The sequence below is a fragment of the Carcharodon carcharias genome, chromosome 32, assembly GCF_017639515.1.
Source record: "Carcharodon carcharias isolate sCarCar2 chromosome 32, sCarCar2.pri, whole genome shotgun sequence".
NCBI lineage: Eukaryota > Metazoa > Chordata > Chondrichthyes > Lamniformes > Lamnidae > Carcharodon > Carcharodon carcharias.
Window position 1 is genome coordinate 7,691,992 of NC_054498.1, and position 545,625 is coordinate 8,237,616.

At 42.6% G+C, this 545,625-nt stretch overlaps 5 protein-coding genes across 12 annotated transcripts; 3 read left to right on the forward strand and 2 right to left on the reverse strand.

The window, feature by feature from the left end:
* The first annotated feature begins 112,624 nt into the window (after window positions 1-112,624).
* On the forward strand, window positions 112,625-137,968 carry LOC121272027 (neuronal acetylcholine receptor subunit beta-4-like). Its single transcript, XM_041178393.1, has 6 exons — window positions 112,625-112,822; window positions 119,369-119,514; window positions 121,767-121,811; window positions 121,902-122,011; window positions 128,370-129,342; window positions 137,510-137,968. The coding sequence occupies exons 1-6, from the start codon at window positions 112,759-112,761 to the stop codon at window positions 137,636-137,638; spliced, it is 1,467 nt and encodes a 488-aa protein (XP_041034327.1). The 5' UTR covers window positions 112,625-112,758; the 3' UTR covers window positions 137,639-137,968.
* Window positions 137,969-142,168: 4,200 nt separating this feature from the next.
* On the forward strand, window positions 142,169-157,047 carry LOC121271955 (neuronal acetylcholine receptor subunit alpha-3-like). The gene is made up of 6 exons (XM_041178213.1): window positions 142,169-142,229; window positions 142,623-142,762; window positions 142,868-142,912; window positions 147,934-148,043; window positions 152,358-153,381; window positions 156,919-157,047. The coding sequence occupies exons 1-6, from the start codon at window positions 142,169-142,171 to the stop codon at window positions 157,045-157,047; spliced, it is 1,509 nt and encodes a 502-aa protein (XP_041034147.1).
* Window positions 157,048-159,998: 2,951 nt separating this feature from the next.
* ubl7a (ubiquitin-like 7a (bone marrow stromal cell-derived)) lies at window positions 159,999-205,338 on the reverse strand. The gene is made up of 10 exons (XM_041178420.1): window positions 205,106-205,338; window positions 182,553-182,672; window positions 175,471-175,553; window positions 174,155-174,239; window positions 169,483-169,540; window positions 167,505-167,638; window positions 166,109-166,158; window positions 162,412-162,579; window positions 162,192-162,317; window positions 159,999-161,402 (listed from the first exon to the last, which is right to left on the reverse strand). The coding sequence occupies exons 1-10, from the start codon at window positions 205,278-205,280 to the stop codon at window positions 161,265-161,267; spliced, it is 1,137 nt and encodes a 378-aa protein (XP_041034354.1). The 5' UTR covers window positions 205,281-205,338; the 3' UTR covers window positions 159,999-161,264.
* Window positions 205,339-212,058: 6,720 nt separating this feature from the next.
* On the reverse strand, window positions 212,059-417,565 carry peak1 (pseudopodium-enriched atypical kinase 1). Of its 3 annotated transcripts, XM_041178382.1 has the most exons (10): window positions 417,422-417,565; window positions 324,481-324,550; window positions 315,867-316,068; window positions 298,748-298,872; window positions 250,010-253,333; window positions 238,757-238,846; window positions 235,537-235,730; window positions 231,827-231,901; window positions 227,234-228,015; window positions 212,059-218,989 (listed from the first exon to the last, which is right to left on the reverse strand). In XM_041178382.1, the coding sequence occupies exons 5-10, from the start codon at window positions 253,210-253,212 to the stop codon at window positions 217,871-217,873; spliced, it is 5,463 nt and encodes a 1,820-aa protein (XP_041034316.1). In that variant the 5' UTR covers window positions 253,213-253,333; window positions 298,748-298,872; window positions 315,867-316,068; window positions 324,481-324,550; window positions 417,422-417,565; the 3' UTR covers window positions 212,059-217,870. The 3 variants fall into 3 exon arrangements, with proteins under 3 accessions (XP_041034316.1, XP_041034317.1, XP_041034318.1); XM_041178383.1 differs by lacking the exon at window positions 238,757-238,846 and having other exon boundaries at window positions 417,422-417,564; XM_041178384.1 differs by lacking the exons at window positions 212,059-218,989; window positions 227,234-228,015; window positions 231,827-231,901; window positions 235,537-235,730; window positions 238,757-238,846 and adding an exon at window positions 243,745-245,002.
* A 4,872-nt stretch (window positions 417,566-422,437) lies between these two features.
* On the forward strand, window positions 422,438-469,296 carry hmg20a (high mobility group 20A). 6 transcript variants are annotated; one of them, XM_041178386.1, is made up of 11 exons: window positions 422,438-422,511; window positions 448,210-448,305; window positions 450,554-450,701; window positions 454,655-454,867; window positions 455,802-455,934; window positions 456,354-456,391; window positions 461,451-461,523; window positions 462,364-462,579; window positions 465,056-465,188; window positions 465,614-465,720; window positions 466,688-469,296. In XM_041178386.1, exons 2-10 carry the CDS (start codon window positions 448,211-448,213, stop codon window positions 465,717-465,719), a joined length of 1,155 nt encoding a protein of 384 aa, XP_041034320.1. In that variant the 5' UTR covers window positions 422,438-422,511; window position 448,210; the 3' UTR covers window position 465,720; window positions 466,688-469,296. The 6 variants fall into 6 exon arrangements, with proteins under 6 accessions (XP_041034320.1, XP_041034321.1, XP_041034322.1 ...); XM_041178387.1 differs by lacking the exon at window positions 422,438-422,511 and adding an exon at window positions 425,841-426,159 and having other exon boundaries at window positions 461,454-461,523; XM_041178385.1 differs by lacking the exon at window positions 422,438-422,511 and adding an exon at window positions 425,842-426,159.
* The last annotated feature ends 76,329 nt before the right edge of the window (window positions 469,297-545,625 follow it).

The following is a 545,625-nucleotide window of genomic DNA, read 5'->3' on the forward strand; positions in this document are numbered from 1 at the left end:
GAACCTTAGAGAATGGTAATTGGATTCAGCACCTGAGCCAGGAAGGAATGGGGAGAACAATCAGCCAAGTTCCCCCACTCCTGATTGCTATTCAGGCACATGTGCAGGTATCTGCTGAAGTGTCAGCCCAGATTATGTGGGTAATTTTGACTCTGCGCGACGATGATAGCAAGTTGACAGCCAACTTTACATCTCCCCATCAACCTCAGCAGAACAAAAAATCAGAAGGCTGAGCAAGGGATGAGCTATAGAGATGTTTAAAATGCTGATGAGATTCGATAGGGTTGACTGAGAGATGTTTCCACTTGTGGGGGAGACCAGAACTAGAGTCCATGGGCAGAACTTTCCCCCCGTTGGGGGACAAGTTCAGGAGCGGGTGAGCGTGCTTCCGATCGGTGGCCCCAATTGGGGTGTGCCGCCATTTTACGTGGGCGGGCCAATTAAGACCCGCCCAGCATGACGTCCACAAGGAAGCGCTATGCGCTCCCTGTGCCAACGGGGGTGGAGCGGAGTTCCCTGAGCTGAGAGTGCGTTCTCATCTCCCTGAGGCTAAGTGCTGCCTCAGGGAGATTGGCTCCACATTGAAGAAAGTTAAATACAGAAAACAGAATTTCCCTGACACTGTCACATGAGTTGGGACATGTCCATCACTTTTAGTTACACTTTTATTAAATTTTTAAAAACCTACATGAAACCTCATCCCGCCCGTGGATGAGGTTTGATGCTTTTGCCAAAGACCGCCAAGGCTCCTGGCCTCCTTGCCAGCCTTAAGGTTGGATGGGCAGGTCCGTTAATACGTTAATCACTTTGTCAATAGGCCTCAGGTGGCCATTGACAGGTCGTCGGGCACACAGCTGATTCGGTTGAGCCCCCGCCAACCTGACAACTTAAATGAGGCGGGGTGATGTCGGGAATTCCACCCAACGTCATCCTACTTCGGCAAGCAGGCCCTGCCCCCAACTTGCTGAGCGGGAAATCCCGGCCCATCAATATAAGATAGTCACGAATAAATCCAATCGTGAACTCAGAAGAAACTTTGCTACCCAGAGGGTGGTGAGAATGTGGAACTCGCCACCACAAGGTGTACTTGAGGCAAGTAGTGTAGATGCATTTAAAGGGGAAGACAGATAAACACATGAGGGGAAAAGGTGAGATGAAATAATGTGAGAGGAGACTCGTGTGGAGCATAAACACTGACATAGGCCAGTCGAGCTGAATGACCTGTTTCTGTGCTGTCAGCTTGATGAAACTCAATCTAATAGCCCTCCGCTCTGGATATTAAACTAAACTTTTACCATATCATATGAACACAGAGGGATCTGGGTGTCCTAATGCATGAATCACAAAAGGCTAGTATGCAGGCAGGTACAGCAAGTAATTAGGAAAGCAAATAGAATGCTATCATTTATTGTGAGGGGAATTGAATACAAAAGTAAGGAGGTTATGCTTCAGTTGTGCAGAGCACTAGTGAGAACCACATCTGGAGTATTGTGTACAGTATTGGTCATCTTATTTAAGGAAAGGTGTAAATACATTGGGAGCAGTTCAGAGAAGATTTACCAGACTAATACCTGGAATGGGCAGGTTGTCTTACAAGGAAAAGTTGTATCTGCTGGAGTTTAGAAGAGTAAGAGGCGACTTGATTGAAACATACAGGGTCCTGAGGGGTCTTGACAGGGTGGATGTGGAGAGGGTGTTTCCTCTTGTGGGAGAATCTAGAATTAGGGGGTCACTGTTTAAAAATAAGGGGTGGTCCATTTCAAACAGAGACGAGGCAAAAAAATTTCTCCCAGAGGGTCGTGAGTCTTTGGAACTCTCTTCCTGAAAAGGGTGGTGGAAGCAGAATCTTTGAATATTTTTAAGGCAGGGGTGGATAGATTCTTGGTAAGCAAGGGGGTTATAAGTTATCAGGTGGGATGCAGATTTGTGGTTACGTTCAGATCAGCCATGATCTTACTAAATGGCAGAGAAGGCTCGAGGGGCCGAATGGCCTACTCCTGCTCCTTGTTCGTACGTAACTCTCAAAAGCTGCAGCTATCAGTGATTTCCAAGTCTTTGCTGACAGTAGCATAGAAGCCAAGCTAGACTGCCTCCGAAGCAATTACCAATTCTCTATTGTCTTCTTGTTTTAATGCTTTGTTTTTGCTCTTTATCTGTGATACAGGTTTTATTTTTCTCGAGGGCCAATTTGAGTGTAATGTGGGTCAGCTGTTACCCATGGGTCAGCTGTTACCCAGGACAGCCAATGGCAGCTCAACAATTTTGTTTCTTTTAATCGTCAGCCATCCCTTTCCAGTGAATCACACTGTCATAAAAATTCTATTTAGTTGAGATTCCCTCCATTAGCGTTCATTAGTCCTACCTGCCGTTTTCCAAGGCATTAAACAATAATCTATGCAAATATACCTCATGAATACCCAGTTATTGCTGCTGCCTCCCATCAGTTTAGCCAGAGATCAGTAGCCATTCTGCAGTCAATGTGTGTGAAAGTGACTTTCTTTTATAAACCAGTGAGCTTGCATATTGCTGTCATCTTTGACTGATTCCTAGATTGCACCCAGAAAACATAACAGCTGAGTTATATTAACCCACTTCCTAATGCACTCCATTTAAGGGGGCTAGCTGGATGGTTGCCATGGCAGCAGTTAGCTTCATGCATTTTGTCTCAAAGTTCCTTGGTTAGGGGGTTTAGAGAAATTAACCAGGGCCCTGGTTCCTGTTCGCTTCCTGGTGGCCGCTTCTGGAAAGTGCAGGCGAATGGATAACATCTGGATTTAAAGGTCCAAATGAGACATGAAGACCTCCAGGGATCAGAGTGTCTGCCGAAGCTCACTGTTTATGTCGTCCCTGCCTCAGCTCATCTGCTGCTGAAACCCTCATCCATGCCTTTGTCCAGACTCGACTATTCCAACACTCTCCTGGCTGAGTTCCCATCGTCCCCATACTCTATAAACTCTGCAAACGCAGCCAAAACTCTGCTACCTATATTCAAACTTGCATTAAGTCTTGTTCACCCATCTCCCCTATGCTACAATCTTAAATTTCTCACCTTTGCATTCAAATCCCTCCATGGTTTCACTCTGTCCTTAGATCTGTAATCTCCTTCAGCCCAAAACCCTCCAGGATCGGGCTTCTTGTCAATTCCCCATTTCCTTTGCCCCACAGTTGGTGGTCGTGCTTTCAGCTGCCTAGGCCCTAAGCTCTGGCACTCTTTCCTGAAACCTTTCCACCTCTCTCTCAACATTAAGACACTCCTCAAAACTTCCCCAGCTTTTTGCTTGCCTATCCTTAATTTTTTTAGTCATTCAGGGGATGTGGGTTTCGCTGGCTGGGCCAGCATTAATTGCCCATCCCTAATTGCCCTTCAGAAGGAGGTGGTGAGCTGCCTTCTTGAATCGCTGCAGTCCATGTGATGTAGGTACACCCACAGTGCTGTTAGGAAGGGAGTTCCAGGATTTTGACCCAGCGACAGTGAAGGAACGGCCGATATATTTCCAAGTCAGGATGGTGAGTGACTTGGAGGGGAACTTCCAGGTGGTGGTGTTCCCATCTATCTGCTGCCCTTGTCCTAGATGGTAGTCGTCATGGCTTTGGAAGGTGCTGTCTAAGGAGCCTTCGTGAGCTCCTGCAGTGCATCTTGTGGATGGTATACACTGCTGTTACTGTGCGTCGGTGGTGGAGGGAGTGAATGTTTGTGGATATGGTGCCAATCAAGCAGGCTGCTTTATCCTGGACAGTGTCAATATTCTTGAATGCTGTGGGAGCTGCACTAATCCAGGCAAGTGGGGAGTATTCCATCACACTCCTGACTTGTGCCTTGTAGATGGTGGACAGGCTTTGGGGAGTCAGGAGATGAGTTACTCATCGCAGGATTCCTAACTCTGACCTGCTCTTGTAGCCACAGTATTTATATGGCTAGTCCTGTTCAGTTTCTGGTCAATGCTAACCCCCATGATATTGATAGTGGGGGATTCAGTGATAGTAATGCCATTGAACATCAAGGGTTATGGTTAGATTCTCCCTTGTTGGAAATGGTCATTGCCTGGCACGAATGTTACTTGCCACTTGTCAGCCGAATCCTGGATATTGTCCAGGTCTTGCTGCATTTGGACATGTACTGCTTCAGTATCTGTGGGGTCGCAAATGTTAGTGAACATTGTGCAATCATCAGCGAACATCCGCACTTCTGACCTTATGAACCAAGGCTGTAATGAGGTCAGGAGATGAGTGGTCCTGGTGGAACCCAAACTGGGCATCAGTGAACAGGTTATTGCTAAGCCAGTGCTATTTGATAGCTCTGTTGATGACCCCTTCCATTACTTTACTGATGATGCAGAGTAGACTGATGGGGGGTAATTGGTCGGATCATCCGCTGTTGCCAAGATTGGAAAGTCTAAAGTTCCTGGTCATCGATATCATTCGGCATGTCATTTAAACAGCCAGAGCAAAACTCATCCATCCATTATTTTGCCCCCACCAACCTCCCCTAGCCACCAATTTGCTATTGTAATGACAGTGGCCAATTTAAAACCAGTTTATTTTAGAACAAATACAATACTGAGAAGGCATTTAAGCAGATTTTCAGAGGTTATGTTTCAGCGCAGATCAGAGGTTTAGGTGCTGAGTGCAGCCTGCTCAAATCCTTGCATTCCCAGGCATTGCTGTTTGTGTGATCTTGCTGCGTACACAATGGCTGCACCTCAACATAATTCATTCCCGAGAGGTGTGACAAGGTGGTGTATAAAGACAGGTTCTCTCTATCCTGTGCCGCAGTGCAAGGGACTTTCATTGTAAAGAAATTGCTCACCCTCGCCCCACTACTCACTGGTGACGGCAGCTTAGGGAAGATGGGTAGCCCCCCCACTCTCCAGCAAAAGCTCCCTCGAGCGATTTCGCCTCCTTGCCGATTCTAAAATGATTGGAGTTTTACTGTCACCTCTCTCTGGAACAAGCCCCCAAGGAACAATTGACCTCAAACGTACTTGAATTTTACAGCATTTTAAATGAACCTACAAAATCCTCCAGCACATAAAATCCTCTCGAGTAACCTATGGGGATTTAGAGAGATACAGTGGAATGGGGAAGAGGGAAGTCCTTGTTACGGCATTTATTGAGGAAGGAATCACAATAACAGCACAAGTTATTCTTTACAAAGTACAAATCTATCTAATATCAAGGGAAGGATTTCCGATCTCTCTGTTGGACGAGATACAAGAGAAAAAGCTCATCATCTCAGAGGCTTGCTTGCTCTCTTTCACCTCTAGCCTCCCCTATTGCAAACTCTCTCTTTATCTTATCTGAACTGCCATAATCATTATTGCCTTTAAATCTTCCTCCTGAGATTCAAACATCCCATCCAGCCTGTTCTCCCCCTCCCTCTGTCCTCACTGTGAGACCCATTGCAACCTGTCCTGCCCACACTCCTCCTTTCCAAAAGCTGTAAGGCTGTGACACTCCTTTCACGTTAACCTCCCTCTTACAATCTATAAACCTTGAGCTTCATTTTAATTAACATCTGCTTTCTGATTTTTCTCATCATCCCCCTTTCAACATTAATTTGTCCTACACTTGAGAGGAAAGGACAGAAAGAGGAAGAGAAATAGAGAGAGAGAGAGAGAAGGGAGAGTCAGACACAAAGCAAGAAAGATAGAAAGAGCAAGACTGAGACATGAGAGAGACAGAGAGAAAGAGGGAGATACAGACAGAGAGAGCAAGATGGAGAGGAAGAAGGAAGAGAGAGGAAGAGACTCAGAGAGCGAGACAATTAGAGGGTGAGATAGAGAGAAAGAAAAAGACACATGGAAAAAGAGCAGGGAGAAAGACAGATAGAAAGAAAGAGAGAGAGAAATGGAAAATATGAGGCACAAGAGTGTGAGACAGAAAAAGAGATAGAGTGCAACACAGATAGAAAGAGAGAGAAGTGTATTAATTGTTCTAATGTAGTGTTATGACATAGCAGATGGTAAATGCTGAGCTGTTCAAATCCCAGAGGGAAACTTGAAACAACTGTCACAACTAATTTTAATTTGTATAAATTTTGAGATGCGTGGCTTGAATTCAGTAGTAATAAGACCACCAATTTTTATAGGTTTTTACAAAACTAGATTAAACATTTATTAATAAGAGATATTATTTTAAATACACAATAGATCTACAAATTACTACTATGATGACCTCTAAATCCTTTAATCAATCTAACTCACAGTTACACTTTCATTAAGGCAACAGTAAGACACACAGATTTTAAAAGGCCCAGGGAAAGAAACATGATACCCTGAACAAGTCCAATTCAAAGTGAGTCCTCTTAACTTCAGTTTGAGGTGTAGTTGCTGAAGACTTTTTCACAGTTGTAAGATCTTAAAATGCCCACCCTTACACACAGCCTTTGCTCCTTTGTACATATTTTCCCCTTTGAATGCAAATACCCATTGTTTCACTATGTCTTTGGACTTTACCTTCCTGATAATAAAAACCTCTCATAGCACTAAATTTTACCAGTAATCTTTGGGAAAAATAAACACACTGGGCGGAATTTTGCCCTTGGTGGGTGTGCTGAGCCCACCAGCTCGGCAGCCGACCCCTGCCGCCAAAACGGGGCCCGCTGCCATTTTGAGTGGGCGGGCCAATTAAGGCCCACCCAGTGGCCTGCCCGATGGGAAGCGCTATGCCCTCCCTGTGCGGGCGGTGGGGGGAGGGAATCCCCAGCTGTCAAGGTGCGAAAGAGCGCACTGCTCCCTGAGACTAAGTGCTGTCTCAGGGAGATTAGTGACAGTGTAAAAAACTTGAAAAATAAAAATATTATTAACATGCCCCCCTAATGTGACAATGTCACACGAGATGGGACATGTTAATAAAAACAACATAAACTTTATGAAACTTTTTAAAAACGGACATGAAACCTCATCCCGCCAGTGGATGAGGTTTCATGTATTATCAGAAGCCCCCTGGGGCTCCTGGCCTACCCGCTGGGGCTCCTGGCCTACCCGCTGGGGCTCCTGGCCTACCCGCTGGGGCTCCTGGCCTACCCGCTGGGGCTCCTGGCCTACCCGCTGAGGCTCCTGGCCTACCCGCTGGGGCTCCTGGCCTATCCGCTGAGGCTCCTGGCCTACCCGCTAAGGCCCCTGGCCTTCCCGCTGGGGCTCCTGGCCTGCCTGCCAGCCTTAAGGTTGGACGGGCAGGTCTTTAACAATCTTAATTAGCCTGTCAATGGCCTGAATTGGCCATTGACAGGTCGGTGGGCGGACAGCTGATTTCGCTGTCCGCCCGCCTTCCTGAAAATTTACAGGGACCGGGATGATGTCGGGGGTTCCTCCCAACGTCATCCCGCGTCATTTTCCCCTCGGTGTGTGCCCCCCCCCCCCCCCAAATCACCGACGGGAAAATTCTGGCTGTTGTTTCTAAACTTCACCTGGCTAGATGATACATTTCACCCTCCTTTGCAAACAATCTAGTCTGTTTTATTTAACAATGCAAATTTTCCCTTAATACCTATGTTTCTAAACTTCCCCATGTTTACCTAATTAACATTTCAAACCTAACCTCTCTTCTTACATCAAAGCACCCAGAGTTAGCTGCCTCTAATTCAAATAAGTCTTACGCAGACACACATAGACACATCCCACTATTACCCTATTTTACATTAAGTTCCAATAATATTATGAGGATTATTACATCTTCCTGACATGTAGGAAGTCCCACGATACATTACCACTAGTGCAAGTCTCCACTGAGACACCTTTTCTTCAATATTTATTTTTTAAGAATTATTTTTAGGATTAATACAATGTATTACAATAATAGACCTATCTCTGACCTTTCAGCAGATTTATTACGGTAATATTAAGTTGTTTCAGTCAGAGAGTTGAGTGCCTGGCCCAGGGAGACTTTGCTTCTCTGGACTTCCTGACATTCGTGTGAAGTAATGTGTGTGTCAGCTTTTTTAGGAGGGAAATGGAATTACTTTTACAATGATAAAGATGAACATGAAAATGTCACCACAATCATTGAAGAGTTCAGGAATTAAAGTCACTCAGCAGGAAGCTGACAGGAAGAAAGTTATGAAAACCAAAATGATCATTGCGTCCTCCGTTGAAACATCAACACTAATTGGACTGTCCGTTCTGATTGATTCAAATATCATGGAGGCTGAGGTGGATTTTTAATTCAGTGAAGGTTCTCAGCTGGCTCATCCTCTGCCTGGCATCCGCACAGACTTGAATCGAGGCACCATCTGCAACCAAACTCCATCACGGAGAAAAGTCAACTTCAGCGGCACACAGCTCGTGGGAGGCAATGATAAGCTGGCTGTGTCTATGGAAACCCATCGCCACAACTTTAGTGCAGAAAGAATTTACATTTCTATAGCACCTTTCACAACCCCAGGGTGTCCCCAAGCGCTTTACAGCCAATGAGGTATTTCTGAAGTGCAGACAATGTAGGAAAGGCAGCAGCCAATTTGTGCACAGCAAGTCCTCAGCAATGAGATCATGACCAGATAATCTGTTCTTTTCAGTGATGTTGGTTACCAGATTAGCAATATTGGTGGAGGGATGAATATTGGTCAGGGCACCAGGGGTTAATTCCCCTGCTCTTCTTCAAAATAATGATTGTGAGATCTTATACATCTGCCTGAGAGAGCAGACAGGACCTCGGTTTAATGTCCCATCTGAAAGATGTACTTCCAACAGTGTAGCACTCCTTTAGTAATGCAGTAGAGTGTCAGCCTAGGTTTTGTGCTCCAGTGTCTGGATTAGGACGTGAACCCACAACCTGCTGGTTCAGGCAAGAGTGCTGCCCAACTGATGCCCCTATTTGTTCCTGGGAATGTGGGTAACACTGGCAAAGTCAGAGCCCTGAGAGGGTTGGTCAGGAGCTGACGACATAGAGTGGGTTTGGATGAACATGTGGGGCAGACAGGGCGAGCTGGCTGAACACGGGAAGAGATGTCAGTGTGACACCAGGAGTGCAAACCACCCGAATGACTGAAAACACTGACCTGAGATTCTGCAGCACTGCGGAGGAACCGAGCAGCTCCCTCTGCAGTATCAGAGGCAACTAGTGACAGCAGCCTGGAAGAATAGCGACAAATCTGATAATTACACACCAGTGCAGAGTGCGAAAATCTGACAGTCACTACAGCAACTGTCCCTGCCACTGACCCCCTGCACTAAATCACTGCCAGTGACCACATTATGGCCGCAGCACAGTGCGGGTCCTTGAGTTCAGCTTCCAATTAACTTCAGTAGGTTTGGGGCAGTAGAGGGAGAACAGGATCAGAGGAAATGTTGCATGGCCCTGCGATCATTCACCTGGTTTTCCTCAGTTTGTGTCTCTCCGGCATGTCAGCTGATACATCAATTGTGCGATCGCATGGTTAAAAAAAAAATGCATTATAATAAACGAGGGTCAAATTTTGGGATGATGCATCAAGGAGCAGGCAGGGGCTAACCTTATTTAAAGAAATTAGGTAATAGTGACAGAAATGAATTGGTGGTGTTTTGTGTAGCACAGGAGTAGCGAAGCAGCTCTGACACTGAATTGTATTTGCATTATTTTATATGGTTTTCTTACTCACTGGTACAGACTTTCCCTAATGACACCACCTCACTAATTTGCAACTGTTCCACAAACTATTTTCTTTCACGTTACGTATGAGAACTATTGGCACTCCAGTATCGTGTTTTATCCCCTAGTTCCTTTCCATTCTTCTTCATGAAGATGCTCATTGCTTAGGAAGTAGAGAACTTGAATATTGCTGAAAAGAGAGACATGTTGCCAAACAATTCAGCATCCTTTTCTCTTGTAGTATAAATTGTTGTGATCATTTGAAATTTGTTATTCTTGCATTTGTCCTGATGAGTGTAAGATGAAAAGCTTCAGAAACATGTCTCTCTTTTCAGCAATATTCATGCTAATTGTTGCTTGAGAATTACAGGCCACTCTTCAGTAAGTCTGCCAAGTGACATATGTCTAAACAGCGAGAGTCAGCAATCGCACAATCTCCCACTTCCTTTGCTCTATCATTAGCGGCCGTGCCTTCAGCTGTTGAAGCCCTAAGCGCTGGAATTCCTTCTCCAAACCTCTCCACCTCACTTTCCTCCTTCAAGTGGCTCCTTAAATGTTAACTCTGTGCAAGCTTCTGGCCACCTGTCCTGATGCCTCCTTCTTTTGGTTCAATCTTTTTAGGTCTGATTAACACAACTGTGAAGCACCTTGAGGACGTTTTACAGGGTGCTAAACAAATGAAAGTTGTTGTTGTATAAGTCACTGCGTATGTTCCTGATCCACAGCCTCATCTGGTACAGCCGGGCTGCGAAAGGGAGCAGGAAACCCAGTTACTGTTTCTCCTCCTTAATCTGGGGATGCTGCAGCACCACAACTGGTGGCAGAGTGCCACACACACCGTGACAAGTTTACATAGGCAATTGCCATTATGAACTGCTCACTGGAATCGATAGTCAGAAGGATACTGTGCGAAAGCAGGAGTCTGCAAACTTTCTGGGCCAGTTCGACGTGTGGCCAAGGAGTGTTGGGAGCCAGATATAAAATGATTCTCACTGAATTATCTACCTTGAAGTATTGCTGAAAAAAGAAACATGTCAAAGCTTTTCACCATGCACTCATCAGGACACTTTGGAAGAAAAGCAATATAAGGGGAAAACAACAATTTATACTGTATGTGAAGAGAGTGCTGATTGGTTGGCATGCAAGCTGTCTGGCTTAAATTTCAAACAATGCTTAGCAGTTAACTATCAGTCACCATCACTGGTGCATTCTCCATGGCAACGCCACTTGCCAACCAATCAGCACTCTCTTCTCATACAGTATAAATTGTTGTTTTCCCCTTATATCGGTATTCTTGCGAGTTTCCTGATGAGTGCAAGACGAAAAGCTTCAACATGTCTCTTTTTTCAGCAATACTCAAGTTCTGTACTACCGAACAATTATTTATCTTGAGATCCCAAAGACCCGATTTAGCATTTACCGCAATCAAAGCATCAGCCCTTTCTAAACCTCTCGGTGCATGGTAGTTTACAGAAAGGTTCAGCAATTCAACAAAACAAAAAGTGTAGTCTCAGTTACAGCTGTGCACCTCTGAAGGAGTTGGACTGCATTACCTCAGGGCCCATTACCATGTTACCTTCTGCTGTATTTACATTCCCAATTTGGTTAAAAACTTCACAATGAAAAATGATGGGGAATGATTTAAATTAAATGGTGAGTGCAGTCCGATGGATTTTCAGACTCCGGGTCTATTGATTAAAGACATAAATAATGAGTCACAGACGCTTAATTCCAAGTCTGCATCAATGTCATGTGTCCAGGATTCAGGGCAGTCACAGTCCAAAGCAAAAAGTCAGTTTGCTCTGTTGCCAAATGGATTGGAGTGCAGGAAACAGATAGTAATTAAACAAGAAACTTCAGACTCCAATCTAATAAAAAAGACTTGCATTTATGTAGCACCATTCACATCCACAGGATGTCTCAAAGTGCTTCACAGACAATTAATGACCTTTGACGTTATAAGGTGCGCAAACGTTGATTTGCACAAAGCAAGATCCCACAAATATTTATAAGTCAAATGACCAATTAATACGTTTCTGGTGACTGGTTGAACCTTTATTCTGAAAGTTTCTGTAAACCACTATGCACCGAGGTTTAGAAAGGGCTGATGCTTTGTCTGCAGGTAAATGCTAAATTCGGTCTTTTGAGGGATAAATATTGGCCAGGACACTGGAAGAATTCACTGCTCATCTTGGCATTGTCCTGTGGGATCTTTACCACCCAACAGATCAGCTTAATGTCTCATCAAGAGATGCATCCCCTCCAATAGTGCAGCGCTCCCTCAGTACTGACCTTCCGACAGTGCGCGCTCCCTCAGCACTGACCCTCCGACAGTGCGGCGCTCCCTCAGCACTGACCCTCCGACAGTGCGGCGCTCCCTCAGCACTGATCCTCCGACAGTGCGGCGCTCCCTCAGCACTGACCCTCCGACAGTGCGGCGCTCCCTCAGCACTGACCCTCCGACAGTGCGGCGCTCCCTCAGCACTGACCCTCCGACAGTGCGGCGCTCCCTCAGCACTGACCCTCCGACAGTGCGGCGCTCCCTCAGCACTGACCCTCCGACAGTGCGGCAGTCCCTCAGCACTGACCCTCCGACAGTGCAGCGCCCCCTCAGCATTGACCCTCCGACAGTGCAGCACTCCCTCAGCATTGACCCTCCGACAGTGCAGCGCCCCCTCAGGATTGCAATGGGACTGTCAGCCTGGGTTACCTGCTCAAGTCCTCGGAGATGGATTTGAACCCAGAACCTTCTGACTCGGATGGGGTGACAGATGCAGCAGCTGGTGCATTAAGGGTAAATATCACCTTTTGCTCTTTTTTCCAAAAATATTTATCCTTAAATTGTGTAAAGATATATTACAAAAGTGTTCAAATTTAACATTATATAAAGTACAGCTCAGTTTCTTTCAGTATATGACATTCCAAGGTGCCTCAATGCACTTACAGTCACAGGTTTTATTTAGAAACATAGAAAAGTTATGGCGCAGGACACACCATTCAGCCCATCATGTCTGTGTCGGCCAGAAAAAGAAACTAGCCACTCATTCTAATCCTTGCAGGTTATAGCATTTCAGGTGCAGATCCAGGTACCTTTTAAATGAGTTGAGCGTTTCGACCACAACCACCAATTCAGGCAGCGAATTCCAGATGCCCACCTCTGGGTGAAGAGGTTTTTCCTCATTCATAATCTTCACTTCATGTCAAACATACGGCCTGAGGGGTTTCACACAGTTTTCAGCCCCTCGGTGTTTTATGGTGGGACGGTCTTACTCAGTGGCCTGTCTGCATCGAGTCTTTGCAGCGGCTGCCCCAAGCTTTAGTGTGTCCCTCATTGCTTAGTCCGGGATCTCGGAATGTGCCAGTCCGCAACACTCGGTCATCAACAGCTCTTTGCATTGGTAGGCCAGCAAGGTTTGGGTAGACCAGAGAGCATCTTTCACTAAGTTAACGGTCTTCAGGCTGCACTTGATGTCTGTCCCCGGGAACAGCCCACAGAGCACAGAGTCCCGTGTCCCAGAGCTGCTCGGGGTGAACCTCGACAGAAACCACTGCATCTCGCTCCAGACCTCCTTCGCAAAAGGCTGAGAAGAAAGGATTGTTGGTCTCTTCCTCTCCGCAATCCTCTTGAGGGCAAAGTGTGGAGGCAGTGAGACTCTGGGTGCGCAGGAAGGGCCTGACAGAGAGGTCAGCACCAACTAACCACCAAGCTACCTCTTGGTGTTTGATTGAAAGTTCTGGTGATATCTTGATCTCCACCGGGAGCTGCATTACATCCATTGGGATGATGTGGTTGGAGGGGCTTTGCTGGCTGAGAGACTGAACACGCCCCCTGGTTCAATACACCCGACCAGTGAGACCCTACACTGGGAACCGGGATCATCAATATTCAAAAGAAATTCCCCAGACCTTCACCAGTCATAACGCGGGAAAATGGGATGATGAATCCATCACTCCTGAAGCTTGGGGGCGGGACTTTTGGGTCATCAGGTGGGCGGGGCCAGGAGCAGCCGGGAAAGGGGTCTACCAGCCGCGAGTGACCCCCAACTGCGATTTCACGCTGGCCAATTAACAGCCAGCCCAGCATGAAGAGCGCAGCGAGTAACTCAGCATTGCCGGGGTAGGGGGTGGGAGGAGGGGGATCTCTGGAGACAGTGGGGGCGAGGTGGGGGGGAGGGGGGGGCGGTGGGGGAAGGGTGGGGGGGGGTGTGGGCACCGAAAGCTCCCTCAAAGCTGCCTCAGGGAGCTGAAGAGTTTTAAAATCAAAAATGCAGATTTTGAAAATCCCGAGAATGTTCCCATGTGCGACTCACTCACAGGAATAGATACTTAATAAAAAAAAATTATGTCAAAGAGTTTTCATTTTCTTGAAAATTCAGGTCAGAAACCTCATCCCGCCCATGGATGAGGTTTCCTCAAAAAGGCAAAAGGCCGATTTGCCTGCCCACCAGCTGTAAGGTTGGACGGGCAGTGGAAAGTTGCTGTTAATGGATGCTTTAATGGGCCTTGATTAATAGGCCTCTTAATTATCGGCAGGCGCTCTGCCGAGTCTCACCCATAGCTGCTGAACCAAATATCATGCAATGACTTCGGGACGCTCAGCTGATGTCATCGCCCACTGTTTTACCCCTGCTCACAGGATGTAAAGTCCTGCCCCTTGGTTACATTTAGTTAGGTTTATTAAACGCTTGCTGCTTCATTCAGTTTTCCGCCTGTAATTTGGGCATTTTGCTTTGTTATACCCCATAAATCTGCCCACCACCCCCCTCCCCCCCTCCTACCCAGACTCCCAGATGTGTGTCCAAACCCCACTCCAGAGACCTGAGCGGGCTGATACTCCAGTGCAGTACTGAGGGAATGCTGCACTGTTGGCGGTACTTTCAGATGAGACGTTAAAGCGAGGCCCTGTCTGCCCTCTGAGGTGGACACAAAAGGCATGGTTTCCAAGAGGAGCAGGGGAGTTCTCCCCACTATCCTGACCAATATTTATCCCTCGGTCAACATCACAACAGATGATCAGCTCGTCATCACATTGTTGTTTGTGGGACCTTGCTGTGCACAAATTGCGTGACTTACAGTAAAACAGTGACTACACTTCAACAGCGTTTCTTTGGCTGTAAAGTGCTTTGGGACATACAGAGGTTGCTAATGGCGCTATATAAATGCAGGTTGTTGCATAAGTCTTTCTCTTCTTTTAGATTCCCAGTCGTGCAATTTTGAAACCAGGCAACAATTTGGACTTTACACCCTCCCCCACCAAGCCTTGGCTCTGTGCGCCACCAGCCTTTGATGGATTAGGGTTTGGGAGGGTCTGTGGTTGCGATTCTCTGTCAGGGATTGAAGTGCGGAGGATCCTCCACACTGTGTTTCATGTCATCCCTGCTGACCCCTTGCTCAGCCCTGATTTCTGTCGCTCCACCAGTGGTGGCCGAGCCTCCAACTGCCTGGGTGTGAATCCCTAGAATTCTCTCCCTAAACCTCGCCACCTGCTTTAAGACATGCCTTAAAAACTGATCGGTTTGACCAATCTCTGGATCGCCGGCGTCCTAATATCTCTGCTTATTGTCAAATCCTGTTTGATAACGCTCCTCCGAGGCACTCTGGGGGACTTTTTAAAACTACATTAAAAGGCGCTGTATAAATGCAGGTTGTTGTTGTTGTTTGAATCATGTGGAGGAGGGGGCAGTGCACCGTTCAGGGAAGCGGAGCATCAGGATATCTTAGCTGCTCCCTTTGTGGCTTAGTGAGTAGGTACAGTGGGCAGTGCTGCAGGGTAGGGGCTGTAATCGGCTGTGGGAGGAAGGGCAGTGAGCTGCCTCGATGTCTACTGCAATTCCCACTGCGGCTGCTGATGCTTAAGAGTCCAATGGTAACTTTAAATTAACGGGCTTTGAGTGTGTTAAAATCTCACCTGCTCAGAAGCCATTTGTGGGAAGTGGAGCGATGGCAGAGGGAGAGTAGAGAATCCACTGACTCTGACACTGGACCTTAATCAATCCCTCCCCCTCACCCCTCCCCTCTTTGGTCAAAGAGGTCAGTCTTTAAGGCCCCTATTAAAAGAGATGGAGAGGTAGAGGGAGAGAATTACAGAGCTTAGGACCCAGGCAGCCAGAGGCATGGCCGCCAATGGTGGAGCGATTAAAACCGGGGGAGGTGTGAGAGACAGGAATGCTGCTGGGCAGCCGATGGTTAACATGGTGACAGGAAAGCCAGCACTGAGGAAACTTCCAGTCTCTACACACCTCCCTGTCACTGTCACATCCTCCAGTCCCCACAACCCTCCCTATCCCTGTAACCTCCCCCAGCCCCTACACCCCTCCCCCATCTCTGTTACCTCCCCCAGCCCCTACACCCCTCCCCCATCTCTGTTACCTCCCCCAGCCCCTACACCTCTCCATCTCTGTAACCTCCTCCAGCCCCTACAACCCTCCCTATCTCTGTAACCTCCTCCAGCCCCTACAACCCTCCATCTCTGTTACCTCCCCCAGCCCCTACACCTCTCCATCTCTGTAACCTCCTCCAGCCCCTACAACCCTCCATCTCTGTAACCTCCTCCAGCCCCTACAACCCTCCATCTCTGTAACCTCCTCCAGCCCCTACACCCCTCCCTATCTCTGTTACCTCCCCCAGCCCCTACACCCCTCCCCCATCTCTGTAACCTCCTCCAGCCCCTACAACCCTCCCTATCTCTGTTACCTCCCCCAGTCCCTACACCCCTCCCCATCTCTGTTACCTCCCCCAGTCCCTACACCCCTCCCCATCTCTGTTACCTCCCCCAGTCCCTACACCCTCCCCCATCTCTGTAACCTCCTCCAGCCCCTACAACCCTCCATCTCTGTAACCTCCTCCAGCCCCTACAACCCTCCCCATTTCTGTTACCTCCCCCAGCCCCTACACCCCTCCCTATCTCTGTAACCTCCTCCAGCCCCTACAACCCTCCATCTCTGTAACCTCCTCCAGCCCCTACACCCCTCCCTATCTCTGTAACCTCCTCCAGCCCCTACAACCCTCCCTGTCACTGTCACATCCTCCAGTCCCCACAAACCTCCCTATCTCTATTACCTCCCCCAGTCCCTACAACCCTCCATCTCTGTAACCTCCTCCAGTCCCTACAATCCTCCCTATCTCTGTAACCTCCTCCAGACCCTACAACCCTCCATATCTCTGTAACCTCCACCGGTCCCAAACCTCCCTATCACTGTAACCTCCTCCAGTCCCTACTACCCTTTCTATCTCTCTAATCTCCTCCAGTCCCTACAACACTCCCTATCACTGTAAACTCTTCCATTCCCTACAGCCCTCTCTATCTCTGTTACGTCTTACAGTCCCTACACCCCTCCCTATCACTGTAACCTCCTCCAACCTCTACAACCCTCCCTATCTCTGTAACCCCCTCCAGCCCCTACAACCCTCCCTATCTCTGTAACCACTTCCAAGCCCTACAACCTTCCCTATCTCTGTAACCGCTTCCAGTCCCTACAACCCTCTCTATCTCAGTAACCACCTCCAACCCCAACAGCCCTCCCTATCTCTGTAACCTCTTCAGGTCCCTACAACCCTCCCTATCTGTGTAACCGATTTCAGTCCCCACAGCCCTCCCTATCTCTGTAACCTCTTTCTGCCCCTACACCCTTCCCTATCTCTGTAACCTCCTCCAGCCGTTACATCCCTCCCTATCTCTGTAACCTTCTCCAGCCCCTACACCTCTCCTTATCCCTGTAACCACCTCCAACCCCTACAGCCCTCCCTATCTCTGTAACCTCCTCCAGCCTACAGCCCTCCCTATCTCTGTAACCTCTTCCAGTCCCTACAATCCTCCCTATCTCTGTTACCTTGTCCAGCTCCTACAACCTTCTCTATCTCTGTAACCTTGTCCAGCCCCTACAACCTTCTCTATCTCTGTAACCTTGTCCAGCCCCTACAACCTTCTCTATCTCTGTAACCTTGTCCAGCCCCTACAACCTTCTCTAACTCTGTAACCTTGTCCAGCCCCTACAACCTTCTCTAACTCTGTAACCCCCTCCAGCTCGTACAACCAGCCTTACTCAGTTGAATGCTCAGAAAGGGAGATTTCATTATTTTCAGAAGTAAACAGACTAAACAAACCTCAAATTCTGACTGGTCAGGATGCAGGGTGGAGGGGGGGCCAGGCAATGGAATAACCAGGTTAAATACATTGTTAAAATGACGCAGATCAGATCTGCGCATGAACACACAAACTGGGCCACTGAATATAGCATTGGGCAGACTCACAGGAGCTGCTGTGCCTCTGCAGGTGAGTTGGGAGTTAATAATAAAGGGCGCTGAGCAATCTCAGCAAAAGATCAGTTAGCAGATTAACACCCATTTAAATTAGTATTCCACGCACAGGCATCTTGACATGAAAACATTGCTTCCTCTTGTTCGTACATTAGCAGCACAAGAATTTTTAGCAGATAATGACACATTCCCATTGGACAGATTCTTCACATGAACACAGATAAGAAATTTATTATTTCACCAGAATGGTCCTGGGGTACTGAGGGTTAAATTATGAGGCCAGGCATAATGGTCCTGGCGTGTATTCCCTTGAGTTTAGCAGATTGAGAGGTGATTTAATCAAGCTGTTTAAAATCTTCAAAGGATTCAATAGGATTGATACGGAGGAACCAGTTCCTCCGGCGAGGGATAAAAAAAATCTTTCAATGAGAGCTGGACCATTGAATTAGAAAATCTGGAAGCATATTTTATTCGCACAGAGGCTGGTGAAACTCTGGAACTCTCTCCCCTTAAAGGGCTGTGGGCATCAGGGGACATTGGAGTTTAAGACCGAGGTGGATAGATTTATTTTTCAGTAAGAACTTTAAGGACTGTGAATTCGGATAAATGGAGCTGAGGAGTAGATCAACCTCAATCTAGTCAAACGGCAGAACAAGCTTGAGGGGTCGAATTTTTTTTAAATTCATTCACGGGGTGTGGGTGTCATTGGCTGGGTCAGCATTTATTGCCCATCCCTAATTGCCCCTTGAGAAGGTGTTGGTGAGCTGCCTTCTTGAACCGCTGCAGTCCATGTGGTGTAGGTACACCCACGGTGCTGTTAGGGAAGGAGTTCCAGGATTTTGACCCAGCGACAGTGAAGGAACGGCGATATATTTCCAAGTCAGGACGGTGAGTGGCTTGGAGGGGAACTTCCAGGTGGTGGTGTTCCCATGTATCTGTTGCCCTTGTCGTTCTAGGTGGTAGTGGTTGTGGGTTTGGAAGGTGCTGTCTAAGGAGCCTTGGTGAGTTCCTGCAGTGCAGGAATGGACCTGTTCCCATCCAATCATTCTCAGTTAATCCATTTCCTTCTCCATAACACCGCCTCTTCCTGTCACAGCTCATCAGTTGTTGAACCCTTCATTCACCCTACAGCTATCCCTACTCTTTGTCTATTCAACACAGACCCGGTTAAATTAATATGTAAGATTAATTATTCCCTCAATTCCAACTAGCTGGTCAAACTCACCCCTTCCAGCCTCCATACACTTAATTCATGCATAATACTACTTATATTCTAATTCACACCGGAGTCCCACTTACCTACTCCCCTGTGCTCACTGACCTACATCGGCTCCCTGTCCAGCAACACCACGATTTTAAAACACTTCTCCTGTTTTTAAACCTCTCCATTTCCTCACCCCTCCCTATCTCTGAAACCTTCTCCAGCCCCTACAACCCTCCCTATCTCTGTAACCTCCTCCAGCCCCTACAACCCTCCTATCTCTGAAACCTTCTCCAGCCCCTACACCCCTCCCTATCTCTGAACCCTTCTCCAGCCCCTACACCCCTCCCTATCTCTGTAACCTCCTCCAGCCCCTACACCCCCTCCCTATCTCTGTAACCTCCTCCAGCCCCTACAACCCTCCTATCTCTGAACCCTTCTCCAGCCCCTACACCCCTCCCTATCTCTGAACCCTTCTCCAGCCCCTACAACCCTCCCTATCTCTGTAACCTCCTCCAGCCCCTACAAACCTCCCTATCTCTGTAACCTCCTCCAGCCCCTACAAACCTCCCTATCTCTGTAACCTCCTCCAGCCCCTACAACCCCCCCTAATCTGTAACTCCCTCTAGCCCCTACAACCCTCTGAGGTCTCTGCGCTCCTCCAATTCCAGCCTGCTTTAATTTCCATCGTCCCACCATTGGCAGCCGCGCCTTCCGCTGTCTGGGCCCTAAGATCTGGAATTCCCTTCTTAAACCTCTCTGCCTCCTTCTCTGCCTTTAAGACAGTCCTTAAAATCTAACTCTTTGAACAAGCTTCAGGTCGCTAGTCCAATGTTGCCTAATGAGTCTGATCCCAATCCTGTGAATCCCCCCCTTGGAACATTTTACTAAAGGCGCCATATAATGCAATTTGCTATCGCCAGTTAGACTGCAGCTGGCGCACTGCCCCTTGTTTTGGTGCTTTCACCGGGTTAGTGGTTTAGTGGCTTTGGAAAAGGCCCTGAGGACAAGCTGGCTCTGGGAATGGTTCCCAGTTTACAGAGTTTCAGTTCCTCAGACACTTGAAGAGCTGAGATGATTTACTTTAGTGCAGAATAGGCTTAGAGGCAGCCAGAGGGAGATTTACAAAATAAGGAACAACCTGGATCGAGGGCCTCCTGACAGATCGTTTCTGTTCACCGCATTGTGGAGGTCATGGTAAAACACGATTAAACTGTAGAAGTGTAGGAATCGGCTGGAGGTTGGGCGGATACTCTTCACCAGGACGGCACTGAGTTCCTATCATGTGACGCTGGCCGTTCCTTCAAAACCCTCCTAACTCTTCAAGCTCCGGCAAGACACTTTGGGCAGGATCTTTCAGTCGGCGAGTGGGGGCGGGGCCGGCTCGCTGACCCGGAACGACATCGGGCGGAACTCCCGACCTCCCCCCGCGTCATTTCCATTTTCAGCTCGGTGGGGGGCACAGCCGAACCAACGGCCAATCGAGGCCATTGAAAAACTAATTAAAGTCGTTAACGGACCTGCCCGTCCAACCTTAAGGCTGGCGGGGAGGCTGGGAGCCCTGGCGAGCTTCAGAAAAAGCATCAAACCTCATCCACGGGCGGGATGAGGTTCCATGAGGGTATTTACACTGTTATTAAAGGTTTCAATATAAGTTACGGACATGTCCCAACTCATGCAACAGTGTCACATGAGGGGACCTGCCAGGGAAATTTTTCTATCATTTTTGTTACAAATTTTAATTTCGTGCCGATCTCCCTGAGGCAGCACTTAGCCCCAGGAAGATTTGTGCGCAGGCGTGAAAGAGCGCACTCCCAGCTGAGGGAATCCTCCCCGCCTGCACAGGGAGCGCAGAGCGCTTCCAGCTGGACATCACGCTGGGTGGGCCTTAATTGGCTCAACCACGTAAAACGGTGGTGCGCCCCCAATCGGGGGTGCCAATCGGGGATGCCAATTGGAGGCGCACCGCCAGCCTGCGCCCACTCCCGCACTTCCCCTCCAACGGGAGGAACATTTTTTCCTTTGGGACCATTTTTTATACTGAAGACGTGATTTAACCATGAACTGCTGCTTGACTCAGGGAGGCATCACAGCTCAGCCAAACCCTCGCCTGAGCTCCACACACATTCAACAGGAATCACTGGCAGATCTTTCCCCTCCCTAAACTGGGGGACACAAGTTAATTGTAATACCCCAACCTCCACCACCAACACACAGATGGAGCAGTGTGTACCATCTAAAGATGCACTGCAGGAACTCACCAAGGCTCCTTAGACAGCACCTTCCAAACCCACAACCGCTACCATCTAGAAGGATAAGGACAGCAGACACATGGGGAACACCACCACCTGGAAGTTCCCCTCCAAGTCACCCACCATCCTGACTTGGAAATATATCACCGTTCCTGCACTGTTGCTGGGTCAAAATCCTGGAACTCCCTCCCTAACAGAATCTTGACCAGATGCGAAATATTAAATGAGTTTTTCATCTAGAAGCTTACAGAAATCATGCTGCAAGAGTAATGTTTCTTAGCAAAGTATTCGTTTAGCAAGATTAACCCTGGTTTGACTACCCCTTGGACATATTACGACCAGACACTAAGCTGTACAGTCCTTTAGAATGGGACCATAGTAACAGTTTGAGAAGGCTGTTCACCACCACCTTCTCAAGGGTAATTAGGGGTGAGGAATGAAGACTGGCCCAGCCAGCAGTACTCAGCCCAAGAATAAATTAAATAAAACGAAACACCTTACTGGGTGGATTGACAATTACCCTAGATAATAAACTGTGGAGAAGCTGATAGTGGAGGCAGCACCAAAGTGATGAAATAGAACCAGGCACTCGCACTGAAGCACTAAGGGACTGGGAATGAGGTTTGTGGAACCTAATCCATTTTAATTACAGTGTGCTTTCAAACATGAACACCGGCCATTCCCCGTATTGAGGCCTGAGGTGATTTTTCCAGATTAATCCCCCAATCAGGACTACTGCTCCATTTAAAACTCGCCTGGCCTGGCCAAACATTGAACCAGCTGTGCAGGAAGTGTAGCAGGTGCGAGGCCTATGGATCAGCAAGAGATCAGGGCTAGGAGCCCATCAGGAATAAGTGTAACTGTCAGGAATACTGCACACTCCTGGGTGGAGCTGTGTGTGGCTCCGTGGTACTTTAATTTATGACACCTCTTGCTTCTGGCTTTCAATTGCTATTTTAACCCAAGGCCGGTGTGCATGGTATGAAATCTGCCCAGGCTGACTTTGTGGGAAGGGTATTCACAGTCTGAGAGGTTCAAACAGGATTCACTGTTTTCCCTGCTAGACTTTCCTTGTAGGAGCAGGAAGTCTGGATCTGTCTGGGCCACACCAGGATGGGTTAGGCCTAGTTCTGCCCCAAGCTTCACCACCCCTCCCCCACCCCCACTCCCCCTTCTGCAATTTCCTGGACCTCCCCAAACCAACACCCAAGTGTCAGGAACCACTCATCCTCTCTGCTTCCCACTCTCTGCTGCTACCTGTCAATTCTGGGCAGGCAGATGGAACCATTGCTCTACCATCTGGATCACCATCACAGCCAGACCTGAACCATACCCCATCAGTTGGATCACCCTCACAGCCAGACCTGAACCATACCCCATCAGCTGGATCACCCTCACAGCCAGACCTGAACCATACCCCATCAGCTGGATCACCCTCACAGCCAGACCTGAACCATACCCCATCAGTTGGATCACCCTCACAGCCAGACCTGAACCATACCCCATCAGCTGGATCACCCTCACAGCCAGACCTGAACCATACCCCATCAGCTGGATCACCCTCACAGCCAGACCTGAACCATACCCCATCAGCTGGATCACCCTCACAGCCGACACAATTCCTGTTCCAAATTAAAATCAGACGCTCCAATGCCAGCCTCCAGAACTAAGACTTGCCCAAGCTGAGCTTCAGTTTGCTGCAGAGACAAGTCAGAGTGCAGCAAACCTGGTGAGTAAAAGGGCAGAACTAGGGAGGGGAGTGGGGAAGAGGGTGAAGGGGGAGCGGAGAAGGGGGTAAATGGGGAAGGGGGTTAAGGGGGTTTGGGGAAGGGTGTTAATGGGGAATGGGGAAGGAGAGTGGGGAAGGGGGTTAAAGGGGAGTGGGAAAGGGGGTTAAAGGGGAGCGGGGAAGGGGGTTAAGGGGAGTGGGGAAGGGAGTTAAAGGGGAGTGGGGAAGGAGGTTAATAGGGAGGGGAAGGGTGTTAATGGGGAGTGGGGAATGGGGTTAAAGGGGAGCGGGGAAGGAGGTTTAAGGGGGTTAAAGGGGAGCGGGGAAGGAGGTTTAAGGAGAGCGGGGAAGGAGGTTTAAGGGGGTTAAAGGGGAGCGGGGAAGGAGGTTTAAGGGGGTTAAAGGGGAGCGGGGAAGGAGGTTTAAGGAGAGCGGGGAAGGAGGTTTAAGGGGGTTAAAGGAGAGCGGGGAAGGAGGTTTAAGGAGAGCGGGGAAGGAGGTTTAAGGAGAGCGGGGAAGGAGGTTTAAGGGGGTTAAAGGAGAGCGGGGAAGGAGGTTTAAGGGGGTTAAAGGGGAGCGGGGAAGGAGGTTTAAGGAGAGCGGGGAAGGGGGTTTAAGGGGGTTAAAGGAGAGCGGGGAAGGAGGTTTAAGGAGAGCGGGGAAGGAGGTTTAAGGGGGTTAAAGGGGAGCGGGGAAGGAGGTTTAAGGAGAGCGGGGAAGGGGGTTTAAGGAGAGCGGGGAAGGGGGTTTAAGGGGGTTAAAGGGGAGCGGGGAAGGAGGTTTAAGGGGGTTAAAGAAGAGCGGGGAAGGAGGTTTAAGGGGGTTTAAGGGGAGCGGGGAAGGAGGTTTAAGGGGAGCGGGGAAGGAGGTTTAAGGAGGTTTAAGGGGAGTGGGGAAGGAGGTTTAAGGAGAGCGGGGAAGGAGGTTTAAGGGGGTTAAAGGGGAGTGGGGAAGGAGGTTTAAGGAGGTTAAAGGGGAGCGGGGAAGGAGGTTTAAGGAGAGCGGGGAAGGAGGTTTAAGGAGAGCGGGGAAGGGGGTTTAAGGGGGTTAAAGGGGAGCGGGGAAGGAGGTTTAAGGGGGTTTAAGGGGAGCGGGGAAGGAGGTTTAAGGAGAGCGGGGAAGGAGGTTTAAGGAGAGCGGGGAAGGGGGTTTAAGGGGGTTAAAGGGGAGTGGGGAAGGGGGTTTAAGGGGGTTAAAGGGGAGTGGGGAAGGAGGTTTAAGGAGAGCGGGGAAGGGGGTTTAAGGGGGTTAAAGGGGAGTGGGGAAGGAGGTTTAAGGAGAGCGGGGAAGGAGGTTTAAGGGGGTTAAAGGGGAGTGGGGAAGGAGGTTTAAGGAGAGCGGGGAAGGGGGTTTAAGGAGAGCGGGGAAGGAGGTTTAAGGGGGTTAAAGGGGAGTGGGGAAGGGGGTTTAAGGGGGTTAAAGGGGAGTGGGGAAGGAGGTTTAAGGAGAGCGGGGAAGGAGGTTTAAGGAGAGCGGGGAAGGAGGTTTAAGGGGGTTAAAGGGGAGTGGGGAAGGGGGTTTAAGGGGGTTAAAGGGGAGTGGGGAAGGAGGTTTAAGGAGAGCGGGGAAGGAGGTTTAAGGGGGTTAAAGGGGAGTGGGGAAGGAGGTTTAAGGAGAGCGGGGAAGGAGGTTTAAGGGGGTTAAAGGGGAGCGGGGAAGGAGGTTTAAGGAGAGCGGGGAAGGAGGTTTAAGGGGGTTAAAGGGGAGTGGGGAAGGAGGTTTAAGGAGAGCGGGGAAGGAGGTTTAAGGAGAGCGGGGAAGGAGGTTTAAGGGGGTTAAAGGAGAGCGGGGAAGGAGGTTTAAGGAGAGCGGGGAAGGAGGTTTAAGGGGGTTAAAGGGGAGCGGGGAAGGAGGTTTAAGGGGGTTAAAGGGGAGTGGGGAAGGAGGTTTAAGGAGAGCGGGGAAGGAGGTTTAAGGGGGTTAAAGGGGAGCGGGGAAGGAGGTTTAAGGAGAGCGGGGAAGGAGGTTTAAGGGGGTTAAAGGGGAGTGGGGAAGGAGGTTTAAGGAGAGCGGGGAAGGAGGTTTAAGGAGAGCGGGGAAGGAGGTTTAAGGAGAGCGGGGAAGGAGGTTTAAGGAGAGCGGGGAAGGAGGTTTAAGGGGGTTAAAGGGGAGCGGGGAAGGAGGTTTAAGGAGAGCGGGGAAGGAGGTTTAAGGGGGTTAAAGGGGAGTGGGGAAGGAGGTTTAAGGGGAGCGGGGAAGGAGGTTTAAGGAGAGCGGGGAAGGAGGTTTAAGGGGGTTAAAGGGGAGTGGGGAAGGGGGTTTAAGGGGGTTAAAGGGGAGTGGGGAAGGAGGTTTAAGGAGAGCGGGGAAGGAGGTTTAAGGAGAGCGGGGAAGGAGGTTTAAGGGGGTTAAAGGGGAGCGGGGAAGGAGGTTTAAGGGGGTTAAAGGGGGAGCGGGGAAGGAGGTTTAAGGAGAGCGGGGAAGGAGGTTTAAGGAGAGCGGGGAAGGGGGTTTAAGGGGGTTAAAGGGGAGTGGGGAAGGAGGTTTAAGGAGAGCGGGGAAGGAGGTTTAAGGGGGTTAAAGGGGAGTGGGGAAGGAGGTTTAAGGAGAGCGGGGAAGGGGGTTTAAGGAGAGCGGGGAAGGAGGTTTAAGGGGGTTAAAGGGGAGTGGGGAAGGAGGTTTAAGGAGAGCGGGGAAGGAGGTTTAAGGGGGTTAAAGGGGAGCGGGGAAGGAGGTTTAAGGAGAGCGGGGAAGGAGGTTTAAGGGGGTTAAAGGGGAGTGGGGAAGGAGGTTTAAGGAGAGCGGGGAAGGAGGTTTAAGGAGAGCGGGGAAGGAGGTTTAAGGGGGTTAAAGGAGAGCGGGGAAGGAGGTTTAAGGAGAGCGGGGAAGGAGGTTTAAGGGGGTTAAAGGGGAGCGGGGAAGGAGGTTTAAGGAGAGCGGGGAAGGAGGTTTAAGGGGAGCGGGGAAGGAGGTTTAAGGAGAGCGGGGAAGGAGGTTTAAGGGGGTTAAAGGGGAGTGGGGAAGGGGGTTTAAGGGGGTTAAAGGGGAGTGGGGAAGGAGGTTTAAGGAGAGCGGGGAAGGAGGTTTAAGGAGAGCGGGGAAGGAGGTTTAAGGGGGTTAAAGGGGAGTGGGGAAGGGGGTTTAAGGGGGTTAAAGGGGAGTGGGGAAGGAGGTTTAAGGAGAGCGGGGAAGGAGGTTTAAGGGGGTTAAAGGGGAGCGGGGAAGGAGGTTTAAGGGGGTTAAAGGGGAGTGGGGAAGGAGGTTTAAGGAGAGCGGGGAAGGAGGTTTAAGGGGGTTAAAGGGGAGTGGGGAAGGAGGTTTAAGGAGAGCGGGGAAGGGGGTTTAAGGAGAGCGGGGAAGGAGGTTTAAGGGGGTTAAAGGGGAGTGGGGAAGGAGGTTTAAGGAGAGCGGGGAAGGAGGTTTAAGGGGGTTAAAGGGGAGCGGGGAAGGAGGTTTAAGGAGAGCGGGGAAGGGGGTTTAAGGGGGTTAAAGGGGAGCGGGGAAGGAGGTTTAAGGGGGTTAAAGGGGAGTGGGGAAGGAGGTTTAAGGAGAGCGGGGAAGGAGGTTTAAGGAGAGCGGGGAAGGAGGTTTAAGGGGGTTAAAGGAGAGCGGGGAAGGAGGTTTAAGGAGAGCGGGGAAGGAGGTTTAAGGGGGTTAAAGGGGAGCGGGGAAGGAGGTTTAAGGAGAGCGGGGAAGGGGGTTTAAGGGGGTTAAAGGGGAGCGGGGAAGGAGGTTTAAGGGGGTTAAAGGAGAGCGGGGAAGGAGGTTTAAGGGGAGTGGGGAAGGAGGTTTAAGGAGAGCGGGGAAGGAGGTTTAAGGAGAGCGGGGAAGGAGGTTTAAGGAGAGCGGGGAAGGAGGTTTAAGGGGAGCGGGGAAGGAGGTTTAAGGAGAGCGGGGAAGGAGGTTTAAGGGGAGCGGGGAAGGGGGTTTAAGGAGAGCGGGGAAGGGGGTTTAAGGGGGTTAAAGGGGAGTGGGGAAGGAGGTTTAAGGAGAGCGGGGAAGGAGGTTTAAGGGGAGCGGGGAAGGAGGTTTAAGGAGAGCGGGGAAGGAGGTTTAAGGAGAGCGGGGAAGGAGGTTTAAGGGGAGCGGGGAAGGAGGTTTAAGGGGGTTAAAGGGGAGTGGGGAAGGAGGTTTAAGGAGAGCGGGGAAGGGGGTTTAAGGGGGTTAAAGGGGAGTGGGGAAGGAGGTTTAAGGGGAGCGGGGAAGGAGGTTTAAGGAGAGCGGGGAAGGAGGTTTAAGGGGGTTAAAGGGGAGCGGGGAAGGAGGTTTAAGGAGAGCGGGGAAGGAGGTTTAAGGGGGTTAAAGGGGAGCGGGGAAGGAGGTTTAAGGGGGTTAAAGGGGAATGGGGAAGGAGGTTTAAGGGGGTTAAAGGGGAGTGGGGAAGGAGGTTTAAGGAGAGCGGGGAAGGAGGTTTAAGGGGGTTAAAGGGGAGCGGGGAAGGAGGTTTAAGGAGAGCGGGGAAGGGGGTTTAAGGAGAGCGGGGAAGGGGGTTTAAGGGGGTTAAAGGAGAGCGGGGAAGGAGGTTTAAGGAGAGCGGGGAAGGGGGTTTAAGGGGGTTAAAGGGGAGCGGGGAAGGAGGTTTAAGGGGGTTAAAGAAGAGCGGGGAAGGAGGTTTAAGGGGGTTAAAGAAGAGCGGGGAAGGAGGTTTAAGGGGGTTAAAGAAGAGCGGGGAAGGAGGTTTAAGGGGGTTTAAGGGGAGCGGGGAAGGAGGTTTAAGGGGAGCGGGGAAGGAGGTTTAAGGAGAGCGGGGAAGGAGGTTTAAGGAGGTTTAAGGGGAGTGGGGAAGGAGGTTTAAGGAGAGCGGGGAAGGAGGTTTAAGGGGGTTAAAGGGGAGTGGGGAAGGAGGTTTAAGGAGGTTAAAGGGGAGCGGGGAAGGAGGTTTAAGGAGAGCGGGGAAGGAGGTTTAAGGAGAGCGGGGAAGGGGGTTTAAGGGGGTTAAAGGGGAGCGGGGAAGGAGGTTTAAGGGGGTTTAAGGGGAGCGGGGAAGGAGGTTTAAGGAGAGCGGGGAAGGAGGTTTAAGGAGAGCGGGGAAGGGGGTTTAAGGGGGTTAAAGGGGAGTGGGGAAGGAGGTTTAAGGAGAGCGGGGAAGGAGGTTTAAGGGGGTTAAAGGGGAGTGGGGAAGGAGGTTTAAGGAGAGCGGGGAAGGGGGTTTAAGGAGAGCGGGGAAGGAGGTTTAAGGGGGTTAAAGGGGAGTGGGGAAGGAGGTTTAAGGAGAGCGGGGAAGGAGGTTTAAGGGGGTTAAAGGGGAGCGGGGAAGGAGGTTTAAGGAGAGCGGGGAAGGAGGTTTAAGGGGGTTAAAGGGGAGTGGGGAAGGAGGTTTAAGGAGAGCGGGGAAGGAGGTTTAAGGAGAGCGGGGAAGGAGGTTTAAGGGGGTTAAAGGAGAGCGGGGAAGGAGGTTTAAGGAGAGCGGGGAAGGAGGTTTAAGGGGGTTAAAGGGGAGCGGGGAAGGAGGTTTAAGGAGAGCGGGGAAGGAGGTTTAAGGGGAGCGGGGAAGGAGGTTTAAGGGGGTTAAAGGGGAGTGGGGAAGGAGGTTTAAGGAGAGCGGGGAAGGAGGTTTAAGGAGAGCGGGGAAGGAGGTTTAAGGGGGTTAAAGGGGAGTGGGGAAGGGGGTTTAAGGGGGTTAAAGGGGAGTGGGGAAGGGGGTTTAAGGGGGTTAAAGGGGAGTGGGGAAGGAGGTTTAAGGAGAGCGGGGAAGGAGGTTTAAGGAGAGCGGGGAAGGAGGTTTAAGGGGGTTAAAGGGGAGTGGGGAAGGGGGTTTAAGGGGGTTAAAGGGGAGTGGGGAAGGAGGTTTAAGGGGGTTAAAGGGGAGTGGGGAAGGAGGTTTAAGGAGAGCGGGGAAGGAGGTTTAAGGGGGTTAAAGGGGAGCGGGGAAGGAGGTTTAAGGAGAGCGGGGAAGGGGGTTTAAGGGGGTTAAAGGGGAGTGGGGAAGGAGGTTTAAGGAGAGCGGGGAAGGAGGTTTAAGGGGGTTAAAGGGGAGTGGGGAAGGAGGTTTAAGGAGAGCGGGGAAGGGGGTTTAAGGAGAGCGGGGAAGGAGGTTTAAGGGGGTTAAAGGGGAGTGGGGAAGGAGGTTTAAGGAGAGCGGGGAAGGAGGTTTAAGGGGGTTAAAGGGGAGTGGGGAAGGAGGTTTAAGGAGAGCGGGGAAGGAGGTTTAAGGAGAGCGGGGAAGGAGGTTTAAGGGGGTTAAAGGAGAGCGGGGAAGGAGGTTTAAGGAGAGCGGGGAAGGAGGTTTAAGGGGGTTAAAGGGGAGCGGGGAAGGAGTTTTAAGGAGAGCGGGGAAGGAGGTTTAAGGGGAGCGGGGAAGGAGGTTTAAGGAGAGCGGGGAAGGAGGTTTAAGGGGGTTAAAGGGGAGTGGGGAAGGGGGTTTAAGGGGGTTAAAGGGGAGTGGGGAAGGAGGTTTAAGGAGAGCGGGGAAGGAGGTTTAAGGAGAGCGGGGAAGGAGGTTTAAGGGGGTTAAAGGGGAGTGGGGAAGGGGGTTTAAGGGGTTAAAGGGGAGTGGGGAAGGAGGTTTAAGGAGAGCGGGGAAGGAGGTTTAAGGGGGTTAAAGGGGAGCGGGGAAGGAGGTTTAAGGGGGTTAAAGGGGAGTGGGGAAGGAGGTTTAAGGAGAGCGGGGAAGGAGGTTTAAGGGGGTTAAAGGGGAGTGGGGAAGGAGGTTTAAGGAGAGCGGGGAAGGGGGTTTAAGGAGAGCGGGGAAGGAGGTTTAAGGGGGTTAAAGGGGAGTGGGGAAGGAGGTTTAAGGAGAGCGGGGAAGGAGGTTTAAGGGGGTTAAAGGGGAGCGGGGAAGGAGGTTTAAGGAGAGCGGGGAAGGGGGTTTAAGGGGGTTAAAGGGGAGCGGGGAAGGAGGTTTAAGGGGGTTAAAGGGGAGTGGGGAAGGAGGTTTAAGGAGAGCGGGGAAGGAGGTTTAAGGAGAGCGGGGAAGGAGGTTTAAGGGGGTTAAAGGAGAGCGGGGAAGGAGGTTTAAGGAGAGCGGGGAAGGAGGTTTAAGGGGGTTAAAGGGGAGCGGGGAAGGAGGTTTAAGGAGAGCGGGGAAGGGGGTTTAAGGGGGTTAAAGGGGAGCGGGGAAGGAGGTTTAAGGGGGTTAAAGGAGAGCGGGGAAGGAGGTTTAAGGGGAGTGGGGAAGGAGGTTTAAGGAGAGCGGGGAAGGAGGTTTAAGGAGAGCGGGGAAGGAGGTTTAAGGAGAGCGGGGAAGGAGGTTTAAGGGGAGCGGGGAAGGAGGTTTAAGGAGAGCGGGGAAGGAGGTTTAAGGGGAGCGGGGAAGGGGGTTTAAGGAGAGCGGGGAAGGGGGTTTAAGGGGGTTAAAGGGGAGTGGGGAAGGAGGTTTAAGGAGAGCGGGGAAGGAGGTTTAAGGGGAGCGGGGGAAGGAGGTTTAAGGAGAGCGGGGAAGGAGGTTTAAGGAGAGCGGGGAAGGAGGTTTAAGGGGAGCGGGGAAGGAGGTTTAAGGGGGTTAAAGGGGAGTGGGGAAGGAGGTTTAAGGAGAGCGGGGAAGGGGGTTTAAGGGGGTTAAAGGGGAGTGGGGAAGGAGGTTTAAGGGGAGCGGGGAAGGAGGTTTAAGGAGAGCGGGGAAGGAGGTTTAAGGAGAGCGGGGAAGGAGGTTTAAGGGGGTTAAAGGGGAGTGGGGAAGGAGGTTTAAGGGGGTTAAAGGGGAGTGGGGAAGGAGGTTTAAGGAGAGCGGGGAAGGAGGTTTAAGGGGGTTAAAGGGGAGCGGGGAAGGAGGTTTAAGGAGAGCGGGGAAGGAGGTTTAAGGGGGTTAAAGGAGAGCGGGGAAGGAGGTTTAAGGGGGTTAAAGGGGAGTGGGGAAGGGGGTTAAAGGGGTTAAAGGGGAGTGGGGAAGGAGGTTTAAGGGGGTTAAAGGGGAGTGGGGAAGGAGGTTTAAGGAGAGCGGGGAAGGGGGTTTAAGGGGGTTAAAGGGGAGCAGGGAAGGAGGTTTAAGGGGGTTAAAGGAGAGCGGGGAAGGAGGTTTAAGGGGGTTAAAGGAGAGCGGGGAAGGAGGTTTAAGGAGAGCGGGGAAGGGGGTTTAAGGAGAGCGGGGAAGGAGGTTTAAGGGGGTTAAAGGAGAGCGGGGAAGGAGGTTTAAGGAGAGCGGGGCAGGAGGTTTAAGGGGGTTAAAGGGGAGCGGGGAAGGGGGTTTAAGGAGAGCGGGGAAGGGGGTTAAAGGGGAGCGGGGAAGGAGGTTTAAGGAGATCGGGGAAGGAGGTTTAAGGAGAGCGGGGAAGGAGGTTTAAGGGGGTTAAAGGGGAGCAGGGAAGGAGGTTTAAGGGGGTTAAAGGAGAGCGGGGAAGGAGGTTTAAGGAGAGCGGGGAAGGGGGTTAAAGGGGAGCGGGGAAGGGGGTTAAAGGGGAGTGGGGAAGGAGGTTTAAGGAGAGCGGGGAAGGGGGTTTAAGGGGGTTAAAGGGGAGTGGGGAAGGAGGTTTAAGGGGGTTAAAGGGGAGTGGGGAAGGAGGTTTAAGGAGAGCGGGGAAGGAGGTTTAAGGGGGTTAAAGGCGAGTGGGGAAGGAGGTTTAAGGGGGTTAAAGGGGAGTGGGGAAGGAGGTTTAAGGGGGTTAAAGGGGAGTGGGGAAGGAGGTTTAAGGAGAGCGGGGAAGGGGGTTTAAGGGGGTTAAAGGGGAGCGGGGAAGGAGGTTTAAGGAGAGCGGGGAAGGAGGTTTAAGGGGGTTAAAGGGGAGTGGGGAAGGAGGTTTAAGGGGGTTAAAGGGGAGTGGGGAAGGAGGTTTAAGGGGGTTAAAGGGGAGTGGGGAAGGAGGTTTAAGGGGGTTAAAGGGGAGTGGGGAAGGAGGTTTAAGGAGAGCGGGGAAGGAGGTTTAAGGGGGTTAAAGGGGAGTGGGGAAGGAGGTTTAAGGAGAGCGGGGAAGGAGGTTTAAGGGGGTTAAAGGGGAGCGGGGAAGGAGGTTTAAGGAGAGCGGGGAAGGGGGTTTAAGGGGGTTAAAGGGGAGTGGGGAAGGAGGTTTAAGGAGAGCGGGGAAGGAGGTTTAAGGAGAGCGGGGAAGGAGGTTTAAGGGGGTTAAAGGAGAGCGGGGAAGGAGGTTTAAGGAGAGCGGGGAAGGAGGTTTAAGGGGGTTAAAGGGGAGCGGGGAAGGAGGTTTAAGGAGAGCGGGGAAGGAGGTTTAAGGGGAGCGGGGAAGGAGGTTTAAGGAGAGCGGGGAAGGAGGTTTAAGGGGGTTAAAGGGGAGTGGGGAAGGAGGTTTAAGGGGGTTAAAGGGGAGTGGGGAAGGAGGTTTAAGGAGAGCGGGGAAGGAGGTTTAAGGGGGTTAAAGGGGAGCGGGGAAGGAGGTTTAAGGGGGTTAAAGGGGAGCGGGGAAGGAGGTTTAAGGAGAGCGGGGAAGGAGGTTTAAGGAGAGCGGGGAAGGAGGTTTAAGGAGAGCGGGGAAGGAGGTTTAAAGGGGTTAAAGGGGAGCGGGGAAGGAGGTTTAAGGAGAGCGGGGAAGGAGGTTTAAGGAGGTTTAAGGGGAGCGGGGAAGGAGGTTTAAGGAGAGCGGGGAAGGAGGTTTAAGGAGAGCGGGGAAGGAGGTTTAAGGAGAGCGGGGAAGGAGGTTTAAGGGGAGCGGGGAAGGAGGTTTAAGGAGAGCGGGGAAGGAGGTTTAAGGGGGTTAAAGGGGAGTGGGGAAGGAGGTTTAAGGAGAGCGGGGAAGGAGGTTTAAGGAGAGCGGGGAAGGGGGTTTAAGGGGGTTAAAGGGGAGTGGGGAAGGAGGTTTAAGGAGAGCGGGGAAGGGGGTTTAAGGGGGTTAAAGGGGAGTGGGGAAGGAGGTTTAAGGAGAGCGGGGAAGGAGGTTTAAGGGGAGCGGGGAAGGAGGTTTAAGGAGAGCGGGGAAGGGGGTTTAAGGGGGTTAAAGGGGAGTGGGGAAGGAGGTTTAAGGAGAGCGGGGAAGGGGGTTTAAGGAGAGCGGGGAAGGGGGTTTAAGGGGGTTAAAGGGGAGTGGGGAAGGAGGTTTAAGGAGAGCGGGGAAGGGGGTTTAAGGAGAGCGGGGAAGGGGGTTTAAGGGGGTTAAAGGGGAGTGGGGAAGGAGGTTTAAGGAGAGCGGGGAAGGAGGTTTAAGGGGAGCGGGGAAGGAGGTTTAAGGGGGTTAAAGGGGAGTGGGGAAGGAGGTTTAAGGAGAGCGGGGAAGGGGGTTTAAGGGGGTTAAAGGGGAGTGGGGAAGGAGGTTTAAGGGGGTTAAAGGGGAGCGGGGAAGGAGGTTTAAGGGGGTTAAAGGGGAGTGGGGAAGGAGGTTTAAGGAGAGCGGGGAAGGGGGTTTAAGGGGGTTAAAGGGGAGTGGGGAAGGAGGTTTAAGGGGGTTAAAGGGGAGCGGGGAAGGAGGTTTAAGGGGGTTAAAGGGGAGTGGGGAAGGAGGTTTAAGGAGAGCGGGGAAGGGGGTTTAAGGGGAGCGGGGAATGGGGTTTAAGGAGAGCGGGGAAGGAGGTTTAAGGGGGTTAAAGGGGAGTGGGGAAGGAGGTTTAAGGAGAGCGGGGAAGGGGGTTTAAGGGGGTTAAAGGGGAGCGGGGAAGGAGGTTTAAGGAGAGCGGGGAAGGAGGTTTAAGGGGGTTAAAGGGGAGTGGGGAAGGAGGTTTAAGGAGAGCGGGGAAGGGGGTTTAAGGAGAGCGGGGAAGGGGGTTTAAGGGGGTTAAAGGGGAGTGGGGAAGGAGGTTTAAGGAGAGCGGGGAAGGGGGTTTAAGGGGGTTAAAGGGGAGCGGGGAAGGAGGTTTAAGGAGAGCGGGGAAGGAGGTTTAAGGGGGTTAAAGGGGAGCGGGGAAGGAGGTTTAAGGAGAGCGGGGAAGGGGGTTTAAGGGGGTTAAAGGGGAGTGGGGAAGGAGGTTTAAGGGGGTTAAAGGGGAGTGGGGAAGGAGGTTTAAGGAGAGCGGGGAAGGGGGTTTAAGGGGGTTAAAGGGGAGCGGGGAAGGAGGTTTAAGGAGAGCGGCGAAGGGGGAGCGGGGAAGGGGGTGAAGGGGAAGGGGGTGAAGGGGAAGGGGGTGAAGGGGAAGGGGGTGAAGGGGAAGGGGGTGAAGGTGAAGGGGGTGAAGGGGAAGGGGTGAAGGGGAAAGGGGTGAAGGGGAAGGGGGTGAAGGGGAAAGGGGTGAAGGGGGACAGGGAAGGGAGTTAATGGGGAGCGGGGAAGGGGGTTAATGGGGAGTGGGGAAGGGGGTTTAAGGAGAGCGGGGAAGGGGGTTTAAGGGGAGCGGGGAAGGGGGAGCGGGGAAGGGGGAGCGGGGAAGGGGGTGAAGCGGAAGGGGGTGAAGGGGAAGGGGGTGAAGGGGAAAGGGGTGAAGGGGAAGGGGGTGAAGGGGAAGGGGGTGAAGGGGAAGGGGGTGAAGGGGAAGGGGGTGAAGGGGAAGGGGGTGAAGGGGAAGGGGTGAAGGGGAAGGGGGTGAAGGGGAAGGGGGTGAAGGGGAAGGGGGTGAAGGGGAAGGGGGTGAAGGGGAAGGGGGTGAAGGGGAAGGGGGTGAAGGGGAAGGGGGTAAAGGGGAAGGGGGTGAAGGGGAAGGGGTGAAGGGGAAGGGGGTGAAGGGGAAGGGGGTGAAGGGGAAGGGGGGTGAAGGGGAAGGGGGTGAAGGGGAAGGGGGGTGAAGGGGAAGGGGGTGAAGGGGAAGGGGGTGAAGGGGAAAGGGGTGAAGGGGAAGGGGGTGAAGGGGGACAGGGAAGGGAGTTAATGGGGAGCGGGGAAGGGAGTTAATGGGGAAGGGGGTTAATGGGGTTAATGGGGAAGGGGGTTAATGGGGAGTGGGGAAGGGGGTTAATGGGGAAGGGGTTTAATGGGGTTAATGGGGAAGGGGGTTAATGGGGAGTGGGGAAGGGGGTTAATGGGGAGTGGGGAAGGGGGTTAATGGGGAAGGGGTTTAATGGGGTTAATGGGGAAGGGGGTTAAATGGGGAAGGGGGTTAATGGGGAGTGGGGAAGGGGGTTAATGGGGAGCGGGGAAGGGGGTTAATGGGGAAGGGGGTTAATGGGGTTAATGGGGAAGGGGGTTAATGGGGAGTGGGGAAGGGGGTTAATGGGGAAGGGGTTTAATGGGGTTAATGGGGAAGGGGGTTAATGGGGAAGGGGGTTAATGGGGAGTGGGGAAGGGGGTTAATGGGGAGTGGGGAAGGGAGTTAATGGGGAAGGGGGTTAATGGGGTTAATGGGGAAGGGGGTTAATGGGGAAGGGGGTTAATGGGGAGTGGGGAAGGGGGTTAATGGGGAGTGGGGAAGGGGGTTAATGGGGAGCGGGGAAGGGGGTTAATGGGGAAGGGGGTTAATGGGGAAGGGGAGTTAATGGGGTTAATGGGGAAGGGGGTTAATGGGGAGTGGGGAAGGGGGTTAAGGCAAGTGGGGAAGGGGGTTTAAGGGGAGCAGGGAGGGGGATTAAGTGGGGGTTGGGAAGGGTTTAAGGGGGTGCTCAGTTGTCTGGTTGTGTTGCAGACACAAAGGGGCCGATTTGAATTTGGTCTCTTTGGCAGAAATCAGGTGTGTCACAGGGGGAAATGAAAATTACCCATGGGACTGAGAACCCAACATTTCACATCCATTCCAGAGGCTAAGAAGCTGGAACAAGAGTAAACCATTCAGCCCATCCAACTGGTTCCAACTTGAACCAACTTTTCTGAGCAGGTTAAAACAATACCAACACCAAACAACAGCAGTGACACCAACAGCAGCAACACCACCATGATGGAGGTGGTGGCACAGTGGTATTGACATTGGACTAGTGTCCCGGGTTTGAATCCCAACATGGCAGAGGGTAAGATGTGAATCCAATAAAAAAATTCTGGAGTTAAAATGACCACGAAACCATTGTTGATTGTCGTAAAAACCCAACTGGTTCACTAATGTCCTTTAGGGAAGGAAATCTCCGTCCTTACTCGGTCTGAACTACATGTGACTCCAGACCCACAGCAATATGGCTGACGCTTAAATGCCCTTTAAACAAGGGCAGTTAGGGATGGGCAACAAATGCTAAACTAGACAGTGACACCCACATCCCATGAACAAATAAAAAAAATACACTAACAACAGTATCTGGAGGTGGGAGTGTGTGTGTGTGGTTGGGGGACTTGTGTGTGTGTGTGTGTGTGTGTGGGGTGTGTGTGTGTGTTGGGAGGGTTGGGGTGTTTGTGTGTGTGTGTGTTGTTGGGTGTGTGTGTGTGTGTGTTGGGGGGGTTTGAGGTGTTTGTGTGTGTGTGTCTGTGTGTGTTTTGTTGGGTGTGTGTGTGTGTGTGTGTGTTGTTGGGAGTGTGTGTGTGTGTGTGTGTGTGTGTGTGGTTGTGTGTGTGTGTGTTGTGGGGGCTTGGGTGTGTGTGTGTTGTTGGGTGTGAGTGTGTGGTTGGGGGTGTGTGTGTGGGGTTGGGGGTGTGAAAGTGTGTGTGTGTGCGTTGGGGGGGGTTGGAGTGTGTGTGTGTGTGTGTGTGGGGTTGGGGGTGTGAAAGTGTGTGTGTGTGTGTGTAGTTGGGGGAATATGTGTGTGCGTCTACATGGTTGGGTGTGTGTTTGTGTGTGTGTGTGGGGTTGGGGTGTGTGTGTGTGTGTGGGTGTGGTTGGGGGATGTGTGTGTGTGTATGTGTGTGTGTGTGGGGTTGGGGTGTGTGTGTGTGGGGTTGGGGGGTGTGTGTGTGTGTGGGGTTGGGGTGTGTGTGTGTGTGTGGGGTTGGGGTGTGTGTGTGTGCGTGTGTGTGTGTGTGGTTGTGTGTGTGTGTGTGTGTGTGTGTGTGTGTGTGTTGTGGGGGCTTGGGTGTGTGTGTGTGTTGTTGTTGGGTGTGTGTGTGTGGTTGGGGGTGTGTGTGTGGGGTTGGGGATGTGAAAGTGTGTGTGTGTGTGTGTGTGTGTGTGTGGTTGGGGGATGTGTGTGTTTGTGTGTGTGTGGGGTGTGTGTGTGTGTGTTGGGGGGGTTGGTGTGTGTGTGTGTGTGTGTGTGTGTGTGTGTGTGTGTGGGGTTGGGGGTGTGAAAGTGTGTGTGTGTGTGTAGTTGGGGGAATATGTGTGTGTGTGCGTGTACATGGTTGGGTGTGTGTTTGTGTGTGTGTGTGTGGGGGGGGTTGGGGTGTGTGTGTGTGTGGGTGTGGTTGGGGGGGATGTGTGTGTGTGTATGTGTGTGTGTGGGGTTGGGGTGTGTGTGTGTGTGGGGTTGGGGTATGTGTGTGCGTGTGTGTTGTAGGGTTGGGGGTGTGAATGCAGGGGGGCAGTTGTTTGGGAGACGATGATAAATCCCAGTCCTGTGCTGAGGAGAGGAATGGATGGGGAGATTGAGTCTGATAAGGGTTTGAGCATTGGCATCCACACAGGGGAAGAAACGATTTGTGGTCCGTAATTGAGGTTGTGTTTACAGCAGCCGCCAATCTCCTTCTGGAATGGACACCCGGAGAGTCAAGGAAGAGAGTAACCAGGCAACCAATTCGAACTCAATTACTCAAACATTTCCAACTCCCCCTTATAGCTAGAGTTGGACTTCCTACATGAAGAGAAAGTGCAGCAATTCTTGCATTAAAACCCGCTGGGGGCAGCAAGACTGCTGCTCCTGGGGGAACCTGGACCCAGCCCCCACCATCTGACCCTTGAATGGATTCAGTAACTTTTTCTCCAGTCAGTGGGGGGGGGATTCAGTGGAAATAGCTGAACTTCGCAAAGCTGGGATTCTCTTCCATGGGACTGTGGATGCAAGAGCTTTTAAGACTGAGATTGCTAGAATTATTGGTTAAAGGATTCGAGGGACATGGGGCTAAGGCAGGTAAATGGGTTTGAGGCAGATTAGCCAAAATCCGGTTGAATCAGGGGTGGAACAGGTTCAAGGGGCTGAATGGCCTTCTCATGTTCGCAGTTGGAGGGGGAGACAGTTGCTGCTGTGGCTAAATGCTGCCACCAAGTGGCCACAATAACATAGCACGGGGCACTGGGCAGCTCATGGAGATCAGCGGAGTTTAGCTGCTTTCAATCGGGGTACCGAATCCCTCTCTGCAATAAAAAGTAAGCAGTCTGAGGTTCCTCCATTCTGTCTGCTTTCCTGTTGGAAAGGTTATCCTGTGTGGATAGGACAGGGTCAAAGATAAATAAAAAACATATAGTTCTACTGCACCTTTCACACTTCAGGACATTTTATCACCAATGAAGTGCTTTTTGAAGTGTAATCACTGTTGTAACATAGGAAACGCAGGAGCCAATTTGCACACAGCAAGATCCCACAAAGTGCAATGTGATAATTATTTCATAACCTGTTTTAATGATGCTTGGGGATAAATATTGGCCAGGACACTGGGGAAGAACACCCATGCTCTTTTTCAAAATAGCAGCCATGAAATCTTGTACATTCACATGAGAGAACAGAGCTTTGGTTTAACCTTACCCTGGGTCACTAGTCCAGTGACAATACCACTGCCTCTCCCTCTCATCTGATAAACAGCACCTCCTACAGTGCAGCACTCCTTCAGTACTGAACCGGAAGTGTAAGGGGCTGTATTTTTGTGGTCTAGCCTCTGGAGTGGGACTTCAGCCCACAAACTTTCTGATTCAAAAGTGAGAGTGTTACCCCCCTCTTATACTTCTGGATGGATGAATTAAGAGGGGCTTAATGTCTTCGCTCACCTTCGGTTATCTTGTGATCATTACATCAAGCTGAAAGCAGTTCGATGCACACGTGCTCAGAGTCAGAATGAAAAGGCTTCATCTGTTTTTAAAATCAGAGTCTAAATTTTTGAAGTTTGGGGCCCGTGAGAGAAATCGGGAGTTAAAACCTGGACAAGAAAAACTGTGAAAGAATACAGGCGGGAAACTTGGAAATGCAGAAATATAAATCACAAAATATAGCTACAGACGTTGATAAGGTCAGAAAAACGACAAAGAATGTACTGGAGTTTATTTCTTTAAAAAAAATAAAAGGAGTTCTTGTGGTGCAGTTTGTAGTGTCCCTACCTTCGAGCCCAGAAGCTCTGGGTTCAAGTCCCACTCCAGGACTTGATGACTAAGGAAGGTGTGTACATAATGTGGCCAAACAGACCCAGGCTGAGTATCAGCCTGTTTATTTTTATATCATTAAAAATATATGTTGCCACAGCAACTCAAACTTCGGAGGTCGGAGGTGGAAAAACTCCTGAGGTCGGAGGTGGGATGTGGGGGTGGGGGGGGGTGGGGGGGGTGCATAGGGTCTGTTGGCTCAGTGGGTCAGATTGGTACCAGCAACATGGGGTTTGATACCCACTGAGGTGGATTCAGGACCTGCCTCCTGCCCATGACCATGGTGGCGCAGACCTGCCTTCAACGTGAGAACTGGAACAGAGAAATCCAGGTGCAGCGAGGTGGTTAAATTTGTATTGAGACTTCATTAGACCCGTTTGGAATACTGTCCCAAACAGCAAAAGGAATATCGAAACAGTGGAGACAGCACAGGAAGGATTAATAAGGACGTTACTAGAATTGAGAGGATGTAGCTATCAAGAAAGAGGCCGTAGCCTGGAGCGAGAAAGGACTAAGTATCTCCCATAGAAAGATTTGATTGGGTGTATCTTTAAAAACTGGAGGGAGTCCAGAATAAGGTGGCCACAAACAGGTTACATAAAGAATTTAGGAGGAATTTCATCTCACAGAGAGGATGATGAGATTGTAGAACTCACAGACCCCTGGAGTGGTTCAGGCAGTTACAGATGCATTAAGTTGAGGCTTGATGCACACAGGGCTACAGGCGTCAGGCTGGGAAGAGGTGATTCAAATGGAAGGAGCATTGTGTGGAGTATAAACACTGACATGGAGCTATGATGCAGGCCCTGTGTAACTCCTGTTTTATTTATATGTAATTACTGCTTCTGTCCACCGGGTGGCAGTGGAACTCTAGCATTGATATATCACTCCAGACTGTCCTCATGTAACAACAAGCAAACCAGTGCCTTGCATTTATATAGCACCTTCCACAACTTTATAGCCCTGTGGCTGTGGAAATCGGGATGGGGTGGCGGGTGGTGGGGGGGGTGGGGAGGGGTGTTTGCAAGGTTCAAAACGGATCAGCCTGACCACCTGGTGATTTTCACCAGGAGACACAGGTCACCAAAATGGCTGGGGCTGATGGAGCGTGTGGGGAGATGGTGGGGGGGGTGGGGGGGTGCAAGATGGGGGATGGTGTGGGGTATCATCGGTGAGTTTAAAGCAGTTTATTAGGCACTAACAGTTCAGATATGATAGTCAAGTAAACTAAAAAAGATATAGGGTGGGATTTTCCAGCCCTGTCCACCATTAGGATTGTCCAGTCCCACTGAAGGTCAATGGAGTTTTGGCTGAATCTCCCAGGGTGTGTCCCAACGCGACAGGGCCAGAAAATGCTGGCCATGGGTGCTGTGTTAGGTGAGGAGGGTTTACTGGTCACGGATTGGACAAACAGACAGATGGAGCTGATCTCTGTAGCTGGAGGTCTCTTCTACCCTCAATCTTCTTGAGCCGGCTATAGTGTGAGGATCCAGCACGGTTCACTTTGAAAAGTTTTCCTCTGTCCGAAGTCTCCCTGAGTGAACCAATGTGTTAGGCGGAGCCGGCATTGGTTCACCTCTAGAAGCTCTTTACTGCCCAAAGTGATTTTCCTTCTCAACAGCCCATTAACACACTTTATTTTTGGGGTGTTAGGTCAATCACTTATTCAACTGTCCATTACTAAGGGACAGCTATTCAGGAAAATCACTCCTACTTCCATTGGAAGCCTATGAAGTCATCTCTTGGCTTTTTGCTTGTGAGGGAATCCTGTTTAACTGTTATTCAGACAGTAGGGGTTACATATGGATCATGAGATCCCACTTTATCAGTGGGGGGTCCTGTTTCAGAGCCTGTGCTAGAGACATGGCTCTGATGTGACTGCCCTGTGTTTATCAGCCTGGGAAGGTTTCTTCATAAGAGAGAAAGTTACTTCTATATTATTCAATCAATTTAATATTTTATAAGGTCATTAATACAGCGATTTCTTACATGTGAGACCTAATTCTAACTCCCAGGGTCTCAGGTGAATTTAATATCCCAAAAGTGACTCCTGCCCAAAGACATCAAGAACCACACCGACGGCAGGGAGGAGAGAGGGGAGAGTGGCAGGGTCCCTGGTCACCCCCAGGTATCCAGGAAAATCAACACCACCCCATCCCCACAAAGAAAGAAATTTGGGGGCAGGGGCATGCAGAGGAATTGGGAACAACTGGAACAACAACTTGTATTTACATCATACCTTTGACATAACCAAATGTCCCAAGGTGCTTCTCAGGGGCGTCAATAAAAGATAATCTGATGCCAAGTCACATAAGGAGCTATTCGGTCAGATGACCAAAAGCTTGGGTCAATTGCTCGTTCAGACAGCCAGTGCAGACACGATGGGCAGAATGGTCTCTTTCTGCACTGTAACAATTCTGTGGAAACACACCAACCTCTTTCTTCTGTGAAAGAGGTAGAGATTCAGAGAGCTCAGTGATTAGATTAAAAATGCACAACAGGCTGAGTGAAGAAATTTCCCCCTATCTCAGCTCTAGGTGGACAATCCCTTATCATGGACTGTGAGCGGCTTTCGCTGCTCATCAAGATGAATCCATGTTTGTAGTTTGCTGCTGAGTGTCAGTGACCCCTAGCTCTGCAACGACGCTGGTCAAACGCCAATCGAATCAGCCAAAGCCACTGTCAAGAGGGAGCAGAATGTAGCTCATCCACGTTATCGTACTGTGATTGAAGTTGTGCGCACTGACAGCTCGACAAAGGAACATGTCTAGCCAATGACCTAGCCAGGGACGCCCAGATCTCATGAATGAATGAATAATAAAAAAATACATCATTTTCCGAAAGACTGCTTAGTGAACTTTGCTAATTAACATTCAGGCTCAGCATTCTTTTGCAGATACAACACAAAGTAGAGCAACATTCTGACATCAGCTTTCACACTGCAAATGTGCCCAGACACTACATATTAGTCATCATCTTGTTCAGTAATATTCAAATCTCAACCACTCAAGTGCCTGCATCAAATTTTGCTGCTATTCCTATTGTCAGCTTGGCTAAGTTACGTGCGCTCTCTCATCTTTATGGCTTCGCGTCCCATTCCAGAACTGAGCACTTACATGTACTCTGGTGGGGGTACTGAAGGAGTACCACGTTGTTGGAGGTGCTTCTTTTTATCAATGAGATGCCAAAACCCAAATGGCTGCATATATTGACACCATGTGGTCTTGGCCAGACTGGAGCTGATTGGGCGGTTCTCCCGCCAATCACTCCTGGAGAATGCACTGGGATTGATATGTGCAGATCAGCTGTGTTGCATAGCTATCCTCCACTGACTGCATTTCGCTGAAGGAATAATCCTGCCTTTTTTCGGAGACTTTGCTGTAGTTTCAGTGAGGAGCTCCTTTTGCTGTGGTGGTAGAGGTTCTGTTTGAATAGAGTCTGTTTGCCAAATACCTGTAAATCCAGCCACGTCCAACTCACTGAATGGTGGTGGTTCCAACATTCACGGCAATGAAGGATCGGCAAGCTAGGCTTGATATGGAGTGAGCAGGGGGGTTTAGGGAAGCTGGGCAGAGAGATGGATCCCTCCATACGGTCAGGCACAGTGTGAGGATACTGGGTTAGGACTTGTGTGTGATGCCCCCATGGCCCAACAGCGGAACAGGCTCCACAGGCCATTTGGTCTATTTCTGCTCCTATTTCTTACGCCAACAGCCTGCCAATGCTCTCCACATGCTGACACATGAAGTACAGACGCATGGCGAGATGCAGGAGGGTGACTAGCCCTGGTAATAAATGTCCACTCTGCCAGTGATGCACACAGAGGGAGGATGAACTTTCTTAAAAAGGCACTTTCAGCATCTGGGAACAGGAGTACTCTCCAGGCTCGGAAAGGGTTAACACCCTTGAATCTTGCAAGCAAATTGTCAGGACACTTAGCAGCAGAGCACATCTTTAAAGGGAAACCACTTCATCAAAATAACAATGAAAATGACGCCAGGTTTGAGATTATATAGTGTGTGATGCATGCACAACATTTTCAAACCACTGATAGCTTTTATTACTCAGCATTTCTCCTGGGAATCAATACCTCGTTATGAATTACAGAATAGCTCTAGGTGATAGATTTCTCACTGCTACTAAGAGAATGTTACACATGTGGTCAATTCTCTCATCTCCCCCAACCAAACAGAGAAACTCCACTGGGGAAAGTGTCAATGCAAGACTAATGTTATGGGTTAAATCATGATCATAGTGACCAGAGAATAAGAGAAGTGAAGGAATTACATTTCTGTAGCACCTTTCATGACCTCAGGACATCTCAAAGCACTTCTTGAAGTGTAGTGAGTGTTGCAATATTCAAGTTCTGTAATACCAAATGACTTAGACTTGTATTAAAAACGCAGTCATATCTCATCCAACTAGTGTTTTTAAAGCGAGACTAACAGCGTAACAGTTGAAGCTCTCGTCAATTCACTGATCTCTATTGATTGCAGTCTGGGATGCCTCAACAGCGCACCATCTGGAGAAACAGGGAATCACCGACAACAACTCCTGGATTTCCACATTATTCTGCACATGTGTGGACTCCAGAAGTTGCTGTCAGTTTCAGCTGAGTAGCAAACATTGACAATTTCACCATCATTACCAGCACAAATTCTGAGTCATTGTATTACACTAGCAGCCTCCTTTTGTGTTGTTGTTTTGAGACCATTTATGCCATGAATCCCTCCACATCCTCTGCATTTTTACTGATATAAAATATGCACAGGCGTCCCAGCAATAAGTACCTGCCTCTGACAATGAGCTCCCAAAAAATTGCCTACAGTCAATGTTTAGCTCACAGTGGGCTGGAGTTTGCAGAACATACTATAAGCAATATATTTAACCCTGTCACTTTTCAGTAATTGTTTTTTTCAGGACTGACTATATAATCTGTCATTACTGCACACATCAAGTGACTGCCAGATATAGTTCATCACACGCTCCCTCTCCCTTGTGAGAAGACAGAAATGTGACACTTGAGAAGAATTCTAACTATAAAATCCATAATAGATCATATCATCGTGATATAAACTGTAAATCAAACATTGCTGCTTCAGGTTCGTTGTATCTTACAATCCACGAATTTGATCTTGCACACTGTCAGCTGCAAGTTTTGCCCTTTATTAAAGGCTAATGGTGGATCCCAAAGGACTGCCCTTCACTCCCCCCACCCTCTCAGAGTCTGAGGGATAAAGCTATCTCCTGATGTGTGTCACTCTTTGAATCATCTCCCGACATTTTGGCCCCTAGGGAAAGGGTGGTTTCATAAACAGAACCAGCTCTCCTGTGATCTAAGACCTGGTTCTCTATTAATGAGATTGGCAAAGGATGAGGAGGAGGAGGAGGAGGAGGATGAAGAGGAGGAGTACAATGATGAGGGCGATGAGGAGGAGGAGGAGCAGGGTGAGGAGGATGAAGAGGAGGAGTACAATGATGAGGGCGATGAGGAGGAGGAGGAGGAGGGTGAGGAGGATGATGATGAGGAGGAGGAGGTGGAGGAAGAGGAGAAGGAAAAGGAGGAAGAGGAGAAGGAAGATGAAGGGGAAGAGGAGGAGGATGATGATGAGGAAGATGATGAGGAGAAAAAGGAAGATGAGGAGAAGGAAAAGGATGATGATGAAGGAGGAGGGTGAGGAGGAGTATGATGATGATGATGATGAGGAGGATAAGGAGCATGAGAAGGAAGAGGATGAGGAGGAGGAGGAAAAGGAAGATGAGGAGAAGGAAGTTGAGGAGGAAGAGGAGGAGGAAGAAGAGAAAGGCAATAATGATGACCTGGTTCTCTATGAATGAGATTGTCTTTGAATAATCCTTGGCCTCATCATCATCATCACCACCACCACCATCACCATCACCACCATCACCATCACCACCACCATCACCACCACCACCATCACCACCACCACCACCAACACCATCACCACCACCATCACCATCACCACCACAACAGCTTGTATTTATATAGCTTTTTCAACATAGTAAAATATCACAAGGAGTTTCATCAAACAAAATTTGACCCCGAGCCACATAAGATATTTGGAAATGCGACCATAAAGCTTGGTCAAAGACTAAGTCTATGCAGAGTGTCTGCGAGCTTCAGAATGTACTTACTTGGTTAACAGGCAAGTTGTGAAATCGAATTCGATAAATCTGATAGTTTGTGGTTTAGAAAGGAATGATTGGCATAAAAATGCAACGGGTTCACTAATGCCCTTCAGGGAGAGGAAACTGCCCAGTCCAGTCCACCTGTGACTCTGGTCCATGCTGCAGGAATGACCCTTCCTGTAGTCTGAAATAGTCTGACAAGATATTCAGTAACCTAGGGTAATTCTCCCAGCATCAGTATTGTGGGAGTGCTGCACTCTTCCCAACAAGACTCAGATTCGATTCGATTTGAAACATTAATTCAGTTTCTCTCTCTCTCTCTCTCCACAGATGCTGTCGGACCTGCTGAGTATTCTCAGCATTTTCCCTTTCCATTGCCACCTCGGGGACCTGGTTTTGAAACCAACCCACTCAGAAGGCTCGAATTTTACCCGGTGTGAAACAGGTTTGATCCACGTCTAACACAGTCTGATTCCAGAGGATAATCTGGTCTTTAGGTCAACGCTACAATGGTTCTGTCTCCCAGACGGCTGAGTTTTGGTGAGAAGGGCAGAGTCATTGATCTAAAGAAGCCTTGTTAGCCTGCTCTGCTTCTACGCTGGTGAGATTGTAGTGAGGAGTATTTTGGTGGTTTCAGGCGGCTCAGGAGAGATTTGCATTAATCCTTTCCATTAGCTGCGATCTCCTGACTAAATCTACAACGCGCTCCCAAACAATGTCAAAATCTATCGGCGCGACATTAGTCGTCTCAATTTCTCTGCTCCTCTCACCCATTCTAATCTGTCTCTCTCTGAACTTACTGCATTCCATTCTCTCAGGTTCAATCCCAACATTGTCATCAAACCCGCTGACAAGGGTGGTGTTGTTGTCTGGCGCACTGACCTCTACCTCGCGGAGGCTGAGCGTCAACTCGCAGACACTTCCTCCTACCTCTCCCTGGACCATGACCCCACCATTGAACATCAAGCCATTGTTTCCAGGACTGTCACTGACCTCATCTCCTCTGGAGATCTTCCTCCCACAGCTTCCAACCTGATAGTCGCCCAACCTCGGACGGCCTGCTTCTACCTCCTACCCAAAATCCACAAACAGAACTGTCCCGATAGACCGATCGTGTCAGCTTGCTCCTGCCCCACGGAACTCATTTCTCGTTATCTTGACTCCCTTCTCTCTCCCCTTGTCCAGTCCCTTCCCACCTACATCCATGATTCCTCTGACACCCTACATCACATCAACAATTTCCAGTTCCCTGGCCCCAACCACTTCCTCCTCACCATGGATGTCCAATCCCTCAACACCTCCATCCCCCACCAGGATGGTCTGAGGGCCCTTAGCTTCTTCCTCGAACAGAAGCCCGAACAATCCCCATCCACCACTAATCTCCTCCGTCTGGCTGAACATGTTCTCACACTGAACAATTTCTCCTTAAACTCCTCTCACCTCCTCCAAATAAAAGGTGTGGCTATGGGTACCCGCATGGGCCCCAGCTATGCCTGTCTCTTTATGGGGTATGTGGAACATTCCTTGTTCCAGTCCTACTCCAGCCCCCTTCCACAACTCTTTCTCCAGCACATCGATGATTACTTTAGTGCTGCTTCATGCTCTTGTCAGGACTTGGAAAAATTTATTAATTTTGCTTCCAATCTCCACCCCTCCATCATTTTCACGTGGTCCATCTCTGACACTTCCCTTCCCTTCCTTGACCTCTCTGTCTCAATTTCTGGTGATAGACTGTCCACCAATATCCATTACAAGCCTACCGACTCCCACAGCTACCTCGATTACAGCTCCTCACACCCCGCTTCCTGTAAGGACTCCATCCCATTCTCTCAGTTCCTTCGCCTCCGTCGCATCTGTTCTGATGATGCTACCTTCAAAAACAGTTCCTCTGACATGTCCTCCTTCTTCCTTAACCAAGGTTTTCCACCTATGGTCATTGACAGGGCCCTCAACCGTGTCCGGCCCATCTCCGGCGCATCCTCCCTCACACCTTCTCCTCCCTCTCAGAAACATGATAGGGTCCCCCTTGTCCTCACTTATCACCGCACCAGCCTCCGCATTCAAAGGATCATCCTCCGCCAACTCCAGCATGATACCACCACCAAACACATCTTCCCTTCACCCCCCCCGTTGGCATTCCGTAGGGATCATTCCCTCCGGGACACCCTGGTCCACTCCTCCACCACCCCCTACTCCTCAACCCCCACCTATGGCACCTCCCCATGCCCACGCAAAAGATGTAACACCTGCCCCTTCACTTCCTCTCTCCTCACCGTCCAAGGGCCCAAACACTCATTTCAAGTGACGCAGCATTTCACTTGCATTTCCCCCAACTTAGTCTACTGCATTCGTTGCTCCCAATGCGGTCTCCTCTACATTGGAGAGACCAAATGTAAACTGGGCGACCACTTTGCAGAACACCTGCGTCTGTCCGCAAGAATGACCCAAACCTCCCTGTCGCTTGCCATTTTAACACTCCACCCTGCTCTCTTGCTCACATGTCTGTCCTTGGCTTGCTGCATTGTTCCAGTGAAGCCCAACGCAAACTGGAGGAACAACACCTCATCTTCCGACTAGGCACTTTACAGCCTTCCGGACTGAATATTGAATTCAACAACTTTAGATCTTGAACTTCCTCCTCCATCCCCAACCCCTTTCTGTTTCTTCCCCCTTCCTTTTGTTTTTTCCAATAATTTATATAGATTTTTCTTTTCCCACCTATTTCCAGTATTTTTAAATCTTTTATGCCTCCTCACCCCCAATAGAGCTATACCTTGAGTGCCCTACCATCCATTCTTAATTAGCACATTCGTTTAGATAATATCACCAACTTCAACACCTGTGTTCTTTTGTTCTTTTGTCTGTGACATCTTTTGTTTATCTGCTCCTATCACTGCTTGCTTGTCCCTACAACCACACCACCCCCCTCCACTTCTCTCCCCCAACCAAACCCCACCCCCACCCCCCACCTTAAACCAGCTTATATTTCACCCCTCTCCTTGGATTCACCCAGTTCTGTTGAAGGGTCTTGAGGACTCGAAACGTCAACTCTTTTCTTCTCCGCCGATGCTGCCAGACCTGCTGAGTTTTTCCAGGTAATTCTATTTTTGTTTTGGATTTCCAGCATCCGCAGTTTTTTGTTTTTATCAAAACCTATTCTCTTGTTTTGATTGAACCAATAAACTTGCAGCTGGGATCAATGTAAACTACTCCAGTGAGAGCACCTTGTGTTTAATCACACTGCAGACTAGATCACAGCCAACAGAAACTGGCCTCACTAGTTTTTAGATCATTTGTTCTGTTCTAATCTACTCCCTTGAAATTAGGAAAAGCAGACCTCCATTTCAATAACTCTCTATCACATATTCCAGATAAGTCCCAAAAAGATTCAGGCAGTGACTTGGTCTGAGGTGCAGTGATTGTTGTTATGTAAGCAAACTGAGGAGCCATTTTGTGTACAGCAAGATCCCACAAAAAAATTTTTGACAATCAAAAATGATCAGCTATTTTGTCTTGCTGGTGTTGCTGAAGGAAATGCACTTTCTGCTATTCTCCAAATAGGGTTTGCTATTCCGATAGTGTTTGCTTTCTGCTATTCTCCAAATAGTGCCAGGACGTCTTTAACATGCACTTGAGCCACCGGGATCTGAATTCGACATTTCATCCAAACGTCAGCACTTCCAGCAACACAAGCCCAGTAACCACACGGCATGTGGCATCCTAGATTGTGTGCTCAGTTCCTAGACAGGCGCCTGAATCTTCAACTTCCCTACTCACGGTTAGGCGTGGTGGAACTGACACACGCCAGTATCAGCTTGGAAGACTTTCTATTGTAACATAGAACAATACCAGCCCACACCTTTAAGAGGCAAAGTGCTGGAATGATGCAATCATCAGATCTTGCAGCCCAGAAGGAGGTCATTTGGCCCATCATATTTGTACTGGCTCTTTGAAAAAACTATCCAGTTGGTACCACTCCCCTGATCTTTCCTCATAGCCCTGACATTTTCTCCTTTTCAAGTATTTATCCAATTCGTTTTTGAATGTTTCTCCTCAAACTGTTTCTACCACACTTTCAGGCAGTGAATTTTGATCCAATCTAAGGAGAAAAGCTATGGTATCAAGACGACACTATCTCTCCTTCAATCTTCAAAATCTACCTCAAACTCTCTTTTTGAATATTCAGTTATTTCCTTAAACTCTTTTGCTATTGCTCAGCCTCTTGCCTTTGTGACGCTTACTGTGTTAAAGTTCTCTATAAACGCATGCTGGGGGTAATGTTTGTAAAGCCTCATTAATCAATGTATGAGCTACAGATAGGCAAAGCAACTGATGGGAACACGAGAGAACTATTTTATCATTGACCTACCAGTACCTTCTTCCCTCAAGCACATCCTTCACCTCCTGGACCTATGCCCCACCAGAGAGGCAGTAGAGTGGATACCATCAGACAGAATGAGAAGACAGGATCAGCCAAAGAAAACCAGGTGAAGTAAGGAGAACCTCCAAGAGCGACACATCTGGTCTGGAGCAAAAGAGATTGCGAGGGACAGGGGGCAGTGGCGGAGTCTTGCTGCCCATTTTCCCACATGGGATCGGAGGAACTAAGTCAAAATAAGTACATACGAATTGGGGGCAGGAGTAGGCCACTCAGCCCCTCGAGCCTGCTCTGTCATTCAATAAGGTCATTGCTGATCTGACTGTAACCTCAACTCCACATTCCCACCTACTGCGATAATCTTTCACCCCCTTGCTTATCGAGAACCTATCTAGCTCTGCCTTAAAAACTATTCAAAGGCTCTGCTTCCACTACCTTTTGAGGAAGAGAGTTCCAAAGTCTCACAACCCTCTGAGAGAAAAAGTTTCTCCTCATCTCTGTCTTAAGTTGGCAACCTCTTATTTTTAAAGAGTGACTCCTAGTTCTAGATTCTCTCAGAAGAGGAAACATCCTCTCCACATCCACCATGTCAAGAACCCTTCAGGATCTTATATTTTTCAATCAACTTACCTCTTACTCATCCAAACTCCAGCTGATACAAGCCTAGTCTGTCCAACTTTTCCTCATAAGACAACCCACCCATTCCTGGTATTCTCTGAACTGCTTCTAATGCTTTTGCATCTTTCCTTAAATAAGGAGACCAATACTGTACACAGTACTGCAGATGTGGTCTCACCAATGTTTTGTACAACTGAAGCATAACCTCCCTACTTTTGTATTCAATTCCCCTCACAATAAATGATAACATTCCACTAATTTTCCTAATTACTTGCTGTACCTGTATACTAACCTTTTGCAGTTCATGCACTAGGACACCCAGATCCCTCTGAATCTCAGAGCTCTGCAATCTCTCACCATTTAGATAATGAGCTTCATTTTTATTTTTCCTGCCAAAGTGAACAATTTCACATTTTCCCACATTATACTCCATTTGCCGGATCATTGCCCACTCACTTAACCTTTCTATATCACTTTGTAGCCTCCTTATATCCTCGTCACAATTTACTTTCCTTCCTATCTTTGTGTTGTCAGCAAATTCCTTCGATCCCTTCATCCAAGTCATTTATATAAATTGTAAAAAGTTGAGGCCCCAGCACTGATCCCTGTGGCACATCACTCGTTATTTCTTGCCAACCAGAAAAAGATCCATTTATGCCTATTATGTTTCCTGTTAGCTAGCCAATCTTCTATCCATGCCAATATGTTACCCCCTACACCATGAGCTTTTATTTTTCGCAATAACCTTTGATGTGGTACCTGATCAAATGCCCTCATGGAAATCTAAGTACAGCACATCCACCAGTTCCCCTTTATCCACAGCGCACATGTTACTTCTTCAAAGAACTCCAATAAATTGGTTAAACATGATTTCCTTTTCACAAAGCCATGCTGACTTTGCCTGATTTCCTTGACTTTTTCAAATTACTCTGTTATAATATCTTTGATAATAGCTTCTAACATATTCCCCTACGATGGATGTTAAGCTAACTGGCCTGTAGTTCCCTGCTTTCTGTCTCCCTATTTGAATAAGAGAGTTACATGCTGCATTTCCCAATCTAATGGAACCGAATATAGGGAATTTTGGAAAATTAAAAACCAATTCATCAACTATCTCACTAGGTACTTCTTTTGGGACTCTAGTATGAAGTCCATCAGGACCCAGGCACTTGTCAGCCCACAGCTGCAACAAGTAAGAAGGAATCAAAACTGACACTCCAGTGCAGTACTGAGTGAGTTCTACACTGTCAGAGACGCTGTCTTGTGGATGAGCCATCAAAGCTGGGGTTGCATCTGCTTGCTCAGGTGGATGTAAAATATCCCAAGGCACTATTCTGAAGAAGACCAGGGGAGCTCTCCCTGCTGTCCTGGTCAATATTTATCCCTGAATCAACATCACTGAAAGACAGATTATCTGGTTATTATCACAGTGCTGTTTGTGGGATCTTGCTGTGCGTGACCTGGCTGCCACATTTCCTACATTGCAACAGTAACTACGCTTCAAAAGAATTTTGTTGGCTGTGGAGCACTTTGAGATGTGCGGTGGCCATGAAAGGCGCTATATAAATGCAAGTCTTTCTTCCCTGGATGCCATTTTCCCTTTTAGATTTGGGGGGTGGGGGTGGGGGTTAGGGTTGGTGGGGGGGGGGGGGGGGGGGGGTCCGTGATTACCAATCCATTTGAGAAGGTGTCCTTCAACCAAAAAAAAAATGAGAGCCACTGAATTAACGAAGGACATGTTGTGATGAGTCTTGATTTCAACATGGTGAGGATGTGGAATGAATATGAATTTGAAGCTTGGGAAAGGACCAAGTGAATAAAAAGTCACCATTACACAAACCATCGATGGCGAGGTGCCCTTTTCCCGGCTTCCTGGCAAGCCTAAGTGTCGAACAAGAAACAAGCACAAATCTACAGAAGATCAAATTATAAGAACATTTTGCACGAACTAATAAGGTCATTAAATGCGCAATATAGCTGTTGATGGAACCGTTGGAATTAAGCCAAGCACCAATGTTACACAGAAAGAGTGAACAGGAATATTTTAATTTGACAGAGCTGATGGAAATGTGAGGGAGAAAGACGATCACAAATTCCGGAAGTCTAAATTGAAGATACAGACATGTTGGAAACAGAGTGGTAAAGAAAAGAGGTAGCTTAATGCTTTGTGGAAAATTTTGCTCAGATTTTCCTTGAAATTTGTTTCTTTTTTTTCAGGGCGGTGTCTACTGGAGTAAAGTTCCCTGGGCAGGGACTGTTAAATTGATTCCAAACCAGCTGAAATATGAAACTGGACACTTAAAACTTTCTTGATAATGGGATAATTCACACAAAGCAGCGTTACATATGTCTGCTTCCTACCTGCCAACAGCCCAGTGCCCCAGCAGTCTCCATAAGATACCAGAGATGGTAGTTTCCCCACTTCCCCACCCCCGGGAACTTCTCTAACAACTGGGCCCAAAGAGACTCCGTTGGCTTGCGAAACTGTACAGCAAAGCCATGGGATCAGGATGCACCCCCAATGTATGGTGGCAGACAATGGTCTGTGCCGTACTAAAACCTGGCAAGCCGATCAACGACCCAGCAAGTATTGGCCAGTATCACTTCCGCATGACTTACATTCTAGGAATTTGTATCATTCTACAGGGCCTTGGTGAGATCACACCTGCAGTATTGGGTGCAGTTTTGGTCTTCTTGCCTAAGAAAGGATATACTTGCCATAGAGGGAAGTGCAGCAAAGGTTCACCATACTGATTCCTGGGGTGGCAGGATTGTTGTATGAGGAGAGATTGGGCCAACTAGAGTTTAGAATGAGAGGAAGTCTCACTGAAACATGTAAAGTTCTGACAGGGATGGACAGACTGGATGCAGGGATGATGTTTCCTCTGGCTGGGCTGTCCAAAACAAGGGGTCACAGCCTCAGGATATGGGGTAGGTCATTTAGGACTGAGATGAGGAGAAACCTCTTCACTCAGAGGATGGTGAAGCTATGGAATTCTCTACCACAGAAGCTGTGGAGGCCCAAGTCACTGAATATATTTAAGAATAAAACAGATTTCTGGACTCTAAAGGCATCAAGGGGTGTGGGGACAGAGTGGGAGTACAGCATTGAGATAGAGGGTTAGCCATGATCACATTGAAGAGCAGAGAAGGCTCAAAAGGGCCAAGTAACCTACTCCTGCTCCTATTTTCTGTGTTTCTAGAACTAGCCCTCTCATTGAGGCCGTGATCCCTGAAGAACAAGCAGGCTTCCAGCCTAAATGTACTTGCGACCAAGCTCTTGCCCTCACAATGCACATTGAGTCCTTCTCCTTCAGTCCTCTACCTGATGGCAGATTATGGTGATTATTTGCTGAACCACAGTTAAGTGTCATTACTTTATACAATGGGTGGGACATGTCTACCTCAGCCAGAGCAGGGTATTGAACCTGGTGCTGTTGGTGCTAATGTGTTCCGCATGCTAGCTGTCTACCTAACCCGGCCCCCTCCAGCAGTGGGAAGGTCCAACCTAACATCTGAGCAACTAGCCTCACAAGTCCCACCTGCAAGAACTTCTTCAATACAAGTCCACCTGTATGACCAAGCTGATCGATTGCCTCTTATTTCCTCCTCCTGGTACCATGCCCTAACAGGGCATTGGCGACCATGGACTTCCATTGAATTGGTCCATGATTATGCTTGGCAAAGTACTGCAGTGGTTTGCCATTGCCTTCTGTAGTATGGCTGACCAGGAAACTCTTTTGCTCTTACCACCTGCCCCCAGGTGTATTGGAAGGATTTACAGGCTGATATTCAACCTGTTTAGCCATGTTATGAACCCACCTTCTGTGCCCATCAAGGCCTGAGGTGGGACTTGAGCCTGGAGCTTCGGGCCCTAGAGGTAGGGACGCCACCCACTGCATCACAAGGCCTCCTACAAAAAAAGATATTTTCTCCAATGGATGTTTTTTTTTCTCCTTTACCGTTTTGCCCAGTTCCCTTGACGACGCTCTCAGCCCCCATCTCTTGTTGAACTTCCTGCCTGTTGGCCAGATGGAGAGGCGATGGCGTAGTGATATTGTTCTGAATTAGTGATTCCAGAGACCCAGGGTAATGCTCTGGGGGACCAGATTCAAATCCCACCACAGGGATTTGAATTCAATAAAAGAATCTGGAATTAAAAGTCTAATGATGGCCATGAAACAATTGTAGATTGTTCTAAAAACCCATTTGGTTCACTAATGCCCTTTAGGGAAGGAAATCTGTTGTCCTTACCTGGTCTGGCCTACACGTGACACCAGACCCACAGCAATGTGGTTGACTCTGAAATGCCCTCTGAAATAAATGGCCTAGCAAGTCACTCAGTTGTATCAAACTGCTACAAAGCCTCAAAAAATGAATGAAACCGGACGGACCATCCGGCATCGACCTAGGCACCAGAAACAACAATAGCAATCTCAGCCCAGTTGACCCTGCAAAGTCCTCCCTACTAACAGCTGGGCGCTAGTGCCAAAATTGGGAGAGCTGCCTCACAGGGTAGTCAAGCAACAGCCTGACATACTCATCCTCGTGGAATCATACTTGCAGATAATGTCCCAGGCACCATCATCACTATTCCTGGGTATGTCCTATCCCACCAAGAACAGGTGGCAGCACAGTGGCATACAGTTGCCCTGGGAGTCCTCAACATTGACTCTGGACAATGAAGTCTCATGGCACCAGGTCAAACATGGGCAAGGAGACCTCCTACTGATTACCACGTACTGCCCTCCCTCAGCTGATGAATCAGTGCTCCTCTATGTTCAAGACCACTTGGAGGAAGCACTGAGGGTGGCAAGAGTGCTGAATGTACTCTGGGTGAGGGACATCAATGTCCACCACCAAGAGTGCCTCGAAAGCACCACTACTGACTGAGCTGGCCGAGTCCTAAAATAGCTGCTAGTCTGGGTCTGCGGGAGGTGGTGAGGGCACCAACAAGAGGGCAAAACATACTTTACCTTATCCTCACCAACCTACCTGCTGCAGATGGATCTGTCCATGACAGGATTGGTAGGAGTGCCCACCGCACAGTCATTGTGGAGACTAAGACCCAGCTTCACATTGAGGATACCCTCCATCATGCTGTGTGGCACTACCACCATGCTAAATGGGATAGATTTCAAACAGATCTAGCAACTCAAGACTGGGCATCCATGAGACACTGTGGGCCATCAGCAGCAGCAGAATTGTACTCGAACACAATCTGTAACCTCATGGCCTGACATATTCCCCCACTCTACCATTACCATCAAGCCAGGGGGTCAACCCTGGTTCAACGAAGAGTGCAGGAGGGCATGCCAGGAGCAGCACCAGGCATACTTAAAAATAAGGTGTCAACCTGGTGAAGCTATAACACAGGACTACTTGCATGCCAACCAGCATAAGCAGTGATAGACAGAGCTAAGCGATCCCACAACCAAAAGGTCAGATCTAAGCTCTGCAGTCCTGCCACATCCAGTCATGAATGGTGGACAATTAAACAACTCACTGGAGGAAGAGGCTCCAGAAATATCCCCATCCTCAATGATGGAGGAGCCCAGCACATCAGTGCAAAAGATAAGGCTGAAGCATTTGCTACAATCTTCAGCCAGAACTGCCAAGTGGATGATCCATCTTGGTCTACTATGGAGGTTTCCAGCATCACAGATGCCAGTCTTCAGCCAATTCTTAACACTCCATGTGATATCAAGAAACAGCTGAATGTATTGGATACTGCAAAGGCTATGGGCCCTGACAATATTCCAGCAATAGTACTGAAGACTTGTGCTCCAAAAGTTACTGCACCCCTAGCCAAGCCAGTACAGCTACAACACTGGCATCTACCTATGTGGAAAATTGCCCAGGTATGTCCAGGACACAAAAAACAGGACAAATCCAACCCGGCCAATTACTGCCCCATCAGTCTACTCTGCATCGGTAAAATAACGAAGGGGTCATCAGCAGTGCTATCAAGCGGCACATGCTTAGCAATAATTTGCTCACTGACACCAAATTTGGGTTCCGCCAGGGCCACTCATCTCCTGACCTCATTACAGCCTTCAAACATGGACAAAAGAGCTGAAATCCTGAGGTGAGGTGAGAGTGGCTGCCGTGGACAAGGCAGCATTTGACCGAGTGTGGCATCAAGGAGCCCTAGGAAAGCTGCAGTCAATGGGAATCAGGGGGAAGACTCTCCACTGGTTGGAGTCATACCCAGCACAAAGGAAATGGCTGTGGTTGTTGGAGGTTAGTCATCTCAGCTCCAGGACATCACTGCAGGAGTTCCTCAGGGTAGTGTCTTCGGCCCAACCATCTTCAGCTGCTTCATCAATTACCTTCCCTCCATCATAAGATCATGGTGGGGATGTTCACAGATAAAGCACAATGTTCAGCACCATTCGCAACTCCTCAGATACTGAAGCAGTCCATGTTCAAATACAGCAAGACCTGGACAATATCCAGGCTTGGGCTGACAAGTGGCAAGTAACATTTGCACCACAGAAATGATAGGCAATGACCATCTCCAACAAGAGAGAATCAATAGCATTATCATCACTGAATCTCCCACTATCAACATCCTGGGGGGTTACCATTGATCAGAAACTGAATTGGACCAGCCATATAAATACTGTGGCTCCAAGAGCAGAGCAGAGGCTAGGAATTGCGTGATGAGCAACCCACCTCCAGCCTGAGCACCATCTATAAGGCACACGTCAGGAGTGTGATGGAATACTCCCCACTTGCCTGGATGAGTGCAGCTCCACAACATTCAAGAAGCTTGACACCATTCAGGACAAAGCAGCCCACTTGATTGGCACCTCATCCACAAACATTCACTCCCTCCACCACCGACACACACAGGCAGCAGTGTGCACCATCTGCTAGATGCACTACAGGAATTCACCAGGCTCCTTCGACAGCACCTTCCAAACTCACGACCACTACCATCTAGAAGGACAAGGGCAGCAGACACATGGGAACACCACCACCTGGAAGTTCTCTCCAAGCCACTCACCATCCTGACTTGGAAATATATCCCCGTCCCTTCACTGTCGCTGGGGCAAAATCCTGGAACTCCCTCCCTAACAGCACTGTGGGTGTACCTACACCACATGGACTGCAGCGATTCAAGAAAGCAGCTCACCACCACCTTCTCAAAGGCAATTAGGGATGGGCAATAAATGCTGGCCCAGCCAGCGATGCCCACATCCCGTGAATGAATAAGAAAAAAAGAACAGCAGCTGAATCCGGCTCCTTGGCAACTTCCTTCGGGCCGGATGCCCTTCCTCCGCCCACCCGGTTTCCTCTTCTCCTTCAACCTGACCGGGCCCCTCTCCATCTTCCCCTTCCGACCGGCAGCCGCTCTCCGCCGCCGGCCCAGGGGTTTGGGTGTAGGGCTGACAGCGATGGCTGGGTGGCTCTGGCCCTCCGGGTGCCGCGGTTGATCCTGCAGGAGCCTGAGGCCCCGGCGCCTGCCTTCGGCAGCAGCGAGCCCTTGGTGGCTGGGCCGCGGCACTCCCGGAAAGACGCCACTGTCTCCAGGGTGAGCCCAGCCGCGGTGGGTGCTTCTGCTGGCTGCTGCACCCTGGGTGGGCTCCTCCACCTCCTCACCTTCCAACCTCAGGACCGAGTGAATCACCCAAAGGTGCTGCCTTTAGCATCATCCCGTCCCCAACGCCCCCCCCCAACCCGGCCCCCTCTCCTTCTCCCTCTCCCTCCCTGCAGCTACTCCGCAATCCTCACCACGGGGGCCAAAGTTCTTTAAGTACTTAATTAAGCAATACCCTTCACCTAATAAGATAATTAACTTTGGCTTCCCTGCAGTGCCTCACTCAACCGGTCATTCCTGTTGCCTGGAGGTTGAAGTCGAGTTTTACCAGTCGTGAGATGTTCCCAATAGCAAATCGGCACCACAGCTGATCCTTTTCTACCTTTGAAAAAAAAACTAATCACCATCGCCCACTTCACTCCCCCTTTGGAAGGCATTGAAAACGTTCAGTCACCTGGGCTCCAGCCGTGCTAAGGAGAGGCTTGTTTTTGGAGGCCTGCTCTTCAGGTTGGCTGCTTGTTTTGCCCAAGTGGCCTCAGCAACATTGCAACTGGGGCTCGTAGACCCTCACAGGACTGAGCAATCTTTGGCAGAATTGCAGTCACCGTGGAAAACGAGGACAACCGCATTGATTTTGTAAAGCGAGGTGGTTTCAGGCGTATTGTGCTCTCAAATCGACTGGAAGCAAACATTACCAGACCCTTCCTTACCAGCACAGCATCTCTGGAGTTAACCTTTCATTTCACACCAAGTGTGATTTCAATGTTTGTTGTATTTGGGAGCTGAGCCAAACAAAGGAAGACTTGCATTTATATAGCACCATTCACAATTTCAGGAATTCATAAAGTGCTTTTCAGCCAATGGTGTATTTTTGGACTGAAGTAATGCAGGAAGCATTGCAGTCAACTTGTGCACAGCAAGCTCCCACAAATGTGATAATGGTGCAATCACATGTTTTTGAGATGTTTGTTGAGGGATAAGCATTGGCCGAGGACATCATGGAGTGATTTCCCTGCCTCTTCTTCGAGATACGTCCACCTGAGAGGACAGACATCTAATCCAAAAGATGGCACTTCAGACAGTGCAGCACTGCCTCAGTACTGCACTTAGAGTCAACCTGGATTAAGTGCTCAGTTCTCTGGAATGGGGACTTGAAGCCACAATTCCAATTCTGGAGGCAAGAGTGCTACACACAGTCATGGCTAGCAAGTGTAGGAAGAGGTGTGTAAAATAATGCCTCCAGCAACAGGCCTATTTAAGCCTGGTCAGCATGCTAGTACACCTCAGTAAAAACTGCAACAAGGAGTCCAGCTCTCGCAGGTTAACACTGAATCTGATCATCACACTTATGTTGCCTTGTGATATGGCTACAATCTTTGAGGAGTGTTTGAGGGGTGTGAGGGAAGAAACTCCCTGATAAACTATGAGGAGTTAATGAAGGGCGGAGCCAAGCAAATCCTCAGACATTTCCCAAATAAAAGGTAAGGGGTTGGCTGGACATTGACTAATCACAGTCTGAGTCCAGGGAAAAAGCAATTGGACTTTCAACCTGCATCTCTGGCATCCAAAGGACCACTTGATGTTAAATCGACTCTAACAGATGATATGAAATACAAGGAAAGAGTCAACATGTGGTAGCGAGTTCCACATTCTCACTGTTCTCTGGCTAAAGAAGCTTCTCTTGAATTCCCTATTGGATTTATTGGTGACTATCTTATATTAATGGCCCTGGTTTTGATCTCCCAACAAGTAGAAACATTGTCTCCACATCTATGCAGTCGAACCCCTTCATAATCTTAAAGAACTCAGTCTGTTCACCTCTCAGCTTTCCCCTCACTGGAGAAAAGAGCCCCAGCGTGTCCCATCTTCCCTGATAGGTATATCTTCTCAGTTCTGGTATCATCTTAATGAATTCTTTCTCACACCTTCCCTTGTATCCTTTTCTTCACAAGATGGGGACCAAAACTGTTCACAGTAACTCCAAGTTGCTCGATCTGATCTCTTTAGGTCACACGGGAGCAAGTCAAGAAGTGACTTAAAGGGACAGGTCTAATTAACACCGAGACATCTAAACTGTGCTCCAAATCCCAAGCTACCCATCAGCAACATGACGGAAGACCAGCTAGTCTGGTGATGTTTCTTGAGGAAAAAGTGCTGATCAGGTCAGCACCCAAAGCTTCCTTAAATAGTGTTGAGGGATCTTTAACATTCACCCTAACAGAGAGATCCTTCAAATACTTAAAGATTCTCAGAGCAGAACAAAGTCATGGAGGCAGAGGGGGACTGAAAAGAGGGAGAGGTTCCAGTCTTGAAGCCTTGGGAAAGAATGAGTAGAATGAGAGGCAGTGTAGAGAGTATTGGCTTCAACACAGTGAAAAATTATTGCAGCTGAGAAATACAAGGTGATATTGGTAACTGCTTTTCAATTAGTCAACCATGCATTATCTAATCTTGTTTAAAAATGAGATCAAATGGAAAGCACTCATCTAGTTCAGATTTATGTTTTCATTTATGGTTTGGACGAGCTCCCAGAGATGGATGCACTAATGCATTCTGAAACTTTACAAATGAGAAGCCCATCTGATGCTACAAAGGTTTGTCAACAGACAGACTTTAAATTATTGAACTGTTTATGAAGACTTAGTATACATTCACATAGGCACTTAAATATAAATGAGCAGGAAACAAGTTAAAAACCAGGGCATGGATTTTGTGATAGTTTGATATGGACTTAACCACTGACTTCTGCATTAACTGGTGGAAGTCTGGAAAATATTACTCTTTCTGAAGTGGTTAGTGGTAATTGGTCATTAATTTCACCCTCTTTTGTCCCGTCTGCCCTTGTGTAAAAGATCCCATGGCACTATTTAAAAAAGAGTTCTCCTTGGTTAATATTAATCCCTCCAATAACATCACTAAAATTTGTTGCCGTGCTCCTCAACAGATAAGCAGTACTTTTTTGGAAATGGATTAACTAATTCTTCATCTCATTGTGAAACCTCACTGGGCACAAACTGACTGCCATTTTTTCCAACAAGGGTGATATATAAAGTACTGTGAGACACACAGGTTTACAAATGATTACATAGGGTTTATATGTCACACGTCTGTATCCCTGGTTGATGTGATGCGTCAAGTGCGTTAACGTAGTGGCTGGTGTGTAGTGGTCAAACTGTTTGCCACCTCTTGCTCACAGCTCTCATTGCTGGCTAGCAGTATAATTATTGTAAAAAGAGAGCTGAGCGCAAAAGCCTCTGCCACCAATGTACAGCCTCAACTTCAGTAAGCCTTACGTAGTGCTTCCATGAGCTTTCATTTTCTGCAATAAACTTTGATGAGTCACCTGATCAAATGCCTTCTGGAAATCTAAATACAGTACATCCATCGGTTCCCCTTTATCCACAGCATATGTTACTTCAAGGAACTCCAATGAATTGGTTAAACATGATTTCCCTTTCACAAAACCATGTTGACTCTGCCTGAATTTTTCCAAGTGCCCTGCTCTAACGTCTTTAATAATAACTTCTAACATTTTCCCTATGACAGATGTTTAGCAAACTGGTCTGTAGCTTCCTGCTTTCTGTCTCCCTCCTTTTTTGAATTCAGTATTTTCCAATCTAATGGAACCTTTCCCAAATTTAGGGAATTTTGGAAAATTAAAACCAACGCATCAACTATCTCACTAGCTACTTCTTTTAACACCCTAGGATGAAGTCCATCAGGACCCAGCGATTTGTCAACCCACACTCCAGCAATTTGCTCAGTATCACTTCCCTGGTGATTGTAATTTTCCCGAGTTCCTTCCTCCTTTCCATTTCCAATTTACAGCTATTTCTGAGATGTTACTTGTATCCTCTTATAATGGAGACTGATGCAAAATATTGTTTCAATTCATCTGCCATCTCCTTATTTTCCAATATTAATTCCCCAAACTCGCTTTCTATAGGACCAACACTCACTTTAACTCTTTTCTTTTTAAAATATCTATAGAAACTCTTACTACCTGTCTTTATATTTCTAGCTAGCTTTCTCTGAATTTTTCCTTCCTTATCTTTTGGTTATTCTTTGCTGTTTTTTATATTCTGTCCAATCTTCTGACCTTACACCAACCTTCTGACCTTAGACCCACCTTTGCACAATTATATGCTTTTTCTTTAAGTTTGATACTATCTTTAACTTTTTTAGTTAACCACAGATGGTGAAAAATGATTTGGCTCCATCAAGTGCCGTGATGCTTAAAGCTGATTTATATCTGTTGCTGGAGTTGTCATTGGCTTTCAATAATTTCATTACGCCACCAATTATCAAATTCCATTGGCACTCTGTAACTTTCCAAATTACACAGGGACAAGTCTGCTCATCACATAAGCTGCATTTCTCCATCTTCTGTCAGCAGTGGCTCAGTGGCTAGGATTCCTGCCTCTTGTGTTTAAAAGGTTGTGAACTGAAGTCCCTCTCCAGAGAATTGAGTTCAAAATTCCAGGTTACACTCCCAATGCAGTGCTGAGGGTGTGCTGCACTATCGGGTGCTCTGTCTTTTGGCCAAGATGCTAAACTGAGGCCCACCTGTCCTCTCAGGGGAGTGTATAAGATCCCATGGTCATTACTTTATAGAATCATTGAATGGCTATAGCACAGAAAAAGGCCATTCAGCCCCTTACATCTGTGCCAATTCTCTGCAACAGCAACTCAGCTTGTCTCACTCCCCCACCCTGTCCTGAAACCCTACAAACTTCTCTTCAGATAATTATCCAATTTCCCTTTTGAAAGCCAGATTGAGTCTGCCTCTGCCACACTCTTAGGCAGTGCATTCCAGATCCTAACCACACACTGCGAGAAAAAGTTTTTCCTCATGTCCCCTTTGTATCTTTTACCATTTGCCTTAACCTCTGATTCTTGACCCTCTGGTCAATTGGAACAGTTTCTCTCTAACTACTCTATCCAGATCCCTCATTCTCTTCTCCAAAGAAAACAGCTCCAGCTTCTTCAATCTACCTAGGTAACTGAAGTCCTTCATCCCTGGAACCATTCTTGTGAATCTTTTCTGCACTCTCTTTAATGCTTTCATATCCTTCCTAAAGTGTGGTGTCTAGAACTGGATGCAACACTCCAGTTGAGGCTGAACCAGTGTTTTGTACAGGTTTATCATAACTACCTTGCTTTTGTACTCAATGCCTCATAGAAACATAGAAAATAGAAGTGGGAGTAGGTCATTCAGCCTGCGCCACCATTCAATATGCTCATAGCTGATCCTCTATCCCAACGCCGTACTCCCACACTCTCCCCATACCCCTTGACGCCTTTAGAGTCTAGAAATCTATCTATTACCTTCTTAAATATATTCAGTGATTTGGCCTCCACAGCTTTCTGTGGTGAAGAATTCCACAGATTCACTACCCTCTGAGTGAAGAAGTTTCTCCTCATCTCAGTCCTAAATGGCCTACCCCATATCCTGAGATTGTGACCCTTTGTTCTAGACTAACTTCATACTTAGCCACGTTATACTGCATCTACCACTTACTCAACCTGTCTAAATCATCTTGAAGCCTCTTAACACCTCCTCACTGCTCACATTTCCACCAAGTTTTGTGTCATCAGCACACCTGGAAATATTGCATTTGGTTCCCTCATCCAAATCATTGATATATAATGTGAATAGCTGGGGCCCAAGCACTAATCCTTGCAGTACCCCACTCACTAGTCACCACCTGCTACTCTGAAAAAGACCCAATTATTCCATCTCTGTTTCCTGTCTGCTAACCAATTCTCAATCCACGCCAATAGATTACCCCCAATCCCATGTATTTTAGTTTTGTACACTAACCTCTTATGTGGGACTTAATCAAAAGCTTTCTGAAAATCCAAATACACCACATCCACTGGTTCTCCTTTATCTATTCTGCTAGCTACATCCTCAAAAAACTCCAGTAAGTTTGTCAAACATGATTTAACTTCCATAAATCCATGTTGACTTTGTCTAATCCTATTGATATTTTATAAGTGTCCTGTTATCACATGCTTTATAATACTCTCCAGCATTTTCCCTACTACTGATGTTAGGCTAACTGGTTTGTAATTCTCTGTTTTGTCCCTCTCTCCTTGTTTAAATAGTGGGGTTACATTTGCCACCCTCCAATCAATCGGGACTGTTCCAAAATCCACAAAATTTTGGAAGATGACAACCAATGTATCCACTATTTCCATGGCCACCTCCTTTAGTACCCTAGGATGTGGATTATCAGGCCTTGTGGATTTATTGGCTTTCACTCCCATTAATTTCTCCAGCACTATTGTTTTAGTAATACTAATTTCCTTCAATTCCTCCTCCTCACTAAACCCTTGGTTCCCTAATGTTTCTGAGAAGTTATTTGTATCTTCCTCCGTGAAGACAAAACTAATATTGTTGTTTAATTCCTCCGCCATTTCCTTGTTCTCTATTGTAGGCCTGAATTTTGCCTTTAGCAGACATGTGCACAATCGGCAGGTCTGGGAGCGGTCAGGAAACTGGCCCCCTGACTACAATCGGTCCCCGACCTCGATTTCACGCTGGCTGGCCAATTAACAGCCAGCCAGCATGAAACACGCGCTGCAAAGCTTAGTAATGCCAAGGTGGGTGGGAAGGGGGTGGGTGATGACATTTCCGCACACGTGGGTGAGCGCTGCGAGAGAGCTCCCTGAAGGCAGACAGCTACCTCAGGGGGCTGCAGACCTGAAAATGCTAAAATAAAGGTTTAAAAAGCTGCAAAAAAAAAATGTCAGAGCATCATAAATCACCTGAAAATATAGCTGGTAAAAATGAAAATCATAAATCATAATCACCTGAAAATCATAATCACCTGAAAATATAACTGATACAAATGCTGTCCAGAGATTTTTTTTAATTTCATAATGGACTTTCATCCCACCCTTGGACGAGGTTTGATGAAAAATGCAAAGGCCGCCTGGCCAATTCATCTGTCCGCCAACCGTAAGGTTGGATGGGCCACGAAAAATCAGAGACAATCGTGCCGTTAATGGGCTTAACTGCCCTCTTAATTGTCGGCGGGCGTGCTTCTGACTTTTCTGCCCGCCCACTGAATGAAGTATGGCACAAGTGTGCGATGATGCCAGGACGCTCACCCGACATCTTCTTGCGCGGTTTATGCCTGATCAGGACGTAAAATTCAGCCCAAAACTTCTCCTGTTTCGGACTGTAAGGGACCTATATTTGTCTTCACTAACCCTTTTCTTTTCACATACTTGTAGAAGCTTTTACAGTCCATTCTTATGTTCCTTGCAAATTTACACTCATACTCTATTTTTCCCCTCTTAATCAATCTCTTGGTCCTCCTTTGCAGAAATCTAATCTGCTCCCAATCCTCAGGCTTGCTCCTTTTTCTATCGACTTTATATGACGCCTCTTAGGATTTAATACTACCATTAATTTCTTCTGTTAGCCATGGTTGGGCCACTTTTCATGTTATGTTTTTGTACCAAAAAGGAGCATACAACTGTTGCAATGCATACATTCATCCTTTAAATATTAGCCACTGCCTATCCACCGTCAGCCTTTTAAAGAAGTTCCCCAATCTATCATAGCCATCCCACGCCTCATGCCTTTGTAGTTTCCTTTGTTTAGATTTAGGACCCTAGTTTCAGATTGGACTGCTTCATTTCAGATACAGAGCCTTTAGTTCCATCCTTTTATTATTCTTGTAACCTCTAGCCTTAAAGCTGATTTACTCTTAGATTTGTACTCCCTGTGCTCTCTATCCCTTCTTGTCACAGTTTGTTTATCATTTCCCACATTAATACCTTTCACCCTTGTCTCTTCTCTACTCTTTGATTTACCACATCCTCCCAAATTTGATTCCTTGCCCTCACTATTTAGTTTAAAACCCTTTCTGCTTCCCTAGTTGTGTGGCTGGCTAGAACATTATTCAGGTGTAGATCATCCCTTCATAGGTCTCACTAAGGCCTTTGACCTTGTCAGCAGAGATGGGCTCTTTAAACTGCTGCAGAAAATAGGCCACCCGCTGGACCGCTGGGTGTTATTTCCTCTTTCACAAGAACATGCAGTTTCCTCAGTTACAATGGGGCATCATTGGAGGCTTTCGAGATCAGCAGAGGGTAAAGCAAGGCTGAGGCCTGGCACCAACTCTCTTTGGTATATTTTTCTCCATGCCGCCGTTGTACACTTTCGGCGACTCAAATGAAGGTGTCTACCTGCACACCAGAGCTGACAGCAAGCTGTTCAACTTGGCAAGACCAAAGTGCATAATATCCTCGTCGGTGAGTTACTGTTTGCTGATGATGCCAGGCTGGCATCCCATACCGAAGCTCACTTGCAGCGGCTTGTAGATCGGTTCGCCTGGGTCTGCAAGGAGGACCAATGTTATGGGCCAGGATGTAGAGACTCTACCTTCCATCAACCCTGACAACCTCACTCTGTAGGCTGTTGACAGCTTCAGATCCATGGATCAACAATTACCAGCAACTGAAATCAGCACCAGGATTGCCAAGTCTGTAGCTGTCATGTCAAAGTTGAGAAATTAAATGAGGAGGAGCAGTAAACTAACCGGAAATACAAGTTCCATGCGTACCAGGCTTGTGTTCTCAGCACCTCCCTTTACAGTGTTACGATATGGCAGATGGTAAATGCCGGGTTGCCAAATCCCAAAGGGAAACTTGACCAAGCTATCACAACGATTTGCAATTTGTATTTTATTATGAGAAGGTATGTGCACTGAAGTCAGAGATACAGATTCCACCAGCACTTTGAGATTTTAAACATTAAAAGATTTCTTAATAAAAGAAAAGAAAACTTAAAGATTACACAAGATTACAGTTACACAGTTAAATTTAATCTTATAACAATTACCAAAAGATTTCTACTTAGCTAGACTCGCAAAATAAACACCCTTTTCCAGGCAACAGTCCAAATAGATTCTTAATCTATAACACATCCAGTAATATTACCACCCCCACAAGCCTGCTTCACAGTATCCCACAGTATTACAACAAGACACCTGCTGTTGCTATAAGGGAGGTATTTCAGAGGCTTCCCTCTCCTTCTCACTCAACAATGGAAATCCAAGGCTTATAGCTCCTCACTTATCTCCTAATACAAATTCCCATTCATACTGCATCTACTGGGATCTCATCTTAGTTCACCCATCGCCATTTCAAAATGCTTGCTTTTACACCTAACTCCTTTGATGATTTAAACCTTGCAGTCTGACTGTCTACAGTTTAATTAAATTAGTCACACATACACACAACACACACACAGCCCCCACAAGCCTGCTTCACAGTATCCCGCAAATAATATTAGCAAAAATTATATTCTCTTTACAACAGTGATGAGGCGCGGACAACTTATGCAAATGGAGAAAAGCAGCTGAACAGCTTCCAGCTCCATTGTCTCAGACAAATATTGGGTATCTCCTGGCAGGACAGAGTGCCAAAAATGGAAGTACACCTGGGTGCAGGGATCCCCAGCATGTTTGCGGTGACTCCGTTGGCTGGGTTGTGTGAGCCGAATGGATAATGGCCACTGTTACTACACAGCAGTTGGTAAAGCTGAGTTGTTTAAATCCCAGAGGGAAACTTGAACAACTGTCATAACCTATATTTTCAATTGGCATGTTTGAGATGCAGCTCTGAATTCAGTAATAAAACCACCAAGCCTCGAAGGTTTTTATTTAAAACTAAATTAAACATTTATTAATTTAGCAACTAATCAAACACATACACATGTCTACAAGTTACTATCATATTTACTTTTAACCAAATCTCCAAATTAATCACCCCCAGGTAAATCTTCACCAAGCACCCCTAGACTTTAAACAGACACCAGGCAAAGCACATTTGACCTTACAAATTCAAAATGAGGTCCCTTGTAATTTGGTTTCTTTGCAGACACAGTTGTAGGGCTTACAGGCAGCTTAGATCTTTCAAGTCTCTGACCTGCACTTACAAAACTCCTTTCTGTATATTCCTTACCCTTTGAATGTAAATTCTCATTGTATCACTAGGTCTTTAAACTCCAACTCTTCTAACAATAAAACCCCTTCCATAGCACCAATTTTATTAGTAATATAAACACATTGCGTGGTGTCTCCTAGCTAGGTGCAACATTTTACTCCCTTATTTTGAATGGTTTATTCAACAAATGCAAATGTATTCTTTACCTTCTAGCCTCATATTTATCTAATAAATATCTCAAACTACAATACATAAAAGCACCCAGAGCAGCTGGCTATAATCCAATTAAGCCACATATAGACACAGACCCCGCCATAAGTCTAATTTAAAAATAATTTCCAATAACATTATACACAGTAACATCACTTCATGACAGCTGCACTCCCAAAGATATGCTCTATGGTGAGCTTGCTATTGGCAAGGGACCAACAGGTCATCCCACATCTGCAATACAAGGACGTCTGCAAGCGAGACCTCAAGTTGACCGGGATTGGAGTCAAAGCCTGGGAAGTACTTGTTGCTGACAGGAGTGTCTGGAGACTAGCAATCAGGAAGGGCGTGGAGAACACTGAGGACAAAAAAGAATGGTGGCAGAAGACAGAGCCTGACAGAAAGAAAAAAACATCAGTCGATCTCAGGCCAATGCTATTCATCTGTTCCAGCTGTGAATGGGGCTGCCACTCAGGAATTAGCCCCTACAGCCACAACAGGTGATGTTCAATGCAGAAGTGACTAACACCCTCGGCCCAGTCCATCGTATCCTGAGATAGACTGATGCCAATACATCACAGAAACAGGCCATCAACCCAACCAACTCAATGCCAATATTTATGTTCCACTTGTGTCCCTTCCCATCTTTTCTCATTTAAATCTACCATCATAACCCTCTATTCCCTTCTCCCTCATGTGCTTGTGGCTATGTCTAGTTTCCCCTTAAATGCATCTATCGTCATCAGTTGTCCCTCGGCTCTTGGATGACGTCTACTCAAGGTGGTGAGTTTCTGCCATGTGACGGAACAGGCTAATGGGGTAGGATGTCCCGTGAGGTAGTGGGATCCAGAGTGCAGGATTTGCTTCCATTTCTTTCCTTCTCTGCCACCGCTCTCCCTCATCGTTAGGAGGCTGAGACTCAAAACGTGATGCAACGATGGACAGTTGCTGCCCATTGTGAACAACTGGCAGCAAGCTCCTGCCAGTCATTAATGTTAGTGCCACCGCATTTCAAAGAGAGCTTCAGAGCATTTTCTTCTTCCTACCCAAGTTTGGGGGGGGGTTGCAGGATATCAAAAGTCTTAGATAAGGAGAATTGGAACAACATTTAAAAGAGAGGGAATTACAAGGCTATAGGGAGAGTGTGGGATAGCCGGATTAATTTTGGATTGTTCCCACAGTCAGCCAGCAAGTTAGTGATGGGCCAAATGGTTCACGTGTAAAATTTCTGAGAGATGTGATATTTTAAATGCAAGGCCAGCTTTTAGCATTTGGGAAAGAACAGGACTGATAGCATCTAAAGTAAGAGAGAGAGTTTTAGGGAAGGAATTCCAGAGCTTAGGATCCAGGCAGCCGAAGGCACAGCTGCCAATGGCGGAGTGATTAAAATTGGGCCAGGCAACAGGCCAGCATTGGAGGAGGGAAGAGATGTCAGAGGGTTGCAAGGGCTGGAGGAGGTTACAGAGATGGGGAGGAGAGAGGCTGTGGAGTGATTTCAAAACAAGAATGTGAATTTTAAAATTGAAGCAATGCCACTGTAAGTTAGCAAGCAGAGGGATGATGATTCTAAACTGTTATTCGAACCCGAGTTCTGGATAACGTGCTTACCACTTTAATGCAAGTAGTTTAAAAGATGGCAGAGGCTGCAGATATTGAAATGGGGAGTGAACTGACTTCCTACGGAGCAAATTGGGAGTAAAATGATAGATTTTCTGCCATAAAGACTTGCTTTTATATAGCACCTTTCAGAATCTCAGGACTCCCAATGAAGTTCTTTTAAATTGCAGTGACTGAAGTATTGCAGGGATAAATGACCAAGGCAACCAGTTTTTCAGATGTCGATTTAGCAATAACTGCACGGCCAGGTCGCCAGAAGAGCTCTCCTGCTCTACATCAAATAGTTCCGTGGAATCTTCTATGTCCACACAAGAGGGCAGATGAGTCTCTGGATTAATGCTGCACCCAAAAGACTGCCCCTCCAACAATGCAGCATTCCCTCAGTACGGTACTGGGAGTGTCAGCCTAGATTAGGTGTTTAGCTTTCTGCTCTGGAACTTGAAGCTTGTTTGCAGTGATATAAAAGGAACAGTAAGATTTTATGCTAGGGCAGAGTGGATAATGTACTGCCTGACTCAATTAAAAACAGCAGACTTCCGAAATGGATTTAACAGAGTCCATCTGTCTGTGTTTTTCTTATTCAAACCGGATTGCAAATAATTAGAGAAAGACAAATGACAGCAGCCTAACCTGCTATTCAGATTAGTTCCAAATTGCAGGTTTGTTCCCATCTTAATATTATTTTCTTCACAGCAGAAGGTAATATTCATACAGTTTACTCCCATGGCTACAGAATATCTGCAACCTCTGTCATTTTTTAAACTACTTGCATTAAAGCAGTACACTCAGGCTCAAAGAACAGTTTACAATCATCATCCCTCTGCTCGCTAACCTACACTGGCTCCTGGTCTGGCAATGCGTCAATTTTAAAAGTCGCATTCTTGTTTTGAAATCACTCCCCATCTCTGTAAACTCCTCCAGCCCTTTGAGATCTCTTTCCTCCTTCAACGCTGGCCTTTTGCCCTCGCCCAATTTTAATAGCTCCGCCATTGGTGGCCGTGCCTTCAGCTGCCTGGACACTAAGTTCTGGGATTCCCTCCCTAAATCTCTCTACCTCTCTCTCTTCTTTTAGGCTCCTCTAAACCTACCTCTTAGGCCAAAAGCTCTCAGTCACCTGGGCTGATTTCTCCTTGTTTGGCTTGGTGTCAATTTTTGATTGATAATGCTCCTGTGCCTTGGGACGTTTTAAGCAGTTAGCTGTATAGCCGATTAATTGGCAAATGATGAGAAATAGGCTTCAGATCTTCATGCAGGCCTACATGAGTTAGTGCCCAATGCTAGAGGTGTCCGCCTGAGTTGATATCCACAATGGCAGCTGAAGACTTTTTTGGCAGGAGAAGCATAGTCTATCCAGGCCTTACTAAACCGGCTGCATTACCATAGCAACGTGGCCTGTTTGCAGAATTGCACCACCGTCCTTCTAAATATATATCATCTTTATCTCACGTACAGTTATCTTTCAAACCTTTACAACTAAAGAAAAGCAACTATAAAACTTTATTTTTAAAAAGTTCTTCAGTCAGGAACAGATAATCAGGTTTAAAGCAGATCACCAGTCTGGTTAAAATTTCTAATTCAATAGCACTGGGACATTCACTTTCCCATTTCCACAATAAATGGGAAAAAGAATTGGACGGAGAATCTAAATTTAAATCTCTGTAATTTTCTGGCAGAAAGCCAGTGTAGGTTTCCAGGTGAGCTAGTGCCTCACCTGTGAAGTCTTTAGAGTCAGTGCTACTTTGTGAATGGTTGTTAAGTCCTGTCTGCCGGGATATGCTCTTTTCCAACCCTCTCAACCTCCACCACTTGAAAGAATTTAGCCACAATGTCCCCATCATTTAAATTATTACCTACAAAAAAGGTGCAGCTGCTGAAGCGCCAACCTTCTTTCACACCTGTCCTGGCTGGATATTCTAGACACATCCTGGCCAGGAGTTATCTACTGCTGCCAAAACCCACAAAGGCAATTCTGGCTCCGAAATCCCGCATTAGACAGGTTTTGTGTTGGCACCACGCCCATTGTGATTGAGCGTGCATTGGAGACATGACATTTCCAGCAGCCCCCTGTTTGACTATGAAAGGCTTCAGCATTTGGAACATAGGCCATTCAGCCCCTTACAATTAGAATGTAGGTGACTGTACCTCAACTCCATTTACCCAACTAAGCTCCACAACCCTTATCCAACAAAAATCTCCATCTTGAAAGCTCCAACTATCCCCAAGAATCATTAGCTTTACGGGTGGGAATATTTCAACTTTCCACTGCCCTTTGTGTGACAAAATACTTCCTAATTTCCCTCTGAAATGACACTAATTTAAAGCTTATATGGTCTTGATTCCTTGACTAGACAAAAGTGTTTCCCTGTTATCCACCCTAGGATGGATGGTGCCAAAGGTCACCAAAACCAGGCAGTATCACAATATACAGGGTGACGTTGGAAGATTCCACATCATTGCAGAGGCAAAGAGGTGATGAATGAATGAAATGGTGAAGTATGAAGCTTTATATACAGAAAGCATTAACAATGTGTCCAAGCCAGGATCCCAGCAGTCCCACTTTATATGTGCTCCAGATACATTTTTAAAAATCATTCATTGGATGTGAGCAGCGCTGGCTAGACCACCATTTATTGCCCACCTTTAATTGCCCTTGAGAAGGTGGTGTTGAGCTGCCTTCTTGAACTGTTGCAGTCCATGTGGTGTAGGTACACCCACAGTGCTGTTAGGGAGGGGGTTCCAGGATTTTGACCCAGTGACAGTGAAGGAACAACAATATATTTCCAAGTCAGGATGGTGAGTGGCTGGGAGGGGAACTTCCAGGTGGTGGTGTTCCCATGTGCCTGCTGTCCTTGCTCTTCTAGGTGGTAGTGGTTGTGGGTTTGGAAGGTGCTGTCTAAGGAGCCTTGGTGAGTCCCTGCAGTGCATCGTGTTGATGGTACACACTGCTGCTACTGTGCATCAGTGGTGGAGGGAATGAATATTTGTGGAAGGGGTGCCAATCAAGCAGGCTGCTTTGTCCTGGATGGTGTCAAGCTTCTTGAGTGTTGTGGGAGCTGTACTCATCCAGGCAAGTGGGGAGTATTCCATCACACTGGTGACTTTTGCCATGTAGACGATGGACAGGCTTTGGAGAATCAGGAGATGAGTTACTCGCCATAGGATTCCTAGCCTCTGACCTACTCTTGTAGCCACAGTATTTATATGGCTAGTCCAGTTCAGTTTCTGGTCAATGGTAACTCCCAGGATGTTGATAGTGGAGGATTCAGCAGCTATGGTAATGCCATTGAACATCAAGGAGAGATGGTTAGATTCTCACTTTTGAGTATGGTCATTTCCAGGCATTTGTGTAACACAAATGTTACTTGCCACTTGTTAGCCGAAGGCTGGATATTGTCCAGGTCTTGCTACATTTGGACATGGACTGCTTCAGTATCTGAGGAGTCGCGAATGGTGCTGAACATTCTGCAATCATCAGCGAACATCCCCACTTCTGACCTTATGATGGAAGGAAGGTCATTGATGAAGCAGCTGAAGATGGTTGGGCTGAGGGCACTACCCTGAGGAACTCCTGCAGTGATGTCCTGGAACTAAAATGATTGACCTTCAACAACCACAACCATGTTCCTTTGTGCTATGTATGATTCCAATCAGCGGAGAGTTTTCCCCCGATTCCCATTGACTCCGGTTTTGCTAGGGCTCCTTGATGCCACACTCGGTCAAATGCTGCCTTGATGTCAAAGGCAGTCACTCTCACCTCACTTCTGGAGCTCAGCTCTTTCGTTCATGTTTGAACCAAGGCTGTACTGAGGTCAGGAGCTAAGTTAACCTGGTGAAATCCAAACTGAGTGCCAGTGAGCAGGTTATTGCTAAGCAAGTGCCACTTGACAGCATTGTCAATAACTGTTTCCATCACTTTAATGATGATCGAGAGTAGACTTATTGGGCGGTAATTGGCAGGGTTGGATTTGTTCTGCTTTTTGTGTATCAAACATACCTGGGCAATGGACCATCCACTTGGCACTTCTGGCTGAAGATTATTGCAAATGCTTCAGTCTTTTCTTTTGCACTGATGTGCTGGGCTCCTCCATAATTGAGGATGGGGATATTTGTGGAGCCTCCTCCTCCAGTGAGTTGGTTAATTGTCCACCACCATTCACAGCTGGATGTGGCAGGACTGCAGACCTGAGATCTGATCCGTTGGCTGTGGAGTCACTTAACTCTGTCTATCACTTGCAGCTTATGCTATTTTGCACACAAGTAGTCCTGTGTTGCAGCTTTACCAGGTTGACACCTCATTTTTAGGTATGCCTGGTGCTGCTCCTGGCATGCTCTTCTCCACTCTTCATTGAACCAGGGTTGATCCCCTGGCTTGATGGTAGAGTGGGGTATATGCCAGGCCATCAGGTTACAGATTGTGGTTGAGTGCAATTCTGCTGCTGCTGATGGCCCACAGCGTCTCATGGTTGCCCAGTCTTGAGTTACTAGATGTGTTAGAAATCTATCCCATTTAACATGGTGGTAGTGCCACACAACACAATGTAGGGTATCCTTAGTGTGAAGACTGGATGGTAATGGTGGTGTCGGAGACATAATCGGAAATGGTATGATTCCGTGAGGATGGCTATGTCAAGCTCTCATTTGACTAGTCTGTGAGACAGCTCTCCCAATTTTGGCACAAGACCCCAAATGTTAGTAGGGAGGACTTTGCAGGGTCGACAGGGCTGAGTTTGCCGTTGTTGTTTCTGGTGCCTAGGTCGATGCCAGGTGGCCCATCTAGTTTCATTCCTTATCGACTTTCTAGAGGTTTGCTCCATCTTACTAGGCCATTTCAGAGGGCAATTAAGAGTCAATCACATTGCTGTCGGTCTGGATTCACATGAAGGCCAGACCGGGTAAGGAAGGCAGATTAGTGAACCAGATGGGTTTTCTAACAATGGTCATTAGACTTTTAATTCCAGATTTTTATTGAATTTCAAGTTCAATGGATGGTGTCAAGCTTCTTGAGTATTATTGGAGCTGCACTCATCCAGACAATTGGAGATTATTCCTTCACACTCCTGGCTTGTGTCTTGTAGATGGTGGGAGAGGCTTTGGGGAGTCAGGAGGTGAGTTACTCATCACAGAAGTAAGCCTCTGACCTGCTCTTGTAGCCACAGTATTTATATGGCTAGTCCAGTTCAGTTTCTGGCCAATGGTAATTCCAAGAATGTTGACAGCTATGGTAATGCCATTGAATGTCAAGGGTTGATGGTTAGATTCTCTCTTGTTGGAGATGGTCATTGCCTGGCACTTGTGTGGCGCAAATATTACTTGCCACTTGTCAGCCCGTGCCTGGATATTGTCCAGGTCTTGCTGCATTTGGACATGGATTCAGTATCTGAGGGGTTGCGAATGGTGCTGAACGTTGTGCAATCAACAGCAAACATCCCCACTTATAACAAAAGGTCATTGATGAAGCAGCTGAAGGTGGTGGGGCCTGAGAGATGGGCAACAAATGCTGGCCTCTCCAGTGATGCCCACATCCCATGAAAGGATAAAGAAAAAATTGCATCAGTCCTATCACAGACCCGGATAAAATCAGTTAGCTCCGCAAAGCTATGCTTAAAACCTAGAACCTTCTGATCAGTATTATCCTTCGTAATAAACAAATCCAATATTTACAATTACCCATGGTCAAATATTCATGTTTCTTTTCCATTGCAGTCAGCAATGGGATAGATTGAGACAGCCAAGCTTGTAATAGACATGCTTGTAATAGCTTGTAATAGACATGCTTGCGCAACGGAAAGGAACATGAGATGTTTCTCAATGATACTGTTAAGATAAAATGAATCAGATGTTGTCAGTAGTCGGGAGGTTTAATTTCAAAAGGGAGGTATCTATATATTTCTAAAGGAAATATTTGCATGGCTATGGGGAAAGAGCAGGGAAGTGTGATTAGTTGGATAGCTCTTTTAAAGAGCTAGTACAGGAACGATGGGTCAAATGGCTTGCATCTCTGTTGTATGACTGATTGATTGTATAAGCTTCCAGTTGCATGAGCACGCGTGTGTGGATTTGTGAGTGTGCGTGCATGTGTGAATGAGTGTGCGTGCATGTGTGTGTGTGTGTGTGTGTGTGAGTGTAGTGAGTGTGTGGGTGTATGTACAGGTGTGAGAGTAAGTAAGAATGTGTGTACACATGTGTGTGTGTCTGCATGTGTGTGAGAGTGTGCGCATGGTGTGTGAGAGTGTGCGCATGGTGTGTGAGAGTGTGCGCATGGTGTGTGAGAGTGTGTGCATGGTGTGTGAGAGTGCGCGCATGGTGTGTGAGAGTGCGCGCATGGTGTGTGAGAGTGCGTGCATGGTGTGTGAGAGTGCGCGCATGGTGTGTGTGAGTGCGTGCATGGTGTGTGTGAGTGCACGCATGGTGTGTGAGTGCGCGTATGGTGTGTGAGTGCGCGCATGGTGTGTGAGTGCGTGCGCATGGTGTGTGAGTGCGCGCACATGGTGTGTGAGTGCGTGTGCATGGTGTGTGAGTGCGCGCGCATGGTGTGTGAGAGTGTGCTTGCATGGGGTGTGAGAGTGCGCGCGCATGGTGTGTCAGAGTGCGTGCGCATGGTGTGTCAGAGTGCGCGCATGGTGTGTGAGAGTGTGCTTGCATGGGGTGTGAGAGTGCGCGCGCATGGTGTGTCAGAGTGCGTGCGCATGGTGTGTCAGAGTGCGCGCATGGTGTGTGAGAGTGCGCGCATGGTGTGTGAGTGAGTGTGTGTGTGTATATATATGAGTGTGAATGTGAGTTTGTGCATGTGTGTGTGTCTATGGTTTTGGAAGGGGCAACCATAGATGATAATGATAGGTGAAGTATCCATGTGGGATTGAAATCACCTTGTGTAATTTTGGTAACCAACATGCCAATATTAGCCCCACAAAAGAAAGACTGGCATTCCTATAGCACCTTTCATGACCTCAGGACACCCTAAAGGACTTTACAGCCAATTAAGTACTTTTGAAGTGTAGTCACTTTTGTAATTTAGAAAATCATAATACCATTAGGCAGAGTCAGCATGGTTTTATGAAGGAGAAATCGTGTTTGACAAATTTATTGGAGCTCTTTGAGGATATAACAAGTAGAGCGGATAAAGGATAACCAGAAGATGTAGTGTATTTGGATTTCCAAAAGGTGCCACATAAAAGATTACAATACAAGGTACGAGCTGTTGGGGGTAACATAATAGCACAGTTAGAGAATTGGCTATCTAACAAGGAACAGGGTTGGGATAAATGATTCATTTTCAGTTAGCAAACTGTAACGAGTGGAGTGCCGCAGTTGTGGCGCCTCAACTATTTACAATCTATATTAATAACTTGGATGAGGAGACCAACTGTATTGTAGCCAAATTTGCTGATGATACAAAGATAGATAGGAAAGAAAGTTGTGAGGAGGACACAAAGAGTCTGCAAAGGGTTAGAGACAGGTTAAGTAAGTGAGAAAAAAATTGGCAAATAGAGTATAATATGGGAAAATGTGAGCTTGTCCACTTTGGCAGGAAGAATAGAAAAGAAGAATATTATTTAAATGGAGAAAGACTGCAGAATGCTGCAGTACAGAGGGATCTGGGTGTCCTTGTAAATTAATCACAAGAAGTCAGCATACAGGTACAGCAAGTAATTAAGAAGGCAAATGGAAAATTGGCCTTTATTGCAAGGGGATAGTGTATAAAAATAGGGAAGTATTCCTACAGCCATACAGGGGATGTGATCACATCTAGAGTACAGTGTACAGTTTTGGGCTCCCGACTTAAGGAGGAATATACTTGCATTGGAAGTGGTTCAGAGAATGTTCCCTAGGCTGATTCCTGGGATGAATGGTTTGTCTTATAAGGAAAGATTGGAGCAGGTTGGGCCTATACTCATTGAGGTTTAGAAGAATGAGAGGTGATCTTGTACCTACACCATATGGACTGCAGACGTTCTAGAAGGCAGCTCACTATCACCTTCTCAAGGGTAATTAGGGATGGTCAATAACTAGCCAGTGAGGTCCACATTATGTGAATGATTCTGAGGGGATTTGACAGTTAGATGTTGAGAGGATGTTTCACCTTGTGGGGGAATTTTGAATTGGGGGCATAGTTTCAAAATAAGTGGTCTTCTTTTTAAGATGAAGATGAGGAAGGATTTTTTTCTCTCAGAGGGTTGTTAACCTTTGGAATTCTCTTCCCCAGAGAGCAGTGGAGTCTGGGACATTGAATATATTCAAGGCTGAGTTAGACAGATTTTTGATGTACAAAGGAGTCAAGGGTTTTTTATTTTTTTACTTCTGGTATCTGGCTAAGTTGTATTTGCAGAGAGCTGGCATTGAAACAAATGGCCTCCTTCTGGACTGTAACCATTCTCTAATCCAATAATTATTAGAGCGGCAAAGAAACATTAAAAAAGCTAAAGAATGCTTTGTCTCTAAAATTGTGCGGTGTGATTTCAGCCCACAACCATTTAAGTGGGTCTCAATGAATCAATGAATTTAATTTCTTCACTTTTCTTACACAATATGGTGAGATTAAATATGACGTTTATAGGCTTCCAACCAAAAAGGGAGCGTGACATGTTTCATTTCTTGAAAGGTTAGCATTACCCTGTTACAGAATTATATTACACAGCTGACATTAAAGGCAACAAAATGAATCCGTTGAGACACGCTTGCTGAGTTTCATTTCAGCTCTGTTGAAGAAACGCTCCACATATTTCTCCCACACAGACTCATTCTATTAAGTATAGCAACATCCTGCCTGGGATGGAATGGGCACACTAAAGTTTCTGTGGCTAAAGCACATGGCTAGGGGTAGTGGAGCACGGTTTACTCTGCATCTAATGATACTGTGCCTGATCTGGGAGCCCTTGATGCTGACACTGGTCATCCTCACACTGTCATCCATCAGTTGTCACTCTGTGCTCATGCACGGATGCACTAAAGTGTAACTTTCTTACACAGTGTAGAACCTAGTTATCACATTTTGAGATTCTTTGATTATTTTTCCACAGAATGGGGTCCCATTTAAACATTCAGAGTGTCTATTGACTACACTGTGTCCGTCAAAATGTTGGAGACAGGGCGCAACTTACAGCAGACATACAGCAAACAGTCTACAGAGTCTATTTAAAAAGAGCCTCTTTGAAATAGAGGAAACTGAGCTCACAACAAAAACTATAACAACTTGTCCCAATAAAAGCAGGGCAATATCTCTAGCAAAATGCAATCAATGGAGGATAGTTACATAATACAACTTACGGGTGTAAAACCAATCCCAGTCATTTATAACAGTACGGTCTCTGGGTGTGATTGACAGGGCCATTGCCCAATCATTTCCATTCTGGCTGGGAGTAATGGTACCGCTAAATATCGGGTTTTTAAAAGAAAACATATTCATACAGGTTTACAAAAAACTGTGATTAAAACATGATTGAGCCAGATACTGAAGTTGTTTCCTCAAAGAACAAAGACAATGAGCAATTCATTACATTGGGTTGGATTATACTCTTAAGGATGGGCATTCCACACCCCAGCATAAATCTCAGGTATAAGCCCACCTCTGCTCAGCTGGCCCGGCTCGCACTGCTTTGATTTTTTGGGGGAGACAGTTCTTTAATTAGCATGAGGCCGGACATCCCCAACTCCAGGAGGACATCCTGCCTCAAAGAGCTGCCAGCCAATCGAAGGCCAGCAGCTCTGCACACTAACAGAGTCATACAGGAGCGGTAGCCACTGCTGGTACTGCAGGTAGCCAAGGAGGTAGTGTTCAGTGGTGGATCCAGACATTCAGGTAAGTCCAAGATCTCACACGGGCCAGGCTGGCAGGCACCAGCAATGGGGATTGGGAGCATGTTGGACAGGGCTGTGGGTGGAGGGAGGGTGGACATTGAGAAGCAAAAATGTGGGGCAGGACCTCTGATTGACATGGGAGCCCTGGCACCACTCCCACCACTCTTTCATGGACCAGCAGCCTTCAATGTTAAACCTGCCAGGGTACACATTGGACACAGACCTCTCCTGCCATCCATTATATCAGAGCAGTGGTGGGATGAGACCCTTAAATGGGCATTCATTTCCTATTTAAGGGCCTCAATTGCGCCATGGCCAGCGACCCACCCAATGCCTCCCCCACTGCCTGTAAAATCATAGTGGGACTGGGTTGGGTGGACTGGTGGAGGGTACGCCACCAATAGTATGCCACCTGTTTTCCTGCCCATGGGTGGCCCATAAAATTCAGCCCCTGGTGTCGGCAATCATTAAACACTTCACGCCCATTATTGTTGGGAAGTCTCTGGTCCCGAGTGCCTAGCCACAGCTCACTTGATTGATGGAGAACACAGGGTTTTAAACAGAGCACTCATGGGGAAGGCTTTCACCCAGAGTCAGGAGTTTAGCCTGCTGAAATCCAGAAAGACAACCCACTGATGTGTGGAAAGCATGAAGTGATCGTTTTTCTGTGTTTTTATACAAAGACAAGTTGCACTGAGTGAATTAATTTGTTCTGTATGTTGACTCACTACATGTGAAATAAAATATCTTAATGATTCAATCTCTTTTCAATTCACCTTCAAATAAATAGTACGGGGCACTGGAGTGGGTACATGTGAAAGACACAACATCCAGTTTGGATCACAAAGAGGATACTATTGTTATACCCCTGGTATAGTTAAGACATCAGGCAGTCTGGGCACACCCCAAACATAAGATGCTCAGAGCCTGCACCAGTGACGAGTGTCACTATACCTGAAAGGATAATTAAGACATGACCTTAAATTGTAGTAGAATCATATAGGGCAGAATGGTCACAGGATCAATCTGCAGCTGTGCTGGGCTACCTCGCCATATCAATGGCACTTTAGTTAACAGCAATGGAAGACGGGAAACCTGTCACCATCCCTTGTCCTGATTACTATGTCCTATGATCCTGTCCGTATATGGCATTTCCAAGATTCGCTGCTGCGGATCCTGGATGGTGAACGGGAACCTCGGTTGAAGATTCCCTCCCCACCCCCATGCCCAGCGGACAAGAGGTCGAATGTCACCGTTGGACAAAATCAGCAAACCCACCTGAGCCCGGAGTGGGGGTGGGAAGAAAAAAATCCCCATTCCCCATCCGGTAAAGAACTTACCACCTGAGCCACGGGTGTGCCGGTTTCTACACGAGAAGTAATTAACCTGGGTCACCAGCTTTCTCTGCCTCCGGAGCTCCGCTTGTGCTATCAGTTCAGTAGCACAGGTTAACAACCTCTGGGCCTATCACTCCTGTTTGAAAGCTGCCTGGCTGAGACACTGAGGTCAGGTTTGTTCTGGGAAGCTAATGAGATGTGCGTGCATCACTGAAAAGCCTCAGGATACCAGTGGCCTACTGCTAGCCCAGATTGCTCGCTAAATCTTATTAAGTATCGTAACCCTTGAGCTCACACGGTGCGCTTTATTGTATCACTCCTTCATTTACAGAGCAGATAACCCATGCCTGGCACAAGTAATTGAATTTTCTCCATCTGTTCATTTGTTTGAAAACCTAGATATGTCTAAATGGGTATAAGATAATAGAGGTAGGGAGTAGTAAAGGCACTATTTACTCTGCTAGTCGCAGAGTAAAAACAGGCCCAAGGAAATTTGCAAAACAAAAAATTAACATTGCCATTTAGCTTATGTTAACTATTAATAAAGTGCGGTTCGTGCAGAATAACAGAGACGACGAACTCATTGGAAAGTGGGCTTGAAATTTAAAGGTGAACACGAGGTACCTGAATATCACCACTGAGTTTGGAGACCAGCAGCCTGCATTTATATAGCACCTTTAAACATAAACGTAAAACATCCCAAGGCGCTTTGCAGGACAATTATCAAATAACATTTGACACCGAGCCACAGAAAGAGATATTAGAACAGGGCTTTGTCAAATAGGTTGGTTTTTAACCGAGTATCTAAAAGGAGCAGAGAGAGGCATAGAGGTTTAGGGAGCTGAATAGAGATATTAAAGTCAAATCGACAAAGGTGTGCATATTCCTCTGGACAATATTTGCAGCACAAATGCAAATGCATTTGAAAAGATTTCCTTTGTCCTGGTGCAATATACAAACTGCTCTTTTTGACATACACGGCTGCACAGCACAGTGATTCGGACCACAGACAACTCTTGTGAAACACCAGAGTTTTCTTCCTGGCAGTGTGTGGTAACTACTCGGTCAACACTGGACAGTCCCTATAAAGCAGTGGTTCCCAAACTTTCACCTGACGTGACCCCATTTTACTGCCTCAGACTTTGTGTGCCCCCCCCAGTGAAAATTGGTCAAGGAGCATGGTTGTTGAGTGAGGGTCAGAGTAGGGGGGGTTGGGGAGGGCTGGTGGGTGGGTGACTGATCAGGGGAGGGGTGGGGGATTTAAACCTGTTGGCTTTGCCCTGAAAAAAAGCGAAGACCCACCACACTACAGTCTGTGGCGGTAGCGGTAATCGCACCTCAGAGAACAGGAAATTAAGCCGCGCCCACCGACAGAAAAACACATTTAAAGAGGCCTCTCGGTCGCCAAAACCCAATCCATGTGGCACAGCCGCCAGCGTTGCCTGGGAGCTCACAACCCCACTTGGGGGGGGATGACCCACAGTTTGGGAACCCCTGCTAAGAAGGTTTCCATTTCATTATCACTGTTGCCGGACGTACTGTCTGAAACAGACTGGGTTCCTCTCTCATTCTCAACACAAAAATAAAAATACCTAGAAAAACTCGGCCAGTCTGACAGCATCTGTGGGGAGGAGCACAGTTAATGTTTCGAGTTCGAATGACTCTTCAACAGAACTAAGGAAAAATAGAAAAGAGGTGAAATATAAGCTGGTTTAAGGGTGAGGGGTGGGTGGGACAGGTAGAGCTGGATAGAGGGCCAGTGGATAGTTGGAGATGACCAAAAGATGTCAAAGACAAAAGGACAAAGAGGTGTTGACGGTGGTTTTCTTTTGCTCTCAACACTTTGAAGTCTGATGCCTGAATTGTGGCAGAAATGCGCTGGATGCCCTCACTGTCAGCCTTGACACTACAAATGACAGAATGCGTTTCATTTTCGCACTTCCTTTTTGAAGGCAGAATGGAAAATCACTTTGTGACTTGAAGAGTGACAGAGGGAGGAAGTGCCCACTGGACTGTAATGTGTAGATGACCAGGTGAGCTTCAGCGGTACAAGGAGGGGGCTCAGCACCACTTTCTCAAGGGCGATTAGCGATGAGCAACAGCTGCCGGCCTTGCCATCCACACCCACATCCCATTAAAGAATAACAAAAAGTGGGGCTTTTGAAAATGATGACACTTATTTTTCATTAAACGAACACTGGATTCATACATAGTTCATTTAAGAGGCTGCGGACATTCTAGCCTGGATTTTCCGGCCCCGGCTGGCGGGCACTGCCGCAGGCGGGACGGGAAAATTTGGAAAGCCGTTGACTTTTAAAGGCTCTCCAAATTTTCCTGTCCCCCCCGTGATGACGCCAGTCAGTGTCAAAACTGGAAAATCCCACCCTCTGGCTCTGGCATTTTGTGTGTGCCAAGACGTATAAGGCAGAGGGTGACACGTGATATACAAGGAATTGCAGAAAGAGGCGGCATTGTTAATGCTGAGTCAGGGGTCTGCTGTTTTGCTTGGAATTACATCGCTGCTACAGCACAAAAACAGGCCATTCGGCCCAACTGATCCATGCTGGCATTCGTGCTCCACATAAGCCACCTTTCACCCCCTTCATCTAATCCCATCAGCATAACTTTCTATTCCTTTCTCCTTCTTGTAGTTATCTAGCTTCCCTTTTAAATGCATCTTTGCTATTTGCCTCAATCACAGCCTTATGTTAACAATAATGCAACGATAGAGGTGTTATCAAGATGTGACAAGGAAAATGTGACAGGGTGTGAGTGTCACACATACAGACAATGTATGCTATATACAAAACATTTAATACATTGATATTATTTGTTAATTTTCCATGACAATGCATAGTAAACTTGGGTATATAGCATTTTTCATCAATCTTGTTTTTAAAAGCTTGCAATTCAGTGAGGAAGTGACAGCAATGTGACTCCTTGTTGTCTTTTTCAATGTGTTATGTATCATGTAAAATACAAATTGCTTTACAATCCAGCTGATTTCACAATTAGTGCCTGGCAGGGCATCTGCACAGCACAGAGCACAGTTGTCAGTAAAGGCACATTTCAACCTAGCACAATTAACAACTATGAAGATGATTCAATAAAACCAATTAAAGCATCTCTCTGACTAGTAGAAAATGAGTAGCAGCCCAAAGTGTCACAGCCAATATTGCAAATCTGCTGCTACAAGTCTAGTTATTAAAACAGAACAGTCACTTTCATATAGAATGCCTAAAAGGTTGGTATATAAATTCTGCACCAAACACTCAGTGCATGAGAACCTCTCATGGTTGCAGATCAGGTCCATATGAAATCTTTTTTAAAATGCATTCACGGTATGACAAGGCCAACATTTATTGCCTATCTGAGTTGCCCTTAAGAAGCTACTGGTGAGCTGCTTTCTATCATACACTTGAGTGTCTTGCTAGGGCCATTGCAGATGTCAGTTAAAAGCTATCACATTGCTGTGGGCGTGGAGTCACTAAAAGACCCAGAATGGGAAAGGACAGCAGATTTCCTTCCCTAAAGGACATTAGTGAACCAGATGGGTTTTTCTGACAATCCAGGAGTTTCATGGTCACCATTACTGAGACTAACTTTTCATTCCAGATTAGGTCTTCCTCCTCTTCTTCCTGGCAGTCCCATCTCCATCACTCGCCTCACCACATCACCTCTTTCTCTTCACAACACATGACCACATCATTTCAGTCTCTTCTTGGCTACTTTCTTTGATTCCCCTGCAATCTTCACTGACCTCTGGTTCCTGATCATGCCCTTTCTTGTCACTCCACACATCCATCTCAGCATCCGCATCTCACTAGAATCCATTCATTGTTCCTCTCTTCTCAATGTTGCCCAGGCTTCTGCACCATATAAACAAGGCTGATCTTGTAGATTCCTCCTTTCAGTTTCAGCGATACATGTCTATCACATAACACCCCATGGCACTTCTTAAAATTACTCCAGCCAGAGCTAATCCGTTGCTTAATTTCTATTCCCAGATTTCTATCTTCTGCCTCCACTGAAACAACTCACCCTCTCCAAGTGTTCACCCACAATCCTTAAAACTTCACCCTGATCCTCTTCCCTTGGCTCAAAAGGACAGTCTATAGATCCATTTCCAATGCTTTTCTCCAGTTTTCCAGGTACTCAGTCATGCTCTCATCACCACACCATGTAGCTCAATGTCATCTGTGGACATCATTGACCATGGTGACGTTTGAAATGATGGTTTATGTGCTTACCTTGCCTTCATTTTTAAGGCGTATTGATGTTGGTGACACCATATAAAGGATGTTTTACAAAATTTACCACAGGCTACTCACTCTGCATCTAACCCTGTGCTGTACCTGTCCTGGGAGTATTTGATGGGGACAGTGTAGAGGGAACTTTACTCTGTATCTAACCCCGTGCTGTACCTGTCCTGGGAGTGTTTGATGGGGACAGTGTAGAAAGAGCTTTACTCTGTATCTAACCCTGTGCTGTACCTGTCCTGGGAGTATGAAATCCTGATATTGGGTGCCTGAGGTTTACAACTTTAACTGTATAGCTGGTGCTTCATTTTTTTGTTCCCTGTTACATTTTATAATACGTTTTGAATTTACTCTCTCTAAATTAAAACACAACTTATTGATGATTTAGTTTTCCAAGGAAATCATTAAGCTAATGAAAATTTTAAAAGTACATTTTCTAAAATGGGAAATAATTCAATGGGGAAAAGATGGGCATATGAGGTTAGATGGCAGATTAGCCATGATCTCATAGGAACAGGCTCGAGGGGCTGAATGGCCTCCTGTTGTTCCTATGTTCCTCAAGACCCTCCAGGACTGCATACTGATATGTTTGGTGGAGAGCTGGAATGAGAAAAAATTGCAGCGTTTTGAGGAAAGAGCCTCAAAGGCTATGGGATTAACCGAATTTTTCTTCAAAAGAGCCAGTGCAGACTCAATGAGGCTGCCTCTGGCAGAAAGTAACAAAACACACAAAGTTAGCCAAATCGATCCGGATGTTATCTTGAAGTTGATTTTCTTTGTTAATTGAAATCCTCATCTCAATCTGTGCCACTTTGCGTCTGAGTAAGAAATAAATGGTGAACAAATTTTAGAAACAAAAGCTCCAGCAAAATCATGAACCAGCCACTCAGCCAACAAGCAGGAAAGACTCTCAGGACTTGATTAGATAGAGTAGATAGCAAGAAACTGTTCCCGCTCATAAAAGGGTCAAGAATGAGAGGGCACAGGTTTAAAATGATTTGTAAAAGAAGTAAATGTGATGTGAGAAAAACCCTTTTACATGGTTCAAGTCTGGAATGCACTGCCTGGAAGTGTGGCAGAGGCAAGTTTAATCGAAACATTCAAGAGGGCATTAGATGATTATTTAAACAGAAACAATGCGCAGGGTTACGGGGTAAAGGCAGGAGAATGGCACTGAGTCATAATGTTCATTGGGAGAGCTGGTGCAGACATGATGGGCCAAATGGCCTCCCTCTGTGTCGGAACAGTTCTGTGATTCTGTGTGTATACATTCCAGAAAGGATAGGTTGTCTGCAGATATTAAACTGGAGCAACAGGGACTGTTTTGCTGAGGTCAGAATTACACAGCATAAGAAAACTTGAGGTCAGCCAGCTGTAGCTGAGAACCACAGAACAATGTAAGAAATAGGAGTAGGTGCAGGCCATACAGTTGCTTGAGCCTGCTCCTCCATTTAATAGGATTGTGACTGAGCTTTTACATCAATTCCACTTTGTCCCGATTCCTTTAGTGCCCAAAATTCCATCGATCTCGGTCTTGAACATGTTCAACGATGGAGCATCCACAGGTCTCAGGCTGGAGAATTGCAAAGAATCACAACTCCCTGAGTGAAGATATTTCACCTTACCTCAGTCTGAGATACTTTTCCCCTTATTCTGAGACTTTGCCCCCCTAGTTCTGGACTCTCCAGCCCCTCAGTATCTACCCTTCAAACCCTCTAAGAATTTTATGTGTATCAATGTGACCACTCTAATTCTGCAAAACCCCAGGCCATGAGAAGGAAGTATTCATTAGAGAGTTAGGTAGCAATACTGTAGCAACCTTTGGTTTCAGGATCTAGCTGCCAAAGAGCTTATGGAACTGTCTTAAGAAAGACGGACATGATTGCAAATATACATTAAGCACGTTTCACTTTCGGAAACTGTTTGGGTTTTAATCCCATACAATTCAGTCCCAGCAGATGTGGTTTCTTTCGATGGATGAAGGAAGTGTAATTTAATTCTGTTGCTGTGGATTTATTGACCTACCCAAGATGGATGATTCGGCCAAGGCTAGTGCTTTATTGTAAGTGGTGGGTCAGGCTGAACAAAGTCATCAGCGAATTCTGTGAGATTCTGCCAAGTGGCAGATGATGTATGTTCTCTGTAGATTATTGAGCCATGGAGAGGAGAGGAAAAGTTTAAATTGGCTCCAAGTGGAGGACGCGAAAACATTACAATCACACTCAGAGGAGCTGGCTGATGCAGGGAGTAAAGATCATCACACTGGTGCAGTAGTGGCTCCTCTTCTAGAGTTGGGTTGAATCATGTTTTCGGACAGTATAGAGGCAGCATTACTCTGTACCTGACTCCATGCTGTACCTGCCCTGGGGGAGTGTGATGGGGACAGTGTAGAGGGAGCTTTATTCTGTATTTAACCCCATGCTGTACCTGTCCTGGGAGTGTTTGATGGGAGCAGTGCAGAGGGAGCTTTATTCTGTATCTAACCCTGTGCTGTACCTGTCCTGGGAGTGTTTGATGGGGACAGTGCAGAGGGAGCTTTACTCTGTACCTAAGCCCATGCTGTATCTGCCCTGGGAGTGTTTGATGGGGACAGTGCAGAGGGAGCTTTACTCTGTATCTAAGCCCATGCTGTACCTGCCCTGGGAGTGTGTGATGGGGACAGTGTCGAGGGAGCTTTACTCTGTATCTAACTCTGTGCTGTACCTGTCCTGGGAGGTGTTTTATGAGGTAGAATCTCATGGAGTCTACAGCACAGAAACAGGCCATTCAGCCCAAGTGATCCATGGCAGTGCTTATACTCCTCCCATTCTAATAGCTTCTTCCCACCCAATCCCAGCATGACACCATTCTGTTGTCTCTCCTGGGCAGTGTGGAGGGGCCTTTATTCTGTGAGTAACCCTTGCTGTACTCATCTAAGAAAGCTTGATGCTTACAGTGTTTGCCTGAATGGAACGTTCTTCAGGACTAACAGCCTCACCCTGACAAACACAAACCTCCCCCTGAAAAAATTGTCTTGGTTTTAATAGGCAGCAACGTCCTTGGAGGTAAAACTTTCCTTTCCATTGCATTAAATCCAAAACCATTCAGAATGTTAGTCTTCAGTAAGATAAATATGGAGGATTAAAGTGGTAATCAAGCTGGTTAAAAAAGCCACACAGTAATAGAAATCTTTCATGATTCATTATAAATCTCATTCCCAATCCAATATCCCAGCAGATAAGTAAGTGAATCTACACACCATAACAAATGGTCCTGTTAAGGTTTAATTAACAACATTGATTGGAGAAACTACGAGAGGAATTGACTGCCAACGGATTTGAATGATTCTCTGCCCCTACTGCACTTTTATTAATCAGTAAAGTCCATCAAAGCCTGAAGCAACGTTGAAAATTGCAACATGTTATCACTACAAGATGTTATTTATAAAAAGGCAGAGGCAATGTGAATGTTCATCCAAGATCAACACCAGGGAATGGGAGGTTATAGGAACAAAATCACCCCTATAATAATGTGCAGAGGGGGAATCAGTGCAGCATAGAACTAGGAACAGGAGTGGGCCATTCGGCCCTTTGAGCCTGCTCTGCCAGTCAATAAGACCATGGCTGATCTGGTTGTGGTTTCAACTCCACTTTCCTGTCTGCTCCCCATAACCCTTGACTCCCTTGTCTATCAAAAATCTATCTAACTCAGCCTTGAATAAATTCAATGACCCAGCCTCCGCAACCATCTGGGGAAGAGGAATTCCACAGACTAATGACTCTCTGAGAGAGAAAAAATCTCCTCATCTCTATCTTATAAGGGATACCCCTTATTCTTAAACTGTGTTCTCAGGTTCTAGTTGCCCCCACAAGAGGAAATATCCTCCCAGTGTCTACCCTATCCAGTCCCCTCAGAATCTTATATATTTCAATAAGATCATCTTTAATTCTTCTAAACTCCAATGGGTATAGGCCCAACCTTTTCAACTTTCTTCATAAGATAATCCCCTCATTCCAGGAATGAGTCAAGTGAACCTTTGCTGAACTGCTTCTAATGCAATTATATATATATTTTTCAAATAAGGAGACCAAAACTGTACACAGTATTCCAAATGTGATCTCACCAAGGTGCTGTACAACTGCAGTAAAGATTCCTCACTTTTATATTTCATTCTCTTTGTAATAAACCCCAACATTCCATTTGCCTTCCTAATCACTTGCTGCACCTGCATACTAACTTTATGTGATTCATGTACCAGGACACCCAGATCCCTCTGTACCTCTGTACCCAGGTTCCTCAAACTCTTCCAACTGATAGCATGAGGAACAAATCTTTCTTTCTGATTTCAGAATATCGAGTTGGCCCCTTAAAATTTTGATGATCCCAAATAAAGATCTATTTTCTTCTGATAGACAAGACACAAGATGTTGGCAGTGATCACATATCGAACACTTGTTTAAAATTAATCTGATTATTTGGGCTTTGGGGTTGTAGCTATCAGGAACACTTTCATTTTTCAACATTAAGTGAAGGGTCTGGTAAACAGAAGTTATACTGAATGTCCCGAGTGTTTTCTACACTGCCTGAAAGGGTGGTAGAGGTCCCCAAAACAATGGTGAAAGGCAGTGGCGTAGTAATATAGTCACTGTACTGTCATTCCAGGGACCCAGAGTAAGGCTTTGGGGACTGGGGTTCAAATCCCACCATAGCAAATGGTGAAATGTGAATTCCAATTTTTGAATAAAAATCGGGAATTAAAAGGCTTATGATGGAAACCATTGTCGATTGTCACACAAAAACCCATCAGGCTCACTAATGCCCCTTTAGGGAAGGAAATCTGCCCTCCTTACCTGGTCTGGCCTACATGTGACTCAAGACCCACAGCAATGTGTGGTTGACTTTTAAATGCCCTCTGAACAAGGGAAATAAATGCTGGCCTAGCCAGTGATGCCCACATCCCATGAGTGAATAAAAAAAATTAAAACAGGGCTAGATTCTGCCCTCGGGCTCTGAAGATTAGTCATACGGACCCGAAAGGTTAACTGTTTCTCTCTCCATAGGTGCTGTCAGGCTTGCTGAGTTTTTCCAGCATTTTTTGTTATTATGTACGGATGGTGGCCTTGATATTGAGTAGGCGGTGATGTGGGAGGGAGGGTGGGTGGCTGTGGTAAAAAAGGGTTTCAGAGCCCCCACATTTGCTGTGAAGTTCTACCTCACAGTGTGCATCTTTTCTCCTGGAAAAGATTCCCGAATCACCCCAGCAGTCAAGCACCACCATGGGAAAGGCATCTAGGGCTAGGCATTGTTCTCTGGATCCTTGAAAACAGCTTGGAGAGCATCTTTTTTTGTAGATATACACAACAGTATGTGCATCAAGATGAATAAATGGTCTGGAAAATTGTCACTGGGGCTAGGTTCATTTGAAAAGATTGTTACTGTAGTGATTGGCTGTGGGAACACTGGATGTGACTTGACAGCTAGCTGGAGGCTGTTAGCACTTTTGGAAGCCTTGCAAGATATCCAAGCTTTCTGGGATATGGGAGGGAGGTGGGGGTGATTTACAGGATAAAACAAGAAACAACTGTTTTCAAGTTTTCTAGATTCACTGAAGACACACCAGTTATGGTAATGGGGTTAGATAACACATTGTGATGTACACTGTGAGTTAGCAAAGGTGGGGCTCTGAAGAATGTGTGGTTAGACAACAGCAGAGCTGGATAATAGACATAACATACAGAGAAAGGGCCATTCAGCCTATCATGCCTCTGCTGCCTCTCTTAAAGGTCTATCCAATTTGTCACAATCTCCTGCCCCCTCCCCATAATCTCTTACTTATTTATTAAAATGAATATTTGTCCACTTCCCCTTTAAAAGCTATTCCAAATTCTGCCTCCATCATTGCAAAATATGTTATTTCATACTTCATATTTAAATTTAACAAAAAAAAATCTGTTCTGCAATCCAGTTAGTGACTGGTTTACTTTGATTGCCTGTTAGTTCTCCCCGCATTACTGGAGCTGATATGTGACCTTTAACTCCCTTCCCCCAGTTCTCCATTTGAAACCGTCTGTCCCTTCCACTTCCATTAAATTGACAGAAGCATTGCTCTTGACAGATCTCTTCAAATCGTTTTGTGCCTTGCAGTAGCTCATCCACTCTTTATTTATCTTAGAAAATGTACGAGCTAAATTTGACATTTTAATGAGACAGAGTGGTGCTCCTGAGGTGTGAAGCTATTCTTTAAAACAAGCTGAAGGCAAAACAATCAATCAATCACTATATCAGCCTCAAATTCTTTTCTTGAAATGCTATATTCATTATAAGTGTAATGTCTGTTCCTATCAGCTTGACAACACAAAAACAGGCCATTTGGCCCATCTAGTATGTGTTGGTGCTTATGCTCAACAGAAACCTTTTCCCATCCTGTTTTATCTCACTCTATCAGCATATCCTTCTATTCCTTTCTCCCTCATGTACATATAAGATTCCTTTTAAATGCATCCACGCTATTCACCTCAGCTTCTCCTTGTCGTAGTGTTTCATATTCTTTACACATGTTCTTTGCCTTGATAATATTTTTCATTTCTCTCCAGGGCTAGGCTCATTTGAAAAGATTGTTACTGTAGTGGTTGGCTGTGGGGAACACTGGATGGTTTTACTTTATCCCCCCCTTCACTCACAAGCCCAAGACCCAGCAACTAATCATTGTGCCCCTACCATTAACTCCCCTCCAATTGGTACAGCACAGACTGGGATCGAACTCAGACCACCGCAGTGCGGCTCAGTACCATGGTGAATTTACTCAAAAGGCCATTGAAAAACTACTCCTTTATAATCTGTGACAGCAGTGCTCATAAAAGCAGAGCGGAACAGGCACTGCACTGCAGAAGGTACCCACTGTGAAAGTACTTTGGGAATTTGCTACAGTGTTGGGAAATAGGAAGGGTAAACACCGATTTAAGAAAATTGGCAAAAGTAGCAATGGCAACATGAGGAAAAGCTTTGTTACACAGCGAGTGGTTAGGATCTAGAATGCACTGCCTGAGAGTGTGGTGAAGGCAGGTTCAATCAAGGCCTTCAAAAGAAAACTGGATCATTATCTGAAAAAGAAAATTTTGCAGTGCTATTGGGAGGTACCACTAGGCAAGTTGCTCTTGCAGAGAGCTGGCACAGACACAATGGGCTGAATGGCCTCTCTCTATCCATAACAATACCATGATTCTATGACAAGGAAACCAGCCTGTCACATACTGGCCTTTCAGAAACCTCTCAAAGTATCTTACAGCCTTTCTGTCTCATGGTTTCCAAATTCAGGTGCTTGATAACCTGGAGTATCTGTAAGAGTTTTTAACAATTCATTCATGGGATGTGGGCATCACTGGCAAGGCCGGCATTTATTGCGCATCCTTTATTCCCCTTGAGATTAGAATTCTCATCCTTATTTTCAAATCCCTCCATAGCCTCCTGGCCCCCTCACTATCTCTAATCTCCAACCCCACAACTCCATGAGATAGCTGCACTCTCTAACTCCAGACTCTTTGTGCATCCCCGATTTTAATCACTCCACGATTGGGGGCTGCGGCTTCAGTTGCCTAGGCTCCAAGCTCTGGAACATCCTCCCTACACCTCTCGCCTCGCTTTCTTCCTTTAAGACACAACCTAAAACCTTCCTTGACCAAGCTTTTGATCATCTGATCTAATACCTCCTTCCGTGGCGTGGTGTCATGCTTTGTTTTACAATGCTCCCATGAAGCACCTTGGGACGCTTATTATGCCAAAGGGGCTATGTAAATGTAAGTTGTTCTTGTTGAGATCACTGAGTCTATTTCTGGGGCCATTTCAGAGGGCAGTAAAGATTCAACTACTGGATAGGCCAAGACCAGGTAAACACTTCATTCCCTAAAGGGCAATAGTAAACTAGTTGGACCTTTACATCAATCCAATAGTCATCATGTCTAATGCTAGCTTTTTATTCCAGATTTATTTAATTATCTGAAGTTAAATTCCCTGCTTGCCATGAATTCATAGGGCAGAATTTTTCGGCCCTGTTTTGGCGGGGACGGGGCTGTAAAATGCGGCGAGACATTATAATCCCCATTGACTTCAGCGGGAATGTAAAATCCTGCTGCCATAAAACTCTGCCCATTGTCACTGGATTATTAACCCAGCCTTCTGGAGTACCATCGAGTAACATAATCACTATTGCTGAGAAAAGAGACACGTTGAAGCTTTTCATCTTGCACTCATCAGGACACTTTGCAAGAATGCCAATATAACGGGAAAACAACAATTCATACTGTATGTGAAGAGAGTGCTGATTGGTTGGCAAATGGACTCTGATTGGTAGAGGCATCGCCATGGAGAATGCACCAGTGATGGTGACTGACAATTAATTGCCAAGCATTGTTTGAAATTTAAACCAGGCAGCTTAACCCTGATTGGTCAAGGCATTGCCCTGAGGAATGAGTCAGTGAATAGCTATTACTCATTTTGTTTAGCAGAAACAGACACAATCTGTGTACATGTTCTTTCTGTCTGTAAAGAACAGGGCCCTGTGTATTAATATATGTAGCTTCCAGTGTGCACAAATGCGCCAGACTGTGAGCCCAACTGACAATCTTAAATTGGTTGTCAGCATAATTCTTACACACTGAGGAATATTTAGCAAATTTTGTTCAATCGAGGAATCACATCTAATGTTGGACACTATATTTTGAATTTTGCAAGAATGGGCTGGTTGGGTTCGGTCTGTACCCTGCCCATTTCAAACAGCAGCTGGGACATGTTGATTGATAGGATCCACCAGTCTTTGGGACGTACGGTCTACATTCCTAGCATCACACTGGCACTGAAATTCATATACCACATTACTCATTTGTGTGATAGGCAGAATGTCTTTTTGGCTTGATGGCAGCTTCCTGTTAGTGGCAAATATCACTTGTGTTGCTACTGCATAGCAGCAGCATGAGACAGCTAGCTTCATCTGTTGCTCAAATTATTGATATACCTTACCCTTCCAGGGTAATCTGAGGTAGACTGGGCACTTTTCAGGGACTGTTCATGAATTTGCCTGATATACAGTATGAAATGATCTGATCAGAATATCCATAATAGTGACCCTATTCTACTACACACATCTTGGTTTCCGTATTTGACTTGTTGGCACCTTAGTACTACTGCCCTAATAAATATTTTTTGCAATGATAGGAATATTTATCCATTGGGTAGATGAAGCTGCTTTTCACAATGTGTGGATGTGGTGTGAAGGGTCTGTGCCAATAATTACAGGGTTCCCTGGGAGCATCAGTACTAGCCCCCTTGAATGCATCAATATTTGTAGGTGTTGGTACTTGTAGGTCTTGTATAGGTGGGAGATCTCCAATGAAATCAGTACTTGGAGACGTACATCATTAGTAGCACATTAGTATTTAGGAATCTTATAGAACTGAAGGCCATTTGACCCTCTGTATCTATTCTGGCTCTTTGAAAGAGTTATCCAATTCATCTCATTCCCCAACTCCATCCCCATGGACCTGCAAATGTTGCTTTTTGAAGCATTTATCCAATGCCCTTTTGAATGTTGCTGTTGAATCTGCTTCCACCTCCCTCTCGGGTAGTGCATTCCAGATCATAATTTGTTGAACAAAAGAATTCTCCTCGGCTCCTCCTGCCAGGTTCTATAACCAATGAGCTTAAACCTGTGTCTTCTGGTTACTGAAGCTCCTGATGGTGAAAACAATCCCCTTCCTTCTTATTTAAAAATCCTTCATCATTTTGAACATATTCATAATATAAGATTATATGATCTTGTACCATAAGATAGTACAAGATGCACTGCAGAAAATCACCAAGGCTCCTTAGACAGTACCTTCCAAACCCACAACCATTACCATCTAGAAGGACAAGGGCAGCAGATGCATGGGAACACCACCACCTGCCAGCTCCCCTCCAAGTCACTCCCCATCCTGACTTGAAAATACATCACCGTTCCTTCACTGTCGCTGGGTCAAAATCCTGGAACTCACCCCCTAACACACTGTGGGTGTATCTACACCACAGGGATTGCAGCGGTTCAAGAAGGCAACTCACCACCACCTTCTCAAAGGAAATTAGGGATGGGCAATAAATGCTGGCCTAGCCAGCGATGCCCACATCCCAAAATTATTTTGTTTAAATTTCGGAGATCCCATAGAGTGCATTAGTTTCTTCAAGTGTTGTCAATATTTGCAGAGGGTCACTGGAACATATCATTAGTTTTTAGGTGTTCCTCATTCACAAATGTCCAAAACCCACAGTCCTAACTCATTTGGAAATTCAACTTTTAGACATTTCTCTGCCTACCCATCCATTCTCTCACCAATGTAAACTGTATCATGCTAATCGGATTTGTGAAAAAAGATATGGCTACAAGTGCCATGATGCTTAAAACTGATTTATATCTGTTGCTGGAGTTGTCATTGGCTTCCAATAATTTCATTACACCACCAATTATTAAATTCCAGCAGCACTCTGCAGCTTTCCAAATTACACAGGGACAAGTCCGCTCACCACACAAGCTATATTTCTCCATCTACTGTCAGCAGTGGCTCAATGGCTAGGATCCCTGCCTCTTGTGTTTAAAAGGTTGTGAACTCAAATCCCTCTCCAAAGAATTGAGCTCAAAGTTCCAGGTTACACTCCCAATGCAGTGCTGAGGGTGCGCTGCACCATTGGGGGCTCTGTCTTTTGGACAAGATGCTAAACTGAGGCCCCACCTGTCCTCTCAGGGAAGTGTATAAGATCCCATGGTCATTACTTTATAGAATCATTGAATGGCTATAGTACAGAAGGAGGCCATTTGGCCTCTTGCATCTGTACTAATTCTCTACAAGAGCAGCTCAGCTTGTCTTACCCGCCCAACTTGTCCCAAAACTCTACAAGCTTTTCTCTTCAGATAATTATCCAGTTTCCCTTTTGAAAGCCATGAATGAGTCTGCCTCTGCCACACTCTCAGGCAGTGCATTCCAAATTCTAAACACACACTGCGAGAAAAAGTTTTTCCTCATGTCCCCTTTGTATCTTTTACCATTTGCCTTAACCTCTGATTCTTGACCCTCCGATCAATGGGAACAGTTATTCTCTAACTACTCTGTCTAGACCCCTCATGATTTTGGACACCTCTATCAAATCTCCCCTTAACCTACTTTTCTCCAAAGAGAACAACTCCAGCTTCTCCAATCTAAGTAACTGAAGCCCTTCATTCCTGGAACCATTCTCGTGAATCTTTTCTGCACTCTCTAATGCTTTCATATCCTTCCTAAAATGTGTTGTCTAAAACTGGATGCAACACTCCAGTTGAGGCTGAACCAGTGTTTTGTACAAGTTTATCATAACTACCTTGTACTCAATACCTCTATTTATAAAGCCCAGGATTCCATGTGCCTTAATCACTTCCTCAACCTATGAAGAAGAGCTTGGGGTTCGCCACGAGCATGAAGATCACGTGGTGTGTGAGGAAGTCCGATGTTACTGGGGAAATTCATGCCAGATGTGAAGGGCTTCATTGTGAAGTGGCCAATAACCCTCAGCCAACACCTGTAAAACCAGATTATGTGGTCAGGATCACAAATTAGTTGTTACATTTCCCACAAGAGCGATTACACTTCAGAAAGTACTTAATCAGTTGTAAAGTAATTGGGGACATCCTAAAGGCGCTATTTAAATGCAGGTTCCTTCCTTTCCTTTAGAAGGACTTGCCTTTTTTTATTACATTTCTGGTTGACTCCTTCTGGGGTTCATCCCTGTGGCAGTGCCGGCCCACTGATACCCCATCCCAGTGACTTTGCCGCACTGCACGCGTGGGTCTTGAGAGTCAGTGCAAACTGGGTTTGGGTGGGGGCCAGTGTGGGGGAGTTGGTAGGGAGGCATCACATGCTACTCTCACCCTTGCCTGATGTCCTCACCTGTGCACCCTTTAGAAGATCGAAATTGGCAATATTTGAATAAGTAATCTTATGAAAGACCAAACTGGCGACAAACAAAAAGTAAATTTAAACAGCGTCCTATTGTGTATCACAGCACATGACACCCAGTGACTAGTTTTGAAGTGCAGTGGCTATCGTGTAGACAGGTGTAGAAGCGATCTTGCACATAGCAAGACCCCACAGACAGTCACCAGATGAATGGCCACTTCATCTGCTTTTGGCAGTATTGGTTGAGGAAGGAACTTTGGCCCCCGGTTAGAAAAACCTACAGTGGTTTTCTCCCCCCGAGTGTGCTGAGATCAGCTTACCTACTGAGAACTGAAACGAGAGTGTTCTTGGTGTGCATGACTCAAACCAGATGAGTTAAACCAGAGAGGTGTTACGCCACTACTGGACTTTGGCTTGTAACCTTTATTTCATTAGGAAGAAGTGTGGAATTTTTTTATTTTTAATTTTCAAATGATGTATGTAACAGAGCTCAACGTGAACAACAAAAACTGTCTAACTCCAAAGGTCTGTCAGAGAACATACAAGCCGCTGAAGGATTTACACACACTCCATAATCTAATTAAATTGCCAACAGCGTAAATATTACTGGAATACTGATGATCATAAAATTTTCAGGGAAATGAATGCTCAGAGCACACAGTGTGTAGACAATCTCTGAACAAACGTTCTCCTTTGTTTTACAAATGTTGTGCTCCTCAAAGTGAGGGTTTAATGTTATACAATGCAAGGCCATCTAACATGCTTAGCTCGAAAAAAACACAAGCCAAGTGCAGAGTAAAGCCCCCTCTACACTGTCCCCATCAAACACTCCCAGGGCAGGTACAGCATGGGGTTAGATATAGAGTAAAGCTCCCTCTACACTGTCCTCATCAAACATTCCCAGGACAGGTACAGCACGGGGTTAGATATAGAGTAAAGCTCCCTCTGCACTGTCCCCATCAAACATTCCCAGGACAGGTACAGCACGGGGTTAGATACAGAGTAAAGCTCCTTCTACACTGTCCCCATCAAACACTCCCAAGACAGGTACAGCACGGGGTTAGATACAGAGTAAAGCTCCCTCTGCACTGTCCCCATCAAACATTCCCAGGACAGGTACAGCACGGGGTTAGATACAGAGTAAAGCTCCTTCTACACTGTCCCCATCAAACACTCCCAGGACAGGTACAGCACGGGGTTAGGTACAGAGTAAAGCTCCCTCTACACCGTCCTCATCAAACACTCCCAGGACAGGTACAGCACGGGGTTAGATACAGAGTAAAGCTCCTTCTACACTGTCCCCATCAAACACTCCCAGGACAGGTACAGCACGGGGTTAGATACAGAGTAAAGCTCCCTCTACACTGTCCCCATCAAACACTCCCAGGACAGGTACAGCACGGGGTTAGATACAGAGTAAAGCTCCCTCTACACTGTCCCCATCAAACACTCCCAGGACAGGTACAGCACGGGGTTAGATACAGAGTAAAGCTCCCTCTACACTGTCCCCATCAAACACTCCCAGGACAGGTACAGCACGGGGTTAGACAATATGCTACAGCCACAACCTCAGAAGTGCTGCCGCAGCGCGACTTTCCCATTTCACAAACGAGCCATCATGTGGCATCTCTGGGTGAAGCTGTCAATTTAGTTAAGAGTTTGTATTGTGGACCCCTGTTCATTACTAACAGAAACGGTCTGACAATCACAAGAGCATTTTTTTGGAGTTCAACAGATTCATTGCAGGTAGGAGTGGGGACACCACAGGTGATCCAAGAAGATTTACCACTTCCAGATGGAGAATCAAACAGTGGCCCCTTTCACCCAGCAAACAAACATCACCAGACCCGTTATTGGCTATCAGACACACCTGAATGGAGCTAAAGCAGCTGAGACAAGTGCTGAGTGCACCAGAAATTTGCACTATCCATTCTCAAGTAGGTGAAAAGTGAACAGTTTTATAGCAGTGTGTCAGAAATCTCAGTTTTCACATAGTCTAAAACATTCCCACTGCTGCTTTCTGCTTCTCAGAGCGGGTACTCTTGTGCCTTTTTAGCTGTCAGAGCTTCCTGTCCTTCACTTGACTGCTGGATGGCTATTTTTCCATGTGAGGCATCACTGAACACCCCAATTGCTATTCACCCAATAACTGCCAAAGAACAGGTATCTGGTCAAGGAATACCAAAGCCAAAGTGGCATATTTACTGCTGCCAGGGCTGACATCAACCTTACAGCTCATTTTAATTTTTTGTACATGCTGAGTCAACATTTTTCATGCTCCAATTGGGCCCAGATCCCCAGGGCTCTAAAGAACATAAGAACATAAGTCATAGGAAAACGGAGTGGACCACACAGCCCCTTGAGCCTACTTCACCATTCAATACGATCATGGCTGATCTTGGGCCTCAACTCCACTTGCTCGCCCATTCCCAATATCCTTTGATTCCTGAGAGACCAAATTCTCAGCCTTAAATGTATTTAGCGATGGAACATCACAACCCTCTGGGGTAGAGAATTCCAAAGATTCACAAATATTTATGTGAAGAAATTTCTCCACATCTCAGTCCTAAATGATCGACCCCTTATCCTGAGACTGTGCCCCCGTGTTCTAGAAATCACAACCAATAGAAACAATCTCTCAGCATTTACTCTATCAAGCCCCTTCAGAATCTTGTACATTTCAACATGGTCACCTCTCATACTTCTAAACTCCAGAGAGTATAGGCCCAATTTACTCAGTTTCTCATCAAAAGAAACCCACTCCTCGAAGCTAGTGAACATTCCCTACAAGGGAGAAAATTCAGGCACAAATTCCACCTCAATAACCTTTGATGGTAGTAATTGGAAGACATTCACTGCCTAGGCTCACACTAACAAGTCACCACTTGGGCAATGTACAAGAAAAGGGTTGTCTGGTACAGCTCCACACACTAGCAAAGGCCGAGAGATAGCTAGCAAACGAAACACGGCTATTTACCCTTCTTACTTACATTTTAGTAATGCTGCCTTGTTAAAAATAATCACAGAATGTATCGTAGAAAATGGCCAGAGCTTCTTTCTGATTGAATAAGAATGTAAACGTAGCCTCGTTAAGAAGCGAAGGTCAGTGATGCCAGTGGAGTGATTACCAGTATGAATTACTGCACTGTGCGATTACATTAACAACCTTCTGTCATGAAGGGGACCCTTCCACATTCATTATAATGAATTATAGGTTTCAAACCATTATCTTTGTATGAATTTTAATGTGGATGTTATCACAACCACTTGTCATACAGCAATAGAGAAAAAAATTAGACTCTGAACAATGAGCAAAGTCAAGGCCAGATGCTCATTTAATCTGCACTCAGAACTGGTAAATACCTCAGCCACAAAGAACGTTGTTTGTGGTGGGTCCTGTTTGAAAGAGCCTATGGCTGAGCTAATCCCTCCAACTGAGCATAGTTCCTGTTGATTTCCAAGCCCCCTCCTCAGAGACAGGGGAGAAGGATAGAAAGAAAGGGAGAGATGGAGGAAGGAGTCTTGGGTCAGAATAGAAAGCTTAATTGCTTCCACTTCACCCTCGCCAGCCCAGTGGTACTGAGGACAATTCCAGCCCCTCCCCCTTCCTATAACTGCCCTGGATGAAATCAACTAACAACACAGGGGACCGTGAATGTTCTTCATCATCATGGCGCGTAAGTAAAGGAAAGACCAAGCGAGATTTGGCAAGTTAGCCTTAAAGGAGGTAACTGAGAGTGCATCTTAAAAGAGAAGCAATGACATCATTTTTATTATTTAACATAATAAGCATCCCAAGATGCTTCACAAGAGCATTATAAAACACATGAGAGCTATTAGGGTAGATGGCCAAAAGTTTAGTTAAAGAGGTAGGCTTGAAGGAATGTCTTAAAAGGAGGAAAGAGTGTTAGAAAGGCTGGGGAGGAGGGTGTGTTTGGGGGGAGTTCCAGAGCTTAGGGCTTTTACAGCTGAGGTCATGGCCACCAATGGGGGTGTGATTAAAGTCAGGGATGCTCAAAAGGCCAGAAATAATTTCCTATCTGGGTCTGTGCAAAGGTACATTGCCTAGGAACAGTGAATTTTGAGTTTATCATCAATGATCCTAGCCAGTTTCCAATTTTTAAAAATGTATTTGTTTTGGGATGTAAACATTGCTGGCCAGGCCAGTATTCATTGCCCACCTCTAATTGCCCTTCCGAAGATGGTGGTGAACCATCTTCTTAAACCGCTGCAGTCCATATGGCGTAGATACGCCCACAGTGCTGTTAGGAGTTCTGAGATTGGGTCCTTCTGTCTTGGGCTATAGGTATGGGACTTGGTTCTTAGGCAGGCTATAGACATTCTCTGATATCTGCTTCACACTTGTTCATTAGTACTACTGCTAAACAGGCTACAGGATAGGCACAGAACTCTTGGGCATGATTCCAACCTCTCTCTCTCTCTCTCCATCCAAGAAAGCGAGAGTCTATCACAGGACTGACTGGTATCAGTTGTACATCATCTACACCACACATTTGCATATCCCATCTGTTAACATTATATACTTGTACGCCATCCTACTTTTTAACAATAACATGAAATTGCGGCAAGGATTTTCTGGTCTTGCCAGTGGCGGGTGTCATAACGGGCAATGCCAATTGACTTTTGGCTGCTCTCCAAATTTTCCCATCCCAATTGTGATGATGCCCGCTGCTGGCGGGACCAGAAAATCCAGCCCATTGTTATTAACTATTTACATGACATTTCTGTAATTCCATTTTTTTCAATTACTGATTCTCCTCACCCCTAACTCCCACTCTCCCCCTCCCCAAGTCACGGTTCAGGGGATTCAAGCCCCTTCAGTATTCTCAGCTCTTAGGGAAGATGGCTTGGAGACATAAGGGTTTTCTTCTGCATCTGGTAAGACATCAACATCTGCAGAACAGGATAACACTTTATCAGCATTGCTGTCAGCGTAGCTGGAAAGCTGAGTGTAAGTTGCAGAATGACTGAACAGCGACAACAGTGAAGGCTTTGGAACGGAACACTGGTCCAAAAGAGAAGACTTGGAGAGAATCGACCTTTGGACCGTCTGGGACTAGAAAAGAAGAACTGAGGACACCGTGAAGAACTTGTTGCTCCTTCGAAGGACTCCAGGAAGAAGCTTCAGAATTATTTCTAACTCTTGGGAAGGCTGTCACAGCTGTATCATCCACTGAAAAGGTATTGAAGATCTGAGATTTTAATGAATTTAGATGAAGAAGGAAAAAAAAATGACCAACTTCCTAAAAGACTGCCAGGAAAAAAAGAAGGGATGATTTCCCAGGAGGACCATCCACTTTCTGTAGGCAGTGGTAAGAGAGCCACTCTTCTCTCTGTGCGAGGTTGCTCCATTCCAGGTAATGGGAAGAACTGCTGAGGATATGGAGACAAGACAGCCTCGTCTTCTGTAATGAAAGGAATTTCCTGTAAACAATTAACTCACGGACAAGAATCTGTACAGAATTCTGCAGCTTCAGAAGTGCTAAAGATTCTGGTGCAGCTTCTGCGCTGACCTCCAGCTCTGGAGGGAAGAAGAGTTTCAGCTGGGACTGAGGTATGAGTGCCAATTGACTTTCACCCTGGGAAGGTATCAGCTCTTTAACAGTGTGATCTTCAATGGACTTGGACTCAGGTAAGGCATTCTCTGTGGAAGACTCTTCGTGAACAACAGGAGATAAAGTAGACAATGTTTCGGTGGATTCAGTGGAACTAAGATCTGGATGCTGCTCAGCCACTAAAAGCACAGCTGATTCTTCTAAAAAGACAACAGGGAAGGTGTACGGTGCATCCAATAATGGGGAATGCAAATTATTCTCTAGGACCTCAATCTCCAAGGGATCACTCAATACTGCAAGGAATTCTTCCTCATCAGTCTCTAGGAAGAGCCAATTCCAGCAAGTCTTCATTGGGATGGTTATTGTCTGCTGCAGTGCCTTCTGTATCTGTTCCCTCTGGCCTTACTTTGTGAAGAACTGAGAGACTCACAACTTCCTTTATTGTTCTAGGTCTAGTGGATGCTGTCTCTGTGAAAGAAAGGCACTTACACTGAGTGTATAATCTTCCTCAGTTTTTGAAAGCTGAATTTCTCCTGCTTCTAAGGAAAAGGTTGAAGACTGTTGAATGAGTGATAGTGAGCCATTCAAATAATGAGCATCATCTGATTTTTCCAAGATCCTTAGAAGTTTTTATTATTCATTCATGGGATGTGGGCATCGCAGACCAGGCCAGCATTTATTGCCCATCCCTAGTTGCCCTTGAAAAGGTGGTGGTGAGCTGCCTTCTTGAACCACTGCAGTCCATGTGGTGTAGATACACCCATAGTGCTGTTAGGGAGGGAGTTCCAGGATTTTGACCCAGCGACCATGAAGAAGTGGTGATATATTTCCAAGTCAAGATGAGTGGCTTGGCGGGGAACTTCCAGGTGGTGCTGTTCCCATCTATTTGCTGCCCTTGTCCTTCTAGATGGTAGTGGTCGTGGGTTTGGAAGGAGCCTTGGTGAATTCCTGCAGGGCATCTTATAGATGGTATTCACTGCTGCTACTGTGCATCAGTGATGGAGGGAGTGAATGTTTGTGGATAGGATGCCAATCAAGTGGGCTGCTTTGTCCTTGTCAAGTATGCCAAAGTCGCCATTCAATAAGAACATAGAGAGAATCAACATCTGTTGACCATTGCAACTAAGAGAAGCAATAATCCTGCCTTTGATTGGAAGGTCAATGCCACTTGGACCTTGTAATTTGATGTCTGATGGATAAGGAATCATCAGCTGAAGCCAGTTGAGGTCATCTGCTTATATGTTAACGAAGTTCCAGTATCAATTTTGCTTTGGACTAAAATAGGTATCAAAGGCTTTAATAATGGAATCAAAATCTACAGTGGACTCTTGCACACCCTGACTTAAGAGAACATTGTCTGCTACTGGACCTACTGCATAAAGAAAGGAACAAACTTGAAGTTTTGGCACTTTTTCGTGAAGACCTGATGTTGCTTGGAACCAGAGAAAATGGTGTTTTCACAACTCCCACTGCTGTCCTATAAGCAGGTCCTTGAGTCAAACAGATGGGGCAAGGGCAGGGACACCTCATCAGGTATGGTCAACATTACCTCTCTCCAGTGTGCCTCCTTCTTCTGCTGAAATTTCTGAGCTGCTTTCAAAGGTTTCTTCACTCTGTGGTTCCTTCAATAACACCAATGTGTCTTTTAAATCAATGTCTCCACTGCTGCCACAATGTTCTGATATCAGTCCTTCTGTCTTGGACTCTTGGCGTTGGAACTTGGTTCTTAGATAGACTGTAGACATACTCTGGTATCTGCTTAACACTTGTTTATTAGTACTACATTTGAACGGTAGACATGAGGCTCTTAGGCATGATTCCAACCTCTCTCTCTCTCTCCCTCTCTCTCTCAAGTCTAACACATGACTGACTAGTGTCAGTGGTACATCATCATCTACGTTATATATTAGCATATCCCATCTGTTAACCCTTTATACTATATTAGGGAGGGAGTTCCAGGATTTTGACCCAGTGACAGCGAAGGAATGGCAATATAGTTCCAAATCAGGATGGTGTGTGGCTTAGAGGGGAGTTTTCAGATGGTGGTGTTCCCATGCACCTGCTGCCCTTGTCCTTCTAGGTGGTAGAGGATATGGGAAGGTGTTGGCGAAGGAGACTTGGTGAGTTCCAGCAGTACATCTTGTAGATGGTACATACTGCTGCCACTGTGCGTCGGTGGTGGAGGGAGTTAATGTTTGTGGACAAGTTGCCAATCAAGCGGACTGCTTTGACCTGGATGGTGTCAAGCTCCTTGAACATTGTTGGAGTTGCACCTGTCCAGGTAAACCAATGTGTCCAGGAGAAGACGCAAGACCCTCTACACTTACTGCCTCTACAAGGCATTGAAGAGTAACTCTGGACCACTACAGCCCGAGTGCTTTCACCATGCATATTTAGTATGGGCAGCTGCTAATAATTGGGAAAATGATTCCAGCTATTTATTTATTAAATCAGAACCTCTAAATTACAAAGGCTTATAACACGTTAAACAAGCTGCCTATTTTGGACACTCTTTGCCTTCTAATCTTTATTTCAGCAGATTTCCCTGCTTCAATAACTACAGGTTTTTGTTCCCTATCCATTTCTTGTATTCCGGCAGGTGCCTGCAAGTTTGTTTTCCTTCTGCCACTTTCTTTCCTTGCTGTGCACTAATAGGTTAGCACTACAGTCCCCGAAATTGCACAGATTGGCAAGGGTCATTTTATATCAGATTTGCTGCTGATTTGGTCAAAGAACAGGAATGCAGTGGTTAAAAACACAGCAGATGTTTTTATCAATTGTAAACACTTGCTGCTTATTCGGTCTGCTACTTCCGTACTTGTTTATCACTCACTGACTCTCTGTTCACATTAACGCTAATGCACACATTTATAATCGCACAGGGAATGTAATTGAAGAAAAGTTGTAACAATAGAAGAAGGAACCATATGTTCAAAACTCCAAGGTCTCTGCACTCCTCTAATTCTTGCACAGCCTCCTGGTTTCCATCGCTCCACCACTGGCGGCTGTGGCTTCAGCTGCTGAGGCCCTGAGCTCTGGAATCTCTCCTAGAGGACATAAGAGACCTTGGAGTGCATGTCCACAGGTCCCAGCAGGTGACAGGACAGGTGGATAAGGTGGTAAAGAAAGCATATGGAATGCTTTTCTTTATTGGCTGAGGTACAGAATATAAAAGCAGGGATGTAACACTGGAACTGTATAAAATGCTGCTTAGGCCGCAGCTGGAATTTTGTGTACAGTTCTGGTCGCCACATTACAGGAAGGACATAATTGCTCTGGAGAGAGTACAGAGGAGATTTACAAGAATGTTGCCAGGGCTTGAAAATTGCAGCTATGAGGAAAGATTGGATAGGCTAGGGTTGTTTTCCTTCGAACAGAGGAGGCTGAGGGGTGACTTAATTGAGGTGTACAAGATTATGAGGGGCCTAGACAGGGAAGACAGGAAAGCCCTGTTTCCCCTAGCAGAGAGTTCAATTACCTGGGGGCACAGATTTAAAGTGATTGGTAGAAGGATTAGAGGGGGCATGAAGAAAAACCTCTTCACCCAGAGGGTGGTGGGAGTCTGGAATTCACTGTCTGGTTTGGTGGTGGAGGCAGAAACCCTCAACTCATTTAAAAAGTACCTAGATCTGCATCTGAGGTGCTGTAACCTGCAAGGCTATGGACTGGGTGCTGGAAGGTGGAATTAGAATGGGCGGCTAGTTTTTATATTTTCTTTTTTGTCCAGCACAGACATGATGGGCTGAATCACCTCTTTCTGTGCCATAACCTTTCTATGGTTCTATAAGTTCTAAACTTTTCTATCTCTCTCTCTCCTCCTTTAATTCCTTAGAATCCATCACTTGGAGCAAGCTTTTTGGGTAGCTGTCCTAATATCACCTTATGTGGCTCTGTGTCAAATTTTGTTTGATAAAGAATCTCAAGACATTTTATTACTTCAAAAGGGACTATATAATTGCAAGTTGTTGTTGAAAGTTAAGATTAAGAAGAATGACAACAAGAATGTTGTAGCACAATGGTCAACACATGGAGTTCTGGGGTAGGGTAAACAAGGTCCTTAGAGTTGCTTAATAGCCACTTTAATGCAATTTAGACAAGAGCAAGACTGTAGGATTTTCACCACGATGAGCTTGGGATAGCCCTTTACACTTGTATTGACTCTAATCCCAGGGTTAACATACCTTCACATCTGTACTGACTCTGTAATCCTGGAGTTAATTTACCTTCACATCTGTACTGACTCTAATCCTGGAGTTAACGTACCTTCACATCTGTACTGACTTTGTAATCCTGGAGTTAGTGTACCTTCACATCTGTATTGACTCTGTAATCTTGGAGTTAACGTACCTTACATCTGTACTGACTCTGTAATCCTGGAGTTAACATGCCTTCACATCTGTACTGACTCTGTAATCCTGGAGTTAGTGTACCTTCACATCTGTACTGACTGTAATCCTGGATTTAACGTACCTTCACATCTGTACTGACTCTGTAATCCTGGGGTTAACGTACCTTGTGGTGATTGTTTCTGAATCAGATGCTGTGTCTACAGGAGCAACAGCATGAATATCTTCTTCTTTTCAAATCACCTTTAGGAATGCTCCTTTCATTCTGTGACCCATTTTCAACATCAAGCATATATGAACACAAAGGATTCAAAGTGAATTTCGATGATGTTGACACTGTCTACAATTTCCCAAATTTGAGTTGGTGTAGAAAATTTCTTTCTGAACAAACACAGACTATACCAGCACTGTTATGGCATTTAAATATCAATGGGCAAGTCACCCCCTCATGCATTGGAACTTCTTTGGGCCCAACAGATGGTACTGTCTTTCTTTTAACCAGATGGCCGTGCCTTCAGGGAATCAATCAATGCTGTGCACAGTCATTGCCTCAGTCAAATAATTGGCCAGGTTTTAAATAGAAGGTCCATCCCTGTTGGTGGCCACCGGCTCTCAGAGAAGCAGATGTCTTTCTATCTGAAGACCCCCTCCCTTTGAACGGTTTGGTACAGTTCTGATTTTTTTATTAATTCAAGTAATCCAAAGTCAAAAAAACTTTCATAAGTCTTTCATATTTATACCTCTCTATAAAACTCAGAGATAGACATCACTATCTATCCAGGGCCTCTCAGTTGTACTGAAGACTAGGCTTGTGTTCCATTGAATACAGGAAACTGAGGGGTGATTATGGTGCAAAATATATTGAGGGACGCCACTCCACATCAAGCACAGCTGACCAGCAGATTCTCCCTGTTTGGCCACATTATGTGCTCACCTTCCTTAAACATCAAGTCCTGGAGTGGGATTCAAACCCAAAGCTTCTGGTTTAGAGGCAGGGACACTACCCACTGAACCACAAGACCCCCATTGCAACAATTGTTACACTGCAAAAATAATTCATTGGCTGTGAAGTAATTAAAATTATCCATAGACTTTTAAAAAGCAAGCTTCATTTATCCACTATTAATTTGCCCCTTTAACTCTCCTACTCCTTCCGATCTTGGAATTGTCATGGACTGTAGTCAGATCCCAAATTTCTCAATGAAAACAAAAGGTTCAGGATTTGTGGGGTTAACTGCTGTCCCTGTGAAAACAGATCATTATCCTGCAGAGTAATTGGCAAGCCGTTAGCAACCACTGGCCTGGAAATGGGTGCTGAATATTACTTTCAACAGGATTATGCTAATTGAATCACAGTCATGAAAATCTGTCTGTGGAATTCCAGAAACATATTTCTGTTTTTGTGTGAGTTTAAAGTGGAATTGCTTTACTCTTCCCCTGAAGTCAGCCCATAGGATACAAGCATTCATCTGATGTTTCTCTCCACTATATTTTGAGAGAATTATGCCAGTTTTTTTTAAAGTTAATGACTCAACTTTAGGTATGTTATATTTTAAGTCTGTATCTATTTACTGTCAATGTTTTCCATTATAAATCCCCATGTCCATATTTATAACTTATTTCCATGTAAACATGTCACACTGTAATTACATGCTTTGACCAGTGGAGGTGCTGCAATGTAACCATTAGTAGGAGGTTGTTATTACAACATTACTAGTTTACATAAGATACAGGAAGTTATTATGATCTGGAATGCTGTATCTGGAAAGGCAGTGGAAGCAATTTTGGTTGTACCTTTCGAAAGGGCATATATATTGGGCAGCACTTTCATGATGGACTGAATGGCCTCCTTCTATTCTGTATTATTCTCTGATTCAATAAACAGTTTTTGTTATAGATATGGCCACAGAATTATATAATGGAATATGAAAATAAGGATGGAATGACTGACTTTAAAAGGAGGTTTAATTACAACTGTGAGCTCAGGTCCAATTTCTCCCTGGGTCTGGACCCCCACATCACCTGAAAAGGATACTTGGCCTTGATTCTCTGTGTACAATGCCACAGATAATTGACAATATTATATTGAACTGATTCATTTGATAATATACATATTCTACCAGTTGGCAGCCCTAGGTATTGTGCACAGTGAGTTGAGAATGGATATCCTCCAAGTGAAGTGGAGTTAGAGGGTTTGGAATAATATAGGCAGTGCATACAGACCTAAGATTTCTTTTTATTGATATATTTTGAATTGATTCATATGTTGTGTACAATAACCAGATGCCTAAGCAATCCAATCAGCTGGAAAATGAATGAGGGTTATAATCTCATATCAGCGCCAGTAGTCTGGTAACCCAATATATTTATCAGGAGGATGACACATTTCACTCACTGCTCCCACTGTTATCAACAACACACAACTGTTTCACCCGGTAGGTTACACAGGAGCAGAATTGTATTCAGCACCTTCGATAAGAGTGTGGGTCTCCTTGTTGGCCCACTAAAGAAGGGTGTGTTATGGTGTAGTATTAAAACCATGAGCGGTGAAAGGGCCCTGGTTTGTTCTGAATTTGCTGACCGCAGCTGGGGAAGGGTTTATAGAATTTCACAAGGAGGAAAGTTAGGCATACTGGGCCTGTCCCAATCCCTTTCAATTTTTTCCATTTGAGGTTACACAATTGATCTCAGTGGGGTCCAGGTTAGGGTTGAGAGAGACCTCTGAATCTTTGTTCTTATTCGGAGAAAGAAAAGAAGCAGCAGTTAATGATTTCAGAGTGTCTCAAAGCAATTTAGAATCAATTACGACTAAAGAAGTGTAGTTACTGTTGAGGGATAAAATATTGTCCAGGACACCAGGGAGAACCATTGCTCTTCTTTGAATAGTATCAACGGATCTTTTACAAACATCTGTAAGAACAGATTTAACATCTCATGTGAAAGACAGCACCTCCAAAAGTTCAGTGCTCCCTCAGAATTGTACTGAATTGCCAGTCTAAATTTTCACTCAAGGCTGCAGACTAGGAATTGAATGCACAACCTTCTGACTTAGAGGGTTACCCACTGAACCACAGCTGACAGTTCTGCTTCTTGTTGTTTTCTAGTGACTCCTGAATAAAATTGGAGATAGTGGGTGAAAACAGATTGAGACTCAGCCTTGATTCTCTTGATTGCAAAGCTTGCCAAAACCCAATATCTAAAGTTGTATCAAATCCCTTTCAGCCTTTTCCAAGCAACTGCATTGTAAAATAAAAACTGAAAATGCTGGAAAAACTCAGTAGGTCTGACAGCATCTGTGGAGAGAGAAACAAAGTTAACGTTTTGAGTATGTAGGACTCTTACTCAGAGTGTTAACTCTGTTTCTCTCTCCACAGGTGCTGTCAGACCTGTTGAGTTTTTCCAGCATCCACAGTATTTTGCTTTTATCATATTGCATTGTAAAGTAGTTTGTTTGAAAATTCCTTTATGGGATATGGGCATTGCTGGCTAGGCCAGCATTAATTGCCCATCCCTAATAGCCCTTCAGAAGTTGATGGTGAACCACTTTCTTGAACCGCTGCAGTCCATGTGCTGTAGGTACACCCACAGTGCTGTTAGGGAGGGAGTTTCAGGATTTTGACCCAGTGACAGAGAAGCAGTTCAGATTTACTCTTCACAAAAACAGAATTACCTGGAAAAACTCAGCAGGTCTGGCAGCATCGGCAGAGAAGAAAAGAGTTGACGTTTCGAGTCCTCATGACCCTTCGACAGAACTCAGTTCTGTCGAAGGGTCATGAGGACTCGAAACGTCAACTCTTTTCTTCTCTGCCGATGCTGCCAGACCTGCTGAGTTTTTCCAGGTAATTCTGTTTTTGTTTTGGATTTCCAGCATCCGCAGTTTTTTTGTTTTTATCTCAGATTTACTCTTTGCCAGCAGGCCCCTAATTGGGATCTCTCTGATGAATAACCATAAATTACTGAAGGATGTGGTGGTTTTGTGGTGAGGACTAGTTGAGGAAAAGTCCAAATGAAATTTAATCTGCAATGCAAATGGATCAATTACTGTCCTGCATTGACCAGGTTGTTGGCTTGAATAGTGGAAATGTCATTATGCATCAAGCTCATGCAAGCCTAGTGTCCCATCGTAGAAAGTTATATGATGCTGCTCCTTGTCATAGTATACAAATACAGTGAAACAAATAGAAGGGATGGTAGGTGTGGCTGGAGGTGATCAACTCTGTGAAGCTTGTTATAAGTTGAATTTGTTGGAGATTCTTGTGAAAGTTGTCATGCAAAGAGAATTGACCCACAAAATGTCAAATAACACCATTCATTTCAGCCAACTCAGTATGAAACACTCACAAGATTACAAATCAAAAGAAGGCCATCCAAAAGTTCAGAACCTGCTACCTACCATAACAGTTTCTTTCATGCTGGCCAGTTTCACTCTGAGACCAAAATCTTCACTGGGAGAGGTGTGGAGAGTCTGGCTTTTGTTTAAGTAGAAGATTAAGGGGTGATTTGATCAAGTTTTCAAGATATTAAGTGAAACAGATATGGTAGATTGGGAGAAACTATTTCAGTTAGTTGGCGACTAGGATTAGGAGGCACAGTCAAAAATTGGAGCCAGACCTTTCAGGAGGTAAGTTAGGAAATTCTTTATGCAAATGGCGTTAGATGTTTGGAACTCTTCTAAAAAAGGGTAATTGATACTAGATTAATTGTTAACTTTAAAACTGAGATTGATAGATTTTTATTAGCAAAAGATATTAAAAGATATGGGGGAAAGGTAGGTATATGGAGTAAGGTTGCAAATCAGCCATGATCTCACTGAATGGTGGAACAAGCTCAACCGCCTAAATGACCTAGCCCAGTTCCTATGTTCCCAAGTATATTGCCATCTTTGATCAATAAGATGTTTTGATGTTGAGTTCTGAATCCTATTTTACAATCAATGTCGGACCACTAGAAAGTGAATGGAATATATAAACAGAAAATGTTAGAAATAATCTTTCAGGTCTGAGTCTGTCTGACCTGCTGAGTATTTCCATCATTTTCTGTTTATCCCTCAGATTTCTAGCATCTGCAGTACCGTCCCTTTTGTATTAGAAGTGAAAATAATAATTCATTCTAACCTTAGTAAGATGTAAACCGAGAGATTACTGCTTGCGATATTAGTGAATTGTATTTTTCAGTACAGAAGGGAGAATTTATTTGCTCCATTCTGTGTTTGCTGGCTCTTCTGTTGAGCAATAAATCTAATGCAACTACCCTTAGAACATTGGTATGAAATTCCTCTACTTATGCTAACTTAAGAACCTGTTTATTTTAAACGAGTTGCCAATGAAAGATTGGACAGAGCAATGTCCTACCAATGTGTTAAAGTTTCTTTGCCAACATTGTCATTGATTTGTAGACTATTATTGTTACAGAACTACTTTGTAGGAGATAAAAACAAAAAAAAACTGCGGGTGCTGGAAATCCAAAACAAAAAATAAAAAATATAGGGAAAAACTCAGCAGGTCTAGTAGCATCGGCGGAGAAGAGTACAGTTGACGTTTCGAGTCCTCATGACCCTTCAACAGAACGAAGTAAAAATAGGAGAGGGGTGAAATATAAGCTGGTTTGGAGAAATTTGTCGGGCTGTGGGGAAAGGGTCGGGGTAGTTAGACGAATTGGATGGCTCTTTCAAAAAGCCGGCCTTCCGTGCTGTAGATTCTATAAACTAGCTCTATATATGAATACACACACACACGCACACACACCGGGCTATTGTTGTACATCAGCTATTGGACAATGTTCAAGAGTTTAAGACGCAGCAACATAGGATATGTAACTTGATATGGGACTGGCAACGTTTATCAGCTCAGGGGTAGAGCTGCCGTTGAGTTCTCTATTAAACTAGGATAGTTCTTTATCCGGAGCTGCTCTGTGTTCCCCGCCTGGCTGTCATGTTCTGAACACCGCGCTGCAGACTGCGGTTGAGTGACGCCTCCCTCTGTTCACCTTCCAGCCTTTCCCTTTCTCGATCAGAAAACCTATTCAGCACCACGGAGAGCTCCAAGTAATTGAACTCCTTCTCCCCCTCCTCAGTCTCTCATCTCTGCTAAAACCTTTTATTTTGGCCTCTTTTACCAGCTCCTAGTCTGACCAGAGGTTGTTAGCTATTAACCCTACAACAAACGTTGATGATTTGAAAGGCTCCGGTTCCGAAACAGAACAGCATGCGGAGGTCTGCAGCGGAGATGAGTTCAATGCTGTACCTATGCCTACTAACGGTTGCAACAAGTAAGTGCTTCATTTATCCCTCCTTGTTAGCAGAAGTTAGATTGAACCAGGGCAAAATGTGTAACTGGACAGGTTTACATTAAAGAGGCCACCAGGCTGCAAGGAATTGGTGTTATTAACATTGAAAATCGTGCAAGTCTCTCACACACATTGCACGTTTAAATCCTATTGCAATAGGAGTCTGTGTGACTACAGCCGAGCAGTTAGAGACAACTGTGAGGAATTTCTATGATTTTCTTTTGAGTCTTTCAATGCAGAGCGAACTGAACGTGTGTCTTCCTGCCCGGCGTCGGGAGGGTGAAACTGGCAAGGCGACAACTATTGGTGAAAGAGGCAACGGACATTTGAAACTGACTTACAGAGAAAGAATGAGTGGGAGAACAGATGGGGGTGGGGAATAAAACTGCCAGGGCAACTCCAGGTCCAAAATGTCGGCCCTCCTTGTAAACTGGAAAGGAATGTTGAAATACGCGTTACTTTGAACGCTTTGGCTAAGATGAAATACCATGGGATTTCTCGGTCAGTTTCCGCGATACAGTGTGGGGAGGGAGCGATGCTGTACATTCGGCCTACGCTGGACCTTGGGGCCATTTACACCAGATCAATAAACTGACATCTCTTGTACTGCATTCACCATGAGCTCTGCTTTCTGGAACTTTCTGTCACACACAACCAGGAGATTGCAATTACAATTCATTTTCTAATGTGTATTAGTGCCCGTGCATTATCCTGTGTGGAGATGGCCATATGGCTTGGGAACTTGACACCAGGTCACTCGATTGATTGAGTGTTCCCCTACATTACGTCTGATTAAAACCTAGAGCTTAGTCTATTGGGAGTGTGTGGTGTGTATATGGTGTGTGTATGTAAGGATGTATGTGTGTATGGATGGGTATATGGGTGTGGGTGTGTGTGTGCGCGTGTATGTGCGTGTATTGATGTGTGTGTATGTGTGTGTGTACATGTGCGTTTGTGTACGGGTGTGTTTGTGTGTGTGTGGATGTGTACGTGTGTGAATGAGTGTGTGTGTGTGTGGGGGGGGGCTGTATGTATGGGGTGTGTGTGTGTACTTGTGTGTGTATGGGTGTGCGAGAGAATAGAAAGACAGTTCCACTGTTCCTTCTCTGGGAACTAAGCCAATTTAATATTTCATTTCACAAACCCCATTTTCATTTAACTCATTCTCTTGGAACTACCTACTGTGACATTTACAGCCATTGAGTGAAGAAACCTCTAACATACCGATATCTTCAACTGCTAATTGCCTACGCACCCAGTTCTGCTAAAAGTAGCTTGAAGATGTTGCCAGAATGGTGTGCAATTTCGAAATGGGATCAAAAAGACAAAGGTGTCCAGCATTTTAGCTTTTAATGGTTATTTTAAATCTGATTTTTTAAAAAAATAAGCGTTGTTAACAGGCTTTTATTTTTTTCAAACCCAAAAATGACAGGCTTGCCAACTCTACCTCTCAGTTAAAGTGGTTGATTCCCTTGCTTCTCTCAGCTTCAAACAGTCCATATCTGGTGTTCTGCTCTGTTTCCTTTACATTCCAATTCTAAAAAGTATCTCTGAAAAATAAGTCTTCCCCACCTCTTCTCCCTAAAAGTGTCATATCACCCTGGCGTATAGTTCTATGGCAGCTGACCCAAATTTCACTTATCATTTGACAGGATGCATTGACAACAATTACAACAACTTGCAGTTACAAAGCATAGTGACAGCCTTCTATCTCCTGTTTAGAGATTGCACCACAGTGTTGAACTCTGTGTTAAGCATTACCTGATGGGTTCAGGAGCCCCACTCTGGCATTGCAATCTCTGCCATATTTGCTCCAGAGAAAGACAGTGGGCTGAGAACATACAGGATTCACTGGCCTCTCTTTTCAATGGGCCTTCTTCTCAACCAGCTGAGCTTTTCGTTTATGCTCACTCTTTCCAATGCCCTTCCAGTCAGCCTCCAGAGATCATGGCTGTCAGCTACAGTCTCCCAGCTGTCAGTGTCCACCATCTTCATATCTTGCTTGCAGGTGTCCTGGAAGTTGTGACCCAGTGGCAATTCACCGTACAGAAGGTCTTTGGGTCTACAGCTGTCATCCACCCAATGAACATGGCTGAGCCAGTGCAGACATCATTGGCTTGGCAATGAGTGCGTGCTGATGGAATTAGCATATCCCAGGACCTCTGAGTTGGTGACCTTGTCCTGCCAAGAGATGCCGATGATACATCTGAAACAGCAAAGATGGAAACTGTTCAGCATTTTCTCCAACCTAGCATGTGTTGCCTCAGTCTCACCACTGTAGAGGAATGTGCTGAGGATCCAGGCTTGGTAGTCCTGTAGTTTGGTGTTCGCAGTTTGCTATTGCTCTATGTTCTCTTCCTCAGCTTGGACATAACAGCTGCAGCTTTGGTGGTGCATGTTGATTTCATCATCAGTTGCCAGATTGATAGTCATAGTGGAGTCTAGACATGTGAAGCTGTGAACAACCTCCAGCATCACATTGTCAAAGCTGACAGATGGCGGTGTGGCAACATGCTGGACCAAGCCATTTGTCTTCCTGATGCTGATGGTCAAACCAAACTGAAGCACAGTGTCAGAATAAGGGGCAGACCATTTATGACTGAGATGAGGAGGAATTTCTTCACTCAGAGGGTGGTGAATCTTTGCAATTCTCTACCCCAGAGGGCTGTGGAGGCTCAGTTATTGAGTATGTTTAAGACAGAGATCAATAGATTTCTAGATAGTAAAGACAACAAGGGATATGGGGATAGTGTGGGAAATGGCATTGAGCTAGAAGATCAGCCATGAACTAATTGAATGGCAGAGCAGGCTTGAGGGGCCGAATGGCCAATCCTGCTCCTATTGCCTATTTCACTATGTTCCTACGTTCCTATGGTTACAGGTGTGAGAGAGAGCGTCCATTTCACTGAAGAAGTTTCTCAATATGAAATGCTTGTGCAGCATTGTCAGTGTAGAGCAACCTTCTTTTGAGGTGTTGGGTATCTTTGTCTTGGCTTGTTCACAGTATTTCTCTTGGAGCAACTAGACTGAGAAAAACATGTCAATTGTACATCTTCCAGCTCAGAAACCACACTGGGATTAAGGGTAGATGCGAACAGCCAGGATCTGCAGTCTGAAAGGTCAACATGGGCAAATACACTTTCTACAATTCTCAGGGAGATGCCTTGACATGTACTGCAATCACTGTAGTCACCCTTGTTTTTGTGCAGGATTACAATCTTTGCATCATGCATATCTTGGGGCACTGCCCCTTCTCTCCAGCAGAGACAGGAGGTCGTGCAGTTGCAGCAGGAGTGCCGGTTTCCCATGCTTGATGAGTTCAGGACCTGGGGCTTTGTCCATGGCAAACAAGTCAATTGCTTTGCTAAGCTCCTCCAGCATTTATTGCCCATCCCTAATTGCTCTTTGAGAAGGTGGTGAGCCGCCTTCCTGAACCGCTGCAGTCATGTTTTGTAGGTACACCCACAGTGCTGTTAAGAAGGGAGTACCAGGAATGTGACCCAGAGACAGTGAAGGAACGGCAATATATTTCTAAGTCAGGACGGTGAGTGGCTTGGAGGGGAACTTGCAGATGATGGTTTTCCCATGTTCTTCTAGGGGGTAGAAGTCACAGGTTTGGCAAGGCGCTGTCGAAGGAGCCTTGGTGAGTTGCTGCAGTGCATTTTGGAGACGGTACACACTGTTGCCACTGTTCCTCAGTGGTAGAGGGGGTGAATGTTTAAGGTGGTGCATTGGGTGCCAATCAAGTGGGCTGCTTTGTTCTGGATGGTGTCGAGTTTCTTGACAGGAGAGTTTTCCATTATACTCCTGACTTGTGCCTTGTAGATTGTGGACCGGCTTTGGGGAGTCAGGAGGCAAGTTACTTACATAGAATTCTCAGCCTCTGACCTGCTCTTATAACCACAGTATTTATATGGCTAGTCCAGTTCACTTTCTGGTCAATGGTAATCCCCAGCATGTTGATAGTAGGGGATTCAGTAATGGTAATGTCATTGAATGTCAAGGGGAGATTGTTGGACTTTCTCTTGATTTTCTCAATGAGATGGTCATTGTCTGTCACTTGTGTGGTGCGAATGGTACTTTCCACTTATCAGCCCAAGCCTGAATATTGCCCAGGTCTTGCTGCATATGAACACAACTGCTTCAGTATCTGAGGCATCACAAATGGTGCTGCACATTGTGCAGTCGAAGGAGCCTTGGTGAGTTGCTGCAGTGCATCTGTGAATATCCCCACTTCTGACCTTATGATGGAGGGGAGGTCAATGTTGAAGTGGCTGAAGATGGTTGGACCTAGGACACTACTCTGAGAAACTCCCTCAATGGTGTCCTGGGGCTGAGATGATTGACCTCCGACAACCACAACCATCTTCCTTTGTGCCAGGTATGATTCCAACCACTGGAGAGTTTTCCCCCGATTCCCATTGACTTCAGTTTTGCTAGGGCTCCTTGATGCCAGACTTGATATCAAGGGCAGTCACTCTCACCTCATCTCTTGAATTCAGCTCTTTTGTCCAGGTTTGGACCAAGGCTGTAATGAGGTCAGGAGCTAAGTGATCCTGGTGGAACCCAAACTGGGCGTCAGTGAGCAGGTTATTGCTGTGGAAGTGCTGCTTGATAGCACTGTTGATGACCCCTTCCATCACTTTACTGATGATTGAGAGTAGACTGATGGAGCGATAATTGACTGGGTTGGATTTGTCCTGCTTTTTGTGGACAGGACGTACCTAGGCAATTTTCTACATTGTCAGACAGATGCCAGTGTTGTAGCTGTACGGAACAGCTTCACAAGGGGCGCGGCTAGTTCCGGAGCACAATCCTTCAGTACTATTGCTGGAATGTTGTCAGGGCCCATAGCCTTTGCAGTATCCAGTCCCCTTAGCCATTTTGTTGATATCACATGGAGTGAATCAAATTGACTGAAGACTGGCATCTGTGATGCTGGGGACCTCAGGAGGAGGCTGAGATGGATCATCCACTTGGCACTTCTGGCTGAAGATTGTTGCAAATGCTTCAGCCTTGTCATTTGCATTACTGGTGCTGGCCTCTCCCATCACTGAGGTTGGGGATATTTGTGGAGCATCCTCCTCCAGTGAGTTGTTTAATGGTCTACGACCGTTGACAACTAGATGTTGCAGGACTGCAGAGCTCAGATCTGATCTGTTGCTTATAGGAGCGCTTAGCTTTCTATTGCATTAAATTAAAGATTAATCTCATGGACACTGTTCTGAGTAAACCCAGGAGAAAACTTCTTGTGTTACATGGACAGACTGGAGAAGATGGGGCAGTTCCCCTTAGAGAAAGGAAGGTTCACAGAATCACAGAATTGTTACAGCACAGAAGCACATTTGGCCCATCATGTCTGTGTTGGATCTCGGAATGAGCCATACACCTAGTGCCATTTCCTCACCTTCTCCCCGTAACCCCACATATTCTTCCTTTTCGGATAATAATCCATTACCCTCTTGAAAGCCTCAGTTGAATCTGCCTCCACCACACTCTCAGGCAGCGCATTCCTGAGCCTAACCACTCGCTGGGCAACAAAGTTTCTCCTTATATCACTATTGCTTCTCTTGCCAATTACCCTAAATTGTGCCCTCTGGTTCTCGATCCTTCCACCAATGGGAACAGCTTCTCCCTATCTGTCCTGCCCAGAACCCTCATGATTCTGAACACCTCTATCAAATCTAAGAGGGCTTTGAGAGGAGATTTGATAGAAGTGTTCAAAATCATGAGGGGTCTAGACAGAGGGAGAGACTGTTCCCATTGGTGGAAGAGTCAAGAACTACAGAGCAATGTGATTAGCAAAAGAACCAAAGTTGAGATGAGAAAACCTTTTTATGCAGCGAGTGGTTATGACTTGGAATGCAGTGCCTGAGAGTTGTGGAGGCAGATTCCATTTTGGCTTTCAAAAGGGAATTGAATAAGTCACTGAAGGGAAAAAAATTGCAGGACCATGAGGAAAGGGAAGAGGGGAGAGGTGTAGTGGGGCTAGTTAATTGCTCCTATGCAGAGCTACCATGGGCTAGATGGGCCAAATGGTCTCTTTCTGCAACTATAACCATTCTATCATTTTATTCTATGATCCTATGAAAGTATAGCAAAATCAATTTTAAAATGTTTTTTTTCTTTGAACACTTTCTTTAGTTATAGAAGTACTGGAGGTGTGAAAAACTGGCTATTTGACTGGGTGGGGCAGGTAATTCAGGAGGTCATGATACCTTCATAAATAGGTCTAATCAGAGCTGGCAGCCTTAGTAAGTCACAAAACAAACATCAGGACCTCAACACCATTAAATTGACATTGTTCACCTTCCCTTCTACAATCTTGAGTCAGTGTCAAACCAACCCAGCTGCTTTTACCTCCTAGCAGCTGGCTCAGCATGATTAGAGACAGATGCCTGCAGCAGATTCTCTAACCAGAGAAGAGTTTGTGCCTGGGAAGGGCCTGGATGCAATGGGGAAATGAGGGGGTTTACAAAGCTGGAGCAATATTACCCCGGGCTTAAAGCATTCTTTCCTTTTCTACAGGAAGCCACAGTGCAGAGGTCGAGGAGAAGTTAATGTCTTACCTCCTGAATTCCGAGAGGTACAATAGGTTGATCCGTCCAGCCATCAACAGCTCTGAGCTGGTCACTATTGTCTTTCAGGTTTCACTGGCACAGCTCATCAATGTGGTGAGTTAATATGGCCTGAGGATATGTAGCCATGGTGTAGATCAACAACAACTTGCATTTATATAGTGCCTTTAACAATAGTAAAACATACCATAACGAGATATTAGAACAGGTGACCTGTCAAAGAGGTAATTTATAAGTAGTCTTGTGAAGGAGGAAAGAGTCAGAAGGGTTTTGGGAGGGAATTCCAGAGCTAAGGGCCTTGGCAGTTGAAGGCATGGCCACCAATGGTGGATCGAATAAAATCGTTGAGGAATCGATGAAGAGTTAGAGTGAGCTTATATAGGGCACTGTTCCAGCTCCATCTAGACACTATGTCCATGTCTGGAGCGGAACTTTACGGCCCCATCGCAGGAGGGGAAAGGAAGGGTGGGTCGGAAAGTGCGGCGAGCTGTTCAAAAGTCAATTGATTTCGGCAGGACCAGAAGATCCCATTGGCAGGAGATGCCCCTGGGCATCGCACTACAAGGGGGAAATTCTGGCTTTGGCAGGGCTACGAAGAAAACCAAACCAAATGCAGTATATTTACGCTGGTGAAAAGATTCTCACAGTCTAAGAATGCAGCTGCACTGAACTTTGATAAATGATTTGACACACTCGTAGACTTTGTGTAGCCAGGAGCGTAGACTGCAGCTCAGAGAAGGGGCACTGAACAGGCCAGATGCATTTAAATGCTTCATGCAGAGGTGGTATTGTGTAGCAGATTGTCCAGGGTGTCAGTGAAGAGCATATTTAGGAGGGACCGGGATAGTGCTTTGACAAAAGATATGATGATGGTCTGTTGGTGACAATAGCCTATTTAAAATTCATTTTTGGTATGTAGGCATTTAATATCCATTCATAATTGCCCTGAGTGGCTTACCAGGTCACTTCACAGGGCAGTTAAAAGTCAGCCACATCAGACATGTGGGGACTGGAGTCACATGTAGGCCAGACCGGGTAAGGATGGCAGATCTCCTTCCCTGAAGGACATTAGGGAACCAGTTGGGTCTTTTTTTATGTCAATCTAGCAGCTTCTTGGCCATGTCTACCGATAGGAGCTTATGATTTTCAGATGTTTAAAATAAATTTTCAAGCTGCCATGTGACTTTCTTTACCTGCTGTTTTATTGAGAATAGGTAAATGCCTGTGTTTTGAATACAGATTTAATGGTCACATCCACTCCTCTAAATTCTGATGTATCTGAATCAGATTTGCTGTTCACTTTGACAACATATGAATTTGGTCTCCACACAGACTGGAGGGTGGTCCCAGGTGGTGGCTGCATCATATCAAGTAGTTCTGACAACTCAAAGCTAAGCCAATGAGCTGCCCCATTATATTTTTATCCTACAGCTAAAGAAAGACTCTTATACAGCACCTTTAATGACCTCAGATTAACCCAAACCACTTCACTACTCATGAATTACTTTTGACTTGTAGTTACTGTAGTAACACAGTGAATCACAGTGCTCAATTTACACACAGCAAGTTCCACAAACAACAATCAAATAAGTAATCAGGTCAATGTTTGTTTGTGGCGTTGGATGAGGGGTAAATATTAGCCAGGACACTGGGGAAAAACTCCCCTGCTCCTCTCCAACAGTGCACTGGGATCAGTTTAACATTTTACCTGAAAGACAGCACCTCTGACAGTGCAGCACTCCCTCAGTGTCAACCTAGATTATGTGATCAAGTATCCAGAGTTAAGCACGAATCCACAACATCTGACTCAGAGACAAAAACCACTGAACCGTGGCTGAGATTTAATTACCCCTGCATCTAATCGGTGGTTGAGAAGTGCCTTCTGACATAATGTATGCAAGTGGTTGTCTGTGTTCCTTTCCCCACAAGTGGTCCCCCTTCCTCTCCTGAAGATGCTGTTTCACGCTGGCTTATAGTTCTATAGGTCCTTCACCCAAGTGGTTGTTCCTCTAATATGAGCCCAGACAGTGAGTATTTGATCAAGGGAGTGAGAACAGCCAGATGGATCACTCCTGGGCATTCTTTTCAGATCTTGTCCTTAGTGACATCCACTTTCTACACATAGGCCATTGAATAACTACTGTTCCTAGCTGAGATAGGTTAATGCAGCACAAACAATGATTCGAACCATATCAGCATTTTAATAGTGTATAAACCTGGGACTATACTCCACTGTACATATAGGCTTTAAAGGGGCATAGGCATGTGTAAAACCATTCCATGACATTTACAAATATTGTTCATGTTAACTCTCTGTGTCCCCTATCCCCACACCCCCTTGTGTCTAGAATGAACGTGAACAGATAATGACAACAAACGTCTGGTTAAAACAGGTCAGTACCTCTCAAATGTTTTCTAAAATGTGGGAATGACCACTCAGAGCATTGAGGCAGGATCACTTCTGCTTGTGTGCTCCATTGCAGGAATGGAATGACTATCGGCTGCGCTGGGACCCTGAACAGTATGAAGGGATTCGCAAGCTGAGGATACATGCCACCAAAATCTGGCTCCCAGACATCGTACTGTATAACAAGTTAAGTTCAAAGCCCACATACCTGAAGAAAAAAAAAACATTTCTACAGCATCTTCCATGAGCTCAGGACCATCCCAAAGAATTTTACAGCCAATTAAATATTTTTCAAGTGTAGTCACTGCTGTAATGTAGGAAACACTGCAGCCAATTTGTGCACAGCAAGCTCCCACAAACAATAACTTGACGATAACCAGATATCTGTTTTAGTGATGTTGATTAGGGAAGAAATATTTACACTAGCAAGAACCCCGTAACTTTCCTTTGAAATTGAAATAGCATCATGTCATCTTTTGTGCCCACCAGAGAGGGCAAATACGGGCCTCGGTTTAACTTCTCATCTGACAGTGCACCCTCAGTACTGCACCAGAGTGTCAGCCCAGATTCTGTGCTCAATTATACCAATCCATGCCCCTTACTAATTTAACTAAAATTCAGTTACACCTTGGGTAAATAGTGAATGCAGGAACAAGAAGGATGCGTTACACCTTAACAGGACTGGGAGAAATGCCCCAATGCTGGTGCTGTTGGGGAGGATTTAAACTAGATTGGCAGGGGAGTGGAAACCTGAGGGGAAATTCAGAGAGCAGAGGAGACAAACAGGCAGTGAGAAGTAGAGAAGTATTAACTGGTAAGGAGGATATATCAGAGAGTAGTATCAAGGTAAATAGAATACTTTGAGAATTTGATAGAACTAGAGTAAGCAATAGTAAGTCATTAAATGGGGTCAGAGCAAGGGGGGAAGTTAAAAAGCCTAAATCAGTATTAATGTGTGCACATGTGAAAGCACAGAGTGTGGTAAATAAGCTTGGTAAACTACAGACACAGGTTGACAAATGGAACTATGATGTTATTACTATAACAGAGACCTGGCTCAAAGAAGGACAGAAGGGCATTAAATATTCCTGGGTACAAGATGTTTAGAAGAGACAGGAAGGGAGAGGGTGAAATGGCAGTATTGATTAAGGATGGTATTACAGCACTGAAGATAGAGAATGTTCCAGAGGGGTCAAGGACAGAATCTCTCTGGCCAGAGGTAAGGAATGAAAAAGGTGCAATAACATTGATTGGTGTAGTATATAGACCATCAACTAGTGGAGGTGATGTAGATGAACAAATTTGCGAAGAAATTACAGAGAGGTGCAAGAATTATAGAGTAATTATAATGGGCAACTTCAATTATCCAAATACAAACTGGGATAGGAATAGTGACAAGGGACAAGAAGGGTGAGAGTTAATGGAGTGTGTTCAAGATCATTTTCTGCAGCAGTATGCTTCCAGTCCAACAAGAAGGCAGGTACTGTTGGACCTGGTTCTGGGGAATGAGTTGGCATAAATGGATCAAATATCAGTGGGAGACAACTTAGGGCACAGTGACTATTGTATCATAAGGTTTAGGTTGGCCATGGAAAAGGATAGGGCACAATCCAGGGCAGGGATAATTAATGGGGGGAAAGCCAACTTCGATGGAATGAGAATGCATCTGAGTCGACTGAGTAGGAATCAAATGTTGGTGGAAAAGATGGTGGCTGAACAATGGGCTACCTTCAAAGAGATAGTATTACAAGCAATGTCAAGATATATTCCCTTGAACGAGAAAGGTAGGACAAATAAATCTAGAATACCCTGGATGAGAGAGATAGAGGTAAAGATGAAAAGGAAGATGTGCGTATATGACAGATGTCAGGTAGAAAATACAATGGAGAATCTGGTTGAATATAGAAGGACCAGAGGGGAAGTGAAAAAACTAATCAGAAAAGCAAGGAGAGAGCATGAAAAGAGTCTGGCAGCTAACTTAAAAGGGAATCCCAATGTCTTCTATAAGCATATAAATAATAAAAGGCTGGTAAAAGAAAGGGTAGGGACAATTAGGGATAAAAGAGGAGACTTGCATGTGGAGGCAGGAGAAGTAGCAGAGGTATTAAATGAGTACTTTGCATCTGTCTTTACAAAAGAAGAGGATGCTACCCATGTGAGAGAGGAGGTAACTGATACATTCGAGGAATTTACAATTGAGAACGAGAAGGTATTAGAAAGACTACATTTACTAAAATAGATAAGGTACCAGAACTAGATGAGATGCAACCAAGGGTATGGAGAGAGGTGAGAATGGAAATTTCATAGGCACTGGTGATAATCTTCCTGCCTTCCTCAAACACAGGGGTGGTGCCAGAGGACCGGAGAATTGCGAATATTACATCCTTGTTCAAAAAGGAGTACAAGGTTAAAGCTGGCAACTACAGACCAGTCAGTTTGGCCTCAGTAGTAGGGAAACTTCTGGAAGCTATAGTTCAGGTCAAAATCAATAGTCACATAGACAGTGAGGGATAATTAAGGAAAGCCAGCATGGATTCATTAAGGGAAAATCATGTTTAACTAACTTGCTGGAGTTTTTTCAGGAGGTAACAGAGAAGGTTGAGTAAGGGCAATGCTGTTGATGTGTGTATATGGATTTTCAAAAGGCATTTGATACAATACCACACAATAGACTTGTGAGCAAAATTCTAGCTCATGGAATAAAAAAGAAATTAGGCACTTGGATAAGAAATTGGCTGAGTGGCAGGAAAGAGAGAGTAGTGATAAATGGTTGTTTTTCAGATTGGAGGAAGGTCTGTAGTGGAGCTACCCATGGTTCAGGGTTGGGACCCTTGCTTTTCTTGATATATATTAATGACCTAGAGTGTGGGTGCAGGGCATGATTTCAAAATTTGCAGATGATACGAAGATTGGAAATGTTGTCAACTGTGATGAGGATAAACTTGAACTTCAAAAGGACATAGACATATTGATGGATTTGGCAGACAAATGGCAGGAGAGGTTCAATGCAGAGAAGCGTGAGGTGATTGATCTTGGCAGGAAGAATGTGGAGAGACAGTATAAAATAAAGAGAGAGACTCTAAAGGGGGAGCAGGAACAAAGGGACCTCAATGTATATTGTCCTTCTAGATGGTAATGGTCATGGATTTGGAAGATGCTGTCAAAGGATACTTGGTGAATTCCTGAAATGCATCTTGTAATGATACACACTGCTGCTACTGTGTGTCAGTGGTGGAGGGAGTGAATGTTTCTGGGTGTGGTACTAATCAAGCGGGCTGCTTTGTCCTCGATGGTGTCAAGCTTCTTGAGCGTTGTGGGAGCTGCACTCATCCAGGCAAGTGGGGAGTATTCCATCATACTTCTGACCTATGCCTTGTAGATGGTGGACAGGTTTTTGGGAGTCAGGAGGTGGGTTACTCGTCACATGATTCCTAACCTCTGACTTATGCTTGTAGCCACAGTATTAATGTGGCTAGTCCAGTTCAGTTTCTGGTCAATGGTAACCCCTAGGATGTTGATAGTGAGCTATTCAGTGATGGTAATGCCATTGAACATCAGGGAGTGATGGTTGGATTCTCTCTCTTGTTGGAGATGATCATTACCTGACACTTGAGTGGCGCGAATGTTACTTGCCACTTGTCAGTCCAAGCCTGGATATTGTCTTGCTGCATTTGGACATGGACTGCTTCAGTATATGAGGAGTAGCGAATGGTGGTGAACATTGGTCAATTATCAGTGAACATCCCCACTTCTGACCTGAAGGAAGGTCATTGATGAAGAAGCTGAAGATGGTTGGGCCGAAGGTACTACACTGAGGAACTCCTGCAGTGATGTCCTGGACCTGAGATGACTGACCTCCAACAACCACAGCCATCTTCCTTTGTGCTACGTATGACTCCAACCAGTGGAGAGTTTTCCCCCTGATTCCCATTGACTCCAGTTCTGCTAGGGCTCCTTGATGCCACACTCAGTCAAATGCTGTCTTGATGTCAAGGGCAGTCATTCTCACTTCACCTCGACAATTCAGCTCTTTTGTCCATGTTTGAACCAAGGCTGCAATGAGGTCAGGAGCTGAGTGGCCTTGGCGGAACCCAAACTGGGCATCAGTGAGCAGGTTATTGCTAAGCAAGTGCCGCTTGATAGCACTGTTGATGACCCCTTCCATTACTTTACTGATGATACTGATTACTGGAGAGTAGACTGATGAGGCGGTAATTGGACGGGTTGGATTTGTCCTGCTTTTTGTGTACAGGACATACCTGGGCAATTTTCCACATAGTCAGGTAGATGCCAGTGTTGTAGCTGTACTGGAACAGCTTGGCTAGGGGAGTGGGAAGTTCTGGAGCACATGTCTTCAGTACTATTGCTGGAATATTGTCAGGGCCCATAGCCTTTGCAGTATCCAGTGCCTTCAGCTGTTTCTTGATATCACATGGAGTGAATCCAATTGGCTGAAGACTGGCATCTGTGATGCTGGGGGCCTCAGGAGGATGCTGAGATGGATCAGCCACTCGGCACTTCTGGCTGAAGATTGTAGCAAATGCTTCTGCCTTATCTTTTGCACTGATGTGCTGGGCTCCTCCATCATTGAGGATGGGGATATTTGTGGAGCCTCCTCCTCCAGTGAGTTGTTTAATTGTCCACCACCATTCACAACTGGATGTGGCAGGACTGCAGAGCTTAGATCCGATCCATTGGTTGTGGGATTGCTTAGATGTGCCTATCACTTGCTGCTTATGCTGTTTGGCACACAAGTAGTCCTGTTTTATAGCTTCACCAGGTTGACACCTCATTTTTAGGTATGCCGGGTGCTGCTCCTGGCATACCCGCCTGCACTCTTCATTCTCTATAATTCGTTGAAGCTGGCAGGGCATGTTGAGAGAGCAATTAATAAAGCATATGGTATCCTAGGTTTTATAATAGGGACATTGAGTACAAGGGTAAGGAGGTCGTGTTAAATTTATATAAGACATTAATTAGGTCTCATCTGGAGTACTGCGTCTAGTTCTGGGCGCCATACTTGAGGAAGGATGTGAAGGCATTGGAGAGTAGAGAGGAGATTTACAAGAATGATTCCAGGGATGAAGAACTGTAGCTTTGAGGATAGATTGGAGAGGTTGGGTCTGTTTCCTTTGGAGAAAAGAAGGCTGAGAGGAGAGTGGATGGAGGTGTTCAAGATCCTGAAGGGTATGGACAGGATAAATAGTGAGAGTACATCAAGAACTAGAGGGCACAGATTCAAAATAATGGGGAAAAAGGGATAGAAGTGATGTGAGGAAAAGAAATTTCACCCAGAGGATGGTTGGAGTCTGGAACAAACTTCCTGAAAGGGTGGTGGAGGCAGGTTCAGAAAGGGAATTAGATTGCTACCTGAAAAGAGAGAATGTGCAGGGTTATGGGGATAAGGTAGGGGAGTGGGATGAGGTGGAATGCTCTTTCTATAAGCCATTGCAGACTTGATGGGCCAAATGGCCTCCTTCTGCACTGTAAAGATTCTGTGATTAGCAGCCAATGCATTAACAGTTCATACAAAATGCCTACATCTTCTGTTAAGAGAGTATTAAACCATTAAAATAAACTGAAGTCTCTTAAATAGAAAATAGAGGAACTTCATGTCAGGACAATCATAGAGTATTATAGCACAGTAGAAGCCCATTCAGCCCACTCTGCCTGTGCTAGCTCTTTGCTGGCACAATCAAAATGAATCCCACCACCCTGCTCTCTCTCCCAAATTGTTATGTCTTCCTTTGCTTCAAATATTCTTCCAATTTTTTGCCTTAAAATTGCTATGGTCTTTGCCTCAGGCACTGGCTGAAAATCATTCCATGCTCCAGTAATCCTTTGTGTAAAGAAATTTCTCCTAATCTCCTTCAGTGATAGTGATGACTGTAGCTATGAGGAAAGATTGGATAGTTCTGGGGTTGTTCTCCTGGGAACACAGGAGGCTGAGGGGAGATTTGATTGAGGCGTATAAAATTGTGAGGGGCCTAGATAGAGTGGATGGGAAGGGCCTATTTATTTTAGCAGAGAGGTCAGTGATTAGGGGACATAGATTTAAAGTGATTAGTAGAAAGATTAGAGGGTGATGAGGAAAAATTATTTCACCCAGAAGGTTGTGGGGGTCTGGAACTCACTGCCTGTAATACTAGTAGAGGCAGAAACCCTCAACTCATTTAAAAGGTGTCTGGACATGTATTTCGAGGGCCATAACCTGCAGAGCTACAGACCAAACGCTGGAAAGTGGGATTACGCTGGGTCAACTGGTGCAGACACGATGGGTCAAGTGGCCCCCTTCTGTGCTGTAAACTTTCTATGATTCTATGTAAACATATATGTTTTTTTCAATTATGAATTTAAAATTTCACCAGAAATAGCAGATAGGAGAAAGAATCATGCACATTTTTGACACAATTCTAGCATGTGTGTTATCTGCTCCATTCAAATTTACTTTCTCCTCCCTGGCGCCACCTTTCATATGTGCACTAAATCTTCTATATCACTTTCCCTCCATTTATCTCTGCCAACCTTTTCTTTCTCGTTGTAGTGCTGATGGGACCTACGAAGTCTCTCTGTACACTAACGCCATTATCTCCTTCAACGGGAGCATCTACTGGTTGCCGCCTGCCATCTATAAGAGTGCCTGCAAGATCGAAGTGAAGCATTTCCCCTTTGATCAGCAAAACTGCCCCATGAAATTCAGGTCATGGACCTATGACAACACTGAAATTGACCTGATCCCCAAAACTGATGGCGCAAGCATGGACGATTTCACTCCTAGTGGAGAGTGGGACATAGTGACACTCCCAGGGAGAAGGAATACAAATCCATCGGACCCAAATTATGTTGATGTGACATATGACTTCATCATTAGAAGGAAACCCCTCTTCTACACCATCAACCTCATCATCCCATGTATTCTCATAACCTCGCTGGCCATTCTGGCATTTTATCTCCCATCAGACTGCGGTGAGAAGATGACTCTGTGTATCTCCGTTCTATTAGCGCTGACTGTATTTCTCCTGTTGATTTCCAAGATTGTCCCTCCAACCTCCTTAGATGTTCCATTGATTGGGAAGTATCTCATGTTCACCATGGTGCTGGTGACATTTTCTATAGTGGCCAGTGTCTGTGTGCTCAACATTCATCATCGTTCCCCCAGCACACACACCATGCCCCAATGGGTGAAGACCATTTTCCTGAATAGGCTACCTTCCCTCCTCTTTATAAAGAGACCTCAAAACAATTGGACTCGGCAAAAATCACACCAATGCAGGAAGAGCAATCTCTGCAATGCCCACATGAGTCCAGAAGAGAGCAACAAGAACTCCGCCTTCTTTATAAATCCAGCATCCTCCAAAGTTTACGACATCAATTTAATAGAGGCACCTGATGGCTTCAGCTGCCATCAAGACACAAGGCTGAGAACATCCACAAAATACCCAACCGAAGTACAGGACGCTCTTGATGGGGTGAGATTCATTGCGGACCACATGAAGAGTGAAGATGAAGATCAAAGAGTAAGTGTGATTTTACTGAATTGAGTAGGGTTGCAGATCCGCCCCAGGCTTATTGTGGTGGTAGCCATAATGACTCAGTGGTAGGGTGGCCATTCATCTGGCTTCCAGCAGGCCTAACCCCTGTCCAGCTCTGGACACATTTTTGTCCGGTATTTTTATTTTGGGTCATTAAAAATGTCCAGATCCATGGAGACTTGGCTCTGGACGGCGTTGTTGGCCCATAAATGCTTATAAGCTCACCCCAGCAGCTGCTGTCCCAGTTCCAGCCCCAACCCCAGCCCCAGCCTGACTTGCATAGTAATGGCCTCCCTATCTCAGAAACTTCATATGAACAAACTCCTTGCTCAGTCAACACTGAAAACAAGGCAGCAACTCAGGACAACAAGGACAGTCAGCTCAGGTGGGTAACCCAAGATAAACAGACTTGGGCTAAAGGTTGCCAACGGTCCTTCACCCAAGTGAACTTAACCTCCGACAGTAGCTGGCTTCACACCACTACCTCTATAGGTAAACTGGTCTGAGGCATCCAGTTCCTTTCAGCCCGCAAAAGGAAATCCCAAACATAGAAAATCAAAACACTCACCGACTGATCTCTATCACACTGCTGCAATCTTGCAAAACTAAAGACACCATTTATTTATGATTAGTTGGTGGTTGGATTTATATTTTTAAAAAACTTTTGAATCACCCAGGTGAGCTTGCATTGGTCACATGACCAGCCAGCTTCCAATCCCATGTTTGTAATTAGGAGAGAGCGCTGAGCAGGTCTGGTGTCTGGTATTCCTAAGCCAGAGCCACTCTATTCAGTAGGTCGTGCTCTCAATCTTGTGTCAAAATGTTGTGGGTTCAAGTCCCACACCAGAAACTTGAACAAAAAGTCAAGACTGGCAACTCCCAAATGTTGGAGGTGTCATATTTTGAAAGAGACATTAAACTGAGGCCTTGTCTGCACAACAAAAGTAATTTGTATGGCACTATTTGAAGAAGAGCAGGGGGAGAATCCTCCCCAGGATCCTGGCTAAAATTCCTCCCTTAACCAACATTGCTGAAACAGATTATCTGACCATTATCAAAGTTGTTTGTAGGGCAAAAACAAAAAATGCTGGAAAAACTCAGCAGGTCTTACAGCATCTGTGGAGAGGGAAAGACAGAGTTAACGTTTCGGGTCCGTGTGACTCTTCTTCAGAGTTAAAGGGAAGTAGAAATGTGGTGAAAAATATACTGTTTAAGAGGGTTGGAATAGGTGAAACTGGATAGAAGGCCAGTGATAGGTGGAGGCAAAGGAGAGGTTGCAAAAGATGTCATAAACAAAAGGTCAAAGGGGTGTTAATAGTGCTGATATTGGCTAAAGGAGGTGCTAATGGTGACAGTATGAGTGGAAAGCAGAATGTGATAATGGCAGGACCAGGGTAAGCACTCTGGAAAGTAACAGATAGCCCTAGTGGGGGTGGGGTGGGGGGAGGGGATGGTGATGGGAAAAAAGATCGAAAAGGCTAAAAGTTGGAAATAAAACAATGAATAAAAATGGAAATAAATTTAAAAAATAATAATAATGAGTTGGGGGAAATAAATAAAAATAAAAAAGTAAAAATGAATATAGAAAAAAGGGAGGGATAAAAAAGGGGTGGGGATGGAGGAGAGAGTTCATGGTCTGAAATTGTTGAACTCAATGTAGTTTGTGGGAGCTGGCTGGGTAAATATTGGCTGCCCCATTTCCTACATTACAAGAGTGACTACACTTCAAAATTATTTCATCAACTGTAAAAGGCTTAGAGACATCTTGGGTTTGTGAAATGCATTGTTTCAATGCAAGTCTTTTCTTTTGAGCTTTAACTAGTCACATTGTTAACCTACTTAAAGTAGTGTTAACGCATGGGCCCCAGCTATGCCTGTCTCTTTATGGGGTATGTGGAACATTTCTTGTTCCATGCTTACTCTGGCCCCCTCCCACAATTCTTTCTCCGGTACATCGATGATTACTTCGGTGCTGCTTCATGCTCTCGTTGGGACTTGGAAAAATTTATTAATTTTGCTTCCAATCTCCACCCCTCCATCATTTTCACATGGTCCATCTCTGACACTTCCCTTCCCTTCCTTGACCTCTCTGTCTCAATTTCTGGTGATAGACTGTCCACCAATATCTATTACAAGCCTACCGACTCCCACAGATAACTCGACCACAGCTCCTCACACCCCATTTCCTGTAAGGACTCCATCCCATTCTCTCAGTTCCTTCGCCTCCGTCGCATCTGTTCTGATGATGCTACCTTCAAAAACAGTTCCTCTGACATGTCCTCCTTCTTCCTTAACCAAGGTTTTCCACCCACGGTCGTTGACAGGGCCCTCAACCGTGTCCGGCCCATCTCCCGCGCATCTGCCCTCACGCCTTCTCTTCCCTCCCAGAAACATGATAGGGTCCCCCTTGTCCTCACTTATCACCCTCCGCGTTTAAAGGATCATCCTCCGCCATTTCTGCCAACTCCAGCATGATGCCACCACCAAACACATCTTCCCTTCACCGCCCTTATCGGCATTCCGTAGGGATCGCTCCCTCCGGGACACCCTGGTCCACTCCTCCATCACCCCCTACTCCTCAACCCCCTCCTATGGCACCTCCCCATGCCCACGCAAAAGATGTAACACCTGCCCCTTCACTTCCTCTCTCCTCACCGTCCAAGGGCACAAACACTCCTTTCAAGTGAAGCAGCATTTCACTTGCATTTCTCCCAACTTAGTCTACTGAATTCGTTGCTTTCAATGCGGTCTCCCCTACATTGGAGAGACCAAATGTAAACGAGGCAACCGCTTTGCAGAACACCTGCGGTCTGTCCGCAAGAATGACCCAAACCTCCCTGTCGCTTGCCATTTTAACACTCCACCCTGCTTTCTTGCCCACATGTCTGTCCTTGGCTTGCTGCATTGTTCCAGTGAAGCCCAACGCAAACTGGAGGAACAACACCTCATCTTCCGACTAGGCACTTTACAGCCTTCCGGACTGAATATTGAATTCAACAACTTTAGATCTTGAACTCCCTCCTCCATCCCCACCCCCTTTCCATTTCCTCCCCCTTCCTTTTGTTTTTTCCAAAAATTTATATAGATTTTTCTTTTCCCACCTATTTCCATTATTTTTAAATCTTGTATGCCGGGCTAGTCTTTCCACCCCACCACCACTAGAGCTGTACCTTGAGTGCCCTACTATCCATTCTTAATTAGCACATTCATTTAGATAATATCACTACCTTCAACACTTCTTTGTTCCATTGTCTGTGACGTCTTTTGATTATTTGCTCCTATCACTGCTTGCTTGTCCCTACTACCACACCACCCCCCCCACCACTTCTCTCCCCCACCCCCAACCTTAAACCAGCATATATTTCACCCCTCTTCTAACATTAATCAGTTCTGTCGAAGGGTCATGAGGACTCGAAATGTCAACTCTTTTCTTCTCTGCCGATGCTGCCAGACCTGCTGAGTTTTTCCAGGTAATTCTGTTTTTGTTTTAGTGTTAATGTTTGTTGTTTACATCTGTCTGTTATTTTAACTTAGCAAGGGTTTCTCCATCAAATTCTTCTTCTGGGGAGACTAAAACTAGGGGACAAAGCTTAAAAATAAGAGGACTCCCTTTTAAGACAGAGATGAGGAGAATACTTTTCTCCCAAAAAGTCACTGGTGTGTGCAATTCTCTTCCCCAGAAAGTAGTGGAGGCTGAGTCATTGAATTTATTCAAGGCAGAGTTAGATAGATTTTGATAGACAAAGGAGTCTGGGGTTATAGTAAGCAGACAGAAAAATGGAGCTGAGACCACAGCCAGATCAACCATGATCTAACTGAATGGTGGAGCGGGCTCAATGGGCTGAGTGACCTACTCCTGTTCCTATGTCCCTAAATTCCAGTGTTGAAATTCAATATTTTATTAAATTATACGTTCTTTTTCTCCATTGAAAAACCAAAATGAAGGACAGAGGAAAGTAGTGAAGGAGACGGCCAAGTAGAGGAAAAGATGGTAGTGATTAGGTGGCACTTTGCTTGGATTTTTAAAAACCTGTGTGAGGAAGCTTGAAGGGAGGTGAAGAGATCGGAAGTTCTGAGTTTGGGAAAGACAGGGTAGGAGACCGGGCATTAAATCTTGATTTCAACACAGGGAGGACACTGGAAAGATGTTGAGCACAAAGGACAAAGTATTTGGGGAAGAAGACAGATTCAAAGGACGTTGATTTGTAGTATTATTGCTAGAATAACCTGTAGCAATCAAGAGCCAAGGTTGCATTGGAGTTTAGAAGCTAGAGGTGGGAGAGGGATCCCCTTTCAGATAATAAGCTTCTCCTTTGATTGTGGCCAGTAATGAAAGAGGTGAGATTATTCCCAAATATTTAATTAAAGGAGCTTTGCACTTTAGGGTAACTTATCCAGTTTGCCTCCTCTCAATAGCCAACCCCTTTATAGTGGGATTAGTCTGGTGCTAAATTTTTGTGCAGAAACGCCAAATGATGGATGCTAACAGAAATTGGAAAATGTCACCATGGCGCATTGGAAAGTTTTTCTGAGATTGGAGCATTGTGGGAGAGTGCATTGTTGGGGAGTGGTGGTGAGAGCTTTAACTGTGCTGCAGTCAGCCTAGGGATGCTTGATGCAAAGTGGGAAAAATGTTCCACCTGCTAAGCATTAATATCTCTTAACCTGATGAGCACAAACTGCATCAAGAAATAAGCAAGTATTTTTTAAAGATAGGTGAGACTGAGTGCAAACCTAAATCTCACACTGAGGTCATGAAAAGCGCTATATAATGCAAATCCTTTTTTCTTTTCACACATGAGATTGGATGGGCTGAGGGATGGGTCTGAAGAATGATTCTACCTCTCATTCTGTCAGCAGCCTTTGCCAGAGGGTTTGACTCACAGATTCAGATTGCAAACCAGCAGAGACTTGAAGATTACTGGAGTCAGTGAGTTGAAATTTCCCAGAAAGATTTCCATGCAGCACCAGGCAAATGTTAAAATCTGCATAAATATTCAAGAAAACCATTACACAGGGAAATAACAAAATTACTTTGAAGCCAATGCCTAAAACAAACAGGACTTTCATTAAACATAGAGGTGAGGTCTGCCAATAACTTCATTCAGAGAGACACCATGGATGGTGCTCAGCTTTATACCCTACAGGTCCTAAGGTTCAATTACAGCTCTGCTTTCAGAGTCAGGATGTTACAATTGGCTTTGGACTGATTCTTCTGACAGGAAGGTCGGTAACCAGAGGACATAAATTAAAGATAATTAAGAACCAGAGGGGAAGATGAGGAGAATTTTTTTGACACAGTGAGGCATGAGGATAAGAATATTACACCTATAAAATGTAATATGTCATTCTTTTAGGAAAGCACTGCTTTGAGAGGGCAGTGGAAGCAGATTCAATAGTAACTTTCAAAAACAGAATTGGACATGTATTTGAAAAGGAAAAATTCGCAGGGCAATGGGAAAGAGTAAGGGAGTGTTATGACCATGCAGTTGGTACTGCTGAGTTATTTACAAATCCCAGAGGGAAACTTTAAACAACTGTCTTAACCTATAATTTTAACTGTTATGTTTGAGATGCGACTCTAAATTCAGGAATCAGACCATCAGTTCTCGAGGCTTTACATTAAACAAAATGAAACATTTTATTAATTTAGACAGGTTAAAATATATATACACACAGCTACAAATTACGACTATCATAACTTTTAACAAATTCCCAAACTAATCTCCATTAAGGCAACAACAGCCAAACACCAGGCAAAGCATTTTCACCTAACAAATTCAAAATGAGGTTCTTTTCACTGTGGTTCCTGTGGAGATAGTTGGAGGCTTACAGCTGCCTTTTGATCTCACATTGCCTCTGCCTTGTACACCCGAAAACTGCTGAAGTTATACCTACCACTGCCCATTCAATGTAAGTTCTCATTGTGTTACCAGCCTCTTCCAACAATAAAACCCCTTTCATAGCACCAATTTTATTAGTAATATAAACATATTGCTTGGTCTCTGCTAGATAGGTGTCAGTTTTCACCCCACTTCTTGAATGCTCTATTCAAAAAATGCAAATGCACCTATCTCTCTTACATCTCAAAACTAGTACAAATCAAAGCACCCAGGCTAGCTGGCTTTAATTAAGACACACCCACAGGCTAAGCCTCTATTTTAAAAGAAAAATATTTTCCAATAATATTCTATACATTAATAGCTTCATGACAGGGAGTGGGACAAATTACAAAGAGCCCGAACAGGCCCAATGGGCCTGTAATGTAACATTCTAAGGACTGAGAGAAAAATAGAAATCAGCCAGCGTTCTCACTCTGTTCAGTTGCCCTTTGCTGGAATGCACATGCACAGATCGGAGTTACCTGCATTGCCTGACAGTCACACACCCCCTGCAAATAGCGATTGGCCAGAATCTCCTGAATGGCTGCTGTACAGTCCAATGGGAACTCACGCTCTCAGGTAACTCACCTCAGAAGCCAACTTGGTTTCTGAGGTCAGTTACTTGAGAGTGTGAGTTCCCATTGGACTGTCCAGCAGCCATTCAAGAGAGGAGGGGAGGAAAATTAGACTACAGGGTGATTGAGGGTTGGTACCTCAGCCGTAAGCTAATGAGGGCCCTGATACCCTTGTAAAGGTATGACCCTTTAAGAAACCTAACCTTTAAAAGGTAATTGCACCTGAAGTGGAGGGAGACTTTCCTCAGCCAGTTGAAAATAAAAGAGTGAGATTCAAGAAAGCGCACAAAACCTGAACGATATACTGCATGGCCTTGTCTTGTTTTATGTGAATTATAAAAATGAATGTGAAACTTGCAAAAATGAACCATGTTCACATGGACACAATGTACAAAACTCTAGAAAAAGGGGGAAAAACATACCCAACATTGCCCTCATCCTGATGGCCACTTTTGCATGTGGCTGCATCAAGCTGTGAGTAGACCCTCGATACGCAAACACCAAATGTCACTTCATGCTGAGGTTTTACCTGTCCCTGGTGTTGCGAAGGATGGGTCTGGCCACGCTGCCGCATTCTGCTCCAAGTAGTTGGACCGTGCCGTACCACCTGTCCCTCATGGAAAAAATTATGCAGAGAAACACCTTTGACCACAAGTCCATCAGGCAGTGGTCGGCATGTAATATCCTAGAGGCCCTGCAGGAAAAAGGAGATGGTGATTCCTGTCGGATGGTGCCCTGAGCAGACTGGTGGGGTCATTTGGCAGAATGTCTCATCACCAGAATTTTCAAACAAGCAGGACGTAGCTTGGTTGGTGGTGAGAAAGGCTCTCCCGATCAGATCCTTCCTACATGTCCGGAGTCTCACTGCCTCCACATGTTGCCCTTGAGGTGGCTGTGGTAGGAAAGACACTATTGTCCACCTCCTTGTGGAATGTGCCTTGCAAAGAAGGTCTGGAGAGGGATGCAGTGGTTTTTAATCGAGGTTCATCCCAAGCAGTGCTGTGACACAGGACTCTGTGCTCTGTGGGTTGTTCCCAGGGACGCACAACGAGACAAACATCAGCTGCAGCTGGAAGGTCATCAACTTGGTGAAAGGTGCTCTTTGGTCTGCCCAAAACTTGTTGGTCTTCCAGCGCAAAGAGTTGTCCCTGGCCGAGTGTTGCAGACTGGCACATTCCAAGGTCCAGGACTACGTGCTGAGGGACGCACTAAAACTTGGGGCAACCACCTCAGAGGCTTAATGGAGAAAGGTCACTGTCTAAGACCTTTCAGCCAGAGTACACCGAGGGACTGGAAACTGTATAGATCCCCTCAGGCTGTATGTCTCACATTGGATATGTACAGCAAATATTACATTTATCACAATTGTGTTGAAGCACTTCAGGTTCTATGTAGGAAATTTGAATATTATTGCGCTTTCTGTAATGACCATTTTGAAATGTTTGTAATGTTTCTTTTCATTTTATTTAAGCACCTCAGAGTGCAACAAGAACAATGTAAAAATGTGAATGTCCCTGCACAGCATGGTGGCCATTTTGAAATGTTTTGTAATGTTCTTTTAGGTATTTTATGAATAAAGTATATTTTTGCAAAAAAAAAGAAACTTGGATAGTTTGAGGACTGCTGTATGTGGAAGGGAGTCTTTTGTAACTATCTCTACATATATAAAAATGCACTGAATGTCTTGTCTTCCAGGTGACTGAAGACTGGAAATATGTGGCCATGGTGGTAGATCGCTTGTTCCTCTGGATTTTTATTGTGGTTTGCGTTATGGGGACAGTCGGACTGTTTGTACAACCATTTTGTCAATCACAGTACCATTGAGCCCTGATGGATCTCTGCTAGTGTACACAAACTTTCATTGTGCACAGAGCTTTTTAAACATGGATTGTTTTGTGCAAGCAAGATGAACCGTCTAAAAGTGATGTACATGCTTCAGCTGTCCTCCAACATGCCCTCCCTTTATCTGAAAAATGTCTGTACTACATCAAGAAGCATTATTATATGAATTGTAGCATACCTTTGTCTTATTTACCAACTTTTATTAAACATGAAAGGTTTTGGTTTGATACAAAATACTGTTAAATTTACCTTTGTGATTTTTTAAGTTTTGACAGCTGCACTGTTCTAAATAAATTGAAACACTGCAAAAAAGTTTTGTCAGTCTGATTGTGTAAAATCACTACAGTTGGACATTAATGGAAAGGATTTTGAAGGGTAATATTTGCTTCTAAAGAGTTAATTTGAGCAAACAGTGGTTTGTATCTTAGGTACTTAGTTGGGCTTAATGAAATTGTCAGCAAGCCTGGTCAAATCATATCACCAGGTATCAGAAAAACCTAGGCGCAAAATACAATTATATTCAGTCCTTGTGTGATTCAGACCTGATATATGTACTAATACTTAAATGTCATAGAAAATGTGCACTAAATGTCATGTTTATTTTTACTAATTGCTGTTTGTCTAGACCTTTGGCAACAGAAGGACCAATCTGACAAAACAATCTTTTACACATCTGGATTTACAGGTGTGCTCAGAGCAATGAGATACTCTCAAACACATTTTTAATTCACTTAAATGGAGAAGGAAAACATTTTATCTACAATTTTATAAAACTGGTATGTCAATCCTGTCTGTTCTCACTACTAAAATGTCTATTTTTCTCAAGGCAAAACAACTTCACAGGAACGCAATATAGTGAAATCAGAATGCCTGCAATCTAACTCTCCCATCAATTAACTCATTAACTATTTACTTAACAGCAACGAGATTTGCAATCTTCTACATTCATAGAATAATATATTGCATTCTATGTCTGTAATATTCCTATTCTGATAAAAATCAGCACCGTGATGGACCTGCTTGTGTACAAGTTTTGAAACGCAACAGACACTTTTCAGGTATCACATCTTATCACACATGAAATTTCCTTTCTTTCCCCCTCACACTTTGAAAGAGATATTAAGAATGAGAAAGCAGTCAGGGAAACACCACCACCTGCAAGTTCCCCTCCAAGCCACTCATCATTCTGACTTGGAAGTATGTCGCCATTCCTTCACTGTCGCTGGGTCAAAATCCTGGAACTCCCTATCAGCACTGTGGGTGTACCTATGCTACATGGACTGCAGCAGTTCAAGAAGGCAGCTCACCACCATCTTCTCAAGGGCAACTAGGGATGGGCAATAAATGCTGGCCCAGCCAGAAATGCACACAACACATGAAAGAATAACAAAAAATCTAACTTCGGGTTGGATTTCGGTGAGCTCGGGATTTACAAGCAGCTGTCAAAGAAAAGAAAGAAAACTGTTCTGCAGTTTTTTTTGGTCTCCACATTAAAGAATGGATATACTTGCATTGCAGGTGATACAGCGAAGGTTCACTAAATTAGTCCCCGGGATGAGGGAGTTGTCCTATGATGAGAGGCTGAGTAAACTGGACCTATATTCTTTGGAGTTTAGAATAATAAGAGGCAATCTAATTGAAAGCTACAAAATTCTGAAGGGATTGATAGGGTAGATGCTGAGAGATTGTTTCTGCTGGTTGGGGAACCTAAAACACAGAGGCTCAGTTTCAGGATAAGGGGCCAATCATTTAGGACTGAGATGAGGGGAAATTACTTCATGCAAAGGGTTGTGAATCTTTGGAATTCTCTACTCCAAACAGTTGTGGATGCTCCATTGTTGAGTACATTTAAGGCTGGGATAGATGGATTTCTGGATTTGCAGGCAATTAAGGGATATGGAGAGCAGGCAGGAAAATGGAGTTGAGGCCCAAGATCAGCCACGATCGTATTGAATGGCCATATAGTCTACTTCTGCTCTTCTTTTTGTGTTCTTGTATTTATATAACAACTCCACGTCATTCTGAAGCATTTTACAACCAGTTAAGTACTTTTGAAGATTAATCACTGCTGTAGGAAGAAGCGGCAGTTAATTTGCACAAGGCAAGTTCTCAGAAACAACAATGAAATAAATAATCAGATTTAGGTGTTGGTTGAGGGATAACTGTTGGCCTAGTCACTGGAAGAACTACCTGATCTTCTTCAAAGCATGCTGTAGAATCTTTAACATTCACCTGAGACTGCACAGAGGGTCTCAGTTTACAATCTGATTCAAAAACAAAGCCTCCGGCTGTGCAGTACTCCCTCAGTAATTGCACTGAAATGTTAGCCTAGATCACATACTCAAATCTCTAGAGTAAAACTTGAACTCATGAGCTTTGGGCTCAGAAACAAAAGTGCTACTCACTGAGACACAGCTGACAAGATCAAGCCAGAGAAACCTCCCCAGTGACCACAATTTCCTTTAATTGTTCACAAGAGCTTCCTAAGAGATGCTAGCCTATAATGGATTTCAGGGTGTGTCCATACAGCCATTAGACCCTGCGCCCTTAAAGAAACATATCAGTTACACACCAGCAGAATACTGCATTGTGTGCTATCTGGTATAATACTCCTGTCCTTATCCTCCTCCTCCAGGCACTATGCCCTAAGAGGGCATTGACGGTCATGGACTTCCATTGGATTGGTCCATGACTATGCTTGGCAAAGCACTGCAGTGGTTTGCTGTTGCCTTCTGCATTATGGTTGACCAGGGAATTCTCCTACTCTTACTACCTGCCACCGGGTGTGTTGGAAGGATTTACAGGCTGATAATCAACCTGTTTGGCCATGTTATGAACACACCTTCCATGGCCATCAAGTCCTGAAGTGGTACTCAAAACCAGAGCTCCTGACCCAGAGATAGGGACTCCACCACTGCACCACAAGACCTCCCTCCTGTACTTATAAAATAGTATTATGGTTTAGCAGGAGAATTCCCAGTCCAGATTCAGCAGAATAGTACAATTTGCATGAAGGAGAGATGACTTGTACTTATACAGGGTCTCTTGTAATCTCAGGACATCCTAAAGCACTATACAGCCAATGAAATATTTTTGAAGTGCAATCAATGTTGTAACATGGGAAAACATGGCAGTCATGTGAACAGCTAGATTCCACAAAAAGCAACAAAATAAATGACTAGATGTGTTGGTTGAGGAATGGTCACATCCCCAGGGAGAACTCGCCGGCTCTTCTTCCAATAGTGTGGTGGATTCTTTTGTGTTCACCTGACAAAGCAGGCTAGGCCTTGGTTTAACATCTCATCCAAAAGACAGCAGCTGCAGAATTCCCTCAGTACTGCTTTGAAGTATCAGCCTAGACAATGATCTCAAGTCTCTGGTGTATGACTTGAATGAACAACCTTCTGATTCAGAGAGAAGAGGGCTACCCGTTGAGCTACAACAGGCACAAATTGATATACTGTCCCTATCATTATAAAATAACTACCATCCCAGCTACCATGAGTAACCCCCATGGAGATTTGCTTTTCAGTATTAAAATAGATGGGGGAAGTGATGTACACTTTTAAATCTGATTTATTCAAATTAGGATCTTTAATAGGGCAACTTTCAAATATTAAGGAAGTGCCCATAACTCAATATCAAACAACCCACTCCTGGGAAATAATAGAACAATACATCATATTTAAAAGGATTTCTATTACTTCTTCAGAATCTTTTCAATTTTTAAAAATGGTTTCTTTAGAATTTAATTGAGGTGGTAATTTTATAAACTATAAAGATGTATCAATAAGTCACATTGCAGATTCATCTATCCGGAACAACAAGACGTCAACTTATTTGCCAGAATGCAATATTACTTGATTAAGAATTCTTCAATGTCCCTATATTTATCCACAACTATGGAATTGCCTAATTATTGTGGGATTTAATAGCATTATAGCAGTATAGTCTGCAGGTATGACTACCAGGCAGATACGGTATGAATTGCTTTTGGGTGTGGGACAGAGGGAGGATTGAATCAGAAGGTTGTTCGTTCAAGTCATACTCCAGACAGTATGGGTAGTTCAGAGTGGGGGGGGGGGGGGGGGTATATGTGAGTAAGAGAGGGGAGAGGGTATTTAACTTGTGTGCGTGTGTGAGATTGAGAGGATATGTGAATCGTGTTGGGAGTTGGGGCGGGGGGGGGGGTGGGGGGAGGGTGGTGAAGAGAGAGAGGAAATATGAGGTATGTGTGTGAGAGTGTGTTGGGAAGTGTGTGTTTGAGAGGGTATGTGAAGTGTAGGAGAGAGAAGGATCTGTGAATTGTGTGTGACACGACCCAGGAAGGGGGTATGTGAAGGGCCTTGGCGGGGTTGACTCCGTCTTGGTCTCGTCCCTTGAGGGTGCCGACTCTTCCTGTTGATTCACTTGTTGCTTTAGACACGATTAATTGCGCTCCGCCTGTTCCGGCCCTGTAGTCGCTATCCTTTCAGCACCTTCACCCCTCCCCGGCTCCACACGCTTTGCTCAATGGGTCTCATGCACAGGACTCTGCCGCTGGCCAGCAGTATCTTCCTTCTGTTTCTTGGAGGTAAGCTTGCCTTTTGCATCTGCTGCAGGTCATATCTGTCCCAGTTAGTGCAAGATTATTTTTGACCTGCCTGATGTGTATTTCAGTGTGTATCTAGCATCTAGACAATTCCCAATATATTTGGGTCTTTCAAACGGGGAGTAACGGGTTGGAATTAATATGTCAGTTACTGTCACATTCAGTTTCCATATCTCTCTACTTTCCATCCATTCGGGTTTTAAATGCTTCTGAAAACAAATGTTTTGTGTACTCGGGCACAGATGTAAGAGCTAAAACCTTGACAGCAACAGTTTCATTTACTGCAGTTGACTTGTCATTCTAATAAACGTCCTTTCCTCCCCATTCCCCACCCCCCGCCAACCCTCCAACAACCCCGTTTATTTTTTTGATAAGGTGTCCTGTCGTCAGAAGCAGAGAGAAGGTTGTTTGCAAAACTCTTCAGCAACTACAACCCGAACATCCGGCCGGTGGAGAACCTGTCTCACGTGGTTGAGGTCCAGTTTGAGGTGTCCCTATCTCAGTTGATCAATGTGGTACAGTTGCCTATCCCAATCTCACAATGCTCTGGATTTGTTGAATTGTGTAATCGGATTAAACCCTAACAAGGTTCCATCTGATTTGAGTATTTCTATTCACAGGACGAAATCAATCAAATTATGGAGACCAATGTTTGGCTGAAACATGTGAGTGTCCACTGTTTGTCTGGATAGATTTGGGTGTGCTGCGAGAAACAGCCTCGGTTATGTTGACTGGTTGTTTTCATAGCAGAGTATCTGTTGAGGATAGAATTGCTGCTTATTTTAATATCTCGAGTCATGGCTGTAATAAAACTTGAACGAATCGGTTGGTTCGACATGTAGGGGATGACACCCAACAATGGGCTGTGAATATTGCAGGGACAGAGTGATTATATCAGGAGAGAGGTTTGTATTTACACCAGTGACTGAGATCAGTAGAAGAGCAGGGGGCAAAGAGTGAGTGATAGCAACCGAGTAGAACCTGTAAAGTTCAATTATAACAACAAGCCAAAGGAATTGTCCAAGGGAAAGCAGTGGGGCAGTGGCGGAGGTGGGTGGAAGAATGGAAAGAATTAGGGAGAGAAAAGGAGATAGAATGTGCTTCCTTTAACCTCACTTCCAAAGGCCCATAATCTATACCAATGAAAAGGACATGAGATCAAGACAGGAACAGGCATAGACCATTCAGCCCCTCGAGCCTGCTCCACCATTCTTTTTTTTTTAAATGTACTCGTAAATGGAATGTCAATGTTACTGGCTCAGCCAGCATTTATTGTCCATCGCCAATAGCCCTTGAGAAATTACCTTCTTAAACCGTTGTAGTCCATGTGGTGTAGGTACACCCATGGTGCTGTTAGGAAGGGAGTTCCAGGATTTTGACCCAGCGACAGTGAAGGAATGGGGATATATTTCCAAGTCAGGATGGTGAGTGGCTCAGAGGGGAACTTGCAGGTGGTGGTGTTCCCATGCACCTGCTGCCCTTGTCCTTCTAGGTGGTAGAGGTGGCAGGTTTGGTAGGTGCTGTTGAAGGAGGCTTGGTGAGGTGAATTAGATCATGGCTGATCCGGTTGTGGCCTTAACTCCACTGTGTTAACACCATCATGACAAGGACTGTAGCAGCTCAAAGAGAAGGACTCACATTATTAGGAATGGTCAATGAGTGCCAGCCTTGTGACACCAACATCCGTGAACAAATAATGGAAAAAAAAGGATCTGGTCATGTGTGAAGAATGGCCCTTTGAGGTTTCAGTGAGCTACCTGAACCATTGAAACATTTAACCTAGTAAGAATCTGCATCTTGTGGGAAGGATAGAAACTTGGGAAACAAAGCAAGGGCAACAGGTTCAGGAACAATACTATAAATCTGTCACTGACTCAGGCAAGATTTCATTAATTTTATCTTACACATGGAAAGATAACATTGATTTTCCATTGAACTAGAGGCTGCTCATTTCATGCACCATGGCAATAATTTATCAGTGATGTTTAAACAATTAGTAAAACTTACATTTCCAATTCAAAGTGATAATAACATCTTTCAAAGCCACTCAACCACAAACAAGCCATTTCTTAACAATTCCATATGTCAATAATGCTTGTTTCTAAACAAATATATCTGACAATAATCATTGGTAAAGCCTCTGTAACAGTAACACACTGTTCTGATGAAATGTCACCAAGCAGAAATGCTACTCTATTTCTCTCTCCACCAAGGCTGCCTGACCTGCTGAGTATTTCCAACACTTTGTTTCTATTACAAACATGACAGACTTAGGCAAGGCAGGGTTCATATTTTCTCATTTACTGTGAGCTACCAAAGATCCACTAACAAAAAAGCTTGAAGAATACAAATACTTTGCTTAGTTACCTCCTGATCCACTATTATCATCACAGCCAAAACTCAGGGTTTAAAAATCTGAGTCAGGAAGTTGTGGTTTTCAAGTCCCATCAGACACTTAACCACAAATTCCAGGTCAACACTCCAGTGCAGTACTGGGGTGGTGCTGCACCGTCAGAGATGCTGTTTTTCAGATGAAATTTTAAACTGCACACCTGCCTGCCATCAGATGGCTATAGGAGGTTGCATGGCAATATTTTGAATAACACCAAGTTCTCCCTAGTGTACTAGCTAATATTTAGCTGTCAATCAAAATCACAAAAAAATAGGTTATGTGGTTATTTTTATGCTGCTGTTTGGTGGAGCTTCTTGTGTGTAAATAAGCTGCTGTGATTCTCATTTTGTAATAGTGACTAGATTTCAAAAATACATGATATTCCAATGATAGACCAAATGCAAAAGAATTATCAAATACTGCAACTGTGACAAGTCAATTTTTAAAAGCTGGCTATTATATTGTACAACATACAACAGCATCCCACATTCACCCATTTACCATGTTTGTGTAACATTTGGTTTCCAACAAATGTCACTTTTCCATCACTCAAGTATAGGAAAATTATCTCAGGCAATTATTTTTGCAGCAGATTGGACCATAGGCAAATCTATTACAGTACATGAATTGTGAAAAATGGAAGGAAAGTTCATTATTTGCAATGTACCAAGAGTCTGTCTCATCATGAGAAAATATTTGCTCCATACAAGACCCACAATGGCTAGACCTACGCCTTAGCAATCACATTCAAGAAGAAAAGGGAAAGACTGTTGGGATCTCACCCTAGGTTTGGTCTTGAAACCCGGAATGCAATTAAACTTTAACTGACCTCACCTTGCACAGCTCCTTCAGCAAACAATTAAGCTCTTATTGATCTGACCCTGCTTACTTGACAATAAGTAGAACGAATGTGCCAAAAAGGACAGGTTCACCTGGAAAGCAAGATTACGCATCACACAAATGTTCTGTTATAGCAAAGTTTATCATTAGACTTGCCTTAAGCCAAGCCTTGAACCTAGTGGACATCTGTCACACACCCATGTATCAGGTACCAGGAGTCACACTTTGCTCCAGATGCCAAACAATCTTAAAAGCAAAAGGAGGCAATTAAAGGTGATACAGCATTAACAAGCTTACAACAGTCTCCTTATTAGCTTCAGCAATTTACAAGCAGCTGGATTTTCCTAATTGAAGCAGGAGCCTTAAAAGGACAGGCAGCTAAAAAACCTTAGGCTACCTCAGCATAAGACATTGGGTGATCAACTCTTCTATTTAAAAATGCTTTGCCTACTGTGCATGTAATACTGTGCAATTGTATATTATAACAAGCCTCAAACCTTGTTGATTGATCCACATTAGCCACAGGAGGAATCAGGGGGAAAAAAATCTCCACTGGTTGGAGTATACCTAGCAACCAAAAGATGGTTGTGGTTGTTGGAGATCAGTCATCTTAGCTCCAGGACATCTCTGCAGGAGTTCCTCAGGATAGTATCCAACCATCTTCAGCTGCTTCATCAATGACCTTCCTTCCATCATAAGGTCAGAAGTGGGGATGTTCGCTGATAATTGCAGAATGTTCAGCACTATTCATGACTCCTCAGATACTGAAGCAGCCGATGTCCAAATGTAGCAAGACTTAGACAATATCCAGGCTTGGGCTGAGAAGTGGCAAGTAACATTCATGGTCAATGGTAACTCCCAGGATGTTGATGGTAGGGAATTCAATGATGGAAAGCTACTGGGCAGGGAGAATCTAACCATTGCTCCTTGACATCCAATGGCTTTCCATTGCTGAATTCCCCACTATCAATTTTCTGGGGGTTATCATTGACCAGAAACTGAACTGGGCTAGTCATATAAATACTTTGGCTACAGTAGCAGGTAAGAGGCTAGGAATTCTGTGATGAGTAACTCACCTCCTGACTCTTCAAAGTCTGTCCACCATCAACAGGCCACAAGTCAGGAGTGTGATGGAATACTCCCCACTTGCCTGGATGAATGCAACTCCCTCAACACTCAAGAAGCTTGACACCATCCAGGACAAAGCAGCCCACTTGATTGGCATCACATCCACAAACGTTCACTCATTCCACCACCGATGCACAGTAGCGGCAGTATGTATCATCTACAAGATGCACTGCAGGAACTCACCAAGGCTCCTTAGACAGCACCTTCCAAACCCATGACCACTACCATCTAGAAGAACAAGGGCAGCAGATAGATGGGAACACCACCACCTGGAAGTTCCCCTCCAAGTCGTTCACCATCCTGACTTGGAAATATATCACTGTTCCCTCACTGTCGCTGGGTCAAAATCCTGGAACTCCCTCCCTAACAGCGCCGTGGGTGTACCTACACCACATGGACTACAGCGGTTCAAGAAGGCAGCTCACCACCACCTTCTCAAAGGCAATTAGGGATGGACAATAAATGCTGGCCCAGACAGCGAAGCCCACATCCTGTGAATGAATGATAAAAAACATGACACCAAATCCCAATGGGAGCTTAATAATGGTCCATGTTATCCATGTGTCCTTGTGGATTAATCAGATTATTGGAAAAACATATTAAACTTTTCAGCTGTATCCAACTAATTCGCCAAAATAGTGGGCATTAGATTTATATGTTCCTTAAATAGGGTATTTCTTACAAAAACGTCACACATTCATAGACTGATTTGACAAACTACAATTTCACCACACTAGCTGGTCTCCATAAACTTGAGGTCATGCAAAACTCTGCTGCTCATATCTTAACTTGCACCAAATCCAGTTCCCCTATCACCCCTGGGCTCACTGAACTACATTGCCTCCTGGTTAATTAAAATTCTCATCCTTGGTTTCAAATCCCTCCTCACCTCTCTTTATCGTTGTAATCTCCTCCAGCCCCACAACCCTCCAAGGTATGTGCAATCCTCTAATTCTGGCCTCTTGTGACTTTCCAATTATAATTGCTCCCCCACTGGTGGCCGTGCCTTCAGTTGCCTCATCACCAAGTTCTGGATTTCCCATCCTACCCCTCTCCATCTCTCTGCCTCCCTTAAGACAACTTCTTAAAACCTACCTCTTTGACCAAGCTTTTGGTCATCTGGCCCAAAGACTCCATATGTCGTACTTTGTTTTATAGTACTCCTGTGAAGTGCCCTGGAAACTGTCATTACATTAAAGTTTCCATATAAATATAAGTTGTTGTTGTTGATATCACAGACCCTAATTTCATCTCATGGGTCTAATAGATGTTTACTTCGTGCAATGCTTTTAATGTATTTTTTGTTTTTCTTTTTACCTTCCTCAGATCTGGAATGATTATAAGCTAAGGTGGGATCCTGCTGAATATGGAGGTGCCCAGCTTATTCGAGTTCCTTCTGAGAGAGTCTGGAAACCAGACATTGTCTTGTACAACAAGTAAGGAATGAGGAAAATCATGTCCAAATGAACCAGTTACCGGCACAGGTGGATGGTAAACTTTGTCCCTATTCACAATGGACGGTAACATTAGTGTGACTGGGATCCCGCAATGGGTTAATTAGTAAACTGCGTAGTCCAATGCAGAGCTGAGATAAACAGGCAGCAAAGTTTCCAGTTTAATCCCAGGTTGGGACTGAATTACCTGCTCTTAGCTGTGTTGTTGATGGGAGCACTATAATTTGTCTTAGGGACTTGCAGGGGGGGAAAAAAAAAATCAGGATTCCTGCTATCCAGTGATCCATATAATGTGGATGTCAGATGAAACTGAAATTGAGTGCGATGCTTTCCATTCTCAAATAGCCCACGGTCTAAACAAGCACATTGGCTGGGATACCCAAGACCTCGCAGTGTCCGTGGAACTATATCCCAGCAAAAATCAGTGTCATCAGAAGAGGAGCTTGCTTTGGCTGAAAACAACTCAACATGAAATTTGGATACAATCAAATCACTGACTGGAAAATTTAGCTTCTCTTCTTCCCAATGTCTCCAGCACCAATCACTTCCATGATGCACCCAACACACCGAGGCACTTGAGGAGCCACGAGCTTCTACACAACCATGACTTGAAGAGTTTTATCATAATTTGGTGATGTAGAGAATACACATTCGTAGCACAGGATAGATTACATAGAATAAGCAGTACAGAATCAGGCATACAGTCCAAATAATCAATGCTGGCATATGTCTTTCAATACTGTGCACTAAATCTCAGCTTTCCAACATCTCTTTCTATCCCCTTTACCCTCATGCACTTGTTTCCTCCTGAAAGCATCTAAGTTATTTGTCTCAAGCACATCCACTGGTAGTGAATTCCATATTACAACCACCCTGAATAAAGAAATTTCTCCTTATCTCCCTATTGGAATTATTGTTTATGATTTATATAATGAATATAGAATTTATTATAAAATATTTATAACCTTATTGGATTCACTCAGCATGAAAGACAGAATCAAAGTATTGCCACATGATATAAAGTAGAACTAGCTTGAAAGGACAAAATTAATCCTGCACTGAAAAATGAACTATTCTTTGGATTCCTTGTGTTTTTGTTTAGAATTAGTTTAAGACAAGGCAGTAGTTTGGAGGTGATTCTATTAATGCTGTATTGTATTAGGCTGATGGACATTCTTCTGCTGTTCAAACTTATCAGTCCATTTTATTTGACTGAAATCAACCAGACAAAAATTCTGCCAGAGTGCAATTGAAGCGATGTGACATTTGTAGGAACGCTAATTCACATTAAAATCAATAAATTATTCTGCATGAGCTATGCACTTAATGAGAATGGGCACTCACTTCATGAATAAGCAATATAATTCACTATGCATATTGATTTTCTTGCAGGCGTACAGTAAAAGTGATCTTGTGGCTTTAGAAGTGTCAGTTTACTTGGTAGCATTCCTACCTCTGAGTCAGCAGTCATGGGTTCAAGCCCCACTTTTTTAAAAAATAGGATATGGATGCCACTGACAAGGCCAGCATTTATTGCCCCTCTCCAATTTCCCTTGTATGACTGAACAGCTTGCTAGGCCGTTTCAGAGGGCAGTTAAGAGTCAACCACATTGCTTTGAGTCTTAAGTCACACATCGGTCAAACCAGGTAAGGACAGCAGATTTCCTTCCATTAGTGAACCAGATGGGTTTTTACAACCGTAGCTTCATTTCAATTCCTCATTTTTATTAATTGAATTCAAATTCCACCAGCTGCCATGGGGGGAATTTGAACCCATGTCCCCAGAGCATTAGCTTTGGTTTACTAGTCCAATGACATTACTATCCCCAATGGAAAAGAGTTTTGGCTTTGAGTTCAATCGGCATCAAAAGAAATGATTTAATTTTAAAGGCCTCTTGGAATGCTCATGAACAGGCACAATTAGCAGAAACTCCCAATGGTGATTATTTCATTCAACAGGCATGACTAGTATCATGGCTGGGGCCAGCTTCTAACTAGAAGCTTTTTAAATTATCCCAAAAGGGATAATTTGCATAGAACATAATTTGTGCTTAAAATTCCATGATAATTTGCTCTTGTTATACTGATTTTGGGCAAATTGCACAAAGGAACCAGCGCAACCAAATGGCAACTTGACCCATTATCCAGGACTTAAGTGAAATACTGAGGGAGTGCAGCATTGTCAGAGGTTTGCCTTTCAGATTAGATGTTAAGACCCAACTTCATTTTACAGGCAGATATAACTAATCCTATGCCACCAAGGTTGCCAACCCTCCAGGATTGGCCTGGAGTCTCCAAGGATTGAAGGTCAATATCTAGGACACTGCTGGGTGCAACCCTGGAGAAAAATCAAGAACATTAATAAAGATTGTATGTCTTTTGTCATTTTCTTTGAACATTTCCCTTTACCAGATATAAAAATATTGAAAATGAGAAAAAAACAGCTGTTTGGCTGACAGTCAAGCATCATCCAATTGGGTAATGAGATGTTTTGCTTTCCAATTGGCATAGGAAAGCAGTACATCACAAAGATGGATGTGTTGGCCAACTGATAGCGGGAACATGAGGGAAAGTCATGCGATGGAACCTCCAGGAATACATTTAATCACAGTTGGCAACCCTACATGCCACCCTGTCAAGAAGCAGGAAGTTCTTCCAATATCTAGGCAATGTTGATCCCTTTACTGCAGTAGATTGTTCAGTTATCTCCATGTTGTTTTATGGGATCTTGCCATGCGCAAATTTCTTGCCACGTCTCCTACAAAACAACATTGACAACATTTGACTGTAAAATGTTTCAGGGTGTCGTGAGGGTGTGAAAGGTGTTATTCAATTTTTTCCTTGAAAAGACTGGATGAAAAAAAAAGTTTACAGCACAGAAAGAGGCCACTCAGCCCATTATATCCACACTGATTCTTTGCTAGAGCAAATCATAAACTATGTCACTTTTGCCTGAATAGCTCTATAAGTTCCATTGCTCTACATATCTATTCATTATTCCTTTAAAAGGTCCAGTGATCTCTGCCTCAATCACTCCCTTTACACATGTTCCATGTTCCAACAACTATCGATTATAAAGACATTTCTCCTACCATTTAAACTCCGTTTCTCAATGACAAAGTCATTTTGACCCCTTGTGACTTACTCCCAGAGGAAATAGGTTTTCTCCTATGCACTCTGCTAAGTCTTATCTTAACCTCCTCTGTTTAAGTGTCCACTCAAACTATATTTGCAATTTCTAGAATCTGTATTGTGCGCTCTCCATGGCTTTAATATCCTTTCTACAATGGAAGGCCATATGTGAAAACTGTAATCTGTGATCTAACCATTACTTTGCATGGTTAAGTGTCATCCCTGGCTCAATGGTAACACTGGTCATTAGCAGTTTGCAGAAGCTTGTTGTGTGCAGATTGGCAGCCGTGTTTCCCTGCAACAGCACCTAAATTTCAAAAGTACTTAATTGGCTGGGACATCCTGTGGTCATGAAAGTCTCTTCTCACTTCCTTTGTACAATTTTATCCTTATCTCTTTGTACTTTATGCCTTTTAAATATTATCCTTCCATAATGAGATGTCTTTTAATTTTAGCTGCACTCTCCATAAGAACAGTAGTAGGACCTTGGCTGTCTCATTCAAAAGCACCCCTGACAATGCAGCACCGTCTCAGTACTGAGTACTAACCTGGATTGTGAGTGGGGCTCAAGTCATAACCTTTCAAGAGTCTATCAAGGCACACTATTGTTGGTAAATTATTGTAAGTCATCAGTGAAATATGTTATTAAGCTGTGGATTGGCCAAAATATGTTTCAGGAGGCATCACAGTCTTTCTGGGCAGAGTTTGCCTGCCCTTTGAGTGGAAGTGCAAGGAGTTATTTGGAGAGGTCAGATTACAGGAGCAGTTTGGAGCAGCCTCAGTGATTGATGACATTCAGGCAGCAGATGATGATGAGCTCACCATCTTTCTGGCAGTTCAATTGTAGAGAATCTAAACAAAGCACCATCTTGAGATGGATGTTCCCATGTGAAGGACAGACTGTTTAAACTCTTCAAAGTAATCATCTGCAGCACACTAAACACTGCAACTTGTGGGTAGTAATGGAGTAGGCAGTTCAGCCCATTGTGCATATGCTGGCTATCTGAAAGGGTTCTCTCCTTAGCCCCATTCCCCTCCTCACATCAGGAACACATAGTTTGTAAACCAGAAATAAGTCAAAATTTAGTTTGGGGATGGTGGGGGTAGGAACATAGAACATAGAAACAATGACTATAATTATATTCCTTTTGGTTGTAACTCCAGTGTAGTCGCTGATTTCCAAGTGGATGAAAAGACTAAAGTCTTGGTGAAGTTTGATGGCAACATGACCTGGACATCACCAGCCATATTCAAGAGCTCCTGCAGGATGGATTTGACTTATTTCCCCTTCGATTACCAGAATTGCAGCATGAAGTTTGGCTCCTGGACCCATGACAAAGACAAAATCGACTTGGTCTTGATCGGCAACGAGATCAACAGGTTGGACCTCTGGGAAAGTGGTGAATGGGCAATCATCACTGCACCAGGGTACAGACACGAAATCAAGTACAATTGCTGTGCAGAGATATACACAGACATAACCTATTCTATTTATATTAGGCGAATGCCTCTGTTCTACACTATCAACATTATCATCCCTTGCCTGATTATCTCTTTTCTGACAATTTTGGTTTTCTACCTGCCCTCTGACTGTGGAGAAAAGGTAACTTTAAGTGTTTCAGTCCTGCTTTCCCTCACAGTGTTTCTCCTGGTCATCACTGAGAGCATACCATCCACTTCCCTGGTGATCCCTCTAATTGGAGAATATCTGCTCTTCACCATGATCTTCGTGATTCTATCAATTGTTATAACTGTTTTTGTGCTCAACATCCATTATAGAACCCCCACGACCCACACCATGCCAGTCTGGGTGAAAACCATCTTCTTAAAGCTGCTGCCACGAATTCTGTTCATGTCAAGACCCACAACCAGTTGCGAGGCTCAGAAGATTCCGACACCCAAGTTTCTGGACAGCAGTACCGAGCTCACCAGTATCAACAGTTTCGGCAAATGCTCCAAAACCAAATGCTCAGGAAATGGTTTCTACTGCCAGGACCCACAGTGTACTTGCTGCAGATTCCGTAAGATGAAGGACCTGGACTCAGGCGTGAGTTCGAAACAAAGCTCGAGCGCAGAGACCCTGGACTCCCTGCTCGCAATCTCAGCCTTGCCCGCTGAAATTCGAGAAGCCATTGAAAGCGTTACTTACATTGCAGAAGTTACGAAGCTGCAGAATGAGTCCAAGGAGGTGAGAAAGAGTACATATACATATTTTAAATACATAAACACACAAGCGACCAAGTCTTCAGGTGCAGCAAGCTTAGAGAGTTAGGGCTAATTGAACCAGGGCGAGCAGACATAATAATTCAGTCCCCATTTTGAAGGCACACATTCTATCCTTCCTTATATATTTTCATTATATTATGTTCGCATTTGTATGTAAACTTAGCATGTTGTAATTACAAAAGCAAAATACTGCAGATACTGGAAATCTGAGGTAAAAACAAAAAATGCTGGAAACACACTACAGGTCAGGCAGTAACTGTGGATAGAGAAACAGAGTTAGTGTTTCAGGTGGTTGACCTTTTGTCAGAACTAGAAGAAGTTAGAGATGTAACAGACTCCAAGCAAGTACTGAGACAGGGAAAGGGGGGAGGGGAGGATAAGGTGGCAAACAAAAGATATTAAACTGTAATTACCCCATCCATCCAGTGGTGATGTTGCAGCTTTCTGTTGGTGTAATTACAGCGTGATAAGATTACATAGCAATTTTCACTGTAAATGTGAACATTGAATTTATAATAGGAAAAGTTGACAAAGTATGTGCAGTTACTATTTTTTTAAATATATTTATAGTTATATTAAGGCAATAAGTACTTTGGATTATAAAATTAGGGATATTGTCAACCAAATGAGGGGGAAAATGATACGTGAAGTGTAACACTTTGGGGAAATTTGTGTAATATGTATTATAGCTAGAAGCTGAGCTCATTATCTAAGTCATAAGTGTCTGTGGGAGAGAGTCCCTGGTGGTCCTAACCATAATGTTGTCACTAAACCATAAGACTTTAATAGATGCATTATCCTAACAGCAACTGAAAGAATTAAGCAGGACAAATTGAGATCAGCAGGCAGTCCCAGCACAGTTTTACTTACAACAGAAGCAATCCTTCAATCTAAAAAGGACATGAACCTCCACTGGCTTATGAACAGCATCAAATATCAGAGCAGGCATCCACTCTTACTTTATCCCGCTACCACTATTTGTTTCCTGGGCTAGGCCGTTGAGAAGTCCTTCTGGTCGCTGCGTCTTTCGTCAAAAAGTCAAATTTAGGACTGATGGCAGAAAGGCTTTCTTCAAAGTGTCATCAAACATGGACTGGGTTAGGGTAGCAGAGGCAGAAAACTGGGTTCATTTGTAAGGCAAATGATGAATGAGGGGCTGAAATGTCGTTCTGGATGCATGAGTTAGGTGGGTTGCATGGCCTTCACTTATTGGGACAGATCTTCAGATGCCAACAGTGGTGAATGTCCATTTTGTCCATTTGCACTCTGTGACCTTTTCTCCATTCGTTTAGTTCTCCTTTTAAAAAGCATCTTTCCTTTAAAGCTTTTGGCTCTTTTTTCATTGCCCATTAAACTATTAAAACTTTCTTCTCTTTTGTTCTCGTTTTCCTCTTGTAGGGAACGTATCTGAAACCATGTTTTCCAACATCAACTAATTTGGGTTACTGCTGTGCAGGATAGGGAATTGTCATTTTTGAGAGAGAGAGACACTTGCAAATTTCTTACAACGTTCCAGTGTTTTGGAAATGGACACGTACAAAGTCAATGGCATAGCTTCGGATCACACCCACCCTAACACTTTACTAAAATTGTAATAAACCGCCACCTTTGAGCTGAGTGTGACACTCGATCAGCTAGTACCCCTCACATAACTACAAACGGGACAAAACCTGCAGGTGAAATTCTATTAAAAGAACATACTGGAGAAATTTTCACTCTGCACTTAATGCCAAAAAGAACTCAGCATGTCTAATATTTATCATAATTTATTTAGTAAATTGATTAGCAGTTATTTCAAAAGGCAACTGAATTGGCACTTGAAGGAAATAAAACTTGCATGGCCACAAGGATAGACCGGTGTAATGGGACTGACCGGACTGCTCCACAGAGAGCCAGCATAGACTCAAATGGGCCAAATGACCTCCTTCTGCGCTGATAATGAGAACTTCTTTAGATACGAGGAGGACTGTTTTTCTTTTTGAAATGATTTTCGCCTTCTCCACTTTCTTCCCCATCTCGCCCCGATCTATTTCATATGCACAAGTTGACATCTAGTGGCGAAGGATTGTACTACACTTCCAGCAGTCGGCAAACTTGGCAGTCCAAACTTACATTTTTAATTAGCACTACACTGGGTCACTGTGGGAAGCATGGCATTTTTTTTAAACATCAATATTTATTTAAACTGATTAATCAACAGGTATCCTTCAATGTCCTGTTTCACAGTCGGGTTGGTGGTGTGGTACAATTCCCCACAGCCCAGAATGTAATAGGTTTGATTGTTGACTTGTGCTCAGGTGGGTGTTCTCAGCCACAGTATGGCCGAGGATACAATCATTCGCGGTTTATGTTTGTGAATGATATCCTGTTAAAAAGTGTGCCTCGCTTTCAACAAAGAACATTAAATTGTGTTGCACTACAGTGGAATAGCCAAAGCTTAAGGTAGTGTCAAGAATTGCCAATTGGGTGATGTACTAAGAAAAAGCTGGTTAAATTGTACCCGATATCTTGAAGAGGAACAAAGGGACAGTGTAGAGGGAGCTTTACTCTGTATCTAACTCTGTGCTGTAGCTGTCCTGGGAATTTTTGATGGGGACAATGTAGAGGGAGCTGCACACTGTATTTAACCTAGTGGTGTACCTGCCCTGGGAACGTTTGACAGGACAGTTCATTTTTTATTCATTCATGGGGTGTGGGCAGCACTAGCTTGTGCAGAGGGCAGTTAAGAGTCAACCACATTGCTAGTATGCAACAATGTGACAGTGACCTTCTGTCACCTTCTCAGCTCCCCCGGACTTCCCTGAGCCTAACTGCACAGAGCAGCTCAGAGAGCTTCTCTGTGAACTGTAAAGCATACAAACTCCAAACTGCTACTGTCAGCTACATTGAATGGCTCCCAGGGCTTTTTTGAGCCCTAACTGAAACCTACTAACAGCAGCACCTTTCCCCTGCTGCTGGACACGGAGGTCAGTTGAAATCTGAGCCCCTTAAGCTCCACCCATCTCCATGACAACATAGCCTTTCAGGGTTCACAGAGCCAAATTAATTTAAAAGCGTTCAAACTCCCATCAACTCTCTAGACTGCACTTCTTTGCAAGCAGTATCCATCTCCATTTCCCCAGCTAAATAAGCCCACCTGCTGTTTTATGGATTAATTTCTTCTGTTCTGATTCTATTAAACAAACATGGGTAATCTTCTAAACTGCCATTTCCTTTTACATGTTCTGGCAATCGCTGAAGCCCAGCGTTTTAGTTACCTTACCTTCACAACAACGGTCTTCCCAGTACTAAACATAACCTCCAAAATATTACCATGAAGTAGATATTCGTCACAAATCCCATGCTGTACCTGTCCTGGGAGTTTTTGACAAGACAGCAGAGGGAGCTTTACCTTGTATTTAACCTGTGCTGCAGCTGCCATGGGAATGTTTAATAAGGATTTACATGAAAACAATTATAGTCTTATTTCTGATATTTCTCTTAATGATATTTGTCTCAGATAGAGGATGATTGGAAGTACGTTGCTATGGTGATCGATCGGCTCTTCCTCTGGATCTTTATCCTGGTATGCATCCTGGGAACAAGCAGCTCTTTCCTACAGCCATTGTTGTCAACAGATGAGTTGTGAATGTCAGATATGGGTACATGGTTATAAATACAGGGATCCCTTTAATACTATGTGAAAGAGCCAATCAGAAACCTGATGGCGTTATGCATGGAGGGAGAGCTAGCTTATATAACAGACGTGGAGAGAAACTACAGATGCTAGGGAACACCTCTCCTCCCTCAATCTTTCAGATACTTGCCGTGCTCACTTGCACTTTTTAAGCTTAATATTGGAAGGGACCAGTCACAAAGAGCTGCATGTAAAAAAATATACATAATCAAATTTGACCACCCAGAATCTGGGAAAGCTACTGTTACACAGACCAATATGCATAGGGTGGAGAGAAGGGAAATCAGATCAGGGTCCCAATGTGATGGAGAGAAGGGGGGAATGCAGGATAGAGAAGTAATTGTCTCTGAGGAAATGCTGCCATGCTTTAATCTTGGGAAATATTACAGATCAAATGTTTAGGAAAATAGAGGCCACGATTCAAAAATTAAGACAAAGGCTAAAAATTTGCATGATTACAGATCATAAATGGCAGTCACTGGCAAGTATGGCCGTCAGACTGCAATATATAAAATGTTTTAAAAGGTGATTTTTCTTAAAGTTCTCAAATAGCACACTGTGGCCTTCACCCGGAGACAGTTGATGATTACCAGAAAGAGGTATTTGTCACAGTGCACCGCCTATTACAGAACTGAGCCACACCAACCAGCAACATAACCGCCTCTATCCTTGATCCTGTGCTCAGGTAGCTGCATCAGAAGCAGGACAGACGAACTGGAATCATAACCCACGTGGGAATGGGAGACTCAGAACAGCCTGTCCCATTCACTCCACCAGAAAATCATGTCACCTCACGGGAAAGGTGAGAAATACAGATAATATACAAGTAAAAAAATCAAACATTTCTGATGGTAAACTCCTCACTGATCCCCTTAGGTGATCAAAACAAGCCCAGGAGGCCACTCTGGCCCTGGTTAATGGCAGACAATACATTTCGTATGAGATAATCACCACCCAGCCAGACACATCACCTCCTGACAAGTTTATGCATGGATGTCAGCTGAAGACTCGATTGGCCTCGTTTGTGAAGTGCCCTCTGATCAAACAGCCAGTCTTGGTTCATTGGGGAAGAGTGGGCTTTTAGACATGATACATCGGAAAACAGGTGCTGAGAAACTGTACCATTGTAAGCTAGTAATAAGGGGAGGATCAGTAAAGACAGCAAGTTCAAGAGGTAGTTATAGCTAACATTCCTGAGGTTGAGAGAGAGTGGGAACAATAGTGTGATGTAATGATAAGGTCAACTTGCTGTGTGGCAAATGCAATAATCAACTTAGAATATTCTTCTAAATTTGTCATTTCAGCAAAGATGTTGACATTTATACAGGACAAAGGGGTTTCACACAAGGCCACATGCATGCTTGTTCTTTCAAGGCAGAGTGGCGCTCTGTCTATAGGCCCCTGCCTTACCTGGTTTCTTACAAGCTGAATGACAAAGGAACTTGGATGGTGGATTTTTTTTTCTTGTAATAGCTGAGATGTAACTGGATTACTGCAGCTTGCGAAAGCACCTCATGTAACCTACAACAGTGCTGTAAATACGGTTTTCTAGAGTGGCGCTGGTGAGTGTAATGCTGTTGCCTGTTCTGCCAAATCTAATAAAAAATGAAAACATCACCGCACTGATTTAACTAACTCCACATGTTAATGTGCCAAGGAAGAAGATCTTAATTTGTATCTTTAAACACCCCAAATCAGTTCTAACATTTATACATAATCACCTTTCACACAGCTGCCCCAAGAGCTAGGAAGAAGAGCTAAGTTAGAAAGGTGAAATGTTGGCAGTCTAACCTCACAGGTCTATTTCATTGGTGTCAGCTGGGCTCAGTTGGTGGAACATTAGCCTCTGAGGAAGCCTTATGCGCTTTCTGTATCATAAGCTAGATTGAGCCTTCAATGTAGTATGGAAGGTGGTGCCCTTTGGAAGGTGCTAATGGAGGTGCTGTCCTCTGGCTGAGACAGTTAACTAAGGCCACTCCAGCCTGTTCAGGTGGACAATTGCTAGACGAAAAGGATCCGAGTTCGCTTTCTACCATACTGATAGTCGCATGATACAATAATAATGGAATTGCTGACTAATCACAGTAATGAGTCAACAAAAGGCACAGAAATGAAACAAGGGTCTTTGGGAATCAAAACTCCAAACTCACTTTTTTTTGATCCACGCATGTCATACTTAATATGCCATATTACAACTTAATGTATTCCAAAATCTTTTTTTTTAAAGAAACCTAATTTGCATTTGAGGGAATCAGTACTCGCTGCTTCCATTGTCTCCATAGGGAGCCTATTCCATAGTGACCATTCGCTCATCAAAATATTGGGCTTGATTTTATCTCAGTATTAAGTGAATGCGTTCTGGGTGAGTAAAAAATCTTGCCCAATATTGTCTCTGAAGATTAGTTTTGAGCTTACGCCCCCTTCCAATACAGCTTGTGCCTTCTCGTTCTACTGTTCTGGACAAGCTGAAACAGCTTGGCATTGTCTATTCTATTCCACCAGAATCCTATAAAGAACAATCACATCACCTCAACTTCGGTTTACAGCAAGAACACACCCAACTTACACAATCCAATCCAACCCAATCCCTCACATTCTGGATTCTCTTTCATATGCTTTCATTAGCTGGGCAAGAAGTGAGCTCCCCCCAGTGTCCCAGCCATCATTCCCATTCTCAACAAGCACCATTTGCCGTTTGATGGATCTTTTTGTGCAGATTTACCAGATGACAACGGTGAGATGCACTTTAATTCAATGGATGTGAAACATTTTGGGGTGCTATGACAGATGGGACGAGGTGCTAGATAAATGAAAGTTCATTCTTGAAAACGTCAGCCACGCTTTGGAGAAAAGATGTGAGAAACAAACAGCTAGAAAAAGTGAGATACATGCCCCCAAAAAAGTATTAGAGTAAAATTTAATGGTTTATGTACTTGCAAAGTAACAGCACACAATAATTATGTTAGCCCGGCAATCATTATCTTAAGCAGCTATTTGGGAAGCTCAGCTGTTAAAGTCCCCAAGGGCAACAGGGTTTCATAATGACCATTGCAGAAAACTTCAGGGCAAATGAAGATCATCTCAGGTGCATCTAAGCTACACGTAATGTAACACCAGCCCACACAAGGAAACAGTCGTTGGGTAGCAGCGGACTGTGGCATCAGCAGCTGGTGGGTGGGTCCCATGCATCAGCTGGCAGCTTCCAAGTAAACTCGCCGGTTTGCAAGGGCAGGCGAGCTAGGCACAAGTGCTAGGAGCTTCCAGTACCATTGTCAGTTTAAAAACAAGGAAATTGTTGTGGAAATTTTCTGAATCCATTCATGCTCTCCAAGGCAGATTGAACCACATTATTACAACTGCCCCATGCACCCACCCAACCCAAAACAAGCTCCCAAATTCAAACTTCAGCCCTCGTCAACGTCACAGCAGGTCAGAATTTTAACAAACACTCCAGTAAGAAACGCTCTATGTTTTACTTTTAAATCGATGCATTTTAAAGAGGAACTTTGGAGTAAAGCTGTGGGTTACAGGAATGGCAAGTGCTGACTCAAGACAAGTTCCAAGCACCTCCACTTTTTATTGCGGTCGTGTGGTAGCATCTGGTTTTAAATAGATTCCCATTGACAGGGGACTCCTCTAACCCAAACTGATGGTGCTCTAAAGATAGGGAAACTGACATGGTGCCTGGGTATTTCAATATTTATCAAGCGTGGCACGATTTGCTGCTCATTAATACGAAATAGTGATGCCAGCGGTCTACAGCCCATAACTAATCGCTTATCTTGACAACAGGCCAGGCAGCCACACCCCCACCGCCCCCCTCACTGCTTTAGGAAATCCATCCCCATCTTCTAACACAGAAAGTAGCCTCAAAATACAATGCATGGCCCATGTCAGAAGCATATCCCCTGCTCCTCAGTTTAGCAGAACCAATGCTGGTCACAAGGGCTCTTGAAATGGGCATTTTTAAAACAAACTGGTGCCCACTTCACTCTCCAAGTAGAAATATCCCAGAGACCTGTAGGATGCAAGTACTTACCAGTCCCAGTACTCTGCCCACAGTGAAAGTTCCCTTTAAAACAAATAGTCTGTAGAGTTAAATATTCTGCCATGCACACACTACTCCTTCTTCTGTTGGGTAAGAGCTCCTCAGGTACTGTCCAGCAAAGCTAAAGGGCTCCTCCGGCAAATATGAGTTCCAGAGCAGCTTGGATGTCCCCTCCAGTGGCTTGCAGAGCTCGCAGGCTCAGCTCGCTGTCCTGAATCCCCATGTCCCTCAGCTGCTGGAGTTGCGGCTGCCATTGGTTCTGAAGGAGGCAAACATGGCCAGAGTCAAATTTTATTCCCCCCACTACCCCATGTGAAGCTTACAAACGCACCAAACTCAAGCAAAGGAGCTCAGTTTGACAAAATTAAAAAATAAAGGGGGTTTAGCAGGTGCTTTCTTCCAACCCCTCCCCTCCCAACCCCCATTCTCTGCATGTTCCACTGGAAACCGTAGAGTGGCTTGTGAGGCCAAAGGGCAGTTAGGAGTCAGTCAATTGGTGTGGGTGTGGAGTCACATACCGGCCAGAATGGGTAACGATGACACGTTTCCTTCCCTAAAAGGACATTAATGAACCAGTTGGGTTTTTATGACAATCCAACCTTTTCATAATTCTTTTTACTCAGATGCTTCATTTTCATCTCACCACCCTGTTCCTACAGACACACGCACCACCACCCCTACCCTGCAGACACTCATGCACTTATGCAGACATGCACACACCCTTAGACACACAGGCACGCTTCACTGTGTCACCGGATCGAGATTAGGAGCAGCTGGATCAATGGATAAGGATCAGGACCCGCATGACTGATTTCTCCACGCCTGGTTCAATGGTACCAAGGTCAAATGCAGCAGGCCAAACTAAGGTTAGGTCACGCTGTACAGACGGGGATCAAACCTGCAGACCTATCTGCTCCGAGGAACACAGTTACCTACCACGTGGGGTGTGTCTGGGGAGGCCTGAAAACCCCCTCATGCTGCACAGCAGCCAGAAGTTACTGAAATCCCCTTTTACTTTCAGGAGTGCAGGAAACTCAAAGGCACTAACCTGAAGTGCCGAGATGTTGGAGGCTTGCAGAGCCTGCTGCAGAGCCTGGCTGAATATATCATGGCTGATCGGGGCAGTTGATGGCATCCCCGAGTTCATCACTGGAGACAGACCCGATGCTGTGCCCTGTGGAGAGAAAAGCCGAGACCGGGGGGGGTAAGTGAGGAGGAGGGGGCACACTAGTGGAGAGGAAGCTTTTGGCCAGATGGGGTCAACTGACCTGTGTTCCTGTAGTCGGGGTAGCGGCGCTGCTCTCCGGGGTGCTGGCCAGGGCCAGCGCGGTTGCCAACTCGCTCTGTGTAATCGGCCGAGGTCCCACTGAGCCGCTGTAGCCCAGCGTGGCCGGACGCGAGCTGGAGGCATTGCTCGAAGAAGCATTGGCCCGGGCCTGTGTAGACAATGTGAAGAGTTTTAATTGTTGTTGGCAAGAATATTCACCGTGTTAAGATAAGTGAAAGCCCTGGCATGCCAGTGTCAGAAGAGTGAGGTTACACAGTCCTCCAGGGCAAGAGCAGCACATCAGGGGGATTGCTCACAAGATCCCTAAAGGGCCCCCCCCCCTGCTGCTCCCAGCCCAAGAGTGGTGGGTTCATTAATATTGCCAGCCACGGCTCACTTGGAATTACCTGAGTCGGGAAGTTGTGGCTCAAGCTTCAGTCCAAAGATTTAAGCACGCAATTTTGGCTGACGCTCTGATGCACTACTGAGGGAATGCTGCACTGCTGGAGGTGCCATCCTTCAGATAAAACATTTAGGTGAGGTGACTGCCCTCTTAGACAGACACAAACGATTCCATGGCACTATTTCAAAGAGCTGAGGAGTTCTCCCTGGTGTCCTGGCCAATACCCCTCAGCCAACATCACCAAAATGTGATCACCATACCCTTGCTGCATGTGGGATCCTGCTGTGTGAAAATTAGCTGCTGTGTTTCCCATATTACAACATTGGCCATGCTTCAAAAGTGCTTCATTTGCTAAAACAACGTATAAAGACACCTTCCAAACCGGCAATCTCTACCACCTGTCACAATTCTTGGCCAGACCCTGGGATGCTGGGGGAGGTGCGGTTAGGGATCAATAATTTTCTGTTTAAAGTAAATAAAGATTGAGATTCAAGGCACCTGCTTTTGGAAAAGGTACCCTTTTGAAGCAGTGGTGTTCTGTTTCCATGGGGTTTGAACAAACAAAAACAAACTTTACTATACAAGTTCAGAAAGATAAAACAATTTACAAAACTGACTTACACTCTAACATTTGGGGTAAGTATGAGGGACATGTGAATCAAAAGATGAACTGTGGTCGGGCACACCACACTACAGAGTAAATGATGCAACCAAAAATAAATTCCAAGCTCAACAAGAAAGCTCAACAAATCACTCAGATGCTAACCAATCTCACAAACTTCATCTTTCTCATGAGTGTTTCCAATCTCTGCCTTTGGAGATTCCTCCTTGGATTTCTCTCCACAAGTTGTTCCCACTTGGATGGATTTAACAACAGCCCACCTCACAGGGTTTCAATCTCGCCTTCCGAGATTCTTTTTCCCTGGATTCCCGAATATACAACACTAGCTCTCAAGCACACTTTCAGGTCTACGGCCATGCCAAGCAGAACACCACTGCTTCAAAAGGGTACCTTTTCTTCAACGGCCCTCTTCACTGAAAGTCTGCTCTTGATAACTCTTTCTTTAAGTTTTTAATAACTTAACCAGGATCTTGGCCTGTCCCTGAATCTCTGGCACTTGTTGGCTGGCAGACTCCCGAAACTGGCTGCCTCAACAAGAGCTGTTCACTGACCCTTGAACCGATCTGGTGACTTTTCAAAACACTCTGAGGGTCCCACCCTTGTCAGGCAGCAACCAATGTAAGAAGCATTGGAAGATCCTGTATCTTAAATGTTACAATCTCCACAGCCTGCAGGTTTATCACCCAAGGACACAAAGATTAACATACCTAGAAGGACCAGGACATCAGACTCATGGGAACACTATTACGTATACAAATTCACCTCCAAGTCACACACCATCCTGACTTGGAACTATATCGCTGGGTCAAAATCCTGGAACTCCCTTCCTAACAGCACTTTGGGTGTTCCTACAACACATGGACTGCAGCGGTTCAAGAAGGTAGCGCACCGTCACCATCTCAAGGGTGACTAAGGATGGGCAATAAATGCTGGCCTAGCCAGCAATGCCCACATCCCAAGAACAGATTTTTTAAAAAATCAAATCTTTCTTTATACAATAAACTGTGTTATAACAGCACTCTACCAACCAGAATTCCTGACTGGTATGGCACAGCCAATGGTAAATGCTGAGCTGCTCAAATCCCAAAGGTAAATTTGAAACAACTGCCACAACTTGTTTTGCAATTTGTATAAATTTCAAGATGCGTGCCTTGAGTTCAGTAGTAATAAGACCAAGTCTTATAGGTTTCTTACAAAACTAAATTAAACCTTTATTAATAGAAGAAATGATTTTAAACATAGATCTACAAATTACTACTCTGATAACTTCTAAATCCCCTAATTAATCTGACTCCCAGTTACACCTCCATTAAGGCAACAGCAAGACACACAGAGTTTAAAAGATGCAGGCAAAGAAACACGATACCCTGAAGACTCCAATTCAAAGTGAGTTTCCTTAACTTCAGTTCTTTGTAGACAGCAGCTTGAGGCTTAGATGCTGAAGGCATTTCACACTTGTTAGTTCTTAGACACTTGCCTTTACACGCAGCCTTCTCTCCTTTATATATATTTTCCCCTTTGAATATAAATTCCCATTGTTTCATTATGTCTTTGGACTTTACCTCCCTAATCATAATAATTTATCATAGTACCCACTTTACCAGTAACCTTTGGAAAAATAAACACACTGTTTCTGAACTTCACCTGGCTAGGTGACATATTTCACCTCTCCTTTGAAAACAATCTGTGGTTTATTTTAAAATGCAAATGTCCTTTTAACCCTTACATTCTAAACTTCCCCCGTGTTTACTTACTTAACATTTCAAACCTAGCTCATCTTTTGTTACATCAAAGCCTCCAGACCAGCTGCCTTTAATCCAATTAAGTCTCACACACAGACACTACTATTTTACAATAAATTCCAATAACATTATATCATCTTCCTGACAGTGACATCTTGAATTTTTTAAAAAGCCAATCACTTTCAGTGTTCAGATAATGCATCCTTTAAAACAAACTAATATTATTAACAAAAGATTGTCAATCTGCAGAAGTTGTTCTTAGGAGATTTTACATTGAAATTATTCAATTATTGGATCAGTTTTGGTTTTATTAAAAAATTCGTTCATGGGATGTGGGTATCATTGGCTAGGCCAGCATTTATTACCCATCCCTAGTTCAGAGGGCAGAGGGCATTTAGAGTCAACCACACTGCAGTGGGTCTAAAGTCACGTGTAGGCCAGACCAAGTAAGGACAGCATATTTCCTTCCCTAAAGGACATTATTGTGCCTGAACAAAGATGTACCACACCTTGTCTTGTGTCCGGAGTAATGTAACTCCCAATTAACCGGCATTTTTGATTAACTGACACCGCCCATTCCCCCAAGCATGCCAGATAACAAAGATTTTACTGTATTGCTAGCACCAGCTGGCCACATATGCACCATTTGAACACAACATTTAATTCCACCAAACAATGCAGCCATTTTGTACTCATGGAATTGAAATCAATTATTGACTAAACAGAAGCAATTAAATTTCACTTAGAATTACACAAGATTTTGTTTTTCCTTTTGACCACATTAGAACACTTTGTATACAGCAGCAACCTAGAGCTATGAACAGTGACAGTGTTTAATTTGATATATTTTAGTTTAGGTTGTGTTAGACACATGATGAGATGCTGCATACACACAAGCACTCTGTTCAATTAGCTGGAGCTTCACAATTACCTGCTGAAATTCATCCTCATCGTCAGAGAGCCCGTCAAAGAGGAATCCTCCTGGAACATGAAGCAGAGAGGAATTGTGGCTTTTATCTATTGGTCTATATGTCCCCTACCTACAACAGGGGCATTGGATGGTGTTATTGTCTTATAGACATCAAGAGACATGTCAGAGGGCAAGATTGAATCGATCATCATAACAGATGTTGCCAGCTTTGCCGATTTGCTCAGCACTAATAAGGCAGTGGCACAAAGACCTTTCATTCCCTCCAGAGTGACTGGACTGCATTTTGCTATCAGTCTGTTTAAGGAGAAAAAAAACCCTCCTATATCTACCAGCTGATGAGTGAACTCTACAAACCACCAAATCTAAATATAATAAAACTCACTGAAACCCAAAGTAAAAGAAAAGACACAAAGACCAATGAAGCAAATTAAATGCAAATACAGCATGATTACTGGGGGGTTCTAGAACAAGGGGTCACAATCTCAGTGTATGGGTAAGACCATTTAGGACTGAGATGAGAAGAAACTTCTTCACTCAGAGGGCAGTGAACCTGTGGGAATTCTCTACCACAGGAGGCTGTGGGGGCTAAGTCACTGAAAATATTTAAGGAAATAGATAGGTTTCTTGACTCTAAAGGCATCAAGGGTATGGGGAGAGAGCGGGAGTCGAGGTACAGGATCAGCCATGAGCATACTGAATGGTGGACAAGGCCTCCAAAGGCCAAATGACCTACACCTGCTTCTATTTTCTATGTTTCTGTGACACAGTGGGAAAAACTTATTGAATGCCCTCAATAATTGGCGCACTAATAAGCAGTACATTTGTAATCGAATTCAGCAGAAATAGCAAATGGTTAGCAGGTTTGGGGTGGTCTAAAGAAAACAATGGGGATGTGAGGGATGGGTCAGAAATGGAAGACCCCACACAAAAACGTGAACCTATTTTCCTATTTTTCCTCTTAAACACCAGCTGTGTAGTTTCCAAGATTTTCTGTTTTTATTTTGTACTTTCAGCATTCCAGTGTATCTCCCTCATTAAGAACGTCCTTCCCCAAAAGAAAAAGGCGACAAAAATCTGGAATAAAAATAGTGCTAGAAACGTACAGGAGGATCAAGCCAGGTTAAGTTTTAGTTGCAATCCTTTGCTAGAATGGATGCCTGGCCCTGTCAGTTTGATAAAGGATCACAACAAAAATACTAACCTGCCCTTTTGCTCTGGAATTCTCTCCTTAAGCCTCTCTGTCTCTTTCTCCTCTTTTAAGATGCCCCTTAAACCTACTTCTTTCACCAAGTTTTTGGTCACCCATAATAATAGTAAAATGCACTGAGGCACTTTACTACGTTAAAGGAGCTATATAAATTGCAGCTTTCCTCAACACCACAGATGTGGGACTTACCTGGTACTTCACTGTAAGAACTGGATGGAATATTCCTCGAGTTACTAGCAGCAGTCGGCGAAGGGGCCACTCCGGTCACAGAGTGCAGGACCAACACCATTGCATTGACCAGTGCAGGGTGAGAGGAAATCAACCTACAAAGGGGATCATGTACATCAAAGACCAACATGTCAACATCATAGAGCAACAGATTAACAAAGGGACTAACTGACTGCTCAATGCAAGTGAATCCTTGGTTTAATGACAAGTGTTCTCTCACTGGAATCAAGTTGTGGGCATACGATCCACACTGGGGCTTCATAGTATAACCTAGGCTGCACAAGAGAGTCTTGGATTGTCATGCTCAAAAGTCAGGTCAATGTCAAGTCTCTTATTCTAGTCATGCAGGAGGATGTTAAAGATCTCACTGTCTGGGCCAAGGTTCCTCCTGTTATTAAAATATTTCACTGCTGATTCTGGGAAATTGCAGGCACATTTTCTTACATAAAAACAGACACTGAACTTCAGATCTGTGACATTTTTGACTTGATAGGATGCATATAAATAAAAATGTTGGACCATTGCTTCTCTGGGCCAGTGAAATATGTTTAGTACAAGCTCAAAGGTTGAAGGAAAAGTCCACAATGTGCTGGTGCAGCCTAAACAGGGCAAGCTCCAGAACTGGGTAACAGAAGTGGTGTGCTCTTTAAACCACGAGGATTAACTGCTACTGAATGAATTCCCCTGCAGCTTCTTTCAACCCAGGTTTCCAGGCTCTGGAAACTACCCGTAGGGAACTGTGATTGAAGGAACAGAGGACAGAGACACTGCACTGACATAGCCCCATCTCAGACCACTGATCCTTCCCTCTGCAGCTCCCTGCTGGATACACATTTACCCTCATGCTTTGATTATGGCTGTACCTTGTACAGTTTTCCCTTCTAAGGTCTTAATCATTCACTCCTGCGCACAATCGCTTGTGATAAGCATGTCCATATCGTATTTATTAAAAGTTAGTAAATAGGTCCATTAAATACATCCTGAATACGTAAAGCAAGATAATAGGAGGGGGAGTATTCAATCTTGGGATGTGGGCATCACTGGCAAGGACAGTATTTATTCCCCATCTCTGATTTTAATATGTCTGAGTGGCTCACTAGGTCACTTCAGAGGGCAGTTAAAAGTCAACCACTTTGGTGTGAAATTAAAATGATATGCAGTGCCAGAACAGATAAAGACATCAGGGTTTCCTTCTCCACTAGTAAGCCTGTTGGGTTTTTACAACAATCCTACAGTCACATTTTTTCCCCACTGATGCCAGCTTTTTATTTCTAGATTTTATCACTTTCAAAACTCATTCCAGATTTGAATTCATCTACTCAGGAATCCTAGCCCAACAGCATAACCACAATACTATCTGACCCGTGTATGAAGTGCTTCTTTCTAAATTTATGCAAGTGCTAATAGTTCAGTTGGTTACTACAGTGTCAGTGGTGAAACTTGGCCCTTGTTCGATGCATGGCCTGTTGTGTTAGTGTCTCAGCTTGACTGCTATAATCAGCCTGATCAGTCTCAGGCAGGGAAGTTGGGGTGGGAGTGTGGAAATCAGCAAAAGTTTCTTGTTCCTGATCATTATCCAGTGACTCCAGGCCAGATATGCCTTTTGTGGAAACTAGGAGGCGACAAAAATCAGACCCAAAGAAATACCCACAGAAATCCCAACGCTAGCTGCGTACACTTTCACATAACGAACATCAGTTACAAAGCTTGCCCATCTAGTATGCAACTATATCATAGTCCATGTGGGGAGCAGGTGAAAAGAAAGAAAATTCACCCTCATTGGTGCCACTGGGTGCTTGTCCCATGCTCCATCATCCTTCACCTGTTGAGAGAAGTTGATAGTTGACAAAGCCTAAGGCCCTTGGAATGGGAGCTCCATAAACACATGATCATTTTCAATGTGATCGCTGGGTTTGAGGTTTATAGAGTTAGCACTTACGTGTCCAGTAGGCTTGGGTCAGTGAAGAGCACAAACAAATCTTTGTCTTGCAACACACCTAGTTCAAAAATTAATAAAAACAAGGTCAGGCTTCGTACATGGTTCAGTGGGGTTCACATCCATTGAGCTGTGGGGCCCCGAAACCTGAAAGATTGCTTCACCCATTTTCCATTTAATTATTCATCAAAAGTTAACAACAGTTATGTTTTAAATGGAAACCTGATGTGAGGCCTTTCCAAATTCTTGCATCTCAAATGTCCAAGTACAGCTTTCTGCAGGATTACGCTATGAACAAAACAGCTCGATTATTGCTAAAAAAGACATTTTGAAGCTTTTCATCTTGCACTCATCAGGACAATCGCAAGAGTACCAATGTCAGGGGAAACAACAACTTTATACTGTATGAGAAGAGTGCGCGGATTGGTTGGCAAGTAGACGCTGACTGGTAGAGGGGTTGCCATGGTGAATGCACCAGTGGTCTGTACTACCAAACAACAAAACAGCTTGTTGCATTTACACACACTAACTACAATGTCAGTATGACTCGGTCTCTGGATTACAATATTTAACCCTATTTCAGAAACAAGTATATAATCCAAGCTCACATCCTAATGCAGTACTGAGAGAATGCTGCACTTCAGGGGAATGCCAAAGCGATGCCCCATCTCCCTATCATAAGCTAATAATCCAATGGCCTCGCAAAAAAAACGTCAGGGAGTTTTCCTAATGTCCTGGTCAACATTCCTTCCTCAACCAGCACCACAGGGGCTTCATTTGATAATTTATCATAATGCTGCTTGTGGGACCTTGCTGAATGCAAAATAGCTACCCCATCTGACAACAGAACAGCATTTCAATTGAAAAGTGTAATTCACTGGAATGAGAAGGCACATATAATTGCCATTCCATTCTTAGCTGCATGTTGGTTCCACAAATCGTGCAAATCACAAGCAAAACAGCAGAGAAGAAATCTCAGCTACTGAGAGGTCTGAGATTCCTATACTGAAAGTGCCAGCTCACCTGCAATAGGAGAATTTACCTGGAGGTGGTTTAAAATAATTGCTCAATGTTATACCATTCTTTTCACATTCTGAAATTTAACATGTCCCTTTGTTAAAAACACTTCACGTGTTTCCCCATTGTTCTAATGCAGTCTGGTTTTTTCACATTATGTACAAAAGGAACAACTATGCCACTGGCTGTTCTTCACTGAGATGCTACAACAAGCCTCTGCATCTCTGAGTGAGTAAATCGAAACAGCCAGGGTTCCTGCTGCTGATCGCCATCTAGGGCTGGTTTCCGGAAACAGCAAGTGTCGGGGAGCTGGACAGCAGGTGTCGGCTTAACCATGAAGTCATTCACATTCATGGATTTACATAGCACCTTTCACAACCTCAGGACATCACAAATTACTTCACAACTCGTGATGTACTTTTGAAGTGTATTCACTGTTGGAGTGCAAGAAAATCCCAGTTGTACACAGCAAGCTCACACAAACAGAAGTGCAATAACAACCAGAGAATCTGTTTTGGTGGCGTTGGTTAGGAATACATATTGGCCAGGACATTAGGGAGACCCTCCCTCACTTTGGAATAAAGGTCATGGTACCTTTTATACCCACTAAGGACAGCAGACTGAGCAGACAGGGACTTTGGTTTAATGTCCTGTTCACAAGATAGTGCAGCACTCCCTCAGTGCTGCACTATTCATGTTGGTCTAGATTAGTTGTGGGTCTTTAAGCCAAGACCTTCTGATTCAGAAGCAAGAATGTTACCCACTGAGCCGAGGCTGACACCACACTAGCCCTGTCTAACAGCAAAGGTAGCATGCGATAGACAGAGCCATGTGATTCCACAACTAACCGATCAGATCTAAGCTCTTCAGTCCTGCCACATCCAATCGTGAATGGTGTTGAACAATTAAACATCTAAGAGGCTCTGCAGATATCCCATCCTCAGTGATGGGGGAGCCCAACACATCAGTACAAAAGACAAGGCTGAAACATTTGCAACCACCTTCAGCCAGAATTGCCAAGTGGATGATCCATCTTGGCCTTCTTTGGAGACCCCTAGCATCACATGCCACTATTCAGCCAGTTTGATTCACTTCACGTGATATCAAGAAACAGCTGAATGCACTGGATACTGCAAAGGCTATGGGCCCTGACATTCCAGCAATAGTAATGAAGGCATGTGCTCCAGAACTAGCTGCGCCTTTACCTAAGTTGTTCCAGTACAGCTACAACACAGGCATCAACCCGGCAATGTGGAAAATTGCCCAGTATGTCCTGTCCACAAAAAGCAGGACAAATTCAGTCCAGCCAACTACAGCCCCATCAGTCTACTCAGCAAAGAAATGGAAGGTGTCATCTAAAGTGCTATCAAGCAGCACTTGCTCAGCAATAACCTGCTCACTGCCACTCAATTTCTGTTCCGCCAGAGCCACTCAGCTCCTGACCCCATTATAGCCTTGGTTCAATCATGAACAAAAGAGCTGAACTCCTGAGGTGAAGTGAGAGTGACTGCCCTTGACCTCAAGGCAAAGTATTTGAACGAGGAGCACTAGCAAAACTGGAGTCAATGGGAATCAGGAGGAAAACTCTCCACTGGCTGGAGTCATATCTAGCACAATGGAAGATGGTTGTGGTTGTTGGAGGTCAATCATCTCAGTCCCAGGACATCACTTGCAGGGGTTCCTCAGGGTAGTGTCTGAGGCCCAACCATCTTCAGCTGCTTCATCAATGACCTTCCCTCCGTTGTAAGGTCAGAAGTGGGATGTTCACTGAAGATTGCACAATGTTCAGCACTATTCATAACTCTTCAGATACTGAAGCAGTCTATGTCCATATACAGTAAGACCTGGACAATATCCAGGCTTGGGCTGATAAGTGGCAAGTAACATATGTGCCACACAAGTGCTAGGTAATGACCAGCCCAACAAGAGAGAATCTAACTATTGCCCCTTGACATTCAATGGCATTACCATCTCTGAATTCCCCACTATCAACACCCTGGGGGTTACCATTGACCAGAAACTGAACTGGACCAGCCATAAAATACTGTGGCTACAAGAACAGGTCAGAAGTTGGGAATTCTGCAGAGTGTAACTCACCTCATGAATCCTCAAAGCCTAGCCACCATCTACAAGACACAAGTCAGGAGTGTGACAGAATACTCTCCACTTGTTGGGATGAGTGCAGTTCCAACAATACTCAAGAGCCTCAACAGCATCTAGGACAAAAGAAGGCTGCTTGATTGGCACCCTAGCCACCACCTTAAACATTCACTCCATCAACAGTAGGCACAGTGGCAGCAGTGTGTACCATCTACAAGATGCACTGAAGCAGCTCACCAAGGCTCCTTTAACAGCACCTTCCAAACTTGCGACCTCTGCCACCTAGAAGGACAAGGGCAGCAGATACACTACCTGCAAGTTCCCCTCCAAGCCACTCACCATCCTGACACAAATATATATAGCCAGTCCTTAACTGTACCTGGGGCAAAATCTTGGAATTCCCTCCGTAACAGCACTATGGATGTATCTACACCACACGAACTGCAGCAGTTGAAGAAGGCTTCTCACCCTCTCAAGGGCGATTAGGGATGGGCAATAAATGCGGGCTAGCCAGCGACATCCACATTCCATGAAATAATTTTTTAAAAATTGGATGGACAACGCATGAAGCATAAAGAGAGCAACTGACAAATGATCAGTGGCCCAACAAGTCAACATCTTCGGGATAGGACAAGAGTTCATTAAGAACCATGACTGATGTGTACATTTGCAAACATATTTGAAAAATTAAATGCTCACATTTACAATGGGTTGCTGAATCCTAGTTTCCTACAACAGTAACGACACTACTACAAATACGCAATTACATGTGAACAACTTTAAGAAGCCCTGAGGTAGTGAAAGATGTCAGCATAAAATTTCAAGTATGTGAGATCGTTGTGAAACATATCTGGTCACTGTAAATTTAAAACTAGTTATTCGGATGTGGGTGACAGAGACATTTGCTGTCCATCTTTAGTTGTCCTGAGAAGGTGGTTGTGAGCCTTCTCCTTGAACCGCTGCAGTCCTTGTGGTGATGGTGTGCCTACGAAGGTGTTAGGTACAGCATTCCAGGATACTGGTTCAGTGATAAGAAGAAAATAAGAAATAGGAGCAACAGGAGGCCATACGGCCCTTTGAGCCTGCTCCACCAGTCAATGAGATCATGGTTGATTTGATTGTGGCCTGAACTCTATTTCCCCACCTGCCCCCATTTTCCTTGACTCCCTTGTAGATCAAAAAATCATCCTAACTCAGCCTCAACTGCTCTGAGGTAGAGAATCCCAAAGAGTAACAACTGTACGATAGAAGAAATTCCATCTTAAATAGGAGACTCTTTACTTTTAGGCTCTCCCTTAGTTCTAGGTTCCCCCACAACCTCTCAGCATCCACCCTGTTAAGTCCCCTCAGAATCTTACGTGTTGCAATAAAATCACCTCTCGTTCTTCTAAACTCCAATGAGTATCAGCCCAATTTGCTTAACCTTTCCTGCAGGAATGGTGATATACATCCAGGTTAGGATGGTATGTGACTTGCAGGTGATGCATCTCCTATGGAATGATTGCCAAGTGACAAGAAAGCCACTTAACAGCAAGGAAGATCGATCTCTCAAACTCACCTAAAGCAATGGGATCATTGCTGAGACCTGGGGTAGCAACAATGATCTGATCCAGCGATTCCTTGTTGGCCAACATCTTGAAAACCTGCAATTTGATAAAGTGGGTTGAGGTAAAACTCTGATCATGACAACACACTGGCAGAACTTATTCATAATCCTTCCAAACTGCTACAAACATTTACTGCTTCTAGTTTTTCATATAAACTTACAGTGCTGGCCAGCAAACCATGGAGAGATTTATAGTCTCTTCATTTGTTTTTGGGGTGGGGGGGGAAGAGGTGAGCAACGTGGGTTAGGCAGCATTTATCCTGTTTTACTGGAGCACAATATTGCTGTGAATCATCACCTGGAGGAATTCATCGGATTCCAATTTCACGCACAGTTCTTTCGTGAAATACAGCACAGATGTGATATATGATCAATGCAGCAAATTAGATTTGAGCTGCAGCTCACTGTTTGTGATGAGAAAAAATTTTATTCTGACTGCTGCTTTATTTCACTGCATGGTTTTTTTTTGGAGTACCGAGCATGGCTTTCAACAATACCTTTCTCTGTGCTGTCCTTTAACAAAGTCATTAAAACAAAGGGGTTAACAGCAGCTCCAACAGGACAAAAGGCATGAATTTAACTTGGAATACTTTTATTGCTGCTTCACCACTAGCAGCCTTGCCTTCAGCAGTCTTGGGCTCAAACTCTGAAATTCCCTCCCTAAACCTCTCCACCTTTAAGATGTGCCTTAAAACCTACTCCTTCATCCAAGCTTTGAGTCACCTAATATTTCCTTATATGGCTCAGTGGCAAATTTTGTTTGATAATGCTCTTGTGAAGTGCCCAGGGCTGTTAAAAGCGCTATATAAATACAAGTGGTTGTTGGTTAACAAGTGCATTAATAATAGTGAAAGAATTAAGCTCCCAACTTCCACTAGTTCTATGCTCCTTAGAGAGTGGTACTAAGCCAAACAGACCACAAGGGTTTGATCTCTGGTCATTTTTATCCAGTTATTCTCAGATGCAGCAGCCACTGTTGGCCCAGCATGAAGGAGGGCAGGAAAAATAACGAACCCATTCATCATTATTCAGCAACTCCCACTGTCAAGTGTACTTGCAGGGTCCAGGGTAGGGTAAGGTTGGCTCTGGCTGCGATGCTCCTACAGTCAAATAGCCTGGCAGACCATCCACCAGGAGTCAGACAGTCAGATGAGGCAACAGCGGTCAATCAGCAACCAGGTCCCAGTAGGACTTGCCATTTAGTGAGGAGAACAATCGGGAAAGGTGAAGCAGTCTAAAAGCCCTTGGCTCCAGGGCGTTCCACTTACCGCTTCCCTGTAAGCAGGGCTGGCATGCAACGCTGCCTGGAGTACACGGAACTCCCGCGCTGCGGCTACCTGGTCCACGGGCTCTGTGAAGGAGGAATGTGTCAGTACATGCAGCTCAAATGCACAATGTGCCGACATGTGCTTTTTCTGCTAACCCTTTTGCTTCTACCTGATTCCCTTTCCCACCTTGCATCCAGGGACTGAAGCAGTGTGCTCCTGGCTATTCCCTATGCAGGACAGAATAAAAACCGGAACTCTTCCCATTCCACTCGCTCTTAATCTTTTCAAACTACTAACCATTGCTTCCTAACCAAGTCTAGATGCCAGCCTCAACACCATTTCTGGCAGCTCATGGATGGTGAGCTACTGCTCACCATCCATGTCATTAACTCCTTCCTGACCTTTGCCTTAATTCAATCCTCACACCCTGTGTCAGCCTGGCTTATCTGCAAGTATTGTTCCAGGTTTACATTTTTTACTCAGTTAAGTAGTTTCAGTCTGTTTCTAGTTTCTCCTTTCGAGGCTGAAGGGCCCTTCATCCTGTATCAATCTAAAACGAGCACTCACCCCCTCTTAGCAATGCTACTGAATTAAAGTTCAAAGCTGGAGTCTCAGCTTCATCCAGACAGAACAGGGACTTTAATGACCCCCTCGGCCTCCCAGTGCTGCTAACTGCAACTGCAGCACAGCCAGACAGTCGTGCTGTCACCAGGGATGCCAACAAGAGTTGGCATCTGCCAGCCCCTCAAGGGCAAGTGGCAGCCCCAATGGCAGGTCCCATTGCGAGCGGCAGTGACCACATCTGCAGCAAATGTTGGTTGCTGGAGGAACTCCGGCTCAGAGTTGATGAGCTGGAGTCCAAACTCCGGACGCTGCAGCACATCCTGGAGGGGAAGAGTTACCTGGAAGATTTGTTTCAGGAGGCGGTCACACTCGGTAGATTAAGTACCTCAAGTTTGGTCAGTGGTCAGGGTCAGCAGGGTGTGACTGCAAGTGAGGCAGGTAGAGGGATCCTGTGTTCAGGAACAGAGGAGCCTCAGCTCTTGACCTTGTCCAACAGGTAAGAGGTACTTGCTCCCTGTGTGGATGAGAAACAGGCTGTAGGGAGGACGAGCCAGCTGACCTCGGCACCATGGCATAGGAGGACATTCAAGAGGGGGGAGCAAAAAGACAAGTGGTAGTTGTAGGGGATTCGATAATTACGGGAATTGATAGCATCCTTTGTAAGCAGGATTGAGAGTCCCGCATGGTATGTTGCCTGCCCGGTGCCAGGGTGAGGGACGTCTCTGACTGGCTTGAAAGGATATTGGAGAGGGAGGGGGAGGGGGAGGATCCAGTTGTCGTGGTCCACGTCGGGACAAATAACATAGGTAAGACTAGGAAAGAGGACCTGTTTGGGGATTATCAGGAACTAAATTAAAGAACAGGTCCTCAAGGGTTATAATCCCCGGATTACTACCTAAACCACATGCAAATTGGCATAGGGACACAAGAATAAGGGAAGTAAACATGTGGCTAAAGGACTGGTGTGGGAAAGAGGGATTCCATTTCGTGGGGCACTGGCATCAGTATTGGAACAGGAGGGATCTGTACCGTTGGGATGGTCTCCACCTGAACCGATCTGGGACCAATGTTCTAGCGAAAAGGGTAAATAGGGTGGTCAACAGGACTTTAAATTAGAAAGTGAGGGGGGAGGGAAGGGTAAAACTCCAAGAAGTATGACTAATGGGAAACAAAGCAGCAGGTTAGCATGTGGGGGGGGTGGATTCAACTTCATGGAAAATTATGAAAAAACTGAAAAGAAAGAAGAGCCCAGGAGAGGCTATTAAAGTCCCCAGAACACAAAATAGGACAGAGTGTTTGGAAAGGGCTAGGAAACTAACTTCAAGCACATCAGATAAAGGGACGACAAGGAGAAAGGGGACGGGAAATACAGGACTGAAGGTGTTGTATCTGAATGCACGCAGTATACGAAATAAGGTAAATGAGCTTGTGGCGCAGATTGAAATTGGTAGGTATGATGTGGTGGGCATCACAGAGACATGGCTGCAAGGGGATCAGGACTGGGAGCTAAATATCCAAGGATATACATCCTATGGAAAAGATAGGCAGGTTGGCAGAGGGGGTGGGGTTGCTTTGTTAGTAAGAAATTAAATTAAATCGATAGCAAGAAATGAAGTGGGGTCAGATGATGTAGAATCTGTGTGGGTTGAGTTGAGGAACCGCAAAGGTAAAAAAACCATAATGGGAGTTATGTACAGGCCTCCGAACAGTGGTCAGGATGTGGGGCACAAGATACACCAGAAAATAGAAAAGGTGTGTAAGAAAGGCAAGGTTACAGTGATCATGGGGGATTTCAATATGCAGGTAGATTGGGAAAATCAGGTTGGTAGTGGATCCCAAGAAAAGGAATTTGTAGAATGTCTACGAGATGGCTTTTTGGAGCAGCTTGTGGTGGAGCCCACTAGGGATCAGGCAATTCTAGATTTAGTGATGTGTAATGAGGCAGATTTGATAAGGCAGCTTAAGGTGAAGGAACCCTTAGGAGGAAGTGACCATAATATGATAGAATTTACCCTGCAATTTGAGAGGAAAAAGCTGGAATCAGATGTAACGGTATTACAGTTGAATAAAGGTAACTACAGAGGCATGAGGGAGGAGCTGGCCAGAATTGACTGGGAGATGAACCTAGCAGGAAAGACAGTGGAACAGCAATGGCAGGAGTTTCTGGGAGTAATTTGGGAGACAATGCAAAAATTCATCCCTAGGAAGAAGAAGCATACTAAAGGGAGGACGAGGCAACCATGGCTGACAAGGGAAGTCAGGGACAGCATAAAAGCTAAAAAGAGAAAGCATACAATGCGGCGAAGAGCAGTGGGAAACCAGGGGATTGGGAAGCCTACTAAGACCAACAGAGGACAACTAAAAAAGAAATAAGGAGGGAGAAGATTAAATATGAGGGTAAACTAGCCAGTAATATAAAAGAAGATTGCAAGAGTTTTTTTTAGATATATAAAGGGTAAGAGAGAGGCAGAAGTGGACATTGGGCCGCTGGAAAATGAGACTGGAGAAGTAGTAGTGGGGAACAAAGAAATGGCGGAGGAACTGAATAGGTACTCTGCATCAGTCTTCACGGAGGAAGACATGAGTAACATCCCCAAAGTTCAAGAAAGTCGGTGGGGGGGGGGGGGGGTAGGAAAACTGAAAAGTCTGAAGGTGGATAAATCACCTGGGCCAGATGGATTACACCCCAGAGTTCTGAAGGAGATAGCTGAAGAGATAGTGGAGGCGTTATTGGTGATCTTTCAGGAATCACTGGAGTCAGGGAGGGTCCCAGAGGACTGGAAAATCGCTAATGTAACCCCCCTGTTTAAGAAGGGAGTGATGCAAAAGACAGGAAATTACAGGCCAATTAGCCTGACCTCGGTCGTTGGTAAGATTTTAGAGTCCATTATTAACGATGAGATTTCAGAATACTTGGAAGTGCATGATAAAATAGGGCAAAGTCAGCATGGTTTCATCAAGGGGAGGTCATGCCTGACAAATCTGTTAGAATTCTTTGGCAAGGTAATGAGTAGGTTAGACAAAGGAGAGCCAATGGATGTTATCTACTTGGACTTCCAGAAGGCATTTGACAAGGTGCTGCACAGGAGGCTGCTCAGTAAGATAAGAGCCCGTGGTGTTAGAGGCAAGGTACTAGCATGGATAGAAGATTGGCTGTCAGGCAGGAAGCAGATAAGGGGGTCCTTCTCAGGATGGCGGCCGGTGACTAGTGGAGTTCTGCAGGGGTCAGTGTTGGGACCACAACTTTTCACTTTATACATTAATGATCTAGATGAAGGAACTGAGGGCATCCTGGCTAAGTTTGCAGATGATACAAAGATAGGTGGAGGGACAGGTAGTATTGGGGAGGCTGCAGAAGGATTTGGACAGGCTGGGAGAATGGGCAAAGAAGTGGCAGATGGAATACAACGTGGGGAAGTGTGAGGTCATGCACTTTGGTAGGAAGAATAGAGGCATAGACTATTTTCTAGGTGGGGAGAGAATTCAGAAATCTGGAGTGCAAAGGGACTTGGGAGTCCTAGTCCAGGATTCTCTTAAGGTTAACTTGCAGGTTGAGTCGGTAGTTAGGAAGGCAAATGCAATGTTGGCATTTATTTCGAGAGGACTAGAATATAAAAGCAGGGATGTGCTGCTGAGGCTTTATAAGGCTCTGGTCAGAACACATTTAGAACATTGTGGGCAATTTTGGGCCCCATATCTCAGGAAGGATGTGCTGGCCCTGGAGAAGGTCCAGAGGAGGTTCACGAGAACGATCCCAGGAATGAAAGGCTTAACATATGAGGAACGCTTGAGGACTCTGGGTCTATACTCGATGGAGTTTAGAAGGATGAGGAGGGATCTGATTGAATACTGAAAGGTCTGGATAGAGTGGATGTGGGGAAGATGTTTCCATTAGCAGGAGAGACTAGGACCCGAGGGCACAGCCTCAGAGTAAAGGGAAGACCTTTTAGAACAGAGATGAGGAGAAACTTCTTTAGCCAGAGAGTGGTGAATCTACAGAATTAATTGCCACAGAAGGCTGTGGAGGCCAGGTCATTGAGTGTATTTAAGACTGAGATGGATAGGTTCTTGATTGGTAAGGGGATCAAAGGTTATGGGGAGAAGGCGGGAGAATGGGGTTGAGAAACTTATCAGCCATGATTGAATGGCGGAGCAGACTCGATGAGCCGAATGGCCTAATTTCTGCTCCTTTGTCTTATGGCTGCCTCTCTGTACCCTATCAGCTGAACAGTGCAGAGCAGTGCTGGCCTGCACTAACTCTACCCAACCATTGGAAACCATCTCAATTCCTGGAACTGACACTTGTCTGGCTCGCCTGAACACAAGAATTAAGAGCAGGAGTAAGCCATTCGGCCCCTCAAAGTTGCTTCATTATTCAATAAGATCATGGCTGATCTGATTTTGGCCTCAATTCCACCTTCCTGTCAGCCCCCACCCTCCAAAGCCTTAACCCTCAACTCCCTTGTTGATCAATATCTATCTAACTCAGCCTTGAATAAATTCAATGGCCCATGCTCCACTGGTCTTTGGGGAAGAGAATTCCACAGACTAATTAAGCCTAGAGAAAAAAATCTCATCTCCGTTTTAACTGGGAGATCCCTAATTTTTAAACTGTGTCCCCTAGTTCTAGACTTTCCAACAAGTGGAAACATCCTGTCAGCATCACCCTGTCAAATCCCCTCATGATAATATATTTTTCAATAAGATCACGTCTCATTCTTCTAAACTCCAAAGGGTATAGGCCCAACCTGTTCAAACTTTCTTCATAAGAAAAGCCCTTTATGCCAGGAACTGGTCAAGCGAATGCTCCCTGAACTGCTTCTCATATAAATATATCACCCCTTAAATATGGAGACCAAAACTGTACACAGGACCCCAAATGTGGTCTAAGTAAGGCTCTGTACAGCTGCAGAAACACATTTTGTATGACATTTCTCTTGCAATAAACACCAAAATTCCATTTGCCTTCCTAATCACTTGCTGCACCTGCATTCTAACTTTTCCTGATTCATGTGCCAGGACACACAAATCCTTCTGTACTGTAGAGTTTGAATTTTACATTCAAATAATATAATGCCTTTCTATTCTTCCTGCCAAAGTTCACATTTTACTCCATTGTCAAATTTTTTGCCTACTCACTTAATCTGTCTATATCTCTTTTCAGATTCCTTATGTCTTTTGGCAACTTACTTTCCTACCTATCTTGTGCCATCAGCAAAGTTTGCTACCATACATTCCGACCCTCCGTCCAAGTCACTAATATAGAGTGTAAATAGTTGAGGCCCCAGCACTGATCCCTGTGACACTCCGCTAGTCATAGCTTGCCAACCCAAATGTGACCCATTTATCCCTACTCTCTGCTACCTGTTAGCTAATCCATCCCCTTTCCATGCTTATATGTTACCCCCTACAGCTTGAGCTCTTATTTTGTTAGTAACCTTTCATATGGCACCTTGGCAAATGCCTTTTGGAAATCCAAGTACATTACATCTACAGGTTCCCCCTTCATCCACCTTGCTTGTCTCTTCCTCAAAGGATTCTAATAAATTAGCAAACACAATTTCCCTTTCACAAAACCATGCTGACTCTACCTGATTGTATTATGATTTTCTTAACGTCCTGCTATTACCTCCTTAATAATTGATTCAAGCATTTTCCCTACGATAGATGTTAGGCTAACTGGCCTATAGCTTCCGGCTTTTCGTCTCCCTCTTTTCTTAAATAAAGGTGTTACATTTTTCCAATCCACTGGGACATTTCCAAAATCTATGGAATTTTGGAAGATCACAGCCAATCTATGTACTATCTCTGCAGCCCACTTGTTGGCATTAATACGGTGGAATGTGTTCCTGCAGTACTGGACTACTACAGGATACCATCTGACTGAAGCAGCACAGAACATGTGCTCCAGGCGGGGAATCTTGCTGCACTTACTCACAGCGAGTCTGCTGCCTGTTTACACTCGACATTGCTCCATGTCTCACTGCTGGGTGGATACTCATTTTGATCAAAACTGCATTGTTTAACATCCCCTAGTAACTTTGAGTCATTCCAAACCCACATTCCCACCTGTTCCCATATCCCTCCATTCAATGGAGTCTCAAACTCATTTACTTTGTCCACTTCAATGGCCTAACCTAGTAAATATTAAGAACAGCAGGAGGCTATTTCACCCCTTGAGCCTGATCATGCCAGTGTTTATGCTATACACAAGTTTCCTCTCAGCTTTCTTCTAACCCCATCAACATATCCTTTTATTCTTTTTTCCCCTTGTGTGTTTATCCAGCTTTCCCTGCAATGTATCTATACTATCCACCTCAACTCAGATCAGCCGTGATCTTATCAAATGGCAGGGCAGGCTGGATGGGCTGAATGGCCTACTCCTGCTCCTATTTCTTAATGTTCTTAGCCACTCCTTCCGGTAGCAAGTTCCACTCTCTGGGTAAAGACGTTTCTCCTGAGTTCCTTATTGGGTTTATTTATGCAATGATTTATAAATAATGAATAATTTTCCAAACCGGTTTTCTGCTCTGGCTCTGGCCAGGACTTCTTCAGGACGTGAATTGTGGAGCCAGCTTGAATCCCATAGAAATCCAGCGTCTGCTCATCTTTCAGCTTCCGGCCGCAGTACACGAGCTCTGCAAAAAAAACAGTGAAGTAACAAACCATTAGTCTGCTTTGCGAGTGCCAGGACAGGCATAGGAACACCAACAACTGTGATGCCAGCTGCGGCTCAGTGCCAGCACTCTTCCCTTCAGAGTCAGGGGGTTGTAGGTTCAAATCCCACAGCAAGGACAACAACAACTTGCATTTGCATAGCACCTTCAAATTCAACACATCACTCAAGGCAGGCAGGTGGGAAGGTTAGGTTAAGTTGGTTAGGGTAAGGCAGGGCAGGTGAAGGAAAGTTAGGTAAATTAGGGCAGGTTAAGGTGAAGAGAAGTTAGGTAAATTAGGGCAGGTTAAGGGAAGTTAGGTAAATTAGGGCAGGTTAAGGTGAAGAGAAGTTAGGTAAATTAAGGCAGGTTAAGGTTAAAAGAAGTTAGGTAAATTAGGGCAGGTTAAGGTTAAGAGAAATTCGGTAAATTAGGGCAGGTGAAGAGAAGTTAGGTAAATTAGGGCAGGTTAAGGTGAAGAGAAGTTAGGTAAATTAGGGCAGGTTAAGGTTAAGAGAAGTTCGGTAAATTAGAGCAGGTTAAGGTTAAGAGAAATTCGGTAAATTAGGGCAGGTTAAGGTTAAGAGAAATTCGGTAAATTAGGGCAGGATAAGATTAAGAGAAGTTAGGTAAATTAGGGCAAGTTAAGGTTAAGAGAAGTTAGGTAAATTAGGGCAGGTTAAGGTGAAGAGAAGTTAGGTAAATTAGGGCAGGTTAAGGTTAAGAGAAGTTAGGTAAATTAGGACAGGTTAAGGTTAAGAGAAGTTCGGTAAATTAGGGCAGGTTAAGGTTAAGAGAAGTTCGGTAAATTAGAGCAGGTTAAGGTGAAGAGAAGTTCGGTAAATTAGAGCAGGTTAAGGTGACGAGAAGTTAGGTAAATTAGGGCAGGTGAAGAGAAGTTAGGTAAATTAGGGCAGGTTAAGGTGAAGAGAAGTTAGGTAAATTAGGGCGGGTTAAGGTTAAGAGAAGTTCGGTAAATTAGGGCGGGTTAAGGTTAAGAGAAGTTCGGTAAATTAGGGCAGGTTATGGTTAAGAGAAGCTACGTAAATTAGGGCAGGTGAAGAGAAGTTAGGTAAATTAGGGCAGGTGAAGAGAAGTTAGGTAAATTAGGGCAAGTTAAGGTTAAGAGAAGTTAGGTAAATTAGGGCAGGTTAAGGTGAAGAGAAGTTAGGTAAATTAGGGCAGGTTAAGGTTAAGAGAAGTTAGGTAAATTAGGACAGGTTAAGGTTAAGAGAAGTTCGGTAAATTAGGGCAGGTTAAGGTTAAGAGAAGTTCGGTAAATTAGAGCAGGTTAAGGTGAAGAGAAGTTCGGTAAATTAGAGCAGGTTAAGGTGACGAGAAGTTAGGTAAATTAGGGCAGGTGAAGAGAAGTTAGGTAAATTAGGGCAGGTTAAGGTGAAGAGAAGTTAGGTAAATTAGGGCGGGTTAAGGTTAAGAGAAGTTCGGTAAATTAGGACAGGTTAAGGTTAAGAGAAGTTCGGTAAATTAGGGCAGGTTATGGTTAAGAGAAGCTACGTAAATTAGGGCAGGTGAAGAGAAGTTAGGTAAATTAGGGCAGGTGAAGAGAAGTTAGGTAAATTAGGGCAGGTTAAGGTTAAGAGAAGTTCGGTAAATTAGGGCAGGTTAAGGTGAAGAGAAGTTAGGTAAATTAGGGCGGGTTAAGGTTAAGAGAAGTTCGGTAAATTAGGGCGGGTTAAGGTTAAGAGAAGTTCGGTAAATTAGGGCAGGTTATGGTTAAGAGAAGCTACGTAAATTAGGGCAGGTGAAGAGAAGTTAGGTAAATTAGGGCAGGTGAAGAGAAGTTAGGTAAATTAGGGCAGGTTAAGGTTAAGAGAAGTTCGGTAAATTAGGGCAGGTTAAGGTGAAGAGAAGTTAGGTAAATTAGTGCAGGTTAAGGTTAAGAGAAGCTAGGTAAATTAGGGCAGGTCAAGGTTAAGAGAAGTTAGGTAAATTAGAGCAGGTTAAGAGAAGTTCGGCAAATTAGGGCAGGTTATGGTTAAGAGAAGTTAGGTAAATTAGGGCAGGTTAAGGTGAAGAGAAGTTAGGTAAATTAGGGCACGTTAAGGTGAAGAGAAATTAGGTAAATTAGGGCAAGTTACGGTTAAGAGAAGTTAGGTAAATTAGGGCAGGTTAAGGTTAAGAGAAATTCGGTAAATTAGGGCAGCTTAAGGTTAAGAGAAATTCGGTAAATTAGGGCAGGATAAGGTTAAGAGAAGTTAGGTAAATTAGGGCAAGTTAAGGTTAAGAGAAGTTATGTAAATTAGGGCAGGTTAAGGTTAAGAGAAGTTAGGTAAATTAGGGCAGGTTAAGGTTAAGAGAAGTTAGGTAAATTAGGGCAGGTTAAGAGAAGTTAGGTAAATTAGGGCAGGTTAAGGTGAAGAGAAGTTAGGTAAATTAGGGCAGGTTAAGGTGAAGAGAAGTTAGGTAAATTAGGGCAGGTTAAGGTTAAGAGAAATTCGGTAAATTAGGGCAAGTTAAGGTTAAGAGAAGTTACGTAAATTAGGGCAGGTTAAGGTTAAGAGAAGTTAGGTAAATTAGGGCAGATTAAGGTTAAGAAAAGTTCGGTAAATTAGGGCAGGTTAAGGTTAAGAGAAGTTCGGTAAATTAGAGCAGGTTAAGGTGAAGAGAAGTTAGGTAAATTAGGACAGGTGAAGAGAAGTTAGGTAAATTAGGACAGGTGAAGAGAAGTTAGGTAAATTAGGGCAGGTTAAGGTGAAGAGAAGTTAGGTAAATTAGGGCGGGTTAAGGTTAAGAGAAGTTGGGTAAATTAGGGCAGGTTATGGTTAAGAGAAGTTAGGTAAATTAGGGCAGGTGAAGAGAAGTTAGGTAAATTAGGGCAGGTGAAGAGAAGTTAGGTAACTTAGAGCAGGTTAAGGTGAAGAGAAGTTCGGTAAATTAGGGCAGGTTAAGGTGAAGAGAAGTTAGGTAAATTAGGGCAGGTTAAGGTTAAGGGAAGCTAGGTAAATTAGGGCAGGTTAAGGTTAAGAGAAGTTCGGTAAATTAGGGCAGGTTAAGGTGAAGAGAAGTTCGGTAAATTAGAGCAGGTTAAGGTTAAGAGAAATTCGGTAAATTAGGGCAGGTTAAGGTTAAGAGAAATTCGGTAAATTAGGGCAGGATAAGGTTAAGAGAAGTTAGGTAAATTAGGGCAAGTTAAGGTTAAGAGAAGTTAGGTAAATTAGGGCAGGTTAAGGTTAAGAGAAGTTAGGTAAATTAGGGCAGGTTAAGGTTAAGAGAAGTTAGGTAAATTAGGGCAGGTTAAGGTTAAGAGAAGTTCGGTAAATTAGGGCAGGTTAAGGTTAAGAGAAGTTCGGTAAATTAGAGCAGGTTAAGGTGAAGAGAAGTTCGGTAAATTAGAGCAGGTTAAGGTGACGAGAAGTTAGGTAAATTAGGGCAGGTGAAGAGAAGTTAGGTAAATTAGGGCAGGTGAAGAGAAGTTAGGTAAATTAGGGCAGGTTAAGGTGAAGAGAAGTTAGGTAAATTAGGGCGGGTTAAGGTTAAGAGAAGTTCGGTAAATTAGGGCGGGTTAAGGTTAAGAGAAGTTCGGTAAATTAGGGCAGGTTATGGTTAAGAGAAGCTACGTAAATTAGGGCAGGTGAAGAGAAGTTAGGTAAATTAGGGCAGGTGAAGAGAAGTTAGGTAAATTAGGGCAGGTTAAGGTGAAGAGAAGTTAGGTAAATTAGGGCAGGTTATGGTTAAGAGAAGCTACGTAAATTAGGGCAGGTGAAGAGAAGTTAGGTAAATTAGGGCAAGTTAAGGTTAAGAGAAGTTAGGTAAATTAGGGCAGGTTAAGGTGAAGAGAAGTTAGGTAAATTAGGGCAGGTTAAGGTTAAGAGAAGTTAGGTAAATTAGGACAGGTTAAGGTTAAGAGAAGTTCGGTAAATTAGGGCAGGTTAAGGTTAAGAGAAGTTCGGTAAATTAGAGCAGGTTAAGGTGAAGAGAAGTTCGGTAAATTAGAGCAGGTTAAGGTGACGAGAAGTTAGGTAAATTAGGGCAGGTGAAGAGAAGTTAGGTAAATTAGGGCAGGTTAAGGTGAAGAGAAGTTAGGTAAATTAGGGCGGGTTAAGGTTAAGAGAAGTTCGGTAAATTAGGGCGGGTTAAGGTTAAGAGAAGTTCGGTAAATTAGGGCAGGTTATGGTTAAGAGAAGCTACGTAAATTAGGGCAGGTGAAGAGAAGTTAGGTAAATTAGGGCAGGTGAAGAGAAGTTAGGTAAATTAGGGCAGGTTAAGGTGAAGAGAAGTTAGGTAAATTCGGGCAGGTTAAGGTTAAGAGAAGTTCGGTAAATTAGGGCAGGTTAAGGTGAAGAGAAGTTAGGTAAATTAGGGCAGGTTAAGGTTAAGAGAAGCTAGGTAAATTAGGGCAGGTTAATGTTAAGAGAAGTTAGGTAAATTAGAGCAGGTTAAGAGAAGTTCGGCAAATTAGGGCAGGTTATGGTTAAGAGAAGTTAGGTAAATTAGGGCAGGTTAAGGTGAAGAGAAGTTAGGTAAATTAGGGCAGGTTAAGGTGAAGAGAAATTAGGTAAATTAGGGCAAGTTACGGTTAAGAGAAGTTAGGTAAATTAGGGCAGGTTAAGGTTAAGAGAAATTCGGTAAATTAGGGCAGCTTAAGGTTAAGAGAAATTCGGTAAATTAGGGCAGGATAAGGTTAAGAGAAGTTAGGTAAATTAGGGCAAGTTAAGGTTAAGAGAAGTTATGTAAATTAGGGCAGGTTAAGGTTAAGAGAAGTTAGGTAAATTAGGGCAGGTTAAGGTTAAGAGAAGTTAGGTAAATTAGGGCAGGTTAAGAGAAGTTAGGTAAATTAGGGCAGGTTAAGGTGAAGAGAAGTTAGGTAAATTAGGGCAGGTTAAGGTGAAGAGAAGTTAGGTAAATTAGGGCAGGTTAAGGTTAAGAGAAATTCGGTAAATTAGGGCAAGTTAAGGTTAAGAGAAGTTACGTAAATTAGGGCAGGTTAAGGTTAAGAGAAGTTAGGTAAATTAGGGCAGGTTAAGAGAAGTTAGGTAAATTAGGGCAGATTAAGGTTAAGAAAAGTTCGGTAAATTAGGGCAGGTTAAGGTTAAGAGAAGTTCGGTAAATTAGAGCAGGTTAAGGTGAAGAGAAGTTAGGTAAATTAGGACAGGTGAAGAGAAGTTAGGTAAATTAGGACAGGTGAAGAGAAGTTAGGTAAATTAGGGCAGGTTAAGGTGAAGAGAAGTTAGGTAAATTAGGGCGGGTTAAGGTTAAGAGAAGTTGGGTAAATTAGGGCAGGTTATGGTTAAGAGAAGTTAGGTAAATTAGGGCAGGTGAAGAGAAGTTAGGTAAATTAGGGCAGGTGAAGAGAAGTTAGGTAACTTAGAGCAGGTTAAGGTGAAGAGAAGTTCGGTAAATTAGGGCAGGTTAAGGTGAAGAGAAGTTAGGTAAATTAGGGCAGGTTAAGGTTAAGGGAAGCTAGGTAAATTAGGGCAGGTTAAGGTTAAGAGAAGTTCGGTAAATTAGGGCAGGTTAAGGTGAAGAGAAGTTCGGTAAATTAGAGCAGGTTAAGGTTAAGAGAAATTCGGTAAATTAGGGCAGGTTAAGGTTAAGAGAAATTCGGTAAATTAGGGCAGGATAAGGTTAAGAGAAGTTAGGTAAATTAGGGCAAGTTAAGGTTAAGAGAAGTTAGGTAAATTAGGGCAGGTTAACGTTAAGAGAAGTTAGGTAAATTAGGGCAGGTTAAGGTTAAGAGAAGTTAGGTAAATTAGGGCAGGTTAAGGTTAAGAGAAGTTAGGTAAATTAGGGCAGGTTAAGGTGAAGAGAAGTTCGGTAAATTAGAGCAGGTTAAGGTGACGAGAAGTTAGGTAAATTAGGGCAGGTGAAGAGAAGTTAGGTAAATTAGGGCAGGTTAAGGTGAAGAGAAGTTAGGTAAATTAGGGCGGGTTAAGGTTAAGAGAAGTTGGGTAAATTAGGGCAGGTTATGGTTAAGAGAAGTTAGGTAAATTAGGGCAGGTGAAGAGAAGTTAGGTAAATTAGGGCAGGTGAAGAGAAGTTAGGTAACTTAGAGCAGGTTAAGGTGAAGAGAAGTTCGGTAAATTAGGGCAGGTTAAGGTGAAGAGAAGTTAGGTAAATTAGGGCAGGTTAAGGTTAAGGGAAGCTAGGTAAATTAGGGCAGGTTAAGGTTAAGAGAAGTTCGGTAAATTAGGGCAGGTTAAGGTGAAGAGAAGTTCGGTAAATTAGAGCAGGTTAAGGTTAAGAGAAATTCGGTAAATTAGGGCAGGTTAAGGTTAAGAGAAATTCGGTAAATTAGGGCAGGATAAGGTTAAGAGAAGTTAGGTAAATTAGGGCAGGTTAACGTTAAGAGAAGTTAGGTAAATTAGGGCAGGTAAAGGTTAAGAGAAGTTAGGTAAATTAGGGCAGGTTAAGGTTAAGAGAAGTTAGGTAAATTAGGGCAGGTTAAGGTTAAGAGAAGTTAGGTAAATTAGGGCAGGTTAAGGTTAAGAGAAGTTCGGTAAATTAGAGCAGGTTAAGGTGAAGAGAAGTTCGGTAAATTAGAGCAGGTTAAGGTGACGAGAAGTTAGGTAAATTAGGGCAGGTGAAGAGAAGTTAGGTAAATTAGGGCAGGTTAAGGTGAAGAGAAGTTAGGTAAATTAGGGCGGGTTAAGGTTAAGAGAAGTTCGGTAAATTAGGGCGGGTTAAGGTTAAGAGAAGTTCGGTAAATTAGGGCAGGTTATGGTTAAGAGAAGCTACGTAAATTAGGGCAGGTGAAGAGAAGTTAGGTAAATTAGGGCAGGTGAAGAGAAGTTAGGTAAATTAGGGCAGGTTAAGGTGAAGAGAAGTTAGGTAAATTAGGGCAGGTTAAGGTTAAGAGAAGTTCGGTAAATTAGGGCAGGTTAAGGTGAAGAGAAGTTAGGTAAATTAGGGCAGGTTAAGGTTAAGAGAAGCTAGGTAAATTAGGGCAGGTTAAGGTTAAGAGAAGTTAGGTAAATTAGAGCAGGTTAAGAGAAGTTCGGCAAATTAGGGCAGGTTATGGTTAAGAGAAGTTAGGTAAATTAGGGCAGGTTAAGGTGAAGAGAAGTTAGGTAAATTAGGGCACGTTAAGGTGAAGAGAAATTAGGTAAATTAGGGCAAGTTACGGTTAAGAGAAGTTAGGTAAATTAGGGCAGGTTAAGGTTAAGAGAAATTCGGTAAATTAGGGCAGGTTAAGGTTAAGAGAAATTCGGTAAATTAGGGCAGGATAAGGTTAAGAGAAGTTAGGTAAATTAGGGCAAGTTAAGGTTAAGAGAAGTTATGTAAATTAGGGCAGGTTAAGGTTAAGAGAAGTTAGGTAAATTAGGGCAGGTTAAGGTTAAGAGAAGTTAGGTAAATTAGGGCAGGTTAAGGTGAAGAGAAGTTAGGTAAATTAGGGCAGGTTAAGGTGAAGAGAAGTTAGGTAAATTAGGGCAGGTTAAGGTTAAGAGAAATTCGGTAAATTAGGGCAAGTTAAGGTTAAGAGAAGTTACGTAAATTAGGGCAGGTTAAGGTTAAGAGAAGTTAGGTAAATTAGGGCAGGTTAAGAGAAGTTAGGTAAATTAGGGCAGATTAAGGTTAAGAAAAGTTCGGTAAATTAGGGCAGGTTAAGGTGAAGAGAAGTTGGGTAAATTAGGGCAGGTTATGGTTAAGAGAAGTTAGGTAAATTAGGGCAGGTGAAGAGAAGTTAGGTAAATTAGGGCAGGTTAAGGTGAAGAGAAGTTAGGTAAATTAGGGCAGGTTAAGGTGAAGAGAAGTTCGGTAAATTAGGGCAGGTTAAGGTTAAGAGAAGCTAGGTAAATTAGGGCAGGTTAAGGTTAAGAGAAGTTCGGTAAATTAGAGCAGGTTAAGGTGAAGAGAAGTTCGGTAAATTAGGGCAGGTTAAGGTTAAGAGAAGTTAGGTAAATTAGGGCAGGTTAAGGTTAAGAGAAGTTAGGTAAATTAGGGCAGGTTACGGTTAAGAGAAGTTAGGTAAATTAGGGCAGGTTAAGGTTAAGAGAAGTTAGGTAAATTAGGGCAGGTTAAGGTTAAGAGAAGTTAGGTAAATTAGGGCAGGTTAAGGTTAAGAGAAGTTAGGTAAATTAGGGCAAGTTAAGGTTAAGAGAAGTTATGTAAATTAGGGCAGGTTAAGGTTAAGAGAAGTTAGGTAAATTAGGGCAGGTTAAGGTGAAGAGAAGTTAGGTAAATTAGGGCAGGTTAAGGTTAAGAGAAATTCGGTAAATTAGGGCAGGTTAAGGTTAAGAGAAGTTAGGTAAATTAGGGCAAGTTAAGGTTAAGAGAAGTTATGTAAATTAGGGCAGGTTAAGGTTAAGAGAAGTTAGGTAAATTAGGGCAGGTTAAGGTGAAGAGAAGTTAGGTAAATTAGGGCAGGTTAAGGTGAAGAGAAGTTAGGTAAATTAGGGCAGGATAAGGTGAAGAGAAGTTAGGTAAATTAGGGCAGGTTAAGGTGAAGAGAAGTTCGGTAAATTAGGGCAGGTTAAGGTTAAGAGAAGTTAGGTAAATTAGGGCAGGTTAAGGTTAAGAGAAGTTAGGTAAATTAGGGCAGGTTAAGGTTAAGAGAAGTTAGGTAAATTAGGGCAGGTTAAGGTGAAGAGAAGTTAGGTAAATTAGGGCAGGTTAAGGTTAAGAGAAGTTCGGTAAATTAGGGCAGGTTAAGGTGAAGAGAAGTTAGGTAAATTAGGGCAGGTTAAGGTTAAGAGAAGTTAGGTAAATTAGGGCAGGTAGGTAAGAGAAGTTAGGTAAATTAGGGCAGGTTAAGAGAAGTTAGGTAAACTAGGGCAGGTTAAGGTTAAGAGAAGTTAGGTAAATTAGGGCAAGTTAAGGTTAAGAGAAGTTATGTAAATTAGGGCAGGTTAAGGTTAAGAGAAGTTAGGTAAATTAGGGCAGGTTAAGGTGAAAAGAAGTTAGGTAAATTAGGGCAGGTTAAGGTGAAGAGAAGTTAGGCAAATTAGGGCAGGTTAAGGTGAAGAGAAGTTAGGTAAATTAGGGCAGGTTAAGGTTAAGAGAAATTCGAAAAATTAGGGCTGGTTAAGGTGAAGAGAAGTTCGGTAAATTAGGGCAGGTTAAGGTTAAGAGAAGTTCGGTAAATTAGGGCAGGTTAAGGTTAAGCGAAGTTCGGTAAATTAGAGCAGGTTAAGGTGAAGAGAAGTTAGGTAAATTAGGGCAAGTGAAGAGAAGTTAGGTAACTTAGGGCAGGCTAAGGTGAAGAGAAGTTAGGTAAATTAGGGCAGGTTAAGGTTAAGAGAAGTTCGGTAAATTAGGGCAGGTTAAGGTGAAGAGAAGTTAGGTAAATTAGGGCAAGTTAAGGCTAAGAGAAATTCGGTAAATTAGGGCAGGTTAAGGTTAAGAGAAATTCGGTAAATTAGGGCAGGTTAAGGTTAAGAGAAGTTAGGTAAATTAGGGCAGGTTAAGGTTAAGAGAAGTTAGGTAAATTAGGGCAAGTTAAGGTTAAGAGAAGTTACGTAAATTAGGGCAGGTTAAGGTTAAGAGAAGTTAGGTAAATTAGGGCAGGTTAAGAGAAGTTAGGTAAACTAGGGCAGGTTAAGGTTAAGAGAAGTTCGGTAAATTAGGGCAGGTTAAGGTTAAGAGAAGTTAGGTAAATTAGGGCAGGTGAAGAGAAGTTAGGTAAATTAGGGCAGGTGAAGAGAAGTTAGGTAAATTAGGGCAGGTGAAGAGCAGTTAGGTAAATTAGGGCAGGTTAAGGTGAAGAGAAGTTAGGTAAATTAGGGCGGGTTAAGGTTAAGAGAAGTTCGGTAAATTAGGGTAGGTTATGGTTAAGAGAAGTTAGGTAAATTAGGGCAGGTGAAGAGAAGTTAGGTAAATTAGGGCAGGTGAAGAGAAGTTAGGTAACTTAGGGCAGGTTAAGGTGAAGAGAAGTTAGGTAAATTAGGGCAGGTTAAGGTGAAGAGAAGTTCGGTAAATTAGGGCAGGTGAAGGTGAAGAGAAGTTCGGTAAATTAGGGCAGGTTAAGGTTAAGAGAAGCTAGGTAAATTAGGGCAGGTTAAGGTTAAGAGAAGTTAGGTAAATTAGAGCAGGTTAAGAGAAGTTCGGCAAATTAGGGCAGGTTATGGTTAAGAGAAGTTCGGTAAATTAGGGCAGGTTAAGGTGAAGAGAAGTTAGGTAAATTAGGGCAGGTTAAGGTGAAGAGAAATTAGGTAAATTAGGGCAAGTTACGGTTAAGAGAAGTTAGGTAAATTAGGGCAGGTTAAGGTTAAGAGAAATTCGGTAAATTAGGGCAGGTTGAGGTTAAGAGAAATTCGGTAAATTAGGGCAGGTTAAGGTTAAGAGAAGTGAGGTAAATTAGGGCAAGTTAAGGTTAAGAGAAGTTAGGTAAATTAGGGCAGGTTAAGGTTAAGAGAAGTTAGGTAAATTAGGGCAGGTTAAGAGAAGTTAGGTAAATTAGGGCAGGTTAAGGTGAAGAGAAGTTAGGTAAATTAGGGCAGGTTAAGGTGAAGAGAAGTTAGGTAAATTAGGTCAGGTTATGGTTAAGAGAAGTTAGGTAAATTAGGGCAGGTTAAGGTGAAGAGAAGTTAGCTAAATTAGGGCAGGTTAAGGTGTAGAGAAATTAGGTAAATTAGGGCAAGTTACGGTTAAGAGAAGTTAGGTAAATTAGGGCAGGTTAAGGTTAAGAGAAATTTGGTAAATTAGGGCAGGTTAAGGTTAAGAGATGTTAGGTAAATTAGGGCAGGTTAAGGTTAAGAGAAGTTCGGTAAATTAGGGCAGGTTAAGAGAAGTTAGGTAAATTAGGGCAGGTTAAGGTGAAGAGAAGTTCGGTAAATTAGGGCAGGTTAAGGTGAAGAGAAGTTAGGTAAATTAGGGCAGGTGAAGAGAAGTTAGGTAAATTAGGGCAGGTTAAGGTGAAGAGAAGTTAGGTAAATTAGGGCGGGTTAAGGTGAAGAGAAGTTGGGTAAATTAGGGCAGGTTATGGTTAAGAGAAGTTAGGTAAATTAGGGCAGGTGAAGAGAAGTTAGGTAAATTAGGGCAGGTGAAGAGAAGTTAGGTAAATTAGGGCAGGTTAAGGTGAAGAGAAGTTAGGTAAATTAGGGCAGGTTAAGGTTAAGAGAAGTTCGGTAAATTAGGGCAGGTTAAGGTGAAGAGAAGTTCGGTAAATTAGGGCAGGTTAAGGTGAAGAGAAGTTAGGTAAATTAGGGCAGGTTAAGGTTAAGAGAAGTTAGGTAAATTAGGGCAGGTTAAGGTTAAGAGAAGTTAGGTAAATTAGGGCAGGTTAAGGTTAAGAGAAGTTCGGTAAATTAGAGCACGTTAAGGTGAAGAGAAGTTAGGTAAATTAGGGCAGGTGAAGAGAAGTTAGGTAAATTAGGGCAGGTGAAGAGAAGTTAGGTAACTTAGGGCAGGTTAAGGTTAGGAGAAGTTCGGTAAATTCGAGCAGGTTAAGGTTAAGAGAAATTCGGTAAATTAGGGCAGGTTAAGGTTAAGAGAAATTCGGTAAATTAGGGCAGGATAAGGTTAAGAGAAGTTACGTAAATTAGGGCAAGTTAAGGTTAAGAGAAGTTACGTAAATTAGGGCAGGTTAAGGTTAAGAGAAGTTAGGTAAATTAGGGCAGATTAAGAGAAGTTAGGTAAATTAGGGCAGGTTAAGGTTAAGAGAAATTCGGTAAATTAGGGCAGGTTAAGGTGAAGAGAAGTTAGGTAAATTAGGGCAGGGTAAGGTGAAGAGAAGTTAGGTAAATTAGGGCAAGTTACGGTTAAGAGAAGTTAGGTAAATTAGGGCAGGTTAAGGTTAAGAGAAATTCGGTAAATTAGGGCAGGTTAAGGTTAAGAGAAATTCGGTAAATTAGGGCAGGTTAAGGTTAAGAGAAGTTAGGTAAATTAGGGCAGGTTAAGGTTAAGAGAAGTTACGTAAATTAGGGCAGGTTAAGGTGAAAAGAAGTTAGGTAAATTAGGGCAGGTGAAGAGAAGTTAGGTAAATTAGGGCAGGTTAAGGTGAAGAGAAGTTAGGTAAATTAGGGCAGGTTAAGATGAAGAGAAGTTCGGTAAATTAGGGCAGGTTAAGGTTAAGAGAAGCTAGGTAAATTAGGGCAGGTTAAGGTTAAGAGAAGTTAGGTAAATTAGAGCAGGTTAAGAGAAGTTCGGCAAATTAGGGCAGGTTATGGTTAAGAGAAGTTAGGTAAATTATGGCAGGTTAAGGTGAAGAGAAGTTAGGTAAATTAGGGCAAGTTACGGTTAAGAGAAGTTAGGTAAATTAGGGCAGGTTAAGGTTAAGAGAAATTCGGTAAATTAGGGCAGGTTAAGGTTAAGAGAAATTCGGTAAATTAGGGCAGGTTAAGGTTAAGAGAAGTTAGGTAAATTAGGGCAAGTTAAGGTTAAGAGAAGTTACGTAAATTAGGGCAGGTTAAGGTGAAGAGAAGTTCGGTAAATTAGGGCAGGTTAAGGTGAAGAGAAGTTAGGTAAATTAGGGCAGGTTAAGGTTAAGAGAAATTCGGTAAATTAGGGCAGGTTAAGGTTAAGAGAAGTTAGGTAAATTAGGGCAAGTTAAGGTTAAGTGAAGTTATGTAAATTAGGGCAGGTTAAGGTTAAGAGAAGTTAGGTAAATTAGGGCAGGTTAAGGTTAAGAGAAGTTAGGTAAATTAGGGCAGGTTAAGAGAAGTTAGGTAAATTAGGGCAGGTTAAGGTGAAAAGAAGTTAGGTAAATTAGGGCAGGTTAAGGTGAAGAGAAGTTAGTTAAATTAGGGCAGGTTATGGTTAAGAGAAGTTAGATAAATTAGGGCAGGTTATGGTTAAGAGAAGTTAGATAAATTAGGGCAGGTTAAGGTTAAGAGAAGTTAGGTAAATTAGGGCAAGTTAAGGTTAAGAGAAGTTAGGTAAATTAGGGCAGGTTAAGGTTAAGAGAAGTTCGGTAAATTAGAGCAGGTTAAGGTGAAGAAAAGTTAGGTAAATTAGGGCAGGTGAAGAGAAGTTAGGTAAATTAGGGCAGGTGAAGAGAAGTTAGGTAAATTAGGGCAGGTTAAGCTGAAGAGAAGTTAGGTAAATTAGGGCGGGTTAGGGTTAAGAGAAGTTGTGTAAATTAGGGCAGGTTATGGTTAAGAGAAGTTGGGTAAATTAGGGCAGGTTATGGTTAAGAGAAGTTAGGTAAATTAGGGCAGGTGAAGAGAAGTTAGGTAAATTAGGGCAGGTGAAGAGAAGTTAGGTAACTTGGGGCAGGTTAAGGTGAAGAGAAGTTAGGTAAATTAGGGCAGGTTAAGGTGAAGAGAAGTTCGGTAAATTAGGGCAGGTGAAGGTGAAGAGAAGTTCGGTAAATTAGGGCAGGTTAAGGTTAAGAGAAGCTAGGTAAATTAGGGCAGGTTAAGGTTAAGAGAAGTTAGGTAAATTAGAGCAGGTTAAGAGAAGTTCGGCAAATTAGGGCAGGTTATGGTTAAGAGAAGTTCGGTAAATTAGGGCAGGTTAAGGTGAAGAGAAGTTAGGTAAATTAGGGCAGGTTAAGGTGAAGAGAAATTAGGTAAATTAGGGCAAGTTACGGTTAAGAGAAGTTAGGTAAATTAGGGCAGGTTAAGGTTAAGAGAAATTCGGTAAATTAGGGCAGGTTGAGGTTAAGAGAAATTCGGTAAATTAGGGCAGGTTAAGGTTAAGAGAAGTGAGGTAAATTAGGGCAAGTTAAGGTTAAGAGAAGTTAGGTAAATTAGGGCAGGTTAAGGTTAAGAGAAGTTAGGTAAATTAGGGCAGGTTAAGAGAAGTTAGGTAAATTAGGGCAGGTTAAGGTGAAGAGAAGTTAGGTAAATTAGGGCAGGTTAAGGTGAAGAGAAGTTAGGTAAATTAGGGCAGGTTAAGGTTAAGAGAAATTCGGTAAATTAGGGCAGGTTAAGGTTAAGAGAAGTTAGGTAAATTAGGGCAAGTTAAGGTTAAGAGAAGTTACGTAAATTAGGGCAGGTTAAGGTTAAGAGAAGTTAGGTAAATTAGGGCAGGTTAAGAGAAGTTAGGTAAATTAGGGCAGGTTAAGGTGAAGAGAAGTTAGGTAAATTAGGTCAGGTTATGGTTAAGAGAAGTTAGGTAAATTAGGGCAGGTTAAGGTGAAGAGAAGTTAGCTAAATTAGGGCAGGTTAAGGTGTAGAGAAATTAGGTAAATTAGGGCAAGTTACGGTTAAGAGAAGTTAGGTAAATTAGGGCAGGTTAAGGTTAAGAGAAATTTGGTAAATTAGGGCAGGTTAAGGTTAAGAAAAGTTATGTAAATTAGGGCAGGTTAAGGTTAAGAGATGTTAGGTAAATTAGGGCAGGTTAAGGTTAAGAGAAGTTCGGTAAATTAGGGCAGGTTAAGAGAAGTTAGGTAAATTAGGGCAGGTTAAGGTGAAGAGAAGTTCGGTAAATTAGGGCAGGTTAAGGTGAAGAGAAGTTAGGTAAATTAGGGCAGGTGAAGAGAAGTTAGGTAAATTAGGGCAGGTTAAGGTGAAGAGAAGTTAGGTAAATTAGGGCGGGTTAAGGTGAAGAGAAGTTGGGTAAATTAGGGCAGGTTATGGTTAAGAGAAGTTAGGTAAATTAGGGCAGGTGAAGAGAAGTTAGGTAAATTAGGGCAGGTGAAGAGAAGTTAGGTAAATTAGGGCAGGTTAAGGTGAAGAGAAGTTAGGTAAATTAGGGCAGGTTAAGGTTAAGAGAAGTTCGGTAAATTAGGGCAGGTTAAGGTGAAGAGAAGTTCGGTAAATTAGGGCAGGTTAAGGTGAAGAGAAGTTAGGTAAATTAGGGCAGGTTAAGGTTAAGAGAAGTTAGGTAAATTAGGGCAGGTTAAGGTTAAGAGAAGTTAGGTAAATTAGGGCAGGTTAAGGTTAAGAGAAGTTCGGTAAATTAGAGCACGTTAAGGTGAAGAGAAGTTAGGTAAATTAGGGCAGGTGAAGAGAAGTTAGGTAAATTAGGGCAGGTGAAGAGAAGTTAGGTAACTTAGGGCAGGTTAAGGTTAGGAGAAGTTCGGTAAATTCGAGCAGGTTAAGGTTAAGAGAAATTCGGTAAATTAGGGCAGGTTAAGGTTAAGAGAAATTCGGTAAATTAGGGCAGGATAAGGTTAAGAGAAGTTACGTAAATTAGGGCAAGTTAAGGTTAAGAGAAGTTACGTAAATTAGGGCAGGTTAAGGTTAAGAGAAGTTAGGTAAATTAGGGCAGATTAAGAGAAGTTAGGTAAATTAGGGCAGGTTAAGGTTAAGAGAAATTCGGTAAATTAGGGCAGGTTAAGGTGAAGAGAAGTTAGGTAAATTAGGGCAGGGTAAGGTGAAGAGAAGTTAGGTAAATTAGGGCAAGTTACGGTTAAGAGAAGTTAGGTAAATTAGGGCAGGTTAAGGTTAAGAGAAATTCGGTAAATTAGGGCAGGTTAAGGTTAAGAGAAATTCGGTAAATTAGGGCAGGTTAAGGTTAAGAGAAGTTAGGTAAATTAGGGCAGGTTAAGGTTAAGAGAAGTTACGTAAATTAGGGCAGGTTAAGGTGAAAAGAAGTTAGGTAAATTAGGGCAGGTGAAGAGAAGTTAGGTAAATTAGGGCAGGTTAAGGTGAAGAGAAGTTAGGTAAATTAGGGCAGGTTAAGATGAAGAGAAGTTCGGTAAATTAGGGCAGGTTAAGGTTAAGAGAAGCTAGGTAAATTAGGGCAGGTTAAGGTTAAGAGAAGTTAGGTAAATTAGAGCAGGTTAAGAGAAGTTCGGCAAATTAGGGCAGGTTATGGTTAAGAGAAGTTAGGTAAATTAGGGCAGGTTAAGGTGAAGAGAAGTTAGGTAAATTAGGGCAAGTTACGGTTAAGAGAAGTTAGGTAAATTAGGGCAGGTTAAGGTTAAGAGAAATTCGGTAAATTAGGGCAGGTTAAGGTTAAGAGAAATTCGGTAAATTAGGGCAGGTTAAGGTTAAGAGAAGTTAGGTAAATTAGGGCAAGTTAAGGTTAAGAGAAGTTACGTAAATTAGGGCAGGTTAAGGTGAAGAGAAGTTCGGTAAATTAGGGCAGGTTAAGGTGAAGAGAAGTTAGGTAAATTAGGGCAGGTTAAGGTTAAGAGAAATTCGGTAAATTAGGGCAGGTTAAGGTTAAGAGAAGTTAGGTAAATTAGGGCAAGTTAAGGTTAAGTGAAGTTATGTAAATTAGGGCAGGTTAAGGTTAAGAGAAGTTAGGTAAATTAGGGCAGGTTAAGGTTAAGAGAAGTTAGGTAAATTAGGGCAGGTTAAGAGAAGTTAGGTAAATTAGGGCAGGTTAAGGTGAAAAGAAGTTAGGTAAATTAGGGCAGGTTAAGGTGAAGAGAAGTTAGTTAAATTAGGGCAGGTTATGGTTAAGAGAAGTTAGATAAATTAGGGCAGGTTATGGTTAAGAGAAGTTAGATAAATTAGGGCAGGTTAAGGTTAAGAGAAGTTAGGTAAATTAGGGCAAGTTAAGGTTAAGAGAAGTTAGGTAAATTAGGGCAGGTTAAGGTTAAGAGAAGTTCGGTAAATTAGAGCAGGTTAAGGTGAAGAAAAGTTAGGTAAATTAGGGCAGGTGAAGAGAAGTTAGGTAAATTAGGGCAGGTGAAGAGAAGTTAGGTAAATTAGGGCAGGTTAAGCTGAAGAGAAGTTAGGTAAATTAGGGCGGGTTAGGGTTAAGAGAAGTTGGGTAAATTAGGGCAGGTTATGGTTAAGAGAAGTTGGGTAAATTAGGGCAGGTTATGGTTAAGAGAAGTTAGGTAAATTAGGGCAGGTGAAGAGAAGTTAGGTAAATTAGGGCAGGTGAAGAGAAGTTAGGTAACTTGGGGCAGGTTAAGGTGAAGAGAAGTTAGGTAAATTAGGGCAGGTTAAGGTGAAGAGAAGTTCGGTAAATTAGGGCAGGTGAAGGTGAAGAGAAGTTCGGTAAATTAGGGCAGGTTAAGGTTAAGAGAAGCTAGGTAAATTAGGGCAGGTTAAGGTTAAGAGAAGTTAGGTAAATTAGAGCAGGTTAAGAGAAGTTCGGCAAATTAGGGCAGGTTATGGTTAAGAGAAGTTCGGTAAATTAGGGCAGGTTAAGGTGAAGAGAAGTTAGGTAAATTAGGGCAGGTTAAGGTGAAGAGAAATTAGGTAAATTAGGGCAAGTTACGGTTAAGAGAAGTTAGGTAAATTAGGGCAGGTTAAGGTTAAGAGAAATTCGGTAAATTAGGGCAGGTTGAGGTTAAGAGAAATTCGGTAAATTAGGGCAGGTTAAGGTTAAGAGAAGTGAGGTAAATTAGGGCAAGTTAAGGTTAAGAGAAGTTAGGTAAATTAGGGCAGGTTAAGGTTAAGAGAAGTTAGGTAAATTAGGGCAGGTTAAGAGAAGTTAGGTAAATTAGGGCAGGTTAAGGTGAAGAGAAGTTAGGTAAATTAGGGCAGGTTAAGGTGAAGAGAAGTTAGGTAAATTAGGGCAGGTTAAGGTTAAGAGAAATTCGGTAAATTAGGGCAGGTTAAGGTTAAGAGAAGTTAGGTAAATTAGGGCAAGTTAAGGTTAAGAGAAGTTACGTAAATTAGGGCAGGTTAAGGTTAAGAGAAGTTAGGTAAATTAGGGCAGGTTAAGAGAAGTTAGGTAAATTAGGGCAGGTTAAGGTTAAGAGAAGTTCGATAAATTAGGGCAGGTTAAGGATAAGAGAAGTTCGGTAAATTAGAGCAGGTTAAGGTGAAGAGAAGTTAGGTAAATTAGGGCAGGTGAAGAGAAGTTAGGTAAATTAGGGCAGGTTAAGGTGAAGAGAAGTTAGGTAAATTAGGGCGGGTTAAGGTTAAGAGAAGTTGGGTAAATTAGGGCAGGTTATGGTTAAGAGAAGTTAGGTAAATTAGGGCAGGTGATGAGAAGTTAGGTAAATTAGGGCAGGTGAAGAGAAGTTAGGTAAATTAGGGCAGGTTAAGGTTAAGAGAAGTTCGGTAAATTAGGGCAGGTTAAGGTGAAGAGAAGTTCTGTAAATTAGGGCAGGTTAAGGTGAAGAGAAGTTAGGTAAATTAGGGCAGGTTAAGGTTAAGAGAAGCTAGGTAAATTAGGGCAGGTTAAGAGAAGTTCAGCAAATTAGGACAGGTTATGGTTAAGAGAAGTTAGGTAAATTAGGGCAGGTTAAGGTGAAGAGAAGTTAGGTAAATTAGGGCAGGTTAAGGTGAAGAGAAATTAGGTAAATTAGGGCAAGTTACGGTTAAGAGAAGTTAGGTAAATTAGGGCAGGTTAAGGTTAAGAGAAATTCGGTAAATTAGGGCAGGTTAAGGTTAAGAGAAATTCGGTAAATTAGGGCAGGATAAGGTTAAGAGAAGTTACGTAAATTAGGGCAAGTTAAGGTTAAGAGAAGTTACGTAAATTAGGGCAGGTTAAGGTTAAGAGAAGTTAGGTAAATTAGGGCAGATTAAGAGAAGTTAGGTAAATTAGGGCAGGTTAAGGTTAAGAGAAATTCGGTAAATTAGGGCAGGTTAAGGTGAAGAGAAGTTAGGTAAATTAGGGCAGGGTAAGGTGAAGAGAAGTTAGGTAAATTAGGGCAAGTTACGGTTAAGAGAAGTTAGGTAAATTAGGGCAGGTTAAGGTTAAGAGAAATTCGGTAAATTAGGGCAGGTTAAGGTTAAGAGAAATTCGGTAAATTAGGGCAGGTTAAGGTTAAGAGAAGTTAGGTAAATTAGGGCAGGTTAAGGTTAAGAGAAGTTACGTAAATTAGGGCAGGTTAAGGTGAAAAGAAGTTAGGTAAATTAGGGCAGGTGAAGAGAAGTTAGGTAAATTAGGGCAGGTTAAGGTGAAGAGAAGTTAGGTAAATTAGGGCAGGTTAAGATGAAGAGAAGTTCGGTAAATTAGGGCAGGTTAAGGTTAAGAGAAGCTAGGTAAATTAGGGCAGGTTAAGGTTAAGAGAAGTTAGGTAAATTAGAGCAGGTTAAGAGAAGTTCGGCAAATTAGGGCAGGTTATGGTTAAGAGAAGTTAGGTAAATTAGGGCAGGTTAAGGTGAAGAGAAGTTAGGTAAATTAGGGCAAGTTACGGTTAAGAGAAGTTAGGTAAATTAGGGCAGGTTAAGGTTAAGAGAAATTCGGTAAATTAGGGCAGGTTAAGGTTAAGAGAAATTCGGTAAATTAGGGCAGGTTAAGGTTAAGAGAAGTTAGGTAAATTAGGGCAAGTTAAGGTTAAGTGAAGTTATGTAAATTAGGGCAGGTTAAGGTTAAGAGAAGTTAGGTAAATTAGGGCAGGTTAAGGTTAAGAGAAGTTAGGTAAATTAGGGCAGGTTAAGAGAAGTTAGGTAAATTAGGGCAGGTTAAGGTGAAAAGAAGTTAGGTAAATTAGGGCAGGTTAAGGTGAAGAGAAGTTAGTTAAATTAGGGCAGGTTATGGTTAAGAGAAGTTAGATAAATTAGGGCAGGTTATGGTTAAGAGAAGTTAGATAAATTAGGGCAGGTTAAGGTTAAGAGAAGTTAGGTAAATTAGGGCAAGTTAAGGTTAAGAGAAGTTAGGTAAATTAGGGCAGGTTAAGGTTAAGAGAAGTTCGGTAAATTAGAGCAGGTTAAGGTGAAGAAAAGTTAGGTAAATTAGGGCAGGTGAAGAGAAGTTAGGTAAATTAGGGCAGGTGAAGAGAAGTTAGGTAAATTAGGGCAGGTTAAGCTGAAGAGAAGTTAGGTAAATTAGGGCGGGTTAGGGTTAAGAGAAGTTGGGTAAATTAGGGCAGGTTATGGTTAAGAGAAGTTGGGTAAATTAGGGCAGGTTATGGTTAAGAGAAGTTAGGTAAATTAGGGCAGGTGAAGAGAAGTTAGGTAAATTAGGGCAGGTGAAGAGAAGTTAGGTAACTTGGGGCAGGTTAAGGTGAAGAGAAGTTAGGTAAATTAGGGCAGGTTAAGGTGAAGAGAAGTTCGGTAAATTAGGGCAGGTGAAGGTGAAGAGAAGTTCGGTAAATTAGGGCAGGTTAAGGTTAAGAGAAGCTAGGTAAATTAGGGCAGGTTAAGGTTAAGAGAAGTTAGGTAAATTAGAGCAGGTTAAGAGAAGTTCGGCAAATTAGGGCAGGTTATGGTTAAGAGAAGTTCGGTAAATTAGGGCAGGTTAAGGTGAAGAGAAGTTAGGTAAATTAGGGCAGGTTAAGGTGAAGAGAAATTAGGTAAATTAGGGCAAGTTACGGTTAAGAGAAGTTAGGTAAATTAGGGCAGGTTAAGGTTAAGAGAAATTCGGTAAATTAGGGCAGGTTGAGGTTAAGAGAAATTCGGTAAATTAGGGCAGGTTAAGGTTAAGAGAAGTGAGGTAAATTAGGGCAAGTTAAGGTTAAGAGAAGTTAGGTAAATTAGGGCAGGTTAAGGTTAAGAGAAGTTAGGTAAATTAGGGCAGGTTAAGAGAAGTTAGGTAAATTAGGGCAGGTTAAGGTGAAGAGAAGTTAGGTAAATTAGGGCAGGTTAAGGTGAAGAGAAGTTAGGTAAATTAGGGCAGGTTAAGGTTAAGAGAAATTCGGTAAATTAGGGCAGGTTAAGGTTAAGAGAAGTTAGGTAAATTAGGGCAAGTTAAGGTTAAGAGAAGTTACGTAAATTAGGGCAGGTTAAGGTTAAGAGAAGTTAGGTAAATTAGGGTAGGTTAAGAGAAGTTAGGTAAATTAGGGCAGGTTAAGGTTAAGAGAAGTTCGATAAATTAGGGCAGGTTAAGGATAAGAGAAGTTCGGTAAATTAGAGCAGGTTAAGGTGAAGAGAAGTTAGGTAAATTAGGGCAGGTGAAGAGAAGTTAGGTAAATTAGGGCAGGTTAAGGTGAAGAGAAGTTAGGTAAATTAGGGCGGGTTAAGGTTAAGAGAAGTTGGGTAAATTAGGGCAGGTTATGGTTAAGAGAAGTTAGGTAAATTAGGGCAGGTGATGAGAAGTTAGGTAAATTAGGGCAGGTGAAGAGAAGTTAGGTAAATTAGGGCAGGTTAAGGTTAAGAGAAGTTCGGTAAATTAGGGCAGGTTAAGGTGAAGAGAAGTTCTGTAAATTAGGGCAGGTTAAGGTGAAGAGAAGTTAGGTAAATTAGGGCAGGTTAAGGTTAAGAGAAGCTAGGTAAATTAGAGCAGGTTAAGAGAAGTTCGGCAAATTAGGGCAGGTTATGGTTAAGAGAAGTTAGGTAAATTAGGGCAGGTTAAGGTGAAGAGAAGTTAGGTAAATTAGGGCAGGTTAAGGTGAAGAGAAATTAGGTAAATTAGGGCAAGTTACGGTTAAGAGAAGTTAGGTAAATTAGGGCAGGTTAAGGTTAAGAGAAATTCGGTAAATTAGGGCAGGTTAAGGTTAAGAGAAATTCGGTAAATTAGGGCAGGTTAAGGTTAAGAGAAGTTAGGTAATTTAGGGCAGGTTAAGGTTAAGAGAAGTTACGTAAATTAGGGCAGGTTAAGGTTAAGAGAAGTTAGGTAAATTAGGGCAGGTTAAGAGAAGTTAGGTAAATTAGGGCAGGTTAAGGTGAAGAGAAGTTAGGTAAATTAGGGCAGGTTAAGGTGAAGAGAAGTTAGGTAAATTAGGGCAAGTTATGGTTAAGAGAAGTTCGGTAAATTAGAGCAGGTTAAGGTGAAGAGAAGTTAGGTAAATTAGGGCAGGTGAAGAGAAGTTAGGTAAATTAGGGCAGGTTAAGGTGAAGAGAAGTTAGGTAAATTAGGGCAGGTTAAGAGAAGTTCGGTAAATTAGGGCAGGTTAAGGTTAAGAGAAGTTCGGTAAATTAGGGCAGGTTAAGGTTAAGAGAAGTTACGTAAATTAGGGCAGGTTAAGGTTAAGAGAAGTTAGGTAAATTAGGGCAGGTTAAGAGAAGTTCGGTAAATTAGGGCAGGTTAAGGTTAAGAGAAGTTCGGTAAATTAGGGCAGGTTAAGGTTAAGAGAAGTTCGGTAAATTAGAGCAGGTTAAGGTGAAGAGAAGTTAGGTAAATTAGGGCAGGTGAAGAGAAGTTAGGTAAATTAGGGCAGGTTAAGGTGAAGAGAAGTTAGGTAAATTAGGGCGGGTTAAGGTTAAGAGAAGTTGGGTAAATCAGGGCAGGTTATGGTTAAGAGAAGTTAGGTAAATTAGGGCAGGTGAAGAGAAGTTAGGTAACTTAGGGCAGGTTAAGGTGAAGAGAAGTTCGGTAAATTAGGGCAGGTTATGGTTAAGAGAAGTTAGGTAAATTAGGGCAGGTTAAGGTGAAGATTAGTTAGGTAAATTAGGGCAGCTTAAGAGAAATTAGGTAAATTAGGGCAAGTTACGGTTAAGAGAAGTTAGGTAAATTAGGGCAGGTTAAGGTTAAGAGAAATTCGGTAAATTAGGGCAGGTTAAGGTTAAGAGAAGTTAGGTAAATTAGGGCAGGTTAAGAGAAGTTAGGTAAATTAGGGCAGGTTAAGGTTAAGAGAAGTTAGGTAAATTAGGGCAGGTTAAGAGAAGTTAGGTAAATTAGGGCAGGTTAAGGTTAAGAGAAGTGAGGTAAATTAGGGCAGGTTAAGAGAAGTTAGGTAAATTAGGGCAGGTTAAGGTTAAGAGAAGTGAGGTAAATTAGGGCAGGTTAAGGTTAAGAGAAGTTAGGTAAATTAGGGCAGGTTAAGGTGAGTTAGGCGGGGGGGGGTGGGGGGGTGGGGGGCAGCTGCTACTTTCCTCCCTCCCACCCGCCCTCACCCATTAACTCCGAAGCGGCCGCGGCTCCGGGCAGCTTCTCGGCAATCAGCTCCTTCAGGGCGGAGATCCGGACTCCGCCGCCCGGGCCCTGCTGCAGGCCCTCGGGCAGAGGTAGCAGCAGCTTCGGGGCCCGCGGCTGCTCGGCCAGTTTAACGGCGATCACCTCCGGCCGCATCTTCTCTGCGGAGCCTGAGGCCGAGAGCCGGTTACTATGGAGACGGACCGGAAGCGGCGGCGGTTTTGCTGCGTCACCAAACCGGAAAGAGGCCAAAACAGAAAATAAAAATAAATGGATCGTGTTTATCCCTGAGGCAGAGGCTGTAAATTATTGTTCTGATTAGCAATGAGATTGTTTTAATTTTTAATTTGAATTATATTAGAACTACAAGTCCCACAATGCACTGCAAATTGTGCTTGCAGTTACAGGAATTGAGCCCTCTCTGCCATTCAATAAGATCATGGCTGATCAGATTTGTAACCTCAACCCCTCATTCCTGCCAACCCCCCTGATAACTTTTCACCCCCCTTGTTAACCAAGAATCTATCTAGCTCTGCCTTAAAAATATGCAGGCTCTGCTTCCGCCGCCTTTTGAGGGAGAGTTCCGAAAACTCTCGACCCGCTGAGAGAAAAAAAATTCTGTTCATCATGTCTTAAATGGGCGACTCCTTATTTTTAAACAGTGACCGCCCACACACACACAACCTCCCCCCCGCCGAACTCTAGATTCTCCCGCAAGAGGAAACATCCTCTCCACACTCTTGTCAAGGTTAAATCAAGATCTTAAAGGTTTCAATCAAGTTGCTGCTCACTCTTCCAAACTCCAGTGGATACAAAGAAAAACAGAAAATGCTGGAAAAACTCAGCAGGTCTAACAGCAACTATGGAGAGAAAAACAGAGTTAGTGTTTTGAGTTTGTATGACTCTTCTTTAGAAGCCTTCTGCTTTTATCCGGTGGATACAAACCTAGCCTGTCTAACCTTTCCTTGTAAAACAATCCTGACTGCCCGGGTGTCTTTGCCATTCACACCTTCTCCAGACACATCTTTCGTTCCTTTAGATAAAAGCAAAATACTGCAGATGCTGGAAATCTGAATCAGGTCAGACCTCCTGAGTTTTTCCAGCAAATTTTTTTCTTTCGTTTCTTTATTTGTCCCATTACTACTCTCTTTGGCTTTTGTACAATGAAACTTTTTAAAATTTATCCTGCCCTCCATCCTATCACAGAGCTTCTCTTTTGTTTTTTTTTGCACCCTCCCCTTTCACTTGCTTTAAAATGATTACATTTCTATTTTTTCCCAGTTCTGTTGAGAGGTCATCATCTTAATTAAGTCCTCTCTTCACAGATACTGCCAGACATGCTGAGTATTTCAAGCATTTTCTGTTTTTACTTAAAGATAAATCTTCAGGTCTTCGCTGTGAGAAACATCATAGAGACATTAAACCAACTATGGGTTTTATTTTTATTTATGGTTGAGGGAGTGAAGGACTTCAGTTATGTAGATAGGTTCACACAGCTATGTATGTTCTCGAAGAAGAGAAGGTGGAGAGGAGATTTGGTAGAGATGTTCCAAATCATGAGGGGCCTGGACAGAGTAGTTAGAGGAAGATTGTTCCCATTGTTGGAAGGGTAGGGATCCAGGGAATGCTGATGTAAACTGATTGGCAAAGGAACCAGACGCGATATTAGGGAACACTTAGTTTTTTTAAGTGAGATTTATGAGAAAATGGTTCCAGGGATGAAGGATTTCAGTCATGTGTATGGATTGGAGAAGCATTCAAAAGATAATTGGAAAACTATCTGAAGAGAAAAAACATGAAGGCTATAGGAAAAGGCGGAGGTATGGGAGGAGGTGAAATTGGGAGTGTAATGGGTTCATAGGATGGATATGCCAACAAGTGATGTGACAACCGATGTATCTGTGACACCAGCAGCCATGGTGCTAGAGACTCTCCGGCGCAGACCAGGCAGGTAGCACCCAGGGGGTAAAAACAGAAAATCCTGGAAAAACTCAGCAGGTTTGGCAGCATCTGTGGAGAGAGGAGCAGAGTTGATGTTTCGAATCCAACATGACTCTTCTTCAGATCGGATTTCGGACCATTTTATTTCCCATTTCAGAATTTGTAATTTATTTTGTTTCAGATTTCCAGCATCCGCAGTATTTGGCTTCCATTTTAGCACTCGGGGGAGATTTACCTACTCAGCAACTTGTACATATTGTATGTAGCGTAAATAAACTAGTTCTAAGTAACTACCTGAGTCAGGCTACTGTCCCTCTGGATAAGGTGTACAACCTAGCAAACCTATTAAACATAACTTCTCTGTCTGGACTGTACCCATTCTCTGATTTTATTCTGCTCTGAGCAGTTTGTTTTTTGATTATTGGTAATTAACAATATTAGGGATGGGGGAGGGGGGAAAACCCGAGTGGGCGGAGCTTTGTGAGGTCATATGATCAAACCTCCAGCAATACATCTAAATAATTCAATCGTGAATTAATTACAGTTCTTCGCATATTTCATATTTTTGAATTCGAAACTGGAAAATAATGAAAACAGATTAAAAAGGGATTTTGGTCATTTTTTAAAAAAACATCCCGAAGAGCCGTTGGGGCGTACTTCCGGTTTCTAGCGGGCAGTGCTTCCGGGTTAGGGACGGCGGTACTTCCGGTTTCGGGAGGGCGGGACTTCGGTTTCTGGACGACACGTCTGGTTTCTGGAGGGCGGAGCTCCAGTTTCGGGACGGCACTTCCGGTTTCGGCAGGTTGGGCGCGATTTCCGGCTCCGGGGGTCAGCGGTCAGCAGTTCCGGTTCCGGCTATGGCCTATGAGGAGGGTGACAGCCGGAGCTGCGCTGTCCGCGGCTGCACCAACACCCAGAGCGCCCTGAGGCAATGGAGGGAGGCGGCCTGCGACCAGCACTGGCCGCAGCTTCACCGCGAGTGTCCGTGCCTGGAGCCTTTCTGCTTCTACAGCTTCCCGAGCGGCTGCGACGAGCGGGGCCGGTGGCTCCAGGCGCTAAGAGGCCGCGGCCTGAGGCTAGTGTCCGGTCCCGACCCCGGGCCCGAGGCCGCCGTCTGCTCCGTGCACCTGGAGGAAGGGACGCTGCTGCTGGGCCTGGGCCTCCGCAAGAAGCCGAGGGCCGACCAAGCGGCGCTGCTGCTGCCCGAGTCCCCGGGATGGGAGGCGGAGGAGAGCGAGTACCGGCGGGGCCGGGAAACCCGGGCGTCGCGGGCCCGCAAGAAGCGGCACGAAAGCCCGAGGCCCTGGCTGCCGCCTCCCCCGCCGCCCATCAGCGGCTCCTGGGAGCAGGCGGCCGTCCAGGCCATCATGAGGCTCCGCTGCAGCTCGAGTCAGCGGGTGGCCCGGACCCTGATCGCCTGCCTGAAGGGCGAGAACGACCACCTGCGGCAGCGGAGCCGCCAACTGGAGGCCGCCCTGGAGGCCACGTCCCGTCAGCTGGAGCGGCTGCAGCGGGAGTGCCGCTGCCGGGAGAGGCCGGGGGCTGAGCCGGGGCCACAGCTGGAGAGCGCCGAGCCGCTGGAGCAAGTGCCGGGGAACGAGGTGACCGTCGGCTGAAGGGTTCGAGCCCCCGCTGGGGGTGGGGGGGGGAGAGAGACCGGGGCCTCTGCATTGGAGCCTCCCCCACCCCCCCAGGCCCTGGTGATCGGCTTCCTACCCCCCCTCCACCCTGCCCTCTGATCCAGTGCATGAACCACCTCATCCCTCCTCTCCTGCGGCTCGAGGAACGGGCAGGAACCCCGCAAACCTACAGCATCTGGGCGGAAAGGACCTCGGATTCCCCACTGACTGAGGCTGCAAACCTTGGAGTGAAGCTGCTTTTTTTCTCCCAATTCTGGGACAAACCTCCCTCCTCTTTTTGAGAGGTTAACTTTATTCTCTTCCTAATTATTCCAAAAAAAAATACAGATTGGAACAATTCACTGTCACAGATCATCAGTTCTTTATGTTTTGCAAAGGCTGCATGAGGAAATCCTTTGATTGTAACGAGCATTAGACAAGCCTTCAAACTGCAGAGAAGATGAATGGTCACCTTGTTCACATGATGTTTCTTGGCATTGCCGTGGATGGTGTGGACTGCGTTTATCTTTCCCAGGCAGCATGGTGCCAACCTGTGAACCAGGGGATTTGAGTTTCGCTGATTGGCGACAGCAGCATTTCAACAATGGATTTTGTTTGTAAGTAGGTGCAGAATGTGAATTGTTTTTCTTACACTTGAACGGTTCTTGCTGACCCGAATGGAACATGCAAAGCCCAACAGAACAGTTAGAGCCACTGCACCACCCTTTCGCTAACAGTTTCCACAGATGCTGCTGGTCTTTCCCATCTCTGCATAGCTTTAACTAGGATGTCTGAATTGCTCTTCAGTTGAATGCTGGATGATGATTGTGGAGAAGGACAGCAGAACCATAAGAGACAACACGGCTCCCTCAACATTTTGCAGCTGGGTCTTGCTGTGTGACACTAGTGGACTGGTAACGTACACTCGGTTTATTCTAGCTCTGTACCTGTTAGCTTTTGTGTTGGATAATAAGTGATCTTCTAGATGGGTGTCTGTTCAGTGTTGGCACTGGGTTAACATGTTGCTACCAAAAAGTGCTCCAGTTGTGCAATGCTCTTAATTCACATTCAGTTCCCGTCGACAGTACTTTGCATGTTTTACAGTTCGATGTTCCTTCCGATTGAGGATTCGGACCACAATGTGCAAGTTGTGAAATTGAATTCCAATAAATCTGGTAACACCAGCAAAGTGACAACTGTAGCATTGCCAAGGTGTAAAAACCCACTTGATTCACTGGTTTGCTCAAGGGGAGGGAACCTACTTTTTACATGATTTAGCAAACCACTGAGTTAAGGCAGGGTCTGCAGCAGTTCCATCTGTCCAACTTGGCATGGGCAATAAATAAGGCCTAGTCAATGTCCCCCTCTTTCTGAGAAATAAAGATTAGAAGGATGAAAACCTGTAATTGTACAGCTATGCTATTCATGGTTCAGATTGCACCAGCTCAGTGACAACACTGAAACACTTACCAATGAAGATATGTATGTTCACGGCATCATGCATTGAAATATTTAATCACAATTATAACCAATGTAATACACGATTAAGTCGTCTTAGACTGGCAACAGTTCAAGCTTTAAGGATTTGAGTTGTATTATTTCAGATCTTTGCAAATTTCAATACTACTAAAAGTGAGTAGAGGCAGCACTGTCTTTTTCGTGTACTGTGAGACCTGACTGCAAAGGTATCCTTGTTTACTGTGGGTTAACAAGCAGTTGTGTTAAAATTATTAGGATATGCATTCAGATTATTCCAATTTGTGTGTATATATTGAATTATACTTCAATCTTTGAGTTGTAAAGCAAACCACAGCAGATTAAATGTTTTGGGAGAAAACTTTGACCCATTAACATTTACAAAATGTTTGTTCAGTTAACTACTTTGTCTAAAGCCTGTACAGTTTAAAATTGGTTTGGTTTTATGTAAAATTCTGTTCAGATAAATATTTTTTTAAAAGCATTCTGTATTAATGTGACACTTCATTAAAAACATGTGCTGCAACACTTAAATCTCTCGGTTGCTGAGTGTGTCGTCACTTGTCTTGGGTGAATCTTACCTTGGGATAATGGGCAAGTTTCAGGACTTCCCTTCGTGAGTGACTTTGCAAAGCAGGTTAAACAGTTTTGACAGTCATGAAAGGACAAAGTAGGTCTGTGCCAGTTATGAGTGAAGCATGTAGTGCACAGAAGAGTGAAAACGGTGTCTCTTGCAGTTAAGACAATTACAAAAGTGCACCCACATTTTGGTTGAGGAAGTAATATCCATTTTTCTTCAACTACCCTCCCCCTCCTGAGAATGTGGATGCCAGCACTGAGGGAGGTGCTGTAAGCTTGGGATCATCTGTTTGTAGGTAACTGGCTGAGCTGCTCCTTATCACTTTTTCTCATTTAGGTCAGTGTCAAAGCAGGGCCCACCTGCTCTAAAGCCTCACAGCTAGTTACCCCCTATTCCAACTCATGGAAGTGTCTCCTTGATCTAGGGTAGCCAATCCTCCAAGCTTATGCTGCAGGATCCAGGAAGTAATGATTAGTTTCTAAACCATGGCATTTGAAGTTTTAATTTTTCAATTAATTCAAGTTGGAGATATTTGGGCCAACATTCCTCCCTCAATCACCAGCACAAAAGCTGATAAACAATTGTTTGAATCAATTTTACAATGTCATGCTGTAGCTGTGATTAATCATTAAATGAAATGTTTGCAATGTCAGTATTAGGATCTCTGTTTATATAGTAACGATGGGACACAGCACAATTTCAATTTGCAGATGTCACATAGACTTCAAGAAGATAGAGACACGACAAAAATGTGAGAGAATGTGTTTCAAGATGGAGTCAGAGGATGCAAAACCAGCGACTGTTCTCAAATTTTTGAAGGTCACAAGGCAGATGAATAAAAAAAGCCTGGAAATTGATGCTAAATCTATATAAAACACAAAAGGTACAGAAGACATTTCCTAGGGGAGGGTAGTTTCAGGAGTGAGGATTACCAAAATAGACTGGAGAAGCTGGGATGACCAAGAGGAAATTTGATGGGTTTAGATGAGAAATCGTTTCCAATAGTTGAGAGAAATAAGTAAAGGACACAAATTTAAGGTGATTGAATACCTTTTTCCTTTTTTACGCAGTGGATAAGATTTGGAATGTACTGCCACTGGCTAGGGAGGTGGGAACTGAATAAATACTTGGAGAAAAATTGCAGGGATGTAGTGCAGACTTGATGGGCCAAATGGCAGCCTTTTGTACTATAATGATGATTGTGATAATGGTTACATAAATAGAGGTCATTCCTTTAGCTGCCATTTAGATACAGACAAAGCTTGAAGCTTTGTGAAATTGCCTAGTCATTAAAAACACGATTTTCCATCCAGTGTTGAACAGTTGTCACTTTTTTTAATAAAACATAACCATTTACATTGTGACACAACTGAATGATTACAGAAATCACACCAGATTAGAATTTCAGCTCCCATTTTGAAGTACTGCAATTCACACCACATACCTCAGTTTTCAGCCAACCACTCAAAGCAGCAGAATATAAATTCCAAGATGCTGCAGATTAAGTACACTATTTTAATACAGTAGATCCAAACTAGGTTATACGTATCAGATATGAATACTGATGGCTTGCATTTTCACAGAGAAACACAGTCCTGTCATCAGCAGTACAGAAAGCTATGTGCAGTCTTTGGGTCAGTTGCACACAAAAGATTTGATTGTTTATCTAAGGTGGCTACAAAAAGGCACACTCTCAAACCCCCCAAATTGCTTAAGACAAAATTAATGGTAGTACTTGACAGAAAATAAGGCAATCTTTAACCCCTCAAGATTGCACTATTTATAGAAACAAAGAAAACAATGATTGCCAAAACAGAAAAAGCTGCAAAACTCAACTCAGTCAATTTCAACAAGTATGCACCTGAAATATTAACCTGCCTTCTATTTAAGACGCTGAAATATGCAGTTTGCATTTCAACACCATTCTAATAGTTATTCCTGGAAAAATTCTCACACCAAGGTAATTGGAACAGCCTCCTGTCCCCAATTACAGTGGAAACCCTCATGTTTAGTAAATTAAAACTGCCTCTACTGCTCAAGAAAGATATTCTGCCAATGTATAATTTCAGTACCAGGGAAGTACATTCATCTAGGTCATTCTGTTAAAGAAGTCATTTTTTTTAAAAAAAGTACATAACTGGTAGTAATAAAAGTCTTTGTAAACACTAGTTTGGCTACTTTTGACAGAAGCACATTAATGCACTCTGGCATTCTGTACACCAATAAAACTTATTTTAAGAGTTATATTATGTGCTATTTCTTGTCTAAATACCAACTATAGTCAGGCACTTCACTCACTAGCACCCTGTATTTGGGTGCCTTTTTCCCCACATCCATAGTTTGGATAAGTTCAGAACAGGGAGTGGGATCATGACTTAAGTAAATTTCATAATTTGCAAAGCAAATGAAGTACAAAGATTACTGCACACTCTTGCAATCATAAACAGGAATAAATATGGCAAAAAAACTTGCAACGTCTAGTTCAAGAAGCTGTCAAAGTTTAAAACAATCCCACCCAATTTAACCAGCATTTACAAAGAAGAAATTTGGGCAGCTAATGTTCTATTGAATAAATTCCTCATCGGTTTGAACACAAGTAGTTCTACAGGTAAGTGCACACACTTTAAACAGAAATAACTTGTATTTCTATAGTGTCTTTAACACCGTAAAACATCCCAAGACGCTTCAAAGGAGGGTAATCAAACAAAGTTTGACTGAGTCACATGAGATATTCGGACAAATGATAAAAATCCTGGTCAAAGAGGTAGCTTTCAAAGAGCATCTTAAAGGAGGCAAAGAACTTTGGAAGGGAATTCCAGAGCTTAGGACCTAGGCAGCTGAAGCTATCCATAGTAATGGTGGATTAAAATCAGGGATGTTCAAGAGACGAGAATTGGAGCAAAGGTTACAGAGACAGGGAAGGGCGAGGCCATGCAGATTCAAAAACAAGGATGAGAATTTTAAAATAGAGGTATTTTCTAAACAAGCCCGTATAGGTCAGGAAGCACAGGGGTGATCAGAGAATGGGGTGGTGCAAGTTAGGGGACACAATCTCATGTTATAGAAGGTAGAATGTAGGAGCCCAGGCAGGAGTGCACTGGAATAGTCAAGTCTAGAGGTGTGAATAAGGATTTCATCACCAATGAGCTGAGGAAGGTGTGGTCAATATCAGAGGTGGAAATAAGTGGTGTAGGCATGAATGTGTGGTCGGAAACTCATTTCAGGGTCAAAAATGACACCAAGGTTGCGAGCAGTCTGGTTCTGCTTCAGGAAGTCAGTGACTAACAAATAAGAGTTCTTCCAATACTGTATCAAAAAGCAGTCTAACAACTTAGAGATGGTGGAGGAACAAGAGAGATGGAGATGAGGAAGAGCTGGGTATCATCACATTTGCAGAAACTGATGCTGCAACTGGAGGGTACCATGTGGATATGGCATGGGAAATAAGAGAGCCTTGGGGGACACTGGAGGTAATGGCGTGGGAGCAGGAAGAGAAGCCAATGTAGGGATCCTCTAGTTATAGATGAATGCAGTTCCATCCAGTTGCAGGATGGTGGAGAGGCATTTGAGGAGGATGGTGCAGGCAACCATGTCAAAGGCTACAGACAGGTCAAGAAGGACGAGGAGGGATAGTTTTACCTTTGTTACAGTAACATAGAATGTCATCTGCGACTTTGAGAAGAGCCTTATGGTACTGTGGCAGGGCACAAACCTGATGGGAGAGATGCAGTTCTGGGAAAGGTACAAATAGATTTGGGAGGCGACAGCATGTTCAAGGACTTGGGAGAGGAAAGGGAGGTTTGAAGTGGGGCAGTAGTTTGCAAAGATGGAGGGATCAAGGGTTGTTTTTATTTTGATGATAAAGAAAGGTGATGAAGAGAGACTGTACAGAGGAGAGAGAATGGTTAATAGCTAGAACAGGGGCCAGTAAGGAAAGTTAGGTGATTAGCAGTTTAATGGGAATAGGGTTGAAGGAGCAGGAGGTGGGTCTCAAGGGCAAGATTAACCTGAAGTGGGTGTGAGGGGAGATGAGAAAGAAACTAAATAAATATCTAAGTTCAGGGCTAGGGTAAGGGGGAACCTTAGAGGAAGTTGGGAACAGTGGAAGAGGGGGAAGCAGCAGAGGCACAGCTTATAGGATCATCTCAATCTTAGTGACAAAGTAGTCCATGAGCTCTGTGCACTCGGAGATTAGAATAGAGGATATGGGGAGGTTTAAGGTAACTGTTTGAAATGAGGGGGAAAAAAATACCAGAGTTATCTTTCCATTCCAGAATGATCTTTATTAGCCAGGTCTGGTGATGAATGGTAAAACCAATTATCCATTCAAGTCCACGTCCCTTGGACATAAGGGAATGGAAATGAGGGCCATATCTGGTGGGAGGGATCCACCAAAGTGAGTAATGGTTTTGATTGGGAGTGGGCCATCAGAAGAATGAGCAGATTGGTAGCTGCATATATATTAATAGGAGTGAATTAATATAGTGAATAGGAGATCAGAGGTTAGACAGTTGAGATTTTGAAAGCAGTTGTAAGTGAAGTAGGAGAAAGCTTCCTCACCCCCCGCCACCTCCACCACCCCCCACCAACCACCACAGGAAGCCACAGAAGGAAGTAGGTTTTAGAGGTGGAAGGGGTTTGTGGATGGAGAGTGATACAAGGAAGTGATCAGATCTGTGACTGACACGATGGGAGCAGCAAGGCCGTGTGAGATGGTAATTTTGGGGGGGTTGGGTGTTTATATGGAGGGAAAGAAGGATAGGAGGTGAGAGAGAGAGCATGATGAATTCAGATGGAGGTTGACAACAAAAAATTAGGTTTCTAGCAATCTATAAAATACTGATAAATCCTTGTAGCATCTCCATTGACCTGACTAGCCACAGGGAAAGGTTGGAATTCAATTTGAATTAAATATTCCCATTCTTTTAGTTAAAATGACTCTCATTGTCAATGTGCAACTGCTCCAATGGGGAGAAAGCACAATCACCATCTAGAATTCTTTAAAATTTTGGCTTGGAAAGGTATGGTAGAGTTTGTTAAAATTTTCAAAGGATTGGTCAAATATATAAAACCTAAATTCCATTCTGTGAAGGGGACTCAAGACCAACGGAAAGCCACAAACTTTTCCTGCACAAATCTGCTTCATCCACAGCTTAAATGTGATCTTTAGATAGTAAGACATGAATACCTTGAATCTAATTCAAGTATAGGCATTCCAACATTTGTATGAAATTCCTTTCTTTGCCATTAACCTGTTTATTTTTATGATTACTTTGTTATAAAGCAGGAACCAAAAGAATTTCATGTAATACCAGTTAAGTATTCGTACTATAATATTTGAAGAGCTTGTTTTGAAGCATAAGAGGATGAAGACTGAGTATGACTGCTTCCGTCCTGTGGCAGTCTGTTGAAAAACAAAAGCATTATTACCTGGTTCCCATTTATAGGTAAAATCCAGTTTTAGCTGATGTTTTATTGACTTATTTTTTAAACTGGGTAAAACTGATTCCATATCTGTTCAGGACTGGTTAGAATTATGATAATCAAGCATGATATCACATATAGCCACAGAGATCTATACCTCAGCATATGATAGCATGGCAGAAAACATAATACAGGTCTTTTGCCTTTGTATTCATAAATATTTTGATCAATTAGCTGCGCTGAAGTAATACTGATACATTAATGTAATTGTTCCTTTTAATATGAGTGTATAATGAAAAATAGATACTTGATCAGGAAAATCTTTCCACACATACACAATCACTTCAAAATACAGGATTGGTGCCAAATATAGACAACAAATAGCTGTTGCCAGGCCGCAGCAAAGGAAAAGACATGGGAGTGCAATTCAAGATCGTAGTTTGTGCCTCTTGAAATGAAGGTTCAGTCAGCTCACTGTACCTTGAACAGAGCACTGGTAATGCAGTGACCAGGCCTCATCTAGGTTGACCTCTTTTTCCATTTCACCCTTTTATAGAAAGTACAATTCCTTTGGGATTACTCAAAGCCCCTGGTATGATATTGGTATTGTTTTGTATAGTATTGTTCTAAATTTCCAAATGGTACATTTAAGCATCCATAGAAAGGAACACTAGCTGAAAAATTCCCAAAGAGATACCAGTGAAACTACCACTACTAATTAGTTGTCTCCCTTTCAGTCAAATGATGCCATAGTCACCAATCTGTTTCTACATCCAAACAGTCCCAAGTAATAAGTAAGCAAAGCAAGGAACTGTAACATTGCCACTATGTTAATATATGATTTTTCATTATTGTTGAAGATTAACTAAAATATTTTTGCTGTAAAGTAAAACCAGTAGAGATAGGAACTATATAGATTCTGTAACTCATGGTAGTATAAAGGTCACTCTCGAGTTTTATTACATCTGACTAAAGTTCAATGAAATTACATTGAGTCGCTATCAGAAAAGCTTTTGAAGATATGATCACCATACAATTAGAAGATTTGTATGATTCCTATTGCTGCATCCTTAATCACCAACATAGTGCCACCATACTCCAACTCCCTAATCCTTCATCAACCCCCATATTTCACTCTGGTTTGCCTACCTACCTTTATTCTCCTTGCTTCAGTTGGGAGCTCATAACAGGACAATGTGGGGTCCCCAAGTTCTCCATGATTACCATCAACCCCATTCTATAACGGGCCAGCAAACTGACTGACTCGAGCAAAACGAGTTGGCTGACTGATTTTTTTCTCTTCTCCTAGAAGCCCTGCAAAGATCTGATAAACTAAGATTACATTTGTTTCTCAATCTGCTTTTGTGCAACTGACCCATTAATGCAATTTTAGCAAAGTGGCTGTAGTTTTTTTCAAGGCATGATATAAGTAAACATACAAATTGTCATAGCTTCAACAACAAACATCCAAGCATCCATTTTAAGAGCAAGTTACAGCTTGCATATGTGCCTAGGAAAGAAAAAAACAAATATTTGTTGCTTAATGTAGGCATCACATTCCAAAATGTAGAAATCTATTACATACACTTTAAATACTGCCATTTACAAAGTTGGAACATTTACAAAAAATTGCACATTAATCCAAATTTGGTGAGAGAGAAGGGAGGGGGAAGGCAAGGAAGGGAAGCAAGCAGCAGTCACACAGATTACTGGAGCTGGAGGAGCTTCACAATATGACTGAGGGATTCTACCGAAGCAAAGGCCAAGTACTGACAACAAAGCCAGACCTCGAGGCTAACACTGCATTCGGTGTCTATGGCCTTCTCTGCAAATTTAATCATAAGTAGCGTCCGTTTTATGTCCAGCCAGTTCTGCAATACATTATTTCTCTCTGCAGTGCTGCTGAGGGAGTTGAGTGTCTGGAGCAGGTCATCACGTGGTCCCCATAGGAGGCACTGCAAGTAGACTTTGGCATCTGAAATGAGGATGCGCTCTGAGGGATTGGGGTGCAGGAGGAGACTTGCCAGCTGCTGCAGCCCCTGGGAGTAGACGGAGCGTTTAGGGATGGCAGGTAGGTCTGTTCGAGTGTATTCCTTCTCTTTCAGTTCTGGGTTTTCTTCAAATGGATTGGGTAGGTGCAACATCTCATAAATGAGTATTCCTGTTTGAAATTCATCACACTTTTTGTACTGGGTGATGGTGATAATCTCGGGAGCTAGCCTAGACTGATCCCTTAAGACCTCGAGATCTACCACCTGACTCTTCTGCTTGGCCTGGGAGAAGTTACTGACAATCAGTCGTGCCAATTGTGTGTTTGGGTTGGTGTGTTCTGATTCACCGTTTCCTGAGGTTCCTTGTCGACATCGCACCAAGAGCAAATTCTCCAACCTCAAATCACAGTGCGTAACGTGGTGTGGTTTTAAGTGGTTGAGACCGGCACAGAGTTGCAGCAGGAGTAAGCACACTTGTCGCTCATAGATTTCGGGACTCTTTGTGTGCCGAGGTGCTGATTCACGCACAAAGTCAGCAACGGTCTGGTACGGAACCTCTCGAGTGATCACCACCACACGGCTTCTGTGTTTGCTGGAAGATCCCTTGGAGGTGGAGTTGTTCTTTTTTATGGCATTTTGAACATCTGAGCTATCTTCATCGTCCTCTTCCAGTACTGGGGCGTTGGGATCCTCCCATGGAAGCATACGAACTGGGACCTCAGCAAGGAAGTGCCCGCAGTCCTGTTGGATGTTGAAATGTACAGCAAGGCTTTGTCTTACAGCCAGACTATGGTAATACAGCTGCTGGGATGCTTTTGCTTGACTTTTACAAATCTGGAACAGAAAAGATAGAAGACAAAAGTTTAAATTTAGGGCAGAGTGGGAAGGATTTTCCTTGGCGAGCACAATAATCTAAACCATTCTGCAACATGGTCACTTCTGGGGCTGCACATTGCTACCACCAGATGGAGCTTCATAATATTAAGGCCCCAGGAGCTCCAAGAATAACTTACATTTACAGTATTTACATTGAATTTACAGCACAGAATAAGCTGTTCGACCTAATGCCAGGGTTTATGCTCCAAGAGACTCCTCCCACCCCTCTTCACCTGACCTCATCAACATATTCTTCTATTCCATTCTGCCCTATAATTTCTGCGTGAATGTCCCTATGTTACTTGCCTTAAACACTCTTTGTGGTAGCAAGTTTCACATTCCCCCTACTCTCTGGGTAAAAACATTTCCCCTGAATTCCTTGTTGGATTTATTAGTGACCGTCTTATATTGATGATCCCTAATTTTGGACTCCCAGAATATTTTCACTAACTTTACCTTATCAAACCCTTTTATAATTTTAGACTTAGGTTAGGCTTTCAACTGAGGGGATCATCAGTTTCTGTGCTTACCTGACACACTCCTGTGTATACATACAAGTACAGAGCTGGTGGGAGGCGGAGGGCGTGCGCTTGCACAGGGTGGGAGACGGGGGCACGCATAGGGTGGGAGCACGCACGCACGCACAGAGGGTAATGCATGAAAGCACAGGGAAATGCAGAGAAAGAGAGTGAGAGACACACACACACACACACACTCACACACACTCTTCTAGTACTGGGCAATGGGTACCAGTCAGAAGCAGGCCCTCTGGAATGATTTACTCTCCCCAACACATTTAGTGGCTTTAATGTAGAAAACATTAAAAAACATTAAAAACAGAGGCACTCTTTTTTAATGGGAGGCAAGCCAAAGAAAATATGAGAAGTTGACACCAAGTATGGCCAACATGTGGGTCACGAGGAGGACCTTAAAAGCGGAGTGACAGATGAAGGGAGTACAGGGAGAGAATTCCGCAGAATGGGACACAGATGGTTGAAGGAGCAGCTGTCAATGTTGGGGCAAAGTTTGAGGTGGGTAGGGGAGGGATACACAGGAGATCAGAGTGACAGGAATGGAGAATTTGGGGGAAAGTGGTTGGAGGGCAGGATGGAAGTTAAGAGATAGGGAGGCACAAGGCCATGAAGAGATTTAAACACAAAGATTAGAATTTTAAATTTGGAGTACAGTGGATCAAGATGTAGCTCAGCGAGAGCAGGGCTGATGAGTGTAAAGACATGGTGCAGGGTAGGATACGGGAGCAGTTTTGGGTGAGCTAAAGTTTACAGAGGATGGGATGCCGGGCATTAGAATATTTCAACAGTTACCAATCCACAAGGTATACTGGAAAGTAAATGGTTACAGGCAAAATTTATTTAAAAATGCAGTTAACAGCAGCCAAAGTAGAAGAGAAACAACAAATGACTAATTTGCCTTAGCAAGTGTTGTGAAACAGTTGGAGAAATATCCAGACGCTTTCAATGGCTCAGTCTGTATTGTATAAGCTGGTTTCAGTTGTGATGTCAGTAAAAGCATTGGTTATGACTGAATGATGCCTGTTAATAGCATAAACATACGATTGAGGGAACAATCTGACTCAACTGTGATGCCTCCCACACCAAATAGCTTGCCAATATTCACTGTCCAGGCTGAAACATGGAGGGTTTACATTACACTGAATTATGGGTTATGCCCATGGAGCTATGATCTGTTTTCAGTACAGGTGAGAAATTGGAGATATTGGTGGGAGGCAGAGAGCATGATTCATAGCAAGAACCGTTGTACATGTCAACCACTTTCTCAAACTGAAGGTAGGTCGTACTGAAAGACTTGCCATGTGCATCTCATTTCTCAATCATCCAAACTATTTTTCTTGGGAAGATGCATCATTCACAGCAATGAAGACCACTCCTGATACTTCTACATTGCTCAGAGCACTAAAACTCAGCAAATAACACAGCAAAGTGGGAATTTAGTCCTAAAAATGGAATTATCCAATACTTTGAATTAAACATTTTTGCATTAAGACTAGCCTATTTGCTTAACAAATGCACTGTCGCAATATTCCACATTGCAAAACGAACCTAAAGTAACAACTTTATTATTCAAAAACAATCTCAAACCCATCCTTGGTCACAAAGCTGTAATAAGGCAATAAACCTGTACTCCAACAGACTGAATTCGCAGTGAGGAAAAGTTTGAACTGGTCTCTGAGGAGCAAAGTGCCTTATAATTCACTGTAAACAACCTCAAAGTTCAGTCAATGCAGCTGAAATCCTAATAGAAACCTCATATGATGAGGATTGTTATCCATCAAAGACCTGCAGGGAAAAATATCACAAAAAGAAATGACAGGAATGTAAGATTGACCTCCTAGCAGGCAGGCAGGTTCCTTTTATCCAACTTCTTTAGAAGACAGTGGTGTGAATTACCAGGTAACAACTGGAGCATTCAAACTTACAAATGATCGAAGCAATGATCCTCGGAACTGGAATTTTTTAAAGTGGATGTTTCAGTTAATCTTTGAACGCTGAATCCTCATTATATTGGGAATTCACATTTCCAATACATATTTTTTTCACAGTTATGAGCTACACAAACCAGCTCAGCAAAATGACAAAGAATCAACAGGAAATTAAATCATCAAGTTTACCAGTGTAGCCAATTTGAGATGTTACAGTACACACTATTGAGATCCTAGGAAAAGGAAGATGCAACGCTTTTTGTTGCAAGCTTGATCATAGAGAAGCACAGGGTATAAAAAGGTCATAAATTACTCCTGCTAACTCATCCATTTGCCTACTAAACCAGGAACGTCCAAAGTTTTTGTTTCTATGATCTGCAAAGAAGAATCATATTAGACATGAAACACTAACTCTTTCTCTCACCACAGATGCTGCCAGACCCGCTGAGTTTTTCCAGCATTTTCTGTTTTTAATTCCCACTGACGATTTCTGATCCAGCAATTTCTGCTGGAAGTGAATGCATGTGGACACTTGACTATTCACGATGTCAAATAACCAACTAACATTCACTGGCTAGGTTCACATGATTAGTCATTTGGATGAGGTACAAGAGGTCTGGTGATGACTGGGTGAAACCCATCCCACCACCCCAGCTCAGCATAAGTCAGCACTTTCGGGAAGGATGGCTGAGTCGAAGGGGAGGTAAAAATGATCAAATATTTGTAGTAAACACAGATGGTTATTACACTGGTACAGGAGGCTATTTCTACATTCTGACTGCTATGACTATGTAACATTTACATTTCAGGATAAATCTACTGGAACAAACATCCACAACAGTGCTTTCTGCAACTCTTCAGTTCTGAAACAATAGCGCCAAGAAACTATTCAAGGCACAGGCTGTATCTGGTTAAACAGCAGAACAAATAAAATTATAGATTCATTAAAATAAACAATTTATGCTGGTTGCTAGCCTTTAGATACACACCTCCAGAGAATCATCTTTTGCTAAAATAAAAACTATCACTGCAGTTTCACCTATCTTAGTCGTTGTCATCAGACTATAAACAAAAAGAAATAACTGAGTGAAACAAGGAAGCAGAATCTGCCAACCAATGACTTCAACTCAAACTGAAATTTCATTTCCACAGCTAACAGGTTCTACAAAGCAAAGGCAAAATACTGAGAATGCTGGAAATTTGAAATAAAAATTGTAATACTGGAAATACTCAGCTGTTCAAGTAGTGTCTGTGAAGAGAGAAACAGTTAACATTTCTGATCGATGACTTTTCGTCAGAACCGGGAAAAGTTAGAAATGTAACTGGGTTTAAGCAAGTGAGAGGGTGGAATAAGAACAAAAAGGCAGGTTTTTGAAAGGGTGGAAGCCAGAAGAGATTAAATTTAAAAAAGAGTTGGTGATGGGGCCGAAAGGAGTGGTAATGGAATAAGAAAAAAAAATGATACGTCTAGAGGAGGAGGCAGAATGAACAATGCCACCGGAAAGTGAACAGGAAAAACAAGAGCAAAACCTGCAAAGCGAAAGTAAAACAAAATGGATCTATGACAATTTAGTTAAATCATTGTACATGATATGCTCAACTTAAGAAAAGAATCAAACTTATTATTGACCACATTAATATACAAATGTTAAACATGTCAAATTGTTTTTAATGGAGCCATTAACTGGTTTAACACAAACCCATTAATGCTAAAACAGTAGTGAAATGACTCAGATATGAACACATTAAACATTCATACGATAAAATTGCTCTCAGCAATTTTCAAGCTGAAGAGACAAAGAAAGGGAACAAATCTCACACTTTACTGAACTTTGAGGTGGGTGCGTGGGGGCAATGGTGGCTACAGGACATAAATCTATTCTCATTAGAAAAGAAAGGGAATTTGCCTCACTTGTTTAATTTACAGATAATTGATAAAGGTGACTAGAGAGGACTTCTGTACAGATATATAAAAAGAACCAATAAGATTTTAAATAGGGAAAACAAATTTAAAAATAATTTGACACTCGAGTCATCAATTTATAGAAAAATCAATAAATATGGCTCAGGGACTAGATTGATAGTAGGGAATTATGGTATTTGGATTTAGGGAGGAAAAATAACAAAACAAATGGTCAGCAGAACCCTGGTGGTGGATTGAACTGACTTAACTCATATTCCCACATTCTAATGTTCTCGAGCAATCAGAAATTAGCATTAACAACTCCGACAAAGAAGAGGCAATCGACTGCAATGAAGATGATAGATCACTGATGACTTTGTGCGTTAATAACATCACTATGCAGTATGGTACTAGGCCATAAAGTCCTGGAAGGTCGGTCAGGTCTGTCACTGCAACTTAACTTTGTCCATTTTAAGAATCAGGAAACTGCGAGTTTCTCACTAGCATTTTGAAGCTAGCCGCAAACTAATCCAAAGGTGTTTCTCAACAAGGTTAAGGGACTTGTAGAGTAAGATTACAACATTAGACTATTAGACTTCCTAAGTAGTACCATATTGAACTGCACACTACAGTAGGAATCACATTGTCATTGTGTTTCTGTTGCAGTGATTTTAAAATTGGAATCCACATACACTAGGTATTCCTGAGTTCATCAGATTTTTACCCACCTACAATCTAATTTCTGTATATGTTGACTTTCTGCTGTGTTACAACAACTGTTTACATTAATATTACACCTTTAACATAGAAAAACTTCTTAAAGTACTTCATAGAAGTGTAATGAAGAAAAAATGGATGCCAAACCAAAGAAGGAGGTATTTGGAGGTCACGCAAAAAGCTTGTACAGAGAGCTTGAGAATCTGAAGGCAAGGCTGCCAATGGTGGGGCTAGGAAGCTGGGGATGCAAAATATATCAGAGCTGGAGTGGTGATGTGTTCCAGGGTGTGGTGAGGAAGTGTGAGGACTGTAGGTTAGAAATCGGGTTTGGGAAGGCTACAAAAGGATAAAAAGGCCAGGTGACCATGCATTCCATAACTGGCTAACCTATGCGCTGAAGTAGTGACTAGATTTTAAAAGTTGTTATAAAACTCGCCAAGTAAAAAAAATCCCCTCCAAATAATTTGAAGACTCTTTGAATTCGAACCCTTACAAATCTCTAGTCCAATGTTTGGTCTTTCTTCAGTGTAAAAAAAAATGAATTTGAGGAAAAACAACCACTGTGAATTATTTTTACTCCTGATGTGCAAATTAAAAGTACTGCAAATTGGAGTTTGCAAATTGCCATCTATTCATGGGATGTGGGCTTCGCTGGCTGGGCCAGCATTTATTGCCCATCCCTAACTACCCTCGAAAAGATGGTGGTGAGCTGCCTTCTTGAAACGCTGCAGTGCTGTTAAGGAAGGGAATTCCAGGATTTTGTTCCAGTGACAGTGAAACGATATATTTCCAACTCAGGATGGTGAGTGACTTGGAGGGGAACTCCCAGGTGGTGGTGTTCCCATCTATCTGATGCCCTTGTCCTTCTAGGTGGTAGTGGTCATGGGTTTGGAAGGTGCTGTCGAAGGAGCCTTGGTGAGTTCCTGCAGTACATTTTGAAGATGGTACACACTGCTGTTACTGTGCATTGGCAGTGGAGGGAGTGAATGTTTGTGGATGTGGTGCCAATCAAGCAGGCTGCTTTGTCCTGAATGGTGCCAAGCTTGAGTGTTGAGGGAGTTGCACTCATCCAGGCAAGTGGGGAGTATTCCATCACACTCCTGACTTGTGCCTTGTATATGGTGGACAGGCTTTGGGGAGTCAGGAGGCAAGTTACTCATCGCAGGATTCCTAGCCTCTAACCTGCTCTTGTAGCCACAGTATTTATATGGCTAGTCCAGTTCAGTTCCTGGTCAATGGTAACACCCATGATGATGTTAGTGGGGGATTCAGTGATGGTAGTGCCATTGAACGTCAAGAGACGATGGTTGGATTCTCTCTTGTTGGAGATGGTCATTGCCTAGCATTTGTGTGGTGCGAATGTTACTTGCTACTTTTCAGCCCAAACCTGGCTATTGTCCACGTCTTGCTGCATTTGGACATGGACTGCTTCAGTATCTGAGGAGTCGCGAATGGTGAACATTGAGCAATCATCAGCAAACATCCCCACTTCTGACCTTATGATGGAAGGTCATTGATGAAGCAGCTGAAGATTGTTGGGCCTAGGACACTACCCTGAGGGACTCCTACAGTTAATTTGGATATTTAAAAATAAAAATAACTGTAATTAAATATACAAGATAGTAAACAAGACTGTAAAGTTGAATCACAAAGAATAAAGGTGGCATGGAAATAAAAATTAACTGTAACTATCCTGAAAGTCACAAACGCAGAAACACATCAGAAAACTGAATGGACTCAGTGCAAGTTGGGTATGGCAGAATAAGCTGAGGTAACACCTGAGGCATCAACTTCTAAGGCAATGCTGAAGCTAATAGAATATCTTCAAGGTTTGAGTACATAGCTAAGGCTTAAAGCACTTTAGAAGTTTCGGTCTGAGGAGAGCACAGAAGGAAGATGGCCTAGGCAAAACTTTGTAGGAATAAGCAGTTGCCAAGCATCCAAGGAAGTGGAAACTATAGATATGTACTCAAGACCACCCTAGACAGAAATCCTGATCTAAGCTGCCAAATCCTGTAACCAACAGCCACAGTTAATGAGCCTAAGTTTTTAAATAAAGTTGCATCTTTGCTCCTTTACTGAAAGGCACTTATCCAACATATGTAATTAATTATACCTAATCTTTGAATAATTTGACACTGCACTGCTTATTTTAAGTAATTCAAAATGCATGTGAATTCTCACAATATCATATGAGGTGGGGAAAAAAATCTCCCCTGCAAATGTGGAGGTTTGAAGCTAGTGGTGACTTTCCCAAAAAAAAAAAGCGGGGGGTGGGGGAGGCATCAAACCCATGGCATTTTTCTTATCCCGAGAGCTAGTCTGTTGAGTAGTAAGGCTTAGATGTCACTAAACGCATAAAGGGAGTGGATAGGAAATTCCAAACCATACCTGCTGCAGCAGTGCCCAAACTCCATATACACTAATACTGTCTACATTCTCTTTGTAAGGAAATCAGCATGGACTCGTTGGCAGAGAGATCATACTTTCCAAGCATGGTAAAATATACTGAGTTGCTATCACATTCATGTTATTCACTAAACTGATAAAATTTAAGTGCAAGGAGAAAGAATGGAAATATATAATTTAACAGGTCATAAAATACTTCTGGAGACTGTAGAAAGGCTGCCGACTACATACTCTTTTGAAATGTTGAACCTAGTTTGACATTCCTTTGTTCAATTTCATCCAATAACTGTCACCTTTGAACAGAAGCACGAGTTATCTTGCACTTTTGAGAGAAGCAGAAAAAAATGGAGTAGCTATGATTAAATACCAGAAGAGAGTAAAAGCTTTCTTTGGGCAATGTCCGAGTGGTGATTATTTACATGTGACAGCACGCAATACATTGACACAGCGGCAGAGAACAGGACATTCAGCCCACTGAGCCCATGCTGGTGTTTATGCTTCACACAAGCCTCTTTCCTCACCTCTTCATCTAACCCTAATCATCCATTCCTTTCTCCCTAATTTGTTTACCTAGTTTCCCCTCAATGACTCCAGAATTCTGAGATTCTGTCCAGCTTCCATGAAAGCTATAAATTTGTTACCTCGACTATGGCTTTTTGATGACTAGATTTTGGAACAGTAAAGAAAGGCAAGAATCATTCAGTGAGCTTACCTTGATTGCATATTGGTTATGGAGGTCCTTAGCATAGGATGCTGTGTAGTAAACTGCATCACCTGCCTCACAACAAGGTTTATCACTTGTCAGTCTGAAGTCTGACCAGTTGTCCAATCCAAAGCGAAGCTGGTTCTTTTGGCCCTCCATAAACTTGTCCTCACATTTAGCTGCCAGTTTCCGCAACGACTCTGCATGGAGATTTCGAATCTTCATTATCACCTCCTCTTTGTTCTCGATCCCTTTGTACAGTGCATGCCTTTGTGGCTTTTGAATGTTTTTACCAGGTCTCTGAGGAAAACGATTCTTCTCGGAGAGTGAATCCAAGCTATTTGAGCACCTTTCCTTACTGCTGCTCATGGTGAGGCTACAAGTACTGTTGACCGTTGATGATGCTCTAGCCTTTGCTGTTGACTTGCTCACCGCTCTTTCCAGTGAATCGCCTGACTCAATGTCACACATCCTGGCATCTGAACTCAGTGAGGAACAAGCACTTGATGCATCCCAGTTTGCATCCCCAGGATACTCTACATCATATAGTGGGTTTGCCAAGTTTACATTGTGCCCAGAATTTCTGACTTCTATCATTTTGTGGGCATAGTCCCTTGAAGTGGGATCAGTGTTTGCTCGGATTATGGTCTTCTTTGGAAGAGGTGGTGGTGTTGGCTGACTCTCCGACATGGTTTCCTGTTCTGTGGATCCCACAAATGCAATGGCATCATCCGAAGCTCCTTTCACTTGTCTTGGCTGCTTCAGGGGTATCATGTTGGCCCGCGATTGTCCTATGCAATCACATACAAAAATATTTAATAGTACAGTGAGACGACATATGCACTTAAGTGAAAAATTGTATTTTTAATAAAAGCACGTTTTAGATTGAACATCCCTTTTGAACACTAGCTTCAAATTTTTGAATATCATAGATCAATTTAAGCATTTAGCCTTAACAGGATTACAAATTAGCAGTTCTGATCAGCAAAGCTGAACGTAATTATAGTGCACTGGAGCCACAGTGCAATCATAGTTCACTACCCTGCTATGATTGTATGAAAACCTTTACACTTCAGACTTCGTCTCACTGATCCATAAATTGGCACCAAGCGAGTAGTAGCATTTAATGAAGATCTTAATACCATTAGATTATATACTGCTGTTAAACACATCATCTGCAGTCTCTGACTTCAATTTCACTGAGGCTTATTTTGAATTTTTTCCATTTTCTTTCTAAGTAGAGTGCAAGCAGTAGCGATCCTCTTTGTAGTACAGAGGATACATTTATTTTTTAGCCCAATGCATGCAGGTGTCAAAGGTGCAGTAAGATTGGTTCTTCCTGCCTTCATCTCTGGAACCAGTTTTAGTTACAGTTGTGATCCTAATGTTTAAGATTACTTGACTACAACTAGTTACATACGGAGCCAATTAAAAGGTGAGTTACGTATTGATTTTATATCATGATATCAGGTATGAAACGGGCATGGCCACAAAGGGATTATAAAGAATGTTTTGAGAGGAACAGTGAATTGGAGACGAAAAGTCAGGGTGGGTTGAAGGATTAAAGAGTTGATGAAAGCAACAAAAATAATAGATATACCCCAAAGCATGAAAAGTCTGGGCAAACTAAAGTCAGAAGCTTCACAAAGAAAATTGTAAATGCTTAAAAGAAAACAACTAAAATTATTTTCATAAAAATGTTTCTGAAAAACTACATCTAAGACGTAGACATCTGCATATATGGTTCACACTGCTGACATTTAACGTGATAGCATTTAATTGCTAAATGATCTTCCTTGAACAGAATGCGGCTCTGAAGTGATGTTTCATTCTCCTGTAGAATACGAGTAACCAACATTCCTCTATTCCAGTAACCAGTGTTCAGTGAAGCCCAGCATTTTCAAATTCAAAATTTCTACTGACAAAAGTTCTTACCTGATCCAGTTTGTATTAATATAAACGTTGTTCTCACAGGCATTTGCAATTAGACTATTATATATGGCCAACACATAGATGCAACATTTTCTACACTGCAAGAACTAGAGTGTAACCATGATACATGCTACTACAGCCATTAAATCAAAGGGCCCAAGACACTATTTTCAACTGTGGGACAGCAATTTCATCCATAGAAGATTTCAGCTACAATTTGTGTCCTTAATCAAAACTTCAATAAAATCTGAGATCAGAGGACTGCTTACCAGGAAGAAGCATATTTCTAAATATATTGGATGGTCTTCACAACATACAGCTGTCACTGATAATGGTGAAAATTGAATAGACTTCAAAGCCACCTCAACCCCTGAAAGGTCCAAATCTTTTAGTGACAGGTTTGGTAATCTGATTCTGAGCCAGAAAGAACTAGAGTATGGAAGATGATCAGCTAGCCTGTCTCATTAACGAAACCTTAGGCTGTCACTAAGAACTCATTGTTCCCATTCAGTTCCAGATGGTCCTACACCACAATGCTTCAGCAAGCAGAAAGATGTTTACTGTGCTCTGAACAGGTAATATTCCATTTTACCAAGTTAAACTCCATCAGTACACTCCTGCACAAATTTAAAGATTGTCTAATCCTTAGTCCTGCCAACAATAAACTCTCAGGAATAAGTAAGTGGGGTGTGTTCCTCTGGAAGAGAGATGTTCTCTTAAAAGTGTGGATTTCTCACAGTTGGACATTCAAACAAGATGCTCTCATTAAACACCAATTTATCATGATAAATACTTTGAATACAAGATGTAAAAGTGTTATTAATGTGTTTGGTTACTAATCCAGCAACCAATTTCAAAAAGCCTCAAGGTATTTAATTGGCACTTAAATTAATAATTCCATGTGATGTCATCAAGAAACAAAAACCACTTCCAAACCTCACCCACTGGATGATTCTCATAGTCAAGGTATATCAAGCAGATTTAGCTCAACCAAATAGTTTCTGTTCAAACTTCAGAATTACTCCAAAGCTAGGTTTATTTGACAAATACAGATTAGGAATACCAATGAGCAGCTCAACAGATGGCGGGGAAGGGAAGGTTTCAAATTCTTAGCATAGTGTGTCAAATTCTAGGGCATTAATACTGGGATGGCATTTACTCAATTGAAAAGCCATATTCATCTTCACTCATTCAATTAGGAATGAGTTTAAGCCAAGGAAGCAGGGAAGGGGGGGGTAACTGCGTGAGGGAAGGGGGTAACTGTATGAGGCAAAGCATTAGAGCTGAGTATGAGTCGTGTGAATATAGTATGGCGAGCAATGATGTATTGCCATGAATGTCAGAGCAGAAAAAATAAAATGGTTGACTGTAAGTGATAGTAAATGGGATCTACTAAGAATGTAGAGAAGAAACTTGCATGACTTGCATGCTTCAGGAAGGATAGGAAAGAAAAGAAATGGGTGGAAGGTCACTGTTTAATCAGGAATAATATATACATTGCTGAGAAGAAGGAACAGAGAATTGGCACAATTTCTTTGGATGGATCTAGATGACGGTAAAGGGAAAACGTTAGCCATAGGAGTATATTACTGACCATCACAAAATTAAAAAATGGATGTACTGTTATGGCAACTCATAAGAGACTGGTGCTGAGTACTTATTTATACTCATGAGGGGGTTTTGATTTAAACAAAAGCAAGATGCTGCAGATGCTGGAAATCTGAAAAAAGTTATTTTCCTGATATGAACCAGGGCTAATCTGTATATATTTGACCATTATTGAAGTACTTAAACAGTTGATGAGAAAACCCAAACTGGGAAGGTAATATTGATTTGGTCCTTACCAATAAGGAGGAAGTATAAGGAGAGGGATTTTGGAGAGTGGGGTGGGTCACAGGTAGATGACTGATTTAACCTGACAGTGGTCTGTACAGCAGCTACACTTAACTTGAGACAACTGAGACAAGCGGAAAAGCTAAAGAACTTGGTTTCACTTACTCTGGAGAAAAACTGGCTGGTGGGAAATATTCCAAATATTCAAGATTCTTAAAGGGATTGATAAATTGAACCCAATAATCTGTTTGCAGTCTTCAGAGATTCTAGAACCAGGGAGCACAGGTTCATACTTCAGAAAGAGAAGAGGCACTGACAGGTTAGATTGCTAAATGTAAAGGAAAGAAAACATTTGGAAAGGGTAACTAACTCAAGGAAGAGGTGGGGACAGATATGGTGGAAACATTTAAAGGCAGATTGGATAGGTTATTTGAGAGAATTGTCAATTGATAGGTACTGTATTAAATTTAGCCAAATCGAATGCAGAGTTTTCTGGTCACATACCTGACGATGTTTATTCTATGGTCAGTTTGCTGTACTGCATATGGATAATGACAGTTCATTTTAGTGAGAAAAAAACTATAATAGCAAATCATGAACAGTAGTGCAAAATAGCAAATCCCAATTCAAGTTATTCTTCTCTTCATGAATGTACTCTTTCAGGAATGATACTGCATCCACATTTCCAGATTCTAACAATTACGTAACCAAAGACATGCTTGCACTTCCCTTTAGATGTTCCCATCCTCCCTTTAGAGGATAGAAACTCACTAAGCAGTGTGAAGGTACTCGGAACGTAGCCGGGGCCAATTACAGTCCCCCCGCATTCCTCCTCACCTGTGGCCCTCAGCAGTGGCGTAGTTCCATGCGTCTCTGAGCCTCCATCCACAGCCCGTCGGCTCTGGGATTTTGCTGGAGTCACGATTACATACATATAAAAAAGAGAAAAATACAGGAGAGAGGAAGAAAGACAGGGAGAAAGAGAGCAAGATTGGGATTGTGAGACCCTCAACAAAAAGTTAGTAACTGATGTACAAATTATCACTCAGTTAATCTTACCACTCAGCACTGCCACTTTCTGCACCAGTACCTCACAAGAAATGTTTTTATTTTTAAATCCTGACCCAAGCGATACCCCTAGGATGAATATTCATGCTGCAATAATTTGAAAATTGTTCAGGAAGACAATTGCATTGTGATGGGGCTGCGTGTGATGTAATCATCGTGCATCAGCATTTGGTCAAACTATGTATTACTAAAAGCGAATTTTTGACAAAAAGGATCCCAAATTTTTTTTAAAAACTGTTGATAGACAACTGTAGGAATTATTCAGTAAGCAGAGAAAATTTCATTTGTCAACATGAAAAATGTCAAAAATCTCAGGGCTGTTGTGGAACAAACTGAGAAACTCATTCCTGGAATGACTGCAACCAGCTACTGTTCTGAAATGAATTTCATCCACGGGAATGAATGTCACTGGGTGTCATTATTTTGGAATTGATCCACATATATGTAGACCAACGCCTGATGGATTCTTGATGCAACTTACCTTCTAAAAGGTTCCTTCAATGACTCAGCATTTGCATCATCTGGTGTGATTTTTTCAGAACGAGTCAGTGAAAATGTTGGTTTCTGCCTGGTATCTCTGCAGAGGCAACTGCATTCCGGACACAACCTAGCATGTGATTCATTGTGTCAATTCACCATCTCCATTCTAGCTAGGCTATGATGGACATATTATTGACATTAAATTGGTCAGAAGTATGCATCACAGGAGCAATTTGAGCATGAATAAGGAGCTACTTCATCAATCATGTGAAGTAATGTGTAGAGTTCAATGGGTAATCAAAATGGAAAAAGAATCCAATTGGATTATTTCTGGATCCTTTCGTTCAGTTCACAATAAGTAGTATAATTATCCACTGACCTATCGAGGTGGCTTCAAGCATGCTTGCTATTTGCAAAAAGATCCCAACGCTTATGAAAATAGTACTCAAAGTTTTTTCAACTCAGTTTAGCATTTTAAATATGATTACATCACCTGGGGTACATAGATGATTGTGTGTGGCCATTTTAAAAATAAGCATAATGATCATCAGGGTCAGTAGAAATCAACAGATAAATGTGTTGTTTGCAAAGTAACATTTTCTGTTAGAAAATCCATTTCCCACAACTGAAAATAAAAATCAATATACAGCAATCTACAATTATATAGCACATTTAACATAGAAAATGATGTACATCCCATGACATACAGAAGGATCAAAGAAAATAAATAGGTAAAAGTCACTGAACAATTGAGAGAGAATGAGGAAACGTGACCAAAAACTTGGCTGAGATATTGAACTGAGCAGACTTCTAACAGATAGGAGAAATGAAGAGAAGGAGGGCTTTTGAGAATCAGTTCTGCAGTACTGCTTCTATAGTCAATCAAGGCTCTGTCACCAGCAATGGGACAAAGCTAAGCGTGGAACATAAACGGCCTGAGTTGAAGGTTTGAGGAGTGCTAGGGTGGGTATAAAGCTAGAGGAAGTTAAGATAAAATGAGTTAGGCCATAAAGGGGTTTGAAGGCAAGAAACAAGATTTTAAATTCAATATGTTGGGTGACAGGAAACCCACATAGGTCAGAGAGGACTGGGGCAAAGTTAAACATAATTTCACAAACTACAATTGCACATTTATTCAAGATAGCAATTAGGTTAAAACTGGGCATTTTAATCATTCTACCATACACCTATAATATAGCTTTGATGACATAAAGGTCTCTATGCACCTTATTGCCGTTTGTCATTGACAATATCTGTGCACTAAGATTGCCGAAATGACCATTTTGTCCGAAACAGCCATCAGCAAATCCAAATATCAACAGCTCAATTGGTAATGGCTATATTGAGTTTGGTGGATTAGTATGACAAGAAATTAAACTGTAGTCAAACAATTCCAAAACGTTAAGTAAGATCTTGTTTGGAAGCTGAAGACTTATTGATTTCAACTAGTAATTACCCTCGTCAGGAAGGATGGAGCAGGTGACAAATTATATTTCTTTTGTATCAAGTTAATTCCATAAAAACATGCCTTATAATGGAAGATTGGAACTGATTCAAACTTCACAATAGTAACAATAATTGGATACCTGAGCCAGGGAGGTCCACAGGCTTACTATTCAGCCACGCTGTCAGAGTTCACCGAGGGCTGATATTTTTCACTTGGCTGCAAAACACCTTGGACGTTCCAACAGGTTGGATTGTCCTGGCTGGCATAGCAGCAGGGCTCTAGCCTGTGTTCTGTGCAGTATTAACTTAATAAAGTGCCGTCAACACAGGTTTCTTAAGTTTTGCCTCCTGCCAGTTTCTGCCTAAACTCTAGATTTTAGATAATTGAAGTTTTCCTCTATGGGTAAAGTGTCTGCACTTCAAATAAATATAAATTCTACTTGTATGGCTTTATCAATAGCTGGATCAGGAGATTTCTGAACACGCTTACAGGTAGGTGTGTGTGTGACTGTGTGTGTGACTGTGTGTGTGACTGTGTGTGTGACTGTGTGTGTGACTGTGTGTGTGACTGTGTGTGTGACTGTGTGTGTGTGTCTGTGTGAGAGAGAGAGAGAGAGAGAGAAAGAAATACCCTCATGCCTGCAGATTTCTGTAGACCTTACTTATTAGCATAGGACAATTGTCAAAATTTATAAAGATCTGAAGTGTTCCCATGTTATTTACATAAGTTTGTTTAGCTTGGAAAAAAAAAATTTAAACTAAGAAAATCAGTAGACTGAAAGGCACATTTGAATTATTTTGTAAAAGTTAGTTTCTCATGACATACAGGGAGAGAAAGAAGAAAAAATTTAAAAGCATGCGCTATATCTGTGCTCGACATCTCCGAATCTAAGAATCAAATCAGCTTAAACTCATAATTCTTAAACAAAAGACAGCCTCCATAGCCTGCAAGAAACTGATTACTTCATACAGTTCTATAAACCAGAATACGATGAATGAAAGCTGAATCTGAAACAATGAAGGTATTCCTACTGTGCAGTTAACATGTTGAAAGTGCACATTCCTGCCATATCGCCCATAGCCTTTCTTTCCTCGCCCAGTCTCTACTTTGGTTTTTGAACACTGTTCAGCACTTTTTAAAGTATAAATGCACAAAGTTAAAATGTTACGGTCCTACCTTTAATTGAACACAGAAGTCGTCAAGCAACAAACTGAGAGTGGTGCGATCATGTTGGCCCTTTTTACACGGTACAGCATTTGATAGGGCGTTTAAGCTTTAATCTAATCTCTTCCTGTTCGCTCTACCTAAACAGGATTGCCCACATTACAGCTGCATTCCTCACTCTGTAACCTACAATACTTACTGGCAGCCAGCAGGGACACTCGCATCAATTAAACATTGTCTCACACATACATAGCTAACAGTCCGAGGCCTGACTGATAGATTTTAAATCAAGTCTGGAAGTTACAACGAGACCAGAGCAAATAGAAAGGAGAAATCAAATCCTCTTCCTCCACCCACAACCTGCTCCCCAACTGCTGTAGTCTCTTACCCAAATTACTGTAAGTAGCACTGCTGATGCTTTCGTCAGCAGACTCACTGCCCATGTCTTTTTCGTCCTGAGATTCTGTGCTGACCAGCATCAAAGTTGTTGTACCAGGTGGCTCTTGGTTCGCTGATGCTGATCTTTGAACTTCTGATACTTGTGGTGGCATGTCTTCAACGGTCATCTCACCCGGAAAGCTGCTGGAATAAAAATTCTTTTCCTTCAGTGTTCATAATTTATTAAATGTTCATATATAATTCTTGGTCTAACAAAACTGGGGCACTTATCTTGAATACTGCACTCCTAAAATATTCCTTAATTTTAACTCAACAATTGTTGAAAAAAAATGCACAGCTCAGGTACAGTTAAGCGGAGTACATGTTGAAATTTATTAAGTAAAAACTTGCAAGAACTTGTTAGTTCAAGGATCCCTGGGCAATTTTAGCTTCATTTTACAGTCTCTTCAATTAATCTTGTTCCAAGGCACAATCCAGTAGAACAGGTTTCTTTAAATCTTGTGTGTTTACCCTTATTTAGCCATACAGAGTGTAAGTCCTAATTTGAAATCCATAATTTATTTCAATTTCTACAGGGCGCCATACCGCAACAAAGGTTTATGCTTAACTAAGGTGTGTCCCAATTGATAGCCATGAAAGCCTTTGGTGTTTACACTGCATTTGGTCAAAGTGCCAACAACTTGAACTAAAAATCTCCATGAGCTCTTAAGCCCCGAAAAGCACAATTTTTAAGATCATTCCTGGGACAATTTATTCTTTTATTTTCAGCCACTCATTTAGGAATCTATTTGAAATTGTTCAGTGCAAATTGAATTGCAACTTCTAAGTTTCAAGTCAGCATAACTACGGCAAAAGGCACCATGTTTGTTAATGTACAACAGCTCCCACTGCCTTAAAACAAAATTTTCAACTGTTAACTTACCTACTCAAGTCACTCACACAACTCCCCATTGAAACAAGTGTTTTGAATTTGCTTCTCAACTTCATAAACATGTTTTGAAAGCAGCTGATTAACTTAGAGCTCTAAAGCTCTACACACAGTGATATCATCAGCCAGACCGTCCTATCTAAGGCTGAAAATCTGCCAGCATTCTCTACCTATAGTATTTTGAGGTCACTAACTGAGTCAGACTTATTAACACTTACAGAGCTGCTACGCTCAACTTAATTTCAAAGACTCCCATTCAGTACAGTTAGAAAATAAAATAAGGCATGTGTTGGTACCTAACTAGGAAACTCTTAACCAATTGCTGCAATCCTACTTTTAAGTTCAAATGCATGTAATGGAAATGCTTTTCCAACTACAGTCATGGTTTTTTTTTGCTAACATCTAGCCCATGCAAAAACAAATGTGCCTGTTAGACTAGTACCTGAAAATCAAATTAACTTTTCAGTTTTCCCAATAAGCAAACATAAAACAAAATCTACAAAAAAATATAAATTGTCTTTTGCTCCCTCTTATTTTGGAAGCTGTTTTCTTATTTACCCATGTCTCTCTCTGTAGTACTCCTTTTCTCTTTCCTCTCATCCAACTCACTACAATCTCCCCCAATTATGAGAGAAACAGGCTGTTTGATCTATGGCCTAGAACCGCTGTTAAGCACATTAGGTGATTGATATTTCACACACTGTTCCTTTGGGGTAGGGGTGACTATCTACACTCACATATGACGAATGGGCCATTTTGGCCACGTACCTGACAGAGCCGTAACTCACAAGAAGATATCCAAAGAAGAGGCAGCACCTTTAGGAGGGGAATGGAAACATTTGGGTGGCAAAATAATTTGGAAGTAGGAAACAAAATAAGCTTATTATACAGTTTCACAAATCTACAAAAACAAACTTCACCTTCCCAATGCACTGGTTACCTGTAAAAGGTGTTGCAGCAATATTTGTTCTGCAGAATTCCTTGTACTCTGTGGTTTAAAACTTCATAATATAGGAGTGCATAATTAGGGAAAAACAGCCAAAGCAATGGAGACTATTCTAGCAGAAATAAAGAACTAACAGTTTTGGAAAGTAATGAGATAGAACAAATGAACTTGTATTTATAGTCTTTCACAACTTCAGGACATCCCAAAGTACTCTATAACCACTGAAGTACATTTGAAGTGAAGCCACTGTTGTAATTTGGGAAATATGTCAGCCAAATTTGTGCACAGAAAACCCCTACAAGCAGCAATGAGATAAATGACTGGATAATCTGCTTTAGTGATGCTGATTGAAGGATAAATATTGGCATAAATATTATGGGGAAAAGTTCCCTGCTCTTCTTCGAATAGGACTATGGGATATTTTATGCCCACTTGAGAAAGCAGACTGGGCCTCAGTTTAACACCTCATCCAAGTAACAGCACTTCTGACAGTGCAGTGCTCCCTTAGTACTGCATTGAAAGTGTCAGCTTCGATTCTGTGCTGATTTCTAGAGTGGGGACTGAACCCACAGTCTATCCAGTTGGCTGGCACCTATACAGTATGTGTTGTAAATACAGGAATCCAGGAATCATATACTTGTTAACCTATAACTTTTTACGCTATATTGAAAGGCGTAACTCAGGTCAGTGCTTAGTGAAAGAGTAATTTTCTCTTATCTTGATAAGATTGCCTGATTTTGATATGTTCCATTTTGCTGCCACTTTTCGCAGCTGTGAAAAGTCAAGATGTCCCAAATAAAACAGGGAAGTTGAGAAGTAGGGTGTATATTGTATACATAATTATCAAAACATTTGGACTAATAGTTGTTTACAATTATCCATCAACAAAATTGATTAACCACAGTCAAGGTTTCAAGTTTACCATTATTCTAATTAAAATATATGAAGCTATTCAGCTTCCAGCTATGCACAATGTTTCCACTAAGCTGCCTAGATGCATGGCTATCCTGCAGTCTGGAAGGCACTGTGCGGGCCCTGCTCTGCGATAAATACTCTGTGCAACACCACACGGAAAAATTTAAATCAACCATGCACTGGAAAAAATGGCCATGCACAACTAAGTTTTAAAGCAAAGATTGACTACAGACAACATATGCTTAAGTATCCATTAAAAGAATTACTTTAATTTGACCGAATATTGAAAGCTAGTCACTCTGAATGTGATTACAGCTGATGATTGACATATTAATCACCTCATTCAAATAAATACTGTGCTCCTCTCCTTGCTACTATTTCACAATATACAGAACAGAATCATATTAATATTTGTCATACTTCTGCAATAGGAAGTCACACTGACAGAAGTTAAGTTGTATGTTCATGAATCCATGTTGAGTTCTTTGAAATTTCGGTGGAATTAAAATTCTGTAGGTATAATATGCAACATGATAACTAAGATGTTTGCTCCATTCAGTTGGATACATAAAATGAGCACATTCCCATAAATTTAATCTCAGATCATGCTTCAAAAACAAATGAAAAGTTGAACTGCAAATCCTCATTCCACGCTTTTTATTTTCCCACACGTGCAGCATCATGTCACCAGCAATGTGTTAATATTAACATTGATTCACTCACTGTATCCTAGTGACGAAAACAATTAGACAATGTAGTCATTTCTGGATCATCTGATGCCACCACAACAATGCACGCAGGTTAAAAAAAAAGAGATAGGCTTCGACTCTTGGGCGATCAACAGATTGAAAGCGCTAGTTGCCCAGACATGACGGGATCAAGAGGAGTGGATTTGTTTCACGGCCTCGGTCTGATTTAAACAGAACCAGTGAGCCACCCACCCCAAAGCAGCTTGCCATATCAGCGCAATATTGAGTAGCCAACAGCGAGGTTAGTCCAGAAGCAGGGGTCGAGGAAACTTGGGGTGGCAGCAGACCAGATTATTTCTGGAGCCCAGAGGCATCCCTGCTCAACTACAATTTGCATCCATATAGCACCTTTAACAAAGTGTCCCAAGGTGTTTCACATATCAAATTAAAAACTTTGTTACTGAGCCACATTAGGGAAGAGTTTGGTCAAAATGGTAGGATTTAAGAAACATCTTAAAGGAGGAGAGGTAGAGAGATGGAGAGGTTTAAGGAAGGAATTCCACAGAAAAGGACCTAAGCAGCTGAAGGCACGAATGCCAATAGTGGAGCTACATAAATTAGGGGATGTGCAAGTGGCCAGAATTGAAGGAATGCAAAGATCAGAGAGATAGGGAGGGGAAAGGCTGCAGAAATATTTTAAAACAAGGAGAATTTTCAAATTTAAACAAGGGGCAAAACAATTAAACTGATGCTCAGTTCAAAAGAGCAGAAAAGGATGTGCATTCTGCTATCCCATTAATGTACATTTACAGTGTAACCAATAAGACATTAATACAACAAACATTAGGTGAGAAGTTTACTTACCACAAATATAGTTTGCTTTTGCCTTGTTTCTACCACATTTCCCAGCAACACATTTCCTTGCTAGATTAGCAGTATTGCCCAAACCTCTGGCAGCTTATGCATTTCAGGTGGATGGGGGTGGGTGGAGGAGATACTGGAGTAGTGATCATATCTGATTCTCAATTGTTTACGCTAATTCTTTGGCAGTCTAGGAACATTTGTGCACTGGGCTGTAGAAACATTTTCTGCTGATTCAATAGATTTGGGGTTATGCCAGCCAAGAGGAAATCGGAGGTAAGTTTGTCAAGGCATTTTTTCTTGCAGACTCAAATGCTGCTTCGCACATAAAAGAATTTCAAATTGTCAACTAAACATTTCACAAGAACATGAAAAAGTCGCAAGACATTTTCACCATTCTCTTGATGCTACAGAAAATAAATACTGAATAATTTCTAAAACATTTGCTGGTTGTTAAGAATGGCTCCCAGCTAGCTGTATCCCATCCCAAAATACTTCAGGCTCAAATTTGTTCAAGATTACAGTATATATTGTATCCAAGTTTATACAGGCCTCCAGGAGCCCTTTTATAGAGCTCTCCTATTGTATTGGTAGTGCAAATTTAAAGAATTCAACAACGTTTTGGGACTGGATGCTTCTACCAAACATATTCCTGATTGAGAAGATAAATTACAAGAGGGAAATATCCTTGGTCTTGATGTGCTGAGTCCACACGTATTAAAAGAAATTAGGGAGGAAATAGCAGAGGCACTGTTTTATATAAATTCATGAGAGAAGGAATAGCACCAGAGGACTGGGGCACAGCTAACACGAAACCGATACACTAAAAGGAAGTTAGAACAAGTCGAGGGCACAGTAGATCAATAAGCTTAATCTCAATGTTAGAAAGGTTAATGAAACCCTTACTCTAACATGTAATAGAAAAACAGCTAGAAACCGAAAATAAAGAGTAATCAGTATGGATTCCAAAGAGAAGGTCATGCTTGACAAACCTTATTGACCAACCTTTGAAATAGTAACAGAAAGGATAGATGAGGGTAATTTAATAGACCCAATATATTTTGGATTTTCAAAAATCCCTCCATAAGTTATTGCATGGTGAACCCATGACTAAAGTGAGAATATGTAGAATCAGCTGAATATGCTGAAGGAGCAGAAAGGATAGAAAGCTGGCTACAAAACAGAAAACAAAGAAAGGATCAAAGGTAGTTACTCAGATTGGTAAAAGATAATAAGTGGTAAACCACAAAGATCAGTCCTGGAACCTTTGTTGTTCACTATTTACTTAAAAGGAATTGAAAGTACGGTTTCAAAATTTGCAGATGATTTCAAGTTGAGGGAAAGACTGTGGCAAAATTGCCATGTAAATGGAAAATGAAATTCAATACAGGTAAATGGGAGGTGCTACATTTTGGTAGGAGAATAAGGAGGCCACATGCTACTATGGGGTAAATGGGGGAGTGGAACAGAGGGATCTGAAGGTACAGATACACAAATTTCTACAACAAGGAGTTGAGGCAAAAACATAGATGAATTTGAGAAGTTAGGTAATCACATAATGGAGAAAATAATAGAAGGATTTGCTGATGGGGTTAGGATGAAGGCGGTTGGGAGGAGGCTCACGAAGTACAAATGCTGACATGGATCTGTTCGGCCGAAAGGCTAAGTTTCTGTGCTGTAAATACTTTGTTCTACTTTGTATACAAAAAGGCCTTTTATAGTCTATCAAGCTTACTGCCTCCAATAGATCATATACAATTTATATGATAAACTTTCCCCAATTTCCTAAATGAGGCTACAAACTAAAACTTCTGAGAACATCTGTGAAATTTCTTCCTGATCCTGGACATAACAGAGTACCCCAGGATATGCATTTAATATTACTTAATCCTGAAATACTGTATTACTCAGATGACATTGTTAAATTCAAATTGGCACAGAACCATAGAACTTCATGCCATTTGTGTTCACAACCAGCTTGACAATGAAGCAATAATCAGACTAGACAAGATTTTGGAAACCATCTCATGATCTTAAAGAAGGGGCAGTGAACACCGTCAAGTTCCGGTCTCGCAATGTCACGAACAGGAACTATGGTCTGCCACTCTCGTTCAGGGCTTTACTGGAGAAGAGTTGCACAATGTCGCTGGGAGGGGAGCTAAACAAATGTCTCCCACAGGCTGTCTCTAATCAGTAGTTTCAGAGAACTGGTCAAGGAAATAACAGTTGATGAAAAATACTTTGTACAATTTAGGATTGTATTTAGTATTGGCCAACTAAGGATAAACCTCTCTTTTGATCATGCCATGATTAGATTTCAGAGGTTTGAAATAATTAAATTCCATGATCAGGATCACTCTAACCTCTTTTCCTTTGGAGATGCAATGTATAATGGTACTTCTTGTGTGGATGTTCCATAGCTCCATGCTATAGACCATATATGAAATACTAGCTAGTTATCACTAAGAAAAGTAGTTCAGTCCATTTACGATTAGTATATTTACCTTAGCAAAATTCATTTATCCCAAAAGATCTCCCTGAACCTTATCCCAACCAAGAAAGTGGTGTAATGGTAATGTCACTGGACTAGTAATCCAGGCTAATGTTAGCTAGTGGAATTTAAATTTAATTAATAAATCTGGAATATAAAGCTAGCCTCAGTAATGGTGACCATAACAGCATCACTGATTGTTGTAACACTCATCCGGTTCACTTTAGGGAAGGAAACCCGTCATCCTTACCCACTCCGGCCTCCATGTGATTCCAGATTCACAGCAATATGGCTGACTCTTAACTGCCCTCTGAAATGACCTAGCAAGACATTCAGCTCAAGGACAATTAGGGATGGGGAACAAATTCTGGCCTTGCCAGTGATGCCAACATCCCATGAAAGAATAAATAAAACATTGGCAGACAAACTGAATGTTGGGAATACTGCAGTCTAACCAGGGAATACAAGGTGAGCAGTAGCCCTGGAACTCATCTCCAATTTATTCCTTCCTCTCAGCAGGAAAATGGCTATCAAATTTGTCCCCATTCAAAATGAGGAACTCATTATTTTAGGAGAGAGCAATAAAGCACAATGAGCCCTCATTAGTGAAGAGCATACTATATAAATTTACTATAACGGCAAGGTTAAAATTATAACCTAAAATTCTCTTCAAGAAAACTGAATAACATTACACAGACCTAAAACATACCAAAATACTTAATAGAAGCAGAAACAATCCAAGTAGTAATAGCAGAAATTTAGGGAAGAAGGCCAAAGGCTTGTTCAAAGAGATCAGCTTTAGGAGACTTCTAAAAGTGGGGACAGAAGTAGCTAGCCATTTGGGTATATGAAAACAGCTCCAAATGCAGGGTGCAGTTGCCTGCAACTATTAGTAGAATGGAGGAAAGGAAATGCAAAGGAGTCAATCGCTAACAACCAGGAAGTTGCAGAGGCCGGCTGGGTATAACAATAGAGATTCAAAGGACAGAAATGTTGGGGGAAACAGGACAAAGCAGGATGTGAGATGGGCACCCAAAGTTGAATAAGTTGAAGTTTGTCAGGGGTAGAGCGCAGAATACTGGTGAGATTTGCCTATGAAAGATGATATACAAATAGCCTTTAAACCCTAAATTTATTCTACGTTTCTTCCATCACGCCTTTTCACGCAATTAAAGAAATTCACGTATGTAGCTTTTTATGAATGAACACAGCATGAGAAATATGTAGTTCAATGGGTTTCAAAAAATAAACTAATTCAATTAATCAGATGACATTTTTAAATCATACTAAACAATGAACTTCAGTTACAAAAGTACAACAGATATACATATAGTAGCTGTGGGAAAGATTTTAGCCATAAACTGTCATTGTTTACAGGCTATGTTTATTTTACAGTTTCAATGGGTTTTCATGAGACCATGAAAATTTGAGTAAATTAATACTACAACAACACTAACGCAGTAAAACATCCCAAAGCCTGCAAAGGAATGTAATCAAACAAAAGAAACTGACACTGAGCCAAAGACAACAACATTAAGACAGGTGGCCAAAAGCATGGTCAAAGAAATTGTTTTTATGAGGGTCTTATAGAAGGAAAGAAAGGTAAAGCAGCAGGGAGTTTTAGGAAGGAAATTCTAGAGCTTGGGGCCTGGAAAGCTCATGGCACAGCTGCCTATGGTGAGGTAAAGGAAGTCAGGGATGCATAAAAGGCTAGGATTGGTCAAGTGCAGAGGTCTTGGAGTGTTGTTGGACTGCTGTTACAGGGATGGGGATAGGCAAGGCCATGAAGGAATTTGAAACCGAGCATGAGAATTTTAAAATTGCAGCGTTGATGGAAGAGTGCCTCATAGGTCAGCGAGCAGAGGGATGATGGGTGAACAGAGCTTGGTGAGAGTTAGGATATGGGCAGCAATGATTTTAATGAGCTGAAGTTTATGGAGGGTGGAAAATGGTAGGTCAGCCAGGAAGGCACTGGAATAGATTTAGGGTGAGGATTTCAGCATCTGGAATGATATTCATGGCTACCACTGCTGATTTTAATGTTCATAGGAGTACTATAAGTTCCAACCTGTCTGGGCATTGAAAATTCCATCCATTCCTGCAGAATATCATTCACTATAAAACAGTCTTTGCAGAAAATCTATGTCATATTAGCAGCAAATACAGGCATGCCTTATTCTTATAACCTGCAAAAATCAATAGCTGCACAATGAAACAGAAGCATTTTTCTATATGGCCCACTGAAAAATCTGCAATTTTAACACCATACTTTATACGTATAAAACATATAATGTACAAAATAAGCACAATAAATTAAAAAATATAATTTTCCCTGCAATATTTGATCGGCAATACATGAAACCATCATGAATCACAATTTTATTTCCTTTTGCACATGTCACAACAAGTGATAACATCCTTCCAATGCTGTCGTCAAGAAGGAGGAGTGTAATTAAATAACTGATGAGCTTAGTAGTGCAATGATTACTACTTTTTTAAAAAAACTGTCAGAACATTACTGTAGATGCTGGGAAGCAAGTTAACGATTGCAAATCAATCTCAAGGTTCTTAGGTTGGAATTCAGAGCCGTTGATTTCTTTCCTTGTTCTGTCCGTCTTCCTTTTACTGTCCAGGGAAAGGAAACATATGAAAATATGAATTAGGAGCAGGAGCGGGCCACTCGGCTCCTCGACCTGCTCCACGATTCAATAAGATCATGGCTGAGCTGAATGTAGCCTCAACCCCACATTCCTGCCTAACCCCGAAAACCTTTTTTACCCTCTTGTTAATCAAGATTCTATCTAACTCTGCCTTAAAAATATTCAAAGGCTCTGCTTCCACTGCCTTTTGGGGAAGAGACTCACAGCCCTCAGGAGGAAAAAACTTCTCATCTCTGTCTTAAATAAGCGACCCCCTATTTTTAAACAGTGACCGAGTTCTAGATTCTCCCACAAGAGAAATAATCCTCTCTACATCCACCCTGTCAAGACCCCCGCAGGATCTTAAAAGTTTCAATTAAGTTGTCTCTTCTTCGAAAGTTCAGTGGATACAAGCCTAACCTGTCCAGCCTTTCCTCATAAGACAAAGCACCCATTCCTGGTATTAGTCCAGTAAACCCTTCTCTGAACTGCTTCCAACACATTTACATCCGTCCTTAAATAAGGAGACCACTACTGTACTCCAGACATGGTCTCATCAATGTCCTGCACAACTGAAGCACAACCTCCCTGCTTTTGCATTCAATTCCCCTCACAATAAATGATAACATTCTATCAGCTTCCCTAATGACCTGCTGTACCTACATACTAAGCTTTTGTGATTCATGCACTAGGACACCCAGATCCCTCTGAACCTCTGCAATCGCTCACCATTTGGATAAACTTCCTTTTCATTCTTCCTGCCAAAAAGAATAATTTCACATTTGCCCACATTATACTGCATTTGCCAGATCTTTGCCCACTCACTGAACCTATCTATGCCATTTTGTAGCCTCCTTACATCCTCTTCACAATTTACTTTTCTACCTATCTTTGTCTCATCAGCAACCATTTGACAACCATTCCTTCGATCGCTTCATCCAAGTCATTTATATAAATTGTAAAATGTCGAGGGTCCAGCACTGATCCCTGTAGCACACTACTTGTCACATCCTGCCAGCCAGAAAAAGACCCATTTATGCCAACTCTTTGCTTCCTGTTAGCTAACCAATCTTCTATCCATGCCAATACATTACTCCCTAAACCATGAGCTTTTATTTTCTGCAATAATCTTTGATGTGGCACTTTATCAAATGCCTCAGACAAGGAATGTTATTAGTTATGGGATATTCCAAAACTAATAGAACAAATGTCAAGTTTAGTAAAACCTAGCACTTTAATTGAACCATCAGTCCCATGAATTTTCCCCACCAGCCCCTCTTCAAGTAGGGAAAGTGCCTATCCTCACTTAGCAATTGCAAAGGGTGCACATTTGGAGCAGGTGTGCAGTGTGAGTAAAACTGCAGGATCAGTGCATCACTCAATGATGCAGTGTGTTAAAACATTACTCAGAATATGTCTTGCGTAACAATATGTGAGATTGAGGCTCTAGAAAAAAGGCTAGTGAATAATAGCAAATTGAAATGTGTTTCAAATGTATGTGCTATTGGTTTGCCATACTTGCAGAGAGATGTGTTTGGGGAGAATTTTCCGTGCCCACTGGTGTCAGGCATCAAGGCGGGCATGAGTTGACAATATGGTGGGAAGGCTAAAAATCAGTTTTCACAATGCCATGAAACCAGTTTGGAATCATTCGCTCCGCCTGTCAATGGCAGGCCACATTTCCCGCAGTCGCACGTCAGGAACTTCATTGTAATACATTTCCTCCGGAGGTCTCCAGCATCACAGATGCCAGTCTTCAGCCAATTCGATTCACTCCACATGATATCAAGAAACAGCTGAAGGCACTGGATAGTGCAAAGGCTATGGGCCCAATATTCCGGCAATAGTACTGAAGAATTGTGCTCCAGAACTTGCTGCGCCCCGAGCCAAGCTGTTCCAGTACAGCTACAACACCGGCTACGTGGAAAATTGCCCAGGTATGTCCTCTACACAAAAAGCAGGACAAATCCAACCCAGCCAATTACCGCCATCAGTCTACTCTCAATCATCAGTAAGGGAAGAGGTCATCAACAATGCTATCAAGCGGCACTAGCTTAGCAATAACCTGCTCACCAATGCCCAGTTTGGGTTCTGTCAGGGCCACTCAGCTCCGACCTCATTACAGCCTTGGTTCAAACATGGACAAAAGAGCTGAAATCCCGAGGTGAGGGGAGAGTGGCTGCCATGGACATCAAGGCAGCATTTGACCAAGTGTGGCATCAAGGAGCAAAACTGGAGTCAATGGGAATCAGGGGAAAACTCTCCACAGGTTGGAGTCATACTTAGCACAAAGGAAGATGGTTGTGGTTCTTGGAGGTCAGTCACCTCAGCTCCAGGACATCACTGCAGGAGTTTCCCAGGGTAGTGTCCCAGGCCCAACCATCTTCAGCTGCTTCATCAATGACCCTCCTTCCATCATAAGGTCAGAAATGGGGATGTTCGCTGATGATTGCACAATGTTCAGCACCTTTCGCGACTCCTCAGATACTGACACAGTCCATGTCCAAATGCAGCAAGATCTGGAGAACATCCAGGCTTGGGCTGACAAGTAGCAAGTAACATTCATGCCACGCAACTGTCAGGCAATGACCATCTCCAACAAGAGAGAATCCAACCATCACACCTTGATGTTCAATGGCATTACCATCACCAAATCCCCCACTATCAACATCCTCCGGGTTACCATTGACTAGAAACTGAACTGGGCTAGCCACATAAATACTGTGGCTACAAGAGCAGGTCAGAGGCTAGGAATCCTGCGACGAGTAACTCACCTCCTGACTCCCTAAAGCCTGTCCACCATCTACAAGGCACAAGTCAGGAATGCAATGCTTGCCAGGATTGAGTGCAGCTCCTACAACACTGAAGAAGCTGGACATGGTCCAGGACAAAGCAGTCTGCTTGATTGGTACCACATCCACAAACATTCACTCCCTCCACCACCGACACAGAGTAGCAGCAGTGTGTCCCATCTACAAGATGCACTGCAAGAATTCACCAAGGCTCCTTAGACAGCACCTTCCAAACACTCAACCACAACCAGCTAGAAGGCCAAGGCCAGCCGATAGGTGGGAACACCACCACCTGGAAGTTCCCCTCCAAGTCACTCACCATCCTGACTTGGAAATATATCACCGTTCCTTCACTGTCGCTGGGTCAAAATCCTGGAACTCCCTCCCTAACAGCACTGTGGGTGTACCTACACCACATGGCCTGCAGCGGTTCAAGAAGGCACTTTCTCAAGGACAATTAGGGATGGGCAATAAATGCTGGCCCGGCCAGTGAAGCCCACATTCCATGAATGAATTTTTAAAATTATATCATTATAAGCCCAGCTCGCCGGAATCAGCCTCCCAAGCTGGATCATCTGAGCACATCAGCGTGTTTCACAGCTAAACATAAGCGACGTCCACTTGACAAGCTGCACATCACTCAGGACTTTGAGGCTTGTTTGCCTACCTTGCTTTGAGCAGCATTTGCAGTCATCGGGCCAGACTTCCCAGGCAGCACATGGCCACTTTTAGGGGTGCTCACGGGCAGGTCTCTACGTATGAGACCAGCCGTAAGGGGCTGGGCCGGCTTTTCAATGGCTGAAGGGCTATGGCTTGCTTGGGGAAGGGGGAAAAGTGGCCTCAGGCAACAGAAGAGGCTGCAGGGCTAGGGCATTTCTGAGGAAGGGGGGATATCCCAGGGTGTATGTGGGGACACATGTTAATCTGTACAAGTGGCCTCAAGATGGTGAGGGCTGAGTAGGCAGTCTCCAGAGGAGATGAGGCCAGATAGAGATGTGAGAGTATGTGAGAGAGAGTGAGTGATGATGTTCCTTGAGCTGGCAGTGAGTGAGATGAATACCTTGTGAGAGTTTAGAGTAATGAAATGGATGTCTTACTCTAGCAGCACAGATGAGATCATTCATCTCTTTTGTGCACTGGATGGCCGACCTCGTCTGTGCTGCATTGCCACTGACCACCTCTACTAACGCCTCCCAATCTGGAGTGGTGACACTGATGGGCCTCCTGCGGCCAGTGCGGGGGTAGAGGACATCGTGGCAGGGCTCCAACGGTGTCTAGAAGTCGTCCCAGGGATGTGTCACTGAATCCGGGGGCTGCAGTCTTCTTGCTTTTCGGGGCCATGTCTTCTGTGCAGCAGTCCTGGGCCGGAGACACTGAGCGGTGAGCACACAGCTGCACCTTATGTATGGCACCCGGAGTGAGGAAGTGGTGAGGTGATGGCGTGGTGGGCGAATCAGAGGCTGCCCAACAGCCAGCAAAACTGTGTTTCCCAAGACTGCACAATTAACGAGGCGGGCTTGGGGTGATACAGCGTGAAAAGCCACCATTGTGGCCAGCAGGTAAAACATTCTTTTCCCCGCCCGCTACCGCACATAGTGAGAATCTGGGATTCTACCCTTCACTTTTTCAACTGAAGCATCCTTACACAGTACAGCAGTAAATTCAATCCTGCTGGAAGTTCACAGTGGAGGTGGAAACAACAAGAAGGACAAGTCTTTAAGAAATCGATGTTCAGAGCTTAGGCACATCAGTTTGGTGATTTTCCCCTTGCAACACAAATAAATGGAATTCAAGAGTAGAGCTGCCATTTGTTTTTGTCCAGTAAATGTAAAGGGTTCACAAAAAAAACCTAAGCTCTGCAAATCAAAGATATGAGAGTTGGTTGGTTGAGGACTCAAGACAACAGGTCAATTCAAGTGAAAACCAACTTATAAATAAAAGGTGGGTGATCTATTTTTCTTCATTTTCAGAATGGTCAATATGCCGCAGAAGACTAACCAGGTAGTATGCCAAAGATGTGGAGCAGGAGCAGCGAAGTTCTTGCTTAAAGAGCAATACACCGTAATACATAAGGAAATAAATGCACAGTTGCAAAACAGGTTTAAATACATTCACATGCTTGGTAGAGAAGGATAGGAAAAGGACTCACTCCAACATTTGATAAATGCTAAAGAAAAAACAAAATAAAAGGCAACACCTACTTGTTACATTTCTTTGGTGGGGGAGGTGGGGGAGAATTCTGACTGCTCGCACAGCTGATTTCCTTTTCACTTTCATGAACGGCCATTGCAGACTTTTCATCATCTTTCAATCCAGATACAATGACCTGTGTTTCGCTGAGGGTAGAATGGATTTCAGTGTCTATTGCAGCAGCATCCAGTTTGCCAGTCGCAGCATTTATGCCATCCAGTCCAAGCTCTTGTTTGTAACTCAGTATGGTGGTCAGCTTCTCAGATGGTTCTAATATCTTCTGATCACTGCACAGGTGATGTCGCTGTATGGGTGGCGGTGGCAGCATGTGTATCACCCGTCCATTCAGTCCAATTAATTTGTCTTTGTCTTTTTCTTTCTCCTCCTCTTCCTCAGTTTTGCGCCGACGGAAGAAGCTTTTGAAAGAGATCCATCGTTTTGGCTTCGCCTCTTGTAAGCGTTGGCGACCCTCTGGGTTCAGCAGTGGAGATTCAGTCTCAGGCGTTCGTACAGGGCTAGTTGGCTTCCCCCAATTACTGAAATGCTTGTGCAGAAGGTTGCTGGCATGGTAAGGGGATGATGTAGAACGTGGTGGTGGAAATGGAGGCAGTTGTTCACTCTTCGGGCTCAAGCTAGCTGCACCAGGAGATTGTACTGTACCTGGTTTAGATGTGGGGACAGTAATCTGTTTTGGTAGCATGTTTTCTTTCTGTCCTTTTGTAAGAGTACTGTCGATCACCTTTGACACTTCTGCTTCACTATTTGCTTGTGGGGAGAATAATGATTTTGGGCGGATGTGAATATCTCCATTGCCTTCTGAGATGGCAGGTGGCTGAGAGTAAAGCTCTTCTGCACTACTGGCTTTTGACTGTGTCTGGGGATTTTCGGGCGGCAGCTGTGGAGGCTGAATAGATGCAACAATTTGGGAAAGCACAGTGCTGGCATTTTCCCTGCTTCCTGATGATATCTGCCTTTCTGGTGTTTCTTCTTTTCTGGCTGGAGAGTCTTGAGCAGATTTCTGAATTCTAGAAGGAGAGCTGTGATTGGATCCAAAGCTTTTATGCGGCGAGGACTGAGACAGAATTTGTGCTTTGTTTTGTGCATTGTTGAATTCCTGCACTTTCTGTGCAACAGAGCCAAGTACCTTTCGTTCTGTGCTGGCACTCAGTCCTTTGGCTTGAGACAAATCTGCAGATTTCCTCACTGTTGATCCAATTTCTTCGTATGTATGACTTGTTACGTTTTCTAAAGCTTCCTTTTTCAAATGTGATCCACTCGGACCCAAGAAGCTTTTATAAATGGCTAAGTTATCATAGGCATTTGGATTAATTACTATTGGTACTTTTATAGCCTTATGCTTTGAACTCTGTGCATATGTTGGCTCATCATGTATGATGATAGGAAAAGGAGGCATCCCAGCATTGTTGTAACTATTGAACTTGATCTCAGACAGATTTGGAGACTTCACAGGGATAGTTTTCGAAGTAATATTTGTAGTAGTAGGTGAAGTAGGAGCTGATTTATGACTCATTTGTCTTGGGGGAGGTGTAGGCCCAGAACTAGTTGACATTAAAGCCACTCTGGGCATTTTCTGTCGAGGACTAGTGCTAGAAGTCCACACCTCCTGATATCTGTTGATACTTGACTTTTTCTGGTTGTTTATCTGGCTCGAAAGTGACATGGGTGAGTTTGCACTAACTGGTGAAGTCTTTGCTCCTTGAAGAGACTCGGGTGTACTGTCAGACTTTTTATTGTTCATTGCAGCGGATACATCAACCACAGTGTACGGTTTGCACATACCTGGTGGCTCCAAATCTACAACTCTGTACGGTTTTGCTTGGTCTTCCTTTGGAATAATGTTAATTGTCACAGTTTGCCCTGGACTGTCTGTGGAATTTATGGTGAATTCCTGCTTCTCATTTTGTAGAGCTATCTTTCCATCCTTCTCTTCCAACCTCAATGCAAGAACAGCTTTATGAGTTTCTAAAGACTTTACTGCAGTGCCTCTTGCTGGCTTAAATGGAGCCTGCTTTACTTGGGGAACCTGTTCATTTTCGTTTATGCTTTCATAATCTGGTTCAATAAACTTGGTGCTTTTGCAGTCACTTGGAGTAAGATCGCCATTACAAAGTTGTTGGTGTAAAGCTTTTGTTGTCCCAGTTTGCGATCCCTCTGTCACTGAGGAATCAGGAGATGTAGATTCAGATGATAATATGCTTGGCATACTGTCCTGACCATATGGGATCAAGGCTTCATCACCGTATCCATTCAGAATTTCATCATAACTATCATCATAGTCAACAGCACAAATTCTTTGTAGTGACTGCTTTCGTAATGGCACTGTGTTCCACTTTTTGTCACTGCAGAACCTGACAGGAGAGAGTGTGTTGGCCCTAAAATTAGCAAAACGAGGCTGACCACGCATACGTATTTCCATTGCCAACAGCTCTTCATCACTTTCATCCCAACTTTCTCGCTCTTCTGTTGCATTCTCACTTGACTCATTATCCGCTCTTTGATCACTGCTAAAGGAGCAGTCTGGATAGCAGAAAAGTCCTCCCTCACTGCTGATAATATCTGAGCTGCTGCTGAGCATTACACGCTTACCCATATTCTCTTTCATACCTGCCACAATACAGCTCGGAGGAAGCTTTCTTTCCAGCGAGCGTTGGTAACATTTGTTGATCCTTCCAAGAAAGGACTCTCTGTCACATTCTTTACCTTGTACATGTGGCTCAGGCTCAAATCCAACAATTTCCTTCAATACGTCAGTTAATCCATTATTGTTGTTGGGTATCCTATTATTAACAATTCTATCTGTGCCACAAGCTCTCTGAGAATTGCTGTTGTTTGCTTCATTGTTGTTATTGTTCACCGGTTTCCTGTTGAGAAGAACACCATTTCTATTCCATCGATGTTTATTTTCACAGCTTTCCAATACCTCCATTTCTGTACTCATAGTTTGTCCATCCATGACCATCATGGTGGGCTTCACAGCAATCGTTGGCTTCTTAGCAACAGGAGGCCGAAAGCTACCAGTGCCTGACCTACCCCGGTGGTTGTTGCTATGGTTAGCATTTGTTTTTAAATTGTTACATGAAATAGGAGGGGTGTCAGAGGCAGCAGTCAAACAATGCAAACTTTTGGGCTTGAAACAGTTCTTGCATTCACCAGGCTTCCATACGTGTTCAGTGAAGGCGTTGCAGGCGGACATTTTTCATAGAGCTGTTCATGAGATACCCCTTGCTTACTGCAATCTAATACTGCATTCATTGATAAGGCTCACTTCTCAATCATCACCAATTTCTTAATCAGTGTTCTGTGTCAACTCACACCTGGAAATAAAACAAAATATTCATTAAAGAAGGCTGCATTGAAAGAAAGCTTAGATTGTGATTTATATAGAGATGGGTATTAACATTTAATTGCTCTGATTACACTTCATTTACCTTTAGGTGTAAATTCCACCCCACCACGCACGCACGCACACACACACCCACCAGCTCCCATTACCACACTCCATTCTTTTGCACTCACTCCCATAACTGCTTTCAGCTCTCAGTGAAGTCCTGGGACTTCTTCAGCTGCTACCTGCACCTTCCAACTTCTGCCAATAGATGGAGTCAAGTCAATCCAAAACCTGTCAGCTGGTGAGCAATTTTAGTAAATTTTCTCACATTTACTGGATATTGTATTTCTTTTATATTTTTTGATTGATTTTATTTTAAAGGTTATTTCATATTAATGTAGGCTTTTAAGAGTGTGCAACATTTCATCTTATAACGTTGTAATACTTTTTTTCTGCTGAGAAAGGTCCAAAAGTAAACAGCTACAGCATTTCCTTTTTTTACTGATTCATTTTATTTTATAAGTAATTCTAGCTAGGAATGCACAATACTGCACACGTACGATACAGTGTTAAAATTTGCATATTGGTTTTTCTCAACAAAAAGCATCCAAAGGAACTGAACTCCAATTTTAATATTGTTTCCTATGGCAACCTCTATGATTCACTTAAAGTTGTTTCACTTAACGTCATGATTTTCAGGAAGGCAACTGCAACTTTTAGTGAAGACTTACTGTATCCATATAAAGTGTTTCATTTTATTGAAATCTGTTTTACAAGGCTGTTTTAAAATTAATTGTGTGTGTTTCTAATTTTAAATATTGCCCCATAAATCTTCAAATCTAACTTAAGAACACCACGCTTGAAGTACAACCATTACCAGGTTCCCAACACTCAAACACAAAACAGTCTACATGCTTTCATTTGATTAATGGCAGCAAAAAACGTACTGTACTTGTTCTTTTTTAAAAAGCAAAAGGACAGCAACACACAAACTTAACTGCAGTTGAGATGGCTTGGCACAGTGACCGCAAAATCCAATCCATATAACCTGTTTCACCCAATTTTCATTACTGTGTACTGAACAAACAGAACCAAGACTGAGCTAAATAATCTATTGCCCCATACCTTTAGAAAATTGTGATTGCAATTAACTAAAACAAATACCACTTGTTTAAAGTCCAGAATATACTATTTGAGCAATTATATATTAAGGCTCCTCCTATTTAACCAAAACCCATTTTGAAACTGAGCTAAAACAAAAACAGAAAATGATGGAAAAACTCAGCAGGGTTGACCGCATCTGTGGAGAGAAAAACAGAGTTAATATTGCGAGTCCATATGACCCTTCTTCAGAGCTGAAGAGAAGTGGAAATGTGATGAAATTTATACTGTTGGTGGGGGGGGGGGAGCAGGTAAAACCAGATAGAAGGCCAGTAATAGTTGGGGACAAAGGAGGGATTGACAAAGATGTCATGAACTAAAGGACAAAGACAGCTAGACAGCTTTAATGGTAGTAGTAAGGGCTTAAAAAGGTGTTGATAGTGGCATAAGGGTAAGAAAGCAGAATGTCATATAATAGCAGAACAAGAGTAGCATTTTGTGAAAGAACAACATGGAACAAGTAACAGACAGTCCTGTGGGGGATGGGGTGGTGGGGAGAGGCAGTGGAGGAGGAAAAAAAGGATAGAAAATGGGCTGGAAGGGGGGATACAACCATGGATGAATGAATACAAATAAAAATAAGTGGAAAAAAAATAAAAATGAATGCAGAAAAAAAAAGGGGATTAAAAAAAGGGGTGGGGATGGGAGGAGGGAGTTCATGGTCTGAAGTTGTTGAGCTCAATGTTAAATCCAGAAGGCTGTAAAGTGCTTAGTCAGAAGATGAGGTGCTGTTCCTCCAGTTTACGTTGGGCTTCACTGGAACATTACAGCAGGCCAAGGACGGACATGTGGGCACGAGAGCAGGGTGGTGTGTTGAAATGGCAAGCGACAGGGAGGTCTGGGTAATGCTTGCAGACAGACCGAAGGTGTTCCACAAAGTGGTCACCCAGTCTGCATTTGGTCTCCCCAATGTAGAGACCACCACATTGGGAGCAGCAGATGCAGTCGACCAAATAGAAGGAGGTGCAAGTGAAGCACTGCTTCACCTGATAGGAGTCTTTGGGCCCTTACACACTGAGGAGGGAGGAGGTAAAGGAGCAGGTGTTCCACCTACTGCAATTGCATGGGAAGGTGTCATGGGAAGGCGGCGTAGTGTTGGAGGTGATGGAGGAGTGAACCAGAGTGTCTCAAAGAAAATGGTCTCTATAGAATGCTGACAGGGGGGCTGAGGGGAAGATTTGTATGGTGGTGGCATCATGCTGGAATTGGCGGAAGATGATCCTTTGATTGCGGAGGCTAGTGGGATGACAAGGGGACCCTTTCATGGTTCTGGGAGGGAGGGAAAGGTGTGAGGGCAGAGGCACGTGAGATGGGCCGGACATGATTGAGTGCCCCATCAACGACAGTGGGGGGGGACACCTCAGTTAAGGAAGAAGGAAGACGTCAGAAGCGCCGTTTTGGAAAGTGACATCGGAACAGATGTGACGGAGGCAAAGGTAGAGCGGTGGAAATTGGAAGCAAAATTGATAAATTTTTCAAGAGCCACACGAGAGTGTGAAGCGGCACCGAAACACTCATCGATGTACCAAAAGAAGAGCTGTGGGAGAGGGCCTGAGTAAGACTGGAACCAGGAATGTTCCACATACCCCATAAAGGAGACAGACATAACTGGGACCCATGCAGGTACTCATAGCCACACCTTTTATTTGGAGGAAGTGAGATATGTTTACCGAGAAATTGTTCAGTGAGAGAACAAGTTTAACCAGGCGGAAGAGAGTGGTGGTGGATGGGGATTGTTCAGGCCTCTCTTCAAGGACGAAGTGGAGAGCCCTCAGATCATCCTGGTGGGGGATGGAGGTGTAGAGGGATTGGACGTCCATGGTGAAGAGGTGTTGGTTAGGGCCAGGGAACTGGAAATTGTTGATATGAAGGAGGGCATCAGAGGAATCGTGGGTGTAAGTGGGAAGAGGCTGGACAAGGGGAGAGAGGACGGAGTCAAGATAGAAAGAAATGAGTTCTGTGGGGCAGGAACAGGCTGACACGATCAGTCTACTGGGACAGTGCTGTTTGTGGATTTTGGGAAGCAGGTAGAAGTGGACTGTCTGGGGTTGGGAGACTATGAGGTTGGAAGCTGAGGAGGGAAAATCTCCAGAGATGAGATGAGGTCAGCGACAATCCTGGAAACAATGGCTTGATGTTCAGTGGTGGGGTCCAGGGGTAGGTAGGGAGAAGTATCTGAGAGTTGGCACTCAGCCTCCGCAAGGTAGAGATCAGTACGCTAGACAACAACAGCACTGCTCTTGTCGGCAGGTTTGATAAAGTCAGGGTTGGACCCAAGAGAAAGGAGTGCACCAAGTTCAGAAGGAGACAGTTACAGTGGGTGAGAGGGGCAGAGAAATTGAGACAGCCAATGTCATGCCGACAGTTCTCAATGAAAAGATCGAGAGCTGGCAAGAGGCCAGGGGAGGGGTCCAGGTGGAGTGTGAATACTGGAAGCGGGTGAAAGGATCCGTAGAACAGGGGGAGGATTCCTGCCCAAAGAAGTGAGCATGGAGATGGAGGCGGTAAAAGAGGAGTTCAGCATCGTATCAAGCCCGACTTTCATTGAGGTGAGGCCGTATGGGTATCAAACTGAGTCCTGAGCTGAGTAAAGAACGTTCTGCATCAGAGAGGGGAAGGTCAGAGGGTATGGTGAATACATGGCAAGGGGTGGTATTAGAGGATGGGATGGGGTCAGAGGAACAGGAAGGGGTGGAGGGTCCTGGATGGGCATTGGTATCAATAAGTTGTGGAACTTGCATTCCTTAGCCACTGAAAGGAAGAAGAAAAGTTTCTTGTTAAGGCATCGGCTGAGATGAAGAATAAAATGAAATTGGGGACAGGGGCAGCTTTAATATAGGATGAGTCGGTGCTGCTGGAGAAAGAGGTCAAGTGTGTTAATATGGCATCACATGGCACAGAGTGTGGATCTCAGGATGTGGCGAGAACAGCAGTCCAAGATTGTATCCCCCTTTTTTTAATCCCTCTTCTGTCCCATTTTCTATCCTATTTTCCCCACCACCCCCCACCTGCCACTCCATTCCCTAAAGGACCATCTGTTACTTGTTCCATGTTGTTCTTTCACACAATGCTACCCTGGTTCTGCTATTCATATTCTGCTTTCTTACCTTTATGCCACTGTCAGCACCTTTTTTTTTTTAGCCCTTACCACTACCATTAACACTCCCTTTGTCCTTTAGCTCATGACTATCATGTCAATCCCTCCTTTGTCCCCACCTATCGCTGGCCTTCTATCCAGCTTCACCTGCTCCATCTCCCCTTAAATAGTATAAATTTCATCATGTTTCCACTTTTTGGCTCTGAAGAAGGGTCGTATGGACTCGCAACGTTAACTCTGTTTTTCTCTCCACAGATGCGGTCAGACCTGCTGAGTTTTTCTAGCATTTTCTGTCTTTGTTTCAGATTTCCAGCATCCACAGTATTTTGCTTTTATTGAAACTGAGCTATGCTGTGTTCATTATTTGTTCTCACTATGACATTGGACATGGAACAATTAATTTGAAAATACCTTTAAGCTTTGCTAAAAAGTGAGTCAAGCTCCCAAACCATTGAAAACTGAATTTCAACAAGGGTTTCATCAGCTGTCAAGCCAGATGATTATTAGATTTACTGCAAGTACCATAGGAAAGACATTTTGAACCCAAAAGGGTTTTTTTTTGTAATGTTATTATGTGCAACAATCTTAATCAATATAAATTGCAGTCCAGTCACTTCATGGCTTCAGAACATTTCATTTGAGAGTAAATCTAGATTTCATTTATTTCTAAGTAAGTTTAATATCGCTGTCTGTTGACCAAGCCTCCTTTCATGAAAAAAAAACTGTATAAGTGATTGTGTTCATCAAGAAAAGCTTCCTCTACTCTGCCCCAATGCTTTACCTAAATTTCAAAAGGCCAATTACCATGAACGAATTTGATATATTTCCATTTTCTTGTACTAGCCATCCCTAGCCCAATTGGGGCAGCTAGTTTAGTGCCATGGAGGGACATGCTGCATTAATACTGACGAAATGTATTTCCCATTGGAACCTTACATCTGGCAGACAGAAGGCTTTCGTACATGTCTGAGGGGTGGAAGACAGTGACATCAAGGCAGCATTTGACCGAGTGTGGCATCAAAGCATCCTTGCAAAACTGGAGTCAATGGGAATCAGGGGAAAACACTCCGCTGGTTGGAGTCATACCTAGTACAAAGGAAGATGGTTGTGGTTGTTGGAGGTCAATCATCTTAGTTCCAGGACATCACTGCAGATGTTCCTCAGGGTAGTGTCCTAGGCCCAACCATCTTCAACTGCTTCATCAATGACCTTCCTTCCATCATAAGGTCAGAAATGTGATGTTCGCTGATGATTACACAATGTTCAGCACCATTCACGACTCCTCAGATACTGAAGCAGTGAATATCCAAATGCAGCAAGATCTGGACAATATCCAGGCTTGGGCTGACAAGTGGCAAGTAACATTCACGCCACACAAGTGCCAGGCAATGCCATCTCCAACGAGAGAATCTAAAATCACCACTTGACATTCAATGGCATTACCTTCACTGAATCCTCCACTATCAACATCCTGGGGGTTACTATTGACTTGAAACTGAATTGGACTAGCCAAATAAATACTGTGGCTACAAAAGCAGGTCAGAGGCTAGGAATCTTGTGGCAAGTAACTTACCTCCTAACTCCCCAAAGATTATCTACCATCTACAAAGCACAAGTCAGGAGTGTGATGGAATACTCTCCACTTGCCTGGATGAGTGCAGCTCCAATGAAACTCAAGAAGCTTGATACCATCCAGGACAAAGCAGCTGGCTTGACTGGCACTCCTTCCACAAACATTCACTCCCTCCACCACTGACGAACAGTGGCAGCAGTATGTACCATCTACAAGATGCAGTGCAGAAACTCACCAAGGCTCCTTCAACAGCACCTTCCAAACCCACAACCGCTACTATCTAGCAGGTCAAGGGCAGCAGATACATGGGAACACCACTACCTGGAAATTCACCTCCAAGCCACTTACCATTATAACTTGGAAATATGTCCTGTTCCTTTGCTGTTGCTGGGTCAAAATCTTGGAACTCCCTCCCTAACACCACAGGGACTGCAGTGGTTCATGAAGCAGCTCACCGCCACCTTCTCAAGAGCAATTAGGAATGAACAATAAATGCTGGCCTAGCCAGCGATGTCCACATCCTATAAGTGAATTTTAAAAAACACAATCCCCACCTCCGATCCCCTTTCAGTTATCAAAGAAAACACAGAAACAAGCTATTCAGGCCATCCATTTCATGCAAGAGTTTATACTCCACCCAAGCCTCTTCCTGTCCTTCCTCATCTAATTCGATCAGCATAACTCCCTGTTCCCTTCTCCCTTGTGTTAATCTTGCTTCTCCTTAAATGTATCTATGCTTTTTTACATAAACAGAGTTCAAGGAGTGTGTTTCTTTTTTTAAATAATTTGTTGATTGTTGATTGCAGATTTTTCTAGACATTCTATCTTTGACTTTCTGATGGAAAGTCATTCATTGTAATGGGTGACGTCATTCATCTCAGGATCTAACTGGCAAAGAGAAACAGCACTCTTTTTTCGGGAAAAAAGACATTTTGTAACTTTTATTTTAGAAATACACTGATATAAATGGATTCCAACTACATCAGTGAGTCAATTGCATGCCCCATCAGTGTGACACAGGTAATACACAGGTCTTTTCGCTTTCACCGCTCAATGAAAAAAAAACGATCGCTAAATTCTTATTGAGAAGGCATGAAGACATGAATGAAATAATAATGGATCATTCAGCCTTTGAACCTCAAAATACACAACTTACACCATTTTGGATTTTACTCCTTTAATCTCACAAAGGACAATTGCTGAAATAATTCGTCTTGACTGTAAAGGTAATTAAATGAAATTCCAAAGTATCAATTCATCCCAAGAACCTAGGCTGGTTGCATTCCAATTACATTTCCTTTGTATCAGCACCAAGTTTCCATGTGTTCCGTGAAGATTTTGATTGTATCTGCAACTCGCCATTTTAATCTTCAATCATGAGGGCAATACTTCTATTATTAACAATAGGATGTACATTCCACAAGTGAATTAGATTACATTTTACAGAGTTCAACTCAATCAAACTGTGCAATTGACAGACAGAATTGTAATGCAATGAATTCTTCTAACTGCTTATTTATAACCGCAACAGAAAACAGCAACATTACTTTGTCATAAATGTCTGATCAACAGCATGAAATCACATCACATTCTTGAGAAAATACGCACATTTACATCAATTCACACAATTCTCAATTAGAATCCTACCCAAATTCAGAAGGCTGCCCAATGAAATCATGCTGAGGTCACAACTTCAGATATATATAGCATCTTGTCAGAGATAGTACAGGCTTCACCTAAACTGATCCAGCATCAGCACCCCACCAGAGTAAACAGAACAATGTAGGGGTGCAAAAGAGAGAGAAGAGCAAACCAACATTTTTCACTTGAGTGCATGGCTGGGGTTTGCAGGAGGGGAAGGGGGTAAAGGGATGGAAGTTGGGGTAGTGGAAGTGGAAATTTTTACAGAAAGATGGCAAGTTACCAGTAGCAGAGAGACTAATAAGCAGGAAAGCAGTCAACTAAATAAATCTCCTTTATACTATTCCAAATGAGCATAAATTAAGATAAGGAGATTTGATGTAGTAGTAATTGCAGAGACTTCTGCAGTCTGGACAAGATATGGAAGCCAAATTTGCCAGGATATATTTATATATATGCATTCATCCAGCAAGACTGAATGGCAAAAGTGGAACTTTGCAATTTTGATGCGATGTTTCCCAGAGATATAATGGTTAAGAAATTATTCAATCAAGGTTTTGAAATATTGAAGGGTATTACAGGATAGATGGAGAAAGAATAATTTCTCCAGTAGAGAAATTCAGATCAAAGGGGCAGGATGTCAGAACTCAAACTAGGGAAGTTAAAAACATGCAAGAATAAATATGTTGAGAAATCATTTAGTGAGCGGTGTGAATGAAGACACTATTTAGAAGAGGTTACTGTCCCAGACAAATTTGGATTTTAAGAAGATGCTAGAGATTGCACTGGCCATGGAAAGTGCAGTAAGGAATTCAAAAGCCATACAAGGAGCTCAGAATGGCACCGTCCTCCACATTGGGAGGGAAGTCCCAGCCGACAAGGGGGCAGAAATGCAAGGAAAGCGTGCGAAAATGCAAGGCTCTGCGGAGAAGAGGGAAACAGCCACCGCTAGCAGAAAAATAAAAAGAATTGACTCAGCAGCGAAAATCTGGAATAATGGCAACAGAGGTGGAAACAGGCAGATTAGTAATGATTGGCAGTTTGAAAAAAATCAAATGTTTTTATTGTCATTGAAATGGGCACATAATGAGACAGTGTAAGGAAAAGAATCAGGCAGGCCTTCAAGCAAAAGAGAAAACCCTGTGAAATTTACAGCGTACAAAAGCCTGAAGCAACAAATTCAGATGTTTATTCATTATTTAACTTGAAGGCAGGGAAAACGAAACCAATTTATGTAACAGTAAAAGTGAATGGCAGACCTATTCGTATGGAAGTAGACACAGGAGCTTCCACGACAGTGATTGGTGAGCATACCTTCTGATATTTGAAGAATGGAGAACATGACCTAAATTTAGAAGAAACTGATGCCAAATTAAGAACATACAATGGAGAAGATATTCAAGCCAAAGGCTTAAGTAGAGTTACTGTCCATTACGGAAGCCAATCAGCAAAGCAACCTGTGTTGGTATTGACAGGCAGAGGACCAAGCTACTAGGACAAAACTGGCTGAAGGAAATCAACCTTGAATTGTCACAAAGATTCCAAAAGTAACTGAAAATGTTCCTGTTTTGGAAAAGGTGTGTGTAAAGGCCCAGCCGCCTAAAGAAATGCAGGATTTTTCAAACAAAGACACAGAAGGACAGCAAAAAAAACTAGAAGAGACCAGTGTAAGGGACAGAGTTCAGGTCGAGGTGAACAACCTCCGAAAGGTGAAAACCTAAAAGACTTTCACACACTACCAGTTTTCCTCCTGTCTAAGTAGGTATCTCTGGAAAAGTATGAAGAGAAACAGAAAGAGTTCTGCACTGCTCTGAGTAAAATGAAGGAATTAATTGGCAGGGAACACACGGCAATGCTTAATTTTTCAGGAGGCAGTACACCAATATAAAAAGTCAATGTTAGAAAGAAAAAAGTCCATTGAAAGAAGACACAGAAACTCAAATAATACCATTGATCATGGCAACATATCAGTATACTTTTGTACATAGGACTGGCAGTCATACTGAAAACGCTGATGCACTGAGCCGATTGTCCTTACGAGAAAAAGATGAGGATGTCCCAGTTCCACAAGAACTTGTTTTGTTGTTAAATTTCTTAGATTCCTCACCAGTTTGTGCTAAACAAATCAGAGACTGAACAAGTCGAGACACAGTCTTATCCAAAATACAAGAACAAGTGCTTTATGGTTGGTCACAAGAGCCTGTATCTGACAAAATGAAACCATATTTTAACAGAAGACATGAAATAACCAGCCAAGTTGGTATCTTCTTGTGTTTGTTTCTCCAAAAGGAAGAGTGTCATTGTTAATTGAGCTATATAGTGCACATCCAGGAATTTCCCAAATGAAGACCATAGCAGACAGCTATCTATGGTGGCCTGGAATGGATGCAGAAATAGAGAGCTTAGTGAAGAATTATGTACAGTATCAACAATTGCAAAAGTTACCTTCAACAGCTCCATTACACCCTTGGGAGTGGCCAGGGAGACCATGGATACGATTACACATTGTTCCTATGAAAGGTCCTATATAGTCAATGTTTCTGCGCATTGTTGATGCTCACTCAAAATGGATGAACATATAAGAGGTGAAGTCACCAATGTCTTCTGCTATGACTGAGAAGTTACATAAAAGTTTTGCCATCAACGGACTATCACCCACATGAAAACTTCACCGTACCACCCTGCTGAAAGAGCAGTTCAAATGTTCAAGTCTGGCATGAAAAAGTTAAATGGAGATTCCATAGCAACCAAGCTAGTATGCTCTCTTTTTCATTATAGGACCACCCCTCGCACAACAGCAGGTGTCACAGCTGCAGAATTATTAATGAAACACCGTCTCAGGACGAGATTGAGTTTAATAATGCCAAACTTAAGGGTGTGGGCAGGGAAGGTGGAAAGAAGTCATGGAAGTCAGAAAGCTGGACATGACTGTCATAGTCACGAGAGGAAGTTTACCATGGTATATGTGAAGAACTTTGGAGAGGGACCAGAGTGGTTACCAGGTGAAATAAGTGCAGTGACTGGACCTCTATCCTACCACATTAATGTGGAAGGCTGAATCATACAGAGACATGTGGATCATTTCAGGAAGAGAGAAATCATCAACAAACGATTCCACCAGGGTTCACGACCGAGTCTACGTTTCCCGTTGAGGGAACTCAACCAAGTACAGATGTGTATGAAGTGTCTGTTGTACCTACAAGAGTCGAGGACACAGATGTGCAGGTACCTGTCGAAGGATCTGATGTTCAAACAACTCCAGAGAACAAGGTTCCTAATAAAACATCTGAAGTTGTAGAGCTGAGACATTCTACACAACTAAGGAAACCCTCTGAAAGATTGAACTTATAAATGACTCAGCGGTGTAAATAATTTGCTAATTTGGAAAAAAAATTGTCATTGTAAAGACAAAATGTATGTTCCGAGTAAAGGGGGAGGAATGTAGTAACTATGATTATATTTGATGTGCAGTATACCTTTAAAAAGGATGTATAATCACACCATCTTGTATAACCAATGGTAGAGTAGTATTGGCTTACTCTGAGTTAGTTGGAAGTCTAGTCTGCAAGTGAGCAGCAGAAGATAGAGTCTGGTGTAGAAGCACACAGTTGTAGCTGCCGAGTATCATGTAAATAAACAGTATGTGTTCCACCCAGCAGTTTCTGCAGAACAACTCTAGATAGAGTACCAAATCTGTCACCCCGTAACAAGCGTGCAAGTATGATTCACAAGTCACCATATCTTGCTGAAGATTCCACAACAAATTGGTGACAGGATCACAATAGTGGTGAAACATGGTTTAACCAGATTTCCAGTAAAGGTATGGCGGGGGAGCAATTCCAAGGAAATTCCCAGTCATAAGCTTCCTTGATATTAGTTATTTTACTCAATAGAATACAGTCATTCAATTGTGTTTTTGAACAACACAAGCGGCCTGTAGATTTTGTTAAGTATGAACTACTACTTTATAGAGTAAGACAGTAAACTAGCAAGTGCAAGCAAACAGCATAGCAAACCAATTCTTCATATAAGATTAAATTGTTATTTTATAACAACTGCATCTCTGCTTCAAAATAAACAGAATTAATGCTCAGAAGAAAAAAAAATCAAGGTCTCTTGTGTAAATAAGCAATTTGATATTAGGGTCTGAATAGTGCATATTTGTTCCAGACAAGAATACCAATCTAGTTATACTACTTCATGGTTGATGTTATGGTAAAGGAACTTTCAAAATGAATTATGAATCATATAAAATGTTCAGTTTCATTCCTATATTCAGAAACTTAGAAAAGTGTTCAACACATTTAAATGCTGCAGTAATGAATATGAATTTTCCAGTCTGCAAGTGAGATGATCTTCATAAATCATAAGTGATTAAGTCAAAATTCGTTGCTTCATCTCATAAAATGATTGAAGATCTAGGGTCCATTTGTATCTCATTTTCAGCATGGGGAAGGCTGAGTTAATTTCCACATATGGAATTTATGTTCAAATCTAGTTTGATGTAATGTGATGAAAAGTCTTCTCTCTAGCAATCCTATGTGAAATGGAGGTCAATCAACTCAGTTCCAGGACATCACTGCAGGAGTTCTTCAGGGTAGTGTCCTAGGCCAAATCATCTTCAACTTCATCAATGATCTTCCCTCCATCATGTCAGAAATGGGATGTTCGCTGATGATTGCGAGATGTTCAGCACCATTCGTGACTCCTCAGATACTGAAGTAGTCTTTGTCCAAATGCAGCAAGGCCTGGACAATATCCAGGCTTGGGCTGACAGGTGGCAAGTAACATTCACACCGCAAAAGTGCCAAGCAATGACCACCTCCAACAAGAGAGAATCTAACCATCGCCACTTGCTATTCAGTGTCATTACCATCGCTGAATCCCCCACTATCAAGATCCTGGAGGTTACCATTGACCAGAAACTGAGCTGGACTAGCCATATAAATACAGCGGCTACAAGAGCAGTTCAGAGGCTAGGAATCCTGCGACAAGTAACTCACCTCCTGACTTCCCAAAGCCTATCCACCATCTACAAGGTACAAGTCAGGAGTGTGAAGGAATACTCAACACTTGCCTGGATGAGTGCAACTCCAACAACACTCAAGAAGCTTGATACCATCCAAGACAAAGCAGCAAGCATGATTGGCACCCCATCTACAAACATTCACTCCCTCCACCACCTGTGTACAGCAGCAGTAGTGTGGACAAGATGCAGTACAGGAACTCACCAAGCCTCCTTAGATAGCACCTTCCAAACCCATGACCGCTACCATCAAGAAGGACAAGGGCAGCAGACACATGGGAACAGCACCACCTGGAAGTTCCCCTCCAACTCACTCACCATCCTTACTTGGAAACATATCACCGTTTCTTCACTGTTTATTGGGTAAAAATCCTGGAACTCCCTCTTCAACAGCACTGCGGGTGTAACTACTCCATATGGACTGCAGCAGTTCAAGGAGGCAGCTCACCACCACCTTCTCAAGGATAATTGGGGATGGGCAATAAATGCTGGCCTGGCCAGTGACGCCCACGTCCCATGAATACATTTTTAAAAATCACTTTTAGCAACTACAAGGCTTACAGCCAGGAGCTAGTTCAAAATCACAGTCTTCAGAAAACAAGGGATAAATGCTGGAGACCTGTCATATATAAAAATCAAATGAGGCGGCCCTACCAAGTAATACACAAGCACAGTGTGGGTGCAATGATATTACTCTGTTAGATCCTAAACATGTTTTCTGTTTATAAATTTAAAAAGACGACGACATACTGGTAATGAGAACTTGAAACTTGGACAGAGGTTTACACAATATATTTTTGTCACAATGGATATGAGATTCTTAATTTATTATTGCATATCTTGTTAAAATTTGATTATTCTGGATTATCATAGCTGCATTACAGGCCTTTTTACCTCAGCCACCAAAAGTGGGTGGAGGCAATGTTTCCGGCCTCATTTGTTATGTTGTTTACAGGCAAACAGGCTCTCTCAAAAATTAATGGATGGATTTCAATGAACTTTGGTACACAGGTAAAGTACGGCCCAAGGAGGCATTGGCACAGTGGTATTGTCACTGACTAGTATTCTAGAGGCCCAGGGTAATGTTCTGGGGACCCAGGTTCAAATCCCACCACAGCAGATGGTGAAATTTGAATTCAATAAAAATCTTTTCAATTCAATTAAAAGTCTGATGACGACCATTGCCAATTGTCATTAAAAACCTGTCTAGTTCACTAATGACCTTTAGGGAAGAAAATCTGCTGTCCTTACCTGGTCTGGCCTATATGTGACTTCAGACCCACAGCAATGTGGTTGACTCTTAAAACCAAATGGAAATAAATGCTGGCCTAGCCAGTGATGCCACAGCCCATGAATGAATTTTTAAAAATGGAAGAACCGATTCATTTTTGGCAAAGGTTTGGATCTGGATACTGTAATTTCTTAAAGGACCAATTAACATTGGAAGATAGATAAAACAAATTCACTTTTGTTTTAAGAATGTTGTGGGTTGTTTTCTTTAGAATGTTGTGGATCATCTCAGCTGCCGTGGTGCGATTTGTCACAGCTATCAAAATGTGAGCAGTGTTTTCAGAGCAGGTTGTTAGATGTGGATTAGCTTGATACTTCATCAGCGAGATGAAAGTTCTTAATAAAAAGGTTTCTTTTTTCAGCTTTGTAGTTAAAGCATCAACCAGGCAGGGAAAAGCCTCAAGGAAAAGCTTCATAGTTATAATAAACTTCGAGTTAACACAGCATGGCAGAGCAATAAGCTCTAATGAGTGCCCTCTTCTCTTTTATTGCTGTTTTGCTACGTATACAGTGCTTGTGCAGTGGCACACTTTGCTTTATGCTGAAATCACAGTTTCACCATGTTCTGCTTGCAGTATTATGCTGCAATAATGAAAGAAAATGACAAAATTCCTGTAAAAAGCAGATCTAATTTTTTTCATATGGATTATGCTTCCCATATGTTATCAAAAACTATGAGGTAATTGAAGTGACTGCCATAGACGCCTTCAAGGGAATGCTAGGTAAGTATATGAAGAAGAAAGAAGGATATGCTGACAAGATTAAAAATAAGGTGGGAGGAACGTTTTGTGGACCATAAACAATGGCAGAGAACAGTTGGGCTCAATGGCCTGTTTCTGTGTTGTTAATTCTCTGTTTGCAGAGTGGTTGCAGTCTAATAAATTAAACCACTTTGACATTCTGCTACTCAACATTTAATTATAGACATCCCAAACTACAAAAACCCCCCTTATGTAACATCCTATTAAACTATCATTGCTCTCATCATCACTATGCCTAATGCTCCATATCTACATGTACTTCAACATTCATGCATGGAGTACATTCTGTTGGAGTCAGACTGCATGAATTGAATGCAGGGAAATTATATAACTTCAGGCACAATTTATACATCTAATCATTTGCTGTCTGACTAAAAAGAAGTTTTTTCCTAATCAAAACTGTATTTAACTGGAGGAACAGCACCTCATCTTCCGACAAGGCACTTTACAGCCTTCCGAACTGAATATTGAGTTCAACAATTTTAGATCATGAACTCTCCTCCATCCCCACCTCCTTTCCGATCACCCCCACTTTTCCCAATAATTTATACACATTTTTCTTTTTCCACAATGGGGGACATCTGCAATCAGGGAACCTCCCCACACTCAGAAGAAGTGTTCCACTGTAAAAATGTAAATATAAACAATGTGAGCTCTGATCAGTCCCCACTGTCCCTTGTGTGAAAAGAGCATCATGAGACTGGGTGCTCAGAATAATCAATGTATGGATACCACTGTTTATATACAAATTTACAGGGGCTTGCACTGATCAGAGGTTAGGGTCATCACAAGCATGCAGGTGTATTTCCTGTCTGCATCCTTCTATTAAGGCATGATTTCCATACAATCACAATGAGGCTAAGTAAAAATGTAAACATCACGATTAGTTATTTAGGTTCACACTCAGTCAGCACAGCTGCTGCTGTCATTAACTACATATAGCTTACTTCAGCCTAAGAAATTGGGATGGTGACATTTTGAGTTTTTCCAATGCCTCGCACACTTATATCATTTCCTGAACTAGAGGGAAAATTCAAAAGCAGCTATTTTTGCCTTCTGGATAATGCATTCATATAACTAATCAACATGAAAACACATTCAGGTTAGTGAGATTTGTAGGAATCAAAGAAACCGCTCAATAAACAGGGCTAAAGATTAGGAAGTTGCCAACTGGCTAGGTGAGCTACCCAAAATGACTTCTGGTCTCCTGGACTAATACACATTATAATGAGAAGTGACCAAAGCATTTTAGAATCCTTTAAGAAGCCAGCTGGCTAAGGCTACATTTTGCATATAATTTTCACATTTGATCCACTGTACATTGGCTTTTCACTGTTCCGATTGGCTGAATAATTCACAACTGTGGCAGTAATCCAGTCACCAGTACAATGTTTTATTCAAACCAGCTTTTCAATTATATGGAAGATAGTATAGGACTGAGATAATCAAATAAATACACAACTTCAGTGCACTTATCGCACATGTAATAAGTTTCAAAGCAGTATGAATGTCACATTACACAAGACTCTTAAATTGGATAGTGATGCCTGCATAGCACCACATCAGTTTTCATAAATTCTTCCATCTGTTAGCATAAACAAAGTAAAATAATGTTCTTTTCTCTAAATGAGTAGAGAAGAGAAAACTCAGGCGAAAGAGGCCATAAGCTGAACAATATTGTGCCATTTTAGAGATTAATAGACACTTAGATACACATTCAATACTTAAAGCAGAGAGCTCTGAAGGCTTGAAACTGCAAGAACAAAGCTCAGAGGTTTAGAACCATCCCAAAGTCATAGATCAGATTGCAACAGAGCTATTTTTCTTCAACCAGCTATCTACAGTGTTACAATGCAGGGTTGAGTGTTAAGCACAAGAGAAAATTCTGCTCAACAAATAAAACTAACTTTTTTAATAAAAACGTGTGCCCGTGGAGTATACAACACAGTGAGCGTATTGGGCGTTTGCGAGCTTGTAGCACCTCAAAAGAAGTATTGATTAACAGTATCATACTCAGATGCATAATATTCATAACATTGCTTTTAAATTGAGCCTAATTACTCGTTATATTCTCACCCTGTCCCTAAGGTTAATGAAAAGTTAGTGCTAGTATGAAACAGAGAAGTAAACCTGTTTATGCTGGCATGAATTGTTTCAGTATTGGCTATAGTGAGCAGAGAAATACATAAACCATTTATGTCTACCCATACCACATAGCTAAAGGCTACAGGGCAAGCTAATAGGACTCAATTGCTCTGAACCCAGTTCCCAGTCCTTGGGAAACACTCCATATTCTCAGGTTGTCATAGAATCATGCAATCTTACAGCACAGAGGGCAGCCATTTAGCTCACTGGTTCTCTGAAGGAGCTGTCCAATTTAGTCTCACGTTCCAGTTTCTCCCCCACTACCTTGCAAATTGGTCTTCTTAAGTACATGTCCATTTACCTTTTGCAAGTTCCTATGGAATCTGCTTCCACCACCTTTCCAGGCAGTACACTCTAGGCCTTAACAACACTGTGAAAGAAATTCTCATTTTTCTTCAATTATTTTAATTGAATTATTAAATTTACCACATCTGGTCACCAAGCCACTTGCCAAAGAAAACACTTTCTCCCTATCTGCTTTACCAAAGCACCTCATTTTTTTTGAGTACATGTATTAGATGTCCACTTAGCCTCCTCTGCTGCAAGGAAAAGAACCTCAGCTTCTCCAATCACTCAAGTACCTCAACCCTGGCAACATTCTGGTAATCTCCTTTGTACCATCACCAAGGCCTTGATATGGCATTTCTAAAGTGTGGTGCCCATAACTGTACACAATACTGTAATATTCCAGTTGATGCCTAGCCAGTGATTAGTAAAGTTTTAGCATGACTCCCTTGTTTTTGTATGCAATATCCCTATTTACAAAGCCAAGCATGCAACGCACTTTCTTAACTGTCTTATTAATTTGACCCGTCACCTTCATATATTTGTGAACATGCTCTCCAGGTAACTTGCACCCCCTCAAAATAGTAACAAATTAGATTTTGTGGTTTCTCCATGTTGCTCCAAAGTTTATCACTTCACATTTATCGACATGCAACTTCTCTTTCCTCTCTTCACACTGCCACTGAAATATTCATATTGTTTCTATCAAGTTATTTTCCTCATGGTTCTTGTTTTCCAATTGAAAATTTTGTTTTTATTCATTTGCTTATTGTGTTTTCATTATTTTTGTTATTCAGAGTTTCTGGAAAAAAATGAGGCTACCACAAATATTTCAGCTCCACGATGAAGTCAGGTGGCGTGTGTTATAAACGATGGGGCTGATAATGCAGTCCTAGAAAAACATTGGCAGGGAGACCATTGCTTCTCAAGTGCTGCATGCTCAAGTTGCAAAATGAACTGACTTTGCATTAAAATGTTGGGCCAGTTTGCTAACATTTTAGCACAGTGCACATCACATGAGGTTGTAAAAGGATCGACATTTCATGAATACTAGCTGTCCTATAAATAACAATGAGAAAAACATCCCACTCCCATCCCCTATATAATGTGGCAAAGGGGAAGTACAATACTGAACACAACTGCACCACACAATGTTTGAGTCCATAAAAGGTGGGATCTCTGATGATGCATTCTGGACTCAGTTCTTCTGCTATGAGGCTGACTAAGATAATTGGTGTAAGGATCGAGAACAAGACAGCACAGATTTAAAATCATTGTTAGAAGAAACAAAAGCGAGAAAGTGAGAAATGGCACTGTGAATTGTTCATTCAGAGAGCTGGTGCAGACACGATGGACCAAATGGCCTCTTTCTGCACTGTAACAATTCTATGATTCTGTGAGAAATACTGCTGCATTTAGAGATCCTGGTGTAAGGCTGAGGGTAATGGGGGTGATGCTTTATAGTTGGCTGGGATAGGACATATGGCACATATGGATATGGCAACTGAGGTTGAGCTATGCCAGTTAACAAAAATTGCCTTCCATTACAGCCTGCCTCATCACTCTGACTGACTGGGCTGTTGTTTAGCCAGATGGTCCAGTCATAGCCTGAAACTGGTGATGACAGGTTTTTTTCCCCTGGTGCATGAAGACTGGTAAGGCCCATTTTCAGGACCAAGTTGTATAAAAGGCAACAGGTACAATAAGTTTGGACAGCTTTACACGACTATACTATTGAATTCCCTTTGGTCACTTCAGACATTGTCGTTTGCTTCAGAATGTCAATAATGTCTCAACCTAGATCTTGGTAGCAAAACTCACAATTTCCCTCTTCTGATTGGCTCACTCATTGGGTAAGCAGTCAAGCTCAAGCAGGACAGCCTTGGTCCCTCAACAGCCATCCATCCTGTCTTGATGGCTCTTCAAATAATGGCAGAATCACAATTTGCCATCAATAACACCTTACTGGCATGTTCAGGGACAATTAACCATTTCTTCCATAGAAAATTGTTGATTCTCCTTTCCTTTCAGTGCAGGGCTTTCAATTTCTGCATAATCTTTTCCCACCTTCATGATACAGCAGACCTTAAATTTGTTATGCTGACATCACGGGTAATCCAGACAGTCCATAAGAGGGCTTCTTGCTGATTTTAAAGCAAAGTTTATTCACTAGTTAAATAAAGCTCTGATGTTTCGGGGAGGTCATGTTGGAGTTGTATAGAACCTTGGTGAGGCCACAGCTGGAGTACTGTGTACAGTTCTGGTTGCCACATTATAGGAAGGATGTGATTGCACTGGAGGGGGTACAGAGGAGATTCACCAGGATGTTGCCTGGGATGAAATATTTAAGTTATGAAGAGAGGTTGGATAGGCTTGGGTTGTTTTCGTTGCAGCAGAGAAGACTGAGGGGCAGCCTGATCGAGGTGTACAAGATTATGTGGGGCATGGACAGGGTGGATAGGGAGCAGCTGTTCCCCTTAGTTGAAGGGGAAGTAGCAAGGGGAAATAAGTTCAAGGTGAGGGGCAGGAGGTTTAGGGGGAAAAACTTTTTAACCCAGAGGGTGGTGACAGTCTGGAATGCACTGCCTGGGAGGGTGGTGGAGGCGGGTTGCCTCACATCCTTTAAAAAGTACTTGGATGAGCACTTGGCACATCATAACATTTAAGGCTATGGGCCAAGTGCTGGTAAATGGGATTAGGTAGGTAGGTCAGGTGTTTCTCACATGTCGATACAGACTCAATGGGCCAAAGGGCCTCTTCTGCACTGCGATTCTGTGACTGTAAATAATGACAAATTCATTAGCATGTGCTGGCAAATGGAAAATACCTCGTGTGTTAGATGATCTCTGGTCATATTCTGGCTTTGAATAGAGACAGATAAAAGAAAGAGACACAAATCATCAAATTTTCTGAAAGGGAATACTGCGAGGCAGTCAAATCCAGCAAAGGCTCCAAGAAGGTTGAAATGCATGATAGTGCAGTCAGAAATTGTTCTGTTTAAACACTTGTGTGTGATAGAGCAGCATATTTATTATTTTGTAATAAGTGAAGCTGTACTGATTGGATTCACTTATATCAATCATAACGGTAAATCCATCTGCTGTGAAATAGAGCATGCGAAAAATTGATTTCTGACCTCTTCACCCCATGTCTCTTTGAAGTGCCTTTCAAAAGAAATTGAAGCAGCAAATGAATGAATATTCAGTTCAAGTCACAAGGATACTATTGCCAAGCTTCCAGGTTATGCTGTTGTGTTGGTAGATATTGAGCAAGGCAAATTAACTCTGGAATGCAACAGTGCACAATCTGTAATAGCGTACCCAGCTACAGCAGACCTTAAATTTGTAATGTTGACATTATGGGTAATCCAGACAGTCCATGAAAGTGCTGCTACTGCTTTCCGCAGGGAAAGTGTTGAATCGAAACTCCCAAAAAAACAAGGTATTTGCAACCTGCATCGTAGCTTCAGAGATTTAGCAGATTCTCCTGCAATTGTCTGGATCAAGCCCATGGCATAACAATTCAAGTCTGCAGCCACCTTAACTGTGACGGGGCAAACTGTCCTGTTGTTGACATGATTTTCATGTGTGGCTTCAAGGGTGTACAAAGTACAGAAATGACTTCCTTGGAGAATCATAGTCTCTGCAAGCAGATTTCACCTATCATATCCAAGTACAAATGTATCCGTAAACATGGCTGTCAGCATAAAAACAAATACCGATTAATCTCCAGAACCTGTCTGGCGTATACCATGATTCACCTTCTACAAAAAGGACTACCATAATTGCTGTACAAGCAGAAGATAATGACTGTTCCCAGGGCAAACGGGTACAGGTGGCAGTGAAACTTTGAAAACTCAGCAGGACTATTTCTTTCACAAATTTTCTCCCACAACAGCAATATAGCACAAAAGTAGCATTTAACAAATGGCTATACAGAAATGAGCAAAACAGCTAAACAACTTTAACAACAAAAATTCAACTTTAACAACAAAAATTCAACTTTAACAACAAAAATTCAACTTTAACAACAAAAATTCAACTTTAACAACAAAAATTCAACTTGAAGGATGAGGTCTTTCCCACAGTGCTCACTTTATATGGATGCTGTGCATCTGGAGTGCTACGCAGCACACATAAACTCATTCGTTATAGGACATTACCAGCAGAGCTGTCAACACCAAGCAAGTGTTAAGAGTGAAATTCATCACCAGCAAGCATGGCACAGGTTAAATATTCATTTAAACATAGTAATTATGTCAATTAATAGAATGGCTGTCATTTCTTGAGTGGTACTCCTGCATCTAAATATTTTCATCGAAATCTTGCTGGAATGAGAATCAACTATTTACGCGACTCAAACTTACATCTACACGCTACTCCCTACCAGAGTTGTTAATACCTGTGCTCCGGTGTCTCCAGAATGCACTTCAGTGCAGGGCTTTCCATTTCTGCATAATCTTTTCCCACCTTCATGATAGCAGTAATGAGAAACAAAGCAAGCAAATGAGAGAAATAAGCATTTATACAGCAAATTAGCTAGTCTCTCAAACATTTAAAAGCACTTCACGAACAATAAATTATCCATTGGTGTGCAATTACTGTTGCGTGGGAGACTTATATACGTAGACTTGAACCGGTAACATAGTTGATGCGCATAGCAACACAATAATTATGTGACATATCAAAGAAATGTAAGCATTGAACATTTTAGAAAAGGCAAAACAGGTTACATGAAAGCACATTTTACAATAGACTTAAAGAATCTAAATCCTACAGTATCATCTAACAAGAAGTTTTTCGGTTACTGTAACATGCTGGCAGATATGCATCACGCAGCATATGTGAAATAGATTGACCTGTCAATGAATAGTTGAATCCATGTTGGCGCCTCTCACTCTGCCTACTTTTAAAAAAGCATCAAGAAGCACCTGTTGTCAAATTAAGATAGACATCACACACTCCAATGTGGTAGTGATGTAAAAATAATTTAACCTCTTAACCCCTTAACAACTGAATCTCCAAGTTATTTTTCCACAAATCACCTTGTATATCTTTTACTCTTTAAATTGCATCTTTCTTTCCCCATCTATGCACTGGGAAAGGTCAAGCAAGAGGTTTAGTGGGAGATTACAACCTGCATCTTGCAGTTCTACTTACACAGCCATTCTTCACTTCTCAGCAGATTTATCTAGTGCTGAGATCAGCTAAATCAGATGAGGAAGCTTTTCTTTCAACACCCACATTTTACCTCTGGTGCACCCAAGAATCTATCCATGGTTGCCTCTGGCTTCTCACTTACATGCTGCCTCTAGGTGACATTACCCAAAAACACATCAGATTCAAGTGTGCTGACGACACCACTCTTGACCCCTCTGCTGCCTCTGATTTGTCTCACAGGTTGCCCAACAGCCAGAATCACAGAATTGTTACAGCACAGGTGGTGGCCATTTGGCCCTGTACTGGGTGAGCAGAAATTTCCTCCAACTAAATACTGCAAAGATCGAAGAGTCATCATCTTTGCCACAAATTCTATTCCCTAGCCCCGAACTCCATCCCTTTCCCTGACCACTGACTGAGACTGAACCAGACTGTTTGCAACCTTAGTGTCTGATACAATGCTGAGATGAGCCTCCAGTCTTCCACCTCCAATACAATCCACTACTCCACCCTTGAAAACCTCATCCATGCTTTTTTACCTCTGGACCTGACTATTCTAATTCTCACCTGGCAGGCTTTCCATCTTCCACATTCTATAAACTTCAGCTCATTCAAAACTCTACTGCCTGCATACAATTTGCATCAGATCCAGTTTACCCATACCCCTTTGCTCGCTGATCTACACTGGCTCCCAGTCCAGTAATGTTTCAATTTTGAAATTCTTACCATTGCTTTCACTCCACTGTCCCCGCTTGTGTAACCTCCTCCAGCTCCACAACAATTAGAAAGTTGTTCTCTTCTCTAATTTTATCTTCATGCACATCCCCTGATTTTAATCGCTCCACTACTGACAGTCATGCTTTCAATTGCTTGGGCCCTAAACTCTAGAATTCCCTCCCTAAACCTCTCCACTGCTCTACCTCTCTGTATTCCTTCTAGACAGTCCTTTAAATGTACCTTGTTGACAAAGGTTTTGGTACTGGAGCTGCACACCATCCAGGACAAAACAGTCAGCTTGATTGGCACCACATCCACAAATATTCACTCCCTCCACCACTGATGCACAACAGCAGTGGTGTGTACCATCTACATGATGCACTGCAGGAATTCACTAAGGTTCCTTAGACAGCACCTTCCAAGCCCATGACCACTGCCACCTAGAAGGACAAGGGCAGCAGATAGATGGGAACACCACTACCTGGAATTTCCACAAGTCACTCACCGTCCTGACTTGGAAATATATCGCCGTTCCTTCTGGGTCAAAATCCTGGAACTCCCTTCTTAACAGCACTGTGGGTGTACCTACACCACATGGACTGCAGCAGTTCAAAAAGGCAGCTCACCACCACCTTCTCAAGGGCAACTAGGGATGAGCAATAAATGTTGGCCCAGCCAGCAAAGCCCACATCTCGTGAATGAATAAAAAAAACTTTGTACCTCAGTGTCAAATCTTGTTTGACAACACTCCTGGATAGCGCCTCGAGATGTTTTACTATGTTAAAGGTGCTGTAAAAATGTAAGTTGTCTCAATCTGTTAAGTAGCGAAGCTGCATTTGGCCTCAATGCCACTGGACTGTTGAAGGATGAAGAAAATAAAAGATAATCAAAGTTCTTGCTGCTGATGACTTCCTGGGCTATGGATGCTCAACACTGGGTATGGCAAAGATATCCCAGATAGTGCTTAGAGCTCAAGGAACTGCACCTCTTCAAGGACTCAATATCTTTAGGGGATAGTGGAAGGGAGGGCGGGGAGAGAATTGACTGAGCAAATAAACTGACAGCATGAACATATTGTAAAAGAGATACTAATAGTGAGATACACACTGGGAAATTCTGCTTAAAATTTTAAGAATATGGTATGATAGATATCCTTAAAGAACATTAAAACAAGGTGTAATGTGATTTTTATGCCCTGAATTTCAAACCAAATAGAAAATATGCAAATTGAAAATAAAATCTCTGGATCCCTGTGTGACATTTTATATTTGCCAGTGGCTTAACCTGAGTTTTTTGGCCTAATTTCTATGAAACCTCACTAACCAGTAGAGAAACCAAGCAGGTCATGATGTAGGCCATAACTAGATGTCTAATTTTATGGGTTAACAAAAATGGTATACCTGCTTGTAACATGGACACAATGACACATCAACAAGAGTTCATAATTAAAATCTAGTCATCAGGGTTAAATATAACTTTATTAAACAGAAAACCATTCCCAAAATTTGTTCAGATTTACTTGCTATCCAGTCTGGTTCAATGTAAGTCTTACTTGAAAATAAAGTTAATTGTCTGTAATAATGATGAAAAATCTATTTGTAAATTCTCTTAACTGTTACTGCATAGTTTATTTGTTGATACTGTTCCTTCCTTACAGCTGTTGCTATGAACTCAGTGCTGCCTTGTCACAGCTCATATGTCAGATAGCACAGAATGACCAGTCTAACACAATTACCAAGTCATCATTGGCGTAGGAAAGTTACATTAGGTGTCAAAAATCAGCACGATGGGCATTATTTCATTTTCTAAGCAAACTCCCAAATTGAAGGGTAGATTTTATTTAAACTACTGTTGGTGTACAAATATCATAGGTTTAAAATTACCAGACAAATGTATATGCCCTTTCTTCTCACAAAGGTGCTCCAATGTACAGGAGACTTTTCAGGAGATTTATCTGTCTTCCATCTTCAGAACTGGACTGTTATAATTCAGGTTTTTTTTTCCCAACTCTATGACTGCACAGCAAGTTGTAATTTCTCTGAACAAGCACATGCCTTCTATTATCTGAAATTTACAAGTGTGTGCACACTTTGGAAGAAACTAACATGTTATAGAACTAACAATGATATCTTTACTGAGGCATTTTGTACAGGAGGTTGCATGGAAAATGGAAGATGTCAACTTGTCCAATTTGGCAGGAAATGTAGAAAAGCAGAATATTATTTAAATGGAGAGAGATTGCAGAACTCAGAGGAGGTATACAGGGATCTGGGTGTCCTGGCACATTAGTCACAAATAGTATGCTGGTACAGCAAGCGATTAGGAAGACAAATGGAATGTTGGCATTTATTGCAAGGGAAATGGAATATAGAAGTAGGGAAGTTCTACTGAAGCTATATAGGACATTGGTGAGACCGCATCTGAAGTACTGCGTACAGCTTTGGTCTCCTTATTTGAAAAAGGGTATAATTGCATTAGAAGCAGGACAGAGAAGGTACACTTGACTCATTCCTGGGATGAACAGCTTATCTTATGAAGAAAGATTGAGCAGGTTGGGCCTATACCTATTGGAGGTTAGAAGAATGAGGGGTTATCTTTTTGAAACATTTAAAATCCTGAGGGGGCTTGATAGGTTGGATACCGGGAGAATGTTTCCTCTTGTCCGGGGTTACTGGAACTAGGGGACATGAATTAAGAATAAGAATACCCTTTTAAAATGAAGATAAAGAGAATTTTTTTCTCTGAGGGTTGTTAGTCTGTGGAATTCTCTTCTCCAGAAAGTAGCGGAGGCTGGGTCATTGAATTTATTCAAGGCAGAGGCAGACAGGTTTTTGATCGACAAGGGAGTCAAGGGCTATAGGAACGTGGAGTTGAGACCACAACCAGATCAGCCACGATCTTACTGAATGGCGGAGCAGGCTCAAAAGGCTGAATGACTTACTCCTGCTGCTAAGTCCTATTTTTCCTGTTTCTTCTGTTATCTTCTCCAAAAAGGATAAAATGCTACACTGATAGAATGTATTATTCAGGTTAAAAACTATCAATATTATCAGTAATATTCACACAAGTGCTAGGCAATGACCATCTACAACAACCACTCCCCCTTGACATTCAATGGCATTATAATTACTGAATATCCCACTATCCACATCCTGGGGGTTACCTTTGAACAGAAACTGAACTGTTCCAGCCATATAAATACTGTGGCTACAATAGGTCAGAGGCTGGGAATTCTGCTGCAAGCCACTCACCTCCTGACTCCCCAAAGCTTGTATTATCAAATCAGCATGATGGAATTCTCTCCACTTGCCTGGATGAGTGCAGCTCCAACACTACTCAAGGAGCTTGACACCATCCAGGACAAAGCAATCCCCTTGACTGGCACCCCTTCCAATACCTTAAACATTCACTCCCTCCACACTGACACAGTGGCAAAATCTGCAAAATACACTGTAGCAACTCAACAAGGTTCCTTTGACAGCACCTTCCAACCAATGGCCTCTATCACCTAGAAGATGCAAGGGAACATCACAACCTGCAAGTTCCACTCCAAGCCACACACCGTCCTGACTTGGAACTATACCACCGTTCCTTCGCTGTTGTTAGGTCAAAATTCTGGAACTTCCTAACAGAACTGTGGGTGTAGCTACACTATATGGACTACAGCAGTTCAAGAAGGCCACCATCTTCTCAAGGGAAAATAGGGACGGGCAATAAATGCTGGCCAAGCCAGCGAAGCCCACATCCTGTGAAAGAATAAGTTAAAAAATAATTTGCAAGATGTATGATTGTACAGAAGGAAAACAAATATAAAAAAGATACTAAAATTATCAATAACATAAAAAGGTTGAATCAGTCCATTGGACTACAGAAACTTTTCTCAAAGTCGATAGTCCGATAATCTTCTAGGGCATACAAACTTCCTAATACAATATTTATACACGATATAAGCTGACACTTCAGTGCAATACTGAGAGAGTGCTGAAACACTGAACTAAAGATGAGTAACTATAACTGAGCTTTTATTGTAAAAGAAGAGAGTTTTAATGTCATAAGTGCTATTCTTTACACCTTCCTTACTTATAAGATATCCTGATGAAACAGCCATTATGGAAAATGACTGTCTATTGCCTTACTCTGAAAACATTAACAAATTAACAAGTACCTCAAAGTTAAACAATTCCTAACATCTATTGGGCTGTTACTGTAGTTTACCATAACAGCTCTGAATTAAATGGCTGGGGTGGGGGGGGGTGGGGGGGGGGGGGGGTGGGGGGGGGGGGGGGGGGGGGGGGGGGGGGATTCTGGAGATGGGATATGTAGGGTTACAAAGCAAAAGGATAGGATTTAGGTAATGATACTCAGAGTGTGACAGGATGGGACAGAGTGTACAAACATAAAAAAACAGCAAGTACAGTTAAAGCAGGAAAAAAACGGTTAAAAGACAAAATTAATGGTTCTTTACTTAAATGCATGTAGTATTCGGAACAAAATAAATGGATTAACAGCACAGAGGTTAATGGGTATGATCTTATAGCCATTACGGAGACATGATTACAAGGAGATCAAAGCTGGGAACTAAATATTCAGGGGTATGCAACTTTTCGAAAGGACATGCAGGAAGGAAAGGGTGGTGGGGTAGCTTTGTTAGAACAACATGGATTAAGTACAATAGCAAGAAATGCTCTTGGATCGGAAGATGTAGAACCCATATGGGTGGAGGTAAGAAATAACAAGGGGAAGGAGACAAAGGTGGGAGTAGTCTATAGGCACCCAACAGTATATTGTAGGGCAGAGAATAAATCAGGAGATAATGAGGGCATGTTAAAAAAAGCAGTACATTAACCATGGGTGACCTTAATCTTCATGTAGATCGGGAAAATCAAATTGGCAAAGGTAGCCACGAGCAAGAATTCATAGAGTGTATTCAGGACAGTTTCCTAGAACAATATGTTGTGGATCCAACCAGGGATCAGGTTATTTTGGATCTGGCAATGTGTAAAGAGGTAAGTTTAATAAATGATCTCAGGGTGAAAGATCCCCTAGGAAACAGTGATGATAACATGGTAGAATTTAGCATTCAATTTGAGAGTAAGAAACTTGGGTTGGAAACAACTGTGCTAAACTTAAATATGGGTAATTACAAAGGAATGAGGACAGAGTTGGCTGGAGTGGACTGGGAAAGGAGTTTAGCAGAAAAGACAGTTGATGAACAATGGGAGACATTTAAGAAAATAGTTCATGACTCTCAACAAAGGTATATTCCAGTGAGGAAGAAGGGTTCTAGGAAGAAGATAAACCAACCATAGTTAACCAAAGTAGTTAAGGATAGTATCAAATTGAAAGAAAAAACATACAACATGGTAAAGAGTAATGGTAAGCCAGGGGATTGGGAAAGTTTTAAAAACCAACAAAAGATGACCAAAAAGTTAATAAAGAGGGAGAAAATAAACTTTATGGGTCAACTAACAAGATGGACAGTAAGAGCTTCTTTAAATATATAAAATGGAAGAGAGAGGCCAAAGTGAACATAGGCCCCCTTAGAGAATGAGGCTGGGGAAATAATAATGGGGAGCCAGGAAATGGCAGGGGAGTTGAATACTTTGCAGCAGTCTTCACAGTAGAAGACACAAAAATACTAAATAATCAAGGGGCAAGAAGGGGGGTGGGGGGGAAGAGGAAATAAATACAATAACTATCTCCAGAGGAAAAAAGTGCAAGGGTAACTAATGAGGCTAAAGGCCAATAAGTCCCCTGGACCCAATGGGTTGCATCCTAGGATATTAAAGGAAGTAGCAACAGAGATAGTGTATGCACTAGTAGTAATCTTCCAAGGATCCTTAGATTCTGGAAAAATTCCAGAGGATTGGAAAACTGCCAATGTAACACCCTTTTTCAAAGCGGGAGGGAAACAAAAAACAGGTAACTATAGACATGTTAGCTTAACACCTGTCATTGGGAAAATGTTAGAGTCTATTATAAAGGAAGTAATAGCAGAGCGTTTAGAAATACATAATATCAAGCAGTCAGCATGGCTTCATGATGGGGAAATCATGCCTGACAAATTTATTAGAATTCTTCGAGGAGGTAACAAGCAGGATAAATAAAGGGAAACCAGTAGATGTATTATCTTTGGATTTCCAAAGGCATTTGATAAGGTACGACATATAAGACTACTTAATAAGATAAGAACCTATGGTGTTTGGGGTAGTATATTAGCATGGATAGGGTATTGGTTAACTAATAGAAGACAGAGAGTTGGGATAAGTGGTGCATTTTCAGGATAGCAACCTGTGACTATTTGGAGTGCCACAAGATTCAGTGCTGGGGCCATAAATATTTACATTATATATTAAACATACTATCACCAAGTTTGCAGATGACATAAAAATAGGTGGAAAGGCAAGCAGTGAGGATGACGCAGTCTACAGAGGGATATAGACAGATTAAACAAGCGGGCATAAACTTGGCAGAAGGAATATAGTGTGGGAAAATACGAAGCTATGCACTTTGGCAGGAAAAATAAGGAAGCTGAATATTATTTAAATGGAGAAAGACTGCAGAAAGCTGCTGCACAGAAGGATTTGGGGGTCTTCGTGCATGAATCACAAAAAGCTAGCATACGAGTTCAGCTAGTAATAGAGAAGGCAAATGGAATGTTGGCCTTTATTTCAAAGGGGTGGAGTATAAAAATAGGGGAGTCTTGCTAAAACTATATAAGGCACTAGTTGGACCACACCTAGAATACAGTGAACACTTTTGGCCCCCTTATCTAAGGAAAGATATATTGACATTTGAGGCAGTCCAGAGAAGGTTCACTAGGTTGATCCCAGGTATGGAGGGATTTTCTTATGAGGACAGGTTGAGTAGGTTGAGCCTGTACTCATTGGAGTTTAGAAGAATGAGAGGCGACCTTATTGATACATAAGATTCTTAGGGGTCTTGACAGAGTCGATGCTGAGATTGTTTCCCATTGTGGGAGAGGCTAGGACCAGAAGGCATGATCTCAGAGTAAGGGGGTCACCCATTCAAGACAGAGATGAGGAGGAACTTTTTCTCTCAGATCAGAGGGTGGTGAATCTGTGGAATTCTTTTCCACAGAGGGCTGTAGAGGCTGGGTCGTTAAGTATATTCAAGGCTGAGATAGACAAATTTTTAAATCAGCAGGGGTTACAGGGAAAAGGCAGGAAAGTAGAGTTGATTATCAGATCACCCATGATCTCATTGAATGGCGGAGCAGACTCGATGGGCCGAATGGCCTACTTCTGCTCCTAAGTCTTATGGTCTTACAGAATAAATGCCCACGATCTTCCTGGAAGCCACTAAATTGATAGCTTGAGTTCAAAAGCTTCATGAACGCGGGCCAGGCAACCTGGTTGTGGTCTTCCTAGTAAGGTTCTTGCTAGAAATAAGGCTGACCAAGATCAATTGTATATTCACAATATATTGGACAACCTAAAATTTCATATTTAAAAAAATGTCCAGTTTGAAGCAGGTTGGAATTCTGCTTCATCACACATTTTCATACAAAAGCTCTAAATATTATAAACAGTACTTAACTACTCTTTCAAGTTCTACTTTCAAAAATAATCATTTTTAAGAGGTTTTTCAATGATTTGTGGCTTGTTATAAAGCATCACTGATAGAATCACAGTGATATGCTCTTCACTGTAGAATAATGTGTGAAATTGGAAAGGCGACCAACACTCAAATTATCAAATTAAAATTCAAGTTCTAGCAATTGTTCTTCCATGTGAAAATAAAATTAATCAGCAAAAAATATTTTTTAGATTTTAGAGTTTTGTACAGAGTACTAACTTTCCTTTTTTAAAAAATTAGTAACTCAAATCTCATTTATAGAATATTACAGCATAAGGATCGATCATTCAACCCATTAAATCTGTATCAGTGTTTCTCTTCACATTCACCGCCTTTGCTAATCCCACACTTCTGCATGTTTCCCATATCATTTCGTATTCCTCTTTCCCAAGTAACTACCTAATTCTCTTTCAATAAAGCTTGAGAGCTCTGGTATAAACATCTATGGCGGCCTATTCCATATATGGCCCATCTTTCATTTGAATAAGTATTTTGTAAGGTCTACTTGTTATGACATGGCAGATGATGTGTGCCAGGCAGATCAAATCTACAAGGGAAACTTGATTATGCGGTCACAACTGTTTTGCAATTTGTATTTTATTTTGAGATGCATGCCCTGATTTCAGAAGTAATAAGACTACCATCACTTCAGAGGTTTTTAGAAAACTATATTAAACATTTATTAACAAAAAAGGTTTCAGGCAGATACATAGGTCTACAAATTACTACTATAATAACACCTAAAACCCCTAATTAATCTGGCTTCCAATTACACCCCAGTTAAGGCAACAGTGAAAAAAACAGACTCAGGCAAAACAACACAATAACCTGGACCATGGAATTCAAAGTGAGTTTTCTTAGTCGGTTCCAGTAAACAGCAACTTGATGCACAGGGCTGGAGGCTTTTCACACGTGTTAGATCTTAGAATACCTTCCCTCTCTTACACATAGCCTTCTCTCCTTCATAACTGTTTTCCCTTTTTAATGTAAAATTCCATTGTTCCAGTATGTCTTTGGACCTTTACCCCCACTCTCATAATACAAATCTTTTCATAGTACTAATTTCATCAGTAATGTTTGGCAAAAATAAACACACTGTGGCTTAGCTTCTTCTGGCTAGGCGTAACACCTTACCATCTCTTTGAAATACATCTCAGTCTAAAACTTCAGCCACGTTTACATATTTAGCATTTCAAACCTAGCTTCTTTTTGATGACCCAAAACCTCCAGACCAGCTGTCTCCATTTCAATTAAATCGCTCACACACACACAAACTATCCAAACCCCACTATTAACCTACTTTTGCAACTAATCACAATAATACTCTGAAAATTTTTATATTTTCATGACACCACCTTAACTCTATCTTCTGATCTTCTACCTGTGCCTTTTAGTTACGCTCACACAGACTGGTGGAAGCCATTGATCGCCATTTACCTCATCATAATCCTTCATAATTTTGAAGATTTCTATTATCAGGTCATCTCTAACCTTCCCAGCTCTACTAAAACAAGCACTAGCTTCTTAACTATTACTCTTCATTCCTAACTCACTTATTCAAGTCTTGAGCCACCGTTCTAAAACTAAAATCAATTGTGAGAAAGAACATAGCTCATTTAGATTGACAATGATAAAAAGTGAATGAAAACAAAATATCCTTTTTAATTGGAATCGTATTACAGTAAAAGAAAATTGGCTTAACATTTAAAAGAGCAAGTCAAAGCCACATCAAGTGTACTGGGAAATTGGTTAATTTAAGATCAAAGAAAAGCAGAAATATCATTAGGGAAATCCATAAACTTTAAAGTACTTGGAACCTGGTTTAACCCTTCATTTCTTTCAATTGTAAAACAGTCAGTCAGTTTTGTGGAAAACTAAAAAGAAAAACTTGCATTTATATAAGCGCATTTCCCAACCACTGGACATCTCAAAGTGCTTTACCAATAAAGTACATATGTGGCATATTGACCAGATAATCTGTTTTTTGTGATTTTGATTGAAGGGCAAATGTTGGTCAAGACATTGGGGATAACTCTCCTGTGCTTCCTCGAAATAGTGCCATGGGATATTTTACCACCAACCCACTTTCCAACCCTAACCCCAAACCGCACCCCCCAACCTTTACCCTCAACCATGCACACTCCCCAATTCCCCCACACATCAAATCGGTTGTAAAATTACAGGGATTTGACTTAACCATTTTTCCAACAGAAATACTCTTAGTTGCTGCTGCTTTTCACCTTCAGGCAGGCTCATGGTTTCCTGGCGGGCTTTTCACAAAAATAAACAAAATCGGAATCGCAAATCTGGCCGAAGGTCGAAAGCAGCGTCAGCAACTAGTGAAATTGACCTGACACTGACAGACAGGCCGATCTTTCAGGTCTGCAGCTCTGGCTGCTCAGTGTGGTCGACAAGAAACTGTTTGTTTCCCCAGGCCCCAGTGGTTGGCACCATCTGCACACGCCACTCCCGGGCCCTAGGGCTGGGACCTGAACCGAGAAAACTTGCGATTCAGAGGTGTGTGTGTGTGTGTGTGTGTTACCAATTGAGCCATGGCTGACACACAATGATTCATATTTGAAATCTTCATGGAACTCGTGGCAGATTTTACTTACTGATGATAAGGCTTTTAAAATTAGTTGATCAACATTTTTCAAGAGAGTCAGCTCATCTTATATGAAAATGTTAATTTATGCATTGATTTTCTAGCCAGGACAGCAGATGTGCAGTTCACAGCATCTACCATGGTTTTAAGTGCCAATGATGTTCAAATGGCCAGCAGGCAAGAAATATGCCTAAAACTGAGTGACTTCCACACCACTTTTTGGTGACTGTCTCACCAATCTGGCAATAATTTGGCTGCCAGCTGCCAGTACAAAAAATAAGAAGCAAAATGCAGTTTTGTTGTAGACTGGAGGAATAGCATGCCGCCATTAGTGCTGATGTTACAGCATAAGAATATCAAATCATTTGGCTGCGGTCGAGGCTTTGAGATAAGTCGTCCACAAGCTATACTTGCATGCAAAATGCATTCACAACAATAAAGTTAATGAGCTTGTTAGCCAAAATCCTTAGTTATATCAAGATTTTAATTCACCAATCATTTGTCAATGGATGGACTGAAACCAGCCTTGTTGTTGGATGGGACCCTGAAACTAAAACATAGGTCCTTCCCTAATCAGTTTTTTTAAACTGCGGAGTTCTGACACCAGATACCAATTACAGCATTTCCATATTGTTTTTTGCATTTAAACTGATAATCAATAAAATCAGTGGTACATGGATAGGTTCCACACAAATTGGAATGTGGAGTGATACTTGAAACACTTGCACTGCCACCTCTCAACTGTTAACTAGATGATCTAAAGTGATGGTCCTGCAGTTAGCAAATCAGGATTCATTTTTACAACAGAGCTACTAGGGGACGATGGCTGAACTGTGGGGGGAATTGTAGCATCATTCGGAATATTGGCCAGTAATATTTCTGTATGTGTTAAGTGCACAAAAATGGGTTATAAAGTTATTCTGATATGATGCAGGAGAGTAAACCATTTAACCTACGAACGGCATACAAAAGTCAGATCCAGTATTCTTGAATCATTCCCATTTTCAGGCTTCCAATTATTACACTCAGTCTAAAATATCAACAGAAAATGTTTAAGATACACAACATTCATTTTGGTGGAGAGCCTTCACATGAAGTTTCCAATTTTTATTTCAGATATCAAGCTTTTAGTTTCTTCAAAGTAGTAAAAAGCAAGTTTGGGACAGCAGTGATCAATGTGCCCCAAATCAAATATCGTAAATCTGTTATGTATACAAACATAAAAAGGAAGTAGTATCAGTACCTCACCAACCTTCAGTTTTAATATATTGACAATCTGTCCAACTTGCAATGTTTTAGTTCTCATTATCAAGATGAATTAGAATCTAAGCTCCCCAAAGGACAGTTTATTAATTCAGGTCAAATACGGTATATACATGTAAACCTGCTATGATTACACATAAGAGAACTTGAAACAAACAATAAATTTGAACTTCCTACATGCTGTTCAATGTAAAAGCATGTGATCCAAGAAGAACATGAAAATGTACAGTGATATGAACATGCAACATTCTAGATGTACATTTTCATTTCTTACAGTAGTGAACAGTCTTCAGTTCATTGGCATGCCAAATTATTTGGAGAAAACAAACAGTAATAGCATTTTGATCCAGATTCACCTGCACTGTAAGTCATTTAGTGGATTGAGGCACAAGTATTATATAAATTATGCCATGAAATAACTTTAATCTACCAGGGCATTTGATAATCTTGACATTTAATTTGATACAAGAGCATAAAAATGTAGATGCTACAACTCTGAAATTGGAGCAGAAAATGCTGCCACATTTCTGATGAAAGATCATCGACCTAACATGTTAACACTGTTTTTCTCACCACAGATGCTGCCAGAGGTCACTGGACGAGCAGGTTTGAATCCCACCATGGCAGATGGTGGAACTTGAATTCAATAAAAATCTGGAATTAAAAGTCCAATGATGACCATTAAACCGTTGTTAATTGTCATAAGAACCCATCTGGTTCACTAAAAAAACTTGCCATCCTTAACTTGTCTGGCCTATATGTGGCTGAGTTTTATCCGCCCTCTGAAATGGCCTAGCAAGCCACTCAGTTGTATCAAACCACTTCAAAAAAAGTAAATAAGGAATTAAACCAGACAGACCACCCAATGTCAACCTAGGCACTGGAAATGGCAATAGCAAACCCAGCCCTGTCGACCCTGCAAAGTCCTCCAGACTAACATCAGGGGACTTGTGCCAAAACAGGGAGAACCATTTCGCAGAATAGTAAAGCAACAGCCTGACATAGACATACTCACGGAATCATACCTTAGAGATAAGGTCCCGGACACCACCATCACAATCTCTGGAGAAGGCGGCAGAATAGTATATAGTTGGGAGGAAGTTGCCTGGGAATCCTCAGATCGACTCCAGACCACATTAAATCCCATGGCATCAGGCCAAACATGGGCAAGGAAACCTCCTGCTCACAGCCACGTACCCCACGTACCCACCCTAATACCCCCTCACCCTCCTCCCCCCACCCACTGACTGATGAATCAGTGCCCCCTATGAGTTGAACACTGCTTGGAGAAAGCACTGAGGGTGGAAAGGGCACAGAATATACTCTACGTCAGGGGGTTTCAATATCCATCACCAAGGGTGGCTCGGTAGCACCACTACAGACAGAGCTGGCCAAGTCCTAAGGACATAGCTGTTAGACTGGGTCTGCGGCAGGTGGTGAGGGAACCAACAAGAGGGAAAAACATACCTGGTCCTCACCAACTTGCCTGCCGCAGAAACGTCCGTCCATGCCAGTATCAGAAGAAGTAACCACCGCACAGTCCTTGTGGAGACAAAGTCCCATCTTCACATTGAGGATACCCTCCATCATGTTGTGTGGCACTATGTGGGATAGGTTTCAAACAGATCTAGCAACTCAAGGCTGGGCAACCATGAGGCACTGTGGGCCATCAGCAGCAGCAGAATTGTTTACAACCACAATCTGTAACTTCATGGCCTGGCATATCCCCCACTCTACCAATACCACCAAGCTAGTTCAACCCTGGCTCAAAGAAGAGTGCAGGGAGGCATATTAGGAGCAGCACCAGGCATACATAAAAATGAGGCGTCAACCTGGTGAAGCTACAACATATGACTACCTGCATGCCAAACAGCGTAAGCAGCAAGCAATAGATACAGCTAAGCAATTCCACAACCAATGGACTAGGTCTAAGCTCTGCAGTCCTGCCACATCCAGTCGTGAATGGTGGTAGACAATTAAACAACTCATTGGAGAAGAAGACTCCACAAACATCCCCATCCTCAATGACGGGGGAGCTCCGTACATCAGTGCAAAAGATAAGATGGAAGCATTTACAACAATCGTCAGCCAGAAGTGCCGAGTGGATGATACATCTCGGCCTCCTCCGGAGGTCCCCAGCATTACAGATGCCAGTCTTCACCCAATTGGATTCACTCCATGTGATATCAAGAAACGGCTGAAGGCATTGGATACTGCAAAGGCTATGGGCCCTGACAATATTCTGGCAAGAGCACTACAGAACCTGCCATGCACTTAGCCAAAGTGTTCCAGTACTGCTACACCACTGGTATCTACCCAGCAATGTGGAAAATTGCCCAGGTATGTCCTGTGTACAAAAAGCAGGACAAATCCAATCCAGTCAATTGCTGCCCCATCAGTCTACTCTCGATCATCAGTAAAGTGATGGAAGGGCACATCAACAGTGCTATCAAGCAGCACTTGCTTAGCAATAATTTGCTCACTGATGCTCAGTTTGAGTTCCGCCAGGAACTCTCAGGTCCTGACATCATTATGGCCTTGATTCAAACATGGACAAAAGAGCTGAACTCCAGTGGTGAAGTGAGAGTGACTGCCCTTGACACCAAGGACACATTTGACTGAGTGTGGCATAACAAAATCAGAGTGAATGAGAATCAGGGGGGAAACTCTCCGCAGGTTGAAGTCATACCTAACACAAAGTGAGACGGTTGTAATTGTTGGAGGTCTATCTTCTCAGTTCCGGAACATCACTATAGGAGTTACTCAGGGTAGTGTCCTAGGCCCAACTATCTTCGGCTGCTTCATCAATGACCTTCCTTCCATCGTAGGGTCAGAAGTGGGGTTCTTCGCTGATGATTGCACAATGTTCAGCACCATTTGCAACTCCTCAGATATTGAAGCAGTCCATATTGTAGCAAGACCTAGACAATATCCAGGCTTAGGCTGACAAGGGGCAAGTAACGTTTGTGCCACACAAGTGCCAGGCAATGCCCATCTCCAACAAATGCAAATCTATCATCCCTTGACATTCAATGGAATTACCAAAGCCGAATTCCCATCTATCAACATTCTGGAGGTCACCATTGACCAGAAATTGAACTGGACCAGACATATAAATACGATGACGACAAGAGCAGGTCAGAGGCTAGGAATCCTGTGGTGTGTAAGTCACCTCCTGACTCTCCAAAGCCTGTCCACCATCTACAAGGCACAAGTCAGGAGTGTGATGGAACACAAATCCACTGGTCTGGAAGAGTGCAGCTCCAACAACACTCGAGAAGCTTGACACCATCCAGGACAAAGCAACCTACTTGACTGGCACCCCATCCACAAACATTCACTTCCTCCACCACCAATGCACAGTGGCAGCAGTGTGTCGACAAGGTGCACTGCAGAAACTCACCAAGGCTCCTTAGGCAGCACCCACGACCACTTCCATTATCTGACCAGCTAGCATTACCTTCTTTGGGTAAAAAGGCAGGGAGAAAAGGGCAAAGGTAAAGCAGCACTGTATTGGGGCCAAATTGACTTCGGCACTGTTGAATGACAAGCAAGCCAAGCTCACCAATGGTGCCTGTAGATATACAGTGATCACTGAGTACTGGAATACTTCTCACTTAAGCTCCAGAAAAACCTGCAAGTCAATGTCTCAACGAATGGGTCTGACCAGCCAAACAAGCAGCGGGAAGCTTGCATTCACTATACTGACAGGCACCCACTAACGTCCAGCACATGCCTGTGCACACTTGGAGCTGTTGCCAACCTGTGCCGAAGCACTTAGGACTTGGCTAAATCAAGTTCCAATAGGGACAGAGTGCACTGCATATGCGAACATGTCTGGAATGCTTTGGTGGAAAGGTTTTCAAGTTAATTTTCTGATTATTCTGATTTAATGTACGTAAAGCTCTTGATAATTATTTCCTGACAATTATTTCTTATGAGAAGAAACAGTTCTCAATCTTTGCAATGAAGTGATCCTGAGGGGCAGTAGTCTAAACATTATCAGATAAATTGTTCATATACAAATCATGGCTTCTACCCAATATGGAAACTTAATACTCTTCTCACTCGGCCATTGAAATTTTAGAACTTAAAACATGATCTATTGTTTTCTTACCAACATCACAGATCCTGACAATATATAGTTTATACGACATTTTTTCAAAAAAATTCAGTTAAATACAGGCAACTTTTAAAATGTGAAGCCTAGCCATAGTCTGTAATTTTTAAGTTTTGCACCCTTCCAAGTATTAAGCCACTTACCGCACACCATTTCCTGATTTCCAATGTTGCCACAGACCACAGCTTACTTGTGACCATTGTTCAAGAGCTTTTAATATTACATGTAATAATATTATGTAACATCATTAAATTTGATATTTTCATATAATTTAGTACAGCTTTCAATGCATTTTGCTACTATATTGCTTGCAAGGTTTCTGGATTGACTGGATATGTGGGTCTGAGATAAATAGAGTCGTCATGTGGAAAAAATTCACTGTAAAAAGAATCTTGATGAAGCCTACAACTGATGCCATAGCAACCAAGCTAAAATATTGGGATCATATGCCAGAGACTGAAGCAACCATAAGCAAAAGCTTGAAGGCACGTCTTTTTCAGCTGTAAATTACTTCAGCTACTGGCCAGCTGTAACCTGCCATATTCATAACTAATTTCAGAAAACAATGATGTAGATATTTCACTTCTTATATGTTAACTGATGTTAACAAAAAATTACCCATTCCGTTACACATCCCGGTTTACAGTACAGACTATATCACAGACTATCACAGCTGGTTGTTTTAATGCAGACTTAGCCATTACTTTAACTTTACAGATCCAAGTATTTATACATTCCTGTGGGCTTCAAATTTATTGGACAATTGAAACAAACTCATCACACCAGCACTTTCATCTCTCCTTACCCCGTGTTTTGAAACCAAATCTGATCTTGATCTCACCCGATATTCACAAGCACACTTTCCAACAGGGCTCAATAGTCACTCGATAGCAAATAGAAGCAAGAACCCTGGCTAATTTTTTACTCCCTAATGTAGGAATATTGAAGCCCACCTGCTGCTTCAAATTAAGACCAGCTAACTCAACTCGCACTGCAAATCAATCCAGGCACCTTCTGGTCTGTATGACTTAGTGTCACATCACAGGATGCATTTGCCTAAAAACCTTCATAAGCACTCAGTCCTGATTCAAAACAAGTTGTTTAACTTCAAAAATCAATACCACATGCCTAACTATCTATTAGATAGTTAGAACACAAAGACCAGAACACAAAGACATAACAGCATCGTGTTTTGAATAGTTAAGCTTTGTTATTTTGTACTTCAATCATTACAATCAGCAGTTAGTATACACATTTAAAGAACTCACTCAACAAATTTGATTGTGAAATTAAACACTAAAATCATCCACAACCATTGCGTTTTCCCACCTTTCTATGTAGCCTTGTGGCCTCCTAGATTTCTAAATTGTCTGCTTTAGTTAAATCGAAGAACTGCTTCATGCCCGTAAATGTATTCGATAAGAATGGGTTTGAGTAACATTTACTAAACTAATTTCATTTGACACTTTAACAGTGACGAAGAAATAAATTTAAATTTGTCCAGACTAAAATCCAACCTACTTCCATGGTCAAGAGCACAAATGTTTTCTAATCAGCCCTGCTGCAAAGTCCATTTTTCTTCACCTTTGTCATCAGTTATATTTTTATGTGCTATCACATACTGTATCGGATTTATGCCACAAGATAAATTAAACAAAAGAAATAAATCTAGTGTTGCAGGAATTATTCTTTGCATTCATAGCCATATCTTGCTTTCCTATAAACATTACTGCACAAAGTTTAAAAACATTCTACACACACAATTTCAGTTTCAATTTTAACTATTCTTTTCTAAATCAAAATGATCTAAAATACAAATTTGAGTTTTATTTCCATTCATCTAACATTTCACCCCATTATTTTCATGTGGCTAATACCCTAGGACTGCTCCATATCGCTGCCTGAATGTTCAATTTTTAAAGAAACACATTGCTGGACTATCCTGACCAGAATGTCCTGGGTCCATTTTGCAGTCTATGCTGAATTAGTTGTTCTGTTTCTGGCTAGCAGTAAGGATATACAACAGGGTCCAAGGTCAATAATCCCACAAGGGAACAGAAGGTACCACTGACCATTGCTGAAAGTGTCTATTTGGATATCCAAGTGGAGAAAAATTGGGCTCTGATGTGATCCTTCTCACAATATAAGAGCCTGGCAAAAATCACTGACTAGGCACAAAGTGAAAGAATGTACCAGAGGGAGTCCAACAAATGTGGAAAGAGCCTTGAGAGGAAGGGATTAAAATAGACAGGGGAAAAATGGAGTGCCAACCAATATGCATTCATACTGATGATGCAGCATCTTGAGAGCAAGTCCTTTGATATAGGTACATTAACTGGAAAGTGTGGCAGTCTAAAGTCTCCAGTGTTAAATATGCTGATGCTTTGTATCTGCTGACAATATGAACCAGAGGTAGTAGTAAAATATAGAATTTTGCAACATAAAGGAGTCACCAACCTGTTGTTCCTGCTCTCCAAAAGATAGACTCTAAATTCTTATAAGTTTAAAATATTTATCCACTTCACTTTTAAAAGCTAAGCAAGATTCTGCTTCTAGCACTATGAGGATATGGTATCTTAATAGCCATCTGTATAAAAAAAAGTTTTCCTGAACATACCTTCTGTACTTTCAGTGGTAAACAAATTTATATCCTCTGGTTGTTGAATCAGCAACCAGTGGAAATAATTCTTCCCTACGAACATCTTACACCTTATATTTTGACGCCATCTTTTGGTCTACCTCAACTTCTCAGTTCTTCTAAAGTTTGAGTTTAATCAGCGTTAAACCCTCTTCAAAGCTTCATTTAAGTCAATTTATTCTCCTTAGTGGCCTTGTAGAGTAGGACACCATAAAGGGGCAGTAGCTCAGTGTAGCTCAGCCAGTAATGTGTGTTGGTTTCACATTATTTCTTTGCCTTTGTACTTTTAATCTCCTAATTAAAAAACCTAGGATTGTATTTTATTTCAAAAACTGATTTTCAACATGTTTCAACTTATTTTTAAAACAATGCCAGACTGTTTTGATTGAACCTGTGTTGACTGTTCCCCTTAAAAATTGGGGATAAAATGATAGTTATAGTATGAAAATATCTGCAGTGTGAAATAAATCCACTTGCTGCAACTAAAACCTATCCAGCCTTTTGTTATTCTGCAGCAGTAAAACAATGAAGGTCACATTCCAAGCTTGGGTTATTTAAATGTCAGATACATCAGTGTTTGTACAGACCAAGACATTTCTTGCAGCTTTAATTCAAACCAGGTTGAAGAACTGCACTTTTCATGACAATTAAGATAATTTGCCAAGCACAAACATACCAACATAGAGAGCATATTATTAGTGCTGCCAAAGAGACCATCACAATCTTTAATTTGTAAAATCCAATTATTCATGCAAGAACTTGTGAAATTTTCACACATTATATGAGTGAAAGTACTGATTTTTAAATGCAAGCGATATTAGAGTATAATACACTGTGCCTAGACACATTAGCTGTGCAGTTTGATATGTCACATGGCAATATTATGCCATGTACAGCACAATGCAAATCAACAAACTTCTTAACCTTTTCATGAATAGACAGTTTTACATATTTTAAAAGGAAAACATTTTCAGTCAAGAGATGTCTCAAGAAGGATTTCAAACTATGTGCCTCCCCATTTTCCATCATCTGTGGATTGTGGGGCAGGAAAGGGGTAGAGGGGGGTGCACAGCAGTGCAGAGTGCTTATAACCATTACAGCTCCGCGTTCAAATCCTATTCTTAATCACTTTTCCTCTCAAACATCTTCCCACACCTTCTAAAGCCTCACTAAAATTTGCTTACTTTGATCATGCCTCGATTCACCTCCTCTGACTTCCCAGTTTCTGCTAAATATATTACTTAATCTATTTTAACTGGCACTCTAATCAATTACTGTACTCAATACTTGTATTTTACACAGTGAAATTTCAGAGAAGTAAAATGCTAAGCAATAAGGGGGGTATATGTTATGTCTGTCATTAGTTAGGCAAAAGTCTAATAATTATTCATATCTAGCCAATGAAGACATCCAAATAAAGTCAAAAGCAGAATTTTATCAAATTCTTCCAGTTTTTTTTTAAACCAGTTTCAGGTCCACCAAATTTTTCAAATTCCAGCCTTTCAGAATCCCTTATACAGATTATTGAGGGCACTAACTACCAAACGTGTGCTTCAGCTATGGTGGTCTCTCTCATTCTGCCACCTGCAGTGAAAGTATGCAGTCTTCAGACATCTCTGCTTCCCGATACTTCTTGACAGCAACAATGAATGTCCTGTTAATCGGTATTATCTAGCAGCTGAAAATTGCTCAACTGAAGCCCCCAAGCACCACAGCTGGTGCCCTGTTTGTTCACCATGGGGCACTTAATGTCCATTCTGCAGGTTTGCATAGGCTTTCGTGCCAAGCACATACTGGGCCAAAAACAGTTCTTTCTTTTTGCTGACACCAAGCCTCCTTAACCCATCCCAAAATCAGCTCTCCAAATAAGTGGTCTTTAAGTGTGACAATGATGCTGAAACACAGTTTTCACATGCTGGAACTTTAAGTCTTGAGTAAACATAGACTTCAACTTATTGTCATTGACAAGTTATGCCAATCCTAGCCAGTTGTTGTCAGCACAGACAGCACACTTAAAATAGAAAACAGCACTGTAAATTAATTTGGCAACAGGCCTATTGTTTCAAAGTGAATTTAGTTTTTGTAAAAACTGTCCTGCAATATAAACGATGTAGTTTCCACAACAGGGCAGGATTAACAAGAAGGGTTGCAAGAACAGCTTCAGGATGCTTTGTTGTAGAAGCAGGTTGTTGCGCAGCAAACCATAAGAAACAGGAGCAAGAACAGGCCACATACGCTTTCAGGGCTGCTCCACCACTCAACAAGATCATGGCTGTTCTTCTACGTCAATTTGTTTCCTGCTCTATTCCCTTCAATATCTTCTGTTCTTTCATGCTCTTTCTTCATACTTGAGAGTTGCATTCCACTTCCTTTCCCTCCGAGTCTGCTTCTTTATTGAATGCACTAAGTAACCTATTAACAAGCAGTTGTGTTGAGTCTAATGTGCAATTCAAAAAAGTCAGATATATTGTGAGTTCTGTGGAAGATATTTTGTACCCAAATGATAGTAAAATATTTAAATCTGTCAGGAATATATTCATCTGAGACGGATGGGAGATATTAAGCTTTAGAAAAATGTAATTTTTATCATTGAAGCATTTAGCCCAGCAGTTTTATTGTTCAAGTGTATGTGCAGAGTAGACTCATTTGGGATGCTCACAGTAAACAAAGCAATGGCAATATATTCTGAAGTCACTTGACATTGACGCATCATGAAAATATCCTGTAAATCACTGGTAACATACATGTCTGTGTCTGTGTATGTATAAATAATTCAAACAATAACCTTCCAGTGCTTCAATATCAAAGCAGCAGTCACTAAGTCCACAACATCCCCAATCCATAGGTAGCTTTATCCAAAAACACTTTAGTTAATCACAAGTGAGAACCAAAACTATGACCAATTCAAGGAACGCTGAGCAATGTAAATAAATCATGTGGAGGAGAGGGGTGATCACAATTTTGTATACAGAAATTAAAACAGCTACTTGTTAACATGCCAGTGCTGTACTGTGTGTAGCAATACACTTTTGTCTGGTTAAAAGCTGACCCTGTCAGGGTCACTGTATTCAGTGGGTAATTTAAAAATTCAAATTCTTAATAATAATATTTGATTAACTCGAACACAGAATTAACTTTAAATGAAAAAAGTTTCAATAAATTTGTTGGAATTGTGCACCAATTATTTCATCTGTAAAGGCCAACATTGCCAAGAACACAAAGCACAGTATCTGTCACTGCACAAATACACATAGGAATCATTTACAATCAATAAAAGACATCAGGAAGGGCTCACAAAGCCTATGATATAACTCAGGGCTTTTTGGTAGATAAAAATTGCTCCAATACTTTATGGCACTGAACATTAATCCTTAGATTACAACCCTATTAGCCTCATGTCCATTTTTCTCTGTATGTGGATATATTCCAACATGTAAAATTATGATTAGGCACACCCTTGGTGCACTCTTTCCCTATTGTAGTAATCTATAATTGCATTACTCACTTATTAAAGCCATAATGAGGCCTTATATTAGAAATAACTGGATTGGTGGTGCCCAACAAAACCATCTTTGTCATCCTGGAATACTTTAAACATTCAAGCACTGCAGAATAAAGGCTATTATTTTTTTCCAGAGGACACAAAATTAATTTTGTAAATGTTAATGCCCATTTTAAAGAATATTTAGCCCATTTTAATTCCCCTGCACAATCTGATCCTCTGAATCCTAGCATTATTCCAATTAAATAGGTCTGCATAGTCTGACCTGTCCCAGACCCTCCACTAATCAATGCCCCTCAGTTTGGTCATTAGGAGATGCTATACCAGTGCATATATTTTGCTTTCTCCATCCTTTTGATGCAGAATCATAATTCTCTCTGCTAAGATCAGTTAACGTTTTCATGGTACAATGTAGTGGTACAGCACTTTTTGATATGTTTAACATATTTAATGTGCATTTCAATACTGAAGGAGAGAGTGTACTCAGGATGCTGACAGGTTTGCTGTGCATTTTCTATTACTGCTGTGCTCCTTTAAAGTTTGTAGTCTCAACCTGGCTCATCAGTTATTACCAGGGAAATTCTCTTGCATTTCTACAGTATTTATAATTAAACTGCCTTGCTCTATTCTCTTCCAGCTGTGAATCAGTGTTAAAACAATAACTCCAGGTTTTAAACAGTTAAATCTCAAAAATTAAAAATAAATTTCTATGCCTGGTACTCATTCCTAAGCATTTTTGAATCATACAATTTATTTTTAATACCTCTATGCTACTGGCTGTGAAAATCTCGGTACAATGAAATGAAGGTTCCACTTACAAGTCTGTTCAGATTTCATCCATTACAATTTCCAAAAGGATTCAAGGAAGGCTTCTCTCTGCTTCACAAAACGTTGTTCCTCCCCAGAGGATCCTTCTCTCTTTTCAATGCCCTCTTTACTGGTGCTAGGAAACAAGAGTGATTGTTACTAACTTGAGATGCCAATAGTCAAGTCATCTTTTCCTAAACGCAGAATGCCGATGTTAAAATCTCCAACTGCGCAGGAAGATTTCTAACATAACTCTCACTGCAAATTAGCTGGAACAAGTTCCTTGCAGCCCTGTGTGTGGCCTCTTGTTTGCTAAAGAATAATCTGCCTGAATTACTTTCCTCTCATTTCTGATTGCAAAACCCTGGCAAATTTGTCTTGTTGCTTTATAATGCAGGCCGACAGGTATTCAAATTCTGCAGTTGCACCACACTTAAAAAAGTGAAGACAAAATCCTTCAAGTTATGGGGCAATATCAAATTGAAGGTACACTAGCATGGATCATTACTTCTCAATAAAACCAACTGTTTAACACTGCCACAAAGAGGGGGAAAAGCATTTTCAGCTCAGTTAAACTGACAACACTGTTCCTGATGAACAATGATGTAGTTAGACTAGACTTTCCAGCGTACACTGCCTGTTGACACCATATGGTGCAATCACTGCAATTACTTCAAGTAATGATCCTGAAAACAGCTAGGTTTCCATGCAAGAAAACCCTCCAAAAAAACATGTTACTTAATCAGACTTTAAGATGTTCCATTTCCAAATACATTTCCATAACCTGGAGTTTAATTACTGACCGTTAGCTTAACTAACTGGGTCACATTTGTCAATTTCCCTGCATTAACCAATCATGCCTTCACAGAAAATTAAGGTTCTATTGCAGGATTTTTATTTCCTTAACTTAATTATATAAGGAACTGTAGAGCTGAAACCAGAACCATGTAAAATTTCAGTTGTCTATAGCCATAATAAGTAATTTTGTGAAAAGTATTAAAAGGGAAGTATTCTTAATTTTCCAACTGTCACAGTCAAACTGCCATTTGTGCAAAAGAATAGTATTTTACACTAGAGCAAGCTTTACAGACGTGGCTTCTCAATTTAAAAAGGTGTCATATATATATATATATATATCTATATCTATATATATCTATATATATATATATATATATATATATATATCTAATAACTCTTCTTGCTTAAAGTATTGGCCTGCATGAAATTTTTATATTAGGCTGTTATAAGCATTGTGACCTAACAGATTAATAAATTCAGTTATTGACTCATTATATAACAGTGTTGTAACACATCAACTAGAAGGGTAACCTATTTAGATAAATTTGACAAATTAGAAGGAATGAACTCATTGGTTTTTGTGGTTACTTAGATTCTTACAGATAATTTAGCTTTTTTTATTGTAATTGATAGCACCATCTATCATCTGGTGCTGCTTGTGTTAAAGCATATGATATGCCATTTGAAGTGTTAAACAGCGTCCCTTTAAAATCACAGTCTAAATACTTAGGGTCGCGGTCAGAAATATCAAGAATCGAATGATTCATTTTCTACATCTTACATTTAAACATGCATATATAAACAAGATACATATATCTTGTTTAAAAAAGATCTGTTTTGAATTATAATAAAAGATATACACATACATGCATGCACGCCATAATTTACCCCATGACTTGGTGAATAGAACTGGGATGTTGTGTCATGGGATAAACAATGCAACATCTGTATCATCTGACTTGTGCTGACTGAGCAAGTCAAATTGCATTTTTATTATAGGTCTTCGAGATTTTAAATGTGTAGTCTAGGAATTGAATTGTCATTTTTCCTGTAAAAATAGTGAATCAGCAACCTTAATTATTATATAAGGTCTTGTTGTATAAGATCTAGTGGGTATTGTTCCTGCCTCTGAACCAGAAGCTCCAGTTTATAAGTCCCACTCCAGGACTTGATGGTCCAGTAAGGTGAATACATAATGCAGCCAAACAGATTGAGTATCAACCTGTAACTCCTTCCAACACACACACCCCAATGACAGACAGTAAGAGCGGAGAGATTCCTGGTCAGCCATCTGATGGAAGGAAATTGGAGCCTCCAACATCACTATCCACAGCTCCAGACTACAACGTGCATGGAAAAATATATGTTGCCACAGCAACTCGGAGTCCTTGGGTGCAGGTTGGCTGGACAGCTGGTGTGTGTCAGGTTGATGTCAACTGCATGTGGTTTGATCCATGTTCTGGCAGGGGTGGATTCGGGACCTGCCCCCTGCCATGGTGGAGGTCATGTCGCTGCAGGTTGGACTTGCCTTCAGGCAGAAACTGAAGAAAAATATGCTCCTCAGTAGGAGGCTGGAAAGTCATGTGAAGGCAGGGAGGAAACAGGATGCACTTGAAACAATGCTTCAAGCTAAATAGGTATTGGATATAGATCTAGGTAGGGGCATGAAGGTACACAGCAAATTAGAGTTTGAAAAGATAGTCCTTAATAGTTTGCATTAATGCAAATTATTTGACTATGATGCAAATGAAAATTCAAAGTAATACTTGAATAGAGAGTCGAGTTTGCTGACCTAAACCAAATTTACAGCTGGAATATACTAAGTCACCAGTGCAAGACATACCAACTGCAGTGAAGTAACTTATCCAAATTTCCACAATCTTTTCATGGACGTGAGTATCACTGGCTAGGCCAGCATTTGTTGCTCATCCCTAATTGACCTTGAAAAGGTGGTGGTGAGCTGCCTTCTTGAACCACTGCAGTCCACGTGGTTTAGGTACACCCACAGTGTTGTTAAGGAGGGAGTTCCCAGGATTTTGACAGTGAAGGAATAGCAATATGTTTCCAGGTCAGGATGATGAGTGGCTTGGAGAGGAACTTGTAGGTGGCGGTGTTCCCACGTGCCTGCTGCCCTTGTCCTTCTAGACGTTAGCAGTTGTGAGTTCAGAGGTGCTGTCTAAGGAGGCTTGGTGAGTGCATCTTGTAGATGGTAGACATTGCTGCCACAGTGCGCCAGTGGTGGAGGGAGAGAAGGTTTGTGAATGAGGTGCCAATTAAGTGGGCTGCTGTGTCTTGGATGGTGTTCAGCTTCTGAAGTGTTGTTGGAGCTGCCCTCATCCAGGCAAGTCGAGAGTGCTCCTGACTTGAGCCTTGTAGCTGGTGGACAGGCTTTGGGAGTCAGGTGGCAAGTTACTTGCCGGAGGATTCTGAGCCTCTGACCTACTTTTGTAGCCACATTATTTATGTGGCTAGTCCAGTTCAGTTTCTAGTCAATAGTAACCCCAGGATGTTGATAGTGGGGTATTCAGCAATGGTAATGTCATTGAATGTCATGGGGCAATAGTTAGATTCCCTCACTTGTTGGAGAAGTTCGTTGCCTGGCACTTATGTAGCACGAATGTTACATGATCCTCATCAGAGCAAGCCCAGATATTGTCCAGGTCTTGCTGCTTTAGACATGGGCTGCTTCAGTATCTGAGTCATTGCGAATGGTGCCGCACATTGTGCAATCATCAGCGAACTTCCCCACTTCTAACCTTACAATGGAAGGAAGGTTATTGATGAAGTAGCTGATAATGATTTGGCTAGAACACTATACTGAGGAACTCCTACAGTGATGTTCTGGAACTGAGATCATTGACCTCCAACAATTACAACCATCTTTCCTTTGTGCTAGGTATGACTCCAGCCAGCGGAGAGTTTTCCCACCTCCCGATTCCCATTGACTCCAGTTTGGCTTGATGCCACACTCGATAAAATGCTGTCTTGATATCAAGGGCAATCACTCTCACCTCACCTAAGGGAATTCCTGAGGTAAAGGAGACCTTCTGAAATCTAAGTGGAGAACTGGCACATTCTGAGAAGGATGTGGAAAATCTGAAGTGACAGTTATTCCACCTCCCTCATTCACCATCCAATACAGTTACCAGCACCAGTGGAGCCCTTGGAACTGGTCAGAATGGTAAGAGATATCTGAAAGTCACGAAATAGTTTTTAAAAAAAGAGGAAATGGAGATAGAGAATCTAATAACTCCAATTGGTCAAATAAATATTCAGCAGAGATTGCACTAATGATGTAGGGGTCAGTACTGTGCTTGAAGGCTGATCGTGAATGGGTAAGCTACGGTGTTGGCACTACTTTATCCTGCAAGTAGGACTTATTTTTCAAAATGAGCATTAATTTTCTTTCCTATAATATTTATATGGGTGATTTTCTATGTGTGTAATTATGAATTTTGTATACCATAATAAAGGTATATATACACAAACCAAAGAATATTTCATTATGAAGCTGTATCAGGAAAGGTGGCATTTATATTGTCTAACTTCCTCAAGCAGCTCAAAGCTTTCCCTCTTGGGTACTAGGTAAATTTGCAAGGTAAAAAGCATAGCTTTTCTGCTGTGCAAACCTCTTTGCAATTCATTGCAAAGGACTTCATTTACACTGCTGCTTCAATACAAAGTGATTCCCTGGGTACGCATCAATAAAGAAATGGCGGTACAACTTTGGATTGCGAGTCCACTTCAAAGAGTTGTTTCACACTGGGTTCAGCTCCCAAAGAGTAGTTTACTAACCCCAATTTGTATTTTGCATATGGGCATCTCAGATTGGAACATGCTACATGGAGACAAGTTGAATTTTATTGCATTTCCTTTAATATTCAATTTGAAATGTTTTGCAATGTACTTTTACAGATTTTATGAACTAAATGAATTTTTTTGGGGGGGGAGAAAGGGTTCTCCCAGGATGATATCAACTGCCGCTGGAATACCAAGTCAGTGAAAGACGCTCTTTGATCTGCCCAAAACTTGCTGGTCTTCCAGTGCAAAAAGCTGTCAACAACTGATGAATGCAGAGCATCACGTTCAGCATCGACTTGGCTGCAGGAGCTGTCAGAGAAGATTATAGGGTTAGCATCAGTCGACTTTGGGCTCCACTGCAGATTTTGAATCAAGGTTTACTCCCTTAGCTTCATCTCTCCCAAGGTATCCACAAGGCAGTGAGGCTATTTGCCCATAGCTGGGAATTTGGTTCTTGAGCATCAAGGTGTGTGCATACGACAGTGGGCCTGCACGCTGCATGTCTGGGGACCAAACCTCAGAATTCCTCTGAAACTTTAGCCTGGGGTGGCAAGAAACCCAGTTTCTGTGCACCACCAACAGGATGCATAGCACAGGACTTGCCTAAACAGAGGCTGTGTACTAACAGAGTGAGACTTAGATACTTGGTTCTCTCTTTCGCATTGATGTTAGCTTGCCATGTAGGCTGAATGCAAGAAGTGCACTAGCACACAAAAAGCAAGAAGCATGCTAACTTTGGCTTTGCACTTTGTGTAATGTCAAATTTGAACTACATAGTTTTGGGGAAAGAAGCCAGTTTTAAATTGAGACAACGGGCCTTGTATATAGTGTACGAGACAGTAATTCAATGTCCTTTATTTTCTTTTAAAGGGTTCTATTTCTCATTCTGAAATATTATTGTGAGCCTCACAATTCAATAATATCGCAACTAAATTTACAATTAATCAGCTTTGATGTTGTTCTGTAACTACTGACTCCCATAGCCCAGGGCTCCCAAAGCCAGTGGCAGAAAAACAATATTAAGCAAAGGTAAAGGTAAAACTGATGAAATTTGTTAGACTGTGCACCTAAGGGAACTCACTTTTTCCAAGGACTTCATACCTGATGCTGGTCTGATGGTACTTAGTAAAAACAGTACAGTATTTTGATAATGGTGCAATTTAGGTACACCTGTTTTATATTATTATACAATAAAAAATAAAATATATATTCATATTCCCCCATCCCCTTTATTTGGCCCATTGTGACATAACTTGTTGGTGACATCTTATGCAATTACAACATGCCTATGTAGTGGATAATTTGTCATGACCAGTCTACACAAGTATCACTTAGTTGTTGCTAACACAATTTAAAAGCAACTTTAGAAGAGTGGTGTTCTAAGCATAACAATAAAAGCCCTTAAAACATAAAGCAAAAGGGTCCCTGTGCACTACAGCACTTAAATATGTGATGATAGAGCTTTCAGGCTCATTAAGCACATCTGGGCTGACAAGCTATGGTTACTACCACAAATAGTCCAATATACTGTCATTGACAGAATTCTTCTGCAATAAGTGCTATCAAAAAAGAATTAGACATATACTAATGGGACAATGCTGCCCAATAAGAGGGAAATTTAGAATCAGTTTTGGATTGGTTATAGGTTCAAATCCCACTTCAAAATGCAAACACAATCTAGGATAAAGGAGTGCTGCATTGTTAAGGGTCATTTCCTGAGGATAATTAAACTGAGGTTTCTCTGTTCTGAAAGAAAATCAAAGTGCTGGAAAAGTTCAGCTGGTCTGGCAGCTGAGTTTTTCCAGCACTTTGTTTTTATTTCAGATCTCCAGCATCCGCAGTATTTTGCTTTTACCTTCTCTGTTCTGTTGGTTCAGGTGGACATTAAAGATCCCATAGCAATATCTGAAGGGCAGGGAACACTTCCAGTTCTCTTTTCAGCATTATTCCCCCATCCAGCATCCAAAACAAAGCTTAAGCGAACATTCATCTAATTGTTTTTTGCCAAATGGTTGTTGCCTTTAACTACATCAAAAGTATCCATTCTTAGATATATTGCTCCATAAATGCTAGCTATTTCTTTATTTTTAATTGCTACAGGTAATGGAGAAATTTCATTCTTCCTCAGCAGTCTGTTACATGCTATTAGTTAGAAATGAGTTGTCGTCCACTAGGAGTAGGAGAGAGGCATGTAGGGGAAACAAAGCAATGTTGGAAAAAAGAAAAGCAAATGAAGTATGAAAATAAAGGGAACTTAGCCAGGGAGGAAAGTGGAAACTAAGCAAGTGCTTCATAGTCCGTGTGGCAATGCAAGCCCTTTTATTTTACTGAAATCCTATGATAATCCTTGCTCCAGAAACAATCTCTGGGGGAAATCAATCATTCCAAGTTCCCAGCCCTCTTTTGACTCCAACGTTAATATGCCCAATAATTTCAAAGAAAGTTCCAATGTAAACGAAACTTTCAAGATAGTGCTTAAAGCTTCACAAATTAACAGCAGAAATTAATTACCTAGATACGCCTGATTTCTTCAACATTCGTGAACCAGAATTCTTCCTAACCTAAATAGTTCTTTTTAAGCTTTGCATCTCAATCAATTTTGTGCAGAACAATGGCTGAAGATTGCTGTAAAGATTGAATGTCATATTGAAACAGATGTGATATGAAGACTCAGGCACCAATAAAATGAACACTGCAAATCGTATAAGAAATGCTGAAATTAAAACGGAAAATGCTACACAAAGATTCAGCCCAGTGAGATAGCACCTGTGAAGAATAAAAACAGAATTAACCTTTCAGGTCAATGACCTTTTATTAGAATTGAAAGATGTTAAAGATGTCAGCTTCTAGCCAAGTGCAGAGGTATGGGGTTGGGCAGAGGGTGGGCTCATCAGGAAAATAATTAATTTGACATGGTGCAGGGCAGGAATGATTAACTAACAAAAAAACAGTTGCAAGGTAAAATGAGGTGATAGTGAGAGTATAGAGACAAAAGACAGGTCCACAAGAAAAATAAATGGTTAATAAAATACAGCAAAATAAGAAAGTTTGGGAAGGCATGGTAAGTTTAAGGCTCCCATAGCTCAGGAATGCAGCTATTAAAACCTCACCAAGATCAGTCAGCTGGAGGCACATTTCGTGCAAGAAATTAGCCAGAGTAATTTTTCCTCTGATGACCTGCGAATCTGCATCATCTTACTGCCTGAGCTGATATTGGCCCCAGATGGGAATTTGATTTTACAGGCATAATACCAGTACTGTGATCAGATCATTATTCACACTATAAATATGACAATTCAATCAAAGAATACACTTAGTGGAGTGACTACAGCCATCACAACAAACATGTAATAGATGTATTGGTCAGAAATACACTTCACTCTCTCCTTTGTCGTATATCCAGTCTGGAATTAAAAAAAGATCCTGACATCCATCACAAATGGACACTAGGAGGGAGAGAGTAGTCAAAACAATTGCGTTTTCGGAGGAAGAAGTGGATGGGTAAAGAGATTTAGGGAGTAAGTTTCAGAGCATGGGGCCAAAGCAGCTGACAGTGTTTCTACCTATGCCAAGCTGAAGGGAGATGGGAGACATAAAAGCCAATCAGAAGACCAAAAGTTTCTGAGTTTGTGGGAGGGGGTGGGAGGGTCAGGGGTGTTATAACTTCATTACTACTACCAAATCTCAATCCAGCATCACAAATTTGCATCTCCTAAGCCTCATGCAGCTTGCTCCCATGTGATTGGGGGTGGTAATTCAATGACAGCTGTGACTTAAGATCCATTTTCTTTTAACCAGGTCCGACTGGTGGCACTGACCATACTGAATCCAGCAGGTCCATTTTTGGGACACTGCTGGCTACACCAGATCTATCATGGATACCACTAGTGCCAGCACAGGTCTCATAGTATCCATGCAAGTTGAGAACTAGTTGTAAAGCAAATTTCATGCAATCGATAAGGTGAATTTCACAAGTTGCTCCTAGTCTCCTGCAGGGTTTGCAACACAGATGTTGTCACTTCACAGCATGTTTCAAGGCACGTTAATGTGATTCTATTTAATCTTCTTATAGGCACAGGACTGCTACTATCCTAAATTTTAGTGCTAACAAAGTAACATGGTTGTAATACTTCACTCTTAAGAGTAGGGTCCCTTGGCTGTAAGCAATAAACTTAAGTACATTATCAAAAGTAAACAATTAAAGCAACTACCTCAAAGTGTAACACATCATTATGATTGCTGTTCAGTACAAAAATAGTTTCCAGTTTGTTTGATGAGCAAGCCATCCGAGTGAAACCAAAGCAATTATACTCTCAAAATTATACAATATACAAATGGTACAATATAAAAACATTTTCACAGAAACCATTACAATGAAACAACATTGTACTGTTGAAATTTTATCAACCCAAAAGATAAAAGGTGCACCAATTACTGCAAAGAAAGTGGCCCCAGGGGCTGAGTCCAAATCAAAGTACAGGCTCATTTAGATCTATTAGCACACAGTCTAGGATGGTACAAGTTCCCCTGGTGGGGAGCTTGGCCTAAATAGCCAAGTGGTTATGGTACTGGGTTTGTAACTCCAAGATCAAGAGTTCAAATCACACAATGGCAAACTATGAAACAATATAACTTCATCTGAAACAGATGGAAACGGGTTTGTACTCGAAAGAGTTTCCCCTGGTGGGGAGGAGGAAGAAATTGGAAATAGGTTTCACTACTGGACATTATTAGCTACTCCTTGTGTAGCTATCAAACACAAAAAATTATCTGCGCCCTTACCTGAGATTTAACTTATTTGACAAAAGCATAAGGAAGTCAGGTTACTCATGAATATTTAGAAAAGAAAGGAATACACTAGCATGTGACTCCCATCCCCATTCCAGGCACCAGCAATTTTTTTTGGTGCAGGATAAGGGTAGTAATCTCATACTCTTTACTCCTGACTTGGCTGGCTCCGTTATGGAGGTAGGCATCTCAGAGCAGCCCCCACCCCGGCCCCTCTCCCCCAATCTTGGAGGAGTCAGAACAGCTTCTGGATGACTTGTGGCTCATGGCCCAGAGGAGTTGTGAATCATAGTCTGGATTCAGGGACCTTTTGAAAGGCAAGTTTAAAAGGTCTAACTCGTGCCTCTTTCATCCCCCTCCATACTATCTCCATGTTCCTTCCATGCCATCTCCATGTCTGTTCACCCAGTTTATGCACTATGTACAGAACCAATGAGCCATTTAATGAAAATGGCAAGTGTTGAAATACTGAGGGAAGAAAATGCCCTTTCAGAAATCTGTTTTGATAAAAACTATTCCTACAATCCTATAAAACTGTCAATCAGGCCAGGCAACTACAGTTTCAGGAGCTTTGCCCAGTTCACACCTCTTAACCTTGTCTAAATAAACATATAGTGACAAAAGAGAACAAAAAAGACTAACTTATTATAACATTAAAAATGTTAATCAATGAAAGTAAACACTGCACTTCAGTTTGTCCAAACAGAGCCCTGCTGAGCTAATGCATCTGAGAGTCTTGGGCATGGAGGTGGCATGGGGATGAGTGTGTGAGGGCTGAGGACGAGAGATCCTACTGCTTTTATCGCACTGGGATGTAGTCCCAGAGAACTGAGGTGAGCCTGCTAACCAGCCTACCTCAGGACTCACTCCCCCCAAACTCCATGATCACCCACGATCTGTTTTCGGGGCTGATGGGCCGAACTTGCTCCCACCCCCACCTCTCGAGTGAAATTTCCTGACTTGAGCTACCTATTCCCAACTGATCTTAAGTACTTTTTGTAAAGAAATTGTAAAGCCATTATAAAGAAACCTTCACTATGGTGAAGCTTCCTTTCCTCCAAGGAGAAGCTGTTATGAAAACAAACTTATTGGCTTGGCGAGAGCAGAGGTCAGGAATTGAGCTACCCACCTTGGTGGCAAAAATGCAACCCTTATTGTCTATACCAGTTAAACAGCCTCGCTCCAGAACAAAATTAACAGAGAATCATAAAATGTGGTTAACCAATTGTTGTATGGCAATCTAGCTGATGCTTGACATCTTATTTTTAAGATCAGCAGCAGATGGACATATGGCTGCAGTTGACTAATGTACTCATATTATGAATGACACCTTGTTTTCATAACAAAATGGTTCATGGGTGAAGTGAAATACATCCAACTTCATTGCATCTGAACATTGGCAAGAAACTATTTACATTGTGTAATAGGATTGTATACATGAAATGAATAACAGATATATGGGATCAAAACTCTGGCTTGCCCAATCACAGCTCCATTAAATTACTTTAAATTTTTGCAGCATCAATATAAAGTTTCACAACCTGGGCTGCAGTTGTAGCAATACTACATTAGACACAGAATAAAAATTACATTATTCCTAGAATTTTATTCGCTAGTAAAATTGGTTAGCCACATACTTCAGCAATAAACCAGTTGGAATCAGTTTTGACAGTTATCGTGTCTAGGTGAGGAATCGAATTGAAGGGAATTGAAGGAATAAAGATACTGAATAATAAGGAAGTTACTGAATAAATTGTGAAGAAGGACTACATTGCTCGAGCTGAGAATGTATTTCAAATGATATACTACATAATCATACAAATAAAAAATCTTATTTATTCCAGAAAAAGTCAAAATTCCTTTTTGGCGTTTCAGGAAAATGAATTTTCATTCCAACACTTTCACAAACTGCAATATCCACTTACTGCTCCTTCTATGCTCCAATGTAAAATCAAGTTTAACATTTCATCTTTCTATATTCATCAGCTTACATTAAAAACATCTGCCTTCATACCTTAAACCCTGGATTTGGGGGACAGTCAGTAGAAAAGGAGAATTGTACAACTAAAATTAACACAGTCATTTGTTGAAGTAAAAGTAAGTCTACTATAATCAAGTTTAAAATTCACTTTCACATTTCAGTAGGTTTACATAATCTTATTTTTTTATTATTCATATGGATGGGATGTAGGTGTCGCTGGCCAAGCCAGCATTCATCACCCATCCCTAGTTGCCCTAGTTCAGAGGGCATTTAAGAGTCAACCTCATTGTGGATCTGGAGTCACCTGTAGGCCAGGCCAGGTAAGGACAGCAGACTTCCCTAAAGGACATTAGTGACAAGCGACAATTAGACAGTAGACTTTACCCATTAGACTTTTAATTCCAGATTGTTATTTAATTCAAATTCCAACATCTGCCCTGGTCCCCAGAGCATTACCCTGGGTCTCTGGATTAACCGTCCAGCGACAATACCACTACACCATCACCTCCCCATTGTGGTTTTGTTTTGCAAATAACCATCAGTAATAAATAATTCAGGATTTCAGCATCACAGGTTTGAACCATCTTCAACAAGAACGTATACAAAAAAAGCACAAATGCTTGACATTTTCAAAGGCGATTACTTCCATCTGACAGCCTGAAGCTCATTGAAATGTCCATGATTTCTAAAATCGTTCTCTCTTTCCAATGGCCACACCTGCGATAATGAAACTATCTAAACCTTTACTCTGATCATGACTACTGATACTGTAGCTGCAACCACTTGGTATAGTACGTAGAAGGAAAATAAAATCAAATTCAAACAAGCTTGGATTTATCAAGTTTTGAAGAAAGCTAAAGGGTATTTTCACAATCTTAGCTAATATATTTATCATTTGCTTCCACCAGGAATTGTCTGCTTCTCAAAAGTACAAAATGCATATGTCAAGTTTGCAAGACTTATTAAAAATTAATAGAAATGTTAAAACTCATCAGCAAATGTGAAGTTATTCCATTTTCAGCTTTGCTGCATGTAAGGTTACTTGGACCTCTGGCTCGTTCATGCCTTGCCTGTTACAAAGTCAGTGCTCAAATAACTCTCATACTATACACTGATAAAAGGGATATTTAAAAAGGAACTTACTTTTAGGGCAATCTGATCTGTAGATGGTATCTTAGCTTCCATTTTGAGGTTTTTCGCCTGAATACAGTAACAAGACTCAAAATTCATTGCATTCATGCTGACTCAACCACTCATTGTACATCACTGTATTATACCTCCTTTAAGCAGGTGGGTTCTTTCGCAAACATTAATAATTTACCATCCATTATTGTCACCCAACAGACTTGAGAAAAGCTCCTCTGCAAGTCCCATACCAAGATATCAACTTCCTAATGGAACAATAAGTGTCATTTTGCTGGGCTGTGTAGACTTTATTCGATTCAAAGGCCGCCCATCATGAACATCTCCATTAGAGATGGATTTGCTATGCTGGAAGTGTAATATTGACTAGTTTTAAATGCATCCAAATAACAGAAAAGCATTCTGGCATATAAATCCACCATGCCAGGTTTTATGGACAGATCAAAACAATTAATCTGGGTTTTTTTTTCTTGGCGTTTAACAGTCTAGGAGGTTGCTAAGGATACAATTGAGAGATTCACTGCTTTTAATGCTATATTAAAATAGCTAGTTGTTGCCTCCACAGCAGCAAATTAGTCAGGCAAATGTGGTGCCTTTAAGGGGGAAGGAAAATCTTCAGAAAACTCAACTAACAGGTTACAAAAACAGAATTACCTGGAAAAACTCAGCAGGTCTGGCAGCATCGGCGGATGCTGCCAGACCTGCTGAGTTTTTCCAGGTAATTCTGTTTTTGTTTTGGATTTCCAGCATCCGCAGTTTTTTTGTTCTTATCAACTAACAGGTTGTTTTTCAGGAGATAAGAGCCCCAACACACTGCAAATGAATGAAGCAAATCCAGGAAACAAATGTCCTCTCCAGTCAGCAATGTTATGCAGCAGCTCTGGAGGGAAAGAAATCCAAAATGCTGGACTAAAGGTTCAAATAATTTTTGATAAGTTAAATTTGTCACTTACGATTGCGTAGGTTGAGACAGATATTGGCAAGTATTGCTACTTCCTTTTTAATGTCATGATTTTCTTTTAAATTTAGACATACCCAACTTGCAATGCTTGAATAATAAATTCTGAATTCTGTAGCATTTGGCCATTTTGGTTTTGATCTAAGGTTTTTATTATGTTCAATAGAACTGTCCAATGAAACAGCGCTAGAATTTACTACTAAACATTGTAAAAACTGCATGCTTTTAAAGAAGACTCACTCATTGATCATTCATACATTTAATCATGTTTTACAAACACTAGGTAGTAAATACATTGCATTTATTTATAGTTGAGGGATATTCATTCGATAGATAGCAGATGAGCAGCAAGTGGTACATTCATGCTGTACAGCCAATGCCTTTAGCAACAGGCCTGAGCCTTTTGGGGGGGCCATATCTTATTGCCACTTAATGGGCTAGGTGGGAACTTTGAATCAATGTTTAAAGGCAGCTTATCTATTAGACAGAGTGGGCAATAAATCCATGTAACTTCTCCATGGAAGTAGTGGCTTCTTTGAGGAGATGGCAAGCCCGAGAGAGAACTGGTGCTGGGTCACCAACTCTGGATTTTAAAAAAAGGGAACTTTGAGGCAGGGGATGCTGATGGGACTGAGAGAGTGTGTTGGGGGTTGGTGACAAGACCGTGGGGGCGGAAGAACTCGGACCTGGACTCATGCATGAGCCTGCTGTCACAGCTATAGGAACCAAATTCAATACTGCCCCCATTGGCTGGCATCCCGGCCCCCAGACACCCTCTATACAGCCACAAACCCAAACCACCCACCTGCCAAGGCTAGCATATTACAGAGGACAATGCTGGCCAGTGTTTTCTCTGATCCCTCGTGGCTGTGTCGGCTAGGATCTGCACATGCGCAGACAGAGAAGATGTAGAGACAGAAAAAATCCAGGATAATACACATCCCACAAAGGCCTGACTTCGGTCGTGAGGCTAAAAGCTAAATGGCAGGACAGCCCCAGAAAATCATGGATGGTTGGTCATCCTGAATGGATGGACCAACAACAGTTAGCAAGCCTCCAAGAAATCAATGCCACAACATTGTGGATGTTCAACTTCTTACAGTTGGTGAAGGAGGAGACCAAAAGTCAATCTTTACTCCGTTTTAGATTTATTCACAAGGTAAGACATTACAAATGTATAGCTCCTAACTCTACAACCCACCATCAATGTCAATAAAGGTCGCTATGTGCACATGTAATTCTCCAATGCACCCCACCTGTAGGCACTTGACCTTAATTTATGCAATTAACACTGGCCTCATGCAACTGGCCTGCAACTGTTTTAAGGATTCCGATTGGCCCTCTCATTGTCTATTACCACTGGACAAAGCAAATACACTATTGCTCTGGCTTGGCTTAAATAGCCAAGTGGTTATGATACTGGGTTTGTAACCTTAAGATCAAGAGTTCAAATCTCACAATGGCAAAACTATGAAACAATGTAACTTCATCTGAAACAGATGGAAGTGGATTTTTAGGCTTGGCCTAAATGGCCAAGTGGTTATGGTACTGGGCTTGTAACCCCAAGATCAAGAGTTCAAATCTCACAATGGCAAACTATGAAACAATGTAACTTCATCTGACTAGGAACAGATGGAAACATGTTTGTACTCAAAAGAGTTACACATGCATGCACACTATCCTGACCCCATTATTAAGCTTGGCCTAAATAGCCAAGTGGTTATGGTACTGGGTTTGTAACCCTAAGATCAAGAGTTCAAATCTCACAATGGCAAACTATGAAACAATGTAACTTCATCTGAAACAGATGGAAACAGGTTTACTCAAAAGAGTATCAAGAGTTCAAATCTCACAATGGCAAACTATGAAACAACGTAACTTCATCTGAAACAGATGGAAACAGGTTTACTCAAAAGAGTATCAAGAGTTCAAATCTCACAATGGGAAACAATGTAACTTCATTTGAAACAGATGGGAACGGGTTTGTACTCGAAAGAGTTACGAAATCAAGAGTTCAAATCTCACAATGGCAAACTATGAAACAATGTAACTTCATCAAGAGTTCAAATCTCACAATGGCAAACTATGAAACAATGTAACTTCATCAAGAGTTCAAATCTCACAATGGCAAACTATGAAACAATGTAACTTCATCAAGAGTTCAAATCTCACAATGGCAAACTATGAAACAATGTAACTTCATCAAGAGTTCAAATCTCACAATGGCAAACTATGAAACAATGTAACTTCATCTGAAACAGATGAAAACGGGTTTGTACTCGAAAGAGTTACACTATTGCTCTGCTTGGCCTAAATAGCCAAGTGGTTATGGTACTGCGTTTGTAACCCTAAGATCAAGAGTTCAAATCTCACAATGGCAAACTATGAAACAATGTAACTTCATCTGAAACAGATGGAAACAGGTTTACTCAAAAGAGTATCAAGAGTTCAAATCTCACAATGGCAAACTATGAAACAACGTAACTTCATCTGAAACAGATGGAAACAGGTTTACTCAAAAGAGTATCAAGAGTTCAAATCTCACAATGGGAAACAATGTAACTTCATTTGAAACAGATGGGAACGGGTTTGTACTCGAAAGAGTTACGAAATCAAGAGTTCAAATCTCACAATGGCAAACTATGAAACAATGTAACTTCATCAAGAGTTCAAATCTCACAATGGCAAACTATGAAACAATGTAACTTCATCAAGAGTTCAAATCTCACAATGGCAAACTATGAAACAATGTAACTTCATCTGAAACAGATGAAAACGGGTTTGTACTCGAAAGAGTTACACTATTGCTCTGCTTGGCCTAAATAGCCAAGTGGTTATGGTACTGGGTTTGTAACCTCAAGATCAAGAGTTCAAATCTCACAATGGCAAACTATGAAACAATGTAACTTCATCAAGAGTTCAAATCTCACAATGGCAAACTATGAAACAATGTAACTTCATCTGAAACAGATGGAAACGGGTTTGTACTCGAAAGAGTTACACTATTGCTCTGTTATTGATATCTGAAAATTGCGCCAGGATCCTGCAAATGACATAGAACCCCCAATTAGCGTATTAAGTGTGTCATGAAACAGCTGGACACTTTAGCCACCCATTTCCAGGATGAATCAAAAACAGTGAGATATCTAAAGCAGCATTGGAAATAAGGTGGTAAAATGCTACGGTGATTTTCAGAGCACTGCCATCTCACTCCCAACAAACTGGCACCCTGAAAATTGATGTCAATGTTTTTACATTAAGTACTATACAACCCCAACCATTTTTCCACATTACTCAAACAGAAATATAGATATTTAATTCCATAGTGAGGGGGGAAGAGCTTTGGAGCAGGCAATTTCCATTCTCTCCTGAGGCCTCAAATGTTATTAATGTAGAGGATGCAGTACTAGCTACAACCATCAATATTTAACTGCACTGCAGAAACTCCAGCTGATACAATGCCACAAATATTTAAAAATGACACCTTCCAGATGTTTTATGACTTTTGTGCATCTTTGAAAGTTTACTATGACAAAATTATTTCAATCTGATTTACATCCACAGGCAATTCAGTTGATTTGAGCAAATGATAAATAAGAGTTTGGCCAACAATTCAGATAATTATTTTTTCCAGATAGGTCAGAAGGTGCTCAATGCTTACTGTAATTCACATGTTTGCCTAAACAGTCCATGTTGCCTGGTGCCATTTCATTGTAATACCTATCACCAACTCAATAGCAATATCAGTCATGTATTTGTTGTTGTGCCAGTAACATCACAAGACAGATCACATCTCACTTCCAGCATGTTTCCCTTTTTTTCCTTTATTTTCTGCCACGGTAAGATTATTCTTGTGGAAATTTCTACAAGGAAAAAAAAAAGCAATACAAAAACAATTGATTAAAAACTACGAACGCAGCTTTCAAATTTCAATCTGACCTGTCAAAACTGGGAATAGATTGGTATTAACGTTTTCATCTCAGGTATGACTAATTGGGGACTGACTGGTCTAAAAGATTGAACTCCATTACAAGTGAACAGGGCCATTACAGAATAACATGGAATATCCTGCTGTTTGCAAACATCAAAGTGATTAAGTGTGAATGGGCAGCTGGAAATGTGGATCTGCAATGCCACTGGGAACCAACCACAAGGAAATCCATAACATTTGGCCAAAGTGTTACCCAAGATTTTCCCTCCAAAGTACAGGCGGAAACCCAGCAGAAAAGGAGATTGAATGCGTGTCAGTAGTAATTGCTAAAATGCAAAAGGGCACTTTTAATCCCTCTTACTTGATACTAGTTTATCTAACCCTTTGGCTATTGTAAAATCCAGTTTATTTTTTTCCAATGTAAGCAAGCAACCATTCCAAATATAAGCTACAGTCATGACACCTCCCTAATATATGACCATCCTGTATTTAGACCTTTTCCTCAGCTTTCAAAATCTAGCTGCAGCAAGGAAATTTGAGTCCCCTCTGGATCCAACAAAAAAAACACCAAAACAATGCTTTAGTAGCCCCTTTACTCGCTGCTCATGGTCTGACATTCCAACTCCAATCAGAATGCTCCAAAATCATATGCAACATGCTAGAACACTAAAATAGTTAGATAGAGTCAGTATCAGTTACATCATGATGGGAGTTCAGTTCACTTCAGTGCTGGCACACGGACTGTCTAGAAACCAGAAGTCACTTTACTGGGACCACACTAGCAGCCCAGCAATGTACTGATAAAACAGCTCTCTGGTTCCTCATCCAAGTGGTAATCCTTCATGAATGACCCTAAACAGTGGGCATTAGTGCACTCATTGGTTGCAGGTTCAATGCTCCTCGACCAATCCTGTCATCTAATATATGCACACACGAATTTGATCTTTTCTGAAGTAGTCAATGGATTAAGTGAATGTTCCAATTCTGATATTTCCCTTTCACATCCCCTGGACGCAGGCCAAATGCAGTGCTCTGAGCAACTTAGTACAAACTAAGATCAAATTGACATCCATTTTACTAATTCCACATCAGCAGTGCATTTGCCCAATGGTCTATCAGTGGAAGTAAAAATCACAAGTTAATTTAGCAATGTCTCAACTCTCCTCCAAGTTATAGCTATAGGCTACATCACTAATAGGGACCTTGTTATGAGAGATGATAATTGGGGCAATGAGGACAAGTATGACTAAATAAATTAAGCATTTTAATCTAAGTTTTAACTTGGTATTGACCTATTCAACAGAGCACTCAGAGTTCTTGGAGGATACCTTCGTCCAATCAATTTGACTTGATTTATGCCCAAATCCACAGGAAAATTTATCAGTGTCTAACCCATTGCGTGATCCAGTTTCTCTATTCTCAATACTTGGAATACACTGTAAAAAATGATTCCCTTGTAATCAATAACTGGACAAATTTCAAGCTACGTATTACAACTGACGGTCTTTCATGATTATGGGTTGGCAATTACAATTTTTCACAGCTTATGAGATCAGAACTTCAAGTTAAAAACTTCAAAACGGATGAAAGATAAAAGGCTGTTTGGATAAAAATGAAAGCCGAATTGTCCTCCTCATTTACGCAAAACAAATGAAAATGCCAGGTTTCTACATCAAATTTAGTGAATATTTGCATCTGTAAATAGGTGTCTTACTGCCATCAAGTCAGTAATTCATCATCATGGGGGGAGGCGGTGACGTAGTGGTATTGTCGCTGGACTAATAATTCAGAGACCCAAGGTAATGCTCTGGGGTCCCGGGTTTGAATCCCGCCACGGCAGATGGTGGAATTTGAATTCAGTAAAAATCTGGAATTAAAAGTCTAATGATGACCATTGTCAACTGTTGTAAAAACCCATCTGGTTCACTAATGTCCTGTTGGGGAGGAAATCTGTTGTCCTTACCTGGCATGTGACTCCAGACCCACAGCAATGTGGTTGACTCTTAAATGCCTCTGAACAAGGGCATTTAGGGATGGGCAATAAATGCTGGCCTAGCCAGCAATGCCAACCTCCCATGAATGAATTTTTAAAAACCTTATTTTATGGCATCATACACTTATTTCAGAACAGCTATCCCTCCTGCCTTTTAGGCCTTCTTTCAAAGATGAATTACTGAACCATTCACAATATTTTTGTTATACTTATTCTGCAATTTTATTTATTTTTTACTCTACGTGCACATACAATACAGGGACAATAGAAGGCAATATGGAAAATAGATTCTCAGGATAGGTTAATTATTTGAATCGTTTTCATTTGTTCCTTTTATAGAATTTTCTTATCCATTTAACCTATGAAATGATATAGTTCAAGAAAAAGGTGAAATTCTTTGAATTAACCTGATTTCTTTCCATGAATCAACAGGATCTCAAATTAGAAATCTATAGAAGAACCTTAATGGCAAAAGATCTGAAAAAACAAACCTTTATTGGCAATGTGCAACACTACAATTTTGTTCCTTCACATGGAATCTTGCCATACTAATCACCCTAATCCCAATTATCAGCCAATTCCCTTTGATAACTAATGCATTTTTAAAAAGTAATTGCAAATCATCTTTCACCTTGTCAAATTTACTTGAAAAGACTACACTAAATAAGGTCTGCCGCCCAAAATTAACATGACTAACTATTTATCTTAGTATCTTTTCATTATGTACAATGGCAGTTATTTTGCAGTTGATGTCATCAGTCTATAAAAATGTTCAAGTAAAATGACCAGGAAAGCCTGTAAAATTAATTAATATGCATGACTAAAGGAAGCATACTTGCAAAGTATGTCGAATTAACAGAACATTTTATAACCTCCAAGACACGGAAAGCAAAACTTAAATCCAGAACATCTATAGTGAAGTGACTCAGGTCTTTGTTTTGCCCCACATTCAAGCTTCGAATCATTGACAATTCAGTGATGCGTACTCACTCTGTAACGTGATGGTTGCAAAAAAAAAAATTCTTACTTTGTCATTCATCGGTCTTGTCACCAGCTTATTTAATGCAGCGGTATGGTTCACATCAATTTTTTTTTTTAAAACTCTTCCCCATTCCCCCCACCCCACCCCTACCTAATTAAATAGATTGTGCACTTAACAAGTGAGGCTGTTATTTTAAACTACTCCCATCAGTGGCACCACCAGTGACCAACATTTAACCACCAGTACTAGCACTATTGGTGGTGGAGAGGATGTAACCACATTGTGACAAGTTTACATAAGCAGTTTCCATTATTGATGAGGAAATATGAATTAATAATGGAAATATAAAAATAAGGGCAGAATATATGATTTTAAAACGTTAATTTTGTCTGTGCATTTAGGTCTGGACCCTGCCTCAAACACTCACCTGACCCCTTTTGTACAATAAATAGATCAACTGGTCTCTCTTCTCTCTCGCGCTCTACTGACAGGCATACACAAAGATTTCAGCACAAAGAAAGAGAAAGATGACAAAAAGAAAGCGAGAAATACTCAAGATGCAAAGATAATACAAAAGAACATCTCAATCACATAGTGACAGTAAGAGTGAAAGAGAAACAAAGGTGGACAAATATAGACAGGCATTCTTTCTGTTTTATTGCCCACAAGCACGATTGTAGATGTACTATTAAATCATAACCCGTATTTAAATTTCCTTGTCATTTCACAACTACCATAGAGCAATTATTTTTGTTCATAACAAATTGTTACTGTCCAATATCTAAAACTGTCCACTCATTTCTAATGCCAAACAATGAATTTGTTTTCTCTACAGGAAGGAAAGAAATCAAGCTGAAAACAAAATCATTGTTTGGTGGTCAGAACAGTATCTGTGGGGAGGTATGAATTACCAAATGAATCCATACCTTCACTTAGCTCGCACGTTTATGTACTCTTGTAGCTGTGCCATCCATGTAAATACTGGTCCGAAGCCAATTTGGTTCTAAAGTATTTCCAGTCAGATCAGAGACAGGTGCATTTTTAAAGCAGTCCTTTAGTTACAAATCTGAAGTCTGGCTGACATATTATGTACGTTCACTTGTGACTTGAATATTAACACATAATGATGATGTTTCCCAGTTAGATTCAAACCATCTGGAAAACATTTCCTTTATTCTCTCAAATACTGGCACCTATAATCCTTTAGGCCTTTAATCTATTTTCTGACACCAAGGTTTCTAAAGCCAGAATGGCAATGTAGGCATCTGAATTTTTTATGGTGGCTGGATATGCAAAACCAGCAGCTACTGGGAGCTTTGGTGCCAACTATTTTCCAGAGCAAGCTACCTACTTTTACTCCTTCAACCCCAAAAGCTAGAATTCTACATAATTTTCGGCCATCTCAGCTTTGTTGCCATGGTTAAGCATTTCTTTTACATACAATTCTGTCACATTTCTTTAACAGTTCAACAGCTGAACATAAAAACTCATTGGAGTTTGCCAGGCCATTGATGAGCCATTTAATTTTTCATTTCACTTCAGTCTTGAAGGACAGTCTTAAACAATGCAAATATTTCACCTGGTCACTAAAATCAAGCAAACAGGTTAAGCTTTGATGTCTTGTCTGAAGCTTGTCTGGAAAATTGGCTCAGAACTACTTTTTAAGCCCACCGGGTACTGAATTATAGAGATGCAGGTCTCAGTGTCAGAATCAAGACAAGTGCATAGAGTGATGCAAACAAATTACAACTTGCACCCAATTTATCCACATCACACTTGAGAGCAAAGCACAAACCAAGGTGAGTAGGGAATGGATCAGGGGGGCATTTTGGTCTTAAGACAGAGAAGATTTTCAACTGAAACAAATCTTCAAACTATAAATTTTGAAAAAGGCAGTGTGGCCTCACCTGCACATTATTCCTACACACCTACACACAATAAATAAACAAATACCACACATTTCAACCATTCGTAACAGCAAGTGCAGCTCTGAAACTAAATTCAACAAAAATTACAAAAGAGAATGGGTCTTCGGATACAAGTCTTTATTGCAACATTACATCAAGCATTTTTTTTTCCACGGTACCTTTTGAAACAATTCTTTTTGGACAGGGAATGAAAATGAACATAAAAGCTACGGTGTTCAAACTCTGGAAATTCACCAAAATAAGTTGAACATGATCATTTTTGTACAAATATTATTTTTAAAGTGATCAAATAAATCTACAGCTAAAACCACTGAGATCACCACAAAAATATAAAGTCAGATTAAGTGCTAGAATTTGGTTATATTTTTGTTGACAAGATTGGTAACATGAATAAATGGAAGAGTGGTAAAGCATGATGGAACCAGCTGCTCAGACATATATACCATAAGGGATCATGGCAAATGATTGTGTTTAGTCCATTAAATTATCACCAATTCTGAACAGAAATGCAACTTATTGCCATATTCAAACAGTTATCTCCAATTGAAAACGTAACTGCAATAATTGAAAGTAATTCACTATTTGAAAAATACAGGTCATGGATAAAAATATCTAAGGCAGCCCCAGGACAACTTATTAAAATGCATTTTTAAAATTAATTATGCAAGTTCACTAACAGGAGAACAAAAAAGAACAAGCTTATAATTCGCTCAGGTTTTACAGAAAAAAAAATCATAATGACAAACAACATCAAGATCCATTATGATCATAGGGACAAAAGAAATGAGGTAAATGTCACAATATTTACCATAATAAATGGCCTCTTACGTTTAGAAATACGAATGCTTTGCTCTTGAAACCATATCCCTGTGCAAAGGGAGTGTAGCTGGCACAATTATTTTTGAAATTGAAGACATGGTGAAATATTCTAAGAAATTCGCAAACTGTGCAATCAAGAAATTACCCCACTTTGTTCAATTGATGACCTTGTTCTGGGCCATATACTCTGTCAGAAATATTGCCCGAGTCAGAATATTGTAGGTTCAAGCACCACTCCAAGGTTAGAATATATAATTGAGAGCAACATCTCAGTAACAGGAAGTGCTATATAGCAGAGATATCACCTCTTGGATGAGGAAATATATTGAGGCCTCGTTTATTCAACATCCACATACAAACAGGAGTATTCCAATACAATATAAATTTGGCAGTACATTTCTAAAGAGCTTAGTGATTATTCCGAGCTCTCAAGTATACTTGATAAAATATCTGAATAAAGGGAAAATATATTTCCTCACCACCTTAATGGTCTTCATTCTTTGAAATTTCAATGTCTACCAAAGTTCCTGCCAATTGTTGCCTTGAAAGGCTTGGAGCAATTTTACTGTTTTGCTCGATATTCTTGTTTTTATACACTTGGATAGAACCTTTCCATTCATGATTTAGATCACTGACTTGTGGGTGCACAGTAAGTAACCCTCTGCACGTTATCCTAACAAAACTACGAAGATTAACTGCCAACTTCAAATTCTATAATATTTATTCCTTTACTTGTTGCATCCCTTCCTTTATCCAATCAGAAAGAATGAAGATGGAAACATAGCACACTTTCACATTTTGTAATGCCAACGTTGATGCAAAGTCACAACTAAAACTTCAGAATATTTTTATTAAAAAAATACATTAGTCGAAATCATAATGAAAACTTCCATGCTTAGGAAAATTTTCCCAATTGCTGCAGCCTTAGAGTGTATTAGTACAGAGTGTATTCTGTAACAAAGGGTAGATGCACTACCCATATCACACCTTAGAAGGGTCACGAAAAGCATTGTCAAATGCTCTTGTCACGAAGTGCCTCATACATCAAGTACTTTTCGGCAATGGATTGAATAAATTTTAGATGGAATGGATATGGGGCTGTTTCTTTTTGGATATTTAACAAACATAGGGTGGGATCAGTATAATAGGCATTTTATGAAATACTAAGATTAATGTTATGATTAGTATATAAATGAAAAGGTTCTATGTAAGTGTGCAACACAAGTGTGTTAGAAACCAGAGATAGCTTAACTAAGTTATATGTGTATTTGTGTGTGTTATGAATAAGGTATATCTTTAAAGTTTAGTTTAATTTGCATTTCTGTATTTGGGCATTAAGAAAGGGGGGAACTTGAGTTTTGGTTTCATTTTAAAAAATGCCTGCATTCCATAAGGTTTTGAGGCTCTTGAAGGGAAGTTATAACAAACATGGTAGAAAAACTGTGTTGACTAGCAACAGGGCTCCAGAGAGGGGGACCCACAGAGCCAGAAAACTCAAAAAAGTAGTTTCAGTTCAATTGAAAGGAGTTGCCAGGAGCAGCAGCATAGGAGAGGGACAGATAGCAACGCCCAAACTATAGAAGTGACCAAAATCAGGGAGTGGAACAAGAGAAAGGTCCCAAGGCGACCTTCCAGTCAAAGGAAGAACAGGAATCTGGAAAAGGTCCTGTTAGAGCAAAGAGCAGAGGAAAGTACCAAGCTTAAAGGGAGAAAGCTGCATGATGCAAACTTAAAGCAAAATAGGCTTGGGAGAAGCCAGGAGATCCGAGGAGACAGCCATAAGTTGGTGACTCCTTACTATGGATATGTGATTGGCACAGCTGAGTATCAAAGAGTGTGTAGAAGGCAAAGTTTGAATGCATGTGGCGATCCAGGGGAGTAGAACAGAAGAAGGAGAGATTAAAACCCTGGAGGTGAGCCTTTGTGGAAAGTGAGTTGGCTCATGGTGCAATAAGCATCTGGGGGGAGTCGATGAGAGATCCATAGCATCTTTTACTTGGTTTCAGTGGTGTGCCTGATCACATGTCACCTATTGGTTGACATGGACTGTGTGCTTATTGTTATCATGAGAGAATATGATAGCTTTTGTAACTTGTGTTATCTTATAAATCTAACTATGTCTGTAAAGGTATAGGTGTGGGTGAAGGAATATTGTAATAAAGTTTATCTTTTCTTGTTGAATAAATGTTTTATTCTTATGTTAAAGATTCATCAGCTAGCTACTGTGACTCTGTTCAGGAGCCACCCTCCACATTTCTAAGCAAAAAAAAATATAAAAGTTAGAATCTATCAAGCCAGGTTCCACCCTGGTATCTGGCTTGTCCAGTAGTAACATCAGCTGGGATCATAATACGAGTACTAAGAAAAACAGTAAAATTGTTCAAAACCTCTCAGGACAATGAATGGGCAGATGTTGAATTTTCAAAGAATGAAGACCTTTAGGGTGGTGAGTTAAAATATTTTTCCTTTATTCAATTATGAACACAACAGGGCATTGCAGAAACTAGCAATGACAATATGAAGGATGTATATGGTCGCAGCACCAGTCTATCTGAGTTAGTGAAACTAAAACAACAAGGGTATGTTAGAAGTATATAAATCATTCTAAGGTGGTTGCCTTACCAAAAACTCCCACTGTGCAATGACCAATTCTTCCACCAACTTTGTCTTTCCCCATACATCCTGCACTGACCTGCCGGAAAGTGAAACAAGACAATGGATTCTATTACCCAAATCACTAATTTTAGTAATCGATTTATCAAAGCTAGTGATAATCAAAATAAAGCTTTGTACTATCTATGACCTATTGCTCCTTCAGCTATGTCCTTCAACAGATTTATTGCTCTACAAGCTTCTTTACTTGCATTCATTAATTGTCCATCCATGGGATTTTAATTGCCAGAGGTAAAACCATTGTTGCTTCCTCTCTTGCTAGCCAGAGACAAATGGAATGAGACAAAATGAGCCATGGTTAGGGTTATACCATTACCCTACAAACCACAACCCATGTACAAAGACAGATGAATTTCCAATGACTGAGAAAAATTATACCTACACCAACACAAGGAAACTGTTTTGGATTTTATAAATGCTATATACTCCTATGCCTATGTTCATGTTTCGCAACAAAGAGATAATCTCATATCCTTAACTTTATAATATTAACACTCCCTTTGAGTCCATAGCAGTCTTTCTGCACCAGTTTTTAAATATCTACAGTGAAGACTGTACAGTTTTTACTAAAAGCTTTCATAATTTTCATTTAGCATAACTATGGTTTTTACTTTAGACAACTGCAAAAATAGGGAGAATACAGAATATGGCAGGAAATGCAAGTACTCTTGGTCAGCTGGCTACCTTCGCCTTAGGTTCAATAACACAATGCATAGACTGCAAACCTTTATCCCTGGTCTTAGCAGCAATAAATTTTAATCAATGATCACAACTGGCCTATTTAAGACAAGGAAGGTAGACAACAAATGCTGGACCGACTAGTGACAGCCACATTCCCAGAATGAATAAGACTAAAATCTAGATCCTGTTCTGGCTTCAACAACTGAAGGGGGACAAGAAAGCACAGTTGTATATTTCTAAAACCATAAAGGGCACTCAGTACAAAAGGCTGAATGCTCCTGCACAATCAATGTTTTGTTTTAAATACAATGCACACACACATAATGCAAACCGTCTGATCATTTTCAGCCAAGGCTCCCAGCTTTTTTGTTCTAATGCCCTTGACCTAGTAACTTGTAACTGAAACTACAGTCTGAGCTGTAATTCATTTGGCAAAGCACAACAGAATGTAAATGGTCGTTCAAAGTAAAGTCCCAGACAATAATGTGATTAATCAAAAAAAACTATAGCTAAATATTTAAGCATTATAAAGACCAGATTGCTTCAGAATCACATCTTTGATTGCTCAAACTTAAACAAAAATAACATTTTTTGATGATGCCAGGATAAGTAGGTATTGGCCTGGTGACAGCTTATAGGAAGTAACTGATGGAGTAATATTCATTATTTTAATTTAATTTGAAATTTAATTTCAATTTTAAACTCTCAATTTAAAATTGGAATAAGGTGTGGCAGATAATTAAAGGCCTAACTTCTTCAATCCTGTGTATCCTCTATAAAACAGCCTAATATTTCAGCATAACGAAGGGACATACTGTACCATGTAATGGTAGAAGTAGATTCACTGAGGAATTCAAGACCTTTAACTCATTCAGATGAAGCAGGATTTATTGGTTAGGATTTAAAAAGCAAACCTACTTTTTTGCCTTAAAAATAGTCCCAATTTCATGTTCACATTGCAAGCTCGCCCTTTTGATTATATATTTGTTTCTAAGCTTTCCTGATGCTCATAACCCTTGGATTGAGTCTCCAAAGAGAAAGTTCCCAATCGTAGCCAAGCCTTTGAAGGTAACATTTTTTTCTTTAATGTTACCAACAGCCAGCTCAAACCAGATATTCGGTCTTGAAACCTGCCAAACTTTACACCTGAAATCAAGAGTTTTGAAACTTTTTCCATGTGAGGACACCCCCTGCAAATATTGTCACACTATTAGAGACCGTTACTATCCTTGCTCTAACTTCTAAAAGACAGTAAGCGACTGAAAAACTGCCATAACTACAGAGAAGTATAGAAGAACAAAAAAACATGAAAGGACTGCAACAAATGCAGAAAACACAAGACAGGGCATCAGAAATTACGCAATCCTGTAGAAATCCTAGTAATAAGCAGCTCAAAAATCCATGTCTAAATTGGATCCAGCATATCTCAAATGTAAGTGAATATTTGCTTTGTGGGTGGGGGAAAGTGTATCCTCTTCTCTTTTGAAGTCTCTGCCTGTCACACACCATCTAATTCTTAACACTCTATATCCACTAAAACCAGTGTTGCATTCCCAGAAGATTGCCTAATGACCCTGCATCAAAGGAACGGCGTGGGAGCTTGGAAAGATCAGAGGGAAAAAAAATAAACATTACAGAAATGTAAAGTTTATAACCAGAGTTCATGCTCGTACTTATATGCATAAAAGCTAAACTGATCATTTAAATCTGAAGTGTCTAACCTTTTTTGCATGGGACATGTACTACCTCGCCTCAGAAACTACATACAAAGCTTAAATCCTGTTCTTATTAATTCTCACATATCTCATGTTACTGGGGCTAACACACCTTGATTTACGATTAATCTACACATAAAACAACAGTGCCAAGAGCATCTCTTCCCAAACTTCCATGTCCAAAATTCAAACGGGAGAACTAGCAAATTAAAAATAAGCACACATTGAATAGACTGGTGAGGTGCATTTTGAACACCCTGACTTAAATTGGTTTCTTTAATAAAGAGGAATGATGAATGAGTATTTTAATAGCGATGTACAGCTTTTCTCAAATATAGAGGGGAAAGTGTTTAGAACGGACAAAGAAATGAAGGAAATTGTGTCATCTTTTTCATCTCTTGTAACATGAGCAGAGGTGCTGCAGCTCAGAAGCAGTATTGTAGTCTCTATCACTTTTGGCTTCAGCAATATTCAGTTTCATTCCTTATAGCGAATGTCAATTCATGAAACAGAGCCAAAGGCAGAATGACATACAGCATATAACCTAGTTATTAACAGGGCTTCATTATAACTGCCATTTAGAAACTCCTTCCTGGGTGCTGGACTACAAACAGGTGCAGACTGTAGTGCTTGTGCCAGTTAAAAGCCTAAGAGTAAATTTCACCTTAATATTTTATACTGTAAGGAGATTAAGAACAACCAGTTAAGTGCAACTTTAAGCAAAGTTGTTAGTATAGTACTCTGCTCTCATAATACTTGATAAATTGGTATGCATCTAATCAACTATTTTGGAAGGGCCATCTCTCATGGCCTTGAACTTGCTGCCTATGAGGGTGATGGAGGCAGAGACGATTAATGATTTCAAACAAGTATTGGATGGGCACTTGAGGGAAATAAAACTGCAGAGCAAAGGGGATGGAGGGGGCAATGGCACTGGCTGGATTGCAATACAGAGTCTCGCATGGACTCAATGGACCTATGCAATTTGTTATGACCACAGCCCATGTTAATTGCTGCGCAAACCAACAAATTTGGCTTATAGGCCATGCCCTTTTTTTGTATTCAGAAAACAAGAGGATGACGTCCTGATCTCAGCAGCAAGAGTCCAGGAAAACTTCTGGATTTTAAAAGTAAATGTTTATTAACAAGAATAAAAGTAAACTTAAGCACACAAGCTAATAGAGTCAGAGGTCTACAGCACAGAAAAAGGCCCTTTGGCCCATCGAGTCTGCACCGGTCAAACAAATGCCTAACTATTCTAATCCCATTTTCCAGCACTAAGCCCATAGCCTTGTATGCCATGGCATGCAGGTTACAGTTGCACAATTGAGATTAGTCTTAAAAAACACAATCCCCTAAGAAGACTCTCTTACTTGGACAGATCTACAAATATATACCTTCCAGGCAACAGTTCCTTATAGATGTTTAACTATAAAAAGCCAGTAATATTACCCAAGGCAAACTGTGGCAGCATTAATAAAGGCATACCACATGATTTATAACAGTCTTCCACTCTGCTGTGGAAATTCAAGACTTGAAATAGAACAGGACAAGACTTTTCTGGCTTGACTGGATGGCTGATTCAAACCACATCTTCTCCCAGCCCAGAGCCACAGCTCAGCAGCTACATCTCACAGCTCCAGCTTAAACAGCTCCCTTAAGCTCTCCATGAACTCTTAAAAACCATTTTTCCCTTTCATCCCAGCATATCCATGCAAAATATAAGGCTAAAGCATTTGCAAGAATCTTCAGCCAAAATACCAAGTGGACGATCCATCACGGCCTCGTTCAGAGGTTCCAGCATTGCTGATGCCAGTCTTCAGCCAATTCGATTCACTCCACGCGATATCAAGAAACAGCTGATGGCACTGAAAAGGCAATGGGCCCTGACAATATTCCGGCAATACATCTGACGACTTGTGCTCCAGAACTTGCCACGCCCCTAGCCAAGCTGTTCCAGTACAGCTACAACACTGGCAACTACCCAGCAATGTGGAAAACTGCCCAGGTATGTCTTGTACACAAATAGCAGGATAAATCCAATTACTCTCGATCATCAGTAAAGTGATGAAAGGGGTCATCACTTGATAGCAAATGGCTATCAAATGGCACTAGCTTAGCAATAGCCTGCTCACTAATGCTCAGTTTGGCTTCTGTCAGGGCCACTCAGCTCCTGGCCACATTACAGCCTTGGTTCAAACATGGACAAAGGAGCTGAACTCCCGAGGTGAGGTGAGAATAACTGCCCTTGACATCAAGGCAACATTTGACCGAGTGTGGCAGCAAGGAGCCCTAGCAAAACTGGAGTGAAAGGGAATCATCAATCAATCTACAAGATGCACTGCAAAAAACTCACCAAGCCTCCTTAGACAGCACCTTCCAAACCCACGACCACTACCATCTAGAAGGACAAGGGCAGCAGACACATGGGAACACCACCACCTGGAAGTTCCCCTCCAAGCCATTTACCATCCTGACTTGGAAGTATATCACCGTTTCTTCACTGTTGCCGAATCAAAATCCTGGAACGCCCTCCCTAACAGCAATGTGGGTGTACCTATACCACATGGACTGCAGTGGTTCAAGAAAGCAGCTCACCAACACCTTCTCAAGGGCAATTAAGAATGGGCAATAAATGCTGGCCTATCCAGTGAAGCCCACATCCGATGAATGAATTAAAAAATGAATACAGCATTGCATATGCAAAACTGAAAAACCAATTTTCTTTAAAATTTGGTAAGGATGAAATGTCTGGAATTTGACTGAAGACATAGTGAGCAACAAAACATTGGAAGAAAGGAATATCACCAGTAGCCTGAGCAAGATAATGTGAAAGTCATAAGCAGTCTCAATGAACTAATGCAATAAAACTTACTCATACTCTACATATTAGAGGTTTATATTCTACTCATTTCCTTCCTGTAGAACTATATGATGCATTATATTTGCAAAAATTGTAGCTCTGGCTGAATTATCATTTGTTTCTAAACTTAATTTTTTTCCCATAAATTTGGGTTAAAAATCATGAAATCTGCAATGAACTAATGCATGCTTCTTCAATCAAAAATAAAACCGAATGATTGGTAACTGAACAGATGGCTAACACTTTTGGAAGAAACAAGTAAAACAAGAAATAAATAGTGAGTTGAAAGGAATTGCTATGCATCATAATATGCCATAAGAAATTTTGCTCAGCCGTCCTGGGCTTAACAGGCAACTGATTCGGTGCTCATTGGAGAGCAAAGTGCTCTCTGTACCAAACAGCTACATGCATTTCATCAAAATGGCAATTTTTTAATTCACCCAGTTACCCCAAAAGCTCCCTCATTTATCTTTTCAGTTTATCTAGCCAGGATCTAATAACCTGATCTTTACACAGTAATTACTTAATTGCTATCCAATTAAACCTAAATCAGGCTTACTCTAATTAAAGATAGTGGCTAATAATGTTGCAGAAATTGCAGTAAATCATTTCAGAGACATTGGGCTTGGTTTTAACTCTGTGCAAGTAGCTGGTTTTGAATGAGTTAAAATCTCTTACATTATCTAAATTTCTGTCACAGGAGAAACCAAATGCAATGGCAAAAGAGAGGTTCCAGCACAGAAGACATCGATGGGTTGTGCACACACCATGGCTTTCAATTGGTGCCAATCCTAAAGTTTAAAAATGCAACTTCAATTAGATTATCCATAATGGAAACCCCTGTGACAATATGTCGTCGAATAACAAACTAATGTGCTAAAGGCCAATTTTTAAAATCCCAGCACAGAGGTAAATTATGATGTGCAGTTTGCGTGTACTGGGCAGTATCAGACAAACAGACCTGATTGGTGAACTGACAAGCATAAACTGAGGTCTGTATGAAGAATGGATGCTGCCGTTATCTGCAATCTGATTTATTGCTTTGATTCCTTCCACACCATTGCCTTGATTATTTACTGCCATTGTAAATGCACAAATATCTCAGGAAAATGCCACATCTAAATATCAAACGTAAAATATCAAAGATATCAAACACTCTCCCCTCACACTTCTTGCTTTACCATTCCACTCTTAAGAAGAGTGACTTTTGTTGGTATACATTCCTAAGGTACTGGCAGTTCTGTGGTGTGAGCCAAGACAGTGATTGCCAGCAGACTATTGGGAATGGGAGGACAGGGGAGAAACATTGGGAACTCCAGTATTTGCTTTGCTGTTATTTGATAGGAGATTTAGAGTTCATAAGAGAATCTATGTACATTTAGAGAACAATGAAAGCCATAGTAGGGGCACTTCAAATATTATTAATTTATATCCTGTGTCAAATTACTGCCCACCCTTTTGTTAAAGAGCCAGATTACTTTGGATCGCCATCAACATCCAGGCTCATTCTGATGGTATAAGTTACACAGTTTGTTCATTGGCTTCCTGGAATGACAACCTAAAAGTTGACCTTTGGCCCAGTCATGATTCTGGAAATGGTTGAACAAGGAAAAGTTAATAGTGATTGAACTTAAAAAAAGAACACATCTGTACTAAGTTAACATGATCTGGCATCTTCAGCTTGGGTTAATTGGTTAAACTCTTACTGCTGAATCAGAAGGTTCTTGGTACAGGCCCCACCAGGGGTTAAAGCATATCAGCTAAACTGATAGCTCAGTGCGGTATTAAGAAAGCGCTGCATTGTTGGAGATGCTATTTTTTTGAATGACTTCAATCTGAGGCTTAATCTGCATGATCAGATGGATGCAAATGATTCAAGGACAACATAAAGAAGCTGAGATAAAAACAACTCTTTTCTTCTCCGCCGACGCTGCCAGACCTGCTGAGTTTTTCCAGGTAATTCTGTTTTTGTTTTGGATTTCCAGCATCCGCAGTTTTTTTGTTTTTATCCCTGTTTAATTGACTGCCACTGCTCTTCCAGAAATGCCTACCTCCTTGAAGAAGTTCTGTTCTTCTCTGCGACAAGATTTCCGTACCTCTCTTTTGCCTTGCTCACCTTCATTGTTTTCCATTTCCCTCCTGGTGTTTGACAAGGTGTTTACTAAAACCCGCTTTCATAGCCATATCTCCTTTCTCAGTGACTGTCTCCATTTCCGACTTACCCCACGTGGATTTCAACTGAAATTCCACCCCTCGTGTTTCAAACCCACCCAGGATTACAGGCATCTCCGGGACATAAAACGTTTCTCGGACTGCTGTTCCCGTCACATTCTGAAATCCACATTCAGTGCCATGCACCGCCATATGAACACACTCGACCTCTCCCTCCAGCAGCACCGCCGTACCCTTTTTCAAAGCTGCGTGTGCCCCCAGTTTCATTTTATTCTTCGGCTCATCCGACGCCTCAACAAGAAACTTTTTCTCTTTCTCTCAAGTGCTAAGAAACGCAAGCTTCAACAACTCATCGACACCAACACCCATCTAGGATCCTCCACCCCTGCCTGTCCTTCCGTCCCCACCCCATCTTCCAATCCCAGCCCCAGCCATGTATTCACTATACCCCCTGACCTTCCCCTCTCCGATGCTGAACGTTCAGTGCTCAGCAAAGGACTTAGTTTCATACCCTTACGCCCTCACTTCAATGAATTTCGGGCGCGGCACGAAGCTGAACTCTTCTTCCGCTGTCTTCATCTCCAGGCTCAGTTTTTTGGGCAGGAGTCCTCTCCCCATTCAACGGATCCTTTCACCCACCTCCAATATTCTCCCTCCACCTGGACCCCTCCCTCTGGATTCTTACCTTCTCTTGATCTTTTCATTAAGAACTGTCGGCGCGACATTAGTCGTCTCAATTTCTCTGCTCCTCTCACCCATTCTAATCTCTCTCTGAACTTACTGCACTCCATTCTCTCAGGTCCAACCCTGATATTGTCATCAAACCCGCTGACAAGGGTGGTGCTGTTGTCGTCTGGCGAACTGACCTCTACCTCACGGAGGCTGAGCGTCAACTCGCAGACACTTCCTTCTACCTCTCCCTGGACCATGACCCCACCACTGAACATCAAGCCATTGTTTCCAGGACTGTCACTGACCTCATCTCCTCTGGGGATCTTCCTCCCACAGCTTCCAACCTGATAGTCGCCCAACCTCGGACGGCCCGCTTCTATCTCCTACCCAAAATCCACAAACAGAACTGCCCCGGTAGACCGATCGTGTCAGCTTGCTCCTGCCCCACAGAACTCATTTCTCGTTATCTTGACTCCCTTCTCTCTCCCCTTGTCCAGTCCCTTCCCACCTACATCCGTGATTCCTCTGACACCTTATGTCACATCAACAATTTCCAGTTCCCTGGCCCCAACCGCTTCCTCTTCACCATGGACGTCCAATCCCTCTACACCTCCATCCCCCACCGGATGATCTGAGGGCCCTTAGCTTCTTCCTCGAACAGAGGCCCGAACAATCCCCATCCACAACTACTCTCCTCCGTCTGGCTGAACTTGTTCTCACACTGAACAATTTCTCCTTCAACTCCTCTCACTTCCTCCAAATAAAAGGTGTAGCTATGGGTACCCGCATGGGCCCCAGCTATGCCTGTCTCTTTATGGGGTATGTGGAACATTCCTTGTTGCAGTCCTACTCCGGCCCCCTTCCACAACTCTTTCTCCGGTACATCGATGATTACTTCGGTGCTGCTTCATGCTCTCGTCGGGACTTAGAAAAATTAATTAATTTTGCTTCCAATCTCCACCCCTCCATCATTTTCACGTGGTCCATCTCTGACACTTCCCTTCCCTTCCTTGACCTCTCTGTCTCAATCTCTGGTGATAGACTGTCCACCAATATCCATTACAAACCCGACTCCCACAGCTACCTCGACTACAGCTCCTCACACCACGCTTCCTGTAAGGACTCCATCCCATTCTCTCAGTTCCTTCGCCTCCGTCGCATCTGTTCCGATGATGCTACCTTCAAACACAGTTCCTCTGACATGTCTTCCTTCTTCCTTAACCGAGGTTTTCCACCCACGGTCGTTGACAGGGCCCTCAACCGTGTCCAGCCCATCTCCAGAGCATCCGCCCTCACGCCTTCTCCTCCCTCCCAGAAACATGATAGGGTCCCCCTTGTCCTCACTTATCACCCCACCAGCCTCTGCATTCAAAGGATCATCCTCCGCCATTTCCGCCAACTCCAGCATGATGCCACCACCAAACACATCTTCCCCTCACCCTCTCTATCGGCATTCCGTAGGGATCGCTCCCTCCGGGACACCCTGGTTCACTCCTCCATCACCCCCTACTCCTCAACCCCCTCCTATGGCACCACCCCATGCCCACGCAAAAGATGCAACACCTGCCCCTTCACTTCCTCTCTACTCACCGTCCAAGGGCCCAAACACTCATTTCAAGTGAAGCAGCATTTCATTTGCATTTCCCCCAACTTAGTCTACTGCATTTGTTGCTCCCAATGTGGTCTCCTCTACATTGGAGAGACCAAACGTAAACTGGGCGACCGCTTTGCAGAACACCTGCGGTCTGTCCGCAAGAATGACCCAAACCTCCCTGTCGCTTGCCATTTCAACACTCCACCCTGCTCTCTTGCTCACATGTCTGTCCTTGGCTTGCTGCATTGTTCCAGTGAAGCCCAACGCAAACTGGAGGAACAACACCTCATCTTCCGACTAGGCACTTTACAGCCTTCCGGACTGAATATTGAATTCAACAACTTTAGGTCTTGAGCTCCCCCCTCCATCCCCACCCCCTTTCTGTTTCCCCCTTCCTTTTGTTTTTTTCCAATAAATTATATAGATTTTTCTTTTCCCACCTATTTCCATTATTTTTAAATATTTTAAAATCTTTTATGCTCTCCCCACCCCCACTAGAGCTATACCTTGAGTGCCCTACCATCTATTCTTAATTAGCACATTCGTTTAGATAATATCACCAACTTTAACACTTATGTGTTCTTTTGTCCTGTTGTTTGTGACATCTTTTGATGATCTGCTTCTATCACTGCTTTTGCCTACAACCACACTATCCCCCTCCAGTTTTCTCTTTCTCTCTCCCCCCCCACCTTAAACTAGCTTATATTTCAACTCTTTCTTGGACTCGAACTCAAGTTCTGTCGAAGGGTCATGAGGACTCGAAACGTCAACTCTTTTCTTCTCCGCCGATGCTGCCAGACCTGCTGAGTTTTTCCAGGTAATTCTGTTTTTGTTATAAAGAAGCTGAGTGCAGTAGTAAGATTTGGCCACCCATTTCCATCACTCCCAAGCCATTAAAGCTATATTATAACATTCCAGCACCTCTTAAAAACAGTGCAAATGCAGAAGTAGAATTATAATGTAGAATGGTCCATTGGTAATCATATTTGGTGGGAGCATGTGCGTAAAACAGGACTACACACCCTTGCCTTTCTGTTAATTGTGGTGTTCGAGAGAAAGATAAGGCATGCAGGCTGTTAACAGAAATGGTCACTCACAGAGAACATTTGGGGAACAATAAACAGCTAACAGTACCCATGAGCATGTGTGTCGGGGGACGGGGTGTCATTGCTTCAGCTAACATAAACCAAGCGCAGTCACGCACTAATTGCACAAGCTCCAAACTACATCGACGCATTCACAGAGCCGTATGAAAGATTGGGCCTTAGGCTAAACGTCTGGAAGACAAAAGGTCCTCGACCAGCCTGCTCTCGCCGAACAACATTGCCCCTCCACCCCGACTATCAGGATCCACGGTGAACCACTGGGCAACATGGATCATTTCTCATGCTTTGGGAGCTTCCTCTCAGCGAGGGCAGACGTTGATGATTAAACTCAACATCACCTCCAGTGGGCCAAAGCAGCCTTTGGCTGACTGAGGAAAACAGTGTTTGATGACAAAGACCTCAAACCTGGCGCCAAGCTCATGGTCTACAGGGTTGCAGTGCTACCTGCCCTCATGTATGCGTCAATGTATGGACAACGTACAACAGATACCTTAAATTCCTGGAGACATATCACCAACGATGCCTCCGTAAAATCCTGCAAATTTAATGGCAGAATAAGCGCTCCAATAACAGTGTCCTCTCTCAGGCCAACATCCCCAGTATCGAGGCACTGGTTATGGCTACATTCAGCAGGCCATATTATCCACAGGCCTGACACAGGACTCCCAAGACAAGCTCTCTACTCCAAGCTTCGTCACTGCGAGCGGTTATCAGGAGTGCAGAGGAAACATTCCAGGGACGTTTTCAAAGCCTCCCTGAAAAAATACAACATTCCCACCACTATGTGGGGGAATCTCTTGCTCAAGACCACCCAAACTGGAGAGCTATCCGCGAAGATGCCAACCATTTCAAATCTCTCCAACAAGCCCAGGTGGAGGCCAAGCACAAGCAGCAGAGGGGGCGTACAAAAACCCGAGCATCCCACCCACTCACCCCATCAAACACAACCTGCCGCACCCATGGCAGAGTGTGCAAATCCAGCATTGGACTTTTCAGTCACCGCAGAACCCACAACGCCAGAGTGGAAGAAAGTCATCCAGGACCCAAGGGACTGCCGAAGCAGCAGCAGAGGCTGAAGAAGCAGCAGCAGAGGCTGAAGAAGCAGCAGCAGAGGCTGAAGAAGCAGCAGCAGAGGCTGAAGAAGCAGCAGCAGAGGCTGAAGAAGCAGCAGCAGAGGCTGAAGAAGCAGCAGCAGAGGCTGAAGAAGCAGCAGCAGAGGCTGAAGAAGCAGCAGAGGCTGAAGAAGCAGCAGAGGCTGAAGAAGCAGCAGAGGCTGAAGAAGCAGCAGAGGCTGAAGAAGCAGCAGAGGCTGAAGAAGCAGCAGCGGCTGAAGAAGCAGCAGCGGCTGAAGAAGCAGCAGCGGCTGAAGAAGCAGCAGCAGCAGCGGCTGAAGAAGCAGCAGCAGCAGAGGCTGAAGAAGCAGCAGCAGCAGAGGCTGAAGAAGCAGCAGCAGCAGAGGCTGAAGAAGCAGCAGAGCAGAGGCTGAAGAAGCAGCAGCAGCAGAGGCTGAAGAAGCAGCAGCAGCAGAGGCTGAAGAAGCAGCAGCAGCAGAGGCTGAAGAAGCAGCAGCAGCAGCAGAGGCTGAAGAAGCAGCAGCAGCAGCAGAGGCTGAAGAAGCAGCAGCAGCAGCAGAGGCTGAAGAAGCAGCAGCAGCAGCAGAGGCTGAAGAAGCAGCAGCAGCAGCAGAGGCTGAAGAAGCAGCAGCAGCAGCAGAGGCTGAAGAAGCAGCAGCAGCAGCAGAGGCTGAAGAAGCAGCAGCAGCAGCAGAGGCTGAAGAAGCAGCAGCAGCAGCAGAGGCTGAAGAAGCAGCAGCAGCAGCAGAGGCTGAAGAAGCAGCAGCAGCAGCAGAGGCTGAAGAAGCAGCAGCAGCAGCAGAGGCTGAAGAAGCAGCAGCAGCAGCAGAGGCTGAAGAAGCAGCAGCAGCAGCAGAGGCTGAAGAAGCAGCAGCAGCAGCAGAGGCTGAAGAAGCAGCAGCAGCAGCAGCAGAGGCTGAAGAAGCAGCAGCAGCAGCAGCAGAGGCTGAAGAAGCAGCAGCAGCAGCAGAGGCTGAAGAAGCAGCAGCAGCAGAGGCTGAAGAAGCAGCAGCAGCAGCAGAGGCTGAAGAAGCAGCAGCAGCAGCAGAGGCTGAAGAAGCAGCAGCAGCAGCAGAGGCTGAAGAAGCAGCAGCAGCAGCAGAGGCTGAAGAAGCAGCAGCAGCAGAGGCTGAAGAAGCAGCAGCAGCAGAGGCTGAAGAAGCAGCAGCAGCAGCAGAGGCTGAAGAAGCAGCAGCAGCAGCAGAGGCTGAAGAAGCAGCAGCAGCAGCAGAGGCTGAAGAAGCAGCAGCAGCAGCAGAGGCTGAAGAAGCAGCAGCAGCAGCAGAGGCTGAAGAAGCAGCAGCAGCAGCAGAGGCTGAAGAAGCAGCAGCAGCAGCAGAGGCTGAAGAAGCAGCAGCAGCAGAGGCTGAAGAAGCAGCAGCAGCAGAGGCTGAAGAAGCAGCAGCAGCAGCAGAGGCTGAAGAAGCAGCAGCAGCAGCAGAGGCTGAAGAAGCAGCAGCAGCAGCAGAGGCTGAAGAAGCAGCAGCAGCAGCAGAGGCTGAAGAAGCAGCAGCAGCAGCAGAGGCTGAAGAAGCAGCAGCAGCAGCAGAGGCTGAAGAAGCAGCAGCAGCAGCAGAGGCTGAAGAAGCAGCAGCAGCAGCAGAGGCTGAAGAAGCAGCAGCAGCAGCAGAGGCTGAAGAAGCAGCAGCAGCAGCAGCAGAGGCTGAAGAAGCAGCAGCAGCAGCAGAGGCTGAAGAAGCAGCAGCAGCAGAGGCTGAAGAAGCAGCAGCAGCAGCAGAGGCTGAAGAAGCAGCAGCAGCAGCAGAGGCTGAAGAAGCAGCAGCAGCAGCAGAGGCTGAAGAAGCAGCAGCAGCAGCAGAGGCTGAAGAAGCAGCAGCAGCAGAGGCTGAAGAAGCAGCAGCAGCAGAGGCTGAAGAAGCAGCAGCAGCAGCAGAGGCTGAAGAAGCAGCAGCAGCAGCAGAGGCTGAAGAAGCAGCAGCAGCAGCAGAGGCTGAAGAAGCAGCAGCAGCAGCAGAGGCTGAAGAAGCAGCAGCAGCAGAGGCTGAAGAAGCAGCAGCAGCAGAGGCTGAAGAAGCAGCAGCAGCAGAGGCTGAAGAAGCAGCAGCAGCAGAGGCTGAAGAAGCAGCAGCAGCAGAGGCTGAAGAAGCAGCAGCAGCAGCAGAGGCTGAAGAAGCAGCAGCAGCAGCAGAGGCTGAAGAAGCAGCAGCAGCAGCAGAGGCTGAAGAAGCAGCAGCAGCAGCAGAGGCTGAAGAAGCAGCAGCAGCAGCAGAGGCTGAAGAAGCAGCAGCAGCAGCAGAGGCTGAAGAAGCAGCAGCAGCAGCAGAGGCTGAAGAAGCAGCAGCAGCAGCAGAGGCTGAAGAAGCAGCAGCAGCAGCAGAGGCTGAAGAAGCAGCAGCAGCAGCAGAGGCTGAAGAAGCAGCAGCAGCAGCAGAGGCTGAAGAAGCAGCAGCAGCAGCAGAGGCTGAAGAAGCAGCAGCAGCAGCAGAGGCTGAAGAAGCAGCAGCAGCAGCAGAGGCTGAAGAAGCAGCAGCAGCAGCAGAGGCTGAAGAAGCAGCAGCAGCAGCAGAGGCTGAAGAAGCAGCAGCAGCAGCAGAGGCTGAAGAAGCAGCAGCAGCAGCAGAGGCTGAAGAAGCAGCAGCAGCAGCAGAGGCTGAAGAAGCAGCAGCAGCAGCAGAGGCTGAAGAAGCAGCAGCAGCAGCAGAGGCTGAAGAAGCAGCAGCAGCAGAGGCTGAAGAAGCAGCAGCAGCAGCAGAGGCTGAAGAAGCAGCAGCAGCAGCAGAGGCTGAAGAAGCAGCAGCAGCAGCAGAGGCTGAAGAAGCAGCAGCAGCAGCAGAGGCAGAAGCAGCAGCAGCAGAGGCAGAAGCAGCAGCAGCAGAGGCAGAAGCAGCAGCAGCAGAGGCAGAAGAAGCAGCAGCAGAGGCAGAAGAAGCAGCAGCAGCAGAAGCAGCAGCAGCGGCAGAGGCAGAAGCAGCAGCAGCAGAGGCAGAAGAAGCAGCAGCAGAGGCAGAAGAAGCAGAAGAAGACGCAAGGAAAAAGCAGGAGCAGAAGATGACAACGAGGACTAGCTTATATGACAGGTAACTAAAGTCACTGCACACCAGCACACCTTAAAAATTTCAAGTCCCGCACAGGGCTAGCAAGAGGCCAAAGCTTGCGACCCTCAATTTTTTTGTTTACGAACATTGATGGTACAGGTCTCAAAGACAATGTGTATAATGGGTTATATGTGTGTATATTAATAAAGATAACTAATCAAATGTCTCTATTTTGAGTATTCATGCCTGTATTGTAATGGAAGTTAAGGATTATCCCAAGGCCTAACATCTCCCTGCTGCCATTTATCATCTTGCCTATTAACAGTGTTCAGGAGGCACAAGTAGCCCACCCTGTAATTTTAATCCATGAATCTGCTCAGATTGTAAGAGACAGCTTAAAATGGTAGACTCAATGGACAGATAAGTGAAGTATGAAATGAGTACTGTTGTTGCATAACAATTCACCATGGCAACAATATCCTTTCAAAGGATGTTAGACCAGCTTTTCAATGATTTCATAAAACACTGCCTGTGTTTTTCCATCTATAAACTTATTATCCATGGTTACTGAATTCAAATGCACAATTTTCAAGTACTGTAGAAAATCTACATTTATCAGCTAAATGGATACTTTTGTATGATTTGTTTAGCAGACAATAATGGAAATGTGTTTTATATGAAGTGCAGCAAGCATGCTGTGACGTCAATAGCCTCTACAGAAAATAAAGATGCTATATAGAAATAGCTCCAACACTTTATCATGCCAGAAAAGCTCATCATGTTCACCAATCACTGAAATTATATTGCACTTAATCTCTCCAAGATTCACAGGCAGATATCTTTATCCAGATTGTTTTCTCTCAGAAGTCTTTAATAAAAAAGAGACTTATCCTTACTCTAAATTTTGAATTAAATTTGGTATTTTGAATAGACTCTCATAATAAATCATATTAAGCATCTCTGTTACTCTACAGAATACATGTATTTAAAAAGGAAGAATCCGGTGAAGAGAGAGAGAGAGAAAAATAAAGAATGTCTCTTCGTGCTAAGATAACTCAAGTCAGAGTACATTATAAGAACATAAGAAATAGGAGGAGTAGGCCATTCAGCCCACTCTGCCATTCAATGAGATTATGGCTGATCGACTTCAACACCATTTTCCTACACTATCCCCCTATCCCTTGATGTTTTTAATATGTATAAATCTATCAGTCTCACTCTTGAACATACTCAACAACAGCTTCCACAGCCCTCTGGGGCAGAGAATTCCAAAGATTCACCACCCTCTGAATGAAGAAATTCCTCCTCATCTTGGTCCCAAATGGTCTGCCCTTATTCTGAAGCTGTCTGCTGGTTCTAGACCCTCCAGCCAAGGGTAACATCCTTCCCGCATCTATCTTGGCGAGCCTGTAAGAATTTTGTATGATTGAATCAGATCACACCTTATTCTTGTAAACTCCAAAGAATAAAGGCCCAGTCTATTTAGTCTTTCCTCATGGGACAATCCCTCTATCCCAGGAATTAATTTAGTGAACCTTCATTGCACTCTGTCTATAGCAATTAAATTTTCCTTAAGTAAGGAGGCCAAAGCTGCACACAATACTCCAGATGCAGTCTCACCAAGGCTCTATATAATTGTAGAAAGACATCCTTATTCCTATATTCCAATCCTCTTGTAATAAGGGCCAACATATCATTTGTCATTTTAATTGCTTGCTGTACCTGCATGTTAGCTTTCAGTGACTCATAACAAAGCCACCCAAGTCCCTTTGAAGTTCAACGCTTCCCACTCTCACCATTTAAGAAATAAGCTATATTTCAATTTTTCCAACCAAATTGGCTAACCTCACATTTCTCCACATTGTATTCCATCTGTCAAATTTTTGTCCACTCGCTTAGCATCTCCAAATCCCCTTGAAGCGTCTTTGTATCCTCCTCACAACTCACACTTCCACCTAGTTTTGTGTAATCTTCAAACTTGGAAATATTACATTTAATCCCTCCATCAAATCATTGATATTGATTGTGAATAGCTGGGGCCGAAACACTGTTCCTTACTGTACCTGACTAGTCATTATGTACACTATAAAAAGGTACTGGGTGGATGTGGTTGCAATTTGCATCACACTCAATTTTCATTTCCATTCTTTCTCACTGGGTTCGGTCCTTGGGCCCCAACTATTTACAATCTATATTAATGACTTGGATTCAAGGATAGAAGGTACTATAGCTAAATTTGCAGGTGACACTAAAATAGGTGGGAAAATAAGTTGCAATGAAGAAATAAGAAATTTACAAATGAATATGGACAGGTTAGGTGAATGGGCCAAAATTTGGCAGATGGAGTTTAACGTGGATAAGTGTGAGGTTATCCATTTTGGTCGGAAGAATAAAAAGGCGACTTATTATTTAAATGGAGAGAAACTTCAGAATGCTTCAGTGCAAAGGGATCTGGGTGTCCTCGTGCATGAATCGCTGAAAGCTAGTATGCAGGTACAGCAGGTAATAAGGCAAATGGAATTTTGGCATTTATTGCTAAGGGAATAGAGTATAAAAATAAGGAAGTGTTGTTGCAACTGTACAAGGCATTGATGAGACTGCACCTGGAGTACTGTGCACGGTTTTGGTCCCCTTACTTGAGGAAGGATGTAGTTGCATTGGAGGCAGTTCAGAGGAGGTTCACTAGGTTGATTCCAGAGATGTGGGGCTTGTCTTATGAGGAGAGATTGAGCAGTTTAGGCTCAGGACACTGAATAATTTTGAGGAGGAGCTGGACAGATTTTTAATTAGTATGGGGTTGAAAGATTATGGGGAGAGGGCGGGAAACTGGAGGCCGAAATGAGATCAGCCATGATTGTATTGAATGGCGGGGCGAACTCGAGGGGCTGAATTGCCTACTCCTGCCCCTAGTTCTATGTTCCCTCGACCAAGACAAAATCATTGCCCAAAAGAGACTAGGGACATACCATATTTAATCTTCTTTTGTGATTTGACCAAGCTTCACAAGGTAAATAAGGATGAGAAAGACCATTCAGACAATGTTAGTTCATCCATCCAGAAAGGCTTCATCATTATATTTTCTAGTACTATTAAGCCACTTCTCAAAAATTCCGATATTTGCCAAGTTTTACTCTCCTCAGGCATCCAGTCATCTTTTAATACGAGTGAGGCAACTCATCACCGTTTTCTCAGGGGCAACTAGGGATGGGCAACAAATGCTGGCCCACATCCGGTGAATGAATAAAAAAATTAGTTAATTTTAATCCATGGTCTATTTGTGCAATTCAGTCACCTTTCAATAGGGAAAACAGGTTTCTGCAGTTACTAATTTTGCTTCAGACACTAGGATTTAACCTTATGGCTTCTTGAACTCCATTGATTAAATGTGTCCATTGTGTCTCAATGGCAGGGACTGAGCACAATATTCATATGATGCTCTGAGCACAGCATGATGCAGCTTGAGCAGAATTTCTGCTTATAATCTATTTACTTTGCTGTTCTACAGTAACCGGGCATGTTGAACTTTGAAATTATCATCAATCACCATTTGATGTTGTCCAACTTCATTTTCAGCTATTTCAACATCATTCATGTCGTATAATGTTCATTTTTCCTACCTATATGCAGTAATTTTGCTTATCCATATGAAAAGTCATCAGCCATCATCCACTCATATTTTATCCAGTTAATTTGACCTTTTACACATTACATCAGAATCAACTGGCCCTCTTAAATTTGTTATAATCTGCAATGTGATCAATTTGCATTGAGTTTCTTAGTTCAAATCACTGGTATAATAATTAAAAGTGGTCCCAACTCTGTTCCCTGGGAAATGCCACTTTGCATTTCCTCCCACCATCAACATAACTCCTCTAATAAAAAAACACCTGTTTTCTACTTTTCAAGCAACTTCTCAGCAATTCCCAAGATGCATCCCAAATCCCCACCATTTACAAGATCCCCACAAAAAGCTCAAATGTTTTTTGGAAGTCTAGGTACTCGATGCCATCAGGCTTCCTCCTTAGGTTAAAAGTCAAGGAGATTATTCATGCAGAATCATTCTTTTCTCAGTCCATGTTAACTGCTATTTACTGAAGTATCAGTGTACCACATTATCAACTTCATTGTTTTACATGACAATGAAGCAAGATGAATGAGTCTATAGGTGTCTGTATTTCCTCTGCCATGTTCTTGAAAATGGGCACATTAGCCTGATGCCAATCTATCACTCCTTTTTTAGTGTTTCTATACTCCCATCATAATGATTGGTCATGCTTCACAAATATCCTCCCTTATCTCTCAGAGTATTCTGGGATAAGTACCATCTGCCACTGGGATTTTATTTTTTTTTGAGGCTAGACCCTTGGCAACATGTTCTGAAAACATAGCTTCAGTTCCACACATACAAAATAGGCAAAGCAGGCCATTCGGCCCCTCAAGCCTGCTCTGCCATTCAAGATGATCATGGCTTATCCGTTTGTGTTTCGAATTCCACATTCCCATCTACCTCCAATAACCTTGGATTCTGCCCAACAAGAATCTAACTTTGCCTTAAAAATATTAAATGACCCCACCTCCAGAGGCAGTGTTCCAAAGTCACACAACCCTCAGAAAAAATTTCTCCCCATCTCTGTCCTAATTTTAAACTCACCCACAAGAGGGAACGTCTTTGCTATGTCCACCCTGCCAATACTGTTCAGGGTTTTGTATGCTTCAATCAAGTCATCCCTCACTCTTCTAAACTCCCGTCAGTTTAACCTATCCTTATAAGAAAATCTACTCTTTCAAAATATCAAGGTATCAGTCCAGTAAACCACCTCTGAACTGCCTCCAACGCAGTTACATCCTTCCTTAAATAAGGGGACCAGAACTGCACTCAATATTCAAGATGTGGTCACACCAATACCCTATATAACTGAAGCATAACATCCTTACTTTGATGTTCAATCCCTCTCGTAATAAAGGCTAGCATTCCATTAGCCTTCTTAGTTACTTGCTGTATCTGCAAACTAACTTACTGAGACTTTTTTTATTCATTCATGGGATGTGGGCTTCACTGGCTGGGCCAGCATTTATTGCCCAACACTACTTGCCCTTGAGAAAGTGGTAGTGAGCTGCCTTCTTGAACCACTGCAGTCCATGTGTGTAGGTATACCCACAGTGCTGTTAGGAAGGGAGTTCCAGGATTTTGACCCAGCAACAGTGAAGGAATGGCGATATATTCCCAAGTCAGGATGGAACTTGGAGGGGAACTTCCAGGTGGTGGTGTTCCCATCTATCTGCTGCCCTTGTCCTTTTAGATGGTAGCAGTTGTGGGTTTGGAAAGTGCTGTGAATTCCTGCAGTGCATCTTGCAGATGGTACACACTTCTGCTACTGTCCGTCGGTGGAGGAGGGAATGAATGTTTGTGGATGTGGTGCCAATCAAGCGGGCTGCTTTGTCCTGAATGGTGTCAAGCTTCTTGAGTTTTGTGGGAGCTGCACTCATCCAGGTAAGTGGGGAGTATTCCATCATACGGGTAAAAACAAAAAAACTGCGGATGCTGGAAATCCAAAACAAAAACAGAATTACCTGGAAAAACTCAGCAGGTCTGGCAGCATCGGCGGAGAAGAAAAGAGTTGACGTTTCGAGTCCTCATGACCCTTCGACAGAACTTGAGTTCGAGTCCAGGAAAGAGCTGAAATATAAGCTGGTTTAAGGTGTGTGTGTGGGGGGCGGAGAGATAGAGAGACAGAGAGGTGGAGGGGGTTGGTGTGGTTGTAGCGACAAACAAGCAGTGATAGAAGCAGATCATCAAAAGATGTCAACAACAATAGTACAATAGAACACATAGGTGTTAAAGATAAAGTTGGTGATATTATCTAAACGAATGTGCTAATTAAGAATGGATGGTAGGGCACTCAAGGTATAGCTCTAGTGGGTTTTTTTTTTTTATATAATGGAAATAGGTGGGAAAAGGAAAATCTTTATAATTTATTGGGAAAAAAAAAAGGGGGAAACAGAAAGGGGGTGGGGATGGGGGAGGGGACTCACGACCTAAAGTTGTTGAATTCAATATTCAGTCCGGAAGGCTGTAAAGTCCCTAGTCGGAAGATGAGGTGTTGTTCCTCCAGTTTGCGTTGGGCTTCACTGGAACAATGCAGCAAGCCAAGGACAGACATGTGGGCAAGAGAGCAGGGTGGAGTGTTAAAATGGCAAGCGACAGGGAGGTTTGGGTCATTCTTGCGGACAGACCGCAGGTGTTCTGCAAAGCGGTCGCCCAGTTTACGTTTGGTCTCTCCAATGTAGAGGAGACCACATTGGGAGCAACGAATGCAGTAGACTAAGTTGGGGGAAATGCAAGTGAAATGCTGCTTCACTTGAAAGGAGTGTTTGGGTCCTTGGACGGTGAGGAGAGAGGAAGTGAAGGGGCAGGTGTTGCATCTTTTGCGTGGGCAAGGGGTTGTGCCATAGGAGGGGGTTGAGGAGTAGGGGGTGATGGAGGAGTGGACCAGGGTGTCCCGGAGGGAGCGATCCCTACGGAATGCCGATAAGGGGGGTGAAGGGAAGATGTGTTTGGTAGTGGCATCATGCTGGAGTTGGCGGAAATGGCGGAGGATGATCCTTTGAATGCGGAGGCTGGTGGGGTGATAAGTGAGGACAAGGGGGACCCTATCATGTTTCTGGGAGGGAGGAGAAGGAGTGAGGGCGGATGCGCGGGAGATGGGCCGGACACGGTTGAGGGCCCTGTCAACGACCGTGGGTGGAAAACCTCGGTTAAGGAAGAAGGAGGACATGTCAGAGGAACTGTTTTTGAATGTAGCATCATCGGAACAGATGCGACGGAGGCGAAGGAACTGAGAGAATGGGATGGAGTCCTTACAGGAAGTGGGGTGTGAGGAGCTGTAGTCGAGATAGCTGTGGGTGTCGGTGGGTTTGTAATGGATATTGGTGGACAGTCTATCACCAGAGATTGAGACAGAGAGGTCAAGGAAGGGAAGGGAAGTGTCAGAGATGGACCACGTGAAAATGATGGAGGGAAATGAATTTCGGGCTCGGCATGATACTGAACTCTTCTTCCGCCGTCTTCGTCTCCGGGCTCACTTCTTTGGGCAGGAGTCCTCTCCCAGTTCAACGGATCCTTTTACCCATCTTCAATATTCTCCCTCCACCTGGACCCCTCCCTCTGGATTCTTACCTTCTCTCGATCTTTTCATTGAGAACTGTCGGCGCGACATTAGTCGTCTCAATTTCTCTGCTCCTCTCACCCATTCTAACCTGTCTCTCTCTGAACTTACTGCACTCCATTCTCTCAGGTCCAACCCTGACATTGTCATCAAACCCGCTGACAAGGGTGGTGCTGTTGTTGTCTGGCGCACTGACCTCTACCACGCGGAGGCTGAGCGTCAACTCGCAGACACTTCCTCCTACCTCTCCCTGGACCATGACCCCACCACTGAACATCAAGCCATTGTTTCCAGGACTGTCACTGACCTCATCTCCTCTGGGGATCTCCCTCCCACAGCTTCCAACCTGATAGTTGCCCAACCTCGGACGGCCCGCTTCTATCTCCTACCCAAAATCCACAAACAGAACTGCCCCGGTAGACCAATCGTCTCAGCTTGCTCCTGCCCCACAGAACTCATTTCTCGTTATCTTGACTCCCTTCTCTCTCCCCTTGTCCAGTCCCTTCCCACCTACATCCGTGATTCCTCTGACACCTTACGTCACATCAACAATTTCCAGTTCCCTGGCCCCTACCGCTTCCTCTTCACCATGGACGTCCAATCCCTCTACACCTCCATCCCCCACCAGGATGGTCTGAGGGCCCTTAGCTTCTTCCTCAAACAGAGGCCCGAACAATCCCCATCCACCACTACTCTCCTCCGTCTGGCTGAACTTGTTCTCACGCTGAACAATTTCTCCTTCAACTCCTCTCACTTCCTCCAAATAAAAGGTGTGGCTATGGGTACCCGCATGGGCCCCAGCTATGCCTGTCTCTTTATGGGGTATGTGGAACATTCCTTGTTGCAGTCCTACTCCGGCCCCCTTCCACAACTCTTTCTCCGGTACATCGATGATTATTTCGGTGCTGCTTCATGCTCTCGTCAGGACTTGGAAAAATTTATTAATTTTGCTTCCAATCTCCACCCCTCCATCATTTTCACGTGGTCCATCTCTGACACTTCCCTTCCCTTCCTTGACCTCTCTGTCTCAATCTCTGGTGATAGACTGTCCACCAATATCCATTACAAACCCACCGACACCCACAGCTATCTCGACTACAGCTCCTCACACCCCACTTCCTGTAAGGACTCCATCCCATTCTCTCAGTTCCTTCGCCTCCGTCGCATCTGTTCCGATGATGCTACATTCAAAAACAGTTCCTCTGACATGTCCTCCTTCTTCCTTAACCGAGGTTTTCCACCCACGGTCGTTGACAGGGCCCTCAACCGTGTCCGGCCCATCTCCCGCGCATCCGCCCTCACTCCTTCTCCTCCCTCCCAGAAACATGATAGGGTCCCCCTTGTCCTCACTTATCACCCCACCAGCCTCCGCATTCAAAGGATCATCCTCCGCCATTTCCGCCAACTCCAGCATGATGCCACTACCAAACACATCTTCCCTTCACCCCCCTTATCGGCATTCCGTAGGGATCGCTCCCTCCGGGACACCCTGGTCCACTCCTCCATCACCCCCTACTCCTCAACCCCCTCCTATGGCACAACCCCTTGCCCACGCAAAAGATGCAACACCTGCCCCTTCACTTCCTCTCTCCTCACCGTCCAAGGACCCAAACACTCCTTTCAAGTGAAGCAGCATTTCACTTGCATTTCCCCCAACTTAGTCTACTGCATTCGTTGCTCCCAATGTGGTCTCCTCTACATTGGAGAGACCAAACGTAAACTGGGCGACCGCTTTGCAGAACACCTGCGGTCTGTCCGCAAGAATGACCCAAACCTCCCTGTCGCTTGCCATTTTAACACTCCACCCTGCTCTCTTGCCCACATGTCTGTCCTTGGCTTGCTGCATTGTTCCAGTGAAGCCCAACGCAAACTGGAGGAACAACACCTCATCTTCCGACTAGGGACTTTACAGCCTTCCGGACTGAATATTGAATTCAACAACTTTAGGTCGTGAGTCCCCTCCCCCATCCCCACCCCCTTTCTGTTTCCCCCTTTTTTTTTTCCCAATAAATTATAAAGATTTTCCTTTTCCCACCTATTTCCATTATATAAAAAAAAACCCACTAGAGCTATACCTTGAGTGCCCTACCATCCATTCTTAATTAGCACATTCGTTTAGATAATATCACCAACTTTATCTTTAACACCTATGTGTTCTATTGTACTATTGTTGTTGACATCTTTTGATGATCTGCTTCTATCACTGCTTGTTTGTCGCTACAACCACACCAACCCCCTCCACCTCTCTGTCTCTCTATCTCTCCGCCCCCCACACACACACCTTAAACCAGCTTATATTTCAGCTCTTTCCTGGACTCGAACTCAAGTTCTGTCGAAGGGTCATGAGGACTCGAAACGTCAACTCTTTTCTTCTCCGCCGATGCTGCCAGACCTGCTGAGTTTTTCCAGGTAATTCTGTTTTTGTTTTGGATTTCCAGCATCCGCAGTTTTTTTGTTTTTACCTCTGTGTTTAATTGACTGCCACTGCTCTTCAAGAAATGCCTACCTCCTTGAAGAAGTTCTGTTCCTCTCTGCGACAAGATTTCCGGATTTCTCTGTTGCCTTGTTCACCTTCATTGCTTTCCATTTCTCTCCTAGTGTTTGACAAGGTGTTTACTAAAACCCGCTTTCACAGCCATATCTCCTTTCTCAGTGACTGTCTCCGTCTCCGACTTACCCCACATGGATTTCAACTGAAATTCCACCCCTCATGTTTCGAACCCACCCAGGATTACAGGTATCTCCGGGACATAAAACGTTTCTCGGACTGCTGTTCCCGTCACATTCTGAAATCCACTCTCAGTGCCATGCGCCGCCATATGAACACACTCGACCTCTCCCTCCAGCAGCACCGCCGTACCCTTTTTCAAAGCTGCGCGTGCCCCCAGTTTCATTTTATCCTTCGGCTCATCCGACGCCTCAACAAGAAACTTTTTCTCTTTCTCTCAAGTGCTAAGGAACACAAGCTCCAACAACTCATCAACACCAACACCCATCTAGGACCCTCCACCCCTGCCTGTCCCTCCGTCCCCACCCCATCTTCCAATCCCAGCCCCAGCCGTGTATTCACTATACCCCCTGACCTTCCCCTCTCCGATGCTGAACGTTCAGTGCTCAGCAAAGGACTTAGTTTCATACCCTTACGCCCTCACCTCAATGAATTTCGGGCTCGGCATGATACTGAACTCTTCTTCCGCCGTCTTCGTCTCCGGGCTCACTTCTTTGGGCAGGAGTCCTCTCCCAGTTCAACGGATCCTTTTACCCATCTTCAATATTCTCCCTCCACCTGGACCCCTCCCTCTGGATTCTTACCTTCTCTCGATCTTTTCATTGAGAACTGTCGGCGCGACATTAGTCGTCTCAATTTCTCTGCTCCTCTCACCCATTCTAACCTGTCTCTCTCTGAACTTACTGCACTCCATTCTCTCAGGTCCAACCCTGACATTGTCATCAAACCCGCTGACAAGGGTGGTGCTGTTGTTGTCTGGCGCACTGACCTCTACCACGCGGAGGCTGAGCGTCAACTCGCAGACACTTCCTCCTACCTCTCCCTGGACCATGACCCCACCACTGAACATCAAGCCATTGTTTCCAGGACTGTCACTGACCTCATCTCCTCTGGGGATCTCCCTCCCACAGCTTCCAACCTGATAGTTGCCCAACCTCGGACGGCCCGCTTCTATCTCCTACCCAAAATCCACAAACAGAACTGCCCCGGTAGACCAATCGTCTCAGCTTGCTCCTGCCCCACAGAACTCATTTCTCGTTATCTTGACTCCCTTCTCTCTCCCCTTGTCCAGTCCCTTCCCACCTACATCCGTGATTCCTCTGACACCTTACGTCACATCAACAATTTCCAGTTCCCTGGCCCCTACCGCTTCCTCTTCACCATGGACGTCCAATCCCTCTACACCTCCATCCCCCACCAGGATGGTCTGAGGGCCCTTAGCTTCTTCCTCAAACAGAGGCCCGAACAATCCCCATCCACCACTACTCTCCTCCGTCTGGCTGAACTTGTTCTCACGCTGAACAATTTCTCCTTCAACTCCTCTCACTTCCTCCAAATAAAAGGTGTGGCTATGGGTACCCGCATGGGCCCCAGCTATGCCTGTCTCTTTATGGGGTATGTGGAACATTCCTTGTTGCAGTCCTACTCCGGCCCCCTTCCACAACTCTTTCTCCGGTACATCGATGATTATTTCGGTGCTGCTTCATGCTCTCGTCAGGACTTGGAAAAATTTATTAATTTTGCTTCCAATCTCCACCCCTCCATCATTTTCACGTGGTCCATCTCTGACACTTCCCTTCCCTTCCTTGACCTCTCTGTCTCAATCTCTGGTGATAGACTGTCCACCAATATCCATTACAAACCCACCGACACCCACAGCTATCTCGACTACAGCTCCTCACACCCCACTTCCTGTAAGGACTCCATCCCATTCTCTCAGTTCCTTCGCCTCCGTCGCATCTGTTCCGATGATGCTACATTCAAAAACAGTTCCTCTGACATGTCCTCCTTCTTCCTTAACCGAGGTTTTCCACCCACGGTCGTTGACAGGGCCCTCAACCGTGTCCGGCCCATCTCCCGCGCATCCGCCCTCACTCCTTCTCCTCCCTCCCAGAAACATGATAGGGTCCCCCTTGTCCTCACTTATCACCCCACCAGCCTCCGCATTCAAAGGATCATCCTCCGCCATTTCCGCCAACTCCAGCATGATGCCACTACCAAACACATCTTCCCTTCACCCCCCTTATCGGCATTCCGTAGGGATCGCTCCCTCCGGGACACCCTGGTCCACTCCTCCATCACCCCCTACTCCTCAACCCCCTCCTATGGCACAACCCCTTGCCCACGCAAAAGATGCAACACCTGCCCCTTCACTTCCTCTCTCCTCACCGTCCAAGGACCCAAACACTCCTTTCAAGTGAAGCAGCATTTCACTTGCATTTCCCCCAACTTAGTCTACTGCATTCGTTGCTCCCAATGTGGTCTCCTCTACATTGGAGAGACCAAACGTAAACTGGGCGACCGCTTTGCAGAACACCTGCGGTCTGTCCGCAAGAATGACCCAAACCTCCCTGTCGCTTGCCATTTTAACACTCCACCCTGCTCTCTTGCCCACATGTCTGTCCTTGGCTTGCTGCATTGTTCCAGTGAAGCCCAACGCAAACTGGAGGAACAACACCTCATCTTCCGACTAGGGACTTTACAGCCTTCCGGACTGAATATTGAATTCAACAACTTTAGGTCGTGAGTCCCCTCCCCCATCCCCACCCCCTTTCTGTTTCCCCCTTTTTTTTTTTTCCCAATAAATTATAAAGATTTTCCTTTTCCCACCTATTTCCATTATATAAAAAAAAAACCCACTAGAGCTATACCTTGAGTGCCCTACCATCCATTCTTAATTAGCACATTCGTTTAGATAATATCACCAACTTTATCTTTAACACCTATGTGTTCTATTGTACTATTGTTGTTGACATCTTTTGATGATCTGCTTCTATCACTGCTTGTTTGTCGCTACAACCACACCAACCCCCTCCACCTCTCTGTCTCTCTATCTCTCCGCCCCCCACACACACACCTTAAACCAGCTTATATTTCAGCTCTTTCCTGGACTCGAACTCAAGTTCTGTCGAAGGGTCATGAGGACTCGAAACGTCAACTCTTTTCTTCTCCGCCGATGCTGCCAGACCTGCTGAGTTTTTCCAGGTAATTCTGTTTTTGTTTAGTATTCCATCATACTCCTGACATGTGCCTTGTAGATGGTGGACAGGTGAGTCATTCGTCACACAATTCCTAGCCTCTGACCTACTCTTGTAGCCACAGTTTATATGGCTAGTCCAGTTCAGTTCCTAGTCAATGGTAACCCCCAGGATGTTGATAGTGGGGGGATTCAGTGATGGTAATGCCATTGAACATCAAGGGGCGATGGTTGGATTCTCTCTTGTTAGAGATGGTCATTGCCTGGCACATGCGTGGCGCGAATGTTACTTACCACTTGTCAGCCTAAGCCTGGATATTGTCCAGGTCTTGCTGCACTTGGACATGAACTGCTTCAGTATCTGAGGGATACTGTTCACCATTCATTGTGAACATTGTGCAGTCATCAGCAAACATCCTCACTTCTGACCTTACGATGGAATGAAGGTCATTGATGAAGCAGCTGAAGGTGGTTGGGCTGAGGGCACTACCCTGAGGGACTCCTGCCGAAGCAAAATACTTGTTTGTTTCATCCACCATTTCATTATCTACTATTAACTCCCCACTGTCACTCTCTAGAGGATCAACACTCACTTTACTTACTCTTTTCCTTTTTAAATACCTGCAGAAACTCTTGCTATCACTTTACATTTCTAACTAGTTTCCTTTCATATTCTAATTTCTTTCTCCTGATTAACCCTTTAGTCATTCTCTGCCCTTCTTTATATTTTGACCAATCATCTGACTTGCCATTCATCTTTATGCAGTTATTTGCTTTTTCCTTAAGTTTGATGCTTTCCTTAACTCCTTTAGTCAACTACAGATGGTGGGTCCTCCCCTTAGAATTTTATTTACAGTAGGAATATACTTATTCACAGTATTCTGAAATATCCCCTTCAATGTCTGCCACCGCTTCTCTATTGATCTATCCTATAGCCTAGTAACCCAGTTCGCTTCAGCTAGCTCCGCTTTCATACCCACGTAGTTGCCCTTATTTAAGTTTAAAATACTAGTTTTAGACCCACACCTCTCCCTTTCAAACTGGGTGTAAAATCCAGTCAAATTGTGGTCCCTATAGGGGTCACATTGCACAATATCAAGTCTAACATAACCAGCTCTCTGGTTGGTTCCAGAACATGTGCTCTAAGAAACTATTTCAAAAGCATTCTATGACGTCCTCATCCAGTCTACTACTGCCGCCAATCTGATTTTTCCAGTTTATACGTAGATTAAAATAACCCATGATTATTAGTGTCCCTTTATCACAAACACCCAATATTTCTTCTTGTATACTTTGTCCTACATTGTGATTACTGTTAAAGGGCCTATAGACCACTCCCACAAGTGACTTCTTTCTCCTATTACTCCTCATCTCCACTCAAACTGATTCGACATCCTGATCTCCTGAACAAAGGTCATCTCTAACTATTGCACCAATGCCACCCTTGATCAAGTGCTACCCCTCCACCTTTACTCAGCTTCCTATTTTTCTTGACTATCATATACCCCTCGATATTCAAGATCCAATCCTTGTCATCATGCAGCCACATCTCTGTAATGACTATCAGATCATATTTATTTACTTCAATGTGCACTATTAATTTACTTTGTTATGAATGCTACATGTATTCAGGCACAGAGCCTTTAGCTTTGTCTTATTGTTATCTTTGTAACATCTAGTCTTGATTATTGATGTATTCTTAGGTTTTATCTCTCTGTCTCTTCCTGATATTCTATGACCCTTATTTGCCATAGGACTGTAATGGTCTCCTACCTTGAATCTACCCATTGATTTGCCACATCTACCCGAGCTTGATCCTTCCCCCCCCCACCAAACCCTGTTTAGTTTAAAGCCCTCTCTACTTCCCTAGGTATGTGATTCGCAAGAACACTTCCCAGCAGGGTTCAGGTGTAGACTGTCCCAACGGTACAGCCCCCACTTTCCCCAGTACTGGTGCCAGTGCCCCACGAACCGGAATCCACTTCTCCCATCCCAGTTTTTGAGCCATGCATTCATCTCTCTAATCTTATTTGCCCTATGCCTATTTGCACATGGTTCAGGTAATAATCCAGACCTTTGAGGTTCTGCTTCTTAATTTGGTATGTAGCTTCTCATACTGACTATGCAGAACCTCTTTCCTTGTTCTGCCTATGTCATTGGTACCTACATGGACCACGACGACTGGATCCTCCCCCTCCTACTGCAAGTTCCTCTCCAGCCCTGAGTTTGATGTCCCGAACCCTGGCACTGAACAGCAAACATGGCTGCAGAGAACAGTGTCAATCCCCCTCACTATACTATCTCCTACTGCCACTACATTCCTGTTTGTAACCCCCTGCTTAAATGGCTTCTAGTACCATGGTAAGCCTGCTCTCATCCACAGATTGTGAGCACCTCAAACCTGTTTGGCAATTGCAAAGTCTGAGGGCTTCTCCACTACTGTCTGCTCAGTCCCATTAGCTGCCTCACTCACAGTCACATCCTCCTGTCCCTCACTGTTGACCAAAACAGATGATCCTCTCATAAGAAATGTGGCCATCCTCTGGAACAAAGTGTCCAGGTATTTCTCCCCCTCCCTTACGTTATACAGTGTCTACAGTTCAGTTTCCAGATCAATAATCCTGATCTGGAATTCCTCTAGCTGCTTACACTTTCTGCAGATGTTTGTCATGGATTGCCTTGGCATCCAAAAGCTCCCACATTCCACAGCTATAACGTAACACCTGTCCTGCCTTTGTTATTTATGTTATTGAGTTAATTTAATTACTCCATTAATTAACTTAGAATAATTCCCATGCATACCACACCTCTTTCCCCCCATGTACCAAATTCTCAAGTGAACCTAATTCGATACTCACTCAGTCTCAGTTGCCTGTCTCCTCATGCATCCCTTGCCGCCCCCTGTAAACCTGAGACCATCTAAAACTCTGCTGTCCATATTTTAACTCACATCAAGTCCTGTTCACTAATCACTCCTATGCTCACTGACCAAGGTTGCTGCCCAGTTAAGCAAGGCACCATTCTGCCTTAAAATTCTCATCTTTGTTTTCAAATTACTCTATTGTCCCTCTGCATCTCTTCCAGCTCGACAGACCGAAGGTAGCTGCACTGCTCCAATTCTGGCCTTTCGAGCATCCGGACTTTTAATCACTCCATCACTGGTGACCAGGCCTTCAGACACCTAGGCCCTAAGCTCTGCAATTCTCTTCATAAACATCTCTACCTCTCTTCCCTCACTTAAGATGCTCCTTAAAACCTACCTCTTGGACCAAACTTTTGACCTTAACTGTCCTAAGATCTCTCTATGTGGCTTAGTGTCAAATTTTTGTTCTTTTTAAAAAAATGCTCCTGTGAAGTACCTGGCAATGTTTTACTATGTTAAAGGTGCTATAATTCAAGTTGTTCTGTTGACTTCCATCCCATTGATATCAATGTCAACAAGTCTAAGGACAGCAGTTGTTAATGTCTTTCCTCCGTTTGTGTCATTTACAGTTTTTATGCTTTCCAGCTCTTCTCTGACCAATCTCTGACTGGGAGGAGGATTATTTATGCTTCCGGTTGCGCTTTTTTCCAGCTGTTTGCTTGTGAATACCCTATACTAATGTTTCTGCATGTTCCTATATTCATCCCAGAGAACTCCTTTACTTTTCTCCTTGCAGATCTGCTCTTTCTTATTTTGCTTCTAATTAACTTATTTAGCTATATTGACACATACTTACTTAATCCAGACTTTATGCATCTGCTTACCATACATTATGCCTTTACATTACTTTGAATAAAGCCCACAAAATAGTTTACCTCACATTTTAAAGTTATTTATTTATTATACTCAAACATTATATAAACTGGTTTCTGTTCTTTAAAATACTGGATACCAGATCATCTCAAATTTGTTCATTCTGTGGTTTCTGCTCCCAAGAGCATCATGACTTCCATTTCCTATATTACAAAGTCAGGATCCGAACCCTCGGGTAGCTTTGCTGATGTTTAATGGGAGATTGATAGCAGTAAGGGAATCAATGCCTTTTCCCATTGAAAGCAGCCTCGTCAAGTTGACCAATTCTCACTGAAAAGGCAGGAACTTGCTAAAATGTCCAAATGTGAAAGATTCCACACATTTTTCTAACTATTGGGTCAGACTAAGGGATGCTGTATCAGGTGACACATAAAACTCTATCTGGATTCGAGTTAGCATATTCCTTAGACAGTAGTGCAGTCATGAAGTTTGAATAACTTTATTGCTTTCTAATGATTTGGGATGATGAATCAGGATTCGTATTTTGTGTTTCTTCCAAATGTAAGAAACATATCTTTTTATTTCTGTTGGGCTGTGGATTAAAATTACAATGGTTGTAATTTGAAAGACATGTCTCCTGGAACAGAGTGTGCCATGAAAGACAGGATAGTGCCAGAACCTGGACCAAGGGAGCTGATTGGCAGCAATGTTTTCATTGGCTCCTGACCAGATGATTAGGTTGTGTGTGAGAGCAGTGTAGCAGACTAGCTCCTAGCCTGAAAGGAAAAAGACCTAAAACATCTCTCTCATGTGTGTATAAGATTCCAGTAATCCTATAATAATAGCTAGCTGGCTTTTTCTCATATCTCTATAATCTGCTCTCTACAAAATCTCTGTCAAGAGGCAAAGGCGAAATCACTTTTAGAGACAGGTTGTGTGTGTCTTGTATAGGGATGTGTCTGCGTGTATAGGGATTTAAGAAGAGGTAGAGTTTAGGTTATAGAGTTAGAAGTTAGCAGTTCATATTTCTTTTTGCCACTGATTAAAGACAATTTGTTCAATAAACAGTTATTTACTTAAGTTTACAAAACAGCTGCTCATATTCTGTTAACCTAAATCAAACAATTAGGTGAGTTGATCAAACTTATCACATTTGTTGTGGCTCGGGGAACACTGGGGCTTGATATTGCAGAGCACTATCCCCGGTAGGTCATGACACAGAGGGAAGAAAAAATAAGAAAATGAAAAATCCCAATTGCCCCATGTTACATAAAAGGCAAAGAAACACTAATCTGGAAACATCATGTATCTGAGCTTAGCAGCCTGTAAACTCCTCAGGACAAAACTCAGATTGGGAACAGGATTTTCCTTTCCATTTTTGGTAAATTTAATATAGTTACTCTAATCTTCTTACAGGAAAGTCTTTTCTTGTAGAGATTTCAAGTAATGAACCTATGGAGTTCCAAGTCCATTATTCTACAGTAATTTATTTAAAAATCTTTTAAAAACATCTTTTTTCACTAGTCTTCCATCTTCCCCATCTCTAATGAAGATGTTGACTATTGCTGGGTCATAGCTTCACAGGTCCCAATCACCCTCCAATACAGTTTGACGGAGGTATTATTTTAATAATTTGGTTCTCAGGTTATGGATGACACTAGTAAGATTACACTTATTGCCAATAAGTACTTGTCCTGTGAAAGTGATGGTGGGCCATCTTGAGTAATAAACTCATGGCATTAAGAGTAAAACTGCAGTGTGGACTTGGTGTCACATATGGACTAGACGAGGCCAGTTCCCTCAGCGAATGACACTAATGATCCAGTCAGATTCTTCCTTTTTTTAAAAAAAACAATCTGGCAGTTTTTCTTCCCACCTTTTCTACTGGTACTCCTGTACCTACCCCATTAATTGAATTCAGTTTTACAATGGTGGGATTTAAACACTCAATCTCTGCTTTGCCTGTCCAGTACCATAACCATTACATTATCACAACCTTTCAAGAGTCTGGTCAAAAGGGACATCACAACTGAGCCCAAGCATGTCCTGGCTTAATCTCCATGCTAATGTATATTCAATTACAGGAGGAACAATTATCTCTTATTCCTACCCCAGTGGAGTCAGTGAAAGCACCCCGATCACCATTCCAGTTCAGATCAGTTAATTCAGCACAGATCTGGGGACAAACTTTAAGACTTGCTGGTTTCTCAGTTTACCACTTAATAACATTGCTGAGCTACTGGGGAACCAGAAAAATTTACTTCTGGGATAGGCATATAAAAATGATGTGAACTTGTTCATTGGGGTGTAATTTCAATTTGGGATTAGCCAGCAAGTTCTAATAATGCAAAGAAAAATATTATAAATAATTAGTATATATTCTTGTTAGATATATTTAAATACCACATTTTGGTTTTTTTAATTGCCTCTAGTACAAAAAGGTTTGCATGCACCACCACTACAGCGCAAAAAAAAACAAAGCTATTGTCTGTTTGACATAAATGATTATGTAGATATAGCATCTCCACAACATTACCAAAAGTGGTGTTGAGAAGAACAACCATCTACTGAGCCTTCAGGCACTTTTTCAATGATGATAAGCCCCTTATAACAATTTGGTGCAAGACCCATGAAAACTAGTCAGCTCAGCAGTATAAGACAAAAGGTGTTGGCTCACAGATGTTGGCACTGTGGTTCACATATGCAAGATGGCCACTGAGGTGAGCTATTGAAGTGCTACAGATCGGGCACCAGAAAAAGTTAGTGCTGTAGAGCGCTCAACATCTGTAAATATGTAATATTGGTTACAAAGGTTATCACTTCGTTCACTTTGTAGTTTCATAGTCTCCCTGTGCCACACCACTTTCTTGGCCAAGAATACAGAATTAAGACATTCTGCGCATTCACTAACACCACATAACTTACCGCCTGGTGGTGAGCAAAGGAAAAGCTATTGATTCGTCTTCTGATTTCCCTTCCTCTTTGTGGTAAAATTCCTAGATTCCACTGAACAGGAATTCAATGCTGGGAAATCATAGAAATGAGCCTGCATTTTACCACTGTAGTTTCAGCCATTGAAGTGAGGGTGACTCAACCGGAAAATATACAGCAAAGGAAAGAACTGGGCCATAAAGATCACAAGAACTGAGGTTTGATTGCCAATTTATACTGAACTAGCTAATCCAGCAGGATAGTGGCAGGGAATATTCAAATTAACCTCATCGACACCTCCTCATCTTTTGTTTTATTCATTCATGGGATGTAGGTGTCACTGGCTAAGCCAGTATTTGTTGTCCATTTAAGAGTCAGCCACACTGCACATGTAGGCCAGACCAGGTAAGGACACAGATTTCGTTCCCTAAAAGGCATTAGTGAACCAAATGGGTTTTTACAACAATCAGCAATCGTCATACTTTTAATTCCAGATATTTACTGAATTCAAATTACACCATCTGCCACAGTGGGATTTGAACCTGAGTCCCCAGAACGTTAAGATAAAAGCAAAAAAACTGCGGATGCTGGAAATCCAAAACAAAAACATAAATCCCTGGAAAATCTCAGCAGGTCTGGCAGCATCTGTGGAGAGGAGCACAGTTAACATTTCGAGTCCGCATGAGCTCTTCTTGTTCCACCCCCCCTCCCCCCTTAAACCAGCTTATATTTCACCTCTTTTCTATTTTTCCTTAGTTCTGTTGAAGAGTCATGCGGACTCGAAACGTTAACTGTGCTCCTCCCCACAGATGCTGCCAGACCTGCTGAGTTTTTCCAGGTATTTTTGCTTTTGTTTTGTCCCCAGAACATTACCCGGGGTCTCTGAAATACTAGTCAGTGATAATATCACAATGCTACCGCCTCCCCTATGGTTGACTCTTAACTGCCCTCGGAATTGGCCTAGCAAGTCACTCAGTTCAAATGCAATTAGGGATGGACAACAAATGCTGGCCTTTCCAGTGACACCAACATTCCATTGAAGAATAAAATGAAACCATGAGCTAGTGAGGGATGATAAAAACAAAAATAATGCCTGGAAAAACTCAGCAGCTCTGGCAGCATCTGTGGAGAGGAACACAGTTAACGTTTCGAGTCCATATGATTCTTCAACAGAACTAAGTAAAAATAGAAGAGAGGTGAAATATAGGCTGGTTTAGCTGGGGGGGGTGGTGGGACAGGTAGAGCTGGATAGAGGGCCAGTGATAGGTGGAGATAACCAAAAGATGTCATAGACAAAAGGACAAAGAGGTGCTGCCAGACCTGCTGGGTTTTTCCAGGTATTTTTATTTTTGTTTTGGATTTCCAGCATCCTCAGTTTTTTGTTTTTAATCCTAGTGAGGGATGATGCCTGTTTTCAAGTACTATACTTCTAAAGGCAACCCCAATATACATATTCTGATCAGGTGTAGATATCAATAAACACATTACATGCAGGTACAATTAATGCCCTCAAACAAATTAAACCCTGACAGAATTAAGGTGTGTGCAATCTTAAGGTACAGAGCAGTACAATAATGTATTAAATCTTCAACCCCAAGTGTTTTTAAAACAGATTTTTGAACAACGAATCTTCTATTAAATAGGTAAAAGGATTTCATTCCCTATTCAAAACTTCCAAAAAGAGTAACCATAACTTCCAAAAATGCTTCAGTTGGAATTAAAATAGTAAATATTACAGCCATAGAAGGGTAGTATTGTGACTACTCATGCTTTTGAATCATGCTGGTACTCAGATTTGTGTTTACAATGTGAAATTGTACAGGCCATTAAAAATAATTCTAGATATTAAAAACTCTAAGAAGAAAACCAAAAAAAGAAAGTTGCATAAATATTTTTAAGCTTCAATTATAAGTAACACAAATCTGGACAAGTTGCCAGATGATTAAGACTAGTGGCACAATTCACAGCTTTACCATATTGAAATTAGCTGAGCTAAAACACCAATTCTAATCAGACTGACTGGATCAGCAATGATACGTTTGATTAATCCACAGGATTTCCTCAACTAAAGGGACAGTATCACAAAGGACACTGTAAAACAGCTGGTGCCAGGCAGCCTCATGCTCATGAGTCATGTCTCTATGTTGTTTAAAATGTCCAATCCACCATGTTACACATTTTTGCACATAAATTCAGTTACATCAATCAGTGCTGTAAACTCAAGGTTACAGGAAACAAATTTCTTTAACAGAACAATTGATGCATAGAAGTTTGACTGTCCATTTAACTAGAAGCCCTGCAGAAACTAAGAAAATCAAGAAAAAGCTTATCAGCAAAGCACAGAACATTCAAAGAAGTCACAAGTGATTAAATGATATGGATACACTTTGGAAAGAAGAATGAGAAGAGGAAACAAACTAAATCACACAATTTTAAAGAGAATGCAGGAACAGAGAGGACTGGGAAGGGCGGGGTTCATACACAAAAGTCGCTTGGTGGTACAGAGCTGAACAATTGCTAAAAAAGGACATGCTGTCAAAGTTTTTTTGTCTTACAGACAGATGCAAGAATGCCAAATTTCAAAGGGAGTAACAATTCACGCAACATGAAAAAAAGGTGCTCAAAAAAGATATGGAATACTTACTCTTTTATACAGGCAGAAGGTACAAAAGCAAGGAATTAATGCTAAACTTTTAGAAACTGAATAACTCTCAGCTGGAGTAGTGTGTGCAATTCTGGGCACCACACTTTAGGAAGGATGTCAAGGCTTTGGTGTGGGTGCAGAGATTTAACTGGATGCAATCAGGGATAAGGGAGTTCAGTTGTGCGTCGAATCTAGAGAAGCTCGAATTGTTTGCCTTCGAGCAAAGATGATTCCAGAGACATTTAATAGAGATGTTCAAAATTTAGAGGAGTTTTGGTAACAGTAGATAAGGAGAAATTATTTACAATGGCAGGAGGGTTTATAACCAGAATACACAAGAACCAGAGCAAAGATGAGAAGAGATAAAAACAAAAACAAAAAAACTGCGGATGCAGGAAATCCAAAACAAAAACAGAATTACCTGCTGAGTTTTTCCAGGTAATTCAAAGATGAGAAGAGTTATTTCTAAATGCATTGAGTTAGGATGATTTGGAATGCATTGCCTGCAAGGCTGATGAAAGTAGATTCAATTGTAACTTTAAAAAGGGAATTAGACATGCACTCACAAAGGAAAAAAATTCCAAGGCTATGGGGAAAGAACAGGGGAGTTTGATGAATTGAATGCTCTTACAAAGAGCTGGAACAAGTACGATAGGAATTCTCCTGTGCTATATGATTTTACAATATAGATATTATATTACTGCTGTCAAGGGAGCCAAATTCCACAAATTATAACATAAAGCCCCACAATAATGCTCAAAAGACTGTGGGTGTGGATTGCATGGCACAAATTGTAGCAAAAAGCTACAAATAATCTGAAAGGAATAGTATCACAGAATTATCACGGAAGGTCATCATTTGGCCCACTGTGCTTGTGCCAGCTCTTTAGTAGAGTTTTCGAATTAGTTCCACTCCCTTGCTCTTTCCCAAAAGCCCTATAATACTTCCCCTATTTCGAAAATCAATCTGCTTCCACTAGTCCATTCCAGATCACAGCAACTTGCTGTGTAAACATTTTTTTCTCCGATGGTTCTTTTGCCAATCTGTGACCTTTAGTTATCAACCCTTCTGCCACTGTCTGCTCTCCTTGTAAGAGCCTCGATTATCTAATCTGATGGAAGAACTCCAATCTTCCTTGATATATGATTTCATTGGATAATCTAAAAAACACATGGTAGCAAGCAATTACTTCTCAAATGGAAACCAAATTGTTAAAATTTTCTGTTCTGGCTTTATTTGTAACCTCTCAACTTTCTCCCTCTTCCACTGAAAGCAGTTGTTTATCATCTGGGATATGGCTCCACAGATGGCAGAGACCCTTCCACCCAGTTCTTTATTCCAACTTCTGTACACTTTATTCTTCATGTACACACACATGAATACAGAGTAGTCATTAGGAGTAGCGTCTGTGACCAATTCCTTCCCCTCTCTCTCCCTAGTCGAGGAAAATGGAGATCAAAGCAGAGTGTCCTCATCATCCACAGACTGGCTAACTCACTACCGCCCAGCAGTTGGAAATGGAATTATGCAGATCTATTGGTTTAGCACCACATCATACTATTGATGTAAGCAGTTGATCAAATGGATCATTGTTCTTGGGCAACCAGCCTGCTTTGCAAGAACTGTTCAATAGATTGTGCATCAATCATATAAAAAATTTAGGGAATGTTGTAGCAAATGCCATATCTACTAAGACGTTATTTTTGCATCAATAAATGTCAAAATAAATTTTAAGTCAGAGAATATTTTTAGTGACTGGCACAATCAAATACCTCTTATGGTTGCCCAACATGCTACATCTTGGCTCTGTTTCCTAATCTCTTAAAATGACATAATATTTTACCAAGAGGCCTTGATAAAGAAAGGTTGCCAGCTTGTGCCACAGACATGATGCTTGTAAACAATAGAACTTTGCAAAAAAATATTTAATATTCAAGATTTTGTTGCAAAGTAATTAAAATGGACCAAGGTATTAAAGGAAACATCTAGCTAATTCTTGAAAAACAAACCATGCCAGTGTACAGAATTCAAACCACAGCATAATCTACACAAAAACATTTCATGGAAAATTCACAGGCTTATAAGGAGTTAACTGCAACTAGTGTCCTGGTTTAAGCTGCAATTAAATCCTGTACTTAATGCAGCTTTAAATGACCCTATCGCTAAAATTTATGGCTGTTGTTAAAAAACCTTTGCTCAAAGTTTTGAGCATACCTTGTGCTCATATTTCACATAAATCAGCTATATGAAATGAATTATTAGTGACAACATAATTGAGAACATTTAATCAGACACTATACTTAACTGCAGTCACATAATAGTTTCTTCAGGATCAGCTCTTTATTGTAAGCATAAAATGCAGGCCAGTTTTCTATCATTTTAAAAACACCTTTTAATCGCCAAAATTATAGTTCCCCAATCAGTCCACAAACTCAAACTACATGAGAAATAGGGGGAGTAGGCCATTTGGCCCGTCGAGCCTGCACTGCCATTCTAAAAGATCATGGCTGATCTGATTGTGGCCTTAAATCCGCTTTCCTGCTTGCCCCCATAAACTTCGACTCCCTTGAAGATCAAAAATCTGTTTGGCTCAGCCTTGAATATATTCAATGACTCAGCTTCCACTCCTCTCTGAGATAGTGAATTTCAAAGATTAATGACCCTCCAGAGAAATTCCTTCTCATCTCAGTCTTAAATGGGAGAGTCTTATTTTGAAACTGCCTCCTAGTTCTAGATTCCCTCAAGGGGAAACATCCTCTAAGCATCCAACCTGTGAAGCCCCCCCTCAGAACCTTTCATGCCTCAATAAAATCACCTCTCATTCTTCTAAACTCCAATGAGTATAGCCCAGCCTGCTCAAGCTTTCCTCATAAGACAACACGTTAATCTTAGGAATCAGCGTGGTGACCTTCACTGAACTGATGCCAATTTCTTTTTAGGCATTCATTCATAGGATGTGGGCATCGCTGGCGAGGCCAGCATTTGTTTATTGCCCATTCTTGATTGCCCTTGAGTCGGTGGTGGTGAGCTGCCTTCTTGAACCGCTGCAGTCCAGTGTGGTGTAGGTACACCCACAGTGCTGTTAGGGAGGGAGTTCCAGGATTTTGACCCAGCGACAGTGAAGGAACGGCAATATATTTCCAAGTCAGGACGGTGAGCAATTTGGAGGGGAACTTCAAGGTGGTGGTGTTCCCATATATCTGCTGCCCTTGTCCTTCTTGATGGTAGTCGTCAAGGGTTTGGAAGGTGCTGTCGAAGGAGCGTTGGTGAATTTTTGCAGTGCAGATGGTACATACTACTGCTACTGTGCGTCAGTGATGGAGGGAATGAATGTTTGTGGATGGGGTGCCAATTAAGCGGGCTGCTTTGTCCTGGATGGCGTCAAGCTTCTTGAGTGTTGTTGGAGTTGCATTCATCCAGGCAAGTGGACATTCCTGGTATGTCAGCAACAAATCTGCTTCTCTCATGACCCTTTTGGGCTGTAACTTAAAACCTAATGATCTTAATCCTGAACTTTAGATTTTTAATTTTTTTTAAAGAAAATCAGACCTTGCTACTGATAATTTTAAGTTGTGCATGTTCAAGAATGAACATCAAGCTGCCTGTTAGTAAAAAAGGACAGCTGATCATTTATGACATACTCCTGACTTGTGCCTTGTAGATGGTGGACAGGCTTTGGGAAGCCAGGGGGTGAGTTACTAGCTGCAGGATTCCTAGCCTCTAACCTGCTCTTATAGCCATGGTATTTATATGACTAGTCCAGTTCAGTTTCTGGTCAATGGTAATCTTCTGGATGTTGATAGTGTGGGATTCAGTGATAGTAATGCCTTTGAGTGTCAAGGAGCAATGATTATATTCTCTGTTGTTGGAGATGGTAATTGCCTTGCACTTGTGTGGCACGAAGGTTACTTGCCACTTATCAGCCCAAGCCTGGATATTGTCCAGGTCTTACTGCATTAGACATGGACTGCTTCAGCATCTGAGTTGTCGTGAATGGTGAACATTGTGCAATCATCATTAGCAAACATCCCCACTTCTGACCTTATGATGGAATGAAGGTCACTGATGAAGCAGCTGAAGGCGGTTGAGTCCAGGACACTACCCTGAGGAACTCCTGCAGTGGTATCCTGGAACTGAGGTGACTGACTAACAGCCACAGCCTTGTGCTAGGTATGACTCCAAATAGCGGAGAGTTTTTTCCCCCTTTCCCATCGTCTCTAGTTTTGCTAAGGTTCCTTGATGCCACACTCAGTCAAATGCTGGCTTGATGTCAAGGGCAGTCACTTTCATTTCACCTTGAGTTCAGCTTTTGTCCATGTTTGAACCAAGGATGCAATGAGGTTAGGAGCTGAGTGGCCCTGGTGGAACCCAAACTGAGCGACAGTGAGCAGGTTATTGCTAATCAAGTGCTGCTTGATAGCAACGTTAATGACCCCTTCCATCACTTTATTGATGAGCGAAAGTAAGCCAATGGGGTGGTAATTGACCAGGTTGTATTTGTCTTGCATTTTGTCTTTAGGCATACCTGGGCAATTTTCCATATTGCCAGGTAGATGCCAGTGTTGTAGCTGTACTGGAACAGCTTGGCTATGAACGTGGCAAGTTCTGAAGCACAAGTCTTCAGTATTATTGCCGGAATATTGTCAAGGCCCATAGCCTTTGCAGTATCCAGTGCCTTCAGCCATTTCTTGATATTACATGGAGTGAATAGAATTGGCTAAAGACTGGCATCTGTGCTGCTGGGGATCTCTGGATGAGGTCAAGATGAATCATCCACTCTGGACTTCTGTCTGAAGATTGCAGCAAATGCTTCAGCCTTATCTCTTGCTCTAATGTGCTGGGCTTCCTACATCATATTCGAGGAGCCTCTTCCTAGAGCAATTTGTTTAATTGTCCACCACCATTCATGACTGATGTGGCAGGATTGCAGAGCTTAGATCTGACCCGTTGGTTATGGAGTCGCTTAGCTCTAACACTTATGCTGTTTGGCACGCAAGTGGTCCTGTGTTGTAGCTTTACTAGATTGACTCCTCATTTTTAGGTATCTCTTGTGCTGCTCTTGGCATGCCCTCCTGTATTCTTCATTGAACCAGGGTTGATCCCCTGGCTTCATGGTAATGGTAGAGTGGGGGATATTTCAGGCCATGAGGTTACAGATTGTGGTTGTGTACAATTCTGCTGCTGCTGGTGGCCCACAGTGCCTCATGGTTGCCCAGTTTTGAGTTGCTTGATCTGTTCAAAATCTGTCCCATTTAGCACAGTAGTAGTGCCACACAACACAGAGAGTATCCTCAATGTGAAGATGGGACTTCATCTCCACAAGGACTGTGCGGTGGTCAATCCTAGTCATGCTGTCGTGGACAGATGCATCTGCGACAGGTAGACTGGTGAGGATGAGGTCAAGTATGTTTTTCCCTCTTGATGGTTCCCTCACCACATGCTGCAGACCCAGTCTAGCAACTTTGTCATTTAGGACTCAGCCAGCTCAGTCTGCAATGGTACTACCGAGCCACTCTTGGTGATGAGCATTGAAGTCCCCCACCCAGAGTGCATTCTGCACCCTTTCCACCCTCAGTACTTCCTCTAAGTGGTGTTCAACATGGAGGAGTACTGATTCATCAGCTGTAGGGGGAGCGGGGTGAGGTACATGATAATCAGCAGGAGGTTTCCTTGCCAATGTTGACCTGACTTCACTTGGTCTGGATCCGATGTTGAAGACTCCCAGGGCAACTCCCTCCCAACTGCTTAGCACTGTGCTGCTATATTTGCTGGTCAGTCCTGCTGAAGGGACAGAACATACCCAGGGACAATAATGATGGTATCTGGGACGTTACCTACAAGGTCGTCTGTGAGACAGCTCTACTACTTTTGGCACAAGTCCCCAGATTTTAGTAAGGAGAACTTTGCAGGTGAACAGGGCTAAGTTTGCCATTGTCTTTTCCGTTGCCAAGGTCAATGGCGGGTGGCTGACCGGTTTCATGAAAGTAACTTTCATCTTCATTTCATTGAAATACTAAAAAATGCAATATCTTTCAACAAATGATGTTCCCTCACAGGATGACTGAATTAAAATAGCAGTAAAAACATTCTAGCAGTATGAACAACAGAGTAGTTACAATAAAATAATTGCAATCAGACATTAGGACGTAATAAACTATACACATTTCAGATTATTAGTTGGTATTTCAGTTGTGTACATAATCAAAATCTTCAAAGGTAAATTAGAGCAGCCTGTAACAGTCTTGGAGACTTCTTATGCAACATATGGTTAAGTTGATCCTTTTACCATAAATAATGCAGTGGTACACTCAAATTACTGGTAATGGCTTCATGCTACCTATAACCATTGATCCACGGTTCACAGAGAATCATTTAACATTTGGTGAATTGTCAATTAAAAACATCAGCTAAACATCAGCAATTAATCCTTCTAAACAACCCATTCACTTCAACAGGAGACAAATTGGATAAAGACACCATTCAAAGCTTGATCAAAATACTGAATTTAATTGGTACAGGCAGCACGTAGCCATACTAACAAGAAGGTCTATGTGGAACCTTTCCTGTGCCTCCTGCAGAGGTCGTCATCGGGATTGGTTCTGCGCAAGCCAGGTTTGGGGTGTTCTTTTCAGCTTATGCTGATGACATGCTCATGTTCACAGACTCGGCTGACCTGTAGAGGATGCGCGAGTGCCAGGAGGTATTCTGCTGTGCCCTCTGCCAGGATCAACTAGGACAAGTGCTCTGGACTCCTGGTTGGTCAGTGCAGATAGACTCCCTATCAGAGGAGCTCAGGCCTTTCATCTGTAGCAGGACCAGTCTGCTCTACCTGGGAGTCCATCTTTACCTGGCTGAGGAACCCTGGCCAGCGAACTGGCAAGAGCTGGAGGCCAAAGTCACCACTCGCCTGAAATGCTGGACAGGACTGCTCCAAGTGCTGTCTTACAAGGGTCGAATGCTGGTCATAAAGCAACTGTTTGCTGCCATGTTGTGGTACCGGTTGGTCATTTTGATCCCTCCCCTTGAGTTTGTCACAAAAATCCATAAGATGCTCAACGACTTCTTCTGGGGCAAAATGCTGCACTGGATTCTGAGTCTTCCGGTTAGGGAGGGCAGTCAGGTGCTGGTGTGCCTTCACACCCAGGTGGCGGCTTTCTGCCTTCAGACCCTGCAGCAATACCTTTACATAGAGCCTCCTCCTAGATGGGGTGCACTGGTAATGTATTTCTTCCGCCAGGTGCACGGTCTGAATTATGATGTGCGACTCCTGTTCATCGACCTGAGGGTCTTCGTGGCTCCTTGCAGGTGTTGCCCATCTTTTACCAGAGGGCTTGATCAAAGTCTGGATCATGGTAGCCTCGCATTGCAGCTCTCCCCCATCAGTAGTGTTTGTCTTCAGGAAGCCAGTGCTCAGGAATCCACACTCCACCTCCACCTTTATGACTTCAGGTGGCTGGCGGAGGAGAGGGCTGTGGCTGTTGGGGTGACTGGAGTTAGGTACTAGGCCCCAACTCCCATCTGAGCATATCCCTGCTTGGACAGAATTTCACATTGGCCCCAAGCCCAGAAATCTCCCTCGGGAGCCAGAGCTCCACAACTTGAGCCACCTCACAGAAATTCCCTCTGTGCCTTTTCACATGGCGGGGAGGTTTTCTGTATGGCCGGCTGCTGCACACCCTTCACCTCCTTACCTTTGCCCTTCATCGAGACACACCTTGGCGTGTCCTTTTGCCATCTGGCAGCAGAGGTCCTCCCCTTTTTCCATCAGGGACCTGGGGTGCAGGGCACTGCACGCAGCAGTCCCATACAACCGTAGGTTGTGTTGGCTCACAGATTCCCAAGATGCCTGCATCCTTTGCGGTCTTGTGGAGTCCATGGACCACATGTATGTTAGCTGCGTAAGGTTAGTGCCCCTTTTTAGTTTTCTTAAGGGGCTTTTTCTTAATTTTTCTTTGTACTTCAGCGCCGCTCTCCTGACCTTTGGGCACCCAGTGCAGAGGAAGGCAAGGAGAAAGGAGAATCTCCTACCAAGCCTGTTCCTGGGCCTGGCCAAGTTGGCCATTAACAGGTCCAGTCAGCAGGCAGTCAAGGGGGTCATCTGGCCTGACTGTCTCCCTTGGCTATGTTCACAGCCAGGTGCCTCTGGAGAGGGAGCACACACTGTCTACCGGCACATTGTGGGCCCTCCGTTTTCGGTGGGCGCCGGGGTTTTTTTTGGTTGTCCCTTTAAGGAAATATTCTTCCACCTCCAAATGCCATTTAGACAAGATACTGGCAGTTGACTGACACCTGCGAAATCACACTCTAGGAAAATGTTGGATCCAGCACCCTTTGGTTCGCTAAGGCTAAAGGGTCCTGGGTGCATGCTTGTATTGGGGTGACCGAGTTGGTACCAAGACAAGGAACATCAGTCAACCGTTGTTAGAATAAACACATGCTGTTTATTTACAAAAGGAAATTAGCAGTCGCACTTGTGTGCTTAGAACTCAAAACTGCCTTTACTCTGCAGACTGTAACTCAAGGCTACACCACAGAGGTAGCCCGTGCTCCTCTGTCATGGTACTCAGATCATGTGACCTTCCATTACAACATTTGTCTTAAATGTATATTATACATCAGATTACCACAGGACACCATCTTTAAAAGAGGAGGAGGAGAAGAACTAAAGTTATCAAGTAAAAGAAGCTTTTAAAAGTATCAATTGTGTTTTTTTTTGCCCAATTTACAACATGGATATAAAAGATATTATAAAAATTGGCCGAACATAAGTGATTTCTCTAACCTGATAGGCAAGTAACAAATAACAGAATGGATCTGTAATATGTATAGGGCGGATTTAACATATTTGGGATAGTCTACTGCAGATCCAGATTGCATATTTAATTGCACAGACTTTTTTAAATTACTCCAAATTCTATCAACCTCATGATTATATGAACCCATTTTGCTTGGTGTATGGGCATTCATGCTTCAATGCCTAATTTATTATTCCATGTGCAAAACACAGCAAGAATACAGAGTTGATTAATGGCCCCCAGCTTTATAGTAGCAAAAGCACAAATCTGCTAGTGTTTATCTACTATAAAAGAGCACTTCAGCACCTTCGTTCTCTAGGGATTAACCAGTGTAACTGTAATGAATTCATTCTATTATGGCATATAGGCACACAGCATTTTCCAAACAAACATGTACTATACTTTAGATAAAAGCAAAGAATTGCGGATGCTGGAAATCCAAAACAAAAACAAAAACAGAAATACCTGGAAAAACTCTGCAGGTCTGGCAGCATCGGTGGAGAAGAGCACAGTTGACGTTTCAAGTCCTCATGACTCTTCAACAGAACTAAGTAAAAATAGGAAAGCGGTGAAATATAAGCTGGTTTAGGTGAGGGGGGGGGGGGGGGCGGGGGGGGCGGGGGTTGTTGGGACAAGACAACTGTGCTCTTCTCCACCGATGCTGCCAGACCTACTGAGTTTTTCCAGGTATTTCTGCTTTTGTACTATACTTTAGGTACCTCTCAATAATTATCTACCATTTCTTCTTTTTTGCTTTTCTCCCCTCCTCCTATCTTTAAAGTACTGGCTACAGTATAATCTCACAGGCTTGGGAGTACCCTCTGATATCTCACCCAAATAGCTATTCTTCAATGCAAGGCTAGACAGGGAATACCTGTCTGAAGTGGAGATCATTGGTAGAGTCTACTCCTATTCGCAACAGAAGTGTAAGACACTTTCCAACAACGTGTAAATTCATAGTAATCAGAAGCAGGAACATGGACCATGGACGTCCAATCCCTCTACACCTCCATCCCCCACCAGGATGGTCTGAGGGCCCTTAGCTTCTTCCTCGAACAGAGGCCCGAACAATCCCCATCCACCACTACTCTCCTCCACTGGCTGAACTTGTTCTCACGCTGAACAATTTCTCCTTCAACTCCTCTCACTTCCTCCAAATAAAAGGTGTGGCTCTGGGTACCCGCATGGGCCCCAACTATGCCTGTCTCTTTATGGGGTATGTGGAACATTCCTTGTTGCAGTCCTACTCCGGCTCCCTTCCACAACTCTTTCTCCGGTACATCGATGATTACTTCGGTGCCGCTTCATGCTCTCGTCGGGACTTGGAAAAATTTATTAATTTTGCTTCCAATCTCCACCCCTCCATCATTTTCACGTGGTCCATCTCTGACACTTCCCTTCCCTTCCTTGACCTCTCTGTCTCAATCTCTGGTGATAGACTGCCCACCAATATCCATTACAAACCCACCGACTCCCACAGCTATCTCGACTACAGCTCCTCACACCCCGCTTCCTATAAGGACTCCATCCCATTCTCTCAGTTCCTTCGCCTCCGTCGCATCTGTTCCGATGACGCTACATTCAAAAACAGTTCCTCTGACATGTCCTCCTTCTTCCTTAACCGAGGTTTTCCACCCACGGTCGTTGACAGGGCCCTCAACCGTGTCCGGCCCATCTCCCGCGCATCCGCCCTCACGCCTTCTCCTCCCTCCCAGAAACATGATAGGGTCCCCCTTGTCCTCACTTATCACCCCACCAGCCTCCGCATTCAAAGGATCATCCTCCGCCATTTCCACCAACTCCAGCATGATGCCACCAACAAACACATCTTCCCTTCACCCCCCTTATCGGCATTCCGTAGGGATCGCTCCCTCCGGGACACCCTGGTCCACTCCTCCATCACCCCCTACTCCTCAACCCCCTCCTATGGCACCATCCCATGCCCACGCAAAAGATGCAACACCTGCCCCTTCACTTCCTCTCTCCTCACCGTCCAAGGACCCAAACACTCCTTTCAAGTGAAGCAGCATTTCACTTGCATTTCCCCCAACTTAGTCTATTGCATTCGTTGCTCCCAATGTGGTCTCCTCTACATTGGAGAGACCAAACGTAAACTGGGCGACCGCTTTGCAGAACACCTGCGGTCTGTCCGCAAGAATGACCCAAACCTCCCTGTCGCTTGCCATTTTAACACTCCACCCTGCTCTCTTGCCCACATGTCTGTCCTTGGCTTGCTGCATTGTTCCAGTGAAGCCTAACATAAACTGGAGGAACAACACCTCATCTTCCGACTAGGCACTTTACAGCCTTCCAGACTGAATATTGAATTCAACAACTTTAGGTCGTGAGCTCCCTCCCCCATCCCCACCCCCTTTCTGTTTCCCCCTTCCTTTTTTTTCCAATAAATTATAAAGATTTTCCTTTTCCCACCTATTTCCATTATATATAAAAAAAAACCCCACTAGAGCTATACCTTGAGTGCCCTACCATCCGTTCTTAATTAGCACATTCGTTTAGATAATATCACCAACTTTAACTTTAACACCTATGTGTTCTATTGTACTATTGTCATTGACATCTTTTGATGATCTGCTTCTATCACTGCTTGTTTGTCCCTACAACCACACCCACCCCCCACCTCTCTCTCTATCTCTCCGCCCCCCACACACACACCTTAAACCAGCTTATATTTCAACTCTTTCTTGGACTCGAACGCAAGTTCTGTGGAAGGGTCATGAGGACTCGAAACGTCAACTCTTCTTCTCCGCCAATGCTGCCAGACCTGCTGAGTTTTTCCAGGTAATTCTGTTTTTGTTTTAGAAGCAGGAACATGTCTGATTTTCTTCTTCTTAGCCCAAAGGTATTGAAGTCAAAATGCATCTCCATCAGAGATTATTTAAATTAAAAACAAGAATAAAAATGAAATCTTCTAATCTGGCTGGCTCTACTTACACAATGTAACATTGGTTTTACCAATTGAGAAATTGGGGAAGCTACTTCAGATACAAGGGTCAAGCTCTTTGCAGAATACAATTGCAACGAAGTAAATTAAATAGAAAAGTAAGTCAAAAAAAAGTCAAAGCAATATCACTAACATTAAAATGATAAATACAATCTTGAAGTATATTTGTAGTGCCTAAAGTGAACATTTTTGACAATTATTTGTTCTGAGTGGAGTATTAGCGATAAGTATCACAGCAGCATGCAGTTCATTGCACTCCAAGCTTGCCACAGAAAAACTGGTCAGAGTGCAGACCTTTAGTTGAGTGTGGTATGGAGTTGTGCAGTTCTAAATGATGGTGGTAAGACTATACTCAATAACGGTCCATTAAGGCTCTTAGAAAAGCATTTGAAGATTCAAATCAATATGAAGATTAGCAGTTCATCCAAGATAACATGCAACCTTTTCAGGTTTATTTCAAAAACAATTACCACAGTATGGTTACATAAATTGTTTAAAAATTGTCCATAAATGTTCAAAGTTCTCAATACTTATTTTGTATAAGGTAACTGCCATTTACAGGAACTAAAACAGTTAATGCCTTTCAGCATTTATATTAAAAGATTTAGACTGCATTCAAAGGTAATTGGCAACAGACAACATAAAAAGCAGCAAATGCAATAGCTTTGAGACAGCCAAAAAATATAAGCTCCAATACTTATACCTGCATGATTCATTTACAGTAATATCAAAGGCATCTATAAACTTATATTTCTTATTAGTTCCACAAATCACCTCTGAATTAATTTTGAACTATTCTTCATAAACCTCATCTATTATAATTCAATCTATTAAAAACCTCAGAGGAAACTATAGCATGCATACATACACAATGAATGGATTCAGACAGACATGATTGTAATTTTGTAGATTTTCCACTGAAGTATTTTAACATGCACTGTGCATGACTGACAAAATAAATTAACTGTTTTTATTTATGTGCCTTCCTGCCCCTCAACACAGAATAACCAGTAAATTAACATTCTGGTGCATGCTTTTAAAATTAGTGTGCAACACTAGCTCTATCTAAACACCATTAAAATAAAAATAATTTCAACAAAAAGGGTTGAGTATATACTTCCCAATGTAAAGCAATAGCTCTAAAAAATTAAATATAATTACAACTTCTTCATTTCATTACAAACATACAGTTTTGGAGCCATACTTTTTTTTTTAAACATAACCAATTGGGTTGGAGTATTTATAGGATCACAGCAAATGATGGGATTAAATGAACTAAATCTTCTGAAACTTGAGATGACATCAGCTGCAGCCTGTAAATCACACCCCAATGCAAGTACTGTGTGATCTACAGCGGTTACACAATATCATTAGAATTTCAATAAGTGTTATGGATCAACATGACATTGCCACAGACCAGAAATCAAGTCATGCCTTCTTCTTAACAACTGCCCCCACTAAAATTGCACTGTAGCACAAAAGTTGGACAGGTGACATTTTCATGAATAGTAAATAAAACACAGAGTACAAGTCTAGACTCTGTCCTTCCAAACATAAGTTGTATATGGAGACATTTGAGTTGTGAAATTTGGGTAAAGTACTGATATAGATCCGTCAATGGGAGCACTTTGAAGTCGTGCTTAAGAGTGCAACAGAAACGAAACAGAAGGTATAATTTTCAAACTAACTGGTGTTAAGTATGATCCTTCCATGTAGTGTACAATGACAGTATTATAAAAGTGATGATATAGCCATTTGCAGTAGCAGTTATTAATATAACAACTATATTGACTTGCAATAGTTGGCTTCATAAATACTCTCTAGTATTTTTATTAGATTGGATGAAACAACTGCTGTCAAACTTGGTAAAGCTGACTCTACGACCTTCACAGATAAAATTTATGGATCAACACACCTATGACATTGACAATTTGTTAGCTTGCAATCTGGACGTTTCCCTCATCATTCAAAATGGATTCAAACATCATATCTGCTGGTAATCACAGAAAGAAAAGAAAGGAAGACTTGCATTCGTATAGCACTTTTCATGACCACCAGACATCCCAAAGCACTTTACAGCCAATGAAGTACTTCTGGATTGGAATCACTGTTGGAATATAGGAAACACAACAACCAGTTTATGCACAGCAAACTTCCACAAACATCAATGTGATAATGGCCAGATAATCTGTTTCTGTGATGTTGGTTGAGGAATAAATGTTGGCCTGGATACTAGGGGTAACTCTCCTGCTCTTCTTTGAAATAATGCCTTGGAATCCTTTGCATCCACCCTCACAGGCAGAAGGGGTCTTGGTTTACCATTTCATTCTGAAGACAGCACCTTCAACAGTGCAGCATGCCTTCAGTACTGCAGTGGAGTGTCAGCCTAGGTTTTTGTGGTCAAGCCCTGGAGTGGGACTTGAATTTGGAACCTTGTGACTTAGAGGCGAGAGGGCTACCAACTGAACTATGGCTGACGAAGTAAGGAAATTGTATACTCGGAGGTTTGATATTGGCTTTCACTATCTGTGTGGGATCCTGTGTCAGATGTAACTGCTTCCTCTGCTGGTGGGATGAATTTAGAATGCCAAAGCAGTTGGCAAGAGATTCTGCCTTTGAACGCAGGCACTTCACAGGCCCGGAGTTGTCAACAATCAAGGTAGTTTTTCTGCCTTTTATTGCCATGCTTTGATCAAAGCGACAAAGCCAACCATCAATAAGATCAACATTAACACACCTCTTTATTGTTTCTGTCCATTGCAGGCAGGGTAAAAGCATCACTAAAACAGAAGACATAAACAGTCAAACTGCAGCAGCTTTTCCACCCCCCTTCAGTCACCTTAGCCCAAACCACAAAAGCAATTTGCTGCTGAGCATGTTGCACTGATGAAAGCCAGTGTTCCATGTTGTGTAGCTTGTTTAAAATAAAGGACACTTTCATCTGCATTAGGGTTGTCTTCAGGCTTGTAACAAGATAAAATTTCAAAGATGTTAATCAATTGTCGAATGTCCGTGAGAGCTCTACACGCTTCCCCACGTTTCGACCTGGATTTAATTGTATGGTTGTTTTTGAAGTGACTGATCCACGATGCAAAAATTAGTTGGTTCCAAATTCTTAAGAAATTATTCGTTTTTTGTAGGAAGATGACATAAGATAGCCCAGCTTGTCCATTATAATGAGGCTGAATATAAATTAAGCAATAGATCTCACTCGTCAGGATCATTTAGGGTGGGAATTCAAGAGAATTAATTTAAATTAAATATTTTGGATGGAACAAAAAATTTCAGCATATTTGCACAATTTCAATTCAAATTGATTTAAATTCATAAGTTTGAATTAAGAGGAATCATTTTAGGGAACAGTTTTTTAATGGCAGTTCTTTGTTTATTAATTTAACATTACATGGATAGTTTTGTGGGTGATAAGCAGGGCCACTTCTTTACAGAGAATAAATAAGTCAAACTTCATTTCTACTGAAATGGAAGACAAGGATGTTTTTAAACTGTTGCTTTGGAGGAGCACATTCTGAGATTTGGTCCATTTATAGTGTATCATTACTGAATAAGCTAAATTGCATTAATTGCTACCAAGTGTAAATATCCTAGTTTAGGCTATTTGGATCAGTTCTCAACGAAAGGAGTGCGGCACTGGCCACATGTGGGTGTACTGATTATTTAAATTTAGCTAATTGACAGTCACAGGCACCTGACAGTTATTTCGTTACCTGAACTTGTTGTGAGAACCTTGTCACAATTACTTCCCCAATATTAATAACTGAGGAGGGCAATACATGAACTTCCACAATCTTGCAATTGTAAAGTGCTTTAAGATAATAGAAGATTACATTTGGCTTCACACAGAAGAGACACAAACTGAGCAACAGAGAACATAAGATGGTTGGCCAAAGGCACAATAAAAAAAGGTCAGTTTTTAAGGACTTTTTTTTTGGGGGGGGGGGGGTGCAAAATTAATGCAAAAGGGTTAAGGGAGGGAGTTGCAAAAAGGGTGGAACCAACAGCTAAAGTCCCTGCCACTAAGTAAGGAATGAGATTTGAGGGGGAACTGGGGATGTACAGGAACCTTTTCTTCTCTCACATTCATACACAAATACATTGTAAATATGAACTGGCACATTCCTTAGGCATATGCTCTAAATAAATTTACAAAATAAGTAAAAGCAGTTATTTATTTATTTCAGGGATGTGCTAATGAGATCTCAGATAAAATGGCGGAGCAAATTCGGGTGCCAGTTTTTAAACAATTACGCAAAATACAACACAATGCTGAATATTCATTTATGTTTTTAATCAAGTTATGTCAACAGTTTCCTTTAATAATGCTAATTTCTGTGAAGAGATACAAGAATTGTGTGTTGACAGTAGTTATCTTCATTGTAGTGTTCTATAGATTAGTAAACGTTTATAAAACAAGCACGGAAAGCCAGCATCTGAAAGAGGTTAAATAGCAAATGCTCACCAAGCTAAATTATATATTTCAGCAATATGAATGCGGTCAGACCAGAATGTTGTCAACATCAAACCACCACCATGTTATACAGGCTGCACTCTTCATAACCCACTACATTGAATTAGATTCAAAATGGAACATAAACATCAACCTACTCGCATCAGCCATTTCATTTGCAAATATTCTTCCAAAAATCTTGTTGCATATTACAGTATGAAATGATTTAAGAGTTGCCGTGTCCAAGTTATACTACAGAATATTATTTACCATTTCAACGGTATATTAACAGCCAAACTCCGAATACATATGCACATTCCTAGTCATAACAACATTCTCACAAACGATTGTATAAAGTTACCAGTATGGCATGAGAATAGTCTGACTTTCCACACTACTGTGCTCCCAATCCAGTTTTGTCATTGTGTACAACTGTTTATGCAAATGCTGAAAATGTCTCCACTGGAGAAAAGGAAACATCAGAGCTACAACTAGCTCATTCTACAACCTTCTCGACCACAGTTGCGGAGTACATCTAAATACCGCAAACATCCACGTAACCTTTGCACACAAATATTTCCATCTAATTTCTAAATATACAGATGTATGGACCCTATCATCAAAGTTATGCACGGCAGTCAACACTGATTCAGGAATGAAAACAGAACTTCCAGCTATCAAAATTAGTCTCAATACTTCATTTTCTGGTGGGTACACGGAGCACTCTGAAAACCTTCAGTATAATGTGCAGCAGTCATAGAGATGGTACCAATGTTTTATTTTTAAAATAAGTCACCGAATCTTTAAAAGGTATATAAAAATTCTCATTCACCAGAATTTATTATAAAATTAGTTCCCTTTATCTAGCAAACTCACTGAAAACTGGCACCAACAATCGACATGTTCCGTTTAATGTTAAACGGAACTTTGCATTCAATTTAAACTACAACTACACAATACAGCAACCCTGTTCTGGGATTATTCATCGTAAACTCTGTAATCGTATCTTCAATCTACCACATGCAGTACCCTATTCTTGCATCCATGAATTTAGTTTTCTGTATTGCTTGCATTCATTTTTACTGAATTCTTCTCCATGAGCAGCACAGAGAGCATCCACACTGTTTCATAAAATGTTTCAACCACAAATTTAAAAAGTATGTAACAAGAGATGGGTTGCACTGTAGGTCACATGCCTGTCTCGCCTGAAATATCTTTTTTAAAAAATGACCTCAGCGTTTTTTTTGTAAGTCTCTTTTAATTTCCATTTTATAATCAGCCAAATGATATTTACCTCAGTTTGTTTCCATGGTTTCTAGATTTCACTGTTTTGTTTCTTTTCCTGCATGTTTTTGCTTCTTCACACATATTTAATTATTCAGCCTCCCTGGTTTTTTCATGTCAAAACTTTCTCCGAGTTGATTTTCCCAGGCTATCTTCTCCCCTCCCCCGACTCTTTCTGGTCTTCAGAAGAAAACAACTTCAAACAACGCCAGTATGTTCAATAGACTTCACAGAAATAGGAATAGGGTGAAAAGTGCCAAGACTCTAAAGCTTTAGAAACAAGCCTTTAATAGTTTAGACACTTTAGATAGATTCCATAGAATAATTTTCAATCACAGCCCACAATTCAAAAGAATCTGTAAAAATATTCTATTTTCATTGTATGTTTGAGATTAATCTCAGTATACAGAACATTTATTTACAAAAACTACCTTAAGGATTTTTGCAACCTTTGTAGGCAAGTGCTTGTCCTTTATTCAAATCTGCAGTATTTAATGTCATGACTATATGCTAAACTATTACTTCAGTTGTCCTAATAGTTCAGTGGATAAAAATATACCACATCCCTGTAACATAGCCCAATAGAATAGGAAGGCCCTAGGTTTATACTAAATTAGCTGGGTTTGCAGTTGGTCCACTGGGTTTGGGGGCAGGACAGGGTAGAAGAGAGGGAAAATAGGAAATAGACTGGCCAGATTCTTCACTCCAAACGGCCATTCAATAACCTGTGCAGGTGCATTTGTGGACTTAATACAAAAGGAGGATCAGGTTTATTCCCAACTTTGATCAACCAACTTAACAGAATATGGTAATACATTTTTCAGGATCTGCGCAGGTTGCATGTATTATGCGGTCAGAAAGATCCATGAAATTATTACATAAAGGTATAACATTAGAGGAAACTCACCACTGAACTCATTGATCTTATATTCAGGAGACTTTAGAAAACATGTACACCTTATCATGTGCAAGTGAATCTGACTTAGACAAAACAATAACTCGCATTTACATAGCTCCTACAACATAGAAAAATCCCAAAGGGAACAAGCCATCGAGGAACTAATTTCTGAGAGGGTTGTAAAGCTGGAGAATGTTAAGAGATAGGAGAGACGAGGCAAGGCCATGAAGGGACTTCAACATGAGGATGAGAACATTTTAAGTTTGAGGTGTTGAGATCTGAAATCAATATAGATTAGCAGAGGGCCAATTGGTGAGCAGGGCCTAATGCAGCTCAGCATACATACAGCAGAGGTTCAGATACGCTGAAGATTATGGAGGGTGATGGATGGGAGGCTGGCCAGGAGACCATTGGAATAGTAGAGCCTGAAGATGACAAAGTCATGGAAAAGCAGATGGGCTGAGACAGGGGCAGAACAATAATAGAGCTTGAAGTGGACAGTCTTTGTACTGAAGGTAGGATTGGGTCAGGAGCCAAACTTGGGAATCAAATAGAACATTAAATGTGTCAGGAATTTGGCTCAACCTGAGAGAGTGGCCAGGTACAGGGAGGGAATCAATGATAAGGATATGGATTCTGCAGCAGGCACCAAAGATAATGGCTTTGACCTTAACAATGTTTAACTCCAGGAAATTCTGAGAAAAGCGCCTACTGGAGGTGGTGGTAGTAGTAGGGAGGGTTTAAGGAGATGGAGAGGAGAGAGCAAGCAGAGGGTTATCTTTACTCTCCAGAATGAACTTGGAATAGTGAGTTGTTTTGGTAGGGGACAATAAGACCCAATAGTGCTTGATCTAGATCAGACAAAATGTATGGTGATAGCTAACTAAATCAGTTGTGTACCAGATATGCTCATGGATCTCTACAAGCATGCAATGATGCATAATGAGTACTTATTCTGCAAATTAAGGTTAGCTTGCTGCACAAAATCTAACTTTTGATGGTCCAAAGACTATGAAATTGGATTTTTTTAAATTGTTATTAAAATGTATAATTTAAGATGTGAACCCAGGATACTAGTTTGTTGAAATCAAGGCTCCTGAGGTCTGTCTATTGGACCCCGGGGATCAAATTAAAATTCTGCACTACTAGCTTCCTGTCACTAGAGGGAACTCAATAATTGAGAATTTTGTACACTTTATATTTCAGAAGCATGGGAAATGTGACCTAATTATCTATCTCATGGACCCAGTAAGCCAGATTAAGGTACACCATCTGGTTATGTATAAAGGCACGATAAACTTATTGAAATATTATTTTCCATCAGGTTCCAGTTGTGGCTGCAGCTTCTGTGCAGGAAGTTCACCAACTCGAAGCTGAAAATCTTAAAAGGCCTTTTAGATGCGAGGTGTGATTCAGCGACATAGGATCCGAAATTCCACTTTATTAAACTAGCTTTTCAGAAAGCAAGCATGTGTGACTGTACCAAATCTGCCCTTCCAGCTGCATCAACAAGTTCTGCCCCCACAAGAACTATTGCCTGGCAATAGTTGTTTACTCATGCTGCATAATATCTGAGCAAAATGCATTGCTGATAAGCAAAGTTTGAGAAAGTCGTGTTATGCATTTCAAGTGTCAAGTAATATGACAGCCTAATGATTTGCATATAACATTTAAAGTCCAAAACAAAAACAGAATTACCTGGAAAAACTCAGCAGGTCTGGCAGCATCGGCGGAGAAGAAAAGAGTTGACATTTCGAGTCCTCATGACCCTTCGACAGAACTTGAGTTCGAACTCAAGTTCTGTCGAAGGGTCATGAGGACTCGAAATGTCAACTCTTTTCTTCTCCGCCGATGCTGCCAGACCTGCTGAGTTTTTCCAGGTAATTCTGTTTTTGTTTTGGATTTCCAGCATCCGCAGTTTTTTTGTTTTTATTTAAAGTCCAAATCCTGCTGGTCACTGAATTGGGAGTATTCAGATTTAACAATGTGAAACACTAAGACCACATGAGTCCAACTATGCCCAAAATGGGCTGAAACTAAACCTAAAGTAGTCCCAAGTTAGCTGTTGTAAAACCAGCTCGTGTCGTTACTGGAGATAAGGCTCCTTTCCTTCAATTTACTATGAATTTCCAAAATCCTTCATAGCAAACAAATACCAATGCACCACAAGGGGGTCCTTCTGATCAGTCTACAGGTTAGGATAGACACTGAGCCATGTATGCTCATGATACCCAACAAATCAATTCCTCGTGTGGAAAAATCTAGAATTAGGGGCCACTGTTTAAAAATAAGAGGCCGCTCATTTAAAACAGAGATGAGGTGAAATTTTTTCCCTCAGAGGGTCGTGAGTCTTTGGAACCCTCTTCCTGAAAAGATGGTGGAAGCCGAGTCTTTGAATATATTTAAGAGGTGGATAGGTTCTTGGTAAGGGGGTAATAGGTTATTGGGGTAGGTGGGATGCAGATTTCAGGTTATTATCAGATCAACCATGTCTTATTAAATGGCAGAACAGGCTCAAGGCGCTGAATGGCCAACTCCTGCTTCTTGGTCACATGTAGGTCATACTGCAATGGGGTAATGTTGAATACTAGCCATCCACTTCCCACAGTACGGAACAAAATTAAAAGAAGAATCACTTCAGGGAAATATTTTCTAAATTATCCTTAAAATGTGACATTTTAAGAAAGATGGGCAACTTATATCATACACAAAAAAGGGCAATTTAACTTTTACAATTTGGGAGAGAATAGGCAGTAATATATACTTTTTAAGACACTTAGGAATTCCTGTCTGGCCATTTACAAAGCATCTGAGAGCAAAGTTACACAACTGCATTTACAACCATTATTTACAAATATGCAAAAACTCTTAATTCACTCTACTGTTGCAGATATGACCAGAAACGTGAAACAAGAAATGTCTGCTCATCTGCCACTGTTTACTTAGCAAATAGGCATTGAATAAAATTAATTAAAATTTGCATTTACTGTGTCAATAAACTAATTTTGTGAAGTCATACAAGATGTTAATTTCTGAAGAAAAGTGACTTTGTAAGCATGACAGTTATTACTTTAAATGTTTCACATCCCCTTATATACACTGGGGTATTGCAGATACCTAGTGACTCTAAATTGCCCTGAACCTATTATCAGAGGTGGGGGACAGAATAAAGAAAATGTGGCTTCAGAACAGCTTACAATTTTTATCCCTGCAACAAGATGCATAATGTTCATACCAACCTGGCTGTAATGACATGAGTCTTTAATTTGCTGGGTGGAGGTTTATGTAACATATAAACATCAACATAGACCTGTTGAGCCAAACTGTGCTGTAAATGCTACGTAATTCAAAGCAAACTACAAAAAGACTAACCTGCCAAAAATGATCCAAAGTACAATATGAAATGCTGTAACTAAGAATTACCGATGTTGTCTTTAATTTTTAGCACAGCTGTCAACAGATCTGAATTGAGCAACAATACAAGCAAACGAAGCAGAAGCAGCACTGCCCCCAAAGTCACCTCCAGAGCAGAGACAGTGCAGCAATGTAGGAGTGGGGGATGGGGCTCACAAGAGCTCATCCCTCCTGTACAAGCCACCAAATCAGCCTTCGCATTACTTGCATTTTTTTGTCACCAGAACTGTGGAATCCAATCTGTTTTGTAAAGTGAGGAATTCCACAGCATCAAAAGCCCCACCTTGAATGTGACACAAGATGTGTGCACAGGACACATGTGTACCCTTTATTACATTCAAGATTAAAAAACTATTTGATCAAGATACACGTTCACTGTCGAGGCTTGAATGAAAGCTATTGTACTTAAATTGGAATGTTTTCTTACTATCATGACTGCCCACTCATTTGCAATAAGACCAAAATAACAATTCTACAAATCCATCCCATTAGACAGCATAAACTTTCAACAGGAAGAAAATCATCCAAAAGACTGCCATTTATTTTGAAGTGCTAGTCATTACCCTGACAGGTTTATGCAAGTTGCAACTTTGTTCCCCAGGTCATAAATACTTAGCATACTTTTGGAGGCCTCAGGAGATAAGGAAACTATTACACCAAACAAGTTGTCAAACTAATTTGCACTTCACAAAACTACATATGCATAAAATAGTTACACATTTCCTGGTAATTCTTCATACTTCCTGTGTTTGGCACTTTTCAGATCCACTTTTAAATATAGTGTCTATGTAGCTCAGGTGGAGAATTATATGCACTGATCCTCCACATATATGATCGAAATTAGCTCCTTCATCCCAATAGTATTCTAGACCCACATTTTTGTCATTGCTTCCCTGAATATCTTGACTGGGATTAGGAATTAAGTTTGGGGCACTGCTATTTTTTGGCAGTGACTTCAAAATGCTCCTGTCCCCCAAGGGTTGGTACACCAAACTTATTCCAACATTTTGCAACATAAGAGAACTCGATCTCTGCCAAATAGAGTCTGTTGAAAGATTGTACCTAGATAAATAGAGTCTAGTTTTATATTTGGATTCACTTCTGAAGTAGCACAACATTAAAAATTGGCATGCTGTTTGCGTACAACATTAAACCCAGTGTAATATAAATAGAGCACAGCGGTGGTACAGTCAAACTTTTTAGTTCGTAAGTAGTTTCTTGGTCTCCACTTTAATAAAATCTCCTCCAATTAGCTTACCAACAGGACTGTTGTCAGTTTACAGAATGTAGATCCGAAGAGTTTAATCCTTTTCTTTAATAACTAGTTCCAGCAATAGTTAAGTTACGCTGATTTTGAATATATTTCATTTTAAGTTGTTTATTTTTTTCCTTTTAAATTTATCGGTTCTTTAACTTTCAACACAACCTTAAAAATGCAGCCCTAAGTTAGATGGCCAGAAGTTCCAATAGTGCTAAACACATTGCAATCAATTATTAAAACTAATGTTCTAGGAAGCAACATGTTGTACCATTGACCAGTAGGATGCAAGTGAATAATCTTGGCCAGCTGCAATACCTAGAGCCCTAACCAAACCATACAGGCAGGCCAGTTAGTTTGGCATTCAAAGATTCTGCCTATTAGTTGCCAGAGGTTTAGTTGGTGGCTTGTATTGGGTCATTAAGTATATTCAAGGCAGAAATAGATTTTAAATCAGTAATGGAATCAAGGGTTATGGGGAAAAAGCAGAAAAGTGGAATTGAGGATCATCAGATCAGGCATGATCTCATTGAATGGCGGAGCAAACTCAATGGGCTGAATGGCCTATTTCTGCTCCTACATCTAATGGTCTTATGGTATAATTCATGGCAAGTGGCAAAGTGAGGAAGGCTACCATATGAAATGGTTGGACATTAAACAACCCAATTAAAGGGATTTAGAATGGGTTGGTCAAAATGAAATACCAGATGTAACTGAACAGAACTTTGAAGCTAGTGAAGGTAACTCTTCATGGGATTGTAGGAGAATCCTGATAAAGAGAATCATACAAAGGACTCCATTTTGAGAACCAAATTGAGTTTATCCATTAACTTACAGCCGAAGAACTGTTTCATTGTCACATTAAGGGCTGGATATTAACTTGGAGGTGGGGAGGAAGCTTGCTAGGATTGATTTGTGGCCAGGAAGTCAAGTCAAGAAGAACAAGCATCCCAAAGGATCTGCTGAATTTTATGATAGGACTTAATTTCTGTCCCCCTTTCTTGATGCAGCCAGCCAGAGATGTTGGCTGGATAGACGTTCCACAACGGAGCATTGCCAGACAGTAGAAAGAAGCTGCTGAAGTTCAGAGGTGCCACAAGAGGGGAAGGTCAGGGAGAGATGTCCCATGAAAGTGGGCAGTTTGGGGTCAGGATTCAGATTTCTAACATTTTAACATCCCAACTTATTGGACCCATGATAGTAAAAAAACAAAATTCTCACAAATATCTGTCCCATAATGTACAAGTGCCTGGAGTGGCATTTTATTTGATTGTAGTATTTCATATTTGGTTACACAATTAGCACACTTGCTTTCAAGTAGTGAAGTGTAACTTGTTTGTAAATATTATTGATACACCCCATTCACCTAGCAAGTTTATCCAGTGAGCGGCTGACCCATTACGAGGCAGAGAAGTCCTAGGTTTATTCTTCAATAGTTTACACAGGCCTAATATTATAGAGAAGAGTGGTAATTGGCAACCATTCCCCTGCTTTAGGGAAAGGAAAATAACATTCCAATGCCTGACTGCAAACTCGTGACAATTTTTGCAATTGCACATATATAGATGTTGAACAATATCTATTTAGCTATGATGCACCCAGTGATCTAATAATCAAAGAATGAAAAATAATGACCATTTGGGCGATGTACAGGAGCACCCAGACCCACAGCAAACAATGTCTTTACGAGAGAACAAGGGAGAGAACGCTTGTTAAAAAAAGGGCATATTAAATGAAATATTTATTGACTTATCATTTTATGCTCTTTTCCATTTTACAAACAAAGATGGCACATAGCATAACCAAAGATTACAGGACTTTATTTTAGTACATAAGCTGTTAGTTATCAACATATTCATCTTAATGTTTAGAATTAAGAATCGAATTTCACGTGAAAAACATTCATGTGCAATTAAAAATGCATCTCCCTAACGATTTTACATTCTGCACAATTCCCAATGACACAAATAAAAGCAGGCAATTAGTATTTCCTTTCCATCCCAAAAAGGTCACGGTCAAAAGGATGTTAATTCATCATCTCTGCACTACTCCCATTCTTGAGCAATGCAGGTGTGGAGACCTACAGTGCGTCATATTCCCAATGCATGGACATTCACAGGAAAGAATGAAAACATGGAAGTGCTGAGCTTTATAACTGGATGCAATAGATGCAGGAAGGGACTGGTCAGGAAGTAAGCACTATGAATACCTCAAGAGTTATCTTTTAAAAAATGAAGCACAGCTGCAATGAAACATTAATAAAATAATTAGATTAATGGCAAACTGCACAAAAGGTTTAACCTATTCACTATTCATCTATGACCAGAACACACTACATAACTATTAAAATTACTTAAGTAACAATATTCAGAGCAAAATAAATTGATGTTATCACAACACTTCATTAGAAAATTGCAGCAAAAATTAAAGACTAGGCTTACCACTGGCCAGTGCAGTACTAAACCATATAAGCTCTCTAGTTCAATTCATTCAGCGCTCACTTAGTAAAACTCAGCAGGGACACTCAAATTGCGTTCACACATCTGGGCTATGAAGGAAAGGAAAATTTTAAGTAAAAAAGTCAGGAGCAATATTGGAAAATGCTTGTATCTGGACTTCAAATGAGAGTACAGTCAAGATTAGCTGTGATGTCCCAAGGATGAAGAGCTTGCTGAGTTATTATCAAGGCTGATGCATGAAGATTGGTCACTCCAGAAAGCAACAGTCACCTGTTACACATGGAACAATGGGAGTAACTCCAAAATTCTGAACTCCAAATGAGTGGCCATGTGCACAAAGTGCATAAGTTGAAAAATCAAAATTGAGAGCAAAAAATAACCATTATATAGCCTTAGAAGAATCAATGTCTTCAGAAGAGAAAATTGAGAAGCTGACACAAAAATCATGACTCTAGAACAAAGTAATAGGCAACACCAATAGGAAACTAGCAAACGGTAAATGAATGAGAAAATAAATAGTAAATAAATCCCCCCTCTGTCTTATTCCAGAAATACTTCCTCATTCCTCCTCCACTCATCTACAACTTTTCTAACACCTTCTGTTATTTTGACGCATTCTAGCTTTCCAAATCCAACTGTCTCCTTTCACTATTGGCATAGTGTGTCTACAAGAAATCAGCCAGAATTCCTGTTTATGATTATCCAGTCTTCCAGATACTGTGCACAACCAGCCATCAAACTCTGACAGGATCAGACTTAGTTGTGAGGCTCACCACGGAAATGAGCTTGTTCAGAGATGACTTGGGCAAAGTTCTGTAAGGTGGCCAGTGCCTAATGATCCATAATACAGCTAAGTCTTCAGTGGGAGAGAAATAAAGAAAGTAAATTGTCCTTTTTAGGGGCTAGAATTTAACTTTCACATTCATGAGTTTAGTCAGCTGCAATTCTCATGGGATAAAATGATAAGAATGTTCCCGAAACATCGTTAAAATTGAAAAATAGTTATCAAATGTTTGGTGGCAGTCACCTCGTCAGCATTTCCAAGTTACGAAGAGTAACAGTACCCCTCATTCTATACCTTTTATAAAATAATTCTCCATGCAGAAAAAATACCTTTTGCAGGATTTATCTCACCTGAATTCCTTTAAGCAAAGTTGGCATATGAATAAACAGTGCAACAGTGTTTGGGAACTGTAGTTCAATGTAACAACACTTAGCTAATTCAACAGGAAAAGAATTACTACGATTCAGTTGTCAATTTCAATGTTCAAAAACAAAACAATTTAAAACAATGAAATGGTTTACTCAGAAAATGAAACAAATCATGTGCAAATCAAAATAAAACTACCTTTCCCTGCTGACCTGGAAAGAGTTTCCATTTATAAATATCTGGAACAAGCTCAGAAACAAACTGTAACTAAAGTGCCTATCTAACTAACCGTTCTAACTAACAGAACAGATAATGAAATGCATCCACTGTAAAATACATTTTAAGTGCAGTACAGAAAACAAATGTTGAATTTCAAATTGACCATTTAAAATGATCAATATCCCAATAGCTCTGTTGGCAAAGACAGTGAGTAATTGTGCCATACAGAGCAAAAGGTCTCATACCCACATATCCATCACTGTGCCCAACCCATCTCCCGCCCCTCTATCTTCGCACCTTCCTCTCCCTCCCAGAACCATGACAGGGTCCCCCCCTTGTCCTTACTTTTCACCCCATCAGCCTCCGCATTCAAAGGGTCATCCCTCCACCATTTCCGCCAAATCCAGCATGATGCCACCACCAAACACATCTTCCCTTCACCCCCTCCCCCCCACCGTCGGCATTCTGTAGAGACTGTTCCCTCCGGGACACCCTGGTCCACTCCTCTATCATCCCCACACCTCAACCCTCTCCCACGGCACCTTCCCGTGCAATCGCAAAAGGTGCAATACCTGCCCCTTTACTTCCCCCCTCCTCACCGTCCAAGAGCCCAAACACACCTTTCAAGTGAAGCAGCACTTCACTTGCACTTCCCTCAACTTGGTCTACTGCATTCAGTGCTTCCAATGCAGTCTCCTCTATATTGGAGACACCAAACACAGACTGGGTGACCACTTTGCAGAACACCTTTGGTCTGTCCGCAAGCATGACCCAGACCTTCCTGCCGTTTGTCATTTCAACACGCCATCCTACTCTCATGCCCACGTGTCCGTCCTTGGCCTGCTGCAATATTCCAGTGAAGCTCAACGCAAAACAGAGGAACAGCACCTCATCTTCAGATTAGGCACGTTACAGCCTTCCGGACTTAACATTGAGTTCAACAACTTCAGATCATGAAGTCTCTCCTCCATCCTCACACCTTTTTGATCCCCTTTTTTCAAATATTTATTTCTTCCCACCTATTTCTATTATTATTTTTTCAATTTATTTGCATTCATTGTTTTATCCCCATCTTTTAACCTATTTTGATCCTTGCTCCCACACAGTCCCCTCCCCCCACTACACCCCCATTAAGGCCATCTGTCACTGACTCATCCTGCTTTCTACTCAATGTCACCATGAGCACCTCCTTTAGCCAATATCACCACTATCAACACCCCTTCGACCTTTTGTTTATGACATATTTTGCAATCTCTCCTTTACCTCCACCTATCACTGGCCTTCTATTCAGCTTCATCTAACTCACCCCCCTTGTACAGTATATCTTTCACCACATTTCTACTTCTCTTTAGTTCTGAAGAAGTCATCTGGACTCGAAACGACCCCCCCCCCCCCCCCGCCAAAAACGTCAACTCTTTTCTTCTCTGCCGATGCTGCCAGACCTGAGTTTTTCCAGGTAATTCTGTTTTTGTTTTAAAAGTTACCTTAGCCAGTGTGAAGAAGGGTGTTACAAGTGGACTCAGGACTATTTTCTTTGGAGTGGGAAGCAGGGAGGAGAGAATCAGCTACAGTAGTGACCTGGCATTCACAATCTAGGCACCAACAACATTAGTGAGAAACTAAGTCAGTGAGGAATCAGTATCCCAAAATTTGTTGTCAAAATAATGGTGAGGCTAATTGCACTATTGTAACTTCAGGCAAGAGCGGGTGGTAAATTAAAAGCAGAAATCAGTGTCTGTGATGTACAGTGCCACTGTCAGCTTCCAAAAAGAACATCTCATTGCCTAGTTCCTCATTCAAATACAGTGAGCAGCATGAAGTTCCTATTGTTTCATGGCAGATGTGAAGCAAACTCACCACAAAGTCAAGTTACAAGTATCCTTTTCAACAGTGTGATGTGTTGATTATAATCAGTCAACTTCTCTGGCACTGAAATTAACTGCTACAGGTATGAAGTCTTCCTTCAGGTTTTAATTATTGGAGATTTTATTTAATTTTTTAAAAATTTACATCAATCCTTCTCATTTCTCATTTTGTACCCGAATTGACATTGCATTCAACATTTTAATTTACAGTTCCTCCTCAGTCCTTGAGCTGTCCTTCGCTGAATCATTAAAGCACAGGAGGCCATTCAGCCCATCAAGTCCATGCGAGCTCTCTGTAGAGCAATCCAGTCAGTCCCATTCCCCCGCTCTATTCCTATAGCCCTGCAACTTTATTTCCCTCAAGTGCCTATCCAGTTCCCTTTTGAAATCACGAATCGTCTCTGCTTCCACCACCCTCTTCCATCTGATTGGTTAAGAAGATATTCAATTGTTTTCCCTGTTTGTTCAGCTGCCCCGTGGAAGGCATTGCCCAGTTTCCATCTCACACTTCCAGCAATCTGCAGGGCAAAATATCATGGAGATTAAATAGGTACAGGCAAGTCTAGCTAACAGCAGGCACCATTCTTTGGCAAGGTCAGATCACTTTGTGATGCATTTAGTTACTTCTTTTACCAAGTAGCAGTTTTATCAAAAACTTTCAATTCTAAGCATTAGCTGAAAGCCTGAGACTTACATTTGCAGTTGTGTATGAAGAAGCCGCCTCAGGGCCAGAAGAGAAAAGTGTAAGTGTCAGTTCAGATGGTGCTGCTTTTGTGATATTTCATTGGAGTCGTTAATTAGCTAAAGCAAGTCATTTGAGTTTCTTCCAAGCATTCACCACGTTTCATATTATCTGTCATTTCTATCACACAGTAGATTGTGTTCCTTACATAATGCAATTCAAGGCAGCACTCGCTAACTTCTTTTATCAGAACAGCAGTGTTCAAGGTCATTTAAAAAGCGCTTGAACATCTCGTTACCAAATGGAAAAATGCCGAACATTTAACTGCCAGTGAATCCTATCAGTGATTTTCAGACTGGAAAGGAAAGCTAAAAAAATGTGGGTAGAATTTTCATAATTTGCTTGTTCAGGCTTTGAAGTATTCTGAACATTTCTTAAACAGAGCTTCAAATAGAGTTTCTTAAACGTAACAGCATAACTGAAAACCAGTATCAAAAATTCACTTCAAAAATGAAACTCCACAATATCCAAGCCAACACTTCCGTGCAACTGTCGTGAAAATACAATACTTCTCATAATAATAGTGATTTATTGAGCAGTTAATAGTGGGATTTAAAATTGAATTGGAGACTGCTGGTCTGGAGGTTTTGAGTCATCAAAAAGCCAGGTTTGAAATGCTAAATACATAAATATGGCTGAAGTTTTAGAATGTGAGGTGAAAGGAAAATTTGCATTTTTAGATAAACCAGAGTAGTTTGAATTTCAAGAGATGGTAAGATGTTACACTTAGCCAGAAGAAGCTAAGCCAAACAGTGTTTTTATTTTTCCCGCAAAGGTTACTGATAATGTAAATCTTTCATAGTCCTAATTTTACAAAGAAAGCAAAGTTGCAAAAACACATGGGAACAATGGAATTTGCATTAAAAAGGGAGAACCATGTATAAAGGAGATGAGGCTATGTGTAAAAGGGGGAAGGCATTCTAAGATCTAATACAAGTGTGAAAAGCCTCCAGCCTCTGTACGTCAAGTTGCTGTCTACAGGAGCCGAAGCTGAGAAAACCCACTTTGAATTTGACTGTTCAGGGTATTTGTCGCTTTGCTTGGGTCTTTTTAAATTTATTTATTTTTACTGTTGCCTTAACGGGAGTGTAACTGGAAGCCAGATTAATTAGGTGCTTTAGGAGTTATTATAGTAGTAATTTGTAGACCTATATATGTGCTTGAAATCTTTTCTTTTGTTAATAAATGTTTAATATAGTTTTGTAAAAAAAACTAAGTCTTGGTGGACATATTGCTACTGAATTCAAGGCACAGATCTCAAAATAAAATACAAATTGCAAAATCATTGTGGCTGCGTGATCAAGTTTCCCTCATGGATTTGATCCGCCTGGCACACATCATAATAAATTGGGGGCTCTTAGGGGATATATTTGAAATTCCTTCATTGGTTTGAAGTTGCTGAATCTGAAGATTTCCAGTACAAGAAGCAGTTTGAATTCAGGAGTTGGTGTGAGGTATTTTTAAAGAGGTGAGACTGCAAAAAATGGCTGTATCTATGGCTAAAACTTTTTTGGGAGTTGGAGATATAACTGATTGGGTTACAAAACGTATCTAATGGGTAATTTAGCAGGCTTTGCAGATAAATTGCAGTTGAGGTTACCTGTAGGGGCAAAGAAAGCAGACATAGTTGAGATAATAGCACAGCATTTAAAACTGGAAGGGATACTTAAGAGATCATGTTCTTCAGGGGAGGGGGTAGTCAATTAAGTTGGCTAAGATCCAGTTGCAAATGAAGCAATTTGAACATGAAAAGGAAATCTTGAGTTAGCGGCAAGAAAAAGGAAAGAGAAAGGGCATTCTAAAGGGAACTGGCAAAAAGGCAGGAGAAAGAAAAAGACAGGAAAGGGAATTTGAAATGGCGAGTTTAGAAAAGGAAGAAGGAAAGAAAACGAGAGTATCAGCTTAAAAAGCTGGATTTTAAAAAAGAGATCTCAGATTCTGAGGGAAGTTCTGATGATGAGAAAACCTTTAACCTAAAGCCTAGTGGGGAGACATTTAAATTTGTGCAAGTTCTTCTGGGGTTTGAGGAAAGATGTGGAGTCATTCTTTATTTCATTTGAGAAGATAGCTAAACAGATGAAATGGCCACTGGAAAACTGAACATTGTTGTTACAATCTAGGTTGGTGGGTAGAGCACATGAGGTTTGTGCTTCACTGTCAGAAGAAATGTCAGTGAATTATGATGTGGTAGGAAAGGCTATTGTGAGTGCATATGAGTTGGTTCCTGAGGCATACAGGCAGAAGTTTAAGAACATGAGAAAACAGCCTGGGCAAATGCATATTGGATTTGAGAGAATAAAACAAAGTAATTCTGACCAGTGGTTACGAGTATTAAAGATAGAGACAACATACGCAGCTTTTAGAGAAGTAATTCTTTTGGAAGAATTTAAAGATTCAATTCCTTTGGTAGTGAGAACTCATGTGGAGGAAGAGAGGGTTAAAACGGTAAGACAAACAGCAGAGATAACTGATGATTCTGAGTTAGCTCACAGATCTAAACCATTTTTTGTCAGCCCCAGGAAGATTTTCTCAGAATAAAAAGGAAGGTGCTGAGGGTAGAAGTGATGCTTGAAAATTGAGGTGCTTTCTTTATAATAAAGTTAGACACACAAAGTCAGTGTGTTGGAATTTACTGGGAAAAATCTGTTGGGATTATTCAGGTACAAAAAAGTTCTAGAAGTAAAAGTACTGTGGGTCCTGAGGTTCAGGCACTGGAAAAACCAGTGGTTTGTGTACAGATAAAACAGGAAGAATCAGTGATAGGTAAAGAAGTGGGAATATGTTCACAATTTACCCAAGGGAGTTCTGAGGAGCAGGTTGCAGAAATGTTTAACGATTTTGTATGTGAAGGGGAAGTCTTTTCACATGTACAGTGTGCAATAGGTAAAGATATTAAAATTTTAAGAGGCACAGGGACTTGTTGTGAGATAGTGACATTTGTTGTTCGGGGGGCTATTGCAAGAACAGGTTAAATAAATGGGGTTCATGAAGATGCTAAACCTATTCCATTGTGGAAGGTAAATTTAAAGAGTAAATGGAAATCAGATGAACTGATAGTTGGAATAGTGGAAAAATTGCCCATTGCAGGGGTTCAATTTATTTTAGATAATGATATAGCTGGGTCACAGATATGTGTGATGCCTATGGTAGCTGATCAGCCTCTAGAGGTGTTTTCAATAGAAGTGTTGCAGAAAGAGCATCCTGGATTGTTTCCATATTGTGTGATAACAAGATCACAAGCTCACAGTCTGAAACAGGAAGAACAGAAAGTTAAAAGGCAGGGAGAAGGTGTGGAAGTTCAATTAGCCAACACTGTTTTTCATAACAAAAACAGAATTACCTGGAAAAACTCAGCAGGTCTGGCAGCATCGGCGGAGAAGAAAAGAGTTGACGTTTCGAGTCCTCATGACCCTTCGACAGAACTTGAGTTCGAGTCCAGGAAAGAGCTGAAATATAAGCTGGTTTAAGGTGTGTGTGTGGGGGGCGGAGAGATAGAGAGACAGAGAGGTGGAGGGGGTTGGTGTGGTTGTAGGGACAAACAAGCAGTGATAGAAGCAGATCATCAAAAGATGTCAACGACAATAGTACAATAGAACACATAGGTGTTAAAGTTAAAGTTGGTGATATTATCTAAACGAATGTGCTAATTAAGAATGGATGGTAGGGCACTCAAGGTATAGCTCTAGTGGGTTTTTGTTTAATAATGGAAATAGGTGGGAAAAGGAAAATCTTTATAATTTATTGGGAAAAAAAAGAAGGGGGAAACAGAAAGGGGGTGGGGATGGGGGAGGGAGCTCACGACCTAAAGTTGTTGAATTCAATATTCAGTCCGGAAGGCTGTAAAGTCCCTAGTTGGAAGATGAGGTGTTGTTCCTCCAGTTTGCGTTGGGCTTCACTGGAACAATGCAGCAAGCCAAGGACAGACATGTGGGCAAGAGAGCAGGGTGGAGTGTTAAAATGGCAAGCGACAGGGAGGTTTGGGTCATTCTTGCGGACAGACCGCAGGTGTTCTGCAAAGCGGTCGCCCAGCTTACGTTTGGTCTCTCCAATGTAGAGGAGACCACATTGGGAGCAACGAATGCAGTAGACTAAGTTGGGGGAAATGCAAGTGAAATGCTGCTTCACTTGAAAGGAGTGTTTGGGTCCTTGGACGGTGAGGAGAGAGGAAGTGAAGGGGCAGGTGTTGCATCTTTTGCGTGGGCATGGGGTTGTGCCATAGGAGGGGGTTGAGGAGTAGGGAGTGATGGAGGAGTGGACCTGGGTGTCCCGGAGGGAGTGATCCCTACGGAATGCCGATAAGGGGGGTGAAGGGAAGATGTGTTTGGTGGTGGCATCATGCTGGAGTTGGCGGAAATGGCGGAGGATGATCCTTTGAATGCGGAGGCTGGTGGGGTGATAAGTGAGGACAAGGGGGACCCTATCATGTTTCTGGGAGGGAGGAGAAGGAGTGAGGGCGGATGCGCGGGAGATGGGCCAGACACGGTTGAGGGCCCTGTCAACGACCGTGGGTGGAAAACCTCGGTTAAGGAAGAAGGAGGACATGTCAGAGGAACTGTTTTTGAATGTAGCATCATCGGAACAGATGCGACGGAGGCGAAGGAACTGAGAGAATGGGATGGAGTCCTTACAGGAAGTGGGGTGTGAGGAGCTGTAGTCGAGATAGCTGTGGGAGTCGGTGGGTTTGTAATGGATATTGGTAGACAGTCTATCACCAGAGATTGAGACAGAGAGGTCAAGGAAGGGAAGGGAAGTGTCAGAGATGGACCACGTGAAAATGATGGAGGGGTGGAGATTGGAAGCAAAATTAATAAATTTTTCATAAGATTGTTCAGGAAGAAAGAATAGAGGATAATACAGCTGAGGTATTTAGCTCAAGACAGTTGGTAAAGTTACAGAAAAAGGATATGCAAATAAGAGTTATATCAGACACTTACTCAAACAGGGGAAAAACATATTCCAGAATGTTATTACCTTAAGGGTAATGTTTTAATGAGAAAATGGCAGCTGTATCATGTTTCAGCAGATGAAAGCTGGAAGGAAGTGCATCAGATTGTTATACCATTTGGATCCTGAATTATTCTCAGGATCTCATTTCTATATCCGTGTGTATAACAATCTGATGCACTTCCTTCCAGCTTTCATCTCATGAAATTCCAATGGGTTAGGAATTAGAAAGACACAGGCAAAAATACAAAAACATTTTTATTGACCTGGATTGCATAGAGATATAGTCAAATGCTGTAGAACATGTCACACATGTCAGGTGATAGGGGAACCACAAGCAGTGATTAAGCCAGCACCTTTAATTCCGATTCCAGCATTTGAAGAACCTTTTAGTAGGGTCATGATTGATTGTGTAGGACCCCTCCCTAAGACTAAAAGTGGAAATCTGTACCTACTGACAATAATAGATATGTCTACAAGGTTTCCTGGAGCAATACCTTTGAGAATTGTTACAACAAAAGAGAATTGTGGAAGAGTTGACTAAATATTTTTATAAGATTTGGTTTACCAAAAGAAACAGTCAGATCAGGGTTCAAATTTCATGTCACAGCTGTTTAACGAAACAATGAACAGTTTGGGAATAAAACAGTTTAAGTCAACAGCTTATCATCCTGAGTCACAAGGGGCTTTAGAAAGTTGGCATCAAACTTTAAAAGCTATGATGAGGGCATATAGTCAGGACTATCCACAGGATTGGGGTAGGGGAATTCCATTCTTGTTATTTACTTTTAGGGATGCTCCTAACGCATCAACTGTATTTAGTCCTTTTGAATTCGTCTATGGTCATGAGGTAAGGGGACCACTGTAATAGATCCATGAGAAATTAGTGTGTCACAATTCAGAAACTACTCTCTTGGATTGTGTGTCAAACTTCAGGAAAGATTGAACAGTGCCCGTGAGCTAGTTAGGGAACGTTTAAAGATATCACAGCAAGGGAACGTTTAAAGATATCACAGCAAGTGATTAAAGTAAAGGAAAGCTACAGTTTGTAGTTTTGTTGCTGGGGGGAAAGTGCTAGTTTTGTTACCAGAACTGGATGACTCATTAAAGGTAAGGTTTAGTGGGCCTTGCAGGATTGAAAAGAAACTGAGTGAAGTAAATTATTTAATAAATACTCCAGATAGAAGGGAGAAGCAAAGGGTGTGTCATGTAAACATGCTTAAAAAGTACTTTGACAGGGAAGAGGGCCAAAAGGAGGTATTAGTGGTGGTAGGTAAGGAGAAAGAGGTAGCAATAAAGGTTTCTGAAATTGATTTTCCTCTAATAAAAATTGGATAATGAGGGAGGATTTGAAATTTAAATGTAATATTGAGTTAACTTCCAGTCAAAGTGATCTGGAGAAGCTACTGTAATCACACAAAGTTATTTGTGGGAATAAACTGGGGAGGACAAATTTAACTATACATGAGGTGTGTGTAGAAGTTCCATCTTTGATAAGGCAACATCCTTATAGATTAAATCTGGCAAAGTTATCACAAGTACAGAAAGAAATTGAATTCAAGCTTCAAAATGACATCATTGAGTCTAGTTGCAGTAACTGGAGTTCGTGTATTATGATGGTACCGACACAGGATGGAACACAAAGACGGTGTGTAGACTATCGAAAGGTGAATGCAGTGACAAAAGCGGATTCATATCCTATACCATGGTTGGAAGATTGCATTGAGAAAGTGGCTTAATCAAAATTTATCACAAAGATTGACTTGCTGAGAGGGTATTGGCAAGTACCGTTATCGGAGAGATCAAAGGAGATATCAGCTTTTGTGATGCCAGGTGGACTATATCAGCTTAAAGACATGCTATTTGGTATGAAAAGTGCACCTGCAACATTTCAAAGACCGACAAACAACGTAATTGCAGGACTGAGCAATTGTGCTGTTTATATTGGCGGCTTTATAGTTTTCAGTCAAACATGAGAGGAGCATTTACAACATCTGGAAAAATTCTTTCGTCAATTACAAGGAGCTAATTTAGCGATGAACTTGGCTAAAAATGAATTTGCAAAAGCACAAGTTATATATCTAGGCCATACCATTAGACATGGTAGGGTGGCCCCGAGAGATGTGAAAGTCAAAGCTATCATGGATTTCCTTGTGCCTACAACAAAACAAGTTTTGAGATTTCTGGGCATGAGTGGATTTTATCAGAAACTTGTACCAAATTTTAGCAGCGTGGTGGCTCCATTGGCTGAGCTACTAAGAAGGAACAAGACATTTTAATGGTCACAGAAGTGTCAGAAGGCATTTGACAGTTTGAAAACTGTATTGGCTACATCATCAGTTTTGGTAGCACCCAATTATGCCAAACAATTTAAGTTGACGCAAGCGATATAGGCATTGGGGCCATCTTGTTACAAGAAGGCGAAACTGAAACCGATAGGGTACTTTTCACGGAAGCTGGAGATACAACAGAGAAGATATTCAATGATCAAAATGGAGACTCTGGGTCTGGTGTTAGCAGTGCAGCATTTTGGGATTTATGTTGCAAACAATTCGTGAGAAACAATTGTATATATAGACCACAATCCTTTAAAGTTTCTGGACAAATTTCGAGACAGAAATGCAAGGTTATTCAGATGGAGTTTATTACTGCAACAATTTAATCTACAGATTATACATGTGGCTAGATGAGAAAATCTAATTGCAGATTACAGAGTTTGAAACTCAAAAGGGAAAATTGGACATTTAAAAACCTGGACACTGGACTGGAATGATTTCTGTTGATACCAAGGATTTGTAGGCATCTGGTAATGCAATCGTGTGAATATATAGGTCAATACAGGAGGTAATGTAGGATGGGTTAAGAAAATAAAACTGTCTTTTTAAATTATGACAGTCTATTTTCCAGTAAGGAATGGGGGATGTCATGAAAATACAGTAATTCTTATAATATTACTGTGATTTATTGAAAAGTGGGTTAATAGTGGGATTTAATTGAATTGGAGACCATTGGTCTGGAGGTTTTGAGTCATCAAAAAGGAAACTAGGTTTCAAATGCTAAATATGTAAACATAGCTGAAATTTTAGAATGTGAGGTACAAGGAAAATTTGCATTTTTAGATAAACCAGAGTAGTTTGAATTTCAAAGAGATGGTAAAATGTTACACTTGGCCAGAAGAAGCTAAGCCAAACAGTGTGCTTATTTTTCACAAATGTTACTGATAAAATTAGTACTATGAAAGATTTATATTGAGAAAACTAAAGTTGTAAAGACCTATGGAACAATGGAATTTGCATTAAAAAGGGAGAAACATGTATAAAAGAAATGAGACTAAATATAAGAGGGTGAAGGCATTCTAAGATCTAACACAAATGTGAAAAACCTCCAGCCTCTGTGCATCAAGTTGCTGTCTACAGGAACAGGAACTGAAGCTGAAAATACCCACTTTGAATTTGACTGTTCAGTGTACGTGTGGCTTTGCCAGGGTCTTTTTAAATCTATTTGTTTTTACTGTTGCCTTAACAGGGGTGTAACTGGAAGCCCGATTAATTAGGGATTTTAGGAGTTATTATAGTAGTAATTTGTACACCGATATAAAAGAAAACTCTCTAAGTCTTGGTGGACTTATGACTACTGAATTCAAGGCACGCATCTCAAAATAAAATACAAACTGCAAAATCGTTTTGACCATGTGATCAAATTTCCCTCGTGGATTTGATCCACCTGGCACACATCATCTGCCGTGTCATACCAGCAATATTGAGTGCTGCAATGTCAGAGGTGATGTTACATAGAGGTTGGCTTTTAGATGAATAACCAAAGCCCCCTCTACCCTCTCTGGGTTAGCATAAGTTATCCTATGGTTCTGTTTGAAGAGCAAGGTGGTACTCCTGACCAAAATATAATCCTCAACCAACACCACCAAATCAGATTATCGGGCATTATCTCATTGCTGATTGTGGAATCTTGTTCACAAATTGGCTGCTGCATTTTTAAATTTTACAATAGCAGCTACATTCCAAAAATAAGCTGTGAAGCACTTTGGGAGATCCCATGGTCATTAAAGGCTCCATAAATGCAAGTTCCTTCTTTAAAGAAAAGTTGCAGGCAGTTAACTACATCACCAACTCCTTCAACTTAGTCTTGCTAAATCTGGCAATCATAACCCACAGCCACATTCAGACACTCATATCTCTGTGGGTCTTCAATGATAGTATAATTGAGGCCCTCTGGTTTAATTATGAAGTGCACCTTATAGAGAAGAACAGTGCATTGCCTGTATTAAAGTGCTGCATTAAACTGCTTTGACAAAAGACTTGCATTTGTTTAGCATCTTTCACAACTTCAGGATGTTCCAAAGTGCTTTACAGCCAATGGAGCACTTTTGTAGCGTATTTGCTGTTGGTACTGTGAGAATCAAGCAGCCATTTTGCACACAGCAAGGTTCTACTCTAAACAGCACTGGCGTCATGGCCAGACAATCTAGTTTAGTGACATTAATTGAGCGATAAATATTCAACAGGATAACTCCCTTGCCCCTCGTCAAAATAGTGCTGTGGGATTTTTTTTATGTCTACCCAAGGAGTCAGAAGGGTCTCGATTTAACATCTCTTCTGAAAGACTGCACCTCCAAAAGTGCAGCTCTTCCTCAGTACTGCTCCTGATGGTGCAGCGTTCCGTTGGTACAGCACTGGGGTGTCAGTCTGGATTTTTGTGCTCCCTGTGGAAGAGTACTTTACAAGTAACCTTGAGTGACACATCTCTCCTCCATATCTTTTGCCAAGCCTTTTGTCACCTGTCCCAACATCTTTCTATGTAGCTTGATATCGAATTTTGATTGATAACTGATCCTGTGAAGCACGTTGGATGGTTTTTTAAAATATGTTGAGATGACAATTAAGTACAAGACCCTTTTGTTTTGGAAGTTGGGAATAATATAGTGAATGTAACCAATTAGTATCACAAGTCAGTAGATAGAATACCTGAACCAAATACAGGCATGGGATGTTGAAGTACTGGCGTATAATTCCTGATAAACTGTCTCATCTGTGACTTTAGGACAGCAATTGCCCCTTTTTCTGGCTGTGAATCACAAGCAAGTTCATGTTTTCCAGGGCTGCCTTTGCATGCTTTTAAAAACAAATTTAAAAATATATATGTTAAATTCCAACTCTACTTTCTTATTCTTTACTCTCAAAGTCTACAGCACTCAACAGGATTAGAGGACCCAATTACAAATTTTAAAAACTGCTGTACAGCACAATATCCATCCAGTAGCAAATTTCCAGCACAGGACGTCTGCACAAGAATCAAAACCAAAGAGGCTTTTGTTATTTTTGTTATTTTGTTATTAAGAGATCTCTAGTTTATTAGGCAACAATCTAACAAATCCTAAATATTACTGTTCACAGTGCTTATGCGCAATCAGGGAGTGCTCAAAACACTGATGTACTCTCTAACTTGTTGTAAGTCAATATTGCAAATAGAAAATAAATCCATGTTAGCTGTACAAGTATTACACTTGCTTTGCAACTTATAAAAGTATAAAAGCATTTTATAAATGGATAGAAGATGTATTCTGTGGATAGTAGAATTAGATGCAAGTTATAATCCTTGGACCTTCCCATGATGCAGCAAATATGTCCACCGAGTAACTGAGATATACAGTTAACTCTCGATCATGCTGACCAAGTTGGCTGAGCTTAGCAGGGTAGCAGCTTGAACAATTGGCCTCAACGTCCTTATTCATCAAGCAGAAGAATCAACCAGAGTTTCCACATTTGATCATTAACTAGTGATCACCGTTGGAAAGTATGCATGTGCAGAATTCTGATCAAAGAAAGCTCACAATGGATTCTGAGGCCGTCCCCTCCCCTGGAGGCACCTTCTGTCATGGAGAATGGACACCTAGGTGAGATTTAGGGAACAAACACTTGGAACTATACCACAGTAGTGCATCAAATGTTTTTTTAAAAAATCATAAAAGCTATGTTGGATATTCATGCTCCTTGATGAGTCAAGGGTAAACACAATGCATGATACAACAGAGAAAGTGTCATTGCACATGTCAGAATGTGGGAGCTGGTTAGGTCAGTTGGCTCGATATCTAGAATGACACCAATGGCACAGGTTCAATCCTTGTACCAGTTGTGATTGCTCATGGAGGCCTGCCCCCTTGTCTTGCACTACACTTGGAGATTGGTGCCCCTCAAGCTATTTAACCAATTGCCTCTGGCCAACAGAGAGGAGTGCCTTCAGTCCCTCATGGACTACAGCTAATTACCAACACATATCAGAATATTTTAGGATTATTCAGACTAAATGTTTAAACATTCCGAAAACTGATATTGATAAGCTTGTATTCCAGGCTAATGCTAATCCTTGAACTTTAACCAGACACAGACTTCAAAGTGGCACAGAATTCCTCAAAATACAACAGCAATTTTTGACTGCTAGAAATGCAGTGGTTTAAGAACTTCCAGGACTTTCATTGTGTTTTTGCTAATGGTTTCAGAAAAGAAGGCAACTTTGGAGAATACCATGAATTGGGATTGAGAAGTTATGACCTTCAGGCATACAACAAAATATAAAATTTATAATACATTATCTTTCTAGGGCCCAAAGCCTTAAAAGTTATTTCCATTAAGTGTAGCTAACACCTACATAAAAAATTAACTGTGCCAGAAAATGTGCTTGAAAAAGTGTTTAATTGAGTCATTTTGCGCATTTTTATAGAAAATCATTCCAATCTGAAATTAGAGGATATAATGAGATTCTCAGGGCTCTGTAAAGGTCATATTCATTTATTTAAACAAAACTTGTCTGCAACATTGGCAGAAAGACTAAAACTGAATAGCTGCACTATACAAAAAAACTCCAGTCCAATTTTGGAATAACACATAGCCATTAAGAATAGCACAGTAATCAAGTAAAAATTAATCACTCGAAATTTTACTGGAAACTTTAATCACAGGTGGTTTCCTTCAGGTTTAGGCAATGCTAGGAGCCAGAATTATGGAGTTTGCCATGGAAAAATATTTTTTATTTACAAACAACATTGTGATTTGATATTAAGACTTACTTAAGGACACAAAGATCTGTGAAGGATAAGTCCTTAAAACAGTGTTAAAGTGTGAGGATTATTCTACATGACTGAAAGTCTACACTGACTCATTTGATATTGGTGCATTGCATTCATACATGAGTGGAATAAATTTTCACTTCATCTAGCAGTTGTCAAGTTGCCAATTCATTAAGATGTACGTTCCACAAACCATCCATCAATAAATTCACTTTTGATCGTTAACCTAACTTTAATCTCCAAATGAAACACTTAAATCAATCTAGATTTATATAAAACTTCAGACTCATTTGTATAGTTGTACTACACATCTTGAAACATCCATCCAGCAAAATGTGTTTAATTTCCAAGGGATGAGACAATGGAAGGAATGGCAATGCCATAAACTGGTGAATGACAGAATGTTCAGACTATTTTAGGTAAAATATTCACAAGTACAAAATAGATTTGTCATATCAGAAGTAAGGATCATTAACTTCTTTGGTTTCATATTAACCAGGTAGAGCAGATTCAAAAGACAGGGTCTGCTTGGCAAGTTGTTTCTGTCACAGATTTAAAAGAAACATTTCCATCAAACCAAAATAAATTTCAAATCATTGTTCCTGCTCCTAAATTTGACATGCTAAGTCTCATATCTTTTGTTAAAGCCCCTTGATGATCAGTAGGACAGTTAGTAACACTGGCTATTTTCAAGATGCAATAGCAGGAAATCCAGAGGACTAAACTGTTGGCTGATCACTCATCCTAGTTTGCTTCAAGCAAACTGTTTAACACCCCCGCCCCAAAAGGAAATATGTGTTTGCTTAAAAGGGCTGGAAAACATTTGATTAGAAGTTTCTTGTGGTAATAAAAAAGGAAGAGGTAAAATCCTTACACCCTCATCTTAAGGAATTAATTCAATTTTTTTTTTTAGGAAAAACAGTTAAGCATTCATCCTCCAGCATCCCACAACATAAGGGCTGGAAAAACAGCAAGCTATTTAGCTGGTGTACATGCATTTGAAGCGGGGATCAATGGATAGCATCAGGAGTGGGCACCTGGCTGTAGTTGCACCATCTTAGGTGAAGTCAAGGTAAAATATTAGTCCACTTACCACTGGCAAATTCAAAACCCAAAGTAGCATCATACAACAAAATTTTCACATTTAAATGGATGATCCAGTGTGAATGCACTTTGCATCACTATTTCAGTCATGATCACAGCTAAAGAAACGAAGAACTAGAAGCATTTAACTCTTTTTTTCATCAACTCATGGTTTCCCCAGGGTTCTGTTCTCTTTCCACATCAGTAATCTCCTCCGCTCATCCAACTCCTGTGCTCATTTCATTCTGCATTTATCAAATTGTTCCAAATTGCAAGTACCAAAGGAGCACAAACTTCACTCCTCCGAGTACAATGGTGGAATCACTGCATCTTGTTCTCTGTGCATTTTATATAGGTCATTTGAAGACAATTTCTTGACATCAATCAGACACTATCCATCAACCTTGTTCCACTTCACTAACATTAGTCTGTACATTGGTACAACTTACTGTACAACATTTTATATTTTTAAATAATTAAACCTTTAAGATAATCGCTTCCAGTTAAAAAGCACCCATGTCCTGATTTCAACATTTTTCAGTTTTCACTACAGTGATCCGCAGTAGTCCTCTAACACTGAGAAGGACAAGGGCAGCAGATACATGCGAACACCACCATCCAAAAGTTCCCCTTCAAGCCACATGCCATCCTGACTTGGGACTATATCGCCATTCCTTAGTGTCGCTTGATCAAAATGCTGGAATTACCTTCCCAACAGCACTATGGTGTATCTTCACCATATGAACTGCAGCAGTTCAAGGCAGCGGCTCACCTTCTCAAGGGCAATTAAGGATGGGCAACAAATGCTGGCCTAGCGAACAACACTCACATCCTGCAAAAGAATGATTATTTTAAAGCATGGCTTGGGAGTCACTTTAAGCTTTACACCATCTCACCTGTCACTTATTTTCTGCTCAATATGTTTCTAGGTTTCCATTTATGACTTAACTGGCTGTAGAAACTACCCCCACATTGTTAATAACACCATCCTCCTCCAATGTCTCTCCACTGTCATTCAAAATGAGTAGGACTGCACTTGCCTGTTTTTTTTTTATGTTCGCTGGATGTGGGCTTCGCTGGCGAGGCCAACATTTATTGCCCATCCCTAGTTGTCCTTGAGAAGGTGGTGGTGAGCTGCCTTCTTGAACTGCAGCAGTCCATTTGGTGTAGGTGCACCCACAGTGCTGCTAGGAAGGGAATTCCAGGATTTTGACCCAGTGACAGTGAAGCAATGATGATATATTTCCATATGGTGAGTGGCTTGGAGGGGAACTTCCAGGTGGTGATGGTCCCACTATCTGCTGCCCTTGTCCTTCTAGATGGTAGCAGTCATGGGTTTGGAAGATGCTGCCTAAGGAACCTTGGTGAGTTTCTGCAATGCATCTTGTAGATGGCACACACTGGTGCTACTGTGTATCGGTGGTGGAGGGAGTGCATGTTTGTGTATGTGGTGTCAGTCAAGTGGGCTGCTTTGTCCTGCACAGTGTCAAGCTTCTAGAGTGTTGTGGGAGCTGCACTCATCCAGGCAAGTGGGGAGCATTCCTTCACACTCCTGGTTTGTGCCTTGTAGATGGTGGACAGGCTTTGGGGAGTCAGGAGGTGAGTCACTCATTGCACAATTCCTAGCCTCTGACCTGCTCTTGTAGCCACAGTATTTATATGGCTAGTCCAGTTCAGTTCCTGGTCAATGGTGACCCCCAGGATGTGGGGGATTCAGTGATGGTAATGCCATTGAACATCAAGGGGCGATGGTTGGATTCTCTCTTTTTGGAGGTGGTCATTGCCTGACAATTGTGTGGCACGAATGTGACTTGCCACTTGTCAGCCCAAGCCTAGATATTGTCCAGGTGTTGCTGCATTTGGACATGGACTGCTTCAGTATCTGAAGATTCGTGCTGAACATTGTGCCATCATCAGCAAACACCCCCACTTCTGACCTTATGATGGAAGGAAGATCATTGATGAAGCAGCTGAAGATGGTTGTGCCTAGGGTACTACCCTGAGGAGCTCCTACAGTGATGTCCTGGAACTGAGATGACTGACCAACAACCACAACCATCTCCCTTTGTGCTTGGTATAGCTCCAACGAGCGGAGAGCCCCCCCCCCCACCCCACCCCATTCTCAGTGACTCCAGTTTTGCTAGGGCTACTTGGTGTCAAATGCAGCCTTGATGTCAAGGGCAGTCACTCTCACCTCACCTCAGGAGTTCAGCTCTTTTGCCCATGTTTGAACCAAGGCTATAATGTCAGGAGCTGAGTTATTGCTAAACAAGTGCTGCTTGGTTCTATTCTTACCTAATCATATCCAGAGAATCATCTGCATGGCTTCACTTACTGCTCTCACACATTTACTTCAGCAAAGGATATATGCTTGACCTCTGCTCACCTGCATGTTGCCTCTTGCCAACATCATCTGAAAGTGTATCAGTTTTCACATGCATGCCAATACCCAGCTGTACCTCATTATCACCTCTCTGGATCTCCCCGCTGTCTCTAAACTGTTTGTCTGGGTGAGCAGAAATTTCCTCCAATTAAACATTAAGGAGAACCAAAACTACTGTCTTCTGTCCATGTTGAAACTCCACTCACGATACACCAACTCCATTCCTCTTGCTCACAATTGCGAGGCTGAGCCAGACTGCTTGAAACTTCAATGTCCCATCTCACCCCGAATGAATTATCACATATCCACGCCATCACTAAGATCACTTATTTCCACACTCCTAACATTCCTCAAATTCTGCCTCTGCCCCAGTCCATCTGCTGCTGTAACCCTCATCTATGCATTTGTTACCTCTGGGCTTGACTACTTAAACACACTCCTGGATGGTTCCCACATTCTATCTTCTGTAAACTTGACGTCATCCAAAATTCAACTTCCCATTCACTCATCAGCCCTGTGCTCACTGACCTATATTGGCTCCCATTTAAGCAATGCCTCAAATTTGAAATTCTCATTCCTCCATGGCCTCGCACCTTCCCCATCTCTAATTTTCTCTAGCCCCACAATCCTCCCATGTACCTGCATTTCTTCAGCATCCCAAATTTTAATTGCCTCACTATTAGTGGCAGTACCTTCACCTGCCTGGCCCAAGTCTGGAATTCTCTCTCTAAACCTCTCCACCCCTCTACCTTGGTTTCTTCTTTACAGTGTTCCTTAAAACGTATCTCTGACCAAACTTTTGGCCATCTACCCGAATATCTCCTGATGTGACTTAGTATCATTTTGTTTTGTAATTCCCCTGTGAAGCATGTTAGGTGATTATATTACGTTAAAGGCAACAAATAAATACTTGTTGTTGCAGAATGCTGCTGAGATTAACACAAAAAACTTTTGTAGACTGTCCTAGCACAACTCCCAGAAATACTGCAAGTTGCTTTGCATACAATAAATTACTTTGAAGTGCACTCATTGTTTTACTTGGGTGTATTTACAGCCATGTTGTACACACTCAGTCACACAAAAACAGCTGTGAGGCCAGTTAAAAGACAGGAGAAGGTGGATATGCACAGCAGCTCTATCAGCATCTGAGCTTTTCAGATCTACTGTGTATTTCCAGCATGTTCTATTCCTGTTTCACATTTCCAATAGCTACAGTTTTGTTCTTATTTGCATTGTTTTGGATTGTGTTGGAGTGTAGGAGGGTGGGGGTAGATCTGTCAGAATATCACAAGCCATCCCTATTCTTCTTAGCTTCTAATTAACTAAAGGATAGTGTGGCTGAATGTAACTACAAGGAACTCCTAGTCCAGATCAGGAGCAGAATTCTCCCTTCGGCGAGTGGGGGCGGGGCCCACTTGCCAACACGTAAAATGACACCCGAGGTGACATCAGGTGGGCGTCCCCACATCACCTCGCATCATTTAGATTTCCGAGTCAGCTGTGCACCTGCCAAACTGTCAAAGGCCTATTAAGGCCTATTGAAAAGTAACTGAAACAGTTAAAGGAGCTGCCCATCCAACCTTAAGGTTGGCAGGCAGACGAAGAGCCCAGGCGGCCTTCAGAAAAAACATGAAACCTCATCCATAGGCGGGATGAGGTTTCATGAGGGAATTAAAATTTGTTACATTTTTAATAAAAGTTATTAACATGTCCCAGCTCATGTGACATGTCACCTGAGGGGACATCAATAAAATTTTTTTCATCGTTTATTACCTTTTTGCAAGTAATATTGATCTCCCTGAGGCAGCACTTTGCCTCAGGGAGATCTGTGCACTCTCTTGCGCACAAAGAGCTCAATCCCGGCTCAGGGAATCCCCTGCCCACATAGGGAGTGCATAGCGCTTCCTGGCGCACATCATGCTGGGTGGGCCTTAATTGGCCTGCCCACGTAAAATGGTAGCATGCCCCCAACTGGGGGTGCTGTTTCGGAACTCGCCTGCTCGTGCCCACTCCTGCACAATGCGCCCCCTCCCCCCAAAAACGGGGGAAAAATGTTGCCCTAGGTGTTCAAGTGCTACAGTGAGGCTTAAACTCAGAAGGCGCTGTTCTCTCTCCTCCTTTGGCGCTCCGGCATATTTTGAAGCATTATTATCCTAGCATCCATAGGAACAGTAAAGGATCACTTGGGAACCTTGTATATTGGCACTCGCAAATTAAATTCTAATAACATCTTAAAATTAGAGCTAGGGCACTTAGGAATCAAGGAAATCAGGAACTCATTCCCACAAAAAGATTGTGGATGCTGAGTCTACTGAAATTTTTAAGCCCAAGATAAACAGGTTTTTGTTTGGTAAGAGTATCAAGAAATAAGGAGGAAATGCTGGCAAATGAAGTTAATGTACAGATCAGCCAAGATCTGACTGAATGGTGGAACATGTTCAACGGACTATATAGTAGACTACTGTCATTATGTTGTAATGAATTAAAGGGACTCATCACTCTACAGCATTCAAGAGACTGGTCCTCTAGTAAGTCACCGCTAACAATCTGGGTCCATAAAAAGTTAGTGAATAACACTGCTCAAGCAGGTCACACAATTTCATAGCCCCTTGCATAATGCAACTCTACCAGAGTGCAACTGATGCCTGTGGAACCACACCCCAACCAGATGCTCTGCCTTCAGAAAAACTGCAGAGAAACGGAGATAAAATGGACAAAGAATAAGATGAAAAAATCAAAATTACTCAAATTTCAAAGTACATCAAATTCAGATTTTTTTTTAAACTAACAGCATCACATTTCAAGAGGTTATTACACACTGTATAAAGAATATTCCTTGTGACTGCTGTAGGGGCATGCATTTTTGATCTTATATGTAAAATAAATTGGATAATGGGGAAGTTGGGGGGGGGGGGGGAGAATAAAAATTAATTTAGAAAGTGTATTTAACATTTCAAAATTTCACAAGCCAAGACGCCAAACAAAGGAGGAAGGGAGTTGGGGTGGAGGTGGTGTGTGACTGAAAATTTCCACTATTTCCTACATATAGCAAAGTTGTAAATGAATTGGACTGTGAAATTATAAACAAATGGATAAACAGTGAGCAATGGAAAATTCCCCATCTTTCAGTTTGCATCTGCTGCTGTTTTCTGCCAGTGAGGTACAGCTGACAATTTTGCTGACTGCTCAAAACACCAGTCCCCAAGTGCAATTCACTCCTTAGCACAGGACCAAGAAATCCATCCCTTATATCATTCCTTTGATGTCTGTAAACTGCAGCCAACTGAAGCAGAGGTAGGGAGCTAGTAGTGGGGGATTTCCTACTCCATTTTTAAAAATTTAGGCCAATTAATATTTCAAAACTTTCACACTGATCAATTGAGTTTTTCAAGGGATACATAATTTTCAGCTGTTAGCACAAACATTGTTGCGCATTAAATTAAAAGTGTCAAAAGTGCATTATAAAACAAAATAAGAACAGGACATTGCCAGCTGCTGCCAGTAATATGCTACAATGTAAGACAAGTAGAAATATAAAATTAAAATAAATCAATTTTAAAGTTATGGAATGAATTTCCCATTTTCAGATCAAATGAATATTGCTACCAATAGAGCACTGAATCACAGTAATAAATACCTTCCATTTATACAATGTCTTTCATGTCGGCAGCACTTCACAGCCAATGACCTGCTTTTGAACTGCAGTTACTGTTGTTGCATAGGCATATAAAGCTGCCAATCTGGGCACAGCAAGGTCCCACAAACTTCAAATGAATTAATCTGGGTTTTTTTGTGGTATTGGTTACAGGATGAATATCAGCTCAGACATTCCCTGGCCTTCTTCAATTAGTGCCAGTGAATCTTTTACATTCACCTGGTGAAGCAGACTGGACTTATGTTTAACATTGCACCCAAAAGACAACACCCCTGAAAATACAGCACTCCCTTAGTATTTCTACTAAAGCGTCAGCCTAATTTGTGCACTTAAATCCTGAACCACGTATTCTACAATACATGCAGATGCCTAAGAATTGATGCTGAGCTAGTTCTCCACACCTGCGCATTTAAATCATCCTGAAAGCACAACAACCCATCAGCTATATAGAAGACGAATCATTTATTTTTAGTAGTGCCATCAATACAGCAAGGACCAAATGTTTACTCCACAAGGTGAAACTATTTACTTTCAAAATCTCTCACTGAATGGAAAAATATGGGCCTGCCTTTGGGGTATGCTTGCGGTTAGTTGTAGACTATAATTAATTGCAGCAACATTCCAGCAAACCCAACGAGCAGAACTTACTAAAGTAAGCTAAGTACAATTAATATTGGTGACAGTGATGTTTCTGTCCTCAGAAATGCTCTAATTGAATAGGAATTGCCTTTGAGTTAATCTGAAAGAAGATTAATTGCTTCAGCAGTTAACACCACCCAAAGCAGATATGCTACCTTACCCCTAAAACTGTTTTTGCTGGTTATTGTCACAAAAATAGTCTATCCAGTATCAGGAAGGAAATAAAGCCATAAAGATTCAAAATTAATTATTTAAATAATAGAATAATCAGCATTCCCAGTTGGCTGCATGCCTGATAAGTACTCTAAATTTATCTATTAGTCTAAATATTGCAATGTTCTGAAACACAAATGGGTCAAGTACTGTGCATTAGTATCCTATGTCTTGTATATATTTAATAACTTAGATAATTTTATTGCAAAAATACAAAATAGTTTGATGTCTGCAAAGAATTTCAGCACTGTATCCTTCTCCAGCCTATAATCCACCAAACGCATTCCTCCAACTCCAGCCTCTTACATATCCCCACTTCTTTCGCAACACCACTGACAGCCAGACCTTCAGCCATCTAGGACCTAATCTCGGAATCTCACCCACCCCCCCTCTGCTGCCAAATATCTTTGCCTCTCCACCTCTCTCCTCCTTTAAGATGCTTTATAAAGCTTACCTCTTTAAAACCAAGGGTTTGGGCACCTGTCTTAATGTTTCTTTGGCGGAGTACCAATTTTCTTTTCATGATTTGTGCCCGAGAAGAGCCTTGGGATATTTAATACATTAAGAGCACATAAACATGCAAATCATTGTTGAAAAATATTTAGACTATTCAAAGGGTTGGCAGCCTAATACAATGGTAGGAATCTGACCAAACATAAATGAAACTAATATATATCTATCACAGAATCGTTACAGTACAGAAGGAGGCCATTCAGATCATGTCTGCACTAGCTCTCCGAATGAGCAATTCACCTTGTGCCATTCTTCTTTTCTCCCCATAACCCTGTATTTTTTCTTTTTAAGTAATCATCCAATTCCGTCTTGAATGCCTTAATTGAACCTGCCTCCACCACACTCAGGCAATGTATTCCAAACCCTAACTACTCGCTGTGTGAAAAAGTTCTCTCTCATATCACTTTCTTATTTTTAACCAATTGCCTTAAATCCATGCCCTCTGGCTCCCGAACCGTTCACCAATAGGAATAGTTTCCTCCTATCTGCTCTGTCCAGGCCCCTTGTGATTTTGAATACTTCTATCAAATCTTCTCTTAGCTTTATCACTAAGTCCCAACTTCTACAATCTGTCTTCACAACTGAAGTTATCATCCCTGGAATAATTCTCATAAATCTCTCCTGCACTCTCTCCAATGCCTGCCTTCACACCATTCCTAAAATGTGGTGCCCAGAACTATTCGCAGCACTCCAGCTGAGGTCTAATTAGTGTCTTATACAAGTTCAACATAACCTCCTTGCTCTTGTATTCTATGCCCCTATTAATAAAGCTTTATTAACTGCTCTCTCAACTTTTCCTGCCACCTTTAATGACTTATGCACATATACACCCAAGTCTCTCTGCTCTGACACCATTTTATTTTATTCTGTCTCTCTCTTTGTAGCTTACTATTAGATCTCCTGCAGCATTGTAGCCTCTGATTTACCACAAGCAATGTTTTCTAATGACAAGAGTGTTCTACCAAGTATTGTTCTATTACCAGAGGCATGCTCAGTTCTCTGAAAATCCTTTATTAGAAGAAAGGGGAATGCCTTGGCAAAAGCTATCCACTGCTGAATTGGATCTGTATTTAAAGGCCACAAAGTCTAGTTAATCATAGCAGAAATTTAATCTTGTTGCTCAATAACTTTATGGAAAATGGGTCTAAATAGGTATGCCTTGATGTTGGAGGCTGTCAGTCAACTAGTTTGTTTTTAAAAAGTGCATTTTTATAAGCTGTGACTTGATCATTGATAGATGTCTGAGGCTTGCTGTTGCACTTGTTGCCATTTTGTGAATTTGAGTCAATCAGGTACAAGAGTGAGATGCCAACTACATTAGTGATGACAAACTAAGACAGTCCAAAACTTCACGTAGCATTATTCCTTCATGAAGCATCCATTAATTTTTCTCCATTCAGGAGGCAATAACTTATTCCACTTCCCATCAGCCATACAAAATATTTTGCACCAGGGTTTTCACCACCTACGGGTTATACATGATGACATAACTAAGCAGTTTTAGCCTACACATTCCTTGTTCTTAATACTATTCAAATTAGTTACATTGCCATCCCGAACTATATCACCATTCCTTCAATATCATTCTAGAACTCCCCAACAGCACTTTGGTTGACAGCACACGGACTGCAGCAGTTCAAGAAGGCAGCTCATGACTTCTTAAGGGCAAATAGGGATGAGCAACAAATACTGGCCTTGCGAGCTACGCTCATGTCTCCTGAAATAATAACAAAATATGTTTCCAAACCTTAAGTATTCAATATGAAGTAACACCATGCAAAACCTATGCAGAAATAATCTGACGTTACAATGATCCAAATAAAGTACTTTTCAGCAGAGAGATTACACTGAAAATTCCCGGTCTGTAATCTGAATTTACAAATTACTCATTGCAAGTTACAGTACAATTAGTGCCAAAAGCCCTCAAGACACACTGTATTTAATGTAAACCAACCATTACAAGCAGAAAACAAAGCCTAGTTTATTGGAATTGATAGCACAGCATATTCCATCTATTTTACTTGTCTTAAAGTCTATCAAAAATTTAGTTTGTGTAGATGTTGTATTACATTGCATTATTTTATTTATTTCCTAAATAGCTCCCCCGGTGGTTCAATGGGCAATTGTATCACAGTGTGATTGTCTCATCAAAAATTGTCTCAATTTTTTAGCTAACAAAGGGATTAAGCTAATCTTAATAGTTGGTACTCTTCCTCCTGATTAATGACAATTGATCTAGTGTGTGTGGAAGAAAAACAAAATGTGTACAAGTATGTTTATCACTGTCACCTGAACCCTAAGATATATTACAAAACTAACTCCACCAAATTACAATTTATAATAGAACCTAAGGCTTTCTACCATTTAGCTTGTTCCTTTAAGGCCAAGTTGTTGTGATATATAGCAATGGGCAAAAAGCCTAATTCATGCGATTTCACAAGCAGTGGTAGCAAGATTTAACTGAATGGGAGTATAATATACACAAACTGCAACAGCATCTAATCTAAAGTTAAGGTAATAAATTCATAAACAGAGCTGGAATACAATAAATTTGTAATTGAATTTTGTAATAATTTGTATAGGATAGGTTGTGTCTGATAAGCCTGATTGAATTTTTGAAAGATGACTGAAGTAGAAGGCAGGAGAATTTCTATGGATGTTACTTATATCAACATCCAGAAGGTATTTGATCAAGCCCCTCCAGGAGACTAAAGTCAGCTAAAAGTGAAGCTCATGAAGTCAAGGAAAATTAACTTGGCTAGGAAACTGGTTGAATGGCAGGAGACAAAGAGTAGAGATAATGGGCAGGTACTCTCACTGGCAGGATGTGACTCATGGCACCCTGCAAGGATCTTTGGTGCAGCCTCAACTATTGACCATATTTATGAACAACTTAGAGAGAAAGGCAAATATAGATGGAAGCATGAATGGGGATTTTAATAGATTCAGTGAATGGGCAAAAGTGTTACAAACGTGAGGTCACCCATTTTGGGCCCAAAAGGATAAAACACGATACTTTCCAAATAATGGAAACAGTGCATATCAAAGACTCTTGAAGGTCCTGGTACATAGATCATTAAAATATCATGAATAGCTACAGAAAATAATCAAAAAGGCTAAGGATATGCTAGTCTTTATATCTAGATGGCTAGAACACGAGGGGATAGAAGTCATGATTCAGTTATTCAAAGCACTGGTTAGGCCACACCTGGAGTACTGTGAACAGTTCCAGGCAAAGCACCTTAGGAAGAATATGTTGGCCTTGGAGGGAGTACAACATAGGTTTAACAAAATAATACCTAGACTCCACGAGTTAAATTATGAGGGGAGGTTACACAAACAATAGTTGTATTCCCTAGAATTTAGACGGTTAAGGGGTGACTGATTGAAGTTTAAGATATTAAGGGGAACAGATAAGTTAGGCAGAAATGATTTCTGCTGGTTGAGGAATCTAGGACTGGGGCAGTGTCTCAAACCAGAGCCAGGACTATCAAGAGTGAAATTAGGAAACATTTCTTCACAGAAAGGGTGGTAGAAGTTTGGAACTCTCTTCCACAAACAACAATGAATGTCAGATCAATTGTTAACTTTAAATCTCATAATGATAGACTTTTGTTAACCAAAGGTATTAAGGGATATGAGGCAAAGGTGGGTATATGCAGTTAAGCTGCAGATCAGTCATGATCACACTGAATGGCGGAAGAGCTCAAAGAGGCTAAATGCCTTATTCCTGTTGCTATGTTCCCAAATATATATCAAATGCTACAGACAAACTTTAGCTCTGAAGATAGGGGTCTATCTATTCAGAGAATAGGGGCCATAGTGAAAGAGGAAGAGAATTTCTCATGGAAAATAGGACATATTTATTTTCCAAGTAATTAAATTAAGACTAAACATCTAATTTCACACTAAAACAGGCCACCAATTACTTAATATATTAAATAAGCAGAGTGCTTCTGACTGATGTCCTTCAATAGAAGGACATATTCTTCTCACCCCATCAATCTATTTGCTTGACAGCTGCTCATGGCTTGAAAATTGATCAAGTAGATGCACATTTTCTCACAGTAGAACATGAATCGTCAAATCTCTGCATTCACTTTACCAGCAGAATACCAGGAACACTGGAGTGATTTTTCACTCATTAAAAAAGTAAATTTGCAAGAATACATTTAAACCAAATCTAGTGTTAATCTCTACAAACTTTACATTTGAAGGTACATTGCCAAGAAGGTGAAAAAAAGTGAGAAACACATTGTAATCCACACATTTAAAATATACAGGTCACTTTTCTGATTTTATAAAATGCATAATGAGCAGCAATAAATTGATTTTATATCCCACTTGTGGAACTGATCATAATTATTAAGTCTACCCACTCTTAAGACATATCTAATCCCACAGCTCACCACCTATCCTCTTCATGTCTGCACATAACGGGTCGATATTGTTTTCAGAACTGTAATTATCACTGATGTAAATATACGTCAAACGTGATGTGCCTTAAAAACTGGTTTGATTTGAATCACGATTAATTGTGGCAACTGGCTATAATATAATTCTTGCATTCAATTATTCCGACATCGTCCAGGTCTATTTTTCAGAAGTTTAACCGGTTTAAGTACAATTCTTTCTAGGACATCGGGAGTTCCGTTGCAAACTCTAAATTGCATTTTTGTCACCAGTGCAACATTTTTTTGGCTGTAGTCAATAACGCTGCACTTCTATCATCCCAGTCGATCACATTATATCCAGCTCAAACCGTGCATCACGACAGAAGAAAAATGTAAATAATATGAAACTGGAAGATATAGAAATTCAGTTCTGTCCATCCGAGTTTTCCCAAAAAAAAACGGGTTCGTGCACTTAATTCCTATTTCTAACGTTTCAACATAACTGGTGCAGTTTTAAAACCAAATAGTGGAGCTAACAATTATTCATGTAGACGTATTTAAATATAAAATGGCACAGCTCGTGTCCATAAAAGAAAAGCATAAAAAAAATTTAGCTGTCGTCTTCCACCCCCCCCCCCAAAAAAAAATGAAGCTGCAACAGTCTTAGAAGGCAAGAACAGTCAAGGAACAGGGCTCTGTCCCGGCCACAATGTTCACAAAGCAACAGCGCTTTCCCCCTGCCAAACCAATTCATATTTTACAATCTGAAGACAAAAGAAATATTAACCTCCACCACACACCAACACCACCCCCCCCCCCCCCCCCCCCCCCACCCCCCGTCCTCCTCCAAAGTCTCTCCTTAAACTCCAAAGGCTTATTTTAAGACTTGGGTAATGTCTGTCCGCTGTTCCAATGTAGACATCCACAAGAAGCGAACAATTGATTCCTGACCGATTTATGTAGATCAAAAGAACAGTCAGTCCAAGAATCTCCTCTCCTTCACGGACCCTTACCAATAACAAACGGTACTTTCCCAGAGTTAGAAAGTTTGCCAGACAGAGGACCTTTAACTTTGTGAACCGAAATCAAGGACGCCAGCAGGCTGCAAACTATGCCTTAAACCGTCTGAAAAATAAAAACTTTCAATGTATTGAAAAAAACCACACACACACATACACACACTGTTGGAGTTTGCAGGGAGTGGGTGGCACATTGCCGGCCGCTGAGTAGGAGCTGAGGGGACGGCTCCCTGGAGCAGCTTCTCCCGCCGACAGGATCCCCCCTCCCCTCCCCTCCCCTCACCTCACACAAGACTTGGCTGAAGAACTTCCCAAAAAAAAAATCTTCTTTTCCACACAACAACATTCAAAAACAAAAAGATTGTCACTTTCGTTAAGGAGAGAACAGATTCCAGCCTTACCTGGGAGGCTGGCGACAGGGTGGATGGCTGAAGGGCTTATTTCGGGCGGGTGGGACTTGGCTATATTATCAATCTCAGTGTTGTAAGGAGCTTGCCCGGCCGGCCGCTCTAAGCACTCCTCTGACTGAAAACACTGGCGCTCGCTCCCGGCGCCGGCGGCGCGCTCGCGCGCGGATACGGCGCCGCATGCGCGCAACCGGACCCCCACCCCCACCCCCACCCTGACCCTGGGGCACGCGCGCGCACGGCTCACCGTTGGGGTTTTTCCCCACCCCTTCCATCCAGCCCCTCCCCCTCCCCCTCATCAACCGTCCGCGCGTGACTCGGCAGACACTCAAATCGGGCGCCTCGAGGTAAAGTGTGGGAACGGTTATTCTTGGTTGGGGCGGGGGGGGGGGGGGGGGGTTGGGCAGGGTTGCCAACTCATGATAGCCTGGAGTTCCCAGGGATTGAAGGCCAATCTCCAGGACACTCCTCTGTGCAACCCTCGAGAAGACTCATCAGGCCATTAAAAAGAAGTTGCTTGTCTTTTGTCATTTTCTTTGAACATTTCTCTTTGTCAGATGTAAAAGTATGAAAAATGAGGGGAAAAAAAGGCTGTTTGGCTGACAGTCAGGCATCATCCAATTGGGTCATGAGGCCTTTTGCTTCCCAACTAGCCTGGGAAGGCAGTCTGTCACAAGGTTGGATCTGTTGGCCAACTAATGGCTGGAGGATGGGGGGCAAATCATGTGATGGAATCTCCAGGATTACATTTAATCATAATTAGCAACCCTAGGCATAATGGGGGGTGGGGAAAGATTAGGTTTGTAGAATGAGGCATAGGAACATAGGACTTAGGAAGGCCATTCAGCCCCTCAAATTTATTCCACCCATCAATAAGATCACGACTGATCTGATTGTGGTCTGAACTCCATCTTCCCCCATAACCCTTGGCTCCCTCGTATTTCAAAAATGTGTCTAACTCTGCTTTGAATAATTTCAATAAGCCAGCCTCCACTGCTTTCTAAGGTAGAAAATTCCCATACTAATGTCCCTTTGAGAGAAAAATTTCTCCTCATTGCTGTCATAAAAGGAAGACATCTTATTCTTAAATTGTGTCCCCTAGTTCTCATTCCCCCCACAAGTCGAAACATACCAGCCTGCCAATGTATCAAGTCTCCTCAATCCTCTCGTTGGGACCTGGAAAAATTTATTAATTTTGCTTCCAATCTCCACCCCTCCATCATTTTCACGTGGTCCATCTCTGACATTTCCCTTCCCTTCCTTGACCTCTCTGTCTCAATTTCTGGTGATAGACTGTCCACCAATATCCATTACAAGCCTACCGACTCCCACAGCTACCTCGACTGCAGCTCCTCACACCCCATTTCCTGTAAGGACTCCATCCCATTCTCTCAGTTCCTTCGCCTCCATCGCATCCGTTCTGATGATGCTACCTTCAAAAACAGTTCCTCTGACATATCCTCCTTCTTCCTTAACTGAGATTTTCCACCCACGGTAGTTGACAGGACCCTCAACCGTGTCTGGCCCATCTCCCGCGCATCCGCCCTCATGCCTTCTCCTCCCACCCAGAAACATGATAGGGTCCCCCTTGTCCTCACTTATCAGTCCACCAGCCTCCGCATTCAAAGGATCATCCTCCGCCATTTCTGCCAACTCCAGCATGATGCCACCACCAAACACATCTTCCCTTCACCGCCCTTATCGGCATTCCGTAGGGATCGTTCCCTTCGTGACACCCGGGTCCACTCCTCAACCCCCTCCCAAGCACCTCCCCATGCAAACGCAGAAGATGCAACACCTGCCCCTTCACTTCCTCTCTCCTCACTGTCCAAGGGCCCAAACACTCCTTTCAAGTGAAGCAGCATTTCACTTGCACTTCCCTCAACTTAGTCTACTGCATTCGTTGCTCCCAATGCAGTTTCCTCTATATTGGAGAGACCAAAGGCAGACTGAGTGACCGCTTTGCAGAACACCTTCAGTCTGTCAGCAAGCATTACCCAGACTTCCCTGTCGCTTGCCATTTCAACACTCCACCCTGCTCTCTTGCCCACATGTCTGTCCTTGGCTTGCTGCATTGTTCCAGTGAAGCTCAACACAAGCTGGAGGAACAGCACCTCATCTTCCGACTCGGCACTTTACAGCCTTCCGGACTGAACAATGAGTTCAACAATTTTAGATCTTGCACTCACTCCTCCTTCCCCCACCCCCTTTCCGTTTTTTCCCCCTCCTTTTTGTTTTTTCCAATAATTTATATAGATTTTTCTTTTCCCACCTATTTCCATTATTTTTAAATGTATTTCCATCCATCGTTTATCTATACCTTTTATGCCCTTTTAGTCTTATTTCACCCCACCCCCACTAGAGCTATCTGTACCTTGCTTGTCCTGCTCTCCACTCTTAATTAGCACATTCCTTTAGATAATATCACCACCTTCAACACCTTTGTTCTTTTGTCTGTGAAATCTTTTGGTTATCTCCTCCTATCACTGGCTGCTTGTCCCAACAACCCCGCCCCCTTCCTCCACTCACCCCCCCCCCCCTCCCAAAACCAGCTTATATCTCACCCCTTTCCTATTTTTACTAGTTCTGTTGAAGGGTCATGAGGACTCGAAACGTCAACTGTGCTCTTCTCCACCGATGTTGCCAGACCTGCTGAGTTTTTCCAGGTATTTCTGTTTCTGTTTTTGTTTTGGATTTCCAGCATCCGCAGTTTTTTTGTTTTTATCTCCTCAGAATCATATATGCTTCAATAAGATCAACTCTCATTCTGCTAAACTGCAATGGGAATAGGCACAACCTATTCAACCTTTCTTCATTAGAGAAGCCCTTCATCCCAGGAATGGATTGCATGAACCTATTCTGAACTGCTTCTAATGCAACTAATGAACTGCTTCTAATCTAATGCAATATCTTTTTTTCAAGTAAGGAGACCAAAACTATAATATTGGGAGTGAGAAAAACTGGTGGTGAACATTGCAACATAGGAAATAAGAGCATGAGAAGGCCATTTGGCACCTTGAACCTGATCCACCATTCAACTAGATCATGGCAGATCTTCTACCTCAACATTTTTTTGCATTATCCACATATCCCTTGATATCTTTAATATCCAGAAATATATTGATCCCTGTCTGAATATACTTAACAACTGAACCTCCACAGCCCTCTGTGGTAGAGAATTCCACAGAGTCACCACCCACTGAGTGAAGAAATTTCTCCTCATCTCAGTCTTAAATGGCTTACCTCCCATTCTGAGAATAAGAATGGCCTGTGGGGAATATTTGGAGGGGAATAATGGGGGTGGGAGACGATATAGGGGAAGGATGTGTTTGAAGAATGGGGATGGGAAGACTTGGAGTGGGAAAAGATGGTAGCAAAGAATGGGGTTTAGGGAATATTTGGAGGGATGGGCATGAGAGAAGATTTGGTGGATGGGGTAGAATGGGTACTGGGGGAAGAACTGGGATTGAGCGAAGAATGTGATTAGGGAAAATGGAAGTGAAGATTTGGGCAGAAGATTAGGGTGTTCATGGAGGTCAGTTGGGGAAAATTGGGGGTATAAGATTGCGGGTGGGGAAAGATTGGGGGTTGGGGAAAAATGGTGGGTGAGGAAGACTGCGGGATAAAGAATGGAGAGTGAAGGAAAATTGGGAGTGGGTTCACTCCCTTAATTGGGAGTGATTAAGAGGTAAAGAATGGGGATGCAGCAGATTGAGGATAAGTGAAAATTAGGGATGATGGAATATTGGGATGATTGGGTGTAAGAGTGAGTTGCATAAGTGAGTAAAAGAAAGAATGAGAGGGAGGTGAAGGGATGGAGTAGGAAAAATGGAAGGAAGAGGATAGGGGAAGGAGGAGGGGAGCAGCACAACTCCGAGCCTTCCCTGAAAAACCAAACGGTTGAATGCATTAAAACATAGTATCCTCACCCTTAGTGTGAAGTGTGAACTTGTATTGAGTCCACAGCACAGAAACAGGCAATTCAGCCTAAATGATTAATGCTGGTGTTTACACTCCGCAGAAGCTTTCTCCCACTCCTCTTCATCTAAGCCTATCAACAGAACCTATTTCTTTCTCACTTGTTTATCTAGCTTCCCCTTAAATACATCCGTAATATCTACCTTACCTATTCCTTGTGTTTCACATTCTTACTACTCTTTGATAAATAAGTTTCTCCTGACTTATTAAAAATCTGCAGGTGAAAAAAATAGACTTCTTGACTCAATTGGGAGTAGAAGAAAAAATATTTATTTTAAAAATTTGTTTTCCCCAAATATTATGTTATATAAATAGTAATAGGTTTTAGGTGTATAGCAATGCAAAAGTGACTGTATAACTTACTGCATTACAATCCCTAGTTCTGAGAGTCTCTCCACAGGGCCAGTTTGCAAGGAATATACAGTATAACTCCAGCATAATTAATGCCTGATTCCAGGTTTGTAAAAATAGCTATGTCTTTCCTTACATTCAGTCTTTTCCACTTGAATTGGTGGCATACTTTTGAGGCAAAACAAAATGGAAACCCATTGGAATTAACAGCAGTTTTTTTTTTCCCCAGACATATAGCTGTTCAATTATTTTCACACCCCAAAAATCTGACCATTGATAAATATACTTGAGTCTGCACACATAAATATGTCTATCCCCCAATCTAGTTGGCCCTGTAAACCTAAGAGAGGGGTTAAAGAAGAACGGTGCAATCAATCATGTCAGCGACGGAGGAGAATACATGGGAACATAGGACTTAGGAGCAGCCCCACGAGCCTGCTTGCCACTCAATAGGATCATGGCTGATTTGGTTGTGTCTCAACTCCACTTTACCATCTGTCCCCATAACCCTTGACACATGTTCATAGACAGAGAGAATGTCGATGATGATTTTGGTTTGGGCAGTTCTGGTGCATCAGATTAGAGAGATTCATAAAGGGATTAACAGGGGAATTCATTGTGGAATTACAAGTCTTTCTTTAACTGTTGAATCGCTAGGTAAGATTCATCATACAAAAGATGGCAATTGGAATGAGAGGAACACTTCATGTGGAACCATGCCTCAACATGCTTTCAGGATAGGAATGAAAAGAAAGGTACTTTCTGGATAATAACTTGTGAATATGAGCAAACAAATGAATATCACATATATACAATTATATTAGAAAAACAAAGACCTACAATGGAACTACCCACCAATGCGCAATGCATAAATTTAATTGCTGAGTCCACACTGCGTCACAGGCCTCTGAATGTATAAGATATGAATTAGACAAAAAAATGATCAACTTTGAAAGATATGAGAGAAAAATTACTGTTTTATGTATTGGATACTTTTGGCATATATTTGAAACAAAGCAGAATATGAACAGTTTATTATGACCACTCGTTCTAGAAGTTACTTCTTATTACATTTTTCTTCAAGAAAGGAGATGGATTAAATCAAGACACACATAAAGCAGTTTATGGGGTGGGGGTGGGGGAGAACAACCAAATTACCATCACATCATCATTTACATTCTGATTACATGTCTGGCTTGTTTAGTGAATCCAATCACTAAATAACAAGAGTTCCCTGGTGAGCAGCACAGAAATGCAAATCTTTCACTGGCATGCACGTTTTAGATGTATATATACCATACATAATTAACACATTGATGTATGTTGTAACCTTTAATTTTAGTCTACTGATGGTTTTGCAGCAAACAACTCTGGAAAAAAAGCAGTGGCAGAATATTTTTGTTGCATTATTGATCAGTCAATTACAGCTCACCAAGTTATGTATGTCCAGTTAGGTGAGATAAAGGGCCACCTATATCAACATTACTCCGGCAATTGTCAGCATCTGCATTTTAGGAAAGGAAAAGAATGTGTCCACCCAACAAATCCATAGTATCAAATAGATCAGTGCCAATAAGATCACATTTTTGTCACAATTAAGGAATTGCATGGGGTGAGAGGAGCTCATTTTGAAGCATGCAAATCAGCTACAAAAATACAATTTTTTAGTTTTAAAGTTTATAATTGCAGCTGAAACATTCACTACAATTTATATTCAGAAATTAATTTATACGTTACTTTTGACTTCAGAGAATCCCAAATGTTGCAAAGCTAATCAATTACTTTTGAGTGGTCAGAGTTGTGAAGTAGGGAAGCACAGCAGCCCATTTTTACACATTCAATTTGAAACTTCTGTAGTTTCATACTGGCCAGCAAGGGAAAAGGCAGAGAGAAAGATTGACAAAGTATTTCAAGCATTCTAGCAAAAAAGGATGCACTTGACAGACACATTGTAATTCTACAAAAATCAGAATTAAAGGAAGGAGTTATATAACATTGAAGAGTTTTCTGGTAGTCATTACTTGAAGAAATTTTCTGTATGGGAGGAGAAATTATTCATTTCATTAATGTTCTGATATTGTCATTTCGGAAGTTAATATTAATAGGGGCTACTGGATAAAAGAAATGTGCACATACATAGTCCCCTCCATTGATGGGTCCACTGTCTACCACAGACCAAGACGGTCCTAGGTTTGATCACCAGTCCAATGAGGTATCTGGTCTCAGCAGGTATATCGGTAGAATGAAACCAACCATTTTGTACCATTAACCAGTGAGCCCTGTGGTCAATTAACCAATATTCATTGGTCATGAAGAGGTGCCATTTGAACAATGTATCAGGTCCATTAAATCCATCAAAGAGCACTACAGGGTCAACATCAATGGGTCAGTGAAAGAGGTCTACAAAAGCATCTTTAGGTACTTGAATTCCAAATGCTCTTTCCCTTCATGTAAGGGTGCATCGAGCACCTTCCAAATGAACAACCAAAATTTTGTAGATGCAACATCAATAAACTATAAAAAAATAATTTACGTAGCATCCTTCATAGCCTTGGGGCAGAATCATGCATTATCCTTTGCAGCATGCAATTTTCAACAAGGGTCACTGGGTAACAATCAGGAATAGGAGCTCCGGCTAATTTTCTCCCTGCATTGCAATGAGGCATCGAGGCTCTCACCGCTGCCTCAGCTTAATACAGATCTCAAATCAACCTGCTGTATACTGTTCAGTTTCACACACCCAGCTAATAATCCATAGTGGAAGTCCATTGTTGCAAACAAAAGAGCAGCAAGTCATTTTCACCTACCCATGGCCAATAAATATTTAAATTAAAAAAAATAAAATGTTAAAGTATATTAAAAGTGAAATGGTGGGAAAAAAGGAGTATAAATCACACTCTTTGAAATACCCCTGGGCTATCATGTCATCCTCGAACAGGTCGCACAATCAAAATGGGATGGAGGCAAACAGTCAGGGAGTTAGAATTCAGCTAAAAGCAAAAAACTGCAGATGCTGGAAATCCAAAACAAAAATAAAAATACCTGGAAAAACTCAGCAGGTCTGACAGCATCTGCGGAGAGGAACACAGTTAACGTTTCGAGTCCGTATGACTTCAACAGAATTAAAGAAAAATAGAAGAGAGGTGAAATATAAACTGGTTTGGGAGGTGGGGGGACAGGTAGAGCTGGATAGAGGGCCAGTGATAGGTGCCAAAAGATGTCATAGACAAAAGGACAAAGAGGTGTTGACATTAGCTAAGAAATGTGTTAATAGGTGACATTAAGGGTAGAAAGCAGGACGAGCAAGATACAGACAGCCCTAGTGGGGGAGGGGTGGGGTGGGGGAGAGGGATCGAAGTAGGCTAAAAGGTGGGTATAAAACAATGGATGGAAATACATTTAAAAATAATGGAAATAGGTGGGAAAAGAAAAATCTATATAAATTATTGGAAAAAAGGGGGGATCGGAAAGGGGGTGGGGATGGAGGAGAGAGTTCATGATCTAAAGTTGTTGAACTCAATGTTAAGTCTGAAAGGCTGTAAAGTGCCTAGTTGGAAGATGAGGTGCTGTTCCTCCAGTTTGCGTTGAGCTTCACTGGAACATTGCAGCAGGCCAAGGACGGACATGTGGGCATGAGAGCAGGGTGGTGTGTTGAAATGGCAAGCGACAGGGAGGTCTGGGTAATGCTATTTGTACCACAGCAATGCTATTTGTACCACAGCAATGCAAATGCCTCTTTTGGCTGCAGTAAAGCATTTTTAAGAAAGCAATGGACTAATTATATTACCCTTAATAATGCGGGAAAATATTTGAAAAAGGACATATTGAACAGAAGGGTGGAATACTTTTTTCTATTATTAAAATACATTTTCCAAAATATTTAACGCATATATTTATGTATAAGTCAATTAAAAAGCCTAGCTCTGACTCCAAGGTCGCCCTCCCGCGCCCGATGCAGGCCTCGCGGTGTATCATGGGGTAGTAGTTTTTGACTGACTTCTCAAGGCTTTGAAACCCCGGGTCAAAATTTGCAGGGGACTACAACCCCCGGCAGGCTTAGCGACGGGCAGGAGTTGGGGGGGAAGAGAGGGAAACAACCGCTCGCACGAAAGAATCCGGCGGCACTTTGGGACCGCGGCCTCTTTTCTATTGAATTTCCCTTCTTCGGCTCGAATGTAAAACGATCAACCGAGACATAAGCGGACGAAAAATATTGTTTTAAAAGCGGTTTTTAACGCTGAAGGTAGTTCCGGTCCCCCGCGTTGCCATGGCGCGGAGCGGTTGATCCGCCGTGGGTCTTGGTGAAGCGGTGCTGGAGGGATTGACGCCATTTTGTTCATTTGTGGAACCCCCCCTATAAGGAGCAGAGTGCAGCCAATAGTTGGAGCCCGGTTCTGTACCAGGTCAGTGCGAGGAAGCAAAGGGGAATGGGCTACTATGCAATGTCCTTGCTGACTTGTATTAGATTATCAATCGCAATTGTGTTTTTTCTTCCAAAAAAAAAAGCCACCTCCACTTAAGAGTATAACAAAAGAGGCAGTTTTTTTTAAAAAAGTAAACATGAGTGGTAAGCCAGACCTCAATCTTATGTAGGTGAGAGACAATTGGATTTTCCACCAGGAATATTGCACCCAGCAACTCCTTGATCTGTAGATTGATAAAATAAATAAGCGCGGGGTTAACAGAGCCAAGTCTCATTAGTTTGGGCGTATGAAGCAACAAACTTGGGGTCAAAAAGTGCACAGTTGTCAAATTTTATGCCTCAAAAAATTCATCAGTGTAGATTGTCCTCAATACGAGTTATGCTTTGACTGCAAATTTTGTTACGTTATACCCCAACTTGGCTCTGCTGGCCCCACATTTTTTTCATCAGTATACAAGAGTGGCTGGTACCTGGTACTGGTTATTTCCTGGTGGAAGTCCAACCTGTCTCACTTGTATAAGATTAAGATCAGGCCTGCCACTGATGGTATCACCCCCTTCCCTGCATCTTCCTCCTCCTCCTGTCCAATTACTGGTGTGGCAGTCTGGAAATGTTGCCCTGTTGCATGCAGTTTGACATATTGGAAGCCTACTTTTGTATCGCTGCTTTCGTCTAATTGGAGTTGCACTCTATAGTGTGATTCCTGTCCTGTGCTGGATTTAGAGATAGCTAAATGTAGATGGGCATTGTGCCCAGCTCTGCAGCAAACATACATGCTATTGGCTGAGTAAGAAATGGCACCATTTCTGCTAAAATGGCAGCACTTTTGGCTGAACCATTGTTGCCTAGTATGTTAGCCAGATATGGCTAATTGCATTTTTTGATTATTAAATTAAAATTGCATAACGGATATTGTCAGTGGGCATGTGACCTCATAGCTTGTATTCACAGTGGAGTATGCGTGTACACTTTAACCTCGTGTGTCTATTAGCAAAATGGTAAGAGGCAAAGCAGAATGTGCAAGTGTTTGATTGTTGTGAATACTTCCTTGGTTACTAAATGGTGGTGGATGTTAAGTAACATATGAAGTAGATTTACTTGTATTGTGTGAGTGAATGCAAGATGTTTCCCATGAAAACTAAAAGGTTATATGATGGTGTAAAAAAAAATGAAAGGTTTAGACAGGTTGACCCAGTAAATACTTTGTCATGTACAGAATTTAGGCGCAGATAGTTGTTTTCAAAATTCAGGGTAACAAAGAAGATAGGAAATTCAACAAGATTTTTTTTTAATTAAAAGGTTGATTAGTATGTGCAGAGGGAAGAAACCTCACTGGGTTTTAAGAAGGAATGAGTGATTCTTGTCAACAAATGAGATTCAGGGTTCTTAGAAACTAGATGGAGCAGAACTCTTCTGCTTGAGAATTGATGGTTATCCCCCACTGTCAACATCCTGGGGGTTACCATTGACCAGAAACTGCACTGGACTAGCCATATATATACTGGCTATAAGAGCAAGTCAGAGGCTGGGTGAGTAACTTGCCTCCTGACTCCCCAAAGCCTGTCCACCATCTACAAGGCACAAGTCAGGAGTGTGACGGAATATTCTCCACTTCCCTGGAGGAGTGCAGCTCCGACGACAACACTCAAGAAGCTTGATACTATCCAGGACAAAGCAGCCCACCTGATTGACACTCCTTTCACAAATATTCATTCCCTCCACCACCGACAAACAGTGGCAGCAGCATGTACCATCTACAAGATGCACTGCAGAAACGCACCAAGGCTCCTTGAGGCAGCACCTTTGAAACCCATGACCACTACCATGTAGAAGGACAAGGGCAATAGGTATAAAATACCTGGAAAATCTCAGCAGGTCAGGCAGCATCTGCGGAGAGGAACACAGTTAACGTTTCGAGTCCGTATGACTCTTTAACAGAAGGGCAGCAGATACATGGGAACACCACCACCTGGAAGTTCCCTTCAAAGTCACTCACTATCCCGTCTTGGAAATAGATCGCCGTTCCTTCACTATCGTTGGGCCAAAATCCTGGAACATCCTCCCTAACAGCACTGTGGGTGTACCTACCCTACATGGACTGCAGCGGTTTAAGAAGGCAGCTCACCACCACCTTCTCAAGGGCAACTAGGGATGGGCAATAAATGCTGGCCCAGCCAGTGATGGCCACATCCCATTAATGAATTGTAAAAATTGTAAAATTACCTCCCATACCATTGCTGCCCAATAAAAGGTGAATTAAAAAATTACCTTAGAGTTGCTGTCAACTTAATTTTTAATGAGCCGGATGCTTTTAGAATAATTCATTATTTTGAACTGCCATCAAAAGCTTTTGCTTTAATCTGAAGACTGCATAGGTGCATTGTGTGAGCCATACAGACTAAATTCAATCACTTTTCTGAGCTGGGTTAACCAATTCTGGTCATTGAGGGGAGTTGTGTGGAAAAGATGGAATGACCTTGACAAACTGGACAGATCATGATTTTTCAATCAAAATCCCTGTGCAATGTAAGTACATCAGGTGCTTGTTAGGTAAGCACATGATTCGGCTTTGATGTGACACTTGCTTTGTTTAATAGTGCTGGCAGCACTTGCTGCCAATGACAATGGGCGACTTGGCCAAGGGACTGGAAATCTGCTGGTGTTTATGACACTGGGCCCCCAACATAAGATAATAGGCATGGGAGAAAAGGAAGAAATCTAGAAATTTTTTCTGTCAATGGTCGTGAGTCTTTGCAACTCTCTTCCTCCAAAAGGCAGTGGAAGCAGAGTCTTCGAATATTTTTAAAGGCAGAGCTGGATAGATTCTTGCTAAGCAAGGGGGTGAAAGGTTATCGGGCGTAGGTAGGAATGTGAATTGAGATTACAATCAGATCAGCATCTTATTGAATGGCTGTTTATATGTGTCAGAAATTTTTTTTATTTATATAGCACCTTTCACAACATCAGGACATCTCAAAGTGCTTTACTGACAATGAAGTACTTTTGAAGTGTGTCACTGTTGTAATGTAGGAGACCTGGCAGCCAATTTGTGCACATTAAGCTCTCAAGTAGGAATGCGATGATGACCAGATAGTCTGTGTTTTTGTGTTAAAAGCAGAAAATTCTGGAAAAACTCAACAGGTCTGGCAGCATCTATGGAGAGAAAAACAAAGTTAATGTTTCGAGTCCAATATGACTCTTCTTTGAAGAGTATTTTCTGTTTTTATTTCAGATTTCCAACATCTGCAGTATTTTGTGTTTATTTGTGATGTTGATTGAGGGTTAAATATCTGGGAGAACTCCCCTTCTAACCTTCATAATAGTGCCATGGATCTTTTACATCCACCTTTAAGGTCTTGGCTTAATGACCCATCTAAAAGATGGCACCCTTGACCAATGCAGCACCCCCTCAGTGTTGCACTGGAGTGTCAGCCTTGAATTTTGTGCTCAAATTTCTAGAATTGGTCTTGAACCCACAATCTTAATACTCAGTGGCTAGAGAGCTACCCACTGATCCACAGTGTCAGTAACATCTTTGCAAATAATAGCTTGTATTTGTGTTACTGGTGTGATAAAGTCTGTATCTTCCTTATAGGGCAACAAGAAAAATATGTGTCCCTTCCCCTTGTTTAGATAATAACTTAGAGAATTCCTGAGACTGCAGATTACATTGCTGAAAACAAAAGAGGAAAGAATAAAGCTGGATTGACAGATCAAGACTGCATTGGTTTCTGGATCTTACTGCATACTATGTTGCTTCACTGACATTTCCACTGCATCACAGTAAAACCACAGATTTCATTGTCTGAGTATACTATTACGGTTTAAAATTTTTCTTCATTGTTCTTTACAATTGCTGAGAACTTGATTTTTGCACCCCCATTGAAATTGCAGTGCTGCTTTTATGTGCTGCGTTGTAACATAAAATTAGACTGTCTAAAGTGCTTCCAGAAGGCAAGATCAACACCTATCCTGTTGCTTTAATTTCCTGCATCTCAGAGTAAAACGCTGGCAATGATAGAAGTTGCCACTGCCACCGCTTCTGCCATTTTATTTTGTCCGAAATTGAAATTCTCTAGGGGACAGTGTTCTGAAGTTGCGGGGTTCTTTTGGATGCATTACTACAGAATTGCAGGAATGCATGCCATGCGTGACCTTGGAGGTCTTGCTACCCATGGCATGAGGTCTCAAAACAATGAGTGCATAAGAAAAAAGGTAGGGTTTTCACAGCAAATAAAATGAAGCAAATGCGAGGTGAGAAAAAACTTTTTCACACGGGGAGTTAGGGTTTGGAATGCACTGCCTGGCAGTGTGGTGGAGGCAGGTTTGATCGAGGCATTCAAGAGGGCATTGGATGATTATTTAAACAGAAACAATGTGCAGGGTTACAGGGAAAAGGCAGGAGATTGGCACAAAGTTAAAATGTTCAGAGAGTTGGCGCAGACGAGAAGGACTGAATGGCCTCCTTCTGCACCGTAACAATTCTGTGATTCTGTAATTTCAAAATGTGTTCAAATCTGATGCAACTTACCCAATTAATTTGCAGATTCAACAGTCTATTGATTGTTATGTACAGTTGGTTGCACATTGAGGTTCCATTAAAAAAAAGTCCAGCATTTTGGCTGCCTGCCAGTTCATTGTCTTGTTGAATGAACAGCAGCTCTGTCAGATCACATTTCTGAATAATGAGTGTGAGTTGCCCAGCTAACAAAGTAGAGACCAATACCACATTCCATTTTATTTGAAGGATAGTATTGAATGAAGTCTTCTTTCAAAAACTATTTGTGGTCCATTGAACTTTCTTGCACCTCTTTCACTGAATCTTGAATGGTCAAGGATACAGTTCCAAACCTAGACAGTGTGGGATCCGCAGTGGCTCAGCCAGTGAAAACAGTAAATAGCTGAGCCATGCAAATCAGGAAGATCCTAGGATTAACCCCCTGTCTGTGCTGAATTACTTGATCACAGCTGCAAAAGCTATAGGTGTGCAACAATTGGTCACAGCACATCTATCTCGAAGGTCACATTTTTGGTCACTAACCAGTGACATTTGCTGGAAATTCACTTGTGGAACTTAGGTAAGAACTAGATGATGCCCTCTGGTCGGCTAACCCACAAACATCTGTCTTGCCTTACAAGTGAAAAATGGTACACTTAAATATGAGAAGTGCCTTTACTGCTGTGTCAGCTTGAGCCAGCTACTTTGACGTACCCCATTGTTACTGTGGCTGTGATGAGGGAACAGATCATGGACTGTCATCCTTGGGAGGTGCCCTTATCCAATAGATGATCAGAAACTTCAAAAGTTTTCAATATAAGTTTTCTAATTTAATTATTTGCTCATCATCTCCTTTGACACCACTGCACTAACTCACCGCCTTTTAGCTTGACTTTTGTGATATTTTCTGTCCGTCCTGTTTCCTCCAGCAGCCTGTTTGAAGTGAGGATCTCGAACAGCACCTATTCCTGTCTCTTTCTGAAATTGGTGTTTCTTCTCATGTGTAGGAACAGAAGTATATGCAGCACCCTGTTTGCCCATATCAAACTTGAAGTAAAGGCGTTGAAAAGAACAGTAAATAAGAGGTGGGGCATTTGGAGCATCTGATGTGTGGGATGGGGGGCAAAGTGTTGTGTTAACTTTAAAGCTAAAGGCTGAGTTGTCCAGAGCAATGACAAAAGTGGAAGATCTGCAGCCTTAGATTTAATGAAAAAACAAGTGGAGGAAAATAAGAAGACTCATGTTGAAAGAAACAAAATAGTCACTCATGAGTTAAAAGAAAACCTCAATGTAACCAGAAATATTCCAGAGATAGATTTGGAAACTTCTCTGCATTTTTTCCGCAAAGTTTATTATCACTAAGTGATTGTCCGATATAGTGGAGGAATTGTAAAATGCCCAGAAAACAATTACCATGTAAGAGTGTTCAGGTACAGCTTTACACTTTATTCCAACGAGCTGCTAATTACTATTGGACAGTTCAGCCAGCACAGTTTCACCATAGCCACACTGAGTATGATTTTCTGATGAACAATTTTACCAGACTATAGATGGTGCACATTTGAGTCTGCTCTGTTTTTAAAAGTAAAACCGAAAAACCCTTTGAGCACTAAAGTCAAAAATTTAAATGGATTACAGAATAATGGATAGCTGGTTGTGGCTACAAAGCAGAATCTTGGACAAAGTGTCCGACATATTAAACTGACATGAACCATAAAATAAGACTGCAAGTCCATCAGTTTTCTTTGTTTATCTCTGAAGGGGCTCACTGTTTAATGGTTGCCAGCAATGATCCAGTACCTCATCCATTCTTCATGTGAGAGCTTAGAAGGCAAATGTCAGCACGCTATTTAATCATGAGGGTAACACAAAGCCTAGAAGATTGTCATGTTTTCACCTTTTATCCACCCACATGAACACTCTGCAGTTTTGTACTATTACAGAAAGGAACAGGAGCAGTTGTGTGAGTGTTGGCTCGGTAGCAGTAGTGTTGCCACAGCCAGAAATTTGTGGGTTCAAACCCCACTCCAGGACTTGAGTACATAATCTAGGCAGACACTTCACTGCAGTATTGGTAGAATACAGACTTTTTGCCTTTTGGATCAGGCTTTAAAATGAGGACCCTTTGCCCTGGCAGGTGGGCGTAAACCTCCTACAGTCAGTTTAACATCAGTTGTGGGGACATTACTGGAATCTGTCATCAGGAGCAGAATAAATGAGCACTTGGTATGAGCTGATCAGACAGAATGGATTTGTGAAGGAAAGGTCATGCCTGACAAATCTATTTGAATATTTGAGGCGGTCAATGGCTGGTGGATGGGAGACGGTGTGGGGTTCTGCTTTTGATATTGTCTAGGCGGACTTGCAAAAAAAAGTATTTGATATGGTTCCGTACAAGAGGTTATCCCTCAAAGAATACCACCAAAACAGAACACCTGGTCATTCATCTCTTTGCTGATTATGGCACCTCGCTGTATGTATTTTAGCCGTGGCATTTGGCTAAACAACAGTGACTACACTTCAGAAGTAATTTATTGACAGCAAATACTTTGGGATATGAAAGGCACTATATAAACATAAACTTGTTGCTCTACTCTCTCCATTTCCCTATTAAAATGGCACAGAGGTCAATTGTATCCTTCCCCCTTCTGCCTGAAATCTAGGAAATTGGCCCGGAGGGGGATGAAAACAAGGAAAGAGGAGGCAGCGAGTCACTCTGGCACTTGTTTATTCCTGATTCTTTTTTTAAAGAAGTGTATCAAACATAATTTATAAATAATATTTGTAACTAAATGTTTTCTGGTCACCAGAGTTGGAATAATTCTATCCTAACCTACTAAATCTGCTTTTTCTACACGGTGCTTGATTATAGTTTCTGGTGACTTCAAGTAACACTGAGTAGCCAATTCAATTCCATTAGTTTCCCGTTGGGTGGGTTAGATAAACATCACTGCTCTAATACTAAACCCCAGTCTTTAGAATGCTCACATTGGGCTATGATTCGCTTAAAATATGTAAGTGCAAGTTCCTCAAAAATAACATTATTCAGTAAACTAATAGTACAGTAAATTATTAATATTTCATCAGATCTCAGTATTCCTGAAGGAGAAATAGTTCTTGTTCTGCTTTGCTAATGTGTTGTGTGATTGATGGGCAGCCTTATTCTTGAATACTGTTCAATGTGAATTGAAAGTGTAATTAGGCTTCTCTGCCAGAAAGTAGCAAAAAGCTTCAGTTTACTCATTCTTTTTTAACCAATTTTCTATCTCCTTCCTCTTGCAAAGCTGCTGAACCATACGGCATCAGTCTCCCTTTGGCATCTAATCCAAGATTCTGATCACTCTCCACTAATGCCTACTTGAAGTGCAGGATTTTGGCATCAAGTAAGGGCAGGGTTTGGCTTGGCTCGTGTATCCATTGCAGACAAATAGCCCACTGGCAGTCATTGTCTTGGATCATCCATGAATAGTGGCTGCCTTCATCACTTAAGAGTAACATTATGTTAAATAATTATAGAATAAACTTGTCAGTGTACTACAGCTTTTGCTACTTCCAAGTGGATAACTTAAAAAAGAATCTAATATTGGATCTGTTAAAATATGGCAATCTTAAACTGAAAAGCTTCCATCCTCCCTCCCTTGACTCACTCACTGTTCACTCTATGAAGGTCCATGACCTGCAGTGATCTGGTGATCTCACCTAGGATGCAGCTGTAATTGACTTCTGCACCTCTGAGTCAAGCCTGAGGGAGAACTCCATTTGTCCCTGTACTTCTGGCTAATCAATATGGTCATTGCTAGAAAGCCCCCCCTTGTCGATTAGACAAGATCAAGCTTGGTTATAATCTTTAGAATGATCGCCCTAAACTGAGTTGGTGTATTTGGTGACCGTTTTGGTGCCTTTGAAGATGGCATGTTTGGCCAGTTCCCCGTCAGCATGAGGCGGGCGGCGCCCTGGATCTCCCTGGCCGAGATGGTATGGCGCTTGTTAAGTGAGGTGCAAAGCCTCAGAGGCAATGCGCTCGAAAATATCGACAGCAAAGGAATTCATAACACTCATGACACACACAATTCATTCACTGCCTTGGACAAAATCCTGGTGGAAGGATGGACCTGGGTCAGCACCCTGTACACGTAAGTAGAATTCCTCTGCTTCTTGGGCGGCTTCTTGGTGACTTTAGTGAGCAACAGCATCAATGCCTTGTGGGACGCATTGTCCTTAGCCACAGCCATCTACCTCAGGCATTCCACTCGACTTGGACCAACTCAAGTCAGTTCATCAAGCTTGGTTATGATGAAGCTTCACAGTTGCTTGGACATTCAGCATGGAAGACTGATCACTTGGGTGAGATAATGGGAGTGGCTGGCACAATACGGAGCAGTATCCAAGGAAGAGTCATGACTGAGTAAAAGTATACTAAACTGTATTCGCTGCTCACAATGCAGTCTCCTGTACACTGGGGAGACCAAACACAGACTGGGTGACTCTTTTCTCTGTTCAGTTCACAAGTATGATCCTGAGTTTCCGGTGCTCTGCCATTTTAGTGTTCCACCTTGTTCTCACGCTGACATTTCTATCCTCAACTTAGCGCAGTGCTCCAGGGAAGGTCAATGTAAGCTCAAGGAACAGTACCTCATCTTTACACTTAACAGCTTTCTGGAATCAGCATTGAGTTCAACAATTTCAAACTGTAATGTCTGCTCCCCATTTGTTTCCTTTTCTTTGCATATGTCATTCTTGATCTTGTTTTTCTTGGTTTTGCTTTCGGATGGCAGCTGTTCATTATTGTGCCACTCATATCCCCATCTGGATCCATCTTTTGTTTCTTTACTTGACCCATTACTATTCCCTTTGGCTCTGCCTGCCCTAGCAACTCTTGTCATTTAATGTCCACTGTTCTATGACAGACCTTCCCTTTCGTTCTCTTTCCACCTCAAGCTTCTACCTCCGTCCCAAAATGCACAAGCAGGACTGTGTTGTTAGATCCATTATTTCAGCCTGCCCCGCCCCACTGAATTTATTTCGCCCTATCTTGACTCTATTTTCTCCCCTTGTCTTCTCTGCCCACCTCCATCCATGAGTCTTCTGATGCCCTACATAATTTTAACAGATTCCAGTACGTTAACTATGTTTTTCTCTCCACAGATGCTGCCTGTCCAGTCCTGCTGAGCATTTCCAGCATTTTCTGTTGCTATTTTGCATTTCTGACTTTTCCCAGTTCTGATGAAAGGTCACGACCTGGAATGTTATCGCTGTTCTCTTTTCACAAATACTGCCAGATTTGATGAGTGTTACAGCATTGACCAGTTGGGCTGAATGGCCTATTTCTGTGATGTAAATTCTATGTATTCCACTCCCATACATGGAAATCAATCCCAATATCACAGCAGCTGAAATTGTGTGGTCCGTTAAAACATTTTAGTTCAAATTGTGGATGCTGTAACTTGCTATTTGTTGCTTTCTGCTGTGTTATTTCCTGTCAGCAAATTGAAGAAATATTTGCAACTTAAATGGAGTAAAACCAATCCTTGAGGGCATCTGTGTGTGTTTATATAAATGACACACCAGGACATACACTTCAGGATCATGATGTACCTCGGGGGAGTTGAAAAGTGAGAATTCATTCAAGCTTTGCTGTCCCTGCTTCAGGCCCTCTTTTGGATGACCACTTCACACTGTAATTTGTATGATATCCCATCTATGTTGAATATTTGAGGACTGTAAACTTCTCTAAATTATATTATGTCCTGATTTTTGCTTTGGAAGCTGTAGATGCTATTTCGTACAGACTGATGACTCACCAAGCTCACCTGTAAGAATCTTAGCACCTCCACCCTCCCCCACAAATGGGAATTTCACATATTTCACATATATCATGTTGGCCTGTCACATTAAAATCAATACTGTTAATTTGGGGTGATAATGTATTTAATGAGTGTCATGTATCAAGTACCTCATTTACTGTTAATCTGTCACCTATCTAATTATTGTGGGTGTTGATAATCACAGCAGGCATTGAGCAGATGGTCTGGGTCTGATGTATTGTGGTATGTTGTAACAACATGGCATCTCTACGTCTAGCATGTCTGTAACTAGACCACCTTTGAGTCACTCTAGTGCTCAGAGCTCAGAAGTCAGTGTTCCCAAAATCCATCCTTGTTTCACTCTGTCTCCTCTCTTTCCCACCGCTCCCTCTCAACTTGATATGTGTGAAGTACACGATATGAATTCCCACCACAGACAACCTGTTCACTGCCACTACAAGTCCTTTGGTAAATATTTAACAGCCATAAGTAGCCCTGCAGTGCATTCCAGTGACGTGAGGCAGCAGAATCAGCTCATTCTTTACTGCTGCTGTATCGAAACTACTTGTGTTGCAAAATTTTTTGTCCCATTCGGTCTCTTTGTACCATTCCCATTGTGCCAATGTGTTTTTGACCAGTTTCAGGACTAGCTATTGAAGCATTTCAACCTTTTAGCCACAGTTATCGAGAACATAACATTCTGGTTACAAGCTACTGGTCCCTTTTACAAACCCTTTTGATCGTGAACTAAAAAGAGAATAATTGACTTACCACAGGGAGTTTTGAAGCAGTATAAATTCAAATAACTTTGGATCATGAGATGTGATTAGTGTTTTCAGATGTTTATTTTTAAGTGTTGGCATTACTGCCTTGAATTGATTTTTATTTTGCAATTTCCTTTTTCTCGCCTTCTGTTGAAGGTGCTGCTGGCCAGTGTTTAAGTGTCCAATTTTTGTCTGTGGGCCTGACTGTGAAGGTGGGACAGTTATTTGGGAGGATCACACTGATTGAGTTGTCACATATATGCACTTCAGCAGAATTAGCCTGAGCAGGAGCAGGAATCCTGTTTTTGTTTTTTTTTCTAATTATTATCTGAGATGTACAGATCAATTGTAGACCACCCCCCACCCCCCCTCTCCACAACCTATTCATTTCCACCCTAATTTGAGTCGACACCAAAGCTGGAACATACCTTCTCATGTTTTCTTCCTTGTTCCTTGAAGGTAGTCATAATGTTTGTCGGGGTGACAGCATCCTCACTTTTCACATATGAAAATGAATGTCAAAGTGGGAAGCATCTCAGCTGATTCTGATTTTGGCCTAGCCTTTTTTTCTAATTCTTGATGTTAAATATTGGTTTACCATTGGCTTTTACCCAAGAAAGGCTAGAAAGATACCACTGCCATCTTACAGCATGGTAAATAAATCCCAGCTCAGTGCACTCTCTAGGTATTTTTTATTTTGACAGTAGTTTAATTTTCCTTCTGGAACCTGAAGAGCATCTATTGCTCTCTCTTGCACTGTGCGCGCAAAATGAACCTAACAGGTTCGGGTAATGAAGACCTCAGCTAGCAAAATGCCTGTATCTTGTGGAAATGCGAAAGTCTTCTGTAGTGGGCAGTGCAAGCAATTTGAGATTGCCAAAGGTTATTTTTATTGAGGTTCTGCAGTCGCTATTTAATATTTCTTGCTTTGCAATTCGTGTAGTAATTTGTAATAAGCTGAGTTACCTTTTCATATCCCCTGATAAGCGACTAACAGAATTGGTTGCTGTGATTTATTACCATAGCTGTAAAATTGGAATTACTCGTCATTTAGATAGTAATGGCTATCAATTCCCTGCTGACAACCATTTAACTCATACAAGTCATGTATATAGATTTGATATTGGGAAAGAGCGAACGATTTAAACTGCCTGCCTCCAATTTTTATTTTTTTAATGGCACAGCCATGAAAGCAGGCCATTCAGTATTTGCTAATAAATCAACTCTGAAAGAGCAAATTCCACAGAAAATTGGATGGAAAGAATTAAGTGTGGTGCCAGATAAACAATAGTTTAAGACAGACATACCCAACTGATAGAGTCAGCATTGGACTCCTTTACTAAATATGGCTATTTAGCTCCATCTCATGCCAAGGTACTCTTGTGATTGGCTGGCTCTTGGCTTCTACTACTGAGAAATATTTTACTATTCCTTTGGCGAGATTCTTCTTTTAACCCCATTTAATTGAGCTGGCACTTACGAATCCTCATTACAGTCATTCAAATTCCAGTTTCTGTGATAGTTTCTGCTCTGGCAGCACACAGTGAAGTCTGTAACAGTGTGGATAAATCCTGAATAAAATGTGGTATCTTCACTTGCCTCTACCATGTTTTTTTAAATCCTTTTTCTCTCCCTCTCTCCTGAGGGTGATGGCTCATGTTGAGATCTGCTTTCATAGGTTCACCATGTGATTCCACTCAGTGAGCTAGGACCGTGCATTGCAGAGGGACCTTATGTTTGTTCACCTGGCATGCCCTTTGCAATCAGGTGCAGTAACTGTCCACTTACCTTAGGGGCAGTGAGGCTAATCCTTCTCTCTTTTTGAACTTGGCTGACATCAGCATGGTTTGTTTATAAATACCATCTCATTCAAGGGCCCTTTTTGTCAGCAGATTGGGAGAGCAAGTTGCCAGCCAGCCATTCTGGCAATATTACAGAAGCTGACTTTTAAAAAGTAGTTTGTATCTCATGTTTTGAATGTTAATATTCAATGTAACCAAAACTATATTCTCCTCCCTTTACATCCTGATGACATTACTAAACAATTCCCTAGAATTATCCCGCCACTAGGTACAACCTTGAACCAAAAGGCACAAACATTTGTGTGTTTTTTTGTGAATGAGAGGAATGTGTTCTATATATAATCTGGCATTAATGTTAGCTCCCTCTTCTTCACAACGGGAATGGTTTAAATGTCGAAACTTGCTTAACAGTTTACTTAGCTGCGCAGAATGCAGTTTGCATAACTTGAGTCTTTTATTTCGCTTTATCCTGTTGTAAACCCTTTCCAGCGTTTCCTCGTCGGCCTTGGGCTGACTGTTTGCTTTGGTGATGTTGGTCAGCCAGATGTTGATTCTATATGGGAACTGAATTAAGAGCTCAGCATGGGAATGGGAAAATATTCTTTCTGCTCTTCAAATTATTTATTCTTTAGAAGAAATATCAGGAAAAGCATCAAAGACAAAAACCTCTCACCTGCCCTTTCCATGTCTAAATTCTATCAGTAATTAGCTGTAACAAAGTTGTCTCATTTAATGCATAGTTTAATGTACTGTTTCCCAGTCACTGGAATCAAAACCATCTATTTACAAAGTTCAAATACTTTGACCTCCTCACTGTTCCAAATCTCAGCAGTACAGCATTCCCCTGGGCTTTACGTTTGGATCTCAGTTTATTATTTCGGGAGGCCCAGAACAGGACAACATTTCTGCAAATATCAGTCTTGGGAAACAGACATTCTGTCCTTTTTCTCCCCACTTCTTCATTTCTATTAAACGTAATCCGATCATGTACTGAGCATTAAATACAGCGTAAAGCTCTTTGTGCTGTTCCAATCATGTATCTCACCCCCAATCTGATTATTCCATTTGCAACACCGCTCTGAATGACAGCGTCCCCATTCATACTAGTTATGGAACATACATAAGAAATAGGAACAGGAGTAGACTAACTGGACCCTCGAGCCTGTTATTCAATAACATCTGACCTTGGCTGCAACTCCACTTTCCTCCCTGTTCCCCACAGCCCTTGGCTCCCCTACAGTTCAAGAATCTGTCTATCTCAGCCTTGAATATGTTCAATGATCCAGTCCCCACTGCTCTCTGGGGTAGAGAATTCCAAAGATTCATGACCCACTGAGAGAAGCAATTCCTCATCTCCATCTTAACTGGGTGACCTCTTATTCTGAAACTATACTCCCTAGTTCTAGATTTCCCCCAGGAGGGGAAACATCCTCTCAGCATCTACCCTGTTAAGCCCCCTCAGAATCTTATGTTTCAATAAGATCACCTCTCATTCTTTTAAACTTCAATGGGTATAGGCCCAACCTGCTCAACCTTTCCTCACAAGACAAGCCCTTCATCCCAGGAACCAACCAAATGAACCTTCGATGAACTGTCTTCAGTGCAATTATATACCTCCTTAAATAAGGAAACCAGTAGTTATAGGTGGTAATGCAGCATTGGCTAACCTGCATTAGGGAGCGCTCAATAAGATCATGCCCTTTTTTGCAGGAGTTGCAGAGAAAATCTTCAATCTGGGATGAATTTGAACCCAGGCCACAAAGTTCCTGATTCACTTTGTAAATAGATGATCAGACCTAAGTGATAAAGTACAGTACCGGCCTTGATTTGTTGATAACGACATTGCAATAAAGCTTGCACTATCCAAAGATCAGCTGTATTGTGATACAGTTCAACTATATTCCTTTCCAGTAAATTTGAGAACATGACAGAAAGGTTACCCTTGGTGCTATCCAAATATTTATCTGGAATCTTAATTGTTTTCAGTAGTTTGTTCCAAACCCAACATAACCACTCCAAAACAATACTGTGCATCACTCCCCAAATGTTCTGCTCTTATACCAGTCCATGGTCTGGCATATGAAGGTGCAGGAGTGAACCTGAGTTGACTTGCTCTTCTCATTTTGGTGGGTGCACTGGGCATTTGGAATTTGTGACAGAAGTTGGGTTTCTTTTGTTAATTGATAGCTACAGGAAATGCTATAATTATAAGAGAATGAAAAGTAGGTAGAGGATGTTATAGGCTCCAAATTGAGGTTACTGATGACGAACTAAAGAAGAGTGAAGATTGAGTGGTTCATGTGGTCATTATGGCCTCTAACAGATCCTCTTTTAGGTTTCAGTTTTCTCTGTTTCTGCCCCCACATCCCCTGAAGGTTGTGACTCATACCTAGGTAAATTCCATAGGTGTCGGTAGCTATGTTTCCTTAAGTAACCATTCATCTTTTATTAGCCTAGATAGTGAGTATTAGCAGGCTATTAAACTATGATGGGGACCCTGCTCACCTGACATCCAAAGATGTACATGATCAAGCAAGGTTTCTAGCCGCATCTTTTGGTTGTTTTCCGCTTTCCTCGCCTTCAGATTCAGGGACATTGAAACTTTTTGTAGTTACAGCCCCTTTTCCTGAAGTTCTAATTCAGATCTGTTAACTCAGCACAAATCAGGATTGAATCAAGGGTCTTCATAATCTGTATTGCTCACTTGAAGCACTTATCATTGGAGGAATGTGAGTAATCCCTTCTTTCTTATTTTTCTTTGTAATCGTGAATTCAGCCCCACAGATAACCCAGGCCTAATCCTGTCAATTCCTGAGGTCTGTTCTTACAGACCTCTAGTATTAGTCACTGGATAGTAACCAGAAGTGAGATTCTCACCTTGGTTTATATTGCTCTCCCCAGCACAGCAGGTTAACAGCAATTGTAACAACCTAGCTGCCACCATTACTGAAATCAGCATAAAGTAGGGAAGAAATGTGAGGCACCCCTGGCCTCGACAGTTTAAGGCCTTCACTGGAGCTGATTTTCATGGCCGCAGCTGGGCATGCAAGAGGTAGTAGCACTCAAAAAAAAACTTACCGTCCCATTTCTGCTGTTGATGTCCCTGCCACCATTTCTAGCCAGTGTGGGCAGCCAGAGAACCCAATGCTCGTCTCAGACGAGTACCTCATTACGGCATGCAAATGGGAGTCACAGCATGACCCAAATTTCAGGTAACATTTGGAACATGTGCTGAGCACCCTTATAGAAAAAAGCTGCGAGGTGCTCACAGAAACTACAGCATTAATTTTTTTACTGATGATCTTTGTATGTGAATGCTCCTCCCAGCCCCACAAAAATCATCCCACCTTCTCTCATTTCCCCATTTCCACACTCCTGTGATTTCTCACCCCTCCCTCGCTCCCCAGAAACCTTTCAACTTCCATTTTAGCTGAATGAAGGACTCCGCCATTCTCCCCTGATTGGCGAGTTATTTGTCAGCACTGGTTCAGTATGTGCAGCTCACCCTTACAAGGCCAGGCTATTAAAATGGCTTGGCTTTTCCACTGCAGGACATGGGCTACCACTGCAATTGGAGCACCTGTTGTTAGTACTTTCACCTCTGAGTCACAAGGTTCTGGGTTCAAGTCCCACTCCAGGACTTAAGCAGAAGAGTCAGCCGACACTCCTATGTAGTGACATCTCTCAGATGAGATGTTAAACTGAGGCCCCATCACCCTCCTTGGGCGGATGTAAAATATTTCTCTTTCGAAAAAACACAGGGCAGTTATTCCAGCATCTTGGCCAGTATTTATTCCTCAGTCAACATCACAAAAAAAACAGATTATCTGGTCATTGTCACATTACTGTTTGTGGGAGTCTGCTGGGTGCAAATTGGCTGCCGCTTTTCCAACAGTACAACAGTCACTATACTTCAAAAGTACTTCATTTGCTGTAAAGTGTTTTGAGATGCCCGGTTTATTTATTCATTCACAGCAAGTGGGTGTCACTAGCTAGGCCAGCATTTACGGCCCATCCCTAATTGTCCTTGAGAAGATGGTGGTGAGCTGCTGCCTTGAACTGCTGCGGTCCATGTAGTTTAAATACACCTAGAGTACTGTTACGGAGTCCAGGGTTTTGGCTCTGCAACGGTGAAGGAATGGCAATATAGTTCCAAGTCAGGATGGTGTGTGGCTTGGAGGGAAACTTGAAGGTGGTGGTGTTCTCATATGTCTGCTGGCCTTGTACTTCTAGGTGGGTAGAAGTTGTGGGCTTGGAAGGTGCTGTCTAAGGACCCTTGGTGAGTTCCTGCAGTGCATCTTGTAGATGGTACACACTGCTGCCACTGTGCATTGGTGGTGGAGGGAGTGACTGTTTAAGGTGGTGGATGGAAAATCTCTTAATGCTTTTACTATTTGGTGTTCCTACTTGTGGCATGTACAAATATTGCCAAATGCTGTCATTTTGGCACACACATTCTGATCATATAAAAAGGAACAGTCTCAACATCACAAAGACGGATTCCTCTCTCACCATCAGGCATTGCCTGGCACTGTTGCAGTTTCAATTTCTACCACAGTGGAACATAGGTGGAGGCACCAGCTGGTCGAGATGTTGCTGATATGGCCACCATCTCTGCAGACGTTCTTGTAATGAGCCATTTCTTGGGATGGACATCAGTCCGTCCCTGAAAGCAGCTCCACAGCTTAATTCTTCACTCTCATCTTTAGCTTTCTTAAGCACATTTGGTGCTATGTGTGGAATGTTAATTTTAAATATATTTTTAACATTTTTTTCTTCCAATTTCCTGATGTGTTGTGAATTGTAACTGATTCCCATGGTCTGATCATACTCTCAAGTAGCACAGTGCTCATAAACTTCAAATTGCTTTCACAGGGCATCAACTGTTTGTAAATGTCATGGAAATTTAGTGTTGAAAAGCAGGGCTGATTTTTCAGTTGTTCTAACCACTGGCTTACCCAATCATGAGCACCCTGCTGACATATTACAGTGAAGATCAATGGAGACCACTTCTTAGAGACTAAGACTTAGCAGGTTTTCCTTTGTCTAATGATGCAAGAGGCAGACAAAGCACACATACTTATGTCTGTTTCTGTATCTAGTTTTTCCTGGAACAGGTTGCCAGAGGCTATAGCTTGAGGGGCGCCACTCCACATCAAGCGTGGCTGACCAGGAGACACTCATGCTCTTACCGCCTGCCATAGGCATATTGGAAGGATTTACAGGTTGATAATCAACCTGTTTGGCCACGTTATGAATGCATCTTCCGTGGCCATCAAGTCCTGAAATGGGACTTGAACCCGGAACCTCTGGCTCAGAGGCAGTGACCCTACCCATCGTGCTACAAGACTTCCCAAAAACCTTGTGTGCACTGTTAAATACAGAGGAATTATAAACATCTGATTAAGCGTGCTTAAATTGTGTGTTTTTTAATGTATTTTCTTAATTGCATTTGGAATATTTTCTTTACCTTCTTTAGTAAGAACTAAACTGTTATGTTCCTGAATAATTATCTTAAGTTTTGAACTGGTATTTTTGTTTGCTTTCCTGTGACTCTTAACTGTACAGTCTGGCCATTGATCTGACTCCATTTGCACTGGGGACTCAAAAATGAAACCTTCAGCAGTAGCTCCCCTACTACAGGGCAAGTGTAATTTTGGGCAGTTCAGTTGGCAAGCTTCTTTTTCCTTTGCACTTGTAACGTCAGGACATTGTGACATAACCTGTTAATTAGGTCTTTTAGTGACGAGCTGAAAAAAAGTTTGGAAGAGCCAGAGCAACTGGGCTGTCCAGAGTCACAGCAACTGAATGCTCAAGTCTGCAGCAAAGCTAGCATTTCTACAACTGCTATGACTTTATATGAAAAACCAAAGTAGTCTGGCCGCAAATGGATTCCATGTAGCAAGTGCAGAATATTGTGGGATATCACACTGACCCAAATCCCATGCCACATTATTGTGAATATTCTTGCAAAAGATCAATTTTATAATCTTGACCCGAATTTATCAAAAAGAAAATCTTGGTACCTTAGATTGTAACATGTGCTATGGATAAAGAAAAACCGGTGGATGTACTCCAATTTCCAGAAGGCATTTGATAAAGTGCCACATCAAAGGTTATTGCAGAAAATAAAAGCTTGCGGTGTAGAGGGTAACATATTGGCATGGATAGAAGGCTGGCTAGCTAGCAGGAAACAGAGAGTAGGCATAACTGGATAATTTTCTGGTTGGCAAGAAGTAATGAGTGCTGTGCTACAAGGATCAGTGCTGGGGCCTCAGCATTTACAATTATATTAATGACTTGGATCAAGGGTCGTGAGCCTTTGGAACTCTCTTTCTCAAAAGGCTGTGGAAGCAGAGTCTTTGAATATTTTTTAAGGCAGAGGTAGATAGATTCTTGATAAACATGGAGGTGAAAAGTTATCGGATAGGCAGGAATGTGGAGTTGAGATTGAAGTCACATCAGCCATGATCTTATTGGATGGCGGACCAGGCTTGAGGGGCTGAGTGGCCTCCTCCTGCTCCTAACTTGTATCTTCATATGTTTAATCATTACGTGAATGGGCCAAAATTTGCTGATGACACAAGGGAAAGTAAATTGTGAAGAGGACATCAGGAGGCTACAAAGGGATACAGATAGGTTAACTGAGTGGGCAAAGATCTGGTAAATGAAATATAATGTGGGCAAATGTGAATTGTCCATTTTGGCAGGAAGAATAAAGAAGCTTATTATCTAAATGGTAAGATATTGCAGAGCTCTGAGATGTAGAGAGACCTGGTGTCCTAGTGCATGAATCACAAAAGGTTACTATGCAGATATAGCAAGTAATTAGAAAAACTAATAGAATGTTATTTCTTATTGCGCAGAGAATTGAATACAAAAGTAGGAAGGTTATGCTTCAGTTATACAGGGCATTGGTGAGACCACATCTGGAGAACTGTGTACAGTATTGATCTCCTTATTTAAGAATGGATGTAAAAGCGTTGGAAGCAGTTCAAAGAAGGTTTACTAGATTAATGCCTGTCTTATGAGGAAAGGCTGGACAGGCTATACTTTAATCTGCTGAAGTTTAGAAAAGTAAGAGGCAACTTGATTGAAACATATAAGATCCTGAGGGGTCTTGACAGGGTGGATGTGGAAAGAATGTTCCCTCTTGTGGGAGAATCTAAAGTTAGGGGTCACTGTTTAAAAATGAACGTTGACCCATTTAATACAGGCATGAGAATTTTTTTCTCTGAGGGTCGTGAGCATTTGGAACTCTCTTTCTCAAAAGGCTGTGGAAGCAGTCTTTGAATATTTTTTAAGGCAGAGGTAGATAGATTCTTGATAAACATGGGGGTGAAAAGTTAGGGATAGGCGGGAATGCGGAGTTGAGATTGAAGTCATATCAGCCATGATCTTATTGGATGGCGGAGCAGGCTTGAGGGGCTGAGTGGCCTCCTCCTGCTCCTAACTTGTATCTTCATATGTTTAATCGTTAGGTGAATGGGCCAAAATTTGGTAGATGGAGTTTAACGTGATAACTGTGAGGTTATCCATTTTGATTGGAAGAATAAAAAGGCAACTTATTATTTAAATGGAGAGAAACTTCAGAATGCTTCAGTGCAAAGGGATCTGGGTGTCCTCGTGCATGAGTCATTGAAAGCTAGAATGCAGGTACAGCATACAGGTAGTAAGGAAGGCAAGTGGAATTTTGGCATTTATTGCTAAAGGAATAGAGTATAAAAATAAGGAAGTGTTGTTGCAACTGTACAAGGCATTGGTGAGACCACACCTGGAGTACTGTGCACAGTTTTGGCCCCCTTACTTGAGGAAGGATGTAGTTGCATTGAAAGCAGTTCAGAGGAGGTTCGCTAGATTGACTCCAGACATCCAGGATGTCTTTTGAGGAGAGATTGAGCAGTTTAGGCCTATACTCGCAAGAGTTTAGAAGGATGAGAGGAGATCTAATCGAGGTATATAAGATGCTAAAGGGGGTGTTTCCCCTTGTGGGGCATTCTAGAATGAGAGGCCATAGTTTTAGGCTAAGGGGTGGTAGATTTAAATCAGAGATGAGGAGGAATTATTTTTCTCAAAGGGTTGTGAATTGTGAATCTGTGGAATTCACTACCTCGAAGTGCAGTGGATGCCAGGACGCTGAATAAATTTAAAGAGGAGATAGACAGATTTTTAATTAGTAAGGATTTGAAAGGTTATGGGGAGAGGGCAGGAAATTGGAGTTGAGGTCGAAATGAGATCAGCCATGATCGTATTGAATGGCAGGGCAGGCCTGAGGGGCTGAATTGCCTACTCCTGCTCCTAGTTCTCATGTTTTTATGTAATTTGGTCATAGTTCAGCAGTGTTCCAGTATGTTAAAGTTCCATTAACTCAACCACCACATTAATTCTTCACCTGTAAGTCTGGTTCATATTTCTGCTGTATGATGAGATACTCCTGCAAGGTATCGGTTTCCTCCTGTTTCTATTTTGTTTCTTTTTTAAACTCTTCTCTGTAGGATATCTGTCAATTTAGGGCATCAAACTTATGACTTCCCCCGATCATTGTCCCGTTTTATGCCATCTATAAGACTACGCAGATTAAAAAGAGAGTTGTTCACTACACTACTGCATTTATGAAATAAACATGAATATAAATGAGTTTCAGAATGAAGAGTGAATAAGCAGCAGATGCAACACCCTTTTGAGGCCCACCATTTATAACATGTACCTCATTTGTAATGCCAATAAATACTCACTGAAGGTCATTTTATTAGTTACAAATACCTGACCAGTCAAAATGTTTGATCCAGAACAGACAGTAATTTACAGATGTGCAGATTGAGTCAGATGATAATGTCACAGTTGCAGCATTTTATGCATACTGGATTCTGTTCTTTTGATTTTTAACTGAAGACTACTGACAAGCAAGCTCTGCTGTGATGACAGAAGTGCTGAAACATAGATTAAAACCTCTCATTGGATCTGGAGGCAGCTGCCCTATGAATGGCAAAAAAATTCCAACCAAACTATTTGGCATTTGAAGCAATATTTTGTTTTAACTTAATAGAGTTGAAACAATGTATAAATGATTGAATTAAAAAAATTAAATCGAACCACTGCAGTCAAGAATGGATGTGCCTTTTTATAAAAAAATTAAACCAAAATGTAATCTTTTCCTCTTAGAATGATGGATGGCCTCATGTCGAACACGGCATTACCCCCCCTTTTTGCTGACGATGATGTATCAAAGGAGAGTGCAGATCTGACAGTCGATGCAGGGTATGTTAGATACATTCTTACCGAAAGGCACAAAATAATATGCTGTATTTAATTCATTTTCACATGGGAGGATACCAGAGTCTGGAAGGTAATTGGGTAAGCACTGCCTTATTTATTTGTTCCCAACAGTGACCGTTGCTGCAATGTAGTTCAACAGAAGTTAGCAACACCTATTAACCTGCGCGCATTCTCTACAAACACATGCAGTTTATATGTTGGCTGGTGAGTGAACTGTGGAGTTTCAAACAATTAAGCTCCAAGATTTGAGTTAGTTGTTGGCTACAATAGATCAGTGCTGCTGGGGTAACAGAGGACAAAAAAAAAATCCCCTCAATATCTAGAGGTTCACGTTGGGTAAGACGAGATTGGGTTCAGGTGGATTGCTCCTCATAGCCCCTTGATAGCCACTCAGAGATCAATAATAATCAATAATAATTATTTTAGTGATGTATTAGTGAGCACCTGTTGTCATTGGAACTGTACCCCAGAAGAAGTTGAAATGTCTTTGAAACACTAAGGAAGAAAATTGACTCGAATTTATTTTGAGAAGAAGGGAATTAGGGGGCAGGGAAAAAGTTGCACTGCCAGATAGGATTGTACAGAAAGCTTATTTCTGCTCTAGCACACATGCATATTAAACCCCACTACCCCCAGGCCCCTGCCTTAAAGCACTAAGTATGACTCTACAAGCACTAGATGCCATCAGGATCTCACCCCATTGACCCTTCTTCATGAGATAACGTAGACAAACTGCATTAGTGGGCCATTCAAACATGGGCACATCATAAAAGATTAATCCCGTCCTTGCTCAATATGTACACAGTAGCTTGCATTCAGAGGCAGGATAAGAAAGCCGAAGGGAAGATTTTTAAAAATCTTCCCTATCCCAGGGGAGTGTATTGTATTGTCAGTACAGTTATATAACTAGTTAGTAATTGCAGCACAAGCTGCTGGCTTGAAAAGATGCCACATGTTCTCACTTTTTAAATTAACCTGTTTCTACAAAAACAATCTTATTCCATTACATTTTCCATATGTTGATGTTTTTGCCAAAGTTTGATGCTTCACTCTTTTTCTTCTATATTTGTGATAGTAACAAATGTATTAAGCTATGCTTTTTTGATCATTGAAGATGTTGCAAAGGTCTCAGCTTCTGATTAACTCAGTCCAGATCAAGGACTCTTCTCTAATGAATACCAGTGAAGACAATACATCCACACACACAAACCAGGATTTTTAGACATCGGTGTTCATAATGTGAACAGCCATTTTATAAGGGACGGATGTTGCAAATGAATTCCCTTCACCTCATTTAAGCTTAATTTCTACTTCAAAGGTAGCATGTCCAAATGGGAAAAATTGTTGCTTCACTTGTGGAGAATCAGTACAGTCACTGAATATTAGTGTAACAGTATGAATATACTGTAAAAAGATTTGGAGTTAAATGTATATTCTCTAATGTGTAACATATGCAGTTCATCAGTTTAAATCTTCTCATCATCACCACTACCAATGACTGACTTGTAACCAATGGTGCTTCACTTTTGCATTATAAAGTTGAATTAAGGGAATATTATACCAAACTTGCGGCAGTTCCTGTTGGTTCTCCACTACTCTGTGCCACCAGGAGAGTCGCCGATCTGTAGAAACATCAATTTCTAGTTTGTGCAGAAGCCATTGACTTATCAAAGCGCTGATAAAGTACAGTGAAATCACAATGCTTAGATATTTGCTACAATAAATTCATGATGGTCATTGACCTGCACAGAACTCACTAAAGACAGGCTTGTGTGTTTTGTGCACATGCACAGCAGTATGGTCATTAGATTTCAGTGAAGGGTAAATGATTTTCTGAAATTTTCACAGCAAAAATGTTTTTTTTCAATGAAGGATATTGGTGGGTGTGTGAATTGTTTGTACTATATCACTGTGGACTGCAAAAAGCACCCAGCAGTGCAATTACTGATTTTGTCCTTCCGGAGTTGTGGATTATGTCTGGAGAGAGTATTTGAGGTACATAATACCAGGGTGATGTCATGGTGGTTACAGACCTCTCACTGGTAGTGCTGGTGGGAACAATTTGAGATGGGAAACTAAGAGTATTGCATGAGAAGCACACAGACTAAAGTACAGTTTTTTTGCTGTAGCATATTTATGCTAATACGTTAAACAGACCTTGTGACATCAGTGCACTGTATTCTGACCTTCTTTGCACAGCAAACTTTAAAACCTTTTCCTTTCAATGCAGTTTTTCAGGCCCAGAAGGCTCATATAGTTCAGGGGTCTCTCAGTCTCTGAACAATCCAGAGTTTGTGGAGGATCTGTCACAGGTGCAGTTATTACAGAATGAGTCCCCTCAGGCAGCAGACAGCAATGAGCAAAGAAGTGAGGAGGAGGTGAGTGTGGAAACCATCTGTGTTCATCCCTGGGTTGCTAAACCGCACAGTAAAAGCATTGTTTCCTCCGGCACAAGTAACCCTATTTGTTCGTTCCTCACAGAAAATTCACATTTCTTTGGCAATTAATTTGGGTGAATTCAAATTGTCTTTTATGCCTTTTAAGAAAATTTAATTAAGGAATTGAAAAAGGTGAACATGAAATGGAAATAAAGTCAATAAGGAAGATTAAGGAAGGAGACAGGTTGAAGGGATGTAGATAAAGCAGATCGAAGAGCTCTAACAGATTAATTCAGTCTTGTCCAACTTTTTCACTTGCAGGTGCCACACTTCCATTTTTTTTCTCACTCAAGGGACCAATGAACAAATTTTGGAAAGATGAGATTTGGTACAACATTAAACTGAATTTCAACAAAGATTGAGGTATTGCGAAAAGAAACAACTTACTGAGCAAACATAAAGCAAAGTCATAGTGTGTGTGGCAGATTCACTCCCAGCCTCAGGGTTTTTACTCACTCACTCTCATCCACTGTGTATTTGTTGGTGTGTGGTGGTGAGAGTGAGTGAGAAACCTGGGACTGGGAGTAAGGCAGACGTACTCCCTCACTCCACACACACTCTCTCTCTCTCTCTCACACACACAGACTCACTCTTTCTCTCAGTCCCCTTCTCCCCCCACCACGCACACATGCTCTTGCTCATGCTCGCTCGCCCCCTCTCCCTCTCTCTCTCTCACTTCGCCCCACCCTATACACACTCTCACTCTCTTTCTCACTCCCACACACGTACACTCTCTCTCTCTCTCTCTCGCTCCCACATACACAAACTTTCTTTCTCTCTCAAACACACACACTCCCCCACTCACTGTCTCCCCCCCTCACCCCACACACGCACACACGCACTCTTTTCCTCCCCGAGCTCGTGGCACTCTGTCCTCTTCTCCTCCCACCCCATCTGAAAGAAAACCACCTTCTCCCCAGCAAACTCACCACCACTGTTGTTCACTGATCCTCCAATCACAGACTCTTTCTCTCCCACAAATGCGGGTGAGGAATAGCCTGTGATTGGAAGAGCAGCCTCTTGCAAAATCTTCCACTCCAGCTTACCGGAATGACCGGCATTTTGAAAACTGACTCCGGGAGCCACATAGAAGGGCTTCGTGGGCCACGTCCGGCCCGTGGGCCGCTTGTTGGACAAGCCTGGGATTAACTTAATATTCCAGGCAAATCACATACTAAGAATGGGTTGGTAACAGGACCAGCTTACATTTATATAGTGCCTTTAACATAATAAAACTTCCAAGACACTACACAGGCACCAAGCCACATGAGGAGATATTGGGTCAGATGACCAAATGCTTGGTCAAAGAGATGGGTTTGAAGGAGCGTCATAAAGGAGGAAAGTGAGGTAGAGAGGTGTAGAGACCTTAGAGCCCAGATTTCTTTAATATTTTTGCTTCCCTCCAATTTCCTCCCCAAAATTCTGTCTCATACTTCGATTGTGGTTCCAGCAGTAACATCTGTCCTTTTGTACCTCACCCAAGTTGCTGTGTTTTAATCCTTGTGACCTGGCACCGATACGTGGACATTCTTCAGTGGGAGTGGCTGGACAGTGATCGAATACAGGAAACCAGGCTGGCTGTTTGCCTTCCTCCTGTTACATGGGCACACTATGCCTGTGAGAAGCATCCTTATTATTGTTCTGGCTGAAATCAGTTGACTCAACACAAACTTAAGAATCAAATGGACCTCCCTGGCTTTAGTGCACCTCATTATTATACCAGCCAGTGCAATTACCAGTTACTTGTATATTTCGCTGTGCAAAGATTCACCTTTTTTGATTCAAGGAGGTTGTTGCTAGATGTCCAGCTTTAATTCTGTAAAATGGCTCATTATAATTTTTCCAAGAAGGATGTGTTTCAAGTTTTGAGCAAAAATTGCTTAAGGCTTTTCAATCCCATTAGATGTTTAAATAATTTTCATTCCCAAATTTTCTACCATTCTCTCCCAGAATTACTACATGGTGTGCCAAGGTGATTTGAAAAAAAAATCAATTTAGCTCAGTGATGTTGAGGCCAGTTGTAGAGCTTCAGTGCTGCCTTGCTGAGAACAACTACCTCACAGGCCAGGAATCAGACCAACAACCTTCCAGACTGTATGGCTCATTACCAAGTGGCATATTTACCATGTAATATGGGGAGGTAGTTTTTTTCCTGATTACTTGCATCCCTGCACAATTTCCAAAACAAGATGGGCTAACTAGCTTTTATGTTGGCAGCTAGGAGTGCTACGGATGGATTTTCTCCCTCTAAGTAAGTGAATTGCCACAGGCTCAGCCAAGTGGAGAACTCTTGGCTCTGTGATTCAAATGAATTATTTGGGACACTGGGAGCTGGACACTGGGACCTCTGTTGGAATCCAACTGAGACCGGTGGGATGAAAGCCTCTTTCTCCTAGCTGTAAGAATTAAAAGTTCCAATCATGCTAATATAAAACTCTCCCTAGTTTGGCATTAAATTAACAATCTTTTGTCAGAGAGGCCAGTAGCTGTTTGCTGCAAAATATTGCACATTGGTACAATCGGATTGGATCTGAGGCACATCTCTCTACAATCCGCTGTGCCTTACCTGACTTGTGAGTATTCAATGTTGCCACTTTGTGCCTGAAATAGATATTGTTCTGTTCCCCAGTATTGATGTCCTTTACATCGATGAATGCAAAATTCACACCGGAAAAGAGCCACATTAATTCATTGTGTATTCAAAGCAGTTAAATCAGCAAGAAAGAGCAATGATGAACATTTCAAGTATTGTACACTGTAAGCCTTTTGTCGTTCAGTACAGTGCACGCCTTTGTGTTTAAAATCACATTGGTGACCTTATGGTTTTCACTCTGGTTATCTTTCTTTTATGTCTAGAGACAAGGTAATATATTAGCTGTCTACCAACATTATTATGTGTAACGTAATAGCCAGCTTTGTGGTTAGAGTGAGATTGGGAAAATTTCAAATATCGTTTCAAAGACGGGTGCAAAAGTGAATCAATCACGATCTTACGTAGGAGACGATCCTCCTCTCTGCGGGGAGCGTAAAGTAAAATGTCTGAAAAATTACATTTTGGTCATAGTTTGGGTTATTTTGCAAAGCTATACATATGTTTGTAATGCACACACTATTTAGCAAAACATTTAAATGTTGTAAATATTTCTATTCTTTAAAGACGGTGGCTTCTTTCAAATGCCACAGCTGCCTTCCAGTGCTTTGCCCAATTGTCATTTTCCCTATGGCAGTGTATATGGCATGTGATTGAACAGTGGGCAATGCCACCGATGAGGCGAATACCCTTCTCACTCAGCATTTCCAGAATGGTTGGCACATAGCAATCAGCAATGGGAACTCTAGCTCCCTTGCCTCCCGCCTTCCCTAGAATGCCCAGGTTACCTCTACCAACTAGGTTAAGATCAGCCAACTCAGCTGAATTTGAGACATTCTTATTTCTATAACTTGGTGCTATACCAGGCAGTGTCTTTAGCAGGATGTTGTATATGTTAAAATGTTTTATCTACTCTATAGTTTGTTCAGAAAGTGAGCTGGACAATGGAGTATTGTGACTGCAAAGATTGAAATGTTTAATCCAATAAGTAACTGAACATCTTTGAATACCAGGTTGGGTTTGATCCATTCCAGCTTCAGTAATCTTTCTGTGGTCGCAGTGGTTTTGACTTGAAATAAGTTAAGCTGCCATTTTGAATGGAACGGCAAGCTGAATAAGTGAATGGAAAAATAGAGGTGATCCAGCTGGTGAAGGACAAATCATAATCCAAGATGCACATGGGTTGGTTTATTTTTTAATGGGGTTTGAGTGTTGAGCTACAGCTTGCAATGTGGTGTACGATGTTGGGAACTTTCAGAGTGCCTTCTGCTGGCTTTCAGCCTTTCTTTGTATTGTTGAGCAGAAAACTGCCAAGAAAGGGGGCTGGCCCAAAGGAAGGAAAAGGAAAAAAGCAACCAAGGACAGCAATGCGCCAAAAGCTCCATTGACTGGATATGTGAGATTCCTCAACGAACGTCGGGAACAGCTTCGAGCACAGCGGCCGGATGTTCCCTTTTCCGAAATCACCAGAATGTTAGGCAATGAGTGGAGTAAACTGCCTGCGGATGATAAGCAGGTACTGAGAGGCTGGATTGGACAATTGTAACTAACGGTGGATGCCTTCAGAATTCCCACAACTGCAGGATCTCCTCTGAGTATAGATACAATCTTGTAATACTTACTTGTAGTAGCAGAGCTTTAATGTGACATGATCCGCAGAGCTTGCATGAACTTGTGAGGTAGGTGGCCTGAAGATCTAATCCGTTGGTGGAGCAGTGTGCTGTGCCACAAATCTCCAGCCTGATTTCCCCTCCATGGTAAACTCTCATTCTAATATTTATGCGGTAAAGCTGTTTTTCATTCCCATTTCTCCCCCACGACCCCCCCCCCCCACACACACACACACACGCAAAAATATGAGGGCCATGAGTAAAGAACCGGGGGCCATTTTTGGGCACAGCAGCAAGACGGAGAAGATGAGAGAAATTGGAGAGCCGCAATTAGATGATGGGGGTTTTGAGAGCTTCAAGGGTGTTGAGAGGAGTGAGAAGGAAAACAGGGGTTAGCATGTCCTTTGCAGTGGTTGGAATTAAATAAAGACCTTCCTTTGGGAATCATTGATCTGCAGCAGGTTATATGTTGGTACAAGGGCACATTGTACCCTCAAAGTGGCCTGTCTGCTTGCATTTGTCAATAAAGATGCCTATAGTAATGAAAGTTACTGGGGAATTGATTTGGTTCATTATGATTCTTTAGTGTAATCACACTCTTGTAGAAATCATGCATGAACCAAGCAGAGATTGCTGTGAGTGCACTGTGTGTACACTTATAATCACCGTGTGCCTTTATGAATACTCAATTTGTCTGTCTGTGGTTGCTCTGTGTTGTTGCTTTCTCGGTGAATATATGATCAGTTTGTGTTCTCTGCTTGACTCCAACACTGTAAATTCCAAATGCATCCCATCCCTATAACCCTTTGTGTTTCTAATCAGTCTGCTCTGTCTATCCAGCATTATTTAGATGAGGCAGAGAGAGACAAAGAGCGTTACATGAAGGAGCTGGAGCAGTACCAACAGACCGAAGCTTACAAACGGTTCAGCCAGAAAGCAGATGACAAACGGCACACAAAAGGGCTTAGCCAAGGTAAAAGTAGGGAGGCTTGTCACTCACTGAAATGTTGTCAGCAGTTTCATCACGGGTACAACTGGCTCCGTAAAATCTGAAATTTAGTTTTCTTTGCTCCTCTCGTTGAGTTTCCTTATGCCTGACTTCTGCACGACTCGAAGGCATTTTTACATGAAACGAGTAAAGGCAACTTCAGACACAACTCTCCCTCAGTTGGCTGCATCCCAAAATATAAAGATCAGGTTCAGAGAACCAACTTTTTCTGTGTTCAGGAGAGAAGGATAAAATTAACCAAAAGAAAACGTTATATTTTATCCTCTAACTTAAACCGGTTAGTAAACTGAGCTTAAGGTCTCATATTGTCAATGGGTTGATTCCTCTGAGTACTAACACAAATGGCATGTTATCATTTTTTTTATATCTCCCCTGTCCTTTAGATGAAGGATCCCGAGCTAATAACATTCCTGTTGCTGAGGTAGGACTGCAAATTTATTACTTTTACCAGCACAAGCTTAGAAACGATGAATATATATATATAAAAAAAAACACACCTAGAAAACGGAATGGATTTGCCTTTATTGTTATTTGAATAAAATAGAATCATAGATTGGATAAAGCACATATGGAGGCCATTCAGCTTGCCATGTCCATGCTAGCTTTGTACAAGAGCATCTTACCTAGTCCCACATCCTTGCCTTTTCCTTGCAAATCTTTTCTCTTCAGATAATTATCCAGTTCTCCTGAAGGTCTCAATTGAATCTGCCTCCACTGCACTCTCAGGCAGTGCATTCCAAATCCTAACAACTCACTGAGTAGAAGGTTGTTTTTCATGGTTGTTTTTTGACAACCACCTTTAATCAGTATCCTCTGGTTCTTGATTCTTCCACCAGCGGGAACAGTTTCTCCTTATCTACTGTGTCCACACCCCTCATGATTTTGAATACCCCAATCAAATCTCCTGTTAATCTTCTGTTCTCCAAGCAGAACAACCACCACTGAGGGCAGTGGTGGGGATGGTGCCTCTGCAATTGACCACAATAACAGTATTTTTTTGCTGGCTTCTTTTACTGAAGGCACTGGATTACAGTTCCACAGGCAGCATCAGTCTTCCGGTACCAATTCCAATAGACTGTTCTTCATACACAAGCTCAGAGGATAAGTGCAAGCAGTTAATACGACTGTGGAGGCATAATAGCCACAAACAACCTTTCTTTCATCTGACATCCACACATGTGTCCTTTCCAACTTGGACCACTGGATAACCAAGTTGATTTTCCTAGTGCAGGAAGCTGAAGCTAATTGCAGTGCTGCTCGCATTGCTCTAGCTAAAAACCGAGAATCAGTCCTGGTCTTAATGGTTTGAGGACTACACTGGGCAGAGCGTGTCTTTGTTGTTTAAGCACCTGAGATCTCTAGTTTTTCTTTTCTTTCTCTGTATGGACATGCCTGGGCTTCTGACAGCACAGTTGTGATCAGCATAGAGTCTTAATACTCCATCTCCACTCCTACGTCATTTATTCTGCCGCTGAAACCCACATCCACCCTTTTGTTACCTCCAGACTTGACTGTTCCAATACTTTCCTGGCCCAGACCCATCTTCCACCCTCCATAGACTTGAGCTCATCCAAATCACTACTGCCCATATCCTAACTTGCACCAACTCCTGCTCACAACACTCTGAATGGGAAACACACAGTTGCACCATAACACTAATCACAACTCTGGTTGCTGACCTAAAGTCCACTGACTCCTTGAATTAAAAAGTTTCACCCTCATCTTCTTGCCCTTCCCTATACTGTAACCTCCTTCAACCTTACAATTCTCCGAGAACTCTTCACTCCTCCAATTCTAGCCTCTTGTGAATTTTCCTCTTCATGCACGATTATTTATGGTGCTAATTCAAGACCGGATTATAATCTTTAAATTTCCTTGTGAACCGTGAGCATTAGAAAGAAATTTCTGAGATTCCTTAAGTCATGAATGAATCATGAAGTGTTAACAACACTGCTCATTTCACCATAACCACACCTGAAGAATCACTTACGAATGAGGTACTGGTGTGACATAAATATTAGTTTCTTAAATCAGATGCAGTTACTCTATAATAATGTAAAGAAAAATATTCATTTGTATTGGCCCATGTGAAATAGTTAAAACATCACCTTTTCCCAAAAACAAATGAGGGGGAGGGGCAATGGTTGTTATTGTGTCTTAAGTTTTAATGTTACCTTATTAATATTAAGAAATTAATTGATAAGGTGAGGTCTTCACACTATAAGCAGAGAAATAAATTCAAAACATGGATTTTATGTTTTTAAGTATACTTTGTGGGTCAGTTTACCATTTGGAATTTCTAGCAGGGCACTCATTAAAAACAGACCGGTAACAACTCGAGGAACAGACTCAATGACTCGCAGAATCCTTCCAATGAATCCTTTCAAGCAGGGGGTGGTTTGGTGAAATGTTACATTCCATCTGTATGCTGCAGCGCTCTCAGCCATGATCGCAGCTGGTGGATGAAGAATGGAGATTGTGAAAAAAGCAAGAAAATGTAGCCAAATTATAAAGGAATTCAACTTTGTAAGTTTGTAAGAAATTGGAACAGGAGTAGACCATTCAGCCCCTCGAGCCTGCTCTGCCATTCATTAGATCATGGCTGATGATCTTGTGTTTCGATTTCCACATTCCCACCTAACCCCGATAATATTAGACTCTTGTTAGGCAAGGGAATCAATCTACCTCTGCCTTAAAAATGTAAGAACATAAACAGATCAATGGTGACTTGTACAAATGACTTGTGTGTTTACAAATAGCTGACAAATTTATTCCACTGAATTTTCCTTCATTTAGAAGAAAATGTTTGCTCTACGGATCAGAAGTAGGATCCACATTTCCTAGAATGATGTGGTTAGAGGTTTAAAGAAAGCCCTATGGACTGTAAGGTTGGCTTTCACTAACTTGGAAGTGACAGTGCTCCACAGGGAGATGTGCTATTTCCTTGAAATAAGAAATAGGAATTGCTTTTCATTCATTATGGTGACATCTTGAAATGATGTTCTGGATTGAGGTTCATTGAATGCTATTATTTGCCAGAACTGCTGTTGCAGGAATAAACAGTAGAATGTTTGCCAGTTTACAAAGTGGAATGATATGGTCCCATTCGTTTCCCCATAGGTTAGATTTGTGCGTTTTTTTGTGTGTTTTGCATTTGGGTCAGGGCTAGCTTTATCAGTAAATATTAAGACTGTGTATCCCACGCAATTGCAAACAGCCCTGAACAGATTTAATGGTAGGTCATTTTTAACGGTAATAGTTGATAACTGATCATTTTGTCAACTGTTTTTACATTTCATAATGCAAATATGCCTTTCAACAATCATACATATGCAGATTTGACTAAGTAGATAGTATTTATTCTAGTAAAATGTAAGGGCCCCTACAAGGCAAAACTGCTTCTAATAACCAGCTCTGAAACCTTTTGGAATTTAGTCGCGACTCTGTGTCTAGTAGCTCCCCTGGTAGCTTAGTAAGCTTAAGTCCTGTGAGTAATTGAGCCATACAGACCAGCAAAGCCCTAGGTTCCATGCACAGTCTTTGCTTAGTTAACTGATCCCAACTAGGGCAACAGCAGGTATGCATCAGCTATCCCTGGAAGAACGATTAATAAACAATCAGCCAGGAATTGCATTTCTGATTACTGCCGAATGACTACAGCTGGAAAGTGAATTTTGGGTAAGGTCTGAATAAGATTTGACTGCTATGCCCTCCATGGTCAACCAGCTCACAATTTCTAATTGATCAAACAGTAGACTACTACAGCATAAGTCAGTTCCTGCAGGGGAGCAGAAAATTAGCACAAACAATTAAGGGGAGCGAGGGGAAAAGGATTGTTTGTGGAGGCTTGTTGCCTCCAGTGACAATTCTTTCTCCTCTAACTTGCCTCTTTTGGAAGTCACTGCTGCCTAATAGCTTTGTCAGAAGAATGGGAACACCCAGGAAACAGTAATCTGCTTCCAACTGTTGGTCCTTTCTGAAACCCTCTATTAGAGTGTACCCAGAAATAGCCTGTGATGATTTGCCTTCTGCGCAGTTTGTTTCTTTGCTTCCTATTCATGTGACTCCTTTCCCTGACCACTTACATAGATCAAAGACTCTCCGTGTGGATCAGGGGCTGGCGTTAACCTTGGCCGAGGCAGCCTTTGGGAATATGAACATTAGTTGTACCGTACCAGGGCAAGGCAACAGGATTGTGGTAGCAAAGCCTGAGAACAGATTAACTAGCCCAACCTTTCATCCAAGTTGATATTTAATTATGAAAGTTTTGTTATTAGAGCTCACCATCTAGCTGTGCTGACAATTTGCTGACAGCTATCAATGGTGCTGCTTTTAACTAAAATACTGGAGGCAGTGTACCGAAAAAGAATTGTTTTGATGAGAGGGGAAGAAAATGTTTAAAAGTCTAAGCTGTACGTTAACATGTATATATTGGGACTGTTTTCTTTGGCGAGGAGAAGCATGAAGAGAGATTTGATAAAGGTATTCAAAATCATGAGAGGTCTGGCCAGTGTAGTTAGGGGAAAACTGTTCCCAGTCATGAACGACTGAAGAGTAAGAGGACACAGATTTAAAGTAATTGGCAAAAGAAGCAAAAGCGGCACGAGGAAGAACTTTCACGCAGTGAGGGTTCGGTCTAGAATTCACTGCCTGGGAGTGCAGTGGAGGCAGGTTTAATCAAGGCATTCAAAAGGGAGTTAGACTCTCATCTGAAGAGAAAGAATGTGCAGGGTTACGGGGAGAAGCTGGGGAAATAGCATTAGGTGAATTGCTCATTTGGATGGCTAGTGCAGACATGATGGGCCGAATGGCCTCCACCTGCGCTATAACAATTCTGTGAAAACACAACAATCTCTTTCATCAGACAAATCTGTATCTTCCTTATCTTTGCCTTTAAATAGATTTTTGATTTATCTTTGCTATAAAGCATTGTTTATGTCCCTGTTTGCGTTCCTCTGGTTTTGTAGCCTGTGGGACACAAAGTGAAATGTACCTTCATCGAGAGATGCAATGAAAGAAAAGCAACCCCCAAAGGCCAGCAGTAGTGACTATGCCATTCAGTGGAGCTCTAATATAGTTAATGGCACAGCGTTGCTGAATTGTGCCATGGGAGAATGGCAAATGGGATGTCAAGGACTTCCTGAGCAGTTCGCAAGTCACTCTTGCATACTTCCTGGAAAGCCTATCACTGAGTAACATAAGCAGAGCTTGGGAGAAGATATATTCTATTCCAGCACATGGTGGGGGTGAGGTGAGGGCAAGAGAAAATAATTTGTCTCAAAAAATGTAGTAAATATCTTTACAACAATACCTGTGGGATTTGTTCCAGTGTATTTTTGTAGAAAGTTGTTTGATTTGATTTCTGTCTGATGACGCGCTTGGGCTCTTGGTAACATGCATAGGTAAAAAGGAGGGAAGAATGGTAGATTTTTCTAGACATATAGAAAACGGATGGTGATTCTGCATTTTTTTTACAAAAGCAGGGTGAGCTGAAGGATCGATCTGTGTTGGACATTCCTATTTTCTCTGAGGAATTTTTAGACCACAGCAAAGGTAGGAAGAGCCAATGTAAATATTATAGTGCAGGGTATTTAATTATGGGAAAAATAACATCAAAGCCTCACACAGAAATAAATCAAAGTTGAAACATTGAAACTGCTCATTTGGCCCTACTTATCTGTGTCGGCGAGCAAGTAGTTCTAATCACGTTTACCCTCCGTGTTACAGTAGCCCTTCAATTCCTTTTCATACATCAAACTATCCGATCTAATCTTAAGTTGAGTTTCTGCTTCAACCATTAACCCTACAAGTTAATTCCACAGCCTCACAACTCTTTATTTGCAGAAGTTTCTCCTGCTCTCTGTTCTAAACAATTCACATTTAATCTTGGATGTATCCCCTTTTTCTTGACCCCTCAGCTGCAGTTTGCGTCTATCTACCCTGTCCCATCTTACATAACTTTAAACATTTTTATTATATTACCTCATTCTAATGAAAAATGACAGGACTTTTAAGTTTCTCTTTACATTTGTATTTCCTCTTGCTAGACAGTATCTGTGTTGATTTGAATAGTACCCTCTCTAAAGTTTCAATATCCTGCTCAATACTGCATACAGTACTCTGACTGAGGTGCTATTAAGGTTTTATATAGGCTCATCGTTATATCTTGGCTTTTATATTCTGTGCTTATTGAGATAAAGCCTAGAATTAAATTAGCTTTTTTTGTTCTGTGCACTTTTATCCCTAAGTTCCTCTACTCATCCACACCACCGAATTCAGTATAATTACTGTTGTTAATGCATGGGAGATCTGCTTGTTTTCATTACTTTCTTGTGTGTTGTAGTTTGAATCCCCAATATAAAACTCAATCATTTTGTTTTTCTTGAATTGCAGCTCGAGAAAGGGAGCTCCGGCAGCTGAGGAAGTCCAATATAGAGTATGAAGAAAGAAATGCAGCCTTACAGAAACATGTGGAGAGCATGAAAACAGCAGTTGAGAAGCTAGAAATTGATGTGATGCAAGAGCGAAACAGGAACGTTGTCCTTCAGCAGCACTTAGATACCCTACGGCAGGCACTGACATCAAGTTTTGCCACTGTACCATTGCCAGGTACTTCAGCCTTTGTGTTTTTAGTACAGTAGACTTTTAACGTTTAACGGTGAAAATATTTCCAAGCCAGGCTTTTCCAAAAACAGAAAATAAGCATAACAAGCATCCTTCATGCCTGATCCATGTTCCGATTGCTATGAAGAGGTGCCATGATAAGGCTGCACATAAGAGAGAGGCAAAATGAACAAGCTCGAGCATTACAGTTTGGATATTCTATGTAAGAGTGAAGACAGTCCATTTATGTGGATTCTCCAGACTGATCCATTGGTATTTCAACCCCAGCGGTATGCTGAGGATGTACTCCTTGAAGAATGAAGTTAGTATAACTCATTGAAGACTAATGTTGCGGTTTTAGCAGAGTGAAGAATCTAATCTGATGGCTCAGTTGTTGAACTGAGCCATACAGAGTGGGAAAGTCTCCAAGTTCAATCTCCAGTCTGAAACAGAGACAGATATTGTGGCACTACAGTTGGGCCTTTATATACCTATACGAGTGAGGGGTAAGAAAATAAGGCCAATTGTTGCTGCTGACTACCAACCAAAGATTCCTGCTGGAAAGTGCATGTGAACATATGGTTCAGACAAAGACAGCAACAGGCGTGCTTATCCAGGCTTGCACAAGTAGAATAGTCACTTGGGCACAATATCAAAAAGCTGCCCTTTTTCAAGGAAGCAACCTAATAGGAATAAACACCTTCAGAATAAGAAAGAGAGAAAACGGGCAGCCAAAAAAAAACACGGTGCTTGTTAACAAAGCTCACCTAATCATAGGATGTTGTCTGTTGTCATGTGGTTGATCTCCTTTTCGTAAATTAGAAATACCCATTGATAAAATATTATAACAGTCCAGGCAGCTTTGCTAGAATTATGTTGAAACCAAGGTCTGATTTAGATTATCGAGGATCCTTTATACTTTGAAAGTCGCAGGAATAATTGGACTTCATGATTGCACTGGGAATGGATGTTATATATCAAGTGTCTGTAATGGTGCCAAGATTTCCTAAGGTGACTAACCCAATCTCAACGGAGCTGCACATTCAAAGGTAGAAACGAACAGAGTATATTTACTGCCAGTAGATTGCTGCCACATCAGACTAAACTTTGTGTTGTTGATTTTTTTAAAAATTCATTTATGGAATGTGAGCCAGCATTTATTGCCCATCCCTAATTGCCCTTGAGAAGGTGGTGGTGAGCTGCCTTCTTGAACTGCTGCAGTCCCTGTGCTGTAGGTACACCCACAGTGCTGTTGGGGAGGGAGTTCCAGGGTTTTGACCCAGTGACAGTGAATTAACAGCGATATAGCTCCAAGGTGAGTGGTTTGGAGGGGAGCTTCCATTTGGTGGTGTTCCCATGTATCTGCTGCCCTTGTCATTTTAGATGGTAGTAGTCGTGGGCTTGGAAGGCGCTGCCTAAGGAGCCTTAGTGAATTTTTATAGTGCATCTTGTAGATGGTACACACTTCAGCCATTGTTCATCAGTGGTGGAAGGTGTGAATGTTTGTGGAAGCGGTGCCAATCAATTGGACTGCTTTGTCCTGATGTTAACAAGGGTGGCAGCTAGTGGGTTGTAAAGAAACTTGCTTCTCCGGGCAATATTCTAAAAAATAGTGAAGGCAATAGGGGTGTATGTGCTTTCCTGCAGAGTATCAAAATGCCACTCCAGATTCTCGCCATGATTTCATAAAAGCAGGTCTCCAACCTCAACTAATGGGGAGGGTAATAGAAGGAATACCATCTCTATGCACAACCCAACTACTATATTAGGAGTGATTCTGCTAAGAATTATAGAGTTGAAAGGTTCTATATTGTATGCTTGCTTGTTTTGTTAGGAACATAGGAACAGGAGAAGGCCTTTCAGCCCGTCGACCCTGCTCCACCATTCAATACAATCAAAGCTGATCAAACACTTCAATGCCTTTTACCCACACTATCTCCATAACCCTTTACGTTATTGTTAACCAGAAATCTATCAATCTCTACCTTAAACATACTGAGCTTCCACAGCCCTCAGGGATAGAGAATTCCAAAGGTTCACAACCTTCTGAATAAAGAAATTTCCCCTCATCTCGGTCTAAGTGGCTTCCCCTTTATTTTCTCCTCTCCTGAAGGTGTAAATATAGTTGGGTACCTCAAGTGCCAACAGGGCAATTCTCCAGGTGTGAAGCTTAGAGTGTATCAGGTTAAAACCAGATCGTATTTCCATCAGGTACCCATGCAGAATGATTTTTCTGCTGGGAACGTGTGAACACAGGAGGGAACAGGATGTTAAGCTAGTTAGGCTTGAGCTCGGATAGTTAAATATTCTGTAAATACTCATTAGAGAATGACCATCTGGAGGAGGTAACAGAGGGTATCTCAACAGGATCTAAAGCTTTTAGGAGAAGGAATGCAGAGGCAATTGACAAATGAACAACACTGGCCTGTTTCTGATACTTTTGTAATCCTATAAGTGGAAGTTTCCCCCATTTTTTTTGCAGGTTCTGGGGAGACACCCACTCTGGAAACCATTGATTCCTACATGAGGAAATTACACAGTATTATTCTATCCAACCCTCAAAATAATGAGAATCTCATTGCCACAGTACGTGACTTAGTAAGCCGACTTGACAGGTGAGGAGACAATATTCAGTATCAAAGAGCACTTTTTGTGCTGACCCTTCAGAATGCTTTGTGAGAGTATTGGCAGCTATTGGGGAATCTCCATGTTCAGCAATTATGAGACCTAATTTGATTTTCAAAACTATCCACACTGAGGTGTTTGCAGTGTACTATTTCTACAGTGATTAAGGGCTGTGGGGCAGTGTGGTGCAACATGGGATGACAATTATATTTTAGATACAACATGAGAGCTCCAAAAGATGATTATCATGTATGATGCGTCAATAATCAATGGGCAGAAACCAAGGACACTGACCAGATAAACCCCTCTCCCCCCCCCCACCCGGCCCTGAGCCTTTAAGAATAAAGTACTTTATTTGCAACAATCTCCTTGATATTTCCCATTTCAACTTCCACCCCTAATATGATGATTGCAGATTAACTCAAGAGTGCAACCCTCAGAAGGTTGAAAGTTTGAGCTCTGGGACTCCTTTCCAAGCCCTGAAATCTATTGAGTTACAAAGATGCTGGAGGTTTGATTAAGGTAGTTTTACTGCATGTATTTCTATTTTTCTCGCATTCCCCTCAAAAAAAATATTATTGGCCATCAATTGAAAACCATGTTTAATGTAAGAGCAGCTAGCAGCTTTTTGTATAAATCAAGTGTTGTACACTTACCAGAATGGTACATAATTGCTAAAATAAAAGAAACACAGAACATGCTATGGGCTATCTGGAAATTCCAATTGACAGTATGCTCATGTACGATGATTGGCAATCTGTGGCTTGTGCAATGTCACAATGGTCACAATCCAGGAACTCCCTCCCTAACAGCACCATAGGTGTACCTACACCAAATGGACAGCAGAGGTTCACCACCACCTTGTCAAGGACAATTAGCAATGGACAGTAAATGCTGGCCTTGGCAGCAACGCCCATATTCCACAAATGAATTTTAAAAAATAAGCCTGGCGGAATCGAGAATAGGAACTGTGGGATTGAACATCAAAATAGGGTTTTACAGGTTCCTTTTGTAAGGCCACCCTAACATGGCTGATGTCTGCTTGTGTTCTTTTTTAAATGCATTACTTGAAACCATGGGAACTTCAAAAACCCACAAATTCCCTGGATGAGGTATAACATGACTTCTGACACCTATGGGAACTTGACCCCTGCAAAAAAATTGATTCCATCATGGGAGGGGGTTGTAGAAAAGGAGAAATTGTTCGGTGGTTGTGGGGGAGACATGGTTAATGGACTCTAAACGCAACAACATAAAATTGTTTTAAAATTTAATATCTGTTTGTTTTCAAAGTGTTGCCTGATCGGGGCTGAAACCAGATATAAAGGGGAAAAATGTTGGATAATTAACCAGAAAGGTTTTAATATCCAATATTCCAATTCTGACTAGATTATGAAAGCTTTTCAGGTTATAATTCTTCATGAACCAACATTTTTTAAATTCAAGTTGTCTTTTTCTCTCTTCCCTTTCCTCTTGCCCCCATATCCAGTTGAGATGGTGATTGATTCTGAAGGCATCAGCACTTGTTCACACAGCTGGAGCAGTCTGAAATGGAAGGTGCCACTTAGACTTGCAAAGGGAATAAAATGGCAGCTACTGACTGAGGCCTTGGAGTTCAGCCTGCCCTGGAGAAGAATTGTTCCTAACTGCAGGTCCCCTCCCATTTCTAATGAGCTGAAAGCCTACCGTCCTACAAGGAACTGTTGTGTTGCCTCTTGTTAGCTGGAAGCATGGTGTCTTCTACTTCTTTCAATGGGTGGCTAAAGCCAAATGTTCCTGTACTATTTGTGTGAAGCCTTCTCTTGTGACATTGGAGGCCTTGGGTGCCCATTCATCAAATTTATCTATTCAATAGCTTTTTTAAAAAAAATGACTCTTTGTTTTCCCTCTTCTGCCCTAAAAGTGGCAACATGTACATAGAAACAAGCTTCTGGATGAAGCTGGTTTTTAATGATTTTAATTGATGATGTTTAGAAATACTGACAATTACCAAGCCTAAAACTTATTAAATAAATTGACCAAGTGCCCTGGTGGTTGAATTGGCCAGCTTAGAACTGAGTCAGACAGAATAGGGAAGTTCCAGATTCAATTCCTGTTCTGTGCTGGCTTCTCTCATCTCAGCTAAGTACGTCAGCTCTCCTAAGTGCGAGAGGGGGAAAATTGTCCAGAGTTCACACTTCTGATTGCTGTCCAGTCATTTCTGCTTGAAAGCATATGTTTGGTAAAGGAAAATATCAGCTTTGATGCCTCCCTCAGTGAGATAGGCAATAACTTGCTAGAAAGTACCTGGTCAGTGAGGATTGAATCTAACTCAATCTACCAGTAGAATAGTTTGCTAAAACTCAAAGTTAGGCTCATGTATAAAGAAGAAAATATGGGCCTGATAATAGGGTGTCTATGGAACCATGCCTCAGCAACACTTCCAGATGAGGAGAGAAAACTGAAAATGTCTTACATTCTTTGTAGTGTATTGAACCCAAAATTAGATTGAATTGGTGCAAATTGCATTGTATTGAAATCATGAACTCCAGTTAAATGAACCGGGGAATACATTCATTTTGTGGTGCTTTAACCACATAATTGTTGAGACTGCGGCATAACCCCAGAGAATACACTCCTAGACTTGTCTGTCATTTCAAGTGAGGCTGGTTTATTTTCAATGCTCTTGGGTTTCCGGGTGAGAGGCAGTGAATTCTATTGCATCTGTTGAATTTGGGACTAATTGCTTAATCTGTTTAATGTAGGGAAAGGCTGAAATAATAACAGTGGGACCTCTTCACTTCTGCTCAGGTGTGTTTGAATCAGAGCCAAAGTGGACCCTATTTTCTAGGTGGATCTGGTTTATGCAGTATCAGTGGTTTGGGTGCGTTATGCTGAATCTCAGGTTGTGCCTATTGTTTCAAAACCACACCAACCTCTGCAATGTTTAACCAATGTATGTGACTAAGTACCAGAAGTTCTTTGAGTATTTTGGAATATAATTCTCTGGTGGAACTTTTACCCTTAAAGAATAGACCATCTTCACCCCTGAACTGGGGAGGAAGTGGCTTATTCCTACGTGCTATCCAGTGATGATCTTCATTAGAAAAATGCACATGTGGATATCATGTCAATATAGAATTGGATTCTTGTCATATGGCCTCCTCCATATTAATATAAAGGAGTGAAACACTGATTTATCTGGGTGCAGTTCCATAGGTGTCCAGGTAACCTCTGGAAGCTCAAACTTGGCAAATTTTAGAGATGCTCCAGCTGGTCTTCAGGAAAAAACTTGGGTTCCCATTTCCTCATCACAATCCAGCAACACATTCTGAAAGTATTTCTGCTAATTGAGGGTAGGGTTGAACCTAGTTTCTTAGTCTAATAGCCCACTGATGCTCACTGTGTATGCTTTTATATGAAGACCATTCCGATGGTCACCATTACCAATGGAAGTCATTGCTTAGGTAAGGGAGAAAAAATACTTCTAACAATGTAAGATTTTCTGCTAGGTTTACTGGTGTAGTGAATGCCTGGAAATCTGAAGTGTTCTCCATCTGATGCTTCACCCCTTTTTACGCATAAAAATGTGCAGAAACTTAACTCTCCTCTTGCAAAATTCTGATTGTCCTCTCCTGCATACACATTTGAGAATACACTGCTACACTAAATGAGAAGAATGAATTTGTCAGTCTCACACAATGTCCTTAACAATTTCTGCTCTTTTTCCTGCAACTCCATCTTTTCTTGTTTACGGATGGTTTAATCCTCTGAAGACTGGGTTGTATGTTTTTGTTTGAACATAGATTAATTTGTATTCTTAAAAACTGCAAACCTTTAAGGGTCAAGCCACAAAATTTCCATTTGCAGAAACACTGTGATCTCTTACTGTTTTGATAAACTGTCTCCTGAAGGCTGTTGGAAACACGGTCTGATCTAAACCAACGCCAGTAGACATGATGGTAATTAAGAGAATAGTCCAGAATGTTCTGCAGTGGTACAGATGTTCTTTCAAGCTGTTAACTGATAGAGCAATTTATGCATACAGAGATTGCATTTTGAAGGAGTTACAGTGTAACTGCAGTTAAAAATGAAAACTATTAAATATTTATGAAAGTTGAGCACTGTTATGTGTATGTGTTTTAAAAATGTCCATGTCACCCCAAGGACAAGATATGGTCACAACAAATCCATTTTGATTTTTTTTTTAGGAATTTTGCTAATTCTTGTAATCCTCCCCAACAGAGAGAATTGATGATAGACATATCTATCCCTGTGAAAAATAACGTGGAATAATTTAAGAACCGCTTCAAGGATTTTTATGAGGAGTTCCAGCCAAGTTGCAGAGGGGATAACCCACATTTTGTTTGAAGTTTTTTTTAAAGAAATTGATGCTTGTTCAAATTGGAATTTTAATTAAACAACTTTAGGAAGAGTTTAACTCTGCTGGCTTAGTTGATAAGTACACAGCTTATTGTGGCACAGAGCAGTAAAGCCCCAGTTTCAGTCGATTCAGTTTTATCTGTCATGTACATAAGCTAGAAGAGAATCGGCTGGTGTTCCTGTGTTGATCACCGTGCAATGATGCCTGCTGGAAAGGAGGTTTGTGTAGTCAGTTGCTTAACAATAGAATAGCCTACCATCTTTTGTTGTCTAGGCTTACACAGGAAGAATGGGCACTTGTGCTCAGACAACGCCCACAAAATCATACCACAGAGAAGAATCCATCCCTTACACAGAGTAAAGGAGAAAGCCCAAGAAAACTAAATTCAGAAAGACTACAAATCATGTATTTCATTTCATCCACGGTAGGAATATCACTCAGGTTAACGTGGTAGAATTGAGTAGAAAATGTAACTGCAGCCTCAAGTGTATTTCTATATAAGGAACATAGACTGTTGAAACTAGTGTTTCTGGTCATTCAGTTCATGGTGGTACCAGGCTATTGACTGAGCCTCTCTTAATCCTTTTGATGCAGTTCTGATGATAAGGAAACTGGAAATATTCATGTGGAAACTGTCGCAAGGCCCCATCCATGTGCCCTGCTGCCAAATTGTTTTACACAAAGCCTTATTGATGTATTTGAAATGCATTTTTTACCTTTAGTGGCTTCTCCCAGACAACCAGAGCGCCCAGTGTCCAAAGAGGAACAACAATTAGTTTGTACAAGAATAACATTCACAACAGGGCCCAAGCATTTCTGCAGTGTTAGTCACTCAGTCCAAATCAACAGCATCCCGTGACTACCATGTGAAAGCAGCTCCAGTCTGGTTCACAAATCTCCTTTTTCATTATAAATGGGGTTTAAGTACAAGTGGCTATTTTTATCGCCATACTGAAACTATTTAACTTTTTCTTCAGACAGTTTTCTTTATCTGAGTTTATTTCTGTTCTGCATTTTTTCTCCAGTCCTTTTCCATAAGGAATCCTGTGTGCAACTATACTGTGCCTTTTGCATCGATGTGAAGTGATGATTACTGCTGTCCTGCTATAACTCTGGAGTCATAATGGTGATCTGATTCTCGTGCATTTAAGCCACTCCTTGAACTCTGCCTTGCCACTTTATTCGGTCATTACGCCATTAAATTTCAGGTCTCTTGTCCTAAACCACTTCACTTAATTTTCAAAGCTTTAAAAAGCTATTCTTTTAACAATTATATTAGTTTCTTCTTTCCACTACTTTAATTTATTCTGTCTCTGCTTAGTGTTCCCTTTATCGTCATTAAATGCCGATACATGGTATACAACTTTTAAGTTGTTGAGGTAAAACCCCTCCAGTCAAAGTTTTGGGCCTACTTTCCAGTGTACAACCTGCAGTTTGTAAGTTAGTTTGTAAGTCCTTTTATTTCTTAATATTGTCTTTATTCAACTGGTGCCTTATACTCCTGTCCAAACCCCTTTCAGATGTCAGTTTGGCATCCAGTAATACTTTTAACATTGCTTTGGCATCTTGTAAGAATCAAAATCACTGAATAGTAATGGCACAGAAGGAGGCCATTTGGCCCATCGTGTCTGTGCCGGCTCTCTAAATGACCTAGTGCCACTGCCCTGCCATTTCCCCATATCCCTGCACATTGTTTCTATTCAAATAATCATCCAATGCCTTCTTGGATGCCTCAATTGAACCTGCCTCCACTACACATGCAGGCAGTGCATTGTAGACCCAAACACTCGTTGTGTGAAATAGTTTTTTTCTCACATCACGGTTGTTTCTTTTGCAAATCACTTTAAATCTGTACGCTCTAGTTCTTGATCCTTTTACAAGTGGGAACAACTTCTCCCCATCTATGTCTAGCTCCCTCATGATTTTGAACATCTCTATCAAATCTCCTCATAGCCTTCTCTCCCAGGAGAACAGTCCCAACCTCTCCAATCTATCGATTCTCTTGTTTCATAAATCCTGCTACCTGTTTCATAAATCCTGCTACCTGTTGTTCGCAGTAGATTAATTTTATTAAAGCAAATGATGTGTAACATAATAATACTGCAATTGAAGACGTTTCCCTCCAGCAACTTTAATAGGATCAAAAATATATAAATGACAGCACAGAAGAGAGCATCGTTCTCATGCTAGGTCATTAACTGGCATTCACTATTCCTAATTCCATTTTCTTGCTGTTTCCTTGTAATCTTTTACAGTCTTCGTTTTCAAATACATATCTAGGCCTCTTTCAAATGGCATTATAATCTCTGATAAAAGCATTCTATATTCCAATATTGGAATATTCTTTAACTGAGTGTTATTTATGTTCTACATTTTTTCCATAATCTTTTTCTGTAGGGATCCATCGTGCAGCTATACTGTGCTTTTTGCATCGATATGATGTGATTATTACTGCTGTTCTACTATAACTCTGGATTCAGAATGGTGATCCAATTCTAGCACATTTAAGCTGCAAAAAACATTCCCTCCTTTGCTGTCCGTCTAGTAGCAATCCTGAAATTATGTCCTCTTGTTAACTTATCCAATTTGAATATTGCTGAAAGGGAAGATATGTTGCTGAAGCTTTTGGCCTGGTGAGTGCAAGACAAAATGTAAGAATGTCAAATTTCAAACAATCACAATTTATACTACAGGATAAAAGAGCGCTGATTGGTTGGCAAGTCTACTCTGGCTGAGGTGTTGCCATGGAGAAAGCAACGGGGAATTATAGGCTCCCTAAGCTCCCGGGTAATTCAAAAAAAGCCACAAGGCTTGAAAAATTAGTCAAAACAACCTTATGTTACTTATAATTATGCAAACCTCTAAACCCTCCCTTAATCCCTATTATAGTGGGGTGGAGGGTAAGGAAGAGGGAGTTAAAGCTATTTTTAACCCTTTCCCCTGAACATTATCCTTTCTGACGTGATAGCAGACTAGTGGGTCTTAACTATACCCTTCCATGTGACTGATAACCTTCCTTCAATGGATAGAGTAAGTAAACTTGGCAAAAATACTTTGAAATTCACAAAAACCGCAAGAGAAAAAGGGGCACAGGTTTCAGGTTGTGGAAGACAAGCGTGGAACAGATGGCAGGAAATATTTCTTTATCAACAGCTGGACTCCTTTAAAAGCAGCTGGCTGCTTTAATGGGAAGATGGTAGGCTTGATATTCTGCAAGGATGAGATCAAATGAGCTAATGGGCCTTGTGCATCTGAATCCAACTTGCAACTTTTCTAGGTATGTTTTTATGACTACTTCCATTTTGGAACGCTGCCTTCTTATTCTAACCCGTTTTTCCAGAGTTGTTCTGATTGTGGAGTATGTAAAATCAATTCTCTAAGAGTTTACTGGAACAAATAGACCAAGAAAGAAAAAACTTATTTATGTAGCACATGTCATGTCCCAAGGTGTTTCACAACCAATGAAGTCACTTTTGTAATGCAGGAAATGTGGCAGCCAATTTGCATACAGCAAGGTCCATAGTAATGTGATAATGAGCAGATAATGTTTTATTAAGGGCCAATTATCAGCCAGGATATCATCTTCAAGATAGTGCCATGGAATTTCTTACATCCACCCAAGCAGGGGCATTGTTTAACATCTCAGATGGTGCTTTTGGGTAGTGCAGCACTCCATTATGCACTGGACTGTCAGCCCAGATTTTTTAATTCAAGTCTCCAGAGTTTGACTTGAACCCACAATCTTCTGCCTTAAAGGCAAGAGTGCTACACACTGAGCTACAGCTGATACCTGTTTTATGGCTGCTCTACATGAGTTAGATGATCCCAGTTAGGTCAACAGCAGAAAGGAACATTGAGGCTGTTTGTGGAATCGGATAGGCTCCACAAATGGGCGGGGAAAATGTTTGTCAAACTCTAAAGTTGCATTCACACCTAATTTTGAAGTCAGTGCAAACTTCTATGTTGTACTGTGCAGGGACAAAGAATCTAAACTCCCAACGCTGTGTGCACATGAATTCGATCCAACTTCCAGGGCTGGGGTGGCGGGGAGGGGGTGGGGGGAAGGGTGGGGTGGGATTCCTGCACCACTGCATATCATTTCCCCTGCAATGCCAGGTGCTAATTATAGGTACAACTGGTCATTAGATGTTGCGAGCTATGTATTAAGGTACTGAGAACACAACTTAAGAATGTCAACAGTTTCCTGTTATGTAGAACAGCTGGAAAACAGACATCTCGAAGTGGATGTGGAATCTTTCCCCACTGTGCATCAGTTAGCTCAGGGAGATATTTGCTTTCAAAAACCCTTCAGAAAAGCAGGCTACAGCCAGAAGTGAAAAGAATTGCAAAATCATTCATTAGTTAGCTTTCCAATGAAAGTCACTGCACTTTACCCATCTGATTCTCTTTGGATTTGTGGTAGAAATTTGTATTTATCTAAAGCTTTATGTACAGCCACTGAGCAGGAGATGTGATTCGTGATGTCCCTAGGGACTGCCATGTTTGGTTTGTCTTCTGTACTTAAAGCACAAACCTGAACAAATCTGTCCTGAAGAAGAGTCATAATGGACTCAAAACATTAACTTTGGCAACCTCTTCTTTGCCTCCACCCATCACCGGCCCTCTGTCCAGTTCTACCTGTCCCACCCCCCTCAACCAGCTTATATTTCACCTCATTTCTATTTTTCCTTAGTTCTGATGAAGAGTCATACGGACTTGAAATGTTAACTGTGTTCCTCTCCACAGATGCTGTCAGAGCTGCTGAGTTTTTCCAGCTATTTTTATTTTTGTTTCAAACGTGCTAACCTTGGCTGGATATTCCGCACAGTTTTTTTTATCCTATAGATTCAGGCCTTCGCCACTCCTTCATGCCTGAAGTATTTGTTACTGTTTTGGTATTCAGCGCTAATTAGAATCTGTATCCAATGCCTTTTTCCCCAAATGTTGTTTATGGGCTCACTGTCCTACTGGCTTCTAACATCTGCCCAGTGAAGCACAAAGCTACCGCACTGCTAATCAGTGCTGTACCAGGCAAATTGGCCTCAGTAATGTAATTGTAACTTCTGCATTACAACAGTGTCTACACTTCTAAAGTACTTCATTGTAAAGCACTTTGGTGCTATCTAAATACAAATCTGTCTGCCTGCCGTCTTGTCTTTCCTTTTGTTTTCCTATCCTTTGTCTCAGCAGCCCTGGGTTCGTGAGTAGCCAGGGTTCCTGTTTCTGACTGTTGTCCAATGGCTTCACCGACATTTGTGTGTGGATAAGTTGAGAACGGGAACTGATTTGGCTATGAAGCTTTTTGCAGTCAAATAGCCCATTGATGCTCTCTGTCTTGGCTCACGTATGAAGAACAACCTTTTTTGAATTAGGTGGGATGAGACTGTATGCATGGAACCTCCTCAGCATGAGTTAGTACTTTCAGGAAGGAAGAAAAATAAAAGCTTTTCTTAAAAAAAAGAAAACCTTCAATTAATGTAATCAAAACAATGCAGAACGACACCCGACCATTGATGGATTGCCAGCAGGTTTTGAGTGCATTTGTATGGATAATGTGGAGGTGGCACCTACCCACTGAGGCTCAGAATCCACACAAGCACTGCTGTCCTACATTTGATGCAGTTACAGATTGTGCAGGATAACCAGAATTTGGACAGAATGAAGGGAATATTTTTAATGCTGTTGTATGTTTATCAGTGCCTTAATTTTTCCAGTCTGATTGGGTATTCAATGAAATGCGCAAATGAAAATGAATTGGATGACTGATTATTCTGGAATTAGTTGGTTTTGACCAGTTCTATCGAAGGGATTTTGTGACTAGTCTCCACAAAAATATTAGCCTGTCCGTTTCCCTTTCAGATGGTTGACCTGGTATTTCCAGTTTTTGCAGTTTTTTTTCTTAATAATATTTGCTTCCCGAATCTCTCCCCTCCTCTCCTGAAGGCATTGAGTCCTTGCTTGAACATGATGGCAGGCAGCCATTTTCCCCCAAGTAGTAATTATTCATAACAAAAATAAAAATACCTGGAGAAATTCAGCAGGTCTGGCACCATCTGCAGAGAGGAACACAGTAACGTTTCGAGTCCGTATGACTCTTCAACAGAACTAAGTAAAAATAGAAAAGAGGTGAACAAGGCAAAAGAGAGATATGGAAATCCTGTTGAAGAGAAGAGCTCAAAACGTTAACTGTGTTCCTCTCCACAGATGCTGCCAGACCTGCTGAGTTTTTCCAGGTATTTTTATTCTTATTTTGGATTTCCAGCATCCACAGTTTTTTGCTTTTTTCTTGGTGTTTAATTGACTGCCACTTCTCTTCAAGGAATGCCTACCTTGAAGAAGTATTGCTCTTCTCTCCGACAGGATTTCTGTCTCTCTCTTTTGCCTTGTTCACCTCTTTTCTATTTTTACTTAGTTCTGTTGAAGAGTCATACGGACTCGAAATGTTAACTGTGTTCCTCTCCGCAGATGCTGCCAGACCTGCTGAGTTTTTCCAGGTATTTTTATTTTTGTTTTGGATTTCCAGCATCCGCAGTTTTTTGCTTTTATCTTAGTAATTATTCATATTGTTTAACCACAAGCTTCGTTGGGGAAAGAATTTGGCAGAGTCGCCCCTCCTGATTACATCGGTATGGCTTGTGCTTTTCAGCCTGTGTGTGTGGCAATGGAGTGAATTTGGGTTATCTGTGGCAGTCTTTGCAGTTGAATTTATTACTTGCTTTCCAGGCTTTCCAATGAAGGATGTTTACCCGGGTGACATGTTGTAGACGGCTGGAGCCCATTGAAACCATATACCCCCAGCATAACCAAATGAGCACTTTCAGGAAAAGGCAGAGAGTAACCATTTGTTAACGCCCTTCTGGGGTCTCCGTTTCAGTTGTGCGTTTGTCTGCTGGCTTATCCCTTTTTGCGCCCTGCCCATATTCATCTGTTCCCCTGGTTTTAAATTTGATCACCACCTTAGTTGATCCATTTTCAGCTTGTGGAAAATTTGCATTACAAAATGTTAATGACTACATGCAGTAGTTAGTTGCTGCTGCTTTACAAAGTAATTAAAGGTGCTTCATCATCTGGTAAATTGCTTTATAAGACAATTTATCAGGTGAATGAATGGAAGGAGAGCACAAAGGCACATTGACAGCGCAGTGTTATTGCTATGTGAATGGTGTTTCAAAGCGAATTAATCTTAAGTCTTCCAGTGAAGAGCTCACTCACCCACATATCTCCCTGTGCCTTTTTGGGCCTCGCTAGGCCCCATCTTAAGTAGTACGCTGGCCAATGATCATGGTAGAATAGGCACCCCATCTGGTTAATGCATGGCAATTGTCTGGGGGTGCAGGAGGTGAGTATTGTTGCTATGCTTGATGTTTCTAGTTTACTCCCCACCTCCCCAAAGGCACTGGCTCTTGCTGGGGTAGATTCCACAGGTACCAGCTGTAGGTGTAGGGTTGCTAACTCTGATTAAATGTATTCCTGGAGGTTCCATCACATTACTTTCCCCCTCGCTCCAGCCATTAATCGGCCAACACATCCATCCTTGTGACGTACTGCCTTCCTTCTCCAACTGGAAAGCAAAGACTCATTACCCAATTGGATGATGCTTGACTGTCAGCCAAAAGGCCCTTTTTACCCATTTTCAAAATTTTTTATATCTGGTAAGGAGAAATATTCAAAGAAAATGACAAAAAAAAATTTAATGTCACAATTATTTTTCTCCAGGGCTGGACAGAGCAATTTCCTGGAGATTGATCTTCAATTCCTGGAGACTTCGGGCCAATCCTGGAGGGTTGGCAACCCTAACCAGCTGTCCTCTGGTATCTTGCCCAAGTCATGATTCCTCATGTGAATCTTAAACGGTGACTGTTGTCACGCTGCTCAACCATGGAGAGTATCACAGTTAAGCCCAGTCTTGTTTCTACACACATCATGATCAATGGGAACATTGCCACTGATTTTAATGCTGATTTGCACATGTAAGGGGAAAAATTTCACTGAAATGTGTTGAGAGGCAGGGATCATAAAATCAGGAGGGAAGGCAGCAGTGGGTAAGTGCCCGTTGCCATCCTGACTCCCAGCAATTCAGTCAGAAAGTCAAGGATAGCCTTCCCACCCAGAGGCCAATTGAGGCCCTCAAGTGGCTGATTAAGGCCCACTTGAAGGCCTCTTTGCCCCACTGCAGCATTTTGCTGGGGGTGGGGCAGAGACCTCTGCCATGTGCACAGTAAAAGCTGGCCATCTTCTGGGCTCAGAGGTTGGGGGGGGAACCCTCCTATTCAGGCACCCTGTGGGCACATGGAGGGCCACCACCACTGAAACACATCCCCACCCTCAGCAGCTGTACGTGCCTCCCGCACACCCCCCCCCCCCCCCCCCCCCCCCCCCCCCGCCCCAACTGATCCAGGGCCTGCCTGAGTCCACTTAGCTCCATTCCTGGGCTTGCTCCACATTGTTGGTCCTGCCTAGTTGCAGTCCCAGCAATGACCACCACCCGCCATGGCGCTGCTAGGACCGAAGAGCTGCCGTCCCTCCAATTGGCCAGCAGCTCTTGCAGGTGGGACTTTTGCCTTGACAAGAATGGGAGCCCCCATGGCAGGCAGTTAATTTCCTTTTGGACATAGAATTACATTGGGGTTCCTGGAAGTGGCCACTGTGGGATTGCCCCCCAGCTTTTTGCCTGCCATTGGGGCCACAACTTCTGCATTAAATTCAGGCATTGTTTCCAATAGAAGAACTTGGCTAATGATCAGGAGTGGGGGTTCAGTCTAATCTCCGCAGCCTACCCATTTCTTCCCTTCTATTTCAAGGCATTTAGGCTAATTGTAGCATCTTAGCTGCTTCTCTGATTGAGATCATCTGATTTATCATAGAGTTGAAATGAAATTTGCCACATTCTTGTCTATGCGGCCTGGTGCAGGCAATAGACAGTCCTTTGGCACTAGGCTATCAAGGAGGCCATGGATAAATTGTCTCCAGCAACATTGGACTGAGCCCAATAACTCTTGCTAGCCAGCAATGTTCCATATTGATTCCATTCTAGCAAGCAGAAAAATGGCCGAATACACCCAGTGGGGAGACTGAAACGTTTACATCTGTCTTTTCTCACTGCCAGCAGGAAGAAGTAGGATCGAGGGTTGGAGACTACTTGCTGAATCATCCCAAAGTCACCGTGTAGCCATAACCACATTTTGTTCTTTGCTTCAATGATCATAGTTCAGGAAACTCATTCACCACAAGATCCTAATGCTGACTTACATTGGCTCCTTCCTAGTTAAGCAAAGTCTTGATTTTTAAGTTTCTCTTGATTTCAAATCCCTCCATGGCCTAGCCACTCCCTATCTCTGTAATCTCATCCAGCCCCTCAACCCTCCAAATATCTGCATTCCTCTAATTCTGGCCTCTTGTGCATCCCTGATTTTAACCGTTGGTGGCCGTGCCTTCAGTTGCATAGGCTATAATCTCTGGAGTACACTCCCTACACCTCTCTGGCTCTCTACCTTGCTTTCCTCCCTTAAGCCACTTCTTAAAACTTACCCCTTTAACCAAGCTTTCGGTCATCTGACCTACTATTCTCTTATGTGGGTCGTTGTCATATTTTGTTTTATAATGCTCCTGTGAAGCATCCTGGGGAGTTTTATTATTTTAAAGATGCTATGTGAATATAAGTCATTTTTAATGTACAGAAGCCAGCTTTTTCGAGCTGAAGCAGTTTAATATGAAGAAGGGACTAGCCTCCCAGCCATGCGTAAAGTCTGTATTAATCCTCAGCAGATAGTACCGTGTTTCACTAGGCAAGATGGCACTGAATTGGAAAATTATATTTTCAGATGCTTAAATAAACAGTAAATTCAGTACAGAATGTGGCATTTGGGTGCAATAAATTTCCATTCAGGCAAGTTGTTAGCCTTTTCTAGCATTCCATTTTAAGGAAAATTGCAACAGTTCAGCTATGCTACATGATGCAATGTTACTGACTTCTTTTGAAAACCACAATCCCAGTAGTGACTTGCCAGAGAAGTGTTCTTGGGAATGTTCCCTTGACCTGTACGATTTGAGCAATGGGATGGATCCTAAATTCAACCTACAGAGAAGTTCCCCTCCAAGCCACTCACCATCCTGACTTGGAAATATATCGGCAGTTCCTTCACTGTCACTGGGTCAAAATCCTGGGACTCCTTCCCTAACAGCACTGTGGGTGTACCTACACCACGTGGACTGCAGCGATTCAAGAAGGCAGCTCCCACCACCTTCTCAAGGGTAGTAAGGGATCGGCAATAAATGCTGGCCCAGCCAGTGGCACCCACATCCCGTAAATGAATAAAAATCCCCCATCTCAAATAATACTAGAGAGTAAGATAAGGAGTGGGAACAAAGCTGAATCCCAAAACCAGTTACATTCTGGATGAGTGCATCAGGAAAGGAGACCAAGAAACATATTCATTAGCAAACCACATAGTAGTAGAGAAGGTTACTCACAAGTGTCCCCCCACAATATTCTGAAAATGCTGATCAAATAGGACAGACTTGCCATCTTTGGGAAATTTTGGCAGTCTTCCATCTTGTGAGATGGTTGCGCCTTGGTGGCCAACTCTTGTGTTAAGCAACACCTGGTGTGGCTCAGGAGCCCCATTCTGACATGGCAGTCTCTGCTGCATTTGCTGCAGAGGAAGACAGTGAGCGAAGAAGGTGCAGGATTCACTGGCCTCTATTTTCTCTGGGCCCTCTTCTCGGCCAGCTGAACTTGCCGTTTTTCCTCATCTCTTCCATTGCCCCTCCAGCAGTCATGACCATCAGCAATTGTCTCCCTGTTGTCGGTATCAGTGGACAGTTGTCGTGGCTGAGTAGTTAAGGTAATTGACTAGAATTCTTTTAGGGTCCCCACCAACCCCCGTGCAGAAATTGAGACGTACTGTCAGGGAGATATGGGTTCCTCCCAATAAATTCTAGTTCATAGTAGGAGTGAGTGAGTTGATCTTTGAATATTCAAGTCAGGTGTTAGCCCAGAAAGTTCTAGTCTGGATCATACTAAGTTATACTGGGTATTATGGGTAATAAGTTCCATATTATTTATTTCATAGACTTGGATTCAGAATTCTTGAAGCTCTGGGAAATTCAATACTTTACACAAAAGTTAAAGCAGACCCAACCAAAGGCCAGCCATTCACTGAGCATCAATCAAACGCGCAATGTTTGACTGCTTTTCGTTCTTCAAGCTGATTCCAACTCTGACTTACTGCATATCTTTAAGGAGAAATATTGGATTTTTGGAAGTTTTTCAGGGCCCAAAACTGCAACTGAGGTCAGCTAAAGTAGCACCCCGAGCATGGGACTTTCTGGTTACCTAGCAAGCTTTCAGTAACTTGTCCACATAACCATAAGATCATTTCCTTACCAATTACATCATAGCACACTGTTCATTTCTGAGCTGTTAAATTTCCTTCTCTAAATCAATGGTGAGTATGCCTCCATACAGAAATGGATTTTCAGAATTTTCCACAGCATGGTCACATGCAATATGAGAATAACACTCAAGAATTTATATATTACTAACACATTCCAGGAAAATAATTTTGTGGGAAGAAACTGTAGTTGATTTTTCTGTAAACAGCAGTGATGACATTCCAATTGCCTGATGTGATCAGTACATTAAGGAGTTGGAATCTACTAATAAAAAGTAAAAGTTTCCCCAAATAAAGCTGAATTAATAATGACATTTACAAAGCAGTGATTAGAAGGTATTTAACCAGTCTCTGACTTTCTCTGCCAAGTGTGTTGTATAAAGATAACAGTGGCTGGGAGTTACAAGGCTTCATCTTTCAGCATCGGTGGAGAAGAAAAGAGTTGACGTTTCAAGTCCTCATGATCCTTCAACAGAACTGGTTCAGCTGAAGGGTCATGAGGACTCGAAACGTCAACTCTTCTTCTCTGCCGATGCTGCCAGACCTGCTGAGTTTTTCCAGGTAATTCTGTTTTTGTTTTGGATTTCCAGTATCCGCAGTTTTTTGTTTTCATCTTTCAGTAACTCTTGTGGTGATTTGATAGATACTTCAGTTGCTTCCAGTTGCCAGCCCCTCCCTTCCCTCTCCTCATCCTCCCCTCCCTCCTTCTCCACCTCCCCTCCTTCCCGCTCCTCTCCCTCTCTTGCAACATTTCCCTCTATTACAACTTTTACAGTTATTGTTTCCCTCAACCTTGCTTCTCCCCACAACCCTTCGATATCTCTGTCGAAGGGTCATGAGGACTCGAAACGTCAACTCTTTTCTTCTCCGCCGATGCTGCCAGACCTGTTGAGTTTTTCCAGGTAATTTTGTTTTTGTCTTCGATATCTCTGCTCCTCTAACTCTGGCCTTTTATGCATTCCCAATCATAATCACTCCACCACTGGTGGCTGTGCCTTTGGCTGCCTGGGCCCCAAACTCTGGAATTCCCTCCTTACACTTCCCCGCCTCTCCACCTTGCTTTCCTCCTTTAAGACTCTTAAAACCTTCATCTTTGACCAAGATTTTAGTCATCTGACCTAATATCTCCTTATGTGGCTCGGTGTCATTCTTTGTTTTATAATGCTCCTGTGAAGTACCTTGGGACGTTTTATTACGTTAAAGGTGCTATATAAATATAAGTTGTTGTTGTTGTTGCTCTAAAGCCTCAAATTTGCCAACCTACATATTCTTCCCTGCATCGTTGTAAAACTAATACTCATCACATCATCCCTTATTCTAACATTTTTTCCCCTGGTCTCTTTTATATTCTACAGGCCTAACTATTGATACTTAATGTGACTTTGGGTGCTTTCCTGTCCAATGGTCCTTTGGGTTTCATCTAGATTTCCCAATGACAAAATGAAAGATTTATGCACTTTCTCAAGTCCTGGAATTTTTCATCTCTTTTTCTCTCTTTGAAAGCTTCCAGGCTTGAGTTTTGATTTTAGTTATAACAGCCCAGCCTCTCATTTACATAAGAAAAGGTAGGGATGAGAAAATGTTCAGGTTAAAAAAGCTTCCCCTTGCAGTACATCAGCTGTGGCAGCATGGCATCTGGAATTAAAGGCTTCCATGGTTTTTCATGCAGCTTTACATTATAAATCTTGAGAAGAGGGATCAGGAAATAATGCTTCAGATGACAGGAAGATTTTATTTATAAAAATTGCACACGCTTTTTTAAAAATAGATTTGAATGCATTGTTCATCATCTCATAGGATCATTGAATGGTTACAACAGAGGAGGAGGCTATTCGGCCCATTGTGCATGTGCCAGTTTTCTGCAAGAGCAACTCATCTAGTGCCAGTCCTCCACCTTTTCCCTGTAGCCCTGCAAATCTTTCCTCTTCTGTTTTGGTTCTGTGTCAAAGGTAGAGCTGCCAGATCTGCTTGGACATATTCCTGGAGGTTTCACCACGTCACCTTCAACCTTCTTATCCAATCAAATGACCTCTTCCTCTCCTCCATCTCCTTAAGAGATAAAACTCTGCGAAGAAAATTAAGAGAAAACATGTTTTTTTCTAATGCCCCAATGATTTTTCGGGGGGCTGCCCTCCATAGTGTGCAGGAGATTCAACATGAATCACTGGAGACTCCAGGAGAATCTTGGAGGGTTGGCAACTGGAGTAGAAAGGTGTGGCATTTTCAGTTAGCGCTTAAATTATTGAACCAATGTAAAGTAGGATAGTTTTCAGACGAGTTTTGGACAGGGAGAATCTTGGAACGAGTGTAAGTAATTGACTGTGCCTAGTTCCTGCTCTGCTGCAGTTGTTTCCTGTGGTCATGCTGCAATTGAAATTTTTTAAGCCACGTTTTCCGTTGCCAGGAAACCTGAAAAATATTTTAATGGGGGGTGGTGGGAGGTTGTGCAGAAGAAAGCCAAGCTGCAGGAAATCTCTCAGGACGCATGTGTCACAGGTCTGACAAATTTCCTTGCTACACTTGAGGATGTTTAAGTCATTCCATGAGGACAAGCTCCATAGTTTCACCAGGGTCTGTATCCGTAGGCAAAAATAACCCTGCATGTTCAGCAAAAATGTATTTTTATTACTGCGTGTGTGAGTCATGTTGATTCACTGATTGACCCTCGAATCAAGTAGAATGCAATACTATTTGCCAGGCGATCTGAAAAGATAAATGTACTTTTGTGTCTTTTTCTTAAATTTTCTGTCAGCTGGCTGTGGTAACTCTTCCCAAAGGGTCACTCTCGATGTGTGATCCAAAGCACTGATTATCCAGTTAGGAAGTGCGCCTGTGTGGATATTGATTGAAACAGCATCAAAGTTGGCTTGGATTGCTCTCCCAGATGTCCCGCTGAGCCTCACTGTTCAGGTCAAACATGTAGAAAGGCCGTGTGGGTGGGGAGCTGGAGGTCTGGCATCAGCTGTGATTCTGCACACTAGCAGGAGGCAGCGCCTTCTGGCGAGGATGTTAAAGGGAGGGGAGCGAGGTGCAGTGCTCTTTCCTAAATTGCAACGGTGACTACACTTCAAAAGGACTTCATTGACAGTAAATTACTTTGGAACGTCCAAAGGTTGTGAAAAAAGCTATGTTTATACAAGCCTTTCTTTTATGTAGTACAGTGTTTCAAGCAGAAGTTCATGTAAATAAGGGGATCTCAGTAATTCCCATCTTTTCAGCCTTGGTACAGGGGATAGTACTCTCACCTCGGAGTGGTTTTGATCCCCACTCCGGGGATTTCAGCACATAATCCAGGCTGACCCTCCAGTGCAGTATTGAGGAAGGTGCTGCACTGTTGGAAGTGTTGGCTTTTGGATGAGACGTTAAACCGAGGCCCTGTCTGCCCTCTTGGGTGGACGTGAAAGATCGTGGTGTTCCTTTGAACAAGGATAGTGGAGTTGCCCCCGGTGTCCTGGCCAATATTTATCTTTCAATCAACATTGCCGAAGACAATAAATGAAGTAGATTGTTTGGTTATTGTCATACTGCTTTGGGGCTGTGCACCAATTGACTGCTGCCTGTCCTTCAACAGTTTCTACATTTCAAAAGTATTTAATTGGCTGTAAAGGGCTTTGGGATGTCTTGAAGTTGCGACAGACTCTATAAAAATAAGTTATTTTTTTCTTAATTAATCACTTCCAACTTCACCAAGAGTTTCAGCATATTTTTGAGTACAACTGTATGATTTTGTCTCATTTTAAGTTTATTCAGATTTCCTTTCCAAGGACTGTACGTACTTATTAATCAAATAGACTTCCAGAGGACAATCAGGATATTACAGCACAGAACAGGCCATTCAGCCCAACCAGTCCATGCTGGTGTTTATGCTCCACTCAAGCTTCCTCCCATCTTTCCTCACAAAATCTATCATCGGAACTCTCTGGCACAACAGACATGATCTTCACTGCATAACCACTGCAAAAGAAATGCACCAACCTTTGTATCTGGCCGCCCTTGTCCTCACAAAAGCCATCAACACTGTCAACCATGAAGGGTAATGGAGCATTCTCCTCCTTTTCGGCTGCCCCCAAAAGTATGTCACCATCCTCTTCCTGCTCCACGATGACATGCAACCCGTAATTCTGACCAATAGATCCAGCACAGACCCAATCCACCTTCAGACCAGGCTCAAGCAAGGCTGTGTTATCGCACCAACGCTCTTCTCGATCTTCCTTGCCACAATGCTCTACCTCACCCTCAGCAAGATCCCCGCTGGAGTGGAGCTAAACTACAGAACAAGCGGGAACCTGTTCAACCTCCACCGCCTGCAGGCCAAATCCAAGATTGCCCCATCCTCTGTCATTGAGCTACAAGATGAAGACGATGCTTGTGTCTGCACATACTCGGGGGGCCGAGCTCCAAGTCATCGTCAACACCTTCACTGAGGCGTATGAGAGCATAGGCCTTACACTAAATATCTGTAAGACAAAGGTCCTCTACCAACTCGCCCCCTCCACACAGCACTGCCCCCGATTATCAAAATCCATGATGAGGCCTTGGACAACATGGACCACTTTCCATACCTTGAAAGCTGACTGTTAACAAGGGTAGACATCAACGACGAGGTTCAACACCACCTTCTGTGTGCCAGAGCAGCCTTCAGCCACCTGAGGGAGAGAGTGTTCGAAGACCAGGAGCTCAAACCAGGCACCAAGCTGAACTACAGAACAGTAGTGATACCCGCTCTCCTATATGGCTCAGACAGGTGGACTATGTACAGCAGGCATTTCAAAAACTCTGGAGAAGTATCACCAGCGCTGCCTCCACAAGATCCTGCAAATCCATTGGCAGGATAGACGCACCAACGTCAGTGTTCTCGCTCAGGCCAACATCCCCAGCATCAAAGCATTGACCACACTCGATCAGCTTTGTTGGGTGGGTCACATCGTCCATGTGCCTGACACAAGACTCCCAAAACAAGCGCTGTACTCGGAGCTTCAACATGGCAAGCAAGTCCCAGGAGGGCAAAGGACACCCTCAAAGCCTCCTTGAAAAAGTGCAACATCTCCATCGACATCTGGGAATCCCTGGTCCACGACCACCCGAAGTGGAGGGAAAGCATCCAGGAAGGAGTTGAATATCTTAAGCCTCATTGCCAAGGGCTAGCTGAAGCCAAGTGTCAACAGCGAAAGGAGCACATGGCAACCCGGGCACCTCACCCACCCATTCCCCCTACCACCATTTGCCCCGCCTGTGACAGAGACTCTAGGTCACACATTGGACTCTTCAGTCACCTGAGAACTCATTTTTAATGTGGAAGCAATTTATCCTTGACCCCAAGGGACAGCCTAAGAAGAAGATTCGCTTCTTCCTCATCTGCTATTCTAGTTTCCCCTTAAATGTATCTATACTATTCACTTCAGCCACTTGCTCTGGTAGCAAGTTCACATTTTCACCACTCTCTGAGTAAGGAAGTTTCTTCTGAATTCCTTGTTGGATTTCTCGATGACTATCTTATATTCATGTCCTCTAGTCATGCTGTTTCCCACAAGAGGAAACATTCTCTCTGTATATGCTCGACCAAAACCTATCACAAGTTTAAAGACATCTATCATGACACTCCTTAGCCTTTTTTCAAGAAAATAGAGACCAACCTGTCAATCCTTTCCTGATATGTATACTCTCACACTTCTGGTATCATCCTTAAATCTTCCCTGGACACTCTCCAGTGCCTGTACATTTGTTCTATAATATGATAACCAGGACTGCACACAGTCTAAGTGTGGTCTAACTAAGGCTCAATATATAATTTCCCTACTTTTCAATTCAGTCCCTTGAGAAGTAAAGCCTAATGCTTGGCTTGTTATGATTAGGAGCTGGGTTTTAATCCAGTTCAGACTAATGGGCTGAAAATCTCCCACTTCTGGTGGGATGCATGTTCCTGGACAGAGTTAGGAAACAGCGTGTCAGCACCACCATCTCACCTTACCTTAGCCCAAGAGTTCTGTTTGGCAGTGATTGGGTAGTGGAATACAACAGAAATCCCTGGGATCTGTGTTTAACACTGAGATGAAAATCTCTTTAGAGGAGTAGATCCCATAGTGCAACAGAATGTCGATATTTCAATTCTGGCAGCAGTGTTGCAAACGCACCCAGCACAATAAGCTGAAAGATCCCCTTCTCTAATCACCATCATGACTTGTATGTGCGTTAAGGCTGGACAGTCTCAATCCTGCTCCCAGCAAGCTGCGAATCACAGCATAAAATGATACCCAACTCGACCCATGTTGAATAATCTCTATAGGTGACAAAAATAGATGGTGTGAAAATGGGAATGTCACTGCTGTGGTCGTGAAGGAGCAGTCTTCTGAAGTTGGGAGTTTGAGACACATTGATCTACAAGGGAATCGAAGGTTATGGCGAACAGGCAGGAAAGTGAAGTTAAAGCCACAATCCTACTGAATGGTGGAAAAGGCTTGAGGAGCCAAATGGCCTACTCTTGCTCCTATTGTGTTTTTATTGAAGCAGCATAGAGGTTGCCTTGTGCTATGTTTAATCCTTGTCTAGGGAGTACATGAAGAGTTGGCAGTAAATATGGGCAAATACCTTTCAGTGAGAGTTATGTAAATACTGAATGATATCTTGTCTGCTGGCTCTAGGAATGAAAATTCTATGAAATGTTGCTGTAATCTGGCTTAATACAGCAGAACACCCCCTGAATACCACAAAAACAGGATAGGAATACGCCTTGCTGCATTCCATTGTGAAGTAAATGCAAGTTTTAAAAAGAAATGAAACTTTGCATTTTTATAGCACCCTTCATGACCACAGCATGTCCTAAAGCACGTTATAGCCAAAGAAGTATTTTTGTTGTGGACCCCAAAGTAATGTAGGAAATATGGTAGCCAACTTGCACACAGCAAGCTCCCACAAACAACAATATGATAATGGCCTGATGATCTCTTGGTGATAATATTTGAGGGATAAATGTTGGCCAGGACACCAGGGAGAACTCCCATGCTCTTCAAAATAGTGTCATGGGATATTTAACATCTACCTGAGGGGGTTTCATCCAAAAGATGGCACCTCAGACTGAAGAGTCAAGCTGGAGTATGTGTTTAAATCTCTGAAGTAGGGCTTGAACACATACCTTCTGATCCAGAGTCGAGAATAGTCACCTATTGAGCCATGGCTGACAAGATGTTGCAAAATTAAAATAAAAACATCTTGATGCTTTATTTATCAGGTTAAAAAGTTTGAGGGGTGAGTGGAGAGATGCTGGATGTTAGTACTCAGTATGATTAATCAGTATCAATCCCCCTATCCTTGGTGCCAGTGGGCAATGCTCAACAGTGGCTGGAGGTGGACGAAGTGGAAGTGGAGCAGTCCCTGACACGCTGAAGGACTGCCAGGAATGGGGCAGTAACATCAGTGTGAAAATAGGCTGTGAGCTAGTGCTCCTCCCTCCCACACCCCGAAACCCCACAGCTCCACCCCCACTCCCAACCACACCACCATCTCAGCCAAGGGCATTAAGTCAAGCAGTGAGGTTTTTCAAAAAATACAAGCAGAGAAGGAGGATACCAAAATATCCTATAAAACCAAAGTAAAGAAGCTAATCTAATGCTGTCATATACTGCGATCTCGAATTGACTGAGCAGCATGCGATGGGGTAGTCTTGGTTATAGTCTTGTTGCATTAGATGCTGTCTACCCACTACAGTATGGTTTAGCATCTTCTAATTGAGAAGGGTAATCTGCTCTTTTCAGATCTCGAGGTTTGAGAGACAGTGCCTTGTACCCCCTGAGTATGATCTCTTTGTTAATGTTCTTGGTGTTTTCTCCTCCAGGTGTAGACTGTTACTGGGATTCTGTTCAAAACTGGCAGCCCTCTGCTCTCAGAAGCTGGGTAACCCTACACACAGTGGATGCTTTGCAGGCTTCTCACCTGTGCAGAAAATCGCAGCCAAAGAGTACTAACATCCCTTCTTCACCCAATATCTGCAGATATTAAGGAACAGGAACACGGAATATTTTTTCACTCCCCAAAACCCCCCTTTCCCGTTCCCCAGGGATGTGAGCACAAACATTAGCTCCCAACAGCCACCTGAGACTCAGCACTGACTGAGAATTGAAACCTGGATGGATGTCATTTGAATTGGAAAAAAACATCACTTTCCATTTCAAAGCAATTCCTCCAGAAATAGCATCAGTCTATTTAAAAATAAACTAATACCTTCCTCTGGGTTAATAGAATACAATTGCAAAGTGCTTTTGAGAGAGATAGGAATATATAGAGAGTTTTAAATCCAGCAATAATGCCTTGCAGATATTTATGATGTGATCTAATTGGACTGCTGTGATCTTTTAACATATTATCAGTGAGACGAATACATGGTCATTGCAGTTCTCGGTAACAACTTTGTTAAAGCATTTATTAAAGCTTTCTTTAACTGAATAATTAACATGCATATTTTGAGTCATCCTGGACAAGATATCTGCAACATACATTTAATAATGATGTGAAGCCTGCGACTAAGTAGTTGTGTGACAGAAGATTCCTGAAGCTCTGACAGCGGTGCAAACGAGGTTGGACTGACACTGAGTCCTGGATCATTTTCAAACATAATGATAATGGTCTACTCTCTCTTACAGCTATTGCTGTCAGCTATGGTCTTAATGTACACGGCTCAGTTGGTAGCACTCTTACATTTTTTTTCTCTTTGCCAGAAAGTTGTGGATTCAAGTTGCACTACAGAAACATGAGCAAGTCATCTAAACTTACACCCTCAGTGCAGTACAGGGGGAGTGCTGCACAGTCTGAGGTGCTTTCTCAGGTGAGATGTTAAACTGACGCCCTATCTGCCCTAAGATAAGAGCAAAATACTGCAGGGTCTGGAAATCTGAAATAAAAACAAAATGCTGGAAAAGCTCAGCAGGTCTGACAGCATCTGTGGAGAGAGAAATAGAGTTAATGTTTCGAGTCCGTATGACTTCTTCAGAGCTAAAAGCCCTATCTGTCCTGTCAAGTGAATGTGAAATATCCCGTGAATGGCACTATTGTGAAGGAGAGCCTGCACCTCCTGTCTGAGATCCCCATAGCTTCAGGACAAGGCCAGAAATGCCTCAGTTGTATTGATCAGATGTGAACCAGACTTTGCCTGTTTACACAGAAAGAACTCTGCTTATCAGCTGAGAAACTTTGAAGGAGGGGTTTGGGGACATCCACCCTCTCAAAATATCAAGGAGACACCAGCTATAAAGGTGCAACAGTCTGAGCACTTGTTAAACCTGGCGTCAATGTCCCCTGGATTCATACTTGACCTGATATGAAGCATTTCACACTTTGGAGTCAGACCGAAACCTGATTCTGGATTAATACCCTCTGCTGCAGGGTGGAAGTTGTTTCGAGTTTCAGTAGCTGGCCTCTATGGCTCAGTGCTGCAGTAGGTGTTGCCTTTCCCTGCCACGGGAAAGCTTGAATAAATATTCCTTTTACACACAGTCACACACCCATGTTTATGCTTTCCTTTTCAAAATACTGAGACAATCTAATCAGGGCGACAGTGTGATCTCTGGGTCAGGACACTTTCCTCCACCTACTCATTGCTTCAATGCTAAAGCAATTTTCAATCAACTCCTTGAGCTTCAAATGTCTACATAAAAGCTCAGAAACTTTAAACCTGAATAAAAAGGAAAATGGAAGCTCTCCCCACTTCTCCAATGGCTTGGTAGGATGTAACTCCACAGACTCCTTATCTGTGCAACAACCTGCCAAGGTGATCACCAATTCTGTTTTTTTTTCAATTCTTCCATGGAATGTGTGGGGGTCACTGACAAGGTCAGCATTTGTTGCCCATCCTAATTGCCCTTGAACTGAGTGGCTTGCTTGGCCATTTCAGAGTTAACCATTGATGTGGCTCTGCAGTCGTATGTAGGCCTGACCAGGTAAGGATGGCAGATTTCCTTCATTATTGAACCAGATGGGTTTTTACAACAATTGACAATGGTCTCATGGTCACCATTACTGAGACTAGTTTTCAATTCTAGTCTATGCTGGTGTTTGAGCCTCTTCCCATCTTTCCTCACCCAGATCCATCAGTGTAACCCTCTATTCCCTTCTCCCTCATATACTTATTTAGCTCCCCCTTAAATGCATTTATACTATTCGATCCAACCATTCCTTGTGATAGCAAATTTCATATCATCACCACTCTTTGGGTAAAGAAGAAGAGCGTGGGAGTTTGCCTCAGTGTCCTAGTCAATAATTTTCCTTCAACCAACATCAGTAACAAAAAATCTGGTCATTATCACATTGCCGTTTGTGGGAGCTTGCTGTGCGCAAATTAGCTGCTGCATTTCCTACATTCCAACAGCGACCATACTTCAAAAATACTTAATTGACTGGAAAGCGCTTTAGGATGTCCTGAGGTTGAGAAAGGCGCTATATAAATAAGATTTTTTTTGCATGTGGTCAAATGAATGTAAACGCAGGATAAAAAGACTACGGAAATGAGCCCCCCCAAAAAAAAATCATAGTGCAGAAAAAATGTCAGAAATTTGAAAACATTGAAGTAAGATAAAGAAAATTAATTTTAAAAATGGAGAAAATTCAAGAAAAGTGCACATGAGCACTAAGGACACAACTGCATGTAAATGGTTAACGGTCCTTTGCTTTTCCTGGCTGCTGTTAGCCAGATCAGAGAGTGTTCCTCTTCTCCCCTCCGCCCAAAGAGCTGGTTTGACACTATTGTGTGTCACAGGAAATGGCAGCAGTAAAACTACGTCTGGCCCTGCCAGTCTATAGGTGGGACAGGCACCTTGCCAAAACACACAATGCACAATGTTCTCTTTAATATTCTTAAGGGAGAAATTAACAAACAGCACTAATTCCCTCCCCCTTCGCTTCCCGCTGAATGTCGGGGTATGACTCCCAGGGCACCAGCAGTCCTTCAGCAGCTCATTAAAGTGCCCACATTTCTTTTGCAAGCCCAGAGTATTGATGCGCTATTCAACCATGGCAGAATAGCAATCAAGTTGGACTGTGTCCTCATCTAACCAGCTGGAAGTTTCCCTCCAAGCCATTCACCATCCTGACTTGGAAATAAATCGCCATTCCTTCACTGTCACTGGGTCAAAATCCTGAAACTCCCTCCTTAACAGCACAGTGGGTGTACCTACACCACAGGGACTGCAGCGGTTCAAGAAGGCAGCTCACCACCACCTTCTCAAGGGCAACTAGGGATGGGCAATAAATGCTGGCCCAGCCAGCGATGCCCACATTCCATGAATGAATTAAAAAAAAACGACTGGTAAACTGTCAGGAGCTGAAACCCTCTCTAATCTTTTCTCCGGTCCCCTTACCCATGGACACAGAAGCCAAATGTTGCACCCCAGCTAATGTCTCATCTGACATAAGCTAAATTAGCACACTTAGCAAACTTTACAATTCTGAGATTGAAAAACTCAGTCCCACACCAGGCAAGTGCTTTCACCCACTCAACTATTCAGAAGCTGTCTGTACACCCATGTCTGTACAAGGAAAAGCTTTAATGAGCTTTAGTGAAAAGTAAAAAGAATCTTCTACTCAACATAATTAAAACTAATGAATTAAGACTAGAATACATTAACGCAATTAATACTCCTGGCCAACCTCAACATTCTACCCTCCTTAAACTTGAAGTTATCCTCAACTTTTCTGCCCGTGTCCTAACTTGCACCAGGTTCTGTTCACGCATCATCCCTATGTTGGGTCCCAATTAAGCAATGCCTTAATTTTAAAATTCTCAGTCCTGCTTTCAAAATCCTCCACAGCTTTGCCCCCTCCCTATCTCTGTAACGTCCTCCAGCCCTACAAGCCTTAGAGATATCTGCGCCCCTCCAATTCTGGCCTCTCGAGCATCCCTGATTTTAATCACTCCACCATTGGTGGCCGTTCCTTCAGCTTCCTGAGTTCTAAACTCAGACTTGGCTCCCTAAACTTCTCCAGCACTCTACATCCTCCTTCTCCTTTAAGCTGCTCCTTAAGATCTACCTTTTTGACCGAGCTTTGGCCACCTACCTTAATATTTCCTTATGTGTTTCTCATTTTGTTTGATAACACTTCTGTGAAGGGCCTTGCGATGTTTTACTATGTTAAAGTTGCTATATAAATATGAGTTGTTGTTGAATGAGGGATTTAATTCACTGCATATTTCATATCATGCAAATTTTTGATTTAAGATTATAGCCGCGCTGGAGCAAAGATTATTTCCTTTATGCAGTGCCTCAGACAGTAATATTATAATTGTATGAACTCATTAAGGAGGGATTTCTACCAGCCAGCTATTAAAATACGGAACAAAATGCTTCTCCCAGCAATGCCCCCCACCCCCGCCAATCCTTTGAAGATGCTGACTCTTGCTTCATTGTAGAAAAACATTCCAAATAGTTTCACAGAAGAAGAAAGTCATTTTTTTATTCACTCGCAGGATGTGGGCATTACTTGCAGGGCGAATATTTGGTGAGCCCACCTGCCCAGTCCACTGCAGTATGTGCAGTGAAGGTCACTGAGTTTTGACCCGGCTTCATGACTTTTTCAGGGGGCAGTTAAGAGCTGCCTTTTATTTATTTGCTTATGGCACGTGGGTGTTGCTGGCTGGGCCAGCATTTATAGCCCGTCTCTAAATAGAAGGTATTGGTGAGCCGCAGCCTTGAACCGCTGCCGTCCACATGGTGTAGGTACACCCACAGGGACCCTCAAGGCTGAGGGTCTGGGGTTACACTTTGGGCAGACCGCATGGCAGATTTCCTCCCCTCAAGGACATTAATGAACCAGATGGGTTTTAGTGATAATTTAGTAGTGTTATAGTCACCATTATGCTTTTTTAAAATTCTAGATTTATTTAATTAACCAAATTTAAGTTCCTCAGCTGCTGCGGTGGGATTGGGACACATAATCTCCAGAGCAATAATCCAGGCCTCGGGATTGCTTAATCCATTAACATAACTACTATGTTACCATACCCAGTAGGCATCAAACTGTGGGGGAGTTACAAGAGGTAAATGAAGAGAGAACAGCCCCATACGCACCATGTCTATTTCTCCACCTAATTTCACCACAACCCATTCCATTGGAAATATTCATGCAACCATAAAAGACATCATCTTCATGAGATGGAAGAAAATGGGAAAGTAAAAATAAAGGTACTTAACGATGCTGATAGTCGCTGTGTGTTGCTAAGATGCTGATAGTCTTTGTGGGTTGCTAGGATGGTGATAGTTCTTGTGGGTTGCTAAGCTACATGACACAATGTTCCAAATCACTGTGATCAGACTTTTCTTTGAGGCAACCGCTTGCTTTGTCTTTGCGTTTTTCTGATACTTTTTCTCTGCATTTTTGTTTCCCATTCACGCCCAAGAGAAGCATGAAAGTAATTATACAATTACAACATTTGAATCCATACATTCTCTATATACACTAAGTGTATGGGAAAAGTGGGCAGAACTTTCACCTTTGGTGGGAATGCAAAGCAACGTGGTAGCCAATCAGCCCATTATATCCCTCAGCCCATTATATGCCACCCTCCGATCTTCCACTCTACATCTCAATAGATTGGGAATTCAGCCAGGAATGTAATGGGCAGCTTGTCTGCTCCTGACTGTGCCCTTAATATTTTAATATTAAGTTAACAAATAATAATAACTTAACAAATAATATTTTACAACATGAGTATTGCTAAAAAAAAGAGACATGCTGTCAAAGTTTTCTGTCTTACACGCAACAGACAGATACAAGAATACCAAATTTCAAAGAGAACAACAATTTGTACTGCATGGGAAAAGGGTGCTGATTAGTTGGGCAAGTGGACTCTGATTGGTTGTAGCGTTGCCATGGAGAATGCACCAGGGTACAGGTATTCCCCCCAAGCTTTTGTTTAAGTTCAAAAAAGGCAAATTGACTCTGCTTGGTCAAGGTGTTGCCACGGGGAATGGCAACAGTTAATGCAGGGAAAAAAGAGAGAAGGGAATGGACAATAAGCAATAGAGGGAGAAACTAGATGGGATGGCCAAAAGTTTGGTTGAAAACGAGGTTTTGAGATGCTTTCTAAAGGTAGAGAAATATAGATAAGTGGTGGTGGGGGAGGAGAGGGTGCGGTGAATGAGGGTGGGGCAGAAGGATGTTTAGGGAGGGAATTCCAGGGAGATTGTTAAAGGTTCTAACATTAAAGCAAAATAGGGCTCTTCTGAATAAGAGTCATGCAGACTTGAAACATTAAATCTGTTTCTCTCTCACAGATGCTCTCAGACCTGCTGAGTTTTACCAGCATTTTCTGTTTTTATTTCAGATTTCCAGCATCCACAGTATTTTGCTTTTATCTTAATATTTATTTCACTGCCACTTCTCTTCCAGGAATGCTTACCTTGAAGAAGTACAGCTCATCTCTCCAACAGGATTTCCATTTGTCTCTTTCGCTCTAAAGAAGAGTCATACGGACTCAAAACATTAACTCTGTTTCTCCCTCTACAGATGCTGCCAGACCTGTTGAGTTTTACCAGCATAGGGTGAGAGGAGATTGCAGACACAGCATGAGAGGAGTTTGCAGTGATAAGGTGAGAGGAGATTGCAGATACAGTGCGAGAGGAGGTTGCAGACACAGGGTGAGAGGAGGTTACAGACACAGGGCGAGAGGAGGTTGCAGAGACAAGGCGAGAGGAGGTTGCAGAGACAGGGCGAGAGGAGGTTGCAGAGACAGGGTGAGAGGAGGTTGCAGAGACAGGGTGAGAGGAGGTTGCAGACACAGGGCGAGAGGAGGTTGCAGACACAGGGCGAGAGGAGGTTGCAGACACAGGGTGAGAGGAGGTTGCAGACACAGGGTGAGAGGAGGTTGCAGTGATGGGGTGAGAGGAGATTGCAGACACAGGGCGAGAGGAGATTGCAGACACAGGGCGAGAGGAGGTTGCAGACACAGGGTGAGAGGAGGTTGCAGTAATGGGGTGAGAGGAGGTTGCAGACACAGGGCGAGAGGAGGTTGCAGACACAGGGTGAGAGGAGATTGCAGAGGGATTACTGAATGAGAAATTAAATTAAATACATTGAGGGACTGGAGTGAATGTAGGTCATTCCTTTAGTGTTTGACACCTTTTTGACATTACTCTTTTTGGTTTTACTTTCTCATAATATTGAATTCCTCTACTGGAAAGGAAGGTGAAGAGCCTTTAATTTCTTTAGAGAGTGGCTGGAGTATGTGTAGACAGACTTCCAAAGGAAAAGAGAATCCGAGGGAGAGGCGATGGGGGATGTATAACAGGCTCAGATATCCCCACTTTACTCCAACCCCGCTTTCCCCCACCAAAGTTGAAAGTTAATGTTGGCAAATTTAAGAAAGAACTGGATAGACATTTGGTAAAGAGGAGAATTGAGGGGCATGAGATATAGGGCTGGATTTTACATTTTTTGGCAGAGTAAATGAGGCAGAATGGAAACTGAGTGCTCTGCTCGCTCCTGCCCCCCGTCATCTCAGCACAGTGAATCAATTAGTGACCGATTAGAGATGCAGAGGGAGGAGGGGAGTTGGGGGGGTCTCTGCATCTGATTGGGACTGTAGGCATGGATGTCATGTGGTGGAAGGATAATGCAGTGAGCAGGAAATCAATCACGGCTACAAGTTTAAAGGCCCCTTGCTCTCTGAATCTCTCTCCAATTTTTATTGAAGGCTCCTGGTGAGTTTAAAAAAACACCCACAGACCCCTTCAGCAGCAGAATCTGCTATTACATTCAGCCATGGTCTTGTGGCCTTTTCTTCTGCCCTTGTACCACCTTGTCATAGTTGCCGTAAAACATACCCAAACTTTTTCATGTCTAATGCCTAAAGAATGCAGTGAGCAACGAAAAATTGAAGATGAATGGATCATTAACCAACCCAATATTGTGTTAATTAGTCATTTCAAAATGGCGGGCTGGATACCAATTTGGATGCCCTTGCCTTCTGTAATTTCAGAGACTTATGTGGTGATGTAGTATTGCAGACGCGGTGTCATCATGATCTGTTTTATGTTTGCACGGGGTGGGGGGGACAGCCGCCCGATTTGCAGATGTAAAATGCAGCTCATGGTGTGTGGGCTTCAAGCATCAACCCTCTCCTGCGTCAGCCTAGTGTTGGTGAGCCAAGCACCAGCTGAGTCAGATCCAAGCCTCACACGATGCATACAACATGGGCCACCCAATAATGACTTTCTCCAACTTATCATTCCTTCCCTCTGCCTTATCCGCCCCCACCCCCCACCTTATTGACCCTCACGCCCTCTGTCCCCTCCCTTCACCTTAGTTATCCTCCCCTCATCCTCTTGAACCTTTTCTTCTATTCATCCCATTCCTCCATTCTACTCCTCTCTTCACTGAGCTCAATTTAACACCACTTGACTTTTCAAGTCTTCTTATAAATTTCCTGAGACCCTATAATGAGCCTGGGCAATGCACGAGGTAAAGATTACAGTTAGGCTCTTTATGTGATTTTAACATTCTTGTGATTTGGCCAAATATCTGCATTAGCTGAAAATGGTTGTTTAATAGACAAACAATATAAGATTTTCCCATTAGAATCCTTTTTTACAGGGGCTAGAATCTGGCTTTAGGGCAGTCAATGAGCCATCTGGAAGTGAACCAATGTAAGGTCAATAATCTGGAGCACAAACCCTAAAGTTGGGAAAAATTCCACAATTGAATTATCTAATTAACTTTAAAAGCAACAATATCTAAAGATTTTGTTTAGAATATTGGATGCCTACCATTTCAGTAGCAGAAAGGTGTTTTTTTTCAAGTTGTTTGGTCGTCATTTTTTTTTTAACTCTCTGCATCTCCTTGAATATTTTGCATGTTAGTTACTTTTCCCTTCTGTCACTGCAGGGCAGCACTGAGGGAGTACCAATGAAGTGTTTTTTTGAAGTGTAGCTGTTGTTATAATGTGGGAAATGTGGCAACCAATTTGCACACAGCAACTCCCACAAACAGCAATGTGATAGTGACCAGATAATCATAATTAAAGCAAAAAACTGCGGATGCTGGAAATCCAAAACAAAAACAAAAATAAAAATACCTGGAAGAACTCAGCAGGTCTGACAGCGTCTGCGGAGAGGAACACAGTTAACGTTTCGAGTCCGTATGACTCTTCGACAGAACGAAGGAAAAATAAATCTCTTCTATTTTTCCTTAGTTCTGTTGAAGAGTCATACGGACTCGAAACGTTAACGGTGTTCCTCTCCGCAGATGCTGTCAGATAATCATATTATATTGATTGAGAGCTGAATATTGGCCAACATACAGCGATAACCTCCCTATCCTACTTCAAAATAGTGCCATGCAATGTTTTACACCCACCCAAGCAGGCAGATGGGGTCCTTGGCTTAAAGTTTCACCCAAAAGACGAACCTCCAACAGGGCAGCACTCCCTCAGTACTGCACCAGATGTCACCTCAGTTTTTGTGCTCAAGTCCCAGAGTGGAAATTGAACCCAGAACCTTGTGACTTAGAAGTGAGAATGTTGCCCACTGAGCCACAGCTGACATTAGGATTGTTTCTATTTACCTGAATGGATAAAGGAGATGATGATTAAACGCCTTACTTGAAGGGAAACACCTCAATAACCCAAACTCCTTCAGCTCTGCTGTAGAGTGCCAGCCTGGATGACACGACGAAGCCTCATGGAGGTACAGACACTGATGTAGGTTTTAAGGAAGATTCGGAGCACGAGGCCATCAATCTACTTGAGATTGTGCAGCCCATCAAGTCATGATAATTTAAGCAGGAACCATCATTAGGAGGTCTATCTAGCCTTCTGCTTGTTCTCTGTGTTTAATGACTGTGGAAAGCTGATAGTCACATTTTCATAAGAATGTTCCCTTTGAGAACAATTTCCTGAGCCCTGTGAAAATACACAGAAAACTATGCCTATTCAATTAGACCCAGAAGAGAGATTAACCGATCCGGAAATGGGAAAGTAACATTCCACTGCAAAATAAACAATCATCGCAATCTAATTCCCAAATGCCTCGCTCTGTAGATAAACCTCAGCATGCTTGGTATCAGGTTTTTATGTTTCTGAGCTTTGAACCAGGGGAAATAAAGTTACAATCTGTTCCCTTGTGCTGCAGCTCACACTTAACTCAATTGAGAAAAAAAGCAGGATTTCTGCAAAGCAGTCTTTGACTGCTGACAGGAAATTCATTATCAATAAGCAACAAGGAGACACTTTTAAATATTATGTGGTTTTCACACTGAGGTATCCAAGGGACTTTCTAACTGGAACTCTGCATGTTGAACAGGAAGTGGGAGAGGAGAGCTGATTGAAGGTGAGGTCAAAAACCATTGTAATTTGGAATGCAGTAGGAGGCCTTTTGGCCCATTGTGTCCATGCTGTATCTTGGTTAGAGCAAGCAATCTAAGACTAATGCCACTCTCTTGCTCTCCGCAGCTCTGTGAAAATCACTCCTGCCTCAGAGTCACAAGGTTGTGGGCTAAAGTGAAACTGCTGCTCTAGAGAGTTAAACATAAAATATCCAAGCTCATATTCCGAGTGCAGTACTGAGAAAGTGCTGCACGGTCAGAGGTCTCAATCTTTGACTTAAAACCAAGGCCCCATCTGTTCTTACTGGTGCAAGTGAAAGATCCTATGACAATATTCAAAGAAGAGCAGGGGAATTCTCACCATCGTCTTGGCCAATATTTGTCCCTCAACCAATTTAAGGATGTGATTGCACTAGAGAGAGTGCAGAGATTTACCAGGATGTTGCCTGGGCCGGAGAGTTTTAGATATGAGGAGAGATTGTTTAGACTAGGGTTATTTTCCCTGGAGCAGAAGAGATTGAGGAGGGACATGTTTGAGGTATATAAAATTCTGAGGGGCATAGATAGGGTAGACAGGAAGGAACTTTTCCCCTTGGTAGAGGGATCAATAACCAGGGGGCATAGATTTAAGGTAAGGGGCAGGAGGTTTAGAGGGGATGTGAGGAAGAATTTTTTGACCCAGTAGGTGGTGGGAATCTGGAACTCACTGCCTGAAAGGATGGTAGAGACAGAAACCCTCATAACATTTAAGAAGTATTTGGATGTGCACTTGCGATGCCATGGCATACAGGGCTAAGGGCCTAGTGCTGGAAAATGGGATTAGAATAGTTAGTTGCGGCTTTACAAAGGTGACTACACTTCAAAAGAACTTCATTTAGGACTTCCTGACATCACAAGAAACGGTATAAATATGCAAATTCCTCTTCTATCTCAAAATTAGGTTCTGATGGACATGTCAAAGTATAGTGTTGGGTAGTAAGAGATGGAAGCGTTTAGTATGGGAATTCAAGTGTATGGAACATCTTGGTCAAACGCCAAAAATAAAATGATGCATTTATTGTTTTCTTTGAAAATTTAATTTAATAAACCTTTGATCATTATTTATCAAAAAATTGGAGATAAATAAAGGCTGTTTGATTGGGCAGAATGGTTGGAGATGGGTGGTCATGTGATAAAACCTCACAGAATATGTCCAGTCAGTGATCTGCTTCTTGGTGTCTTCCAATTGTACTCTGAATTCAGTTAATCTGCCAAGCAATCAGGATGCTGGAGTGTGGGTGGGAAGAATTTGCATAGCACTGGGTCTCTTGCCAATGCAATATGGTCACTCACGATGGCCACTGATACCCGTCTGCATATGTACACATGCAGGAATCCAATGATGTCTCTGCTTGGAGCCTGTAGCCCGGAACTCAGTGTGGAAGAAGGGGGAAGAATGAGAAGTGGCAATATAGTCTAACGCTGTCAGCAACCTACAATCCACTTACGTTACTGGGATAGTGAGAAAGAATTTGGAAATGCTGACAAACATGACTGCAGTAAAATATCACACAAACAAAATATTTTACCTGTCCATCTGCAAATCCTACTCTCCTAACCCCTTGTAAAAGGAGTTTCCAAAATCCATCACTGCCAGTCCAGGGTAAAAATTGAAAACATTCTCTCTTCCTGCTACCAGTGATAGTGATGACCACGAATGAGCTCTGCTGCACATTGCCCCCTATAAAGATGGTGCCTGCACATGTGCAAAGCTGCATGTTGTGCCCTGTAAAGATGGTGGCTGCTAACCTGAGTTTGCCATCAGCATACATGACGTTGGCAGCAAATGCAGTCTTTGAGTAGTACATCAGGCTCAGCTCATCTAGGTACATCTTTTATTTCTTTGTTTCTTTTCTTGCCCTATCACCATTCCCTTTGGCCCTGGAACATTAACTCTCTGCTCATTCAATCTCTCCTGTCTTCCACCCTTTGACAAATCGTCCTTTGTCCTTATCCCACTCACCCCTCCTCAAGACCTATTACATCTCTCGCTTTTCCTAGTTCTGATGAAAAGTCATCAACCTGAAATGTTAATTCTATTGTCAGCATTTATTGCCCATCCCTAATTGCCCTTGTTCAGAGGGGATTTAAGAGTCAACCACATTGCTCTGGGTCTGGAGTCACATGTAGGCCAGACCAGGTAAGGACAGCAGATTTCTTTCCCTAAATGTCATTAGTGAACCAGATGGATTTTTACGACAATTACAGATTTTTATTGGATTCAAATTTCACTAACTGCGCTGGGATTTAAATCCAGATCCCCAGAGCATTATTCTGGGTGTCTGGAATACTAGTCCAGTGACAATACTGCTATGCCACCCCGTCTCCACAGATGCTGCCAGACCTGCTGAGTATTTCCAGCGCTACCTGTTTTTATTTCAGATTTCCAGCATCCTCAGTATTCTGTTTTTCAGAAGAATGACAGTGCATTATGGCATAATGAGAAATAATGAACAGCAAAATGCTTATTAGACCTTTAGCTGGAGAACTGTACGAAATTCTCAAAGACAGAGGGCATTACTTTTCAGATGTGTGAATCATTGGTTATTTGAACATACAGGGTGATAGATTCATGAATACTTAATGTTTTGTAGCACGCCTTGTGCTTTTTGAAGTTTTACAACTGTTGTCTTTCATGACCGATACAGAGACAGTAATGTAATTCAATTTCATTGCCTGAAACCTTACAAAAAGATGAGGCGGTGGTGGAAATACCATTTAACTCTTACAGTGCCAGGAGGTACAAAGAAACTCCTGGTGGCAAGCACAGTCATAGGACTGACAACCCTCCAGGATAGTCCTGGAATTCCCAGAATTAAAGATTGATCTCCAGGACACTGCAGCAAGTAAACAGTAACAAAAATCATGGGGGCATTAAAAATAAAATGAATTTTTTGTTTTCTTTGAAAATTTGATTTAACAAACTTTTATTATGTTTAAAAAAATTGGAGATAAAAAATGTTACTTGATTGGGCAGTCATGTGATAAAAACTTCAAGGAATATGCCCAATCAGTGATCTGCTGCTTAGTGTCTTCCAATTGCATTCTGCATTCAGTTATCTGCAACCAATCAGCATCCTTTTCTCCTGTGGTAATTCTCGTGATTGTTTGAAATTTGGTATTCTTGCATTTGTCCTGATGAGTGTAAGAAAGCTTCAGCAACATGTCTCTCTTTTCAACAATCCCTTCAGATCTCGGTGCTGCACTGCAAGAATGGTTTATGTTAAGATAGCATCTTACTACCTCTCTCAGAAACTTCACAAAACATTTCACATCATGGATTACTTTGAGGTGTGGAGACTGTAAACCAGCCATTGTTAGTGTAGAATGATCCCACAGATAGTGATTAAAAAACTAACCGGCTAATCCATTTTGATGCCGTTGATTGAGGGAGGAATTTTAGCTAGGACATTGAATATATTTCCTCCCTTGTTTCAACTAATGCTGGATCTTGAACAGTCAACTGAAGAAATAGATGGTACCTTGGTTAAACACTTCATCCAACAGTACAGCAGCCCCTTGGTACTGCACTGGACTGTCAGCCTGTATTATACACTCAAGTCCCAGAGCAGAGCTCGAACTCACTACACCCTAGAGAGTGCAATGAATTGAGACAAGCTGACTGGACATGCCAGTTGCCCTTAACTAAGTCATCAGAAAAAGCTGATAAATAAAAATGAGAGACATTGAACAGGCATTATGTTTATCCAAACGGTACTAGACTGGTTCCACTCTTTGTCGCATTTGCACAATATTTATACTGTTTTAATTGCACTATGTTTTATATAGGCATTGCTTTTCTGTCGGGCACCTCAATCACTCAGCACCAATTATGGGAACAGATTTTCTGGCAAAAGACTAAATCACTAAAATATTTTTCTGGTGACTTGAATCATGAATTAGAATTCACTCCATTCAGATTGAAAGTGGCAGGAGTTGGACCTAACTCCTCAGGAAGGTCTGGAAAGTAAAGTATTTTCCATTCAAGTTTTTCACTGCAGTAAAACATTATCGGGGCAAGAATGTTAAGATTCCTCCCCCCCCAATCCAAGTTTCGAGTGCCAGCAGGCCATTCTACTATGACAGGTATCACAGCCCTGGCCATTCAACATACATATTCGTATATGCGAGCACTTTGCGGCAGGCTTGTGACCAAAGTGTGGTCAGGGGTAGTCAATATTATTCCTGTCAAGCCCAGCATCACTAAAGTTGATTATAGCAGCCCTCAACTGCTACTCTGGCAGTTAATCCATAACAGATCAGGAATCAAGGTGATGATCTTCTGTTCTATACAGCTTAGTACCAGAACTGCAAATACATTTCCTTACTAAGCCATTCAGGAAGCCACAGCTACTGCTGAACTTTTTCTCTTGAATCAGAATCACAGAATTGTTACAGTGCAGGAGGCCACTCGGCCCATCATGTCCGCGCTGGCTCTCTGAGCGTTTTAATTTAGTGTCAATCTCCTGTCTTTTCGCCAAAACCCTGAACATTGTTTCTATTTAAATAATCATCCAATGCCCTCTTGAATGCACCAATCGAACCTGCCTCCACCACACTTCCAGGCAGTGCATTCCAAACCCTAACCACTCACTGTGTGATAAAGGTTTTTTCTCACCTCGTGTTTGCTTCTTTGCAAAACACTTTAAAACTGTGCCCCCTGGTTAGCGATCCATTTACGAGCAGGAACAGTTTCTCCCTATCTACTCTGTCCAGACCGCTCATGACTTTGAAAACTTCTATCAAGTCTCCTCTTGGCCTTCTCCTCTCCAAGGAAAACAGTCCCAACTTCTCCAATCTTTCCTCATAACTGAAGTGTCTCATCCCTGGAACCATTCTTGTTTACACTCTCTCTGCACTCTCTCCGAATGCTTCCCATTCTTCCATGTGCTCCATAGAACGAGACATTTTCTCAGCATTTTTACTTCCTGTTATTATACATTTCTAATTCAGTGTAGGTAGGCCCTGTATGTTGTGGAATTAGTGTTCCAACTCTCTCAACCTTTATAGAGATCCTCTCTGAAGTATTGTGTCAGTTCATTAGCACTCCTACCCTTGAATCAGAAGGTTGTGGGTTTAAGTTCCACTCCAAAGGATAAAAGCACAAAATCTAGGCTCACATTCCAGTGTAGTACTGAGAGAATGTGACACTGTCTTTTGGATGAGACATTAAAGCTCCCTCAGATGGATGTAAGAGATCCCATGGCCACGATTTTAAAGAAGAGCAGAGGAGATCTTCCTGATGTCCTCGGCAACATTTACCCCTCAGCCAACATTACTACCACTTTGCTGAGCCATCATTATCTCTTCACTGTTTGTGGGAGCTTGCTATGTGCAAATTGGCTGCCATGTCTCCCAAATGAGAACAGTGACTGCACTTCAAATGACTGTAAAGCACTTCAGGAAATCGTGAGATTGTGAAAGATATGTGAGTGCAAATCCTTCTTTCTTTTCCATTGCTTTCTTTTATTCACTCTATAAGGAGAGTGACATTTCAGTGTCTTATTAATTACATTATTAAGATTTAATGTGAATTACATTGTTAAACACGTGATGGGTATTTTTACACCTATAAATGGGGATAGCTGGGACACTGGGGGGGGTGTATTGTTGACTGTGAACTAAGTGAGTAGTGTTGACTGTGGACTAAGTCCATAAGCCCTCTCCAGCAAAGAAAAGTACTATGTATTAGTTTTAACTTCAGCAACAGGCATGGATACAGTTAACATGACATACTGTAAAGAATGAAGAGATGGTTGGAGAAGACTTCTCATGACCTTCATTGGGATACAAATTGAGTATAAAATATGCGCACTGAAAAAAAGAGCAACACAGTTACCATCCCCTAGACTACCACGAGAGATATTGATTGATCATCAAAGTCATGATAATGATGTTCACCGAGATCAAGGATATACCTCAGGTAGATTGCCAGAGGTAAAGGTAATTTGGGATGTGGGCATCTCCAGCAAGCACTGTTTATGCTCATCCCTAATTGCCCTTGAGAGAGTGGTGGTGAGCTCAGCATCAATTTCTTAAACTGCTCCGTGTGGTGGAAGTACTCCCATGGTTCTATTTAGTGGGGAGTTCAGGATTTTGACTCAATGACAATGTCCATGTCTGGATGGTGAGTGACTTGGAGGGGAACTTGCAGGTGGTGATGTTTCCATGCATCTGCTGCCCTTGTCCGTCTGGGAGGTGCTATCAAAGGAGCCTTGGTGAGTTGCTACCATACATCCTGTAGTCACTACAGCGCCAGTATGCCAATGGTGGAGAGAATTAATGTTTAAGATCGTGTATCAAAAGCAACTGACTGAGACTGAGTCCCTGCTTCACCTAAGACTGAGCTGTCCCTATTTTAGTATAATTGGCAGTTTTGAAGGATTTGAGAAAGGACAGTGCTGCAGCCGGTAGAGTTCAAACAGGGATTTGTTGCGTTCTCCATCCTCGAAACAGAATGCTTTGTGGCACTGTGGTAAATTGTTCAAGATCTGACAAAACTCATCTGACAAAAGCAAGTCTGGGTATCTGGCAGATCTTGGACGTGAACTCAGGACTTTCGGACTGAAAGCCAACCCCACGTGTTCTTACCCTCATGACCCAATAACACAACATAAAAGCCAGACTGTCTTTCTTGAAAAGGGCTGATGCCAGTGAGGTTAGAAAAGGATTATATGTGAAGGGAATGAAATGTCTTTTAACTTTTAATAAGGTTCTGACCTCCCACTGGCTTCAATCCAACTGCATGTCCCAACGTCCAAGCTCTTGAAAGCATCAGGAAATTCTAATTACAGGATACATTCTTTTTCTTCTCTGCTGAGGGCAGAATTGATGCTTCATTTACATCAAATTGCTTTGAAAATGTGTTTGAATGGAAATGAATGTTGCACCATTATTACACAATTGACTGAGCATTGTGTTCCGATAGTTAGGATAATAGAAACATATCTCTGGGCTTAGCCTTTGTTTTGAGTTTATTTGTCCTCTTTCCACCCAGTTTCTCCTTTTCTGGCCTCCTTCCTGAAAGCCCAGTAGCACCTTTGATATCTCACCTTTGTGCCCAACCTTCCTGCATAAGACTAAACTGTGAGTGTTGGCAGACTCTATTAATGGAGGGAATCGGAGGCAAGAAGGAAGAAAGCTGGATCAGGTAGAGGAATGCAATGAGCATCTTCACTTCAATATGAGCTTTGCTGCTTGGCATTGACATTGACTGCAGCTTCTACCTTGGCACTCCTCTCATTCTGTTCTCTTGATTTTCTTTGCTCCACCATTTACAGCTATCAGTTTATCAGTTACCTATGCTCTGAACTTCCCTCACTACACTCTCCACGTCTCTATCTCTCTTTCCTAACATCAGCTCATCTGTCGCTGAAACCTTCATTCATACCTTTGTTGCCTCCAAAACACTCCTGGCTTTTAAAAAAATTCATTCATAGGATGTGGGCATCATTGGCTAAGTCAGTATTTATTGCCCATCCCTAATTGCCCCCTTGTTCAGGGAGCACCTAAGAGCCTGGAGTCACATGTACCAGACCTATGCAGTCTAGCTGATTTCCCCTGAAGGGCATTAGTGAACCAGATGAGTTTTTACTTTTAATTCCAGATTTTTATTGAATTCAAGCATCACCATTTGCTGTGGTGGGATTGAAACCTGGGCCTCTAAAATATTAATCAGTGATAATACCACTATGCCACTGCCTCTCTATTCCATTTACTACCCTCCATAAACTGAAGTTCATCCAAATCTCTGTTGCCCGTGTTCTGACTCACTCCAAGTCCCCTTCATTCATCACCCCTGTGCTCGCTGACTTACCTTGGCTCCAGGTCTAGCAACACCTTGATTCTAAAATTCTCGTTCTTTTCAAATCCCTCCATGGTCTCACCCCTCCCTATCTCTGTAATCTTCTCCAGCCCCACAATCCTCTGAGATCTCTGCGCCCCCTCCAATTTGAATTCTTGTGCTTCCCAATTGTAATGACCCCATTGGCAGCTGGGCCGACGGCTTGCTGAAGCCATAGCTCTAGAATTCCCTCCCTCAACCATTCTACCTCACTACCTCTCCTCCTTTAGGACAGTCCTTAAAACCTACCACTCTGCCCTAGTATCTCCTTATGTGGCTCAGTGTCAAATTTTGCTTGATAAACTGTCCTGTGATACCACATGGGCTGCACCGGTTCAAGTAGATAGCTCATCACCACCTTCTGAAGGGAAATTAAGGGTGGGCAATAAATGTTGGCCTAGCTAGCGATGCTCAAATCTTGTGTAAGAATTTTCAATAAATATGATGTGTCTTGGGAGGTTATACTTGTGAAAGGTGTTACATAAATGCAAGTTGTCAATATTGTGTCAGGGAATTAGAGATTGTTTAAACACACGACCACTACCATCTAGAAGGACAAGGGCAGCAGATTGATGGGAACACCACCACCTGGAAGTTCCCCTCCAAGTCACTCACCATCCTGACTTGGAAATATATCGCCATTCCTTCACTGTTGCTGGGTCAAAATCCTGGAACTCCCTCTCTAACAGCACTGTGGGTGTACCTACACCACATGGACTGCAACGGTTCAAGAAGGCAGCTCACCACCACCTTCTCAAGGGCAGCCAGGGATGGGCAATAAATGCTGGGCCCAGCCAGCTAAGCCCACATCCCGTGAATGAATGAAACAAAATTGACCCTGCTAACCTGGTATTGCTCTAGGACTGCCAAGGGCCGGATTTTCCTGTTGGAGGCAGGAATAGGGAGGTGGGTTCGATTTCAGGTTGCGACCCCACCCCAACATGAAACAGGAAGCAGCGGCTATTTTGACAGAGTCGGGGTGTTAATTGCCTAAGGGACGGATCAGCCGCCAAATGAACTGGCAAGAGCATGGGAACAGAGATGGATCAGTCAAAAAGTAAGCCATGTTGTGACTTGCTGTGGCAGCCATTGCACATTGATATTTGAGGACAAAGGTTGGCAAAGTTAAAATTTCCCACACTTTTGAGGGCAATGGGGGGCCTGGAACCTGGGATAGGCTGGTCTTGCGATACATTTATAAAATCAGTGGATTTTTATACAATGGGGTAAGACACTGCTCCCCCTGTCAACAGCAGCCCCCACCACCCTACCCTCCAACACCAACTCAGCCGCTACAAGCTGCTATCTTCTCACAGCCAATGTTACCCCTGCTTCCATTGAGCTGGTCTGACTCCGGACAGCTGCTAATGCATGGCTGCCTCACTAAAAATGAAAAGACCTTCCAGGGACGGGCTCTGAATGAGCCCACAATGAGGCTAAGTACCTCATCAATAGGAGCGGGCCTGTTCCAAGGCGCACTTCCTCCCCCGCCCTCAGGAAAATGGCAGAGGGGGTGGAAACAGGGAGTCCTGTCTGCGTTCCTTGGTAGCCATTTTTTCAATGGTCCTGCCCTCCGTCTCTTTGGGGATGGGAAAATCTGGCCCGAATTGTTTTCTGTGTGGTTATAATGCCCAGAAATCTTTGCTTTAAATAAAGTGTTGCTTGTCTGAAACCCCTCTCTTCATTCCAGTAAAGTGCATATGATCTGTGACTCATTCCACCAAGCCTGCACCAACACAGTGCTGTCATCACCTGCAGGTCTCTCATTAACACAGCTGCCATCTACTTCCAGTAACATGGGACCTGGATTGAATTTATATCAGTATCTTTGAATTGCAAGGGGAAGCAGCTGTTCTCATATTTGATACAAAACACATCCTTTCAAAGCAGACAGATTAATTACGGTAGTCTTAATAAGCTTTTAATTGTTGTGCCATAGTTTCGTACGACTATTTGTGGCAGGGGCGCACGCTGTTACCATAGTTACTTTAGGCAGTCAGGAGTTCTAGCAGTGCTTGCTTCCTCTGGCCATCAGGGTCTAGCATGGTCCAGGTGGAGCTGGGCAGCGGAAGGTTGGGAGTTTGGATACCGAGTATCCATTTTCTCCTCAATAATTTTCTTCCCTCTTATCTCCTGTGAGTGTTGCATTGACAGTGAGACAACCTCTGGTATCTTGTCCAAGTGGCCATTGTTTATCTCTTAGCCTTGGCAGTGAATTTCAACAGTTTAGCCAATTGCAGGAGATCACAGACAAACTCAGTCCTATTGTCACCTCACTCCACCACATGTACCCTTCTAGAAGGGGTCAAATTAGTCAGAGAACAGTCCACCGTTTCCTATTAGTCCAACTCCTGGCTGGTCTCCCACCCTACTATCCTCCATAAATTTGAGGTCATCATCCAAAACTCTGTTGCCCATCTCTTAACTCGCAGCAAGTCCCGTTCCCTGCTCACCCCTGTGCTCGCTGGCCTACGTTGGCGCCTAGTCAGGACAAGTCTTGATTTTAAAATTCAGATCCATCTTTCCAAATCCCTTCCTCACCCCTCCCTATCCCTGTCACTTCTTCCAGTTCCACAACCCTCCGAGAGATCTGCACTCCTCTAATACTGGCCTCTTGTGCATCCCCAATTTTAATGCTGCATCATTGGTGGCTGCACCTTCAGCGGCCTGGGCCCCAAGCTCTGGAATTCCATCCCTAAACCTCTCCACCCCTCTACCTCGCTTTCCTCCTTTAAGGAGGCTTTGACCAAGCTTTTGGTCATCTGACCTAATATCTCCTTATCTGTCTCAGTGTCCATGGTCAATCTGCTCACATTCTCTTAAAGGTGTATTGCACCTCAGGTTACCAAATCCCCACGATGTCATACTTTGTTTTATAACATTCCTTTGAAACACATTGGGACATTTCATTACTTACTATGTAAATATAAGCTGTCATTGTTCTTAGATACAGAGTATCAAGACCAGTTGTCGTGCTTTTAATGCACCCCATTTCCCCTCAGCTCAGCAGCTAAATCAACACTTCCTGATCTGCACGTGTTAGTCATAGGAAGAGTATTAGCTATTTGAAGTTAATTACATGATTCATCTTGATCACTACTCAAGGTATAAACAGGTACTATAAACATAGTCCAAGACTTTTACACTCAATGTCTTCCAGATCAATTGTCCACTCAACTTTTGTTGCAATTGCTTTTTCTGATGCAAGTCAAAGGTGGGTATACAGGAGTAGCCATGATCTCATTGAATTGTGGAACAGACTCCAGGGGCTAAATGTATATTTTTGTATATTTCTATGTTCAAGAATTCATCAAATGTATTGAATTTTATCATTTGTGCTCAATAGTGTGACAAGTTGCTTCCCATTGCCTTGGTAGAGTTCCAATCCAAAGCTTCTTGTGCTGACTTCCCATCAATATTACCATGAAGAAGCGGTGAAGAAATTTAAAATAGTTGACTTGTGAGATGGATTATTGGAATGAAAAAAACTGATAGAATTTAATTGGATTTTGGAAAGCTAATTCTTTGCCATCGAGATTTTTGACTAGTTCTCTCTTCCTGACTCGACAGCTGTTACCACATATTAAGAGGTGGTGATTGAATTTTTAACTGAAGGCATGGTTTCAGGCTGGAGATTGTATCGTGATAGCATAGATAGAAGAATGTGTATGATTCCTCAGGGAGAACTATCAGGGCTGTTGCTCTTTACAAAGTACATAAAGTATTTGGATGCGATTGCAAATCACAGGCTGACTTTTACAACTTCCTGGTGGTGGGATGGCAGGCCAATTAATGACCACTTAAGGGCCTCCTCACACTGCTACTGGGATTTTTCTTACAAAGGGAGAGGCCAACACCAAATGTCCAGCATGCTAACTACAAGCTGGTAGCTGGGCTGGGGCTGCTCTCCTACTAATGTTTCATTGGTGGATGTGCATTTACCGAATCAGGCAGCAGAAAGCAATCTGTGAATCACAACTGTTTTATTGTTTATTGTTCAGTACAAATACCAGTTTCCACACTTCCCTTCTGGATCCTTTCCCTGTCCAGAAGCAAAAAAGACCCCCCCTTACTGGGGAAAAACCCAGTTTTTAATTACAGGCTTCAGTGAGCATCATCTGCTCTCAATTCACTCTGAAGCTTGTCCTGGTTTACACTTAAAGGGCCCTGCATTTCCAACATAACAGATTTAAACTAAATTGGCAGGGGGATGGGATCCTGAACAGTAGTTCAGAGGGGAGAGAAGCTGAGGTGGTATTAGAAGTTAAAACATTACCAAGTGAGTTTGGAAGGCAAAGGAAAATAGGCTTGATAAGAACGAAGTGAGTTTAGCAAGGCCAAGTGGAATATATTTTAATGCAAGGAGCTGGAGGAATAAGGCAGATGAGCTGAGGGCACATAAGCACGTGGGAGTATGATATAGCTATGACTGAAACTTGGCTAAAAGAAAGGCAGGATTGGCAACTAAATATTCCTGGTTATAGGGTATTCAGATGAGAGAAAGAGGTGGATAGAAGGAGAGGGGGGGGGTCACAATATTGATCAAGGAATCAATTATAGCAGTGAGGAGGGATGCTATCTTGGAAGGATCATCAAATGAGGCAATATGGGTAGAAGTAAAAAACACAAAAGGGGCAAACACACTGTTGGGTGTTTACTATAGGCCCCCAAACAGTCAGGGGGAGATAGAGGATCAAATACGTAATCAAATTTCAGAGGGGTGTAAAAATAATAAGGCAGTAATAGTAGGGGATTTTAACTACCCAGATGTTAACTGGGATAGTTTTAGGGAGGAAGCAAAATTCTTAAGTTGCATCCAGGGGAAATTTTTTAGCCTGTACGTAGAAAGCCCAATAAAGGAGGGGGCAGTTCTGGACCTAATATTCAGAAATGAGCCCGAGGAGGTGGAAGGTGTATCAGTAGGAGACCATTTTGGAAATAGTGACCATAACCAGTTAGATATAGGATAATTATGGAAACGGATAAGATTGGGCCAGGAATAAAAGTTCTAAGCTGGGGAAAGGCTAATTTCACTAAGGTGAGATACGATTTTGCCCAAGTGGACTGGGAGCTGATACTTGCAGATAAAACTGTGTCAGAGCAGTGGAAGGCATTCAAGGAGGAAATATCGAGAGTGCAGGGTAAATATGTTCCCTTAAAGACAAAGGGAGTAAAGACAAATCCAGAGAACCCTGGATGTCAAAAGGACATAAAGGTTAGGATTAAGGAAAAAAAGAGAAGCTTAACGTCGATGAGTCTGTTGTCAACTGAAGGTGCCTCCATGGTGGTGTAGCCAGCACTCAGCAGGGTCCACACTGCGAAGGCATCAGGCGACCGCACCAAGCAAACCTCCCAATGCCGGAACCCGGCTGCCATCCCTAATTAGACTGGGCTGCCAGAGGCAGCTTCTTAATTCATTCCCAAACTAGAGTTGAGGCCACTGTCAGAATCACGGTCTGCCCGGAAAAACTCAGCCCATTGTTTCCCGGAACTTCAACGTTCCCTCAGTGCTGTATAATTAAGAGGCTTTTCACACCCATCCTGGACGTTACCCAGCCTTCATTTCTCGAGACATGTTAATTTCCTCCCCTTTCTCTTCAACCGTAACACAAGTTCTACACTTTGGGCCTTGGCCCTCGAGCATGGTATTGCAACAGAAAAATCACTAGTTCAGTTGCTCTTGTCTGTTTCTGCCTTATTTAAGAACACAAAAGCAAATTTGGCTTTAGCTGTCGTTTCCCAATCTGGTCCTCACAGAAAGGTTAAGGCTGCTTATTTAAACCATTCCTTTGTGGAGCGGTCACCAGAGAATTGAAGATATTCGCCGACTCGCAGTTTGATTGAACTGTTGCTGGTCCCAGATTCTATAATCAGACTCCAAAGTTTCACTAATTGGCCTCATTTTCTCAATGTAACTATTACTTGCAAGTTGAGTTTTTAGAAATGCATTGGCACTAATGGTGACCTTAGGAGGCTGCGTTAGGTGTTAATAAAACCTATAGGCTCAGTTCCAATTTGTGGCTTATGTAACCTGTAATTACTGCGTGATTAACAGGCAGCAACAGCCTACGTGGGCGTCTTGCATTCTGTTGAGTGTCTATTCGCCTTGTGGCTGCTGTGTAGGGATGAGAGAATGCTGGTGTCAGAAAATCAGGGTGACCCAATTGAGAGTTGGCTGAGATAATCAGGTTTTCACTTTAATCCTTTCATCACCACAGGACTTGTCTTGCAGCTTTGAAAATCTGCATTCTCTCGTTTCATCAATAAGCAGCAATCAGCGATTTTCACTGCAATTTTGGAATTAGGAAAGTCTTTTTGTCAGAAAATAGATTGTTCAGTTCACCGTATGCTGAGCATTATCTTAAAAAAATTGTGTTTAATTTGTAAGACGTGCTCCCTCTGTTTTGTATCTTAACACCAACTCTTAAAGGGCTCTCTCTAAAGTTTAGCAAGTTTACCTATTGTGTATGCATTATCTATGATCACAGCTAGTGGCTGGTGCTTCTAGTTCTGTCGCAGGGTCATGAGGACTCGAAACGTCAACTCTTTTCTTCTCCGCCGATGCTGCCAGACCTGCTGAGTTTTTCCAGGTAATTCTGTTTTTATAGTGGCTGGTGGTAGTGGCTTCACGTCTGACCTTATTACCTCGAGGTGAGGTAGTGGGCAATTAGTCAGGATACTGCTCAGTGACTGTCACTGGAGTTGGATGCCAGATGAGGCCAGAATCAAGCTTGGATGCAACATCAACTATGACCCTGTTGATGCCAACACTCAATGTCAGGCTCAGTAACACTTGCAAAAGGCATCTGGTGCCTATAGGACTGTACCTAAGCAAAGACCCAACATCTTCAACAAAGGAGTAAGAAAAGAAAATTAGCGGGGAAAACGTCTCTTCAAAAAGTATCTATATAATACTAAACCATACAGCTTTTGTAATTCCCAAACCAGCTACCACTGTAGTCTCTGCCATCATCTACAAATATATTCAAATCCTTAAATGTGTGCACACTTCTTGTCAAGGTTACTATTATACCCAGCTATGCCTGTCTCTTTATGGGGTATGTGGAACATTCCTTGTTGCAGTCCTACTCCGGCCCCCTTCCACAACTCTTTCTCTGGTACATCGATGATTATTTCGGTGCCGCTTCATGATCTCGTCAGGACTTGGAAAAATTTATTAATTTTGCTTCCAATCTCCACCCCTCCATCATTTTCACGTGGTCCATCTCTGACACTTCCCTTCCCTTCCTTGACCTCTCTGTCTCAATCTCTGGTGATAGACTGTCCACCAATATCCATTACAAACCCACCGACTCCCACAGCTATCTCGACTACAGCTCCTCACACCCAACTTCCTGTAAGGACTCCATCCCATTCTCTCAGTTCCTTCGCCTCCGTCGCATCTGTTCCGATGATGCTACATTCAAAAACAGTTCCTCTGACATGTCCTCCTTCTTCCTTAACCGAGGTTTTCCACCCACGGTCGTTGACAGGGCCCTCAACCGTGTCCGGCCCATCTCCCGCGCATCCGCCCTCACTCCTTCTCCTCCCTCCCAGAAACATGATAGGGTCCCCCTTGTCCTCACTTATCACCCCACCAGCCTCCGCATTCAAAGGATCATCCTCCGCCATTTCCGCCAACTCCAGCATGATGCCACCAACAAACACATCTTCCCTTCACCCCCCTTATCGGCATTCCGTAGGGATCGCTCCCTCCGGGACACCCTGGTCCACTCCTCCATCACCCCCCTACTCCTCAACCCCCTCCTATGGCACAACCCCATGCCCACGCAAAAGATGCAACACCTGCCCCTTCACTTCCTCTCTCCTCACCGTCCAAGGACCCAAACACTCCTTTCAAGTGAAGCAGCATTTCACTTGCATTTCCCCCAACTTAGTCTACTGCATTCGTTGCTCCCAATGTGGTCTCCTCTACATTGGAGAGACCAAACGTAAGCTGGGCGACCGCTTTGCAGAACACCTGCGGTCTGTCCGCAAGAATGACCCAAACCTCCCTGTCGCTTGCCATTTTAACACTCCACCCTGCTCTCTTGCCCACATGTCTGTCCTTGGCTTGCTGCATTGTTCCAGTGAAGCCCAACGCAAACTGGAGGAACAACACCTCATCTTCCAACTAGGGACTTTACAGCCTTCCGGACTGAATATTGAATTCAACAACTTTAGGTCGTGAGCTCCCTCCCCCATTCCCACCCCCTTTCTGTTTTCCCCCTTTTTTTTTCCAATAAATTATAAAGATTTTCCTTTTCCCACCTATTTCCATTATTAAAAAAAAAAACCCACTAGAGCTATACCTTGAGTGCCCTACCATCCATTCTTAATTAGCACATTCGTTTAGATAATATCACCAACTTTAACTTTAACACCTATGTGTTCTATTGTACTATTGTCGTTGACATCTTTTGATGATCTGCTTCTATCACTGCTTGTTTGTCCCTACAACCACACCAACCCCCTCCACCTCTCTGTCTCTCTATCTCTCCGCCCCCCACACACACACCTTAAACCAGCTTATATTTCAGCTCTTTCCTGGACTCGAACTCAAGTTCTGTCGAAGGGTCATGAGGACTCGGAACGTCAACTCTTTTCTTCTCCGCCGATGCTGCCAGACCTGCTGAGTTTTTCCAGGTAATTCTGTTTTTGTTACTATTATACTTCCCTATGTATAATGGTATCTGCTTATGTAAAATTGTTTTGCTGTAATTGGAGTCACTGAAAGTATATAATTACAGTGTGACACGTTTACATAGGCAATTTCCATTGTTAAATGAGGACACAGAAATTTATAAAGAAATAATAAAAAACACAAAAGGTACAATTAAAAATTGATATCTACATGCCATGGACTAGTGATTCCCACTCCCACCAACCCACACATGCCCAACAATGTCCTTCCCTTCAATCTGTTTCTTTCTGATTGGCTGTGTCTGCCTCACTTTGAGTCTAATTGACTCTGTTTTTCTCTCTCTGTTTCCCTTTGTGCCTTTCTCAGTCTGACTCCATCCTTCTCTGGATCCACCCACTGGAGAACCTGGGGTTGTTTTCCTCAGAACAGAGAAGCTGAAGAGGGGATTTGACAGGGATTTGTTGAAAATCTGTAAGGGTTTCTATTGAGTCAATAAAGAAAAAAAACATTTTCAATGGCTGAAGGGTCGATAACCAGATGTCACAGCTTCAAGGTGATTGGTAAAAGAACCAGAGGGCACACAAGGGAAAACCTTTTATTTCAACAAGTGGTTAAGATTTGGAATGTGCTACCTGATAGGGTGATGAGTACAGATTCAGTAACAGCTTTCAAAAAGGAATTGGCTAAATACTTAGAAAAAAAATGCAGGGGTATGAGGAAAGATCACAGGGGGTGGGGCTAACTGGATTCTCTTTCAGAGAGCCAGGGCAGATTTGATGGGACAAATGGCCTCCTTCTGTACTGGACTATACTATGATTCTGCCTCTGTCTTTCTCTCTTTGTCAGAATCTCTCTGTTTGCCCCTTGTTTTATCTTTCTCATCTCTTTTTTTCTTGCTATTTTAAGCGAAGTCATAGCCAAACATTTAACACGAAGCTACATTTTTCAGGATTGGAACATCGATTCTCCTGCCAGAGACTGCACTTTATGTTCTAAATTCTGTTTTTTCTGCCAAGAATGGTTTTAAGTCACATTGGAGATCCTGTTGGTTCAAGCTCCATTGGAGGTAATTGATTTTATTCCATCTTTGGTGGTGTTGATTGGGGGATAAATGTTGGCCAAGGCATTGGGAAACCATCTCTGCTCTGCTGTTTCTTCAAAAAGTGTCATGGCTTAGATTACGTGCTCAAGTCATGGAGTGCGGTTTTTGATGCAGAAGGCAGCTTTCATGCTCATATATTTTCCTGCCCACAACTTATTTAGATTTATCAAATTCAAGCACACAACTTGGCCTGGTGGAATTTGAACTCAATAGCTGGCTTACTAAAGTAACAGCACCTCCTCTACGCTACCATACTCATGACTTCAGTATTGTTGAGTCACAAACTCTATAATATTGGGATACATAATTAGAGGGATGGAGCATAGATTCCAGGAAGTTGCATTGAGTTTGCAGGGTATCAGAATGTATGGAATGCACCCGTAATCTGTGGAATGCAATTAATCCTGTTGGCTGTAATGTTTACTGGTGTTCTGGAAGTTACTGCTTAATTGTTTACTGGTGGGCGGGAGGGGGGTGGAGGGAATGACCGGGAGAAATTCAGTTTTCTCAGAGTTCACTGCAATGCCTTATAGTTGTACAACTCTCTCAAAGGAGTAAAAACAAAAATACCTGGAAAAACTCAGCAGGTCTGACAGCATCTGTGGAGAGGAACACAGTTAACATTTCGAGTCCGCATGACTCTTCAATAGAACTAAGGAAAAATAGAAAAGTGGTGAAATATAAGCTGGTTTAAGGGAGGTAGGGGGTGGGATAAGAGTTGGATAGAGGGCCAGTGATTGGTGGAGATAACCAAAAGATGTCACAGACAAAAGGACAAACAGGTGTTGAAGGTGGTGATATTATCTAAAGGAATGTGCTAATTAAGGGTAGAAAGCAGGACGAGCAAGGTACAGATAGCCCTGGTGGGGGTGGGATGGGGTGAAGGAATCGAAAAAGGCTGAAAGGTAGAGATAAAACAATGGATGGAAATACATTTAAAAATAATGGAAATAGTGGGAAAAGAAAAATCTATATAAATTATTGGAAAAAACAAAAAGGAGGGTAAAATTGGAAAGTGGGTGGGGATGGAGGAGAGAGTTCATAATCTAAAATTGTTGAACTCAATATTCAGTACAGAAGGCTGTAAAGTGCCTAGTCGAAAGATGAGGTGCTGTTCCTCCAGTTTGCATTGAGCTTCACTGGAACAATGCAGCAAGCCAAGGACAGACATGTGGGCATGAGACCAGGGTGGAGTGTTGAAATGGCAAGCGACAGGGAGGTCTGGGTAATGCTTGCGGACAGACCAAAGGTGTTCTGCAAAGCGGTACATTGTTGTATACCTGCTGAGTTTTTCCAGGTATTTTTGTTTTTGTTTTGGATTTCCAGCATCCTCAGTTTTTTGCTTTTATCTCTCAAAGGAGTCTTGGATTGTGCAACCAACATCCATTGTTTATTGAAAATGAGAGGGTTGATGTTCCAGTGGTTATACAAGTTGGAAACAGGCCATTCAGCACCCTCCCCCAGTACTTGCTAGCGTATATGCTCTACTTGAGCCTCCTCCCATCTTTCCTCATCTAAATCTATCAGCGTAACCCTCTTTTCCCTTCTCACTCATTTGCATGTCCAGCTCCCCCTTTAATGTATCTATACTCTTCACTTCAACCACTCCCTGAGTTCCACATTCTCACCACTCTTTGGATAGTGTTTCTTGAGAAATCTCCATTTGGGTGCTGGAGTAAGTCTCCATTCTCTTCTGCATCACCCAAGTGGACATTCTTAATATTTGAATCCAGTCAGCAACTAGCAATGGGCTACTTGACTAGGGAGAAGGGCGATGACTCCACAGCTGAGTCCAATTCTACTCACACCTGATATCCACATACACATAGTTCCCGGCAAAAAAAAATGGTTGCTGAAAAGCAAATGAGAATAAATTAGGTTGCATATTTCTATAATTGGGCTGTGGTTTTTGAGGTTATTCTCGAAAGGGGATGTTTTGGCTAGATTTTTGCTGGAGGGAATTCTGATGAAAGTTTGATTTCACTTCTCACTTTCAAAAGATCATGTTTCAGTGTTTCAAGATGAAACTGTAATTCTTATGAGCTGTATTGATGGGCACAGACTTGGTTCCTTATCCAAGCCACATTAAGTGAAGAAGATCCAGAAAGGGTTATGGTGCATCCCTCTAGGGACACAAAAGACTGGTTGGGAGAACCTGGATGGTCTGTGTTTCTTGGATGCAGCAATATTTGCAGTGGTTTAGGAACAGGTTTAGGCTGTCCAGGTCTTAGGCAGCATAGAAACATAGCAATAGGTTTCAGCCCCTTGAAACGGTTCCACCATTCAGTTAGATCATGGCTAATCTGTACCTCAACTCCATTGGTTCTGTAACCCTTTCTTAACAAAAAATCTACCAATCACACTTCACAAATTTTCGATTGATGTCTACCCCCACAGCCTCAACAGCACGTTGAGGAGAGTTCCCAATTTCAGCCTCCCTTTGTGTGAAGAAATGCTCCCTGACAACACCCCCAAGTGGACTTGTAATGAAAGTATAAAGGTACAAAGCAAGCCCCCTTCAAACAAACACTCACTGGTTGGGATTTTCCACCTCTGCTTTTGCCAGACCAGGATTTCCACCTATTCATTTCAACAGGCAGAAAGTCCTGTAGACAGCAACCATGTCAACTGTGTGATTCTCTCAGCTGTGTGTCTGCCCACTAGTTAATTTTGAATCTGACAACTATTTTGGGAGTTACTTAATGAGCTGTAGCTACAGCACGATGAGTTCAATTGGCTGGAGAAGAGATTTTTAAAGCCTTAAAGAAACATTGCTTAAGCGAGTCAAATACTGCACTTAGTAACGATCACTAAAAATAAGTACTGCACAATTAAAAATTGTCCATAAAGGAATAGCTTAGCATATAGATTGTGACCAGGTGATCTTATTGAAATATATAAGATTTTGAGGGGGCCTGACTGGGTAGATGCTGAAAGGATGTTTCCTCTCATGGCGGAATCTAGAACCAGGGGCCACAGTTCAAAGATAAGGGGTCTCCCATTTAAGACAGAGATGAGGAGGAATTTCTCCTCTCAGTGGGTTGTTAGGCTTTGGAATTCTCTTTCACAGTAAGCAATGGAGGCTGGGTCATTGAATATATTCAATACTGAGTTAAGTTTTTGATTGACAAGGAAGTTGTGGGGGAACAGGCAAGAAAGTGGCATTAAGGTCACATTCAGATCTTACTGAACAGTGGAGCAGGCTCAATGGGTACCTGGCCCATCCTGCTCCTGTGATCTTATGACCTTATTCTTTTTCATTGAACTTACACTTATAGCACTTACAGTACATTTGTTTTATAATGTCAATGTAGATTTGCTTTTATTCACTAAATTCACTCGATAAGCTAAATATCTAACCTGAAGTCTGACATTGTGATGTTGAAAGATGGAAGGAAGTTCCTGCGGAAGTACAGGATGGATCCAAGTGTGGATGTTAAAAATCCTGCTGCCATTATCGTCGGCTGTCCCTCAATTTGAGGATAATACCTATCAGGGTCGCGAATTTCTGCCATGGGTCTTCATGTGACTGAACAGGCTGATTCTCAAGCTGCACACCTTTGAGCACATGGGGCAGGATGTCCCAATAGGTAGTGGGATCCGGAGGGATTCGGAGTGAAGGGTTTGCTTCCTTTTCTTTCCTTCTCTGTCACCACTCTGTCCCATCATAAGGACGTTGTGACTCAAAGCGTGGTGCAGCTTAGTGGATAAGTTGTTGCTATTTTGAATGATTGGTAGCAAGCTCCTCCCAGTCACGAATGTCAATGCTGCTGTGCTTCAAGGAGAGCTTTAGAGTGTCTTTAAAGCGTTTTCTTTGTTCTCCCCTGGAGTGTTGGCCATTTGAGAGTTGAGAAAACAAGATCTGGCGGGGAAGACGCTTTTTGGTTATTGGGACCAGTCCATTGAAGTTGATTTTGCAGGAGTTTTGCCTGAATGCCTGTGAATCCCTTGGCTCCATTAAACGTACAGCACTGGAGGTTCTCCCAGTGCCTGGTCAACTTTTCTCTCTCAACCAACGCCATCAAAAACTGTTAGCTGTTAATCTTATTTCTTTTTAATCCTCCTGGGTACAAAATGACTGCTGCATTTGTCGGAATAAGAATCATGAGTACTCTTTAGAGTAGATTCATTGCACATCAGACTCTTTGAGATGTTTCTGCAAGACTGGTAAGGTGCTATATAAACACAAAGGCCAGGATTTTCCCGTCAGTGATTTGGGGGTGGGGCCTGCTCGCCGAAGGGAAAATGACACGGAATGACATCGGGAGGAATCCCCGACGTCATCCCGGTCCATTTAAATTTTCAGGAAGGCGGGCGGGCAGTGAAATCAGCTATCCCCCCGCCGACCTATCAATGGCCAATTGAGGCCATTGACAGGCTAATTAAGATTGTTAAAGGCCCTGCCCGTCCAACCTTAAGGCTGGTGGGCAGGCCAGGAGCCCCAGCGGGTTCCTGATAATACATGAAACCTCATCCACTGGCGGGATAAGGTTTTATATCCGTTTTTAAAAAGTTTCATAAAGTTTATGTGTTTCTTATTAACATGTCCCATCTTATGTGACATTGTCACATGAGGGGGACATGTTAATAATTTTAATATTTTTCTACTTTTGGAGTTTTTTTACCTGTCAGTAATCTCCCTGAGACAGCACTTGGTCTCAGCGAGCAGTGCGCTCTTTCGCACTGATGGGAAATCCCTACCCCCCCGGAACAGGAAGTGCATAGCGCTTCCTGTCGGGCAGGCCGCTGGGCAGGCCTTAATTGGCCCACCCACTCAAAATGGCTGCCTGCCCACCACCGAGTCAGTTGGGCCCACCCACCTACCAAGGGCAAAATTCTGCCCAAAGTCTTTTTTAATGGGATTTCAAATTTTCAAAATTAACTATAAAGTTAACTTATAACTATTAAGAAGGCTATCAGTTTACTGAATGAAGTTATGTACAGATGGATCATTTTTTTTAATGTTCATTCATGGGATGTGGGCTTCACTGGCTGGGCCAGCATTTATTCCCCATCCCTCGTTGCCCTTGAGAAGGTGGCAGTGAGCTGTCTTCTTGAACCGCTGCAGTCCATGTGGTGTAGGTACACCTACAGTTCTGTTAGGAAGGGAGTTCCAGGATTTTGACCCAGCAACAGTGAAGGAACGGTGATATATTTCCAAGTCAGAATGTTGAGTGGCTTGGAGGGTAATTTCCAGGTAGTTGTGTTCCCATCTATCTGCTGCCCTTGTCCTTCTAGGTAGTAGTGGTCATGGGTTTGGAAGGTACTGTCTAAGGAGCCTTGGTGAATTCCTGCAGTGCATCTTGTAGATGATACACACACTGCTGCTACTGTGCGTCGGTGGTGGAGGGAGTGAATGTTTTTGGATGTGGTGCCAATCAAAAGGACTGCTTTGTCATGGACAATGTCCAGCTTCTTGAGTGTTGTTGGAGCTGCACTCATCCAGGCAAATGAGGAATATTCCATCACACTCCTGACTTGTGCCTTGCAGCTGGTGGACAGGCTTTGGGGAGTCAGGAGCTGAGTTACGCATGGCATGATTCCTAGCCTCTGACCTGCTCTTGTAGCCACAGTATTTATATGGCTAGTCCAGTTCAGTTTCTGGCCAATGGTAACCTCCAGGATGTTGATACTGGGGGATTCAGTGATGGTAATGCCATTGAACGTCAAGGAGTGGTGGTTAGATTCTTTTTTGTTGGAGATGGTCATTGCCTGACACTTGTGTGGCGTGAATGTTACTTGTCATTTGTCAGCCCAAGCCTGGATATTGTCCAGCTCTTGCTGCAGTGCTCCATTATAGAAGTCTACATTGTTTACAGAGTACATTTCATTAGAAGTTAATATTCTGTTCTTGGGCAATTGATGGGAGGCTATGGGACTGAATTCCTCTTAAACTTGTACTTTGTTGAGCAGCATTTGTAACAGTGCTAAGATTAATGGGATTTTGTCTTGCCACTTCTCTGCATCCTCTTTCCTTCTTTTCCTGTCATACAAATACACTTTAAGTGATTTTTGGGGGACATAAAGGATGTGAAATGTTCAATAATTCTGTCCTAAGTAACTCGATGATTTGGGGCGGTGAGCAATTGAGCTGTGTCGTTCAGGATGCTCTCATTTTTGATTCCTGAGTCGTGCTTTGCTCATCTCTCTCGCACACCAATTGGGACATCGCTATTGTGCTCAGCACCCTGGGGTGCTGAGGGGTGGAGTGGGTAGTCACCTGATTACCATCTTGTGTGCTATTGTCAAAAACGCAAAGGTATGGACATTGGCTGAGAACAGGGCTGGGCTCAACTGTGAGGCCTCGTGCAGTCAAATAGTCAGCTGACACACGTTAGGACTTTTCACTTTTGCTCATATTTAAACAATGTGCTCTGCTAGCAGGCAAGCCACCCCACTGAAGACGCAAAGTTGGAGTGTCACCTGTCAAGTTTGGTGAGGCGCTGTGCAAAGATAGAGGGGCAAATGGTCGTAGCATCAGAGGTAAAAGCTGTCTTTGTGATAGAAAGAGAACTGTAAAAAATATGCGGCAAAGTTGAATAAAGCCAGAAACTATAGCAAATGCACAACATGTGAGAGAGAAGGGTATGTTAACATGGGTGGCATCTGGTCTCATGATGTGCTATCAGATGCTGAGTGCCATGCTGTGCATTTCTGCAATGTCTGGCTTTGTTTAAGTCTGGTTTTGATACCGATCTGATTGTTACTTTCAATGGGATATGAAGAAAATGCACTGGCTGTGTAACCCTATTCTTGGCAAGTCCCTGCGTCTAAACCCGGAACAGTTGGACTGAGGGTGACGGTGGAGACCTGAAGGGAGTAAGGCAGAGTCACAGGTGAAATCGTAATAAACAGCAGCCTCCTTCTGCCTCTCGAAGAAAATTGTGGGGTGCGGGAGGAGGTGATATAACAAACCTAAGCATGTGCTTTGGGTGCCTTGTGCATCACTAGGCACAGGAAGAGGCAATAAAAGAAGGAATAATTGAGGTCTGTAAGATGATTAAAGGGTTTGATAGTATAAAGAGAGAGAGAGAGAGAAATTATTTCCTGTGCTGATGGAGTCCAGAACAAAAGGAAGAAAGGCAATGAAATATTTTTGTAGTGTAGTCACTATTGTAATGTAGAAAGCGCTGCAGCCAAATTCTGCACAGCAAGCTCCCACAATGAAATAAATGACATCATCTGTTTTCGATGTTAGATGCAAGATAAATATTGGCCAGGCCACTGGGATGAACTCCCCTGTTGTTCTTCAAAATACTGACCGTGGGACCTTCAACATGTACCTGACACACGGGGGCCCTTGTTTTAACCTCTCATCCGGAAGATGGGCACCTCTGACAGCCCCTGCGCCATATCAGTATTAGAGATCAAAAAGAGCATAATGAATTCTCCTACTCGACTTCAAATTAAAAATCAGCTTTCCAGCGTTTTTTTAGTGGCTTCCCCGCCCCTCGTACATCCTGAATTCTGAAATGCTAAGGAAATAGTTTTGCATTTGCCTTTTCAAACTGCTTCAGGAAATGCATGAGAGTAGATTGCAGACGGTCTAATGCTGAATGGATTGGAATTTCACAGCGCAGTATGCAGAGAGGTACAATTAATATTGAAAAAAAATGAACGAGCAGACGGAAGAACCTTGATATATCCACCAGCCAGAACCCGTTGTCATATTCTCGGCAACAAACACGGGCTCTGATTTCAAGTGAAACTTTACAGAACCGCGCACAAGTTCAGAGTAAACCCACCAGTGTAAAATTGCCTTACATCTACTATTGATCCATTTTTCAATTTCATTTCATTTTCACATCGTGCCCATTAACGCTGAAACCCATCTCTTTAGCTAATCGTTCCTGTCATTCACTGCAGGAACTCATATATTCTTACAGCAAATCTCCCTCTGCTGCGACCGCCAGCTTTTTTTCCTCTCGCCTCCTGGAGGTCCTGACTCTTAATGGGGCACGGGGCTGTTCCTGGGCTATTTGACCGGGGGAGGCATCACAAAACTGCCTGATTCTGTCGTTCCCCCAACAGCCCACGCATGGAGGAACAGGAAAAGACCATTTACAGTATCACAAGATCGCAGAATTGTTACGGTGCAGGAGGAGGCCATTCGGCCCATTGTGTCTGCACCAGCTCTCTGAGCATTTTAACTTGGTGCCAATTTCCTGCCTTTTCCCCTTAACCCTGCACATTATCTCTATTTAAATAATCACCCAATTCCCTCTTCAAGTTCATTATAACCTCCCTGTTCTTCTACTCTATGCCCCATTAATGAAGCCTAGAATACTGTATGCTTTAGAAACAGCTCTCTCTACCTGTCCAAGAAGTTTCCCCAATTAAACTGACTGGTCTGTAATTGCAGGGCAGATCTTTACAACCTTGTTTGAACAAAGGCGTAATGTTTTCAATTCTCTGGTCCACCTTTAATGACTTATGTACATATGCATCCAGGTCTCTTTGCCCCTGCACACCCTTTAGAATAGTACCCTTTATTTTATACTGTCTTTCCATGTTCTTTGTACCAAAATGCATCACCTCACATTTCTCTGCATTGAACTTCACCTGCCACCTATCTGCCCACCTCACCAATGTGTCAATGTCCCTTTGCACTTCTACACTGTCCTCCTCACAGTTTACAATTCTCCCAAGTTTTGTGTTGTCTGCAAACTTTGAAATTGTCCCCTGCACATCACGATCTAGATCATTTATCTATATCAGGAAAAGCAAGGGTCCCAATATTGACCCCTGGGGGACTCCACTACAAGGCCTCTTCCAGCCTGAAAAATATCCATTAACCATTACTCTCTGTTTCCTATCCCTCAGTCAATTTTGCATCTAATTTGCTACTGTCCCTTTTATTCCATGACCTATAACTTTTCTCACAGGTCTGCAGTGTGGCACTGTATCCAATGCCTTTTGGAAGTCCGTAAGCACCACAGCAAAAGCCTTGCCCTCATCAACCATCTCTGTTACCTCTTCAAAAAATTCCAACAAGTTAATTAGACATAATTTTCCTTTAACAAATCCATGCTAACTCTTCCGAATCAATCCAATTTTCCATGTGACAATTAATTCTATCGAGAATAATTGTTTCAAGAAGTTTCCCCAATTAAACTGACTGGTCTGTAATTGCAGGGCAGATCTTTACAACCTTGTTTGAACAAAGGCGTAATGTTTTCAATTCTCTGGTCCTCCGGCACCTCCCCCAAATCCATGGAACATTGAAAGATTATTGCCAGTGCCTCTGCAATTTCCACTCTCACTTCCTTCAATATTCAGTCCCTTCAGGCTTCTTCACCACCATTTAATTAGATTATGAATGATTTTCTGTCACTATGCCATTGAACTGTAGGGCATGTCCCTTAACACCCTTGCCTAACAAAAATCTCTCAATCTCAGTTTTGAAATTTTCATTTCACCCCCAGCCTCAACTGCTTTATGAGAAGGGGGCATTCAAGAATTTCACAACTCTTTGTGTGAAGAAGTGCTTCCTGTCATTGCCCATGAATGACCGAGCTCTAGATTTTAAGGTTACACCCTTTTGTTCTGGGCTCCCCCACCAGGAGAAATAGTTTCTCTCTATGTACTTCAACAAATACTTTAATCATTTAAAACACCCCCTCGATCTTCAACAATTGAGGAATTACAAGTCTAACCTAGGCAACATGCATACTTTCCAATGTGAGTTCATTGGATAATGATCAAGAGAGGGAAACGTGGCGCCCTCCTTACACCAGGAGTGCTGAGACCAGTTGGTAACTCCCAACTGCTGGTCAGGCTAAGGTCAGCTACCTCTTCCAATCTGTCTAGGTCAGACTGACATGAACCAAACCACTAACCAACTAAGATATCAAGAGAGCTACTAAAAACACATTTCCTTTATGTAATAAAGGCAGAAAATTGTTTTCTCTCTTAAAATGATCAATAAATCTATCCTGATGCTATTAATGAGAACAAAGAACTTGTACTCAATCATGGTCTATTTTGTCATTCATATTAATAACTAGTTTATCGAGCTCTGCCCACCTCAGTTATTGTAACATTAGTTGTTTTTGAATGATCCTAATGCAAGTCATCACTGGTGGCCCTGTTTTCAGATGCTGAAGCCCTAAGCTCTGGAATTCTCTCCCTAACTCTCTCTCCCCTCCTTTAAGATGCTTCCTCTTTGTCCAAGCTTTTGGTCCTCTGTCCTAGTATCCCTTTTTGTGGCTTGGTGTCAAATTCTGTTTGTTTATGCTCCGTGAGGTGCCTTAATTGGGACAACCTTCAGGACATTCATGCAGCTATATAAATACAAGTTGTTGCTATGGAATTTTTAGTTGAGGTGCATGTTGCACTGAGCTATAATCCTCCGTGGCTTGAGTGCAAATACAGCCCAGGCCAATGCTACCCAAGGTAAATTGGGCAGACTTAACCAAACTCCATGTGGACATGAGCCTCCAGTACAAAACCTGTCCCTAATTTGGCACTCAGTTGTTAGATTCACTCAAAGAGACTCCAGGATACGGTTTAAAAGTGCAAAAAAAGGGTGCTGTTAGGAATCTGGAGCTGAGAGAGGCACATTTTCTGGGAGAGAGTAGAGGTGGGTTAACTCTGCATCTAACTGGATGATGTATGGGCTTTGAGTCTTGATGTTGACATTGGGTGTCAGACATGGGGAAGTGTTCCTCTCTCATCCTGATAAGTACATGTTCTACACTAGATCTGGGCTCTCGGAACTGCCTGAAGTGCTCGACTGTAATTTATGTTTATATCGACTATCTGTCCCCTGGTCCTGGACAATGCACATCAGAACATCCACTGTAATTATATTAGAGAATGCACAGCTGAATAAAACATTAGACTTTGCAATATTAATTACCTTTAGGCTTTAAAAAAAATTGCAAACTCTTAATGTTATGTTTTATAAGCAACCAATCTTGGCCCAGAGCTTCACTGGTGGAAGGTGTGGAATAGAAAGTTACACACTCAAACTGCTATGTGTGGCATTTGATAGCATGCAAATTTTAGTCTGGGAGATGTGGGGGTTCCTGAATCTATTTTTCATAGACTTCTTATTGTTTTAAAAAGATTCAATATTTAGTTATGGCTATCGCTTGCAAGGCTGCCCATAGCTTCTTGAGAAGCTACAGTTGAGCTGTCGCCTTGAACCACTGCAGAATGTGTGTTGTCAGCACACCCATAGTGCTGTTAGGAAGTAGTGGGGGTGGGGGGAGTTCCAGGATTTTAACCCAGTGATGATGAAGGAACAATGGTATATATTCAAATTGGACTGGTGCATGGGTTGGAGTTCTTGATGTCCTCATGCAGCAGTCCTTCTAAATGGTGGAGGCCACAGATTTTGGGAGTTGCACTTGAAGGATCCTCGGCTTGTTGGATAGTACACACTGAAAGCCAGAGTGCGCTAGTGCGGAGGGAGTGGACGGTAGGGGAGGGAGAGGCCAATGACAAGGGAAACCGGGCCCTATGTACAATCCCATACCTTCGCTTGAGGCTTTTCCCCACTTGGCATACATCTTGTCCATGACTGCTAAACTAGCTGGGAGTGCTCTAAGCTGTCAGCTGTGGTTGGCTTGGTAGCACTCTTGCCCTGAGTTTGAAGGTTATGAGTTCAAGTCCCACTCCAGGACAAAAAGGCTAGGCTGACACTCCAGTGCTGAAATGTTGGAGGTGTTGTCTTTCAGATGAGATGTGAAACTTAGGCCCTGTCTGTTCTCTCAGGTGGTTGTAAAAGATCCCACTATTTTGAACAAGGGCAAATGAGTTGTCTTTGGCGCCCTGGCCAATATTTATCCTCAACAACCTATATTACTAAAAAAATTATTATCACATTGCCATCTGTGAGAGTTTGCTGTGTGCAAATTGATTGCTGTGTTTCCTACATTACAACAATGATGGTGTTTCATTGGCTGTACTTAGGGATGTCCTTAGATTGTGAAAAGTGCTATAACAAATGCAAGTCCTTTAGCTTATTTTTAAAACAAGGTTGTGGGGGTTTAATTGCATGTCCTAAGTTTATCTTTTCCTTTGGCAGTGAGCACTGACGTCTTGCCTACATTGCTTTTCCTGTTTGCTTGTGATCTTTTTCCAAAGCTTTCGTGTAACTAGGCAACTCATTCTTGAAATTCAGGCAGTTTCTGCCAACTTACAAGTTCCACCGTTGCATATCACCATATGAAGTCATTGATGAGGACCAGTTTCAATAGACATCCACATCCAAGGACATCTCAGGCAGTATGATTGCTCTTTCCCAGACCCCAAGATGACACCACTCAATCCAGGGTATATCAGAGAAGATTTCTCTTCATTACCTTTACTTCACTGCTAAGTGAAATTACAAATTATGCCATTTGTGCTGGGCTGACTAACTAAGAAAGCTCTCACTGTTGCAGTAAGGTTCAGCTCCTCCAAAACTTTGCTGCATTCATCTATTGCGCCAGTGCTCGCTGACCTACATTGGATCCCAGCCCACAACTTTGCACTCTTGTGTTCAAATCCCTTTATGGCCTTATCCCTGTCTACCTCTGCAACTCCCCACCAACCCTGTAACCTTCAGAGAAGTCTGCCTTTATGTACCCAACTAAGCCTGCAGCAGTCTGGGTTCCAAGATCAGGAATACCCTCCACAGACCTCTCCCTCTACCTCTATCCCTTGTGAGAAGCTCCTTGAAACCTAGCTTTTTCTTAAAAACCATGTTTTTGGTTACCTGTTCTGATATTCCCTGATGGGGCTTGGTGTTAGATTTTGTTTGATGGTGTTTCTGTGAAGTGCCTTGAGCTGTTTCACTGCATTAAAGGTGCTGCATAAATGCAAGTTATTGTTCTTGATAAAAACAAAAAACTGCGGATGCTGGAAATCCAAAACAAAAACAGAATTACCTGGAAAAACTCTGCTGAGTTTTTCCAGGTAATTCTGTTTTTGTTATTGTTCTTGCTGTTGTAAAGATCACAGTGACATCTAAGCAATAGATTCCATCAACAATTGCAGGAAGTGTTTGCCTCGTAACCCTATCTGCACTTCACACCTATGGACTGATGCCACATTCCACAGGTGAAATGACTTCAAACATTTTATCCATAGAATCACCCCTTCAGGAGAGGATAACGGGGAAAGCCGGTGTGACAAAGTAATGTCCTTCGTGCTTCTGTGTAAGGTGTTACGACCACATGAGGAGGGGTGAAAATGACCCCCCAATCCTACTGCTATAGGTCTGACCATGACAGGGCTTTTTTTTTTTGTTAATTTATACGGATTAACTTAATGTCTGTGCTCAAACATTTACGTGTGGATTGCAAAGAAACCAATTGGACAGGCTTTCTTGAGTTTAAATAAAACCGATTAGTTTTTATTGAGCTGGAAACACACCCAGGTAAAGATATAAAAATATTTAAAATGGTAAACCCACATCCTGACCTCCGCAGCAGATACACGCACAAACATGCAATAATAACAAGTTATAAAGTAGGAGATTATTTTCGGCTAGATTAAAATTCAATGCTAAAAGGTAAAAAAAAAAACAAGAGTTCACTGTTCATGAGGCATTTGCTGGTATCTCTGGCTGAAGCAGAACTTTTCCAGTGTCTTGAAAATTCTGTAGCACTGAAGCCCATTTAAACTGCAATTTCTGGAAACTGTCCCTTTTATTAACCGTAATCCATCTTTTCCAAAAGTTGATGATTGCGTACTTGATGTTCCTTTCGATGGAAATTCCTTATCTCAGTGTTGGATTTCAAACTGTAACAGAGATAGGGTCTTGAACTTGGGAGAGAAAGAGTTTATTGCTGCTCCATTGGCAGCTTTCTTCCAGACTTCTGCTTAGCAGCTAGGTTTTATAATAAAATACAAAATGATTACACCAGTCACATGACCTCTCTACCCATATTGGTTTCAGAAGGTAATTGATTAGCTCACACTTGGACAGACCATAAATATTGTCCAAGGGCCTAGGAGATTAGATTCTGTTAGGTCCCAGCCATTAACACCTGAATGATCCATCTTGATGGGATAGGGAGAACACTCTCTATTTAACTATTGTCCTGGTAGACTTTCTGTCTCTGCTTGAGAGGTAGCTTAATAGAAAAGCAAATATGAGGTCCAGTGCAGTTTCAGTAAATTAAGAAGTAGTTCTTGACATCAGGAATATGTCTTGGCATTGTCTGAATTGTATTTTACATTGGAACTTTCAAGAAAACTGGTCAACTTGTAATACCAGACATCAGGTGACTTGAGTTCCAAAGAAGAGTCATATTCAACTCAAAACTCTGTTTCCCTCTCCACAGATACTGCCAGACCTGCTGTGTTTTTCCAGCATTTTCTGTTTTCATTTCAGATTTCCAGTATCCACAGTATTTTGCTTTTATATCAGGTGACGTGGCAGTCGTCTGAAGTCATGTCTTTGCTTGCTTTTTAAAAGTCCCCTTTAAACAGTTCAATATATGTTTGATCAGCCGATGAAATTAAAGATTAATATCAGACATGCACGCGTCACATCACGGTGACAATAATTAATGCAGTTTAATAGTGGACATCAGAAAATATGATAACTCTCAGTTTCTGTGGCAACACCTTGCACGCGACACTAAGCGAAGTGGACAGGTAAGGTGACAAGAAAGACAACCACGTTTGTACAGTACCTTAACTTTGCCCTCAAAAGGGGGTGGCTGTGGGAGGTGGGGGTAGTGTTGTCATGGTAATGTCACTGGACTAGTAACCCAGAGCCTCAGACTCAGTTTCAAATCCCACTACAGCAGCTGGTGAAATTTGAATTCAATTAATAAATTGGAATATAAAGCTAGTCTCAGTAATGGTGACCATGACAATGATCATCGATTGTTGTAAAATCCCCATCGGGTTCACCAATGTCCTTTAGGGAAGGAAATCTGCCACCCTTACCCTTTTTTATTTTTCCTTAGTTCTGTTGAAGAGTCAAATGGACTCGAAACGTTAACTGTGTTCCTCTCCGCAGATGCTGTCAGACCTGCTGAGTTTTTCCAGATATTTTTATTTTTGCTTTGGATTTCCAACATCCGCAGTTTTTTGCTTTTACCCTTACCCTACGTGTGACTCCAGACCCACAGCAATGTGGTTGGTTCTTAACTGCCCTCTGAAATGGCCTAGGAAGCCACTCAGCTCAAGGGCAATTAGGGATGGATGCCCACATCCCGTGAAAGAATAAAGATTTAAAAAATTCGCATCCAGAACTATTTTTTGAAATACTGACACTGTGTTTTTGTTTTGAGATGAGGGTGGTTCCTAATATGTGCACAGCGAGATCGCATAGACAGAAAATGTGCCGGACGGTAATTCGGTTAGTTGGCCTCAACAAATAAAAGGGCAGACGGCACCTCAGTTCAGCATCTCAACCGAAGGACGGAATCTCCAACAATGCAGCACTCCCTCAACACCGCACAGAAGCTCAATAGCCAAGACTATATACTGGGGTCCAGGAGTGAGGCTGGAGGCCATGACCTTCCGATGCAAAGGTGAGAGAATTTTGAGCAAAGTTCTGCCAGGGGAAAAAATATGCCTTGGATTATCTTTCTGCCTAGACATGAGTCTGCTGTGAATCATTGAGTTCGGAGAGCCTTATTATGTATCATTATGATGCATTAACAATTGCATTGATAACTTTAATCAATGGTTAACTCTTTTAAAATTATAATTTAGTTTTCATTGTATGAAACGTTTGAGTTAAATGAGCAAATTATAACAAGGACATTAAAAAAGGGGAAATCCTAAAAGGCAGTTTAACCCACATTTTACTGTAACACAATCTGATATTTCCTTCTGAGCAACATTTTGAACAGATGTTGCCCAGAAAAAGCTAATTTATTTAAGCACACATTAAAGAAAGTTAGGACTCAAAGGATCTTCAGCTGTCTCATGTGCCAATACACCAGACTACTGAATGTACCAGTTAAACAACGTCTCTAAATACCTTGTTCAAAAGTCAATTAACATCTGTTTACCTTGTAGTGTGCAGAAGATGATGTTTTAACAGGCCTTAGCAAAGAAAAGGTGTACGTAATGCATTATAATTATGATAACAATCCACCTAGCTATCTCTATATTAAATAGGTTAATAGCTTCAGTGTCCCTGTATTTAGTGATAATAACCATCTGCAGGTACTGTATCCATTAGTATTAATCTGTAGGCTTGGTAATAACCATTGTTAGCCAGAAGCTTTGACAATGCTGCTCAGATATGGAGAGTGTGACTGCAAAGTTGTTGATGTTGGCTGGTATTTTGTTAGCTGCAGAGACAATGCAAGCAGCCTCTCCTGCTTTTCATTTGGAGGGAGAATTCCAAACACTCAAAAAACGCTCACAAGCCTAGGGTTCATAGGTCAGCTGAAGTTCAGTGTTACATGCCTGGTTGGTGGAAGTTTCCCACCGGCTTTGTCCGCCGGCCATCCTCCTACTGTTGTTCCTGGTGATGCATTCTTGTCCGGGTTGTGGTGGAGTGGGGGGGGTCATCCTGCTAGATCACAACCCTCTGATGGAATTCCACCAACTCTGGCAAGAGTTGTTTACTGAAAACCCCTTTGGGAGTTGGTAGGATGGTCGGCTGGAAGTCTGCGATGGAGAAACCAAGATCTCATTTATTTAATTTGCTTGAGATTATTATGGGAAAAGGTCAAATGTCAGAGCTCGGAATGGGACTGTTGATTTCACTGGGGCAGGCAGCAGTAATTCAGTTAACTCTTTAATTTTCTACTTCTTTCTGGGTAGAATTCCATTTCACAGGTTATACAAATGAACTGGAACAAGGCCCAATAAATTATATTGTTAACCTTGTGAGTTTCAGTCAGGATAGAAAAGGCCCTGCTGAGTAGGGGTTCAAAAAGAGGTTTTTTTTTAATGAATAAAAGTGCCAGGATTCCCTGAAAAAGGCCCACAATGAAGGTGCAGAATTTTGAATCTGAATATAGTGTCAGTCAGGATTAGGCTCGGTTGTAAATGGCTTGCAAATGGAAATATGGCATTGGATGTAACAATGTGAAAGGCTGTTTCCAATTTAGTTAAATGCTCAGAGAATCGGGAACACTGTCAGTCAGAACACGGGAGAGCACCAGGCGCTACAGCTGTCTGCCAGAACATGAAAAAATGCTATCTTATGCCAGGGATACACTCCAAGATCAGTTGCTGCTGGAGGGCCATCCACTTGGTTAAAGATGCTTTTTAGTTTGTCTGAAACTTGCTGCTCTTCCAGTGCAAGGAGCTGTCGACAACCGAGTGTTGCAGACTGGCACATTCCAAGGCCCAGGACTACACACCGAGGAATGCATTAAAACTTGGGGCAGTTGCCGCAAAGGCTCAATGGGCAAAGGTCCTCCCACCACAGGACACTGAGGGGCTGGAAGCTGTGTAAAACCCATCTGACGTGAAATGTATATTGTAATTAGTAAGTGTATTGAGGCACCTCAAAGTTCCACATGCTTTCTGGAAAGAAGCAGTTTTGCACTTTATGTTATGTTAAATTTGATCAGTTATGTAAAGCACCTTTCCAAATTTTATGAATATAGTATATTTTTGAAGAAAAAAGTCTGGGAGACTGTGGAAGTGGGAACTGAAAGGGAGATTTTAACCCCTGTCCACTTAGTGAAAAAAAAAGGCAGAAGGTTGGGCCCCAGAGAGGGCCTCAGTTTAACATCCGACCTGAAAGATAACACTTCCTCAGTCTGGGAACGTCAGCCTGAACAAGTGGGGTTTGGACCCACAACCTTCTGATTGAGATAAGAGTGCTACCCACTGAGCCGCAGCTAACAAACAATGCATAGAGCTATTTTGATCGCAGTAGTTAAGTGCATTACCTGGAGTGATACTACAGGTTTGGGGGAGGCAGCACTGTAGTGGTAATGTCACTGGACTGATATTCCAGAGGCCCAGGCTAATGCTCTGTGGACATGGGTTCAAGTCACACTGTGGCAACTGGTGGAATTTAAATTCAATTAATAAATTTGGAATTATAATGGGATTAGAATAGTTAGGTACTTGTTTAACCAGTGCAGACTCGATGGGCCAAAGGACCTTTTTCTGTGCTGTTGACTTCTATGACTATGACTCCATGGCTCTATAATGCTAGTCTCAGTAATGGATGACAACTATCGTTGATTGTCATAAAAACCCATCTTGTTCACTAATGCTCTTTAGGGAAGGATATCTGCTGCCCTTACCCGGTCTGGCCTACATGTGACTCAAGACTCCAATGTGGTTGACTCTTAACTGCCCACTAAAATGGTCTAGCAAGCCACTCAGTACAAGGCCAATTAGGGACAGGCAACAAATGCTGGCCCTGCCAACAGACATCCACATCCTATGAAATAATAAAGAAAAAAAAATGGTTCAATTTCTAGTTGGAGCTGAATTGGGGCACAACTGAGCTAGCAAGGGAGTAAATCAGCCAGTGTGTAGATGTTGAATATGGATGTGGTGTATCATGCTCAGCTAATCTGAACAGTGTGCTAGCACTCACAATGAATGCTGATACATAATACAATATGGCTAAATGGAGGCTAATGCAGCAGGAGTCAAGCCTTCCAGGGAAAAAGGGAAAGATTAATGGGAAAATGAACAGAAAGCTCATCTGTCAATTTTGTATTGATGCAGTTGCCCACCAGTGCATCTTGATGGAAATATCACAATTGTTGCATATGCTCACAATGTGCATACTTACCAAACATAAGTTCCTGAAGAAGGTAGGCTTTTAATATCAGACTTGCAGAGACCCGCAAAACATTTTTGGTGAAATTAATGTCTTTATTGAAACAGTACTTCCTTAAATCCCCATTCCATGCAATTCCATCCTTCCTATATTGTCCCTGTCACATCATCCCCATCCCACTCGTCCTTCCTATGCCACTCCCATATCCATTCCATACATTTCACGCATTCCGCCTCATGCTGTCCTCCCTCTCCTCCCATGCCCCCACCCCACAGGACATACCATGTCATTCCCTATCCTCCCATGACATCGCATTTCCCTCCCCCAAGCCATCAGATTCTGCCCTGTTCAATCCTAAATTATTAAAATTAGTTTTGCAAATTAAGAATGAAAAGACTTGCATTTAAATCTGCGTCTTTCATGGCCTCAGGACATTTTTACTGCCATATTATTTCCTGGTTTGACTTTGCTGTCTCCCTTATCTCTTCCATTATGGTCTAGGTTTCATTTGGGTTGAGCCTCCTAAGGTCTTACGAGGGCCCCTTGTGGGGTCTTATGGAAGTACTGCAGCTACTTGCCTTGAGCTCACGGATTCTTTCAAAACTCTACTCAGGCTGCCAACCTTCCAGGATTGGCCTGGAATTAAAGATTAATCTCCAGAACACTACTACCAGCAATCTTGGGAGAAAAATCATATGAGCATTTAAAAACAAAACTGCATTTTTGTCAATTCCCTTAAACTCTCTTGTTTATTAGTTCTAAATGTACCAGAAATTGAGGGGAGTGGGGAAGGCTTGTTTGACAATCAAGGTTCATCCAAAACGTGTTCTCTTTGCAATCGCCATAGTAAGACATTGTGCCGAGGATGGACGTGTCATACAGCTAATGGCGGGAGGATAGTTAGGGGCCATGTGATAAACAACCAGGATTGGTAATCCTAATTCTACTGGCGTAATCCTCACCTTCAATTTTAGTTTCGTCACCTGAAGCTGCTGTCTTTGCACAGTTTTAGTACAGATCTATGTGGGAAGGACCTCTGGTACAGTAGTCTGTTGCAGTGGAGGAAATGTGGCAGCCAATTTGCATACAGCAAGATGCCGCAAACAGTGATAAGAAAATGAGCAGATAATCCATTCCTTAGTGATGTGGGTTAAGTGACATTGGGCAGACCTTTTACGCTCTTTTCAAATAGTACCATGGAATCTTTTACGTCCACCTGACAAGGCCTCAATTTAATGTCTCATCTGAAGACAGCACCTCTGACAGTGCAGGACTTCCTCGGTATTGTAGCGAGGTGTCATCCTAAATTACTTGCTCAAGTCTCTGATAGGAATAGAGACCATGTCAACATTTAAGAATAAGTTAGATGGTGCATTGAAGGAAAGAGAAATAAAGGGATTTGCAGAACCCTGAGGTACAGAGGGATCTGGGTGTCCTGGTACATGAATCACAAAAAGTCAGTATGCTGGTACAGCAAGTGATTGGGAAGGCAAATGGAATGTTGGCATTTATTGCAAAGGGAATGAAATGTAAAAGAAGGGAAGCTGCACAGGGCATTGGTACCACAGCTGGAATACTGTGTACAGTTTTGGTCTCCTTATTCAAAAAAATATATAATTGTATTATAAGCAGTTTTTATGACCGAGCAGTTGGTAAAGCTGAGTTATTTTTAAAACAAATCCCAGAGGGAAACTTTAAACAACTGCCATAACTTATAATTTTAGGTGTTATGTTTGAGATGCAACTCTAAATACAGGAATCATTTCACCGGTTCTCGAGAGGTTTTATATTAGGCTAAATGAACCATTTTATTAATTTACACAAGTTAAATGTATACACATGGCTCAAATTACTACTATCATAACTTTTAACAAATTCCCAAACTAATCTCCATTAAGACAACAGCAATCCATAGACTTAACCAAACACCAGGCAAAGCATTTTCACCTTATGAATTCAAAGTCAGGTTCTTTTCACTTTGGTTCCTGTGGAGACAGTTGGATGCTTACAGCTGCTTTTTCTCACATTGCCTCTGCTCTCCACACACAAACTGCTGACGTTATACCTAGCACAGCTCATTGAATGTAAATTCTCATTGTATCAACAGCCTCTTCTAACAATAAAACCACTTTCATAGTACCAACACAAACATATGGCTTGGTCTCTGCTCTGTAGGTGCCAGAATACACCCCACATTGTAATTTCTATGTAAATCGCACCTGTTTTGGGAGATGGACCTGCGTATGGCCTGTCTCGCACTACTGGGCTGCAATATATAATGCACAGACCCTATTCAGGCTGCAAGTACTGAGAGTCCCACATCTAATTTGCTGGGATAGGTGCCTCAACCTGAGATTCACATTTTTGTGCATCTGTGATGCTGTTGGTTCCAAACAGGATGGGCCGTTAGCCTTTGGGGTACTACTGGCAAAGGGAAGATTGTATTCCCATTGTGTCTTCAGTGAAATATTCCCTCCCCCATCTCCATTCCTTACTGCAGAAAGAACTGAGATCTGCATTCACTTAGCTGAAATATGACAATTTAAACTTTCTTGACGACTAAGGGAAATAAAAGGGCTTTTCTTGGAAGCAGTCACTGGGAGGATGCTTCATTGTGATAGGTGGCCAGTGATCAAAGCATTTGCCTTGGCTCCTCTTCCCATGGCTTTCTCATTCCTGTGTTAGTAGCTGCTTCTCACAACCCCCTCACGCTACTGTTACATTTTGGGTCATAGCTTTACAAGCCAAGTGGATGCTTTCTTAAAGATGTTCTTTTTAAAAAAAAGTCATGCATTTTGCTTTTTTTCTTTTGAGATGAAGGTTCAAAACAACTGAAACAGCTGGAATTCTCTCCACACTTAGAATGAGGGAGGTAAATAATGGATAAGTTTGAAGTGTGCAGAAACAAAAACTGTTGAATTACACAACAACATTGAAGATAATGGGAAACAAAAACAGAATTACCTGGAAAAACTCAGCAGGTCTGGCAGCATCGGCGGAGAAGATGCTTCTCCGCCGATGCTGCCAGACCTGCTGAGTTTTTCCAGGTAATTCTGTTTTTGTTTTGGATTTCCAGCATCCGCAGTTTTTTTGTTTTTATCTCTATTGAAGATAATGGGGTTTCATTTCTGGTAGTACATTGTCTACCACATTTAACTGGATTAATAACTGCATAAAAACATTGCATAAAAATGAAGGAACTTTACACTTTTGCTCCAGTAGAAGAGGTAAGGTTTTTTATTCCAATTAACAAAATGCAGTTCAAAAACATGACCAGCAGAGTGCAGTGACAAATGAAGCAAAGCAAAAACTACAGCCGAATATAAACCTTCGAGCAGATGTGCTTTCAGATTGCTCACAGTAAATCGGATAACATACTATTTTCTAAAGACAGAGGCATCAGACCATGTCTTAGTCTTCTAGTAAAGTGGAACTTATTTGGTCAGAAGTGGGGATGTTCGCTGATGATCGCACCATTTGTGACTGTTCTGAAGCAATCCATGCATAAATGCAGCAAGACCTGGACAATATCCAAACTTAGGCTGACAAGTGGCAAGTAATATTCATGCCACAGAAGTGCCAGGTAATGACCACCTCCAACAAGGGAGAATCTAACCATTGCCCCTTGATAGTCAAAGACATTACCATCGCTGAATCCCCCACTATCAATATCCTGGGAGTTATCATTGACCAGAAACTGAACTGGACTAGTCATACAAATACTGTCATTACAAGAGCAGGTCTGATGCTAAGAATCTGTGGCGGGTAACTCACCTCCCGACTCCCCAAAACCTGTCTACCATCTACAAAGTACAAGTCATGAGTGTAATGGACTACTCTCCACTTGCAAGGATGAGTGCAGCTCCAACAACACTCAAGAAGCTTTACACCATCTGGGACAAAGCAGCCAACTTGATTGGCGCCCCATCTACAAACATTCACTCCCTCCACTACTGACGCACAGTGGCAACAGTGTGTACCATCTACAAGATGCACTGCAGGAACTCACCAAGGCTCCTTAGACAGCATCTTCCAAACCCACAACCAGTACATCATCTAGAAGGACAAGGGCAGCAGGCACATGGGAACACCACCATCTATAAGTTCACCTCCAAGCCACTCACTATTGTGACTCAGAAATATATCGCCGTTTCTTCACTGTCACTGGGTCAAAATCCTGGAACTCCATCCCTAACAGCACTATGGGTGTAACTACACCACATGGGCTGCAGCGGTTAAAGAAGGCAACTCACCACCACCTTCTCAAGGGCAGCTAGGGATGGTCAATAAAAGCTGGCCTGGCCAGCAATGCCCACATCCCATGAATGAATAAAAAATGGCCTGACCCTTTAAAGGGTCAAAGTCTAATTCCTATAAAGAAATACAACTTTGAACTCATTAAAGGGAAGTTTTCAGATTGAAATGCACATAAATTTCAGGCTCCTGATCTGATTTTTTAGCTCTTATTCTTTAAGACTGTTTTGCATCAGTATGAAATGTTAGACACCGGAAAGCCAGTTGGTGAAGGATGATACAGGATCCAATGTTTACTCAGTCTTATATTTATTTATGGGAGTGAAACTTACAAGCGTATACCTCCTGACTTAATCACACACAGTTTCAGTAAGTATCTGTTTTTATATGCTCAAATAAATCCCAAGTGATGCCTTCCATCTGCATGCAATTATACACAATTTATATAGAATATCAACAAACTGGTATTGTGGGGTGTAGAATCTAGAGTACAACACAATAAAAATTTGGTGAAAGTTGACAGATATGTCATAGAATTGTACAGCCCAGGAGGCCATTTGACCCATTGTGCCTGTACCAGTTGAAAGAGCTATGCAATTAGGTCCACTATATAATGTATAAAATTATTTGGATATTGGAATATACAATAAAATTTCAAAATTTGCGATGATACCAAACTTGGAGGCGTGACTAACAGTGAGAATGAGATCCATCAACTGCAACAGGACAGAGATAGGCTAGCAGAATTGGCATCCAAGTGGCAGATGGAATTTAATACAGAGAAGTGTGAGGTGATACAAAACAAAAACAGAATTACCTGGAAAAACTCAGCAGGTCTGGCAGCATCGGCGGAGAAGAAAAGAGTTGACGTTTCGAGTCCTCATGACCCTTCGACAGAACTTGCGTTCGAGTCCAAGAAAGAGGACTTGAACGCAAGTTCTGTCTAAGGGTCATGAGGACTCGAAACGTCAACTCTTTTCTTCTCCGCCGATGCTGCCAGACCTGCTGAGTTTTTCCAGGTAATTCTGTTTTTATTTTGGATTTCCAGCATCTGCAGTTTTTTTGTTTTTATCTCTGTGAGGTGATACAGTTTGGCAGAAGGGATAGGAGAGGCAATAAATACTTAATGGCACAGTTCTAAACAGTGTGCAGAAACAGAGAGCCCTGGGGATTCATGTGCATAAATCTTTGCAGGTAGCAGGACCTATTGAGAGAGTAGTTAGCAAAGCATATCGGATCTTGGGATTCATAAATAAAGTTATTGTGTACAAATGCTGAACCTTTATAAAGTTTTGGTTAGGCCAGAAGTAGAGTATTGCGTCCAGTTCTGGTCACCACACTTTTAAGAGAGATGCGAGGGTCCCTGAGGGCATGCAGATGAGATTTACCAGAATGGTTCCAAAGTTGAGGGATTTTAGCTACAAGGTTAGTTGGAGATTCTGGGATTATTCTCCCTGGAGCTCAGAAGATTGAGAGGAAATTTGATAGAGTGTACCAGATTATGACAGGTTTTGGTAAGGTAGATAAAGAAAAGCTATTCTGATTAGCTTATGGTACAAGGGCTAAGGACACAAATTTAAGGTTTGGGCAACAGATACAGGAGGGATATGAGGAAGGCCTTTTTACAGTGAGTGGAAATGACATGGAACTCACTGCCTATAAGGGTGGTGCAAGTGGAGATGATCAAAGATTTCAAAAGATTAGATGGGCACTTGAGGGAAATAAACTTGCAGGGCTACATATAGAATGCAAGGGAATGGGACTGACTGGATGGCCCTACAGACAGTTGGAATGGACTTGATGGGCTGAATGGCCTCCTTCCGTACTGTAATGATTACATAACCCTGCACATATTTCCTTTTCAACTATTTATCCAATTTTCCTTTTGAAAGTTACAATTTAATCTGCTCCCCACACACTTTCAGGAAGTATATTCCAGGTCAAAACTCGCTGCAAACCCACCCTCCAGTGAAAACAGTTTCTCCTTATTTACTCTATCAAAACACCTCTTAATCTTGAACATCTTTATTAATTTACTCTGCTGCAAGGAGATCAATCCCAGCCTCTCCTTACAACTGAAGCCCGTCATCCTTGGTATCAATCCTCTAACTCTCTCTGAGGCTTTGACATCTTTCCTAAAGAGTGGTGGCTCAGAATTAGACACAATACACCAGCTGAGGCCAGTCAGAGATCTATGAAGGTTTGCCATAATTTCATGTGCTTGAAGCCACAATCTTCTGACTCAGGAATGAGTGTGCTACAACCCAAACCACAGCTGACAAAAGCAGTTTACTAATCTCTTTGTCAGTGTTGCCATTTGTTTAATGTCTTAATTTTATTATTTACCTTGTTTTCATTCGCTAGCCACCAGCTTAGTCAGGAAACCGAAATGACAGCTGGAAGGTTCCTCAAAAAGCATTTGGGACTCATTCTCGTGACTGCTTATCTGTTTACTTGGTTTCATACATCCTCAAGTTTCTCACTGGCAATTTTTCTAGCTGTGTTCTGCATATTTGTTTTCTACTTTCTCCATCTCCCAGTTTCCAAATTGTGATGATCAGAAATTTGCAAAATATGCCACTGCTCAAAGTATGAGATGGGAAATATAACATGGTAAACACGATTTATAGGAGTCAAGAGGATAGGCTGTTTTATAACTACGGAGGTGTTATCAGTAAAGTGCGATGGGTAAAGTTTAACAGGAAGTAAGTGCGACTCTTACAGGAATTGTGTGCTATCCACATGTTCTAGATAGACAGATAAACACAGATAACATTGTTTTGAGTGCTTCTTTAATTAGAGTTTTATTTTATGTAGAAAGAACTTACATTTATATAGTGCCTTCAGAACCCTCAGGATGTCCCAAAGCTCATAATCAAAAAAAGGCACTGAAACATAATCGTGGGGAATAAGATATATGTACTGTCAGCATAATATCATATAGACTGGGGGGTTCACATACATTATAGACTCATTAAAATGTAAATCTGTTATGGCACCTGTTCCAGCAAAGTAAAGGTGTAATCCTCAGTACTGTGGTCTGAAGAATTGGATCATTGAAGGTGGCAGGACAAGTGGATAAAGCTATTTAAAAAGTATATGGGGTCCTTGGTTTGATAAATAGAAACACAGAGTACAAGGGACAAGTTATATCTCTGTCCTCTTTTTATTTGTACAGTTTCCTCCCTCTCCTGCACCTCGGCCTGGTGTGGTCCTGTCCCCCAGGTGCTTCTCATCCTCTGACACATTGTTCAAATGTCGATTCCTTCTGTGCAAGATGAATCTAAAGGCTAGTCAACTATGGAGAGCATCACTGTCCTCTTCTCATCCAAGGTAAAGTTTCCAAAAGGGGAATTGGACAGTGGTATCCTTAATGATATTTTTTAGTCCGGAAATGCTGAGACCAATTTTAGCTATTCTAGCTAGAGAAAATAATTGTGAGTACCAGGAATTGAATCTGAGGACCTTCAGGGTACATGGCTTGGTGCACTTGAAAATACTTCCTCAACATCAAAATTTCTCTCTCTCAAGTACCATGCCCTGAAAGAGCGTTGATGACCATGAACCTCTGTGTTGGTCCATGGTTATGCTTGGCAGGGTGCTGCAGTGATTTGCCATTCCTTCTGTAGTAACTCTCCCGCTCTTACTTCCTGCCATAGGCATATCAGAAGGCTTTAAAGGTTGATAACCAACCTGTGTGGCCACTTTATGAACACATCTTCCTTGGCCATCAGGTCCTGGGGTGGAACTTGAACCTGGAGCTTCTGCTACCCACTACGTCACAAGACCTCCCTCAACTTCAATATACGTGATCTTATTTATCATTTTCCTTATGGCATGCATTGGTGCCAATACGACTGATGACAGTGCTGTTTCATAATGGTTCCCTTAAGCTTCAATTTGGTATACCATTTATGTAAGATGATGCGATTCCAGGGAGCAGTATAATAAACAGATGACCCCAGCTCAGTGTTTTACTCTGCTCTTCTATGTTTCTTTACATGCTATCACTCCCATTCACCCTGCAGACAGCAATTCCCAACGGTCAAGGAATGGATTCTACCTGATGAAAATGTTGGTTTCCTTGGCATTGATTTAAAAGAAAGAGCCTGCATTTCTATCGTAGGTTATTGCAACCTTTAGGACATTCCAAAACACTCTGCAACCAATGGATTACTTTTGAAGTGCCGTAACTGTTGTTCTGTAGACAAATACACCAGCCAATCCATTCTCAGCAAGATTTCAGAAACATCAAATGAATGAATGCAGATTGAGGGAGCAAGAAGGTCAGAATAAAAACAGAATTACCTGGAAAAACTCAGCAGGTCTGGCAGCATCGATGCTGCCAGACCTGCTGAGTTTTTTCAGGTAATTCTGTTTTTGTTTTGGATTTCCAGCATCCGCAGTTTTTTGTTTTTATCAAGAAGGTCAGAATACTGGACAAACTCCCTGCTCCTTATCCCAGTGGATCAGGCAGATGTGGCTTCAGTTTAATGTCCTGTCTGAGAGATAGAACCTCTGATCTTTAAACACTTGAGGGGAGATGGTGGCATAGTGGTGATATCACTGGACTTGTAATCCAGAGGCCCAGACTAATGCTGTGGAGACGTGGGATTATATCCCACCACGGCAGCTGCTGGAATTTAAATTCAATTAGTAAATCTGGAATTGAAAACTAGTCTCAGTAATGGTGACCATGAAACTATTATCAATTGTCATGAAAACCATCTGGTTCACTAATGCCCTTTAGGGAAGGAAATCTGCCATTCTTACCTGATCTAGCCAGACATACAGCAATGTGGTTGACTCTTAACTACCCTCTGAAATGGCCTAGTGAGCCATTCAGTTCAAGTGCAATTAGGAATGGGCAACAAATGCTGGCCTTGCCAGCGATGCCCACATCCCATGAAAGAATAAAGAAATAAAAACTCCCTCAGTGTCAGGCTAGTTTATGTGCTCAAATCTGATTTAGAGGTGAGCCTGCTACTTACTGAGGCTAGCTGCCATGAGTAAGTTTAAATACTGTCTTGTAAATTGTGCATGCCCACAAGCCTTATTTGCAGAATTGATCCTCAGCTTAGTGCAGAAAGCAAGAAGGCAGTCAAAAGTTAGCACAGTATATGCTTTTAGTCTCAGAAATAGTGATTATTTGGGGGTCAACTGCACTCCATTAATGTACATCCATCTTTAAAATTATAACAATTAGTTGAGCACAAGTCCGAAAGTCCAAACTGGACTGAAGACAGACTGGCATAACTTAGGACATAGACTAGTTAAAAAAAAAGTTTTAAGGTAAATACATTCACTGGAATTGCCCAGTCCCAACTTCAATTACATTGATGGTCCAAGGCTGAATGCAAATAGACCCCAACTTTAAACCTCAGCCAGGCAACACAAGTCACAGACTCTGCAAAAGATTAGGGTTGCCAACTCTCCAGGATTAGCCTGGAGTCTCTAGAAATTGAAGATCAGTCTCCAGGACATTGCTGTGTGCAACTCTGGAGAAAAATAATCGGGACATTAAAAAAAGGTTGCATTCTTTCGTCATTTTCTTTGAATGTTTCTCTTAACCAGATATAAAAATATTGAAAATGGGAAATAAAGGTTGGCTGGCTGACAGTCAAGCACAATCAATTGGGTAATGAGTCTTTTTGCTTTCCAACTGGTGTAGGAAGGCAGTACGTCACAAGGATGGATGTGTTGGCCGACTAATGGCCAGAGTGTGGGGGAAAGTCATGTGATGAAGCCTCCAGGAATACATTAAATCACTAAGATAAAAGCAAAATACTGCGGATACTGGAAGTGTGAAATAAAAACAAAACGTG

Coding starts and splice junctions, on each gene's coding strand:
- LOC121272027 (XM_041178393.1), top strand. CDS start 112,759: ATGCGGAGGTCTGCAGCGGAGATGAGTTCAATGCTGTACCTATGCCTA. Junction 119,515..121,766: donor TGGCACAGCTCATCAATGTG/GTGAGTTAATAT, acceptor CCTTGTGTCTAG/AATGAACGTGAACAGATAAT. Junction 122,012..128,369: donor GACATCGTACTGTATAACAA/GTTAAGTTCAAA, acceptor TTCTCGTTGTAG/TGCTGATGGGACCTACGAAG.
- LOC121271955 (XM_041178213.1), top strand. CDS start 142,169: ATGGGTCTCATGCACAGGACTCTGCCGCTGGCCAGCAGTATCTTCCTT. Junction 142,763..142,867: donor TATCTCAGTTGATCAATGTG/GTACAGTTGCCT, acceptor TTCTATTCACAG/GACGAAATCAATCAAATTAT. Junction 153,382..156,918: donor TGCAGAATGAGTCCAAGGAG/GTGAGAAAGAGT, acceptor TATTTGTCTCAG/ATAGAGGATGATTGGAAGTA.
- ubl7a (XM_041178420.1), bottom strand. CDS start 205,280: ATGCGGCCGGAGGTGATCGCCGTTAAACTGGCCGAGCAGCCGCGGGCC. Junction 166,159..167,504: donor TTCTTACAGTGAAGTACCAG/GTAAGTCCCACA, acceptor TTCATGTTCCAG/GAGGATTCCTCTTTGACGGG. Junction 161,403..162,191: donor CCAACATCTCGGCACTTCAG/GTTAGTGCCTTT, acceptor TGCCTCCTTCAG/AACCAATGGCAGCCGCAACT.
- peak1 (XM_041178382.1), bottom strand. CDS start 253,212: ATGTCCGCCTGCAACGCCTTCACTGAACACGTATGGAAGCCTGGTGAA. Junction 238,847..250,009: donor CCACCAAAGAAATGTAACAA/GTAGGTGTTGCC, acceptor TTATACCTACAG/AATTTTAATTCCACCGAAAT. Junction 228,016..231,826: donor GCCACTGCTGAGGGCCACAG/GTGAGGAGGAAT, acceptor GTGATTGCATAG/GACAATCGCGGGCCAACATG.
- hmg20a (XM_041178386.1), top strand. CDS start 448,211: ATGATGGATGGCCTCATGTCGAACACGGCATTACCCCCCCTTTTTGCT. Junction 454,868..455,801: donor TGCCTGCGGATGATAAGCAG/GTACTGAGAGGC, acceptor CTGTCTATCCAG/CATTATTTAGATGAGGCAGA. Junction 461,524..462,363: donor ATTTTTAGACCACAGCAAAG/GTAGGAAGAGCC, acceptor CTTGAATTGCAG/CTCGAGAAAGGGAGCTCCGG.